General features: G+C 43.1%; 1 protein-coding gene across 5 annotated transcripts; it reads left to right on the top strand.

The window, feature by feature from the left end:
- The first annotated feature begins 170431 nt into the window (after positions 1 to 170431).
- Positions 170432 to 509588, top strand: NRP1 (neuropilin 1). 5 transcript variants are annotated; one of them, XM_033931511.1, is made up of 18 exons: positions 170432 to 170549; positions 171625 to 171969; positions 175381 to 175555; positions 306784 to 306965; positions 323007 to 323234; positions 354404 to 354559; positions 356800 to 356966; positions 411760 to 411915; positions 418155 to 418299; positions 426762 to 427096; positions 438556 to 438700; positions 446479 to 446562; positions 469416 to 469475; positions 479332 to 479460; positions 494802 to 495070; positions 497544 to 497640; positions 504925 to 504987; positions 508778 to 509588. In XM_033931511.1, the coding sequence occupies exons 2-18, from the start codon at positions 171903 to 171905 to the stop codon at positions 509068 to 509070; spliced, it is 2751 nt and encodes a 916-aa protein (XP_033787402.1). In that variant the 5' UTR covers positions 170432 to 170549; positions 171625 to 171902; the 3' UTR covers positions 509071 to 509588. The 5 variants fall into 5 exon arrangements, with proteins under 5 accessions (XP_033787402.1, XP_033787398.1, XP_033787400.1 ...); XM_033931507.1 differs by having other exon boundaries at positions 446479 to 446583; XM_033931509.1 differs by lacking the exon at positions 170432 to 170549 and adding an exon at positions 170657 to 170677 and having other exon boundaries at positions 446479 to 446583.
- The last annotated feature ends 16167 nt before the right edge of the window (positions 509589 to 525755 follow it).

The following is a 525755-nucleotide window of genomic DNA, read 5'->3' as shown; positions in this document are numbered from 1 at the left end:
TACAAGGCTACGCAAATGAGTGCCACATGGCAAATGCTCTGATGCCCATTCAATTCCCATGGGCATCGGTGCATTTACCACGCTGGCTCATGCTGCCAGCTTTTGTAAAAAAGGGGGATAATGTAGTTCCTTTTCTTTTATGGGGTTTTTTTTAGTCTGTAACTGCTTAGTCCTCCTTGCCAGCCAAAGCAGTATGGTAAGTCCTAACAGATAAAATTAAATTAAATTAAATCACAGGCAAGTTTTCCCATTAAATATGTGGGCCAGATGAAATGTGTTTTGAAGCTGTGGAAATCTCAGAGAGAAGTTCAAACTGAAAGCCAGCATGGATTTTCGCTCCCCCACCTCCCTCCACCGTGTAATCGGTCTTCTAAAAGGTATACTCACCTTCAGGACTGATGCTTTGGCCAAAGAATCTTCTCATGCTTTATTGACAAATAGTGCAGCATAGCTACCCCTCCCCCCCCAAAAAAAAAAAAAAATCCAGCAGCTCTGCTATTTAGGGCTCAGATCAGGAATTCTAGGCATGGGCACAGCCATTTGTCTTGCAAGGTGAAATAATATTATAGGAGGAAGATACAAATATCCTCTATAAATTCTCTGTGTAATACCCTGCAAATAGGAACATAAATATTTCTGTTATAGTATTGTCATGGGCTAAATGGAAACCTCTACCTTCTAGGGATGTGCGATCCATTTCATTTGGCTCTTATAAGCGTACATCAATATTATACATGTATATAATAAATGTATATATAAACAACAAATTTATGCACATAACGAAACCAAAGTGACAAAAAGAAATGAAAGATTTGAGGGATGTGAGCCCCTCCCCCAAGCCCTCCAAACACAAACACGTTTACTTACTTGTGAAGTTGGACAGTGTTAACCATTGCCTCTACTAATCAGGCAGATGCTCGGATATAACTGTTTAGTAGTGCTTTTTAAAAGCTGTGCTTTTTCTTCACAGAATTGGTTGATAGGAAGCTGAACACAGTAAGTCAACTTATGGTCAGAAGCAAGAACTCAGGAATTGTACTGGATGTGTGCCGTACCAAGGGTGGGGCGGGGGGGAGGGCGGGCCACCCCAGGTTCACGTCATAGGGGAATACACAGCCAGCTGGGTCCAGAACCTCCTGCCCTACTCTACAATGGGACCTGTACCTCAGCACGGCTGCCGGTCCACCCCCTCTGACGTACTTATTCCGGAGCAGAGTCGGCAGCCGCGCTAAAGTGCACTGAGGAAGGTCCCGCAATGACTGTATCTGCCGGCTTTGCTCCAGAAGAAGTAAGTGACATTGGAGGGGGTGGACTGACAGCTGCAGTCATCCCAGGACCTTGCCACAACTCCTTGCGTCTGCCGGTCCACCTCCTCCGACGTCACTTACTTCTTCCTGAGCAGAGCCAGCAGCTGCAGTCATTGCAGTACATTGCTACACGGCATTGGTTTGTAGGGAGAGAGAAAGGAGCATAGAAGGGTGGTGGAGGGAGAGAAAGGGGGCAGATGCTGATGAAATTGGTGTGCAGAGAAAAGGGAGAGAGACATAAGAATTCGGTTGGATTGACTGTGCAGGACTGATCTGTACTAGTCTGGTTTGTTTAGTTTTACAATGGGTGTATTGATGTTGTACTGATCACTACAGTATGTAAGGTGCTGCCTTTTCCTAAATCCACTCTTTTGTGACGTGTGGATTGTTATTAAAAATCATGTTTTTCACACAGATGGGGTGGGGGATCAAAAAATGATGGGCCCCAGGTGTCACATATACTAGGTATGCCACTGGATGTGTGAAAAGTAAACAGAGGAATACATGGAATTTCAGTTTCTTCTGAACTATATTACTTTCAGCTGTAATCGCTAAGAGACTTTACCGTGTGCACTGCTTACTTGTGAGGCCTGCAAGGAGAGAGGATGTATCTATCCAATGTTTGCTCACTTGCCAATCCTACAAAGCAAAGAGACTTTCTAAAACAAACTTAAGTTTGCTAATCTTGTGAAAGAAAGAGATTTTGGCACTGGGCAATTTACGGTGTGATTTAGCTAGCCAGCCCTGTCAAGGGAGGGACTTTTTTGGAAAGGCTTTTTTAAATAGAAGGGTGAGCTACTGCAGTGCAATGCTGTCTTCCCTTCATTTCACTTTGCTTGGCCTGCAATAAGTGAATATCATTATTGCTATACATATTCAAAAGGGGAAATTAACGAAACTATATTCTGTTATCAACGGTCAGTAATTTCCTCTCTGTAGAGGCTTTGTTCTATCTTGCATAAAAATCAGAGAAAGTATAGATTTCATCTCAGAATATCAGAATAAGCATGTGATATAGCAGAAGGTTTTCATAATTGGTTTAAAAGATAAGTGCAGAACTTAGCCTAATTTAGCTTGATTTAGTATCATCTGGTGTAATTTTCACAGTGTGTTTTCTATTTCCCAAGATGGGGTCATTCTCAAGTCCCTGGCCCTAATCTAATCTGCCATAGTGTAAAGTCATGGAAGAAAGGCCAGCCTACCAGTCATTAATCGGGGGAGAGGGGTCGCCTCCAGTGAATAAAAGGGGTTTCCAGGATCCCGAGATCTTTTTTTCCTTGAAGTTAGTCCAGGAAAGCAGAATAGCCTGTAAGAGCCCAAAGGGGTCTCAGGAACAGCCTGGAAGGCTGCCTCCGTGACTACTGCACTGCTTGTACACTACTTTGATGACTGTTGGGTGGTTAATAAATCAATAAACATACAGAAAGTATCTAACTAAATAAATATAGTGGCAGATTAAGTCACAAGCTAGGAGTGATGCTATCCCGAGATGTTTCACCTAAGATACAAACCAGAAGAGGTAATTGTGGAATCCACCGTTCTAGGATTTAAGGGTAAGTTAGATGTACATCTCCTTATGAGTGGCATGAAGTGACATGGATAAGGGTAAGCTAGATGCACTTCTCTTTACGAGAAGATTAGAGTGATATGGGGACCAAAACTACGCCAGGTACACCTGGCGGGGCCTCTGCATGTGCGGATCGCCGGACTTGATGGACCTAGGGTCTGTTACGGAGATGGTGCTTCTTAAGTTATGTTCTTAATAAGATCCAAAGGGATTGTAACTGGAGGATCAACTTGAAAGATTCAGGAAAAGAGGAGGGCAAGGCTCAGAGGTGGAGTATCCATGATCCAGCTGACTGGAATTACAGTATTGAGTAGCAAGGCCATATCTAGAACTTGATTTCTGGGGTGACCCAAGGGGTCGGGGCAGGCTCAGCCTATGGACCAGGTGAGGAACTGGCTCAGGTGCCAGTGATAAAGAGCACCTAAATCTTAGTTCAACATATCTTCCCCCCTCCCCCTCCCTTCTCTGCCTGAAGTTCCGTATCCTTGGAGGGGGATTGAAGAGAGAGGGAAAGATGCTGGGGAATTTTGGCACCATTTATCACCAGCAGGAGGGAATGAGAGAGAGGGGGGAGTTACCCAATATTGAGTGGGGTGGGGACACTTATGCAAAAGTTGGTGCAGCGTGTCACATTCTCTTGAACCATCCCTGCCAGGGGTGAACTGGGTGGAGGGCAAACATTTCCTTTCAGTTCTCCTCCCTTCCCAGCCCCACCCCACCAAATTGTACCTTTGGTGGCAGGGATACTCAAACCTTGCCAGTAAAGAGACTCTCTGCTGGAGCCCCCACCAATGCTACCTGAGCAGCAGGAAGTTGGCAGGGTGCTCCAGCTTCTGATACCAGGCCATCTGTGCGTACTGAATTCAGTGCATAAACTGAGCATGAGTGATGTGTCAGCATCACCAACCATACTTCTGGTGCTGCAGCTTTGAAGAGGGTCTAAGCCCAAAGTAGTGGAGCCCTTGAGGCCATCGAGGCACCCCGTGGTTTTGCCCCTGTAGGACCATATACCAGGTATATCCCTCTTCATGGCTGACAATGTCCAGTGCTCTTGTGGAAGATACCTTTCTCCCAGTTACCTCCTTCAACTCCCAAACTCACTCCCATCCCCCTCCTTTTATCAAGCCGGGCTGCCAAGCAGCATAAGCTAAATGCTGAACCACCCATAGGAACAGAATGGACAGCTTCGCATTTAGCTCACACAGGGCCGCTGCTATTTAATATATTCATAAATGATCTAGAAAAAGGGACGAAGTGTGAGATAATAAAATTTGCGGACGACACCAAATTATTTAGTGGATCTCGGACTAAAGAGGACTGTGAAGAATTGCAAAGGGACTTGAACAAACTAGGGGAATGGGCGACGAGATGGCAGATGAAGTTGAAGGTTAATAAATGTACAGTATTACATGTGGGAAGCAGAAACCCGAGGTACAACTATACGATGGGAGGGATGTTATTGAATGAGAGTACCCAAGAAAGGGACTTGGGGGTAATGGTGGACATGACAATGAAGCCAACGGCACAGTGCACAGCAGCCGCTAAGAGAGCGAATAGAATGCTAGGCATAATCAAGAAGGGTATTACAACAAGAACGAAAGTTAGCCTGCTGTTGTATCGGGCGATGGTGCATCCACATCTGAAGTACTGCGTCCAATATTGCTCACCGTACCTTAAGAAGGATATGGCGTTACTCAAGAGGGTTCAGAGGAGAGCCACACCTATGATAAAAGGGAAGGAAAACTTTTCATACGCTGAGAGATTGGAGAAAATGGGTCTCTTTTCCCTGGAGAAGAGAGACTTACAAGATCATGAAAGGCATAGAGAGAGTAGAGAGGGACAGATTCTTCAAACTTTCAAAGAATAAAAGAACATGAGGGCATTCAGAAAAGTTGAAAGGGGACAGATTCAAAACGAATGCTAGGAAGTTCTTCTTTACCCAACGTGTGGTGGACACCTGGAATGCACTTCCAGAGGACGTAATAGGGCAGAGTACGATGCTGGGGTTTAAGAAAGGATTGGACAATTTCCTGCTGGAAAAGGGGATAGAGGGGTATAGATAGATGAATTACTGCACAGGTCCTGGACCTGTTGGGCCGCCATGTGAGCGGACTGCTGGGCACGATGGACCTCAGGTCTGACCCAGCAGAGGCATTGCTTATGTTCTTATGCTCGGCAGCGCAACTTGATAAAAAAAGGGATAGGCACATCTTTGTTTGCTGACAGATTTTACTACAGTATTTTCCTTTTTGAGGAAAACAAATATTCTCCAAACTCATACTTTAAGTAGGATTTATATACCCCCTGTTTGAAGGAATTCATTCAAGGTGGTATACAGCAAGAATAAGTCAAACATAAGCAATAGACAATCACAGCATCACAGATTGAATTATTTGTGTATTTAAAGTGCGTTCTGTGTAATGTTTATGTTTAAATTCATTGTATGGCACTGTTAACATTTGAAAATTAATAAAGATTTATAAAAAAAAAAAAAGACAATCACAGCAATAGAAATATTCACATAATACAGAGTGGCACAGCATGCTACATTATTTTTATCGCGTATTGTGTTGACACTGTAATTTAATAGACAGCATAGGGAGTATGCAAAGATGGAACATAGAGATATATAAGATAGAGCAACAGGAGTAAGAAAATAAGGGGACTAATTTAAAGAATCTTGCACATGTTAGAATGATGCCTGAATATTATTGTATCTAGAGTAGGAATAGATAAATATGCCCCACTATATAGTATGTGAATTGTTAGTCTGTCCTTTTATTTACCTTTGTTTGGCATCAGTGAGAGGGGGAGGGTGGGGGGGATGGGTTGGGTTGGGTTGGTAGGGTGGGTTTGAAGGTTTTAATATATAAATTTGAGCTATCTATCTTGTTGTATTTTGTTTGATTCTGATTGTTATGCTCAATAAAATATATTTAACAATAGTATGTGCAGCCAGTGTCACTCCTTGGGTATATGTGTGTGACTAGCAAGCTAGTTACTTGCTTATGATCACTTAGGAGTTATAATGTGTGGTCTTCATCATAAGGCGTATGGGGACAGACTTAAAGATCTTAATCTGTATGCGTACTTTGGAGGAAAGGCTGGAGAGGGGAGATAAAATAGAGACGTTTAAATACCTACGTGATGTAAATTGCATGAGTCAAATCTCTTTCATTTGAAAGAAAGCTCTGGAATGAGAGAGCATAGGATGAAGTTAAGAGGCTCCGGAGTAATCTAAGGAAATACATTTTTACAGAAAGGGTGGTAGATGCGTGGAACAGTCTCACAGAAGAGGTGCTGGAGATAGACTGTCTCACAACCACTTTCTACTTTCTCTTACCCTCCCAATGTACTTCCCTTTTATGTACTTTTCTTGAAAAATTGTATTTCTGCCCTCCATTCCTATTGTTTCTCAAGTTTAATTACCCCTGTTGGTCTAGTTATAAATATTATGTATCAGTGATTTCTTTAAAATCTCATTTTTATTTCTGTAAAACGCTTTGTAATTTGAAAAGCGTTTCATCAAATAATTTGAATAAACTTGAAACTTGAATTCGAGAAAGCCTGGGATAGGCACGTGGGATCTCAGAGAGAGAGGAAGAGATAATGGTTACTGCAGATGGGCAGACTGGATGGACCATTTGACTTTTATCTACCATCATGTTTCTAAGTAATTTTAATGGTGAGAGGAGTTTGGGATTTTTGTATTAATGTCCGGGGTATGAGGCACTGTTTTTGCTTTTTTGAGGTACAAGGGATTTTGAATTTAACTATACAACTACTACTTATCATAAATAGTGCTTAATATCGAGAAGTACATAAAGAGACAGATTTTGGGTTACAGGATCCGAGGCAACATGGCTTTACAAAAGGTAAATCGTGCCAAACGAACCTGATTGAATTTTTTGATTGGGTGACCAGAGAGCTGGATTGAGGACATATGCTAGATGTAATTTACTTGGATTTCAGCAAAGCCTTTGATACAGTTCCTCATAGGAGGCTGTGGAACAAACTTGAAAGACTGAAGTTAGGATCCAAAGTGGTGAACTGGGTCAGAAACTGGCTGTCGGACAGACGCCAGAGGGTGGTGGTTAATGGAAGTCGCTCGAAGGAAGGAAAGGTGAGTAGTGGAGTCCCTCAGGGTTCGGTGCTGGGGCCAATCCTGTTCAATATGTTTGTGAGTGACATTGCTGAAGGGTTAGAAGGAAAAGTGTGCCTTTTTGCAGATGATACCAAGATTTGTAACAGAGTAGACACCGAAGAGGGAGTGGAAAATATGAAAAAGGATCTGCAAAAGTTAGAGGAATGGTCTAATGCCTGGCAACTAAAATTCAATGCAAAGAAATGCAGAGTAATGCATTTGGGGATTAATAATAGGAAGGAACCATATATGCTGAGAGGAGAGAAGCTGATATGCACGGATGGGGAGAGGGACCTTGGGGTTATAGTGTCCGAAGATCTAAAGGTGAAAAAACAGTGTGACAAGGCAGTGGCTGCTGCCAGAAGGATGCTGGGCTGTATAAAGAGAGGCGTAGTCAGTAGAAGGAAGAAGGTATTGATGCCCCTGTACAGGTCATTGGTAAGGCCCCACTTGGAGTATTGTGTTCATTTTTGGAGACCGTATCTGGCGAAGGATGTAAGAAGACTTGAGGCTGTCCAGAGGAGGGTGACGAAAATGATAGGAGGCTTGCGCCAGAAGACGTATGAAAAGAGATGGAAGCCCTGAATATGTATACCCTAGAGGAAAGGAGAGACAGGGGAGATATGATTCAGACGTTCAGATACTTGAACGGTATTAACGTAGAACAAAATCTTTTTCAGAGAAAGGAAAATGGTAAAACCAGAGGATATAATTTGAGGTTGAGGGGTGGTAGATTCAAAGGCAATGTTAGGAAATTCTACTTTACGGAGAGGGTGGTGGATGCCTGGAATGCGCTCCCGAGAGAGGTGGTGGAGAGTAAAACTGTGACTGAGTTCAAAGAAGCGTGGGATGAACACAAAGGATCTAGAATCAGAAAATAAGATTAAATATTGAACTAAGGCCAGTACTGGGCAGACTTGCACGGTCTGTGTCTGTATATGGCCGTTTGGTGGAGGATGGGCTGGGGAGGGCTTCAATGGCTGGGAGGGTGTAGATGGGTTAGGGTAAGTCTTAACAGAGATTTCGGTAGTTGGAACCCAAGCACAGTACAGGGTAAAGCTTTGGATTCTTGCCCAGAAATAGCTAAGAAGAAAAAATTAAAAATTTAAATTGAATCAGGTTGGGCAGACTGGATAGACCATTTGGGTCTTTATCTGCCGTCATCTACTATGTTACTATGTTACTGTAATGCCTTATACAAAGGGATCACACAGAAAGAAATTTGACGATTGCAGATAATTCAAAATACTTCTGATGAAATTATCTTCCAGGCAAGGAAATTCGATCATGTCTCACCTCTATTAATCAAAACACATTGGCTCCCTATCGAACATAGAATCACCTATAAAATCCTTCTAATTACATTCAAAACTAGAACTAGTAATCAACTGGAATTCATCAATAGATTTCTTATACCCTATGCCCCCCTTAGATCACTCTGATCCGCTACACATCTTCTCAATATCCCCTCTTTAAAAATATTAACACCATGCGCTTAAATATATTTTCGGTTACTGCACCTTCCCTCTGAAGCTCTATACCTAATTATATAAGAGAGGAAATAAACTTAAATCAGTTCAAATCTAAATTTAAAACTTTTTTTGTTTAAAGACGCCTTCAAGTAGTAGCTACTCTTTTAAAGATGCTGTTAAATAGCACCTGCCTTCTAAGGGCAATTCCACATCCCTTCTCTTGGACTTTACCCCCACGTTTTGTTCTTTCCCTCAGTGTCTCCTTTCTCTATAATTCTGTAGTTTGACCCCCCTCTTTCCCTTTTGTTCGAGTTTGTCCGTTTGGTTAATTATTCCCCCATTGTGTCTATTTTATTAACTTGATTTATGTACACCACCTAGAAGCCTGATTAGGCGGTATAATAAATTTTTAAATAAACTTGAAAACTACTACATTCTAGTAAAATAAACACTTGATCTTTGATTTCATGGTGCTTCTATTATTATTTGTTATGTTAAAGCTCAATGCCCGTTATTCGTATTCGGTATTCGTATTCAGCCGTATTCAGTTTATTCTCTCCTACAAGTTGTACATAAACTTGTGGTTGACTATTTGTAAAACATATTGATCACTGTTCCCTGTAAGTTGAGCAGGAGACTTCCAACTGCATTTCTACCAGTGGAGGGTGGTGCTTCAATATTGGGTTTTCAATGTTCTCTGGAGTCTTTCAGAATTTCCCTGTCCCTCACTATTGAAAATGTGATAGCGAAACAGTACCCCCCTCCCCTCCCCCCTTACCCCCCGCCAGAACTGTAGATAGAAGACTCCTGCTCAGCAAAGAGGGAACAGTGATCTTGCATTTGGGCTGCAAAACCCCGAGGGAACGGTAGAGTTTAGGGGGCGTGAAGAACTTTTCTGCATGAAAGAGGAGCGGGACTTGGGTGTGATAGTATGTAATGATCTTAAGATGGCAAACAGGTTGAAAAGGCAGTAAACAAAGCTAGAAGGATGTTTGGGTGCATAGGGAGAGAAATGGCCAGTAGGAAAAAGGAGGTACTGATGTCCCTGTATAAGACTCTGGTGAAACCTCATTTTGAATATTGTGCACAATTCTGGAGACTGTACCTTCAAAAAGATATAAAAAGGATGGAGTCGGTCAAGCGGAAGGCTACTAAAATGGTTGGTGATCATCATGAGGCATATGGGGGGGGGGGGCAGACTTATAGATCTCAATATGTATACTTTGGAGAAAAGGCGGGAGAGGGGTGATATGATAGAGATGTTTAAATACCTACATGGCATAAATGAACATGAGGAGAGTCTCTTTCATTTCAAAGGAAGATCTGAAATGAGAGGGCATAGAATAAAGTTAAGAGGTTATAGGCTCTGGAGTAATCTAAGGAAATATGTTTTCACAGAAAGGATGCTAGATGCATGGAATAGTCTCCTGGTGGAAGTGGTGGAGGCAAAGACTGAGGGGATCGCTTAGGAAGAGAAGGAGATAGTGGATGCTGTGGATGGGCAGAGTGGATGGGCCATTGGCCTTTATCTGCCATCATGTTTCTATGATTCTTCATTTTGCAGTTTCTATTTTTCTCCATACCTGAAAATATTGTCTTAAATTTGTCACTCAAATTGTTGTTTCATAATTCACTGTTGTCTTTGTATCATTCAGCTTATAATCTATCTTTTGCCTTTCTGAGTTATCAACTCCTTTGCTTGTTCTACAAGTGCTTAGTTTAATTGACTAACTGTCAAGGCAACAGCGGCAAGATATTCATTAAGCTTCCTTAGAAGCATAAGCTGTAGAATTAATAGTTATTGCACACAGTAGAAATAAGACACACATCTCTAATAATTTAATATGTATTCTCTTTTCACCTTTAGAAAATATAATTGAGACTGTGTTGTGTTATGTAGAAAAGGTACAGAGAAGGGCGATGAAAATGATAAACGGGATAGGATGACTTCCCTATGAGAAGAGGCTAAAGTGGCTAGGGTTCTTCAGCTTGGAGAAGAGATGGCTCAGGTGTGATATGATAGAGGTATATAAAATAATGAGTGGAGTGGAAAGGGTAGATATGAATCACGTGTTCACTCTTTCCAATAATACTAGGCCTAGGGGACATGCAATGAAGCTAATAAGTAGTAGATTTAAAACAAACCAGAGAAAAATATTTCTTCGCACGACATGTAATTAAACTCTGGAATTTAGTGCCGGATAATGTGGTGAAATCAGTTAGAAATCAAGTGGGATTTAGAAAAGGTTTGGGCAATTTCCTAAAAGAGAAGTCCTTAGGCTATTATTGAGATGGCTTGGAGAAATCTACTGCTTAAACCTAGGATAAGCAGCGTAAAATCTGTTTTAGTCCTTGGAATCTTGCCAGGTACCTGTGACTTGGGTTGGCCATTGTTGGAAACTGGATACTGGGTTTGATGAACCTTTGGTCTGTCCCAGTATGGCAATTCTTATGTTCTTATCAGGGGATAGCCATGTGGGTCTGAGCCCACCACCCACCCGGTATCTCTTATCTCTCCCTCCCCTTCCCTGCGAGCATCATGGTGCCAACCCCCCCCCCCCCCCCAAATACTCCCATACTTTTTAAACCTATCAGTTTTTTGTTTGGTTCCCTTAGAAAACCAGGGATGACAATGAAATAGGAAGTCAGAAAAATAGATCAAGTGTCCAAATAAACTGACTCCAATATAGAATTCTGTCTACAGAGAGTGGTCAAATCATATATACTCCGCTCAGAGATATGAAACTCAAAAAAAAAATGAGGGCTAAAAAGCCACCTTTGTGAAAAGAGTTCACCTTCCAGTCATTGCGATATTTATAACAAATCACTCTCTGAGACTAGATGGATACTTTATATCTAACTAGCTGATGACCCGGCGTTGCACGGGTATTTAATTATAGCAATAACACTGTAAATGGATTCAAATAAAGATACTTTATAGTGGTGAATGAAATTATTGTTTTACAGCTTAATAAAAAGTACAATATTCAAATAATAATGTGAAATATTTGACAAAATGAATACAATACAACTAACGCAAAACGTGATTATAAACAACATTTTTAGTTTCACCTCCAGGAGCAAGAACATATAAATTGTTAGGTGAACCCACCCTTGAGCAAGCAACATAGAGTTGTGGGCCGAGAAACCCCCCAGAACATATCACCCCAGGTAGTGAGGGATCTGCATACCAAGTTTCGTTCAAATCGGTCAAGCCGTTTTTGAATTACTGTGAGAATGGCAGCTTTTTACATTTTTTCCATTGACATGAATGGGTGAAATCTGATTTTCTGTTTGTAGCTCCGCCCACGTGTGCAGGTGGGCCACAAGACCCCCAGAACATATCAGCCCAGGTAGTGAGGGACCTGCATACAAAGTTTCGTTCAAATCGGTCAAGCCGTTTTTGAATGACAGTGAGAATGGCAGCTTTTTACATTTTTTCCATTGACATGAATGGGTGAAATCTGATTTTCTGTTTGTAGCTCCGCCCACGTGTGCAGGTGGGCCGCAAGACCCCCAGAACATATCAGCCCAGGTAGTGAGGGACCTGCATACAAAGTTTCGTTCAAATCGGTCAAGCCGTTTTTGAATGACAGTGAGAATGGCAGCTTTTTACATTTTTTCCATTGACATGAATGGGTGATATTTGATTTTCTGTTTGTAGCTCCGCCCACGTGTGCAGGTGGGCCTCGAGACCCCCAGAACATATCATCCCGGATAGTGAGGGATCTGCATACCAAGTTTCGTTCAAATCGGTCAAGCCGTTTTTGCGTGATCGCGGCACATACATACATACATCCGATTTTATATATATAGATAGTCCAATAAATAGTTTCAAAACAAAAATACTAAGTTTCAAAAAGATGACTCAAACTGGCAACTGTTTCAACAGGCTGGCTTGTGAAATTCTTCAATTGATTCAAATATTCATAGTGTGCATGGATACATTGTCATGTTCAAATAAGCCTCGTGATCGCTCAGCATTCCTTTGTCAGTTACAAGCTTTAGAGTCAGCTTAGCAGTGGTATGTATTATCGTGCTTTGAGTTTTTTTCTTTTTTTCTTCTCCCCTTTCCCATGTTTGGCCAAATAAGCTTTGTTACATTGTCTCACAGTGTGGGTATAGAAATTATTCCACACTGTTGTGTTTAAAACATATTTTGTTCTTTTTCTCATTTAGATTGAGACGGCATAGTTAGCACGGACATTTAGCAGTCACACGAAGAATCATCCAATGAAGCACTTTTGAAACACACTGTCGGGTCTCCTGAAGCAGACACCGAAACGGGGCCACGTTGGGACCCCTTGAGTCGGTTTACAAGTTAAGTGCTTTTATTACATTCATCTAGTTTTGACAATGTATCCATGCACACTATGAATATTTGAATTAATTGAAGAATTTCACAAGCAAGCCTGTTGAAACAGTTGCCAGTTTGAGTCATCTTTTTGAAACTTAGTGTTTTTGTTTTTGTTTTGAAACTATTTATTGGACTATTAGATATAAAGTATCCATCTAGTCTCAGAGAGTGATCTATTATAAATATCGCAATGACTGGAAGGTGAACTCTTTTCACAAAGGTGGCTTTTTAGCCTTCCTTTTTTCGAGTTTCATATCTCTGAGCGGAGTATATATGATTTGACCACTCTCTGTAGACAGAATTCTATATTGGAGTCAGTTTATTTGGACACCGGAGTTTTTTGTTTGGGGCAGGTGTGAGCAGCAAATATAAGTGACTGCTGTTGATAAAGAACTGACAGATTAGCACTGGGAACAAGAGGGGATGAAGTTGAGACTTTAGAATGCCTGCAGGGAAAGGAAGGAGCAATGCCAGGACTCTTCAGCTGGCAGAGTTTGGAGAGCCCCTCCGCCCACTTTAGGGATGCTCCATTGCTGGATAGGCCTTTGCCTACCCAGGCCCACCCGTAGCTATGCCATTGTCTTGTATGCACCGGTCAGATTCATGTTGTCTATTCAAGTTACCCCTCAATCCAGACCTGGATTTAAGATTGTGCTTCCCCTAGGCAAGTCCTGACAGGAAGATGGAGGCACAGGGATACCAAAGCACCACAGTGGTGACCCTTGGATGGAGCACTAATACTCAGCCTTAAAGCAAAAAAGAACATGCTCTTCTTCAGCCTGGGTATTTGCACTTTTGAAATTTGTGTACGTTTGCCTATGTTGCGTATAAATACCAGCTCTGAGTGTGCTCAGCACCTGCAATATTGAGGATGCTGCTTCACTGTGTCCAGGGAAAGGTAATTGTGTTGGGTATAGCACCCCTAATAATTTTGAAAACTTGACTCCTATGGTTGCTTATTCCTAACACTTGTGAAAAGTAACCGAGTACTGATTGTAGCAGGTTTCCGGGTCTTGCCGTGACTGTTGGCTGAAACGTCGGTTCTTTCTACACAGACATGGCAAGACCCGGAAACCTGGTACAATCATGACGCCAGCCGCGGAAGCATAAGAGAACATAACCGAGTACTGGTTATTTCTTTCCATTGACCAAGATCCAGGTCAGAATAATTTTTCATAACTTGATAATGCCAACGCAAATGTGGAAAAATATGTTGGCCTGAAGAGAGAAAAAAACACAGCAAAACAATCACCTACACTGCCTGAAGTGACTAAGGACACTGCATGACTAATGTATGCAATGCACTGAAAGAAGTTATCCTAATCATAAAATAACCACAACTGCATTTGAAGCAAATCAACAGTCGTTTGTAGAGTATGAAATTGACCACTCCATCTCCAATCTGCTGACGGCAACGGGAGATCTCAAAACATTTCAAAAAGAAATCAAAACCCTGCTATTCAAAAAATTTATCCGGATACCTTAACCCTCCTCCCTGGTAAATTCCCCCTCCCAAAGCCTCCACTTTGGTAATCTTTTCCTCCTCAAAATATCAACCAAGAATACAGATCCCTAAAATGTAATGTAATCTTATTTGTAACCTATTGGTAATATTACCTAGAAATGTCCAGTCATTTTTACTATCCAATTTGCAAGTTCTCCTGGAAATTATCCAGCTATCTTACCTCTTTTATAACCAAAAAAACAATTGTAACGTTACTGGAAATGTCCAGTTAGCTCTTTTGTAATCCGCCTTGAACTGCAAGGTATAGGCGGAATAGAAGTCACTAATGTAATGTAATCCACAATATAAGCAAGACATTTTGTAGGCACGTGGGTGGGCAGACTGGATGGGCCATTTGGCCTTTATCTGCCATCATGTTTCTAGGTAGTAAATATGAATTAAAAATGAGATTCACAATGTCCTGGAAGAGACCAAGACAACATTTCAGTCATGAGATCAATCGACAAAGGTAAAAGAACACCTCGTTACATATTTAGAGACGAACCTTCTAACACTGAATGAGCTGCTCTGGAGGGTCAAATAAAGCTGACCAGCTGCATTGTCAGAAGTGTTTTGAAGAGCTCCTTAATTGAATAACTTAGCTCACTCTGGTTGAGAAAAGCAAAGGCACTCCAGTTAATTTTAGAATTCAAGAAGTTATAGCTGCTATGGCAACATAGACAACAGTAAATGTTCTGGATATGATGAAATTCATCCTGTAACGTTTTAAGAGTCATGCGTTCACAGATTCAAATGCATTCACATGATTCATCAGACAACAAGATTATCTTGGGGATCACATGGAAGAGCAAAAGCACCATTTCATCATCCTCATTCTGCTCAATAAATAATATCAAAAATTACTATTCTATGTGCTGATACTTCATTTGGAATCACTGAGTGGCGAAGGAAGGATAGTTAGCCCAAAAGTTTGTATTTTTAATATATTCATGACCTTTATGAATTATAAATGCTTTGTTGAATGAGTTTGTAAAGCAGACTTGTAGCAGTAGTTTTGTTCTTACACAAATTTGAATTCTTCCCAGGATATGATACTTATCGGTTCATAGACAAAATCGCGCGAGACAACGGCGCGCCGACAACTGAGCGTAAGGTTGACGGCTCGCCGAAGAAAAGCACTATTTTAAAGGGTTCTGACGGGGGTGTTGGTGGGGAACCCCCCCTATTTTACTTAACAGACATCGCGCTGGCGTGGGGGGCTTGGGGGGTTGTAACCCCCCTCATTATACTTGAAACCAAACTTTTTGCCTGTTTTTTAGGGGAAAAGTTCAGTTTTAAGTATAATGTGGGGGGTTACAACCCCCCCAAACCCCCCACAACGCCAGCGTAATGTCTGTTAAGTAAAGTGGGGGGGTTCCCACCCCACCCACCCCCGTCGGAGCCTTTTAAAATAGTGCTTTTCTTCTGTGCGCCATCAACCTTGCGCTCAGTTGTCTGCGCTCAGTTGTCGGCGCGCCGTTGTCTCGCGCAATTTAGTCCTGTCACCATACTTATCAGTCCAACATAAGAATTAAAGATGCTGAGCTTTTAAATGAGATCTGTATTCAGAAAACTCCGTGAAAATGCAGTAAGCTAGTCCAAGATTTAAAATCACTTGAAAAAAATACATAACTCTACAAAATTCTTACGTAGCAGTTGTAATCAGTGTTCCCTCTAAGCGGGCGGGTGTTGTGAGCAAACTTTTTTCACTGTGAGCTAAAAATATCGGGCGCCAGCAAGTTATGAGCCAAATAAATATGTTGCTTTCTACCACAGAACTTCCTTACGTTTGTATGGAATCTATCCCCTTTCAACTTTAGAGAGTGCCCTCTCGTTCTCCCTGCCTTAGCTACTAAGTCTATTCCCTTCAGTACCTTGAATGTTTCTATCATGTCCCCTCTCAATCTCCTCTGCTCAAGGGAGAAGAGGCCCAGTTTCTCTAATCTTTCGCTGTACGGCAACTCCTCCAGCCCCTTAACCATTTTAGTTGCTCTTCTCTGGATCCTTTCGAGTAGTACCGTGTCCTTCTTAAAGTACCAGTGCTGGACGTAGTACTCCAGGTGAGGGCGTACCATGGCCCGGTACAGCAGCATGATAACCTTCTCTGTCTCTTCAGTCCAGCATCTGCCCCTTCCATTCACTGTCTGTCTTTCCCTGCCATCTCTCCTCCTGCCCCCCCCCCCCCCCCCCCCCAATTTGGTCTAGCATCCATCATCTTCCTTCTGTTCCCCTCATGGTCTGGCATCTCTATCCTTCCCTCCCCCCTGTGGTTTTTAGCATATCTCTCTTCTCATTTCCTCCTCTCAGATCTGATCATTCTCTGCTCTCTCTTCCCTTTTCTTCTCTGGTCTTCCTTCTCTATTTTCTGCCTCCATCTAAATTAAATTCTTTCTTACTATTTAGTCCCGTTTCCCTCTTTTCACTGTGTCTACACACAGCTTGTCACCCCTTTCCCTCACCCCTCCATTATCTTACTATTTTCTTCCCCCTTTATTTATCTCCTCCTTCCATCCAGTATGTGTTCTTTCCCCACTTCCATTCAGCATCTGCTCTCCCTTCTCAACTGACATCCATCTGCCTTCTGCTCTCTCTCCCTTCTTCTCACTTCCATCATCTGTCCCCTTCTCTCTCTCTCTCTCATCTCCTCCATTCCATCATCTGCCCCTTCTCTCTCTCTCTCTCCCCCCCCCAACTTCCATCATCTGCCCCCCTTCCCCTCACCTTTGTGGGTCACTTTCTTTCCCCTGAGGGTGGCTCATGTCACAGGGGAAGCTTTGGCCGAGCAGAACCGCTTGATTGACAGTGGAACTTACTTGATTGATGTCGATGCTGGGGCCCGTTGCCGTTTGAAGGAAAAAAAAAAAGGTGGAAAAAAGGAACCTGTAAAGGCGAGAGGAAGGGAAACCTCCAGGACAGCTGCTTTTTGCCCTCCTTCAGCGGCCCAAGAGTTCAGACCAGCAGCGGCAGCTCTGTATGCTTTTAACTTCGGCACAGAGCTGCCCCTAATCAATAGTTTAGCGCGGTTTCATGAGGCAGCCTCGGGGCCTTTGATAGCCGGCCCGCTTCGATGATGCGATGTGGGCCGGCCTAGCAAAGGCCCCGAGGCTGCCTTATGAAACCGCGCTAAACTATTGATTAGGGGCAGCTCTGTGCCGAAGTTAAAAGCATACACAGCTGCCGCTGCTGGTCTGGAGGTGCGGAGACAAGGCAGGAGGCAAACGCGGTGGAAGGCAGGAGTCCCGGCGAAGGCAGGAGTCCCGGCACAGCGACTGCAACAGGAAGTTGCAAGTCAGCTGACGCCGGCCTTTCGTTGCGGCGGGGACCGAATCCTTCGCGGACCGGCAAGATTTTGTTTGCGGACCGGCGGTTGAAGAACTGTGCTCTACACTGTGTGCGCTGTGACGAGAAACTTGTGCGCTGCGAGGTAATATTTTGTGCGTGAGCGCACCCCAGCGCAGCTTAGCGGGAACGTAAATAAGTGGCATTCATTACAAAAATAATGATATCTTCAATGAGAGGTGCCTCAACGATTGATGCAAAGAACACCTTCAATATTGCTCTATAATTGTATTTTTTTTTTTTTTACCATCAAAACTTAGGGTGATTTAGGCACCTTTTCGGCAGGGCCAACTTAACCGATGGACCAGGTGAGGCTCTGGCCCAGGGCACCAGTGCTAAAGGGTGTTAGATGCCCAGCACCATGACATCACCGGCCCATAAGCTACCCTGACACTGCTTCCTGGTCCCAGCGAGGTGCAGCTTCCTACGGCAGCTGCTGCAAAAGGGAAGGGCATCAGAGGAGGGAAGCGTATGTCCCTCCTCCGTCTTCTCTCGCTACTGCTTGACACTGGTGTTGGCCAGTTGCATTTTGCTGGGACAGCAACAGAGGAGGCCATGGTGGAGCATGAGCCAGGGTAGCATAATCACTTGTGCAGGCCCTGCTTTTTGAGACGGCGGGGACATTTTTCTTTTCAAAAATGGCCAAAAATGTTGGACGTCCTAAGGGCCAAAACGTCTAGAGCAGTGGTTCCCAAACCTGGCCTGAAGGACCCCCCCCCCCCAGGCCAGTCGGGTTTTCAAGATAGCCCTAATGAATATGCATGGAGCAGGATCTGAATTCCTGGCATCTCCATTATATGCAAATCTCTGTCATGCATATTCATTAGGGCTATCTTGAAAACCCGACTGGCTTGGGGGGGTCCTTCAGGCCAGGTTTGGGAACCACTGCTCTAGATGGACGATTAAAAAAAAAAAAAAAAAAAAGAAGATATCTAGCAGTTTTGCAACAGGACATTTTTGCCTCCCGATTTTGGGATGCATTTCTCAAGATATCCAAATTGGACTTAGACGCACTACCAAAAATGGTTCTCCATAGTAGTTAGGCCTTAACTTATAGATTAGCACCTCGTGCACATAGCACCTGTCAATCAACGGCACCTTTGATGTACCTAAGTGGGTCTAACTCAAGGCACCAACATATAGAATTGTCCCCATATCTTCTAAGCTCCTACATTTAGCTGACAATGGGACACAAGCTGCTGCTTGGTTAATCCAAAATTCCCCAAATCAGAGGCTGGACTCAGTAGCAAGTCCCAGAAATCTTTCAGGTGGCTTAAGAGATGGAATTAATTATGAATACTAATAGCATGCATTTCAAAGGACAGCGACACGGGCAGCATGACAGAACATAAGAACATAAGAAGTTGCCCCCGCTGAGTCAGACCAGAGGTCCATCTTGCTCAGCAGTCCGCTCCCGCGGCGGCCCATCAGGCCTAGTGCCTGAACAGTGGTCCCTGATTAATTTTATAACTTACCTCTAATCCCATCCCTATAATCTACTTCTACTCTACTCTTTGAAAGTCACACCTTTTGATTTGAATTGTGACACAATGTTAATCTCAAGCAGATTTTGTGATTTTCTTATATCTCAAACATGAGTCTTCAGTAGAAATAGGCGGCAGTCGTTGTGAGAGTGGTTGCCAATCTAAGATTTCCTGTGTCCCAGCACGACTGGAGATGATACACTTCATTAACCCCCACATCATTTAGATTTCATGTATATTGCATCTTTAAAGAACACAACATACCATCAGCTGCACTTAACTTTTTTTAATTGCAGACTGCTGCCAGCTATGTTAGACCCAGTTATTAAATGCCAGACTCTGTCCTTGTACCGGCATTAAATATCCAGGAATGAGCAGACATGTGCTGGCCACTGGCACATATGCGAATCCCAGCTGGTATTCAGACAAGACCTGCATATAGAGATCTATCTAGTCCCTCAAACCCCATACAGTTCTATCTCCCCAAACCCAAATTCAGTCTGAACCCTCCAACTCAAGCTCTCCTGTTCTGACCATTCTTTCAACTCTGGCGCCCCGTGATCTGATCCCTCAGCTCAGCAACCCTCCCATTCAGATTCCCTCACCTGAATCAAGACCTAATCTGATACACAATTTATTAATCGCACTATACCAAAAAGGTTCAAGGCAATTTACATTCAAAGAGGCTGTAAAATCTATGGGAAAATACAAAAACAATCAATAATTAAAATATCATCATAACATGAATATTACAAGTTATATAAAAAAGTTAAAAAATGTTTACAAAGCCTTAAGTAATTCATATCCATCCTGATGTAAACAGGTAGATTATTCCAAATTGTAATGGCAGCGTAAGCAAAAGAGGAGTTGAGCTGTCGTTTATACCGTACTCCTCTAATCTGTGGAAAATGTAGTAATAAAGTACCCAAGTCAATCCCCCAAATCAGTAACTCCTAATGCTCCTCCCACTCATCCCAATCTAACAAGAATGCTGTTCAAGGACTTCCCCCCATCCCATCTATTGTTCCCTCTAAACCTGAGCTATCAGTGTTAAATTTGCTTATCTCTAACCAGAGCCAATAATGTGAAATCCTCTTGCTATGAGCCGCAATGATTCCCTGTTGAAAATTGTACTTTATTGTATGTATTGTATTGTATTGTAAAATTGTACTTTATTGTATTGTAACCTCCAAGACTTACCCAGGGGTCAGTCATGATGGTCTAGAAGGCGAAGGTAGAAGTGGTCCCTTTTCATTCCTGCCTATTCTGGCACCTGATGACCCCTGGCAGTAGTCTTGTGCCACTGATAAGGGTCAGCTTTTTAAAGAGAAATTCATTATAAGATTGCCTTTATATGGAAGGCTGACCCCTGGTGGTCTAACCATAAGACTGCTACAAGGGTCATCGGGTGCCATATTGCACCTGAAGACAGATGGGGGTAGGAGCAGAAGGGGACTACTTCAGTATCCTCCCGCTAGACTACCAGAATAGCCCCTAGGTAAGGCCAGGGAGTTCTTGAGGTGGGAGGAGCACTGCAAGGATGCTGAGTTGGGGGAGATCACATCAGGGGGCTTGAGCTGAGGAAAAGATTGGATTGGGGGAGGCCGAAGTTGGATATGGATCACAACAGGGGATTGCTGAGTTGAGGGGATCAAATCATGGGGCCTGCATTGAAGGGAGGCTCAGATCAGGGGTGCTGAGTTAGATGGAGGATCAGAATCAGGGGAGGAGTTGGGTCTCAAGGTGGAGAGATCAAGAGGATTAAAGGAGCATATCATATTGCCCACCCAGCAGCTGTGAACCAAAGGTTATGCAGATGCCCGCCGATATTCAATGCCGGCACCCATATAATATGCAAACAAAGACATGATATCCTTTTGTGCAATCCTATCTGGCTCCTTAGCAGTACAGGCACCAAAACCAGCCAATGCCTGCATAAATGTCAGCTCCTCACCAATTTGCTGTCTGATTCTTGAATGGACCCAGTTTTTGAATGTCCAGATAGGAGCCAGTGAATACTGTTCAGTGTAGTTTAATCAAATAGGAGCGTCTCTGGAAGATATGCAGGCACCAGCAATATTCTTTGTGCCATATACTGTACCTAACTGAACAGAGAAGAGTGCACTAATCTTTGCCTGATTAGATACCCGAGCACCATCTTGGAATATTGATGGCACACCCATATTTTCTGGGTTTCATACACATAAGCTGAATATTGTTCTGTAAGATTTCTGTGACTGATGTTATGATTGTTGCAATTGTCCAGATTGTGCCATGTTTGAATAAGTGGAACTGACATGAAATAAGGAGCTTTACTTAGATCAGTCTGAAACAAGGAGCGCAAAATCAGCTTTTAACCCTACATCTCTTGACTTTCTTGTCTTTACTAATGTTATTGTAGTTTACCTTTATCTATATTATTTTTAAATGTAAACCACACAGATGTTCTTCCATTGCGGTATGTCAAGTGTTAAATAAACTTGGAAACGTTTCAGCCATTGTGCAATGAATTTCTTTAGGATATGCTTTGAGGTGAGTAGTTTTTCTTTATAAGAGGTTTCAAGTTTATTGTTAGTTGGCCAGGACGGGAGATAGGAGGCATCCCTCCTGTCCGGACCTACCACTAGACCACCAGAAGGGGTATAGGGTAGGAAGGTGAGGGTGCAATGCCTGGCAATGAGTGAGGGGGCTGGGTACAGAGCCTGGGAGGACAGGGAGGAAAGAGGGCTGGGTGCAGAGCCTGGCAGGGAGTGAGGGGGGCTGGGTACAGAACCTGGCAAGGAGTAAGGGCGTGAGGGAGGGGACACTGGATGCAGATCCTGGCAGGGCATGGCACTTGAATATTAAGCCCCCGTCTTATATTCGAGTCAACCATTTTATTTTATTTTTTTATTTTTCTTCTTTCTTTTCTTCCTTTTAGGGGGAAAAATAGGGGGGGGTCTTGACTTATATTTGGATCGACTTATATTCAAGTATATACGGTTAGTTGATTTCAGCAGGAAATTGAGGTGGGAAAGTCAATTGGTCACAAATTTGACTTAGGACAAAGGTCTTCTTCTCCCCTCCCAAAGTTTTAAAATGTGACCTACAGAAATTCCTCCCCCTCCAGAGTCAATGACTGTCCCAATGAATTTCCAGCCTCATTCCTGCCAAAATTCAAAATTTGTGACCAACACACTTTCCTGCCTTAATTTCCTGCTGAAATCAGCTCAAATAGCAGCCAATCACATTTGAAGACCCTCTGTATATGAAGCATACCCTGAAGAAAACCACAGCACGACAGCTGAAATGTTGGTTCAACTTATTCAGACACACCAAGACCTGGACAACCGCAGCAATCAACCTGGATATTCAATAGCAATGCCAGCATATGCCCTGTTATCAGATTTTCTATTCCACCTTTACCTATTCAGTTCAAGGTTGGATTACATTACAAGAAGGATCAGTTACCCAGGAAGTTGCAGTGGACAAATTAATGCAGACATTCAGTAGAGTTGCTAGTACAGGCAGATCAGTATAACTATTAATTCAGTTAGGTCATAGTTTCAAATACGGTATATAGTTACAAATACAAGTAGATCATCGTTGGTTCTTCATTTTGTCCCAGGAGTTGCATTAGACAGTTTAGAAATGGGCTTTTACAATTACCATTTCAGTTACTTCAGAGTTGGCTCTCCCTGTCTTGATACAGAAATGCTTTTAGAAGTTTCCTGAACCTGAGGTAGTGGTCACAAGATCATAGTAAAAATGGTAGTTGGTTCCAGAATTTTGCTAATTGATATTGGATGGATAAGGTCATTTGCCTGGTAGACTTTATATTGTTGCATACAGGGAATTTTAATTATCTGGGTCTAATTCAGCCCATGGCTGTCAGCAGCTTTGATATCGTTGACTGCTGGATGCTGAATATTGCCCCTTAAATGTAACATAAATTGTGTCGTATTCAAGTAGATGGAACCTAAGCACAGTAGCGGGCAGAGCTTTGGGTTCTGACCCAGAAAGAGCTAAGAAGAAGGAAAATTTAAATTAAATCAGTAATTTAAAGAGAGGGTAAAGTTGGGTAGACTGGATGGACCATTCAGGTCTTTATCTGCCATCATCTACTATGTTACTACCGTATTTTCACATAGATAACGCGCACCCGTGTAAAACGCGCACACGGGTATAGCGCGCAAAAAACACATATTTATGTACATAAATTTTTATATACCGCGCACACCCGTATACCGCGCATGCTGCCCGACTCTCCTTTCGCCCGCCCCGACTCTCCTCTGGAGACCCTGACTCTGTTTTCGCCCACCCCGACACTCCTTTCCTCCTTGAAGTCTTGTCCCTACCCTGAAAGCCTGATGCCCCCCCCCGACGTCCGATTCACCCCCCCACAGGACCGCTCGCACCCCCACCCCGAAGGACCGCTCGCACGCACCCGCACCCCCACCCTGAAGGACCGCTCGCACCCCCACCCCGAAGGAGCGCTCACACTCCCACCCCGAAGGACCACTCGCACTCCCACCCCGAAGGACCGCTCGCACCCCCACAGCCTCACCCCCCTCCCCCATGGAGAAGCTGTCTACCTTGTTTCTGGATGCCAGCGAGCCCAGCTGTTTCCTCTGCCGGCGGTCCCACCCCTTCTCTGAGCCCTGCTGTGTTGCTTTTCCTTCCGGCGGTCCCGCCCTTTCTCTGACATCAGAGAAAGGACGGGACCGCCTGAAGAGGAAGCAGTGCAGCACAGGGCTCTGAGAAGGGGCAGGACCGCCGGCAGAGGAAGCAGCTGGGCTGGCATCCGGAAACAAGGTAGACAGCTTCTCCATGGGGGAGGGGGGGAGGCTGTGGGGGTGCGAGCGGTCCTTCGGGTGGGGGTGCGAGCGGTCCTTCGGGGTGGGAGTGCGAGCGCTCCTTCCAGGTGATGAATCGGGCGTCGGGGGGGGAAACTATGTAAAAAAATTTTTGTACAACGCGCTCACGCGTATAACGCGCAAGGGTATGCGCGGTTTGTAAAAACCACATATAACGCGTGCGTTATATGCGAGAAAATACGGTACTATGTATTGTAGCATGTTACTTGCATTAGGGTAGACCAGTAGAAAACTAAGCAAAATGTCTGTGAAAACCATATGAATTTAGACCACTGATTCTCAACCACCAGTGGCATTTCCAGACAGAGATATTTGGGGTGGCAAAAGTGGAGTAAGTCAAAGAGAAAGTTCCCCACATCATGCTCACTATATCAAACACCCTTCCTCCCAACCACCTTTTTTAAAGTAACAAAATAAGACACCATGACCTTCTATGTATAAAGAAATTATCCCCCTCTAGCTAGTTTCAGCTCCCAGGAAAACTACCTTCATAATTGATAACATCATTCAATAAATTTTTCTGTGCAGTGTAAAAGCTGAATTCTCTACAGGACTGGACGGAATCTCAATATAATTCTTATACCTCCAGTTCTGTATCACAAACTCCATGCTTCCAACAGTGGAGCTATCCCTGTTATAACACGTTTTACAAAAAATATTCAAACTGTGATTATCACCTCAGGAAAAACACACACTGCTTCCACTGTGAAATACTTTGTTTAAATCAGATGGGATTTTGTTCATGTGGTGACCCTACAGGATGTAGAGACCAATCAAACAAAAATCTACAAAGACACATTCAAAACTCAAATGGCAAACTTACTAAACAATAACAGCCCTAACCCACCTATAAAAAGACAGAGTGCTATAAACATCATACTGGACCCTAGAGCACAAATATACCTACTACAGGGAAACTTGAACAAGCTGTACATTTACAGATTCCCACACAGAAACTACATGTTATCAGAATCATTTACCTCAGTTGCAGATGCAGAACATGGCCAGATCTTCACCTGATACACCACAAAGACATGCATATGAAAAATGAAATGGAGACCTCCTTCCCCTCTGCCTAAGAGAGCCAAACCCTATAAACAGGGCAATACTAGTAAAAGAGTAACAAAAATGTTATTTTCTCCTGTAACATTTTCCCAAAGCAGACGCATCTGAATCCTTAAAGAACATTAAAGAATATATTTTTTTTTATTTATTTCTTTGTTGTCTGGGCATTTTTCTGATTAAGCTGGTCCCAGTCTCTTTTCCACTTACCATGTGTCACTTTCCCCAAACTATCTTCCAGATTTGCCTTTCCATTTCTTCTCTCTCTTCTTTTCCATCTCTACAACTGTCTGCCACTGGCCTCTCTTTTTGTGTTTCTTTTCCACTTTTCTTTGCATTTATATCTGCCCAGTTGACTTTACCATAATTCTTCCTTTCTCTCACCCTCTTCTTAGTCTCCTCCATTTCACCTCATCTATCTACTAGCTTTTTCCCATCTCCCTCTCATCATCATTCTTCTATCTCCTACCCTCTACCGGGTACCCCATCTTCTATTGCCTCTCTTTCACCATCATTTTAACCTATGAGTCCCAACTGTCTTCTCCTCTGTTCCCCTATGCCCCCATACCTGAGTCCCATTCATCTTGTGCTCTTTTCTCCTACCCCCGCCACCCCTGAGTCCCATCACTCTTTTGTTCTATTTCCTTTTCCCTTCCTACTCTGAGCCTCATCCATCTTTTTCCCTGTTATGTACACCCCGCTCCCCCCCTCACACACACACATACACCTCTGAATCCCATTCATCTTCTATTCTTTCCAGTGTTTCTGGTCTGTTTGCCATTTTTTCCTCTTTCTATGTCCACCATCATTCCTTCTGTGTCCTTATCCTTATTTTTTCTCATGGTCAACAACTGCATTACCCCATGTGACCCTGTCTCTTCCAGCTTCTCCCCCTCTTATTGTATTCTCCTGCATCCCTCATCACAAGGCCAGGATCTCTCCTTCCTCCTTCCTCCCTGCATTCCAGCAACTCTTTGTTCTTTCTCCATCTTTGGATTCAGCATCTCTTCTACTCTCCCTCGCTCTATCTTTTTTTCCTCACCCCCCTCAAATCCTAACATCTCTCTATACCTTCATTCTTATCTCCCTGGCTCCAGCATTCCAACCCTTTTCCTCCCCCCACCCCCCTCATTTAATTTTTCATTTCTCTCCAAGTCCTCCTTCTATCCAGCATCTCCCTTCTCCCTGTGGTCATATATCTGTTCTATTCCATCCATCCTCCTCCCCTCAACCACAGATGCAGCACCTTTTTTCTTCCCCCTACCCGCCCCCTGAAGCCCAGTAACTTTCTATTCTCTTCATCCTCATCTCCCTCCTCCTCCTCTCACCTGCAGCACCAACCACTGACCCCCTGAGCAGACGGACACTTCCTCTGGCTTCCCCCCCTCCCACACACTTTAACTCAATATTACTTCTTACCTTACCTCATTAGTCCTCCGACCTTTAGCTACATTGTAGACAGCATCAGCCACTGAGGCAGGTCAATTCCAGTGGGTCCAGAAGTGTTCTCTGTGCTGCTTCAGCAGTAACAAGAAGTTGTGTCAGAGAAGGTGGGCACGGTGCAGAGAACACTTCTGGAGCCACTGTCAGTTGCCTGCCTCAGTGACTGATGCTGCCTACAATGTAGCTAAAGGTTGGAGGACCTTTGGAGAAAGGGAAGAAGAAGGGAATATTGAGTTAAAGTGGGGGGAAGTCAGAGGAGATGTCTGTTTGCCCACTTGGAAGGAGAGGCCAGAGGAGGTGTCTGCTCAGGGTGTCAGTGGTTGGCACCACAGGTGAAGGATAACAACATAGCCAAAGGATGGAGGACCAATGAGAGGTTAAGGAGGAGGGTAGGAAAAAAAAGAGGTTTTAGATCACATGGTAGGGAAGTGGCTGAAAAAGAGGAAAATATTCGATTCACTCTCTTCCTGAGATCTGGCATATGCCAAACCATTTAACTTATGAAATTGTGCCACCCCATAGCGACACCTTTGCAACCCACTTCTTGGGATGCCTTTGGCCTGTTATGGGTTTAGGCTATCCACAATGAATATGCATAAGATAGATCTGCATGTCCTGCTTCCATTGTATGCAGATCTATTCCATGCATATAGATTCACTGTAGATATCCTGAAAACTTGGCTGGCTGGAGTTCTGCTGAGAACTGCATTGTAAATCTCTATTTTAGACTAATCTCTAATAAATAGCTCTAATGAATATGCAGAAACTGAAGATTGCAGTTAGCTGAGATATCTACTAATTTTATTTCCATTTAATAATAAATAGAACAATAGGTCTTTATGCCATCTTATAAAAATTAATGGGAATTCAGTAAAACAAGCATGGATCCAGGAAAATAATTAATTCAATTAAGTGTCTATGTTTTGTCTAAACAAATGTGATAATTTCTCCATATTTCTCACTTCTATAGCACTTCATCCTCTCCTTCCAATTTATGGTTTCTAAGTCATCTCCTCTTCCCTGCTGTTCTTTCCACCTTTGACAAAGCTGTTTCTGCCTTTTTCTATTTAAAGATGCAATACATGACTTTTTTCCTTTTCACAATTACTTGATATTGTGTAAAATCATAATTTCTTTTTAGTAATCATAGCAATACTCATAATCATACCAATAATGCAACAAAGGATAACGAAAAACAACAGAGCACCATCTACATCCTTGTCCAAGAAGAAATGGTTATACGACCAATGAAAAACTATGGTATACTCTTCTGAGTTTTAGAAACATTTATTTCAACATGTGCATCAATAGAGGCCTTTATAGGAAATAAATGCTCAGGTAAATGTATTTATTTATTGCAATGTGTACATCACCTTTCCAAAATACGATACCCATAAGATGATTCTCGTAGACCCATAAGATGATTTTCAAATTTCCATATTTAACATAAGATAAGTTTGAGAGGTATATTCATAAAACGAGAGACCAACCTAACACAATCTACACAGTCTGACTGGCATCATCTCTATTATACCAAATAATTACAAGCCAAAGCTATCTGAAGGCACTTGATGTTTGTGGCATTATTGGAATCCGTATTCTGATTTTCATGTTAGGAGAGTCATTATTAAGGTGAACTACAACAATAACACACATTATTTGCCTCATAATGCATGTTAAATGCAAAATAACATAAACTACCTTGGGCTAAATAATGAGATCCACACATGCAAATACATTCAAAACACCTTATTATTAAGTAAATCAAATAACATAGCTGTGAACACCATAAGCTGCATTATTCCTGGACATAATATACTTGGACTTCCAGAAAGCGTTCGACAAAGTCCCACACAAAAGACTTCTCAGGAAACTACAAAGCCATGGCATAGAGGGAGATATACAAAGATGGATAGGCAAATGGCTGGAAAACCGAAAGCAGAGAGTGGGCATAAATGGGAAGTTCTCCGACTGGGAGAAAGTGACTAGTGGTGTACCCCAGGGCTCGGTACTTGGGCCGATCCTTTTTAATATTTATATCAATGACCTGGAGGAAGGAACATCCAGTGAGATCATCAAGTTTGCAGACGATACAAAACTATGCCGGGCAATCAGATCGCAGGAGGATAGAGAGGAACTCCAGAGCGACTTGTGTCGGTTAGAAACATGGGCGGAGAAATGGCAGATGAAGTTCAATGTGGAGAAATGCAAGGTAATGCATTTAGGCAATAAAAATAAGGAATACGAGTATACAATGTCAGGTGCAACTCTGGGGAAGAGTGAACAAGAAAAGGACCTGGGTGTACTGATAGATAGGACCCTGAAGCCGTCGGCACAATGCACGGCAGCGGCAAAGAAGGCAAATAGAATGTTGGGCATGATAAAGAAAGAAATCTCGAGTAGATCGGAGAAAGTTATAATGCCGCTTTATAGGGCAATGGTCAGACCACACTTGGAATACTGCGTCCAACATTGGTCTTCCTACCTAAAGAAGGATATAAAACTGCTGGAGAGGGTGCAGAGACGAGCAACAAAACTGGTAAAGGGTATGGAGAAACTGGAATACGAGGATAGACTTATAACACTAGGATTGTTCTCCCTTGAGAAAAGGAGACTGCGTGGGGATATGATCGAGACCTTCAAAATACTGAAAGGAATCGACAAAATAGAGCAGAGAAGATTATTTACATTGTCCAATTTGACACGGACTAGAGGACATGTAATGAAGCTAAGGGGAGACAGGTTCAGGACTAATGTCAGGAACTTCTGCTTCACTCAGAGAGTGGTTGACACCTGGAATGCCCTCCCAGAGGAGATTATTGCGGAATCGACTGTCCTAGGCTTCAAGAGCAAACTAGATGCATATCTCCTTAAGAGAGGCATATAAAGATATGGTGGACTATAAATTACGCCAGGTGTACACCTGGCAGGGCCTCCGCGTGTGCGGATCACCGGACTTGATGGACCGAAGGTCTGATCCGGAGATGGCAGTTCTTATGTTCTTATGTTCTAAATAACACCAGCTCAAAGCTGTATCTTAAAGGGGCAGGGCATTAAAAAAAAAAAAAAAAAAGTCTTCTCCCCTTCCTCCTGAAGATCCCCAGAACAAAACCATCTTCTAAGTCTCCCAAATACATTCTCCTCCCAAGAACCCCATCCCTGCAAAACTTCCTATTGAAGAGCCCATTTCCCCCCCCAATATATCCTCCACTCTTCTATAGACCCCCTCCCTTGGGACCACCAGTTCGAATCCCTGATTTCCAGGAGTTTGGGGGAAAAAGTGTTACCCAGTCGTTCCTGCCCCTGCTGGTTTCAAAATGGCACCAGCAGCTCCTATTTGTCTCACATTATTACTGGTAGGAAAAAGCTGTTATATTAGGTCCTTAAATGGAAGCTTGACTTTTAGAGGTAGTACTGACATTATCACTAAGGGTTGATGTGCCATTATGATCCCAGCACTAGTAGAAGCAGAAGCAATTAGGGATGATATCTGCCATGGAATTCATAGACACTACGGGGCTCATAATCAAACCTTAAATGTCTAAAAACCTGCCCAAGTCGGCACTTGGATGACTTAAAAGATAGGTCGTCCACTGATCATCAAACCAAATTTCTGGACGTATCGAGGGACTTTTTAGGTCTCTGAATGCCACTGTGAGCCCAGAGCTGAATGGGGCATATCTGGAGGAATGGTTAGGGTGGTATTTGGGCGGGATGTGAGACGACCTATACTTAGTTGTCCTGCAGGGATAATCAAATGTTTTACTAGGCTTACTGGACGAAACTTATATGTTGTGAGTTAGATGATGTGAAAACAGATATAAATGCCGAAGAGGTATCCGACTACAGCAAAGCTTTTGGCTGTGTGGATCACAATAAACTATGAAGAACAGTGGCATAATGAGGGGAAGAGGTGCCTGGGGGGGACGGAGGTGCCCCTCCCCCACCCTCATCTCTGCCACCCCCCTCTTTCCTCGATCCCCCGTTCCACTCGCACACACCCTTCCCTTCCCCCATACTACTACTACTTATCACTTATATAGCGCTGAAAGGCGTATGCAGCGCTGTACATTTTGGCATTTATAGACAGTACCTGCTCAGTAGACCTTACAATCTAACTTGGACAGACAGACAGACATGACATAGAGGGTAGAGTATGCAGAATCCAAGGTGAAAGGCGTTAGGAGTCGAAATTACCCACAAAGAGGTGAGCTTTTAAACTGGCCTTGAACACTGTCAGAGATGGAGCTCGCCGTAGGGATTCGGGCAGCTTGTTCCAAGCATATGGTGCAGTGAGGCAGAAGGGACGGAGTCTGGAGTTGGCAGTTGAAGAGAAGGGCACAGATAGGAGGGACCCCCATACCTCTAGTTGTTCACCGCCATGATTAGAAACTATAATGTGCTCCTCGCAACCCTGATGGCTTTCTTTCTGATGTCACTTCCTAAGTGTGGCACTCGGAAGTGACATCAGCATTTAGAGTTATCGCGGTCATGAAGAAAACGATGAAGTTGTTGTTCGCGGAGGTGAATAACTAGAGGTATGGGGGAAGGGAAGGGGGTGGCATGCATTGCAAGGGGAGAAGTGGGAAGAGGCAGAAGGGACAGAGAGGAGGAAGGAAGCCAGCACCCCTACCAACATGGCACTCATAGCAGACCACAACCCTTGCCTCCCTCCCTTACTATCACATTGATGGAGAACTCTAGGGGCAAATTCTATAAACAGCGTCCCGATTATAGGCAGCCTACTGCTGCCTATTGAGCCAATGGGGATGTGCATATTAAAAAAAAAAAAATCCCAAGGTAGGCCATCTACATTGTAAGCACCTACAGGAACCTAGGAAGGCGCGTAGGCCCACTTAAGCTCACCTAAGGCTAGGCATGGGCATGGCTTTGCCTAGAAGTGGTTTTAGGTGGGCCTAGACAGCCCTACATACCATCTTAGGCTTGGGGCAGGCACCTGAAATGTAGGCCAGCAAAATGTTGGTCTACATTTCAAGAAAATTTGGCTGCTGAGCTTATCGCGGCAAGGGTAGCCTTCGCGGAGAGGGGTACGGGTTGCCGCTATACTTATCGTGACAGGGAGATCCGTTACCGCGATAATCTCAGCGGCAACCCAATTCTCTAATCAGTGCCTGTGACATGAACGCCAGTTAGAGAATTGTGGTGTTAGGTGGACTTAGGCTTCTGTCCATGAGGACAGACGTGATTCTATATAGGACACCTGTGTGCGTTTCTCAAAAGGCGCTTTATACAAAATCCAGCTCCTAGTGCCTAGCAGTATACTCCTTGCCTATTTTGTAAATATCTTCTGCTTATGATTTCTATACAGTATCTGTCCCATGAAAAGCTATAAATTGTATAAACCAGTCTATAAAGAAATACTCATTTGAATGAACCATTAAAAAAAATCTATAAATGTGCCACACTTTTCATGATACTCACCTCTGAGTCCTGGATAAGACATTTCTATGGCCATAGATGTTCAAAAGTAAGTAAAGAGTGCATCAGGGAGTTACAAATCTGTTCTGCAGCTCGAAAACATATGAGCAGCAAATTGTGTGAGATGCTCTGAGACTAGAGGATTCAATGCCAACTTCTGTTGTCTGACTATTTCTAGTTTATTAGATGAGTGAAAGCTGTGTTGATGAGTAATGTATCACATTTGTAAACCACATAGGGATTTATCTGCACTGAATGTTGTTTACAAGAGGCAAGTTATGTAGGCGGCTCAAGTGCAGAGGCAAAACTAAAGAATGATGTAAAATTTCATGAAGAAAAACCAGATAAGCACCATCTTTTTTTTTTTTTTTAAGTTCATACAGTTTTATTAGCATTTTGTCATATAAATACAAACATAGACCTCATATTCATAATAAGTCTTTACAGAGTGTAAGTACATCTTTTATAACTTGTTCTTTGTAGCTCCTCAAGTATGCATGGGTTCTTGATGATCCTTTACAGACATAGAGCGATCCACAGATTCTAGATTAGATAAGATATAACAAAATGGCCCTTGATCGCTAGCTGCCTAGAGCGGTCAAGAGCAGAAAGTTTATGCCCAGGAGCAGGAATGGGGGGCGTAAACCCCCTCATTCTGTAACTTGGCACCAAATGTTAATTAATCCTGCCATGGGGTCGCCATTAAGAAGTGGGAAAAGATGCTCTCTTATTATACTTTGCTGGCTGCCCTTCAACCCCCCATCTCATCACTTTCAGTATTTGGGCGGTTAAACCAATACTACCTCCCCACCCTTGTTATCTGATTACTTCTCTTCAGTTTAGTTATAGCACACCTCAAATACTGTAATTCACTTTGACTTTCCCTCCCTGCTCTAAAACATCTTCAACTGGTACAGTCTACAACTGTCTTATTATTCCACAATGCTCACCCAATTCAACCATTTCACTCCCCTTCTGAACACAGAACACTGGCTACCATATCCTGGCCAGATTAAATTGAAGATTTTAACTTGGTATACAATGGCTGCTTGCCCTCAGCTCCAGATTATCTCACCAATCTCTTAGCTCTTTACACACCAACATGCACACTATGATCATAACGACAAGATCTTCTACTGTACTGTGAACCTTTACCCACCTCACCCCACCCACCCCCATCTTCTATGCCTGGATTTTTCATGTGACACTGTCTTTTGGTACCTCAGCCCCAAGCTCTGGAACTCATTACTCCAGGCCATTAGGCAGGAACCCTCCTGCACAGTGTCAAGGTTCAAAAAGCTACTCTAAACCTGGCCTTTTCATCAAACTTTTCCTCTGGATAGGCAAATCCTCTCTTCTTTTCAGAACCCTTCATTCCTACTAGCTGACATCTGAACCCCCTTCTCTCCTTTCTCCTTCACACCCCTCTAACTCTCCTAGTCTACCATTTTCCTTTTTCTTCAATATCTCTTTGCATTTGATTTGTGAACTGCCTAGAAGAAAAAGTGTATGTAATTGGTGGTATAGATCTCTAAATAAATAAATATAACTGAATTAGAAAAGATACAGAGAAGGGGGACCAAAATGATAAAGGGGATGGGATGACTTCCCTATGAGGAAAGGCTACATAAGCTAGGGCTCTTCAGCTTGGAGAAGAGATGGCTGAGGGGAGATATGATAAGAGCTCTATAAAATGCTGAGTGGAGTGGAATGGTAGCATGTGAAAGATTTGTTTATACTTCAAGTTTCAAGTTTATTAAAAAAAATTTTATACCTCCTAATCAGGCTTCTAGGCAGTGTACAATACTAATAATACAGAGAATAGATACATTAAAAACAAATTATAAAATTAACAAAAATGGACAATACTAGGGAATGTACAAGGACTAGGATGCAAAAAATGATGTTACTAAGTAGACCAGGGGTCCCCAAAGTCCCTCCTTGAGGGCCAAATCCAGTCAGGTTTTCAGGATTTCTCCAATGAATATACATTGAAAGCAGTGCATGCACCTAGATCTCATGCATATTCATTGGGGAAATCCTGAAAACCCGACTGGATTCAGCCCTCAAGGAGGGACTTTGGGGACCCCTGAAGTAGACAATGGGCTCCTTTTACAAAGCAGCGGTACCAAGTCCCACACGGCAAATGCGAAACAGCCCATTCAGTTCCTATGAGCTACATTACATTTGCCATGCTGGTACTCGCTAATGCACCTTTATAAAAGAGGCCCAATATTTCTTCACTCAATATTTAGGCCCTCTTTTGCAAAGCCAATTACAGCAGCAGCCTGCATTAACCATAACAAAGCCCACTGGGAATTAATTGGCTTTGGTGTCTTTGCTGCAAGGCTTTGTAAAAGGGTAGGGGGGAGTTAATTAAGCTATGAAATTTGGTACCAGAGAATGTGGTAAAAGTGGCTAACTTAGCAGGGATTATAAAAGGCTTGGACATGTTCCTAAAATAAAAGTTCATAAACATAGACTGATAAAGTTGCATGAAATCTATTTTCATTTCTGGGATGTTGGCCACCATTCGAAACAGGATACTGAGCTTGACTTCAATCTATCCCAGTATGGTGATGCTTATTTATTTATTTATTTAGTTGTATAGGTGACACTAAACTAAACTAAACCTTGGGTTTATATACCGCACCATCTCCACGAATGCGGAGCTCGGCACGGTTTACAGGAAGAAAGATGAGAGAGGAACTACAGTGGAGAGATTGCGCTCCACCACCTTCATTAAGGCAGGCAAGCTATCAAGCAGTCCTCATACTCACTAACCCTCCAGATATTTACATGCCTCATGACTGAATCATTAACTGAAATGGCTGTCTTAATGCCTCCCTTCTGGGCCCCCCTGGACTCCCTACTGTAGAAAAGTTTATAAAGCAGAAGTCTGACCCTCATGCTTGCAAAAGGTTGGCTAACGTGCGGGATTGAGGCATAAGCAAAGGAGGCACATGAGTAAGGCCCATGTATTTAGTAAAAACCATCTAAGATGTACCAATCCACAGACTCCCAAGGCAGACATTTTGGCCTGTTAAGTCAGCTATTGACAAAAAGTCGAGTTTGGAGGTAGGCACTGGCAGAGTCACCATTGTCTGCTGGAGGGGTTGTAGGCAGAACTTCTTACCTGCACTTCCTCCCCTGATGAATTTCATCTGTAGACAGATTCACATTGGCTCCATTTGTGAAAGTTTTACTTGGAGGGAGGGGGCTGGGTTCCACCAAAGGGTTAATTCTTCCCTGGTTGGCCAAAATTTCATTAGGACCATAAGAAAGTGGTCATGAATATATTGTGTTTATTGTTTTTCTTCCCTTAGATTTAATTGTGTGTGCAACATAGCAATGCAAGCTAAAATCTAGAAAAAAAATATTACATTAGAATTGCCTTCAACACACATTTGCAGGCTAAGTTGGTGGCAGTTCTCTCTTAATGCCTGCCAGCAATGAGTCAACAGACAAACTTCTTTCAGACCATGTGAAAATGCTCAAGTCAAGCAGCAAAGTGTCTTCATACTTCAAAATATAGTTTGAGGGCCTTTCACTAGCTCTTTCCTATCAGCTGCTAGTGAATCAGCAGAGAATCTTTCAAGGTTTCCTTAAGTATAAACTCAACCAGTTGTATGGAGGAATAGAAGCACAGTCTAATGCTAGCACTGTGGCCCATAACCCTATGGAGCTAGGATCAAATCCCTCCCCTCCCCCCCCCCCTCCCCACACACACACACACACTGCAACCCCTGGCAACTCAGCCAACCACTTTGATTGGAAGCACAGGAAGGCAGCATATAAATTTCCAGACTCTTTCCTCTAGTGTGCTGTGATCTATGATATCAAATGCCACAGAGAGATGAAGGGCTCTGTTATATCATGGTTTTCTTTCTATCTTTACTGTTACACCTTTAGTGTAAAATCTGGAGGATCCTCCTCCACTGCCATTCCACTATCAGTCACCGTACCTCAGGGATCTGTCCTGGGATCTCCTCTTTTCTCCATCTACACTTCTTTCGGTGCTCTAATTTCATCCCATAGGTTCCAGTACCACCTCTATGCTGATGACTCACAAATCTACCTCTCTACCCCTGAAATTTCTATGGGAATCCAGGCCTGAGTCTTGGCTTACCTATCTGGCATTACTACCTGGATGTCTGGCTGTATTTACACTCATGCTTTGTATTCTGCTTGAGTCTGGTTGTCACCTTTTTCACTTTCAATAAACATATGTCTTGCCGCCATCTAAAATTAAACATGACCAAGACTGAACTCCTTATTTTTCCTCCTAAACCCATCTCTCTCCTTCCCCCATTCTCTATAGTAGTGGATAACACTCTCATCAGCTCGCAACCTTGGGGTCATATTTGACTCATCATTCTCCTTCGCCTTGCAGATGCAACAGACTGCCAAAACTTGTCAATTCTTTCTCTATAATATTGCTAAAATCTGTCATTTCCTTTCTGAGCATACTCATCCACGCTCTTGTAGCTTCTTGTCTGGATTACTGCAATGTGCTTCTCATGGGTCTTCCATTAAGCCATATTTCTCCCCGTCAATCTGTTCAAAGCACTGCTGCACGCCTCATATTCCATCATGTTTGTTATACCCACATTACTCCTCTCCTCAGGTCGCTTCACTGACTCCCTGTCCATCTCCACATACAATTCAAACTCCTCTTACTGAAGTTCAAGTGTACTTACTCTGCAGCTCCTCAGTATCTGTCCTCTCTTATTAGTCCCTATACTCCTCCCCCCCCACCCGGAAAGGGTTCATCAGACAAGTTTCTCCTATAGGTACCCTTCTCCTCTACTACCAACTTCCTTCTCCGTCCTTTCTACCTTGCTGTGCCGCATGCCTTGAACAACCTGCCTGACTCAATACAATAGGCTCCATCTCTGGGGCACTCAAATCTAGACTGAAAGCCCACTTATTTGAAGCTGCATTTAAATCCTAACCCTACCAAGATATCTGTCTGTCATCCCAATAGTCCCCTACCACCTCTCTAGCCCCCGCTAATTCCCTTCATGAGTACCATGTTCTGACTCCCCTTTTGTCCTGTGTGTCTGTCATAATTAGAATGTAAGCTCTTCTGAGTAGGTACCGTCTCTTGTGTGTATAAAGTGCAGTGCTGCGTGCATCTCATGTCGCTGCTGTAAAATTTAACGGCACTTATCTGAGTGCCTTATCTGAGTACAACACTCAAATAAGTGCCATTAAATGTTACAAAGCGACAAGAATTGCAAGTCAATTCATAAGTCTAAATTGATTTGACCTGATTCATACTATATTGAAGATTATATAAAGTGGATTTACTTTAGTTTCTACAATTAATTTTGCAGTAGTACCATTTTATTGTTCCAGTAATCAGGCTATTGAATCTCATTTAAGTAAGGTAGGATATGCATTATCATTGAAACTTCAAGACAGAATTTGGAAATTTCATCAGCGCATAGTTCGTCGTGGTCTACATGGGAAACAAGTAATCGGCAAATAAAGCTGCTTGCACAGATAGATGGAAGAATGTTGGCAGGCTGCAAGTCTAAAAACATATGGTGTCTGTTCTGCAAAGTTCCAGAGCAGCACACACAGCCAAATGTCTAGTGAGAATTTTCATGAAGCAAAAGAGATCTTCGGCCCAGCTGGGCAGGTGTTCATCTCTTTCCCATGAAGGTTTTTTTTTTTTTTTTCTTCAGCATTGTTTATTTACATCTCTCTTAATTACTCATAATAGAAACTCAAGTGCCTTAGGGACCAATTTACTAAGTTTTGCTAAAAATCAGCTGCTACAAAATATAATTTATACGATTAACACTTATGGAGTATTAGCATTTGATATACCATCTTTAATGTTTTGTTATTAAAGGCTAATTTTAACATGTCTTACATTACAGCAAATGGAGTGTAAGAGTAATCTAGTGGTTACAGCACTGGGCTGACAGTCAAGGAAGCCTTGTTCAAATCCTACAGCTGTTCCTTGTGATCTTGGACAAGTCACTTAAGCCTCAGGTAAAAAGTTAGACTGTGAGCTTTCCAGGAAAATACCTAGGGCTCCTTTTACGAAGGTGTGCTAGCGTTTTTAGCGCATGCACCGGATTAGCGCGCGCAATCTGAAAAACTATCACCTGCTCAAGAGGAGGCGGTAGAGGCTAGCGCACACGGCAATTTAGAGCGCGCTATTCCACGCTTTAAGGCCCTAACGCACCTTCATAAAAGGAGCCCCTAGTGTATCAGAATGCAACTTCCCTTGAGATACTTCTGAATAAGGTGTGAGGGACCATATATACTCGAATATAAACCGATCCAAATATACATGTATTGCCAGATTTTTATGTATGTTTTATGTAAACCGCATAGGTAATACGTGGTATAGAAAATTTTTGAAATACCGTATTTTTTGCTTCATAAAGACGCACTTTTTTTCCACCCAAAATTGGGCGGAAATTTCAGTGTGTCTTATGAAGCGAAGGTAACTTTTTTAAAAAACACCCCCCACCCATCCCAGTGTACCTTTTTAAAATGACTCACTCGTTGGGCGTACGCGGGCTGATTGCTGCCCGCCGTTGCTCCCCGCTGACGCTGCTGCTGCTCACTGCTGCTGCTCCCTGCTGGCCGCCACTGTGCCGCAACTCAAAGAAGGGAAGGGAAGGGCCAGCGTGCAGCGATTGTACGTCGCTGGCCCACAAGCCTGACTGACGTCAGTTCTGATGTCGGGCGAAGGCAAAGGCTCATACTCTTCAAGAACAGACTATTCTCTTCAAGAAATCCCTGAAAAAGTCTTAATACCACGAGTACCTTCCTTTTTCCCATCTTCTCCCTAACCCACAGATACTACCTGACCCACTCTTGGAAATCAAAATGTCACAATAAAAAACTTGTGGAACACACTATTCCCTTCCAAAAAAATGACATGTGATTTTACTTTGTAACCTTCCATCCATAACTCTTTTTGTAATCCGCCTTGAACTGCAATGTAATAAAATGTACTAAAAGATCCCTAAATAGAAAGAGAATAGAATTGAAACAAAACTTGACCGATCAACAGCTATAATTTTGTTTAAATGGCAGCTGTACTTAAATGGCAGGTCCAGCAGTGGGGAAATGAAACCAATGGTAAACAGACTTCTATGGTATGTGTAAATGGCAAGATGGATCAGGAAGGCCTGAAGTTAGCTTGACAATCCAAGCAATGGGGAAGTGAAACTGATGCCGTAAGGCCTTCTGCAGTCTGTCTTCCTTATGTAGCAAGATGGATCAGGATGGACTGGAGTAGGTTTTGATGGCACCACAGTAGCTTGGAAATAGGGCCGATGCAGGGCAGACTTATTTATAGTCTGAACCCTAAAGATGGTAAGGATAGATCAGACTTTAGATTGGAAGGGTATATATATTCTCTTATCCCTTCTAACTCTCTTCACAGTGAATAATACAACATTTATAGATCCTCAGAAGTACCACCTAGCACTCATAAAGTTTCATTGTGTCAGACTTAGCTTAAAAATTGTGGTCATGCTTTCAGGGATTTATACCACCAACATGTTTCATCCAAAGGGGTTTTATCAAGGCATCACATCCCTTTCTAAAGCTTAAAGCAGCTGTAACTGAACACTGAATAGTTAATTCACACTAAGGTGAAAAAAAGTATTATTCACTGTGAAGAGAGTTAGGAGAGATAAGAGAATATATATACCCTTCCAATCTAAAGTTTGTGTTATACTCACACAGAAAATTTAACTTGAGCTATTGTGCTGTTTGGTCAAAGGATAGATCAGAAGCATATTTTATACCACATTCATATTATCTGGGTTCAAGTCTTGCATAGCTCAGGAGGGGGAAGGGAAGACATCTTATAGTGGAACTTTGCAAGTGCAATGTAGTAATGTACTGAATTGTTGGTTCAACATTGCCTCGATAATGAGTGCAACTCTTGGGACGACTGGATGGGCCTTTAACAGTTAAAGGAAAGATTTATAAACTATAAAGAGTTTTACCTCATGCAAAATTGTCATGTCTTTAATAAGACATTAACTATTTTTTTCTGCGGCCCTCCAAGTACCTACAAATCCAAAATGTGGCCCTGCAAAGGGTTTGAGTTTGAGACCACTGCCATAGAGGTACTGTCACAAAATTATCTAAGACTGTCTCAGGGTTGCATTACAACAGGGGTGTCCAATGTCGGTCCTCGAGGGCCGCAGTCCAGTCGGGTTTTCAGGATTTCCCCAATGAATATGCATGAGATCTATGTGCATGCACTGCTTTCAATGCATATTCATTAGGGAAATCCTGAAAACCCGACTGGACTGCGGCCCTCGAGGACCGACATTGGACACCCCTGCATTACAATAAGCCTTAGGAGTCTTACAGAGGGGGGATTGGAATCCTTGGAGGAATAAGGATATTGGTCTGGGTCAAAACAGTGGGGAGGACAGGACCTGGCTGCCAATAGCAATGTCTTCAGGGGCTGGGGGACTGTTCAGGCATCTTTGGAGAATATCTCCACAGAGGAAGGGGGAAGGGGAGGCTCTGCTTAATTTCAGCACCAGCCCCTTTAAGGTGGTGACCAGGATTATCAGATCAGACTACGTATTAACAGCTTTAAGCTGGCATTATTTTTCCAGGAATGATGCAACTTGTAATTTTCACCACAAACTAAACTAAACTAAACTAAACCTTAGGTTTATATACCGCACCATCTCCAAGGTTGTGGAGCTCGGCACGGTTTACAGAAATTGTAATGCGAAAGGAAACTACAAGGAAAGGGCTAGATGAGGATCAGAGGAAAGGAGGAAGTTAGAGGGCTAGGATGTCGAATGAGGAGGGAAGTGTTAGATTTTTGTGAATAACCAGGTTTTCAGATGTTTACGGAAGGGTTGGAGAGCACTCAGGTTCCGAAGGGGGGAGGTAAGGTTGTTCCAGAGCTGTGTTAAGCTGTGTTAAGCAATTTATGTAACAATGAATGTTTTTAAATGAATTTGCATGCTTATCATCTCATTATTAGGTAATTTTGAAGTAATCTAAGCTATGGTGCTTTAGAGTAATGTAAAAAAACATTATTTCCATTTAACAAACATTAAGGGCCAAATAACATGAGTTATTGCCTTATTATACACCTTTGTTAGCACCCCACTAATGTTGCGTTTCTCTCAATCTGAAAAGTGCTATGAAAGTTATGAGTGCAGAAGAGACGCTTTCAAAGTATATTCTTGAAAAGAAAATCAATAAAATTAGAAAAAGTTCAAAAGTTCCTCAATTTGGTTTGAGCCTTTCTTAATAATATTTTTTTTTTTCAAGACTGTTTTGCATTCTTTAAAAATCTGAAGTGGATCTTTTTGTAAAGGCAAATCCACTGAATCTTTCATAATGACTTAAAACCGACCAACATAAAAGTCTATTTACTAGCTTTCATAGTGCTAATGAAGTGAAAAGATGTAAAGTATGTAAATTGCCTCATCATCTATTTTCAACAGAGAAACAGTAACACAAAAGCCTTAAATGTATCTCTGATTGTACACGTGAACGTTTTCTTTATTTATTCGGTTTTGTATCATGTCCTACCAGAAGAGCTCAGAACGGATTACAAGTTTACATACATAATAAAGCATATTTATATGAAGCGATGTCAAACATAGGCCCCCTTTTATCAAGCAGCATTAGGGATTTTTTTTTTTTTAATCATAGGTGCTGCAGTAAAAGCTTTGACATTCATAGAATTCCTGTGAGCGTCAGAGCTTTTCCCACAGTGACCTGTGATTAAAAGCCCTATCATGGCAAAACATACCCCTCATTTTACGAACCCATAAATCAGGGGCGTCCAATGTCGGTCCTCGAGGGCCGCAGTCCAGTCGGATTTTCAGGATTTCCCCAATGAATATACATGAGGTCTATTTGCATGCACTGCTTTCATTGAATGCTAATAGATCTCATGCATATTCATTGGGGAAATCCTGAAAACCCGACTGGATTGCGGCCCTCGAGGACCGACATTGGACACCCCTGCCATAAATGAACGCTGTGGTATGGTTGAGCCCCGGCCACGCTCGCTCGGATCTAGTCCCTACTAAGTGGCCATTGAGGTGTGTAGGTTTCACCAAAATAAACAGTCTTTTCCTCCTTTTGCACTTTTCAAAACCAAAAACTTTTATTTTCTTTGACAATTCTTTAAATCAGGCAACTGGCTGCAAAATCCATTATCCGGGCTTTCAACTCAGTCCATACTTCAAAAATACAGCCCACTTTACAAATCTCCCACAGTTCAGGATTTCTATTACTTTTCAAATCAAAAACAAACAGCCAATTAGTTTCACAGTCTTTGCCCCCGGGCTACTGCCTTATCTCAGTCCAAGCAGCCTGGGCAAATGGACTCATGTTGGCTTCTCTCAGCCCTGCAAGTAACTCCAGGCAGTGCGCCTGCCTGCACTCAATTCACAGACTGCTGCTATGATCCACAGTTTAATTAGAGCACACACTCTTGTGCCTAGCTCCAAAGAGCACTCTCACCTTACTGCCCTGACTCTCTCCAGCTGGGACCAGTAGGTGTGGGAACAAGCTCCACCTGAATACAGATAAATAGACCCTGTACACCTCCTGTGTTCACAAGAATACAATATCTCTTGGACAGGGACAAACTTTGGTACTTGCAACAGCCCTGGTTTTAAACCTAGCTTCAGTTGCAACATTGCTGGGCTTTTCTCCCCCACTACACCAAAGCTCATTTAAACAACACACCTGTCCCCACATTCAAACAATCCATGTCTGCAATCCTTTCTAGTTACATGATCTTTGTTTTACCTCTAACCAGGAAGACTTCTTAACTAAATAAGGTTTATTCTTCCTTGCCTTCCACACATATACTTTCCTCTGGTTCATACTCAAACTCCATAGGATAATCCAATGGCGTACCTAGCATATGTGACACCCGGGGCCCATCATTTTTTTGACACCCCCCCCCCCCATCTGCACGAAAAACATGATTTTTAGTAACAAGCCACATGTCACACATGAGTACCTAGGAAAAGGCAGCATCTTACATACTGCAGTGAGCAATACAACAGCAATACACCCATTGTAAAACTAAACAAGCCAAACTAGTACAGATCAATCCTGCAGTCAATCCTAACAAAAAAAAACATGTTTTTCAAACACACAGAACTCAGAAAACACCCTCGCCTAGTATGGAATATGTAATCACAAACTAACCCCTCCCTCTTTTACAAAACTGTAGTGTGGATTTTAGCCACGGTGGTAACAGCTCTAACACTCATAGAATTCTGAGCATCAGAGCTGCTACCACCACGGCTGGTGATAAAAAACACTCCACAGTTTTGTAAAAGGGGGGATAAAATAGAAATACATAAACAAAGGTTAAATTGAACCATTAAGAAGCTGGACTCTGCATACAGTGCACCACAGAAACAGTGACACATGTCTACTAAAGCAATAAATAAATAGAAATTTTTTTTTCTACCTTTGTCTTCTTTGGTTTCTGCTTTCCTCATCTTCTTGTAACTCTCTTCCTTCCATCCACTGTCTGCCATCTCTCTTCCCCTATATGGCATCTCTCCTTCTATGCCCCTTCCAGAAACTGTATGCCTCCCCCTTCCATCTCTCCTTTCACCCCCATTGGTCTGGCATCTCTCTCCTCTCCTTCCCTCTCCCACACCTTTCCTCTGCAATCCCTTTCCCTTTTTTCCCTCATTTTCCTTTTCTGCATCTGTCTAGATTACGTTCTTACTACCCTCTCGTCAATGTCTTTTTTTACTGTCTACCTAAAGCTTGCCACCTCTTTCCCTCACCCCTCCAGTGTTTTCCTAAGTCAATCCTTTTCTCCCCATCATGTGCCCTCCTTTTATTTATCCCCTCCTTCCATCATGTACCCTCTTTCTCCAACCCTTCCATCTAGTACCTTCTCCTCTCTCTGTCCACTTCCATCCAGCGTCTGCTCCCCTCTTTCTCTCATCCCATTTCCTTCCTGCATTTGCTCCCTTATCTCTCCTATCTGCACTTCCATCCAGCATAGGCTCCCCACTACCATCCAATGTCTGCCCTTTCTCTCTCTCCATCTACCCCTCTTCAATTAGCATCTACCCCTTTCTTTCCCTCCAATATCCTTCCCCCCTTATGTCTCTCCCCTTTCTCTGTACATCAGTTCTATCAGCACCACCCTTCCATACCACCTTGCCCCCTTTCTTTCCCTCCACCACTCTTCCATTCCAGCAATCCTGCTCCTTTCTCTCCCTTCATGCACCAAGGTCCTACGATGACTGTAGCTGCCGGCTGCCAGTCCACCCCACTCCGACGTACTTGCTCTGGAGCGGACTCAGCAGCTGCATGCTGGAAGGTCTCACGATGACTCGTTTGTTGGCTTTGCTCCGGAAGAAGTAAGTTACGTTGGAGGTGGTGGACCCGGCAGACGCAGGGAGTTGTGGCAAAGTCTCGCCAGGTCCACCCCCTCCGATGTAACTTACTTCTTCCGGAACAGAGCTAGCAGACGAGTCATCGTGGGACCTTCCTGCACCTCATTGCGGCTGCTGACTCTGCTGCAGAGAAAGTAAGCCAGAGGTAACGTGACCATTTATTTTTTTCATCAAAAGGGGACATCTCTTAATTGATTGTGTATCCTTTCTTTCATTTCTTTCTTTCTGCACTGAGGCCCAACAATTGTCCCTTTCTATTCCCTCCCTCCCTCCTTCCTTCCCATGTCCTTGGTGCCCCTAGTGCCTCCTTCCCGTGTCCATGGAGCCCCCAATGCCTCCGTCCCGCGTCCATGGTGCCCCTAGTGCCTCCGTCCTGTGTCCATGGTGCCCCCAGTGCCTCCGTCCCGTATCCATGGTGCCCCCAATGCCTCCGTCCTGTGTCCATAGTACCCCCAGTGCCTCCTTCCTGTGTCCATAATGCCCCCAGTGCCCCCTTCCCATGTCCATAGTGCCCCCAGTGCTTCCTTCCTGTGTCCATAATGCCCCCAGTGCCCCCTTCCCGTGTCCTTAGTGCCCCCAGTGCCTCCTTATATCCACCACTTCCTTCCAGATTTTTTCCACCCCCAAAGACAGCCTGCCTGCCTGCCTACCTATCTCCCTCCCTCCCTGCTGCTCTAAAGCCAGCCAGCTTGCATGTCTACATCCTTCCCTCCCTGCCACGGAAAAAAAAAGCGCCTCTCCCCTTCCTTTCCCCCAGCCCGTGCCTGCAATCTTACCTCCCCCCGCTGACAAGAAGTCTTTCCGATGTCAATTCTGACATCATAGAGGACATTCTGGGCCAGCCAATCACTGCCTGGCTGGCCCGGAACGTCCTCTCCGACGTCAGAATTGACGTCGGAAAGACTTCTTGTCGGCGGGGGGGGGGGGGGGGGTAAGATTGTAGCGGCACGGGCCGGGGGAAAGGAAGGGCAGGAGGACCCAGACCTGGCCGGCTGTGCACCCCCCCAAGCCGTGCACCTGGGGCGGACCACCCTCCCCCCCCTTGGTACGCCACTGGGATAATCTACAATATCATTCTCAAACTGGTTCATTTACCTCCGTAGGATTTACTTCTCTGCCATGTGGCTCACTTCCCCCACTCTGCACAAGCTGTTTCTCCCAACCAGCCTGCTTACAGTTCTCCCCAGGAAACTCTCCCTCAAATGCTAACCTGGCTCTGGGAAAATGATTCCTGCTCTGCCTGGGAGTTCCAGACGGCAACTTGGAATGAGGCAAAGGCATTGGAGAGGAAACAGCACTTTTCAACGTACCTGGGAGATCTCTCCGTTCCGCAGCCCTCCTTCTATGTTTCTCAGGCTGTTCTAGCTCTTCCTGTTCCTGCCAGTCCTCCTTCCAGCTCTCAGCTGTGGAAGCTTTATTCTTCGGCTCTAGCCCTGCTTGATACACGTCAGCCTGGCTGACTCCACCCCTTTCCTTATCCCTGTGTATACCAGCTTGTAAAGCTGTAGGTTTAAAAGGAGTTTTTACTGCTATAATTTTGAATAAGGAATAATAGGGTTGAATATAGGAATTCTGAGGTGCTGCTGCACTTTGTCCCATTCTCTGACTCTCTAATGTGTGAGCTACCTGCCTGTCAGACCTTACTCTTTGCTTTCAGGTCTTAGGAATAGGCACTGGTGTGTCAGGAATAGGGTTTTCAGAAGAGTCTCTGAATGAGACAGGGTCCTGCCTGTCACAACGTGTAGGAATTCTATGAGCATTGGAGCAGTTACCACTGCTGCCGGAACTGAAACCCATGCTACGCGTTCCTAAAAGGAGAGGATAGTTAACAAAGCATGGTAAAACATAGTATGGCAAAACATGGCATGGCAAATATAGTATTACAAAGCATGGCTATCCTAGTATGACATGACATGGCAAAAATAGTAAGGCAAGTGTAGCATGACAAAATATAGCATGGTAGACATGGAATGGCACACAGAAGACAGTTGGAACAGACAATGAACACTCCACTGAAGATCACTGATGTAAAAAGATTTGGGGCTCCTTTTACTAAGTTGCGGTAGCGGTTTTATCGCGCACTTAGCGCACACTATAATGCCGTGCACACTAGACACTAACGCCTTCATTGAGCTGATGTTAGTTTTTTTCGCGTAGCGCAGGGATCAGCGTGCGCTAAAAACTCTACCGCAGCTTAGTAAAAGGAGCCCTTTGTTTATTTCAATAAAGGACACATATATAAACTGTGGACCCAACACAGCACTGTGTTTCAGCGACTAAAGATACCTGCATCAGTGGTCACTAGACGTACAAACATAATAAACACATTTAATCATACAATATAAATGTAAATAATAAAAATAAAAATTAATAATTAATAATAACTAATGAATAATAGATACCAAAGAGACAATCAAAATGGATAAATAAAAAGAATAATAATGCAACTATTAAAAATATTAGTAACACACAAAAGATATGAATAAAAGACGACCAAATAAATAAAAACAAACCTGTAGCATTGTGGTTCACAGATAACAGGTCCTTTGTTAAAACAAGGCTATATGATAAAAACATAAAATGGCACATCAAACACTACATTTCATCAAGAAACCACACTCTTCAGCAAAATAGCAGCATAACATGATATTAAACCTAAAAGCACATAAATAGAGCCCAAGTCCTACAGACATGGAATGGCAAACACCTCCATTCAGTTGGCGTTAGTTTTTCTGCGTAGCACGGGAGTTATCACACGCTAATCTGCAGTGCGCGCTAAAACCACTACCGCAGCTTAGTAAAAAGAGCCCATAGTATGGGAGACATAATATAGTAAATACGAAGTATAATATGACAAAAATGGCGACAGTATAACACAGTGTGGCAAAACATTGTGTGAGAAAACATGTCTTTGCTCACATGTCACTGCATGTCACATGGTCACAATGGGACCATGCATAGCAGTGAAGGCTATACATTAAACCACCGGGGGTGGGGTTAATAAAGAAAGAAATTAGAAGCAGGTAATTGCACCTCCACAGGTGGTAACCTATAAAAATGCACGCAGGTGTGTCACAGCTTTAGGCAAAAGCACTTCTTTTGGCCTGTTCTGTGTAATCAACAGCACCCACAAGGTCACAAGAGTGGATAGCATAGCTGGTTTTAAGAAAAGTTTGGACAGTTTCCTGGAGGAAACTGTCCATAGTCTGTTATTGAGAAAGACATGGGGGAAATCTCTGTTTGCCCTGGATCGGTAGCATGGAATATTGCTACTCCTTAGGTTTGGCCAAGTACGAGTGGCCTGGATTGGCCTCCGTGAGAACGGGCTACTGGGCTTGATGGTCCATTGGTCTGACTCAGCAAGGCTATTCTTATATTCTTATGTTCTTCACCCAAACAGCAATGTAAATGCATCTGCTGAGCCTTCCTAAGGTGAAAATGGTGAGTCAACTGGGTCAATTTTAGAATAGGTTTCTATAGGGATACAGGTATTTATTGAAACTCCTTCTTCCTCCCCCCTCACCCCCCCCCCCCCCACACACACACACACACCGTGTGGAGAAAATAACTCACAATTTTCAGAGCACACATTTTAAATATTTGGATTCATTTCACACCTTTTTCCAGTAGTAGCTCAAAGTGAGTTATATTCAGATATACTAAGGCCTAGATGCAGTAAAAATAATTGTTAATACTAACTGGATCACTGTAGGCCGATTCTGAACGAGTGATCAATGCACTTCCAAGTTTGCATGCAAATGAGGTCTACTCCCTCCTGCTGCAACCCCCCCCCTCCCCCCCCGAGACATCCCCAGGCAGGTGGGATGCCCACTCTCTCCTGCCTCTGGCCCCATCATCCCCCAAACCCCCACAAGATCCTCCTGCCAACTTCTTCCCCCCCCCCTCCACACCCTCCGAATGCCCTCCATATCTTTCTTTGATGGCCGGCAAGAGGGATGCCCACTCCCTCCTGCCAACAGACTCCCCTCCACAGAATGGCAGGCCTTCTCCTTTCCGGTGTATCAGGGAATTCACCAGGGTGAGGCCTAAGGCCCTGATTAGTCCAGATACCTAAGGCCCCTCCCATAGGAGGGGTCTTAAATAACCTGGGCGGCAGGAGGAATTGGGTACCCTGCCATGGCACAGGGAGATTCCCTTGCAGCAATCAGCTCAGCAGCAACACGGTTCTCTAACCAGTGCCTGTGACATGGATGCCGGTTAGAGAATTGGGGTGGTTAGGTGGGGTTAGGGTCTGTCTGTCAGGATAGACAGAATTCTATATAGGACACCCATGTGCAATTCTGAAAAGCTGTTTAGGTGGCTGCTGAGATTAGGCATCTTATACAGAATCCAGCCCTAAGTTTATACCTGAGGTAATAGAGAGTTAAATGACTTACCTGATATCACAAGGAGCAACCAACAAGATTTGAAGAGAGATTCCCTGGTTGTCAACTTGATGCTCTAACTACCAGGCTATTCCTTCACCATCCTAAGGAAACATGAAGTAATATCAGGATTAGCGTTAAGGCAGGGTAGAAAAATAGGTAACAAAATGAAAAAAAACCCTTGCAATGAACATAAGAACATAAGCAGTTCCTCCGCCGGGTCAGACCATAGGTCCATCCTGCCCAGCAGTCCGCTCCCGCGGCGGCCCAAACAGGTCACGACCTGTCTAAATCACCAGAAGGGGCCCCCATGCCGCCTTGGTTTCCCTTCCTAGCCCTCCGGTCTTGCACATGCACGACCTGGGTTTCTATACTTATTTTCTGGTTAGCTTTCTCAATATCCCATGATCCCTTTATCCTTCAGGAATCCGTCCAGTCTCTGTTTGAATCCTTGTACCGTACTCTGCCTGATCACTTCCTCCGGTAGCGCATTCCAAGTGTCCACGACCCTTTGGGTGAAGAAAAACTTTCTTGCATTCGTTTTGAACCTATCTCCCTTCAGTTTCTCCGAATGCCCCCTCGTACCTGTTGTCCCCTTCAGCCTGAAGAATCTGTCCCTATCCACCCTCTCTATGCCCCTCATGATTTTGAAGGTCTCTATCATATCACCCCTGAGCCTCCTCTTTTCCAGAGAGAAGAGCCCCAGCCTATCCAACCTCTCGGCGTATGGGCAGTGTTCCAGCCCTTTTACCAGTTTCGTTGCTCTCCTTTGGACTCTCTCAAGTATCGCCATGTCCTTCTTGAGGTGTGGCGACCAATACTGAACGCAGTATTCCAGATGTGGACGCACCATCGCTCGATACAATGGCATGATGACTTCCCGCGTCCTGGTTGTTATGCCCCTCTTTATGATGCCCAGCATCCTGTTGGCTTTTTTCGAGGCTGCTGCGCACTGTGCAGATGGCTTCAGTGATGCATCCACCAGCACACCCAAGTCTCTCTCAAGTCTGCTGTCTCCCAACAATGCCCCCCCCCAATTTGTAGTTGAACAACGGGTTCTTTTTCCCTATATGCATGACCTTGCATTTTTCCACGTTAAAGCGCATTTGCCATTTGTTTGCCCAGTCTTCCAGCTTGTCTAGGTCCCTTTGCAGGTCCTCACACTCCTCCCTGGAGCTAATTCTCCCGCACATTTTGTTATCGTCTGCAAATTTTATAACCTCGCACTTTGCCTCTTTTTCTAGGTCATTGATAAATATGTTGAAGAGTAACGGCCCCAGAACCGATCCCTGTGGCACACCGCTCGTGACTCCCCGCCAGTCAGAATATTGGCCCTTTACTCTGACCCTCTGCAGTCTACCCGACAACCAGTGCTCGATCCATCTGTGCACATCCCCTCCCACCCTGTGGTTCCACAGCTTCCTAAGCAGCCTTTCATGTGGCACCTTGTCGAAAGCCTTTTGAAAATCGAGGTAAATGATGTCGATGGGTTCCCCATTGTCCACCCGACTGCTTATTCCCTCAAAGAAGTATAGAAGGTTCGTTAAGCACGACCTTCCCTTACAGAATCCGTGCTGGCTTGTTCTCAGTAGGCCATTCCTCTCGATGTGCTCGCAAATGCCGTCCTTTATCATAGCTTCCACCATCTTCCCTATAATTGAAGTCAGGCTCACCGGCCTGTAGTTCCCGGGATCACCCCTCGATCCCTTCTTGAAGATAGCTGTGACATTTGCCAATTTCCAGTCCTCTGGTACCTCTCCAGTTTTCAAGGATAGGTTACAAACATGCTGGATTGTGCCCGCTATTTCTTGTCTTAGCTCCTTCAGAACCCTTGGGTGGATCCCGTCCGGACCCGGTGATTTGCCGCATTTTAACCTGTCTATCTGTTTGAGGACATCCTCCTTACTTACCTCTATGTGCTCCAATTTTTTAGCCTGTTCCCCACTCATGAGATCCTCTGAGTCCGGTATATTAGATGTGTCTTCTCTCGTGAAAACCGACGAGAAGAACGTGTTCAGCCTCTCAGCTACCTCTTTATCCTCCTTAATCACTCCCTTCCTATCCCCATCGTCCAACGGCCCCATCTCCTCCCTCGCTGGTCGTTTCCCCTTTACGTAACTGAAGAATGCCTTGAAGTTTTTCGCCTCCCTGGCCAGCCCCTCTTCGTATTTCCCTTTTGCTTTTCTAACCTCTCGGTGGCATTCTTTTTGATATTTCCTGTGCGCCTGGTGATTTTCCTCCGTTGGATCCTTTTTCCATCTCCGGAAGGATACTTTTTTGTCGTTTATTGCCCTCTTTACTTCTGCTGAGATCCAAATCGGGTCCCTTGACCGCTTGTTCTTGCAGCCTTTCCTGAAACTGGACGTTCATTTTTTGTGCTTCCTGCACGGTGTCCCTAAATAGGGTCCAGGCGCTTTCCACAGTCTCCATCCTAAAGATATTTCTGAGCTTCCTCCCCACCATTTCCCTCATAGCAACATAGTTCCCTTTCTTGAAGTTGATGCGGTCCTCCTTACTATGGGTGTCCCCCTTTCTAATGTGAATCTGATCGCATTGTGGTCACTGTTGCCTAGTGGTCCTCCCACTTTCTACCCCTCTTGCAGGCCCTCCTAATCCGTTCAGGATGAGGTCAAGAGTGGCACTCCCCCGCGTCGGTTCCCTGACCAGTTGCTCCATGAAGCAGTCCCTCACAGCTTCTACAAATCCTGTTTCCCTAGTGAAGTTGGAGTGACCCGTACTCCAGTCTATCCCTGGGTAGTTGAAGTCCCCCATCACTGTTACACTTCCAGTCCTGCACTCCTGTCTCAGTTCAGCTTCCAAGTCGTGTCCGACTCCTTCCGGCGTACCAGGTGGGCGATAGTACAGCCCCAGTTTTATGCCTGCACCCCTGTTTCCCGGCAATTTGACCCATAGCGATTCCAGCCCCTCTGCCTTCGTTGCCATATCCATCCCGACCGAGTAGATAGAGTCCTTTATATATAGTGCTATGCCTCCCCCCTTTTTGTGAGTCCTGTCTCTCCTGTAGAGCTTGTACCCCGGCAACGCCACATCCCATTGATTCTCCTCTGTCCACCATGTTTCTGTAATTCCAATTATATCCAGGTCTTCCCCCCCTGGCCACGACCTCTAGTTCACCCATCTTGGCCATGAGGCTTCTTGCATTTGCATATAAGCACCGCAGGTCCCGTTGTTTTTCCTCCACCTCTGCATTCATCTCTGCATTCACCTGGGCCGCCTCTCCTGTTCCCTGTACTTCTGCTTTGCCCTCAGCCTTTTCCCTTGTAGCTTTCATCTTCCCCACATTTCCGCCACCCCACTTCCCCGCTATTCCTCTGGGTTTTCTTGCCCCTTCCTGGGCCCCAGCCTCTGTTCGATACCCCTCGCCTTGTGTAGCCCCTATAATGCCCTCAGCTTTCGCCCTCGCGCCACCCAGTTCCCCTGTGTCTCCATGCCCTTTAGTCTCCTCCCAGCAAGCTCCCTTTACCTGTTGTTTCCCTCGCTGTCTGATCATAAGATCCACTGGTCTCTCTACTTCCTCCGTGCAGTCAGCCCGTTCAGCATCTGTTCTGGATACTGTTGTCCGAAGCGTCAGATCAGCTGTCGGCTTTCCCCCTCTCCTCAGTTTAAAGCCCTCTCGATCTCTTTCCTCACATTGGCAGCCAGTAGTCTAGTTCCCTCCATGCTCAGGTGCAGGCCGTCCCGCCGGTAGAGCTTACTCTTTCCCCAGAAGGACGTCCAGTTCCTCACAAAGTGGAAGCCCTCCTCCTGGCACCATCTCCTCAACCATGCATTCACAGCCTGAAGGTCTGCCTGCCTCTTTGCATCTGCTCTCGGAACAGGCAGGATCTCTGAGAATGCTATCCTCTGGGTACTCCGCTTCAGTTTTCGTCCCAGGACTCTGAACTGGTCAGTCAGCGTGGCCATGCTGAAGTTCCTCCGGCTCACATCATTTGTTCCTACGTGGATTATCACCGCAGTCTCCTCTGTCTCTGCTCCGTCCAGGATCCTCTCGATCCTATCAGTGATGTCTCATGTCTTGGCCCCTGGGAGACAAGTCACTAGCCAGTCCTCCCTTCCTCTAGCTACTTGACTATCTACCTCTCTCAAGATCGAGTCTCCCACCACAATAGCAGACTTCCCTTTCCTCAGCAACCTCCTCTGTCTCAGGTCCGTGTCCTCGGTGTAGTGAGGTGTCTCACCCTCGGGGTCTCGGTGAGTCACGGTCTCCTCCTCTTGTGTGGTTCCTCCGCTAGGTCCTTCCCCGGTGTCGTCTTGTGGATCCTGGGTCTCGTCTGCCGGCATCCGTCTGTGCAGCTGCTGGTCCTGTCCTTCTGCCTTCCTATAGGCCTCCTCGATGAATCTCTCGAGGTCCCTCACCTGGTCCACAATGAGGCCTGCTTCGTCTGTGTCCTTGGTTGACCAGCTCGTCTCCTCTGTGTTGTGCAGTCCCTCCAGTCCCTCCAGTTCCTGGACCTTGACCCTCAATCTGCCGACCTCCATCCTCAGGCTTTCCAGTTCCTGACACCGACCGCATATGTATGCCCGCCTCCCGGAGGGGAGGTAGTCATACATATGACACTCGACGCAGTAAACTGGGTAGCTCTGCTGGGTTCCTGTAGCCTCCATATCTTTCTCCTTGCTCCTGCGGTCCCTCGGTGGTTGAGAGTGGCTTTCGGCGTGCAGCTAGTTGAAAGAGTAGAGAGAGAGAGAAGAATGAGAAGCCGAAAGGGTAGGGAAAGAAGAAAGTGGAGAGAAGAAAATATATATATTTTTTTAAATGTAGGTTAAAGTTAAGTTTGCTGCTGGGCTGCCTGGGCTACTTCTCAAGGCTCCTTCGCAAAGGCGCTCTCGCTAAGGCGAGCGCCTTTACCGCTCGCCTTCGCCGCGCGCCAAACGGCTGGGCGCCGTTGGCTCCCTTCCTCTTAAGGGGAGCCCGGGCCGATGCGACCTGTGACGCGCGGGGGTGGGCGGAGCTAACTCTCGCCGCGACCCTGATCTGCCTGCTTCCTTAGTCCTCCTCCCTTCGGCGTCCCCGGCTCACCTCTCCTCAGTCTCTCTGCCTGGAACTACAAAGCAACAATAAAACAAGCAGCTACAGCTACAAGAATCGCCTCTGAAGTTAACATATAACATAAGAATAGCCATACTGGGTCAAACCAATGGTCCATTTAGCCCAGTATCCTGTTTCCAAAGTGGCTTATCCAGGTCACAAGTATGTGGCAAAAACTCAAACAGCAGCAACATTCTAGGTTGCATATCCCAGCGGCAAACAGTGGCTTCCCCCATGTCTATCTCAATAGCAAACTATGGACTTTTCCTCCAGGAACTTGTCCAAACCTTTTTTAAACCCATTTTTAACTACTGTTATCACATCCTCTGGCAACGCATGTCAGAGCTTAACTATTCTCTGAAATAAAAAATATTTCTATTTATTGGTTTTAAAACTATTATCCTGTAACTTCCTCGAGTTTCCCCTGATGGAGTAAAAAAATCAATTCACTTATACCCATTCTATATCACTCAGGATTTTCTAGATTTCAATCATATCTACCCTCAGTCATCTCTTTTCCAAGAGCCTTAACCTCTTTATTCTTTCCTCATAACAGAGGAGTTCCAACACCTCTTCTTTGAACCTTTTCTAATTGTATTATATGCCTGTAATCCATCTAGAACTATAATTAATGAGGATTTAGCAGGGATATACGATTGCACATAATATAACATCTATCTTAGTCTTGGCTGTACCAGATGAAGGGAATGGACATTCTGCTATGCATATGGTGCAATGGAGGATAATACTTTGTAACCATGCATTTTGGGGATGGTGCCAAACTAGAGGGAGAGTGTGGCACAGTGGTTAATCTACAGCCTCAGTACCCTGAGGTTGTGGGTTTAAATCCCCACTACTACTTGTGACCTTGGGCAAGTCACTTAATCCCCTTGTTGCCACAGGTACATTTGATAGATCATGAGCCCTCCAGGACAGACAAGGAAAAATGCTTCAGTATCTGAATGAATTCATGTAAACCAATCTGAGCTACCCTGGGAGAACAGTATAAATAAATATATCTTTTTTGAGATACAGTGACCAGAACTGAACACAATATTCAAGGTAGTCTTATTTATCATCCATTTTCTAATAATTCCTAGCATCGTTTTCTTTTTTGGTCACTGCAGCACTACCTTCATTGTATGCAAACATATGTCATTCGTGTTCATTGCAGATATCCTGAACACTGAAAGACCAACTTTTTTTTTTTTTTAATTCAAATTTTAAACATTATTACTTGTACATAATAATAAGGAAAGGAAATTACATAAACAAAATAAGAAAAGCAATTGTAAAAACCAAAGGTTATCACAAAATTCCTCAAGTCCACATAACTGAGAGAGAACAAATGAATTATAACATAACAAAAACATTTAAAAATAAACATGATCATAAAGATCAATCATAATAGTGTTCAATATTTCAAAACTCCAAATATTAATTACGTGGTGACAGAGGAACTAGTTTCATGATGTTGCAAAAATTGTTCTAACTGAATAGAGTCCCAATAAACATAATCACTGAAAGACCAACTTAAAAAACACTAATCTAAGAGATTTTGAACATATGTACCAAAATATTCTGAAATGTTAATGAGGTAAATTGAAAGTGCCTAGGTACTAAAATATGCCGAAATGCTGAGATCTGAGAGGGGTGATGCAATCTGAATGCAAAGTTTGTAATGGTTTTTGTATTTATTTGGGTGGATAGTACAGAATCAGTTCAGGAATGTGACAATATTAGAATGCTGTATGTATATATTATATGATAGATAAAATATGTGAATGGAAATAAATGAATGGATGGATGTCTCCATGGAAAGGAAGGAAAAATATAGAAATATGTTTGCAACAAAAGGAGTGTTGTGGCTGCTATTCTATGCACTTAAGCATAGAGTAATGATTAACACTATGCACTTAAGCAAAGAGTAATGGTTAACGGTATTCCCTCAAAAACGTCAAAAGTGACCAGTGGAGTACCACAGGGCTCGGTCATGGGCCCAATGCTATATAATATCTTTGTAAGGGATCTGACTCAGGGACTTCGAGGCAGAATTACATTATTTGTTGATGACGCTAAACTATGTAACATTGTGGGCAGGGCAACAGAACCTGATAGCGCAACCAGGCCCAGCACTATGTAGCAGGACCTGCTTTTATTGGAACAATGGTCAACTAAACTTCAATGCCAAAAAATGTAAAGTAATGCACCTTGGGAGTGGAACTCCATGCAGAACATGCACCTTGAACGGTAAAAACTTAACAAGAACTACTGCAGAAAGGGACTTGGAAGTTCTCATCCGAGAAGACATGAAAGCTGCCAATCAGGTGGAGAAAGCGTCAGCAAAGGCTAGACAAATGCTGGGTTGCATCAGAAAAAGCTTTGTCAGCCGAAAGCCTGAAGTCATACTACCGTTATACAGAGCCATGGTGAGACCTCACCTGGAGTACTGTGTCTAGTTTTGGAGGCCACATTATCAAAAGGATGTGAAGAGAATGGAGTCGATCCAGAGAAAGGCCACTAGGATGGTCTCAGGACTTAAAGACATCCCATATGAAGAACATCTGATCAGACTGCGCTTATATTCTCTCGAGGAGCGCAGAGAAAGAGGGGACATTATAGAAACATTCAAATACATCACGGGTCGCATTGAAGTGGAGGAAGAAATCTTTTTTTCTGAAGGGTCCCAAGATGACAAGGGGGCATCCGCTAAAACTTAAGGGAGGAAGATTTCATGGTGACACCAGGAAATACTTCTTCATCGAACGGGTGATTGATCGATGGAATAGTCTTTCACGTCAGGTGGTCGAGGCCAGTAGAGTGCTCGACTTCGAGAGTCGATGGAACAAACAGGTGGGGGTTCCACAGAGTTAGGCTTAAAAGATGGATACCCCAGGGAGGGAGGGTTCGTCTCGAGTAGGCAGACTTGTGGGAGGGAGAGTTCTTGAGTAGGCAGACTTGTTGGGCGCCGGCCCTTTTCTGCCGTCATACTCTATGTTTTTCTATGTGGAAATAATGGTCAGCAAAAAAGATATAAGTGGTACCTTTTTATTGGACTAAGTGAATGAATCTGTGAATAGCTTTCAATAGCTATTTCAATAGCTTCTTTCTTGAAGTGACTGACCTCATGAAGGAAAGATAGCTCTCAAAAGCTGGTCACAGACATATTGAGTTAGACCAATAAAAGGTACCACCCTTGATTCTAAATTCAATAAATGATATGGCGAGATTGAAAAGTGAATGAGTGAAAGTGAAATGATAGGAGATTTGTTTTTAGGACAGCTTCCATTATGTAGTATTATAAACACTGTTTTAAACATACTGAGAGGACTTAAGATGTTTCATGGGAAATGTAGTGTATTAGAAGGAATGGCTGGATAAAGATTCCTTTGCAGGGCTACAGAATGCAATCATGGGAAGAAAATGTTTACATTCGTAATTTTATATTGTAAGGTTTGTTCCAGGAAATTTCAGCTGCAGAATTCTCAAAAGGATTTGTGAATGTTGATTGTTGAGGCTAAAATAATCTTGCATAGACTTAAGTTTTAACTCATCAGATACAATTAAATTTATATGGGTGCATGGAAATTGAAAAGGATAAGTTAATATGTGAATCATGTCTGTGTCCAGATTAAATGATATTTCTAAATGTGACTTGAATGGATCACCTAATCAAAAAGAGCATGATTTTAAATTATGCTACTAATGAGAACCCAAATATAGCATTATTACAAAAAATTAATCTCTCTGACTACTACTATTTGTCATTTCTATAGCGCTGAACAGTGTATGCAGCACTGTACATTTAACATTCAATAGATAGTCCCTGCTCAGAAGAGCTTAGAAGGAATATATAAAGTTAGAATGGGAGGGTGAATGAAGACATGCCTTTTCATCCTTAGTGAGGAAAAAAACTCAATTGACTCTCTTGGTCCTCAGATTCACTGATGTGGTGCACTGCTATACAAGAATGGTGCACAACTACACAGATCTATTAAAATAAGAAGAGAATCCCCACCTGGTTACAAATAAAAACTTGTGATGAGTTGGGGGATGAACAGACAGGCAGGCAAAATAGTAGGAAAAGACAAATTATAGATGTGGACTTGTAGGGAAAAGGAAAAGAAAGAGAGGTTGGCCTGGATATGGGATAAGAGAAGAGACAGGGAAAGATGCTGGATGGCATGGATACTAACCCTGAAGGGAGGAGGAGGGGAGAGTTGCTGGACCTTCCCGATGTTGAGAGAGGTGCAGGTGTTGCTCTGAGGGACTGGGGTGGGGTGGGGAAGAGACAGGAAAAAATGCAGGATCCTGGAGGTGGAGAAGAATTATAGATGTGGACCAGCTGGGGGAAGGGAGAGAGAGAGAGGCTGGACTTGGGGAGGAGAAGAGTCAGAAAAATATGCTGGATGGAATGGAAGAGAGAGAGTGAGACACTTGACCCTAGGATGGGATGAGATATGGAGAGATACTGGACCCAAAGTAGAGGGGAGGGATAGACAGGAAGAGGTGCTGAACTCAAGAGGAAGAGGGGGGTTATGGTGGACCAGCAGGGGAGGGGAGCAGGGAGGAGAAAGACAGAGAAGAAGGAGAAAAACAATTGGCCTGGGGAAGAAGAAAAGATGCTAGATGGAAAAGCGGGAAGAGATACTGATGCAGGAGGGAGAAATACTAGACTGTGAAGAGGTAGATCAGGTTTTTTCTATCAGGCTTTTTCTATCTATTTTGTAACATTCGGAGGGCCATTGTATTTTGCCATAAGTTTTGTCAAATAGTGACAAAATACAACAGTGTGTTGTCCCCTCCCAGCCTGTCAGTCTCTCTCTCTCTCTCTCTCTCTCTCTCTGTCTCATCTACCGGCAGTCTTCATCCAGTCTACTTGCTCTCTCTTATCTACCCTACCCAGACTTTACCTAGGCCTAGATTCACTAACAATAGTGTCTCAATCGCTGTTGGCCGATTCTCTGGCTGATTTTCCAATAGCGATTGATTCACTATTAAGTTTGCATGCACGGAGGTGCAAATCATTTGAATGCAAACTCCCTAACTCAATCACTCAGTAAACGATTAAGTTGGGGCATAGCCCTAACAGTAGTGACAGGAGAAGCTGTCACTGCTGTCAGTGCTCCCTTCCTCCCCTACCCCCTTAAAAAAATGGCAGGTGAACAAATGATAATTTTCAGACTTTTGGAGGCACAGTTCAAATCTAGCAGTTGATCCCCACAACTGAATGATCCCAAGCATCACTGGGTATGAATGTATTATATTGCTAATTGAGCTGGGTCAGTTTTGAGTAACTGCTCTTTTCTTCCAACCTTGCAGTCACAGGGATAAATAAGGTATTTCATTAGAAGGATAGGGAAAGAGGTTGTGGAAGGATGGGACTCCATGAACTGGAAATCTTCCTATTAAAACTTATTTTCTCTTGCCAACTCTGGTACTGAGAGGGATTGAACTGAAGGAGAGCGGCACTGTTCCAATTCCTCATACAAATTAAAAATATTATTCGAAAAGGGCATTGGACCATGTGAGCCTTAAAATGCAGTATAGCAGCAGTAGGAAGAGGTGACAGGAGATCATTGACAAAGCTGGAGGGACGTCCAGACAGCCCCTGCGGATACTCACGAGCTCCTTTCTGTGGTTTTGTGACCATGTCATGGCTGCACATCGCCAGGGATGCATTTGTGCTGCTCCCCGGTTCAAATCTGGACTTTTTGCTGGGCCCTCAGACCAACTGGGCACTAACAGCCCCCGAGGGACCATAGGAAGTTAAGCCAGAGGCTCCTGCCTCCCCCCCCCTCACATGCCATGTGGCACTTGGAACATGGACGATCCTCCACAAACTTGGCATGAATCCAAGGTATTCTAACTTAAGGAGTCCATCATACCTGTTTATAAACAAAATCGATGTGTTTTGAGGCTTTTATTCTCAAACTGGGAATCCAAAATGGCCACTGTGGTAGTGATTTTAGTGCAAAAAACAGCCTAGGGGATAAAAATTAGTGATTTTAGAATTTTTGAGGTGGGGGAACATAACTGACCCCAGAGCCAAAAAAAAAAAGTTTTTGATTTTAAAGACTCCTTGATTTTGTTTGCCAGGCTGTCAGTCTGTTAGTCACTGTGCCATGCTATGTGCTGGTTGCTGCAAGTGTGGAAGCTGCAAACAGCTTACAGGGAGAGCCTCTGCCAAAACAAACTTGGAATCCAGACTGTTTGTGTCTTCTGACTGTTTCTCAAGCCCATTGAACCAGCCGGAGACCTCAGCCCCCACTGGATCACACGCACGCAAATAGAGAGAGGAATGCAGTCAGATCCAATCCACGAAAAACCGCCATGGAGCTAGTCAGCCTGTGCTCAAGTCCACTGCAGACGAACCTGGGGTGAGCCTTGCTCCCAAGGGAATGGCCCCTAAGCCCCCAAACTGGTTGTGCAGGCTGTTCAAGTGCGTGCACTGCAAAGCAGTCTGCCCCTTGGAAGCAGGCCCTTGACTTCAGAGTCTGCACTTTCCTGCTGTCCCAAGAGTGGGATCCTCTGCAGCACTGAAAAGCCTCATAAACGGTCCCAAAAAAACTGAATATAATTGAAAAATAACACAAACAGAAAAGACCGTATTCTACTACTACTATTAATTATTTCTATAGTGCTACCAGACACACACAGCACTGCACAGAGTTGTAAAGAGTAAGAAAACAGTCCCTACTCGAAAGAGCTTACAATCTAAACAGGATTCTACCATCTTGCTTGCAGAGAGACAGTTGTCTAAGGAATTAGAGGACAGCCCAGAAGGATGAGAGGCGGAGCAAATGAATGCTGATGAAGCTCCTTACAAGAATTCTTATGAGAATAATAATAATAACTTTATTTTTATAAACCGCAATACCATAAACAGTTCAAAGCAGTTTACAGAGAAAGAGACTGTATGCAGAAAACTTTCAAAATTACATTAGCATGTTAAGGTTAGTCAAATTTATCTGGAGGTGTTTTGGAGCTACATCAAGGTTGAAGTGGGGTCAGAGAAGGGATTGACTACCCAAGCATTCAGGAATGGAGTGTCTGTCAAAATAGAAAAGGGTTTTTTTTCACTCGGGAAAGCTTGTTCATATTTATTTTTAGCAGCCTGTACACACCATGCATATTTAGAGAGGTCCAGAAGATATGTGGTGTAAAGTGTGAATTGTCCAGTTTAAGTGATACAAGATGGGCCTGCCGATGGAAAAATGCATCTGCCATGTTAAAAAAAAAAAAATCTCCCTGGGAACACTTCTCAGCATTTTGAGCCTGTTGGAGCCTCTGTACTGTAGATTAATTGAAGCATCAGGTTTGCTGAAAACTGTGTGCAAGTTAGAATTGTGTGTGTGTGCTTGATTGGTTGTTTTTTTTCCCCCCATGTACATAATACAATTCATGTCACACACAAAGCGCTGCAGGCAAAAGATAGGACACTTTCTCAAGCTTCTAGTGTATTGCAGAGAGCCATCCACGTGTTGCAGAATATATGAACAGATGCCAAGTGGACTGATACTTGGGAGGCAATTCAAATGTTCTGTGAGCTGCATGATGTTCCTGTTAATCCTGACACAGATGAAGAGCACACGTACAAACGACAGTCAAGGCCTGTGAAAAGAACAAGCTTTTCTTGAAGGTTCATTTATTACAAGCACACTTAGACAACGAGAATATTTCTCAGAGCCGAGTGCAAAAGCAAAAATTGGGGGACGACAAAACTGTATTTTCCTGTGCTGGATACACTTTAGGAAAATGTAGTCGCAGATCTTCACCTCGGTCAATGGAAATCACAGAAAGTGTAGATGCAATTCTGAAATGTGATTTGAAGAGTAGTAATGAGCTACTCAGTAAATATACAAGTGCTCTTTCAATCAATACAAAATTTGCTCACACAGAGATGGAGTTCATAAAAAATTGACTTACCAAATTATAAAAATTACTCTGGAAACTGTGAAAGTAACTGTGTCAACATCTTTTTGTTCAAATTTTACAATATTGTTCAAATTGACACTTGCCGTACTCTTCCTATTGGCACAGCTATCTGTGAGGATCCTTTTTTAGAAACATGACAGCAGATAAAAGCCAAATGTCCCATTTAAACATAGAAACACAGAAACATAGAAATTGACAGCAGATAAGGGCCACGGCCCATCCAGTCTGCCCACCCTAATGACCCTCCCCTGCCTTTACTTTGCGAATAGATCCCACATGTCGATCCCATTTGGCCTTAAAATCAGGCACGCTGCTGGCCTCAATCACCTGAAGTGGAAGACCATTCCAGCGATCAACCACCCTTTCGGTGAAAAAGAATTTCCTGGTGTCACCAAGCAGTTTCCCGCCTCTGATTTTCCACAGATGTCCTCTTGTTGCCATGGGACCCTTGAAAAAGAAGATATCATCCTCTGCATCGATGCGGCCCGTGAGATACTTGAATGTCTCGATCATGTCTCCCCTCTCTCTGCGCTCCTCGAGCGAGTATAGCTGTAATTTATCTAACCGTTCTTCGTACGGGAGATCCTTCAGTCCCGAGACCATCCGGGTGGCCATTCTCTGGACCGACTCCAGCCTCAGCACATCCTTACGGTAATGCGGCCTCCAGAATTGCACACAGTATTCCAGATGGGGTCTCACCATGGATCTATACAGAGGCATAATGACTTCAGGCTTACGGCTGACGAAACCCCTGCGTATGCAACCTATGATTTGTCTTGCCTTGGAAGAAGCTTGCTCTATTTGATTGGCAGCCTTCATGTCCTCACTGACGATCACACCTAAGTCCCGTTCTGCTACCGTTCTTGTTAGGATCTAGTCTGCCCTTCCACACAGTGGTGTACCTAGGGTATGTGGCACCCGGGGCCCATAATTTTTTGACTCCCCCCCCCCATTGTAAAAAAATATTTTTTGTAATAACCATGAAACTGAATAAATGGTCATAATAGAAACAGGCAGTGAAAATTTTCTTTTATTGAACCTCATATATGTAACCATTATTCCAAACATACCATAACATAATATAAATTATGTCTGAATTGTCATGACATCAGAAGTACATATGGAGTAGTTGCAGGTGATGCTTGGGACAGTTCTGATTGTGTTAGTTCGGTTTTATGTGTTTTTTGAATAGAAGGGTTTTTATTTCTTTTTTGAAGGTTTTGTAGTCTGTGGTCGAGGTCAATAGGTTGTAGAGTTGGGGGTCGAGTATTGCAGCTCGAATGGTTAGGAGGTTGTCGAACTGTTTTTTTCTTTTGACGTTTTTGGTTGGAGGGTGTGTGAATGGTGCGTGAGTTCTCCTATGTCTGATTGAGGTGGATTAAATTATTTAGCTGAAGAAATTAGTTACCCCCCATTCCACACACATTAATTCTCTTCCATTTTTGTTCCCATTATAAAAAACACTGATAAGTTTTCAGAAAAAAATACATTAAAATAAGAAGTGAAAACAAAGGCCCCTACAGATGAGAACATAACATACGAATAGCCTAACTGGGTCAGACCAATGGTCCATCATGCCCAGTAACCCATTCTCATGGAAGCCAATCCAGATCACTAGTACCTGGTCAAAACCCAAAGAGTAGCAACATTCCATGCTACCGATCCAGGGCAAGCAGATGTTCCCCCCATGTCTTAATAACAGAATATGGACTTTTCCTCCAGGAATTTGTCCAAACCTTTCTTAAAACCAGCTACGCTATCTGCTTTTACCATAACTTCTGGCCACTTCATTTTTAAGCTGAGATCTTTCCTTCCAGAGACTTTGCTAGATGTCAAATACAGCACAAAGTAACTTCACACGGACTTAGCTGTGCGAGAAATGTGAATCTCCTCATACACCCACCAAAAATGTGCAAAGGTCTGTTTTTTTTCTTTCGATCACTACATAGACTAATGCCACACAAGCAGCGCTGTTACAAACATATTCTGTAGGTCAGTGCTAAGGTTAATAAAGTTTCCTTCCTTGGACCAGAAGGAGATGCTGACAAACCACTGGAAGAGATCCCAAAACAACTACCCAGGCACAACACCCAAAGACCCACTCAGTGTGTGAACCAGTTGAGTGGAGTGGACTAACTGGGGGGTGGAAATGGGCCCGGAGTTTACTCAGCAGAATTTCTCAGATCATCTCTTCCTCTCAACACATTGACACGCTGCTGCCACCACCACCACTAAGAACACCTCACCAGGTAGGCCAGCAATGCTATAAACTTTATAAAACACATTATTATATTTTCTTATAAACACATATTTTAACTGAACTCTCTGACATTTTCAGCCTTTCCATTCACAAAAATAGAAGGAAGAAAAGTTCCCATTTCCTGCTGTCTCATGTCCCCAGCCTATACAATATTTTTCTTCTGCAGAGTGCAGACCCTTCAAAAATCTGACCAAATCCTCATTTCACTTGCATTATAAAATACTGAGGATGCCATCTCTCCCCAATCCCAGGTCCTAAAGTCTAAGACAGTAGCACAAACTAGGGCTGCTAGATTCAGGAAAAAAAATTTCGATTCGATTCAGCCTATTGAATTGGTTTATCGATTCGATTTTCCTGCCCAATTGGGTGTTTTTTTCAAACATTTTATTTATGGGTTTATTTTATAGCTTTTTCACCCCCCTTTGGCTTCTCCTAACCACACTGGCGCTGTGGTGTAAATAAAATAAAGAAACAAAAAGGACTTTTCCTCTCTCTGTTAAATCTTAGCTCACGTTTGCGGTCTAACACCAGCTCTGGCAGGATACACATTTCAAATCTGACATTGTAATCACAAAACAGAAAATAAAATTAGTTTTTCTACCTTTTTGTTGTCTGGTTATTTTTCAAATCTTGTTGGTCCAAGGCTCTGGTTGTCTTCTGATAACTTGCTTGCCAGGGTCTCCTTCTTTCTTCTTTCTCCGTGCTAACCATCCATCTGCCATCTCTGTCCTCCCCTTCCGTTTCCCTTCTCTCCCCCGGATGTCTGCCATCTTTCCTTTTTGGTCTCCCTCCACAGATCCACCTTTTCTTAACTACCCTTTCATCCAGCAGCTCTCCCTCCTTCCCCACCACCCCAGGGTCCACCATCTCTCCCTTTCTTTTCCCAACTACCCTTCTAACCAGTATCTCTATCCCTCCTCCACACCATCCCTTGTGTCCAATTTCTCTCCCTTTCTATTCCTTCCCTCCCTAAAACCCATGTCCATCATCTCTCTCTCCTCTATTTTCAGACCCATTATTTCTTCCCACCCAAAGTCCGACATATGCACGTCTCTTTGAACCCCTCCCCCTTCCCTCCGTGTACTTCTACACCAGGACCCCCCTCCCCTGAAGGCCAGTCCTCCCCTTAAAGGTCCGCATCCCACCCCTGAAGACCTGCCCCCCTGAAGGCCTGTCCCCCCCTTGAAGGCCTGCACCCCCCCGAAGGCCTGTCCCTCCCCTTGAAGGCCTGCCTGCCTGTTCCCCTTGAATGCCTGCCCCCTCTGAAGGCCTGTCCCCCCCTTGAAGGCCTGCACCCCCCCGAAGGCCTGCACCCCCCGAAGGTCTGCACCCCCCCGAAGGCCCACACCCCCCTCGAAGGCCTGTCTCCCCCTCGAAGGCCTGTCCCCTCTTCGAAGGCCTGTTCCCCCCTCGAAGGCCTGCCTGCCTGTTCCCCTTGAAGGCCTGTCCCCCCCCCTTGAAGGCCTGCACCCCCCCGAAGGCCTACACCCCCCTCGAAGGCCTGTCCCCCCCTCGAAGGCCTGTCCCCCCTCGAAGGCCTGTCCCCCCCTCGAAGGCCTTCCTGTCTGTTCCCCTTGAAGGCCTGCCCCCCCTGAAGGTCTGTCCCCTCCTTGAAGGCCTGCACCCCCCAAAGGCCTACAACCCCCTCGAAGGCCTGCCCCCCTTGAAGGCCTGCACCACCCCCGAAGGCCTGCACCCCCCTGAAGGTCCACACTCCCCTCGAAGGCCTGCCTGCCTGTCCCCCCCTTGAAGGTCTGTGCCCTCCCTTAAAGGCCTGTCCCCCCCCGAAGGCCTGTCCCCCCCCGAAGGCCTGCACCCCCCCGAAGGCCTGCACCTCCCCCGATGGCCTGTCACCCCCCCCCCAAAGGCCTGCCTGTCCCCCTTGAAGGCCTGTCCCCCCCCAAAAGCCTGCACCCCCCTGACGGCCTCTCACCCCCCCCGAAGGCCTGCCTGTCCCCCTTGAAGGCCTGTCTCCCCCCCCTCAACAAGGTCTGCCTGCCCGCCCCACCCTGAAGGCCTGCTGCCCCCCCCACTACCTCGAAGGACCGCTCGGCCCCACCACGAAGCACTGCTCATTTCCCCAGCCTCCACGCTTCATTTCCCTGGGGAAACAGCCTGCAGCAAGATCGCGCGATGCCAGCGATCTTTGCTTGCTTCGGCTGTTTCCTCTGACGTCAGAGGAGGGGCGGGACCGTGGCGGAGGAAACAGCCGAAGCAGGCAAAGATCGCTATCATCGCGATCTTGCTGCAGGCTGTTTCCAAACGCGACACCCGGCGCAGGGGGGGAAGAACCGGACCGGACTGGACCGGGAGCACCCCCTCAGGGCTTGGCACCCGGGTCGGATACCCCCCACGCCCCCCCTTGGTACGCCACTGCTTCCACACCATCCACTATCGCCTCTTTTTCCTAAATGATCCTGCATGTCTGTCTCACACAATCTTGAATTCAGATACAATATTCGTCTCAACCACCTCCAATGGGAGACTATTCCATGCATCTACCACCCTTTTTATAAATAAGTATTTTCGTGCATTACTCCTGAGCCTATAGCCTCTTAACTTCATCCTATGCCCTCTCCTGGAATTTTCCTTAATTTGAAAAAGAATTACCTCCTGTACATTAATACCACAGAGATATTTAAACATTTCTATCATATACCATCTCTCCCATCATTTTATGTTCTCTAAATCTGTCCCCATTTGATTTACGACAAAGGTCACTAACCAATTTTGTAGCAGACCTCTGGACCAACTCCATCCTATTTATATCTTTTTGAAGGTGCAGACTCCAAATTGAACACAGTATTCCAAATGGGGCCTTACCAGATATTTATATAACAGCATTATCACTTCCCTTTTCCTTCTGCCCATTCATCTCCTTATGCACCTAAGCATCTTCCTGGGTTTGATTGTCTTCTCTTCTACCTGTTTTGTCACCCTGAGATCATCAGACACAATCACCTTCCAAGTCCCGTTCTTCCATGCACAGAAATTCTTGGCCTCCTCTACTATGCCGATCTCCTAGATTTTTGTAGTCCAAGTGCATGACCCTGAATTTTTAAGCATTAAATCTTAGTTGCCAATTGCCTGATCATTCTTCAAGCTTCATCAGTTCCCACCTCATGTTATCCATGCCCTCCAGGGTGTCTACCCTATTACATAGCTTGGTATCATCCGCAAAAAAAAGACAAACTTTGCTAGACAGTCCTTCTGCAATATCACTCACAAAGATGTTAAATAGAGTTGGCCCAAGGACAGATCCCTGTGGCACTCCACTAACAACATCCTTTTCCTCTGAGAAATCTCCATTTACCACGACCCATTGTCTCCTTCCACTTAACCAGCTTTTAATCCAGCTTGTCACTTTAGGATCCATACCACATGCATTCAGTTTATTTATCAATCACTTATGTTGCACCGTGTTGAAAGTTTTGCTAAAGTCCAAGTACAATACATCTAGCGCCCCTCCCATATCTAACTGTTTGGTCATCCAGTCAAAAATATCAATCATATTCATCTGACAAGACCTGCCTCTCATAAAACCATGCTGCCTCGGGTCCTGCAGTCCATTCAGTTCTAGGAATTTCACTATCCTCCGCTTAAGAGCGTTTCCATTAGTTTACTCACTACTAAGATCAGACTAACCAGCCTATAATTCCCAACCTCCTCCTTACTTCTGCTCTTGGGAGAAGGGACCACATCCGTTCTTCTCCAGTCCTCTGGGACCACACCAGACTTTTATGGAAGCATTGAAAAGATGAGACAACAGAGCCACCGGATCCTCTTTATCTAATTTTAATTTAGCTAGCTCCTCATAAATGCAATCTTCTGAGAATCTTTCCAGATCTATTACACATCTATAACCATTTGTGTTCATTTACTGTAGTCCTACCTCCAGTCTTTCATCCATGAACATGAACACAAAACAGAAATAATTGTTAAGCGGTTCAACCTTATCATTATCGGTCTCTGCATATTTGTTCCCTTCACCTTTCAGCCTCACTATGCCATGTTGACTCTTATTCCTATCACTTACATATTTAAAAAATGTTTTGGCCCCCAATTTTACCATATTGGCTATCTTTTCTCCCATTGCATCTTTGCTTCTCTGACAGCTTTTCCTGCTTCTTGTAGCTTTCTACATATTTTTGTCTGACCTCCTCTTTCTGCAACATCTTGTAATTTATGAAAGCTAAACCTTTTCCTCTCACCTTTTCAGCTACTACATTTGAGAACAAAGTAGCCTTCTTCTCCTTTACCTTTATGTACTTTCCTAATATAAAGGTTTGCTGCCTTCAGAATAGCTTCTTTCAGTTTCTCCCATTGCTTTTCTACTTCATTCAGCTGTTCCCATCCCATTAACTCCTCCTTGAGGTATTCCCCCATCTTGACAAAGTTAGTTCTTTTGAAGTTTGGAGCCTTCAGATATGACTGAGTCCTCTCATCCCTCATTTTAATATTAAACCTCACCATTCTGTGATCACTAGATGCCAAATGATCACCCACCGTATCGTCAGAAACATTTTCCCCATTTGTAAGCACCAAGTCCAGAACAGTTCTATCTCGCAATGGTTCCATTACTAATTGCCAGAACAATTCTTCCTGTACCGAATCCAAGATCTCTTTGCTTCTAGACCCCACAGCAGAGACAATCCAATCAACCTCAGGCATATTAAAATCATCTATCAGTAGTACTTCCCCTTTCCTAGCTATCTTGTGAACGTCTTTAAATCCTTTTCAATTTCTTCCAACTGTGAAGGATGCCTGTATATCACACCAACGTAAATACATTTTCTATTCCCTCTTTCCAAATTAACCCACAGTGCTTCATCTTTACCCCCTATATCGCAATTCTGTCACTTTAATATTATTCTTAATATATAGCGCCACTCTTCTACCATTTTTACCTACCATAGCCATCCTGAATAGATTATAGCCAGGTATAACTACATCCCAAATATGGTTCTCCGTGAACCATGTCTCTGTGACCACTGCTAAATCCAATTTAGCTTCTACTATTAGAGCTTCCAGATCTGGAATTTTGTTACCCATACTATGGGCATTGGAATACAAAGCTTTCCAGCTAGCACACTTTTGTCTCATTTCAATAACTGCATTTGATGTCTTATATTCCTGAACATTAGTGATTACCTCAGGACACCTCTCATTCTCTTTACCTTGGAGAGGGCAATCAATCTCTCTTTCTCTACTAAGTCAATTCCCTTCAATATCTTGAATGTTTCGATCATGTCCCCTCTCAGTCTTCTCTTTTCAGGGAGAAGAGGCCCAGTTTCTCTAGCCTCTCGTTGTACGGCAACTCCCCCAGTACTTTAACCATTTTTGTCGCTCTTCTCTGGACCCTTTCGAGTAGTACTATGTCCTTTTTCATGTATGGCAACCAATGTTGGACGCAGTATTCCAGGTGGAGGCGTACAAACATGTTTAATAACCCAATAGTAAACAGCAATGATGTTAAACAAATACCTACAAATGACAGATGCAGGTGACATCTCATAGGCCAGTGATCTCCAACTATTGTATTTCCATTTGGTTACTTAGTTCAGTATTCTCCCCTGAGAACCCTTCACTCCTCATCGCAATCTTTGTTGACTGTTCCTTCATTCAGGCCGTTATTTTTGGATGTTCACAGAAACTCTTCTTTTTTATGGCCCCCACTCTTTGGAATTCCCTTCCCTTATACCTTCATACAGAAAGGCCTTTTTCAACATTTAAAGCTCAACTAAGAGCATACTATTTTTCAAAGGCCTTTAATACACAGTAATTTTATTATATTGATTAAGAATATTATTTTGAATGATTATTTTATCCTCATGATTTTGCCTTTCCTTTTTTCCCTCAAATATTGTAATTCTCTCCTTTTGCCCTGTTCCTTATGTTTTTCAGTATTGTTGATGCTATAATATATTTAGTTAGTTTATGTGTTTTTATTTCCCCACCCTAATCTTTATTGTAAACCTTTTAGATTTTAACCTTGGATATATATATTGGTACCAGAACCAGTATGTATCACATAAGGATAACTTGTATCATTGGATCTAACTTTCTGTGTATCAAATTAGGATAAAATTTGCCCTGAAAACCTTGCACCACAAGGATAACTATAGCAAACTATATATTATATAGCAAACTATATATATAAATATTAGATCCTAGCATGTATCAAATTAGGCTAAAATCATGTATTGTAAACTTGTACGGAAATTAAGGATGTTAAATCTGTAACCCATTCTGAGCTCTTTGGGGACAATAGGATAGAAAACGAATTAAAGAAATAAATAAAATAAAATATTGGCGATATATCAAATAAATTGAACTTGAACTTGACATGAAAAAGCTTGGGAGCAGAACAGGAGAGTCACCTCCACGAATCAGACGCAACCAAACAGTGGAGATGGCCAATCAAGACAGGTGAGCTTTGTATATTTCACAACTCTCTTTTATTCACTTCAATAACTCAATGACTCGACATGTACATGTTTCAGCCAACATTTAAGATTCCTGATGCAGGCCAGTGTGGCTGAAACATGTACATGTCGAGTTATTGAGTTATTGAAGTGAATAAAAGAGAGTTATGAAATATACAAAGCTCACCTGTCTTGATGAGAAAGCTTGGGCCATCTTATAGTAATTTTAAATACTGATTTTGATTCTACAAAGATACTGCCATCCATCAGTGTAACATCATGCAAGTAAGTGCAAGTGATGAGAGTGCGTACAACACAGCCACTACATTCCATTGCTGTCTGTCATCTCATCTTGGTGCAAAGAACCACAAACCTTTTCTCTCATTTTCAAGCCTATCAAGCCAATATTACAATGGGAGGTATATGTTCAACAGCAACCAGTTAACCTTAGATGTTCAGGCCTGAGCTGGAGCAGAGGTCCATCATCAGTAGGTTTTGCTGCTGCAACAGGTAGAGAAAAGGCTCCATGAAGCTCCACTGGGTCATGTGCGCCTGTGTGGCCACTTTGATGCATACACACGTGCATGTACAGGAAGAGGTGATCCCACCAGCCTTTGCATGCAAGCGTGCACGCACATACGCGCCAATGAGAACATGCAGGCATTTGTAACCTAGCAGATCTTTATGGGGCCTTTTCTCTACCCACTGCAGCAGTGGGATTTGCTGGATATAAGAACTGTGAGAGAATGGATTGTAGGGGCCATGTGTTGGAGGCATGAGCTTTTGAGGATAAGAGCCCGCTTCATCAGATGCAAATATATATTTTTCAATACTTACTATTGGCATGTATACAAAGTCATACTTTTGAACTGTCATTTCATACAGTATACTATGTAACATTTTAAAAAGAGAGTGGTCAAGCTGACATCAAAAACAGTTCTGATTAAACTGAACTGACACAATACTACTTTCACTATAAGATGGCTAAATTGCAACACCCCACCGCCCCCCCCTTTTACAAAATTGCAGAAGCAGTTTTTAGCGCAGGCCAGCGCACTGAATGCTCTGCGCTGCTCCCAATGTTCATAGGAACGCTGGCCTGTGCTAAAAACCGCTTTCTTGGTTTTGTAAAAGGAGGAAAAAAAAAAATAAGGACTAAATTCACTAGAAATAATGTGTTTCATTTAATTGGTAGGCATGTTATTTCTTCCATAGTTGGAAGTAGACAGGGAAAGTGAGTAGCATCATTGGCTTGCAGCCTTCCAGCCTCTTGCTTTATCGATTAAAAAAAAAAGACTGCTAAGAACTAACTTGTCTTAACAGTAGGACTTTCTAAGTGTTGAATCTTTGAGCTGAATGCTTTCAGAGGGGGAAATGAAAAGTCTTACTTTGAAGCAAAATTTCATTTCAGGACAGAGCATCATTAGGAATGCTGTCACTTTTCAAATGCTTGAAGGCCATTGACCTCTAGGCTCATGACACATAACCAAAACCATTAGTAAATTGCAGAAAATTGTGATAAAAATTGCAGGGATTTCTTGAGACCAATTTCTTGCCCAATTTCTCTGGAATTTCTTTTCTCAGTCTGTCTCCTCACAGCTGGGGGGTCTCAGTCTCCTTAATTGCCTATTCAGCTTCAGAAAGGACAGATGGCTCATTGCCTGATCATATATACCAGGGATAGAGCAGCCATAAAAAAAAAAGAAAATTGTAATTTAAAAAAAAATGTAAACAAAGAAGCACATTGCAGAAAAAGAGGGAGAAGGTTATGAAACTGCAGAGAAGTCCGCAAATTACAAAGTTTGCTACTTTATTGCGTCATCTCTTATCCAGCAGCCCTGTAAATAACCTGCTTGAGACACGGTGATATTTCAAAGGCCCCACTGTCTGTTCTGTTTCCATTATTGTCATGAAAGTGCAAGACAATTGTATGGCTGGCAACACGTGATAAGTGCACCAGAAGTTAATGTTTGTGTAGCAAATTTGGTGAAAAACATTGATCTACAGTATTTGCATCACCTCACACCATAGAAAGAGAAGTATGTAAATAGGTAAGTTAAAAAAAAGGGAAATTTTATAGCAAGGCCCCTACGAAAATGTTTTTTTTAAACCCATGTTATGTCTATTTTATAAGGCTTAAACTAAACTAAGGAAAAGACGTGCTGCTGGGGTCCAACACATACTGCTAAAATCAAGATGCAAGGACTTGTGTCTCAAAGGAAAAGTCATGGCATGGGTATAGTCCTTGCTAACCAAAAGACTAACGAGGGTAGAAAGGCAGGAGGATGCAAGCAACTGGAATGAAACAGACATAGGGGAGTACCACTGGGATTTACTTATAACCAACGCTGTTCAACATCTTCCTCCAACCACTGGAGAAATTCATCAGACAACTAGGATGGGAATAGTGGCACAGTGAGGGTAGGACACACCCGGGGCAATGGCACTCCCCGCACCCTTGTCTCCACTCTCCCCCTGCTCCTTTCGAGCCAACTTGCATCCTCCCTTCCCAACCCCATACCTCTTTAAGACTTCACCAGATAGAGTAGCTTCTCTGGCCTGTTGCTTGCGCTGGCACTTGGCTTTCCCTCTGATGTCACTTCCTAGTCCTGCAATCCAGAAGTGATTTCAGAAGGATCCAAGCTGGAGCAAGCAGCAGGCTAGAGTAGTTGCTCACGCTGGCAAATATTTTTAAAAAGTATGGGGTGGGGAAGGGAGGGAACGAGCATGGCGTGTGGGTGCAGAGAGGTGCTGGTGCCCCACCAAGATGGCACCTGGGTGGTCTGCTTCCCTGCCCCCCCCTTACTATGCCACTGAATGGGAATGCTACATCTATGCAGACTTTAACATTAAAACTACCAGCACTTTAATCAAATAATAATCAATTAAGACCAAACCTAATATCAATTTAGAGTGATAATGAGCCTCAGAGGGTTAAACTACCCCAATGGTTCGTGTGAAACAGATCACAGAACCCGATCTTCATTGGAACAACAGTAGCTTAATTATATTAAACTTTTTTTGAATTTTTTTTAGTTATTTGAATTTTTTCAATATTTTTTCTACTTATTTTCTTTCCTTTATAAATTCATATCTTCATACTCCACTTTATATTCGACTTAATAATACTTAGCTTTAATGTAGTAGCAAGTATTAAGGGAGCGCCTCTACCAACATGTTCATGTTTCAAATAGCTTTCATCGGGGTTGAGGCTCCCAGTGATATCTATGCAGATGACATCCAACTGATCATCCCACTAAAGAAATAGGATGCAAATACTAAACAGAAGAGCAAAACAGACCATTTGTCGGATGGTTCCAACAAACAAATTAGTAGCCAACAAGGAAAAAAACAGAACTACTTCTAATTAACAAATGGGAAGGAAATAGCCCAAGATACCAACTAACTCTGAATGACAATACCATTAAATCATCCACGGAGGAGGTGAGGAACCTAGGAGTATGGCTGAACCCAAACCTACCCATGACAATCAGGTCCACTGCATCGTGAAAAATGCATATGGCAAACTCTACTGGGTTAAGGGACTTAAACCCTACCTCACCCATCAAGCAATGTCCAATGTAATAATATCCCTGGTACTCTCAATTTTTGACTACTGCAATGCAATCCTGCTGGACATCCCAAAGTACATGATCAGGCAGATTCAAACAGTACAAAATGCAGCAGCAAGATTCCTGATGGGACAATCAAGTCAGATGAGTGCCACCCCCACTACTGAAAGAGCTACACTGGCTCCCAATTGAAAACAGGGTGAAATTCAAGATCTTGCTACTAACACACAAAATCATTCATCTCTCAGAGCTACAATATCTAGCAACCAGACTACATAACCGTACACCAGCATGCGCCCTGCACTCGAGCCAATAATATCTACTGGAAATACAGTCCTTCAGAGACATCAGATACAAAAGTGTCAGAACAAGAATGTTCTCAGTGATGGCTCCAACGTGGTGGATCTCTCTACCGAAGGAACTAGAACTAGAAAAGGACACCGGAAAATTCATGAAAGGGATAAAGACCATTCTTTTCACAGACTACTTTAACTAATAATGCAACAGAGAAAGCAACTTCCTACTAGGAAGACAATAGGGTGAACACAAAAGATATACCCCAAATGCTGAGAATAAGATAACTAGAATTATCAGAGGTGTGTAAATCTAGGATGAACATAATACACGATACTTGTATTAAATGCGTAAGTAAGTAGGTTTTAGAATGAATATAGGACACAATACAAGTATTATGTGTGTAAATACATAGGATGAGTGTACTAACCATCACAGGCTGGATGTCCAGATAGACGATTTTCAAAAAATATATATATATTTTAGACATATTTTTCAAGAATGGGCATTTAGCTCTATACATACCAATCGGACTTAGATGTATGTTTTGATTATGTCCCTCCATGTGCTTTTCCTCTTTGGCAAGTTTCTCTTCATATTCTTATTTAGCCTCCTTTATCAATTCTTTGCATCTAACTTTCCAGTGCCTATATTGCTTCTTATTTTCTTCATTCAGATCCTTTTTCCATTCTTTGAAGAATGTTCTTTTGGCTCTAATAGCCTCTTTCACTTCACTTTTTAACCATGTTAAATTTCATTTGCTCTTTTTTAATACACAGAATACATCTGGTCTGGGCTTCCATGATGGTAGTTTTAAATATCGGCAATGCCTGATTTAAAGTCTTGATCTCTGCTGCTAATCCTTTTAGCTTCTTTTTAACCAATTTCCCCATTTTATCATAGTCACCCTTTCAAAATTAAATGCCACTACAGTAAATTTCTTTAGCGACGGCACTCCAGATATCAGTACTTCAAATTTGATCATGTTATGTTTCAAGTTTCAAGTTTATTAAAATTTGATAGACCACTGTATCCCAATGGAACCAACAATGTTACTCCTCATACTATGCCCTGCATTTCACTAAGGACTAAATCTAAAATAGCTCCCCTTCTTAGGGTTACCAGATTTTCCTAAAGGAAAATCCGGACCCATGGCCATGCCCCCAGGCCCACTCAGTTCCGCCCACGTTCCGAACCATGCACTTTTGAGTGACTGTCGGCCCCTTTCCAGATGCATCGCATGGAGGTTGAGGGATGATCCACTGGATGGGGATTGGGGTTGATCCAAAGCCAAGTGATATATGGGGGAAGGGGAGATTAGAGAGTGGACTTCCTTTTTAAGTGCTGTTGAATATCGACAGCCAGCTACTCAGTGTGTTTAACCAGGCAGGAACTTCTCCTGCTCACTTAAACCCTTTTGAATATCAGGCCCAATGAATTTAGAATATAATGGCAGATAATGATCTCAAGGTCAGTTTAGCCTGCGGCAAGGTCAATTATTCCTGAGGCAAATTTTAGTCATTGTTCAGGTTTTTGAATAGTAGTATGTTTTAATGTTATATCTATTCTATATATGTATGTTGTAAACCACTTAGATTTGTAGATTTGTGGTATATAATAAATTTTTAAATAAAATAAATAAATCTCTACCCAATCTAATCCACTTGCATATGCTTTGTTTCTTTCTATGATACATTTGAAAAGTGTGGGATTCATGTTAGCCAAAGCTTCTAAAGATACAATACTCGTCATCATTCTGTGAGATCGCTGATAGAGCATTTCCTTTTTTCAAACCACTGTTTGTTCCTTCATCTCATATTTGTGGTGAGACAATTCAAATTTGCACTCATAAATCTGTCACAATTCATTTATACTAAAGGCTTTTAATTACCAAATGTACATATGCTGGTATTGATTCAATTACAGATTATTTTTACTGACTTAATTTCTGAAACTGACAAGATTAAACAATTAGGATAATACTGTATATCCTCTGTGCATGATCTGATTTCTAAACAAACTGATCTATCACATCTAAGACCCATAACAACACTAAGAACACAAGAAAGGAACTATGGGCTGAATTCTCCAACGGCGCTCAAAAAATGAATGCTGGAAAAGATTGGTGCTAATCATGATTCTATAAAAGGCATACGCTTAGCACTGATTTCCATGACTTCACTTTGAGCATTAACTTATGCCTGCTGAAACCGTTGTATAAATTCTGGTGTCTGACACCCTCTTTTACAAAGGCATAGTGCACCGGCAGTGGTGCCGGCAGTGGGGGTAACTGCTCTGACACTCATAGGAATTCTATGAGCGTCAAAGCAGTTACCGCTGCTGATGGTGCTAAAACCCGCGCTATACCTTCGTGAAAGAGGGGGTAGGTTAGGTATGGAGATCCAGCATTCTGTAACAGCATGCACAGCTTTTTGGAATGCCCCTGACACATCCATGCCTCTCCCCATGGCCACACCCCCTTTTGAGTTGTGCGCAATGGGATTTAAGCGCCATGTGTTACAGAATACCACGCAGCCCTATGCGTATGCAAATCCTAACTGGTGCTAATTAATGTTAAAAATTGGCTGTTAACAGCCAATTTATTGCTTGTTAATAACTCATTCGCTAATTAAGGGCTCCTTTTCAAAGCCGTGGTTGCAATGCTGCCACAGTAAATGCACCAAAGCTCATATGAATTGAATGGGCTTCATCACTACCACAGGGCTGCATGCAAATTTAGGCATCTAAATCTGGGCACATATATAGAACTTGGGATTACGTGTGCAGTATACACATGGGTCTGCTAGCCAGTTTCCAAAAACAAATCTTTCTGCAGTTTTTACCATTGAAAAGCCAGTGACCAGCCAATGCAAGCAGTTGTTCTTTATCCTGCGTACCTTGTGCAATGAGAACAGGATACGCCAATAACCAATGGACTGGTAGAGAGGGGCAGAGGCAGCCAGCTGTAGGGGGTTTACACATAAGCTGCACACAGTTATGCCTGCTTGTGTTTTATACCCCAAGTACGTGCCTGGACTGCTTGCTATTTCAGACTGAGAATCAAGTTGTAATCTGTAAAGTATAAGACTAGGAGATGAAAGAAAGAGAAACAAAAATAAAATAAAGTTAAAAATAAAAACTGCCTTATTTCCTATTTCATCTTGGAATGGGGAAAGAGCAAGGGAAAAGTCAAGATCAGAAATAGGAAGACACAGTAATTTTCATATTAATTAGTAACATCATAACATAGTAGATGATGGCAGATAACGACCTGAATGGTCCATCCAGTCTGCCCAACCTGATTCAATTTAATTTTTTAAATTTTTTCTTCTTAGCTATTTCTGGGCAAGAATCTAACAGCTCTACCCGGTACTTGGGTTCCAACTGCCGAAATCTCCGTCAAAACCTACACCAGCCCATCTACACCCTCCCAGCCATTGAAGCCCTCTCCAGCCCATCCTCCCTCAAATGGCCATATACAGACACAGACAGTGCAAGTCTGTCCAGTACTGGTCTTAGTTCAATATTTAATATTATTTTCAGATTCTAGATCACAGTTCTTCAACCGCCGGTCCGCGGACCGGTAGCGGTCCGCAGGAAATTTTTGCCGGTCCGCGCAGGACCGGCAAGATTGACTCATTTGAACTTCCTGCCGGTCCGCGCAGGACCGGCAAGATCAGCATCGGAAGCGTGCGCTGGGCCGGAGAGATCTTGGGGAGCCTCCGACAGTGGCTTTCTCCCCTCTCTGCAGCTCTCCTTTACTTCCCAGCGCAGCGATTCACGAAGGCAGCCTCGGGGCTTTTGCTGAGTCGCGGCTGCCTCTGATGATGCAACTTCCTCTTTCCTCAGAGGCGGAGCGACCCAACAAAGGACCCGAGGCTGCCTTCGTGAATCGCTGCGCTGGGAAGTAAGAAGAGCTGCTGGGAGGGGAGAAAACCACTATCAGTCTGGGAAGCTGCTGGGCAGGGGAAAAAAAGGGACAGCTGCTACTGGAAAGGGAGAAGAAGGAGAGATGCTTCTGGGAGGGGAGGAGGGAAAGGAATCTGGGAAGCTGCTGGGCAAGGAAAAAAAAGGGACAGCTGCTACTGGATAGGGAGAAGAAGGAGAGATGCTTCTGGGAGGGGAGGAGGGAAAGGAATCTGGGAAGCTGCTGGGCTAGGAAAAAAAAAAGGACAGCTGCTACTGGAGAGGGAGAAGGAGAGATGCTTCTGGGAGGGGAGGAGGGAAAGGAATCTGGGAAGCTGCTGGGCCAGGAAAAAAAAGGACAGCTGCTACTGGAGAGGGAGAAGAAGGAGAGATGCTTCTGGGAGGGGAGGAGGGAAAGGAATCTGGGAAGCTGCTGGGCAAGGAAAAAAAGGTACAGCTGCTACTGGAGAGGGAGAAGGAGAGATGCTTCTGGGAGGGGAGGAGGGAAAGGAATCTGGGAAGCTGCTGGGCCAGGAAAAAAAAGGACAGCTGCTACTGGAGAGGGAGAAGAAGGAGAGATGCTTCTGGGAGGGGAGGAGGGAAAGGAATCTGGGAAGCTGCTGGGCCAGGAAAAAAAAGGACAGCTGCTACTGGAGAGGGAGAAGAAGGAGAGATGCTTCTGGGAGGGGAGGAGGGAAAGGAATCTGGGAAGCTGCTGGGCAAGGAAAAAAAGGGACAGCTGCTACTGGATAGGGAGAAGAAGGAGAGATGCTTCTGGGAGGGGAGGAGGGAAAGGAATCTGGGAAGCTGCTGGGCTAGGAAAAAAAAGGACAGCTGCTACTGGAGAGGGAGAAGGAGAGATGCTTCTGGGAGGGGAGGAGGGAAAGGAATCTGGGAAGCTGCTGGGCCAGGAAAAAAAAGGACAGCTGCTACTGGAGAGGGAGACGGAGAGATGCTGCTGGGAGGGGAGGAAGGGAAGAGAGTTACTGCTGGACAGGAGGAGGAGGGAAGGGAGAATGAAAAAAGGAAGGAAACAGCTGGCAGAGAGATTAGAGGAGGGGAAGGGGAGACACAGGCATGAGAAAGTAGAGAGATTGATGATAGGAAGGGGTCAGCAGAAAAATAAGCAGAGGGACAACGATGATAGATCTGGTGTAGGAGAGATAAAAATGAAGAGAGCAGTGAAGCTGGAATGAATCATGTAAATAGGAGAGAGGGGCACAAGCTGGATGGAAAGGGGAGAGGGACATAGAAAGAAGACAGATACCATATGGAAGGGGGAGAGGACAGATAGTGGATGGAAGGGGCAGATGCTGGATTGAAGAGACAGAGAGGGCAGACGCTGGAAGGAAGAGAGTGAAAAAAAGATTGAAAGCAGAAACCAGAGACGACAAAAGGTAGAAAAAAATAATTTTATTTCTATTTTGTGATTAGAATATATCAGATTTGAAATATATATCCTGCTAGAGCTGGTGTTAGACATAACTGGGGACTGCAAAACCCAGGCAGTGCTTCTTTAGCTTTCAGCTGGCTTAGGGCGCTCTCTGACCAGGGGGCAGTTGCCCTAGTTGCACTCCCCTAAAACTATTCCTGTCATGTGTTACTTCAGTATTCTGTTAGCATGATATTTCTGTGTAGCATTCTGTAATAATTTGGCTTGTTCAGTTTTCTTGATAGTAGAGGGGATATATGTGAAGGGGAGGGGAGACAGGGGTTTTGTTGATCCTTGCTCTGAATTATTTGTATTTATAAAATGACAATTCTACAGAATATTATTTCTTTTTATACTTTAATAAAATACATTCAATATAAAATCATAACTGAGGCTTGTGTGGATGGGATCAGATGATTTGTGGGGACCGAGCTCGCGGAGATGGGGTGGAAACGGGATTTTTAAATTTTAGTCCTAGTAGTTTGCCGGTCCACAAAATAATTATTTTTTTTCTGCCGGTCCACGGGTGTAAAAAGGTTGAAGAACACTGTTCTAGATCCTCTGTGTTCATCCCATGCTTCTTTGAACTCAGTCACCATTTTCCTCTCCACCACCTCTCTCGGGAGCGCATTCCAGGCATCCACCACCCTCTCCATAAAGTAGAATTTCCTAACATTGCTCTTGAATCTACCACCCCTCAACTTTAATACCCTTCAAGTATTTGAACATCTGAATCATATCTCCCCTGTCCCTCCTTTCCTCTAGGGCAGTGTTCCTCAACCACCGGTCCGTGGACCGGTGCCGGTCCACAGAAATTTCTTGCCGGTCCACAGGGCCAGCACATGCATCAGGCCCAAAACAGTGTTCTTCAACCGCCGGTCCACGGTGTGATCGATGCGGAATTATCTTCGAGCCAGCTCCCCTCCTCCTAACTGATTCGGTGCACAAAGCCACGGGCTGTGGCTCCTACAGGCGTCCTGCGCCTGAACCGGAACATCTCTCTGATGTTGAAATGTCAGAGGGAAGGCTTCCAGATGAGGCACGGGACGTGCAAAGTGCAATTAGTACTATTATGGGGACGGGGTCTGGGGTGGAGAGTGGGTAGAGATGGGCGGGGTCTGGGCCACGACTTAGCCCCATGTTCTTCAACTGCCGGTCCATGGACCGATGCCGGTCCACAGAATAATTCTTTTATTTCTGCCGGTCCATAGCTGTAAAAAGGTTGAAAAACACTGCTCTAGGGTATACATATTCAGGGCTTCCAGTCTCTCCTCATACGTCTTCTGGCGCAAGCCTCCTATCACTTCCGTTGCCTTCCTCTGGACTGCTTCAAGTCATCTTACGTCCTTTGCCAGAAACAGTCTCCAAAACTGAACACAATAGGAGATGTCCAAGAGGACCAAATCTGTAGCTCTCTACTAAAGTGTATTTATTTTAAAATTAATGGTTAATTCTAATGAATGAAGGCATTATCTCCCCCTTTTACAAAACCGGAAAAGTGGATTTTAGCACAGGCCAGTGCGCTGAGTGCTCTGCACTGCTCCTGACACTCATAGAGTTCCAATGAGCATCAGAGCATTTAGTGTACTGGCCTACGCTAAAAATCACTTTGCGGTTTTGTAAAAGGTGGGGTATGTGAATCAAATCATTTTCTAAACTTTGGATACTGCCTCTTTGAACATCCTAATCCATTCCTTGTTATTTCATGCCCTCTTTAAAGGAATAACAAAAAAATAACTTAAGCGACTTCAGATTGTGCAGAATACCGCAGTAAAAATCATTTATAACGCAAGGAAATATGATCACGTCTTCCCCCTTCTGAATAAGGCACATTGACTACCCATTGAGCACCGAACTACATAATCCTCCTTTTAACCTTCAAAACCCGATTATATAATCAGCCAGAATTTATCGATAAACTCTTTATTCCATATAGCCCATCTAAGTCTCTCCATTCTGCAGCCCAAAATCTCCTTAACATTCCATCCTTAAATCTAATAATTTTTCAGTGACAGCACCATCCCTTTGGAATTCCATTTCCAATTACATATGGGAAGAAATTTCCGTAGGCCCTTTTAAGATAAAGTTGAAGACTTTCCTATTCTTAGACGCTTTTGATATACAACTGCCCTTGTAAGGGCAATAATCTCACTGTTGTTCTTTAGGTCAACCTTTTCCTTATTGTTCTTTCCTTATTTGTTCTTTTCTTTACTTATTGTAGTTCCTCCCTTTTCCCTCTCGTTTTACTTTTGTTTGTCTGGTGTATGTGTTTTTGTTTTTACTAACCAATCCCCAGTTATGATATGTTTTGTTTTTAAACTTCTGTTTTGTGCCATTGTATGCTGATAATGAATTTTATTGTACACTGCTTTGAATTTTGCATTAAGCGATATAAGAAATTTTTAATAAACCTTGAAACCTTGAAACAAATAATCAAGGACCTGGCATGAGCAAAGTCCTTATTCACAGTATTTGTTTTCAGCAGTATTGCAGTTTATAGCATCAGACACAGAGGATCCACTTTGGGAGATGGAGAACAAGTCACCTTCACCAGTCATGTTCAGATTTTTTGACAAGCAGCCAAGCAAACTCATCAATTAGTTGATGGTGATAGAAGGTAAACAAAAAGCTGAAAACGCTGGACATCCAGTATCTTTTTCTCGTGTGCATTCAGATAACATTTAATGTTTATGTTTATTGGATTTGATTAACTGTCCTTCATCAATAACATCGGGATGGTGTAAAGTAATAAAATAAACAATTGAATCAATTACAGTATTCATCTATACAACAAATAACATTAAAGTAACATCAAATCGGCTAAATAAAACTAAACTTTAAACTAAACCCAACATTAAAATAGCATTGGTAACTGGTCATTGATTCACTCATAGCTTTGGGCCCTTTATACAAAGCCACAGTAGCGTTTCTCCCACAGCAAATGAAGCGAAGCCCGTTCAGTTTCTGTGGACTTCGGTGCATTTGCCACAGAGAAGTGATACTGTGGTTTTTGTAAAAGGGGCCCTTCATGAGGTAAATTCTCATTATTTTGTGGTTTTCTCTGCCTTAATCATTCTAAGCGGTTAAAATTATATATACAAGATTCTAATTCTTGTCAGCTTCTTCCATTTTTGCACGGCACATACACTGGATTTTGGGGGTATGTTTTTTTGAAGTTTCCAAATCATGATCTTGCAAATCACTTGGCAACCAGTAATTTGGTTGGATTATTACTTTCTTGATTTTTACTTAAGACTACCAAGATTATCTAATCAACTGATGAAACTTACTGAAGAATATATGGGTAGAAATAAAAATAAACGCAGACCAGTTCTAGATGGGGATGGAAAAAGTATTAGATCTAATGGTTATAAGTCTTATATTGATGCTTAGCAATTGGAACAAATCAATATCTGCAACATTACATACCATAGCTGATCTATCCATGAAAATGAGTAATGGGGAAAAATTTCTCTCCGTGGTATTCTCAAGACTTATTTACACATAAAAGAGAATGTAGAAAACTGAAAAGAATCTGGAAAAAATATAAAGACTCTCCTTCTCTTCCAAGTTGGAGAAAACAAATTAAGAACATAAGAATAGCCATACTGGGTCAGACCAATGGTCCATCTAGTCCAATATTCTGTTCCCAACAATGGCCAATCCAGGTCATAAGTACTGGCCGAACCCCAAAAAGAAGTACAATCTAGCTGTGAATCAAGGGGAAAAAAATCTTAATTTGATCAAAGGATACATTTTTCTAACGATTCTTTTAAATCTTTTTTAAAGATTTTTACTGCTTTAACTTGTTCAGATAATATTTTTTATTGTATCTGAATCTCTCCAAATTTTAGCATTTCATTGAAGTTACAATCTAGACTGCAATTACTGCAGAATACAGGAGCTAGATTGATTTTTGGACTAGGAAAGTTTGAAAGAGCATCTCTTTTGCTATAAAACTTACATTGGATCCCTATAAAATTATAAATTCTATTAAAGTGGCATGTTAAGTTCATAAATCTTTATATGTTACGAGCTCTTTGACATTTTCCCAGATGTTGCCTTTATCCAGTAATCACTCGTCTGCTCAACAATCATTATCCTACAGTTAAGAAAATTTGACAGAGATCAATATTTATTCTCAAAATTGGTTGAAACCTGATCTAAATTGGTAATTCTATTGTTATTTGACTTCTTGTAGTTTTTTCTCATTGTAATCCGCCTTGAATTCTAATGAAATTGCTGCTCATTGCTGAAACAAGGCTGCCCTGTGAACTTCTAAAAGCTAAGTTACTCACCATTTCATATTCTGCTCTTTTCACTGGTTTTCAGCATTATATCTGCTTAATTTCTCTTCTCCTCCCTGTTTCTTACTAAAAAAAAAATATAAAAAAGCACAAAAAATCCTTCTCTTTCCTCTGTTAAATCTTATTTCTTCTTCCTGCAGTTTTGTTTAAAATACTGTGTTTTAGGTGGTATAGAGCCTATATTTCTGCCTTACTAGTAGTCTTACTTATAGTCCCACCAACCCCAGGGACCACTATTCATATATAGAGACCCATATAATCAGGACTTCACAACCAATCAAGATGACCTTTATTCTATGCAATCACTGTGGTGCTTTAATTCCAAGACATACTATTTGGAGGCTTAAGGCTTGCCCCATCTGTCTTCAACTTGCCAGTATTAAGAAGGAGCTCTGCAAACTTAAACAGGAATTGAATACAATTAAAGCAGCTTCCATCACTCCACAAAATCATACCAACTTACCACCTCTACCTCAAAGAATAAAACAGCCCAGGAATAAATGGGTCACAGTAGGCTCAGGAAGACTGCGACATGTAACACAGAAACATCCACCTTCACTAATATTACCTCTACAGAATTCCTTCGCTCCACTAGTGCACTGCGATACTCAGGAAAACAGAAGGGAGGTGGGACTGGAACCAATGAAGGAAACTCAAGAGAACAAGAGCACCCTAAGTACAAATAAAAAAGCCAAAAACAGAAAACTATTACTGTTGGGGGATTCCATCATCAGAGGCATTAACCTTGGAACACAGGGCGAGGAGTCCAAAATAGTGAAATGTCTTCCAGGATCCTCAGCTACCAGGAGTTCCAGGCAAATACTGACTATAATTAAGGAAGAAACTAAGGATTTTAACACTGATGTTGTTATCCATCTGGGAACAAATGACCTGGCCAACAACTCCACACTTGCAGCACAGAAAGCTTTTCGGGAGCTTGGTGAGGGCGTGAAACCTTTTGTAAAGACTTTAGCTTTTTCTGAAATACTGCCTGCATATGGAAAAGGAGAGCAAAGAATGAAAAACACAGAGGACTTTAATAGATGGCTCAGAGCCTGGTGTCATCAAGAAGGCTTCAGGTACATAGGAGGATGGGGAAATACATGGAAGGACAAGAAGCTATATTGCACTGATGGGCTACATATTACTACAGCAGGAAAAAGAAACCTTGCAGAGAAATTTAGACAATATTTTTCCAGGCATTTAAACTAGAAGGTGGGGGTGGTGTATGTACGAAGGACAATTATAGAGACCACCCCCGGCAAAAGAAAAGATGTGATAGTAGTAAAGGCTGCAACATAAGCAATATCAGCAACTCATTTCTTAGTATTGCAACGGAAAGTGAAACGACACAAAAATCCATACGAAAAAGGAGATTATTGCTGAAAAATGGCTGGAAAGCGATGACCACAAATGCTCGCAGTCTAAGCAACAAAGTTCATGATCTGCAAGCCCTGATATTAGAGGCAGATCTAGATATTGTTGCTATCACAGAGACATGGTTCAGTGAATCACATGGATGGGATGCAAACATACCGGGATATAATCTTTTTAGGAAGGACAGAGATGGTCATAAAGGTGGAGGAGTAGCTCTCTATGTAAAGATCAATATCCAAGCGACCGAAATGCAAGGGACCTGGGGAGAGGAAGAAGCGATATGGATTGCTCTGAAAAGAGAAGATGGAACTTCTATCTACGTGGGTGTAGTCTACAGACCTCCGACTCAATCGCAGCAAATTGATAAGGATCTGATTGTGGATATCCAAAAGTTTGGAAGGAAAGAGGAGGTTCTGCTGTTGGGAGATTTCAACCTGCCGAATGCGGACTGGAATGTTCCGTCTGCGGAATCGGAAAGAAGTAGGGAGATTGTGGATGCCTTTCAAGAGGCTCTGCTCAGACAAATGGTGACGGAACCCACAAGGGAAAAAGCGATATTGGATCTGGTCCTCACAAATGGAGAGAGTATCTCTAATGTTCGAGTGGGTGCTCACCTGGGTAGTAGCGATCATCAAACGGTTTGGTTTGATATAACGGCTAAAGTGGAGAGCGGCCGCACGATACTTAAAGTCCTAGATTTCAAACGTACGGACTTTAATGCAATGGGAAAGTACCTGAAGAAAGAGCTGTTAGGATGGGAGGACATAAGAGAAGTGGAAAGACAGTGGTCTAAGCTGAAAGGAGTGATAAAAATGGCTACGGACCTTTATGTGAAGAAAATCAATAAAAACAAAAGAAAAAGGAAGCCGATATGGTTCTCCAACCTAGTGGCTGAGAAAATAAAGGCGAAAGAGTTGGCGTTCATGAAATATAAAAAAACCCAAGAAGAGGAGAGCAGAAAAGACTACAGGGTGAAACTGAAAGAAGCCAAGAGAGAGATACGCTTGGCGAAGGCACAGGCGGAAGAACAAATGGCTAAAAATGTAAAAAAGGGAGATAAAAATTTTTTCAGATATATTAGTGAAAGGAGGAAGATAAAAAATGGAATTGCTAGGCTAAAAGATGCTGGGAACAAATATGTGGAGAGTGATGAGGAGAAAGCAAATGTGCTAAACAAATACTTCTGTTCTGTGTTCACAGAAGAAAATCCTGGAGAAGGACCGAGATTGTCCGGCAAAGTTACACGAGAAAATGGAGTAGATTCTGCGCTGTTCACGGAGGAGGGTGTTTATGAGCAACTTGAAAAACTGAAGGTGGACAAAGCGATGGGACCAGACGGGATCCATCCCAGGATACTAAGGGAACTCAGAGAGGTTCTGGCGAGTCCTATTAAAGACTTGTTCAACAAATCTCTGGAGACGGGAGTGATTCCTGGGGATTGGAGGAGAGCGGATGTGGTCCCTATTCATAAAAGTGGTCACAGGGATGAAGCAGGAAACTACAGGCCGGTGAGCCTCACTTCAGTTGTTGGAAAAATAATGGAAGTGTTGCTGAAAGAAAGGATAGTGTATTTCCTTGAATCTAATGGGTTACAGGATCCGAGGCAACATGGCTTTACAAAAGGTAAATCGTGCCAAACGAACCTGATTGAATTTTTTGATTGGGTGACCAGAGAGCTGGATCGAGGACATATGCTAGATGTAATTTATTTGGATTTCAGCAAAGCCTTTGATACAGTTCCTCATAGGAGGCTGTTGAACAAACTTGAAGGGCTGAAGTTAGGACCCAAAGTGGTGAACTGGGTCAGAAACTGGCTGTCGGACAGACGCCAGAGGGTGGTGGTTAATGGAAGTCGCTCGAAGGAAGGAAAGGTGACTAGTGGAGTCCCTCAGGGTTCGGTGCTGGGGCCAATCCTGTTCAATATGTATGTAAGTGACATTGCTGAAGGGTTAGAAGGAAAAGTGTGCCTTTTTGCAGATGATACCAAGATTTGTAACAGAGTAGACACCGCAGAGGGAGTGGAAAATATGAAAAAGGATCTGCAAAAGTTAGAGGAATGGTCTAATGCCTGGCAACTAAAATTCAATGCAAAGAAATGCAGAGTAATGCATTTGGGGATTAATAATAGGAAGGAACCGTATATGCTGGGAGGAGAGAAGCTGATATGCACGGACGGGGAGAGGGACCTTGGGGTGATAGTGTCCGAAGATCTAAAGGCGAAAAAACAGTGTGACAAGGCAGTGGCTGCTGCCAGAAGGATTCTGGGCTGTATAAAGAGAGGCGTAGTCAGTAGAAGAAAGAAGGTGTTGATGCCCCTGTACAGGTCATTGGTGAGGCCCCACTTGGAGTATTGTGTTCAGTTTTGGAGACCGTATCTGGCGAAAGACGTAAGAAGACTTGAGGCGGTCCAGAGGAGGGCGACGAAAATGATAGGAGGCTTGCACCAGAAGACGTATGAGGAGAGACTGGAAGCCCTGAATATGTATACCCTAGAGGAAAGGAGAGACAGGGGAGATATGATTCAGACGTTCAAATACTTAAAGGGTATTAACGTAGAACAAAATCTTTTCCAGAGAAAGGAAAATGGTAAAACCAGAGGACATAATTTGAGGTTGAGGGGTGGTAGATTCAGGGGCAATGTTAGGAAATTCTACTTTACGGAGAGGGTGGTGGATGCCTGGAATGCGCTCCCGAGAGAGGTGGTGGAGAGTAAAACTGTGACTGAGTTCAAAGAAGCGTGGGATGAACACAGAAGATTTAGAATCAGAAAATAATATTAAAGATTGAACTAGGCCAGTTACTGGGCAGACTTGTACGGTCTGCGTCTGTGCATGGCCGTTTGGAGGAGGATGGGCAGGGGAGGGCTTCAATGGCTGGGAGGGTGTAGATGGGCTGGAGTAAGTCTTAACAGAGATTTCGGCAGTTGGAACCCAAGCACAGTACCGGGTAAAGCTTTGGATTCTCGCCCAGAAATAGCTAAGAAGAAAAAAAAAAAAAAATTTTAAATTGAATCAGGTTGGGCAGACTGGATGGACCATTCGGGTCTTTATCTGCCGTCATCTACTATGTTACTATGTTACTATGAAATAAGGTGGAATAGAAATTGCAGAATAGAATAGAATTACATCACCAAATTCAAACTAAATGTTATAGCAAAAGATAACAGTCTGTCCGCAATTGTCCCCAGTTCAAACTTCAGCCCCCTCACAAGACCTTATCTAAACCAAAAGCTTGCAAAAAAAAAAAAGTTCAATAAAGCTTTATGCCTTGGCTAGGAGGATACTTCTCTATGATGAACCGATAAGAGAATGCCATAGTGATGGAAACAAATAACTCAAAAGAAGAATATCTCATACACTCTAGATAAATCCTAAAGGGAGATGGGGTGGTCAGTAAACTCTGCTGTGAGGAATAAAGTGAGTGAACTGTTCAATACAGCATTAGAAAGTCTGTAAGATAGTGCAGTAGCATGATTAAACTGCTTGGCATGTGTCAGCAGCTTTAGAGCAGTATTTTGAACCTCCTGCATGCAAAGATTCTTAGCCCATTATATAGAACATTGCAATAATACTGTATAATCTACTAAGAACAAATGAATACCGTACATCAGGCATTGCACTGTTTTCAATGTAAGAACTGTTTCTTGTTTACCACTCATGAAAAACAGCAGACTTTATATTTAATTTTTATACTATCAAGATGTGACTGATTCGCTCAATCTCTAAATTCTTAGAACCAAAATCCATTAACATTCTGGTACATTCATTAATCATTGAGAAATTAGATTACTGTAATAGCTTATTTACAGGAGTACCCCAGAAAGAATTAAAACGTTTACAAATAATTCAAAATGCCACAATAAAATTAATAACAAAATCTAGAAAATATGACCATGTTACCCCCCTACTTCAATCTTTTACCTTCCATCCAATAATATGACGTCTCAAGTTTTAAATCAAATTCACCCTTCCTTTTGTTCTTCCCATCACTGTTTTTCTTCTTCTCTATCACAGAATTGTAACTTTTCCCCCCTTTTCCTCACGACTCATGTAAGTTTTACCCAATAACTTTGAAGTTATTTTATTAGTCAGCACTTCCTGTTTGTCTGTTTTGATTTATTAAATTGTACATCGCTTAGTAAATTAAATAAGTGATCCATTAAATACCAATAAAAACTTGAAACTTGAAACTAAACTTGAAACTACTTCGAAATGCCCATTGGCTGCCAATTAATCAAAGAATTTCTTACAAAATCTCTCTCATAACATTTAAAACAATTCATTCTAAACTGCCCCAATTTATTGATAAATATCCCATATGACCCACCCTGCAGTCTTAGATCATCTAATTGTAAATTGCTGATGGTCACCTCCCTTCATATAATAGGAACCAAAAGGCATGACATTTTCTTAGTCGTAGCCCCTCAACTTTGGAATATCCTACCAGCTCTTGTTAGAGAAGAAGCTAATCTCGAACGTTTCAAAAACCTACTCAAGAGTCATTTATTTAAAGAAGCTTTTAACATTTGATTTAAATTTTACAGTATACTTTTTAACTCCCTTAAGGAATTATGCAGCAACGAGCCCTTTCCTTTTGTTTTTTTTCCTTATTTGTCTTTCGTTCCTATTCAAATTGTATTTCTAGCTCTATTTCCTTTTGTCTCCCGTCTGATTTGTTTATCCCTTTTTAATATGCCAATTATTAGTTGATGCTTCTTTGTAATTGCTTTCTTTTTTGTAAGTATTAATGGTATTGTTAATGGCATTTTTATTATGTTCATGCTCTTTTTATATATATATTGTAAACTCGCTTAGAAATTAGATAAGCGATTAAATCAAATTTTAATCAAACCTTAAAACCTTTTAATAATAAAACCTTATAGATCAAGAGACACTGAAATCTTGTCAATCTTACCTATCCCATGGATCGATCATAATTTAATCTCCGAGAGGTTAGGAAAGCAAAAAGAGAGTTTGAGGAAAGACTGGCAGGGGAAGCAAGAAACTTCAAACCATTCTTCAGGTATGTGAAGGGGAAGCAACCAGCCAGGGAGGAAGTGGGACCATTGGACGACGGAGACAGGAAAGGAGTGGTAACAGAGGAAAAAGAGATAGCTGACAGATTAAACAAGTTCTTCTCGTCAGTCTTCACGAGAGAGGACATATCCAATATCCCAGAACCTGAGGAGATCATAAATGGAGACCACGATGAAAAGCTGGTCCAATTAGAGGCGAGCCGAGAGGATGTCCTCCGACAGATAGACAGACTGAAGAGCGACAAATCACCGGGCCCGGACGGCATCCACCCAAGGGTAATAAAGGAAATGAGAAACGAAATAGCGGAAACACTTTGCCAAATATGTAATCTATCCTTGAAAACTGGGGAGATCCCAGAGGACTGGAAAATAGCAAATGTCACGCCCATCTTTAAGAAGGGATCAAGAGGAGATCCGGGAAACTACAGGCCGGTGAGCTTGACCTCTGTCCCGGGAAAGATAATGGAAGCACTGGTCAAGGACACAATCTGCGAGCACATAGAAAAAAATGGACAACTGAAGGCGAGCCAGCACGGCTTCTGCAAGGGTAGGTCGTGCCTCACGAACTTACTGTACTTCTTTGAGGGAATAAACAGCCAGATGGACAAGGGGGAAGCCATAGACATCATTTACCTTGACTTCCAAAAAGCCTTTGACAAGGTACCTCACGAAAGGCTGCTTAAGAAGCTGTGGAATCACGGGGTGCAAGGGGATGTACACCGATGGATCAGACACTGGCTGGCGGGCAGAAAACAGAGGGTTGGAGTAAAAGGGCATTACTCAGACTGGCAATGGGTCACGAGCGGAGTCCCTCAGGGATCGGTGTTGGGACCACTCCTGTTCAATATATTTATCAACGACCTGGAGACTGGGACGAAATGTGAGGTCATTAAATTTGCTGATGACACCAAACTCTGTAGCAGGGTCAAAACCAAGGAGGATTGTGAAGACCTGCAGAGGGACCTGATGAGACTAGAGGAGTGGGCAAAAAAATGGCAAATGAGTTTCAATGTGGATAAATGCAAGGTCATGCATGTAGGGAAAAAGAACCCGATGTTCAGCTATAAAATGGGGGGAATATTGCTAGGTGTGAGCGACCTTGAAAGAGACCTGGGGGTGATGGTGGACGCAACATTGAAGCCATCGGCGCAGTGTGCGACAGCCTCAAAGAAAGCAAACAGAATGCTGGGCATCATCAAAAAGGGTATCACAACCAGGACGAAAGAAGTCATCATGCCACTGTATCGTGCAATGGTGCGCCCGCACCTGGAATACTATGTCCAGTACTGGTCGCCGTACCTCAAGAAAGACATGGCAGTACTTGAGGGAGTCCAGAGAAGAGCGACAAAACTGATAAGAGGTATGGAAAATTTTTCATACGCTGACAGGTTAAAAATGCTGGGGCTGTTCTCCCTGGAGAAGAGGAGACTTAGAGGGGACATGATAGAAACCTTTAAAATCCTGAAGGGCATAGAGAAAGTGGACAAGGACAGATTCTTCAAACTGTGGGGAACCACAAGCACTAGGGGTCACTCGGAGAAATTGAAAGGGGACAGGTTCAGAACAAATGCTAGGAAGTTCTTTTTTACCCAGAGGGTGGTAGATGCATGGAACGCTCTTCCAGAGGTTGTGATAGGCCAGACCACAGTACAGGGGTTCAAGGAAGGTTTGGATAGGTTCCTAAAGGATAAAGGGATTGAGGAGTACAGATAGAAGCAGAGGTAGGATATAAAAATGGTCAAATCACTTCACAGGTCAAAGGACCTGGTGGGCCACCGCGGGAGAGGACCACTGGGCGGGATGGACCTCTGGTCTGAACCAGTGGAGGCAACTTCTTATGTTCTTACAGTCAGGTGCAGGGATGTGTGGTGACGCTTGCAAATCGTTGACGGGGCTGCATCATTATGGCCAATATGATAAAGATACTTTAGTCAACAGTATTAACAAGTGTTTTAGTTCAGTGACTGATGATAGCCTTGACTCCCTTGATAGGGAGTTGGAATATAGCTACTAAAAAAGTGTTTCTGTGCTGCCGTAGAGCTAAAATCCCTTTTAGGGCACCGTGCTTTAGGTTCCCTTTTGCAAAGCCGCAGTAGCGGTTCCCCCATGGCAAATGCTTTGAAGCCTGTTCAATTCCTATGGGCTTCGGTGCATTTGCCACAGGATAATTCCTATTGCAGCTTTGTAAAAGGAGCCCTGTGGCCCAGATTCTATAAACAGCTGTGGCAGCCACCTTAAAAACAGCTGCTGATCGTAGGTCAATCACACAACGGTGCTATTTATAGAATCGTGGCTTTGGGAAAGGGAGGAGCTGGAAATGTCGGCCTGGGTTTTCAAGGTCTACATGTCCGGTGCCTACCTTTCATGTTAATCGCACCTATGGAGGAGCTTTCTGCATATGGTGGCAGGTGTCATAAAGTGCCTCTTGGCGCCTACCTTTTTTGTTTTAAGTCACTTTTTTTTTTTTAAACAGGGTTTTCAACTTAAATTAGGCAACAGTAAGCCTAGCTTAAGGCACCATTTATAGAATACGCACCTTACCCCCTCTTTTACAAAGGTGCCCTAACTGATTAGCACGTCCTAGCATTTAGTGTCCGCTAAATTGATTAGCGCACCTTAGTAAAAGAGGGGTTAAGGTGCATATTCTACAAATGGTGCCTTAAGCTAGGCACCACTAGGCGCCTTACTGTTGTCTAATTTAAGTTGAAAACCCTGAGATTGGGTCTTTGAAAAAGAACCCTTCCTAGAAAGAAAGTGGAGGCAGATGCTTGTGATATAAAAAAAAATATCACGTGGTGTTAGAAGAAACACTAAGGGCTCCTTTTACTAAGGTGCGCTAGAGTTTTTAGCGTGCGCTAAAGATTAGCGTGTGCTAACCATGCGCTAAAAGGAAAATGCTAACGCTAGCTCCATGGAGGGGTTAGCGTTTAGCGCGTGCGGTATTGTAGCGTGCGTGTTAATTTAGCGTGCGCTAAGTGCACGCTAAAACTGCTAGCGCACCTTAGTAAAAGGAGCCCTAAGGCCCTCTTTTACAAAGGCGCGCTAAGCGTTTTAGCGTGGATTTAGCACACGCTAAATTAACACGTGCACTAACCGCTAATGCATCCATAGGATAACATGCATGCGTTAATGTTTACCGCGTGTTTAGCGTGATCTAGTATTTAGCGTGCGCTAAAAAGCTTAGCGCACTTTTGTAAAAAAAGGGGGGGTAATATCATACAACACAACTTTTTCAATTAGCTTTTATTGCATGAATTAATTTCTATTTGGATATGTTGGACTGCTTTGATCCTGAGGTCCTGTAAGGTAAAACAGGCTTGTGGAATTTATGTGTCTTTCCTTTCTTGCTTAGCAACATTATTTTAATGTACATCGCTTTGATAGCTTTGCTGTAGGCGTTCAGTCAAATAAATCCAACCATGAACCTTGAACCTTGATTAATATTCAGGCAAGGTTTTATAAAATATCAGACTTTGCACCGTTTACAGCCTTTCATTGTCTGAGATTTTCACATTTTGTTTCAAGTTTTTTTATGCATTGACTATTGCAGTGTAATTTTTGCAGGACTGCTTATAGCTGTGCCATATGTATAAAACGCTGTTGCCTGAATCTTGCTAGGTAAATTGAAATTCAATCATATTACCTCTGGTTTAATCAAGCTGCATTGGTTGCCTGTAGAATATCAAATACAATTTAAGGTATTATTACTGGTATGTAAACTTAGCCATAGTTTATCTGCAGTTTATTTGGCTTCATTACTACAGGTCTAAAGGTCAGATTGTCTGACTCAAATGTGTTTACAGAACTCTTATTGTACCATCTATAATGAAAGGGAAAATGGCTCCATTTCTTAGGGCTTTTTGAATATATGCTCCAAGTTTAAGGAATTGTTTACCAGATCACTTATAAGCTTGCAGGGATATAATCAAGTTTCAGAAGAGATTGGAAATCTGTTTCTGTACATATACATTGGTTATTCTATAATTATTTGCATCAATTTATTATTTCTATGATGAAGACTTTATGAAACTGATGAATAATTTTTATCTAGGCTTTGTGTATCAATTGTATATTTGTCTATTTTATTGTTTGTTTTATGTATCTTGACTATAACTATGGGGATTGGGCGGGTTAGAAAATTTTAAAATAAATAACCACAACCCCCTCCCCTTTTATGAAGCCACATTAGGCTTTTTTATCACCAACCATGGTGGTAAAAACTCTGACGCTCATAGACTTCCTATGAGCGTCAGAGCTAATACCACCATGGCTAGTGATTAAAAAAAAGCCCAGTGCAGCTTCATAAAAGGGGGCCTAAATTTTGAAGTATGACATGCTATTCTTCTTCACCCAGAGAGTGGTAGAGAGCTGGAACGCTCTTCCAGAGGCTGTTATAGGGGAAAACACCCTCCAAGGATTCAAGACAAAGTTAGACAAGTTTCTGCTGAACAAGAACGTGCGCTGGTAAGGCTAGTCTCAGTTAGGGTGCTGATCTTAGACCAGAGGGCCGCCCCGTGAGCGGACTGCTGGGCATGATGGACCACTGATCTGACTCAGCAGTGGCAATTCTTATGTTCTTATATCACTTGCAGAAACAATACCCTTTTGGACTAGGTTTAATGGAAGGCACGGATAGGCCAGTAGCAGTGGCACTAAAATTACAGAAAAGAGAACAAGACATAAGAACATAAGAACATAAGAAGTTGCCTCCACTGGGTCAGACCAGAGGTCCATCCCACCCAGCGGTCCGCTCCCGCGGCGGCCCATCAGGTCCGCGACCTGTGAAGTGGTTACTGACCACTTCTATAACCTACCTCAAGTTCTATCTGTACCCCTCTATCCCCTTATCCTCCAGGAACCTATCCAAACCTTCCTTGAACCCCTGTACAGAGTTCTGGCTTATCACCTCCTCCGGAAGCTTGTTCCATGTGTCCACCACCCTCTGGGTAAAAAAGAACTTCCTAGCATTTGTTCTAAACCTGTCCCCTTTCAATTTCTCCGAGTGACCCCTAGTGCTTGTGGCTCCCCACAGTTTGAAGAATCTGTTCTTATTCACTTTCTCTATGCCCTTTAGGATTTTGAAGGTTTCTATCATGTCCCCTCTAAGTCTCCTCTTCTCCAGAGAGAACAGCCCCAGCGTTTTTAACCTGTCAGCGTAAGAGAAATTTCCCATACCTTTTATCAGTTTAGTCGCCCTCCTCTGCACTCCTTCGAGTACCGCCATGTCCTTTCTGAGGTACGGCGACCAGTATTGAACACAGTACTCCAGGTGCGGGCGCACCATTGCGCGATACAGCGGCATGATGACTTCCTTCGTCCTGGTTGTGATACCCTTTTTGATGATGCCCAGCATTCTGTTTGCTTTCTTTGAGGCTGTCGCACATTGCGCCGATGGTTTCAGTGATGTGTCAACCATCACCCCCAGATCCCTTTCAAGGTTACTCACCCCTAGCGGTGTTCCCCCCATTTTGTAGCTGAAGATCGGGTTCTTTTTCCCTACGTGCATGACTTTGCATTTTTCTACGTTAAAACTCATTTGCCACTTATTTGCCCAGTCTTCCAGTCTCGTTAGTTCCCTTTGCAGGTTTTCACAGTCTTCCTTGTTCCTAACCCTGCTGCAGAGTTTGGTGTCATCAGCAAATTTGATAACCTCACATTTTGTCCCCGTCTCCAGATCGTCAATAAATATATTGAACAATAGAGGTCCTAGCACCGACCCCTGTGGAACTCCGCTCGTGACCCATTGCCAGTCTGAGTATTGTCCCTTTACTCCAACCCTCTGTTTCCTGCCTGCCAACCAGTGTTTGATCCATCGGTAGATATCCCCTTGCACCCCGTGGTTCCACAGCTTTTTTAGTAGCCGTTCGTGAGGTACCTTGTCGAAGGCTTTTTGGAAGTCAAGGTAAATGATGTCTATGGATTCCCCCTTATCCATCTGGCTGTTTATTCCCTCGAAGAAGTACAGCAAGTTTGTGAGGCACGACCTTCCCTTGCAGAAGCCATGCTGGCTCGCCTTCAGTTGCCCATTTTTTTCTATGTGTTCGCAGATTGTGTCCTTTACCATTGCTTCCATCATCTTTCCCGGAACCGAGGTCAAGCTCACAGGCCTGTAGTTTCCCGGGTCACCCCTTGATCCCTTCTTAAAGATGGGCGTGACATTTGCCATTTTCCAGTCCTCTGGGATCTCTCCAGTTTTTAGGGAGAGGTTACATATTTGGCGAAGTGTCTCTGCTATTTCGTTTCTCAGTTCTTTTAGTACCCTTGGGTGGATGCCGTCTGGGCCTGGTGATTTGTCGCTCTTCAGTCTATCTATCTGTCTGAGGACATCCTCTTTGCTTACCTCTAGTTGTACCAGCTTTTCGTCGTGTTCCCCGTTTATAATCACCTCAGGTTCTGGGATATTGGATGTGTCCTCTCTGGTGAAGACTGACGAGAAGAATTTGTTTAACCTGTCAGCTATCTCTTTTTCCTCCTTTATCGCTCCTTTCCTGTCTCCGTCGTCCAGTGGTCCCACTTCCTCTCTGGCTGGTTGTTTCCCTTTCACATACCTGAAGAAGGGTTTGAAGTTTCTTGCTTCTCCTGCCAGTCTTTCCTCATATTCTCTCTTTGCTTTCCTGACCTCTCGATGGCACTCTTTCTGGTGCCTTTTGTGCTCTTCCTGGTTCTCCCTTGTTGGTTCCTTTTTCCATTTCTTGAAGGATGATTTCTTGTCTCTTATCGCCTTATTAACTGCAGTTGTTATCCATGCTGGGTTTCTAGTTCGATTTTTTTTTTTTTTTGCACCCTTTCCTGAACCTTGGGACGCACAGGTCTTGTGCCTCGAGCACTGTGCCTTTAAGCAGTGTCCAGGCTTCCTTTACGGTCTTCATCTTCCCTGAGCTGTTGCTGAGCTTTTTTCCTACCATTTTCCTCATGTCTTTGTAGTTTCCTTTTCTGAAGTTGAGTGCTGTCGTTGTGGTTCTTTTCACCTTTGATGTTCCCATGTTTAATTTGTACTGGATCATGTTGTGATCGCTGTTCCCTAACGGTGCTAGTACCACCACTTCCTTTGCGAGTCCTTCTAGCCCGTTGAGGATTAGGTCTAGAGTGGCATCCCCTCGCGTTGGTTCCGTGACCAGCTGCTCCATGAAACAGTCTCTTATCACCTCTATAAATTTAGTTTCTTTTGTGCAATTTGAGTGCCCAATGTCCCAATCTATTCCCGGATAGTTGAAATCCCCCATAACCACCACCCTTCCACTTTTGCACACCTGCCTCAGTTCGGCCTCCAGGTCCAGGTCGTTTGCTTCTGGCTGTCCTGGTGGGCGATAGTAAAGTCCCAATTTGATGTCAGCTCCTTCCCCTCCTGTTAGCTTAACCCATAGTGACTCCAGACTGTCTGCCCTTATTGTTGTTTCTGATCTGGATGAAGGAATGTAGTCCTTTATATACAGTGCTATTCCACCCCCCTTCTTGTGCTCCCTGTCCTTTCTGTAGAGTTTGTACCCTGGCAGGGCCACATCCCATTTGTTGTCCTCTGACCACCATGTCTCTGTGATTCCTATTATGTCTAGGTCCTTATTTCTGGCTATAACTTCTAGCTCCCCCATTTTGGTCCTTAGGCTCCTAGCGTTTGTATATAGGCAATTTAAGTCCTGGTTAGTTACCTTTTCTTTTGGGTCTACTCTTGATTTGATGCTCCTGCTGGTGTCCTCACGGGCTGCCTCCTGTGGTGTGTCTATCCCGTCCTCCTCCCGCTTCTTTGATCTTTGATAGCCCTCTGGTTCCGGCTTTGTCCTCCATGTCTTGCTCTTTAGCTCTACCTGCCTCTCGGGTCCCTGTACTGTATCCTTGGGTTTATGTCCATAAAGTGTCCATTTTGCCTCTAGTCCACTATCTTCCTTTCCTGTTTCAGTATCCTTGCTCGATACTGTGGTCCGATGTGTCGAGGTCAGATCGACTCTCGGCTTTCCCCTTGTTATCAGTTTAAAGTCATGTCTATGCAGGTCTGGATGTTACGTGCCAGCATCCTCGTCCCAGCCGTGCTCAAATGCAGTCCGTCTCTCCTGTAGAGCTTGTTTTTCCCCAGGAAGGTTGACCAGTTTCGTACAAAGAGGAAACCTTCCTCGTCACACCATCGCCTCAGCCATCCATTTGTTGCTTGCAGTTCGTTCTGCCTCCTCGCATCTGCCCTTGGCACTGGCAGGATCTCTGAAAAGGCTATCTTCCCTGTCCTCAGCTTCAGCTTCCTCCCCAGGATCTCACGGTAATTCTACTCTAGATTCTAAAGTGCTGCTAGACGTATGCAGACTCTAAGGCCCTCTTTTACTAAGGTGCGCTAATCGATTTAGCACGCACTAAACGCTAACACATGCACGTTAGTTTATGGACGCGTTAGTGTTTAGCACGCGCTAATTCGATTAGCCTGTTTTACAAAGCCGCGCTAGCGGCTGCTGCGCAGTAACGACCCCGAAGCCCATTGAGATTTAAAGGGCTTCGGGGCTGTTGCCGCGCGGCAGCCACTAGCGCGGCTTTGTAAAACAGGCTGTTAGTAAAAGAAGGGGTAAGCGTTGCTAACGCTTAAGAGCCCTGAAGAAATGATCGGCAGATCATGAAACGTTGGCCATCGTTGGCTTATATATCAATTCAATGAGGAAGCTGAAGCTACCATCATGCTGTGAAGTTTTTTTCCCCACATTAAGGCAAAGATAAGTGGGGTTGTTTCGCCTATGATAGAATACTGGACAGGGAGTTAAAGAGCAATTTAAGCTCTCCTTCAGAGCTCCAGAGCAACGTTTGCCCTGCAGCGTCTGAGGCGTTTTTCCCCTGTTTAGATACATGTTTGGAATTTATGTCCAATGTTGATAAGGGGTTAAGCCACTTTTGCTACCAATGCAAATTTACTACTGGAGGCACAGTAATTGATTGTGTTGTACATTAAACACATAAGAGATGAAAATGGTATAATGCTCTACGGTATGGTCGCAACTTGAACACTGTGTGCAGTTCTGGTGGCCTTATCTCAAAAAAGAGCAGAATTAGAAAAGGTACAGAGAAGGGTGACATAAGAACATAAGAACATAAGCAGTGCCTCCGCCGGGTCAGACCACAGGTCCATCCCGCCCAGCAGTCCGCTCCCGCGGCGGCCCAAAACAGGTCAAGACCTGTCTGAATCATCAGAAGGGGCTCCCTTGCCACCTTGGTTTCCCATTTAAGTCCTGCCTTCCTATCGAAGTCCTAGCCCTCCGGTCTTGCACATGCACGACCAGGTTAGTTTATACTCATTACCTGATTAACTTCCTATACTTGTGTTACATCCCAGCTCCTCCCTCAGTATCCCACGATCCCTTTATCCCTCAGGAATCCATCCAATCCCTGTTTGAATCCTTGTACCGTATACTGCCTGATCACTTCCTCCGGTAGCGCATTCCAAGTGTCCACGACCCTTTGGGTGAAAAAAAACTTCCTTGCATTTGTTTTGAACCTGTCTCCCTTCAGTTTCTCAGAATGCCCCCTCGTATTTGCTGTCCCCTTCAGTCTGAAGAATCTGTCCCTATCCACCTTCTCTATGCCCCTCATGATCTTGAAGGTCTCTATCATATCTCCCCTGAGCCTCCTTTTCTCCAGAGAGAAGAGCCCCAGCCTATCCAGCCTCTCGGCATATGAGCAGTGTTCCAGCCCTCTTACCAATTTCGTTGCTCTCCTTTGGACTCTCTCAAGTACCGCCATGTCCTTCTTGAGGTGCGGCGACCAATACTGAACGCAGTATTCCAGATGTGGACGCACCATCGCTCGATACAATGGCATGATGACTTCCCGTGTTCTGGTTGCTATGCCCTTCTTTATGATGCCCAGCATCCTGTTGGCTTTTTTCGAGGCTGCTGCGCACTGTGCAGATGGCTTCAGTGATGCATCCACCAGCACACCCAAGTCTCTCTCGAGTCTGCTGTCTCCCAACAATACCCCCCCCTAATTTGTAGTTGAACAACGGGTTCTTTTTCCCTATATGCATGACCTTGCATTTGTCCACGTTGAAGCGCATTTGCCATTTGTTTGTCCAGTCTTCCAGCTTGTCCAGGTCCCTTTGTAGGTCTTCACACTCCTCCCTGGTCGTAACTCTGCCGCACAGTTTGGTATCGTCTGCGAATTTTATAACCTCACACTTTGCCTCCTTTTCCAGGTCATTGATGAATATGTTAAAGAGTAAAGGCCCCAGCACCGATCCCTGTGGCACACCGCTCGTGACTCCCCGCCAGTCAGAATATTGACCCTTTACTCCAACCCTCTGCAGTCTTCCCGACAACCAGTGCTTGATCCATCTGTGCACATCCCCTCCCACCCCGTGGTTCCACAGCTTCTTAAGTAGCCTTTCATGTGGCACCTTGTCAAAAGCCTTTTGAAAGTCGAGGTAAATGATGTCTATGGGCTCCCCATTGTCCACCCGACTGCTTATTCCCTCAAAGAAGTACAGAAGGTTCGTTAGGCACGACCTTCCCTTACAGAATCCGTGCTGGCTTGTTCTCAGTAGGCCATTTCTCTCGATGTGCTCGCAAATGCCGTCCTTGATCATAGCTTCCACAATCTTCCCTATAATTGAAGTCAGGCTCTCCGGCCTATAGTTCCCGGGGTCACCCCTCGATCCCTTCTTGAAGATGGGTGTGACATTTGCCAATTTCCAGTCCTCTGGCACCTCACCAGTTTTCAAGGTGACAAAAATGATAAAAGATTTGGGACGAGAGGCTAAAGTGGCTAGGGCTCTTCAGCTTGGAGAAGAGACGGTTCAGGGGTGATATGATAGAGATCTTTAAAATACTGAGTGGAGTGGAAAGGGTAGATGTGAATCGCTTGTTCATTCTTTCCAAAAATACTAGGACTAGGGGGCATATGATTAAGCTACTAAATAGTACTAAGTACAGAACGTGTAATTAAACTCCTAGAGAATGTGGTAAAATTAGGTAGCTTAGCAGGGTTTAAATAAAAAGGCTTGGATAATCTCCTAAAAGGGACATCCGTAAGCCATTATTGAGATGGCTTGGGGAAATCCACTGCTTATTCCTAGGATGAGCAACATAAAATCTCTTTTACTACTTAGGATCTAGTTAGGTATTTGGGACCTGGGTTTGGCCACTGTTGGAAACAGGACACTGGGCTTGATGGACCTGCAGACTGTCCCAGTATGGCGATTCTTATGTTCTTAACCCTGCTCGACAGAGTTTACAATCTAATCAAATCAAACAGGACAAATAGAACTACCTTATAGAATATCAATGTAAGTCTGCAGTGTTGTGCCTATAGAAATAATTAATAGAAGTAGTAGTAGTAGTAACTTTCGGCGTGAGCACTTACAAAGGCTGAAGTAAATGCTCCTGCCTAACTGTTTAGGCGCATAACTCCTAGTATTCTGCAACCTGCACGCTTAACTCCTAGGCATACTGTTGACCCGCCCAAGGATGCACAATTAACACCAATGTAAGCCAATAATTGGCTGTTAAAATGCCAATAAATGGCCAATTATTAAATTAAGTAGTACGCACAACTGACCTTTTTCTATAAATTGCATGCACAAATTTATACACATGGAGGAGAATTTTCAATAGTGCATTTAAGTCCGAGTGGACGTTTCCCTTAAGATGTTCAAATTTGGGGGAAGGACGGAGGGAATATTCATTTTTGAAACCATTAGACGTCCAAATGTTTTTTTTGAGAAAATGACCTATTTGGACATTTTGGTCCTTAGGACATCCAACATTTTGGGCCATTTTCAAATGCAAAAACGTCCATGTTCAAAACAACCAAATCAAACCCATTTGGACATAGGAGGGACCAGCACCTTAATGGACTGGTCACGCAGACATCATTCCCAACAGGGCAGTGAGGCAACTTACAGGGCACTGCTGTGAACTTCACATAAAGGATGCCAGGTACATATTTCACCAGAACTCCCTTTTAGTGGTGAACTCTCCAAAAATCCCCCAAAACCTACAGCTTTCACCTGTCTACCGCCCCAATAGCGCTTATGCCTGTAGGTGTCACCTATATGGCAGTACAGTAGGTTTTGGGTGTGTTTTGGTGGGCTCATACTTTCCACCATAAATGTAGTGGTTAGAGTGGCTTATGGGACTTCCTACCTCTCTCTTTGGTTCAGTAGCCTCCTACCAGGCTATTTAAGACACCTATATATAGTTCCACCAGGCTTTCCTATACCAGGTGCTGCTGCTCTGGAGGCAGGTATGTACTTTTGTATGCTGATCTTTGTGGGATTTGAGGGAGTCAGTGAGCACTGGGGAAGTGTGGGGGGAGGGTCTATACTTTATCTATGCAGTGGTCACTTTGGATACCTTTTTAAGACTTATACCCTTTTAAAACAGGTCTAAATTAAAAGGTATAAGTTCCCTCCTGGATGTCTATTAAAACATTTGATTATCCCTGCAGGCCATCTAAATCTAAGCCTGCCCAGAGCCCACCCAAACACCACTCATAACACTTGTCCCAACACACCCCTTGAGCTCTGGATGCACAGTGGCTTAGAAATCCTACCAGACATCCAAAATGTTGGCTTTGAAAATTGGCACTTGTTCGTCCTGTTGATTAGGAAGTCCAAGTGCCGACTTAGACGGGATTTTGGATGTCTGAATTTTTTGAAAATGAGCCCTTAAGCCTAAATTTGGGAGTACAAGTTTATAGAATTAGGGGGTTTATATGCATAGGAAAATCCCTCAGGCTCCATCAATGGCAATTATCGTGGAGCGTGTGATGACATCACTAGCTGCTAAGTAAGAAGTTATTCTGGTGATTTCATAAATCCTGTCCATCCAAGGGAAGGGAAATGGGAATATCTAATTGGTAAATACCCTAAAGCTAGGAGGAATTAATTTCTAGAGAGAAGATTTGAGAAATATAAAAGGAGAAGCACAGATTTAAAATACGTCCATTGACTCTAGCCTCCCCGGGCTTGACCTCTTTGCAAGGGAGAGCCATGAATTTCTAAAATACAGCATTTGTCTATTGCAATGTTTACTAAACCAGTGAATACATTCAGATATACATTTAAAAGACAGTAAGGCTTCAGCTGTCACATAGACTTCTGACCTGTACCATACAGGTATGTGGAAGTAGGATATCCAGTTTACTGTTTTTCTAAGGACTGAAAGAGAAAGGAAAATTGTGTCTACTCTGTAATTTACCAAAATGGCATCATATGTTAGGATCTAGAGCTTCATGATTTTGTCTTTGCCATTTTTAAGGCTGGGAAAAGAAATAGCTGCATCTCCTAACCTCCAAGACTCAGCTTCTGAACTGTCATCTAGCCTCCCACTTCCTATGGAGTGTTTCAAAGACCAGGCCACTGTCACTGAGATCACCACAACTGTTTGCTACATTACCACTAAGTACAACTGACAGCTTTATTGTATGCTGACTGGAGTGAATTTTGAGAAGCAGTTCTCAGGAAGGATGTGATTAATGCAAATCTGTACATAATTGGAGAAACTCTACATTTATTCTGCCTCTGCCAATACTGCCCTTGAATTTAAGTGGGCATCCCTCCTGCCTTTTTTTTCGGGCAAGGGAGAGTGAGTTCCTTCGTGGCAGGAGGGAGCAGGCATCCCTCCTGCCTTTTTTTTTTGGGGGGGGGAGAGGGAGGGAGTTCCTTCATGGCAGGAGGGAGTGGGCATCCTTCCTGCCATTTTGTTGTGGGTCGGTGGGTCAGAGGGGGGTGGACCGTGGATCAGGGTGCTGGCACAAGATTGGAGGGCATAGCAAGGGGGACTGCTTTTTTTAATGGGATAGGTTGTGTTTAACACACTTACAACATCTGTGCCATTAAAAAAAAAAAACAGAAGCCCTAACAGCTGTGACAGGAGGCTGCTTTCCCTGTCATTGCTGTTAGGTCTTTGCGCATGTGTCAGTCGCTCACTGAGTGATTGAATCGGTCGCGTTTGATTGCAAATGATTTGCACCTCCGTGCAAATCATTTGCATGCAAACTTGTTAGTGCATGGATCGCTGTTGGGGAATCGGCCAGCGAATCGGCCTACAGCGATCCAGTTGGTAATACCGACTGACTTTTGTGCATCTAGGCCTAAATGACTTAATGTAAAAGATCCCTTTTGGTTCAGGATCCCTCCAACTTTGTGATCTGCATTTGAGAGAAAAGTGTGCAGTGAGTAAATGGAATCCATCCTCTTTGGCTTCCAGAAACCTTTTCCAGTCCTGGCTCATATCCCGAGATAAATATGATTATGAATACTAGATTCATAGGCAGCTGCCTAAGCACTATCTGATCGCTCAAACCCCAGCATCCATTACAGTGTGTTAAACCTTTGGAGCTTGTGTACATTTCTCTGCCCTGAGTAGCAATAGCTAATACGTTCATTAACGGAGAATTTAAATGGCTGTGTAGTAACATTCGTATGTACACATTTTTTGTATTAAAAAAAGCCCTTCCTGCTTCAGTCACTAACAGCCTCTTTTACAAAGCCGCGCTAGCGGCTGTGCTGCGCTAATGGCCCCGAAGCCCATAGAGATTTTAAGGGCTTCGGGGCCGTTGCCACACGGCAGCCGCTAGCGCAGCTTTGTAAAAGAGGCAGTAAATTCAAAGCCAACTTAAAGGTCAAGCCAGTGAAACACTGGGTGTCAAAAACCTAACTGAGCTTGCATATTCAGAGAGGCAGTAGCATGTTCCTTAACTTCTGCCGTGCTTTCCTTCTGCTTGGAGAGTTTGAAACACACGAGAATAGATACTTCCTATATTCTCAGAAGAAACAGGAAATGCCTGCTCTTGTCATTTTAAATCCTCTCACAATGATGATAGCAAGAGAAGGGTATGGTGGGAATAAACTCTCTCCCTTCAATGTGTTCAAAACCTGCCTCGTATTCCACCAGTGTCGTAATGCATATGTTACCCCTTTCCTTAAATCGCTTCACTGTCTCCCTGTCCTCTCCACATATAGTTCAAACTCTTTTTCCTGACCTACAAATGTATTCATTCTGCAGCTCCTCAGTATCTCTCCTCCCTTGTCTGCCCCAAAAGTGTCTCTCTTGTCGATGTCCTTCTCCTCTACTGTCAACTCCCGACTCATCCCTTGTGCCTTGCTGTGCCTTATGCATGGAACATCCTGCCTGACTCAGTGTGTTGGGCTCCATCTCTCATGGTGTTCAAATCCAGGCTAAAAATCCACTTTTTTGAAACTGTGTTTATGTCCTACCCTCCCAACTTGTAAATCACCCATATCTGTTGCCATTCTTTCATTACTCTCCTACCTCCAGTCCCTTATATTTCTTCACCTATGTAATATGTATAAGCCTTTTTTCCTATGTCCATCTTAATTAGATTGTAAGCTCTTTCAAGCAGGGACCATCTCTTACGTGTTTGTTATACAGCACTGCATGCGTCTGGTAGCATTTTATGAATAATAAATAGAAGTATTAGTAAAAGAGCAAGTTCCTGCCTCTGTATAGAACCTCCAGATGCCAGAAAGTAGGTAGAAGGAGTCTGGTTCTGATGCTGGGCTGGAACAAGGGAGCTTGATGGTGATGTTGGAGTTGAAAATAAAATACAGCTGGTATTGGGCTAGAATAAGAGGCCTGACACTAGAACAAGTGGGTCTGTACTGGGACTGGGATAATAACTGATGTTGATGGTGGGGCTGGGGTGGGGGCAATGGAGGGGTTGGGATGTTGGTTCTGGGCTGGGGCTGCAAATGCTAGGGAACGAGACTGTAGAGGCAGACAGATATTTGTTGTGGGAGAAGCAAGAACGTATACAGAGAAGGTTGAGAAGAATGGGGGTAAGGAGGAGGAAAGGTGGGGTATATGAATAATAAAGAAGGAAATAGATATATGAATATTGGGAAAGATACAAAGATTATATGGGGCATGGCAGGGGCTGTGAATATTGGGGAAGAGAGACAAAGTTGGAGGGCAGATAATGGAGACATGGAGCATATGGGAGAGCAAAGAGTCGTACTTGGGCAGATACTCTAAAACTGGTTGCGAAAACTAAAGATATCAGCATCTAAGACTGGCTGGGTTCTGAGAGTTTAAGAGTGGACTCGGGAATTGTGTGGGATTGTGTGTGAGAACTCAAGAACTGGATAGACTCTTAGAGTGAGGCCATGGAGATTAGCAGAGCCCAAGAAATAGAAGTTAAAGAGGGCATGTGAGCCTGAATAGGGAGTAAGACATAAGACACATATTTGCTCAGGGCCCCTTAAGTGGTCAATACAGCCCTGTGCACAGCAAGGAAGGGGAACGGCTGATGAGGAGGTGAAGGAGCTGTGTACGTTGCAGCCTGCAGCACCAGCTCCGGCAGCCAGCTGCACACATTGCTGCTCCTGCTCCAACTGCCACTAAACTACCATCAGTACAATGGAGGGAAAGAAAGGAGTGAAACAGAACTACAAGTAAGAAAATCATAAATGAAATTACCCTGCTGGGACAGAATGAGCCAAATACTGACAAGGGGGATGCTATGTTGATGGGAAGCGCTGGGGGGGGAGTGAGTAGGATACTGGTGCTAGCCCTGGAGTTTAGTTTATTCAGTATCCAGTAATACCGCCTTTAATAAGGAATCAAAGCAATGTGCAATAAAATAAAAATGTGGAAAGAGGACAGGAACTACACAAAATCAATTGGAAAAGCAGAGAGCAAAGGAAAGGGGAGAATAAAATAAAATAAATAAATAAAGAGTGTGGCCCCTCCTGAAAAATGCCTCTGCTACAGAGCAGAAGGCACTGGATTTTTCAGGGAGCCAAGAGCAGTGTGCACATGGATAGAATAGGATAGGGGGGAGGAGTAGGAGGTTCTCCTTAGCCTGAGGGGAAGGGGAACAATATAAAAGGGGAATAAGAAGATCCATGGCTTTTGGTCACCCTGATCTCCCACCAGAGCCCTAGGACTGAAGGATACTCCTGGAATATTAACTGCATGTGGAGGTAGACTCTAAAAAGAGTCTGCAAAGGAGCAGGCAACAAGGAGGAGGAAGAGGAGGTTTACCAGAAAGGAAAGAAAAAGTCTCTAATTTCCAGGAAGGACCAGAGACAAAGAGAGTGAGTGGAAAGAGAAGAAAGGGAAATATAAGATAAAATAGTTTTGACTTGAATTGTATTTTCTGGAACCAATTTCATATTCCCACACTTGAACCGACTTGTAAATAGTTTTTGGCATGGATGCTTCAATCAAGTTAAATTAAAAGTTCCTGTTCATTGGGGAGCCTTGCCTTAATTGGAGGATACCACCTGAGGGGTTTGTGAGCCGGTTCCTGGTTTCCTACAGCAGCGGTTCAAAGTTTGTTTCTCTACTTGCTGGCAGGCAACTACTGAGACGGACCCCCTGACGTCATCGGGTCCATCTCCAACGCTTTAAAACTAAGCCGCCGCCGCGGCTGAACCGGGAGCCTTGCCTTAATTGGAGGATACCACCTGAGGGGTTTGTGAGCCGGTTCCTGGTTTCCTGCAGCAGCGGTTCAAAGTTTGTTTCTCTACTTGCTGGCAGGCATCTACTGAGACGGACCCCCTGATGTCATCGGGTCCGTCTCCAACGCTTTAAAACTAAGCCGCCACCGCGGCTGAACCGGGAGCCTTGCCTTAATTGGAGGATACCACCTGAGGGGTTTGTGAGCCGGTTCCTGGTTTCCTGCAGCAGCGGTTCAAAGTTTGTTTCTCTACTTGCTGGCAGGCATCTACTGAGACGGACCCCCTGACGTCATCGGGTCCGTCTCCAACGCTTTAAAACTAAGCCGCCGCCGCGGTTGCGTCCGCAGGGCGTGGCCAAAGGGGCATGCCCTAAGGGGCACGCCAGGCCCCTTGGGAGCCTCTTGGAGCCATGAGGAGTCCGGGAGCTGGAATCGGCTGGTAATATAAAGGTCTTCCTATAATCTTTATATGACTGCTTAGAATATGGGAAAAAGAAAGATTAAACCAAAAAGCTCTACACCAGTGGTATCGGGTCCAATGGATAGACATTTATCATTATTTTCTGATAATCCACCTGTGGTACCACCAAATGTAGATTCCTCCTTGTCAGGAGCCTCAATAAGTCCCCTCAACCGTACTCCTCCCCTGCATCCGGTACCCAGTGATAGTGGGAATATAAACCCCACTATATCCGATGCTCAAGTGGTTTCATCTACCCATTCAAGTAAATTAGTATATGCTGAAATACCTAAACCATTGATATTTTCTGGTGGAGTGGATGAAAACACACGAACAGAGGAAACACAGGATATTACTTTAAAAGACTTATGGTTAGGTATATCCAGAGTTGAAGGGTTTCTCAGGACAACGATGAAACAAATGGGAGACTTTTCTCAGTTAGTTTCTTCTAAATTAGAGAATGTGGATGCTAACCTAGGTTGTTTGGATAAACGATTAAATGTTGTGGAAAATCAATGTAATAATTTACAAGCTGTCTCGGTATCAGCTGTTAAAGATTCTACAGTGATACATTCTAAAATTGAATCTATGGAGAACATGAATAGAGTGAAAAATCTACGCTTGGTCAATTTTCCAGTAACTCATTTATTGTCACCTGAGATTTTACTAAGGAAGTTTTTTATGTACAAACTGTTTATTGAATTTTCAAACATACAGAAGTATCAGAAACATGTACAGATCAAAGAAAGCAGGGAGAGCCGGAGCAAATGTCAAGAAATTGTCCATCATCGCTTAGCCAAAGACAGAAGAAGTACTGGGAATGACCAATGCTGAGAATTTTCCAATAAATAACTATTATTATATTCCTCAAAAAAAACTTGAATCTGACCAGGAGGTGGACCATCTGACCACACCAGAGGTAAATTTGACTGAATTTTTGGAAGATACACAGGATGTGATTCAGAGCCGGTCCACCCTGGTAATAACATGCATGAGCGAGATGGATAAGATGTTGATAATGAGACTTTACTTTAAAAACAGGTTAATGAAATTTTGTGGGGATTTGGTTAGGATTTTTCCGGATGTATCCAGAACCACACAGTTGAGGAGGAAAGAATTTTTGAAATTGAAGGATAGAGTGTTGGCACTGGATGCATCCTTTTACCTGAAATTTCCCTGTAAATGTTTGATTAAGTTACAAGATATTGAATATTTTTGGGGGGATCCTATACAACTACAACAATTTTTAATTGCAAGAGAAAAGAAATAGAAATGAGATTTGTTTCACCTAGCTGAGAATATGAGGAGAATTAATATAAATAGTATCCCAGTTTAAGGAATGATTCAGGGTTCATTAGTATGAACCAAGAATTATTGTCCTTTATATTTCTTGAACTTTATTCTATTAGAAATAGCAAGATAGTAACTATGTATGTATGATTTGATTATGTATTGTTTTTATGTGATTCTCCTTTTTCTTTTGAATTATTGGATATTGTAATGTATTCAAAATTATAAATTAAAAAAAAAAAAAGTTCCTGTTCATCAATTGCACCTGAGTCTGAACTTGATTCGTGAATAAGCAATTAAGGGAAAGACTAAGGCTAACATGCTAGAGCTAGAGAAGAGCGTATTCAACGGACTAACGAATGGCTCCGAGAATGGTGCATAGAAATGAACTTTGGATTCCTAAACCACGGCGAGACACTCCAGGGACTACAAGGACCAGACGGACTCCATCTAACCAGAAGAGGTAGAAACGTATTTGGACATCGATTGGCCCGCCTACTCCATAGGCTTTAAACTAGGTAAGTTGGGGGAGGGTACATACTTATATTCCAGAGCAGTAAGAAACCACTCTGAGGAGGCAAGTCGCACTACCAAGTCTAAGGTAAGTACCAATAATATCCACAATAATTCAGGGAGAAATATCACTGATAATTTAGGAGCCACACTAACTCATAAAGTAAACTCTTCACAGATATGGAGGGCCATGTATGTTAATGCATACAGCTTGGGCAATAAAATTCTAGAATTAGAGACTGAGATAGCAAACGCCGATCTTGACGTGATAGCGATATCCGAAACCTGGTTCACGGAATCGCATGGGTGGGATATGGTTATACCAGGGTACAACCTACTTCGTTGCGACCGAGTGGGTAAATTGGGAGGAGGAGTAGCGCTATACACTAAGGAAAGCATCAAAACCACCAGAATCACAGATGTTAGATACACTGGGGAATCCCTCTGGGTAAACCTGGCCAGAGGGAATGAAAAATGCCTATACCTTGGTGTGATATATAGACCTCCCAGGCAACAGGAGGACAAAGACATGGAATTAATCGAGGACATAGAGAACATCACACTGCGCGGGGACTCAGTAATGCTAGGAGACTTCAACATGCCAGATGCAGATTGGAACACACTCTCCGCGACTACGGGTAGCACCAGAAGAATATTAAACTCCATAAAGGGTGCACGTCTCAAGCAATTGGTATTGGAGCCCACCAGGGACCAGGCGTTACTAGACCTGGTTCTCACCAACGGAGATAGCGTCACGGAAGTCTCAGTAGGTGACACACTGGCCTCCAGCGACCATAATATGGTATGGCTCAACCTCAAGAAAGGTTTCCCAAAAACAAACACAGCAACAAGGGTTCTCAACTTTAGAGGCACAGACTTCAACCGCATGGGAGATTTCGTCCATCAGGAGCTACATAAACAAGCAAAAACTGACAATATAGAGGTTTATGTGGTCGTCTCTGAAGTCCATACTACACGTAGCAACAGACCGATACATAAAGACAGTAAGTAAACGCAGGAGAAACAAAAGACCCCAATGGTTCAGTAAAGAAATTTCAGACCTAGTTAAACAGAAAAAAGACGCTTTTATTGCCTGCAAACATTTAGGCAGAGAGGGGGGCAAAAGAGGACTATCTAGACACATCCAAAGCTGTCAAAACAGCAGTCAGAGAGGCCAAACTCCGAATGGAGGAAGAGCTAGCACGGAAAATTAAGAAAGGGGATAAATCTTTCTTCAGCTATATTAGTAACAGGAAAAGAAACAGAGATGGGATAGTACGCCTGAAGCAATTGGATGGTAAATTTGCAGAATCAGACTCTGAGAAGGCAGAATTACTAAACCAATACTTCTGTTCAGTGTTCACCCGCGAAGCGCCGGGAGCTGGTCCCCAGCTGCAGACGGGAGATAACCGAAGAGACCCATTTCAAGATTTCGAATTTACGCCCAGTAGTGTCTACTGCGAACTTTCAAGTAAACAAAGCCATGGGGCCGGATAACCTGCACCCCAGAGTGCTCAGGGAGTTAAGGGAAGTCCTGGCAGAACCATTATCTGTTCTTTTCAATCTTTCCCTAAGCACAGGAAGGGTCCCCTTAGACTGGAAAACAGCCAACGTAATCCCACTCCACAAGAAGGGCTGCAGGACGGAGACAGCAAACTACAGACCGGTGAGTCTCACGTCTATAGTGTGTAAACTCATGGAAACACTGATCAAACAGAATATTGACACAATCCTAGACGAAGAAAAACTGCGTGATCCACACCAACACGGGTTCACCCAAGGTAGATCCTGCCAATCTAATCTGATTAGCTTTTTTGACTGGGTTACTAGACAACTGGACGCCGGAGAGTCACTGGACGTAGTGTATTTGGACTTTAGTAAAGCATTTGATAGTATCCCTCATCGAAGATTACTGAACAAGCTGAAATCAACGGGATTAGGAGACATTCTAACTACATGGGTTGGGGATTGGCTGAGCGGTAGACTTCAGAAGGTGGTGGTAAATGGTACTCCATCCGAAGCATCGGACGTGATCAGTGGAGTGCCGCAGGGATCGGTCCTGGGCCCGATTCTATTCAACTTATTCATAAGAGATATGACGCAAGGACTTAGAGGAAGGGTATCACTGTTCGCCGACGACGCCAAACTTTGCAACATAGTAGGCAGTGGCTTATCACCTGATAACATGACACACGACCTACTGCTGCTGGAACAATGGTCAAAAACTTGGCAGCTAGGCTTCAATGCTAAAAAATGCAAGATAATGCACTTGGGCAGGAGAAACCCACGTAGAACTTATGTACTAAATGGTGAGACCTTGGTTAGGACCACGGCGGAACGCGATCTAGGAGTGATCATTAGCGAGGACATGAAGGTTGCCAATCAAGTGGAGAAGGCTTCCTCCAGGGCAAGACAAATGATGGGGTGTATCCGTAGAGGTTTCGTCAGCAGGAGACCTGAAGTTATGATGCCGTTGTACAGAGCCATGGTGAGGCCTCACTTAGAGTACTGTGTTCAGTTTTGGAGCCCACACTACCGAAAGGACGTGCTGAGGATCGAGTCGGTTCAGCGAACGGCCACCAGGATGGTCATGGGGCTCAAGGATCTCACGTATGAAGAAAGATTAAAGAAGTTGCGGCTGTACTCACTTGAGGAAAGAAGAGAACGGGGAGATATGATTGAAACGTATAAGTACATCAAGGGATGCATCGAGTCAGAAGATGATATATTCTGGCTCATGGGACCCTCGACCACCAGAGGGCATCCGCTGAAAATCAGGGGAGGGAAGTTTCATGGCGATCCCAGGAAGTACTTCTTCACCGAAAGAGTGGTGGATCATTGGAACAGACTCCCACCCCAGGTGATAAAGGCCAGCAGCGTGACGGATTTAAAAAAAAAATGGGATACTCATGTGGGATCTTTAAGGGAGTAAATTCAGGAGGGGGGGATACTTGGAATGGGCAGACTTGGTGGGCTATAGCCCTTTTCTGCCGCTTTTTTCTATGTTTCTATGTTTTTTCTATGTTTCTATGTTAGCTTTTAGTGCATGTTTAGTGAATGCTAATATTTAGCGTGCGGTATAAAGCTTAGCGCATCTTTGTAAAAGAGGGGGAAAAGATTGTGTGATGAGACCCCGGGATTGTTTATGTTTATTAGTCTTTATAGACTGCTCTTTGGAATATAATGTCATTATTCATAAGGACAGTAAAGGAAAGAGAAAAAAAAGAGTCAAGTCTAGCAACTACTGTAAAATCATTATCCTCCTTCTTCCACGCCCCCCCCCTCTATTGCGCACGCGCCCCCTTCCCTTTCTCCATACCTTTTTAACTTCTCCAGTGTAAGCAGCATGCCCACATCAGTGTTGGCTCACCCTTTGACATCGTTTCCTAGGTGTGGGTCCCGGAAGTGACATCAGAGAGCACCAATACCGATGCGGGCAGCAACCTCTTGCCGGGGAAGTAAAAAAAAGGTGGGGGGAAGGCAAAGGTATGCACGCGTGTGGCAAGGAGAGGAGCAGGGGGCAGAGAGGAGGAGAAGGTGCCACACCCTTAGGAAGACAGTGTCCCTCCCTCCCTTCTACATCACTGGATTAGGATACCTAAGAGAATGCTAAGCCAAATTGGTTTTCAAAAGAGTCCTAAATCTAGGATAAGAGAGTTTACACTGTATTTCACTGGGAAGGGAGCTCCGTAAAGACGGAACGGAAGCAAATAAGGCTGAATTGCAGGTTGATGCTAAATTAACCAGGTGATCCTCCAGCCTACTGGAGTAAGTCCAACCCCGGCCTGCACCCAAGCTCAAGAATGATCAACTGAAAGAATTTCCCTCACTTACAAATTTCTTTTTGTCAGTCCTGGTGGCAGGTGGCCCAACCCGCAGAGCTGGCCGGAGCCCTTGGAGTGAGTGAGCGCAGGCAGGAAGCCAGGGCTACTAAAGTCTGAACCATACACTGGTTGTCCAGGTGCCCTTAAGTGTTAGGAAAAAGCAAGAGCAAACAAATGGGGTTTAAGAGCAGTCTAAAAGTGCAGGTAGAACAGTTCAGTGCAAAGTTTGATTGGAAGAAAATTCCATGGAGAGGGAGCAATGCAGAAGAATGCTGAGTGACGGGTATATTCCAGGTGTGAGGAGACGACAAGCAATAGGTTAAACCTGAAATGGAGTATATGAGGTGATGAGAGAGGGTAAATAGGAAGGGGTACCAATATACAGTAATTTGTATGTTAAGTGAGAATCAAAGTGGATACAACAGTGAATGGGAAGCCAGTGGGGATGTGATAAGAGAGTAGAGATATGGTCAGATGGACCATGATATGGATATGAGTGAGTACAGTAGACAGATTGCATTATTCTGAATCATTTGTAGGCATCTGAGGAGAAATTTTGGGAGACCAGATAAAATAATGTTATAATTATCAAGACAGGTTGAAACGAGTAAGCATGAGTTTGGCACAGGAATTATCATCCAGATAACTGTGTAAAGAATTGATATGATGAAGGGAATAGAGGGGTTGAAGACAGAAGAAAAGAGTTTTGGCCTAGCTGGAGGGATACAGAGAGATGGGTGTGGCTGGGTAGGCAGAGCCAGAGAAGGAGATACTGCACAAGAGGAAATGTTCATGGTGGGCAAGGGAGGGGGCTAGAGAGACTAAAGACAGAAGCTCACTACAATATAAGTATGACATCGATATTGGTATGCAGGACTCCTGATGCAGGCATCACTGCCAAAAACTTGGCCATGTCAAGTCCAATCCTTTGTGTCAAAAACTGAGTCAGGTTCTGTGCTTTGTTGCTTCTTTCTTGGTGACAAACTTGTCAAGTCTATCATCATCTGCTCTTAAAACCTTCCTATTCAACAATGCATAGAAGATAAAACTCTGCTTCCAATTTAGCCATTTTCCTGAACTGCAGAACTGAATGCCTGTGTTAAACCCCGTCATTCCTTCCTTTTGGTTTTCCTCTCCACTCTTTCCTATCAAACACTATAGTCCTGCTCCCCTTCCCTCCTCATCTCTTTACCCATCTACGTCCTTCTCCAATATAATTTCTCTTTTCTTTTCTTTTTTTTTATCTTTATTAATTTTCAGGCCAACAAAAAGTGCAGGACAATATACATAAATTAATCACCAAAGTAAGCACTTATAATCAGTCAATAATCTATATATATAAAATCGGAGGTATGTATGTGTGTATGTATGTGTGTGTGTGTGTATGTGCCGCGATCACGCAAAAACGGCTTGACCGATTTGAACGAAACTTGGTATGCAGATCCCTCACTACCTGGGGTGATATGTTCTGGGGGTCTCGCGGCCCACCTGCACACGTGGGCGGAGCTACAAACAGAAAATCAGATTTCACCCATTCATGTCAATGGAAAAAATGTAAAAAGCTGCCATTCTCACTGTAATTCAAAAACGGCTTGACCGATTTGAACGAAACTTGGTATGCAGATCCCTCACTACCTGGGGTGATATGTTATGGGGGTCTCGCGGCCCACCTGCACATGTGGGCGGAGCTACAAACAGAAAATCAGATTTCACCCATTCATGTCAATGGAAAAAATGTAAAAAGCTGCCATTCTCACAGTAATTCCAACTACCTGGGGTGATATGTTCTGGGTGTCTCACGGCCCGCCAGCACACGTGGGCGGAGCTACAAACAGAACATCAGATTTCACCCATTCATGTCAATGGAAAAAATGTACAAAGCTGCCATTCTCACAGTAATTCAAAAACGGCTTGACCGATTTGAACGAAACTTGGTATGCGGATCCCTCACTACCTGGGGAGATATGTTCTGGGGGTCTCACGGCCCGCCAGCACACGTGGGCGGAGCTACAAACAGAACATCAGATTTCACCCATTCATGTCAATGGAAAAAATGTACAAAGCTGCCATTCTCACAGTAATTCAAAAACGGCTTGACCGATTTGAACGAAACTTGGTATGCGGATCCCTCACTACCTGGGGAGATATGTTCTGGGGGTCTCGCGGCCCACCTGCACACGTGGGCGGCGCTACAAACAGAAAATCAGAATTCACCCATTCATGTCAATGGAAAATATGTAAAAAGCTGCTATTCTCCCAGTATTTCAAATACGGCTTGACCGATTTGAACGAACCTTGGTATGCAGATCCCTCACCACCTGGGGTGATATGTTCTGGGGGTCTCATGGCCCACCTGCACACATGGGCGGAGCTACAAACAGAAAATCAGATTTCACCCATTCATGTCAATGGAAAAAAAATTAAAACGCTGCCATTCTCACAGTAATTCCAACTACCTGGGGTGATATGTTCTGGGGGTCTCTCGGCCCACCTGCACACGTGGGCGGAGCTACAAACAGAGCATCAGATTTCACCCATTCATGTCAATGGAAAAAAAGTAAAAAGCTGCCATTCTCACAGTACTTCAAAAACGGCTTGACCGATTTGAACGAACCTTGGTATGCAGATCCCTCACTACCTGGGGTGATATGTTCTGGGGGTCTCGCGGCCCACCTGCACATGTGGGCGGAGCTACAAACAGAAAATCAGATTTCACCCATTCATGTCAATGGAAAAAATGTAAAAAGCTGCCATTCTCACAGTAATTCCAACTATAAAACACTTTCTATGACACTATAACCACTAGGGACATCGTTTCTATTCTACAACGGACACCATACATATAGAGTTTGTATGTTCTAACTGTGTTTGTAACTGTTTCCTTCATGCACCCCAGTTCATAATGTTATTACATTACATGAGTACTCACATATCCTGAACTAGGAACACAGGTTCCATTCTGAACCGGGAACAAACTGCATGGAGTTTCTTTTCAACCTGAGTTTCCACATATTTAGTTGTTTAAATCAATACTGAAACTTTTGGATGCCACTTATTCCAACAGATCTTCCTTTTCAGTTTAAGAGATTGCAAATTCCAGTGAGACTTGCATTCTCTATCACAATCAACAAATCACAGGGACAGACTATTACATACTGTGGAGTGGATTTAAGATCCCCCTGTTTTTCCCATGGACAACTCTATGTTGCTTGATCAAGGGTGGGTTCACCCAAGAATTTATATGTTCTTGCTTCTGGAGGTGAAACTAAAATTGTTGTTTATAATCAAGTTTTGTGTTAGTTGTATTGTATTCATTTTGTCAAATATTTCACATTATAATTTGATTATTGTACTTTTTATAAAGCTGTAAAAAAATAATTTCATTCACCACTATAAAGTATCTTTATTTCAATCCATTTACTGTGTTATTGCTATAATTAAATACCCGTGCAATGCCGGGGCATCAGCTAGTAATACATAAAGAATAACACCCCCCCTTTCCTTTCCCTTCTATTACATGTAATCAAGAATCATAACAAAGCAAAGAGATGACACCCCCCCTCCACCCTTCCCTGGATGTGTGTAAATCCACAAAAAATAATGATAAAAGACAATTATAATGAAGTAATAAAAGATATCAATGGGCCCCAACCCAATTTAAATAAATTGATATGCCCCAACATATCAGCGTACATCTTTTCATACCTGTAACTTAAGCATAAATTCACCCACCAAAAAGGAAAATTAAGGCGAGCATAATTCTTCCAATTATGAGTAACCAGCTGCATGGCTATCCCGATCATGATAAGGAAAAGTCGACATTTATATCGGTCCAGCAGCGGTTTAATTTGCAATAACGTCCCACAGATGACTACATTGTAGGTTAATTTCTCTTTTCTTATGCCCCCATTACTTCCTGTTTTAAAGGATTTTTTGTAATGGTATACCACTCAGACAGTTTGATGGGTTGTAATAAACGACACATCTTTTATTTGAATCTTAATATTAGTGCTTTTTCTTGCGGTTAAAATGTTAAAACAATAAGTTAGCAAAGAAACCATTATGGATTATTCATAAAGACATTTTGGACATTTGGACTGTTGAGAACTAACATGAATTGCTGATTGGGGCTATAGTGGATTAAATCATAATTGATATTCATTCATTCATTTATTCAGTTTTATATCCCGTCCTCCCAAAAAGCTCAGAACAGATATGCTGAGAATACAATCAGTGTACCTATATTGATAATCCATTAAAAAAAAAAATTGTAAGACATTCATAAGAGATATACAATTAAAACAGGAGACAAACCTCCTTCATTCCCAAGTTTCTTTTCCCTGGATGCTCACTAGAATCTCAATAAGGATACCCTGACAAATACAACTGTGATCACTGCTGGAAGAGAATACCATAGCGAAATCTTTCGGACTATTTCACATAACTATTCACATGGTCTCTGCTGAGAATGCATAAACATAGCACAAAGCCCCTTTACGCTCAGAAAATCATGTTTTGTACAGGATGCTTTAAAAATCGCTAGCCCCTCCCCCCCTCACACACACACACTTCCTTGAACATCTCTTTATCGTATGAAATTCTATGACTTTGAAGCATGAGCAAAAGCAAAACAGCTTACCCTCATGTCCCCTCTCTTTCATTTAACTGGACACAAGAGCACTTCATACAAAAAAAGCTCTCCAGTGCTTAAAATGATGAACATTCTTTCCCTGACTATAAAGTGCTCTTAAAAGTGTTTTGGCAAGACAAAATGGAAATCCTAAGTAAACATTCAATTACAAATTACCTGAAAATGGTTGACACAGGAGAAAGAGTAATTCATTCAAAGAAAGAAGTAAATTCCACCGTAAGGTTTAACCTTGGCTGCATGAATAAAAACAGCCTCATTCCCATACAGTGTAGAAGCTTCTTTGGGAGGGCAAAAGTCATAAGACATGTTAATTACAATGCATGGCCCTTAGGAAGTTTCATTGGGGTAGAAAGTCACAGGAAGTCAAGGATGGAAATGTGTATATTTGGAATGGTCAGCCAATTGTTCACTAGAAGGATAAATTACAGGATCTCTTCCCACCGCACAATTCTGATTCCTAGGTTTTGCTTTAGGGGAATGTAGATTCATCATAAGAACATAAGTGTTATCATATTGAGACAGACCGAAGGTCCATGAAGCCCAGAATCCTGTTTCCAACAGTGGCCAACCCAGGTAACAAGTACCTTGCAAAATACCAAAGAGTAAAACAGATTTATGCTGCTTATCCTAGCCTCCAAGTATACAGTTTTATAGCATCAACTCCAAATTTGTCATCAGTCCACAGTGAGTCCATAAAGTCCCATATCTTGGTGAAATAATGCACTTCAAAAATATATTTCATAACATAACAGTTTTTACAAATACCAGTGCTTTTTTTTTTTAACACACTTTTTTTTAATGCAGTTTTACATAGATATAGGACTTCATGGACTCCGTCTGGACTGATGATGAGTTTGGAGGTGAGGTCATATATTCGTGGCGTACATTTGGAGTCTTTGCCCTTTACTGATGACCCACATTCACTAACAGTTGTAATGTAACAATTTGGGGAAACACATTGAAATACTTGTACATGTGCATATTACTGGTTTTACCAGCAATGATAAATACCCCATTTTTATCTTAGCCCTTTAATTAACAGATGGTGAAATAGCTGTTTTATGTAACTTGATGCTGAACAAGAGCAACAGTGCCACATAACAGGCATTTGGAGATGCAGATCGCCCGTAAGAGCCACAGAAGACACATGTTGCTTCTGAGCAACAATGTCAAATAAAGAGTTAAATGGTTGTATACAGTAGATGAAATTTCTTATATGTCCAAAAATTTTCTAATCATATAGTAGATAATCTCCCAGTGTTCTTTCTGCCATTGGCAGACAGTACTACATCAGACCAAAAATAATGATGTAATATAGTATTTAAGCCCATTACATTAACAGGTGCTAGAATAGATTAGTCTGATCCAGTATGGCTATTCTTCTTATATCTTACCCCCATATTCAGGCTCCCATTTCCCCTTTTACCTTCTCTATTACTACCTTTTTTCACCAACTTAAAAATCTGTCCCCTTTCTCTGTCTTTTACCTCCATAGAACGCCTTCTCCATTCCCCCTTTCCCCATCAACCTTTGAAACATAGAAATAGACGGCAGATAAGGGCCACGGCCCATCTAGTCTGCCCACCCCAATGACCCTCCCCTACCTTTCTCTGTGAATAGATCCCACGTGTCTATCCCATTTGGCCTCAATAACCTGAAGTGGAAGACTATTCCAGCGATCAACCACCCTTTCAGTGAAAAAGAATTTCCTGGTGTCCCCGTGCAGTTTCCCGCCCCTGATTTTCCATGGCTGCCCCCTTGTTGCCGTAGGACCCTTGAAAAAGAAGATATCTTCTTCCACCTCGATGCGGCCCGTGAGATACTTGAATGTCTCGATCATGTCACCCCTCTCTCTGCGTTCCTCGAGTGAGTACAGCTGCAACTTATCTAGCCGTTCCTCGTTCGGGAGATCCTTGAGTCTCGAGACCATCCGGGTGGCCATTCTCTGGACCGACTCCAGTCTCAGCACATCCTTACGGTAATGCGGCCTCCAGAATTGCACACAGTATTCCAGGTGGGGCCTCACCATGGATCTATACAGAGGCATAATGACTTCAGGCTTACGGCTGACGAAACTCCTGCGTATGCAACCTATGATTTGCCTTGCCTTGGATGAAGCTTGCTCCACTTGATTGGCAGTATTCATGTTCTTACTGATCGTCACCCCTAAGTCTCGTTCTGCTTCAGTTCATGTTAGGATCTCGCCATTAAAGGTGTAAGTCTTGCATGGATTTTGGCTGCCAAGGTGCATGACTTTGCATTTTTTGGCATTGAAGCTGAGTTGCCAGGACCTAGACCAGCGCTCCAGTAGGAGTAGGTCGTGCATCATGTTGTCGGACATTGAATTTATGTCTGTTGTGCTTTTGCCTACTACATTGCTTAGTTTGGTGTCATCGGCGAATAATGTTATTTTACCTCGCAGCCCTTCTGCCAAGTCTCTTATAAAGATGTTGAATAGGATCGGGCCCAGGACCGAGCCCTGCGGCACTCCACTGATTACCTCCGTCATTTCGGAGGGGGTGCCGTTCACCACTACCCTCTGAAGCCTACCTCCAAGCCAGTTCCCAACCCATTTCGTCAATGTGTTGCCCAATCCTATAGAACTCATCTTGATCAACAACCTGCGGTATGGTACGCTATGAAATGCTTTACTGAAGTCCAGGTACACGATGTCCAGGGACTCCCCAACATCCAGCTTCCTCGTCACCCAGTCAAAGAAGCTGATCAGGTTGGATTGGCAGGATCTCCCCTTAGTAAATCCATGTTGACGGAGATCCCGTAGATTCTCCTCGTTCAGGATCGTATCCATTTGGCGTTTGATTAGAGTTTCCATTAGTTTGCACACTATTGATGTGAGACTCACCAGTCTGTAGTTTGCTGTCTCCATCTTGGAGCCTTTCTTGTGGAGTGGAATGACGTTAGACGTCTTCCAGTCCAACGGGACGTTACCCGTACTATGGGAGAGATTGAAGAGCGCGGATAGCGGTTCCGCCAAGACATCACACAACTCCCTGAGCACCCTGGGATGTAGGTTGTCAGGCCCCATTGCCTTGTTAACCTTAAGCTTTGACAGCTCGCAGTAGACACTGCTGGGTGTAAACTCGAAATTACTAAACGGGTCATCTGCGTCAACCCTTGTCTGTAGCTGAGGGCCGAGTCCTGGCGCCTCGCGGGTGAAGACTGAGCAGAAGTATTCATTTAAAAGTTGGGCTTTTTCCGAGTCCGCTTCTACATAGTCTCCGTCTGGTTTCCTAAGACATACTATCCCGCCTGAGTTCTTATTTCTGTCACTGATATACCTAAAGAAGGATTTATCTCCTTTCTGGATGTTCTTCGCTAGAGACTCCTCCATGCAGAATTTGGCCTCCCTAACTGCTGTTTTGACGGCTTTTGACTTGGCCAGATAGACTTCCCTAGAGTCCTGTTTCCCTGATTGTTTGTAAGAGATAAATGCTTTTTTCTTCTCCTTGATGAGGTCCGAAATCTCCGCAGAGATTGTTCCTTCGCCGTTTACTTACTGATTTAACATAGCAGTTTGTTGCTTCTTGTATGGTGGCTTTCAAAGTCGACCACATTTCTTCCATGTTATCGGTTTCTGCTTGGCTTTGTAGCACCTGGTGAACGAAGTCTCCCATTTCTTTGAAGTTTGTGTCCTTGAATTTGAGGACCTTGGTCAGTGTGGTAGATTTAGTGAAACCTTTCCTGAGATTGAACCATACCATGTTGTGGTCACTGGAGGCCAATGTGTCGCCCACCGAGACCTCTGTGACACTTTCTCCATTGGTAAGTATCAGGTCCAGTATTGCCTGATCCCTAATTGGTTCCAACACCAGTTGCCTGAGTCTTTCTCCCTTCATAGAGTTTAATAGCCTCCTGCTGCTGCCGGAAGCAGAGAAAAGCGTGTCCCAATCCACATCAGGCATGTTGAAGTCACCTAACAATACTGTGTCCCCACGCAAGGTGATATTCTCTATATCTCAAATTAATTCCATATCTAGGTCATCCTGTTGTCTTGGGGGTCTGTATATTATGCCAAGATACAAGCATTTGTCCTTCCCTCTGGCCAAATTTACCCAAAGGGATTCCCCAGTGTAGTGGACATCTGTGATTCTGGTGACCTTAATGTCATCTTTAGTATATAATGCTACACCTCCTCCCATTTTGCCCTCCCTGTCCCGGCGAAGCAAGTTGTAAGCCGGTATGACCATGTCCCACCCGTGGGAGACCGTGAGCCAGGTCTCAGATATCGCCACCACATCCAGGTAGGCATTCCTCATTTCTGTTTCTAATTCCAGGATCTTGTTTCCCATACTGTGGGCATTTACGTACATAGCCCTCCATGTTGTATGTTTGTTACGTCTCAGTGGGGATGTTCCTGCTTGAGCTACTTGGACACCTTTAGCATTATTTGCATGTTTTGTATTTTCCCTAGACCCAGAGTTACAACGTGCACCTATCCCAGACTCCCCAGACCCAGAACTACAGTGTGTTCCTATCCCAGACTCGGAAATGTGTGTACCCTGTGGGGGTATTCCCGCTTGGGCTACTTGAACTCCTTTAGTACAATTTGCAATGTGTGTTCTCTCGCTGGACAAAGAATTACAATGTGTACTCCCCCTAGACCCAGAATTACAATGTGTACTCCCCTTAGACCCTGAATTACAATGTGTACTCCCCTTAGACCCAGAATTACAATGTGACCCAGAATTATAATGTGAGCCAACCGCAGACTCGAAAGTGTGTATACTCTCCCCTGACTCAGATCGGTGTTTACTTACCTTAGTCTCAAAAAAGTATTGGCAGCTTAGCTCGCCAGGTAGGTTGTTTGTGCCCTACCCTCCCCCAACTTACCTAGTTTAAAGCCCTGTGTAGTAGGCGGGCTTGACAGTGTCCAAGGACGTTCTTCCCTCTTCTGGTCAGGTGTAACCCGTCTAGTCCCTGTAGTCCTTGCAATGCCTCTCCATGGTGCAAGAACCCAAAGTTCATCTCCTTGCACCATCCCTGCAGCCAGTCGTTTGCCCTCTGGATGCGATCCTCCCTGGCACTGCCCTTGCCCCTTACTGGGAGGATCGAGGAGAAGACCACCTGCGCATCCATCCTCCTCAGCTTCTCACCCAGGGTTCTGAAGTCTTCAGGTATGCTCTCCGGGGTGCTCCTGGCGATGTCGTTGGTTCCGAAGTGGATGAGAATCATGGGGAAGTGGTCACGGGGCTTGATGAGTCTGTCAAGGCAAGCGGTTACATCCCGGATTCTGGCCCCTGGCAAACAGCAGACCTCTCTTGATTGCAGGTCTGATCTACAAATTGGACTCTCGGTTCCCCTCAGCAGTGAATCCCCGATGACTACCACTCTGCGCTTCTTAGGGGTGGGCCGATCTGTTGACTCCGGAACTGGAACCGTCTGCTGAACAACTTCCTGTTCCTCGTTGTCAGGACCTTCCTGTAGCAGCTGGTATCGATTCCTCAGGGTGATTTGTGGTGTTGATGTAGAGCCGCCCTGTATGTGAGAGAAAGAGACAGAATAAGGTCTTCTGCGTTTTCCTGTGGAGGAAGTCACCAGCTGCCAGGAATCAGCATCCCCAGCCACTTCCTGTATTCCGACAGTTGGTCTCAAGTTTGCAGGTTTGGATGCTTTGGATGTCTCTAGGATGGTCTTGTCAGGTTCCTGTTCGGCGATCTGAGACAGCTCCTGAATGACTCCGTCGATGAAGGTCTCGTCGTCTCGGATACATCTTAAGCGCTGAACCTCCTCTCTCAGGCTCCTCAGCTCTAGCAAAAGGCTTTCATCTGGCTGATCCATTCCTTCCGTTTGTGTGGAGACTGTAGACATCTTTGAGGGGATGGCCTCGGTCTGTACAGAGACCTCTGCCCTCCGTCCTGGCTTCCCTTCCAACTGTACGAAGACTGTAGCCATCCCCTGGGTACTTTCGGTGACTGAAATCCCTGTCTTGATAGAAGTCTTGCTGCTTCTAGTTCTACCTGCAATTTACAAAAGTTGTTTGTTTGTTTTTTTTAATATTTGTTAGGATGGTGGTTGTTAGCTGTTGTCAGAAAGTGTTGAGGTTGGAGGGATAGAGGTAGCTAGTTAGTTCTTGGTTTGGGAGATAGAGTAGTTAGTTAATTGTCAGTTAAGGTTGCCTGCTTGTTAGTGTGCTAGTGAGGTCAGTCTGATTAAATGTTAGAGGATAGTGTGATCTGCCTGTTAAAATGGTTTGGGGATAGAGTGATTGGTGTGGTCCGCCTGTTAAGTGTGAAAGGTTTAGTTGCTTGTTGGTTAGGTAGAAAGTTGAAAGTTGAAAGACTTGGAAGAAAGTTGAAGAAAGACTGAAGTCAATTGGTTAATTAGCTAGTTGTAGAAGTTAAGAAACCGGCTAAAGTTGATAGCCCTTCCTTGATGCCCTTCTTGAGGCCCTTCGCAAAAGGCGCTCTCGCTAAGGTGAGCGCCTTTGCCGCTCGCCTTGGCCGCGCGCCAAACGGCTGCACGCTGTTGGCTCGCCCCTTTTATGGGGGGAGTTTGGCTGGTGACGTGGGGGGTGGGCGGAGTTAGCTCTCGCCTCTTCCCCTGCTAGCACCGCCTTCTCTGCTCCTCTCTCTGCTTCTTCCTGCTAGCACACTCTCTGCTCCGCTCACTGTTCTGCCATGTGCTCAGGACTGTTCTACCATGTGCTCAGGACTAGGCACAGCTCCTAAAGTCTCTCTTCGGCTGGCCTTGCTTCTGCATCTTCACTTATTCTTCCAGCTCCTATCTTCAGCCCCTTTCTCTCACATGCCCCCTTTTTAGCCCCCAGCTTCATTCCCAGTCCTTTTCTTTCACATGTCCCCTTTTGTAGCCCCCTTCTCCCACCTCCTCCTTTTTTTATCCCCAGCTCCCTTCTCTCACACATTCCCTTTTTATAGCCCCCAACCGTAACCCCTTCTCATACTTGCTCTTCCAGCCCTCAGTTCTAGTCCCAGTCTCCTTATCACACCTGTCTTCCTTTTCAACCCCCAAATCCAGACCCAGATCCCTTCTCTCACAACTTACCTTTTGCAATCCCAAGCCCCAGCCCTCTTCTCCAAACTGTCTTCTTTTAACAGCCTCCTACACCATGTCTCTTTTCCCAAGAGCCCCCCTTTAAAGCCTCCTTCTCTCATATGTCCTCTTTTTTCAGCTCCAGCTCCAAACCCCTTTTTAGCCCCCACAGTCCCCTTCTCCCATCTTTTCTCTTTCAGCTTCCAGCCTCAGCCCCCATTTCTCACATGTCCCTTTTGCAGCCTCCTTCTCACACATATCCCCTTTTCTGCCCCCAGCCCTCTTCTCTTACACATCCCCATTGTCAGCTCCCAGCTCCTTTCTTTAACATGTTCCCTTTTTACAATACGGACCTCAGCTCCAGCCCCCTTCTCCCACCTACCCCTTTTTTTTTCAGCCCCTAGTTCCCTTTTCCTATGTGACTCCTTTTGCCTCTGAAACGAAGACAGGAAACTGACGGGGTTGACAGTCAGTCTAGAAGAGGTATGCAGGCAGATTGATAGGCTTAAAAACTATAAATCCCCAGGACCGGGGAAAGGGGCTATAGCTGAACTGCTTCAACTAATAGACAATCTGTCGATCAAATTGGGAAGGATTCCGGAAGACTGGAAGGTGGCTAATGTCATGCCGATCATCAAGAAAGGTTCAAGGGGAGATCCAGGAAACTACAGACTAGTGAGTCTGACCTCAGTACCAGTAAAGATGGTAGAGGCGCTGATAAAGGACCGCATCATTGATCACCTTGATGGACATGATCTGATGAGGACCAGCCAGCATGACTTCAGCAAACGAAGATCTTGCTTGATGAACTTGCTGCACTTCTTCGAGGGAATAAACAGGCAGATAGACAAGGGTGACCTGGTCGACATTGTATATCTGGATTTTCAGAAGGCTTTCGACAAGGTTCCGCAAGAATGAATACTTAGAAAAATTGTGAGCCATGGAATCGAGGGTGAAATACATGGATTAAAAACTGGCTGGCAGATAGGAAACAGAGAGTGGGAGTAAATGGACAATACTTGGACTGGAAAAGCTTCACGAGTGGAGTGCCGCAGGGTTCAGTGCTCAGACCCGCGCTCTTCAACATATTTATAAACAACCTGGAAATTGGTACAATGAGTGAGGTGATTAAATTTGCAGACGATACATAGTTATTCAAAGTAGTGAAGACGTGAGAGGATTACGAAGACCTCCAACGTGACATAAACACTCTCAAGAAATGGGCCGCGACATGGCAAATGAGGTTTAACATGGATAAGTGTAAGGTGATGCATGTCGGTAACAAAAATCTTGGAGAGACCCCCCAGGAAAGAGACTTGGGAGTACTGGTCAACAAGGCGATGAAGCCGTCCGCACAATGTGCAGCAGCGGCGGCAAAAAAGGCGAACAGAAGGCTAGGAATGATTAAGAAGGGGATCACGAACAGATCAGAGAGGGTTATCATGCCGCTGTACCGGGCAATGGTACACCCCCACCTGGAATACTGCATCCAGCACTGGTCATCGTACATGAAGAGGACATCATGCTACTCGAAAGGGTCCAGAGAAGAGTGACCAAAATGGTTAAGGGGCTAGAGGAGTTGCCGTACAGTGAGAGGTCAGAGAAACTGGGCCTCTTCTCCCTTGAAAAGAGGAGACTGAGAGGGGACATGATTGAAACGTTCAAGATAATGAAGGAAATAGACTTAGTAGATAAAGACAGGTTGTTCACCCTCTCCAAGGTAGGGAGAATGAGAGGGTACTCTCTAAAGTGAAAAGGGATAGATTCCGTACAAACGTAAGGAAGTTCTTCTTCACCCAGAGTGGTGGATCCTCTTCCGGGGGCTGTTATAGGGGAAAACACCCTCCAGGGATTCAAGACAAAGTTAGACAAGTTCATGCTGAACCAGAACGTACACAGGTAAGGCTAGACTTAAGTAGGGCACTGGTCTTTGACCTAAGGGCCACCGCATGAGCGGACTGCTGGGTACGATGGACCACTGGTCTGACCCAGCAGCGGCAATTCTTATGTTCTTATGTAAGTGTAGCTTGGACCCTGGTCCAATGAAATCAGTTCCCATTCGCTGTGGAATACCGACAGCATATCACGCGCTGAGACGCTTCCCTGCTCTGCGGTTCTATTGTACTACGCATGCATTTTAATGTGGCACGGAGGCACAGAGTTTCAATCGTAGTGTGCATGTGCTAACTAAGGTATTATTATTATAGATTAGCCTGCTAAAAACAACTTTCCCTATTCTGCCAAATTTCTGAATCATGTAAATGACTAAATAACTGCCAATAATCAGTCTTTGGTACCTTTCTTCCTGCTGCAACATTCTATTCTGCTTCCTAAAAATGTATTTCTAAAAAGAGAGAGAGAACAAATATTAAGAAAACCATGGATAATATTCTAGAAGTGGCCAAGTGTAATACAGCCGGACTCTCTGCTCTCCTCTGTTAAAAGACAGAATCTCTTTGACCACAGTAATGTGATGTTTGAAATCTCACTGGGCCTGACCTCATATACCCTGAGAATACAAGAGCAAGATTCCTGCCCATTGGACAGACTTATACGAGCATATCCCAGCAATATTTAGCTTTTTGTAAACCCAGGGCAAATGGAAACAAGAAAGCTTATGAATAAAGATGAATTCTGGCTGCCGCATTTTGTTTCCATCACTTTTAATTAACTCTGTTTAATACATTAAAGCTATTACATTTTAGACAATCTATAGCCTAAAGGTTACTAGATCTGTATTTTGCTGAATGGCATTTCTTAAGTTTTGGTCAACCGCTGTAATAAACAAACAAGTCCATCTGCTCGGTGTGCGTCACATCCCACTTTGCTTTTGCAGCTTTGGCCTAATAAATAAATAACCTTAATAATTGTTTAGTTGAAAAGCTATTAAGCATCAGTTGTAATGCTCGGCAATCAAAATTAAGTTTGAGAGCATCACTTGCAGCAAATAGGAAATGACTGCAGTGGAAGGTAGATCTGTCTGAATGTAGAACAAGTGGCCTGTTACAATGATTTGCTGCGCTCAGGCTGAGGGAATGAATGCATGGCAAAGGATGTCGTATCATGACAGTATCCATTTGCTTAATAACATTACATTCCTTCCAGCATTATGCCGTGGAATATATACAAGGTTAAATTAAACTTTCAAATTAGGACAGTTAATTAACCATATAAACCACAGAAAGGCTAATGTATCTAGCGTTGCTTAAGTAAATGCATCACAGTGTCACAATTCTACATTCATTTGGAAGCATATGTTTCTCTCAGGCTAATTGCAGGCGTACAGGCTTTGAAACATTTGAACCAAATTGGCTACAAATAGAGGTTTCCCCACAGCACACCGTGGCAAGGTCGGCACTATGAAATCATTTCGAAGCCAAACATGTTTGTCAGATTTCTTATAGTCGGCTTTCAATGTACGCGTTTTACATTTGAACATGAAGGGAATTCATGTAAATATTATAAATAGAATGAGTAGACCAGGGTGGGCAACCACGGTTCTCACAGGCTACAACCCAGTCGCATTTTCAGGATTTTCACCAGGAATATGCATGCGACTGATTTGCACGTATTGCTTCCATTGTATGCAGATAGATCGCGCGCATTTTCATGGTGGAAATCTTGGAAAGCCGTCTGGGTTGTGGGCCTTGAGGACCACGGTTGCCCACCCCTGAAGTAGACTATAATGTTTGTGAATCTTATACTTTGTGCGGTAATCGGGTGGAGGGAAGCGATACACTAGATGGGGGTTAGGGCTTCCTCTCCTTAGGGATTTTCTTTTACCTCCACTAAAGATAGAGGGGTAGAAGGAAAGGCTGGATTGGGCTTTAGTGGTTGCACAGAGTTTTATCTTTCCTTTTTATGGGATTTAGAATGGGGAGTATCACTTATAAGTTTGTAACTGCTGATTTATACAGAGCTGAGAACAGTAATTCTTGTCTTTACTTCTACCATCACCACTGATATCCAAATTACATTACATTACATTACATTAGTGATTTCTATTCCGCCATTACCTTGCGGTTCAAGGCGGATTACATCCAAACTAAAACAAAATTACATTCAAAATTTGAAGGAATAGAATAAGTGATGACATAGAATTTTTAAGGTAATATATATTGGGTAAAGAGTTACCAAAGGGAAGTGGAGGTCTTAAGAATAGGGTGAAATTATGGGTTTTAGATAACGTTTGGTAGATAAAAGAGTATTAAAGAGATCTAAGGGTAAATAGAGTGTTGGATATTGGGTTGGGATTGATTGTGCTGGATAGGTATTATGTGTTTTTTGAAGAGTGTGGTTTTAATGTCTCTCCTGAAGGCTTTGTAGTCTGTAGTCGAAGATAACAGAGTGGTGATTTGTCTGTTCAGTTTAGCTGCTTTGGAGGCTATTAGGTTATCATAAAGTTTTATTCGTTTGACATCTTTGGATGATGGGTGAGTGAATAGTGAGTGGGATCTTCTGTGTCTGGTTAAGGAGGATTGATTTAGTCGGTTACTCCAGTAGTAAATTGTCACTATAAATATAAATGGGCTAAACTCTCCCAGAAAGTGCAATTTGCTTTGGCAAAATCTAATTCGATTGCAAGCACACATAGCTTTTATACAGGAAACTCACATGTTGAAGAAATAGGAGTATAGAAATTAGAGGCACCTATTGAAAAGGATTTTTTAGACTAAGCTCAAAAAAAGTATATAGCAGGTCACATTATTGCTTATTCACAAGCTCTTTAAAGAAACAGTTTGTTGCATTACAGAGACACTTTGGGCTCCTTTTACAAAGGTGCGCTAGGGCCTTAACGCGCGGAATAGCGCACGCTAAATTGCCGTGTGAGCTAGCCGCTACCGCCTCCTTTTGAGCAGGCACTAGGTTTTCGGCTAGCGCACGCTATAGCGCACGTTAATCCGGTGCGTGCGCTAAAAACGCTAGCGCACCTTCGTAAAAGGAGCCCTTTGTTTCATTTCTAAGGACCATTGGTATTGACACTCTCAATGCAATGTCAGTGGGAGTTAATATTCACTGCATCTCTTCATTAGTCCATATATAATTGGTTCTCAATAGACTCTATAAACTTATGCTCCGATGTTAAATGCTGGGCCATGTCCAGGCGCTGGCACTGAATATCTGGATTTGTGCAGTTGGCTATCCCTTGTCCAGTCAAGTGCGATATTCAGTACTTGACCACCTAAATGAAACTGGATAAAAAATAGGACTGAGCTTTACGCAATCTAATTTGCCCAGTTAGCCTGGCCAGTTAGGTGCTGAATATCGACACTTAACCGCATAAGTGCTGACTCAGCCCACAAAATATCCAGTTAAGGCTTTAGCAGTTAGCGCTGATATTCGGCATCCCCAACCAATTAAAGGCTCCTTTTACTAAGGTGCGCGCGCTAACGCCTCCATAGAGCTTGCGTTAATATTGTTTGTTTAGCATGTGGTTTGCACGCACTAAAAATACTAGTAAAAGGAGCCCTAAGTGCCATTAAATATGAATGGATAGCCCCACACAAGTGATTTAGCAAGTCAAGTCAATTAAATTGTTTTTAACATTGACCCCCCCACCCCCCCCCCCACCCCATACTCCCATTTTTCCATTTTCAATAAATAATCTGGAAACTCTTGCATTCTTATCCTTACCATAAACTCTTTTGTCCAAGTTCTCATCTGCATGCTCTGTTTGCCAAATGCAAGGATCTTGTCTCATTCTTTGAAGACTTAAAGATAAAATCCAAGACCTTTTTGACCTCTCTTGTTCTTCAAACACATCCCTATTTCCTCCTTCCCTTCCACTGACATCTGATCTCCATAAAGAGAAGCATTCCATGGATGGACATCCTTCCATCAACTTCTTTTTCCTCATGTCATTTTATACATTCCTACTGTAGATGTTGCTACACATTCTCTTTCTCCTGGACCTCTTCAAAACTTCTTTTCACTCAGATTTGAACATTCCTTTCCAACCTTTTCTTTCAACATTAAAAAACATGAGAAGAAGTGATATTGCTCACGTATAGGGACAGACTTAAAGATCTCAATGTGTATACTTTAGACGAAAGGCGGGAGAGCGGAGATATGATAGAGATGTTTAAATACTTATGTGGCGTAAATGCGCATGAGTCGAGTCTCTTTCATTTGAAAGGAAGCTCTGGAATGAGAGGGAATAGGATGAAGTTAAGAGGTGATAGGCTCCGGAGTAATCTGAGGAAATACTTTTATACAGAAAGGATGGTAGATGCGTGGGACAGTCTCCCGGAAGAAGTGGTGGAAACAGAGACTGTGTCTGAAGAATTCAGGAAGGTGTGGGACAGGCACATGGGATCTCTTAGAGAGAGGAAGAGAAAATGGTTAATGCCGATGGGCAGACTAGATGGGCCATTTGGCCTTTATCTACAATCATGTTTCTATGTAAATGTTTTCCATAGACAGCAAGATTAGAAAGGCACACAAGTGGGTGGTATCATCTGATGTAATCAGGAATCACTCTCCCAGAGCTTGAGCATTGAAAGCTTTTCTTGCACAATGCAGTCTCTTCAGCTCCTTAATTAGTTCCAAAGCTCAAACTACTGAGACAGCTCTCAAGGAAATGAGAGAGATTGCATGCCTTATCATCCTGCTGACTATAGAAAACATATTTTATAGGTGAACTGCATTGCTTTTTTTTGTTGTTTATAACCAAAGAAAAAGGGAAAGGAATCCATAATATAAAAATTGTAAAAAGAAAAAAAAAACAGTGGACAAAAGATGGGGTACCTGGATTGATACAGTGCAGAGCATTCAATGCGCCGGCCTGCGATATAAACTACTTCTGGGGTTTTGTAAAAGTGGGGAGGTAAGTTCTTTTTTTGAAAGCAATACAAAATCTGTATAATATGGACAAAAGGAACCCAACACAATCTGTTTCAGCACTTGGCATTCCTCAGGAGTCCATGTAACTTTGAATTTGATCGTGAGCGCTACACGTATTTCATACTTTATGCATTCATGGTGTTTGTTGATCTGTTTACTTTATATCCGTCCAGTATCATTTTCAGTATCTCAATTCTATTGCTTTCAATAAATGACTCATTTTTACACTTTTTTTTTTTTTTTCACTTTTCCTATATCAATCCAGGTACCCCATTATTTTTCCGTTTATAAACAGGACTGAGACACACAAGTGGGTGAATTCTGATCAGTAATCTATTGTGAAGCAAAGGAACAACAACTAAGCCATTGGTGCAAAGTTTTGATAATAATAATAATAATAATAATAATAATAATAACTTTATTCTTGTATACCGCATTACCATGGAAGTTCTATGCGGTTAACAGATGAAGAGACTGTACATTTACAGCGAAGTTACAATTTTGTTAATGTTACATTTACATAATAGACTATACATTTTCAGTCATGTTACATTTACATAACAGCGGGACCTGGAGTGACCCGCTTCTATTTAACACTTTACCCCCTTCCCAACATACCTTTCCTATCTCAATGAGACAATACACTTTGTTGGTAGTACCTGGCCGCAGCCCCGTTTATTGAATATTAAACATATTCATATAACATTTTAACATACATAAGTATATATAAATTAACAACCATAAATAACACATTAACCATAACCCATAACAATGGTATCACCATTGTGACCTGGATCCCGAGCTACCATTGGATGTAATTGGCCCCCGACCCCACCATCTAAGCAAGGGTCCGAGGGGTGGCATGTCCCCCACATGCCCCATTATCCAGGGTCATCCGACCCACCAGGCACAGCTCCCAGCCGGCCCACCGCTCATCCCTTGATGAGCCCATTAGCCAGTAGCTCGGGATACCGCCACAGGCCTGTAACGAGTTACAGGCCCCCCCCCCAAACAAAATAAGGAACAGAGCTGCGGCTAGGAAACCAACACTCGCTCACAACAGGAGGCGAAGTCGTCCAACAACAGATCACTGCCTATATCCGACAAATGCACCAGATCTCTGTAGAACAGCCCCGAACAAGACACGTCGACCCAATCGTGTCTTATCTGAATACCGCCCTGAGCCTCCACCCATCGACCCACTTGTCGATTCACTTTAGCTAGCCCTCTGGTCCACCGCCGAGACGCCAGCCGGCTCGGCCGAGGAATGATATCCGACCAAACCAGCCGCGCCTCCGGGAACCAACCCTGAGCTACCCACAAGTCCCCGATAACTGTGTCAATAAGGTGCTTTCCGCTAAGGGCGTCGACATCGTTGCCCCCCAGATGAAGGAGCAGTAGATCCGGACGCCGAGAACGCCGCCGAAGGTCGTTCAACAGATGCATCAACTGGTGCCAGCGCCTGCCCCTCTGTCCCCACCAGGACACGAACACTCCACGATGCCCGAGGCCCAAGTGTTGACCGCCGGGCCGGACTATGGCACGTTCCCCAGCCCAATGGACAAAGGAGTGCCCGATAATCCATACCGACAGGACCCGCTGCACCGCACCTGCAAAGCAAATCCCGCAAATAAGTTACAAAACATCTTGCCTGGGAGTTAGTAAGAAGGGAGCCAGGCAGTGACCCCCCCGCACCATAAACACTCCCCTACGAGACACCCCCATCCCGTCTACCCCCCGGACAGACTCCCATCCCGTAATGTCCCTACTAGATCCACCCTCCAGACTGAGAATCCCCCCGAGCAGCACCCGGCGGTCGGATATACCCGCGATAAGCATCCGACGACCACCTACCCAATCGCCGAATGACCGCCTCGGGCACCCCCGCCGCGAAGGCACTTGTAGCCGCCCCGATACGAAAGGAATGAGTGCCATAACGAGCAGGGTCCTCACCGCAAAGTCCCAAGGCTAGACGCAACACCGCCAGTAATTGATACCGCGTGAGCCGGGTGCCATTCTCGTGCACCATCAACGCTAAGGCGGACTGAGGACGGACCGCCATATAGGCAACCAGAGATTGGACGGGGCAAGACGTACATCCCTCCACTTGATGCAGGATTAACGTGCGCCCCCTACCCAGCTGATCCGTCTTTGAACGCGCAATGAAAACTCGCAACGTGTTCCCGACTATACACACCTGCCTGCCTAGTAGGCCTCGCAGACCCCGCGCGTCCGACGGATGGACGAGCAGCTCGCCCACCCGGAGCGCTCCGAAAAAGGATAACGAGAAAGCTGCCCAAAACAAACACGTCTCATAACCGGAGTTCGTCACCTGTGGTAATACATTCGCAAGAGTGACTAGCAAGGCATGCGTGATCGGCAGCCGGGGGTCGGGCCCTTGCGGGGCTACCCTCCCCCAGGCCGCCAACATTCTACGCGGCAAAAACCCTGACAAAGGACAGGTCCAACCGAGGGCCCTACAAAAGAATGCAAAGCCCGCTAGATGACCCGCTGCCGCGCTCCGGGAACAGCCCCGCAGCTGAGACGAGGCTAGGAAATCCGCTAGCAGGATCTCCGACACAGGACCCGGAGTCCATCCCCGCGACTGAATAAATCTGGACACCAGTGCAAAGCCTCGATTGTTCCGGGCCCACGTAGCCGGGGCTATGGAGTGTTGTAGTAAGCCCCAGATCCGTTCTCCACCAGGCTCCACAAATGCTCCGGCATCTGCGATCCCACCATCTTCGCTGCCGGCGTCAGCTGCCGAAACTGCAAAAAGTGGAAACGAGAATGAGCGTCAGCAAGTCTGTTTTGTACTCCGGGAACGTGACGTGCCCGAATGAAAAGGTTCAGACGCAAGCAGTGCACAACGAGCTCGCGTATCAACGCCGTCACTCATAGACATTTCGCCGCCTGCCGGTTGACCACCTCCACCACACCCATGTTGTCGCACCAAAACACGACTCGCCTATTCCGCAACCTGTCGGGCCACAACTCACAAGCCACCAGCAACGGAAAAAGCTCTAGAAGAGTGATATTACGGGTAAGACCAGCCAGCCGCCAAGCCTCTGGCCAAGCTGCCGCACACCAATTGCCCTGGAAATAGAGCCCGAAACCAACTCCACCCGCCGCGTCCGACTGCAGTTCTAGATCCAAATTAGTCACCTCGGGCTGTTGAATTGGGAGAGACCCGTTGAAGCGTTCAAGAAAAAGGGACCACATCCGTAAATCTGCCCGAATCCCAGCAGAAATCCGCACAAAGTGCCTGCGGTCCCTTACTCCGGCTGTCGCTGCCGCCAAACGACGGGAAAAGGGGCGACCCATGGGTAAAACCCTGCAGGCAAAATTAAGAGACCCTAATAGAGACTGAACCAACCGCAGGGTAGGCTTGCGAGCGCCCCGTACCAGTGATATTAACTCTAACAACTGCAGGACCTTGCCCTGCGGCAGCCGAGTAACCATCGCTACGGTGTCAATCTCAATCCCCAGGAACGTGAGACACGTAGTAGGCCCCTCAGATTTTTCTGCCGACAGCGGAACCCCAAATTCCGCCGCTATGCCCTCAAAAGTGGTCTTCAATAGCCCGCAATCACCCGAATCCTCTCCCCCTACAAAAAGAAAATCATCTAAATAATGAACCACCGAGTTCCTCCCTGCACGCCGAACCGTGACCCAGTGCAAAAAGGAACTGAACAATTCAAAAAAGGCGCAGGAGATAGAACACCCCATAGGCAAACATCGGTCATAATAGAAGGCTCCTTCGAACCTAAAACCCAATAATGGATACGAGGCCGGGAGAACTGGCAATAACCGAAACGCTGATTCGATGTCCACCTTCGCCAGCAAGGCCGCTGGGCCCGCTCGACGAATGAGACAAAGAGCGCTGTCAAAGGACGCATAGCACACCGAGCAGAGGTTGCGCGGAATGCCTTCGTTCACTGAGCGCCCTGCCGGCCTGGATAAGTTGTGTATTAATCGATATTTGCCCGGCTCTTTCTTAGGTATGATCGCTAGGGGAGACACAACCATCACCGGAAACGGTCGATCATGAAAAGGCCCCGCTATCCGCCCCCGTTCAAGTTCCTCAGTCAACTTCCGTCGGACCTCCTCCCGCAAGTGAGAAACGGAGGAAGCGTTGGCAGCCTGCACATTAGCTAATGGCAACGCATATGGAATCCCAAAACCCTCGCTGAACCCCTTCAACAGAACGTCCGCCGCCCGTAAATCACGATACTGATCGAGCCACGGGCGCATGGCACCCACCTCCACCGGGGTGGGCAGGCCGCGGGACCCTCGCTCACTTAGCCGGGGCTGGAGGCAACCCGGCTCCCTTCTTGGGGCACTTGAGCGCTGAGTGACCCTGTCCGCACAGGGAACAAGCGTGTCGGAAGCGGCAATCGGTGAAGGAGCAGACTGATTTATTAAATTGCCAGCAAAGGCCCTGACCGCCCCCGGCACCTGCGCCTCCGGGCGGACGAAAGGAACGCGTCCCCCCTGCTGCCTGCGAGACCGGCTTGCCCAGAGGTCCCGTGCTCGAACCTCCTGGCTTCGCCATATGGGTGAGCCAGAGATAGATGTCCTGCGTGCCCCAGGACATGTGCCGATTCTCCTCCATCTTGTCTCGGAACGCCTCGTCATAATTCAGCCACGCCCAACCTCCGAACCGCTGACAAGAATCGAGAATAGTATCGGCATACGCCAGCAACAGACCGTAATCCTGGGGGCGCTCCTGTCCCCAGACACTGGCAAGCTGTAAGAATGCCCGAGTCCAGTTAAGGACGTTACGAGAAATCGCGCCTACTTTAGGTTTCCCTACCTCTTTCTTGCTCTTCTTTTTATGACCCCGCACCCTGCCCTCTAGTAGTGTAAAAATGTCCACGCACGCACTTCTCCGAATCTTTCGACGCAGTGACCGAGGGACTTTCTCCCACAGCTCTGACAACGCTACGAGCGCGGGGGCACCCCGATCCGCGCCTTCCGGCGCCTGATCCTCCCCATCTACTTGCCGACGTGACCCAGCGGAGGAAGACGAAGAAGAAGAAGAAGAGGTTGAAGAAGAGGAAGAGGAAGAGGACGAAGAAGAATCTCTGCCCCCCCGTCTCTTTTTTCCCTTACCCTTTTTCTTCCCCCGTTTCTCCCGAACACCAACCCCAGCCCTTAGGGCCATGTTACCCGTAATCCGGTCATCTCCGGGTCCCTGTCCGCCTCCAGCCGCTCCCGAAGTGGCGCCTTCCGCAGCAACCACCATAGCTGGACGCTGCTGGTCTCGATCCTGCTCCCTTCCTCCGATCTGTGGAGTTGCAGCCGTTCCTCCGCTAGACAGTCCAGTTGCAGAAGTCCGAGCCATCTCAACAGGTCCCGCAGCGAAGTCCTGTGGGAAGAAATCCAAACAAGGGCCAGCAACCGGCACAGTAGGAGGATAAGTTAGCCCCATAGCACCAGCCCCCACTTGAGGTCTCCTGCTATCCCCGGACCCCCCTACCACACCCGGGCCCCATGGATAAGGAGGGAACGGAGGAGGGACCGACGCCCAGGGATTACCATTCCAGGGAGCGCACCAGGGACCTGTGGACCACGGGGACCACTAGCCCGTTGGGCCCACGGGTGCACTGCAACCCATCCCTGATGCCGAGGGGACAACGGGAGCAGCGGCCGACTCGGGCGCACTACCACCCCTGCCTGATATCATGGGGGGCAAGGGCACTGCAGCAGACTCTCCCCTCGGCGCTCCCCCCCCCCCTTGGGAGTGGGCACCCCAGGATGGGCACGCTCCTGGAGATCCGAAGCCACAGCGCCCGGATCCCCGACGACCGGAACCCTCCCGGCCGGCAAGGAACCCGTACCCTGCGTCTCCCCCATCGCAGCGACACTCCTCCCCCTTCCAGCAGCAGGGTTCCGGCTCCTGCCCCTGCGAGCCGACCCCGTACCGCGACTTGTAACCGGCACCACCCCCACTACCTCCAGCGCTATAGCCGCCCGTGCAGATGCACGGGAGCACCTCGGAGGTAACTGCCTGCCCCCCCTAGCAGCCGCACTCACCGCGAGGTGCTCGTCCTCGTCGAGGGAGTCGCCTGCTAATAATGAAATTTCAGCCGGGTCCGCGGCGGCGGCCTGAGGTTTTGCCATGCTCGAACGCCACGTGGCAGAAAAGGTAGGCCGCGAGCGTGAGCGTGTACCCGCCCGGCAAAGCTGCTTTGGAGGACCGAAACTGTTTGGGTCCTCCGAGAGCCGCCTTTTAATCCCTCCCCCCCACAATCCACCTCGGCTGCGACGCGGACCGCCCCCCCCTCGGGTACGCTACCTCGCCCCCCTCCTCTGACTCAGCTAGTCCCATGGGCGACACCGCGGGCCACCCAGTCCCGCGTTAATGCCGCCCATCGAGACTAGCTCTTGGGCTTTTATTTTAGATGTTAACTTTACGGTGAAGTTATTTTTTGCAGCTTATGTTATATATTCGGAGTAGTTACATTCGCTATAAGTTACATAGAGCGGTGTTACAAATGGCAGTGTTACATATGGAGGTAAAGAGTCTGGGGGTGAGTCGAGGTCAAAGGAGGAGGAAGGAGGAGGGAGGATGATCACTAAGGGCTCCTTTTACAAAGCCATGCTAGGGCCTCAATGCGTGGAATAGCGCGCGCTAGCCGCTACCACCTCCTTTTGAGCAGGCGGGTAGCTTTTCGGCTAGCGCGTGCTAATCCGGTGCCTGCGCTAAAACCGCTAGCGCACCTTCGGAAAAGAAGCCCTAAAAGTAAGGTATGACAATGTTGTAGTTTTTCATCCACTTGCTGTACTTTTACCCTGATGCAGCCTGATTTGGTTAAACATTGCCATGATGAATGTGATTGTTTAGATTCTTCCAAGTGTTGCAGTTATTTAATACACTAAACCTTAATTTCTTCTGGTTTGTTGCTTAGGTTTTCTGCCCCAGTTTGGTTTATTATCCATGCACTGAGCTATTTTCTAATAGAGAAGTCTTGAAGGTTAAGATAGTACAAGTACCTCACCCATCACACAGTCGACACAATTTCTGATATAGCCAAGAATAAATCTCCAGGTCCTGATGGGTTTACTACTGGATTTTATTCTTCTTTTAAACATATACTTGCCCCATATATGCAACAATTTTTTACATATTTGATATCACAAGGAGCTGTTTCAGGTACTTTTACAGAAGCGACCATCATAGTTATCCCCAAACCGGTAAAGCATCCTCAATTTGTCACCAATTATAGACCACTTTCTATGATTAACGTAGATGCTAAGATCTTCGCCAAGATTACAACAAATCATACCACTCTTGATTACCACAAACCAAACTGGATTTATTAATGGTAGACCCTCCTTTAACAACTCTCATATGCTATTGAGTGTTATTGCAGCATCTCAATCTTCTACTCAAAAATTTACACTTATAGGGCTTGATTCTGAAAAGGTGTTTGACATAGTGGAATGGCCTTTTATTTATGCAACATTACGCAAATTTGGTATTCTTGTTCATTTTATTAACATGATAATGGTGTTATACTCAGATCCTAGAACAAGAATTTCCATTAATAGTCATCTCTGATTTCTTCAAACCCTCTAGAGCAGTGGTCTCAAACTCGCGACCCGGGGTCCACATGTGGCCCGCCAGGTACTATTTTGAGGCCCTCAGTATGTTTATCATAATCACAAAAGCAAAATAAAAGTTTCTTGATCCTATATCTCTAGCTATAAATTACAATATTATTATTAGGACTTAGCCAAAAGGAAAGATTTATAAACTATAAACCTTGTAACCCATTCTGAGCTACTGGGAGGATGGGATAGAAATTAAATTAAATTAAATTAAATAAAAGAGTTTTACCTCATGCAAAATTGTCATTTCTTTAATAAGACATTAACTATTTTTTTTCTGAGGCCCTCCAAGTACCTACAAATCCAAAATGTGGCCCTGCAAAGGGTTTGAGTTTGAGACCACTGCTCTAGAGGCGCTCATCAAGAATGCCCGTTATCTCCATTACTCTTTAACTTATCATTAGAACCGTTACTGGTAGCTATAAGAGCAAAATCAGATATTCAATGATTTAAATACTGTGGTTATGAAATCAAACTTGATTATGCTTTGCATAACACCAGACTCTATCCCCCAAGTCATCAAGGTAATTGAGTCCAATGCGCAGGTCTCTGGCTACAAATTAAACACGACTAAATCTAAATTAATGTCTCTAAACTGCAGTGAAGATAAACAAAATATCAATTCCTTTGGTTTTGTTTGGAATGCAAACAAATTGAGGTATTTAGGTTTTTTCATAGGTCCAACTTTGGAGGATACAGTAAAAATAAACAAGGATTACATGCTATCCATAATAAAGGTCTTAATACATAAATGTCACCATTAAAAATTACCTGGTGGAGGCGCTTGGCCACAATTAAAATGATGATCATTTCTTTACTTATAGACGTGATTTATTGTCAATTATTCTAATTAGAACAACAGGAGTACTCTTTATATTTTATTACCTGCAAAGAATCAAGCACTAAGATTATCTAAGAAACAAACACTAAATAAAGTATATAATATAACCCTAAGGGGTCCTTTTATCAAGTCACGCTAGCGGGGTTAGTGCATTGGACATTTCATCACGTGCTAACCCCCACGGCCAGCTAAAGAACTAGCACCTGCTCAATGCAGGCGTTAGCGGCTAGCACGGCAGGCGGTTTAACACACGGTATTATGAGCATTAGACCCCTACCGCAGCTTGATAAAAGGGCCCCTAAGGCTCTCTATACTGGTCTAATATATTCCTGGTAGCTTAATAAGGTTTAATTAATTAATCAGCTCAATAATAAGAAGGAGACAGTAGTTCAGCAGCATGAGGGGTGTTATCCAGTCTTTTCCACTGAGTGTCACATGTATGATATTCTCCCGGTTGGCAAGAAGTTATATGTGTGTGCTCACTGCAAAGAGCTCCTAGCTCTCACAGAATGAGTACGTTCTCTTGAGGCTAGAGTAGCAGACTTGGAAGAGCTGAGGGAGACAGAATAGTACGTAGAGTCCTACAGGGATGTTGTAGAGAAGTTCCACCTCCATTCTGGTAGCCCATATGCTGCCTTGAAGGAGAGAGGTGTCCTAGAAGGAGAGCATCACCCTGGTGAAGTAGGAAATAATCCTGTAGCTAGAACCTGCCCACCAGGGGATGCAATATCCTCTCGCATCAAGGATGTGTCTCAAGGGACTTTTGCCCAGGAGGGAAGAGTTAGGACAGCTGTTGTTGTTGATGATTCGATCATTAGGCATATAGATAGCTGGGTGGCTGGTAGACGTGAGGATCGCCTGGTCACTTGCCTGCCTGGTGTGAAAGTGGCAGACCTCACGCATCACTTACCGTATATACTCGTATATAAACCGGGATTTGTGGGCCAAAAAATTGGCCCAAAAATGGGGGTCCCGGTTTATATTCAGGTCATCCCCCAGTGACCACCCGAAACCCTCCTGGACTTCCTGCAGGCCTGCCTTAGGCCGAGACAGGAGGGATCCCTCCTGTCTCCTGCCCCAGCCAACACTAACAATTACCACCCTCCCTCCTTCCCTCCCTTGCGTACCTGTTTGCTCCCTGGTGGTCCAGCGTGTATCCCGCGCTGAAATCCTCCAGAAGACTGTAAAGGTAATTAGCCAGCGGCGCACCTGGGCCGGCACGCAGAAGTGAGATTTTCATGCTGCAGGCCAGTCCTGCACCGTTCCTTGATAGGCTGTCGCAAGTTCTTGCGGGATTTGCGGTTCTCGCGGCAGCCTATCAAGGAGCGGTGCAGGGCCAGCCGTCAGCACGAAAATCTCACTGCTGCATGCCGGACCGGGTGCGCTACTGGCTACTTACCTTTACAATTTTCTGGAGGATTTCAGCGTGAGATACACGCTGGACCACCATGAAACAAACAGGTACGCGAGGGAGGGAAGAAGGGAGGGTGGTAATTGGTAGTGTCGGCCGGGGCAGGAGACGGGAGGGATCCCTCCTGTCCTGGCCTACCTCTAGGTGGTTTAAGTTAAAGGGAATGGTTACCGGTAATCTGCTGGCTAGATTAGAGGGCAGAGGGGAGTACAGGATAATCAAGCCATTGTGACATCACTGATGAGGTTGGCTCTTTTTAGGGGGAAGAGGGTACAGGGAAGGAAGGTGGGACAGTGTTCAGAGCCTGGCAGGGAAGGGGGCTTGGTTCACAGCCTGGTAGGGAATGGGACAGAGTGCAGGGCAGGGAGGGAAGGGGCCTAGGTGCAGAACCTTGCAGGGGAGGGCGTGACAGAGGGGACACTGGGTGCAGATCCTGGCAGGGCATGGCACTTGAATATTAAGCCCCCGACTTATATTCAAATCAACCATTTTTCCTCCTTTGGGGGGAAATGGGAGTCTCGACTTATATTTGGATCAACTTATATTCAAGTATATAAGATAGATAGGATTTTAGAAAGTGCTAGGGAGAAGCCAGCTGTCTTGGCACACGTAGGTACCAATGATATAGGAAAATGTGGGAGGGAGGTTCTGGAAGCCAAATTTAGGTTCTTAGGTAAAAAGCTGAAATCCAGATCCTCCAGGGTAGCATTGACAGAAATGCTCCCAGTTCCACACACAGAACCCAAGAGGCAGGCAGAGCTCCTGAGTCTCAATGCGTGGCTGAGACGATGGTGCAGGGATAAGGGATTTAGATTTGTTAGGACCTGGTCAACCTTCTAGGAAAGGGGAAGCTTGCTCCAAAAAGATGGACTCCACCTTACCGGGGTGGAACCAGGCTGCTGGCGCTAATGTTTAAAAAAGAGATAGAGCAGCTTTTAACCTGAGATGCGGGGGAAAGCCGACAGTCACCCAGGAGCAGATGGTTCAGTGTGAGGTATCCTTGAAGGATACTATTGAAATAGGATATATAGGAAGTTCCAATAGAGAGGTTTCAATAATGCCGAAAGAAAACCATGAAGGTTTAAGAGAAAGGCAGAGTAAAAGACATATTTTCCCTGTCTTCTCAGCAGCCTGTAGTTACAAGAAAAATTGGAGGGGAGGTTGCGCTATATGTTAAAGAGGGAATTGAATAAAATAAAATAAACATTTGTCATGACATAGATAGTAGTATGGAATCTATATGGATAGAAATTCCATTTGTGAAGGGAAGGAATATACGGGTAGGGTTATACTACCGTTCTCTGGGACAGAATGAGCAAACAGATGAAGAAATGCTTTCAGAGATTAGGAAGCTGGAGAATTGGGCAACAGTATAATAATGCCACTGCCCCGGGCACCTCCTAACCTCGCTATGCCGCTGGGTAGCTGAATGCTGAAAGGATCCAGAAGACCCTCAACATTAGATGTGAGTTTGGAGAGGATGGAAGAAGCGAATGAGCAGGCTCGTGCTCAGAGTCTGAAGAAGACAGTAAGGAGACAATGCGGTATGAATAAGTTGCTTTCTTTGCAGGAATAAGACCAGAAGATGAACATAAGCAATGCCTCTGCTGGGTCAGACCTGAGGTCCATCGTGCCCAGCAGTCCGATCACGCGGCGGCCCAACAGGTCCAGGACGATGGACCTCAGGTCTGACCCAGGCTCTTTAGGTCACAGCAAGGAAAGAAGATCAGACATATTTGTTGAAATATTTCTTCACAATGTCTATAAACATCTTTTAAAAAAAAGAATGAATGTTCAAGAATCAGAAAAAATGTTAAGGAAGAAGACTAATCTGTTACCAAAACCAATACCAGAGTATTAAGTTTAGGCCATTGCACAGAGCATTGCACATTGGTAGGATGGTATGCACTAAACAAGTCTTTTGCAGTGGCTTAAGAGGAACGATACGGTCTCTGTGCTGATATTCCTGCGAGGAAGCAAATCTAAGGGCTTCCTCTTAGTGGTAGGATAATCTGCACTGACCTGCTTGTGCTTCATTAGCATGTTGGCTGGAGTTGATTCAAGCAGCTTCTGTTCATTCATCTATAGCACCTCAAGAAGAGACTACACTGTGAGCCTGGATACCTCTTAGGATCACTGTGCTTAGAACTTGATAACTTTTCCATGGAAGATTCTTGGCTCATCTCCACAAGTGAAGATGGATTCTGACATAGAAGTGCTCTTCTGAGAATTTTCTATGATCAGCTTCTTCTTGGAATCTCAGTGTTTGTTTAGGCAATATAAACGGTCTCTTCATGCTCGGTGACATGTAAGCACAATGCTTAAGAGTCCTTTTCATCATGTTCAAGACCGGGGCAAAATGAAAGCTTAGTATGTGTGTAAAAGTTCTGGATTTGTCTACTACATTTCAGGCATGGATGAAATTCTGATGTGGGTGGCAGTTATTCCTTGAAGGAAGAATGTAGGGCAAACACAACAAAACGCAGGATTAAAAACCAAGCATAGGAGAGCTTTTTTTTGCATCCAGTCAGCTGAGGGTGGAAAACAAAACCAAGGAGCTGAGGAGACTGCCGCATGCAGGAAGAGCTGTGCATGCTCAAAACTTTACACTACAGATCCAAGCTCTTGGAGACAACTTCTGTCTCAGCATCATTGGATGAAGTTATCCATTTGTGTGCCTCAGTATTGCTTGCCAATGGAAAATTATTTTCTCATATCTTTTGAACCATTTTTCCACTAAGAACTTCCTTGCCAACAGAATACCTGGTCTCAGTCATATGCGCAGAACATAGATAGACCATCAGAGAGTCAAAATAAGTGACCACAAATTAAAAGTTAAAATATATATTTTTCTAAACCTCGAGTCTAGTTTGAATGCAAGATACGGCATGGAGACAATTCTTGCATTAGTTCTTAATGACTTCCTCCAGTGTGATGATTTTGATTCTTATTGGCTGTTAGCCTCATATTTCTTCTTGACCTCAATATTACCTTTGACATTGTAGACTAACATTATGCTGTAGCTGTGGACCACTTCCTGCTTGGATGTATGCTTACCTATTAGATCAATCCTTCTTTGTTCTTTGAGTGAGCTTTTTTCCCACCAGTAGATTGCTCTTCTGTATTGTACCCTGAGGCTATTTCCTTGGCCTGTTATAGTTCTCTATCATCCTTTGGACAACTCATTTCATGGTTTAATCTCAGCTACTATTTTTACGCTGATGACACCAAGCTGTATGTCTCTTTTGATTCACTTAATAATCCTGCATTTCATGATCTATTCACTTGCCTCAAGCAATGGAATTCATGGCTTTGTTTCATCTTCCAGTGACCGAATGCCTCTATGACTGAAGTCCTTCTTGTAGGCAAGAGATCTTTCATCAACCATAATACTATAGCCTCTTTCTCCTCTTTTTTTATTCACTGTCCTGACACCTGTCTCATGTTTCCATAACCTTTGTGTTATTGATCCAGAACTAATTTTCAGATCTTTTTTCCTATTAAATCTGGAATTTTATTTCATACTCTGTCTATATACTTGTAACTGTATACGAGAGGGAGCTCAAAAGTTCTCCATCCAACCAGCCAACTTACTAAATTTTGAGCGTTATTTTGCCACTGTAGCTGAAAAGAGTGTTATCTTATTTCATTAAGAGCCAATTTGCAGAAACAAAATTCTATGTTTTGACATTGTTTCAGGTCATTGATTGAACCACATCCATGTCATTCTCTTCTTGGTTGTGTTGAGAACTTTTCAGCACCCCCTCACACACACACACACACACACATTAGGAAGCTGCCAGCTGTCTGTTTCCATTGAATAGTGTACATTAGAGATGTACAGTATATTTTTTTGAAATGACATTATCCATATTGTTTCCAAGCCAAAATGAGAGACAAAGATCCAAAATTATTATTAGTATTTTTTTGGGGGGTGGGAGGGTTCTTTGTCTTCAGTACTGCACATTATTGCTCAAATAGGCCTGCATCATGAAACTTACCTTGCAAATAAAGCAGATGCCTCCTTAACCCAGTGAAAGGGATGCTTGGAAAAATGGTTCAAACCAATCATGATAACCATAGGGATAATACCAACAAACCAAATTCCAGTGCTCATCGTAGACCTGTTCTGAGTTGTTCTAAGACAAGCTTTGGAATCTGGTTTAATGGTGGCAGCCCACCACTCAATGACTTAGGTGGCTGCATTGTCTTATTTTTTTCCCCCACCAAAACATATTTGACATCTGATTCATTTATGGACACTTACTGGTTGTTTTATGATTATGTTGAGGCCATTCTTATTTATTTTTAGTATTTATATACCACTTATTTTTTTTTAATATTCATTTTGAAAACTTACAGCAAGCGTACAGGAATATATCATTAGTAACAACAATAACACTTGTAATTCTCATATAATTGTACAAACATAAAAATTATATCCCGTCCCACCCACCTTCTTTCAAATATTATAATCAATTATATCATAAATATAATATAAACACGTATAATATAGTGAAATTTCCAGAAAAACTCCCTCCCATCCCCCAATGTGTACATATATTCATCCAAGGAAAATATTTTGGTGCATATATACCACTTATAACCTAAGTGGTGTACATTCAGGTACTCAAGCATTTTTCCCTATCTGTCCTGGCAAGCTCATGCTCTATCTAAGGTACCTGGGGCAGGCAGTGGGGGGAGGGAGAATTGGGGACAGGACTGGGGCATAACAGGGCGGGTCTAGGGGATCCGGATTTTACTAACTTTATATTTTGCATAGTACAGGGGGGATCTGAAGCTCCTGTTTCTCTGGTGTTGTACTGCATGTACAGTGTGACTTCTTGGAGGTTCAGTTTCATCTCTGTGTATATTTCTACTTTATATTTGTCACTTATTCTGCACTCTGAAGATCTACGCTCTAAGCAAGTTTCAAGTTTATTATGAATTTGATTGATCACTTATTCAAAATTCTAAGCGATGAACATATCAGTAAAATTACAAAATTATGGGTGCAACAAAACAAACAGAGAACTAAACCTTACAAAACATATTGAAGACTAGCTTTACAAACATAATAAAACACGAGGAAAGGATGGGAAAAGAAATGCAAATTGATTGATAGAAGAGAAGACAATTATGGTAAAAAAAAACAATAGGAATAATAATAATAATAACTTTATTCTTCTATACCGCCACAATCTTGCGACTTCTAGGCGGTTTACAATCAAGAGTGCTGGACATTCAGCGAAATACAATAAGTAGATATTCAGAGGAAATACAGAGATCAGAGACCTCAGGAGACAATAGTATAGAATAGGAAGGGAAAGAACAATGAACCTCAGAGAAGTTATGGGACTGGAATGAATTGGATGGATTGGATTGGGATTGTGACTGAGACCTGGTATTCTGTGTGCATGGAAATTCTATGTAGGGATGTTTAGTAATCTCACTTATATAGTTTTCCCAGTAGGTGTATTGATATTTTAGAGCCTTCTTCATAATGGTGTTTGCTGCTGATCCCTAGCAACAGTCTTACCACAGTGGGAGGGATTCAAGCTGCCATTTAAGGGTTTATTTCTTTTATGTGGCGCCTCGAACCCTTTAGTGGCCCAATTTTGAAGAAGGCAGCCACCGTGGCAATAACGAGTGGGGAGTGATCTTGCCCCTGTCAACCCCTGGGTTGACAGGTGAGTTGACTGGCTAGTACAGAGCTCATATGGAGGAAGCACTGAGGTGGGGGAGGGTACACACTGATATGGAGGAGGAGGGAGCAAAGCATAAGTTGGCTCAGGGCACTACAGTGGCTGGAGCTGGTCCTGTCTCTAATATTTTATTTTAACATTGTCAAACTCAATGTGTGCAGATACCTTGTCTTAATGTAAGTTACATAAGAATAGCCTTACTGGGTCAGACCAATGGTCCATCAGGCCCAGTAGCCTATTCTCACAGTGGCCAATCCAGGTCCCCAGTACCTGGCCAAAACCCAAAGAGTAGCAACATTCCAGAGCTTAGATTGTGATGTCTTAATGCCTCATTCCACAGTGCCTTAGAGCCAATCTCATGTCCTATAGTTGGCATACATAAGAGCATAAGAATAGCCTTACCGGATCACACCAAAGGTCCATCAAGCCCAGTAGACCGTTCTCACGGTGGCCAATCCAGATCCCTAGTACTTGGCCAAAACCCAAGGAGTAGCAACATTCCATGCTATCGATCCAGGGCTAGCAGAGGCTTCCCCTATGTCTTAATAACAGACTATGGACTTTTCCTCCAGGAATTTGTCCAAACCTTTCTTAAAACTAGCTACGCTATCCGCTTTTGCCGCTTTTGGATTTTGGCTGGCTAGCAATTATTCATACAGAGAATCAAATGGCTCAGTACTTCATTTAAATACCACAACACAATGCAGACTTGAAGCACAAAGTATTTCATATTATTGGGAATAGAGGAGCAGCTTCTCAGGAAAGCACTTCCCCCTTGTAAAAAGTGAGCACATCAAGATTTAAATTTTATCTAAAACTGTTTTACCAACAGATTTTGCTTGGCTGGGGTGACATGATTTATACATAACAAAAAGTTGCCAGATGAGTAGGCTGTTGCATAGCTGTGTTTATTAAAAATGAACCCCTAAATGCAGTTACAAAGGAGATTGTTTTACTGGACGGATTTGCTTTGTAAATGGATATAGCTTCCTTGGCTGAAACATAACTTATGGTTCTCTGGGGCACTGAGCTTGTAGGTAGGGGAATGCGAGATGGCCGATGCAAAGCTTGGGGCTCCTTGGGGTACCAAACTCAGACTCAGCCCAGAAATGTTCTCAAATTGAAGGCAGATGGGCAACCAGGTCAGGTTTAAAAAACTCTTTCATAGCCAGACCAAAAAGTAGCTTGCTTAAGAGGAATAAATCTATCGAGGAGTGAAGGAATCCAGCAGTAGAATTCCAGAATCTTTTCATTATAATGCATATTTCCTCTTGCTCTTTACTGGAATGACCACAATAGATGAAATGTGAATAGAGGTGATTCGGATTCAGAAACTTTTATTGGCAGGAAAGTTTGTGCATATGTTGTCAAACGGAAAGGCAGACATTTTGATATTTCTGGAGTAAAATTTGATTGAGGAGGAGAATGCTTGGAGTGGGTATTAAAAACATCCACACCACACTCTTTAGAACTGTGAACAAAGGACATATATCTTTCTTCCTGCTCTGCCTTGGCCCCAGAGCATTCCTAGGGGAGGGTGAAACACTTTTAGAGGCCATGTTTCCATCCTTTTTTTTCTCCCTCCATCTGGCTGAAGAGTAGTCCTTGTTTCCTGCATCTGCTCCCTCAATTGACTTCAGTCTGCAGTCTGAATGCACAGGATGGCTGTAGTCCTGTAGGACCCAACTGAAGCAGGAAGAAGAGGCAGACACTGGTACAGTATGAAGCATTGATCTCTTCCTGACAGCAGGAGGACAAGGGGAGGTTACTGCACCAGGGGAAGGGCTTAGAGGAGGATGTAATGGATAAGAGATGAGTTGGAGAAGATTATACAATGTGAGGGAAAGAGAGGGGGGTCATGCATTCTTCATAGGTTGATTTTAATGTTGAGCCTCCAGAAAAAGAAGGATGGATTGAGACATCCAGGTTTTACTTCCATTGCTTTCAATGGAAGTAAAACCCAGATGTCTCAGTCTGTCTTCCTTACTTCTGTTGAAAGCAATAGAAGTAAAACCTGGATGCCTCACCAATTTCCTTGACTTCTTTGAAGGTGTGAATTAACATGTAGATAAAGGCAAGCTGGTTGATGTAAGAGATCTGGCCAATCGGAGTATTATGCACTCCCAGCACATCCCAGAATGCACTGGGAGAAAGGCCTAAGTTTCCGGTTGGCCCAGGTACCTTAAGGGGCCTTAAGCACCTGGGCCAATCAGGGCCTTAGTCTTCGTGGGGAGGACAAGTTCCCTGCCTCAGCCATTAAATTGATCGTGGCAGGGAGATTCCCTTGCCGTGATCAGTTCAGCGGCAACCCAGTTCTTGAACCGGCGCCTGTGACATGGACGCGGGTTAGAGAATCATGGTGTTAGTTGGGCCTATGTATCTGTCCGTGAGGACAAACATAATTTTATATAAGATGCCCGTGTACGATTCTCAAAAGCCGCTTAGGCAACTTCTGAGACCGGGCGTCCTATACAGAATCCATCCCTAGGTGTCTTCACACATATCAACAAAATATCTAAAATTGTAAAAGGAAAGAATGATTAAGCATCCGTCGCTTTCTCTTCCTGTCATGCTGATACTCTATTGTTTCTCAGTTTATTTCACGCTCTCTTTGGATCACAGTGTGTCATTCTCTCAATTCAATTCAATTCAATGCAAGAAACTTTATTAGCATGACAATTTCTACATGAATTCTCAAAGTAAAGTAATCCATGAAATTGTGCAAGGAGAGAACAGAAAAAATAAAGACAATTACATAATCCTGCAGATGTTCACTGTAGTCTCTGGTCATATTACAGTTTTGACCTGGTAGCAACATACAACGTATTTTACTGAAAAACCTGTGGTACTCACACACTGTAATTTGTGATCAATGTTTTTCAAACTTGGTTTGTTTCTTTTTTCTTTCCTCTGAGTTTCTTCTCTTTGATCCTCCAGATTTGTGGTCTAATGATGCCTTATTGAATGCAAGTAGTTTTTTCTGATATTTTCATTTGTGTATTTTATGGCATATCTTTCCTAAGCAACTGCATTACTTGCTAATTAACTCTTTGCCATGATAAAAATTAAAACAAAAACAAACAAAAAACTATGGGCCTGATATTCAGCTGGTAGCAATCAGCACTTTGCTAACCACTGCTGGCGTTATACCCAGAAATTCAATGCAGGGCCATGTCCTCTGCACGTAATTTCCAGGTATATAGAGCCGGCAAAATCAAAGCCAGTTAAGTATGATATTCTGTACTTAAATGCAGTGGTGTACCTGACGAGGTGGGAACCCGGAGCACCCCCTCCTCCAGAATGTGGCACCAGCCGGAGCAACCCCTCCTCCAGAATGTGGCAAGCTGTGTGGATCAGTCGTGGGGTTGCAAGCTTCCTACTCACAGCCGTAGTTCTGCTGGTCTCCAACCTAGAACAGGAAGTTGATGTCAGAGAGGGCGTGGGCTAGCAGAGCCGACAGTCATGCATGGCAGGACTGCAGACCCATGAGTGCTCCAGCAATCCCAAGCTCCCTGAACTGGGGCGGACCACCCCCCGCCCTGTCCTTGGTATACCACTGCTTAAATGACTATGAAGAACTGTATAAACATAGGAATGAATTTTATGGGGTTATCTTACAGTAGTTGGTTGTGTGCTGAAAAATCAGCACTAAACTGGCTAAGTGCTAACTCCAAACCTAGAATGCCCAAAAAATAGTCATTTTTTGCTCGGGCACTGACCAGACATTTTCAGCAGTGCTATCCAGTTACGAGCCGCAGAAAATGCCCTGTTAGCCCTGAACAGAATATCTAAACAGCCAGGAGACTCTCCTAGCTGTTTAAATGATTTTGAATAACAAGCCCTGTGTTTCTCCTGTTTTCCAACTCATATTTTAATGCAAAGCGTTTTTAGCAGCATTTCATTGGAGAAATAACTCCTGTTAAGGAGGGTTGGCCAGTTTTCTGTCTGTCTGTACATCAGTCTGTAAGAGTAGGTTTATTCATGCATGGATAAATGAGCCTATGTGTAAAAGTGAGCAGCAGATGGCAAAAGGCAAAATGTTGTCAAGAAAGTCAAGCTTCACCAAAGATAAATGAGGTTGCCAGCAGGACACACACACAAAAAAAATTGGTGCTGAGGAGGCTAATCATAGCCAAAACTTAAGCAAAGACTAAAATGGTTAGGGCTCTTCAGCTTGGAAAAGAGAAGGCTGAGGGGAAATATGATTGAAGTCTACCAAATCCTGAGTGGAGTAGAACGGGTACAAGTGGATCGATTTTTCACTCCGTTAAAAATTACAAAGACTAGGGGACACTCGATGAAGTTACAGGAAAATACTGTTAAAACCGATTGGAGGAAAAAAATTTTCACTCAGAGAATAGTTAAGCTCTGGAACGCGTTGCCAGAGGATGTGGTAAGAGCGGATAGCGTAGCTAGTTTTAAGAAAGGTTTAGACAAGTTCCTGGAGGAAAAGTCCATAGTCTGTTATTGAGAAAGACACAGGGGAAGCCACTGCTTGCCCTGTATCGGTAGCATGGAACATTGCTACACCTTGGGTTTTGACCAGGTACTAGTGACCTGGATTGGCCACCGTGAGAATGGGCTACTGGGCATGATGGACCATTGCTCTGACCCAGTAATGCTATTCTTATGTTCTTATGAGAGTCTGAACCTCATGGCATAAGAAGAGGTGACCTGGCACAGCAAAATATAGAGCGGTGTGCTATAGGACCGAGTTCTCATCATCACATTCAAAGTTGTTAGCTGCTGAAGAAAAAAAGTGAAAGGAAGCTTGAGGGAAGGGGGAGGGAAAGGGAGGAAGTACAATAGGAATGGGAAGAAAGGGTAAGGAGCAGTGGCATAGTAAGGGGGAAGCAAGGGGGGGAAGTCCGCCCCAGGTGCCATGTTGGTGGGGGCGCCAGCACCCCTCCTCCTCTCCGCCCCCCCCCACCTCTTCGCATTTCTCCCCTCCACGCGTGCCCACCCCCTTCCCTTTCCCCATACCTCTAACTGAAGTTGTACTCGGCGGTCAACAACGTACCCTTCGCGACCCTTATACATTATCAGTTAGATGATGTAAAAGGAGGTATAAGTGCCAAAAAGGTATCCAAAGTGACTAGATAACCACTGCAGAGACAACGTAAAGACACACACACAACCACTTCCCCAGTGATCACTGACCCCCCTCACACTGCCACAAATATCAGAATAAAAACGTACATAACTGTCTCCGGAACATCAGCATCTGCTATAGGAAAGCCTAGTAGAGCAGCATAAAGGTGTCTTAAACTAAACTAAACTAAACCTTAGGTTTGTATACCGCGCCATCTCCATGAACGTAGAGCTCGGCACGGTTTACAGAGTTAGAATAGAAAGGAACTACAATGAGGGGTTATAGGAAAGGAACTAAGAAGAAAGAGAGGGACAAGGGTACTAGAGAGCAGGAGGTGTTAGGTTTTTGAAAAGAGCCAAGTTTTCAGGTGTTTGCGGAAGGATTGGAGGGAGCTTGAATTTCTGAGCAGGGATGTGGGTTGGTGAACAATAGAGAGAAGGACCCAGGCCCATAAGCCACTCTAACCACTACATTCATGGTGGAAAATGTGAGCCGCCCCCAACACCATGGGTATGGCGTGTTTGGGGGGCTCACCATATCCTATAAAGGAGTTCTGGTGAGATGTTTATGTGGCACACTTTTTGTGAAGTTCACAACAGTGCCCTGTAAAGTGCCCCCACTGCTGGCCCCTCCCACGTCCAGAGGGTCTTGTTCCGGGCGATTGGGACTTAGACAAATTTCTGGTCAAAAATGTAGTATTAAGCTAGACGTCCTGGCGGTGTGGACGACCAATGGCCTGGACGTCCAGATAGACAATTTTTGAAAAAAAAATATTCTAGACATATTTTTAAAGAATGGACATTTTAGCACTGCCGACGTTGGGCTTCTAGCACCATATGTCCGAATCGGACTTAGACGTTTCTTTTAATTATGCCCCTCAGTCTGTGTGTGTGTTGCCTATGCGACTGGGGTGGGATGTTCCGTCAGTCTGCTTTTTCTGCTAGGTCTTTCAGCTGGCTCCAGAATCACCCAGCAGGTTTACCCCATTGCCTGCAGGGATTTGCATCCTTTTCTCTTTGGTTAGTAAATCAGAATTAAAAATCATTGCAGGCAATGGGGAAAACCCAGAACTGGGGATGGAATAACAGCTGCTGCTACTACTGGAGCTGTTTTCCGGTATTTCGTAACTCTGTGTTCACTTTCGTGTTTCCTCTTCCTTTTTTTTCCTCAGCCTTATGACCTGGGACTTTTTCCTTTTTCTTAGGGGAAACGATTTTCTTTATTGGTTCTGGGGTTTCCCCCTTTTTTTCTCCAGATAGAGGAGGCCCATACCAATGCTGCTGCTCAGGGCCGCCATCAGAAATTTCTGGGCCCCTTACTGAGCAATCCTATTGGGCCCCCCCACGCACCCCTTCCCCCCACTTTTGTCCGGGGGGGGGTGCTATCAGGAAATCGGCAGGGGACAAAAAAAAGTATGACAGCAGTGTTTATTGTTGTGCACAGCAGAAGCATAATACAGGAATTTGTGCTATGGTGGCCTAGGACCAATGTTTCCTCTAAGGATTGATGAGGTGTGTGCAAAAAAAAATATGCATGAGCGACAAGTTACATACTCCACAAATTTATGAGCAGGCACGGAGTACGCATTTTTAAACAAATGTAGTTTATCCTTGTACTCCTTATGTATTTTTAATCATCTATGGATATGTTTGTATGTTTATTGTTCAAATGGTTTTATTTATTTCCCCAAATTTATTTTTGTTAACGCATCAAGACAGTTAAAATTTTCAATTGAAAATATTTGATATTGCGTTTAAATCAAAATCTCAATAAACTTGAAACGAGTGCCCGTGAGATTGTGGGAGGGTTAAATACTCAAAACTTAGAAGAATAACAATTTACTTAAAGTTTTTGCTACGCCAGCTTTCTGGTATCTTTACATACAGTGGCGTACCTAGCATATGTAACACCCGGGGCCCATCATTTTTTGGCACCCCCCCCCCCCTTCTGTAAGAAAAACATGATTTTTAGTAACAAACCACACGTCACACATGAGTACCTAGGAAAAGGCAGCATCTTATATATTGCAGTGAGCAGTACATCAATACACCCATTGTAAAACTAAACAAGCCAGAACCATGTCTTTCAAACACACAGAACACCGAAAACACCTTCGCCTAGTATGGAATATGTCATCACAAACGAACCCCTCCCCCTTTTGCAAAACTGTAGTGTGGATTTTAGCCACGGTGGTAACAGCCCTGACGCTCATAGAATTCTGAGCATCAGAGCTGCTAAAAAAAATGCTCCACAGTTTTGTAAAAGGGGGGATAAAATAGAAATACACAGTTTCAACGCTCTAGCTCAGAGATGCCCAAAGTTTTTGGGCTTGCGAGCTTCTTTAAAATGACCAAGTCAAAATGATCTACCAAAAATAAAATTAAAAAACACAAAGCACACTATATGCTGAGAAAATGTTAATTATCATTCCTATTCTGGGTTTTTTTCAAAGAGATCAAGGCAGATGACTCTATGCATTGTCACCTCAGTAACAACCATACAAAAATAGACAAATATACCCCCCATCCTTTTTATTAACCACAATAGCAGTTTTTAGCGCAGGGAACTGCGCTAAATGCCCAGCGCTGCTCTTAACGCTCATAGGCTCCCTGCACTAAAAAACACTATTGCGATTTAGTAAAAGGGGGCCATAGTGCAAAATATAGACAACATATATAAATTCAGACACATTTTGATCACTAAATTGAAAATAAAATCATTTTCCTACCTTTGTTTGGTAATTTCATCAGTCTCTGGTTGCACTTTATTCTTCTGACTGTGCATCCAATACTTCTTCCCTTCTTTCAGCCTCCTGTATGCTTCCTCTCCAACAGACCTCATTCCCTCCCCCAACTTTTTCTTTCTTTCTCTATGTCTGTCTTTCTCTGATTCTGTGCCCCGTTTTTTTGCTTTTTTTTCTGGTTCCCTGTCCCCCCCCCCCTTCTTTCTTTCTTTCTTCCTTCCTGCCTCCCCCATGCCGCCACCACCGCCGCGGAATAGGCTGCTGCTGCTGCCGCTATCGGGAACAAGCTCAAAGAATATGGCTTGCTTTGTTAATTATTTTAGCTTTGGTCAGTCAATGTGTATGAATCAAGGACCTGAGCTATAATATCCACAAGCTGTTTTTTTCAAAAGTAGCCTCAGCCCCACCACTCCACCGCTTTGTTACTTTGCCATTGCGGGAAGAATTACATGAGAACTCATCATTGGCTGCTTATGCTACTATTTTAATACATTTTGTTTTACTTTCAAAAATTTTTTTCCTTTTCAAATAATTATTTAATCCTTTAGTATACTAATGTACTTAGCTTTTTACATTAAAGCTAAGTACATTAGTATACTAAAGGATTAAATAATTATTTGAAAAGGAAAAATTTTTTGAAAGTAAAACAAAATGTATTAAAATAGTAGCATAAGCAGCCAATGATGAGTTCTCATGTAATTCTTCCCGCAATGGCAAAGTAACAAAGCGGTGGAGTGGTGGGGCTGAGGCTACTTTTGAAAAAAACAGCTTGTGGATATTATAGCTATCGGGAACAAGCCATCTCCCTGCTTCTCTTCTGCACGGGGCCGGAAAGGACGTTCCGGGCAGCCAGGCAGCGATTGGCTAGCCAGAACGTCCTCTCAACGTCAGAATTAACGTCCTCTCGACCGCGAGAGTTGGTCGGCCCTGCAGGGAGATCAAAGAACACGGTGCCAGCCTGATCCCCGATGGCAGCAGTGAGAAGGGAAGGGAAGCAGGTTCGGCACCGCTACTCTAGACGAGCCGCACTCTATGGAGAACAGTGGACCGCCCCCCCCCCTTGGTACGCCACTGGAGCAGCAGCGTGTCTGGCCGGCTCGTTCGTTCAAAGCCGCGGGTGGCGGCTCCTTGCAAGATCCGCGCCTGCGTCTGAAGCCTCTCTGATGTTGTGACGTCAGAGAGGCTTCCGATGCAGGAGTGGATAGCGCAAGGAGCCGCCAACCCGCGGCTTTGAACGAACGAGCCGGCTGCTGCTCCAAAAGGAAGAGAATGATGCCTCCAGACCGCGGGCCGCAAATAAAACCTGGAGAGCCACACGCGGGCCGCGTGTTTGAGACCGCTGCCTTAGAGGGAACACTGCCTAGGACCCTGGGGGAGCCCGGGCCCCCTGTCACCTCCGGGCCCCTGAATGCAGGACTGGTAGTACTGCCCTGATGGCGGCCCTGCTGCTGCTGCTGCTGCTGCCCAGTGCCTAGTCCTTCTTCAAACAAGGTAGCCTGTTCTTTATCCATTTGTTGGTTTTTCTATTATCTGTGGCACCTCAGGCTATGGCAACAGCCCGAGTCACCCCCTCCTCTGTGTGGCTGACTATCCTGCTCTCCACGGAGAACCTACATTACAGTACCTACACTTTCTCCACAGGAGCTATAATTTAGTTTTTCGCATGTCAAGTGACACCTTTTTCTACACTGAAGGGCTGATGTTCAAAACTTAACATAAGAACATAAGACTTGCTTCTGTCGGGTCAGACTGGAGGTCCATCGTGCCTGGCAGTCCGCTCACGCGGCGGCCCCTCAGGTCCAGGACCTGATAGTGCTCCTACCCTAAAACTCACATACGCTTTTCGCTTTTGCCCTGTAGAGTAACCTTCTATCTATACCCTGCAATCCCCTTCGCTTCCAGGAAGTCATCCAGTCCCTTTTTGAAACCCAGTATTCTACTCTGTCCTATTACCTCCTTTGGAAGCGTGTTCCAGGTGTCCACCACCCTCTGAGTGAAGAAAAACTTCCTTGCATTCGTTTTGAATCTGTCCCCTCTCAGTTTTTCTGAGTGACCTCTTGTTTTTGTTGTCCCCACTAGACTGAAGAATCTGTCCCTCTCCACCCTCTCTATGCCTTTCATGATTTTATATGTCTGTATCATGTCTCCTCTCAGTCTCCGCTTTTCCAGGGTAAAGAGCCCCAGTTTGTCTAACCTTTCGGCATATGAAAGGTTCTCCATTTCTTTCATCATCCTAGTTGCTCTCCTCTGGACCCTCTCAAGTATCGCCATGTCTTTCTTAAGGTACGGTGACCAGTATTGGACACAGTATTCCAGATGTGGTCGCACCATTGCTCGATACAAGGGCAGGATAACCTCCTTCGTTCTGGTAGTGATACCTTTTTTGATAATGCCCAGCATTCTGTTCGCTTTCTTTGAGGCCGCTGCACTAACACCTGCACTAAGAAACGGTTAGCACCTGATATGCATGCATGTTATTGTGCAGAGAGGCCCAGACTCTATAAATAACACCTAAAGTTAGGAGCCCAGATCGACGCACCTATCTGATCTAGGGCCAGGATTTTCAAAAACCTTTGTTAAAAAGCGACAGTCTGCTACCGCCAGCCGTTTTGATACCGAATCTAAAAACCCGAGACATTCTTTAAAAGATTGTGCATGCAAATAAGAACGGTGGACAGCAGGGAAGATTTCCTACATTTGCATGTGCAGAAAAACACCGTAAAAAAAACCAAAATCACACTCTCCTGCTGCACTATTGGACGAATGGAAGGGAGAGGAGGGGAGAAGCATCGTCCACTTTTTTCAATCGTGCATAAAACATGCCTTTCTCTCCAAATAACTACTATAATTCAGGTAAATCTTTTTAATTTCTTTTTAATGTAAAATTTAATCAAAGCCCACAGCTAGCAACACACATACACGCGCTCAAGAGGAAACATTGGCTTTTAACAAGCATGCATGAAACATGCCTGTCTCTCCCACAAACTCAATAGAAGCGTGATTTTACTACCCTCCACTAAAAATATATAGATACACATTTTTTTTTTTTTTCATTAGCCACAATCAAAACACAAGTGCTGGCACTGTAACGGGCCCCCCCCCCCCCCCCAGACCAGTCACTTCTTTTTCTCGCCAAAAGCCGACGTCGCTCTTCAAAAATGCCTCGGCGATTTTTAAGAATCCACCGGAGGGCTCATTTCAATGTTAAAGAGCACCTTTGCATGCCATTGCCGGAGACTGCTAGAAACCTCGCTGAAGACAGAGATAATCCGTTTTGGTAATCCGCCGCTAAAATGCGTGCAGGCTAAACTGCCGGAAAACAGTTTAGCAATGGCGTTAAAGTTTTGAGGCCTAGCTTATTTAAAAACTTTAATTGGTGCCGATAATTGACACTAATTGCTCTTAATTGGATGGTAGGCACCTAACTTGGTAGACGCCTACTACTTTCAGGTAGGCGCCTAGTCCAAGACGCCTAGCAAAAAGTAGGCGTGGTTAGGGGGCAGATTGTGAGCGTGTTTTACATATAGGAGTCTGTTTTGTACTTAGATAATAATAATAACTTTACTTATATCCCATCATACCTTTTCAGTTCAAGACGGTATACAATAGTGGCAGTGTACATTGTTATTACAGAGGGTACAAATAAATAATAATAATAATTTTATTCTTGTATACCGCCATACCCAGTGAGTTCTAGGTGGTTCACATTAATTAGACATAGTTACATGCAGTTAAGTATTAATTGAACAGATTTACATAGAGTTAAGTGTTAAATTGAACAGGGATGCAGGCAACGAAGTAGATGAAATTGGGGGGCAGGATAGAGTGGATCGGGGGGGCGGGGGTGGGGGCGTGATAAAAAAGGGGGGGAGTACAGGTGTATAGGGAGGTTACAACATTGGTTTGTAAGCAGTTGAGTAGTGCGATGCAAAGGAAGTAGGATGAGGGGGCGTGTTAGAGGTAAGTTAGTCGGGGCTTGGAGGTTTGGAAGATCAAAGAAATTTGTCAAATAAGTGGTTTTCAGTGTTTTTCTGAAAGCTTGATATGACGGAGAATGCAGGAGAAGGTCACTTAGGGTGTTGTTCCAGATACCTGCCTGGAAGGACAGTAATCCTATCAAGGAATCTTTGGAATTGGCATCCCTTGGTTGTCAGGAATGAAAATAGTAATGTCAGTATTTAAGGTTAGGATGCCTATCAATGCCTAAGACCACTTTAGGCACTGCTAGACTTGATTCTAGAAAGTGTGCCTAACTTGTATAGAATTGCGCCTAAGCACTTCACTAATGACCACCTACGTTTTAGGTGCAATTTACAGAATCAGGCCCAGAATGCTCGAAGGGCTGGAGCACAACTGTTAATCTGTGCTCTAAACATTGCCACAAATTGTATCGAAATGCATTTAAATGGATGCAAATAAGGTTGGTTAGTATTCTTTCCGAATGCTCCGATGGCAGCACTGCAATGCCTAGGGATACCAGACGTCCTGATTTGCCCGGGCATGTCCTTTTTTTAGAGGACATGTCCGGGCATCCAGATGGCTTTTCAAAACCCAGCACTTTGTCCGGGTTTTGAAAAGCTTCCAGCTCGGGACCGGGTCAGAACGGCATTTGGGATCAGCCCAACCAAGAAGAGCCATGTGGAGCCATGCAACATACAAGTTATTCCACACTTTTCATTTCAATGATATGATATGATATGAAAAGTGTCAAGAAAAGTATGGAATAACTAGTGTCATGGCTCTACATTATTCATTTCTTGGTTGGGATGAGAACTTTCCAGCGGACCGGGGCGGTACTTGGAGAGACCTCCCAGGAAAGGGACTTGGAAGTTCTGATCGACAAGTCGATGAAGCCGTCTGCACAATGCACGGCGGTGGCAAAAAGGATGAACAGAATGCTAGGAATGATTAAGAAGGGGATCACGAACAGATCAGAGAGGGTCGTCATGCCGCTGTACTGGGCCATGGTACGCCCTCACCTGGAATACTGTGTCCAGCACTGGTCGCCGTACATGAAGAAGGACAAGGTGCTACTCGAAAGGGTCCAGAGAAGAGCGATTAAAATGGTTAAGGGGCTGGAGGAGTTGCCGTACAGTGAAAGATTAGAGAAACTGGGCCTCTTCACCCTTGAAAAGAGGAGACTGAGAGGGGACATGATCGAAACATTCAAGAAAATGAAGGGACTTAGTAGATAAAAACAAGTAGTTCACCCTCTCCAAGGTAGAGAGAACGAGAGGGCACTCTCTAAAGTTGAAAGGGGATAGATTCCGTACAAAAGTAAGGAAATTCTTCTCCACCCAGAGAGTGGTGAAAAACTGGAACGCTCTTCAAGAGTCTGTTATAGGGGAAAACACCCTCCAGGGTTTCAAGACAAAGTTGGACAAGTTCCTGCTACACTGAAATGTAGGCAGGTGAGGCTGGACTCATTTAGAGCACTGGTCTTTGACCTGAGGGCTGCTGCGTGAGCGGACTGCTGGGCAGGATGGACCACTGGTCTGACCCAGCAGCGGCATTTCTTATGTTCTTATTTAGACACAGAAAAACAGGCACCAATATGTGCTTTCACTTTCAGATTTGCTCAGACTCGCACACATTTGTTTCTCTCGTTCAGCACTTAGAAGCTGCATGGGCATCTTTCTGCTTGAAACGAGAACAAAACCCACAGTGTAAAGTGAAAATTTAACAAGAAATCCTCCCCCCAAACCCCTCGGTTGCTTCTGAGCTGCCAGTAAATTTTCAGTTTTAGAACATCATTTGGGCATTGCTAGGGTTACCAGAATTTACTGTTGTAAAATCCGGACCTATGGCCCCGCCCCCCAGGCCCATCCAGTTCTGCCAAGCCCCACCCTATTCTGCTTACGTGACACCCTGTTCCACCCCATCCCCGCCCTCTCAACCTGTTCTTGTGCTCGGAGCCACGTCGAGGGCATCTGCATATTTGCAGGTGTGACATAATGTGGTGTGACTGTCTCAATAGCAGACTGTGGACTTTTCCTCCAGGAACTTGTCCAAAACTTTTTAAAATCCATCTACATTAACCACTGTTACCACATCCTCTGGCAATGAGTTCCGCAGAGCTTAACGATTCTTTGAATGAAAAAATATTTCCTCCTATTAGTTTTAAAAGTATTTCCCTGTAACTTTATTGAGTGTCCCCTAGTCTTTGTAGTTTTTGATGGAGTAAAACATCAATTTACTTGTACCCAATTCTACACCACTGATGTCATCAGTAACGTGACGGAGAGAATTCACCAGCGGACAAGGCTGAAGCAGCCTGTTTAGAGTGCTGCCGTCCCGATGCTGATTTGGAGGGAGGTACCAGTATGTAGGGCTCACTCGCGGTTGGCGGTTTGGATGGAAGGGAAGGATGGCTGTGTGGTGGCGGGGGGTGGGAGAAAGTGCTGCCGGCAAATCCCGACTAGGGCTTATTTTGGGGGTAGAGCTTATATTAAGACCTACCCTGAAAATCATGCTAGGACTTATGTCACCGAGGTTTGTCAGAGCCAGAGACTAAAACCATTCCCCTTAATGAAGTTTTGCAGAAAATCCCTCCTGCAAAAGATACCAGTGGCAGGGACCCAGCCCAACCGTCCGGGCTCTATAAACATTCAATTATTGCCAGCAAAATAGTAGCCACTTTTAGTCTCTGGCTCTGACAGACCTCGGTGACATTTTAGCGCTGACGGATCCTAATACTTTTCCCTCCCTAAGCTGAGACGGATCCGTCAGCACTAAATTGTCACCGAGGTCTGTCAGTGCCAGAAACTAACTACAGGACTTCAGATTTTTAAGGACGTGCGGGTTTAGATCTGCCAATCAAGTGGAGCAGGCTTCGTCCAAGGCAAGACAAATCATGGGCTGCATACGAAGGGGTTTCGTCAGTCGTAAGGTGGAAGTCATTATGCCATTGTATAGATCCATGGTGAGGCCCCACCTGGAATACTGTGTGCAATTCTGGAGGCCGCATTATCGCAAGAATGTGCTGAGACAGGAGTCGGTGCAAAGAATGGCCACCCGGATGGTCTCGGGACTCAAGGATCTTCCATACGAAGAACGGCTTGACAAATTACAGCTATACTCGCTCGAGGAGCGCAGAGAGAGGGGAGACATGATCGAGACGTTCAAGTATCTTACGGGCCGCATCGAGGCGGAGGAAGATATCTTCTTTTTCAAGGGTCACACGACAACAAGATGGCATCCGTTGAAAATCAGGGGCGGGAAACTACGAGGTGACACCAGGAAATTCTTTTTCACTGAAAGAGTGGTTGATCGCTGGAATAGTCTTCCACTACAGGTGATTGAGGCCAGCAGCGTGCCTGATTTTAAGGCCAAATGGGATCGGCACATGGGATCTATTCACAGGGCAAAGGTAGGGGAGGGACATTAGGGTGGGCAGACTAGATGGGCCGTGGGCCCTTATCTGCCATCTATTTCTATGTTTCTATGAGGTCCATCAGGTCCCCGTTTTACCCCTTCCCTATTAATGCCAATAATTGGGTGCTAACAATCACTTATTGGCATTAGTTGGCACCAATTGAAATTTAAGCATGCATCTTTGCAGTTGGCACCTGTAAATTTTACATGTGGAACCAAAAAGGGGGTGAGGCCATGAGAGGAGCACGGGCAGTACAGAGGTGTTCCTAAAATTTGTAGAATAAGGCAGATCCATACCCAATTTAGGTGCAAGAATTTACACCAGGACTGATTTGGTGTAAATCCTAAGATTGGGGGAAGATCCCCGTGCTAAGCACTAGTCTATAAACAGCACCCAACTTGGAGCGCTATTTACAGAATAGCACTTTCTTTCTTTTTTTTGACACCCACATTTATTGAATTTAGTCCTTAGTGTTTAAGACCTGGATTGTAGTGCTCTTAAGGCGCTGCATATTTGCTACAGAGGTGCGGAAGGGTGGGGGTGGGGAGGCAATCCGCCCCAGGTGCAGGGAGCTCAAGGGTGCTGGAGCGCTCACAGGTCTATAGCCCTCCCCTTCCGCCACCCCTGCCCCCTCCCCTGGGGGCTTCATTAGCAGTTCAGAAGGTTCTGGACAGAAGTGGTCACCTCCATTGCCACCAGGGTTGGCTCCATCAAACAAAATAGTGCCAACGACACCTAGTGGAAGTCTCACAGCACTGTCATATTGTATTTATTTTTCTCTGTCTGTCCCGGCGGACTCACAGTCTATCTAATGTACCTGGGGCAATGGGGGGATTAAGTGACTTGCCCAGGGCCACAAGGAGCAGCGTGGGTTTGAACCCACAACCTCAGGGTGCAGAGGCTGTAGTTTGAACCACTGTGCCATAGCTAGAGTACAGTAATATCTATGCACTAGCTATCACAGCTGGCCACTCCCACTCCTGTCATACCCAGGCCCACACCATTCCTGCTTTAGGCAGCTAATTTAGGATCATTCATGCAAATGCCCCTGATTCAGAGTGGGCCTGTGCTACTATTTTCCACACTGATAACCCCCACATTAGTAGCTTAGCAAAATGAGCCTCTTTGTATAGGGTTACCATATAACTCCAGAAAAAGGAGGATGGATTGAGACATCCGGGTTTTATTTCTATTGCTTTTAATGTAAGTAAAACCCGGATGTCTCAATCCATCCTCCTTTCTCCGGAGCCAGATGATAACATGAAGGCAATGTGTGCTGCTCTGACCGGAGCGCTACAGGAATTTGACTCTTTTGTTTTTGTAGGTCACTATGTGGTAAGGGGCAACGTCCTTGTTGTGCTCTGTGTCCACTAGCAGGGGAGTTTCTGTGTACACACAGTGCAGAGTTGGAGATGCAGGATGTCTGGTTTCTCTCTCAGGGGCACCTAGTTTTGGAGCTCAATGCATGGCTCTGATATGCATGTAAAGAAAAACTTTTGCACCTCAAAAAATACAGTAACTGAATAGTATTCAGATAAGCTGTGCACCAACAACTGAACCAGGTGCGCTTGACTCTGTGTGAGCAATATCTATATTTTTCACATCAGCACATATGTGCATGTGCTGGAATTCTATTCTATACCACAAAATATGGGCTTCTACTTATTAGGGGGATTCCTTTAACAAATATCTTCATGCATATAATAGGTTTCCACATCCACAGATAGCTTATCCTTAGTTAGAAAGGGTTTTTTTTTAACTCTCTGGAAGCTTCGGTCCATTAAAGCATATTTCGATGTCTCATCATTTAGAATCCTAGTACACTTCCCCCTCCCCATTCGCAGTTTCCCTACTCGTGATTTCACATAATCGCGATTTTTTTGGGGGGGGAGGAGGGAAAAAATAACCCATATTAGGAGGGAAAAAAACCCCCATATTTTTGTCTTCCCCCCGGCATCCCGGCCTTACCTGGTGGTCTAGCTGGTTTTCGGGGCAGGAGCGATCTTCCTACGCTCCCGATAGCCATTAGGAAATGGCCGTGGGGAGTTCCCATAGCTCCATCCTCCTCATCGGTCGACTTTTTTCTATCTATCTCTTTCAGAAATAACTTTAAGCCCCCCCCCCCCACACTTTTATCAAGCCACGTTAGGGTTTTTAATCGTCGGTCACTGCGGTAAAAGCTCTGACGCTCACAAGAAATCTATATGCGTCAGAGCTTTACAGTGGCTGGAGATAAAAAAAACCCTTGCGCGGCTTAATAAAAGGGGGCCTAAATTATTTTAAAAATCAAATACTCTTCTTAATTAACTCATGTTGGTCAGCTTGGGACCACTTCAAGTTTCAAGTTTTCAAGTTGTATTAAAATTTGATATTCAGCATAGCAGGGCAACTTAGACTAAGATGCACAAACGTACTGGAACAGTGGAGAGGAAAGGGAGGAATTACAATAAATATGAGAAGCCACCAGACTTCATAGTGATGGGAAAAAAACAGGTCATAGCTTTGTTTATTAAAACATCAAATAATTAACAAGTGAAAAGAACTTCCCGAGCTACAAACATAGTACCACAGATTGAAAGTAGACATAATGATAGTCCCTTGACCCTGCCATGTCAGCTAGGGTCTGGAGTAGGCATGGACCTCCATGCCCCCTTTCCGGGTCACCTGACCCAATGTATAAGTGCTCTATTGAAGGAGTCTGGGACTAGTTTTCCAAGTACTGAAGGAGTCTGGGACTGGTTTCTTAAGTGTTGAACTAAGTTTTCTCTTTAATAAAATGCTGAATTATGTTTCGCTGCAGACCTAACTTATCTCATGTTCTAGCCTGCCTGTACTGGGTGTTAGCTTGGACATTCTAGCTTCTTATGGCTATCTCAGCATAAACGACATGCAACACAAAGACTGCAGGGCCTAGATAAGTGACTTGCTAGTGTGAGCTGAGGACCAATGATTGTTAAGAAAAGTAACACGTGAAAAGTTTTTTCTAGAATTCAGTTGTATAGCCAGAAGAATGTATAAATATCTCTGTAACGTCCTGTTTTCGGCACTTCTGAAGCCCAGCTTGGAGCTCGGGAGTCGCATACGTATGCTAAGAAACTATCTGTGCCTTCTTCAAGTCTCTAGGTTTTTTGGCTGCCCAAAGTGACCTTTCACTATGAGCTCACTTCCTCCAGAACCAATACCCTGTAGCTCGGGATTACTGCAGCTGTGACAATCTCAAGCCCACCATCCCACAAAAATAGACTCGTGTCACTAAGGGATGGGCGGGATTGAGCACTGCCTCAGGGAAAGATTCTGTGCCTCAGAGGAAGCAGTCTAAATACCCCTCCCATAACCCACGACTGCATTCCCCTTGACCAATCACATTGCCACTTTGCGTCTGGAAGCTAAATTTCAAACTATGCCTCCTGTCTGCACTACTCACTTCCAGGGCAGAATTAACCAATAGGCCAAGTAGGCACGTGCCTAGGGCCCGAAATGGTCAGAGGGCCCGATGAAGGAAGGCATCAGCATTGTTTTTTCCAAACGGCGACGGACCCCTCCAGCATCGATCGGCAACGCGGGCCCCACCCCGATCGGCAACCCCCTCCATCGACGGAAAGTAAGGCAAGCAAGCAAAGCGGGTACGAAAGGCAACGGGAACTGTAATTGTGCAAGCGGTGCTGCATGCCCAAAGCATCCCTCTGACGCGGCTTCCTTTTTCCGCCTGGGCGCATGGTGGGGTGGGGCGGGGCAGGGGGCCCAGTGTACTTGTGTGCCCAGGGGCCCTCCATGAATTAATCCTGCCCTGCTCACTTCCTCTACCCCTTTTCCATCCATTACCCTCATCTTCTGACCTCTGTACCTCAAACCTCCACCCCTGGAACCTACATAAAAGTGTCTCGGTCGGCAACCAACATTGGCCATCCAGCCCATTGTTAAGGTTGCCCATTCAGACAAGTTCTCGGGTTCTATATTACACAGCATTGCTCCCTTGGCTCCTCATCCCCTGCCAAGGGGATGCATGCAATTTAACTAATTAAGGGGGAAAAAAAACACGTAAATCCTTCTTGTTGTCTAAAGGGAACCAAAAAAAGACTTAGGACTCCTTTTACTAAGGTGCGCTAGCGTTTTTAGTGCATGCATGAAATTATCACGCGCTAAACCGCGCAGTACGCTCCTAGAATAATGCCAGCTCAATGCTGGTGTTAAGGTCTAGCGCGCTCGGCAATTTAGCGTGCGCTATTCCGCGCGTTAAGGCCCTAACGCACCTTTGTAAAAGGAGCCCCTAAATTCCCAATAAGGCCAGCCACGGAACGTAACATAACACAACAGATAACTTCTATACCGCATAACCTTGTACGTTCTATGCGGTGAACAAAGTTAGAAAACCATATAATCATTAAGCATAATCATTGTTTAGGGAACAAATATGTCTTCAGTTGTTTTCAAAAATGGTGGTAGGACTCTGAACTCAGTACTAGAGACTTCAAGTCCTTGTCCCAGAGGGCTGCCTGAAAAGAGAGAAGGCGTTGATAAAATTTTTATAGTGACAACCTTTTCTCGAAGGAAAATTAAAGAGACCATGAGATTTTCGCATACGAGTTGAGTGAGCGACGGCGAATGAGTCCATTAAGTAGCCAGGAGATTTTCCTTTCCATGCACTGCCGATATAAGTGGTGCTAGGTATATAATTTCATGGTTTACTATTACAAATCTGTATTCGAGTATTGATTTGCTTATTTATAATTTGAAAAGTCGAATAGCTAAATAAATAAATAAAAAGTAGCTAGGACAGTGGTTCCCAACCAGTTGGGTTTTTGGGATAACCCTAATGAATATGCATGAGAGAGATTTGCATATAATGGAGGTGAAAGGCATGCAAATCTCCTCCATGCATATTCATTAGGGCAAACCTGAATACCTGACTGGCTGGCGGCCCTCCGGGACAGGGTTGGGACCCACTGAGCTAGGAGCTAAACCAAAGAAGACTTCATAACAAAGGCGGCCAAACTGCTCAGACCTGGTCTTTGAAAGCCTTCAGGTCTTCTGTGCACTTTTCTGTGTTTGGACTCGGCATCCAACATCTTCGTTCCCCTGAAACTTAGATGAGTTGTGTGCTGATGTCAGCTCGAGTGTTTGCACACAGTTTAAAATGATAAAAGGTAGTCTCCTGTATGCAAGTTGTGAATAACTTATGGGAGTTGCCACTTGCATGACAGTTTCCTGGCAGGCTGTTAGTGAGATGGTTTGCCATTGCCTTCCGCAATTATCTGTACACATTCCTCCCCCTCCAAGCCCACCTCAAAGGTCAGGGACTCATTTACTGATTGAAATTGGATGGATGGCTGCAGTGGCCAGAAGAAGGCTAGGACAGAAATGCCAGTGTGAGATTTGAGCACAGGTAGTAGGGTAAAGGGTTTTGATTTTGTGTGTGTGTGTATAATGCTTCAGACTCCTCCTTCCAGTTGCGTCAGAGGAAACATAGTAACATAGTAGATGACGGCAGATAAAGACCCGAATGGTCCATCCAGTCTGCCCAACCTGATTCAATTTAAAATTTTTTTTTTTTTCTTCTTAGCTATTTCTGGGCGAGAATCCAAAGCTTTACCCGGTACTGTGCTTGGGTTCCAACTGCCGAAATCTCTGTTAAGACTTACTCCAGCCCATCTACACCCTCCCAGCCATTGAAGCCCTCCCCTGCCCATCCTCCACCAAACGGCCATACACAGACACAGACCGTGCAAGTCTGCCCAGTAACTGGCCTAGTTCAATATTTAATATTATTTTCTGATTCTAAATCTTCTGTGTTCATCCCATGCTTCTTTGAACTCAGTCACAGTTTTACTCTCCACCACCTCTCTCGGGAGAAAATCTCGTGCCGCCGGGAGAAAAGAAAATTGAAAATCGCCAGGGAGGGGAGGGGAGATGCCCGGACGGCAGTGATCAGAAGGAAGGAGGCAGGGGGGGCCGCTGGACCACACGATTGGTGATCGCGCGCGTTCCCTCACTTCACTGCGGGGGCGCGGTGAATGGCCTTGTCCCTGTACCCGCGGTGACCGCTTTTTTTTCTCTCCCCATTTCGGCGGGTTACCCGCGGCTAACAGCCACCGTGTCACTCTCTACTTCAGAGTATCTGGCAGTGGAGGGATTCTGGGGATGGGATTTGATATGCTGCCTTTGTGTGGTTGCAACCAAAGCGGTTTATAGGTTATGCGCAGGTATTTTGTCTTGTTCCTGAGGCAATAGAGAGTTAAGGGGGAAGGGGTAAAACGTGGACCTCACGGACCTCGCAGATCTAAACCCGCACGTCCTTAAAAATCTGAGGTCCGTGCGGCTTGTAGTTAGTTTCTGGCTCTGACAGACCTCGGAGATAATTTAGCTCTGACGGATCCATCTCAGCATAGGGAGGGAAAAGTATTAGGATCCGTCAGCGCTACCGCTTCGTCGAGATCTATCAGAGCCAGAGACTAGTGCTGGAGCGACTCTAAAACGAATCCTTTAAACCGGTTTCCTGCAGCCCCAGTAAATTAAAAAAATCTGAGCTCCGCGGCTCTGACAGACCTCGACGTACACGGTAGCGCTGACGGATCCTAATACTTTTCCCTCCCTAGGCTGAGACGGATCCGTCAGCGCTAAATTGTCACCGAGGTCCGTCAGAGCCAGAAACTAACTACAAGCCGCACGGACCTCCAATTTTTAAGGACGTGCGAGTTTAGATCCTCCAGGTCCGTCAGGTCCGTGTTTTACCCCTTCCCAGAGTTAAGTGATTTGCCCAGAGTGGCAAGGAGCTGCAGTAGGAATGAAGCCCAGGTCCCCTGGGTGAGTGGGCTGTTTCACTAACCATTAGGCAAGCATCTTACTCATTGCACCATGAGGCCAAATCGTTTAGGCTGGTCAGTCACAGTAGTGCAGAAAATCAGCTCTGGCCAACTGTACTAGGATTTATGGCATCAGCTCCTCGTTCCATATAGTTTGATCTTGGATCACAGCTTTCATCCCCATAGAGATAAATTCGTTGGATGATTCTAGTGAAAATATCTTTTTTTTTAAAATCGTGTGGTGGGGGAGCCAAGCTGGTGAGTGGCTCCCTCCCTCCCTCCCTCTTCTCTCTGCCTCTCGAAGTTTATCTCTTCTCCTCCCACCGGTTGCATAAAACGTGCACTTTATCCACCAACTCCCCCCTCCCCCCCCAATCTGTAGCCTGAGAAACCCTGTGATAAAGTGACTGACTTGCAGAATAGTCATTAAAAAAAAAAGCAGAGATCTGCTGCCCCCTCCCAGCCTGCTGGAGAGCGTGTGCGGCTCAGCCCCTGCTGACGGAGGGAGGGAAGGAGAGGAGAGGAGCTCGGCTTCACAGTCCTCCTCGGGCTGAGTCTGATCGTCCGCAACAGCAGCTCCAGGAAAGAGGCGGCCAGCCAGACTTTGCCTCGCAAAGGTAAAAAGAAGAAATAGAGCAGCGGTTCCCCTCAGCCACTTCCAAACTTCAGTGGCTTAGCTCCAGCCGGCCAGACCGTTTGCCTGCTTACAGGGGGGAAGAGACGGAGGCTGCTCTCGCAAGGAAAGGTGGCTGGTTTGGGGGGGTTTGTCAAGCAGGGCAGGACACTTCATTTTAGGGTCTCCCTCCCCAAGAAAGGGAGCTGTCATTTGTCCGTGGAGGAGCAGCTGCTCTTTCTTCTCCTGCTCGTTCTGTCCTCGCTTCGCCCAGGCTGACGATCTCTTTGCCTTCATCTCCCGGCTCAGTGTCAGATCTCCCGCAGGTCGACCCGTGGCTAGGGTTAGAGAACCCCCGAAAATGTGGCACGACTTCCCCCCCCCCCTCCAAAGAAGCCAGGCAGCCCCGCTCCTCCTCCTGCTCCTCCTAACAGCTGGAATTCCTTCCAGGCAGATGTGGCTCTAGACGAGACAGATGGGCTGAGAAGAGCCGAGGGAGGGGGAGCTCGGGGTCCCGGGCTGCAATCTGCCTGTCTCTCGCTGACCATCGCTCCCTCGGACGGGATTCTCTCAACCTTCCGCCGTTTTGCCTATCTGCATAGCAGGGAAAGAAGGAAGAAGGGTCAGTTCCTTGCCCGGGTGGTCATAGAAGGGTCGGGGTGAACTCTGCCTTGCATTCCGCCGCTGGAGACTGACCGAGGACGGCGTTTGATCAAGGGGTGTTTGGGGCTTCTCCCTTTCCCATCTCTAGGTTCACTCCCTTTCAAAGGACTCACCTCCCCTCTCACTCCCTCCTTCACCTCTCCCTCCCCCCTCCCTATACATACACACTACTGTATATATCTCTCTGTGCCATAACAGTTCCCAAACGGAGTCTACTGGGTTAGTATTAGGAGTTGAAATCCTCCCAGATCTTTACTCATTTGTTAAGCTAACTGCAAAAAAAAAAAAAAAACCAACAACCCCCAAACGTGTCACTCCCCTTCCTTGGTCCATTCAAGGAGAAATTGCTAACGTGTTGGCGGGGAGGGGGGTTCTCTTTCTTCCCTGATGTGATTTTGTTCCCCTTCTTTCTCCAGGAAATCACAAGGATCCTCTCCAGGTTTCCAAGAGGCTGAGGAGGAGCCGGACGGATTTGTCATTGGTCGAAGTCGACTGAGGGGGGAAATGGCACCGCCAGCGCCCGGGAAAGGGCCGAGTGCGGGAACGAGCCGGAGCTGAAGGACGGGATGCGGGCGGCTTGAGACCCCGCGAGAGACTCTTTGCGCTCACGATCGGGCATCGGCCGGAGGATATTTACGACCGGAGAGGAGCGTTAAGTTTCTTTGGGATCTGTGTGCGGTTATCCCGGAGGAGGATGCGGCGTGGACTTGCCTTGTACTGTTTGGTGCCGGTCCTCGCCGTGGTCGGGGCTTTCCGAAGCGGTGAGTAGCCTCCGGGCTTTAGCCCCACATCTAGACGGAACCGACCTGACGCAAAGAAGGCTACACCAGATAAGAAATGCAACTGAAAATTGTAGATAACCCCCCCCCCCCCCAAAAAAAAAAAAAAAATAAAATAAAATAGGGTTGAAGGAAACTTTGAACTCCTTTTATCAAGCCGCGCTAGTTTTTGGCCAGCGCTGGCGGGTTAACGCGTGATGAAAAGTCACCGCGCGTTAACCCCGCCAGCGCGGCTTGATCAAAGGAGCCCATGGTCCCATCATGGTTCATCGCAGACCCGATAAAGATGGGATGTGCAAAATGCACAGAGATTTCATGAACTTGTAATACTTTCATTTACAGCATCTGACCGGCTGGAAATGAGAAGAGTAATTTTTAATGGAGGTTTTAATATGTTCCCTAACGTATTAGCACCTACATGTACGGGGTTAAGCGATGAACTTAGGGCTCCTTTTATGAAAACACGATAACGGTGTAACGCGCGTACTAGCGCGCGCTAAATCGCCGGACGCGCTAGACGCTAACGCCAGCGTTGAGCTGGCGTCAGTTCTAGCCGCATAGCGCGGGTTTAGCATGCGCTAGGAAAGCTTCGTGCGCTAAAACCGCTAACGCGGCTACGTAAAAGGAGCCCTTAAATAGGTCTCATCCTAATTCGGTACCTGAAGTATAGGTAGACATGGCAAATTTCTCAAGTGTCGGAGGACCGAGCAAACCTTGACTAGAAAGGAATACATTTTATTGCCACAAAAGCAAAGGGAGAGCTTTCGGGGGAATGTAGTGGGAATCAATTAGCTCATATTTGCTCAGTGTAAAACAGCAAGGGACTAGAGAGCTGGGCTTAGCTAAGCTGGAGCTGCTCAGTGTTCGAATGTGCAATAGAAGGGCAAATGCAATATCTCCTTTTATTGCGCGTCTCGGGCCATTGTTGTTTCTTTTTCCAGGAACCGACTTTTCCAAAGTTAATTGAAACAAAGATGTAGCGTAAATGCTCCAGTTATACTGTAAGGAATCCCTAATCAGGTGCTTTATACCAAGCAAATTAATTTGTATGCTCGCTGTGAAGTTAATCTTTAATTAAATTATAGTAGGCAGTCTGACTTTATTCCTGTTATGGTTAGCTAGGTTTACCCATTTGATTGAATGCAGGCAAAGGTACTTTGAGAAAAAAAAAATATGTGCAAACCCTGTTTAGTGAATCGTCAAAGCAAAGCACTTCGATTCAATGTGGCCGAGCGGCTCCCTTTGAACTAAATGTCCTGTAAGGACAACGTTTGGACCCTTACAACCTATGATGTCTTTGCATCAGTCAATGTCCGAAATGTACGAGTGAAAAGTGTAGCCAGACACTGGGACTGCATAAAATGCAACATTACGGGATACCTGAGATGTAGAGCTCGGAGCAAATTTTCCTATAAGTGAGTACCAGAGATGGTTGGGGTTGGCCAGCGCTGTTGGCAAAACGATATTATCTCGGTCTGAGTCGTTAGGTGCATCTAAATGACCTGAACGGCGGCACCAAAGCCATTAGCTTTCACTGCAGGCCAACGTCCAGCCCTTTCAGATCCTTGTGCTTGCTAAATTAATTCATTAGCCTTACTTATAGAGCTAATGGTCCCGAGTCATTAGAAGCTGCTCGTCTTAATCAACTGTTGAAGAGATTCCACAGAGCCAGAGAGTCGAACACGGCCCTATCGTATTACGCTGACACTTTCTCAGAAGTCACAGATTAAAGAGCATTGGTAGTACCTATGTCTTGAAGTGACTCTGTCAAAAGACTGGAAACGGCTGTTTTATTTCACGCGTTTAACAGACACCAGATTCTGCCATGTTGTTTGTACAGAGCCAGGAAGGATTTCCTGGGATAGAATTATCTCCACCCCCATCTCCCATCCCCATGCAAAAGTTTCAGGCGAGCCACCGGGGCGAGGGTTAGCTGCAAATTTTCAGCTGTACTTGCAAAACTTTTCGGGCCCCTCTATTGGGACAAAATAAGTCTGCCGGCGATTAACAAGTTTCAAGCATCAATTTCACCGCCTCCTCCCCCCACCCCTCCAAACCAACAAAAAAGACTTGCAAGGATAGAGGGGGGAACCCCTTTCGCACTGAGCAGTTCATTTCATGCATGGCAAATAATTTTGATACCGCGTGTAGCTTTATGCAGGTTAGACGAGTACTTCATCTTTCATTTCCATTTGACCTGTTCTTCCTATAGTAAAATATGGTGCATTTATAAATTCATGCTGAGAGAAAAGGAAGCTGGTTTCATTCCGGAGGGAATCTCCATTAAAGTGCAGAATTTAATCCAGGCACTATTACTGGGGGAAAAAATGGGGGGATATGTAATGCATTGACTTCTAATTTCTGGTTAGTTTCGCTTGCATTTTCTCTTTCTGTCTTTATAGTTCATATGCATATTTGTCTGTGTCAAGCATCCACGAAGATGTATTCCAGTCGGTTGATTTTGTTAACTGGAAACTTTTTAGAAGAATCTCATAGGGGGGCAAAAAGCGATCATGGAACCTCAGATCAATAGATCGGCTTCAGTGGTTGGTTTATCTTTCAACAAGTCATTCCATAGCCAGAGTTTTCTAGTATTTATCTGCAAAGAAGACAAGCACTTAATACATACATATATTACGGTGTAGGTGGCACCTGGTGGACAGGGAGGTACTTCCAACATTACAAGGAATAAGCGAGGGATTTTTTTTAATGCTTCATGTCTTTGATCTTGTCCTCAAGCATGAACACAATTAAACGATTACTGCAGAATCATTTCAACTCCACTAGACTAGCTGCACTTTGTTCTCCCGTCTGGATCTAAAAGGGCTACAGATAACTTCAGTTGCTTATTTAAGGGGGTAGTGGTCTGCAAGATGGTCAGTTATGGCAAATGACCCAGGAACATTCTTATCTCTAATCACTTAGGAGGGGGAGGGGGGAGTCGGTCGGTATCTCTCAGTTTCAGTGCTCTTGAAAACTTGTTACTTTTGATAAGATTTCACGTCTCCAAAATGATGACGTCTGCGCTGAAACGTTCATGGTGCAGATCTATTGTGAAAACGCTAATGTTTTTTAAAAACTGCAAAAATCTTTCACTCAGTTCAGGAATCTTTGTGATCTATAAATCTTGTAAGTGTGGTATTGGAGCATTATTGCTCCAGTATGAAATAACTGTCACATTAAAGACAGCCATTGCATGCATTATTTATTATAAAATTTCATTTTACAAATGGAGCATGGAAGAATTGCATATACCTTGGTACAGAACCAGTCAAATGGAAGTCAGAGAAATCACACTTTAAGATTAAACATATTGAGAAAAGATGGCACAGAAAAGCTATTAGTATTAAGTAGGCAAAGTAAGTGAGAGTGATACATTTCCTTTCATTGCAGATAAATGCGGTGATACCATCAAAATTGCAAGTCCTGGGTACCTCACGTCTCCTGGCTATCCAAAGTCCTATTATGGCAACCACAAATGTGACTGGCTGATCCAGGCTCCTGAGCCCTATCTCAGAATCATGATCAACTTCAATCCCCACTTCGATTTGGAAGATAGAGAATGCAAGTAAGTGAGACATTTTGTAAAGTAATGCGTGATACCACCTAGTGGACAGAATTATCCTGAATGTCACCATGTCTATGGAGATTTGCTAAGGTCCCCCTCCCCCAGTTCTCTTGTCTACGGAGGGAACAGGCTTAGTAAACTAGGTTTTATAGTAAAACAGAGGCAGAGAGATGTGTACAGGACCATATAAGAAAATAATTTTGGCAGATTTTGAAATCCAAACCAGGGGCACAGGACATGTTCTTGCTTTAAATGATAAAACCTTTCTGCTGATTTTCATCTTATTCTGTTGCCTGTTAGCGATCTTTTCCTCCTGAAAACCTTCATGCGTTGTTTAAAATAAGCAGATAGGAAAGGTCAAATTGTTGTTATTGAGACAATTACAGCTCCAAAAACTAGCAGAGAATATCCCTTGAAGCTATTGTATGAAATCATGTGACTTTGAAATCCGTTTTATTTCTCATATAACCTTCTGTTTCTCTTTGGATGAAGTTTCTGTAGACTTATTATGTGAGAACAAAAATGTCCTCTGTCTAGAGCAGGACAGTAAAACTGACTCCGACAAGAAGTCAGAAAACACAACTAAAACACCTCTCCAGCATTTTGATCTTCTTCTCTTTCCATCCTCGGGAAAGATGGCAATTCAATTTAGCTGGAAGCTTCAGTTATTTATATATTGATCTATTCAGGTGTCTGATTGTGCCTGATTTCATTAGGAAGAAGGCAGACCCCAGCTGCAGCTGTGATAAAGCCACTTCTAGGCTGAGGAGACATGGATTGAATTTCTTGTGATAAGATGTTGGCAGCCTACTTCCCCTCCCCCCCCCCCCCCCACTCCCTTTAGTGTTTTGCATAATCCAGTAGGGTGAAGCTGGATTTTCCCCATTAATGTGTGTATGGATCAGGGTTTTTAATCCCTTCTATGTATATGTGGTCCCACTGCCTCCTCCATGCAAACTTCCCCGTGTTCTATGCCTTTCCTTCAGGTGGGATTGTCTCTCTTCTGCCCACATTCTATTTTCCTGTAATTTAGGAACATAGATGTCGCGACAAGGGAGGAGAAAGCGATGTCTCCTCCTTAAAGTGTCACGGGGGTGGCATTTTCCAAGATTTAATGTGAAACGATGTGCAGAACTGTTTATTGTTATGTGGCATTATTTTTGTTAAATTAAGATTCTCAGTAACTTTATAAATATAAAAGATACTTATTAGAATGTCCTTATAACATAAGAAAAACAAATCCCCTAAAATATTTTCAGTTTGGATGCTGAATTTTCCTGTTAGGAAATCCACATTCCTATTAGAAAATGTGTTTGTTTAGGGGTTTTTTTTTCCAAGCTGCTGTAATCTAATATAGTTCTGATATTGTGGCATGCACGGTATTACCCCATTCTGAGATTCCTTTGGGTAGTCGGCTTTTTTCCTAATCCTTTGGTATGTAAGTTCTTAGCAAATGTTTGCCAATATGTACAAACAGAAAAGTCAAAAGTATTCTTTGAGTTCCTGGAAGTTACAGTGGTGGAAACAAGTTTTAGCTTGGCTGGGGTGGGTGGGGGGGGGAAACAGGGATGAGTCTGGGGAACAGAGCTATGAGAAAAAGGAACCTGTGACCCTTTGAAGAGACCCTTGTGCCCCAAAACAGATATATTAGAGCAGAAAAGGATATTAGTGTCAAAAACAAAACTGATGAGTGTCAGGAAAGTTGACTGGAAGCCCAAGGGAGAATGAGCGGGATTTAAGAGCCTCCTCTTATTCCGGGAAGTGTCGGGGATGCTGGCGTTTCAGAAGCATCAGGATCTTTTTATAACCCTCTTCCCCCAGCTGTGAGATCTGGAGCCTGCTGCTGGCGCTCGCTTACCTTGAAGGTTTTGAGTGCTGCGGAAAATATCTCAAATGCAGCAGCTATTTATATTGGCATTATTCATGAGTGTTTCCTAAATTAATTCTAATGACCTTTTGTTTGCAAATAGCATGGAGTGTAATAATTACAGGAAGAAAAAAAAATGTTTTTCATCTCAGTAAGCCTCAGTCTCACATTTCTTCAGAAGCATCCACTAAGACTTAGCACTAAGACTTAGCACTTTCAAACTACACAAAGGTCCAGGTATAGTTATTACACGGCTTGCTCTTACTTCTAATAAAGTGCTGATTTAAAAGACCCTCAAAGACATAAAATACTTGAAAAGATTATGGACAGACACATTGAAACACTGGATACATTATGCATTATGATCCATAAAACTTTACTGCCTGTTGCCTTCTGATCAATCACCCATCAACTTTTCCCCCTCCATCCTCCCTGTAGACTGACACTGGAGGGGAAGGGGTGGGATTAGCTCCCAAAAGCTAATACAGAAATATATTAAGAGTCCAATATTGTACATTTGTTTATGTTTATCTTAATTCCTGTGCCTAAAAATACTTAGTCTCATGGACAATAAAATACAGTAAAATCATATGAGCTTCTTTTTGGCTAAGATCAAGCATAAAGTCCTAGCCCTTCGTGGGCTTTTAGCTGAGATTGAGAACCCCCACCAAAGAGGTCATTAGACCACCAAGGCTTTAAGGATAGGATTAGGGATGGCCTACAGTGAGTGGAAGGTAGAGGTTGTGTGGCTGGTGGGAATGGGTGGCTCAGGGGGACGGACTTTTATTCTGGGGAGATGCTGGCCCAGTGGGATGGGCTATCTGCCGTAGAGTGGGCTGATGGTTTAATTTTGGCTGAAACCAAAAACCCTGGTTTCGGTCGCCCTCTAAAACACAAACTAACTTCAGTCAAACAGGTTCATTTGGATCCCTTGGTTGCCAGCTGGAAACTCACTGCATCAACCTATATCTGAAATATCTAGACCAGGGGTGTCAAAGTCCCTCCTCGAAGGCTGCAATCCAGTCGGGTTTTTAGGATTTCCCCAATGAATATGCATGAGATCTAGTTCATGCACTGCTTTCATTGTATACTAATAGATCTCATGCATATTCATTGGGGAAATCCTGAAAACCCGACTGGATTGCAGCCCTCCAGGAGGGACTTTGACACCCCTGATCTAGACCATAGAAGCTATGCATGCTCTTCTGATTAAAATATATACACATTTTTTGACTATGGCCATTCTGGGAAGTTCAATTCTATGCAAATAAGGAAAAATCATTCTTAGATGTAAGTTAGCATGGCAAAGGGTTGAAAATCTCCCAAGCCAGTCCAAATAAGTTTTTTTTATAAGCAAGAGATAAAAATGCTAAAAGCTGAGTACCACCAGCTACTGGCATGACTGAGAAATTGCCGTATACATTCAAACTTAAGAGTGAACAAGCCAGCTGTAGTTTCTGTTCATTGTGTAGTCAGACACGAAGGCTAAATAAAGGGAAAAAGTTTAATTTCAAGTGGATATGTCCATTAAAGTTTTTTTTCTACCCATATATGGACAATTTTATAGGGCACCACATTTTCCTAAGAACAAAAGAACAGCCCATACTGGGTCAGACAAATGGTCCATCAAGCCCAGTATCCTTTTTCCAACAGTGGCCAATTCAGGTCACAAATACCTGGCATGCTACCGATCCCAGGGCAAGAGTTGCTTCCCCCATGTCTGTCTCAGACTATGGAATTTTCCTCCAGGAAGTTGTCCAAACTTTTTTTTCAACCCAGACATCCTAAGCACCATTACCACGTCCCCTGGCAATGAGTTACACAGCTTAACTATTCTTTGAGTGAAAAAAAATATTTCCTCCTATTTGTTTTAAAGATCTTTCCCTGTAACTTCATCGAGCATCCCCTAATCTTAGTACTTTTTGAGAGAATAAGCAATCAAGCCATCTTTATCCATTCCACACCACATAGGATTTTGTGGATCTCAATCAAAATCCCCTCCCCACCCTCATCTCTTTCCAAAGCTGAAGAGTCCTAACATATGAAAGGAGTTCCATATCCTTAATCATTTTGGTCGCTCTTTGAACCTTTCTAATTCTGTTACAAGTGTACAAAATACTCTAACTTTCATGGATGAGTATACACTTATGTGTGTAAGTGGCAGCATAACATCTCAGTGCTATTCTATAAGAGGGTAAGTGGCATAAGAGGTCATTCTGAAAAGATCGCCAAATCTAGGCGCTGGGATAATCCATGCTAAGCATGATTTCTGTGTTGACAATTTTACATGTAATTGTGTTCTAGAATACTAGTGTAAGTACTAGTGTGTACTGTATATAGGCACCTAATTTACTCATGAGCACTTATGCCAGGTCAATGGCTAGTGTGAATGCTCTTGACTAACTGTTGGTAGGTAGGCACATGATTGATCACATTCTAGAACCCAGTTACAAAGTGTCAGGCACCCTCTTGACCCATCTATGCTCCTCCCAGGTCTACGTCACCCACAATTGCACACTATGGATTTTGCATGAGCAATTTGGAGACTATAAAGTAAGGGCAGGTACATGCATGAATGGAAATTATTGCCAATTAACACCACTTAGCACAGCTGGTGGGAATTCATCAAGGTGCAGTACAAGATCGCCTTTTGCCGCATCTTGATTCCTCACGGGATTCAGCAACTTGTGGGATCCCAGTACTGCAGGTTGCTGAATCCTAGGATAAGAGAATAGTTCAAGTTTAAACAGTGTTATACTATGTTCCCAGAAGCATTGGGCAACAAAGCCACCTTCAGTGCTCACAGGCCAGCACAGAAGGGATACCCCCCTCCCCAACTTCTGGGTCCTGCTTGGCTTAATTCCCTCACTGATTCACCCAGCCCACCCCCCACGCATCATGCTCTCTGCTCCCTCCGCCTTACAGGTAGCCCTTGCCCCCTCAAAATGATACCTTACTCTCATTGGTGGCCCAGGGGGCTCCGCAAGGGGTCTTCGGATGCTTCTTGGGGCTCTCTCAAGGATGTCTTTGGGCAGGAGCAATGCCCAATTGCTCTTGCCCAGTCCAACGCCAGTCCCAAAATGGTGCCTTAGTCATTCTGTTTTGGGACCAGCACCAGACTGGACATTGTTTCTGCCCAAAGATCCTCCCAAGGACCTCTGAGGAGCTCCCTAGACCATAAATGATAGCAAGGAAGCCCTTTCAGGAGGCAAGAGCTACCTGTAAGATGTAGGAAATATAGAGGCATGATGTGGTGGGTGGGGTGATCATGAGGAGCTTTAAGCCCCTGTTATAGGGGAGTCCAGAAGCAGGGGGCCCTCTTATGCTGGCTTGGGAGCATTTTGCCACAGCTCTATGGCCCAATATTCCCAGGAAGTAAAATAACCCCAGGTAGAAGCTGTAGTTATTTTACCATGATTTCTATTCTATAAGGTGGCTTGTCATGTATCACTGCATCACATTATGGTATTTAAATAGTAATGAGATGCCAAATAGGCATTTGTATGTTTTGCATCTCATTACTGTGTAACCCACACCAACTTAAAAATATCCTGTGGCATTTTTAGTCAAGTGGCATTAGGGCCATTTTAGTTAAGTTTAGGGTCAGTTAACATGACTTAAGGTCCTAATACCATTTGATGAATTCCCTCCTAAAAGTCAGTTATTAGTTACTAATGCCAATTAGCCAATCATTAAATTATGTGTATAACCGACCTTATTATATAACAGAGAGAAATGAAGGCAGATAAAGACCATATGGCCTATCTAGTCTGCCTAACCATGCCATCTACTGTCCCCTCCTCTCCTTTAGATTCAACATACTCGTCCCAGGCATTCTTGAATTCAGATATGCTTTTTGTCTCCACCACCTCCACAGGGAGTTTGTTCCAAGCATTCATCACCCTTTCCGTGAAAAAGTACTTTCTGAATCTATTCCCTTTCACCTTCATCTTATGCACCCTCATTCCAGAGTTTCCTTTCATTTGAAAGAGACTCGTTTCGTGCGCATTTATATGCCACGTAGATATTTAAATCCCTCTATCACATCTCCCCTCTCCTAACTTTCCTCCAAGGTTAGAATTTTCAGTGGCAAGATGCAAGCTGCTGTGTGCCCTGGCAGCAGAGTTACATAGGAAAGTACTTACCAATGTTATTCCTATGTGCATGTGACTTTGCAGATTAAGCACAAAACCTTGTGCTCACGTTTATAGAACTAGGGGGGCTGCTGTGTAAATGCAAGGGGATGTTTACATGGTTAGAGCATTCTAGGGGCTGCCAATTATACATGCAACTTCCAGAATACTGTAAGTTTAAGAAACTCCTAAAAACTACATTATTTATAGAAGCATTTCAATAAATATCTATCCTGGGTTATGAATGTTCTTGTATTGCTATGTTGTTGAGTGTTGTAAATAATGGCTGATATGAAGGAATTGCTGTATTTACTGTTTGTACAATATGTGTTGTATGGGGGGTGTTATGACTGTATTTTTTTGTAAAACTGCCTAGTTATAGGCAGTTAAGAAATTTTTTGCATTTGGGCACCCGCAGTTATATCAGGTCTATGGCTGGTGTAACCAAAGGTGCCTAAATGTAAGATACGCTGGCATAGTAAGAGGAGGCAGGAGGGGCATAGTGTCCCAGGTGCCATCTTGGTGGAGGTGCCAGCATCTCTCCTCTCTTCCCCAGCAAGGAGGGGGCATTCCCCCACATCTACTTCTTCAAGTCATGTACTCTTTGCCAACAGTGAGCAAGAACTCCCTGCTGCTCACGCCAACCTAAACCCTCCTTATGATGTCACTTCTGTTCATAGAACCAGGAAATGATGTCAGAGGGAAGGCTCAGTCAGCACATGCAGCGGGTAGGAGACTTGAGGTACTGGGGGAAAGAATAGGGGGGTTAACAATATATCTAAGAGACCCCACTCATTTCTGGGGGGGAGTGCATGGTGCGGAGATGCTGGATGCTTCTGTTCCGGCACAAACTTCCTTCACACCACTGCATGCTGATACTGGGTTATGCTAGATTTTATAATGGAATCTGGATGCCCAGGAGCCATTAGAGAATCAGTTGTTGCTGTGTGGCATTGGGATGCCTATAAGGAGAAATCCACATGGAATTGCCCCTAGACTCTCACTAGGTTTTCTGTTCACTGAAGTACCCATGTTAGATCTAAGTCTTAAGGAAATGGCCAGTGCATCAAGAAACTCTAATTTATAGTACCCTTCCCCCTCCATATTCACTGGGGTTCGGGGCAGAGCCGGCCCGTGAATATTAAAAAACTGTGAATAATATTCGGGCCAGTTCTGCCCCTAACCCCCACTTCCTCCGGCTTTTGTAAGCCCTAAAAGCCCCCCCCCCCTTAAGCCTTACCTGGTGGTCTTCCTACGCTCCTGGCCCATGCAGATCGCTCACAGGAAATGGCTGCCTTGAGCTCCCATAGTCTCTCGAGCCATTTCCTGTGAGTGATCTGCATGGGGCAGGAGCGTAGGAAGATTGCTCCTGCCCCGAAAACCCGCTAGACCACTAGGTAAGGCTTAAGGGGGGGGCTTACAGGGCTTAAAATAGCCTAAAAATGAAATTGTATTTTTTGATCCAAAACCGCGAATAAGCGAATCCGTAGATACGGAATTCGCGAATACGGAGGGGGAAGTGTAGAGCCTTTTGTGGAAAGAGTTCTGTTAAGCTTGCACCTGCAGAAAGGTACAGGGGTTCCGTTTCTTGCTGCCTATAGGAAAGCAAGATGCCTGTTCTAGAAGAGCACCAGGCTTGTGGCCAAAGATTGCTTTGAATATTATCCTGTATTAGCTTTTACATCCTTCGAAGACACATGAGCCAATCAGTGCCTTAGGTCCATCCCCGTGCATCAGATGATGCGCCGGGGCGGGGCCTAAGGCCGCTATTGCGTAGCCCGGAGCAGGAGCAGGAGAACTTTACTCCTGCTCCCAAAGATTGTCGTAGGAACAGGAGGGTCCGGGCACCCCTCCTGCTCCCGAAGATGGGAGAATTGTCGAAGGAGCAGGAGGGACCGGGCACCCCTCCTGCTCCCAACTATTTTCAAGGTACCAGGGTGGGTGGGCCGGGCCCGACCGCCTGGGCTGACCAGGGGTTGGCCGGGGGTGGGAGTCCTAGGATCAGGAGGGACTGAGCACCCCCTCCTGCTCCCAACTTTAACGTGGTCAGGCCATTCCGTGTCGTGGGTGGGCCGGTCCAGGTTGGTGGGGGGGGAGTTAGTTGGTAGCAGGAGGGAGTTGGCATTCCTCCTGCCATATTCATGCGGGCGGGGAGGGCAAAATATCTGCCCAATTTAAAAAAAAACTTAAACCCCCCAACAAGTGCCTCGAACACCCCTCCCTCCCCGAGCCCCACAAAAAAATTTTCCCCGCCACCAACGTCGCTTAAAATTATGGCAGGAGGGTTCCCACTCCCTCCTGCCATCAGTCCCACCCAAAACCTAACAGCAGGAGAAATGCCAATCACGGACTTCCTTAGACTCCTCCCTAAGGAAGTTCCTGATTGGCTGAGGTGCCCCAAGCCCCTTCCAAGGGAGAAGCCCAAGGCACCTCAGCCAATCAGGACCTTAATCCCTGCATAACATGCATAACATGATGCACAACATGATGCACAAGGGTGCATAACATGATGCACAAGGGTGGGGCCTAAGGCCTCAGACTCATCGTGGGAGGCATTGGAGCAGGAGAGATTGAGCACCCCTCCTGCTCCGTGAAGGGTACGGGGAGGGGGACGGGAATGGGAAAGGGGCATCCGGGGGGTGGAAGGAAGTTGGCATTCCTCCTGCCATTAGACTTTGGGTGGGTGGGACTGATGGCAGGAGGGAGTGGGAACCCTCCTGCTATAATTTTAAGCGGGGGTGGGCTAGGCCCAGCCAGCCGGCCGGCCTCGGAGGAGGCCTGGAGCAGGAGGGGCTCAGAACCCCTCCTGCTTCCAACGATTTGGTATGGGGAGGGGTGGGGGTGGGGGTGGGGGTGGCCCACCCACCCCTTCCCTTCCCGTACCAAATCGTTGGCCCAGGCCCGGCCAGCCATTCGGCCTCAGAGGAGACCTGGAGCAAGAGGGGCTGAGCACCCATCCTCCTCCCAACGATTTTACAAGGTACAGAGAGGGAAGTGGGCTGGGCCAGGCCTGGCTCGGTCAGGACGGCTTTCAGATGGCAGGAGAGAGTTGGCATACCTCCTGCCTCTTGTTCTTCGGCACAGGGGGGGTTGCATCGGCACGGGGGGGAGGGGTTAAAACTATGGGCTGGCAATTACAGAATATTCTGCAAAAGCGCATTGCCAGCCCATGGTTTTAAAGGGCAGGAGAGCCGATAAGAAGTGAAGCGACTGGTCCTCAGCAGTCGCTTCACTTTAATAAATCACAACCCTGCCTACTTTGCATGCTGTTCCCCCTAATTTGCATGCACGGATGGCTGGAGAGTTTTGTGAATCGGGCCGGAGGGAAATCTGGTTGCTAAGGGGCCGCATACCGATCGGTACACGATCGGTTTGCTTAGTGAATCTAGCCCTTACTGAAAGTTTTTGTCTTTGCATTTCCATAGTGAAAGGAGCAGGATCCTCTGCATAAAAACTTGCATAGGGGTTTTCTGGCTTCTCGCACTAAACAGTGCTGCAGGGAAGTACCGCCGGGTTGAATCCCATAAAAGTTTATATCTGGATAATAAACATACTTGTCACTGATCTAGTGCTCTAAATTTATGGGGCTTTTCCAGTTTCCCAGCAATGCAAACTATCATCACAATAATTTATAATGGCTTGTGACACATGCTGCTGAGCAAAGAGGTGTGCGGTTACATTCAGATCACATGTCGCTGCCCGGGGAGCAATAAATATTTCTCAGACACCAGGTCAAAAGCATCAAGAAAGTGCACACAAAGCCTCTGAGCGAGGCTTGCAGATGGCAATTGGTGGGGTGGTGCAAGGGAAATGCCCATTTCCTTGATAGCAGATTACAGATTTTACGGCCAGATATTTTGGTATTGCTTTACAGGGCTAGCACAGCTTTGCTGACAGACAGGCTCTCATCTGGATGTATGGAGAGCACGGAGAAATTCACCTATGTTGGACAGATTTAAACTAAAGAATCGCCTCCTTAAGAGACCTTTCTTAGCCAAATTTATGCTAGACCTAGAAAAATTATAATTGCGTTGAAATGGGTATGCAGAATTTCTAGAACCAACCTGTTTGTTTTGCTCCAAAATCATTTTTATATCTTTGATGCAATCCGGTATGTACCAAATTTGTGATATACAAATTATAACTGTGCAAAATTGGCTCATTAAAGCCAAGTAGTTCCATTTCAGGGCTACCAAAATTTGCAGTGCTCCTGAAAGCCTGGGCCTCCTACCTACCTGGTACCACTTCAACTTTCTGGATGTTTGAACCAGAAGATGGTTGGAGGAACACTAGGCACAAGGTGATCACAAACCCTCTGCATGAGTTAATGTGTTGAAAGTTTTGACTTTGACTTTGTCCGCCTTTCTGATACCCCCATCAGAAGACTGCTTCTCCTAATTTCTTTCTCCTGGATCCACCCCATTTGCTCAGGTCTTCAACCCAATCAAGAAACTGCCTTTCTAAGACATATGAACTCTTCTGATCAGGTCGATCCTTTCAGAATCTCAATCACTCAGTCAAACGTCTCTCCAGGATTTCTACCTAGCCACATCCTGGATTCCCCTTTCCCAGGGTTCTCAAACTCAAATCCTTTGCAGGGCCACATTTTGGATCTGTAGGTACTTGGAGGGCCTCAGAAAAAAATAGTTAATGTCTTATTAAAGAAATGGCAATTCTGCATGAGGTAAAACTCTTTATAGTTTATAAATCTTTCCTGTTGGCTAAGTCTTAATAATAATATTGTAATTTATAACTAAAGAGACATATGATCAAGAAACTGTTTTATTTTACTTTTGTGATTATGATAAACATACCGAGGGCCTCAAAATAGTACCTGGATGGCCGCATGTGGCCCCCTGGGCCGCAAGTTTGAGACCACTGCCCTTTCCTGTTTGGCAAGATGAGCAGTACATAATTTATTTCTACCAACTTGCCAGCCTTCTTTGATTGGTGCTTTTTGCTGTTTCCCTGACCCATTCTTTTCTCTCCAAATTCCCCACTGGGAAGAGGCTAATTTACGAGGGTAAATGAAAAAGTAAAGGCAAAAATACATTTTACGGCTTTAATAGAAGTAACTGTGAGCAATTGAACACATCACTTTTTCACATAGTCCCCATACAAGACAACTAGCTTCTTCATTCTCGCAGAGAAGTTTTTCAGCTTCTCTTGAAGCTAACTGAGCACCTCTTCCTATACTTCATCATGCTTTGTCTTTTGCTTTCCGGGTCACAGTGATGCACCCGTATCTCGTTACCAGTGACAATTTTTCCAGAATACTCGGTTCTTCTTCATACCGTCTCAGGAACTGGATTGCACCCTCCTCAAGCTGTTGCTTGTGCAGATCAGTAAGCTGTTTGGGAACCCATTGTGCACAGACTTTCCTGTATCCCAAGTCATCAAGCATTATGGCAAATGCAGATTCCTAGCTGATATCCAAATTTGCAGTCAATTGAGACACTGTTATCCGTCGGTCTTCTCTAATCAAGGCATCTGCCCTGTCAATGTGCTCTTGCGTGTGCGATGTTGATGGGCGACCAGAACGACCTTTGTCGGTTACACCTGTTCTTTCTGCTTTAAAACCTTTTTACCCACTCATAAACCTTTCGTTGATTCATGATGCTACATCCATACTGAGTCAATATCCGAAGGTCAATTTCCACAGGTTTCACTCCCTCTTCCCAAAGAAAGTGCACTACTTCAATGGTGCAATCTTCCAATAAATTGTCCTTGATTCTGACCTCATGGCTGTCACACGACTAAAGGCCAAGCTCTACACTGTGTTTAGGCAAACTATCCAACAGGCAATGTATTTCTCTAGCTCTATTCCGGTTATCACGCAATTAACAATTGCCTTTAATGTTTGATTCGCCCTTGTACAATCCAGCTAGTCAAAGGCAGTATCATGAACTTGCCCTACACTCATCATACTAACAGAGTCTGATTTACTAAGTATGTTATTCCTGCATGCACAACATAGGAGAAAAGTTTATTACATCAAGGCCTGAATTTTGCAAGCTTATTAAATAGAGTAATGTCTAAATACTATATCACACACACACCCATTTAGATTTTATTATTACTCCTGGCTATGCTAAAATTTAATGCTGTCATGATTGTGCAATTATACATATTCTGATTCCTACACTTTCCTCTCATTTTCACTATAGAGTAAAACTAAACACAGACTTTCTGTAGGATGCTCCTTTAAGGCGCTGACCTCATCAGATAACACCTTGCTATTAAGAACATAAGAATTGCCGCTGCTGGGTCAGACCAGTGGTCCATCATGCCCAGAAGTCCGCTCACATGGTGGCCCTTAAGTCAAAAACCAGTGCCCTATTTGAGTCTAGCCTTACCTGCATACGTTCTGGTTCAGCAGGAACTTGTCTAACCTTGTCTTCAAATCCCTGGAGGGTGTTTTCCCCTATAACAGCCTCCAGAAGAGCGTTCCAGATTTCTACCACTCTCTGGGTGAAGAAGAACTGCCTTCCGTTTGTACGGAATCTATCCCCTTTTAACTTTAGAGAGTGCCCTCTCGTTCTCTCTACCTTGGAGAGGGTGAACAATCTCTCTTTCTCTTTCCCCCCCCCCCTTCTTCTGGGGCTTAAAAGTTCATTGCAGTCGCTATTGCCACTGAGTATGCGAGTGTTTGGCAAGTGTTCTACGGCCCTTGGAAAGAGAGAAGAGGAGGTCATGAGTACTGATGGAATCACAATTGAGTATCACTCTTCAAACAGATCTTTAACTCCCACTTAAACACTAGCTTTGATTCCATTTCTGCTATGTTAGATGTCCTGTTTATCAAAACGACTGATTACAATTGCTAATGTCAAGGGAAACATTCATTTGCGTGTCTATAAAAAGTTTAGAGTACGCTAAATCGGTTTAACCCCATTAACCTCTGAATTAACGCGCGTTAAACCCTTTCATAAAAAGAATGGGTGAAATGAGCTGGAAAATAACACACCCCGAAATAGGGGAAAAGGGGAATTGAACCAAAAATAAACGGAAAAGTTTTGCCTGGTGCGCATCCCTGCGCAACTCTGCTGCATAAGTATAACTTTAGCAATCGTACTAATAGTCAGTCATACTACTTATATATTGTAACCAGTGTACCATAGATTTCCACAAGCAAAATTTGTTGTTTAAAAGCTATGACGAGATGCATGTTAAACAATAGCTATCAGATTAATACACCCAGCCATCTGGAAAAAGCAGTCTGGGCTTACAGCGCTGCTGGATTTACATAAAACAAACCCCAGTGCAATACAGACAGGCGGTTTGTAGATAACCTGCTGTAGGTTATTCTGTCTGATCAACAATTTTTTTTTCCCCCAGCAAACAGATTGTTCCAAAGGTTGAAATAAAGCAGCGCTAGATCTTTATTCCTACTGACATTTAAAAAACACGTTTGTTTCGCTTCTTCAGGAGTTTCAAAGGAATATCTGCTAATTAAAACTTAATACCCATCCTAGGGACCATAATTAGATATAAAGGAAAAAACAAGAGAGGGGATTAGCGTTGGAATCATGTTCTTAATTGTTTATAATCAATCCTTACTGCAACTGGCAGGGGTTTGGCAGAGGGCAGCGCGAAAAAGGTTTATCGGCGCCATTTCCGCATTGGTTGGCATGCGTATAGTATTGGGTCACTGTATAATGATAGCCTGTCAAGCATCATGATATCACTCTTTGAAAATAATCTGATAACAGCGTTTTGTGCTGTTTCTAGAAAGCTGGGATTTTTATAGGCTGCTAAATGTCTTACACACACACACCCTTTTTTTATTACAAAACTGCACAAGAGGTTTTTAGCGCCGGCAGGCGTGCTGAATGCTTTGCGCTGCTCCAAAAGTCATAGAGTTCCTAAGAGCATCAGAGCAACACAGAACCTCATAGAAACATAGAAACATAGAAATTGACGGCAGAAAAGGGCCATAGCCCATCGAGTCTGCCCATACCAATGACCCACTCCCTGATTCTTACTCTCCTAGAGATCCCACATGAATATCCCATTTTCTCTTGAAATCTAACACGCTGCTGGCCTCAGTCACCCGCTGAGGCAGCTCGTTCCAATGATCGACCACCCTTTCGGTGAAGAAGTACTTCCTAGCATCACCCCGAAATTTCCCTCCCCTGATTTTCAGCGAGTGTCCTCTGGTTACCGAGGGCCCTGTAAGACTGAAGATATCATCTTTCACCTCTATATGAACCGTGATATACTTAAAGGTCTCAATCATGTCCCCCCTCTCTCTTCGCTCCTCCAGTGAGTACATCCGCAGTTTTTTTAACCTTTCTTCATACGTGAGATCCTTGAGCCCCAAGACCATCTTGGTAGCCATTCGCTGAACCGACTCAATTCTCAACACATCTTTTCGGTAGTGTGGTCTCCAGAATTGAACACAATACTCGAGATGAGGTCTCACCATGGATCTGTACAGCGGCATTATGACTTCAGGTTTTCTGCTGACAAAACCCCTACGGATACAGCCCATCATTTGTCTTGCCTTGGACGATGCCTTCTCTACTTGATTGGCAGCCTTCATATCGTCGCTAATGATCACTCCTAAACCTCTTGTGCGGTTTTGTAAAAAAGGAAGGGGGGGGGGGTTAGTTTAGCACTAAGCCTGCCTACCGTATGTGAAATGGCTAAGTTTCAAGTTTATTAAGTTTTTGTCTATACCGCCTATCAAGTGTATCTAAACGGTTTTACAATCACGTACTCAAGCATTTTCCCTATCTGTCCCGGTGGGCTCACCATCTATCTAGCGTACCTGGGGCTATGGAGGACTGAGTGACTTGCCCAGGGTCACAAGGAGCAGCGCGGGGGGTTTGAACCCAGAACCCCAGGGTGCTGAGGCTAAGCACCATTGAAAACAAATTTGAGTTCAGTATGGCGGAAGCTGTGTTTGTCCTGCCACTGAGTCATGGTGGCTTCATGTTGCGGTCATTTTTCATGCATGGCAACCACTGAATTAAAAAGGAAGGCTGGTTCCCCCCTTCTTTGGGGTACTGAGCATGACAGTTTCTAAGTATGTATATATAGGGGGGGGGGAATTCTATAAATGGCACCCAATGTTAGGCACAGGGAAAATCCACCCTAAACTGGTATTCTGCAAAGAGCATTCTGCGTGGAGCACCCTTTATAGAATTCTGGTTTAGCGCAGAACTTGCTCTTAACCTTGGGGCACCGCAAGTACGTCGGCTGTAAAACCTGGTGAGAGAGTGTGGCGCATTGGTTAAAGCTACACCCTGAGGCTGTGGGTTCAAACCCATCCTGCTCCTTGTGACCCTGGGAAAGTCATTTAACCCCCCCCCCCATTTCCCCAGATATATTAGATATATGTTTTAAATCTTATTTATTTTTAGTATTTATATACCACTTATAATTTAAGTGGTTTACATTCAGGTACTCAAGCATTTTCCCTCTCTGTCCTGGCAGGCTCACAGTCTATCTAGCGTACCTAGGGCAATGGAGGGGATTAAGTGACTTGCCCAGAGCAGCATGGGATTTAAGCCCACAACCTCAGGGTGCTGAGGCTGTAGCTCTAACCACTGTTCCACACACTCCCTGACTGTGAGCCTGCCAGGACAGACGGGGAAAAATGCTTGAGTGCCTGAATAAATTTGTGTGGAACTGTCTGAGCTCCTCTGGGAGAGCAGCATAGAAAAATTGAATAAATAAATAAATGCTGGTGTACAACTACAGTAGTTGTGCACATAAATAACTCTTTTTGTAAAATTATGCCTAATTTCTGGGAATGCCCCTAATCCGCTCATGCCCCTCTCATGACCACACCCCTTTTGAGAATTGTGCACTATTAAATTTAGGCACACATTTTGTAGAACAGAGCACAGGGAAGGCAGATATTCTACTTCTACTACTACTACTACTATTTAACACTTCTAAAGCACTGAAGGGCATACGCAGCGCAATCTAACTTGGACAGCGCAATCTAACTTGGACAGACATGACGCAGAGGGATGGGGATGCAGAACCCAAGGAGGAGAGTTAGAAGTTGAAAGCAGTCTCAAAGAGGTGCATATAAACCCAACTGAATACTAATTAACTCCAATTATTGGCTGTTAACGTCTCATTAACTAATTAGTTTGTGTGAGGATCTGGGATCTGTGCCTAAATGTCGGTGATTTATATAGAATCTGGGGAATAGTTATTGGCCAGCTGTGGCCACCTGCCTTCTGTGTGACAGGACAGGCAGGACATTTGTTGCCACCTATTAGTGTGCAGGGTTAAAGTTCAGTGGTTGCCTTCTGTTCCGGCAAGTAAAAGACCTCAGTTGATTTTCCTGCTCAGGCTTAAACCCTTCAGACTGTGTTTACCATGAAGGTTTTGCTTAAAGATGGTAGAATCAACTATTCCTCTCATGCCAACACTGCCTCCTCACCAAAACTGCAAGTAAATTTATACAAAAATTCTCAGTCGAGTCACATTATTATGACCACTGCCTACCTCTGATGTCAGGGACACACAGCCAATGAACGAATGCATGTATCACGTGCAAAGTTCATGGGTTTATGAGGTGAGATGTCAATAAATTCCCAGTATATCAACCATGGCTATCATGGGGAAAAAGCATGGTTTGTCAGATATTGAAAAGGGCAAGACAGCATTTTGGAAACAGCGGAGATGTGAACTGTTCATGGGCTTCTGTGGTTAACCGTGTACCGTGAGTGGACAAATGGAACCTTTTCATTGACCCAAAGTGGTAACTGTGGGGCAGAACGAGCTATCAATACGAGAGGTAAACGTTGGCTGCGTAGGTTGGTACAGATCAATCGACATACTACTGTGGAGCAACTCACTGTCCAAACAATCTAGGGGGCTTCCAAATGTGTGTCCAAAACAACAGTGCAGCAAACCCTGTTGCAAATGGGGCTCCAGAGCACATAGGTGTCAGAACGGGGGAGGCCACAGGGGCCTTGGCCTCCCCCAAAATTAGCAAGCGAAAGTGTGGCTCTCCTGACTCCCCCACCTACCACCTCCCCTCTGCTGTAATTTAAAATATTTGGGCAACCAACAGAGAAACAAAGCCAGCCTTCCACCATCAGCCTGCCCTGGAACACTCTTCCGGGGCAGGCTGACGGTGGGAGGCTGACTTCATTGCTCTGCCAGTTGCCCAAAGATTTTAAATTACAGTGGAGGGGAGGTGGTAGGTGGGGGAGTTGGGAACTGGAGAGAGGTTATACCACAGGATCCAGCTTGGGGGGGGGGGGGCGGGAGTTGAAAATGAGGGAAGGACAGATGCTGCATGGGCTGCTGGGGGGGCAGGGGGTTGGGAAAGCAAGAAGGACAGATATTGCATGGACTGGGTGGGGCTTGGGAAGGCAGGGAAAGACAGATGCTGCACAGGCTAGGGGGTTGGGAAAGCAGGGAAGGACAGATGCTGCACATGCTGGGAGGGGGTTGAGAAGGAAAGATTCTCCTTGAGCTGGGGATTAGGAAGGGAGGAAAAGAGAGATGCATGAGTGGAGTGGTGAGAAGGGAGATGCTGCCGGTGGGTGAGGGAAGAGAAAAAGAGAATTGTTTGACATAGGTGTGTGGAGTGGGAGGGAAAGAGAGATGGTATACACGGGGAAGGGAGAAAGAGGGAGAATTGTTGGACATGATAGTGGTGGAGAGGATGGATGGAGAAATATTAGAATGGGAGGGAGGAGAGATGACTCAAAGAAGGGAGAGATGTCAGATTCTGGAGAAGGGTGATGGAAGGAGGGGATAGAGATGTGCCAGACTGCAGGAAGGAGAGGAGAGAGATGCCAGACCACAGAAAGGAGAGGAGAGAAGGAGATAGATGTTAGACTTTGGGAACAGTGAGGGAAGGAGAGAAAGATACCAGATTATGGAAGAGGAGAGATTCTAGGCAATGGGAAGGAGAGGAGAAAGATTCCAGACCATAAGAGGGAGGAAGGGGGAAGACAGAGATGTCTGATCATGGGAAAGGGAGAGAGAGGGATGACATGGTGCACAGGGATGGAGGGGAAGGGAGGAGAGAGAGAGGGAGAAGATGGTGCACAGCAATGGGTATGGCAGGGAAGAGATAAGAAGAAAAGTTTCTTATGGATAAATGGGAATAGGGGAGGAGATGGTACACATGGATGGATGAGAAGGGAAGACATGGAAAAGTAGATAGATTTTGAGAAGAAAGCAGAAAAATGGAAGAAAGCTGAATGTTAATACACAGAAAGTGAAGAAGGAGAGAAAAACAGCAAATGGATAAGAAGGCCCTGGATACATAGTTGAGCACAGACAGAAGGAAGTGCTGTCAGAGACTGGGAAAAGATGGTTAAAAAAATAAAATCACCAGACAACAATGGTAGGGGAAATGATTTTATTTTCAATTTAGTCATTGAAAAGTGTCAGTTTTGAGAATTTACATCTGCTGTCTATATTTTGCACTGGTCAGGAAGAAATGCATTTGTTTCTATTTCTCTGCAGAGTCTTGCATCTTAGGATTTTGTTTGTATATATTCGTACTTATAGTTTGTGGTCCTGTATTTGCATAGGGGTTATCTGTGTTCTGCATGTGTGACCAAGGCCAGGTGTTCTGGTAGGAATGAATGTTGAGAAGCATCCAGTGTGCTTTGTGTAGTTTAATTTTGTGGTTAACAATTATGTGTTGTTAATAAAATTATATTGTGTGTGTATAAATGAAAAATGAATGGCAAAAATGGTATTACAATTAATACTATTATGGGGGCGGGGTCTGGGGCAGAGCTTAGGCAAGGTGGAGATTAGGCAGGTTCTGGGACAGAGCTTTCGGGGCACCCCCCCCCCCTCCAAACAAAAAAGTGTTCCGCTGCCTATACCGAAACATAAGGCTAGTGACTGCACCCATGATCACGAGGGTTGATTGCAAAAAATGGCTGCAATTTACACAGGAGTACCGACACTGAACTTGCACTGACTGGCAGAGGGATGCCTTTTCCAATGAGTCCTGTTTTGAGCTCCATCGATTGGATGGGCGTTGGTGTGTCAAGTGTGAATCTACCAAGAACAAACATCCAGCAACCATTGTTGGACATACACAAGCTGGTGGCTGCAGTGTTATGGTGGTCTGGTGAATGTTTCTTGGTATGGTCTGGGTCCCTTGATACCTCTGGAAGGCACTCTAAACCGATATGGGTATCTCTCTATCCTTTCCCAAGCAAATACACCCATACATGTCGATGGTCTTTCCTGTGGCCGATGGTATCTTTCAACAGGACAATGCGACATGTCATATCACAAAATTGTTCGCGAGTGGTTCACAGAACATGACCAAGACTTCCAGCTCCTTCCCTGGCCTCCGAATTCCCCAGACCTTAACCCAATCAAGCACATTTGAGACCACTTTGATCGACATGTTCATTGACTGGATCTACTGTTGGATGCACTGCAGTCAGCATGGCTCCAGATACCCCTAGCAACCATCCAGAATCTTAGTGGGTCACTCCCATAGCGTCTGGCTACTTTCCATGCTGTCAGAGGCAGTAATTCTGGATATTAGCAGATGATCATAATAATGTGACTTGACCGTGTATAATCTGGTCTGTCTGCAATGGATGCCAAGCCAGGGCTTGGTCTTTGTGATGGAGCTTGGGAGAAAAATAACCCCCCCCCAAAAAAAACAAAAGACTTATGCTCCTAACTTTGAGAGTTAGATTTCTAAACTGGCCTCTTTTAAAATTTACTAGGGCTGATTGCACAAGTTTATACTTCAGATTTCACTTCTAAATTTAGGATAAATCAACTCAGGATAGAAGAAACCAATTCATATTATTGTGGGGAGAGGTTGGATCTCTGAAGGCTTTTTATTTGTTGGCCTATCTGTGACGTGTATTTTTTTTTTTCTTACCAGAACAACTAAAATCTTTTGTGGACCTGAAGAAGTTATCGGTTAGGCGAAATGATTGAGATTTATGGTCTTGGGGGGGGGGGGGGGATTTACTTAGGCCAGGCCTTTACTACGTATAATATGGTTTCCATTTTAGAGAACTCTTTATATTTTTGTTCACTCCTCCCCTCAGTTGTAGTCTAAGGAAGGGTTATATTATCTTTGATTTTTACTTTAATCTAAAAATGCCTTTCTTATAACTCTAAGATAACATGAACATAAGAATTGCCGCTGCTGGGTCAGACCAGTGGTCCATCGTGCCCACAGTCCGCTCACGCGGACCTTGAATTAACTGAAACAAGCGCACGTCCTTGTGTATATATATATGTTATAAATGCAAATAAATAAAACAAATTTTTAAAATTAGGATAAGAAGTGAGTGACAACAGGTGTGGATTTAGGGTGGGGAAAAATTAAGAGCTTAGCACTCATGTCCAGCACTAGGCTCATAAATTAGGCTCATAAATCTAGACAAATGAATGGCAAGTCTGAATTTATGAGAATAGGGGCTGTTATTTCAAGAAAGCTGAGCTTCTAAATGTATGCTCATAAATTAAGCTCATAACTATGTGCCTTATTCAGACAAATTTGTGAGCTTAACTGAAAACTAGTGGTGAATGTCTAACTTTTTTCCCTATCCTAAATCTGCTCCTGTTCCTATCCACTTGTTATGCTCCTAAATTGGGGCTAATATTCAGCCTTCAGCTTGTAAACAACTGCTTACAACCACAGGCTGAACTAACTTCAGATATTCAATGCAGGATCATGCACACTTTGCACAGCAGCTGGCACTGAATATCTGGTGCCCAATTTGTAGCTCAGTCCATAAAGTTAGGACAGCCTTTCTGCTATTTTAACTTTATGCACTTATTAGAGAATGACACGGTGACAAAATTCATCACCGTCCCCGCGGATAACCGCGGGAAACCATCTTCATGTCATTCTTTAAGGAGAGAAGGAAGAATCAGGGTGTCAGGTCAAAACCGCAGAAGACAAAGGCGCGCGCCGACAACTGAGCGCAGCGCGGAGGCGCGCGCCAAAGAAAATAACTTTTTAGGGGCTCCGATGGGGGGGCGTGGGGGGAACCTCCCCACTTTACTTTATACAGATCGTGCCGCATTGTGGGGGCATTGTGGGGGGGTTTGGGGGGTTGTAACCCCCCACATTTTACTGAAAACTTCACTTTTTCCCTAAAAACAGGGAAAAAGTTAAGTTTACAGTATAATGAGGGGGGTTACAACCCCCCAAACCACCCACAACGCCGCTGCGATCTGTATTAAGTAAAGTGGGGGGGGTTCCCTAACAAAACCCCCCGTCTGAGCCCCTAAAAACTGTCATTTTCTTCAGCGCATGCCCACGTCTTGTGCTCAGTTGTCGGCGCGCGCCTTTGTCTTCCGCGGTTTTGTCTATGAACCAAGAATCTGAGTTATGAATGGCCACGACCACTGACCCGCAAGCTTTGCTTTGAAGAATGCTGGTTTAGAAGGATTGAGATTAAAACAGACACTACAGAATGACAGTCTCTGGTATCCAAAGCAGATATTGTGATGTCATAATGCCTCATTCCACCAGTGCCTAAGAACCAATCACATCAGTGATGTCACAATGGCTTCATTATCCTTGGCTCACTGACCCGCAAGCTTTGCTTTGAAGAATGCTGGTGTAGAAGGATTGAGATTGAAACAGACACTACAGAATGACAGTCTCTGGTATCCAGAGCAGATATTGTGATGTCATAATGCCTCATTCCACCAGTGCCTAAGAACCAATCACATCAGTGATGTCACAATGGCTTCATTATCCTTGGCTCACTGACCCGCAAGCTTTGCTTTGAAGAATGCTGGTGTAGAAGGATTGAGATTGAAACAGACACTACAGAATGACAGTCTCTGGTATCCAGAGCAGATATTGTGATGTCATAATGCCTCATTCCACCAGTGCCTAAGAACCAATCACATCAGTGATGTCACAATGGCTTCATTATTCTTGGCTCACTGACCCGCAAGCTTTGCTTTGAAGAATGCTGGTGTAGAAGGACTGAGGTTGAAATAACTAGAAAATGACATGGGATTATTTCCCGTGGTTATCCGCGGGGACGGGAACGGTGATGAATTTTGTCACCATGTCATTCTCTAGCATTTATCTAGGGTTGCCAGACGTCTGGATTTCCCCGGACATGTCCTCCTTTTGAGGGGGTCCGGCGGCTTTTCAAAACCCAGCCCTTTGTCCGGGTTTTGAAAAGCCTCCTCAAATCGCATTTGGCAGGAAGGAAGTCCACATGTGCGCGGACGTCTTGTGATGATGTTACGCGCACGCACAATGTCATTGCACGACGTCCACGCATGCGTGGACTTCCTCCCTGCCTGACGCGATTTGCAGACAAGAGCGGGCAGCAGGGAGCGGCAGACACGAGCAGGCAGTGTGGGGTATGGTTAGGGTTAGAGACTGGGGGAAGGACTAAGGCGGGGAAGGGCGGAACTGGGCGGGGATGGGGCGGATCTAGGGGGGGGTCTAGATTTTCCGATTGGAAAATCTGGCAACCCTACGCTTACCTAGCTGGTTAGCAGACCAAGTATTACTACTAATCAGCTAGTTTGTTTCTTCTGATTCCTCCCTCAGACTGCCCCTAATCTAGCTGATTAGAAAATGGCCAGTTAGTGGAAATATTTGGTGGTACTAACCAATTAAGTGCTACTGAATATCATCAGTAAGTCTGCCCAGTAGGGTTCGGCCAGGCAGGAACCTCTCCAGCCCAGTTAAGCCGCTTTAAATACTGGGCCCTATAATCACACCTAACTTTGTGTGTGCATCAGAGATGCATGCGCAAACAAATTGGCCAATGAGCTCGGAAACATCAATACTTGGGTGCCAACAACCAATTATTGATGTCAACTGGCAGTCGTAAAAATTTCTGCCTGCGTCTTGCCATGTGCTGTTCTGTAAAGCATGGTGCCTAATTTCATTCATGCATATCTGAAAAGGGGTCATTCAAAAAAAAATTGTATGTGGATTTATAGAATTCATCCAAAGTCGCCCTACATTGGATGCCAGCATTTACTTCTACTTTTAGCAGTCATAAGTATGGCACCCAAGAGTTAGGCACCAAATCTGCACTGAATGCTATTCTATAAAGCAGGGCTCTCAAAGTCCCTCCTTGAGGGCCGCAATCCAGTTGGGTTTTCAGGATTTCCCCAATGAATAAGCATGAGATCTATGTGCATGCGCTGCTTTCAATGCCTATTCGTTGGGGAAATCCTGAAAACCCGACTGGATTATGGCCCTCAAGGAGGGACTTTGAGATCCCTGCTATAAAGGGTGCACTCCCTTTACAGAATAGTGCTAAGGTAGTTGTCTCAAACTCGCGGCCCACCAGGTACTATTTTGAGGCCCTCAGTATGTTTATCATAATCACAAAAGTAAAATAAAACAGTTTCTTGATCATATGTCTCGTTAGCTACAAATGACAATGTTATTATTAAGACTTAGCCAAAAGAAAAGATTTATAAACTATACAGAGTTTTACCTCATGCAGAATTGTCATTTCTGTAATGACATTAACTTTTTTTTCTGAGGACCTCCAAGTACCTACAAATCCAAAATTACATTACATTACATTAGGGACTTCTATTCCGCCTATACCTTGCAGTTCAAGGCGGATTACAAAAGAGTTAACTGGACATTTCCAGTGAAGTTACAACAGTTTTGGGTTTGTTTGTTTTTTGTTACAAGGGAGGAGAGGTACCTGGATTAATTACGGAAGAACTTGCAAATTGGATATTAAATTGACTGTACGTTACTGTGTGATATAACAAATAGATTACAGTTAGAGTACAAATAAGATTACGTTACATTTCAGGGATCTGAATACTTGGTTGGTGTTTTGGGGAGGAAGAGATTATTTAAGTGGAGTTTTGGGGGGAGAATTTATCTAGGAGGAGGGGGAAGGGTTGGGTTAAGATATCTGGATAAATTTTTTGAAAAGTAGGGTTTTGATTTCTTTTCAAAAAGTTTTGAAGTCGCCCGTTGCCATCAACAGGTTGGAGATGGAGTGGTTAAGTTTTGCTGCTCGCGTCGCCAGAAGGTTATCAAAATGTGGCCCTGGAAAGGTTTGGGGGTAAGACCACTGCGCTAAGGGGAGAATTCATCAAGAAGTGCTTACCAATTTAGCGTGTGCTGTATTAATACGAGTCTTTCACTGCTGGCACAGGCACTGGCACCGCGCCTCCTCTCGTTGACGTCCACGCTTTTCGGGATGCCCTCCAGCCGCAGCCCCAAAATTAGTGTGCCAGTAGCTTAAAAAGTTTGCGTCATACTGAGTTAAGTGCTTCTGTTTGGTTAAATGCTGCTGAATATCAGCAATTAGGCAGGCAAAAGTGATTTATCCGGGAAGAAGGCTCTCCGGCCCAGTTAAATCACTTCAAATATTGACCATTCAGATTTTGGGGGGAATATTTTGCCTGAAAAATTCCAGAGGCATTGAACAGCCATTCTGTTCTATACATCCCTATTTAATGAACTGGGAGTACGCAGCAAAGACCATAAGTGAAGGACTCGATGAAAAAAGGATTAAGGAGAAATGACTGGCATGGCTAGATGAACAGAAAAAAAAAAAAAAAATTACTTTGAGACACTCTATCAAGAAAGGGAAAACAAATTATTTTCTCTGACCTATGTGGTATCCCGTTTCCTTGAAAAGCTCTGAGTTGTTAAGGATGATGTAATGTGTGTTGTGGCCTGATCTTGTTGCATTTCAAAGCAACAACGATTGTTCTTTGTTGACACTGGACTAAAAAAATGTTAAAGTCAGACTGTTGGAAAAATATATAATTGTAAAACCGCAGGATTTAACTGTATTTGTTTCAAGGATGATAGAGAGACTGTTTGAAACAGCTGTTTTAGTGTATTTGGCATACCATCCCCAGTATTTTGATCCTCCAAGTTTGGGGTGTTTTGATCCTCCACATTTATTTATAAATATATGCCACTTTTTTCACAATTTGAATATTTCTGTATTTGTGAAATCTCTGGGAAACTTTGGGCTCCTTTTACAAAGACGTGCTAGCGGTAGTTTCTCGGCCAGCGGGGGGGTTAGCGCGTGATGAAAAGTCGCGTGTGTCAAACCCGCTAGTGCGCCTTTGTCAAAGGAGCCCCTTGTGGATTTGAACTTTGTAGGCAAATAACTTCGAGGCTTTTTCACTAATGCTTCGTGCATGCTAATGATGTTTGTACAATCTATTTGTGGCCATAGCCCCATTTATTCCTATCAGAGTGGCAGCAAATAGTGCATGCTTATGTCTATGAGCATGCACTAGGGAGGGAAGACATCAATGTGGGCTGCATTTAAGTTGGGTTAATTTATCACAAGGCAGGTTATTTGATTAAAGGATCCCATTTTATACAAGGAGACCCAGTGCTAAAATAAGAGATAAAGGACAGGGACTTATATACCACCTTTTTATAAATAACCCAACTTTTGGTAAAATGACTCAACAGTAGTTCACATTGACAACTTCCCCCCTAAGCAAGGCCAGGGTCAGGGGTGGGCAAACAGGGCAATTGTCCTGGCCCCCATCTTACAGGGGTCCCAAACCTACCTGAAGTTGAAAAAGGGACAGCCTGCAAGCAAGCTTTGGGGCCTCTTGCTAGCAATTGTCCAGGACCCCATCATGTCTAGCACCAGCCCCGCCCCTAAATGTTAACAAAATGGGCCCTAAATAAATAGAAACAGCCATGATTTCCCACATTGACTTTACAAGCAAAAATAACAATACAATTTCTATGAAAGACAAAGTATCCGAGGTCTGACAATTAAGTTTGCAAGTTCATCCTAGGAAAACGTGCTACATACCTCATTGCTGAATATCACTACTCTCACCGTCGAAGAACGCCCCTGGGAAAACTATGCACTAATGCCAGCACTTATTCCACCCTTCAAAGCAATTATGCAACTCTTTTTCCGGAATGCCCATCAGAGCTGTCGTCATATTACCCTTGATATCTTGAATGTCATCAAAATGTCTTCCTCTCAATATTTTCTTTATCTTTGGGTAAAGAAAAAAGTCATTGGGGCCAGATCAGCTGAGTAGGGAGGGACAGTGAGGAACTCCAGAGTGACTTGAGCCGATTGGAGAATTGGGCAGATAAATGGCAGATGAAGTTTAATGTGGAAAAATGCAAAGTGATGCACTTAGGCAGAAAAAATAAGGAACACAAGTATAGTATGTCAGGTGCAACTCTGGGAAAAACTGAACAGGAAAAGGACCTGGGAGTATTAATCGATAGGACACTGAAGCCATCGGCGCAATGCGTGGTGGCAGCAAAGAATGCGAATAGAATGCTAGGCATGATAAAGAAGGGAATCACGAGTAGATTGGAGAAAGTTATAATGCCACTTTATAGAGCGATGGTCAGATCGCACTTGTGTCCTAAAGAAGGATATAAAACTGCTAGAGAGGGTGCAGAGACGAGCAGCAAAGCTGGTGAAAGGTATGGAGAACCTGGATTACGAGGAAAGACTTAAGAGACTGGGGTTGTTCTCCCTTGAGAAAAGGAGACTGCGAGGGGATATGATCGAGACTTTCAAAATACTGAAAGGAATCGACAAAACGTTATTTACAATGTCCAATGTGGCACGGACAAGAGGACATGGGCTGAAGCTAAGGAGGACAAGTTCAGGACAAATATCAGGAAGTTCTGCTTCACGCAACGAGTGGTGGACACCTGGAATGCTCTCCCAAAAGAGGTAATTGCGGAATCCAACGTTCTAGGATTTAAGGGTAAGTTAGATGTACATCTCCTTATGAGTGGCATGAAGTGACACGGATAAGGGTAAGCTAGATGCACTTCTCTTTACGAGAAGCTTAGAGCGATATGGGGACTAAAACTATGCCAGGGTACACCTGGTGGGGCCACCGCGTGTGCGGATTGCCGGACTTGATGGACCTAAGATCTGTTCCGTGGATGGCGCTTCTTATGTTCTTATGGTTCAAGTACAGTTATTTGCATTCTGGCTAAAAACTCCCTCACAGACAGTGCCGTGTGAGCAGGTTCATTGTCATGATGCAAGAGCCATGAGCTGGTGAAAAGTTCAGATCGTTTTCATCTAACTTTTTCATGCAGCCTTTTTAGCATTTCCAAATAGTAAACTTGCTTAACTGTCCGGTTGTTACAAATTCATAATGAACAATCCCTCTGATATCAAAAAGAGGTTAACAACATCGTTTTGACTCTTGGCGGAACTTTTTTTGGTCATGGAGAAATAGCCGACTTCCATTATGCACTTTGACGCCTTGTTTCAGGGTCGTATTGGTACACCCATATTTCATCACCAGTGATAACATGTCCCCAAACATCATCTTGCCTCTCCAAAAGGTCTTGGCAAACTTTGACTTTCCTTTGCTTTTGCTCATCAGTGATCTCCTTTGGGACCATTTTTGCACACACCTATCTCATGCCAAGATTGTCCCGTTTCTCTAATGATGTTTACTTGGTCTGCTTTGCTTCTCACAGTCAGCCGATGATTTTGATGTACAATTCGACAAATATTTGCAATGTTTTCATCAGTTCTGCTCGTTACTGCCCGCCCTGACCTTTCTTTATCAGTGACACTTTCTCTCCACTCAGAAAAACATTTAATCCATTTGTACACTGTTTTCCTCGTGGCATTATCACCGTAAACTAACATGTCCCTGATTTCACTTCCACTCTTGACAAGTTTAATAAGAAATTTAATGTTTGTTCATTTCTTTAATTCAAGCTCTGACATTCTCACGATGGCACACAAAAGCCCGCAACCACAATAATGAACATCACTTAGCAAGACACCGCCACACAGTGACACAAACACAGCTGTGAGACACTGACATACTAAGTTACCAACTGATATACCAACAACCTTAGCGAGTTGTTTGTACACTGTTGCTAACGTAAACGCACGGAGTATGAGAGGCGCCCAGGGTGGAGGTGCCCCTCCCCACCCTCATCTCCGCCCCCCACCCCCACTCCTTTCCCGATTCCCCCTGCCGCATGTGTGCCCCCCCTTCCCCCATACCTCTAGTTGTCACTTCCTATGCCCGGTACTTGTGAGGTTGCTGCCCCTGCCGGCATTGGCGTTCTCTCCGATGTCACTTCTGGGACCCATGCCTAGGAATTGATGTCAAAGGCCGAACTGACACCAACGTGGGCCTGCTGCTCACACTGGAGAAGTTAAAAAGGTATGGAGAAAAGGAATGGGGCGCGCGCGTGGAAGGAGGGGCGGGGAAGAGGGACGCCACCACCCCGGACGCCGCTCACCCTTACTATGCCACTGAATAGTGAGTTATGAATCAGTGAAGTGAAAGCTCAAATCTTGCTTCTCCCACTAACATTTTTGTGACCTTGGACAAATCACATCGTCTTCCATTGCCTGAGTTAACAGCTTACCCTCTCTTTTACTAAGGTGCGCTAACCGATTAGCGCGCGTTAAACGTTAATGCGTGCATGTTAGTCTATGGACGCATTAGCGTTTAGTGCGTGCAAATTCGATTAGCGCACGCTAATCGGTTAGTGCACCTTAGTGAAAGAGGGGTTAGTCCTTGAGCCCATTTGAGCAAGGAAATAACTTGAGCGCCTGAAAGTAAATTATCTTGAGCTTGAACTGGAAAAAGTGAGTAATAAATCTAGATTTCAAATCCAAAATCATTAAGGATACAGTAAAAATGTTGAGAAGTAGTGTGACAAAATGGTACGTTTCCCCTTTCCTCCACTCATGCATGTATTTGGGGGAACTGAGTGAGAAGACTCATGGTAAAGAGAGTTTTATTAGAGTAGTAGGGGCTGTGCAGCTCCTTATGAATGGCTTTGTGTGCATATTTGTCTCTATTTTCAGTACTCAGTCTGGGAGAATGCCACTTCCCCTTGCACAGAGCACAGGTGGCATAAATCCAACCTTGACTGCAGGGTTTTTCTAACCTTTATGGCTGCCCTAGTGCCCTCTTACACCCAGTTCAGCCCAGAGCCTCCACCTGCATCCAGCTACCAGCCCACAACTTCTTTTGGAGTCCCATGGGAGGACAGTCCACCTCTCTTCATTCTGGCATTACAGAGTGAGCTGCAGCGTTTGGTTCCAGCCTTTCAGGAGCAGGGAAATTGAAGCGGAAAAGTAGCTTTTATGGAACCAGGCTGACCTGGTTCAATTGGGGACATGGAATTAGAAACTGCCTGAGACTGAGGGTAGTGAGAATGACTGGGGTTTATTTTTATTTTATTTTTAAATTTCTTATTGTTTTACTTTTGTTGGGCTTGTTTAATTTCACTAATTTTTTTTCCTGCTTTTATTTTTAGGATTTTTCTTTGGGGTTCTTTGATATTGAAGTTTTCCCTTCTGTTGTGCCTTTTATGCACCTATAGTATTAAATACATTGTATTATCTTTTCCCTCTTCCTTCTCTTTATATAGGTAAATATAAGCAATTATTTCTTTCATATAGTAGGCACTATAGTTAGATTGTGAGCCCATTAAGACAGAGAGGGAAATTCAAAGTACCTGATTAGATTTTTGGCCATTACTTAAATCAATTTAATTGTTTTATAAACCACTTCAAATCCTTTGGGAGATTTAGTGGTATATGAGACACCACATTAAATTAAATTAAATTAGCCTGTTCTAGGGATCCTGAAGCCAGTCAGGTTTTCAAGGTATCCTCTGTGACTGTGCACACAATACATTTGCATTACAACATATGCAGATTTCTCTCTTGCTTATTCATTGTGCTTATTCATTATGAATATTCTAAAACACACGCAAAATAACTTCTTGATTAAAAAATAAATTAAAAAGCCCCCCCTGAAGTGCTTCCTCCCTCCCCATACCCCCCAAAAATGCCCCCTCAAAACGCGGCCCCGCCAAAGAACAAAAGGCAGGAGGGATGCCAACTCCCTCCTGCCATCTCAAACCCAGCCTGGCTGAGCCTGGCCCAGCCCACCTCCTTCCCTGTACCTATAGCTAGGCTGGCCGGGCCCGGCCCACCCCCTCCCCATACCTTTTAAAATCATTGAGAGCAGGAGGGGTACTCAGTCCCTCCTTCTCCAGGCCTCCTCCGACACGAACTGCGGCCTTAGGCCACACCCCGGTGTATCATGTGATGCACGGGGAGGGGCCTAAGGCCCTGATTGGCTGAAGTGCCTCAGGCTCCTCCCTTGGAAGGGGCCTGTGGCACCTCAGCCAATCAGGGACTTCCTTAGGGAGGAGTCTAAGGAAGTCCCTGATTGGCCATTGTTTTGACCAATCAGGAACTTCTTTAAACTCAGTCCTAAGGAAGCCCCTGATTGGCTCAGGCATGTTAGGCCCCTCCCAAGGGAGGATCCCAAGGCATCTGAGCTAATCAGGGCCTTAGGCCCCTCTCAGTGCATCAGATGATTTACCAGGGCTGGGCCTAAGGCCGTCATTGTCGTGCAGGAGCTGGCGGAGGAGCAGGAGAAGAACCTGCTTCAAACAAAAAGGTACGGGGGTGTTGGCCAGGCCGGGGGGGGGGGCAACAATGATGGGGGTGGGCGTCCGAATGGCAAAAGGGAGTAGGCATCCCTCCAGCCATATGTAAAGGTGGGCTGGGACGAGAAGACGGCAATGGCTAGAGGGGGGTGTTCGGCAGGTGGGCAGGGGTGTTCGGCCGGCTGCAGGCATGCAGAAGAGGAGGAGCCGATGTCAGGAGGCACTGGGCATCCTTCCTGCCATTTGTGGGTCGTGGGGGGGGCGCATTTGTCAGGGGGGTCGGTTTTTATGACAGGTCTCTGCCTGTCTTTTATTAATTTTTGTTTATGGGGCAGATATTCTGCGTGTGTAACACATGTAAAATATCTGTGCCATGGGAAAAAAAAATAAATAAAAAAGACAGGCAGTCCTGTCAAAAAACCGGCAGATCGGATTGGAGGATGATCGGCATAGAGGTTAGTGAATCGGGTCAGAGGAAAATCAGGTCGCAAAATGGTCGGGACACGATCGGTGTCCTTCGTGAATCTAGCCCTAAGTGCCTAACTTTAGGCATCATTTATAGCAGTGTTTTACAAACTTTTTACACCCGTAGACCAGCAGAAATAAAATAATTATTTTGTGGACCGGCAAACTACTAGGACTAAAATTTAAAAACCCCATTTCCACCCCATCTCCGCGAGCTCGGTCACCTCAGTAACTATAGAAAAATATAGTGCAAAATATAGACAGCAGATATAAATTCTCAAAACTGACACGTTTTGATCACTAAATTGAAAATAAAATCATTTTTCCTACCTTTGCTGTCTGGTGATTTCATGAGTCTCTGGTTGCGTTTCCTTCTGTCTGTGTATCCTTTCTTTCATTTCTTTCTTTCCGCACTCAGGCCCAAGAATTGTCCCTTTCTATTCCCTCCCTCTTTCCTTCCTATGTCCTTAGTGCCCCCGGTGCCTCCTTCCCATGTCTTTAGTGCCCCCAGTGCCTCCTTTCCATGTCCTTAGTGCCCCTTTCTGTCTTTAGTGCCCCCAGTGCATCCTTCCCATGTCTTTAGTGCCCCCAGTGCCTCCTTCCTATGTCCCTCTCACTGCCTTCCACACTTTGTCCCACCCCCACCCCCGAAGCCAGCCTGCCTGCCTGTCTACCTCTCTCCCTCCCTCCCTGGCCAAAGCCAGTCTGCTTGCCTGCCTACCTCCTTCTCTCCCTGCCGTGCAAAAAAAGCCTCCCTCCTTCCTTTCCCTGGGTCGGCTGCTATCTTACCGCCCTGCTGCTGCTACTGCTAAAGCCGACAGGAAGTCTTCTTTCCGACATCAATTCTGACGTCGGAGAGGATGTTCTGGGCCAGCCAAGCAGCGATTGACGTCAGAATTGACATCAGAAAGAAGATTTCCTGTCGGCTTTAGCAGCAGCAGAAGGGCGGTAAGATAGCAGCCAACCCGGGGAAAGGAAGTAGGGAGGCTTTTTTTTTTGCTCGACATGTAGGGACAGGAAATAATCGCCTGTCCCGTTGTCCACGAGCACAGCTTTGGTACACTGCCCCGAAGCTGTGTGTGGGGACAACGGGACAGGAGGTCTGAAAACTGGACCTATGGTCACCTTAATCTTGCCGGCCCTGTGCGGACCAGCAGAAATTTCCTGTGGACCGGCGGTTGAAGAACAGTGATTTATAGAATCTGGGCCCAAATGCCTGATTAAGTTAAACCTCAGTGTCAACATTTAACTTAAGCCAGTCAACATGCTTTCTGGAAAACAAGCCAGTCAACATGCTTTCTGGAAAACCACCCCAAAGAAGATACAAATTTATGATAATCAGCAAATTAATACTATGAGGAGCCGCTGAAAAGTTCTCAGCCCATCCAACAAAGTTAGAGTCTGTCGAGGGCTATACACTTAGTCCAGCGATTTTCCACTTTTTTCCTTCCATATTTTTCTGATGGAACAGAAAAAGAAGAAAATCACTGGACCAAGTATATAGACCTCGATGGAGACTGCCCTAACTTTGTTGGTTGGGCTGAGAACTTTTCAGCGGCCCCTCGTAACGCTCAAAAAATATTTGAATGGTACAAATTAAGTAGATATATTCCCTATCAAACTGGTTGGACCACACAGAAAGGAGAATGTTTTAAATAAAGAGCAACTGTGAACACTGAATCACTCCATAAAAAGAACAGACCATATTACCGCAGTGTGATACAGATGCACTGATGTCAAGTTACCCAGTTCCAGGCTAGAGACTTTTTTGATCAGTCTTAATTTTGAACTTACATCCCTCAGCATTTTGTGATTTGTGGTGCCCAGTCCCTCGATATCAATAAGGGGAGGCAGCATGAGGGTCATGCATTTTATATATTGCCTTTCTGTTGTACAACCGAAGCAATTTACATATTTTAAAAAAGAAAAGTTATACTATTACTACTGCTTATCATTTCTATTGTGTTACAATGGAATACACAGCTCTGTACACCTACACATGAAAGACAGTCCCTGCTCAAAAGAGCTTACAATCTGTTACTTTCTCTGTCTCTAGTGGGCTCACATTCTCAGTGCTGCAAGTGCCATAATATACAAGGATGGGTCATGGATTTGGGTAACTTGGTATCTCTGCAGATGGCTTTTTTTATGTGGCACAGGAATCAAGCTGTGAGTGTATTAATTGTTTGCACATGCAAATATCATCTAATAATAATGAACTCTTACTCATCATGACAGGGATTGCCATATAACATATTACGAAAAATTTTGATCGTCTAAATGATACCTTTTGGTGGAATTCTTTCTGTTACATTTACAAAATGGAACATGTTCTGGCCATAGAGCAGGGGCATTTAAAGAAATTTAGGAAGGTTTGGGAACCATTAGAAAAATACTGGAAAGATTGATAATATTTTTTTCCTTTTCCTTTGCTGATTGTACACATCCAGGGAGGGGGGAAGGGGGAGGGTGGGATACTTAGGATCTATTGAGTGGGAAACTGATGGGAGGGGAGGGGGGTATTTGTTTTGAAAGAGTAATGTAAGAGCTCTAAGTGATGTTAAATGTAAATTGATTATATACTGCAGGGGTGTCCAATGTCGGTCCTCGAGGGCCGCAGTCCAGTCGGATTTTCAGGATTTCCCCAATGAATATACATGAGGTCTATTTGCATGCACTGCTTTCATTGTATGCTAATAGATCTCATGCATATTCATTGGGGAAATCCTGAAAACCCGACTGGATTGCGGCCCTCGAGGACCGACATTGGACACCCCTGATATACTGTATCGCACTTATTGAAAGTTTTAAAATGAATAAAGATAAATTTTTTTTTAAAAATGTTTGCACATTTACTCTATGACACTAGTGTGCTGCAGCAAGATTCTGGGTGTGCCGCGAGACGCCAGAGAGGTGCCGGCTGACTGCATACAGAATGCCGTGGCGTAGCGAGGGTGAGAGGCCCCCCCTCCTCCACCCTCATCTCCGCCCCTCCGCTCCTTCCCTGATCCCCTCCTGTCGCATGTGCACTCCCCTTCCCCTTACCTCTAGTAACAATGTCAACACACTCCTCACGACCCCAGCGACTCTCCCTCTGAGCACGTGCGTACGTCGCTAGGTTATCTTATTGCTCTTTTCGGAAATTAATTAAGACCACTTTGTTTGATAAGTTTATTACTTAATGAGAGTTTTACATTGAAACTGTACTTTAACATCTGCATTTTTATTGTATTATTGTATTTCGCTGATTGTCCAGCTCTTTTTACTGTAAACCACCTAGAACTTTTGGTTATGGCGGTATTAAAGAATAAAGTTATTATTATTATTATCACGCATGCGTATGATGTCATCACATCGATGCCCATGCATTTCCGAATGCCCTTGAGCCTCGGCGCCGAGTTTAGTGTGCCATGGCTGCAAAAAGTTTGCACGACACTGCTCTATGAGCTTTGTAGATAATAGCAACTAGTGCTGAGACTAGCTTTACAAATCCTAAGGTCCAGAAGGGCTAGAAGACAGTACAGCCCAAATTCTAGTATACCGTAAGTTAAACAGCGGTAACCGTCCTACCACCACTTAACTTAATTGTCCCATGAACACATTCCACCGTTCTCTCAGATTTAAAGCACCGTAAGTCTGGTTCCTACTTCACTTGTTAAATAGTCCAAACTGAAGAACGTTTAGGAGAAAGAAGCCCCTTTTCTCCAACGCTCTCAGCTTCCTTCAGCTCAGCTGAGATCATCATCGGTGAATCAAGGCAGATCGAGAGGCAGTCATGTTCTGAACAAGGTCTCTGCCTTAAAGCCGGTTCTCATCTTTCTGACCTCATCAAGACTTAGGGCTCCTTTTACAAAGCCGCGCTAGCGGGGTTAACACGCGCGACTTTTCATCACGCACTTAGCCCCGCGCCAGCCAAAAACTACCATCTGCTCAAGAGGAGGCGGTAGCGGCTAGCGTGTCCGGCGGTTAAACCGCTAACATGCCTTTGTAAAAGGAGCCCTTAATTAGCCAGATCATTACAGTTATATCTGAGACATTAGAAGGGGTGCATTACCTCTGAAGTTTAATTCTGGGATAATCTGCATGTGTCCACACAAGTCTGAGCAAATGTGGATTTTACATAAAGAACAACTTAATCCATGTCAAATCCGAAAATCAAAAACTATTAATTCCAATGGTGCAGGGAAATTTTGCAGACAGTAGAGCGATGCTGGTGTTAAAATGTGGAATGATCTGGTGGGCCCTTTGTGACTGTGTGTAAACCGGTTTCAGTTTAAGAAACAGTTAAAAACTCAGCTGCTTGTTACTGCATTTTTGTGATTTATTAGTCGGCATTTGAAAAAGAAACAGTTTGCTTAACCATGTTTGCCACTGATCTTGGAATTTACTACTTGATTTACAAGCTGAAGAGAAGCAATTGTTGAATTATGCAAATTTTATGATATGGTTTGTGTATATTTTAATTAATGTAAACCGTTTAGTCTTTTGTAAACAGTATAAAAAGTTTTAAATAAATCTATATAATGATTTGAAAATTGGGTACGAGAAATTGTCTGATCCAAACTTTGACCAGCTGAATTTCAGTTTGCTTTGTGTTTAAACATTTTGGTGGATTTGTCTAATGTGGAAGAAAAATCAAAGTTTTTATCAAAAATTTCAAGTAGATCACTGGTAGCACAAAAGTTCACCACAGACTTCCTCAGATTAATTGTAGATTTTGCCTAAAGTGGCTACATTTCTTAAAAAAAAAAAAAAAAAGGTTTGTTAATCATTTTGACAACCTACAACGATTCTGTAACTTTTACAAACTAGTTTATGAACCTCATTTAAAGAAGTTTCTCCCTCTCTGAGTATATTTAACCCATTATTAACAGATTAGAGGCTTTCTGTTCCAGTAATAAATAATTGCACACATCAATTTTTTTTTTGCTCTCTTCCAAGTTTTATTAAAAATTTGATTACCGGTAATCACTTAGACAAAGTTTCAAGGTGATGTACATTTAAAAAAAAAACAATAAGTATTATTTGTTGATCTTTTACAAAGACCAACACTGAAAGACTCACAAATTGAGACTAGAGACTTACAGATACAATAGGGTAAAAAGGGAAGAACTACAATGTAAAAAAAATAGGAAAGAATATAAACAGGAAGAACTAAAGGAGGGGGAGGGATTAGTATCCAAAGTTCTCAGCCCAACCAACCAACTTTCCTAAATTCTGAACGTTATTTTGCCACTGTAGCTGAAAAGAGTGTTATCTAATTTTGTTACGTGCCGATTTGTAAAAACCAAACCTTATATTTTTACATTGTTTCAGATCATTGATTGAACCAAATCCACGTCATCCTCTTCTTGGTTGGGCAGAGAACTTTTCAGCACCCCCTTGTAGTGTGAAGAGTTTCAGTCTCTGGCAACCAGAGCTGAACTTGTGACGTCATAATGCCTCATTCCACCAATAAGAGCCACCCTCATCAGTGATGTCACAATGGCTTGATTGCCTTTTATTTTAATTACATATGAGGGGGTGCTGAAAAGTTCTCAGCCCAACCAACCAACTTCCTACATTCTGAGCGTTATTTTGCCACTGTGTCTGAAAAGAGTGTTATCTTATTTCGTTAAGTGCCAATTTGCAGGAACTAAATTCTCTGTTTTGATATTGTTTCAAACCATATCCACGTCATTTTCTTCTTGGTTGGGCTGAGAACTTTTCAGCATCCCTTGTACATTAGCTGAGTACTCAGTGCTGTTCTGTCATTTAAATGTACAAGTTGCTTGGTGCATAAATGCAGACTGGCAGTGATCTGGGACTCCAGGCACTAAGGGTCATGGGGCCGTAACCACCTATCCAAAGTGAATAAACTAGATGGAGGGGGTGTACACATGGGCAGGGTATAGGCAGGGCTCCCATTTATGTAAGTGTCTTAGAGAATGCTGTAAGTTACATGCTAAAGTGCCTCATTTCGATCTATTGACATAGCGTAAATGGGCATGCCTTGTAGGCGCATGGATGCCAATTTATGTTCTTGTTCTATAATAGAATCATGGTGCCCAGATACCGTTATAGAATTCACACTTAGTACACTGCATGTAGGTGTCTAACTCTGACACCCGGTTATAGGACTACCTCCCTAATTTGTGCATGATGGCAAAATGCAGGAAAGCAGTCACGACCATGTACGCAAAACCTGGTTCTGCATTCTAAAGATTGTTAAAACCCCTGAAGCTGTTGAAACTTTTTGAGAAAGCAGAGCAGGTAACAGAATGAAATCTGTCTTGAACTTTCTGCCTCTAAACAGAGAGGGTTCAGATGGGAATACTGCTCTTTGCTGCCTGCTGTTAATAGACAGTCTTACCTTTGGGGTTATGCCATATAGACAACCTCACAAAGGCAGCAATGTTTAAAAAAGAAAGTGGGAGACAGAAAAAGAGAGAGAGAAAGTTGCATTCTGGATGTTGCTCAAGCATCAACGATGATTAGCAATGCTCTGTCTAGAATGCTTCTAAACCGATATTATCAAGAGACTACATTTTGTCCAGCACTGTGGGGGTTTTACCACGTTCCCTCGCTCATTTTTAATGATGTTTATTGTTGGAACAGTTGCACAAGGCAGATACTAGAGAAAGTGACATTTGCTGGCTGAGTCCCCTCTCTGTAGCCCTCTTCCCCTCTCTTCCCCCAACGTACACATACACACAAGCCTGCAGCAGACATCTGGCTTTGTAAATGCATTGCCAAAGTTCGGAGTTCAGCGAGCGATGTTTTCTGCACATGGCTCTGCAAATGTAAACGAAAAGGACGCAGACAGTGTGAACTGCCATTAACATCCCACTGCTACTAAGCAAGACACAACATGGGCTTGGCATGGAAAACAGGCACACTAGGGACGGAAACCTGGCCTACATAGTAATGAGAAATAGCACGTTTGCATGGATCGCTTCGGCACGGTGCTTGGAATTTGCCTGAAAAGCATTTATGGTGACCTGGTTTTTATTAAGGTTGGTAGCATGGGGCTTGTAAGTGTGAATTCTATAATGGTAATTGTATACCTAACTGCCATTATAGAATGCTGGCATAAGTCTGCGTGTAAATGTTAACACGCAAGCACATAAATTAGCTCAGGGGCTGGTATAAATGTTCACAACTAATTGTAAGCACTTCGGACATGCAAGGTTCTATGTTAGGAGTCGCTGCCCAGGGAAAGGATCTAGGTGTTTTTTTGAAGATACGTTGAAACCCTAAGCTCAATGTGCTGCGGCAGCTAAGAAAGCAAATATAAAGTTAGGAATCATCAGGAAAGGAATGGAAATCAAAGATGAAAATGGGATCATGCCCTTGTATCGCTCTATGGTACGGTCGCACCTCAAATATTGTGTGCAATTCTGGTCGCCGTATCTCAAAAAAGATATAGCAGAGTTAGAAAAGGTACAGAGAAGGGTGGCAAAAATGATAAAAGAGATGGGACGACTTCCCTATGAGGAAAGGCTAAAGCAGCTAGGGCTTTACAGCTTGGAGAAGAGACGGCTCAGGGGTGATATGATAGAGGTCTATAAAATACTTGTTTACTCTTTCCAAACATACTAGGACTAAGGGGCATGCGATCAAGCTACTAAGTAGTAGATTTAAAACGAAAAGGAGAAAATATTTCTTCACACAATGTGCATTAAACCTTGGAATTCGTTGCCGGAGAATGTGGTGAAATCAGTTAGCTTAGCAGGGTGTAAAAAAGGTTTGGACAACTTCCTAAAAGAAAAATCCTTAAGCGATTATTAAGATGGACTTGGGGAAATCCACTGCTTATTCCTAGGATAAGCATAAAATCTGTTTTACTCCTTGAAATCTTGCCAGGTACTTGTGACCTGGGTTGGCCACTGTTGGAAACAGGATACTGGACTTGATAGATCTTCAGTCTGTCCCAGTATGGCAATTCTTACGTTCTTATGTTCTGTACAATCGCTCCCATCACAATCTCTCCCCTAAATCTGATCCCGTAAACTGTTAGCCACTAATCTCTAACTGTGTATGTTCCATTCAATTTGTAGCATCTTTCTAATCATTGTAAACCGCATAGAACTTCACAGTCCTGCGGTATATAAACTGTTGTTATTATTATTATGTTAAATGCTAGTATGTAGCTGCCTGACTTGCCCCCAACTAGCCTATGATCCTCCTATGTCCATCCTTCTTTGAAGTTGCACGGTCTGGAATGTGCAACTTATCGAATACCTACCAATTAACACCAATTATAGCTATTAATTAAACATAGAAACCTAGAGTATGACGGCAGAAAAGGGCCGACGGCCCAACAAGTCTGCCCACTTGAATAACCCACCCCCCTAAGCACTTCCTTGAAGTGGACCCACATTTTATCCCATTTATTCTTAAAATCGAGGACTTAAAGATTTCCCATATGAAGAACGTCTGAGCAGACTACGGCTTATGTTCTCTCGAAGAGCGCAGAGAAAGGGGGACATGATAGAAACATTCAAATACATCACGGGCCGCATTGAGGATGAAATCTTTCTTCCTACGGGTCCCATGGCGACAAGAGGGCATCCGCTAAAATTCAGGGGGGGGGGGAGGTTTCATGGGGACACCAGGAAATACTTCTTCACCGAAAGGGTAATTGATCAATGGAATAGTCTTCCACATCAGGTAGTCGAGGCCAGTAACACGCTAGACTTCAAGGGACGATGGGACAGACAGGTGGAGTCGCTCAAGAGGAATGCTTAATAGATGGATTCTCGAGGGAGAGAGGGTTCTTGAGTGGGCAGACTTGTTGGGCCGTCGGCCCTTTTCTGCCTCTACTACCTGAAGTGGAAGATTATTCCAATGATCAACCACCCTTTCATTATTCCAATGATCAACCACCCTTTCATTATTCCAACGACACCCTTACATGGTATTTTTATTCCTCTCCTTCCTCTATCCTGGAATGTTTATAGATTTTCTTTTGCAAGAGGTGATCAACAATTCAAATGATCTCTTCCTTCCAAAAAAGGGATTAAGGGATTTAAGTTTTTCAGTCACTCTTTGATTTTTATAGTTCAATATTTTTATTGATTTTAATGTAACAGAACAGAAACAAAAACATGACATGACATAGGTGACTATTACTATATTTTTCATCTTATCACTCTTTGATTTTTAAGCTATCTCAACTGTGGAATGACCTTCCACTTCTTTTAAGGAGTTCCGGCTCACTTCAACCTTTTCACAAATCCTTAAAAACTACTTTATTTGCTGAACACTTTGAAAATTAACTTTACCAAACTTAGTCTTATTCTTTCCTGGTTTTTTTATTTGATAACTTAACTACTGTAAACTGAGTCGAGCTTTCCTTGAATGATGACTCGGTATATAAAGTCAAGCATTAGATTAGATTAGATTAGATTTAGTCCACAATAGTGGAGACCAAGTGAAGGAAAAAAAACAAAGAAAAGAGAAAATACTTAGATTTCAAAGCTGAGGTCAGTGATAAGAGTACAAAGTCAGCAGCCAGTTCGTTTTAAGCTATAGGAGAAACTATCAACCCTATTATAACTCCTCCCCCTTCTTTTACCACAATAAAGTCTAACAATTGCTTCGGTTCAAAAAATAAGTAACTTTTTTCATTTCAAAACAAAGAATTTTGCAGGAAATTTCAATATGAAGGATGCACCACCTTTTGCCACCCAAAACATTTTCCTCCTCGGGGCAGGATTTTCAACCCTGTGCACCCAGCCTGGTAACATCTTATTATCTTGCTAGATCTTTGTAAGAACTGTCCGCCTTCTCTTTCTGCCTACCTGCCACTCGCCCCCCTCATGCTACACAAATATTTCAATAGGAAGTAACTTTTCGTAACTGAAGCTGAATGTTGCCAATTAGCTCCATTTATTTTTTTCAAAAGATATTGATCCTATCCTGATTGTACCCCATGCAAAGAGTTATATTTTTGATGTTCCTATTGATTTCCTTCTCAAATGCTAGACCACAAGTTCCTGCAGTCACCCGGGGGAAAAAAAACAGAACTGGATCAGCCCGTCCTGAAAATCTGTAGCTAGTTGGTAACCACAGGCAGACATTCTTGCTACTTTTCAAATTAAAGTTAACTGAGCTAGTCCTTAAACAGTACAATTTGGAATCGAGACATCTAGTTTGAGATATCTCAAGTTCCGTACTTTGGCCCTCTCTGTTTTGTTTGCTTCTGGATTTATTGAAAAATGAATTGAGCCTGCCTGCACTAAGCCCCTATTTACTAAACTGTGTTAAGGTTTTGCAGTTAACACATGAACCATCATTACCTACAAAGGAGAGTGTGGTGCAGTGGTTAAAGCTACAGCCTCAGCACCCTGAGGTTGTGGATTCAAACCCGCGAGTTCTTTTCCTGTCCCTGCCCATTCCTGCAAGCTTCATCCTCATCTGCAAAAACCTCAAATACTTTAAAATCATAAGCGTTCAAAGCTTGTGCAGTTAAGGCAGAGATTACAGGAATGGGGCAGAGACAGGGACGGCGACAAAACTCGCGGGGACGGGACAGGGAAATTGAGTTCCTGTAGCGACGGAGAAAAATTATTCCCATGTCATTTTCTAATGCACGCCTAAAACCCAAACAGCACTTCTGAAATAAGTGTCTATATATGTACACCAACTGGTGGGGAAAAAAAACCCTAACTAAAATGAATTATGGCTTCACTACTTGCCTTTAGAATCAGTGACGGGATAAAAGTAAAGATTCTTGTTTCAAAATAGGGCAAGTCATCTGGAAATACAGCATTTTCCTATCCTAGAGTTATTCCATTGGTTGAGTTGTAGACTGTCATGGGACAGTGCTCGTACAACCGATCCACAGTAACAATGTGTGTGGTGTCGCCCTTTTATCCTTTGTAATTTTTTTAACATTTCTCAACTGTCTTTTCTCAGATGACTTCTCAGGGTTATGGCGGTAGAACAAAGATATTGTCTTTTCAACATTGTGGGCATTTTTTTTGGCATTCGTATTGGGAAAGGGAATTCAGCCAGACATTCATGTTATGGCCTAGGATGTCAGTGGGGCATGAATAAAGACCGAATTGTACTGTATCTTCTTCAACTGATACTGAGCAGTCTGAATAAGGGAAGTACTACAAAGGTGAAAGGAATTTGTTTTTGTGTGGAGGAGGGGAGGAGGTATCCGTGTTGCCTACACTCTTTTCTGTCCATGTAGAGCCTACTGCATAGGAGAAAAAGCAGTAAAAATACTTCTTGTTCAATTCTGGTACAGTATTTAAGGTTCAATGTGGTACTAGCTTAAGTTAAAACCAGCAGGTTAATGTGTATTATCTGCTAATGTAGAGGTGTATTAAGCATTAGTCCCTGAAGTACTAAAATAATGATTTGCATAATGTGACAGCATGACCAAGGCCGTGCTAATGAGAGTGGAGTTATGTTAATGCTGACGCCATTGAACAACTGAGTCTTCCTAAAGCACTAATAGGCCCTAGGGATGGTTAGAATGTGAAATATTCCTCTACCCCTCCTCCTCTAAAGTAAAAGGTAGATGTTGTGGTCTCTCCTCCTCTTCCTTCCCCCCTCCCATCCAAATAATACCTGGGACCAAGGCAAGAGAAAAAAAATCCAACAAGTCTGCAGTAAAAATGCAAACCAAAGACAAAGAAAGGTACTGCAGAGAAATGTACAGGATACAGGCAACGTTTATTTTAAACTAACAAACAGATTGTTGTGTAGAAAGGGACCACTTTTTTTTACAGAATCTGGGACCCAACACGGTCCGTGTTTCGATCAACACGTCTTCCTCAGGGGTGGTTACCAAACACACGCAACAAAAAATGCCTGATCTGTATGCTGTGTGCTTTAACGATGAAAGGATGCTGCCTTTTGGTTGCTAGCCTTCTACTGTGTATGTAAACTTGTAACCCATTTTGGGCTCTTTTTTGGGAGGACGGGCTAGAAAATCGACTAAATAAATAAATTAAATAAATATAATTGCAGCCATTCATTGGTTAATGTAGGGTTACCAGACGTCTGGATTTCCCCGGGCATAATTTCCTGGAGTTCTTTGTTTTTTTTTTAAGTGTGGTGCTTATACAAGGGGGAGCAGTGTTCTTTCTAATCTGCACTAAACATCCAGTATCTAAATTTTACTCAAAGTAGCTATACATAAACTACAGGTGAATAAGTAGGGAAAGCATGCAGAGTATGGCTCACAAAATACTTTCCAACTTCCCTGTGAGTGTGTGTGTTGCGAAGTAAGGTGATAGAAAATTTTTGCTCACGTCAACTTGGTCCTGATGTTTGGTTTTCTAGGCACAATGCAGAACCCAGGCCAGCATGCCTCACAAGTTGTACTTTCATTGATGTTCTTTCAATCAAAATAGAAGTTAGCAGCTCCCCACTATAGGCTTAAAATGTTTATTTACAATGCCTTAGGCTTCTAAAATCATCTTTCTGCTTTGAGCCGGGAGATGTGGAGAAGAAAGTTAAAACTGCAGGGCCGTTCAGGGGATGGTGATGAAAAATGCGCTTCACTGCGGGGACAGTGAGGGGACGGGATGAGAATGTGAGGATGGTAAGGGTTTGGGATGAATCTTTGTCCTGCCTCACTCTCTACTTGCAATCTAATTTAGGCAAAGCAGCTTCGTATCTAGTTTTGAGTAGTAGTTATTCCAAAGTGTGTAATAGCTGAAAAGCATGCATTAAAATAGAAACAAAAACAGCATGGAAAATGTTACAAATAGAATAGCGTGTATCATAGGCGTCGGAACCGAGGAGGCCACAGGGGCCATGGTTTCCCCAAAAACTGGTGCCCGCCCACCCTCCCGACTCCCAGGGTTTAACTTAAAATGATAGGCCAGCCACCACACAGCTTCAAGGAGCAGGCCTGCCCCCAGAAGTAGAACAAAGACTTCTGGGGGCAGGCCTTCTTCTTGATGCTGCGCGGCAGCTGCTCGATCATTTAAAATTGAAGCTGCTGCACGATTTCAGCAGGGCTAGGGTGGAGCGCCTTGGCCCCCCCCCCAAACGAAACAGCATTCCGCTGCCCCTGGCGTGTATTATGTCATTTTAGCTTGCATTTGAATGCATTTATGAACTTCTGTGCTGGTTAATACATTGGTCTCTCGGATTCTAAACTCTTTGGAGAAGCATTAGTATGATTCACCCTACACAATAGTGTGTACTGTATACTGTTGGCATACTACATTAAGAATCGCTATTACTGTTTACAGATATCAGATATATGCATTTCCTGTAATTCTGTAAAAAAAGAAATCTGCACAGAACAAGAGAATAATTACTCAGCTGGATCATTTCCTAGCAAATCTGATCATTAGCCGAGCATTCATTTTCAAAACTTTGCATGTGTTGTGGTAATATTCTACTGTTCTGTGGGGAAAAACAAGAGTTCATGCATTTGATGAAAATAAAATTGCTCTAATTTTACGTACAACATGGCTTGTTAACTTCTAAATTTTTTTAAAATCTGTTTATATCATGTTGGTAGAAGTGAATCAACAAACCAAAAGCCTATGGAAATCTCTTGGGTATGGCCAGTCATGATGGAGTTACATTTAAGTTTTGTGGCGGTCCTTTAGTTTACCCTACAGTTTGGCCCATTTAAACTTATTTAATAAACTGATGTTTTTACCCTTGATTGACCCAGCGCCATTTTGCTTCGGAACAGAAGCGAAACTGCTCACCAGACCGTAGACCCCTGAAGAAGCCGTTAACAAGGCTAAACGGGTCCCGTTGGGCCAAAAATAGCGGCACCCGCAACAAAGTTATAACAAAGATAAGTGCCGGTTCCAGTTATTATATTTCCACTAAAGCACCTTATATAAGTTTTTGCATAAAGCATTAGCACTTTACTATAAAAAAAAATATATGCACTTAGCTTGATGAAAGATACTCCATTCCTGCATAAGCTGATTTTTAAAAAATTTTATGATTTATCAGCTCAGGCATCTGAGAGCTTAGTTGCAAAAGAATTTATATATATCGAAGATAATTATTTACATAAGTCCTTTCACTAGGCTAATCTGTTGATAAAGAGGACTTGTTTCTATTGTGGTACTATTTAGTGTTTTCACTACTTGGTACTTTAATACTTACAGTAGTTTGTCAGCCCAGTATCTTCCCGTTGGCCATATAAACAATGATATTCAGCAGCAAGAACAAAAATCCTGAGGTTACTAGCAATCATAAACCTATCAGTGTTTTTGTAGGTTACCAAATGGCTACCAGGCTTCAGCTCTGCTAATCTTTTTAGTAAGAGGTTGAGTTATCAAAGATTAGGTACAGCTAATACAGATATTTTGTGTTATTTGTATTAGCTGAACCTAATAGAGCTGCAGGGAGGTCACTGTTTCTCCTTGAAATCTTGGACAAGTCACTCAACCATCCATTGAATCAGGTACAAAACTTAAATTGAAAGCCCTACTGTACCCAAATGATGAAAATACCTACTGTACCCAAATGAAACTTGCATTAAGTTATTACTGAGAAAGGTAAGATTTAAAACAAAATCCAAAATCCAGTAGTAGGCATACTGTGAAGTAATACAGAATACCAAAAATGTTAGCTAGGACCTGAAGAGCAATTTTACAATATCATAATAGTAGTAACATCTCGGGAGTTAGGTTAGTTAGGGGAAAGACTATGGTGATGTCGTCGGCATAAATGTAGAATTTGATTTTCAAACTTTGTAGTAATGTCCCTAGAGCGGCCAGGTAGATGTTGAACAGCGTGGGGGACAGGGGGGAGCCCTGCGGGACTCCACATGTGTTAACCCAGCTGAAGGAATGAGTATTGTCACTGTAAACTTGGTAAAATCGTTTACTTAGAAACCCTGGAACCATTTTAATATGTTGCCCAAGAGATCGATTGACTCCAAACAGTCCAGAAGAATGGTATGATCAACTAAGTCGAAGGCACTGCTAAGATCAAACTGCAGGACTTGTGCACTTGTGCCCTGACTAAACAGGTTATGAAGGGAGTCTAGCAGAGAAGCGATGACAGTTTCAGTGCTGTGTCCGGAACAAAAACCTGACTAGTTATCATTTAGTATGTTGAATTTGTCAAGATAGGTTATTAAATCTTGGTTGACCAGACCTTCCATCAACTTTGTAAAGAAGGGAATGTTCACAATGGGTCTGTAATTAGATGTCAGGATGATGGATTCTTTGTTGTTTTTTACAATCGGAGTGATAAGTATCTGGCCTAGGTCCTCAGGAAACGTCCTCAGGTGGACGTCTGTTAACCCTGCGTGTACATTCATGTCTGCCCCCTGTCTTCCCCATCCAGCAAGTCTGGCCTTCTCCCCTTCCATCCAGCATGTCTGTCCCCTTCTCCCTCGTCCAGTGTCTGTCCCCTTCCATCTATCGTGTGAGTCCACCTCCCCTTCCATCCAGCGTGTCTGTCCCCCATCCTCCTCATCCAGCATGTCTGCCCCCTCCCTTCCATCCAGTGTGGCTGTCCCCATCTCCTTCATCCAGTGTCTGTCCCCCTCTCCTTCCATTCAGTCTCCCTCTTCCAATGTCTGTCCTCCGCTCCTTCCATCCAGCATGTCTGTCCCTATTTCCCTCATCCAGAGTGTGTCTACCTCCCCTTCCATCCAGCATGTCTGTCCTCCTGTCCCCTCCTGCATCCAGATACCCCCCTCTCAACTGACAATGCAACACCCCCGCCACTGTGCGACCATTGCTACTTCTCTAGACAGCAGCAGTGGCGGAGACCAAAGAAAAGCCATCGCTGGTCCTTTCTCTTCCTTCATAAGGCTGCCAGCTCTGCTCCGGAACCGGAAGTGACATCAAAGGGAGGCAGGTCTGGCAGCTGTGAGGAGGAAGAGAGCTTTGAGGAGGAAGAGAAAAGACTCACATCAACTTTTCTTTGTGTTGTCGCTGCTGCTGCTGTTGGTCTAAAGAAACAGCAGTGGTTGTGGCAGAGATGCCAGATCTCAGCACATGGAAGGGAGGGTTCAGTTGCAGGCAGTATATAAGTCCCAATCCTTTTCCCTTTCACTGGGCACCTTGTCCCCCCCAGGGAACATAGAGTTTTTCCTGCTCATTCTTTTGTGGAAAGTCTTTCATTTTCTCTTTTCATTTTAGGCTATGTATTACCTCTGGCATCTTTGCATTTGACATAGTAAAAGATGAAATACACTTTTACCAGTCTGGGGTGTCCTTGGATTTTCAGTGTTATTCTGTGGGTAATGTCACTGAAAAGTGCTACAACTGTCCTAGTTAATAGAGAATGACACGGGGGGGAAATTTATCACCTTCCTCATGAACTTGTCCCCGTCCTTGCCCCATCCCCGTGAGCTCAGTCCCCGTCCCCACCCTGCAAACTGTCAGATCCCATCCGCACAAGCCTCGAATAGCTATGATTTTATACTGAACTTATTTTATTAAAGTATATAAAAAAGACAATATTCTGTACAATTATCATTTTATAAACACAAATAATACAGAGCAAATAAACCCCTGTCTCCCCTCCCTTTCACAAATATCCCCTCCACTATTGTGAAAACTGAACAAACCAAATTACTACAGAATGCTACATAGAAAAATCAAGCTAAAAGAATATTTTAGTCATACATGGCAAGAATAGTGTTAGGGGAGTGCAACTAGTGCAACTGCCCCCTGGTCAGAGAGAGAGCCCCAAGCCAGCTGGAAGCTAAAGAAGCACATCCTGGGCTTTGTGGTCCCCAGTTATGTCTAATACCAGCTTTAGCAGGATGCATATTTCAAATCAGAAATATTGTAATCACAAAATATAAAATAAATTAATTTTTTTCTACCTTTTATTATCTGGTAATTTTATTCTTTAAATCACATTGGTCTCGAGCTTTGGTTTTGGGTTCCGTCTGTCTTCATCGTGGCTTGGCTGGCTCCAGGCGCAAGAGTAGCTGGGGAGGAGATGCCGAGTCTGACACGAGTGCAATATTTTTTACCACCGGAGCAAGACTTTTCACCGCTCCCACGGGGTGGTAAAAGGTCTTGTCCCTGTTCCCGTGGGGCGATGAAAGGTCTTGTCCCCATTCCTGCATATTTACTGTGGTAACCATGGTTTACCGCGGTAAACGGTCCCTGTGTCATTCTCTACTAGTTAGTACCAGGGAGGTCTAGTGGTTGAGCCAGGATTTATCCAGAAACTGACAATATTCAGTGCCAATATTTGCAGAACTTTTTTGGGGGGGAGGGGGCTAGATTGATTAGATCATGAGCTCATTCGAGCAGGGACTGTCTCCTTCGTGATTCTGTACAGCACTGTGTGCGTCCCATAGCACTCTACAAATAATTACTGTAATAGTAGTAGTAGAAAAAAGCTGTCCTAAGTTATCCAGACCAGACCCTTACCTGGATTTTAGTGTTGAAATACTGCCTCTTCCCAGATATCAGCCAGTACTGAGCATAACTTTAAACATACAGTATCTAATATAATAAATCCCTAAGCGTGCATGCGCACTCCCACCTGCGTGCTCCCGTTTTCCGTGAGCTGTAGGGACCCGCAGGTAGGAGTTTGCATGCGCGTGGCGGCGCAGAGCCTGTCAGACACGGCGGCTCTTACAGTCTGAACTTAAGGATGTGAACTGGCCAGGGCGACGTTAGCGGGGGTTGGAATGGACTTTAATTGCTGCCTCCCAGGCTTCTCCTCCTACTCCGGATGGGCCCGTGTAAAAAAAAAACCAAAAAGTCCAGAGCTCGCTTCGGGTCCTGAAACCTTCCGATTCAAGCAGCGTCTGCTGCACTCTACACTCGCTGCTTCGGGGCCTTCTAGTCCCCGAAGCAGCAGTGTGTAGAGTGCTGCAGATGCTGCTGGAATCGGAAGGTTAGTCAGGACCGCGGGAAGGGAAGGGGGGGCCGTAAGGGAATAAGGGAGCCGGCCAGACCGCGGGAAGGGGGGTAGGGGAAACGCTGCTGCTGCACAGGGAAGTGGTGGTGGTGTGAGGGGAGGGAATCCTGCTGTGGCTGCTACACAGCGAAGTGGTGGGAGAGAAATGCTGCTGCATAGGAGGCAGGGAGAGAGACAGATAGAAAAAAAATAAGAAAGACACAGGGGCAGGGAGAGACACAGAAATAAAGGGGGAGGGGGAGGGGGCAGGGAGAGACAGACATAAAGGGGGCCAGGGAGAGAGACAGACAGCGGGAGGGAGGGAGAGACAGAAATAAAGACACACAGACATATATTCTAGTACCCGTTAATGTAACGGACTAAAATACTAGTTTCCTCATAAGATTTCAGTCTGAGGAACAAAATAAACAGCATGTTTTGGATCCTAGAAGAACCTTTAGGAACAGACTCTTTGCATATTTATCTCTACCATGTTTTTTCACTCTAAATATTACTTAAAGCGATGTTAGACTAGCTTACTAATTTAAAAGGGTTACTTTTAATGATTCTGTCTGATGAATAACTGATTTGCTGTGATTTCTTCTCTATTCAATGTTCCTGTGGCCATTTCTGTACGTGGGAATGTAGCCTAAAAGTGACTCCCAAGCTGCCAAACATTTGAAGACATTAATCAGTGATAAAAAAAAAAATGAACTTAAAACTGTTCATTTATTTTTAAACCTTTCAGTGCCATGGCCTCGGAACCGCAATCACCCCCCAGAACCTTACTGGTTCATCAGACTCTGGCACCCAAGCACTTCTCCAGCATATTGTTACAAACAGCCTGGATGACCTCTTGATCTAGTGCAACACTTTGATGAAGGCGAGACGGTTTTAGCCTTGTGAAAATCTTTCCTCTTCACTGGGCGTCACTGCTTAGAGAAAACATTGGCACACAATGCACAATTAGATTTTTCAAGAGATGAGAAGTGGCAAAACAGGATGAGGCCAGGATGGAAAGTATATATCATAGAAGCCCCTGAGCTCAGGAAGGAACCAAGTACAGTATGTAAGAATTTGCATTGTAAGAACACTTACATTAGGGAACAATGACTTTTCAGTATGCATCCACCAGCCGTCAGCTTTTCTGCTCATCTAAAATGAATTGCTGAACTACATAGATTGTCTTCTATTTTCCTCACTATATATTGAAATAAAATACAGTAAAACCTTGGTTTGCGAACATAATTCGTTCCAGAAACATGCTTTGTAATCCAAGCACTCGTATATTAAAGCGAATTTCCCTAAAAGAAATAAAGGAAATTCAGACGATTCATCCACAACCCAAAATCTTTAATACAAAATACTATACGTACTTGTATTGCAAGACCTCGCTCATGTAGAACAGTCACTACACTCCTGCAGCATCAGAGAGAGAAGAACCATCGGCTCGGTTGTGATGATGTGATGTGTGTGTGCTGTATGTACTTGTATTGAAAGACATTGCTTGTATATCAAGTTCAAATTGAATCAAATGTTTTGCAAAACACTTGCAAACCAAGGTTTTACTGTAGTTAATTATAATCCACTAGAAGCAATGAAGGATTAAGTGACTTGTTTAGAGTCAGAAGAAGCTTAAGCAGGAACTGAACCCAGTTCCACAGATTCTAAGCCCACTGCCCCAGCCTTTTGGCTACTCCTCCAACCCGGCCTGAAATACTCCAACTGTTGCTGCAGTTAAGACGTCAGCTGGCAAAGGCTGGGAAACGTCCACTCAGTCAATATAACATTTTCTTCCTATTTGCTTAGAAATATGAACTTTGTAAATAAAAGCCCTTTGCTGGTCACACGAGTCCTTTGGGTCTCTCTGCTCAACAGAAACGTGCACGTCACACAGTTCCTGGATGAGGCACTGCTGATGAAGTGATATCTGAGTCGCATCTGTTCAAGAAACAATACAAATTCAGTGGAATCTGCCTCTTGGACTCCTTCACTGAGATTGTTGTCGCCATTTATTTATTTAATTTGTTTTCTAGCCTGTTTTCCCCAAAGAGCTCAGAACGAGTTACAGGTTAAACATTCCTAATATACAGTTAACAGGTTACAATTTGTCATAGTTACAGTACAGGTTTTTTTTAATACATTTTATCCTAATTCCACACATACTAGAGAGCTGTGCGGGAACAGAAATCACCACTCATCCCTGCCAGAATCCTGTCCGTCCCCAAACGTCCCTGCCAGAATTCCGCCCATCCCCACTAGAATCTCCTCTATCTCCACATGGCCCCATGAGGAATAAACTAAACTAAACTAAAACTTAGTTTTATAGACCGGGTCATCAACCAAAAGGAGCTCGACTCGGTTGACAGTAATGTAATACATAATACATAAACTTGACAAGGAAAAGTAGACTAGACTAGTTAGTTTCCAAAATGTTTAGCAAACAAAAACGTTTTCAGAGCTTTCCGGAATAAAGCAAAAGAACTTAAAATATTTAATGTAAGCGGTATAGCATTCCAGAATTTGGTTAATTCAGGCCACCCAGTGGTATAAATTAATATCTGAATTTTTGAATAAGAAACCAAAGGCATTTGGAGCATTGAGATAAAGCAGCAGATATCTCTGCGTCTCAATGGCCACAAATTTGGACTTGGAGGATGAGATGTGTACGTCATCTGCGTCTATGAGACAAACATTGTTTTTCTTGTTACATAGATCTTTTTGGATCCCTATTCATTTACAGAAATTGGATAGTTCCAAGTCTAATAGATGCTGGCACTGTCATCTTGAGGTAGGGACTTTGGATCATTTACTGTACTGTTGTCCCTTGATACTTGGGTTTTGGAGATCCATTTGGGGTCAAGTGAATAAAACGTTGGAAAATCCAGTGGCATTGTCATACGATACCGTGCTATTTGGCACGTTAATGAGGGCTAAAAGCCAAATATCTTCCCTGAATAATTAACTTCTCTTTATTATGACAGGGGTTGCCTTACAACTTATTATGAGGAAATGGAAAAATTGGGATCGGTTAAATTATACTTTTTGGTGGGAATCTCTATGCCACACGTTTAAAATGGAACATATGATTGCTATACAGCAGAGACATTATAGGAAGTTTATGAATATTTGGGAGCCATTAACAAAATTCTGTAAGGAGTGACTATTGATTTTGGCCTTTGATCATACACATCCAGGGTGGTAGGTGGGAGGGGGGTGGAAAGATACTTTTAATTTGAGTGCAATTGTTGGATATATATGTATTTGTCATAAAATATAATTTTGATTGAATTTAAGTGCTGTTAAAATGTAAAATGTCTGTATAATATGTTGCACTTATTTTTGGCTTTAAAATGAATAAAGATTAAAAAAATAAAATAAAATGCTATCCCAAAGTAGATTTAAGGTAGAATTTGATGAGCAGAAAGAAGATGCCTGGTGCAGCAATACTCTCCCCCTCCACTCCCTCCCTCTCTTTGTCACCCTCCCCGCCCGACCATCAGTGCAGCGTTCACAACTTGTTGCTCTTGTTTGCTTCGGGCCTTCCTCTCTGCCAGGTCCTGCCTTCGCGGAAATAGAATTTAGATGAGACTCGGCAGAGAGGAAGGCTTGAAGCTGACAAAACCAGAGAAGTGTGAACGCTGCTGCTGCTGACACTGTCCCTCGAGGAGCTGCTGACTGTCCCCGCCCCCCCTCCCCCCTCTTCCCTGTTGGTACGCCACTGGTACTGCAGGACAGAATAAGCAGAATCTTTTTTTTTAAGTTACTTATTGTTGGTAGCTGCTGGGCTGAAGCAGTTTAATGCAGGGTAGTCCGGCTTGCACAGTTATGCTGCCTAGTCTCTTCCATGCTCCTCTGCACAGACGCAGTGAGTGGTGGTAGGCTTGAGTCAACGAGATTCTCGAGGGGAGGTCTCAAGCCAAGACTCACTACTCACATCCACCAATCTAGGAGAAAGCTGGAGCTTGATGGCCAATCAGGAACACTTCTACAAGGAAGCTCCAGCTCTGTCTTCCTGATTGGTGGATGTACAGAGTTCTCCCAAGTGAGTGGCAATTGGCAACTGGTGCGCTGAGGGATCGAAGAAGCTTAGAGGGAACATTGGAACAAAGGTAGGCTGGCATTACTGTGGGAACCCCCAGAGAACCAGCGTCCATCATCATGGGAGTCCATGGACCTGGGAGAGAACCCTGTGGAAGTCCCTTAGATCTGGAGGGGTTCCCCGCAGGACCCGCAGAATTCCTGCAATCCCTGTTCCTGTGCAAACCTCTAATCTAATACCAATATACATAGTATAGAGTTTACAGGTTACAATTTGCCACAGTTATGAAGCAATTGCCCACACAGAAATATCCCAGCCTTGATTGGATGGCTGATGCAGAGGAAAGTGGGTTCAGTTCTCAGGCCTCCTTATTCTGCTGCTCATCAGGGCTGGGGATGCAGCTGAGGTTCAACTAAATGCAATGGTGTTATTGGAAAAATTCAGCTATTTAGGGGAGGGGAGGGTTTGTCCAAACAAGGCAAAAATGTGTGTGACTCATGCAGAGAGACGGCTTTCCACAGCTTCTAATCTAAAAACCAGGGTATTGATTTTTCTAAGAAAACAATTCCCATCTAATTTTGAGAAATACCTTACACAATGTTTTTGTGTAGCAGTCACTGTTGTACAAGAAGATACACAAGTGGCCTGAGTCAAAATTGTGTAGCAAGCTAAAGTAATAGAAAATGATTAATTTGATAGCATGGTGCTTGTGTTCCATCTCCATTCCTTCTCTTTATCTATTTTATTGTCATTTTGTTCATTTTTTCCCCCTTGAAACTCCTGTCTTGGTCACTGTTTTATTCTCTATTATCATTTCTCCCTTCCTTTCTTTTCCTTCATCGGTCTAATCCTCCTCCTTTTTTTTTTCTCTCTCCCTCTTTCCTCTAAAATTCCTAGCTCATAAAAAATGTGGGGGCTGTTGCTTAAATCCTTCTTAATCCAGAATTCTGCAGCTTCAATCATGAGGTGATACTCATGAATTGTTTACAGGTTGTTCACATATGGTATTCTGTGGAGGTTTGTAACTTTTGTTCTGTCATCCAGTTTATTTATTTTATGAAATTCTTTTCTAAAGGTCAACCACATAATGTCTCCGGCAACCTCAGCCATAAGGAAAATATTGACAGTGATTCTATCATGGCTAAACAAATGGAACAGAGTCTCACTACTATTCCTGTCTTTGGCTCAGGAACTACAGTGCATATACTAAAATCCTTAATGAAATGTTATTTGGCCTAGCAATTTTGTGCTTCATAAACAGAGCTGGAAGAACCATGATTTCTAGACTCTGACACCCACTGCAAAGAAAACAAGTTGAAAAATGGGCATACTTATAGTGCAACAATGCTGTGTTTCCTGTTCCTCCATGTGTAGACTGTTTGTGGTATTGGGTGGGAATATGGCTCAGTAGGGTGACAAGGGATGTGTGCTTTGGGGGACTTTGTGTCTGTAGGGGATGCCTTGTGTGAAGAATTCTTTGTTTCTGTGCAGGTGTGCACAAGATATCTGTGTGCAACCACATGAAGACGGGGACTGGGCCTCCTAATTTGGATTTCAGTCTCCCTAAATTGAGGTTTGGCTGGCTGGTCCCCAAACTTCACCATCAGAAACCCTCCTCCTGTAAAGCCAGGCAGTTAGCAGCACTTTTTCTCAATGGAGGAGAGTAAACAGTGGAGTGCCGCATGGGGTCTGTACTGGGACCGGTGCCATTTAACTTATTTATAAATGATCTGGAAATTAGAATGACGAGTGAGGTGATTAAATTTGCAGATGACACTAAATTTTTGTTGGTTTTTTTTTTAATTCTTGATTTTCCAAATATCAACAGTGCAATAAACAAATATATAAACATATAATAAATCAAGAAAAACACATTCATCTTACAGAGATGCATGAGCAACTATTTTATCCCACCCATCCAATGACTAATCAATAAAAATACAAATACATACAAATACATAGATTCTTTCAATAGTAATGTAATCAATCCCACCCTGGATGTATATACTCAAAGGGCTAAAATTAAGATAGGAATCCCTTCCCTGGATGTGTGTGGAAATAAACAACAATTAAAGACAAAAGACAACTATAATGAAGTAATAAAAGACGTCAACGGGCCCCAAACCAGTTTAAATAAATTGTTATGCCCCAACATGTCAGCATTCATTTTCTCATACCTATAGCTTGAGCATAAATTTACCCACCAAAAAGGAAAATTGAGGTGATCATAATTTTTCCAATTACGAGTTACCATCTGCATGGCTATCCCAGTCATAATTAGGAAAAGCCTGCATTTATAGCGGTCTGAGGGGGGTTTAATATGCAATAATGTTCCACATATGACTACCTCATATGTCAATGGAATTGATGATTCCAGTATGATATTAATCTGTCCCCATATTGACTTCCAAAAGTTGAGTATCAAAGGACAATAGAACAGCAGTGTCCCTATATCAAGATGACAGTGTCAGCATCTATTAGATTTGGAACTATCTAATTTTTGTAAATGAACAGGGGTCCAGAAACTTCCATGTTTGTCTCATAGATGTTGATGCTGTACATCTCATCCAAGTCCAAATTTGTGGCCATTGAGACGCAGAAATATACTGCTTTATCTCAATGCTCCAAATGTCTCTAAGATTAGATTTTGTTTTTTTATTCAAGAATTCAGATATTAATTTATACCACCGGGTGGCCTGATGTCCTATGAAATCTGTCTGGAAGCATAGGATCTGCAAGCTATAATGAGTTTTAAATTTCGCCAATCAGGGAACCCTTTCTGAATGGCTTGCTTCAACTGCAACCACATAAATTTGAGACTTTGAAATACCAAAAGATTGTTGCAGTCATGAAAAATCAAGCATTTTTCCATTTGATATACACTTCCCCCTCCCCATTCGCGGTTTCTGCATTCGCGATTTCACATAATCTCGATTTTTTTTTTAGGGGGAGGGGGAAAAAAACAAACCCATATTTTTGCCTTCCCCCCGGCATCCCGGCCTTACCTGGTGGTCTAGCGGGCTTTTGGGGCAGAGCGATCTTCCCACGCTCCTGCCCTATGTCTCGAGAGACTACGGGAACTCACTGCAACCATTTTCTATTGGCGATCTGCACGGGGCAGGAGCATAGGAAGATCGCTCCTGCCCTGAAAGCCAGGTAAGGCCAGGATGCCAGGAGAAGGCAGGAGGGAGGCGGGGGTGGGTCAGAGCCGGATATTCATGGTATTTCCCTATTCGCGGTCCGGCTCTGCCCGTATCCCCCGTGAATAACGAGGGAGATGTATAACCTCATCTAGTGTACGTATCCTGCCTGCATCCAGTGCTTCCAGGCGATCTTAGACTCGCCAATTTGAATCTTGGAGTTTAGCCGTAAGGAGTGACACATGGATTTCTCTACTGGAATTTTTGTCAAATATAATAGTATTGTCCTTAACATAACTAGGTAACTTGATACTCAACACATGAGACAACCGTAATGGGAACATAATTTGCCACTCTAAATGTAGCCAATATATACCCTGACGCAGTATATAGGCCTGATGATACCTATAAAAGTTTGGGAAATTTACCCCACCCCCCGTAATTGTTTTTTGGAAAGATACTAAAGCAATTCTAGCAGTTTTACCTAACCAAATAAATTTGGTAAGAATGCTATTCAACTTCTTGTAAAAGGACCCTTGAAAATAAACTGTCAACATACCATTTGGTAACAAACCACAGGCAAAATCATCATCTTAACCATTTGGACTCTCCCCCACCAAGACAGATGTAGTGGGTTCCATTGCTCACACATTTCTGAGACCTTTAGCAATAATAATTTTTCATTTACTTTCATCGTCTCTTCCAACGTTTTTTGAATTCAAATGCCTAAATATTTTATACCCTCTTCCTTCCAAAGTATAGGGAACGTGTCAAATAATCCTTTTGGACAATGTACGTTTAGCGGAAGAACCTCCGATTTACTCCAATTTATTTTATATCCTGAAAATTTTCCAAATCGGTCAATCAAATCCAGTAAATGCGGAATGGTAGATTCAGGATTCCTCAAATGAAGCAAAATATCATCTGCATAAGCAGAGACCTTATAAGGAATACCCTGTATCTCCTCTGCCTGTTGAATAGCCAGTAGTAAGGGTTCCAGAACAATATCAAATAGTAAAGGAGATAATGGATACCCTTGTCTAACTCCCCTCTCCAGACAAAAACATTCTGAAAAAGTATTATTTATATATAATCTGGCAGAAGGGGAACTATACAAGGTTTGAATCATTTGAATAAATCCCGAACCAATATCAAACCAATCCTTTGCTTGATACATAAAGGTCCATTCCACACGATCAAAGGCCTTCTCTGCATCCAAGGACACAGAGAAGGCCGGATCATCCATGGCTTTGTCAAATTTAACATATGAAAAGCCAGTCTAGTGTTATTTGAAGAATATCTTTGAGCAACGAACCCCGTTTGGTGCATACTGATGATATAAGGGAGAGCGTAAAGCCAATAATTTAGCCAGAAGTTTTTCATCAACATTAATCAAAGAAATGGGCCTGTAATTTGAAACCAACATGGGATCTTTATTTGGCTTTGGTAAAACTATAGTTAAAGATTCTGCCATAGTACCTGTAATACAACCTTTAGTTAGTTGAGCCTGATATAAATTCAATAGATGAGGTAATAGGGGAATGGGGAATGATTTATAGAACTCTAGAAGGAAACCATCACCACCTGGAGCAGATCCAATTCTAAGGGACTTCAGCACTGTTTGAAGTTCTTTCAGTGATATAGGCGCCTCAAGATTTCCTTTTATATGCTCAGGAATTTTTGGTCCCTTAATTAACTAAACTGTTCAAAGTTGTTAAAATGCATGCAGATTGTGAAAAATTGAAGGCAGTCCTTTGGAAATTGGAAGAGTGGGCGTCCAAATGGCAGATGAAATTTAATGTGGACAAATGCAAAGTGATGCACATTGGGAAGAATAACCTGAATCACAGTTACCGGATGCTAGGGTCCACCTTGGGGGTTAGTGCCCAAGAGAAAGATCTGGGTATCATCGTAAATACGATGAAACCTTCCACCCAATGTGCAGTGGCGGCCAAAAAAGCAAACAGGATGCTAGGAATTATTAAAAAAGAGATGGTTAACAAGACTGAGAATGTTATAAGGCCCCTATATCACTCCATGGTGCGACCTCATCTGGAGTATTGCGGAAACTTGTTTGGGTTTTGAAAAGCGTTGAATTTAGTGCTGCATCTGGAGGGCCTTTGCAAATGCGTGGATGCGATGGGATGACATCACAGGTATGCACACTTGCATGTGATGTCATCGTGTCACATCCACGCATGCACAGAGATCTTCCAGATGTGGCCCCGAAGAGATGAGGTTTGTGTGGGGCCAGGGTTGGGGGACGGAATGAGGCAGGGCTGTGGGTGGAACGGAGTGGGGCTTGGGTGGAACATGGAGGAGCTACGCATTCTCTTTTTTTTTTTAAGAACAATCTGGTAACCATAGTCCAGCCCAAAACACACTACAAAACATTCCCTTGCTGTATGGATGTTCAGTAGTGTCAGTTCCTTTACAAAATCGGGATTTGGAAGGTTCAAGCACAGGGATGTCCATTTGGGCATTTTGAGATATCCATATGTTTTGAAAATAAGCGCCATAGTGTGATAAGAATGTGAGATGAATTTCTTTAAGCTTTTTTGACAATGTTTTATTTGTTCAGTCATGTGACATAGTTTTAATATATGAATATATTGTATGCTTTACTTGTGATTGTAGATTGAGCAGAATTATTATTATTTTTTTTTTTTTAATCAAAATAAAGTCCTGAAATGGACAAATAGCCAAGAGATAGGCTGTAAAAGAAAAAAAACAAGAACCCTGAAGGAAGTAAGTGGCTTCTGTTTTCCCTCCCACAGGATGTGAAGAGAGGTAGCCAAGGCATCAGGGTCAAAGGTGATGGTGACAGGAAGTATCATAAAAAGAAAAGAAAGCTCAGTTTAAACCTCAGTTTAACTGGCGGCTTGACAGAGAAGTGATTGGTTATGACCTTATTCGTATTTTCTGATTGCGATACCAGTGTGAGCTCCATTTGATGAATTAAAGAAACCCACTTTCTAAGGCTATCAAAGAATGTGGGTCATTTTCTTACAGTTATCACATGGAAATGCCATTTTTGCAAATTATCTGTCACAGGAACTGTGACATAAAATGAGACACACAGTAAATACGGCCTAATAACTGTTAGTAAATGACCTCAAATGTTGATCCATTGTTGTTGTTTTCATGCTAATGACATGGCAACAATCCTGGCACAGACTGAATTTCAAAACGTCACTGTGGCTTAAATGCTTAATTAAACTGCTCCCTTTCCTGTCTGCTACTTTTGCAAAAGCTCCCTAGTAAACAGAACTCTGACTTGGAAATGATCTCTCAGAGGGCAATTCCGTAGGAAGCCACCGAGATTTAGGTAGCAAGTATGTGCATATATGCCAGTGTTCTAGTCTTTAATGCACACATGAGGACACATATGTAAAAATGAGCTATTTCCAGCTACATGCTATGCTGTAAGTACACGCTGATGTTTGATGGTGTGTACTTTGCAGTTGGGCATTCACATGGGTAGGGTTCAGGCAGAGTGTTAATATGGTGCACATTTACACGCATTGAGAATAAAATGCGATAATTAATTTGACTGCCCACTGCTTGCATTAAACCCGGATTATTTTCACTGTTGCGGACGGCCTGTTAAGTAATAATTCAAGAAAGGGATAAAGACTATCCTTTTCTCAAACTACTTCAACTGAAATTATGAAGTTGACAGAGAAAGGAAACTAGAACTTTCAGGGATGCATGTAAATAGAGGAGTGTGTAGTGCAGTGGTTGAAGCTACAGCCTTAGCACCCTGGAGTTATGGGTTCAAACCCTGTGCTGCTCCTTGTGACCTTGGGCAAGTCACTCAGTCCTTCTTAGCCCCAGGTACATTCGATAGATTGTGAGCCCACTGGGACAGATAGGGAAAAATGCTTGAGTACCTGATTGTAAAACCGCTTAAATAACCTTATTAGGCGGTATATAAAAACCTAATAAACTTGAATTACATTTAGATGAAATGGCCAACCTCCTTAAGAGGAATGTAAAAAAGTTGTGTATTTAGCTGCAATAGTAAACCTAGTATTTACATGTTTATATACATAGGACAAGTTAATTGGTATAAACATGTGCATATTACATTACATTACATTAGTGATTTCTATTCCGCCTGTGCCTTGCGGTTCTAGGCGGATTACAATTAGAAGAGATCTGGACATTACCGAGAGAATTACATAACAACGAAACAAGTAGGTTACATGTTGTGGTAGAGAATTACAACTTAGAGGATATCTGGAATTTTTCCGATAGAATTACTTAGCAAGATTCAGTAAATACTGGATACAGTGGAGAATAACAATATATTCGGGTAACAGAAGAAAGTTACCTTACTTTGAAGGGATAGGATTGTTGGATAGCGATGGGTGATGCTTATTTGGGAATCTAATAGTTTTGGCAGGTGAGGTTCGAGGAGTTGACTGGTGTGTTATTCACGGGGGAGAGAGCATGTGCGATTAGGAAGGAGATTAGTAAGTAAGGACGTGTTTTTTGAATAGAAATGTTTTGATTTCTTTTCGAAACACTTTGATGTCTGTTGTATTGATCATTAGATTGGTGATGGGGTCAATTTTCGCTGCCTGTGTCGCTGGAAGGCTGTCGTAAAGTTTCTTACGTCGGGTATCTTTATGAGGGGGGAAGGTGAATAGGTTCTGAGTTCTCCTTGATCTGGGTGCTCGGTAGCGGTAAAGGCGGTTGTTTAGGTAACTGGGGGCGGTACCGTGGGGTACTATAAATAGTAGGCAATAGAGTTTGAATTGGGTTCTTGCTTTTATCGGGAGCCAGTGAGAGTCTACATAGGCGGGGGTGATGTGGTCAAATTTGCTAAGAGAGTAGATGAGTCTGATGGCTGTGTTCTGAACGGTCTGTAGTTGTTTTATCATGTTGTTTGGGCATGGTAGGTAGAGGCTGTTGCAGTAATCTAAGGAACTAAGTGTGAGGGATTGTACAATGATCTCGTAGTGTTCTTTGGTAAAGAATTTTCTTATTTTTCTTAGGTTTCGCATGGTGAAGAATGCTTTTTGTATGATTTTGTGTATTTGTGTTTGCATATAAGTAGGATGATGGATTATGATATAACCATGCTGGTATTAATAACTGTAACACCACGCATGCGCTAACACATCCACAGGATAACATGCACGTGTTAGCGTTTAGCGTGTGTTTAACGTGCGCTAATATTTACCGTGTGCTAAAAAGCATAGCGCACCTTAGTAAAAGAGGGGGGTAAGTCATATGACATAACCCGTTTAGCATGAGATGCTAGCTGCAAAAATGCTATTTGATTGATTACATATCACTGAATATCAGGGGGGAGGGGGTATTTTCACAATCTAGGTGCAAACATTTAATTCAGCTCGGTGGCCGCTGTAAATGCTCGTGCCTAAAATATAGGTGAGTTTTTGACCTGATGCTAGTATTCTTTATAGAAATGCAGGTACCCACTTTCTTTTATAGCAGGGCTACTCAATTCCGGTCCTTGAGATCCGCCGGCAGGCCAGATTTTCAGAATATCCACAATGAATATGCATGAGGGAGATTTGCATGCATTGCCTCCTCATATATCCTGAAAACGTGGCCTGCCAGTGGACCTCAAGGACCAGAACTGAGTAGCCCTGCTTTATAGAATAAACTCCATTAAATAAGCATGTTCTTGCTGCCTAAAAATAGGCACTCATTTATAGAATTATCCTTTTAGTATCCAGTCCGGAAGGATATCTTATGATGATCAGCTGGAACTTTTCTATAATTTATATTATTTTCTCTTTACCATAATTTTGGTTTTCTACATTACTGAAAAAGAGAGACAATTAAAGCGGTGGATTGCAGTCCTCGACATTTAGAACCCCTAATTTTCAAAAGTATGACTTTCTCCATGTACAGAATCAATACTTTGTTGAAAAGATGATGGGAGCTATCCTGTTGGAAAAGTGCAACTATTAACCATGCATACAAGAGACCAGAGCACACGTGAGGAAAGCAACTGAATAATGCTGTGCAGTAGTGAGACAGCATACGTTGAGCTCGTTTTGGAAACTGGGTTGCGGTGCTCGAGTTCTGGATCCTAATTAGACTCAAATGTCAAACCAGCCTAACAAGATGCAGAAGAATTATGGCCTTGGTAATAGCTGGGAATTTGAACTTGGCAGTTTTATGGATTGCTTTGTGCCCGTAAAGCTGAAGGCTGTTAAATGCTTTGTGTAAAGGTTGCTTTTTGCAGACACCCATGGAGTATCTCTTTATAAAAACACCTAATAATTTTTCTTCCTAAAAGTGGTGGTGGCAGGATAAAACTTGGTATTTAATCCATACACTGCTATGCGTTGCACCCCACGGTGGCAAACAACACAGGGAGCCAGGAGAAAGAGATTTGAAAAGGCATTAAAAATGTCAGGCAGCAGGGTCATGTTTAAATGATTAGGCGAGGAACTGTCTTACGTTTTTACAATAGTGAGGCGTACCTCCTGGCTTGACTTACAATCTGCTTGTGCTGGGTTTTAGGAGGGGTTTTGCCTTTTTTTATTTTTTATTTATTTATAACTTTCAAATACATTTCACAAGAATAATTCTTGCTGAGTGAAACACAGGAAAGAAAAATTATTGAAAGTAAAAATCATATAATAACCATATCTTAATATCCTTTCTTAGACCACAATAATAATTGGGGTAGTCATAGTATATATAAGCAGAAATTAATTACATAGTCAGTTGGGGAAAAGGCTTAACATGAATCAACGACTAAATTAATCTAAACAATCCCCTTTCCAATCATTACTTGACGATTTTCTTGATATCTAGAAACTGCTTCAAGTGTTCTGGAGAATAAAATGTATATTTAACACCCAATAATCTAACCAGGCACTTACAGGGATACGCAAGGAGAAATGTAGCTCCCAACTTAATTGTCTCTTGACGTAATAAGAGAAAATCCTTTCTTCGCTCCTGAGTAGTTTTAGAAACATCAGGACACAACCATATCTTCTGACCTCCAAATAACTTCTGAGAATTCTTGAAATATAATTTCAAGATCATATTTGCGTCCTGTTCAAAAACAAAAGACACCAAAAGAGTAGCTCTCTTCGTGTCAGCTGTTAAAGTTTGTTCAAGAAGTAGAGACACATTTTCAAAATCGATCTGAAGATCTTGACCATTTTTTTTCCCCGATTCCTTTTGTAAAACCTTTCTATTTGGCAAATAATAAATTTTATTAATTGGAGGAATATTATTTTAAGGTATTTTTAAGATGTTTTTTGCCATTTAATTTGAAGTTAAAATTCTATTTGCTACAAGATAAACACACTTCATGTGTAACGGTCCCCTGATCATATCAGAAATTTTCAGTTTAGTTTATACAAATTCAATACCGATCTAGATTCATTATAGACAAATCAAGCCAATTTTTATTTGCTAAAATTATGGGCTCCTTTTACTAAGCTGCGTTAGGGCATTAACGCGTGGAATAGTGCACACTACAATGCCGTGCACGCTAGACACTAACGCCAGCTTTGAGCTAGCGTTAGTTCTAGCCACATAGCGCAGGGTTAGCGCGCGCTAATCTGCTGCACGCGCTAAAAATGCTAGCGTACCTTAGGGCTCCTTTTATCAAGGCGTGCCACGGGGGTTAGCGCGTCGGACATTTCATCACGCGCTAACCCCCGCGGCAGCCTAAAATCTTAACGCCTCGTCAATAGAGGCATTAGGTACTAGCGCGGCAGGCGGTTTAACGCACGTTATTCCGTGTGTTAAACCGCTACCGCGCCTTTGTTAAAGGACCCCTTAGTAAAAGGAGCCCTATGTGATTAGGTGGCACCTTGTATCCCCTTCCTATCCACCTTACCCGTACCATTCTTGACTTTAAAGTGACCCTGTCCAAAGATTCCTCTAAATCTATGTAATATTTAGATAATAATCTATGTCATGTTAGGTTGTAACACTACGAATGTAACTTACAGTGGTGCCTCGCATAACGAACGCCTCGCACAGCGAACACTGCGCACAACGAACTTCATGTCTTGCTTCCCACAACAAACTTCGTTTCACACAACGAAGTCGCCCGAGCTGCATCCTTCCGCGCAGGCACCGCGCTTAACTGCCCTCTCTCCGCCTGGCTCCCTGTGAAACAAGCACTGGCGCTACAGCCGACACCCCGCCGAGAAGAGAAAGTGATGTTGGCAGGGAAAGAAGCACGGTATCAAGCAGCTGTGGGTCCTGCACCGCCGATGCGGCTGCATCCACTGAGAGAGCCAGCGAAACTGAATGCACATCATTCGGGCGGGAAAATGCCAACTCAACCGGCGCCATTACTACATCTTCCCCCGAAGCGTCCACATACCCTGCAGCGCATAACCCCGATGGTGTTTGCCGCTTCCCACACCGGAAACAACTTTTAACCACCTCTGCTGCCATGTTACTGCACCGAAAAAGAGAAAAAACTAACACCACAGAACATGAAAACCACCGGGCCAACCAAAAATAAGCCAAGAAAAAAAAAATGAACAGTTAAGTCCCAGTTTTTGCCGCTGAGACTCTGCCCTCTCTCACTGTAAAATTAGACTCTACTTAGTCTGTCTTTAAATTTAAAAAATGTGTGTTGTTTTAAAAAACAATTATGTTTTTAGATGTATCTAAATAAAAATAATAACCAAAAATTTATCTTTTTTTATGTCATCTTAGCATATTTTATGCTACAGAACGAATTATTTTTTTTAACATGTATTGTTATGGGAAAACGCGTTTCACATAACGAACTTTTCGCATAACAAACTTGCTCCTGGAACCAATTAAGTTCGTTGTGTGAGGCACCACTGTATATTGTAAAACTATGATTGTAAACTATAACCCGTTCTGAGCTCTTTCGGGAGAAATGGATAGAAAACCAACTAAATAAATAAATAAAATAAAATAATAAATATTAGAAAGCATGCTTTTTCAGAAGCTCTGGGGCCTGTTAACTGATGTGCAGTCATTTGTTTTGCACTTACTATCCCCCACTTTTACTAAGCTGTGCTATGCTTTTTAGTGCTCGCTAAATATTAGCGTGAGCTGCACACGCGCTAAATGCTAACGTGGGCATGTTATCCTATGGATGCGTTAGAGGTTAGCGCATGCGTTGATTTAGCACATGCTAAAACGCTGAGCGCACCTTAGTAAAAGAGGGCCCATGTGTTAAATGTGAAAATTAATGTGTAGTAATTGCAAAGGCTATGCACTAGCTGGGGGGGGGATCTCCAGTATGTCCACCCAAAAAGTTAACTGTTAACTCCCAAATTCTATATAAAATGCCTCAAGTTAAGCACAAATTAGGTGCCTTACTTTAGGCCAGTGGTTCCCAACCTTGTCCTGGAGGCCCACCAGGCCAATCCAGTTTTCAGGCTAGCCCTAATGAATATTGTGACAGGGAAGAGCCTGTCAGCAGTTTAAACCCAGCTTTAAACCCTGCCTTGCAAAGGCTGGCCCCTATTCCTAAGCCCAGGAAGCTGCCTAATAATCCTGTACCTATCACCAAGAGCCAACAGGCAGGGCAAGGCAGAGAGAGAAGGGCAGAAACCATAACATCTGGTTTAGGGCACTATAATCCCTTTTATAATACCTTGGGCAAATCTCCAACAAAACCTCTAGTAAAGAAAACCAGCACAGGCATGGTTAATGAGAGGGGTGTGGCTGGCAAGCAGGACGAACCCAGAGGGAGAGTGGGATTAGGCTTACAGCATAAAATGAGCACAGGTGGAAACACTAGGAGGAGATTGGGAAGAAGACTGCAGGGGAGAACACTCGGGAGAAGACTGCAGGGAGGAATGCAGGGGAGAGACATGCCGTGCTAAGCAGGAAAGAGCCTGCTAGGAGGTCTCTGTCCCAGACCCTAGCTAAAGCACAGCTGGTCTTACAACCCTCCCGAGCTAACAGACTTCTGACTCCTAAGCAGAAGTGCAGGGGAGTAGAAAGACTTCCAGGGCAGGGCTGGCCGTTAGCTGTCCCTGAAGGGAGTTCTTACCCTGCCTCAGAAAGCGGAGATTCCCTAATGGAATTAGAGGGAGAGCTATCTGAAAGCAGTGAAATGGAGTGCAGTCTCGCAGTATGGGATCTCCTGGAGAATCACAGTTAACAAGGTATGAATGGGGGAGGGGAATGAAAGTGAATGTATCTTTGTGTAGCGTTCTTTCTCCCGTAGCAGAACTGTGAGCATGTGTGAATGAATCACTTAGAGCCTGAGAAGGAGGCCATGTAGATAAAGGGAAGGAGGTGAGAACCTTTAATTAACTTCCCCGAGAAGTGTAACGGAACTCAGAGACCTGACATTGTGTAACCCTGAAGCAGGGAACTTTCGGGAGGGGACTTACACCAGTCATAAAAGGTTGGGTTATATAAAGTTCCCTAGCCCCTACCCAGGAGCATAGGGTAGTGGGGGGCATTGGACTTCGGGTGGGTTAGGTCACAGAGCTTCCTGAAGTATTTCCAAACAAAAGGAGCAAAATTAAGGAGAAAACGTTTTGGTTTATTTTTTGGCTTTTCTGCCTGGGTAGCAGGCTGGACTGTGTTGTAAGGAAGAAACCATGTGAATATATGATTTGTTTTAAGTCTCCTCAGACCAGAGGGACTACTGGAACCCTAGTGCTGTGAACTAGGGGTAATAAAGATAAAAGCTGAACTTTACCAAGAACGCAGTCTCCACTAATTATTCTACTGCTTATCCAGTGGGAGTCCTCCTGGGAGCGCTCCGTCCTTACGCCTGGGGTAGGAGCCGGGTTGCCAGCACTAAGCTTACCCCCGGCCCCGTCACAATATGCATGAAAGAGATTTGCATATAATGGAAGTGAGAGACATGCAAATCTGCTCCATGCATATTCATTAGGGCTATCCTGAAAACTCAATTGGCCTGGTAGTCCTCCAGGACAGGGTTGGGAACCACTGCTTTAGGCAATTTAAATGGAAGATAGGTGCCCACAAGGGAATGAATGAAAGTTAGATGATTAAGTGCACATAAGCACGATTCTATAAGTGAGTGCTTAAGTGCTTTAGGGCCAGATTCTATAAACGGCACTTAAGTGTGCCTATATTGTAGGCACCGCTCAGCGTGGTTGTCAATCAACCACTAGGAACCGCTTATAAAATCCCACCTAGTGGTGCCTTGGCGTAGGTACTGGTATATTAGGCTAAGTTTTACTTGGCCTAATTTACCGGTGTCTAACTCAGACGCCTAGTGAAGCCTAAGCCAACCATGCCTATTCTCCACCCCCTAACCTTATCTACTTTTCTGGTAAATGTCGTTAGGTGTCAGAGGGTGCCTGCACTTAGGTGTCACTAGGCATCCTAACAGTTCTGCGCCAAACTCATAATTGGTACTTTCTATTTTGGGGAGGATTGGTTAAAAACTAGTGTCAGTTATCATGCCAATTAAGCTAATTTTAAAAGAGTTGCATTTGGATCCCACTGTTAGGTTGTGCTAGATGTCTGCGTTTAGGATGCCTAATGTAGGCATCCTATACAAAATCTGTCCCTTAGTGCCTAACTGCAAAGGGGGTATGAATTGGAGGGTGAGCCTCACATGTATGCGCTAAACTTATGGAATGTTGTATGTTGTGTGCCTAGGTACTAGCGTTTATGCCTGTCTTTTACCTGGTGTACATATTGGCACCCAAATGCCTACTCAAGCTCTATTCCAGGGGTCCTCAAATCCAGTACTCGAGGTCCACAAACCAGTATTGTTTTCAGGATTTCCACAATGAATATGTACGAGCTTTATAGGCATTCACTGCTTCCATTGCTTGCAAATAGATCTTAAACACATTCAGTGTAGAAATCATGAAAACCAGGCTAGGTGGTGGATCCTGAGAACATCTGCTGTATTCTATGAGAATCTGTGCCCAGATGTCATTCTAGAACACTATCTTAGCACACAGACTTTGGGCAACTAGGGATGGAGTCTGTAAAAAAGCCTAAAGTTAGTCACTGTTAAGATCCATTCTAAATGCCAGTTTTAAAAAGGTCACTTAGCACTAAGCAATCTTTATAGAATAGCACTTAGAGTGGATTCCTGTGCCCAGCTCTGGGCACAAGGACTTATACCTGCTAAACCTGGTGCAAATCCTCAAGCCTAACTGATATTAGTTGAGTGCGCCAATGCAAATATTTTGTAAAGTTCTTCCTAATTTCTGGGAATGTCCTTGACCTGCTCATGCCTCTTCCATGGCCATGACCCCTTTTGATTTGTGTGCTATAAAATTTAGGTGCAGATGTTATAGATTAGCACTAAGTCAGATGCCAATTAACTCTAATTATTGATTGTTGGCACTTTGTTAACTCATTAATTTTTGTGCGAATTTGCCCTCAAATTTGCATGCCCAATTTTGGGCAACCTATGTCTTCATAAAGGACAGACTTAAATATCTCAATATATACAGTTTACAGTACTTTAGAGGAAGGTCAAGAGAAGGGAGACATGATAGAGATGTTTAAATACCTACATGGCATAAATGTACATGAGGTGAGTCTCTGTCAAATGAAAGGAAACTCTGGAATGAGGGTGTATAGGATGAAGGTGACTCAGACGAAACCACAGAAAATACTTTTTCATGGAAAGGGTGTTCGAATGTATGGAATGGCTTCTTCGTGGAAGTTGTGGAGATTAAGATTGTATCTGAATCCATGAAAGCTTGAGACAAATACTTTGGATCTCAATGGGAGAGGAAGGGATAGTAGACGGCATGGTTAGGCAAACTAGATAGGCCATGTGGTCTTATCTGCCTTCTTTTTCTCTGTTTCTATATAGGGATTAGAGCCTTTACAGAATTGTCCACAAGTGTACTGGAAATAGTACAGATGCATTTATTTATTTATTCAGTTTTCTGTACCAGGGGTGTCAAATGTCAGTCCTCAAGGGCCGCAATCCAGTTGGGTTGTCAGGATTTCCCCAATGAATATGCATGAGGTCTGTTTGCATGCACTGCTTTCATTCTATGCTAATAGATCTCATGCATATTCATTGGGGAAATCCTGACAACCCGACTGGATTGCGGCCCTTGAGGACTGACATTTGACACCCCTATTCTATACCATTCTCCCAAGCTCAGAATGATTTACATGAATTTATTCAGGTACTCAAGCATTTTTCCCTGTCTGTCTCGGCGGGGTCACAACCTGGGGCAATGGGGGGATTAAGTGACTTGCTCAGGGTCACAATGAGCAGTGTTTACCATCTCCTTGTGTGCTACCTGTACAAGTGATAGTGCTTAGTAAATTGCCCTGCATATTCTCCAACCATAACCTGCCAAGTTCCCACACCCTAACACAACAAGCAGTTAGCATGCATTGGCTCACCAGCATGGTAACAGTTACTGTGGTCATGCATTAACAGCATGGGCTAATTCACAAGCTAACCCCTGAATTCTATAAAAAGCACTAAAAATTTCAAATGTAAATTTGGCCATGCACCCAATTTGTGCACACAGTTTAATTGAATGAGGAGCCAATTTTAATTAAAAGTGGTACGTGTATCTCATGCCTAAATTTTACATGTGAGTCAAAAAAGTAGGTGCAGAAATAAGAGAGCATTCCTTGGATTTATAAGCGTAATTACAGAATAAGGGAGATCCACACCTAATTTAGGTACGAAGATTTGCACCTGGTACCATAGGCAGCAGAACGCTGTTTGGTTTGTGGGGCCAGGAGCTCCGCCTTAGCCCCAGCGGAATCCTGCAGCGCGGCCCATCACCAGCTCCTGACTCCACCCCCTACCTCCTCCTGATGTTATAGTTTAAATCTTCAGGGCAGCCACTGCACAGCATCAATGAGCAGGCCTGACCCCGGAAGTAAAATGAAGGGTTCTGGGGCAGGCCTGCTCGTTAAGGCTGTGTGGCTGCCCTGAAGATTTAAAGCACAACGTCAGGAAACGGGTGGGAGGGTGGGCACTAACCAGTGACCGACAATTTTTGGGGAGGCCATGGCCCCTGTGGCCTCCCCTATTCAGACGCCTATGGCTGGTACAAATGGCCATGCTTAAAGTTAAGCACAGGTCCCGGGTGTAAGCACTTTTCCATAAACTATGCTGAACTTTAAAGTATATATTTTTTGAATTGGAGTAAGGCTCCCCCAATAATGTGGGCTTGAAAGGAAATTTTGAATTGATGAATTTACCTTTACACTATTGCATTAAATTGTCAGAAAACTTATAAATAAATTTTTTTTTTTAAAAAACTATGCTGAATTTTAAGCGCCATTTGTAGAATAGCACTGCGCGATTTTTTTTTTCAGTTTTGTAGATACCAGAAATAGAATTTAGTCCAAACAGCTTAGCATGCTTTAGGCCCTTAAATGTTCTTGTATCAGGAATGCAATAAAGATTCTCTGCTCTGTCTGCAAATCCAGGCCTTTCTTGTTAACTACATTCTTCACTGGTTTGCTGACATTACAAACAAGACTTATTAAAGGTTCAAAATACCAATGCCCTTATTAAGGAAAAGCAAAGTTGTTCACCCGTAATAGATGTTTTCTGCAGACAGTAGGATAATTCAGCCATGCACTAGGTGACATTATCCTGCTTGTCAACAGGGAAAGAACAATTAGAGGAAAGTCTGTTATATCACATCATCCAGAAATGTGTAGTGAATTTTGTTAGTAAACCCTATTTAAAAATATAATGAAGATAATGATTTTTTTTCTCAGCTCTGAGATAAATAACTACTACTACTTATTATTTCTAGACATACGATTGAAGGCCTCTTTTACCATTAAGAATAATGTATTTATGTTGATTATTTTAAAAAGTGAAGAATTAAAAGTTGTCTTTTTTTTTCACACTACAAACGCATTGGAGACAATTCTGCGACAGTGTGTCAAAATTTAGATGCCAAATTTCCACAGGCTGCAAGACTAATATGCTTATTTTTAAAGCATATGGATGTCTCAAAATTCCCAAATGGTCTGTATCTCCATGTGCTTGAAATATCCAAATCCATGTTTTGCAAAGTCAAAAAAGAGGCATCCAACACTGCAGTATGTCCAAATAGCTATGGGTGTATTTAGGGTGGGATTAGGGAGGGCCCAAAATCAGGAGTCCATCAGCAATTACTAAACTTGAAGAAATTTCCTAAATTAGACCTGTTTCAGTCACATCCAGGGTACAAAAAGGAGATCTGATTGACACCTCCTTAATCTCCCTTTGTTTGCCATCCCCTCTCCCTCTCCTCTGAAAGTAAAACTGGAATGAGATGCCAGTCTCTATGAAAGCTTCAAGCATTGTGAGTATTATTAGCAAAACAAAAAGCAAGTCTGAAGAGTTGATTAATAGTTAATGCAGTGGACTGTGAACCAAGAGACCCAGGTTCAAGTCCTATTTCAACTCTGTTTTTTTATTATAAACATTCCGGGAACATAAAAACATAAGAATAGCCTTACTGGGTCAGACCAATGGTCCATTAAGCCCAGTAGCTCGTTCTCACAGTGGCCAATCCAGGTCACTAGTACCTGGCCAAAACCCAAGGAATAGCAACATTCCATGCTACCAATCCATGGCAAGCAGTGGCTTTCCACATGTCTTTCTCAACTATGGACTTTACCTCCTGGAAATTGTCCAAACCTTTCGTAAAACCAGCTAAGCTAACCCCTCTTACCACAACCTCTGGCAATTAGTTCCAGAGCTTAACTATTCTCTAAGTGAAAAAATATTTCCTCCTATTGTTTTTAAAAGTATATCCCTGTAACTTCATCGAGTGTCCCCTAGTAAGACGACCATGTGCTGATTTATGCTGTCTTTTGGATGTCTGTGTTTTTTTTGTAAGTGAGCCCAATAATTTGCAGAATTCTGTAAATAGCCCAAATAAATGTCTGCCTTGCCTATGATGCCCCCATGCCTGTCCCCTGTGAATAGCTTCTTGCATTTATGTCCTAAGTCACTTGAATGTGTAAATACAGAACAGTTTTCAGGTGGGCTACTGACATTTAGGGTCAGGGTCATGGATATGATGTACTGCCTTACTGTGGGTGCAATCAAAGTAGTTACATATTCTATATACAGGTACTTTTTCTTTCCCTAGTGGACTCAGTCTAAATTCTAAATCTGGAACAAGAGAGGGTTAAGTGACTTTTCCAGGAAGCTGCAGTGGGAAACAAACCCAGTTCTCCAGGTTCTCAGCCCACTGTACTAACGATTAGGCCTACTCCTCTACTACTTGGCCAAATGTTCCCCTAGCTGTGGAAGGTTCAATCAACTTAAGCATTAAAGCCTTTATTAAAGTCTAGAGTAAAAGTATAAGAATAATACGAGTGATCTATGACAATGTAGGTATATAAAGCTTGTGGACAGTGAGAGGCTTGAGTCCCGAGTGGTACCGTTGAGGTCCTATAGATAATTTGGATTGAATATTTAAAAATATGAATGGCCATTTACAGAATCATATGATGCTCAGTGTTCTTAGCCATTGTAAGACGTCTATATTTTTGCCTAAAATGTAGGCATTGCAAAACCAGGACTATTTTTGGGTGTGTGTTGGGCGCGAGTTAGGTGTGACGGAGGCATCAACATATAGGTGTATGGGTCTTCTGTTTTTTGGGGTACAGAGTACTCCTCTTTGATAATATGGAAAAAGATAGTTAATAATGTATTACTCAATCAAAGCACATGAAAAAATATATATTGGCTTTCTGCCCTGTGAGTCTCCTAATGCTACATCATCCCAACACCTTCAGGCCATTCCAAACTACAATAGAAAGAACCTTGGTGGTTTCAGATCCACTGCAAACCATCCTGGTACTTTCACACCCTCTTTTTGGTCTCATAATAGAGGACTTTCACTCTGTCATTTCCAAGGCTCAGTAGTTAAAGGCACTTCTTCCATCTTCCTAAGGTGGTAGGTTCAAATCCCTAGGATAGTCAGGTACACCAATGCATATTCCTATTGTTTTTAGTGATAATCTGCCATCTAGATGCATATTGATGATGTCAAGATTGTACATCAAACATGTCCACTTGCTCTGAGCCACAGCCACTGTGAGTAGAGTTTCTCTTCTTATTTTCTTAAACTTTGGGAATGAGGTTTAGTATTTTATATATATATATATAATTTCTTATGCTTTGATTAATGCATTGTTAAACATCTTTTTCCATTATTATCAAAGAGGAGTACTCTTTACCCCCCAAAACAGAAGACCCATAACACCTATAAGTTGATGCCTCCGATATGCCTAACTCACACCCAACACACACCCCAAAATAGACCTGGTTTCACTTGCAATGTGTGAGGGTGATTGAGGAACACAGAGGCCAAAAGGAAAGGAGAGGAGGCATTCGGGTCACAGATTGTGCTGGTGTGAGAGTTGTTTTGGAAAACAGCAGAAGAACCGGATAAGTGTTGAAGGTACATGTTTGATATGTTTCCTAGAGAAATGACTGCTTGTGAATCAAGCGGATATAAGCTTGGCTTTTGAATTGGTATGTGATTTAATGCCTGAGGTGGAAGGGGATGGATGGGTCAGCAGCCCAAGGTTCAGGGAATACTGGCAGCAGAGCACATTTTTTCTTTTTTGTTTGGGATAGTTCATTGTAATATGTCCTCATTACGGACCAATTGTTAAAAGATAACTGGCACCTAGCTCCTTACATATTTATATGGTTTGTCTAGTTTTTCAGGGAGTGAGAGCAAGCAGGTGAGGAATGACTCAGTGTAAGAGCTGGAGGGAAGGAGGCATGCCTGTTGGATCTCCGAGTGAGTCTCTCCCAGGCCCTTCTTCTTTGGTTGGGAGTGTGTAGCACAGTGGTTAGAGCTACAGTCTTAGTACCCTGAAGTTGTGGGTTCAAATCCCTCACTGCTCCTTGTGACCCTGAGCAAGTCACTTAATCCCCTCATTGCCCCAAGTACACTAGATAAGAGTTTGAGCCTTTCAGCACAGATAGGGAAATATGATAAAGTAGTTGAATGTAAAAACCTGGTATATAAATAATTAAAAACCTGGTATATAAATAATTAAAAGATAAATAAAATAGTGGTACTCCTTGGGGAGGAAGAGACTAGCCAGTAGTTCCCCTCTGTAAAATTGGGCTGCCTCCTGCATTCCATTTTACTGAATACAATTTTAATGTAAAAAAACAGCATAAAATAACCATTTTAATGATGTCATAATGCTAAAACCAAATACTGTCATAGATGCCATCAGGACATCTATGTGACACCTAAAAGGCGATTCTACAAAGCACAGACAAAACACCACTTGATTCTATAAAGATCATCTAACAATATAGACACACTTAAATTCACTGAGTGCCACTGAGCGTGATTCTCTATTGTGCGCCCATGCATAATAGAATCGCATTGAGAGTTGTAGTGCTGGACATCTAAATGATGCCTAACTTTTAGGCATCATTTATAGAATTTGCCTCTTCTACTAGACACACTGTGTACGAGGAGCCACTGAAAAGTTCTTAGACCAACCAAGAAGAGAATGATGTGGAGCCATGAAACTTAGAAGCTATTCCACACTTTTCTTGACACTTTTCATTTCATGAGAACATAAGAAATAGCATGCTGGGGCAGACCGAAGGTCATCAAGCCCAGTATCCTGTTTCCATCAGTGACCATGACCAACACAGGTCTCAAGTACCTAGCTAGATATCCTGAGTGTTGTTGTTAGGTGCCATCAAATCGTACTCGAGTCCCAGCAACTTGATGAATTGCGGATCTAAAGAGAAATCGGTTTTGTGCTAGTCCGGAAAGGTCCTCCAGCGTCATCCCCGTGGTTGTTTTCAACGTGTCCAGCCATCTGATTGCAGGTCGTCCTTTTCACCTGGTTCCTTTGATCTTTCCAAACATGATGTCCTTCTCCAGTGATCTCTGTCTTCTGATAGTGTGACCAAAATAAGACAGTCGTAACTTCACCTTGAGTTCTGATCTAATCTCAAAAAAGATATAGCGGCACTAGAATTTTTTTTTTTTTAAGCAACCAAGATGATAAAGGGAATGGACCGCCTCTTATATGAGGAAAAACTAGAGAGGTTAAGGCTCTTCAGTTTGGAAAAGAGACGGCTAAGGGGAGATATGATTGAAGTCTACAAAATCCTGAGTGGTGTAGAACGGGTACAAGTGGATAGATTTTTTACTGTATCAAGATTTACAAAGACGAGGGGACACTCGATGAAGTTACAGAGTGATACTTTTAAAACCAATAGGAGGAAATATTTTTTTACACTCAGAGGATAGTTAAGCTGTAGAATGCGTTGCTAGAGGATGTGGTGAGTGCAGTTAATGTAGCTGGTTTGAAAAAGTTCATAGTCTTCTGTTGAGACAGACATGGGTTGGTAGCAAGGAATGCTGCTACTATTTGGGTTTTTGCCATTTACCGGTACTAGTGACTTGGATTGGCCTCCGTGAAGATGGGATGCTGGGCTAGATGGGCCATTGGTCTGACCCAGTAAGGCTATTCTTATGTAAATCAGTAATTCATGCCCACATTTTACCAAGCCAGAGTATGTTGGATATGGCCTCAGTCTCTGGAATTTACCTTAGTATCTGCATTGTACCAAAGAGAGACATGCCCTGATGTCTGTAAGTTGTAAAATGCATAGGCAGCATGTCAGAATGTGCCTGGAAATTCGTTAATCAGGCAGGTGGCATCCAATACTCAATTGGCACAATTTCTCTGTTTTGCTGCCATATATTCTCGGTCTCTGACTGCATTTGTTGGTATGTGTGGATCTTATTTTTCTCCACAGAGAGTCACTTGGCACTGGCACTCCTGTTTGTCATGCCATCCTTATGTTTTTCTCCTTTCCTGCAGTGTCTGGTTTTCTTGCTTTGTACCAGTGAGAATGGGAATGGCCCAGGTGATCATAAGTTCTTCATTCTCTACAGTTCTGCCATGATTTTTAGTGTTTTTATAGTAAAGCCCTGTTATAATACATGAGCCTTCTGACACATGTCATATACCCAGCAATGTCTGATTTAACAGATTTACTGTTGTTTTATCTCCAGTAGAACATCTAGTTGATGGGACAAAGCTCAACCTCAATATGTCCTGGCACTTTCTATCAGTCCCATATCACATTATCATTCCCAACTCAGCAGTGGTTTTACGAAGCAAGGATGTGGGGCTTTTTTTTTCTTATCAGCCTATTGTGTTTCCTAAAAGAGCATTAGTCTGAGAGGTGCAAAGAAAGCATATAATCCTCTTCAGTCACCAAGACACTGGTTTCAATGAAATCTGAAGCAGCCGTGAAGGGCACTGGAGGACAAGGCACACAACAGAGCTGCTGTATCACTTTCTATCATTAAAGAGAATAAACTGTACTTGTTGGCAGGGAATCTGACTTGCCCAGAGGTTTCTATGACATTGATCTTGATTTTCATATGGCAAGATGAAACTGTGCTTTATTGAGTGCAGATGGTCCATGGAGGTCGTCAGACATCAGAGAAGCTCTGCCATGAATACACAGTTGAAGTACCAGAAGGAAAGAACCGTATCATGCACTCGTATTCCGCACAGAATGTTGTTGTTTTTTTTTTTTAATTCCCTTGCTAGGACCACAATATACAAATCTTATTAAACTTTATTTGTTTGAAGTCTTTCTGGTAAAAAATTAAAGTAACAGTTTAACACAATGCCGGAGGAAATTTATGGTAGTTACAGTAAATATGAGGAATATTAGAGATTGTGCCAGTGATTCTATGAAGAATATGCTATATCAGTTGCCACCACCCCCCTCCCCCTGGCAAAAAATTTGGTTGTGCCTTCTAATCAGCAACCTAACTTATTTGTTATTTTTTGGGATGGGAGAAGTGGATCTATGTTGTTTCTCTGCTATAAGTTAATTATATTAATTTGAACTCACTGAAAAAATATGTTTAACCAATTACTTACAAATTACAAATATGTTTAACCAATTACAAATTCTTAGGCTGCATGGCTACAATTCAATGTTCATTGTCAATACATGTATCTCTATATAGGGAAAGTTCAGACCTTATAAAGTAGCCTTTCCCAGTATCAGTATTTCTGCTGTACAAGAGATTTGCACAAAGAAACAAAGCCTGATACCAAAATGGAATCTCAAGGTGTTTTACTTCTGTGGCGCTTTAGAAACGGTTGCAATCTCCTGGGGCAATGGACTTTTTTTTTCTTTTTCTATTTTTATGCAATATTTTCTTTAAAAATGTTGCTTCCTGGCCTTCAAAACATCACAATTAGTCCTCTTACCCAGAAATGAATAAAATATTAATAGCATCCTGCAGTCTCTTGTCTGTTGGGGCTGTTACCCAAGCAAATGGAGTTCCCATAAGAAAAAAAACCACCCTCCATTGTTATCACACCAATTAGTCTATATGATTTCAAGCAAAAGGCTATATTGGTGGGAAGGAGCAGCTGAGACCATTTGACCTTAAAATTCCCAGACGGTGGAAGCTAATGAAGACTGCATAGATTTCATTAGTTTAAAAGGTTACTCTGCGCTCATGGGGGATGGGAAAGCAAAATGGCTGTCTAGGCATGATAAATATAAGAATGGCTTCAGTTTGTTAACAAAAGATGTTCACACACTAAAGTCTGGAAGTAAATGTTGATAGTATTTTTAATATAGATTTTCTCTGTTTATGTGGAGGTAGTAGAGATGAGAGCTTTACCTGACTTAAAGAAAACATGGGACCAGTGGTGTACCTAGCATATGTGACACCCAGGGCCCATCATTTTTGACACCCCCCCTCCCCCCATCTCTATGAAAAACATGATTTTTAGTAACAATCCACACATCACACAAGAGTGTACCTAGGAAAAGGCAGCATCTTACATACTGTAGTGAGCAGTTCTTCAATAAACCCATTGTAAAACTAAACAAGCCAGATTAGTACAGATCAATCCTACACAGTCAATCCTAACAGAAAACTATGCCTTTTTGAACACACAGAAAACATCTTCTCCTAGTATGTAATCACAAACTAATCCTTCCCCCTTTTACAAAACTGTAGTGTGGTTTTTAGCCATGGTGGTAACAGCTCAGATGCCAACGCTAAAAAACGCTCTACAGTTTTGTAAATGGGGAGATAGAATAAAAATACGTAGACAAAGGTTAAACTGAAGCTGGACTCTGCATACAATGCAACACCACAGAAACAGCAATGCATCTTCCCTAAAGCAAAAAATAAATAAATAAATAAATATAATTTTTTTTTCTACCTTGTCTTCTCTGGTTTCTGCTTTCCTCATCTTCTTGTCACTCTCTTCCTTTCATCCACTGTCTACCCTCTCTCTGCCCCTTCTATATGACATCTTCTTTCCTTCTATTCCCCTTTCAGATCTCTCCCTTCACCCCCATTGGTCTGGAATCCATCTTCTTCCCTTCCTTCCTCTAATGGTCTGGCATCTCTCTCCTCTCCTTCCCTCTCCCACACCCCCATGGTCTGGCATTTCACTCTCTCCTATCCCTTCCTCCCATCAGCATCTGCCCTCTTTCTCTCCCTCCACCATGATCCCATACCACCCTGACACCCCTTTCTCACCCTTCACCATGATTTCATACCACCCTGACCCCCTTTCTCACCCTTCACCATGATTCCATACCACCCTGATCCCATTTCTCATCCTTCACACTTCCATACCACCCTGATCCCCTTTCTCACCCTTCACCATGATTCCATACCACCCTGACCCCCCTTTCTCACCCTCTACACCCTTCCATACCACCCTGACCCCCTTTCTCACCCTCCATACCCTTCCATACCACCCTGATCCCCTTTCTCACCCTCCATACCCTTCCATACAACCATGATCCCCCTTTCACATCCTTCCATACCATCCTGACCCCTTTTCTCACCCTCCACACCCTTCCATACCATCCTGACCCCCTCTCTCACCCTTCCATACCACCCTGACCCCCTTTTTCACTCTCCACACCCTTCCATACCACCCTGACCCCCTTTCTCACACTTTACCATGCTTCCATACCACCCTGACCCCCTTTCTCACCCTTCACCACGCTTCCATACCACCCTGATCCCCTTTCTCACCCTTCACCATTCCTCCATACTACCCTGACCCCCTTTTTCTCCTTCCACCACCCTGCTATGTTCCTTTCTTTCTCTATCCAAATCAGCAAGGTCCCGCGACGACTGCTTCTGCTGAATAAAGATAGGGCATTATTTTTAAAAAGTGGATTAAGCACCAGACTCCCTTCTGCGCTCCACATCCAATGCTTATAGTCCACATGATAACAACAAAAAGTGTTTTCAAAAATTACGTGGCACCGTGCGACTCCTACCTGCCAATCGGCAGAACAAAGCGGCACAGATTCCCGCACTCCTTTCACTGGCAATCCGCGGTGCCGCAATTACGGAAATAACTATTCCGGCCACTTCGATTATTCGGCATAATCGCGTCTTTGTAGAGATCCAGCCAAGAAGCCTGCACTCCTCTGCTCTTAGTCCCGCGATGACTGCGGCTGCCAGTCCACTCCCCGTCACTTACCACTTCCGGAGCAGAGGCAGCAGCGAGGGACCTTCCTGCACTTCAGCGAGGCTTCTCACATAAGTATGATAGCCGTGCTGAGGTGCCATTCAGAGCAGCGCGAGAGGCTCTGGAGTGTGGACCCGGCCAACTGTGCACCCCCTTGGAGCGTGCACCCGGGGCGGACCTCCCCTCCCCCCCTCCCTTGGTACACCACTGTATGGGACAAGCATAGAGGACCTCTGAGGGAGAGGAAGGGATTTTATAGCTTAATAGTTGGTATAAAATGGGCAGACTGGATAGGCCATATGTTCTTTAACAGTTGTCACTTTCTAGCAGATCAACGGAGTTGGACAATAATATATTACTTTTACAAGTATAGGCAGTCCCCAAGTTACAGACACCTGACTTACATACGACTCATACTTAAGAACGTGGTCGTGGATTCATTTGATTTAACTGACCAGTATTTCCAGTGGTATAGACTTTTACACTTCTCCTGTAGCAGATTCTCAAATGATGTATGGCCACTTTAAGAACAGTGTGTGGTTGTGCATGCTGTACCTTAGGGGGAACATTGGTAGGGACAGTTTGTCCTTTTGTCAGCTGGGAGCAGAGGTAAGCAGCAAGAATCTTAAAATCTACAAGTTCTGAGTTCTGTGCAAATCTGACTTAAGGACAGCTTTAAAAACTTAACTCGTTCTTAACCTGAGGACTGCCTGTAATTTTTCACAGCAACCTACCTAGACTAGTAACTAACATATTCCTGTTTCCTAATGAAACTTGTAACTGTTTTATATTACTTTTGGAACATAACTTACACAACAGTGGTTACTCAAACTTTCAAAGTATGAGTAATATATTACTGCTACTATTGCTTTTCTTACCCGTTCCTTCAATTGGTTTCCTTTCCATTGACTACTGGCGTTCTTTCCTTTCAGATTTAAATTTTATTGCCTATTGTTCACAGCTTTGTTATCTCCTCATTACAGACGGTATATTAAATTATAATAAACAATAAACCATAAGATGTAACTCAGTAATATATTACTGGCATATCTCTGCAGATCAACATTCACTGGGGGTGTACAGGTCAAAGGTTTTGCTTTGTATCATTTCCCATGTCATTTCTGGGAACTTTCAGCATTTTTTTTTTATTATTAAATTGTGTCATTATTGGAGCAGGATTGTTGGCAGTGCACCTTCTTTCAGAAACAATGCACATCTTTCAAAAAGGTGCACACTATTTGAAAGGAATATGCCCTCTTTCAGAAGAGAAGGGAAGCTGGCACGTGCAGTGTTAGAGCCTCCCCCCCCCCCCCCCGGCCTGGGTTCAGTTCACTTGTGGGCGGTAGGCAAGAGGGCAGTGAGGGAGCGGAAGGGAGGGAAACTGATGTCACCTCACCTCACCAGGCAGTCGGGAGGGGGGAGAGAAATGCTGCTGTACCCAATTGGGGAGAGAGAGAGAGAAGGAGGGAGAAGGAAGACCAGGGAAGGGAGAGGAGAAGAGAGATGCCAAGACCATGGGAGGGAGGGGAAAGAAAGGAGATATCAGACCATGGAGGGGTAGGGGGAGGGAAGGGAAGGAGACAGATGCAAGACCAGGGGCAAGGAAGGAGGAAGGGAGAGAAAGGAAGGAGAGAAAATGCCAGATAATGGAGGGGAAGGGAGAGATATAAGAGAAGGAGAGCAGAAAGATGCCAGGGCATGGGGGAGGGAAGGGAAACTAAGGAGACAGATACCAGACCATGAGAAAAGGAAGGAGAGGAGGTGCCAGAGCATAAGGTTGAGTGGGAAGGAAGGAAGGAAAGGAGAAGAGAGATATGCCAGGGCATAGGAGAAGGGGTGGAAACAGAAAAATGGAGAGGGGGTGAAGGTGAAATAAATCATGTACAAAGGAGAGAAGGGACACAGGACAGTTTATTGAAGGGACATAGAAAGAGGGAAGATGCCATATTGAAGAGAGGGCGGACACTGGATGGAAAGGGCGAGAGGAAGTGTGGACAGTAGATAGAAGGGGTAGAGAGAGGGGGGACAGACGCTGAATGGAAATGTGAGGGAGAGGAGGACAGATGCTGAATGGAAGTGTGGGGGAGGGGGGACAGACATTGAATTGAAGGGGGTGAGAGAGGGGAGCAGACCCTGGAAGGAAGTGGGGAGGAGAAAGAAAAAAGGACACCTTCTGGATTGGGGGAAGAGGATAGAGTTAGATACTGGAAGGAGTGAGAGAAAGAGGTGGCAAGCTATAGGTAGACACAATGAAAGAGGGAAATTGAGGACTGAATAGTAAGAAAGAATTTAGACAGATGCAGAAAATAAATTGAGAAGGAAGACCAGGGAAGAACAGGAGGAAGGGAGCAGAGAGAGAGTTGCCACAGCAAGGGAAGGGGAGGAGACAGACACCAGACCTGGGAGGAGGAAAGAAGAAAGGAGACAGATACCAGATCTGAGGGGAGGCAAGGAGGAGAGAGAGAGAGAGAGAGAGATGCTAAAATCTGCTGCAAGGGAGGGAGGGAGAGATGGAAGGGAAGAAGACAGATACCACACCATGGGGAGCGGTGAAAAGTAGATGGATACCACACCAATGTGGGGGGGAGGGAGAGATGGATGGGAGAGGCAGACAGTTTCTGGAAGAGGCATAGAAAGAGAGTAGATGTCATATGGAAGAGGCAGGGAGAGAGGGCAGACAGTGGATGGAAGGAAGAGAATGATGAGAAGATGAGAAAAGCAGAAACCAGATAACAAAGATAGAAAAAAAATTATATTTGTTTTATTTATTTATTTTTGCTTTAGAATAAAATATTATTGTAGCTGTGTTGATAATCATTTATTAATAGAAAATAGAAATAAGGTGATATTGTTTATTGGACTAATTTTAATACATTTTTTACTAATTCAGACACCATAACTCAGGTCAGGACAGGGATACTGTAACAGCAGTATAGTTTTCTGACCTAAAGAAAGAGGTTTTAACCTCTGAAAGCTAATTGAGAAATGTATTAGTCCAAAAATTTTCTTCCTGCCATGCCCCATGCCTCCTTCCCAAAAGCAAAATATAAATTGGTGGGCTTCCCAAAGCCCTGCCAGCTGAATATCTCTTTCTCTAGGAAGGAAGGGCGGATTTGTTCAGAGATGTTTGGAGGTTGCATAGAAGAAAAACTGAACACTGGCACTGGTGTAGTAATCTTGTTGATTGTTATGAAGAAAAATAAAAGAAATAGTGGAAATAAAGAAGAAAATGGGTAAATAAATGGGGGCGGGGCAGGGTTGGGGTGGAGCAGGGAGCTCAGTGCACTTGTGTGCCTAGGGGCCCTTGACAAATTAATCCTGCCCTGAATATTAAGTGCTTTGAGCAGGGGTGTCAAACTCAATCACATTAAGGGGCCGAAATCTAAAACACAGACTAAGTCGCAGGCCAGACCCCACCCAATCTCTGCCCCAGACCCCACCCTCATAATAGTACTAATTTTAACACCATTTTTTCCATTCATTTTTCATATATTCACACAATGTAATCTTATTAACAACACATAATGGTTAGCCACAAAATTAAAATACACAAAGCACACTGTATGCTTCTCAACATTCATTCCTACCAGAACACAGATAACCCATATGCAAATACTGGACCAAAAACTAAAAGTACTAATATATACAAACAAAACCCTTACATTCAAGACTCTGCATGCAGTACAACCCCAGAGAAAAAGAAACAAATGTATTTCTTCCTGAACAGTGCAAAATATAGACAGAAGATGTAAATTCTGAAAATTGACACAATGACTGGAAGGTGAACTCTTTTTTAGGGAGGTTTAGTAGCCTTCCCTTCAGAGTTTCATGTCTCTGAGCATTTTATATATTTAATTGATCACACTTTATAGACCTTCTCCTAGTGAAGTCAGTTTTTTGTTGCATACATCCATATTTAGCATTAACTTTTAACATTCAACTTTCTTCCATTTTTCTGCTTTCTTCTTAAAATCTATCTACTTTTCCATGTCTTCCCTTCCCATCTATCCATGTGTACCATATCCTCCTTCTTTTTTCTCCCCTATTCCCATCTATCCATAAGAAGCATTTCTTCTTATCTCTTCCCTGCCGCATCTATTGCTGTGCACCATCTCCTCCCTCTGTCTCCCCGTCTCCTCCATCCCTGTGCACCATCTCATCCCTTTCCCATGGTCAGACAACTCTGTCTTCACCTCATATGGTCTTTCTCCTCTCATTCCCATAGCCTGGAATCTCTCTCCTCTCCCATGGTCTGGCATCTTTCTCTACTTCCCTCCCTCTTCCTGAGGTCTAACATATCTCTCCTCTCCTTTATGCAGTCTGGCATCTCTCCTCCCTACAGTCTGGCATCTCTCTCTCTCTCTCTCTTTCTCCTTCCCATCCTAATGGTCTGACATCTATCTCTTCCACATGCACCTCTCTACCTTACTCCTCTCCCACAACCATGTCCAATAATTCTCTCTCCCTCCCTCCCTCTCTCTGCCCAACAATTCTCCTTTTTCTTCATCTCTTCATGTGCACCATCTCTCTTTCTCTCTCTCTCATACACCTAATTCTCCCTTTCTACTCCCTCACCTCAGCATCTCTTTCCCTCATTCTCTTCCTCCTTCCATTCTGTGGCTCTCTCCTTCCCTTCATTCTATGTCCCAAGTTCATGCCCCCTCCCTCCCTCCCTTCCACCTATCATTTATCCAAAGTTTGTGCTCCCTCTTTCTTGAGTCCCAACATGCCCCTCTCCCTCCCTCCATTCTTTGCCTCAAATAAGTGCCTCCTCTGGCAGGTGTCTTACATTTTCATTGCCGCCCCTGGGTGTTTTATCTTTTGGCCGGCTACCTCCTCCTCACTGCCTCAGTGTACACAAAACCGCTGGCAGCAGCTCCTACGCGCGTCCTGCGCCTGGACTGGAAGCCTTCTTTCTGACGTTGCAACATCAGAGGGACATGATGGTGTGGGACATGGGAGGAACTGCCACCCGCAGCTTTGTGCACACTACGGAAATGAGGAGGAAAGAGCCGGCCAGAAGATAAAACACCGGTGAGCGGCAATGAAAATGCTACACCGCACCATGAGCTGCATAAAATGGCCAGGCAGGCCGGATTCGGCCCGCGGGCCTTGTGTTTGACACCTGTGGCTTAGAGCTTGTAGAAGCTCTATTTGCATTTTGGATGTACAGAAACCAGCTATTAGATGTATATATCGCATACATGCCTAAATCCCAATTTTAGAAAGTTGAGATATAATTGCATATAGAAAGGTGACATAAAAACATAAGAGTTGCCAAACTGGGAGAGACCGAAAGTCCATCAAGCCCAGAATCCTGTTTCCAGCAATGGCCAGTCCAGGTCACAAGTACCTGGCAAGATCCGAAAAGAATGAAACAGATTTTATGCTGCTTATCCTAGGAATAAGCAGTGGATTTTCCCAAGTTCATCTTAATAATGGCTTATGGCCTTTTTTTAAGGAAATTATCCAAACCCTTTTAAACCCTGCTAAGCTAACTTCTTTTACCACATTCTCTAGCAACGAATTCCAGAGTTTAAGTACATGTTAAGTGAAGAAATATTTCTTCTAGTTTGTTTTAAATCTACTACTTAGTAGCTTCATCGCATGGTCTAGATCAGGGCTGCCCAAGTCCGGTCCTCAAGATCTACTGGCAGGCCAGGTTTTTAGGATATCCACAATGAATATGCATGAGAGATATTTGCCTGCACTGCCTTCTTGGTATGCAAATCTCTCTCATGCATGTTCATTGTGGATATCCTGAAAACCTGGCCTGCCAGTAGATCTCGAGGACTGGACTTGGGCAGCCCTGGTCTAGATGCACTTTGAGTGGGACTAGACCAGGTCAAAAAGATATATAATGCAAGCCTGCTGATAGTAATGCTGGGATTTACATCTGTTCCTGGGGATGTTTAAGTTTTAGGAAGTTGCTTGCTTTGTGCAGAGCTCTACTTGAGTGATTATGTTGCCTTATAGATGACATTAATTGTTTAGATATTGATTATTCTAAAATGGATGCTCCTGTAGCAGGTAATCAGTGCATACATAGGTTTCCGAAGATGGTATCAGAATTATTGCTGTCATCCAGGTCTTGCCGCATTTGGGTAGGTAGAACTGACATTCAGCCATCATTCTGAAACTCTGAAGAAAGCCACAGCATGATGGCTGAAACGTCGGTTCTACCTACCCAAACACGGCGAGACCCGGACAACAGCATCAATCAATCAATTTAAGAACAGGCTCTACTTTGGCAGAATCTGTTCTAAAATATTAGCTCAGCTTGATTGTCCCGACCTCGATGTGCAACCTTTATCTGCCTCCCCATGTGGTAATTAGCATTTACTAACAATTAAGGCAGTGCCACTCTATTAACACATGTGAAAACCCTCATTAAACACTCAACACAGCTTAGTAATTAGGCCTCTGTTGGAGACATATTATTAATAAAATTTAAAAACTGTATGTACACAGATTTCATAATTGTCTCAAACATCTCTATGAGTAGCAAAATACAGTACAATAGGATTATTTTTATTTCTTATGTGTTTAAATGCACCTAGCTTGTAAGATCTGCTTTTACAAGTCCAGTACAAGTCCAAAAATCCAAATGCTAAAAATCTGGACCGCCTGAGAATCTGGACCCTTTAAAATCTCTATCTGTACTGCTTACGAATCTGGACTCTTGGGAAAAGAGAGAGAGAGATGGTGTTGCTATAGCTTTTACAGTAAATGTTACAAATAGAAAACATTCAAAAACAAGTTTTACAGTAAGATATCTAAATTTTCTGTGGCTCTCCTAATATGGTCTAATTCAATGAGTCATAATATTTAAGTTTCTTGGTATGTTTTCCTGTGAATATAACAAAACACAAAAACAATAATTCAAAATTCCACTGTCCAAAACAGCGAAATTCAAAACAAAAATGGAATTTAACTCAAATTGACTATAACTTATTTAGAAAAACGTAAATATCTCTCAATCAAAAATCAAATGCACAAGTAGGTCATCTGTAGAAAGGAGGCAGGACCTTAGACCATATTGTTGTATGTCATACCAGCCAATGGCCGTCCGACCAATACAAATTGTGGTTTTTAATCATCGGTCCTCCTCCTTCCCCTCCAATGCTGTGCAACATTCAGCAGTATAATAAATATTGTGCAAAAAACAGCAACTCATCTATAATATAATTGTTTGTTTAAACCTCAAAATTTTTAAATTGTTGGTCAGAATTGTTGGGAAGTTCTGTGACCACTAAAATAAGTGGTATTTTTATATTCATAAATTTATTTTAAAAATTTTGAGTTTAAAACAAACAATTAAATTATAGATGAGTTGCTGTTTTATGGACAATATTTATTATAATTACTCTATTTGCCAAACATTTTGAAAATTAATTCTTCTGAAATTTTGCCATTATCATGTTGATTTAATTGCTGTAAACCGAGTCGAGCCTTCTCAGAATGATGACTCGGTATACAAAGTTAAGCTTTAGTTTAGTTTTAGTTTACACTGCTGAATGTTGCACATGCATTGGAGGGGATGGAGGAGGACCAATGACTAAAAACCACAATTTGTATTGGTCGGACGGCCATTGGCTGGTATGACATACAACAATATGGTCTGAGGTCCTGCCTCCTTTCTACAGATCACCTACTTGTGCATTTGATTTTTCATTGAGAGATATCTACATGTTTTCCTGTGAATATGCCCATTTTCATAAATGAAGCATTCTGGATTTGTTAGTAAATAAATCAACAAAATTGACTTATTCGTCTCTTTTTTTTCCTTAAATTTGAATTTTAAAAGTATTGGCCGAGAATCTGGAAAATATGCAAATCCAAGCTGACCTAATCCCCAAGCAGTCCAGAGTTCAAGATAGGAAATTACTTTTCCTGTTATGTCTGTATGACTCTATGGCAATTGAGTGTTTGAGTGAACTTATGTTTACCTAAGAACATAAAAACATAAGAATTGCTGCTGCTGGGTCAGACCAGTGGACTGCTCACACGGCGGCCGTCTGGTGTACACTGACATTTTATTTTAAAAAACATATATTGCTAAGATCAGCACTATTACAACTATCAACAACAATTAAGACATGATAGTGTATGTAAAAATATACATACACTATCATGTTGTATAATAAGAAAAATGTCTTCCATTGATACTGAATGACAACTGAAAATGCCTCTATTCTCGAGTGAAATGAGTCTGAAGTAGCCATATTTCACTCAAAATCTCATGTTGGAGTCTCCTATCAGTGGAGATGGTGAGGTGTGCACCTACAGAACATTTCATGAGCTGAGGTCTGAGAGGGAGAAGAATTACCGTAGTAACATAGCAAGGATGGTGTCCATTGACTCAAGATTGATGCTGTCTTCATTTTGGCAGTCTGTTTCCTTTCCAGCCATTAAACAGAAAGGGATTTAATACTATCCAATGAAATAAGCAAAACAAGAGAGGCTTTTTAGGTCTGCAAACAGTGTAGATGAAAGAAGAGCAGATCCAATGCGTGGTTCAGAAATCTTTTATTGCTAAGAAAATCCAATCTACTTTCCTTATGCGAAGGGTAAACATTACAATTCTTATAATCTAAACAATCCTTTTTAAATTTCTTACATTTAATTTGTTTCAAATCCTTTCTGAAGGAATCCAACTGTAAATTGTAATCCTTCAGAAGGATATCAGAACATGCATCCTGCTCTTTCAGAAATGTCAGTTCTTTGTCTATCTTTTTTAACAGTTTCTACTTTCTTATTAGATATCTCTATAATCAGAAGCATCAAATCCAATGAATATTTGAGAATTAATTCCCAATTCTTCAAAAAACCTTCATCATAGTGGCATTTAGAAATGTAAATGGCAATCTCAGATTGACCCTATTTGTATATGTAGATGGTCCTAGAGGCCTAGATTCAAAATTGCTGAGTCTGGCGAGTGATTTGGGAAGCCAAAATTTATCAGGGGAATTCTATAAATGGCACCCAACATTAATCTCTAATTCTACGCCCAAATTTCAGTACAGAGATTTTTGTTCCAATGGATTCAAGGCGCTGAAACAGGGCTCACATGTTAGACCGGAACTGAAATATATAGCATACTTGGGGGGGTCTTTTACTAGGGCACGCTAAATGCTAATGCGCCCATTATATTCTATTAGCATGCCCTAAATCGGCTAGCGCACCTTAGTAAAAGACCCCCTTAGAAAACTGTAATCTTATATAAACATAGTATACATATATAATAGTGTAATAACGCAAACATGATACCCTAGCCAAGCAGCTAGGAGGATGACTACAATCACAGTGGAATCCATCTGAATCTGTATTTAAAATCCATTACAGATGTCTTTGAAAAACGCTCTGAATTGACTCCCCTGTCATTAGTAGAGGTATAGAAGCTTCCAATCATAACCTGTAAACTGTATATTATGCATGTTTAACTTGTAACCCATTCCGAGCTCTTTGGGGAAAACGGGATAGAAAATGAATTAGAGAAATAAAGTCAAAGATAAATACTCTTAGCCGCCCAGTTATAATGTAGGTATCCATCACCTTGTTGCATTAACGTTATCATGGAGGAGTAGGCAAGTGGTTAGCACAGCAGAGAGTCCATAGTTCAAATCCCACTGAAGCCCTTATGACAAGGGCAAGCCTTTGTTTTTTAACCATTGCATGGGGTCCCTACTTCGGAGTAAAAGCCATCAGGGGACTGAGAAATTTCCACTGTACTTGAACATAATTTCCCTTGAGCTAGCAACAAAAAAGCATGAGATAAATAAAATAGTGAGAGACAACAGAATTGTCAAATAAAGCTGTTTTCTAGGCCATGTTCTCTCTTCTGCCTCCCAAGCTTGTTTTTACACCTTTTAAATGAAAATGTGTTGGTGTTAATTAGCAAGGTCATTGTATGTAAGGGAGAAACCAGGAGCTCTGAATAGCTCAGAAGCTTCCAGTTTATTTAGAAGAAGCATCTGTACTTTCCTCTAGTAAATTCAATGACTAGATAACAGCCTTAGTTTGCCCAGTGTACTTATGAGTCAAGTCCTTCATTTCAATTTATGATTAATAAACACCATGGGGCTCATAATCAAAACAAAAAAGCCAGATCATCTAAGTACCGATAATCAAAGCTGGTTTTAGGCCTTTTCCCTGCCTCTAAACGCTTAGAGCAGTGGTTCTCAACCCTGTCCTGGGGGACCCCCCCAGCCAGTTGGCTTTTCAAGACATCCCTAATGAATATGCATGACAGAGATTTGCATACCTGTCACTTCCATTATATGCAAATCTCTCTCATGCATATTCATTAGGGATATCTTGAAAACCGACTGGCTGGGGGGACCCCCAGGACAGGGTTGAGAACTACTGGCCTAGAGGGAAAAGATGTGTTTTTAGAGGAGGGGAAAGGGCAGGAGGTGGGTCGAACTAGACTTAGATGTACAGCAGATATAACCAAAAGGTTTAACAGGTTGCCTAGTCGGCACTTATACGTTTTGACTTAGACCAAGTCAAAACAGGTATAAGTGCCGAAAAGGGGCCGCTGAGCTGATCACGGATGCCGCGATCAACTCAGCAGCTCCGGCAACCTGCCAACCCCCCACAGCAACTATTGCAGCAGGAGAGATGGCTCATCTCCCCTGCCGCGATGGCGATCCACCCCCCCAAACCACTGCACTTTGAAGTGAGGATCGTGGCAGGAGAGATGAGGCATCTCCCCTGCCGCGATCCTCCCCCGAAGTGCCACGGTTCGGGGGTGGGAGATTGTCATCGTTGCAAGAGAGATGCCCAGTCTCTCCTGCCGCGATCCACCCCCCACACACTGAATCAATATGGGCAGGAGGGAGCCTAACCCCTCCTGCCCCGACGAACCACCACCCCCACCCCTGATGTGATCTGGGCAGGAGGGAGCTCAACCCATCCTGCCCCGATGAGCTCCTTCCCCCCAATGCGATCCAGGCAGGAAGGAGCTAAACCCCTCCTGCCCCTGCGATCCCCACCCCCCACCAACCGATCCAGGCTGTGTTGGCCCCATGTGCCTAAGGCCCCACGCACAGGAGGGGCCTAAGGCAACTGGGCCAATTCCGGTTGACTCAGGCGCATAAGACCCCTCCTGTGGACAGGGCCTTAGGCGCCTGGCCCAATCAGGCCCAAAGGCCCACCATTCAGTGGATGGCGGGCCTGCCAGGTGGACGGGCTTGGGACCCTAGGGTCCATCCATTGGATTTTAGGTAAGGGGGTGTCAGGGGTGGGGTGTCGGCAGGTCACCAAGTGGAGGGGTGTTGTAGGGTTCGGGGGGGACAGTTCGTGGATTCGGGGCTGCGGTCGTGGGGGGGTTTGTCGTGGGCTGGAGGGGTTGTGTTTCCTCCTGCCTGGATCGGTTGGGGGGTCAACAGGGCAGGAGGGTTTGGGCTCCCTACTGCCCATATCACATTGAGGGGTGGGGGTTTGTCGGGGCAGGAGGGGTTAGACTCCCTATTGCCTGGATTGGTTCGGTGGGGGGGAGGATCGCGGCAGGAGAGATTGGGCATCTCTCCTGCAGTGATGGCGATCCCCACTCCCCCCCGAACCGTGGCACTTTGGGGGGAGGATCGCGGCACTTTGGAGAGAGGATTGCAGCAGGGGAGATGCCTAAAAGGTCTGGTTTTGGGCGTTTGTGACTTAGGCTGTTTTTTGGTTGGTAATGTATTGCAAGTGTAGACGTAGTGGTGGTCTGGGCGTTTAAACAGCTGAACATAGACGTAGGCCATTCTCAAAAAGACCCTCATTTTAGACATTTTTTTTTGAGAATGGACATTTTCCCTGCTTCTACTTTCAGTGTTTAGGGCCTAGGCCAAAAGGGGACTTAGACATTTTTTTTTATTTTTATGCCCCTCTATAGCTCCCATCACAGTTACAAATTAATCCACAGTTAAAACCTCCTAAATGGAAAACCTCAGAACAATAAAATATACCTATCGGTTCATTTAAAGCACTGTTCCATTATCTCTTTCAATTTTTTTTAATAGAAATAAAAAATATTACGAGAATTATGATAGTATTATAGTACAGTATTTATTTATTTATTTCATTTTATATCCCTTCCTCCCCGACGAGCTCAGAATGGGTTACAGGTTAATATACATAAAAATAGTCTAGATGGGTACAGGTTGACATACATATACAGTAAAACCTTGGATTGCAAGTAACTTGGTATGCAAGTATTTTGCAAGACAAGCAAAACATGTGATTAAATTTTAACTTGATAAACAAGCAAGGTCTTGCAACACCAGTACATACAGTATACACACATCACATCATCACAATTGAGCCGATGGTTCTTCTCTCTCTGACGCTGCGGGAGTGTAGTGGCTGTTCTAAACGAGTGAGGTCTTGCGATACGAGTACAAACAGTATTTTTTTAATTAAAGTTTTGGTGTTGTGGAATGAGTCATTTGAGTTTCCATTATTTCTTATGGAGAAATTCGCTTTGATATACGAGTGTTTTGGATTACAAGCATGGTTTCGGAACAAATTATGCTCGCAAACCAAGGTTTTACTGTACTATAACTCATTTATACTAAAATAACATGCATATACTACAGTTACTAGAGCCCATATTCTGTGCCCTGTAGAACTGTAACGATCACGGTGATGGTGTCATAACATACCAATTAAGAGAGGCTTTTTTCTTCATAACTAGATCCAACACAGTATGCTCACAGTGCTAATTCAACTAAAAACCATTCAATCAATCAGTCAGGTAGGTACATCAAAGAAGTCACTTAATGGATACATTTATTTTTTCATATTCATATATAAATTGCTATTAATTTCCCCATCAGCAACTGTGGTGGAAAATGGCTCAGAATTATTGCTTGAATTCAAAGAGAGTTTCCAGATCTTGGTCACAATAGCTGGCAAACAGTCCCAGTACTGACAGCTGCCGCTTGGAAAAATAAAACAAAACCCCAGCAGAACCTGAGTGTTTCAGCACTATTTAAGATGCCACTCGCTGTGAACTCAGACAGAAAGCATTTTGCATAACAGAGCCTGTGATTTTGTAAGAGCCAACCACTTCTCCATCTTTGTCAATCAGTTTTCAGTTTGTTCCTATCCTTATCCCTATCCATCTATATCTCTGGGACTTTTTATCTATGTGGTTATATATGTATTATAATTTGAAGAAATAAAGATCGTGTGTCTCAAGGTTGACGTGTTCTGTCCCACTCCCCACTTGTTTTTGATTTTGCGTGCGGTTTCTGTTCCCTCTTTTTTCTATATTTGCTCTTACCTATGTGGAAACAAGAGGTTGCCTCAGAGGAAAGACTCAGGTCTGGCATGAGCAATGGGTATGAGTTGCCAAAGAAATGAAGGCTTTAAAAGTTAGGGGGGTTGGGGGCTTGGAGTTCATAGTCACAGTAAGGGCTATGGGGGAAAGAGGGGAGGAAAAGAAACCAGGAGTCCTCAGCTAGCAGGGTTTGAAGAGCCCTGCCAGCCACATCAGAGATGGGCCACTGCTGGGCAAAGTGAGTGGGCCTGCAATTAAGGAAGAGATGTACTGGGGATAGAGTCAGCACTTGGCTGGTTAAGTGCATACAGTATTTTCAGCATTTAACCAGCCAGGTTAACCGCAGAAATAGGACTGCAGAAAAGTCAGTCCTATCTTTAAGTGGTAACCTATAGCCAGTTAATTGCCGAATGTCATGCCCAACCAACATGCTAAAACAATTGCAAACAAGTCCAAAATACAGCTCTTAGACTGATTTACTCGCTGAAAAAAATATGACCACATTACCACCACTTTCCGAGATTCACACTGGCTCCTGTACAAGCACGTATACAATACAAATTCTACTGCACCCTATTCAAAGCCCTAAATGGAAACGAGCCAAGCTATCTGAGCAACCGCCTAATCATGAAAAACACATCCAGACCAAGGAGAACTCATGCACACTTTACCCATCCCCCAATCAAAGGTATACAAAGCAAAAAAATATATGACGGACCAGAGCAGCGAAACTAGACCGCCACCTCTCCAATCTGCTGACTATGACGCCAAACTACAAAACATTCAAGAAAGAACTTAAAACTTTTCTATTCAAGAAATTTGTCAATGATCTAACTAAACCTGATTGACCCTCCACAGACCTGGACACATACTACATCTATTAACCATGTATTCTCCCTGGAAATGTCCAGGCCAACTCTTGTTGTAAACCGCCTAGAAATGAAAGGTATTTGCGGGATAGAAGACACCAATGTAATGTAATGTAATATGTTAGCCAATGGAAATTCAATGCCTGTGCCCGGACATGACCCGTCCTCTTCTCCCTGAACACACGACCAAAACCCTTGTCCACACTCTCATCACCTCGCGCTTAGACTACTGCAACGTACTTCCCTCGGGCCTCCCGTGCACCTGTCTCTCACCTCTTCAATCCATTCAAAATGCTGCTGTGCGACTCATATTCCATGAGAGCCACTATTCTCACATTATCTCTCCTCAAGTCGCTTCATTGGCTCCCCATCCATTTCTGAATACAGTTTAAACTCCTCAAGCAGATCTACCAGTGCATTTGCTCTGAACCCCCCCTCTCTCCTCACTCATCTCCCCCTATGCTCCCCCCACCCCCACCCCGTGATCTCCACTCATTGGGCAAGCCCATCTTATCTGTGTCCTTCTCTTCCACTGCCAACTCCAGACTCCATCCCTTCTTTCTTGTGGCGCTAAATGCCTGGAACAGGTTGCCTGAATCAATACGTCGTGCTCCATCCCTGGCAGTGTTCAAATCCAAGCTATAGGCCCACTTTTTTGAAGCTGCTTTCAACTCTTAACTCCCCCTCACTGCTGTCAGATACCTGTACCCACTATAATCTCCCCAACCCTGCTGCTGTCAGATACCTATATCCACTATAACCTTCACAACCCTGAAATATCCTGTCTAAATTAGATTTAAGATCTTCTGAGCAGGGACTGCATACGCCTTTCAGCACTATAGAAATAATAAATAGTAGTAGTAGTAATCTCTGGGATTAACACAGGCAGGAGGCAGCAAAACGTTGATTGCTGCTGGCTGAATATCAGGCCCAAAATTTTATTAAACTCCTACATTTAGGAGATAAAAGTAGGTGGCAACAAGGGTATTTATTTATTTAAAACATTTTTAATCCGCCTTTATGCAAGGCGGTTCACAATAATATTACATACATATTTCAGGATTTGCACAACACAGAGATCCCCTGCATCAGCAAAAATCATAAGATCCTAAGGAGTAGATTTAGTCGGGGGAAAATAGGAGCTTAGCACTCATTTTCAGTTCTGCGCTCATAAATCTAGGCAAATGAATGGCACTTAAGTTTATAAACATAGGCACAAATTCTCAAAAGGGCGACCAAATTTAAGCTCTGGGATGATATGCGCAAAGTGCAAATTCTATACAGCAGATATATATACCACTGCCATTATAAAATACCAGCATAAGTCCGCATTGATGCTAGTTCAATGGCTGATATAAATACTCATGTCTAACTACATAGTTAGCCATGTTATTGCTAGTATTCTATAACCCATACACGTTACTGCCTGGCACACCACCAACCTGCCCATGCCCCTCCCTGGTCAATGCCATTCGTGAAGCTGCGTACTCTGGAATTTGAGTGCACAACTTCTAGAATAGCGACTAAGAGCAATTACATGTGTAACTGCTAATGGATGCCAATCAGCACCAATTATGGCCAATCATAGCCTATCCTTGCTTGTTAAAACCAATTCTCAGCTCGTTATTAAGTTGCACGCAAAATTGACCTTATTCTATAACTTGTGCATGCAAATTTTCATGCTAGTCAAGCAACTTTCTAGAATTAAGGCATTGACTTGTATGCTCCTAAACTAAGATACATTTTCAACTGAAAATGTAAACTCCTTAAGTCTGGCTGAAAATAAAGCACATATCTAGGACCATAAATTTAGGAGCACAGCTTTTTTTTTTAAATATGAGGTTTGTAAATGCAAAAAAACATTCTGTTTGAGGATGGAATACGTACAGGGCACATATCTTTAGTCCTAAGAAGCTAGCTTCTTAAATATTTTACCATTTAAAATACAAGGAAAGTAGACTGGCGTAAGAACATAAGAATTGTCATACTGAGACAGATCGAAAGTCTGTCAAGCCCAGTATCCTGTTCCCAACAATGGCCAACCCAGGTTTTAAGTACCTAGCTATGGACTCTTTTTAATAAGATGCGCTAAATGCTAAGATGCCCATAGGATATAATGGATGCTTTAGCATTTAGCGCGCACTAAATCGGTTAGCTCACCTTAATAAAAGGAACCCTATATCTCAAGTAGTAAATATGCAATGGCCTTCCACAGGAATTATTGAAGAGGGATGGACTTTTCGTTCTTTAGGCAACAAGTGAAGTCTATTTTGTTTCCCTAACAATCAGTCTCTTTAAAGATTGATTTTGATCTCGGGGAGGGGGGGTGGGGTGGTAGGAACAGGGTCTGTCATTGATGCTTGGGGATGGGAGAGGGTTCTTATATATAATTCAGGAAATTGTCCGAAGGGGTGCAAAAAAAAACCGAACAAAAAACCCAGCGTGGATAACAACTGCAGTGAAAAAGGCGATAAGTGACAAGAAAGCATTGTTCAAACAATGGAAAAGGACCAAACAAAGGACAACCAAAAGGAGCACAAAGAACACCAAAGGGAGTGTCACCGTGTGGTTAGGAAAGCTAAAAGAGAATATGAGGAGAGACTGGCGGGGGAAGCAACAAACTTCAAATCATTCTTCAGATATGTGAAGGGGAAGCAACCGGCAAGGGAAGAAGTGGGGCCATTGGATGATGGAGACAAAAAAGGAGTGGTAAAGGAGGAAAAAGAGATAGCTGACAGGTTAAATAAGTTCTTCACATCAGTCTTCATGAGGGAGGACACATCCAATATTCCGGAACCGGAGGGCATCGTAAATGGGGATCGGGATGAAAAGCTGGTCCAACTAGAGGTAAGCCAAGAGGATGTCCTCAGTCAGATAGACAGACTAAAGAGCGACAAATCGCCAGGTCTGGACGGCATTCACCCAAGGGTACTCAAGGAACTAAGGAACGAAATAGCAGAGCCACTTCGCCAAATATGTAACCTATCCTTAAAAACTGGAGAGATCCCGGAGGATTGGAAAATTGCAAATGTCACGCCTATCTTCAAGAAGGGTTCAAGGGGGACCCGGGAAACTACAGGCCGGTGAGCTTGACCTCGGTCCCGGGAAAGATGATGGAAGCACTGATTAAGGACAGTATCTGTGAACACATAGAAAACAATGGACAGCTAAAGTCGAGCTTCTGCAAGGGTAGGTCATGCCTCACAAACTTATTGTACTTCTTTGAGGGGGTAAACAGCCAGGTGGATAAAGGGGAATCCATTGACATCATTTACCTTGACTTTCAAAAAGCCTTTGACAAGGTACCGCACGAAAGACTGCTTAAAAAGCTGTGGAAACACGGGGTGCAAGGGGAGGTCCACCGATGGATCAAAAACTGGCTGGCGGACAGGAAACAGAGGGTTGGAGTAAAGGGCCATTACTCAGACTGGCATTGGGTCACGAGCGGAGTTCCGCAGGGTTCGGTGCTGGGACCGCTCCTGTTCAATATATTTATTAATGACCTGGAGGCGGGAACAAATTGCGAAGTTGTTAAATTTGCGGATGACACCAAACTCTACCGCAGGGTTGAAACCATGGAAGACTGCGAAGATCTGCAAAGGGACCTAACGACGCTAGAAGAATGGGCCAAAAAATGGCAAATGAACTTTAACGTAGGGAAATGCAAGGTCATGCATGTAGGGAAAAAGAACCCGATGTTCAGCTACAAAATGGGGGGATCACGGCTAGGGGTAAGTAACCTTGAAAGAGACCTGGGAGTGATGGTAGACACATCTTTGAAGGCGTCGGCACAGTGCGCCACAGCCTCAAGAAAAGCAAACAGAATGTTGTATCATTAAGAAGGGTATCACGACCAGGACGAAGGAGGTCATCCTGCCACTGTATCGTACAATGGTGCGACCGCATCTGGAGTACTGTATCCAGTACTGGTCGCCGTACCTCAAGAAGGACATGGCGGTACTTGAGGGAGTCCAGAGAAGAGCAACTAAACTGATAAGGGGTATGGAAAACCTCTCATATACTGACAGACTGAAAAAGCTGGGGCTGTTCTCCCTGGAAAAGCGGAGACTTAGAGGAGACATGATAGAAACCTTCAAGATCCTGAAGGGTATAGAAAAGGTAAACAGGGACAGATTTTTTAGATTATGGGGAACCACAAGTACAAGGGGGCACTCAGAGAAATTAAAAGGGGACAGGTTTAGAACAAATGCCAGAAAGTTCTTTTTCACCCAGAGGGTGGTGGATACATGGAACGCGCTTCCGGAGGCTGTGATAGGCCGGAACACGTTACAAGGCTTCAAAGAAGGTTTGGATAGGTTCCTAGAGGATAAAGGAATTGAGGGGTACAGATAGGAGTAGCGGTAGGTTATAGGGATAGTCTGGGACCACTGCTCAGGCAATGGGCCTGATGGGCCGCCACAAGAGCGGACCGCTGGGCGAGATGGACATCTTCTTATGTTCTTATGTTCTTAATAAAACTACAGAGTAATAAAGAACCTTTCATAAAATGCCTTAAATGACTAGATATACAAGAGTTTATTAATAAATAAATGCAATATAAAAGGTTTGCAAGGGTTGCTAGAGGACAAGTCCATAAACCAATATTAAAGTAGACCTAGGGAAAGCCACTGCTTATCCCTGGGAGTAGGTAGCATAGAATCTTGTTACTATCTGCCAGATAATTGTAAACTGGTTTGGCCACTGTCAAAAGCAGGATACTGGGCTAGAGAGACCTTTTCATATTTTTGTCCTAAACGTGTAAGATTTTGCAGTCCTTCCTGAAATCAATTGCTTGTTGGACTTCCAGATCAATCTCCATTTAGAATAATTGATTTTAAGTTAGGATGCTTTTTAACTCATGGAGAACAGCAGAAACCTGGCAAGCAGAAGGATTTGTACTATGAAATAAGGAGGTGAACAAGCTGTAAATGACTTTATAATATCTTCCAGATGGCATATATATTTTTTTTTAACTTGGGAAGTGAAGATAAAGTAATTAGAGACATGCAAATTTCCTATAACTACTGTACTCTGTTAGTGTCTAACACTGAAATTGGAAAACAGTTCTAAACTGCTAAGTGTCTTAGTGAAAGCAGGTCTAGATTTGTGAAATCTTACGTAACTGGGTTAGAATCTTTTTTTATATGTGCAACATTTAAAGCTAGGCATTTATTTCACAGATGAACTATTTGTTCTTAACATACGTTTTCCATATTAAGACTACACTGTTATAGCTCGTGGCTTTTGAGTGGGATTCTACAGGATGGGGCTGTTTGTCTCTACTCTTGAATTTCATTATTTATTGTAGCAGACTGTGGAGGCGTATTATACACATTATTTCACCCCTGCAGTGAGGTAAAGAGATCATGCAGACAGAGTGGAATATTTATCAGATTTCTTTTCCTTATATAACTGTGTCTGATTGAAACACAGACAGTTTGCAGTCCTCACTTTGCAGATGCAGAAGCAGGCACAAATAGAAATCCTCAATGCATAAATCCACTGAAGACATGGAAGGCATTGACAACTGAATCAGACCAAGGCCACACCGATAGCCTGACTCAGCAATGTCACTATCTTTTAATCAGGATCCTGTCCCAGGATGCCCAATGGGAGCAGAACACATATACAATGGCAGAGGACTAAGCTGAGACATGAGGTGATGAATTAATTCTCTCTACCTTTCCTTTAACCACCAGACTGTTATTTGACAATGATGTCTTCAACCTTCACATATAAAATTCACTCAGAAAAGACACCTCCCAAATTTTCAGCATCTCCCCTTCACTTCCCCTCTGTAGTCCAGCATCTCCATTTTCCTACCTCCCCCTAACGTATCCAGTATTTCCCCTTCCCTATCTCCCTAAAAAAAGGGGATATAGCATCTCCCATCTCCCCCCTTAAGGTGTTTAGAATCAGTTGTATAGTAAGGGGGTTGTCCAAAACCCGTTTTTATTATCGGCACTTGGACGTATTTTGACAATGTTCATCCAAGTGCCGACTTAGGCTGGTTTTTGGATGTTTTTCTCTTTCGATTATGAGCCCCATAGTTAATTTTAGAACTGCTTTTTTTGGGCCTAGATTGAATCACTTAACTATATAGATCAGGGGTGTCAAATGTCGGTCCTCGAGGGCCGCAATCCAGTCGGGTTTTCAGGATTTCCTCAATGACTATGCATGAGATCTATTTGCATGCCTTCTTTCATTGTATGCTAATAGTTCTCATGCAGATTCATTGGGGCAATCCTGAAAACCCGACTGGATTGCGGCCCTCGAGGACCGACATTTGACACCCCTGATATAGATAATGGCTGACTATTACTGCTATCTCTATAGTTGGATATTTTGCCCTCAATCTATCTTCATGGGAGAGTGGGAAGTGCAGCTGCCACTAGTGGAAGCCCAACCAGAGCTGATGGAGCTTGGAAGGTGATGTTAGGTAGGAAGATAAGCAGGAATTCAGAGGGTAGAGAAGGATGTGGGCATGAAACTGAACAGAACTGGGAGGAAGAGATTGTTGGGGGCCATAGGGGAACCAAACAAAGTCTCAAAAAGGAAAACCCTCCTAAAAGTAAAGTCCTAAGTCCTTTAACAGCAAAATAAGCTAAGTAGAAACAGAAGAAAAAAAACAAGTATAGAAAAAGAAATAGTAAATAAAAATAAAAGTTTCAAGTTTTTCAAGTTTTATTAAAAATTTGATTAATCTCCTAAACAAAGTTTCAAGGCGATGAACAATAAAATACAACCAATAGGTTTAATTTTTGCTTTTTACAAAGACTAACATTTACAGACTTACAAAACAAGGGCTAGAGACTTACTGTTACAAAAGGGTAATAAGGGGAAGAACTACAATATAAGAATAGGAAAGAACATAAAAGGGAAAAAACAAAAGGAAAGGGAGCAAATAGTTTCTAAAATTCCACTAAAAGAGTGAGTTAAGAGTGAACAGCCATATGTCGTCCTGAAAAGGACGTTCAAGAATTAAATGCGTCTCTAAATAAGAAAGTTTTTAATTTAGATTTGAACCGATCCAATGATGGTTCTTCTCTTAGATCTCATGGAGCAGCATTCCAAATAGAAGGGGCAGTTACTGAGAAGATAGATGTACCTAATGTATATGATTAAGAGAGGGAATGGACAGAAGGTGAGTTGAAGAGGAACATAGGGCTCTTGACAGGGCAGGATTAATTCTTCGAGGGCCCCTAGGCACACAAGTACACTGGGCCCCCTGCCCTGCCCCACCCTACCATGCGCCCAGGTGGAAACAGGAAGCTGCGTCAGAGGGAAGCTTTGGGCAAGCAGCACCGCTTGCACAATTATAGTTCCCGTTGCCTTTCTTACCTACGTTGCTTGCTTGTCTTACTTTCCATCGATGGGAGGGGGCCACGTTGCCGATCGAGGTGGGGCCCGCATTGCCGATTGGGGGGGCCGCGTTGCCGATTGATGCTGGAGGGGTCCATCGCCGTTTGGAAAAAACAATGTTGATGCCCTCCTTCATCGGGCCCCCTGACCATTTCGGGCCCTAGGTACGTGCCTACTTGGCCTATTGGTTAATCTGCCCTGGCTCTTGAGGGATTATAGGGGATCAAAAGTCTGTTTATGAATTCAGGACAGTTAGTAGTACAGGTTTTAAAAGCCAAAAGAAGAATTTTATAAGTTATCCTGTGTCCTATTGGTAACCAGTGTACCCTTTTCAATAATGGGGTAACATGATCATATTTTTTAGAGTTGATGATGATTTTTATAGATTTATTTTGAATAATTTGGAGGCGACGAAGCTCTTTCTGTGTAATGCCCTTATAGCCCTTACAGTAGTCTAGACTAGAGATTACAAGTGAGTGTATTAGTATGTTAATAGCTGTTGATTCTAAAAATTTTTATAATGAACGGATCATTCTTATTCTATAGAAGCATTTCCTAACAAATGCACTAATTTGTTCATGATATGTGAAACTTGTATCAAAAATTACACCCAGTAATTTATTGTTGTAATAGTCTATAATGGTATGGATTTAATTTGGATAGGGCAAGAAAGCTGAAGTCCCTTTTTGTTTGTATAAAGCATAACTTTGGATTTCTAAACATTCAGAGATAACATATTCCCACTCAACCAATTATTAATTAATTCCATTTTTGAATTGATCTCCTGTATCTCCGATGAATTTTCGGGGTCTAATACATTAACCAATTGAATATCATCTGCACAGGCGTAGATAGAGAAACCGATTGATTGTCCTAATGTTAACAGTGGCACACGAAAGATATTAAATAACAGATGAGATAGAATTGACCCTTGAGGAATCCCAAAAGGATTTTTAAACTTCTTAGACTGCTTAGGTTTGTTGAAGGTAACTATTGAGTAACGGTCGGCAAGATAAGAAGTAAACCAATCCAGAATCTGATCTGTTATTGATTGCAGGTGACGCAAAAGCAAGTTGTGATCAATTGTATCAAATGCCGCTGAAAGATCTAACGGGATTAAGATAACCGACTTATGATGGTCCAGGTGATACAGAATAGAAGTTGTCAAACCTATGAGGGCATATTCAGTTGAACGGTGTTGTCTAAACCCGGTTTGGTTGGGGTGTAGTACCTTTGTGTGCTCTACAAAATCTGAAATCTGGTTGAAGACTATTTTTTCTGTGAGTTTGGCCAGAAACGGAATGTTGGAGATTGGACGATAATTAGGTGTATCTGATGAGCTTACTGTGAAATCCTTTACATTTGGATAAACTGTTGCTTCCTTCCAAGCTTTGGGTACTGTGACCGTGGACAAACATGTTTTAACCAAATCGTGAATATAAGTACCAAAAATGGAAAAGAATCTCTTTAAAATTAGAGGGGTATAATTTCGGATGAAGAACTTTTAAGATTCATAGTCGTAGTTATTATTGTGCATTGGGTATCAACAAGTGATGGAATAGAAAAACGCGAACATGTGGAGAAAGGAAGGTTTGCAATAACTTCATTATTAGGGGAGGCTATACTAAGTCCAAGAGAAAAAAAAGCATATTTCCTTTCAGTGTCTAAATATTTTCAATGGCATCTTAATTTTTTTCCTGACAATTTTAGTGCTGGAACAATCCCAATGTGATGATGACTGAATGATCCTAATTTCAAACCTCCAGATACTGGGCTCCAAGCCAACATAGGCCGACTGTGTTGCATTACTGACACATTGGGCCTCATTTAGTAAACACAGCAAAGCATCGCTAAGTGGAACACAGTCTTCGTGCATTGAAAAAATGGTTACAGAACTACACAGTTGACTTAACACTCACCTTTGCACTGTTTTCCCCTTACTTTCAACCACTGATGTGAAGTTTGAACTATGTTCAACCTTTATTATACTGTTGAAACTCATTTCAAATCAATTTAAATTTATTCCTTTGGAATTCTCATAAATCATGCACCAGGACTTAAACAAGAAAAACAGTTTGATTGGAAACTTTACTCCCTTTGAAGAAAATGATAAACTTTTTTTTACCTAACTCTGCTTCTAAGGCCACACAGATACTGATAAGCAAAAATGCTGAAAGACATCAATATAAACCCTAATAAATATTCATTAGGAAATATATTCATCGCTTGCCATTCTTTGAGGAACATAGTGGTGATGGTAGTCACAGCAGCAGTGAAGTTCTAGAGCTTCAAGATTTCTCCTGTCTTATATCTCCTATGAGATATAATTTGAAATTTAGACTTTTCGGCCTGGATTCTATAAACAGTGCCGGTATCAGCAACCACCTAACAGACGGCTACTGATCATGTGTCAATCACGTACCGGTGCCCGTTTGTAGGATTGCGGCTGCTTTTTTTTTTTTAATAATAATAACTTTATTTTTATATACCGCAATACCACAAACAGTTCAGAGCGGTTTACAGAGGAAGAGACTGTATACAGACAGCAATATTACAGAAAACTTTCAAATTACATTAACATGGTAAGATTAATCAAATTTTTCCTGGAAGTGTTTAGAAGTACAAGGCAGAAGTGGAGTCAGAGAAATTTATCAAAGAGATAAGTTTTAACACAGGCACCTTAAATGTAAGCCTGTATATTAAAGGTCTACATTTATGGCACTGGTTTCGTGCCTACGGAGGCACTTAGGGATGACTACAGACACCCAAAGCCACATCCAATGCAAACCACGCCCCTGCTGGCCTTAGGCATCCATAGGTGTCCCTATGTGCCTACGTAGGCATGAGACCTATGGCTTAAGAACATAAGAACATAAGCAGTGCCTCCGCTGGGTCAGACCACAGGTCCATCCTGCCCAGCAGTCCGCTCCCGCGGCGGCCCGAACAGGTCCGCTTCCGCGGCGGCCCGAACAGGTCACGGCCTGTCTGAGTCACCAGAAGGGGCCCCCTTGCCCCTTGGTTTCTCATTGAGTCTTATCTTCCCATCGAAGTCCTAACCCTCCGGTCTTGCACATGCACGACCTGGTTGGATTTCTATACTTATTACTTGGTTTGCTTTCTATACCTGTGTTACATCCCAGCTCCTCTCTCAGTATCCCACGATCCCCTTATCCCTCAGGAATCCGTCCAATCCCTGTTTGAATCCCTGTACCGTACTCTGCCTGATCACTTCCTCCGGTAGCGCATTCCAAGTGTCCACGACCCTTTGGGTGAAGAAAAACTTCCTTGCATTTGTTCTGAACCTATCTCCCTTCAGTTTCTCCGAATGCCCCCTCATGCCTGTTGACCCCTTCAGCCTGAAGAATCTGTCCCTGTCCACCCTCTCCATGCCCCTCATGATCTTGCCTTCAATTTTTTTTTTTTTTTTAGAAACTTACCCCCTGATTGACCAGTTAGGGTGCATACTGCCACCTAACTGCAGCACGTCCTGTACAGAATTTTGGCCTTCATGTATGTTGACACATAGGAGGGACTTCAGTAAATGACACTCAAAATTCCAAACCCAAAAAATTGATGGCCAATTAATTGCAATGGTTGTGGTTCACTTTATTTGATATACCTCCCTTCCTTGGACAATAATAGGGTGGTTCACATAATCAATTTTTAAAAAACATAAAATAGAAAAAGAACGACCAGTAATCTTTGTGTAATATTCATAGGAGACCAGCACCTCTGACAAGGCAGATGGTTGCTTCATTCAGTATTTAATGTGGCATGAATACACTTCAGTTAATGTGTGCACAGCTCTGGTCACGCCACCTCAAAAAGGATAAAGCATAATTGGAAACATTTCAGATAAAGCCAACAAAATCATTAAAAAGGATAAAACACCCCTCTTATAATGAAAGGTTAAACAGGTTAGGGCTTGTCAGCTTGAAAAAAATCTGTTCATGTTTTGTTAATTTTTGCCCTTGGTATTAATAGACTTCATTATTGTAATTTTCTCTACAATAGTTTACCTCTGGTCATTCTTCAGAGCTTGCAAGTGATCCAAAATGCCAGATATTAAATTATAGTTTCATATGCCCGCAAGTTGATCGTGTGACACCCCTGCAACATGGCTGCATTTGGTCATTATTAATAAATCTGGTGACCCCTGATGCGGACACAATTGCTGAAATACGGCCATGTTAAGTCACTGTTAATAAATCTGGTTGTTGTTCTATACTATCTTAACTGTCTATGCTTCTTGTGTTCTTGCTGCCCATCTGTAGAGTCTCATCCTTTCTCCTTTTGTCTTTGGAGGATGGCTGCAACAGAATATGTTTTGTATTTCCTTCTGTATTGTGCTTTAATTATTCGATGTTTAGGTGGTTTTTTATGTAGTTAGTTTTACATAAATGTAAGAGAGGAGTGGTTTATCAAATTTTGAAATAAACATTGATTATAAACAACTGACAAAGGTTTGGACAATTTCCTGGAGGAAAAGTCCATAGTCTGTTATTGAGAGAGACGTGGGGGGAAGCCAATGCTTGCCCTAGATTGGTAGCATGTAAAGTTGCTACTCCTTGGGTTTTGGATAGGTACTAGGGACCTGGATTGGCCACCGTGAGAACAAGCTACTGGGCTTGATGGAACCAGCAAGGCTATTCTTATGTCCTCTTTTTAGAAGGCTCCAGGTGCCTGGATGAATTTCCAAAACCCGGCAGTTTGTTCAGGTTTTGGAAAGCCTGTGCTCAGGGCCGCTTTTGGAGGGGCCCTCCAAGCGTGCGCGTTGCATGCATGCTCATAACATCATCTTCGGGGAGTCCTGCCAGCTCAGCTGATCAAGGATAGCTTCCCATGCCGCGATCAGCCTATGGCTGCTTCGACTTGACTTTAGGATCCTGTGGCAGCATAGATATGGATATGGAGGCCAGGGTATTCTGGGCCTACATTTAAGCCGCCTATCTTGACTGAATTTAGGCGCAATTCTGTAACTGGCGCTGTCGAATGATTGACACATGATCGGCGGCTGTTTTTAAGGTGGTCACTGACATAGGCACTGGTTACAGAATCCGGCCCTGAATGTTTTGCTGACCACTGCTGCTACTATTCCCGGATATTCAATGCCAGACCATGGCTGGGCTTTGGCATTGAATATCTGGATTATGCAGTGATGGTTAAGTATATTCAGAACTTAACCAACCATGGGATGCCATATAAAGATAGGACCTGTGTCTTATGTGGTCTCATTTATATGGTTACCATGGTCGCTAAGTGCTGAATATCGGCATTTAACCATCCAAGTGCTGACTCTGCCCCTTGACTGCCCCAAAATTACCGGCTTTCACTTAAGTGCTAACTGCTAATTTTCAGAAATGATAACTAGTCAAGTGCTGCTGAAAATTAGCAGACAACACCAAACAAGTGATTTAACAGGTCAGCAGCTATTTCTGGCCAGTCTTATCATTTTTTTTTTTTAGTCAAGGTTTGTTTATTGTGATTTTCAATAATGTATAACACGGATACACTCATAAGAATATCATGGAAGGTATAAGATATGCACAACTATGGAACAATTGCAAAAAGCACAAAGCACAACAGATGCATGAAATTACAATACAGAACCTAGGTCAATATCAACATGATGTCTCCCCATGAAGAGAGGGTATCTATCGTGAACAAGCAGGAATCATAGAACAGCAAAGCAAAATGGGAGGAAAGGCAAAGCAATAAATAAAATGACATATAATACAATACAGTGGAGTAAGATATAATATAAAATAAGGATAAGGATGTAGAAGCAAATAGGTTAGGAAGGATTAGGATGTAAGTACAATTTCAGAGAGTTCCATTTCAAACGAAAATGGGTAAATTTATTGGAACATCTGGCTAAATAGGCTTCAGTCCTATAAGTAAGGCAAACTAGATTCCACCAATGGGAATAGGAAGCCTTGGATAAATCTTTCCAGGAGGAAAGTAGAATCTTTAGCGCTAGAGTGAGTAGAATATCCAGCGCTAGAGTGAGTAGAATATCCAGCAGAAAATGATCATAGTCAGAGATTATGTCTGCCAATGCAAAATATTTCAATAGAAGCATCTGGTAGGTTAAGGGAACATTTATGTGAAAGATTGATCAAATCGTGTCCCAGATGGAAGACCAGAAGGGAGTAATTGCAGAACAAGAGTAAAGTAGATGTTTCAAAGTACCAGGTTCTGAGCAGCATGTCCAACAATTTTTAGAAAAAGAAGGATTTATTCGGTGTGATTTCATAGGGGTCCAGGGGGTTCTATGGAGCAGAAAGAACGAATGCTGGAGGATCGAGGCCGAACTAGAGGTGTGAAAAGTAGAGTGATAAATGTGAGACCAAGCCTCCTCTGAGATAACCATTTCCAAATCTGTTTCCCATGAAGATTGCAGAGAGGATAATTGGGGAGGAGAGAGGTATTTAAGGAGTTTCTAGAAGTGGGAAGCCGTGTGACCTTGAGCTAAGTAATGATGGGAGAGAGTGTAGATGGTGGGGGCAGAGGAAAGAATCTATTGCTAGAAGATATGGTCACGGTGACTAACATAATAGGGTTCAAAACAGGTTCCTGGAGGAAAAGTTTGTACTATTAGCTAGGCAGAATTGGCAAAAGCCATTTCTTATTTCTGAAAATGAGCTATGAGAAATTTGATATACTTTTTGGGATCTGCTAGATACATACTCCCAGACTGGCCATTGTCAGAGATAGGATGATGGGCGCAGTGCTGACTCAGCATGACTCAGCATGACTTTTCTTTTGTTCTTATGTTTAACAAAGGCTTTGAGCCTGCAGTCACACAAAAATTGAATAAAGGTTCAGATAGAATTGTTTATCATATTTGTGTGTCACTTCTAGAAACATCTGGTAAGCTTTATTGGACTCTTACATTGGACACTCAGGACACGAGTCAAGTTTATTTAAGTCTTGATATACCGTGCATCAAATATCTAAGTGGTTTATATATAATAAAATAAATAATAAATTTTAAAAAGTCAACTTACAAGGTTCGCTAGACAAACCGTCCAAAAAAACAAACAGTAAGATACATAAAGAACGTGGGGGAGAAATACAGTGTTTTGATAGAAAAGGGAACACAGGTAAATTACAAAAGGAAAATGGGTATAGATTTAAAATAAATGTTTCGGTCACTGTCAAACTGTATAAAGAGCTGCAATTCTAAGAATGTTCATAGGAAAAGTTTCAGTTTGGTTTCAGAAAATTTGGCTCCCCACCCCTCAATTGTTGTTAATTTTTATGGGGGATATTCTCTAAACGGCGCTGGTTTTTTAGGTGCTAGTAGGCACCCAAGCTCACTTAGACACGCCATTTAAACAACATTTTTAAGTGAGTTTCAAGGTGCCTACCAGCGCCTAAAATATTGGCACCAGAATCACGCTTCTGTAGGAGCTTTAGGTCTCCTAATGCCACTATAGGTGTGACTAATATCAAAACTGGTGTTAGGCGACCTGAAGCACCTACGGAGGCATGGTTCACATCATAGGTAGAGACGCCAGAAATAAATGTAGGCCAGGAAAACCCTAGCTTTGTATTTCACTTAGTAAAACAAGATAAGCGATCAAATCAAATTTTAATTAAAGGAGGGGTAGTTTGTGGTCCTGTGTTTGCATAGGGGTTATCTGTGTTCTTCATGTGTGACCAAGACCAGGTGTTCTGGTAGGAATGAATGTTGAGAAGCATACAGTGTAGTTTAATTTTGTGGTTAACCATAATTACGTATTGTTAATAAGATTTTTTAATGTTTATATATAAAAATTGAATGAAAACAATGGCATAACAATTAGTACTATTATTATGGGGGTGGGTTCTGGGGTGAAGCTTGAGCGTGGTCTGGGGAGGAGCTTTTGGGGCCCCCTAAACAAAAAACTGTTCCACTGCCTAAATATATTACATACTAAGTCAAAAAACAATATGCATGGATCATAAGCAATGAATATGCAGGAAATATAAATTTACACATATTAGGGTCTGAGGTCTGGAATCTCCAGGGGTTGTCCTTATTTACAATTCTGTTTAATATCTTGGGAGTGTAACTGGCTAATAAAAACTATATGGTCCAAATTATGCTCATGATATTCAGCTGGTAATTCCTGTGTTGGTTTTTTTTTTTGGGGGGGGAAGATATGGCAACTTCCCTTCAAGTTATGACTTAGAATGGTGAAAGACTATTTGCATTAAATCTGGATAAACGTGATATTCTAGGGCAGGGTTGTCCAACGTGAATCCTTGAGAGCCGCAATCTAGTTGGGTTTTCAGGATTTCCCCAGTGAATTTGCTTGAGATCTATTTGCATGTACTGGTGCTATTGTATACAAATAAATCTCATGCATATTCATTTGAGAAATCCTGGAAACCCGACCTGGCAAGGGCCGATGGCCATGTTCTAGGACACTGTTCTTCAACCACCGGTCCGCGGACCAGTGCCAGTCTGCATAAAATTTCTGCCGGTCCATGCAGGGCCGGCAAGATCGAGTTGGCAGTTCAAGTTCCTGCCGACTGCTGTTCCTCCCAGCCTTGGGCGATCAAGACAGGCTGCTGATGTTGGAGCTATGGTGGGATTGGGGTCGGGACTGACAATTAATAAATGTCCCGTTTTGATGAAAAAAATAAATGGTCAAGTTAGTCATACTATACAGAATCAGGGACTTAGAGGACAATTCAATGAAAGAATGTCTAAACTATTGGAAGCCTGTTCTATAAAGGAAAGTAGGTACCTATTTTCCTATATAGAATACTGGATATTTACAAGTATATATGTGTATAAAAGCATTTATGAAACTGGGCTTGCACCTTGCAGCCAAAGATGTGTCTAACATATAGTATTCTATGAGTTATATGTGCACATCTTACCCAGGCTCCACCCAGACAATGCAAATGTGTTTGCCACCTGTAAAATATGCACTTTGAAAAATATGCATGTATTTATAGAATAGTGCATAGCCAGATTTGTGCCATTTATTCATGTATGTGCACATATACACATGTATACTCTGACATTCAAGTTATTTATGCACATATTTAATGTATAAATGTTGGCATCCTTCTTTATAAGATCACTTCCTCATTGTCAATTTGACTTTGATGAGGTTAGATTGATGTCAACTAGGTCATTTGCCTTTTCTGTATCTGGTCCACTACTTTGGAATTCTTTACCCAGTTCCTTTGTGAAGAGACTGATGTTTTGGCTTTTTATAAACAGGTGAATGCTTTATTGTTTTTGCATAGGGGAGGGGTTAGATGAGTGTACTTTTTATGTTTTATCATTTGTCTACTTTTATTTGGTTTTATCTGATGCTACAAGTGTACTTGTTCTTCGTTAAGGATGAGGATTACATAAGAATAGATTTACTAGATCAGTTCAATGGTCTGTCTAGCCCAGTATCCTGTCTTCACGGAGGCCAATCCAAGTCACAAGTACCTGGCAAAAACCCAAATAGTAGCAGCATTCCATTACACCGATCCAGGGCAAGCAGTGGCTTCTCCCATGTCTGTCTCAACAGCAGTTTATGGGCTTTTCCTCCAGGAACTTGTCCAAACTTTTTTTTAAGCCATCTACATTAACGTCTCCTACCACATCCTCTGGCAATGCATTCCAAAACTTAACTATTCTTTGAGTGAAAAAAGTATTTCCTCCTATTGGTTTTAAAAGTATTTCCCTGTAACTTTATCGAGTGTCCCCTAGTCTTTGTAATTTTTGACGGAGTGAAAAATCCATCCACTTATTCCCATTCTACACCACTTAGGATTTTGTAGACTTCAATCATATCTCCCCTCAGCCTTCTCTTTTCCATGCTGAACAGCCCTAACCTCTTTAGACTTTATTCATACTAGAGGAGTTCCAATAGTTCATCTTAGTCGCTCTTCTTTGAACCTTTTCTAGTGCTGCTATATCTTTTTTGAGATAAAGAGACCAGAACTGAATGCAATACTCAAGGTGAGGTCGCACCATTTAGCGATACAGAGGCATTATTACATTCTTAGTCTTGTTTACCATCCCTTTTCTAATAATTCCTAGCATCATGTTTGCTTTCTTGGCTGCCATCGCACATTGAGTGGAAGGTTTCAGCATATTGTCCACGATGACACCTGGATGTTTTTCTTGAGCGCTGATCCCCTAGGTGGACCCTAGGATCCAGTAACTATGCTTTGGATTATTCTTCCCAATGTGCAACACTTTGCATTTGTCCACATTGAATTTCATCTGCCATTTGGATGCCCAGTCTTCCAATTTCCTAAGATCTTCCTGCAGCTTTTCACAGTTCACTTGTATTTTAACAACTTTGAACAGTTTAGTGTCATCTGAAAATTTAATCACCTCACTCATAGTTCCAATTTCTAGATCATTTATAAATAAGTTAAGTAGTACCGGTCCTAGTACAGATCCTGTGGCACACCACTATTTACCATTTACCCTCCTCCATTAGGAAAAAAGGCCATTTAACCCTACCCTTTGTTTTCTATCCAATAACCAATTCTAAATCCACAATTGAACATAGCTTCCTATTCACTGGTGTAGCGAGGATGAGCGGTGCCTAGGACAGTGGCACGCCTTCCTCCACCCTCTTCTCCTCCCCCCTTGCTCCTTCCTGACCCCCCTGCCCCGCACATGCCCCCCTTCCCTTCCCCGTACCTTTTTAATTTTCCAGGCGTGCACCGTTAACAGTACGAACTTGCCTCCTGCATCGTGTCAGGGCCCAAAAGTGTCATCAGAGAGAGGCAACACCGATGTAGGCAGCAAGTTCGTAATGCTGCTTGCGCAGGAAAATTTAAAGAAGTCGAGGGAAGGGAAGAGTCGCATGCACATAGCGGGGGCAAAGAGGAAGACGGATGCCTGCGCCCATTACAAAGACTGTGCCTGCAGCGGACCACACAAACACACCCCATGCCCCCCTTACTATGCCACTGCTCCTATCCCATGACTCTTTAATTTTCTCAGGAGCCTCTCTTAAGGAACTTTATCAAAAGCTTTCTGAAAATCTAGATACATTACATCAACAGGCTCGTCTTTATCCACATGTTTATTCACACCTTCAAAGAAGTCAAGAAAATTGGTGAGGCAAGACCTCCCTTGTCTGAACCCACTGCTGACTCTGTCTCATTAAATCATGTTTGTCATGTTCCACAATTTTTTTATATAATTGTTTCCACTATTTTGCCCGGCACTGAGGTCAGGCTTACCAGTCTGTAATTCTCCAGATCTCCCCTTGAACCCTTTTTAAAAATCGGCATAACATTGGCTATCCACTTCATAACCCTTAATTTCTTATTATGTCCTTCCCTCATTTATTGAATTACCTGTAAACCGTGCCGAGCTCTATCTTTATGGAGATGATGTGGTATACAAACTTAAAGTTTAGTTTAGTTTACTACAGACAATTTTAGCGACAGGTTGCAGATCACTAGACTGGTAGGCTAGAAAGTTGTGCAAATAAAAGGCGACTGAAGTATGGACAAGCTAATATTTCGTTTGTTGTCTTTAAATGACATATTCTATGCCATCTTCCAACCTATTACAAATGGTGCCATAACGTTATACATCCAAAAATGAATAACGAACCTCATGCATGTCACGATGAAGCCAGTTAAGCAGTGTGTACTGGAGAATGGGGACACACCTAATAATCCACTTATTTGATTGGTTTGTCAAGAAACACAGAACCCTTCTGCAGCTTACATGAATGATGGGAATTTTTTTAAAATTCTTGACTAGATTATGAATGCCTAGCCTCAGAACACTAAAATTTGGCAACTTTGAAAAAAGATGTTATTCTCTATGCAAAGACCTAAGAAAGTTCCACAAAGTGAAGTTTTTCTGTCTTTTGTCATGACTTTGTATTGTACTCAGTGAACTTGGTGAATACGCTGAACATTTGCTAGAAAACCATTGGATGTCGCACAGAAAATGTAGTTAAGATAATATTTCACGTACGTTAATGCTTGCAGCTCTATCAATGTCAAGCTTATTTCCTGCTTGATGTACACCAATGCTGGCATGTGAATTTAACTGCTGAGGTAATCTCATTTTTTAATTTAAAGAGCCATAACCTGTCCACTTTAACTAGTGATATCATCTGTGTAGTTTTCTTATGGTGGTCCATGAACACATAAGTAATATGCCCCGAGAGGTTTGAGACTGGCTTGCTAAGGACGACATTAGTCACCATGAAGACTCCTTTTTTTTTTTTTCCTTAAATCTTATTAAAATGGTCAGGCACAGTTATGCTATTCCCACTTTTAAACATTTCCAAGATAAATATGTCATAGTTATTTTCAACTTGCTAGTGCATAGAAATTGAATAAAGGTCCAAATAAAACTGATTGTTAACATTTCTGCAACAGCTCTATAAAGAGATGGAAAGCTGAATTGTGCTGACCTGGAGTAGACATTCAGATGTAAAGTATACTAGACAGTTGGGATAATAATTTGTCATTTTACACAGACATTTTTATTACAGTAGCTATCAACCATAAATATGTTAGTGGAGAATTCAGTTTTTTAAGTTGGTAATTATATAGAATTTATTTTACCCAGTTTGAGACAGTAAAGAGCTGGTCAGAAGAACAAAGTTTTAAAAAAGCGAGACATTTTACACATACATAAATCTATAAAAAAAAAAAAAAAAAAACCCCACCTTTTAAAGATCTTCTTAGCATCCCTGACACATACTAAAAAATTGTTACATCCAGGACACCACACACATATCCCTTCATTCTACAGCAGATTGCCTAAAGAAAGGTGCCACTTACACACGTTAGTTATAGAATATTAACATGCACATGTATGTTATAGTTATGTGCATAAAGTACTAGCTGTATAATCAGTAGTATTGTATAATATACGAGTAGGCATGTGTTCCTCTGACCACTGGGATTTGGAGATCCCATCGAGAAAGGAGCTAAAATTGCAAACAAGGGTGGGTATGTTCTCCTGCGCTGGTCCAGAGGGGGGTAACAGCAGAATAGCACTTAGGCAGAATGCTGGCACACACACCTAACTACACAAGTATGTGCACATATGCTAGTGTTCTACACATTTATGCGTGAAATGTATGTATCAATGTTAATGCCTAGGTCATAGAATTGCCCACTTTCTCTGTAAAGTTTAAACATAACCCTGAAAATTTTAATGTTGACTGGAGATCCAATCGAAAGTTGTCTGTTTAGCAGACTGGAAAATTTAAAAGCACATATGTATCCAGTCAACACAAGAAGTTAACAAGATAAATGATTTTCAGCAGGTATGTACCCAGGCCTTGAGTTTTGAGGGGGCCTGAACTCAAAGCGGGGGTGGGGGGGGTCTAAATTTTGCCACCCCCATTTCCCACGACTTCACTACCTGAGCTGGTAGGGAGGGCCAAGCCCCACCAATAGAAGCCCTCCTCCAGCTGGTGGCACTTTTTCTGGGCTTTCTTTGTACAAGATCCACCCCCCACTCCTGTGTATGCTTGGTTTTCACAAAACTGGGGCCTGCCCCTCCCTTGCACCTGCTTAATTTCAAAAAAAACCAATGAGGTGGGGAAGGGAGGGTAGCCCAGGGCTTCTGCTTGCAACCTTGAGGGCCCCTGCCAGCCAAAACAGCAGACATCTCAATTTGAGGAGGGCTTGAACACAAATTGTAATTGTAATTTATTTCTTATATACCGCTAAACTCCGTTAGGATTCTAAGCGGTTTACAGAAAAAATAGACAATAGGGTGCATTAAAATTATAAGTAAAATAGGTACTTAGATATTCCCTTACTGTCCCGAAGGCTCACAATCTAACTAAAGTACCTAGAAAAATGACAATTAGTAGAGTAATGAAAAAATAAAATAGAGATGGATGAGAAAAAAAAAAATTGGGGAGCACAGGCCCCCAAGGACCTCTCTTTCCTCCACCCCACTCCCATCCCCCCACCCCCCGTGGCTATGCCACTGATTTTGAATATCAACCCTAAACTAATTAAGGAAGCAGACAAACGCACAGGATCTCATAAGCTGCCTTTTCTCTGGAAGGTAAGTTTAAAAAAATGTTTTTTTAAAGTTTGAGCAAATTAGGTAATAATATGTATAACGTATAATCATCTTCATGCATCAGAATACATTATGAGGTCAATTTCCATCCTTCCATTGTACCCGTGGACCTGCAAGTTCATTTTCAAAAGGAAATATAGGCACAGAGTTAAAAATAAAACTGCCACATATTGTACCTTGCTAAGCAACAGTCCTTTTCCCCTGGTTAGGGACCTATTAATTTCATTACATGATGCATGAACCGTGATAGGGCAATGTAAGGACATGAAGCTAATCAGGCCTACCTGCATTTCAGTCATCATACTCCCTTACTTTCATATTACTCCCTTACTTACAATATTCTCAAAAATATATGTGCACCCTATGTCAGAGTTGAAATACTGTATGTAGGATATTGTTTTGTTGACCATTTGGACTTCTCGACTAATGCTCCATTTGCTTAGCTCACACACGCTAAATATTAGTGCATGCTAAATGTTAGCATGTCCATTATATTCTATGAATACTTTCACCAAAATAGCTAAAAATAATTTCAGCTATTGTAACAACCCTTGTAAGATCCTCGGCGACACAACTCAGGACTCAATAGATCTCATTGTCCCAAGCTTTACGTGTCTAATCCTCATTGGGTCTACTTTTAGTATTCTCTCTTCTAGTCTTATTTAAGAGGTTAGTTTATACTTTTCATTCATTCATATTTTACTTTTCATTAATGATTAAGTAGATACTTAGCTTAAATCGAGTGGTCTCTGGCTAGGGATATCAGTGCCGACATGTTTCGCTTGAGCAGCTTTTTCAAGGCTTGATCCCTAACAGATAAACCGCCAGCAACTGTGACCACATACCATCATCAGAAATGGTGGCGGCGTTTCTTGGGTTTAAATAACGTGGGGAGCCCGATCAGCTGAAAATTGGAAACAATCATCCGGGTTGTGCATTATATTCTATGGACACGTTAGCATTTAGCGTGCCCTAAATCGGCTAGCACGCCTTAGTAAAAGAGAGGGACAGTAAACAGAGCTACAGAATGCAATGGGAATAGAGCAAATATTCTTCCTAGCCAACTCCTCATCTATTATCCTGTTTTCTCAATGTATAGTTTATGGTTTATTAAACTTGATATTCCACCCCTCGGAAGAGAAACACTGGAGCAGTTTACAACATAAAGATTAAAGCAAAAACAGAACGAAAAAGAACTCTTAATTATTGGACAGAAAGCATTATAGAAGACTGGCAAAACAAGGGAGGGAAACACAAAATAAGAGATCAGGGAATGGAAATAGACATCTGCAGTTATTCTGAGGATAACTCGCCAAAAGTTTGTTTAAATATGTTTCCTAATGCCCATTGCCCCTCAATCCTATACCTAATTGGTATAATTTTGGAAGGAACAGAGACACTGGTTTTGGACTTTATTTGGTTAAAAACACTATTAAGCTGCATTTGCAATCTTTTATAGGGAAAAAAAAAAAACCCAAAACAAGGAAAGAGTGGGTGAGCTAACATTGCCAAGGCATGTTTCCAAGATCATCAACTAATACTAGCTAGCTTCATTAGTAGACTAGTCACTGGGGATTTTTTCAGTGTTCCTTAACAGATAGAGTGTAATATAAAACCTATACTATGATTAGAAAATAATAATGTATTGAGAATAGACCAAGAGCTCCTGTTCACATTGAATTCTAGGGATTGATTTAGCTCACACCTTTTTTTCAGTAGTATCTCAAGTTGAGTTACATTCAAGTACACTAGATATTTTCCTGGCCCTGGAGGGCTCATAGTCTAACTTTATACCAGAGATAATGGAGGGTTAAAGTAAAGAGTCATGGATTTGATATACTGCCTTTCTATAGGTAAAAACAAAGGGCTCCTTTTACAAAGGTGCGTTAGGGCCTTAACACGCAGAATTGCGCACGCTAAAATGCCTTGTGCGCTAGCCACTACCGCCTCCTCTTGAGCAGGCGGTAGTTTTTCGGCTAGCGTGCGCTAATCCAGTGTGTGCGCTAAAAATGCTAGCGCACCTTTGTAAAAGGAACCCAAAGTGGTTTACATATATTATCTGCAGGTACTTTTTCTTTCCTTATGGGCTTATAATCTAAGTCTTGTACATGGACAATGGAGGGTTAAGTAACTTGCACAAGGTCACAGTGAACAGCGGTGGAATTTGAACCAACCTTTGCTGGTTATCAGCCCAGTGATCTAGCCGCTAGGCTATACCTCCATGCTGTACAATGACCAGAATGAGGAAATAATAGTTTGAGGCCTTAGCATCTCAGTGAAGGAGACTGGAAAAGGTATTAAATCTTAAGTAGAAGCAAAGTGGAAAGAGGTGGAATAGAAACAGAATTATCCGTTCGTGCATTCGTGCTATAGAAAATTTAGAGCTTGATTTTATAACAAGGTGACTGTGTGGAATATCAAAATAAGCACTCTATTAAGGAGGGGGGTTATAAAGTTATTTTAATGCATATGTGGCCACATTTATATGATATTAGGCTGTTATAAAATTCTGACCAGTATAAAAACACACGCGTTGATGTGATGACGTAGACATGTATGGGACAGAATTTGGAAGGCGTGTGGGCAGAGTTCGCAAGTACACATATAGATTCTAAAATGTGTTAATTTATGCTTGTACGTAAAGAATTGAGACTTGGATATTCACACCTGCTGATATAAGCACAAGTTCTACAGTTTCACTCTTTTCACTCTATGGAAACCGCCCTTGCTAAAGTCTCCAATGACCTGCTCCTGGCCAGATTCAAAGGCCTCTATTCTATCCTCCACCTTCTTCATCTCTCTGCTGCCTTTGACACTATTGATTACCATCTACTCGTCGAAATGGTATCCTTACTTGGGTTTCCGGGCTCCGTTATTTCTTGGTTTTCTTCTTATCTTTCCCATCACACTTTTAGTGTATGCAATCCTCTACCGCTCTTCTGCTATTGGTCAGTGTACCCCAGGGATTTGTTTTGGGACCTCTTCTTTTTTCCATCTACACTTATTCCCTTGGTGCTCTGATCTCATCCCATAGTTTTCAGTATTACCTTTATGCTGATGACTCACAGATTTAATAATAATTTTATTTTTGTATACCGCTATACCAAAAGGTTCGAAGCGGTTCACAACAGAGAAATTAATACATACAGTGTAGACAAAATGACATAAAAATTAAAATAAGCAGTTAAAATTGAAATACATCAATTAGGAAACATAGGTAATTTAAAAACAAAACAGATTAAGATATCAGCTTATTGAACAGGTGTGTCTTTAACAGTTTTCTGAAATCAAAATAAGAAGTAGCCTCTTGCATAGTTTTTCCAAGCCACGTATTCAGTTTGGCGGCCTGGAATGAGAAAGTTCTCTCAAAGAACTTCTTATAATGACAAGATTTTATAGAGGGATAATTAAATAGGTTAATCCTACGTGTACTCTTGTTGGAGTGACTCAAGAGAAAATGAGAAGCAAGATAGTCTGGTAACATCCCGAAGACTGCTTTATAACAGATGCAAGAGAACTTAAACAGGACTCTGGACTCTACCGGCAACCAGAGAAGTTTTAATCCGAAAATGAGGCGAACAGCTGTATTCTGAACCAGTCTCAGTTTTTTGAGTATTTTCTTGTAAGCCCCTAAGTATACAATGTTACAATAATCCAAAATACTCAAAATAGAAGACTGGGATCCAGAACTGAGTCTCAATCTGCCTGTCCAACATTGTTGTCTGGATCTCTCGCCACCATTTAAAATTAAACATGGTCAAGACTGAGCTTCTTATCTTTTCTCCTAAACCTGTCTCTCCTCTTGCTCCATTCTCTATTCCTGTGAATACCACTCTTATCCTCCCCGTCTCATCAGTTCGCAACCTCAGATTCATCATTGATTCATCTCTCTCCTTCTCTGCACAAATTCAACAGACTACTAAAGCCTGTCATTTCCTTCTCTATAATATCACCAAAATTCGACATTTCCTGTTTGATCACACTACCAAAACCTCTGCGCCCAGAGGTTGTGAGATCAAATCCCAGTACTGGTCCTTGTGGCTCTGGGCAAGTCACTTAATCTTCCAGTGCCCACCAGTTTGAAATGCCAACGCCGCAAAAAAGTGATATACAAGTTCCCTTCTCCTCCCCCCGTCTTAATTTTAGAGGAGAGTGTAGCCTAGTGGTTTGAGCGACAGCCTCAGCACCCTGAGGTTATGGGTTCAACCCTGCATTGTTCCTTGTGACCCTGGGCAAATCACTTAATCCTCCACTGCCCCAAGTACATTAGGTTGTGAGCCCACCGAGACAGATACTGCCTTTAATAGTAAAGGAGGTAGGTAGTGTGACAAGCAAAACAACAGTTTTTCCATGCTCCTGACATGAAAAGCTAAACTGCTTTGAATATGGAAGTTCCCCTGATGTGGCTGTCGTGACATGACTGTTTTCTGCAGGAGTCCCTGATGTCCCTAGGGAAAGGGAGGACTCACATAAGGGAGTCTGAACCATGGCTTCATACCTTTGAAGAGTTAATAATGGTGATGAAATACTACTGTAGGAAGAGAAACATAATTCTCCCTCATGATTTAAACTCTGATTCTGTGCCCAGAATAGCACAGGACTGAACTGGAAAGAAATGGACCTGCATCTCGTATACCATATTTCCCCGCATATAGGCTGCCCCTCTGCATAGGCCACAGATATGTTTAAAAACTGGAAGATAAGCTGCCCCATGATATTAGCCATGGCTTATCTTCCGGTACCTCCCCTGCCTTTTTCAATCATATTCCTCCCACCCCCTCCCCCATATATCCTTCATCTCCCCCGGTACCTCCTTCAAAACCCCCTCGCTGGATGGTGCACGGCTCAAATCTCCAGCGGTGCAGGGCATCCACAATCTCTTCGGCATCCAGCCTGCTCTCGCATCGCCCACTGAATGACCAACGTCAACTCTCGCAGGACTCGCGAGAACTGATGTCAGCCACTCAGCAAGCAGTGCGGGGGCAGGCCGGATGCCGAATAGATCACAGCTGCCTTGCACCGCTGAAGATTCGAGCCGTGCGCCATCCAGCGAGGGGGCTCTGAAAAAGGTACCGGGAGTGGGGGGATGATTTTAAATTGATACATAGGCCGCCCCATTTAACTAGGCCGTGCCCCATACACCGGTTTGTAAAACCCATGTGTAGGCCGCAGCCTATATATGGGAAAATACGGTACTAGTGGAAAAATAAAATGTCCCCTCTGATGCAAAGCTTAAGGAATATGGAAGTTAGATACTAACATATTTATGAAGAAACAAATAAGGTGATGTTAAAGGCTAATAATTCTAACCAGTGGCATAGTGAGGGTGAGAGGCGCCAGGACCAGTGACGTCCCTACCCCGCCCTCTTCTCTGCATAATCAAAAAAAACATCTAAGTCCTCCTTTAAAAAAAAATCTTTATTCATTTTTAAAACTTTCAATAAGTGTAACATAATACTTTAACATCACTTAATATACCATCAAAGTATAACTCACATCAAATATCTCCCCTCCCTTATACCCAACAATTGTTTTTAAGCATAAGAAATCATAAAGTATTTCCACCCCCCCTCCCCACCCTTGACGTGTATGAACAAAAGAGAAAAAAAAATAATATTCATTCTGTACAATATTTTGTTAATGGCTCCCAAACATCCCTAAATTTCTTAAGATTTGGCCTAGGCCCTAAACACTGAAAGTAGAAGCAGGGAAAATGTTCATTCTCAAAAAAAACGTTCCAAAAGGAGGTTTTTTTTTTATAATGGCCTGCCTCTACGTTCAGCTGTTTTAACGCCTAGACCACCACTACGTCTAAACTTACAACATATAATAAACCAAGAAAAAGCCTAAGTCCCAAACGCCCAAAACCAGACCTAAAAGCTAGATTCAGCAACCGGTGTCTATCAAAAAGAACAACGGGAACAGAATCCACCCCACACACACACACACCCACCCCCCACCCCTCCAGCAACGATCGCGGCAGAAGAGATGGCTCATCTCCCCTGCCACAATAACAATCCCGAAGTGCGATCAACCGCGGCACTTCGGATTGCTATCACGGCAGGAGAGATAGCCAATCTCTCCTGCCGCGATCCATCACCTCCCCCCCCCCCTTCGACAAGATCGGGCAGGAGGGAGCTCAACCCCTCCTGCCCTGAAGCAGCCCAGCGATTGGTGCGGGCAGGAGGGAGCCCAAGCCCTCCTGCCCTGGCGACACCCCCACCCCCCACCCCCATTAACATACAGGCAGGAGCCCAAGCCCTCCTGCCCCAGAGACCCTTCCCTTCCCCCCTGACTCGATCTGGGCAGGAGGGAGCCCAAGCGCTCTTGCCCCAGCGACCTCCCCGACTTGATCCGGGCAGGAGGGAGCCCAACCCCTCCTGCCCTGGTGAAACCTCCACTCCTCCCCTCCATTAAGATATGAGCAGGAGGGATCCCAGGCACTTCTGTCCATGACACCCCCAACCGCCCCCCAAACCCTCGATCAGCCCCCCACCTGCCGACCCCACGACCCCCCTGCCAACCCGCAACACCACCCCAACCCCTCCCCCGTACCTTAGGCCCGCCATCCGCAGAATGGTGGGCCTTAGGGCCTGATTGGCCCAGGCACCTCAACTCTGCCCATAGGAGGGGCCTTAGGTTCCTGGGCCAACTGGAATTGGCCCAACCCAGCCCATGTGCCTAAGGCCCTGCCCACAGCAGGGGCCTAAGGCAACTGGGCCAATTGCGGTTGGCCCAGGTGCCTAAGGCCCCTCCTGTGTGCGGGGTTTGAGGCGCCTGGGCCAATCAGTCCCTAAAGCCCACCATTCTGCGGATGACGGGCCTGCTGGACGGATGGGCTTGGTACCCGTCCATCCAACTTTTTAAAGTTACGGGTGTGTCAGGGGTGGGGGGTGGTGTCGCGGGGTCAGCAGGGGGGATCACGAGGTCGGTTGGTGGGGGCAGATCAGAGGTTCAGGGGGGCGGTCATAGGGGGGAGTGTCATGGGCAGGAGGACCTGGGATCCCTCCTGCCCATATATTAATGGGGATGGGGGTTTCACCAGGACAGGAGGGGTTGGGCTCCCTCCTGCCCAGATCAAGTTAGGGGGTTGCGGGGCAGGAGGGCTTGGGCTCCCTCCTGCCTGAGCCAATCGTGGGGCTGCGTCGGGGCAGGAAGGGCTGAGCTCCCTCCTGCCCAATCTTGTCAGGGGTGGGGGGGTGATGGATTGTGGCAGGAGAAATTGGTTATCTCTACTGCCGCGATAGCGATCACCCCTCTATCCGAACTGCTACAAACGATGGTTGCGGTGGGGGGTAGGCAGGTTGTCGGGGCCACTGAGCTCATCGCAGCAGCCGCAATCAGCTCAGCAGCCCCTTTTTCAGCACTTATACCTGTTTTGACTTGGTCTAAGTCAAAACGTATAAGTGCCGACTAGGCAACCTGCCTAAACTTTTGGTTATATCTGTTGTACGACTATGTCTAGGTTGGCCCACCTCCTGCCCACCTCCCGCCCTTTACCCTCCTCTAAAAATGCCTCTTTTCGCTCTATGTGTTTAGAGGCAGGGGAAAGGCCTTAGCTGGTTTTAGATACGTCTAAAACCAGCTTTGGTTATGGGTACTTGGATGATCAGTTTTTGATCGTCCAAGTATCCATTTAGGCCACTTTGTAGACTTTTTTTTTATTATTATTATGAGCCCCATAGGATGTTGGAAACATCCTGTTACTACCACAGTAATGTTCTGACATCATTGGAGATGTGATAAACAGACTTCTACTTTGGACATCTTGCGAACTGTATAATTAAAACTTATGGGATGTCTAACTTAGACGTTTTAGGGGTGGTAAAATCAATATTCATAGATGTCCAGGAGAACGTGTTTTATAGGACAATTTTGTAAATGTCTGCTTAGTTCATTTACAAATCATTCTGTCTTCCTGGACATTTTTTTTATTATGGCCCGATACTTTAGACGTCTAACTCTGGACGTCTTGAGTCAGACCCTCCACATCACTCAATAATTGGCAATTTTCAACACTGAGCATCTAAGTTCAGCGGCCAAATCTATGCCTGCTATAAACTGAACTGGCCAGTGCTGTTTATTGACTTAGCTGGTTAACTTTATAACAGCCCCAAAAAATGGATATGCAGTGCCAGTCACTGGAATTGAATATCTGCAGACAGCACCAACCGCTGGAATTAGCCTGCTTGCCTCCTATGGTTTGAATGTTGGCCCCTCATTTTATACCAGCATCTGGGCACCCAAATTCCATTATAAAATACTAGTGTAAATTGGCATTCTCATTAGAGAATGACACGGGGACAAATTTTTCCCCTTTTCTCGCAGGAACTCATTTTCCTGTCCCATCCCAGTGAGTTCTTTTCCTGTCCCTGCCCCATTCTTGCAAGCTCCGTCCTCATCTGCACAAGCCTCAAACACTTTAAGATCATAAGTGTTTGAGGCTTGTGCAGTTAAGGTGGAGCTTGCAGGAATGGGGCAGGGACAGTGACAAAACTCACGGAGACAGGACGGGGAAATTGAGTTCCTGCGGGGACGGGGACAAATATGTCCCCATGTCATTCTCTAATTCTCATGTCTACTTTTAGGTGCGCCTACTTTCGTCATTTCAATAAAAGGCACTAGTGGGCACACTTAAATATGGCACTTTAATGCATAACTTACACTTTCTGGAAACGTCAATCGCTCCTCCTAAACTTACTTACTCCACTTCATCACTGACGCTGAAACCGTGGATTGAAGACAAAGTTTTATTTTATTTTTCTTTCCAGCTTATGATTTATCTTTAATCTTATCTATTGTTTTGCCTTTTGTCTTTGTTTTGTTCTATTTCTATCATTTAAATTTCTCCAGAATTCTACTGTTCAACGGCTCCCCCTTCTGCTTCTATTCCTTTCTCTCCTCTCTTCTACCTTCCAAAGTATTTAGATCAATGCTGTCTTGTTAAAATGTTTATTTTATTTTTATTTTTCCTCTAACTCTACTTTTCACTTCTCTGTTACCCTCCAGGTACTTTAGTTAGATTGTGAGCCTTCGGGACAGTAAGGGAATTTTTCAAGTACCTTTCCTATTTCTAATCTTAATGTATATTTTCTGTAAACCGCTTAGAACCTAACGGATGTAGCGGTATATAAGAAATAAATTACATTACATTATGTGTCTTGTGTGTCATATCTTCTGTGTCTTGTGTGTCATATCATACACAGGTATTTTTGTTAGTAAGCATTTTGAAATTGGTGGTCGTGAACTCAGTAATTTTAATGACCTTATTTTGTTGCAACTATAGCATTACACATTGCTATTTGGAATCGTCTTGATTTGTCTTTGTTAGATGTTTTATAAAGGCAATATATGTTTATGTCCCTTTATAAAACAGGTTCCTGGAATAGTCCCCAATTTCAGATAAATGGTTTCACACCAAATTACACTTACTCTAAGGCGGGTACAACTTTCTGCATGTACTTTGCATGGAGACGTGTGTATTTATAAAGTATTGTTTATCGAATGTTTCTATGTCACTGCTAATGACTGGGGATTCAATTCAGAGTGGTTTACCTGAGCTTCTATAATGGTGTTACAATACTTGAGCTATTGTACAGTATATGAGCTTTAGTAATGGTGTTACTATACAGAATTAGAGTGTTTCTGTGATGGTTATCTACACATGTGCTTCAGCTGGTGTTCATTGGTGGTTTTGGTACAGTGCATTTACATATCCTGAGTACAGTGGCGTAATGAGGGTGAGTGGTGCCCCTCCCCCTCCCTCTTCTCTGCACTCCCCCCGCTCCTTCCCAAACCCCCTGCTATGCGTGCGATCAAATTTCCTTCCCGTGTACCTTTTTCAATTTTCCAGTTGTGAGCAACATCACAAACTTGCATCGTGTGGGCTATCCCTCTGATGTCACTTCCTAAGCGCAGGGCCCGGAAGTGCCATGCACCTGGGGCGAACTGCTCCCCCCTCCCGTCCCCCCTTACTACGCCACTGTCTGAGTATATAGTACATGTGTACCCTGTGACTCTGCCCCCAGCTCAGTCTAAACACCCACACCACCGCATGTGATCCGTGTTTTGTTGTCAGTGCGCATACTTGTCCATGTGCATAGACCAAAGTGGGTAAAGTCATTTCATATATGTAAAGCCTGCTTCAGATGCAGACAATGCTTTGTATGTAAATTTACTTCCAATGAGAGTACCGTATTTTCACGCATATAACGCGGACACGGGTATAGCGCGTGGGAACAAAGCATTTATGTAAAACAATTTTCTATAGCACGCACACGCGTATACCATGCTCCTCTCCCCTGTACCTTATTTTAGTTCCTCCAGCGCAGCTTGACAGGCCTATTCCTCCATGTCCTGCCTGCTGCGGGGGCTAAGGCGAAGGGAGTCAGAGGAGCGGCGAGGTGGCTGAAGCCCAAATGTGCCGCCCAGCGCTGCCATGGGGGAAGGGAGGGAGGAGAGCAGGAGGCTGGAACTAGCCGCTGCTGCCACTGTTGCCTTGCTGTAGCTGCTAACTCTCTTGTCAGGGCCGCCATGCCGGGACTCTCAGCGGCTTCCGGTTCCGAAGGATGCTGCTTGTGTCCGGCCCGCGGGGAAGATGATGTTCGTGTGGGAAGCAGGACTCGCTGTCTCCAGCTGCCTCCGTAGCAGCAGAGCAGCGTGCAAGGCTGCCTGCCTGGTTGGCTGACGTGGCTGCCTCTTCCCTTCTCTAGCGACAGAGTGGCAATGTAAAAAAAAAAAAAAATGTATAACGCGCTCACGGATATAACGCGCATGATTATTCCGTGTTTGTAAAATCTTGCATAGTGCGCGCGTTATATGCGTGAAAATACGGTAATTTCCTGTTTAACATTGCTCATCTTTTCTGCAGATAGAATAGTTGTTGCTAATTCTATGAATTTCTGTGACTACCAGAACTTATTGTTCAGCCTCAACTAGGGTGCATCTTTGCTACCCAACAAAAGCTTGCACCCTATTTGATTGCCTCAGCTGCCCCAGCAACCCTGCTGCTCAAAGGTCATGGGTTACGCTGAATCTGTGGCTGCTGAGCAAGTACAAGAGAAAGCTTTTCAGTGTGGAAAATATTGGACTAGTGTAGTAAGCAGGATCGGTATTCATGAGAGATTCATTTGCAGTTCGTAGGACATATTTTTAAATGGGTAGACTACGGAAATCAAAGGCTGGCTCTTGAAGAATTCCAGCTGAAGAAGTACTTGGAATGCAGGGCGGAATTTTGCAGTATGAAAAGAATGCTATGCATTATTCATTGTTAGCAAAATCATCATAGTCAAAAGCCCACAATCTAGTGTTGCAAAATTATACGCATAAGATTCTTTTTTTTTTTCTCTGAAGTGGTTACTTGAGCCAGCTTTATCTGCAATCATAACGTATGTCATTTCTTCTGATTAATTTCACATTGCCAGATGATGTCTACCATTGCTTCCTAGCCTTTCATTTTGCTAAATATTGGTGTGCTGTCTAGCTTCTGTTCTGTCATTCTATGGACACTGGAATAAGTCAACTACTAGAGACTGTTGCTCTAAGTACAAGCCATAGTTCACAAAATAGATCCTAAGAAATGAAGCAGAAGAGGTTCTGATCCTGTCTTATAAAAGTCAGTATATACAGTATGTATATACCACCTAATACTGTATATGGAACTTGGAATTGCATACACAAATTTAGGCGCATGCCCAATTCCCACATGCAACTTAATTGAATAAAAAGCCAATTAGTCATGAATTGGCTTCTCAACAAGCGATTATTAGGATCTAATTTAAATTAAATGTATGCGTGTAAACAGGACCCACACCTAAAATTTACACATGATATCAAAAAGGGAATGTGGAAACGGGAGAGTCATGGGCTGGTCAGGTCATTTGTCAAATTTACATGTGTAATTAAAGAATACGGGGCATCCACGCATAAGCTGGGTGCACGGATTTGCACCATGTTTCAGCTGGTGCAATTGGAGGTAGCTAAAGTTAGGTGTTGGTCCCAAGCCTAAGCGCTATCCTATAAATTGCACCTAAAGTTTAGGCGTGGTTTATAGAATACCACTCTGCGCTTTTTTTGGCACAGATTTTTTTTAGGCGCCATATAGAATTATAACATGAAGGCAATTCTATAAAGTTGCACCTTAATATAGATGCAACAAAAAAGTGTGCTTAGTGCCAATTCTATAATGGCGCTAGTGTGGGCTCACCCATTATAAAGCAGTATAGTAAAGACCAGGTCAATGGAAGACATAATCTTTCGTGCCTAAGCAGGCCTTGCAATGCATGCATCTGTTACTATTCTGAAAGGTGCACATTTTGCTGGGCAAATATGCTTGACATACCCATACTCTGCCCACTGGTATAGCCCATTTGCTGTTACGTACCATGCAACTAGTGCACCAATTTCATAGAATAGTGCCTAGCACATAGGATCCAATTCTATAAATGGTGCCTATGTAACTACATCAAATTTAACCTGTAAACTGTATATTATGTACATTGGTATTAGATCCCTAGTACAGTATTTATCAAGTTAGGATAAAACTTGTTTTGGAAAGCCTTGCTCTGTAACTGTGAGAAACGGTAACCTGTGAACTCTGTACCATGTATATCGCTATTAGACCCCTAGTATGTGTCGAATTAGGATAAAAACTTGTAAAATAAAAAAAACTAGTACTGTAACAATGGCAAATTGTAAACTGTTAATTGTATATTATGTATAAGAACATAAGAGATGCCGCTGCTGGATCAGCCCAGTGGTCCATCATGCCCAGCAGTCCACTCACGCGGTGGCCCTTTTGGTCAAATACCAGCACCCTAACTGAAACTGGCCCTACCAGCGTACGTCCTTGTTCAGTAGGAACTTGTCTAACTTTGTCTTGAATCCCTGGAGGGTGTTTTCCCCTATGACAGCCTCCAGGAGAGCGTTCCAGTTTTCCACCACTCTCTGGGTAAAGAACTTCCTTACGTTTGTATGGAATCTATCCCCTTTCAACTTTAGAGAGTGCCCTCTCGTTCTCCCTACCTTGGAGAGGGTGAACAACCTGTCCTTATCTACTAAGTCTACTCCCTTCAGTACCTTGACTGTTTCGATCATGTCCCCTCTCAATCTCCTCTACTCAAGGGAGAAGAGGCCCAATTTCTCTAATCTTTCGCTATACGACAACTCCTCCAGCCCCTTAACTATCTTAGTCGCTCTTCTCTGGACCCTTTCGAGTAGTACCGTGTCCTTCTTCATGTACGGCGACCAGTGCTGGACGCAGTACTCCAGGTGAGGGCGCATCATGGCCCGGTATAGCGGCATGATGACCTTCTCCGATCTGTTCGTGATCCCCTTCTTTATCATTCCTAGCATTCTGTTTGCCCTTTTTGCCACCGCCGCACATTGTCTAGACGGCTTCATCGACTTGTCAATCAGAACTCCCAAGTCCTTTTTCTGGGAGGTCTTTCCAAGTACTGCCCCGGACATCCTATACTTGTGCTTGAGATTTGTGATACCCACATGCATCACTTTACACTTATCCACGTTGAACCTCATCTGCCATGTTGATGCCCATTCCTTGAGCTTGATTATGTCACGTTGTAGATCTTTGCAACCTGTTCTGAGCTCTTTTGGGTTAGAAAATAAATTAAATCAATAAATAAAACTTAGGTGCCAAGAAATGTGGTGCTTGGACACGATTCTATAAATGCTAGGTGCACTTTATAGAATTACGCCTAGCAGCACCTAAAGCGGTCTTAGGCATCAATGGGTGTCCTAAACTTAGGCGCACACCAATGCTTAAGTTAAGCGCCTAACAGTGCCTAAGTCCAAAAAAGGCACCTACATGTAAAACACACTCACGATTTGCCCCCTAACCATGCCTACTTTAAGAACATAAGAATTGCCATACTGACAAAAGTCCATCAAGCCCAGTATCCTGTTTCCAATAGTGGCCAACCCAGGTCCAAAGCACCTAGCAGTGGATTTCCCCAAGCCATTTCAATAATGGCATATGGACTTCTTTTTTAGGAAGTTATCCAAACCTTTTTAAAACCCTGCTAAGCTAACTGATTTCACCACATTCTCCTGCAACAAATTCCAGAGTTTAATTACATATTGACTGAAGAAATATTTTCTCCAGTTTGTTTTAAATCTACTACTTAATGGCTTCATCACATGCCCCCTAGTCCAAGTATGTTTGGAAAGAGTGAACAAGTGATTCACACCTACCCTTTCCCCTTCACTCAGTATTTTATAGACCTCTATCATATCACCTCTGAGCCATCTCTTCTCCAAGCTGCAAAGCCCTAACCGTTTAGTCTTTCCTCATAGGGAAATCATCCCTTTTATCATTTTTGTCACTCTTCTCTGTACCTTTTCTAATTCCGCTATATCTTTTTTGAGATATGGCGAGCAGAACTGCACACAATATTCGAGGTGCGGCCGTACCATAGAGCGATACAAGGGCATCATAACATTTTCATCTTTGTTTTTCATTCCTTTCCTAATAATTCCTAACATTCTATTTGCTTTCTTAGCAGCCGACGCACATTGAGCTGAGGGTTTCAACATATCTTCAGCGATGACACCTAGATCCTTTTCCTGGGTAATGACTCCTAATACAGAACCCAGCATCACATAGCTATACCTCAAAGTGGTAGGCGCCTACCGTCCAATTAAGTGCAATTAATGTCAAATACAAGCTCTTAATTGTCAATCATCAGCGCCAATTAAACTTTTTAAATAATTCACCCCCTTTTACAAAGCCATGTTGGCAGATGCCGCTGCGGTAACTGCCCCAAAGCCCATAGGGATTTAAAGGGTTGTGGAGCTTTTGCCTCTTGGCAGCCTCTAGTATGGCTTTGTAAAAGCAGGGGGGGGGGGCGGATTAAGTTAGGTACCTAGATCAGCTAGGTGTGCCTTTCCAAGTGCCTTATTTAGGCATCATTTATAGAATCTGGGCCATAGTGCATAAATGCCAATTTGTGACATCATTCATGCACGTAATGCACCTATCCTCTAAATTAGCACACACAATTGGCACAGAAATGTAGGCACCCTTTATAGCAGTGGATCTCAATCTTTCTTCTGTTGTGACACAAGGGACAGACAATATTCACATAAATGACATGCTAAACACTATTATTTGCAGCTGAACAAAGTGGGGGGAGAAACCTCTATATAATTTAATTGCTGCTTATAATGATGCAAGGGAAATACAGATGCAAAGGTGATGTCTGCCAGAGTGAATGGGACCTCTGGTGTAGGTACTGGTGAATGGTTTATTTAGGATAACTTGGGTAATCAGTGCTTTATTGTGAATATTTCTTCTAAGTTATCTTTTTCTTTAATTTTTCTCCCTTAGATAGTCCTTGGAATCCCTGTCTTGGTGGGTTATAAGAAGCTTTGGGGTTTTATTTCTTTTCAAATGGTTTCTTTATCTTATTTTGGAAGTTTGGCTCTATTCCTGTACAAGTGTTATGCTTGATTTGTTAAATGAATTGTCTGCCAGGGTGGAAGAGAGAGATGGGCTGCAGCATTTTCATTTGGGGCAGGAGACAGAAGTAGTAACCAGTTATGGAGATTTCAAGTACCTAACTTCCTGGTTCTCAACATTGCCCAACCTCCAGTACATATAGGGCTCCTTTTTCAAAGGTGCGCTAATGTTTTTATCGCACGCACCGTATTAGCGCACACTATAGTGCACGCTACCCGAAAAACTACCACCTGCTCAAGAGGAGGCGGTAGCGGCTAGCGTGCGTGGTATTTTAGCGTGCACTAAAACCGCTAGCGCACCTTTGTAAAAGGAGCCCATAGTTGTCCAGAAAAGTACAAGTTTCCATGTGTATTTAACATTTGATATTCTGCACTGGCAAAACATCTATGTGGTTTACACTTGATTATAATAATAATAAAAATAAATTAACTGAAAAAATAGAATAAAAGAAATGGGACTACAAAATTAATAAGCAAAGTATAAGATTAAAAGCTGATTATGTGCCTACAGTCTGTCAAATGTTTGGTGACACAACTCCCAACTGTTGATGACACACTTGTTGAGATCTACTTAAATTGTCCTTTCTGCATGTGTATCTATAGATCTATATATGTTATCAATTTCTCAGGCTTCCTCTGTTCTAGAGGAGAAGTTAGGACTGTGTGTTTTTATCTAGCATTATTCCAGCACTGATTCCATAATCTATTGCTCCAGTGATGTATTTCTTGAACCTCTAGAATGTATTCATTAACAGCGTTAGATATATATATATATTTTATCATCTAGCCCTCTAAAAGGATCTTTATTGTATTTGTGGTCTGCTTTGTCCTAGTGCATGGGAAATGCAGTTTTTAAACCCCGTCATGATAATTTGCTTAAATGGGCTTTACTGCTGCTGGCTTCTGAAATAATCAGATCAGAAGGAGCTTCTTCCCTGAAAGCTAATTCCTGCTTTTCTGTTTATCCACCAGGTACGATTATGTGGAAGTGATCGATGGGAACAGTGCAAATGGGCGACTGGCAGGAAAATTCTGTGGAAAGATTGCTCCTTCTCCCCTGGTGTCCACAGGCTCGTTCTTCTTTATCAGATTTGTGTCTGACTATGAAACTCATGGAGCGGGATTCTCCATTCGCTACGAAGTTTTCAAGACAGGTTAGTAAAGCAGTAAATTGCTAAGCACCAAATGATCTGTAGTAGGGTCGCTTATCACAGAGTAGGCACTCATCAGAAAATTGACTGACAAGGTACAAGAGAACAATGAACATGGCAAACCAGTAGTATATTATTTGATTTGGTTTATTCACTTAGGGCTCCTTTTACAAAGCCACAGTAAAGGATTCATCTGCAGGCCGGTGAGGTAAATGCACTGACGCTTTTAGGAATTCTATGAGCATTGGAGCATTTACCTCGCCAGCTTGCGGTAGAAACCTCTACCACAAAAATTAGTTTATGAAACTTTCTGCAAAGGTTTATTCTTCAGAAAATCCTCTAACTGGGATGGATCTGTGAACACATATTTATCACTTCCATATGATATCAAGCACTTACATGGAAATTTAAGAAAGAAGGTTGCTCCCACTGCCAAAGCCTTAGGCTTAAACTGTAGTTTCCTCTTAAATTGAGTCTGCCTAGAGACATCAGGAAATACAGTCACTCGTTGACCACAAAGCAAAGCCTATTTTTTTTCAGAAAATACAGTTTTAAGATAGTTTGTTTCTCTAGTTCTGATTTAAATACAACCAACAAAGTAGCCCTGTTAGATATTATATCTTTAGATGAAGCCAGAAATTGGGAGATATTTAGACTATCTGGAGAAACCAATCTATCCATTTCTGCTTCATCTCCTATATCCTTAGAAGTCCTGGGGATGTAATAAAGATTATCTGGTGTAAAAATTTCCACCCGACTATATTGTAATATTTCCCACATTTTTGTAGTTGAGGATAATTAGCGATAAGGAAAAAATTGAGGTCAATTGCCTGTCTAAGTGATAAATATTTGTTTTCTTTTAGTTAATTCGTTACCTAAATTAAGGTGCCAAGCGGCCATGATAATGTGGACTAGATTGATAAATGTTTAATTTTCTCCTTATTTTTTGGGTATACAATTTCCTGTGTTATTGTATTTTCTTGTATTTTTGTTACTTATCTACTTATGTAATAATTATTAAATAAAGTAAAAAAAAAAGAAACCTCTACCACAGCTTTGTAAAAGACAGCATTAATATTCATCTATTCAAAACACAGTACATTGTGGTAGACACAGTTTAATGGCACAATAAAGTAAGTCACAGAAGATTAAAAGTCTTCTACTCTTATTTAAAGTGTTCTTCAAACAGTATTGTCTTGGACAATTTCCAAAAGTGCAAATAATTAAGGATTTCTCTCAATGCAAGATTTGGAGGTCATGCCTAGGAAAATACCCTTGCTCAAATGGATGAGAAATGAATCATAGGCAGAGGTGATAATGCAATGTTCTTTTGCTGTGAGGTGCTACGAAGCCAGGTTGCCTTGTACTTCTTTAAACAATCGTTGACTCGTACTTCTTTAAACAATCAGCTAGATATTTTGAGGTTGTTTCATCAATACATCTGTATAGCAAGCAGGCAATTTTAAATAAAACTTCCACAGAGAGCCAATGTAATATGAGGCAACTATAGATAGCATCACAATAATGTAATGTACTTGACGCTAGTGCTGCCATGACCCTAATTAGATTTGCCTTCTCCAAATAACCCCTTAGTTTAAGAATGAATTGTATGCTAAAGAAACATGGATCAACAACCATTCAGATTTGCTTTACTCTTAAAAGATGAGTATCCAGTTGCACCCCAGACTTGTAATGCATTCCATATCCTATAACTGCATTCCCATTCAATTCAACAACGGGCTAACTGAAAGCAATTGCCTAGACCCCATGTCAACCTGGCTTCAGACCTGTGTGTGGAACAGAGACCGTTCTTGTGTCCATTCTTGAAGATCGGCACAAAAAACACAACAGGGGGATCTGCCTCGATACTAATGTCGCTGGATTTCTCAGCAGCCTTCAACACTGTGGACCATGACATGCTTTCAAGACTGGCAGAAAGTCTCCACATTTGTTTAAAAATTTGATAAAATCGCTTTTTCAGTATTTCAAAGCGATGCACAATAAAATAGAGGAGACAAACAATTTATTAGGGAAACACTGACTTACTTCAGACAAGAGGAAAGTAATGGGAGGAGCTACAATCAATATAGGAAAGAGAACGAAGAAGGAATAAAACATAGGGGAAATACATTGCTAGTGCCTTGCCTCTGTTGAGTGTCAAAGTCAAGCTAAACCTGGGAGGCTAATTATTCAAAGGTGACCCTGAATAGGTAACTTTGGGCTCAATTCACTAAGCTCACCGATTGTGTCCCGACCAGTTTGCGACCTCGACCCTATTCACTAACCTTCTGCTCGATCCAATCCACGCATGCATAAGTAGGAAGGCAGCGATTCACTATACAGAACCGATTGTGCTGGCCAATCCAAAAAGAAGCGACTGCTGAGGGCCAGCCGCTCACATCCTTGCCGACTGTTCTTCTCTCTGCCGCCCTGAAATCCCAGCCCTGAAGCCCTGAAACCATCAAAATAAAAAACATCTCCCTTGTGCAAAAAGTGCCCTGCTCTCTGCTTTCTGCCACTCTGCTCTCTGCGCCCTGCCTCTCTGCCAGCCTGTGTTTTTAGCCCGTGAGTTTAACGCAGGGCTGCCCTACAGCATGCTCTGCTTAGCTGTTCTGCATTAGTTGGCTGCAAAGCATGTTCTGTTCCCTTGAAATGATTCTCGTGGGGCCAGCAAGTGCAGCCAATCTCCTCTTCTGTTTTGACCTCAGCGGAGAGCAAGCGCATCCACGGATCGCATCTCCAGGCAGAGAGGATGGCTTGCGCATGCATCTGGATGACTGTAGCGATACGTGGAATCACTTGTGGACGTGTGTCTGATCAGATCATTTGTATGGGGACTCTTTAGTGAATCGGTCGCCTGGCAAGACTCGGACACGGATCGTCCATGGATCGTCCCAAAAAAGAGTTTAGTGAATCTAGCCCTAAGTAATTTCCCTTTGAACTAGAGAGCTGCACGGGAACGGGGATGACGGGAATCCTGCGGGACCCGCGGGGATCCCGCGGGTTCCCCCTTCGGTCACGGGGATCCCGTGGTGACGCCCCCTAGGGTCGCGGAGATCCCATGGGGACGCCCCCTAGGGTCACGGGGATCCCGTGGGGACGCCTCCGAGGGTCGCGGGGTTCCTGCGGGGCTGGATGTATTCAGCCGCAAGGCTCGTCTCCCTACCTGCCCTGCCGCACACAGCCGAACGGAAGTCTTCCTGATGTCAGCGCTGACGTCAGAGGGAGGGCTTAAGCAAAGCCCTCCCTCCCTCTGACGTCAGCGCTGACATTGTGAAGACTTCCATTCGGCTGTGTAATGCGGCAGGGCAGGCAGGGAAAAGGCAGTGGTACAAGGCGGGGGGCGGTCTGCCCCGGGTGCAGCACAGCCAGCCAGGTCCCCCGACCGACCGACAACAGGCCCGGTCCGTCAAAGCTCCCTGCCCTGTAGCCGCGAATTTAAATTACTTTCTTACAGCAGCTTCAATACTCCAGCTGCTGTAAGAAGGTAATTTAGATTTGCTGCTACAGGGCAGGGAGGTTTGTTGGGCCAGACCTGTTCTGTTGTCATTAGGGCGGGTAAGCGCCATAAAGGTAAGGGGCAGGGAGGGAGAAAGGGAGGAAAGGTGGAGTGGAGAGGAAAAGGCGCTTAAGGTAAAACTGAGGGGGGAGAAGGACGCTGAAAGCACTGGGGAAGACAAAGGGGTGGAGAAGAACACTGAAAGGACATGGGGAAGATGGGGGGGATAAGGACGCTGAAAGGACATGGGGAAGACAAAGGCGTGGAGAAGAACGCTGAAAGGATATGGGGAAGATGGGGAGAAGGACGCTGTAAAACACATGGGGAAGACAAAGGGGTGGAGAAAGATGCTGAAAGGACATGGGGAAGACAGGGGGGGGAGAAGGACGCTGAAAGGACATGGGGAAGACAGAGGGGGAGAAGGACACTGAAAGCACATGGGGAAGACAGAGGGGGGAGAAGGACGCTGACAGGATATGGGGAAGATGGGGGGAGAAGGACGCTGAAAGGAAATGGGGAAGAGAGAGTGGGGAGAAGACGCTGGCAGGGAAGAAGACAGAGATGCCAGACTATGGGGGGAGCGAAGGGAAGAAGATGGGTGCCAGACCAATTTGGAAGGGGGGAAAAAGGGAGGCACAGTAACAGAGCAAATGGAAGACGCAGAGAGAAGAATTGAATGAGAACATGAGGAAAGCAGAAACCAGGCAACAAAAGTAGGAAAAAAAATTCTATTCTTTTTTTTTTTTTTGCTTTAGGATAAAGTAGTATATTAGTTGTGTTGATAAAAATTTATAAACATTACAGGCTCTGGTAGAAACCCGTTTACAAAGTATGTATTCTTCCCAATTAATATTTCCAAATTAATAAAGTTTTTTTGCTTATTTGTAAATGGGTTTCTACCAGAGCCTTTAATTCAGTAGCATAATTAAATGAAATAACTATTTCTGTAGTTTATAGGGACGGGTGGGGACGGAGGGGATTCCTCGCGGGGACGGGTGGGGATGGAGGGATTCCTCACGGGGATGGATGGGGACGGGTGGGATTCCTCACGGAGACGGGTGGGGACGGGTGGGACTTTGGCGGGGACGGGTGGAATTTCTGTCCCCGCGCAACTCTCTACTTTGAACTTATCAAGGGTATCTTCCTCCCTTACCTGGGCTGGTAATAAATTTCAAATTTGAGGAGCTATAACTGAGAAAAGGGTGTTACGCCTGGTGTTAATTGTTCTCAAGGATGGAATTGTGAGAAGGATTTTATCCTCCAATTTTAGAGTACGAAACAGATTGTAAGGGGTAATCACTCTATCTAAAAATAGTGGTACTTTCAATAGTTGCACTTTAAATGTGATTAATGCCAGTTTGTATGTGAAATAGGTATCAGTGGCACAGTATTTATATATGGTTCAAATCCTATTTGTCAGATAGACAGTAATCGGTTCTATTCAGCAATAGCACATCATTAGCTTGGGCACTCAACTGTGGGGTGCCACAGGGGTTCATACTGTCTTCCATCTTATTTAATATCTACCTTAAGCCTCTGACTGAGCTGCTTCAGTCAGTGGACATTAAATTCTATATCTATGCCAATGATGTGCAACTGCTCATACCCATTGAACCAGATCAAACCATAGCCTTTCTTAATTATTCTTTTGATTTTTAATATTGTAAACTACTTATATTCCTTTTAAAGTGAGAAAGCAGTAAAGAAAGTTAATAAACCTCTAAACTAGAGAGTTGCGCGGGGACAGAAATCCCACCCGTCCCCACCCGTCCCCGCCAAAATCCCACCCATCCCCACCCGTCCCCGTGAGGAATCCCTCCGTCCCCACCCGTCCCCGTGAGGAATCCCTCCGTCCCCACCCGTCCCCGCGAGGAATCCCCTCCATCCCCACCCGTCCCCGCGAGGAATCCCCTCCGTCCCCACCCGTCCCCGCGAGGAATCCCCTCCGTCACCATCCTTCCCTATAAACTTCAGAAATAGTTATTTTATTTAATTATGCTACTGAATTAAAGGCTCTGGTAGAGACCCATTTACAAATAAGCAAAGAGACTATTAATTTGGAAATATTAATTGGGAAGAATACATACTTTGTAAATGGGTTTCTACCAGAACCTCTAATGTAAATATAAAATATAAATACTCAGCTGATGAGAACCCACAAACTGTCAGCTGAGGACTTCCTTTGCAGTTGGCCTGGGGTCCCTTTTGCCAAGCTTGGCAGGCAGCAGTAGCGTCCCTGAGTCACAGATGCTGGCACCTCAGTGGCTCATGGATGCTGCCAGCGACTGCTGCGCTTGGTGGAGGGGAGTTCTGACCATCTCTAGAGGAGGTCCTCTGCTGGCGGTGCTTGGGGATCCCCACCAGTCACAGCAAGGGCCAACAAGTACTTCAACACTGTAGAAATAAAACCAGAAATGCATTTCCTTTTCTTTTGAACACAAAACAAAGATATCTGCCATATACATTTCCCAAGGCAGATGACTCTATGCAATGTCACCTCGGTAACAAAATACAAAAATAGACAAATACACCCCCTCCCTTTTTACTAAACCACAATAGTAGGTTTTAGCACAGGGAGTTACGCTGAATGCCTCGCGCTGCTCTCAATGCTCATAGGCTCCCTGCGCTAAAAAACAATATTGCGGTTTAGTAAAAGGGAGCCATAGTGCAAAATATAGACAGCAGATATAAATTCTCAAAACAGACACATTTTGATCACTAAATTGAAAATAAAATCATTTTTCCTATCTTTGCTGTTTGGTGATTTCATGAGTCTCTGGTTGCACTTTCTTCTTCTGACTGTGCATCCAATCTTTCTTCTTTTCTTTCAGCCTCCTGTATGTTTCCTCTCCTCCAGACCTCATTCTCTCCCCCAACTTTTTCTTTCTGTCTCCCTGTTCCCCCTTCTTTCTGTCTCTCTGTCTGCCCCCTTTCTTTCTTTCTCCGTGCCCTCCCCCAAGCCACTCGGTTTGCTGCCACCGCCATCGGGGAATAGTCCCCAAGCCACCGCTGTCCCAAGCTTTCCCTGCAGAAGCGTCGCGCTGACCAGCATTCCGCTCCCTGACGTCAATTCTGACGTAGGAGAGGAAGTTCCGGGCCAACAAGGCATTTCTCCTCATTCCATCCAGCCTGAGCCCCATCTCTCCTTGATCCAGCATTTCCCTTCTGTGTCTGTCAGAATTACCATTCCACCTATTTTCCAGCATCACCCTTCTTTGTGTCCATCTCACCTATATCCCTATCTCACCACTTTTTCAGAATCTTCATTTGTCTCTGTCCTTGTCTTTACCCCATATTCACCATTTGCCCTTTCAATGTCTTTATCTCCCCCCCCCACACACACTTTTTCAGCATTACTTCTATGTCTCTATTTCACCTCCTCTTCATGTCCCCTCTGTATCTCTATCCTTATTCAGAAGGTCCTGCTTACCCTTTCTCTTCTTTGTGTCACTATCTCCATTTTCAGCTTTCCCCCCTTTTCCTTTGTTAATGCACCCTGTAGCCAGAATCTTTCCACCCTCTCTCCACTCCGGCCCAGCCCAGTATGAAATATTTCCTTTTGTTTCTCTCCCCTCTCTCTTCTCCTCCCTCACCCACGAGTCGTGCATCTGGCCCTCTCCCTTCTACCTGCACCTGGCAACACCCCCCTGCTCCGCGGCTCTCTTAAGCAACTCGTCAGCAGCGGTGATCAAGACAAGCTGCCGACATCGAGGCCTTCCCTCTACGAGTCCCACCTTTGTGGAAAAAGGAAGTTGAAACAAGCGGGACTCGCAGAGGGTAGGCCCCGACGTCAGAAGCTGCTGCTGAGTTGCCGAAGAGAGCCGCGGAGCAGGGGATGTGGCCGGAAGCAGGTAGAAGGGAGAGGGAGATAGGAAGGCTGTAGAAGCTCCGGAGCATGACACCGAACCCGGCCAGGATGATTTCTTTTTCAGGCTGCTGCTGCCGCTGCCATCCCCCACCCGAAATGACAAAAAACAGCCTAATGCCCGCGTCGGGAAATAGCCATGCTGAGCAGTGAGCTCAGCACGTACACAGATGAAAGCCTTGCTTGCTGATTGGTCCGGCGGCACGGTGGGGCGGGGCCGCCGGACCAATCAGCAAGCAAGGCTTTCATCTGTGTACGTGCTGGGCTCACTGCTCAACATGGCTATTTCCCGACGCGACGCCAGACTTGTATGCTGCATGCTTGCATCGCCAGAATTTAGGTAGGTTGTTTTCATCCCCGTGGGAGTCCCGTGGGCAAGGGGGCGTCCCCGTGGGAGTCCCGTGGGTCAGGGGGGCATCCCCGTGGGAGTCCCGTGGGCCAGGGGGCGTCCCCGTGGGAGTCCCGTGGGCCAGGGGGGGAACCCGCGGGATCCCCGCGGGACCCGCGGGATCCCCGCGATCCCCGTTCCCGTGCAGACCTCTACTCTAAACTGACTGCCTGTCTAACTGCAACTCAGGAATAGGCAAACAACAACAAACTGCCTAAACCTAAGCAAAACAGAGATTCTTTGGGTTCTTAACACAAGTGAGCAAATAACTGACTTCAAAATATCTTTTGGGAAGTATAAACTCCCCCTAAAGTCACAGGTCAGGAATCTTGGAATACTCTGTTCCCGCAAATTCAAACAACCTTTAAAAATTGTCTCTATCATCTTTGGCAGCTACGAGATTTCTCTCCATTTATTGAAAAGACAAATATGACTACAGTGGTCCATCCCATGATAACATCACGACTAGACTACTGCAGTGCCCTGTACACAGATCTAACCAAAAAGAGTTTGCATCAATTGCAACTAAGTCAGAATGCTGCAGCACGACTGGTAGAAGGCTGCAAGAGGCATGACACAAACTACACTGGCTGCCAGTACCTTACAGAGCTAAATTTAAATCTCTGTTTGATTTTCAAGGTCCTCAGACAAAATGGACCAGAATACTTAGAGAACAAACTAGCCCTTTATACATTGTCAAGACCTCTAAGGTCCTTCACCCTCCCCCCCTCCTCCCCACTGAATTAAAAAAAAACAAAAAAAATCTGGAGGAGAGAAGCTCCCTCCCTCAGCCACCAAGACCCCTCCCTCAGACCCCTAAATCCTCAACTTTAAATTGAACATTGGCAGGGGGGATGCCCACTCCCTCCTGCTGCCAGGGACCTCCCACAAACCCACAACCATCCCCATACCTCTAAATTGAAGATTGGCAGGAGGGATGCCCAATTCCTTCTTGCTAGCAGGCCTGCCTCTTCAAAATGCTGGGCGTTTCCCCATACCGATGTATCCTGGGATATACTAGGAGGGGCTTAAGGCCCTGATTGGCCCAGAGGCCTAAGACTTCTCCTATGGGAGAGGCCTTAGGTATCTGAACTCAGGATGCATCAGGAAGGGGCTTAATACTCTGATTGGCCCAGTTTCCTAAGGTCCCTCCCATGAGAGAGGCTTTAGGCACCTGAACTAATCAGAAACTTAGGCCTCTCCCAGTGCATCTCAGGATGCACTGGGAAGAGGAAGGCCCACTATTTTGTTAGTTAGTTAGTTAGTTAGTTAGAAAAGTCTGCCTGTTTGATAGTTACCTCCCTCATGTATCTCTATTTATATGTATCTTTACTTTAATAAAATACATAAATATGGGCCGCACATTAAGGGCCTGATTCTCTAAAAGTGCGTCCCGATTTTAGGCAGCCGTAGGCGTCCTACAGCTGTCTAATCAGCCAATCGGGATGCACGTTTTTTTAAAAAAAATGCTCCCCAGGCAATCCTGAAGGCGCCTCCGGAAGCCTAGGGAGACCCGCAAGATGCCTAAGCTCGTCTAAGGGCCTTAGGCGGGCCTTAGGCTGAACCTAGGCGGCCCTACGCATCTCCCTAGTAGAGGAGAAGCTTAAAATGTAGGCCAGCAAAATGCTGGCCTACATTGTAAGTAGACGCGGCCGCTATACTTATCGCGGCAAGGGATCTCTCTGCCGCTATAAGTATAGCGGGCCGCGGCCCCCTGACCAGGAGGGTGCCCAAACCCTCTGCCCGAAGACGCACACCCCCCGACACTACCGACCGCCCCCCCAACATTACCGATCTCCCCCCCCCCGACAATATCTTTCGCTGGCAGGAGGGTGTCCAATCCCTCCTGCCCGAAGACGCACCCCCCCGGCGCTAACAACCCCAAACCTCCACTCCACCAAACCTGTTCTTAGATGGGTCTTGCACGTCTTGAGCCGGCAGGCACGCCTCGTCGAAATGAAGCGGGCCCGCCCCTTCCCGGCCCATCCCGCCGAAGCCTAAGGCCTGATTGGCCCAGGCTCTAGACTTAGTGGGGATGGGCGGACCCGCTATGCCTAAGGCCTGATTGGTCCAGGCTTCTAGAGCCTGGGCCAATCAGGCCTTAGGCTTCGGCGGGATGGGCCGGGAAGGGGCGGGCCCGCTTCATTTCGACGAGGCGTGCCTGCCGGCTCAAGACGTGCAAGACCCATCTAAGAACAGGTTTGGTGGAGTGGAGGTTTGGGGGTTGTTAGCGCCGGGGGGGGGTGCGTCTTCGGGCAGGAGGGATTGGACACCCTCCTGCCAGCGAAAGATATTGTCGGGGGGGGGATCGGTAATGTCGGGGGGGCGGTCGGTAGTGTCGGGGGGGCGGTCGGTAGTGTGTGGGGGGGTGCGTCTTCGGGCAGAGGGTTTGGGCACCCTCCTGGTCAGGGGGCCGCGGCCCGCTATACTTATAGCGGCAGAGATATCCCTTGCCGCGATAAGTGTAGCGGGTTGTGTCTAATCTAACCCGTTTCTCTAACCCGCGTCTGTAACATGGACGCCGGTTACAGAATCGGGGTTTAGTTTAGGCCGATTCTGAATAGGACGCCTCTCCCAGGCGTCCTATTCAGAATCAGGGCCTAGGTATCTTGCGGGCCTCACCTTCAATATAGGCGGCCTGCCTGGGGAGCATTGTTTTTTAAAAACTTGCATCCTGATTGGCTGATTAGACAGCTGTAGGACGCCTACAGCTGCCTAAAATCGGGACGCACTTTTAGAGAATCAGGCCCTAAATGTGAAAAGTAGCGTCCAGCAGCCTTCCAAAATAAAGCAGGCTTAGTACATAGGCTGTATATGGCATTGGATGTTTGGATGATATAAGAACATAAGAATTTGCTGCTACTGGGTCAGACCAGTGGTTCATCGTGCCCAGCAGTCTGCTCACGTGGCGGCCCTTAGGTCAAAGACCAGTGCCCTAACTGAGTCTAGCCTTACCTGCGTATGTTCTGGTGTAGCAGGAACTTGTCTAACGTCTTGAATCCCTGGAGGGTGTTTTGCCCTATAACAGCCTTCAGAAGAGCGTTCCAGTTTTCTACCACTCTCTGGGTGAAGAAGAACTTCCTTACGTTCGTACGGAATCTATCCCCTTTTAACTTTAGAAAGTGCCCTCTCGTTCCCTCTACCTTGAACAACCTGTCTTTATCTACTAAGTCTATTCCCTTCATTATCTTGAATGTTTTGATTATGTCCCCTCTCAGCCTCCTCTTTTCATTCCAGCGCTATATAGAGGAGTAAAACTGTGATGCCTTATCTGCAGTGTCGGTAGTCAGTTGAACTGTGAGTTGTAGGCCTTCCTCTTTCTTTATATTCAGTGAGCTGATTGCTAGCATTCTGTCTCTGATCCCTAGACTCTGATCCATGACCTGGTTGTATTGGTATCTGTGTCCTGTAAAATGGTAATGTTACCTCCCCCCCACCCCCTATTGTGCCTTAGGTAATAACACCCCACCCCCCTGCACCTTGTAGCTTAGCTTTTATCTTATATCTGGTAGATTTATTATTCTGTCAATTGTAAGCTAGGCCTCCTAATGTGTGTTCCAATTTTATGACTTCCCCTGCTTAATTATTTTTATATTGTACACCACTTAGATGAGCAATTTTATAGGCATTTTATCAAATAAAGATGAATCATAAACTATCCCTAGATGCTTGAGGAATGCACTCTACATGTGTAAGATATCAGAGCCTAAGCTCTTTCATTAATGCTTGGAGACCATGAGTCAATTTAAACAGGCAATGAAAAAAGTGCTGATACTCAGTATCACCAAGCACTCCCTATATAAAAGGATCTTAATTACTCTCCAATGCATGGCAACATTGTTCTCTACTTCCCTCTATATATTTTGGGGCCAATATTCAGACCGTAGGAGGCACCCGGCAGTGAGCCCAGATATTCAATGCTGCAATCGACGTTGCAGTGGCATGCGGTCAGGGCCTTCAGGAGATTCACCCAACCACCTGAAGGACCTGAGGGCACTTCTCTGAAATTGATTGGTTGAGCATGCAGCAGGCAGAAGCTGCTCAACCAATCAAATTCAGATCAGTACTGTCAGGGCCTTGAGAGGGTTGGGTGAATCGCTAGCCTTACAGCCCTGCTTTTTTTTAAAAAACTTTTTGCTTGATGTAGTTTGACCGGTTGAGCAGGCTGCCTGCTCAGCAAATCAAACTGCATCAAGCAAAAAGTAAATAACAACCAAAAAAAAAAAAGCAGGGCTGTAGAGCTGAGCTGAGGATTCACTGAATCCCCTGAAAGCCACTGATAGATATTCAATGCCAGGCTATTTCCGGTGACTGGCATTGAATATCTAGGGTTGGTTTGTTTGGGGGGGGGGTTGGTCTGGCATTAACTTAAACAGCTAAGTCACTATTCAGCACTAGCTGGTTAAGTTACTAGAAGCCAAAGATAGGCTTGCTATTTAAGCGGTGTGATTTGGCCGCTAAACTTAGCCAGTCAGTTCTGAATATTGCCAGTTACTGTGTGATAGTACCGGTTAACCTTTAGCCGCTAACCGTGAATATTCAACAGAGATAACTAATTATCTCCGATAAATATTTGGGATTAGTCAGTTAAGCGCTATTTAACCTGTCAGTGGCAGTTTCTAGTTGGTTAAATACCTTTGAATACCAGGGGGCATTGTCGTGTCCTCATTTCTCTGACATTCCAGCTCCTAAAACTGATATATGATGCCTCACTTTGCTAGTGCTTTATTTTACTGGCTTCTAATGTTGGGAGTGTCCCTGTTGATTTTTATGGCGCCAAAGGGATGTTTCAGAGAATATGCAAATTAAGTAGCATGGGGACTAAAAGTGAATGGATAATTTTGACCTTTTATCCTTAGATCGTGTTGATATCGTGGTCCAAGAATATTGACCGTGGTTTCCTATCTTTCTCTATGATTCAGAGGAGGGGGAAGCCCAAAGGCCCTGATTCTATAAGGCTAAAGTTTGGCGCCTAGTCAACCTAGTGACCTGCCCATCCATCCCCTAGTGACTTGCCCAGGGTCACAAGGAGCAGCGCACAGTTTGAACACACAGCCTCAGGGTGTAGTTCTAACCACAACACCACACTCTCCTCTCCACCTAACTTAATTTTTTTTTTAAATTGGCGCTATAATTGAAAACGCCATTAGAAAACCATTTAAAAATGATTTTAAAAAATGAATATGCCGTTAGGTGCCTAACTTGGTAGGCGCCTATCATTTCGATGTAGGCATCTACACTGAAGCACCTACTGGTAAGTAAGTGTGATTAAGGGTGGATTCAGGGCAGTGTTTGAGTGCGGATCAAGTTAGGCGTACTCATTTAGACCAAGAAAATCCTGATCTAAATGGAATGCACATAAGGATTTCACGCCTACTGGTACCTGAGAATACTTAGGCACTGCAAGGTGTGATTCTATAAACAGTGCCTAGCAGATGATTGACAGCTGTGCCAAACAGTACCCCAGATTTGGACACCATTTATAAAGTCAGACCCAGAGAGCCTGATTCTGTATAGGACACCTAGTCTCAGGAGCCGCCTAAGTAGCTTTGAGAATCGCGCACGGGCATCCTATACAGAATCACGTCTATCCTAACGGACAGGTGCCTTACCCCACCTAACCACCCCGATTCTCTAACCAGCATCCATGTCACAGGCGCCATTTAGAGAATCACATTGCCACTGAGCTGATCGCAGCAAGGGAATCTCCCTGCCATGATCAGCTGAGCAACAGCAGCGGGGAACCCACGAACCTCACTGCAAGTCGACCAGCAGGAGGGATGCCCACCCCCTCCCTCTTGCTGCCACCCTGAACCCCCTTCCTCCTGCTAAACCCCCCCCCCCCATACACACACACACACACACACTGTCCAAGGCAGGAAGGATGCCCACTCACTCCTGCTGGAACTCCTAAAACAACTCCCAGCAGAAGGGATACCCACTCCCTCCTGCTGCAAACCCCAAAACAATCACCAGTGGGAAGGATGCCTACTCCCTTTTGCTGGCACCCCCAACATCCTTGGCAGCAGGAATGCCTACTCCTTCCTGCCGGCACCCCCCCCAACACATGATCCTCCTGAACCCCCACCCCCACCCTGTACCTTTAACAGTAAGGCTGGCTGGAGGAATGCCTAATCCCTCTGGCGAGCAGACCCGTCTCTTCAGAATGGCGGGCCTTCCCCTTCCTGGTGCATCCTGGGATGTACCAGGGAGGGGCCTAAGGCCCTGATTGGCCCAGGCACCTAATGCAACCTCCCATAGTAGGGGCTTTATGCGCCTGGGCCAACCAGAGTATTAGGCCTCCTTCACCGTGCATTCTGGGATGCACTGGGAGTGGCTTAAGACTCCAATTGACCAGATGCCTAAAGCTACGCCCATGGCATTTAGTATTTATACACCGCTTATAGCCTAAGCGGTTTACATTCAGGTGCTCAAGTGTTTCTCCTTATCTCAGTGGCATAGCGAGGATGAGAGGTGCCTGTGTCGGTGGCACCCTCCCCCGCCCTCCACCTTCCCTGCCCCCTCCTGCCGCATGCACTACTTTCCTTCTCTCGTACCTCTGTAACGTTCTTGGCGTGAGCAGCAACACCAACCTCCTGTCTCTGATGTCACTTCCAAGGTCCGGGTCCAGGAAGTGACTTCAGAGGAAGAGCCGATGCAGGCGTAACAGCAAGAACATTACAAAGGTACGTGGGATGGGAAGTGGCACGCACATGTGGTAGTGGGAGGGCAGGGAAGGAGCGGGGGTGAAGAGGTGGATGGGTTCCTGTGCCCCCACCAAGACAGCATCCAGGGTGGACCACCCCTTCGCCCCCTCCCCTCTTACTACGCCACTGCCTTATCTGTCCCAGTGGGCTCACAATGTGACTAACATACCTGGGTAATGGAGTGTTAAGTGATTTGCCCAGGGTCACAAGGAAGAGAGCTGGGCTTGAACCTGCAAGTTCAGGGTGCTGAGGCTGCAGCCCTAACCACTAGGCCACTCCTCCAGTTCCTTTCCTACTGCACTATTCACACACCCACCATCCAAAAATGTCAAACGAAAAAAACTAATATGACAACCTAATAGCCACCAAAGCAGCTAAACTGGACAGACAAATCACCACTCTGCTGTCCTCGACCACAGACTACAAAACCTTCAAGAAAGAAACTAAAACCCTACTGTTCAAAAAATACATAAAACCCATTTAACATGACCAGTTCCTACCCAAACCCCACCAACCCACTCTATACCCTTAACATACTCAAATATGCTTCCAATTACCCATCATTTATCACCTCAAGATCTCGACAACTCTTTGGTAATTCTTAACATCTCTTATGCTATGTCACAATTCTTGTAACCTCTGGAAAACTCTTATGTAATCCGCCTTGAACCGCAAGGTATTGGCGGAATAGAAATCACCAATGTAATGTAATGTCATGAATCGTCCTCCCCCCACCCAGTGCCCTGGTATGCATTACTTCCCTTGTTATAAACAACTGATCTGCAGTCATGCCTGGCTACATTTTCATAAATCCTGAAATAACACAAAAATGTGACATGCATGCACCTATGTGAAGCGCCAGGTCCAATGAGCTGACATTTCTGTGATTAAATAACTCTTTCTTTCAGTCCCAGTTGCTGCAGCCAATGAAAATGTTCAGAGCGCAGAACTGTGCCACAATTGCCACTTTCGGGGAAAGGTTGGTGTGTCAGCATTGATATTAAGTGAGTTCTAGCACCGCTGCCTGTAATAATCTCAAATTTTGCCCTGCCTGCACTAGCAGCAGCTCTTTACTGCTGCACCTGTGTCAACACCACTCAAAGAGTCCCTCACCCCCGGGCACATGTACGAATTGCTTTTCACATTTAGTTTGTCAAAGAGGCATAGGTCACATCTGGCAGAGTTACTGAGTCACTGGCCTAGGAATCTAAAACCACTGCACTCCCCTCCACCGCATTCAAATCACTCCTGCTTCTGCCAATGGTCTATGGTACTTCACCAATAAAAAGGCTGTCAACCTCGAGATGCAAAGATTTAAGCTTGAAGGGGTTATAATTATTTCTCTAGGGATCTGTCAAGATTTCTACAACTTACACTTTTATTATTCCCACATGCCTTCATATTTGTCATATATTTTTACAGTGGACGCACATTTTCCAATTGCTCTGTTGAAATGGAAATAATTCAACAGCTGTGAATTAGATCCTTTATCGGGCTAATAGTAGTTGTATAAAGTGGCTTGAATGAATGGTTTATGCAAAACTGGGGAAAAACTAAAGTGTTTGACTTTGTGTTTGTCTTGCAGGGCCTGAATGTTCCAGGAACTTTACTGCACCCACTGGTGTGATCAAATCTCCGGGTTTCCCTGAGAAATATCCCAATGGCCTAGAATGTACTTATATCATCTTTGCACCAAAGATGCTGGAGATCGTACTGGAATTTGAAAGCTTCGAACTAGAGCCAGACTCCAATGCTCCAGGGGGAGTGTTCTGTCGCTATGACCGACTTGAAATTTGGGATGGATTCCCTGGAGGTAGGAGATGTTTTATCTCATGCAGTATGCTAAAATACCTAGGGCAATGGCAAAATGAATCCTGATGGCGAGATACACAATGCAATTTTTTTCATATTAGTACAAAATATTATGACACAGTGGAAATAAACAAGGTACACTTCTCTAATACCGCATGTGTATTGAACATTTACTATACCAGCTTATCTGAATTGCAAGGTCAAGGTGCTATACAATCTAAAATATTAGTTTGGAGAGGAACACCATTGCTTGATAAAAATGAAACTGCACATTTAATTCTTCTTTATGGAGAGGGCGGTTGATGCGTGGAATGCGCTCCCGAGGGAGGTGGTGGAGAGGAAAACGGTGACAGAGTTCAAACAAACGTGGGATGAACCCAGAGGATCTCTAATCAGAAAATAATGGGTATATATTGAAGGAACAAAGGCCAGTACTGGGCAGACTTGCACAGTCTGTATCCTGTATATGGACATTCAGTTGAGGACGGGCTGAGGAGGGCTTCAATGGCTGGGATGATTAAGATGGGCTGGAGTGAGCTTTGAGGGAGACTCCAGTAGATAGAACCTAAGCACACTACCGGGCAGGGCGCTGGGTTTCTAGCCCAGAAATATCTAAGAAAAAGGACCATTTAAATTAAATGATTAATTTATGGAGCATGTATGATTGGGCAGTCGGGTCTTTATCTACCATCATTTACTATGTTACTATGTAATCAAGAGAAAAAAAACATTATTGGGTGAACAGACCCCATGACAAGGCAACTATGCCCAGAATCTGGCCACTGAAAGCTATATTTAAAAAAAAAATAGGTTTTATTTATTCTATACCATTCTCCCAAAGGAGCTCAGAACGGTTTACATGAATTTATTCAGGTATTTAAGTATTTTTCCCTGTGGGATCACAGTCTATCTAATGTACTGGGGAAATGGTGGGATTAAGTGACTTGCCCAGGGTCACAAGGAGCAGCATGGGTTTGAACCCACAACCCCAGGGTGCTCAGGCTGTAGCTTTAACCACTGCACCACACACTCCCTTATCCTTTTTAAGGATAGTTCACTTTGAAGAGAAGGAGGACCATCATTTCAACATTTCAGGGCTAGAAAAAAGAACACTGCGCGTTGAATAGATTCATAATATTCCTGTTTTGAGTTAGGAAGCATGCAACGATGAGAATCCAGCGATCCGAGGGAACAGAGTTACCATATTTGGGAAGACAAAAAAAGAGGACACATGGCTCTGTTCCCGGCCCCGCCCCTGCCTTCCACCAGTCTCAGCCCTGCCTCTGCCCCACCCCTCCACCTTCCCCCATTTCCTTAGTCCCCTCCCCATCCTCTATACTCTTTTAGCCCTCATCTACCCTCCACTGCATCTCATCACCCTTTCAGTCCCAGCTCTTCTCTATCTCTTCTTCCTTCCCTTGCATCCAAGACCATTCTTCTATCCCTGTCCCCATATTCCACCCCGGTCCACCTTCTCTTCTATTTTTACCCTTTTTCCTGTACCACCACTCCAGGATCAATATTGCTCTCTTTTCGCTACTGTCCCCTCCTCATGGAACTGAATCTCTCTCTCCCTCTCCCTGGATCCACCATCTGCCTCTCTCTCTTTTTTCACCCTCTAGTCATAGAAATATAGAAACATGATGGCAGATAAAGGCCAAATGGCCCATCTAGTCTGCTCATCTGCAGTAACCATTATCTCTTTTTCTCTCCGAGAGATCCCACATGCCTATCCCATGTCTTCTTGAATTCAGACACAGTCTCTGTCTCCACCACTTCCTCCGTGAGACTGTTCCATGCATCTACCATCCTTTCTGTAAAAAAGTATTTCTTATATTACTCCTGAGCCTATCACCTCTTAACTTCATCCTGTGCCCTCTCATTCCAGAACTTCCTTTCAAATGAAATATATTTTTTAGCTCATGCACATTTATGCCATGTGGGTATTTAAATGTCTCTCAAATAATAAATCGTAGTGACAGAAAAACAACCAAATATGAAAATGTCACTCAATTTCAAAAGCCTCAAGAAATACTTTATTCTCCCTCTCTCTACCTCGATGTAATTTCGCTGTTTTTGCTGTTCCATTACCTATTTCTTATGTAACCCTCTCTTCTTACATCCTGTATTTCACTGATTGTCCAGCCTTCTTCGAATGTGAACAGCCTAGAAGTCTGTCGATTATGGCGGTATAGAAGAATAAAGTTATTATTATTATTATTTATAAGCTAGCGTTGTTTTTGTCATTGGCAAAATACTCACACCATAAGGAATGTAAGGATCTAGAGCAGTGGTCTCAAACTCGCGGCCCGGGGGCCACATGCGGTTCGCCAGGTACTATTTTGAGGCCCTCGGTATGTTTATCATAATCACAAAAGTACAATAAAACAGTTTCTTGATCATAAGTCTTTTTAGCTATAAATGACAATATTATTATTAAGACTTAGCCAAAAGGAAAGATTTATCAACTATAAAGAGTTTTACCTCATGTAAAATTATCATTTCTTTAATAAGATATTAACTATTTTTTTCTGAGGCCCTCCAAGGACCTACAAATCCAAAATGTGGCCCTGCAAAGGGTTTGAGTTTGAGACCACTGATCTAGAGAGATACAAAACCCACTACTGTGCACAGTGAAAAGAGTATAATTTTTAATTTTGTAATTTTTCAAAATAGCCCATTGTTCTAAAGGCAATTTTTATTAGTTTTCAAAAAGCCCATAGTATTAAAGGCAAAAATAGATGAAAGATAGAAAAAAAGATAAAACTTAGCTCTGGTGCCAGAACACTTGCTGTTGCTTAAGCAACTCCGCCAATAGCAAACAGACTTTTCATCTTTTCAATGGCGTTCAGGGTTGCAGCTCCATCAATGGCGGCAGGCCACAAACTCCTCTATCATATCTCCCCTCTCCTGCCTTTCCTCTAAAGTATACATATTGAGATCTTTAAGTCTGTCCCTATATGCCTTATGACAAAGATCACGCATCATTTTAGTAGCCTTCCTCTGGACCGACTTCATCCTTTTTATATCTTTTTGAAGGTGTGGTCTCCAGAATTGTACACAATATTATAAATGAGGTCTCACCAGAGTCTTATACAGGGGCATCAATACCTCCCTTTTCCTACTGGCCATACCTCTTCCTATGCACCCTAGCATCCTTCAGACCAGTCTTCAAGATCTTTTTTCATGTTCTTCACATCATCTGGGGTGTCTGCTCTATTGCCGATCTCATTCCTGGCACTTCAGCCATGAACACAGAACAGAAATATTTGTTAAGCAATCAGCCTTTTCTTTATCAGTTTCTACATATTCCTCCCCTTCACTTTTGAGTCTCACAATGCCAGTTTTGCACTTCTTCCTATCACAGATATATCTAAAAAATGTCTTGTCTCCCTGTTTTACCGTGTCTGCTATTTTTTCTTCCATTTGTATATTTGCTTTCCTGACTACTTGGCCAGCCTTTCTAAACTTTTCCAGATAAATTTGCCTGTCTTCCTCTTTCTGCGATCTTTTGTAGGTTATGAAAGCTAACCTATTATTCCTTACCTTCTCAGCTACTACTTTTGAGAACCAAAATGGCCTTCTTTTCCTCTTACTCTTACTTACTTGCCTCACAAAAGGTTTGTCATCCTCACAATAACTCCGTTCAGTTTTGCCCACTACATTTCTACTCCTTCCAGACATTCCCAGCCAGATAACAATTCCTTGATGTAATCCCCAATCTGTTGAAAGTTAGTTTTTTTAAAGTCTAGAACCTTTACTTTTTGAATAAGCCCTCTCTATATCCATCTTAATATTAAACCATACCATGCAATGATCACTGGATGCCACTATAACATCAGAAACACTTTCCCCATTTGTAAGCACTAAGTCCAAATGAGCCCATCCTGTATGAGTTACATTACCAACTGCTAGAATGTTCTCCTTGTAGAGAATCCAGGATCTCCATACTTCTAGAAGACAACACAATAGGGATTCCCCAATCCACATCAGGGCCAGATGGGAGAAAGATGATGTAACAGTGTTTGTGGGCTATGGGGGGGGGGGGTTTTGTGCCTGCACATGCACAGCCAGATATGACCACCAGTAGTGCAGAAAAGCACTTTATTGATTCAAACAAAAACTCCATGAGCCCTGTTACTTCACAAAACTAACAAAAAATCCTGAGATGGACCTGGAGTTGGTAGTGCAACACCCCAAACACTGATTGTCAAGGTCTTCTTAAACCCAGATAGCGAGGTCTGGTCCTAGCCAGACCTCAGAGCAGGGCTCAGATATAATTAGCAGTAGACGTTGGCTTTCTCAGCCAAGCAGAATATCTAAGGATTGTAGTCAAGGAGTATGTTGAGACCACTTCTTTCTCCTTCTCACCTAGGCCTCCTTAACCTAGGCCTCCCTACCTCTTATACTTCCAGGTCCCTGCTCCCTGGCTCCTCCTTCCCATGTCACTGCCCCCTAAGGAGAAGCAACCTATATTAAGGTAGGTCTGACATTGTGAGGGAGTATACAGCACGGGGAATAGTAGCCTTCTGTAGATTCGCTCACCGATAGGTTGGCCAAAGTAATCTGTGGTGCCCAGGTGGACAGGAGCTGCCAGACCGCAGAGGCAGGGGGACTGGTGTGACAAAATGGCTTTCTTGTTGCCAGTTTTAAGAGTCTGTCAGCAGCCAGCCTTTGCAAAACTGGCCAGGCTGGCTGAAAATTGGCTGATTGGCAACCCTAGGTTACATTTGAAATGTAGTAGAAAGGTTTTTTTCTGCTACCCTTTGTCCTTCTGGTCTTCAAACTCAGTTGAAACTCGTTCCATCTCTACAAAAGCTAACATGTTGATGATATGATAGAGTTCAAAGCTGTCTGGATGGGAATGATGATATGATAAAGTTCAAATTCATTCACAATTGTGCAGTCTCGCCTCAAGATCTTCAGCAATACTTTAGCTAGGAGGCTTGAGCAAGGGTTCTTTTCAGATTCTAATGCAAGTATACCGTGACCTAACCAGCAATTATCACCGTTAAACAATGAGCTTTCTGCATCTCCAAGGTTATGAGCGTTCTCTCTAATAATGCTTTCTGGACAAGTGGGATTTGTTTTGTTTTTACAATGGATGTCAGTTTCATGATTAAACTCCAGCGTCAGCTTTATTTTGGCATCGTGCAGTTCTCAATTTTATCTAGCCTCAGTCCCTTGGGATATACAGTTATGGCACAGATTTTCTCTTCAAATAGGAATATCTCATTGTATAAGGATTTGCACCACAGATGGACAGTTTCACTTCAGGTATTACTTCAGCATGTCCAAATACTTCTTTAACAGTACACAGTACTAAAAATACAGTACTGAAGCAGTGTCTCTCAAACTGTGTGCCACAAAGAGATTCTGCGTGTTCCACGAGAGATTCCAGAATTTTACTTTATTTCTTTTTTCAATTCCCTTCATAATTATACTAGAATAGATAACATGTACATCGTGTATGCAAGTGTCTGTCAATATTATGAGCATCTGTGTGTGTAAGGATACAACTGCCCAGACAAGCATCATTCTTTGATGGGATTGGTCCTTGAAAACTAGCGGCAAAGTAATTTTAGTTTATTTTAATTTTTTTATGCAGTAGTTACCCTAATGTGAGCAACAAAGCGATAAGGGCTTTCTTACCGTTTGGGTCTTCTTATCTTTGTGAACTTGGATTTTCAGCTAACAGAAATTAAATTGAAAAAAAAAAAAGAGAAAGACATGTTTGCTTGTTGACTATCCAGCTGTGTTTTGAGTTAATTTGCACTCAAAAACAAGCACATCCATCGCATTCTTTTGCAATTCTATTCTATCTACAATACTTGAGTTTCATCATTGTTACAATTGCTCATATAAAGTATAGGTTAAAGAACTTTAAATAAATAACTCTCAAATTCTTTTCCAGAGAAAAGAAAATGGTAAAACCAGAGGATATGTCTGTATATGACCTTTGGGGGAGGATGGGCTAGGGAGGGCTTCAATGGCTGGGAGGGTGTAGATGGGCTGGAGTGAGTTTTGACAGAGATTTCAGCAGATGGAACCCAAGCACAGTACCGGGTAGAGCTTTGGATTCTTGACCAGAAATAGCTAAGAAGAAAATTTAAAAAAAATTTAAATTGAATCAGGTTGGGCAGACTGGATGGACCATTCAGATCTTTATCTGCCGTCATCTACTATGTTACTATGTTAAATTTACACCTCCCCCCCCCCCCCCTTTTTACAAAATCACGCAAGAGGTTTTTAGCGCTGGTCGGTGCACTGAATGGTCTGCACTGCTCTGATGGTCATAGATAGAGTTCCTATGAGCGTCAGAGCAGCGCAGAGGATTCAGCACACTGGCCAGTGCTAAAAACCTCTTGTGTGTTTTTTTCTAAAAAGGGGGGGGGGGTAATTTTTGGGTGGTTTAGCAATTTTATAATTTCAATTATAATGTGCCATGAAAAACATTGCTCCATTTAGTGCGCCAGAGCTAAAAAAAATGTTTGAGAGATCCTGTACAGAGAGTCACTCTGTCAAAAAGAAAACAACTTTAAGAAGAATCCGTTTGTTCTGAATTGAGGTCCTAGTGTTCTTTCTAATTCAGGAACAATTACATGTACAAGAACTCCCTAAATATATTCCCAATAGAACTTAATCCTTTTCAGAGCCTACTGGATAGCCGATATCTGATAAATTGCATAGGAGTTCGGAGAGTATCTCAGAGTTTGGTGCCTGGATGTGGTTTACAGATTATATAGAACTTAACTGCTAGGTTTTTTTCCTCCCCATATTTTAGCGTTGTGAGAGCATTCTATCATAGCCAAATGATGATGTGCCGCTTTCAACTAGAGATTGAATGAAAGTTCAGTCAACAAATATGTCCAAATCATAAGCCAAGGTTTTCATAAAGAGATGATTTACTGAATAAAGAAAACCCCTGATTCAACACAGAACAATTAACAGTGGGACTTAGAAGCATCACAGTTCCACCCATATCTCAACACTACCGTTGACATGCTTTCTTGGGAAGCAGGACTGTGGCATCTGATAAATCTATTTATACTACAAATTTAGAAGCGTCTGGCTGACCCTGGCTTCCAGACTACAATGAGAAGTCGCCTCAGGACGCCTGCCAAAACTTAAAACACAGAGCCTGCAGGACTGAGATGGGAGATTTTAAATATGGTTTTTAAGGAAACACAAGAAAATGGAAATGGTGAATCTTCACATATATTGAAAAGTCAGTCTGAGTCAATCTGAATACACTGAAGTGCTGCCAAGCTTGTGATTTTAAAATCTCTGTAACAGACAAATGCCAAGCAGAACACAAGCCCATGAATAATAAGGGACAAGAAAGCTGATATTGTACAGAAAATTTCATAAAGCTTTAACAACTACCAAAATGTTTCTGAAAGGAAAATCTGGCAACCCTATCTCAGCAACTATATATGTCAGCTTTACTTTCATCAGACATTAAAACTAGGAGCTGGAGCCAGGAGAGAGAAAATTATGCATGCCAAGTATAGTATTCAGCTTTCCAACTGCTGCTCCTGTGCTATTCAGAGATCACTCCTTACATATTCTAAGGAGGTAAATGCTCCAATTACTCAGCCCAGCCCAGGTAGCCAAGAAAGAGGAATTTGGGGGAATGATTAAACCCTAATGAGGCAATAACATAACATAAAAATGTTTTTATATACCGCAGTACCTTGAAGTTCTATTCAGTTAACAATATAAGAAAAAGCTGGACACACAGCAAAATACAATCATTGAATATCAAAGAATTTTACAAATAAATAGATCTTTAGCAACTTTCAAGAAGGCTGATAAGAGACAGAACTGGCGACCAAATCTTTAAATTCTTTATCCTAGGTTGCTGCCTGGTAAGAGAGAATCCGATGAAAGTATCTTTTATATAAACATTTCTTAACTGATGGGAAAGTAAACATAGAGCAAATACGCTGAGAGTGTCTTAGAGTAGTAAATTCAAAATGATCTACTAAATAATTTGGTGCAAGACCATGCAACACCATATACAGAAACATCCAAATTTAAATATCACTCTTGCCTCGACTGGGAGCCAATGAACTCATGATCCAATCTTCTCAAATTAAAAATCAACCGAACATCAGTTTTTTGAATAGTACGCGATCTAAGAAGATTTTTCTGATAGCCAGCAAAATTTACAATAATACAATAGTCCAGCATACTCAGAACTAAAGATTGTACCAATAATCTGAAAGAGGAAGTATCAAAATATAGTCTAACTTGTTCATAATTTCCATAATGTATAAAACCTTTTCAGAATCAAAGCATCAGTCTGAATATTCATCATCAAATTTTGGTCCCAAACATCCCCTAAAATTCTTTCTGAATTGTTGATTGAATATGAAATTCCACTCAAATTCAGACTTGACTCGGTATTCCCCTTTAATGGGGTGGCATAAAAATATTTTGTTTTGTCTGAGTTAAGTCTCAACTTGAACTCATTCATCCATTGTTCGACAATTAGAATTACACTTAGTTGCGAAGCTTGAGACAATGAAGAAATAATAGGAATCACTGTAGATATGTCATCTGCTACCCAAATTAGAAAACCTTGGTCCTAAGGAAGCCAAATAAATGTTAAAAAGCAAAGGAGAATGTGGAAACCCTTGGGGTACACCGCATGAATTACTCCATTTACTAAAATATACATCACCAAATCAAACCTGATATATAGTCGCAAGTGCAGAAAGTCTTGAAACCATTTGAACACATTTCCAGAAATGCCCATAGCCTGAAATTTACCACAATAATGAAGGCAAAGCTACAAGAGTACTTTCATTTTCATTATTGCCTAATGAAAAGTGACCAAGAGAAATTTACTGTATTTGCACCTGTGCTCTCTGTAGATAACTTCCATCAGAAACAATTAGGGTAATTTAAAACCTGCCTATTTGGAGCTATGAGGGAATCTATAGAACCCTGTTACTTCCCTTTAAGGATACTCCCTCACAGTGTCAGAACCACCTTAAGATCCATAGTCCTAAGAGATTATTACTTCCAGTTTGTAATTAGGTTCTCTGACACACTGAAACTTGACGGCAGATAAAGGCCAAATGGCCCATCCATTCTGTCCATCCACAGCATCCACTATCTCTTCCTTTCCCTAAGGTATCCCATGTACCTACCATATGCTTTCTTAAATTCAGAGTCTTTGTCTCCACCGTCTCTACCAGGAGATTATTTCATACATCTACCTGTTTTCCTTATGTTTATTACTGCATTTCCTTTCAAAGTGATCTCTTCAATGTAGCATACTGTATTTCCCCACATATAGGCCATCCCCCTGTATAGGCTGCAAAAAATGCCTATACAAGTTTAAAAACTGGTAGATAAGTCGCCTCATTTTAGTAGCCACGGCTTATCTACCAGTAACTGGCTTAACCATAGAGGAAGCAGCGCGGGGCCGGCCTGCAGACACAAAGATCGCTCCTGCTTTGCAATGCTTGCAGCGTGATCCGAGGAGGCCACCGCCAGCAAGGAAGGTAGGGCTGGCCTGCAGACAAAAAAATCGCTCCTGCTTTGCAACGCTGGCAATGTGATTTGAGGAGGACGCCACCAGCAAGGGAGATAAGTGAGGGTGGGGGGAAGATTTTAAAATGCTGTATAGGCCGCCCCAGATATGCAAGCCGCATCCACTAGGCTGGCTTGCAAAACCCATATATAGACCACGGCCTAGATATGGGGAAATACGGTAGTAATGCAAAATAAAAATAAAAAAGGTCCTTCCCAAAGAAGAAGTGACATGGGAGGGGTGGAGCCAGGAGAACAGAAACTAGGAAGGATAAAATCTTAGGACACAGTAGGTTAAGGCAACCCACAGGGAAGCAGTGACACCTAACTGCATATGCCTCCACCATCCGTGTATGACCTGCAACCACAATAGTCAGGTAAGGCAAGTTTGACTTGGATCCTTATAACTTAATATCTTTGAATCAGTTAAATGGAGGCTGGTCTAGGTGAACCGCTAACAACTGTACTGATAACTCTGGGTAGGGTTACCAGAGGTCCGGATTTCCCCGGATATGTCCTCCTTTTCGAGGACATGTCCAGGGGTCCAGACGGCTTTTCAAAACCCAGCACTTTGTCCAGGATTTGAAAAGCTTACTCAAAATCCTATTGAGCGTGAGGGCATCCGCGCATGCGTAGATGCCCTCCTGCCCGACGAGAGCATGCAGTGGGGTACGGGGCTGGGGCAGGGCTAGGGTGGGATTGGGAGTGGGAGTGGGAGTGAGGCATAAAGGGGCATGGATGAGTGGAGCTGGGCGGGCCTGGGGCCAAGTCTAGGGGTCCAGATTTTACTAAAGTACTAAAGTAAAATCTGGTAACCCAACTCCGGGGAGCCAGACTAGAGACCAGTATTGTATGCTGCATGCTATGGCCCTGTAGGAGCAGGCCACAGAAGAACATTCTTGTATGAAAGGACTAGCTTGTGGGTTTTCCTCCCCTACCTGTGAATTCCACAGGATCCGTACCTGATTCTTCAAAATAAAAGTTATTTCATTCCCCTTAACCTGCTGTGTGGCTCCATGCCTGTCCATGTTCACATTACCACAGAGGCCTATTCTATAAGATAAAGAAGGTGCCTACTTTTCTTTATAGAATATTAAGGCTCCTTTTACTAAGCTGCGATAGCATTTTTAGCGCGTGCAGAATTATCTCGCACACTAGATGCTAACGCCAGCATCGAGCTGGTGTTAATTCTAGCCGCGTACCGCGGGTTTATCGCAGCTTAATAAAAGGAGCCCATAGTGTACTAGGTTAAAAAAAAACATATTTACATTTTAAACACAATTACTTAAACCAACCATAGTGTTGGTATAAATGCGCATGCCTTGATTGTTAAAGAATACACAAATATTTTGTAATGTACATCCGTACATTAATGTGTGACCTGCCCATGCTCAGTTTCTTTTATTCTGCCAATACCTTGCGATTCTAGATGGATTATAAGAGGATGAGATTCTGGTCATATCCAGAAGATTACAGGGAAGTTATTGGTTGGAGCATTTATAGTTTGGTGATGGAGTAAGGTTATTAGTTGTGTCAGGAGTTTGTCTTGACATATTTCTTGAATAATATTGATGAGTACTTATGGAATACTGCATAGACATAAACTGGTTATTTATGTGCATATATGTCAATGATTCATTATCGAATTACCCCCAAAGCTGTACCTTTTATTTCCCACGCCCCAGAAATGCCCTAAAACAGTGCAGAAAACAGTATATGTGCTTCACCTTTGAGGCTGAGTAATTAATAATCAAAATATCTCCTGACCACTGAAATCCAAGTCAGAAAAGATGGATTATAGTGATCTCGTCATTTTAACAGTTAGCTAAATTATCTAAAGATGTTTTGTGGATACAGCCCCTTTAAAGGTCAGATAGAGAGTTAGGATTTATATCTAAGTGTGGGTGAAATGATTCATCTGAAATAAATCCACTGATCCCAATGGACTTACAAGAAAACTGCTATAGTTCAATAAGACTAATCACTGTTTGACCACAAGAAATGATACATATCTTGAAGGTAGCTTTTCTCTTCACTGAGTATATAGAGTATCTAACAGAGACACTCTAACAGAGTGTTTTAAAGAAGCCTGGGTAAAGGGCTCATCAGTACTGAATTCTTCTCCAGATGATAGAACATTTCTTTGGATGTTAATAGCAGTATACCGCAGATTAATAATGTTGAACCCAATTTATTGCAGGATTCAGTATACTACTGTATCTTAATTTAACCCCCTCCCCCCTTCCTTTTATCAAATCACATTAGGGTTTTTATCGCAGACCATGGTGGTACCTAATGTAGTAAAATAATGGTGGAAAGTGTGAACCGTTCACAACCCATCCAAAATCTACTGTATCCATTGAGCTAAGTGTAATAGAATTTACACTTTGCAGGTAATACCCCTGCGCCTAAATTTTAGCAATCCTTTGGGAATTTATGTCAATTTAAATGTACCTTTATATTTTAACCCTACTATAGATAAATTACTATTTTTTTAAGGGCTCCTTTTATAAAGGTGCATTAGGGCCTTAATGCACAGAATAGTGCATTCTAAAATACCACACGCGCTAGCCGCTGCAGCCTCCTCTTGAGCAGGCGGTAGTTTTTCAAGTAGCGTGCGCTAATCCGGTGTGTGCATTAAAAACGCTAGCGCACCTTTGTAAAAGGAGCCCTAAATCTCCTTTCCCCACTCACATATCCCTCCATCTACACCAAGCAATGGAGAAAATCAGTAATAACAAATGGAAACAAGATAACATGGTAGGTTATAAGTTATTGCTATTGCTATTGCTGACATTGCATACTAGAAGTGTCAACACCAAATTGACTAATTCTTTCTAAAAAGGATATGAATCAAGGGCATCCTTCCAAAAACCATACCCTGAACAAAGAAGCCATCTATTGATATCATGGAAATAAATCGGATACAGTTTTGTGCAGCAAAAATCATTACTGAAAGAGTCCTGCCACCAAAGATACAAGGTCAGATGACAAGGGGAAAGATAACCACTCCTAATACAGAATAAAACATATAAAAAACAAATAATAGCATGCAGGGGCATCACGAATAGAAGAGTGAAGTTTCAAGTTTCAAGTTTATTGTAGTTTTGATTTAAACGCAATATCAAGTATTTTCAATGCGTATAACAATATTAAAAATTTGGGGGAACAAATAAAATCATTTGAGACAATAAAACATGCAAACCTATCCATAGTTAATAAAGATACATAAGGAATATAAGGATAAACTACATTTGTTTTAAAAGAAAAAAAAATGAAAATAAAAAAACATTTGGGAAAGGAGCAACATCAGGAAGGGTATTAAAAAAATTTTAATGAAACTTGGATTGGAAAAAATGTTTAAAAAAAAAAGGCTTAATCTAGAAGTAAATAGGAAAATCAAAGAAGATTATCTGAAAATGCCAAAAATAGAGAAATCCAAAACAGGAAGCTAAATCATACTGCACCGACAGAAGAAAATCTTAAATTCATCCACATCAATAGCAAATTGAAAGGAGCAGCAGAATCACATAAACTGCAGAAAAACAATGAAAACACAAAAGAGAAACATCCACCTCAAAATAGTGCTTCTTGACAGGACTGTTTCCTATCTTACTAAAAAATATACCCATTCCTTTCTGCCTTGGTAAATATTCTTCTTTAAAATGTATATGCCTGCTTCTGGGGACACCATTAGAGATTGATTATACAGCTACACTCTGCACACATCACTTTATATTCCTGCTGACCTCCTTCCAATCTGCCCTTTCACTTGCAAAACAAGACTACTGTGCCCACTTGACTGGTTCTCCTGGATCCAACCTTCACCGTTTCTTTACCATGCTCAACTCCTCCTTAACTTTCTCCCCAGACCATGGTTGAGTACTTCCATGAAAAGGTTCACAAGATTAACCTTGAGTTCTTATCTTGACTGAATCACTTCCGCCTTTCCCTCCTCCCGCCTTTCCCTCCTCCCGCCTTTTCCTTCCTTCTCTGAAATCACAGAGGGGGAAAATGCACATCTTCTCTCCTCCTCCAAACTCACTACCTGTCCCTCTGATCCCGTCCCCACTCATCTACTGATCACCATCTCTCCTACTGTCATCCCCACTATCTGCCATATCCTCAACATACCGCTCTCTACTGCAACTGTACCCAGCACCTTCAACTTGACTGCCAAAACTTGTTGCTTATTTCTAAACAACATTGCTAAAATCCAGACTTTCCTTTCTGAGCACGCTGCCAAGACCCTCATCCATACTCCTGTTACCTCTTGCCTAGATTACTGCAACTTGCTTCTCACAGGTTTTTTGCTGTCATCTCTCTTCCCTTCAATATGTTAAGAATTCTGCTGCACACCTCGTATTCCGCTAGTGTCGTTATGCTCATGTTATCCTTCTCAAGTCACTTCATTGGCTCCCTGTCCACTTCTGCATACAGTTCAAACTCCTCTTACTAACCTACAAGTGTATTCATTCTGCAGCTCCTCTGTATACTCTGTCCCAGGAACTCCGTTCATCCCTTGTCTGTACCCTTCTCCTCTACTGCCAACTCCTGACTCCGGCCCTTCTGCCTTGTTGTGCTGTATGCCTGGAGCAACCTGCCCAACTCAGTACATCGGGCTCCATCTCTGGCGATATTCAAATTCAGGCTGAAAGCCCACTTTTTCGAAGCTGCATTTAAGTCCTAACCCTACCAACTTGTAAAGCACTATATTTGTTTATCGTTCCCTCTGCAGTCCTCTACCTCTTCATCCCTTTGTATTTTCCTACATGAGCAGCATATATTGATTCACCATTTTTGTACAGTGTGTCTGTCATAATTAGACTATAAACTCTTTCAAGCAGGGACCGTCTCTTGCATGTTTAATTTACAGCACTGTGTGTGTCTGTCTGGTAGTGCTATAGAAATAAATAGTAGCAGTAAAAATAAAATATTTAGAGAGAATCCAAAGCAATTCTACAGGGAATTTGGGAAGACATGAGCATAGTTAAAACACCACCACCTGAAACAGAAACAGAAAAGTGATGGATATATTTATACGAGGGCCCCATAATGTACATCAAGAAACAAAATGGCTGGCATGCAAGAGAATATGCAAAAGATAAGCATGCAAAAACGTATTTGTTCAGACAACTAGAACACCATAATGACTATTATAAGGAACTAGCTGATGACCCGGCGTTGCACGGGTATTTAATTATAGCAATAACACTGTAAATGGATTCAAATAAAGATACTTTGTAGTGGTGAATGAAATTATTTTTTTACAGCTTAATAAAAAGTACAATATTCAAATTATAATGTGAAATATTTGACAAAATGAATACAATACAACTAACGCAAAACGTGATTATAAACAACATTTTTAGTTTCACCTCCTGGAGCAAGAACATATAAATTGTTGGGTGAACCCACCCTTGAGCAAGCAACATAGAGTTGTGGGCCTAATGACCCCCAGAACATATCACCCCAGGTAGGAGGGATCTGCATACCAAGTTTCGTTCAAATCGGTCAAGCCGTTTTTGCGTGATCGCGGCACATACATACATCCATCCGATTTTATATATATAGATAAAAGAACCCTAAATAACAACCCCTCCTTCAATAATTTCTCTTTCTACAATCTCCAAAACCATTCATTGCAATAGATGTACTGTATATACTCAAATATAAACCTAGATTTTTGGGCCAAAAATATGACCTGAAAATGGGGTTCTGGTTTATTATTCAAGTCTTACTACTATTACTACTACTATTTATTTTTATAACGCTGCTAGCTATACATAATGCTGTACATTAAACATATAAGAAATGATCACTGCTCAACAGAGTTTAAAATCTAATTAAAACAAACATGATGAATAAGGGATAGGGAATTTCTCAAAGAGGGAATGATAAAACAGACCGCTATGAGTTTGGTTAATATTCGAGTCAACCTTTTATCACCTTTTTTTGGGGAAAAAGGTTACCTCAGTTTATATTCGGATGGGTTTATATTCAAGTATATATGGTAATACAATAAACAATCTGATCACATAGAAGAAAACAATAATATGAGAGTATATGAAACCAAAGACCAGACAGTGTTTAAAATGCTAAGGAAAAATCAAAATCATAGAAGTGTTGATTGTAAGAAAGTTTTCTGATTGCATCCCACACTCTTAGATAATATTGCTCTGAAATATGCAGAATAAATCTTGGATTGAGTGTATTACTTAAGCCCGCCATGAAAATGAAACTATAATCTGTTTTATGAAGATGGACAATAGTCATTGGCAGTATTAAAATCCAGTAAGAATTATTCAAGACAGTAACTAAGGAAAAAGATGGTTTAGCTTCTAAAAGCAAATTAAATGATTATATTGCTAGTCCACAAAAAAAGAGATTAATTTTTATTTTTTGTTGCTGTTGTTTTTATTCATTAAACTTTATTTCTAATATATATTCAAATGGACTAACATGGCTGCCACACTACTTTGTTCTGTATAACTCAAATATTGAAAAGTTTAATCAGGAGACCAAGAAAGCTCTGCAATGAGAGGGCATAGGATGAAGTTAAGAGGTGATAGGCTCCGGAGTAATCTAAGGAAATACTTTTTTACAGAAAGGGTAGTAGATGCATGGAACAGCCTTACAGAAGAAGTGGTGAAGAAAGAGACTGTGTCTGAATTTAAGAGGGCCTGGGATAGGCATGTGGGATCTCTTGGAGAGAGAAAGAGATAATGGTTACTGCGGATGGGCAGACTAGAGGGGCCATTTGGCCTTTATCTGCCATCATGCTTCTACGTTTTTTTAAAGATACTGAAATAGCCCAACTGTGTTAGGCACCACTCGTTTTTTTCAAGTGCTCGGGAGGGGAGAAATGAGTGGATCGTGCCTACCCAGTCCTTCCCCAGGCCCAGGCTACACAACTGGACTGGAGAGACAGAAGAGAAGGGAAATACAACATAGGAGGAGGGATAGAGAGGCAATGCTTTATGGGGGAAGAGAGATAGGTAGGGGGAATGCTGAATGATGCAGTGGGGAGGAGGCAGAGAGATGGGGCAGTGCTGCATGTTGGTGGGGGAAGACAGACAATGCTGGATGATGGGGTCAGAGGAGGAGACAGAGGAGATGACGGATGGGGAGAGAGAGAAGAAATACTAGATGTCAGGGTTAGAGAGACATGCAGAATTGCATAGGGGAAGAGAGCAAGGCAGAGGCAATGCTAGATGTAGTGGGAGAAAAAGAGATGGGGTAATGGTGAGTGGTGAAGGGGGATAGGAGGGAAAGAGAATGAGAGAGACAGGAGTAATGCCGCATGCTATATACAACAACAATACACTCCGAATATGCCGAAAAAATCCTAAAATAGTGAAAACAAAAAGGCAACCGAGTCACATCAAGGTTTGTGTGAGGGACGCTCAGGACGCCAAAATTGGCTCACACCTTACAAACCAAAATGGGGAAATATATATAATGGACGATATATAATTATATATAATACATTATATTATGTTATAGGGTGCTCTCAGTGTGAACCCTCAGTGATAGGAGCGCAGCTCCGACACTTCACCTCTGGGTCAAGGTGGTAAGCCTCCACCCACACACCATCATCGAGCACCCCGGGTGTGCTGAAATCAAACAAATCAATCAATCAAAAGTGAGTAAATCAAACTCAACACAAACAACCTGAACAACCCCCACACAAACCCTGCCAGCCAGACCCCCCAAGAACGCGCAACAAAATCAAAAAACCATACAAAAACTATCGAAAAAGTATCAAAAAAACATAATACTTATCTGAAGCTATCTCACAGACTGAACAATGCAAACAACCGCGCCTTTCCTCTTGGCGCGGTTGTTTGCGTTGTTCAGTCTGTGAGATAGCTTCAGATAAGTATTATGTTTTTTTGATACTTTTTCGATAGTTTTTGTATGGTTTTTTGATTTTGTTGCGCGTTCTTGGGGGGTCTGGCTGGCAGGGTTTGTGTGGGGGTTGTTCAGGTTGTTTGTGTTGAGTTTGATTTACTCACTTTTGATTGATTGATTTGTTTGATTTCAGCACACCCGGAGTGCTCGATGATGGTGTGTGGGTGGAGGCTTACCGCCTTGACCCAGAGGTGAAGTGTCGGAGCTGCGCTCCTATCACTGAGGGTTCACACTGAGAGCACCCTATAACATAATATAATGTATTATATATAATTATATATCGTCCATTATATATATTTCCCCATTTTGGTTTGTAAGGTGTGAGCCAATTTTGGCGTCCTGAGCGTCCCTCACACAAACCTTGATGTGACTCGGTTGCATGCTATATACAGGCAGAGAGAGAGAGGAACAGGCAGACCCAACACAATTTTTAAAAAAAACTAAATGCCAAGATAGCAAAGGTAGAAAAACAAATTTTATTTGATGAAATAATGTTAATCCACTTTAAAAGTTAAAAAATAGAAATAAAATAAAAAAATAGAAAATAGACCCCTTTGTATTGCACTAAATACATTTTTTGACTAGCTTTTGAAGGCCAAAACCTACTCCTTCGGGTCTGGACCATATACAGTAGTGTTATAGTATACTTGTCCAGATTTAAGGAAGGAGATTATGGCATCCAAAAAGTAGTTAAAAATGTAATAAGTTAGTAAAGGTATCACCTTATTTCTGTGTGTTCTCAGAGATTGTGTGAGTGCATGGGTGCACGCATGTTATGACCCTCCAAATGTTACAAAATATAAAATGTGGCCCCCTGATAGAAAAAGGTTGGACAAGCCTCTACTCTAGCCTATCAAACAGAGAAGGAAACTCTCTTTGGCACAAATCAAGTACTAAAACAAATATTAACAGCACATTTGAGAGACTGAGATGATACTCATATCTGACGGTCTCCATCGAGGGCTATACACTTAGGGCTTCTTTTACTAAGGTGCGCTAGCGTTTTTAGCGCATGCAGGATATTGCCATGTGCTACACCATGCGCGATGCGGCTAGAACTAACGCCAGCTCAATGCTGGCATTAAGGTCTAGCGCGCGCAGCAATTCAGCGCACGCTATTCCGTGCATTAATGCCCTAACGCACCTTAGTAAAAGGAGCCCTTAATCCCGTGATTTTCTTTCTTTTTTTATTACGTGTTTTTCCCACGGAATGAAAAAAGTGGAAAATCATTGAGCTCAGTGTACAACCCTCAATGGAGACTGCCTCAACTTTTGTTGGTTGGGCTGAGAACTTTTCAGCGGCCCCTCATATATGATGCATAGAAACTTCTACTTCATCTAATTGCGCTTTACTAAGTAAGGTCTAAGACTAGCATGTCATGGTAGGACATATTGCACTCTTTTTATCATATTAAGCTAGGGCTAGCATATGGCTCCAGAAAAAAGAGTAGGAAAGTAAAAACAAGTGGAATTGTCCAATAAGAAATGGTGCAACAAATAAAGATGTCTTTCAACTCATCTGGACAATCAGGTTATTCTTTATTCTTCCAAAAATACTCGACCCGACATGTACATGTTTCGGCCCTACGGCCTGCGTCAGGAGTCTTGGAGATCTTTGGGTATAAATAACCACGAGTATGGACCACTCTAGAGTGCTGTATATATCAAAACGCCGTCGTGTGAATGCTTGCTGTAAAAAGAGGACAGATAGAGACATCTGGGCTTTACTTCTGTTGAAACAAATGGAAGTAAAACCCGGATATCTCAATCCGTCCTCCTTTTTCTGGAGCCATATGGCAACCCTATGTTAAGCACAAGTTGCTGGCCTCTCAAAATGTGCAATATCACAGGCCTAATGTACTAACAGGTTGTCCACGTTTTTGTCTGTATGAAAAATGCTTACCATGTCAGGCTCCGCTTGCCAAGAGAATAACTTGGTGACGTGCAAGGGCAACAGCCTTAAAAAACTAAACACTGAAATTCGAGCTGTTTCTGAAAATTATGAGACAGTGAGTCAGAGAGATTATTCAAGCGTGATTCTGCTGTGAACAGCAGCTCTTCTGTGTTTGTAGTCAATAGTCAACTTGTTTCATCATTTCCAGTGCCATCTAAGTTCAAATGGTTGAAAAGTACGGTAAGGTTAAGTGTAGATTTAACTCTAGTCTGCTCCAGTGTGAGGCCAATTTTTTTTTTTCTATTCCATGAGCACTTCTTCCCTGCCAACATTTCCCAGCCATTTCCAATAGATCTGAGCTCCTTATTAGAGAATGACACAGGAACTCAATTTCCCCATCCCATGCCCATGAGTTTTGTCGCTGTCCCTGTCCCATTCCTGTAAGCTCTGCCTAAACCACACAAGTCTCGAACACTTATGATTTTAAAGTGTTTGATGCTTGTGCAGATGAGGACGGTTCTAGCAGGAATGAGAAAGGGGCAGGAAAAGAACTCACGGGGACGGGATGGAAAAATGAGTTCCCGTTGGAACAGGAGAAAATGTGTCCCTGTGTCATTCTCTATTCCTTATCCAGACTCCAAACTGAAAGTGATTGCACACAGTAGTTACCTTTATTCCTATAAAAACATTTTTGGGGGCCAATATTCATGCCACTGTTATCCCTTCCCATATGAAAGGGGAGCAGAACTTCAGTATGATCATAAGTGATGATCTTAAGGTGGCCAAAAAAGTAGAAAAGACGACAGCGAAAACAATAGCTAGAAGGATATTTCATGCTGGGGTGTATAGGGAGAGGACTAGGAGGAAAAAGGAGGTGGTGATGCCCCTGTATTAGACTCTAGTGAGGCCTCATTTAGAATATTGTGTACAATTCTGGAGACTACACTTTCAAAAAAGTAATCAAAATGGAATCAGTCCAGAGGAAGGCTACTAAAATGGTCAGTGGTCGTCACCATAAAGCATACATAAAGAGTACCATAAAGCGGGAACAGACAAAGATCACAATATGTACAGTATACTTTGGAAGAAAGATGTGAAAGGGGAAATATGATAAATACGTTTAAATACCCACTTGGCATAAATATATGAGGCAACTCTCTTTCAATTGAAAAGACGCTCCGGAATGAGAGGGCATAGGATGAAAGTAAAAGGGGTAAATTCAGAAGTAACCTGAGGAAATACTTCTTGGAAAGAGCAGGTGAATTTGTGGAACATCTTCACGGTGGAAGTGATGGAGATGAAAACTATAACTGAACAAGAAAGCTTGGGAGATTTACTTAGGATCTCTAAGGGAGTGAAAGAGAGAGTAGATTGCATGGATGGGCAGACTGGATAGGCCTTATGGTCTTTATCTGCCTTCATTTTTATATGTTCCAATTTTGGAAGCACAGACCATGCGGCATGTTTACAAGCTAATGTTACACTCCTCAGCATGGAACATGGGCCCCAGCTCTGCCCAATGGTAAGCCCCTCTGATCTGACCCAACCCCCAAACATTCTCTCATAATCCAATCCCCCCTCCCCCAAATCCTGGCCAGCAACTGTACCCAATGTCAAGTGAAGTTACCCTCAGATCACCCTCTACAAATGTCTCCCTAAGATTAGCCTGCCAGCAGAACCCCCAAGCTGAAACCCCTACCACCACTATACCCAGATCCTCCCTTCATCCACCAATGTCCCTCTTCCTAGTGGTTTAATGGCTGGGGACTTCCAACATTCCAGCCCTAGAACCTCTAGGGCTCAAAATGGTACCTATGAAACACTGGTAAAATGCCATTTTAAAACATTTTAGATGCTTCTCCATGTATTCAGTCGTTCCCAAACTCTATATTTTACCTGGTTGCAATTACAACATGCCATTAAGCAGGTGCAAGATTTAAGTGAAATCTCAGATGAATAGCTCTTAGAAGATGCTACTCTAAGGATAATTTATCTTCCCACATTGTTTCAAGTTTTATAAAACATTTAGGTCTGGAGTTCAAAAAAGCCCCAAGGGTGCAGAAAAAAATCTGAGAAAAAAGCTGGAGACTCTGTTTCCAGTAAATCATGGAAATCAAGAAAGCATGGGACTGACACATGGGATCTCTTAGGGAGAGGAGGAGATAGTGGATGCTGTGAATGGACACATTGGATTGGCCATTTGGCCTTTATCTGCCGTCATGTTTTTATGGCATATTTCTGGACTCAAGAATTTCTCTTTCATGTTCCAATAACACATTCATGATTTTTTTTCTATATTATTGGATTCCATAGACCCCTGGAAATAAGAAATAGGCACCATATCCCATAAGATGTAATATTGTCCACATGTACAGATATTATGGTCTGAAATTTGGAGAAGAATTATTTCAATTTTACTTTTTGATCTGGTTATATTTCTAAAGCAAGGCTTCTCAAACTATGGATCAAAATGGGGTCACAAAAGTCACATATGGGTTGCAACCTGGGCTGACCTTCTATAGATACATTATTGATCTGTGCCTCTGGGGGGTTACCGGTATGTACTTTCTGTGGTCATGTGAATGGGGTTGTAGCCACAGGAAGCACTACTCTTAAGATAGTAATTTGGAAATCTCTTGTGATAAAAGCTGATATCCTAATAGACAATTCATTTCTATTTGATTTTTTAATGTTAAGTAATACTGAAATTGATAATAATTGGAAAGACATTCAAATCTTTAATTCAATATAAGGAGGAATAGGGTATGTTTAATTTGAAAATATGAAAACATGGAGCTAAAATATAATAATAGGGGAAAGTCCTTGAAAAAGTGGTAAAAGCTAGATCAATATATCAAGGTTAATGACAATGTGTCATTAAGCCTTCTTTATGATATTCTTATTAGCTGTTGTACTATTTGAACACAAAATGGCCTCTAACGGTAATCCCATGGTACTACTGTTAGCGTGATAAACTCTAGTAGTAGTACCGCAAGAATATCGCTAGGGGTCTTTAGTACCATTTGAATCCCAGTAGCTGTGGATAGACAATGTCTGGCTCCGTATAACTACCAGGGTGGGTAAGTCGTGGAGGATCCAGAGATGATGCTGGGAGCATGTTGGCTGAGGGGAGTTTCTTGGGGGCTGATCTTGGGTGGTCCTGTTGAAGGAAGGTAATACGGAAGAGCTTATTGAGAGGGGGGGAGTATTGATTGGGGGGGGGGCAATAGAGAGGTCTGGAATAGGGAAGGAGAGATCAGAGAGGTTTTCCTCCAGAGTGGTGGCTATGCTACAGGCCTGCTGCAAATACAGCAGCACTATTGTCAGTCATAGCTGCTAGAATGTAGTAACATCCAATTTGCTAGCTGTCAGTGATGTCCAACTCAATCACATAAGGGGCCGAAATCTAAAACACAGCTTAAGTCACGGACCAAATTTTTTATTATGATACTTAGTTTTAGTAGAAGTATAGATTCTTCCTCGCCCTGAGACACCATTCCAGCGATTCGACTGGTTATTTTCACCCCATAGATGTTACCATATTTAATCCCAACTTTATTCAAATAGTCATTGTAGGCAAAGGCAGCGGAACACTTTTTTGTTGGGGGGGGGACTGCAGCACTTCCTCTTCCTGTGTAGGCAAGATGCTGCAGAAAGAGCACTTCCAGGGCAGGCCGAAGACAGAAGGTTGGCTTTGTGTCGGCTTCCTGAAGATTTTAAATTTCAATGGTGGTGGGTGGTGGGTGGGGGAGGCGGGACTCTAGGAAGTTCCTGGAGAGTGTAGTGTCAGGTGCACAGTTACTGCAGGCCGCATAAAAAGGCCAGGTGGGCCGGTTTCAGCCTGCGGGCCTAGTGTTTGACACATGTGTCCTCACTCCATCTCTATCAGTGAACCATACAGATCTCATCCCAACTGCACTGAACTGCTAGCAAGCGATTTGTTCAATACTTGTTGGTTTTGGCATGCAGTGGCTATTAGCGCAGGTCCATGCTAACAACTATCACATGCTAATCCCAGCGCATATGCTAATCCCAGCGCGAGCAGCGTTGTGAACTTGCTGCCCGTATCATGTCGGCTAGCCCTCTGACATCACTTCATAGGCGCGGGACCCGGAAGTGACATCAGAGAGAGCAGGCACCGACGCAGTCAGCAAGTTTGTGATACTGCTCGCACCGAGAAAATTAAAAGATGTACGAGGGAAGGAAAGGGGCACACATGTACGGCAGAGGGGGTCGGGAAAGAGAAGTGGTGGAGAGGAGGATGGGTGCTGGTGCTACCACCACCCGTGGCAGACCCCCCCACCACACACACACACACACACACACACACACATACACATACACACACCTTACTTCACCATTGCAGTCTATTAAAATAGTGATGTCAATGATTTCATAGATGTGATTTTTCTCACTGTAGTAAATAGCAATGAATCATGACAGCTATACATAGCTCCCCCCCCCCCCCCCAATATTCAAAGCAATTTAAGCAGGCAAGAAAGGCTTCTACCTGCTCAATTCCCTGGAGTCATCTAATTCCCAATAGTCAGTGGCACTAAAGTGGGCAGTACCACTGAATATCGCCTCTGAGGGGTGGTTCAAGGGGCAACATGAGGGAAGAGCCCAGGGCTCTGCTGGTGTTGGCAATATTCAGTGCCGGCATCACCATAGCTAAGTGGTCTACATTAGGACTGCTCAGAAGGGAGAGGTCATGGCAGCCTTTCCCTGTCCCTGGGTCTATCTCTATCCACCGGACCACCAGGGATAGAGATAGACCCAGGGGTGCTTATCTGGACAGCTGGGGGGTGGAATTCCAGGGGGAAGGTAGACTGCTTTCTGGCCACAGACTTGGGGAGGAGAAGGGAAGGAGGGGGCATTGTCATGGGGGAGTGGGATGGGACTTGGGGGCTCAAATCTGTTTAAAAAAGGTAGGCGGGTCCCAGCCCGATATTCAGCCAGGGCCCTCATAACTGTCTTATTCAGGCCCTGACTGAATATCATCTGGGCCCTCATATGTTCCAGCAGCCTACCCACCCACATTTAGCCCCCAATATTCAGTGCTGGTGCCTAAGTATGGCCTGGCACTGAATATTGAGACCTAATTCAGTTGGTGATAGCATTTAAAAAAAATGCTGACTGCTGCCGGCTGAATTTCAGTCAGACTGTGACTTGCTAATAAATATACTTAAGTCGGTCCCTGACATTTCTCGTGTTATTTCAAACAAGCACATCCCTACTAAAACTAAGGGAAAGACCATATTTCTAAAACTAATTAGAGGAAGTATTTTTTTCACCCAATGCACAATTAAGCTGTGGATTTGGCTGGTGGAAGATGTGGTGAAAGCAATTAACATAGCTGGATGTTTAAAGAGCTTAGACAAGTCCCTAGAGAAAAGATCAATAAATCGTTATTATTGAGGTAAACTTGAGATAGCCACTGCTTATTGCTTTCCCCAGGAAGACAAAACAAGGAAAACATTGATTGGGATCCAAAAGGTTTGTTTGACCGAGACTGACCACTGATGGCAAAATGACTCTGGTCTTGATGGATCTTTGTCCTGATCCAGTATGGAAATTTGTACGTTCTTATGTGCTATATTCAAATTTCATATGTATCAGTAGGTTATCTGTTTGGAATTCTGAGGAAAGTCATCAAAGTATACATCCAGAATAAAAAATAATGGAGTCCTTTTACTAAGGTGCGCTAACCGATTTAGCGCTAATTGGTTAGCACGCCTTAGTAAAAGGACCCCAATGATAGGAACAGCTTGGTAGGAAGACTTTCAAAATTGCTAAACAAAAATGTGTTTTTTGTTTGTTTGGTTGGTTTGAGAAGCTAGTCTGCAGTGTAAGACAGCGAGAGAGAAGTCAAAAACAAAAACGGAGGGAAAAATATGCGCAATCCTTCTAATAAGGCAACATGAAAGGAATCAAAAATGAAAAATAGTAAACAGTACGCTTACACAAAAACTTGAAATATAATTGTGACTTTATATAATACATTTTATATAGGAAGAAGTTTGTTCACTGCAGATTTTTTCTACAGAATATCCCGTTTAGCTCTTGAGAGACTGACACCCTTTATATAAGACTTTTTGTCTTATAAGCCTTATCTTTTTGGCTTCCTGAAGGAGAAACGAAATGTGGCATGTCGAGGCCAATGAACTTTTACCATCAACATAAGTTGTTTGTTACTTCTTAGTGGGTTTGAAAGTATTATACATTGTTGTATTGGAAGAAATGCAATGATTGGGTGGTGAGGTTTTTTGGGGCACTTGTTCCCCTTTTTCCTCCATGTCTCTGAGCACAAACTTCTTCCTATATAAAATTTATTATATAAAGTCACAATTATATTTCAAGTTTTTGTGTAAGCATGTTGTTCATTATTTTTCAGTGAGAGAGAAGTGACAGGAAATTACTCTACTGAAGATGGGTCTGTCGGAATGATAATATGTGATAAAAAGGAAGACTTAACCCAGGAATTCTCCGTTCCAGTCCTCCAGGATTTCAAACTGTCCTGTTTCAGGGTATCAGCAATGGATGTTCATCAGCTACAGTCGTGTACTCTTGGTCTTAGAACAGGGGTTAATTTGCAAATACGGATTTCTTTGCGAAAAATTAAAGATCTGTCTATGGCCCTTCAGCACTAAAGCTGAGAACTCCTGAACTAGCTTAATGTAATCAGATTTTGGGATTCTAGTGCCATACAAGCCACTCAAGCGTCCCCTTATGGTTCGTGATTACAACAAATCATGCAGTGAAGTTTATAGCCGTTTTATGGGCACATAGGCTCATTTGGATGTGCATAAATGAGCTGTTAAGAAAGCTTCATTGAGATTAGTTGACAATGCTTAGTAACTACTGTAGTTCATATTGATAGAAGTGAGAAAGGGCAAAAAAAAGTGTGGGCAAACTTTAAAGCAATATATAAATGAGAATATTGAAAAGTTTGCTTTTCCGTCTTAATATGTGACTTTCGCTTCTTTTATGGAATCTTCATTATTTGCCAAATACAGCAGGTTTGATGATTACAGGGGCAATATTAAAAAAATTTCTTTATGATATGCTACTGTATGTAATAATTGATTTTTTTTTTTTTTCTCTCCACATCTTGTAATGTAAATGGCATGACTCTCAAACCTGAAATCTACATTTTTTTGTGTGGGTATGAAACAAACCATTACAACCACTGCTTTGGCACAGTTTCATATCTTCAGGGAGTTATTGCAGTTTCCTGTCAGGGCTGCAAAACTCAAGTGATGCTGGAAAAGCCTGCCATTGACGGGCCACTGAAGCTTTTAAAAAGAGGACAAATATCCTGCGTAGCTGCAAAAGAAGACCTATGCGCCCTAGTATTCAGTCTTAGCAGGCCATGCCTAAGTCTGGTTTGGCTGGTTATCCAATTATATACTGTACAGTGTGAGACAGCTAGCTGGCCTGGTCACTGGCTATCTTGTGTGACATAGGGGATAAAGGGGATGGGGACTTGATATACTGCTTTCTCTGTGTGGTTACAATCAAAGAAGTTTACATATTTCTCCAAGCTGCTGACCAAAACAACTGACTTTAAAGCGTTCCGAAAAGAAATCAAAACACTACTATTCAAAAAACACATCCCATCAACTTAATCTCCCCCTTTCCCATCCCAACTGCATATTCCTCGCGAATATACCACCCCTCTGGCAACTTCTAATCAAGTCTCCAAACTAAATCCTCAATATATAACTGGATTCCAGCTTTCTTTCAAAGTATTGTAACCTGCTTGATAGGTCTCCTCAATGTCTCAAAACGTCCGAAACCTCAATATGTAACCTGAAATCTGCTTTCTTCTATGTTATGTAATGCTCCTGGAAATGTCCAGCTTTCTTCTAATGTAATCCGCTTAGAACCGCAAGGTACAGGCAGAATAGAAATCACTAATGTAATGTAATGTAATGTAACATATTTTAGAGCGGTACTTATTTTTGTACTCAGGGCAATGAAGTATTAAGTGACTTGCCCAGAGCTACAAGGAGCTGCAGTGGGCATTGAACCCAAAACTTCAGGGTGCTGAGCAGCTGCTCTAACCACTAGGATGGCCGGCGACCGCCATGTTGGACCTTCCCAAGTTTAATCCAATATTATTTAACACTCAGGTGACGGCGAAAGCTAGAAGGATGCTAGGTTTTATAGGAAGAGGTATGGCCAGTAGGAAAAAGGAGGTATTGATGCCTCTGTGTAAAACTCTGGTGAGACCTCATTTAGAATATTGTGTACAATTCTGGAGGCCGCATCTTCAAAAAGATATAAAAAGGATGGAGTCGGTCCAGAGGAAGGCTACTAAAATGGTGCGTGGTTTTTTTCATAAGGTGTGGGGACAGACTTAAAGATCTCAATCTGTAGACTTTGGTAGAAAGGCGGGAGAGGGGTGATATGATAGAGATGTTTAAATACCTAGGTAATGTAAATGCTCGTGAGTTGAGTCTCTTTCATTTGAAAGGAAGCTCTGGAATGAGGGGACATAGGATGAAGTTAAGAGGTGATAGGCTCCAGAGTAATCTAAGGAAATACTTTTATACAGAAAAGGTGGTAGATGAGTGGAGACAGAGACTGTGTCTGAATTCAAGAAAATGTGGGATAGGCACATGGGATCTCTCGGAGAGAGAAAGAGATAATGGTTACTGCGGATGGGCAGACTAGATGGGCCATTTGGCCTTTATCTACCATCATGTTTCTATGTTGAGTGAAGGAGTAGCCTACAGTTTGGAGCAGCAGCTTAGGAATCAGGGAAGCCCAGTAACAATCCCTCTTGACATGTCTCGTAATCTTGGACAAGTCACTCTCTTTCATTTGAAAGGAAGCTCTAGAATGAGAGGGCATAGGATTAAGTTAAGAGGTGATAGGCTCAAGAGTAATCTAAGGAAATACTTTTTTAAGAAAGGGTGGTAGATGCGTGGAACATTCTCCCTGAGGAAGTAGTGGAGACAAAGACTGTGTCTGAATTCAAGAAGGACTGGGATAGGCACGTGGGATCTCTCGGAGAGAAAAAGAGATAATGGTTACATCAGATGGGCAGACTAGACGGGCCATTTGGCCTTTATCTGCCATCATGTTTCTATGTACCTAAATTTAAATAGTTCAGGGATTGTATTGGCATTAATTTAAATTTTAATGAACAAATTAATTCAGTTGTGAAAACAGGGTTTTCCATCCTTCAACAGTTGGATGAATAAGAGCATATTTTGGTCAAACAGCATTTCAAATGTTGCTGTATACATTATTTACGTCAAAATTATGGTAATGTGGTATATGCAGGTCTGCCAGTAAAGACAACAAAAAAGACTACAAACATTGCGGCATGTGGCTATAAAAATGTTAGGTTTTGTTAGATTGTATGACTATGTTACCTCTCCCCCCCTACCCCCCCCATTATATATGAACGTCATCTAGCTGGTAATTTATTTGACTTCTTTATACATTACAGGGGCACCTACAAAATGTGTTTAGTTCAGTGCAACTTTTTGGGGTTCACGCTTTTAAGTTCACACAGAAGTTCTCTTTAAAATACGTGCTTCACTTTCACTTGGCGTCTTTCTCTGGTGGTGCTTTTAATGCTCCGCTTTGCTATGTGATCACAGCATGAGAAAGCGTAAATGACGTGGCCTTTCCAGTTCCATCGTTCCCTGCCATTTTGCAGCCTCGGAGTGTCTTTGTTTTTATTTATGTTCCTTTTTAGCCTTATATCTACGCACTACTTTTGCACCTACGCTTGTTTTATTACAATGCTTGCTTGCCAGTGTTCTATTTGCATACATCTGCTTTCTTCATTAGCCTAATTATGTTATTGTATGTCTAATTTTGATATTGTTCTCAGAATGTATGTATTTTATAGTGTGCCTTTTTACATGCAACTATCAGGTATGTTTTAGTCCTGTTCCTTTGGACTTTTATTTTGTTTTATTCAAATAATGCCTCATATGTTTTAAAATTATTTATGTAGGGCATTTTTTAATCTTATTTTATTATTGGTTTATATTTTTATTTTTTATAATTATTCTGTCCCCTGAAGAAAGCAGTCTATACTGCCGAAACTTGGATCCTTGTTGGGATTATCACACTGGAATCATGGGATTGTCATATTTAGATAAATAAAGGCCTCCTTTTACGAAACTGTGATAGCAGTTTCTAGCACGGGGAGCCGCGCTGAATGGCCCGTGCTGCTCCCGACGCTCATTGAGTTCCTATGAACGTCGGGAGCAGCGCGGGCCATTCAGCGTGGCTCCCTGCGCTAGAAACTGCTATTGCAGTTTCGTAAAAGAGGGGGAAAGTTTGGGTTTTGTTTGAACATCAGTCTTGCCTTTTCTTAGTTTTGGTTACCCTCCCTATTAAGGCAATTCCATTGGTTACCAATTAAATATCGACCACTATTTAAGATCTTATGCCTAACTCATAAAGCTTTATGGGAGCCTTCCTATCTAGATGGACTATTCTTTCTACCCTTACGAGATGCTTCAGATCAAGATTATAGGTTGTCTACGGCATGTCTATCAATAGCTCAATGGGGTACATCTAAGTAGAGAGCATATTTTTGGTTAGCACAGGCCCTGTGAAATAAATTGCCTTGAGAAATTTGCAGTGAACTGAATTATAAGTCATGTTCCAGTTACAAGTATGAAAGAATGAACGCGGAATGTTGGGATATAGTAATGCATTTAAAATGGTGTGGAACCCATTGACTGCATTTATTGAGTCATAATAACTGTCATGTACCTTTCTTTTTATCTGACTTCCTTACTCATCCAGGGTGGGTGGGAGGGGGCTGGGAATGTGTTATTATTTTAAATAAGAGTGGGTTATTGGAAGAATAATTGAATTTATATTATTGATTAAGTGAAGGGGTGAGGGGAAAGATTATTTTCATATATTTGTAAGTTCAAAGTGCTTTTCTTGATTTATTTGTTCAGATTCATATGTATTGCACTGTTACTACTTGAAAATTAATAAAGATTTAAAAAAAAAAAAAAAAGAAATTTAAATCAATGCTGAAATGCCTTTTCTTTAAGCAAGCCTTCGAAGTTTAGACAGTTATGAAAGTCAGTGTGCCTTTTGAACTTCTACAGCAGTGTCCCGCAAACCTTTTTTTTGCTCCAGCACACTAACGGAGCAAATGATTTTCTGTGGCACACCCACAACCCATATTTTAAGCGACATTGGAAGGCGATTCTTTATTGCACCTGGGATTTTAATATTAATAAAGACTGTCTTTTGAAGCCTATACACCAGGGCTGCCCAAGTCCGGTCCATGACTTGCATACCAAGAAGGCAGTGCAGGCAAATACCAAGAGATTTGCATACCAAGAGATTTGCATACCAAGAAGGCAGTGCAGGCAAATCTCTCTCATGCATATTCATTGCGGATATCCAGAAAACCTGGCCTGCAAGTAGATCTCGAGGACCGGATTTGGGCAGCCCTGCTATATATCTTCTGCTTTATATTTTTGGCTATTTTGCTCTGCAGTTTGTTTGCCTCTATTTGTCTTGTGACCTAGCTTTGGACACCATTTCCTGAATCCAGCCTGTAACGACTAAAAACTGCTATTTAAATACTTTCTTGCCATCTACAACTAGACAGTTCCTGAAAGAATTACCCCAGTGATGCTGTTACCCAGGAAACTGCTGGGATTTTAAAAAAACACAACAAATAAGTACATCGTAAGAGAAATCAATAAATATCAGAGCTGAGATTTGTTACTTATTTACTGCCGGAGCGCATGCACTTGTATCTTGGTAAGATTTATTATTTTTGACATTATAATAGTGCTGTTGTTTGTTTCTAGTTGGGCCTCACATCGGACGCTATTGTGGACAGAACACGCCAGGACGCATTCACTCCTCCACCGGCATCCTTTCGATGGTTTTTTACACAGACAGTGCGATTGCAAAAGAGGGATTTTCTGCTAACTACAGTGTCGTACAGAACAGTGCTTCTGAAGGTCAGTGCTCAGCATTCCTGCAGCACCCCACGGAGAAATTCTCTCTCATGTACCTCAGCACACCAGGAGCTATATGAAAAATGAAAAAGAGCCTTAAATAAATAAGCCTGTTTTCTAAAATAAAAGTCAGCTTCCTGTTGAAATGGACACATTCCCTTGCACAATTTCTGCTTCACGTTGAAGAAACTTTTTAAGGCTATTATTTCACCCCGCCCTAGGTACTACACAGTAAAAAAAGAACAATGGCAAAAAAATTTTTAGAAAAGGTTTCTAACTTCTGTAATTTTTTTAAAATTAAATGTACTTTTCTGTTCACCAGTAAAAAAAAAAAAAAGTACCCAGTATTGGGCAGCTGATAGCATTCAACCAGATAGCTACAATGGATGTCACTGATCTACAACTGGGGATGCAAAGGAAGTTGTAAATTAATGAAATCATTGCTATGCTTACACAACGCATTTATACACACAGACCCCCTTTTATAAAACCATAGAGCAGTTTTTAGTGCCAGCCATGGAGGTAACAGCTCTGGCACTCATAGAATTTCTATGAGCGTCGGAGCTGTTACCATCATGGCCAACGCTAAAAATCGCGTTACGGTTTTGTGAAAGGGGGGGGTTAATTTTTCTTTTTACTGTATAAACACACATCTACACACACTCACAGGCATCAAACCACAGCGAAGCTGATGAGAGAAAAAACCTTGACAAATCAAGAATGGCCTCTTGTTCTGGATTCATAAAGCTTTATTGAAATGTAAGACACACATACACACGTATTTCTGTAGGCTTGCAACATACCCAGGTTGGAGCGCTGACCCTCTTGTTGAATTAAGAGTAGAAAAGAATAAGATGGATGAAATACATATCAAAAGCTACTCATAAATTGGAAGTGTTTCAACATATCTTCAAGAAAAAAGACTGAATATTTCATGTGTGCCTATGTAGAGACAAAAAGAAAACAATTTTATGGAACAATATATAATAATTAGTCATTAGAAAAAAGGATCCGCATACTAATTTTGAAAGAGAAGAAAATTCTCTTTGGCAGAAAGTTAACCCCTTCCTTTACAAAGCCGCGCTAGTGTTTTTAGGGCCGGCCGCCACGGTAACAGCTCCCATTCTCATAGAATTCCTATGAGCGTCCGAGCTGTTACTGCTGTGGCCAGCACTAAAAACGCTAGCGTTGCTTGGTAAAGGAGGCAGGTAAATGAACTTCTGATTTATTTCTCCAAACTCTTTTGCATCAGCTGTAACTGCTGGTAAAAGCAGCTGTTAAAAATACATTGTCCTACACGACTTGTCAGTATTTGACTGTCAGAACTGATCAGTCAGAAGAGCTGTCTTATCACTGTTTTCCGCTCTTAAGCAATCTTGAAAGCAGTAGTGTTGTCTTCCGTTCATGACAGCATGCGATTTTGCCTTGGCTAAGGAGATGTGGCTTTGATTCCTGAAGAAGGGTTGTTGGGGTCTGTTGTCCTACACTATGGCTTCTTTAGATAAAGGCCTGCTTTTACTAAGCCACGGTAGAGGTTGACGGACCTTTGGCCTGACCCAGTAAGGCTATAAGAAAATTTTTCTTCCACTCATGGCAATATTTTTACCTCACCGTGAGTAGGAGGCGCAGTTGCTTTAAAAGGGCAGGGAAAGAACTTTACATAGCACTTCCAAAATGTTTAATTTAAGTGCTGCTATGAACTTTTCCTGTGGTAGCTGGGGAGAGCAAAACATAAGCAGCAGGGATGAGATTTCATTTCCAATGATAGGGAAAATGTCAGCCATACATCCTATGTCACTGGATATTGCTACAATAGAAAAAAAAAAAATCAGAAAAACACATGACATTTCAAGTTTTGTTATTCGCTGATACTCGTGTTCACTACTCTTTGGAAAGCTGGTGCTTTATTTCAGATAGGGTATGTGCGCTCTTTCCTGATGCTGGAACAATGATGCATACACAATCAGGAAAAGAGCATTCCTTCTTTATGAAATACTGATCACTAGTTCAGAAAACTGACAAAATGGCCAGAAAACTCAAATAAAATGAAAATTTCCAATAAATGACACAGGAGACAACATAAAATTAAAATTTGGGGGCTGTCCAACTCTAATAAGATATGTTGAGTTTGGGGTTGTATATTTGTAAGTGGACAGGCTCAGATTTTTACTCTAAAGTCTATGGGCTTCACATATTATAGCAAATATAATCAGCTAGATAAGAATCATATGTTTCTTTTACAGATTTCCAGTGTATGGAGCCATTAGGTATGGAATCTGGAGAAATTCGTTCTGACCAGATCATCGTCTCCTCCCAGTATAACACCAACTGGTCTTCAGAAAGGTCACGTTTGAACTATCCAGAAAATGGGTGGACTCCAGGGGAAGATTCCAACAAAGAATGGATACAGGTAACGACATCAGCCCTTAAGGAGCAGCATAAAATATGTATGACACATACAATCTACACGGGAAAGTTTTGGGGAACTCCAGCTGCCACCTGCTGTCTGGGCTTCCTTTGCAATAAACACAAATCTTATAACAGGCCAGTTTTCAAAGCTATGTACATGGGTAGATAGTAATGTATCTTAATAAATTGGCCATATTGTTTATTGTTTACTGAAAGCTTCTATACCACTACTAATGACTGTGTAGTCAATTCAGAGCGGTTGCCCTCCCTTAATGTAGCTAAAGTATGTGCATTTGGAATATCAGAAATAATTTCTTCTCATTCAAAGGATGTGTAGGCTGAGGCGGGAAAATAACACATGGAGGACTAGATTCAGTAAATGGCGCCAAAAAAAACAGTGCTGAAAACGCCACGCAGAGCCAGTGCAGCCATATATGTTTATTGAGTGCTTCGATACCGCGACTAATGACTGGGGAGTCAATTCAGAGCAGTCTACATGAGCTTCTCATACATGAGCTTACCATACAGAGTTACAAAGAGCTTCTGTGAGGTGTTACAATACAGTTATTAATAGCGGTATGATTATACCATAATCATCCTACTTATGTTACTGCCACATTGATCATCCCACTTATATGCACACGTTTACCAAATCAATCCTATGTATATATATATATATACATATATATATATGTATATATATACTAGTGTTTAAGCCCGTTACAATAACGGGTGCTAGAGTAGATGTCTGTATGTCTGTTTTTTGTTTTTTATTTGTCTCTCTCTCTCTCCCTGGACGCTGTCTGTCTGTCATTCTTTGTGTCTGTGTCTCTCCCTGGTCCCCTGTCTGTGCGTCTTTCTTTCTGTCTGTCTCCCTGGCCCCCCTGCTTGCCAAAGCAGCCTCCTTTCCCTCTCCCCCTGTTGTGCTATGCCTGCCTGCTTTTTGGCCCCCTTCTGTTCCCCCCCCCATGATTGCTGTCTGCCCCCAGAACAACCATCCCCCCAAAGCAGCCCCCTTTCCCTCCCCCCTGGCCCCCAGTTGTGCCATGCCATGCCCGCCTGCTCTGTGGCCCCCTTATTCCCCCCCCCCCATGATTGCTTTCTGCCCCCAGAACAACCATCCCCTCAAATCAGCCCCCTTTGCCTCTCTCCCTGTTGTGCAATGCCTGTCTGCTTCGTGGCCCCCCTTCTGTTCCTCCCCCCTCCCTGATTGCTGTCTGCCCCCAGCACACCCCTCCCCCCAAAGCAGCCCCCTTTCGCTCTCCCTCTGGCCCCCTGTTATGCCATGCCTGCCTGCTCCGTGGCCCTTTTCTGTTCCCCCCATGATTGCTGTCGGCCCCCAGCACAACCATCCCCCCAAAGCAGCCCCCTTTGCCTCTCCCCCTGTTGTGCAATGCCAGGGGTCTAGGGTTTCTGGATTTTATAATCATAAAATCTGGCAACCCTATGTATATATCCTATGTATATATATATATATATATAGGGTTGCCAGATTTTATGATTATAAAATCCAGAAACCCTAGACCCCCCCATCCCGCCCATCTCTACCCCAGTCCCGCCCTAGCTCTGCCCCCCGCTGCATCCACAGGTGTCACGCGGTGATGGCACATGTATGTGATGTTATTGTGTGACACCCGCACATGCGCAGATTGACTCCTGCCTGACGCAATTGAGAGGAAATAAAGATGTGGCAAAACTGACAAAATTTCCATGGAGTTTTTTCTGACCCATGAAGCATAACTGAAGTCTTTTCTCTACAATTTTTTTGTTTTGTGTGGTTTGTGATTTTTGTTTTGTTTTGTGTTTAGGCAGCTGGCTGGGGCTCCTGCTATCACATATTTAATAGGGTATTTAATAGGGTAAATTGTGTTTTGTATTGGCACACTTTCGTCCTAAGATTAGTAGTAATTGAAATCACCCATTATTATTATGCTATTCTCTTTGTTAACCTCCCTAATTTCTGATAACATTTTAGCATCTTTCTGTTCATCGTAGTCAAGCAAGCAGTAGTACACTCCTAACACTATCCTATGTATTCTCCTTTAAACATGGAATTTCTACCCATAGGGATTCCAGTATGTGTTTTGGTTCCTGTAGAATTTTTAGCCTATTTGATTCAAGGCTCTCCTTAACATATAACACCATGCCTCCACCAATCTGATCCACTCTGTCACTGTAATATAATTTGTACCCTGGTATGACAGTGGCCCATTGGTTTATCTTCCTTCCACCAGATCTCAGAGATGCCTATTATATCTATCTTTTCATTTAATGTTATATATTCTAACTCTCCCATCTTGTTTCTTAGGCTTCTGGCATTAGCATACAGACATTTCAAACAATGTTTGTCATTTCTATTTACAACTCGCTTAGCAGTTGATGTGGATAATTTGTAATCTTTAAGATCAGTCTGCTCATCCCCAGCCACTGCATCTTAGAGGGAAGATAATAACATTGGGAAATATTAACATCATCTATTATAGATAACACTTCCTTAATATAGTAAAACTTCAGCAGATGCCTGCATGCTATTCTACCACCCAGCATGTCTAAATTTTCTCAAACACAACCCAAAAAGGGGTATGGCCTAGGAAGACATAGCCAGGTTCTATAGCCAAAATGCTGTAGAATACTAGAGTTATTTGCACAAAATTTGTGCCAAGATTTACACCAGGTTTCAGCAGGCATAAGTTCTCTCATCCAAAGTTGAGCATGGGAATCCATTCTAAGCATTGTTCTATAAAGGGCACTGAAGTGGCTTATACGTAGAACAATGCTGAGTTCTGCCCCACTTTATATTGGCATTTGCTCAGTTTCTTATATAAGGAGAGGAATGAGAAGGGAAAGGGAAGAGGGTCTTGTATACTATCTTGTTGTCGCTTTGGCATTTCAAAGCTGACATTCAAAGCAGTGGGCACTGGAAGATTAAGTGAATTTCCCAGGGTTACAAGGAGCAGCACTGGGATTTGATCTTACAACCTCTGGGTGCAGAGGTAGCAGCTCAACCAGTGATGTACAAGTAAGGTGTGCTCTTTGCACTTAAATCCCCAGAGGGCTTTGCTTCTCCCAGAGAGCTAGGCTTCATCCACAGAGCCTAAGCCTGCCTTTCTTCTTCAGTCTGGGAGAGAACAGTTCCCATGTTTGTGGACCGCATGGCTGACTTGAGACTAGCATTGTTTTCCTACCAGGTTTTCATCTTTATTTCTAACAATCTAACACAGCTTAGTTTTATATCTAAGTCTGGAGAATAGTGTTATTTCCACAAGGTGTGGACACACTCCCAGCTCCCTTTTTGAAAAGGAGCAGCTGGTAGAGTAAGAAGATTCTGTGACAAAGATGAACTGCCTTGAAGTAATCAAATGTAAGTGTTCATTCTTTTCTTCATGTATTAAAGAAAGCTGTTCAAGAAATACAGTCTGGCTGGTAACGTTAACTGAATAGGAGCTTCATACAATTGTCAATATAACTCAGAGTGAGTTCAACAGTGTTTGGCCATTCAGAGGAGTCCTGTTTTTCAGTACAAAACCTGTTCAGAAAGCATACTTAGCACAGATTTTTCCCAGTACCTATATTTGAGCGCTATTTACTGAATCTGGCCCTATCTGTGTAAATATTTAGAATAATGACCTCTAAATGTACATTAAGGGCTCCTTTTACAAAGGCGCGCTAGGGCCTTAACGCATGGAATAGTGTGCACTAAAATGCCGCATGCGCTAGCCGCTACTGCCTCCTTTTGAGCAGGTGGTAGATTTTTGGCTAGCACACGCTAATCTGGTGTGTGCGGTAAAACCCATAACGCACCTTCATAAAAGGAGCCCTAAATATACCCTTTAATTAGCTTTTTAAAAATTTTACTTTGGTAGTAAGATGACCTTCTAAAGCAGGGGTAGGGAACTCCGGTCCTCGAGAGCCGTATTCCAGTCGGGTTTTCAGGATTTCCCCAATGAATATGCATTGAAAGCAGTGCATGCAAATAGATCTCATGCATATTCATTGGGGAAATCCTGAAAACCCAACTGGAATACGGCTCTTGAGGACCGGAGTTCCCTACCCCTGATCTAAAGCATAGTCATTGAGAAATTGTAGCTTGATACCTACCTCTCAAAGAATTTCTCTTAATTCTTCATTAAGTCCACAGGCGATAACAAAAGCTAGAAAGATGCTAGGGTGCATAGGGAGAGGTACTGTATGGCCAGTAGGTAAAAGGAAGAATTGATGCTGCTGTATAAGACTCTGGTGAGGCCTTATTTAGAATATTGTGTTCAATTCTGGACACTGCACCTTCAAAAATATATAAACAGGATGGAGTCAGTTCAGAAGAAGGCTACTAAAATGGTTGGTGGTCTTCATCATAAAGCATATGGGCACAGACTTAGAGATCTCAATATGTATATTTTGGAGGATAGGCAAAACATGAAGCCTTTTGTAAAATACAGTTAAGGCTATAGTTAAAATTATTCAGCATATACAACAGGAACAGCCATTTTACTAAAATAAAAATTAAAAAAAGAGCAGCATCTCTCTGTGGTTTATGAGAATCATTCTACAAATGAGTCACCTGGTTTAAGAGGACAAGTTGGTTCCTACTTAGGTACTCTTTTATAAATAGACAGAGTTGTATATTTAACTATGTCTTTAATGATTGATCTGGGTCCAATTTAGGAGTGGTTCAGTCTGTGAACTTGACAGAATTTTTGGAAAGCTCTTTACAACCATTTATTGAAAGATCAACCCTTCATGTGACTTTCAGTATTTGGAATTTGATTGTCAGTTAACTGAGGTATTTCCATACAGTATTGTTTCACCAGATTTCTCTGGAGCCATGGCAACATTCTAACTTGCAGCTGCCATATTGGATCTTCTACTTTTAAGTCTATTTACATGTTATTTACACAAGTAGGTAGATGTTTCACCACCCACTTCTAATCAGAAACATTCATGGCAGAATAAAAATCACTAATGTAATGTAATATGCATAACTTCATCCAAAGTGTCATTCTAAATAAGCAATCAAGTTACAACCCAGTCTCAGATGATTTGACCTACCATGGCCTATTGGCTTCAATATGTTAACTTCCCCTGTCATCATTTCTATTGCTGATATAGCATAGCACAGACCTTAGCCTCTCAACATTAATCTACAGGAGGATATTTTGGTCAGAAACTTCACAATCACCAAACAACCTTCTAGTACCATATTAATTCAGGGTGCATTTATAATAGCAATGAGATTACCTCTTCCAGCTTGTCTATCTTTTCCTCATCACAAACTTCCTGACCAGGTATTTAATCTACTAGGTTTGGCCAGATTGCAGATCCCTATGATTTCTAATAAAGATATTTCACTGCCCTCCTGTCAGCTTCCTGAACCTATCTCTCTGTGTGTTCCTCTAATCTTACTTCTCCAGTCTGGCTTTTTTTGTTTCATTCATCAGCTTTCTGCCAGTCAGTTCCAGGCACACTATTTATCATTTATTTCATTGACATACCCTGCAAATCAAGGACATTTACAATTCTATTAAAACATAAATAAAAATAGAAAAGGAATGCCATTTTGAAAACAGTAAAGTACAAAATAATCATCCTAAGGACCAAATCCATTCATCTCCAAACAGACTCTAGCTCTCGAATATATACTCACTTCCTCTGTGAAAGCTACCAAATTTTGTAGTCGGTAAAAGCCTGGTTAAATAGATGAGTTTTTAACATTGTTCAAATCCGGCCTAGTAGAAAACGATTGCTCCAGGTGTAAATCTCGTGGAAGATAATTCCATAATGCAGGTGCAACCACAAAGAATGTAGAATTTCTTGTTGATTCCCATTTTGACTTTGATGGGTGGGGAATTTACTAGTCTGTTGTCAGTTAGAGAGCAGAGGGTACATGTAAGTGAGTAAGGAATGATCAATGTAGTAAGGTCAGAAAGAATTCCTGAATATAATACTTTATGTGTTAGAGTTAGAATCTTGAACTCTTCTCTATATTGTGTTTGCAATGGGGATAATTCCAGAGTAATAGGTGAAGTATAGTAGACTAATAAAATATAATCTGCATATGAAAAGGAGCTTATACCATGTGATTGAATTAAAAGAGACAGTGGAGTAAGAAAGAGATTGAAAAGCAAGGACGTTAACACTGATTTTTTGGGAACTCCACAGGGAAGTGATTGGGTTGTAGAGCTATCCTGAGATTGTTCTGCTTAAAAAGTACAATTAGATAAGAAGGACTCAAACCAATTCAGAACTGTTCCTGAGATTCCTAATGAGGCCAATGTTTGTAATAATAGTGAATGATGCACAAGGTCGAACTCAGCTGATAAATCAAGTGATACTATTAGAGCTATCTTACCTGAGTCTAATTGACTGTGTAGTTTACTAAGCAATGCTGGAATTATTGTCTCCGTGCTATGACCTATTGTGAAACTAGACCGTCTGGTGTAATGCATTAGTTGCTTCTGTTTGAGTTTGTAGTTGTTCAAAAACAATGTGTTCAATTAATTTGAACCTAAAAGATAGACTGGATACAGGGTGATAGTTACTAGGAAGAGTGAAATCAGCAGTAGCTTTTTTCAAACAAACTATTGCTTTCTTTACCAATGAAAGGACAGATCTAGGGGATCAGGGGTGGTGGGACAGGTCTCAGGGAATTTTCTCCCTAGGTTGTGTTGGGCATTAGATTTGGTGAACATCTGGAGATTCTGCTACCCCATAGATAGAAAATATACACATCTATCTAGGGCCCATTCCACTCTATCCAGGATTGATTATCTGTTGATTTCTACCTCTTGGGTATCTCAAATGGGGAAGACAGAGATAGGCCCTAGTGAGATTTCAGACCACGCCCCAGTATGAGTGGATTGGGAGGGCCTTGGAGGGGAATCAGGTGGATACACTTGGAAAATTCCAGTGGACTTTTATGCAGATCAGACTTTTCGGGAATTTATCCTGAATAGGTGGAGGGAATACAAGGCGGATAATTCCACTTAGTGTGAGGACTCAGTCCTTTTCTTGGGAAGCGGCCAAGGCTGTTCTGAGAGGCCATATTATTAGCTATGCCAGCCATAAAAAGAGGGCCCGAGACTGAGCTATTCTTCGATTTGAACATCAGCTCCAATGTAAGCGGAGGCTCTTTGGGATAAAGAAAAACTGCTGGTGACTCAGGTGGAAGTGGAACTCAATATTCTACTTCATCAAAGAGCAAAAAAATCCCTGACATATTTTTAATACCAGCTTTATCGTTTTAGGAACTTAGGAGACAAGCTGTTGGCCAGGTTAGTGAGAGCAGCAGAGGATGTTCCCCTGTTTAACGTTTGAGGAAGGAGACCGGACAGGATGCCACTGATGATCAACAGATCTGTTATATTTTTCATTAATACTATTCCAAACTTTATGGGTCACCCCCGGACTTGGGTTTGGAGAGCTCCAGATACTTCATCACTACATTTCCCAAACTGCTCTTCTCCAATACGAGTTCACTTCCGTCCAGTGTCTCCCAGAATCAGCATGAGCTCTCTTGCGTTCAGAGCTTTTTCATCTATCTGAACCTTTTTACTATAACAGCAAATGCCTCTGAGTGCAGTTCTTGATGTTCCACTACACTAAACGTGCAATTGGGACTACCATCATAGTCAGCCTGAGGCCAAAGGGACCAATCAGAATAAGGAGCAGTCTCCTTCTGAAGGCAAGAGAATGCAGGGAAGAAATAGAAGGACTAGAAACAGCATGGAAGCAGAGCTCTTTACATGGGAGTTAAATACGTTTAGCTTCAAGATTTAGGGTTTGACTCATTCCTTCAGTGATACTGTACATTCCTAGATTGCCAATCACACGTGTGTCTCAAAATAGAGCAATTCCAAGCATAGAACAACAATAAATAATGGTAAAGGGGTTGATATTCAAAGTGATTTAATGAGCCAGGAATGGCCCATGGTTGGTTGAATCGCTTGTGTGGGAATGGCTGGTAGCCCTGCTAGCTAAAGAGGTCCCCTACATGAGTAGGAGCAGCACTTAAGTTGTCCTGTGTGCATTAACTGCTGATGCTGGCACTCTCGCACCTCTTCAGTTTAGTGGCTAACACTGAACTGAGCAGAAAGGCTGGTGTCAGTGACTTGTAGAACACTGCTGATGTAAGCACTGTTCTGGCTGCATGTGCAGATCTGTTCAGCTGGTGGGGTTTGGGCATCCCCAACAGCAAAGATACGGTTTAATGTGGGAGGAGGGGTGGTGGGGGGGGAGAACACAGGCTCGCTCATGCCGTCTCTGGGTCCCCCTAAAATGGACTTCTGCCTACACCACTGAGTGGGACTATCCACTGATATTCAGGGCTAAACTGAGAGCAGGCTATTTTTGTGAGTGGTCTGGGGGCAGAGTCAGCACTTACATGGTTAAGTCAGCTACATAAAAGTCAGTCCTAGGTTTATGTGTTAGGGCTTTAATGTGCATTATTTGGCCCTTAATGTGACTTAAAGGGTCCTAATGCCACTTGACTAAAAATACTGTGGTAATATTTAAGTCACCGCAGGTTAATAATAATAATAAATTTTAATTTTTATACCACAATACCTCTCAGTTCTATGCGGTTTACAATAATGAAAAGCTTGACAAAACAGCGATAGTACAGCAATAGCATTAAAATTTGTGATAACATCAGACGAATTAATCAAAAAGATAAGTTTTAACATTTTTCCTAAAAGTTTGGTAGGAATTAGAAGCCACAATCAAACCATTTAATGTTTTACTCCATTTGCCAGCTTGGAAGGATAGAGGAACGTAGGGAGAGGGAAGAGGGGAGAGGGGAGACATGATCGAAACATTTAAGTACCTCACGGGATGTATCGAAGTGGAAGATGATATTTTCTTTCTCAAGGGACCCTCGGCCACAAGAGGGCACCCGCTCAAACTCAGAGGCGGAAAATTTCATGGCGACACCAGAAAGTATTTCTTCACAGAGAGAGTGGTTGATCATTGGAACAAGCTTCCAGTGCAGGTGATCGAGGCAGACAGCGTGCCAGACTTTAAGAATAAATGGGATACCCATGTGGGATCCCTAAGAGGGTCAAGATAAGGAAATTGGGTCATTAGGGCATAGACAGGGGGTGGGTAAGCAGAGTGGGCAGACTTGATGGGCTGTAGCCCTTTTCTGCCGTCATCTTCTATGTTTCGATGTTTCAAGCAATCTTGTATATATCCATCCTTTTATGGATGGAAAAGAGAAAAAGGAACAACCACGTGTACGACGTTCATTACCTGAAAGTCTGAAATGTTTCAACATGTAACATGGTGCATTTCCAAATAGAGTCTTATAACTGATAACAAGCGAATTTGAAAAGTATTCTCGCTTCAACAGGAAGCCAATGCAATTTCCTAAGTTAAGGTATTATATGTTCAGATTTCTTCAAATTATAGATCAAGCGAACTGCTGTATTCTGGACAACTCTCATCTTCCTAACAGTTTTCTTGTAGGAGTGCAAGTAGACAATACTACAATATTCTAGTAGGCCCAAAACCAGAGACTGCACCAAGAGTCTGAAAGAGATGAAATCAAAATACGATTTAATAGTACGGAGTTTGCAGAGAACAAGAAAGCTTTTTTTAAACAAGGCATGTACTTGAGATGAAAAATATGCAAATGCATGTCACTTCCTCCCTCCCTCCCAGAACACTAAATGCTTTGATGGTCATAGAAGTCCTATGAGCGTCGGAGCAGCATCCCGATAGAAACCTCTACCACAGCTTAGTAAAAAGGGGGCCTTAATCACATAAGAGATAGTTGGCCACATAAATCTGGATATTCAGTGTCAGTACTCAGACATGTACTGGCACTGAAAATCAGAAAATAATGCCAACGGCACCTAAAATACATTCACCAGCTGAATATATCTACCCCACTAATAATAGTATGTGCAAGAAGAGGAATGCCTTCACACACCCTCGTTGTAAACAAGGCGTTCCATGCTTTTCTTTTGGGCCTGAGCTGACAAAAATTCATTTTGTTTGACCTTTTCCTTCACATGTTTTCCCTCTTTTATATATGGTCTCACCATCCAAGTGGAAACTTCCCCATATCAACTGGGTATGCATGAACCTAGAGAACCACGTAATAAAATGAAAACATGCCACAAAAGCAAAGGTGTTTGTGTTACAGCTGCTGGAAGCATATTTAAATCCACTCGTGGTTTAATCCTTGAAAAGAATCCCACATGTATAGGCAATCGTGTGTGTGCGTGAGACGCAGCGGGTGGATCCGCAAAAGCGTCATTTAAAGATAAGTACTGTTTACTTTGAATGCATGACGTTTCATAGCGTATGTAGGTTTGGATTATGTTGCCCAGTGCTTTCGTGACTAACTGTTTGGATTTCAAGAACCTCACTACTGGAACGTTAAGTGACTAACTATTATCCTGGAGAAGTGGGTTTCATATTTTGACTTTTTGATTTTCCTTGCTATTTGTACACATGCAAGATTTTGCCGAATGTTTAGTTATTTGCCAGAAAGTCAGTTGGTAAGTGAATTTTTTTTTTCTGCCCTTGACTGAAAGTGAGCCACCCTGTTTTATGTACTCCTTGTGGGGTTCAACAGGGTTCAGCTCCGTGAACCTGAGGCTTTTTCTCCATTTTTAATGAATGTGTTTTGCAGTGAATGGTTCTGAAATGATTGGATGATTTTTGTTACACTGTGATTGTACATCCAATCTCTTCTAGGTGTGAGTATGCTAAGGCATCCCATGGTAATTTTGACATGTGCACACGCTACCGACATGCTAAAAAATAGCATTTTTTTTTTGGTGCATGGTGTATGTCTGGGGGCAGGGAGTGGGCATGTTTTGCACTAATCAGTTGGCTGCATTGCCGCACACTGACCAATTAACGTGTGCTTGGTGTGTGAGCCCTTGCTGCCTGCATAATGCGTGGCGAATAGGGCTCAGGATCTAATCTGTTTTAATTGGCCACATGCTAAAATGGCCTTAGCGTGCGGAAATGATCCATGTAGGGATTTGCAAAGACCACTTTTTACCACTGTTTGGTAAAAGGGCCCCTCAGTTAAACGACCTATTATGCTTTTATTTTTTACCGTAAATATCTATGTATAAGCAAGTTATGTTTTTCCCATCTCTATATGGGCTTTTGTAAATCGCCTTGAACCTGTACTAGATAAGAGCGATACAGAAATCCTAATTAGAATAGATTAGATTCGCCAACTGGCAGTGAACACTTGACTTACTTTGAATATCAGAATGGTAATATACATATATATTTAGCAGTGGAATATTGGTAGTTACACATACAGATTGTACATGTAACAGACCAGAGGTGGGCTGACCTATCAAGGGATTGGGTGTGACCCACTGGGCTGCTATTTTAAACAAACTGCAGCAGTGTATTCCTTCCAACTCTGTCCTCATAGGTACAGGGGTTTGCAGTCCAGCAGTATAGGGATAGAAACATACCTATACCTTTTAAAGGGCAGACACAGAGGGGATATAATAGTGCTGCAATTTGTATACATCAGGGGTAGGCCAATCCGGTCCTCGGGAGCCACAGGCAGGTCAGGTTTTCAGGATATCCACAATAAATATGCATGAGATAGATCTGCATCTCAAGGAGGCAGTGCATGCAAATCCATCTCATACATATTCATTGTAGATATCCTGAAAACCTGACCTGCCTGTGGCTCTCGAGGACCAGAATTGCCTACTCCTGGTATACATCATGGGTTGTACGGTGATGAGGGTGGGATATGGAGTAAAAGCAGCTAGATTAGGGGAAGAGGAGGAAGAGAGAGTCTGCGAGAAAGAAGGGGCTGGGGACAAGATTCTCGTACCCTGACACATTTTTGGCCACAATCTGACCCTATTGGTGGAATTTCCCCAAAGCTGCCCTGAACCTTACCCCCTTTTCATCCATATAATTCTAGAAGTATAACAATGAGCTAAATTCACTAAAACCTTCCGATCCTGCACCGACGATCGCATAACCAGTTTTACTGGTTATGCAATCGTTTCCCAATCCCGACCCGATTCACTAAACTGCTGCACGATCAATCTCCTCTCCGATCCCATCCACCTATGCAAATTAGTAAAACCCCATGCAAAATAGCCAAGCGATTGATTCACTAACAATTGCTTGGCTATTTTGAATCGGGTTTTACTATCCTAAAGCCCGACTGCTGCAGACCTGTCGCCAAACAAAATTAGTGAAGATCACCCACTGCAGCAGTCCTGGGATTTCTAGCCCCAAATGCTAGCTTTAGTTGGGCTGCGACACCCCAAACAGTGAGTGTAACAGACTTTTAAAATTTGTCAAAATGGTGCCAGACACACTTCAGCACAGGCTTCCATTACAGTATAACAGGCAAGTAGCTCCTTTGGAGCTGTTTGGTATTGCAGTTACCTTAGAAAAGCCCATGTATAATCTGTTCCACAAAGATCTCAAGACTTTTGTATTTCAGAAATGTTGTGACATCTGAAATTCAGTTTGTTTAAGGATGAACTGTAATTTGTTTATTTGTTAACCATTTAAAGCTCTGTTTTATAGGGAAGATGTGGCATACAAGAACAATGCTTAGATTAGATCTAACACAACACAATGAAATTGCTTTCAGGGTACTGATGCATGGGGTGGGGGAGAGAAGGATAGAAAGATGCTGCACAAGGGGATGGGTAAGAGATGATCATTGTACACAAAAAAAAAAATAAGACATCCCCCGAAAATAAGCCCTAGTGTGTTTTTGTGACCCAAAATTAATATATGACAGTGTCTTATTTTCGGAGAAACACGGTAGATGTCTGGTTTCCCCAGACAAAAGATAAAATTCAAAAGTCGCCCAGACTCCCACCACAATTCTCAAAAAGAGGACATGTTCGGAAAAACCTGGACAGCTGGTAACCTTAATTATGTTCAACACTAGTGTTTTAGCCCGTTACATTAACGGGTGCTAGAGTAGATGTCTGTCTGTTTTGTTTTTTTAATTTGTCTCTCTCTCCTTGGACGCTGTCATTCTTTCTGTCTGTGTCTTTCCCTGGCCCCCTGTCTGTCTATCTTTATTTCTAACTCTATCCTCTTTCCTCAATCCTGCATGTGGCCTTTTTTCTTTCTCCTCCCCACTTCCTTCCAACGTCTGCTCCCCCTGTCCTCCATACTTCCATTCGGTGTGTCTCCCTCTCTCTACCCCTTCCATCTACTGTTCACCCTGTCTTGCCCATCTCTTCTCTTTCCATCCAGTGTCCGCCCTCTCTCTCTCTGTTCCATATGGCCTCTCTCCATCTCCTCCTTCCTTTTCCCTTGGTCTGGCATACCTTCCTCCTTCCCTCCAAGCCATTCTCTCCCCCTCTGCTCCCTTTCCTCATTTAACTACTTCATTGGTCAGCAGCAGCATTCACAATTCATTGCTGTTGCTGGCTTCAAGTCTTTCTCTCTGACCGGTCCTGTCTTCATGAAAACAGGAAGTAGGCAGGACCGGCCAGAGAGGAAGGCCTGAAGCCAGCAACAGCAGCGAATTGTAAATGCTGCTGTTGCCTGAAGCACCCGAGGCAGACGCTTCTCTCCCAGCGAGATGACTTTAATATCAAATCTCCCTCCAGCGTTGGCAGCCGCAGCACGCTAAACAGGCTTTCTTCTGCCGTTGAGTCCCTCTGTCGCGTCATTGATGATGTCATCAGTGACGCGGCAGTGGGACTCAACTGCAGGAGAAAGCCCGAAGCAGCCTGTTTAGCGTGCTGCGGCTGCCAACGCTGGAGGGAGGTTTGTGCCAGTATGTGCAGAACCGGTATGTCCCTCCCCCTCCAGTAGTGTGCAGCACTTTGCGCGGCGCATCCTCTCACGATCCTGGGTCAGCCACACGCTTGTGCTGGGGACTCGTACACTCCAGTCCTTCCGGCGAGTGTAGGGAAGTGCTGGGGATTCGCGCATGCGCATGCCACGGAACTACTGATCATGGAAGCACACAAATAGGAGTGTGCATGCGCGAGTTAGCCTTTTATTATATAGGATAGCTGCACCTTGAGTATTGTGTGCCATTCTGGTCCCCCCTACATGCCAAAATTAGGATATAGCAGAATTTGAAAAGGTATAGAGCAAGGTGACCAAAAATGACAAATGGGATGGACATAAGAAGAGGCTAAAGAGACTAGGACTCTTCAGCTTGGACAAGAGACAACAGAGAGGAGATACGGGAGAGGGCTAACAGTCATAAGTGGAATAGATGGGAAAACTTGAATCAGTCCTTTACCCTCTCAAAAAGCACAAAGACTAGGGATCACACCAAGAGGTGCAAAAAAATATTTTTGTTTTTCAGTTAGAGCCGGATTCTGTAAATGGCGCCTAAATTGTCTGGCGCTTAGAAAAATGGCACCGGCCGTGTGCCATGCAATAGGCGCCTACCCTTTTTAGAATCAGGCAGATGCCTATCAGCCAATTAAATTTTTTTTTTTCAATTATGAGCTTGTTATAGCTCATAATTGAAGCTATTAAGGTCATATTGGCAAGTAAGTTAGATGCCTAAATTAGCGATTTAGGCAATTAACTTTAGGCACCTCTTATAGAATCTGGCCCTAAATGCAAAATTGAGCTCTTGAATTAATTGCCAGAGAATGTGGTAATAGCAGTTAGCTTAACTGGGTTTAGAAAAGGTTCCCCAAGTGCCTAGAGGGAAAGTCCAAGTCCATTAACACTTATTAAAGTAGGCCTGAAGAAAGCCACTGCTTGTCCCTGGAATAAGCACCATAGGATCTATCTATTCTTGGGATCACGCCAGGTACTTGTGATCTGAAATGGCCACTGTGGGGAACAGGATATTGGGCTTGATGGACCTTTGGTCTGACTCAGTAGGGCAGCTCTCACGTTACGCCAGAGAAGCAATAAAAAATACTTTAAAAAGGTAAAAAGAAATACAAATGTTTCCTAAGCTATAAATGTTCATACCTGCCGACCTTGATTTGTTTTGTCAAGTGCTTTTAATCCTGCTCTCTGTATTGAAGCAGGAAAAACCACAATAGAGAAACCCACTGTGAACCACGGAAGTTCTGCCTAGTACATTAGAATTGAGGGAAGTGTATAAAGCACTCCTACATACCACAGCTCCAGGCCCAATTACAGAACAGAGAAAATTGAATTAGTCAGTGCAAGACTGAATCATGTACAATGAAATTAAAACTCTGGAACAATATTTGTGAGCCTGTCAAACATTTGTTGTTCATATATGCTGAAACCAATACGAGCAAGATGTTGAGGAAAGAGAGTATCAACTGCACATTACCAAACCGACAAAAGTGTGCCAAAATAAGGCATTTAACGAGCTGAAGGGATATTGCTGATTCCCCAAGCCTGAGCCTTTCTTGGTGATTTCACATGCTCGGATTCCTTTCACTGATGAAACAGCATTTAAAAATGTCTAATTCAATTAAGGGTAAGGGGCTGGTGTTGAAACCTAGCTAGTATTCATTTAACTTATCTTTGCATGAGAATAACATTCTAGGATTTCAGTTTCCGCAATCTAAACAACAAGCATTGTAATGGACGTCAGTTTACCAGAATAGTTCCAGTCCTTCCAGCCAATGGGAAATCAGAGCTGAGGGCCCCACATCTGGTTTTCATGAAAAATGAGCCCAGCTCTGTGGTATTTAAATGTTAAGGAACTTCTGGTATTGCACAACTGGGAATCCCAGGGGAGCGCAATAGTAATGAAATCCATAGCGATCTCAGATCTTGCGATTGCATTTTCAAGACATCACTGCAAAATCTAAGTGTTGTTCCCTAATTAAATGTTTTACAGAATGCATTCAAGTTCCCATTCAGGACCGGTAGTAACATGATGTAGGGTAACACATGAAACCATTAACTAACTTTCATATCTTGTTTTTAAAGCCAGCGGGAAAAGCTTAAGTGCTTATGCAAGATCTGGCAAACTCTATCAGCTCTTACAGCTTCTATATTAGATGGCAGCCAACCCCCCTCCCTGTCCCCATCACCACCACCAAAAGAGAAGCGTTATAGAAATATACTTATACCCAGGTAGTGGACGCAATGGAACTAACTGTAGGGAAACTTGGGGCGAACCACTAAAGGAACAAACTTTCCTGGTACTGTGGTCTCGGGTTCTCATTTCCCTATGGAAGAGCAAGTACTTAGATTTAGAAAAATGATGTGGCTTCAAGTGGGAGGCTAAGTGGATGCTGAGTGCTGTTTTCAGCTGAATACTTAATGTGCAATCTATTATTTGGCATTTATTGTAAGAGTATTTTATGCTTAGTAGGTGATTTACTGGTCAGAAATCTAACCCAGCCAGAAGCCTCTTACAGTACAGTGGAATATTATTTATGTGACCCATGAAATAATATTCTTCTCATTTCATTCCTGGGCTAAATAAAATTATACTCTTTTCTTTCTGTGGTAACTTCTTTTTTTATGTATTTTCAGTGTTTCAGACTTTAGCTCTTGGAATAGGTAAAATTGCACAGAAAGCTGATTTTTCATATTAACAAAACGTCATGAATGTACAGTAATTGTTGTGCCATTAATTCTACTATTCTTTCATTGTATCTTGTTTACTTTATTATGGGGATTTAGCTTTACTTTAAATCACTACATAAAATTTGCATACTTGGCAAAATCAGAAAGACCCTACCGCCACCTACCTTAGGCCCCCTTTTATCAAGCCGCGCTAGGCTTTTTTAACACCAGTCGCTGCAGTAAAAGCTCCGACGCTCCTAGGAATTCTATGAGCAAAGGCGCTTTTACCGCAGCGGCTGGCAATAAAAAACCCTAACGCGGCTTAATAAAATGGGGCCTCAATTGTTTTGATTGGTTTTAATCATCACAGTAATTGACCATCTCATTAAAAACTGATTAAAAGCTCATTTTTAAAACAAAAGTAGCCCTGCGGGGTGTCCTGTTTGGTAAAGTGGCCTCCTGGGGGGGGGGTTTGGGAGGGGGCGTCGTCTGCTGTTCCAGAAGGCATGTGTGATGGGTCATAAATGCATCATGCAGTCTTAGGTACATGAAACTCCTCCAAATTGTTGGCTTTGGAGGAATCGACTCCATCGCCTGCTGCTTCTTTTTTTTTTTTTTTTTTAGTTCAATCGTCTTTATTGACATTTTAAAATATACAACAATCTGGCATTGGGACGGCCGTAAATCTTCTAAGTGCCCACATCTTTTTATGCAGACTTGGAAGCTTTATCTAAACTCCCTGCCACATAGAGTGAGGAGTTTGAGTCTGAATGATCTGTCTTAGGGTACTGCTTTCTCCTTTCGTCTTCAGGTCGTCTTCCACCGGCGGGGGGAGGAGTTGGGGGGTTGCTTTGGCTCTGGAAAGGGGAGGGGGTACAAGAGGGGGGGAGTACGTTTATTATGGGTATCTGTGGGTTCTTCCTTTTACTAATATTTGATGGTGTTCTGCTGTGCCGCCTGTCCTGCTCTGGGAGTTGAGTCACAAAAGTCAGGACTGTACCTGTTGTGTTTGGATCCTTTGTTTGTACATTGGCACTGTATTTCTTTTGTTATATCTGTTTTTGAACCATCAATAAATCGATTTGAACATAAAAAATAGTAGGTGCCAGGAGGTAGGCATTGGAATCGCATCTAAGCACGGCACCTACGGTCAAAGTAGGCGTGGTTAGGGGCAGAGATGACCTTAGGCACCTTCAGCTGCAATTCTCCATCAGACTTAGACACCGATAATGTAGGCCTTTAAAACCCACTGGCGCCTAAGTTTTTCTGCAACTGTAATTCTGTCGTTATAAGAAGTTTCTTGAGAGAACTCTCTGGTTTCAGGCTGCTAAACTGAATGTATGGTTCGGTAAAATTATGTTAGAGGCTCTTTCTTATTTTGTTTTTAGAAAATTGTTAAAGACACAATTATTTGATAGGTTTGTATCATAATACTTCATGTTTAATTTTCTACTGAGTTCTTGATATTCATAATTTAATGTACCTTTATCTGCTTTGTACCTGTTTCATTTATTGTGGACCGCCTAGAACCATTTCGGTCTGGTGGTATATAAGAATAAAATTATTATTATTAGCGGTGCCTATGCGTGATTTATGTGGATGGTGCCATTTTTGTAGCTGCCGTCTGATGTAGGCACCATTTACAAAATGTAGCCCAAAATGTCCATTTTTCCCCCTGTGGTATTTTATGATATTTATGATGATTCGCATGTTCCAGTACAGCAGATTCCCTCTGATTGTTTGACTGAGTTTGTGAACAGGAGACTTTGGAACGAACCTTTAAGGTTCTCTTTAATAAAAAAAAATGTTCAGGGCTATGAGAATAACACGGAGACTCTCCGTAGGTTAATCCTAAAGAACCCAAGAAAGGCTGAGGATGCATTTGTTTAACTTGTAGGACAGAGACACCCAAAATGTAGAATTCCACACCACTGGCATGTCCTTAAAGGCCCTGACCTACTATTGCAATTGTGTGGTTGAGACTGAATATAGCATCCAATGTAGAAATTAAAAATTAAGGGAATCTACTTCTTTCATATTTAATTTTCATATTCCTGCTCTTTGTTATTCTTTTCAACCCAATAAGTTGGAAAGAGTTATAGAAAAGGGATTGAGAATAGTGCCGTCTCTGATTCATGATTCAAATCGATTCACTGATTCAGTTTCTCTGAATCAATTTGATTTAACAAAAAATCAGACTTACTGATTCAGTCACCGCAGGCGGTGCGAGTCCCGCAATCAGCATCAGCATCCAAACTTCCCCTTCTGACGGCAGCAGCCTTCACCCAGCATGAGGCTAGTTCTTGCCTTCACAGAAACAGGAAATAGGCGGGACCAGGAGAGATGAACTAGAGAGCTACACAGGAATGGGGCAAAGGGAATCTCACAGAGTCAGAGGGAAGGCTTCCAGGTTAGCCACTGGCCGCGTGAAGGAAGGAACGCGGCCAGCAGCCTAAAAAGAACGAGTGTGGCTAGACCCAAAGGAAGGTAGTACACCCGTAGAAGCTATGTGGGAAGGGAGGGAAAAATATGTTGCATGAGCTAAGGGGGGGTAGGAAGCATAGGCATCACAGTGGTTGGGGGCACAAGGGCCATGGCCCCCCCAAAAAAATATATTGTTGGTCAGAGGTCAGAAGAGTCAGTTATGGTGGCTCTCCCAATTCTCCCACCTACTTCTTGCTCGGCCTCTGTAATTTTAAATCTTTGGGCAGCCGGCAGTGGCAACAAGGTGAGCCTGCTGCCGTTGGCCTGCACCAGAGCCCTTCATTCTGCAGTGTCCCACCTATGCAAGAACAGAAAATCACTGCAGAATGAAAACTTCTGGTGCAGGCCAGCAGCAGCAAACTCTGCCCAAAGATTTAAAATTACAGCAGCCGGAGAGGAGTTAGGTGGGGGAGTCATCAGCTGGAGAAAGAGGTTGTGCCACAGGATCCCAATTGGGAGGGTGGGAGAATATATGCTGCATGGGCCAGGGGTAGGGGGTGGGAAGGCAGGGAAGGACAGATGCTGCACGGGCTGAGAAGGGGTTTGGAAGAAGAGGTGTTGCACGAGTAGGGAGAGGGAAGGGTAAGGAAGAAAGCTGTCCAGTTGGAGGGGAGGGAAAAGGAAAAGAAGGGAGAGGAGAAAGTGATTTCAGACCATGAGAAAGGGAGGGAGGGAAAGGAAGGAGTGGAGATGTCAGAGCATGGAGGGAAAGAAAAAGGAATAGATAGAAGTGAAGGAGAGGATAATGATGCCTCAGCATGGGGGGAGGGAAGGAAAGAGGACAAATGCCAGACCAATGGGTGGGAGTAGGAAGAGAGAGAGGGCATTGGCCACATGGGCTGGGAGTGAGCTAGAGAGTGCTGACCACATGGGGTGGAGGGGAGGGAGACACTGGACTGGGGGCTGGAAGGGGAGGGGAGAGAGGGTGCTGGACCCTTGGAGGGAACTGAACCTACAGGGAGGAGGAAAGAGAAGGGAAGGGAAGGTACAGAGATGGAAAATGGATGGTGAGCATAGAGAAAACAGAAGACAAACAGAAATCAGAGCCTGGGACCAACATGATTTGAATAATAAAATGACCAGACAACAAAAGATAGGAAAAAATATCAGATTTGAAATGTGTATCTTGCCAGAGCCAGTGTTAGACAGTGAGTATGAGCTAGGACCTAACAGTGTTTTGTTTTGTTTACACGTGATGGCGCCAGAGTGAGGTGGGTGAAGAGGCTGCAAAATAAACCCGGCTAGCTAATTTTAAAGCTATGTATCATAGAAAAGTGATTTGAATTGTACTGAATTGAGAAATTGATTCAATTGGCAAAATCGAATCAAAACGTTTTTTTTTCCTTAGCTCTAGTCAGGAATGCCTCTGTCTGGGTGCAAAATAACTCAATGAAAATTTAAAGGAATGGGGTGAAGCTTAGCATGGGGGGAGGAACATTAAAAATTGACCACATCAGACTAGGATGTTCCAGAAAAATAAGCTCCCCCCTCCCATGCATTTTTATGGTGTAAGGTATTCCAGTTTCTGTAGCATACAAACTTATAGTAAGTTTGTATGCTACATAAGGAAGTCACTCCTTTCAAAATGCTTTTCCTTGTTCTTTATTCTGCCAGCCCTTTTAACTAGACCCACTCCAAAAATCTACCCATTCTCCACACAAACTGCCCCAACCTACAACAATAATATCCTACAACTGCTACACTACACTGTAAACTGTCCCCTCAAAACTATCTCGGCAACTGCACTACCATCTTGAAAACTGCTCCCACTCAAAAACTATCACTATAAATGCCCCATCTCCGAGCAGTTTTTGTGAAAGTGTGTTTTTGTGATTGGCTATTTTTCATCATGTGCGACCTCAATGAGAAACTTATGAAATGTTGAAAGTGGCTTATGAGGAACATGTCATGAGTCATGGAAGGTGTTTTGAATGCGTCAAAATTTGCGAATTTTGTGCAAGAACGCAATGACAGTTTTCCCCCAACCACCTTACCCTCCAGGCTTGGCCCCCTGCTCACTTCTTCTTGTTTCTTAAACTTAAATCCACACTGAAAGGAAAGTGATTCGACACCATTGAAGACGTAAAGCGAAATTTGACACAGCAACTTTTGGTGATTCCTGACGATGCATTTAAGGACTGTTTCCAGAAGTGGAAATGACGTTGGGAAAAGTGTATGGAAGGGGAGTACTAGTTTGAAGGGGACCCAATGGAATAAGTTGTAAGATTGTTTAATAAATTTTTATAAAATCAGTCTTGGAACTTTTTGAACAGACCTCGTACACAGATATATACATGCTCATTCATGCACACATGTACTTGCAAGCATGCACAGACATGCAAAGAAATATACATACACTGGCACAGATAGATAGATAGATATACAGTGTGAGTCTGATTTTGGAAACAGCGCCTGCAAACAGTAAGCACCTGCAAAACAGGGGCCAACCATGGGTCAATCACCAGTAGGCGCCATATCCAGAATCGCTTATATTTTTCAGACAAATGACTTAAATGTAGGCCAGCATTTTACAAGACTACATTTAAGGTGCCTGAATCACACCTACAGAAGTGCCTAAACATGACTACGGATGCCTAAGGCCACTTCCAGCATAAACCACACCTACGCCGGCCTTAGGCTTCTATAGGCATGCCTAGACGCCTTTGTACGCGTAAGTCAGAAACCTACATTGTAGATATCCTTCGCCGCACCGATTTTTTTTTTTTAATGTGCATCTCAGTTGGTCCATTAGATGGCGATAGGACACCTACCACCACCTATAAGCGGGTCGCCGTTTCCAGGATCAGGACTTATATGTGCAAGCATGTAGAAATATAGACTACAAGCACACATATGTACCAAACACACACAGACGAAGCAGATACACATATGCATTCAAATTAAATAGAAATAATACATTCGTACAAAAACAGTTAACATAGAAAACATACACACACACACACACACATATATATATATATATATATATATGGTTGTCAGATTTTACATTCATAAAATCTGGGCCTCTAAACCCTCCCCCCCATGCCCACCTATCCCCATCCTGTTACGCCCTAGTCCTGCCCCTAATCCTGCCCTAGCCACGCCCCTGCTGCTTGTTCTGTTCGGGCTGGAGGACATCCGTGCATGTGCAGATGCCCGCTTGCTCGACACAATTTTGGGGGAAGCTTTTCAAAACCCAGACAAAATGCCGGGTTTTGAAAAGCTGTCCAGACCTCTGGACATGTCTAGGGAAATCCGGACATCTGGTAACCCTATATATATCCGTTTAGATGTAGCTACTGGGCCCAAATATCTTTTATTTGAAATGAAAGCTTCTAAGCCAGATATAAGAAGGAACTTGAAAGGGCTGAGTTTCTGTATTTGTTGGCAGCAAAAATTGTATTCCTTTCATTGTAATGAAACAGGCTGTTAGCAGAGGAGGAAAAAGGGTTGAAAACAAGGCTCATGGAATTCTTTAAACCCCTCTGTGTGTGTGTATGTATATATATATATATTAGAGAATGACATGGTGACAAAATTCATCACCGTTCCCGTCCCCGCGGATAACCGCGGAAAATAATCCCATGTCATTTTCTAGTGTCCATTTCAACCTCGGTACTTCTACACCAGCATTCTTCAAAGCAAAGCTTGCGGGTCAGTGAGCCAAGGATAATGAAGCCATTGTGACATCACTGATGTGATTGGTTCTTAGGCACTGGTGGAATGAGGCATTATGACATCACAATATCTGCTCTGGATACCAGAGACTGTCATTCTGTAGTGTCTGTTTCAATCTCAATTCTTCTACACCAGCATTCTTCAAAGCAAAGCTTGTGGGTCAGTGGTTGTGGCCATTCATACTCTGATTCTTCCCTCTCTCCTTAAAGAATGACATGAAGATGGTTTCCCGCAGTTATCCGCGGGGACGGGAACGGTGATGAATTTTGTCACCGTGTCATCCTCTAATATATATATATATATATATATTTACACACACACGGAGGGGTTTAAAGAATTCCATGAGCCTTGTTTTCAACCCTTTTTCCTCCTCTGCTAACAGCTTGTTTCATTACAATGAAAGGAATACAATTTTTGCTGCCAACAAATACAGAAACTCAGCCCTTTCAAGTTCCTTCTTATATCTGGCTTAGAAGGTTTCATTTCAAATAAAAGATATTTGGGCCCAGTAGCTACATCTAAACAGAAGGCGGGTGGACATAGAGCAGAGCTCATTCTGTTTAGTGCCCTGGTTAATCCTCAGGTCCCATCCCTGCCATCTACCAGGAAAAGCAGAGCCTCAGTAAACAAACTTTTTTGCCTCTCAAACTGTAAACTACTTTAAGATCATAAAGTATACAATGGACTTAAAAGAGAATCAAGAATGAGAGTAGCAGAGGGCAAAGTTAGTGGATAAGACACATTTCAATGGATATTCTGAGGCAACAGGGCAGCGGTGCAGCGCTGAAAGGGTTTCACCTCACATGTAGTGTTTGTATAGACTGAGGAACAGCCCTGTCATTTTTAGCAGGTTTATTTGTTCTTTCATGGAGCCATTGTTTAAATTGGCTACAGTGTGCAGGCTTATCTGGATTTTTCACCTAGGAGCCTTTGGAAACTTATACTAATCTAAATTATTTGGCTTCTTTTGGCTTTGCTGTGCACTTTGGGGCTGATTCTATAAACAGCGCCTAAATCCGCTGGTGCCTTAAAAAAAAGAGGCACCGGGTGCCGTGTACACAATCGTGGCTAGCGGTGCCTAAAAAGGCTCGTGAAATGAAGGCAAGGGTATTAAAGGCCTGCATTTCAGGCATCTACGTTTTTGGAGAATCGCGCTTGGCAGTGCCTAACTCGCGCTCCGCCCATAGAAACGCCCACTTAGGCATTAGGCGCCATGCGATGGGCGCCTGTCTTTTTTAGAATCAGATAGGCGCCTATCGCTGAATTATTATTATTATTTTTTTTTTTTAATTACTGAGCCTATTAAGGGTATTTTGCCAATTAAGTTAGGCACCCTTTATAGAATCAGCTCCTTTGTGTACTCAGGATATGCTACATGTAATGAACATACTATATACATTTTATTTCTGTTTCCACTTCACATGGCATTGCAGCATTTTATGACTAGATTCCGTGTTGCTCTTCCTTGTGAGAAAAAGCTTTTGTGTTCTCTTTTAATCCTCAAGATACACTCGCTTGGTTACAAAAATAATACAAGCATTTTCCCTTCTGGAGAGTCATGACAATTTATAAAAGCTGACACAGTTCAGATTCTGGGTTAATCAGCCAGGAGGAGCTACCTCTGTCTTAATTCACTGTGACATGAGAATAAATGATAAGTTGAGCTGAAAAGAAGGACTGCAAACCACAAAGTGTTTCACATTTTCCAAAACTAAGTTTATCCTTGGGGCTTTTATTGTAGGTTTTAAGAAACTGTAGACAGAGGTGGTTAGGAAGAGAGTGTGGCGTAGTGGTTAGAGCTACAGCCTCAGCACCTGTGCTGCTCCCTGTGACCTTGGGCAACTCAATCCTCCACTACCCCAGGTACATTAGATAGACTATGAGCCCACCGGGACAGGTAGGGAAAATGCTTGAGAACCAAGTTTCCAAGTTGATTCGATACTTGATATACCGTCTATCATCTAGTACCTAGACGGTTTACAATGCTAAAAGATATTAAAATTAAAACAAGATAAATATATACAGTCAAACCTCGGTTTGCGAGTAACCCGGTTTGCGAGTGTTTTGCAAGACGAGCAAAATAGTCAGCAAACTTTTGACTCGCAAACCGAGTGTTGACTCGATTTACGAGCACCTCTCTCCCCCCCTCTCCCCCCCCGGATAACCGGCATCGCTCTCCCCTGCTCGCAAAGGCCCCCTCGCTCCAACCGGCACCTCCCCCCCCCCCCTGCGAACCGGCACCCCCGCCCGAATAACTTTAACTTACCCCCCTTACCCCGTCTGGCACCGGCACAGATGTGGGGGGGGGGGTTAACACTGGGAATGTTTTATCAGTGTGTATTGGTTAAAACCCCCAGATCAGATCAGATCATTTTCCTGGCCAGCATACAAAAACTACTGGAAAAGTCGTTTCACAGCGCCACTCAGGTTCTATTCAATTAAGGGCTCCTTTTTAAGGAGCTAGCAGTTTTAGCGCACGCACAAGATTAGCACATGCTAGACAAAAAATTACCGCCTGCTCAAAAGGAGGCGGTAACAGATAGCGTGCGCGGCATTTTAGCACGCCCTCTTCCATGCGTTAAGGCCCTAACGCGCCTTTGTAAAAGAAGCCCTAAGTAAAAGGCTTCCCTGTCCATCGTCTTCTGTCGGGAACTTCAGCTAAAGTACAACAAAAGATTTATCTTCCCATTTCTTCAAACAATTTCAGTTTTCACTAATTTTGCAACCAGAGTCACGTGAGACATTCATCTGTCAAATGTTTAAATTACCCTTTGGTTATTTTCCCTCGTGTAAAAAAAAAATATATATATATATATATATATATACAGTATAGGTAAAATTCAGTGTCCGGAGGAAGAGCTTCTGTTGAATAGGATCAGCTGGGCAATGGTTCTAACTACAAGCCTTTTAATGTCCTGGAGGCCAGAAGGGATGCTAATGTGCAGTGAGAAAATACATTAAAATTCTGAAAATCTCAAAATGAAACAATAGAAAAAAGGATTAGACTCTCAAATCCTGATGATTTTGCTAATCTGAGAGGAAGGCATAAAGCAGAGAGAACAGGTGGTTAGGCTTAAAGCCAGAAATGTATCTTTCCTTCAGTACAATGTAAGGTAAAGTTTCAGGGGATTGTGGGGGGGGGGTTGGAGGGGAGGCGGATGGGGGAGGTGTTACTTAGAGAGTATTGAAATTCTTCTCTGAAAAACAAACTGAAAGATAGGGTGTAATGGATCTACTAGGAGAATTGTTATCACGCCAATAATTAGCTACATGTCTGTGGTCTGAGGTAATTTGGCGATGAGAAGGAAATTTAAACATTTCAAAAGGGAAAAATAATTCCAATTGGTGCATTAAGAATGGTAGTCAGAACACTGCTTTTGTAGCTATTGTCTTCCGAGGTGAGCCAGTATAAACACTGCGATATCACAATAAACAAGAGCTCTGAAGAACAAAAACATTAGCTGGCCAAACTAAGCCTCCTCACACAGGTTCTCAGAGGCCATTGGCATCCCTTCAGAGACTGACTTCATCCCCGGGCTTGGCTGAGTCAACTGTCCTTTCCTTGTGGGCACTGCACCTCCTTGTCCTCCCTTCCCTCTCTTGGCAAGCAAAGGGTGTCCTGGATTAATTAGCCAATCTCTGCCGGTGCTGTCTGCTGTTCCATGACTATGTGTGACTGGCAACCCTTACTTGGCATTACTGTGGAGTCTGCAAAATGAATGTCTTACAGAGTCAACAAGAAACATAATAGCAAGATGCACTAAGTGGAAAGAAAAAATATATGCATATACAGTACATATATGTTTATGTTCATCGACATGTTTACTATAATTGCTCTTGAGGGAAAATCATAGCAGTTCATAATGGTACAAGTAAACTATTTTTTTGTAAAAAAAAGATTACAATATAATCTAAAGATAAAGGAAAAAGACAGTGTTGTCATTAAAACATGTCCGCAGCACCGTCTTTCACCATCCACCAGTTTACTTCAGCTGAGAACATATATATAAATCAAGCTCAAACTATTATTATGTAGGGATGCTAAGTAATTCTGTTTCTATAGGAACAACCAGGAATGCAGACTAGAGTAGAGACATCCTTTCTTTACTAGATACTTGTCTCAGAAAGATATATATATATAAATGGAGTTATTCTTTGTCAAGATACAGGTTTGCTTGTTTCTTACAGGCCACTTTTGTCAAAACACTAGAATCTGGTGAACTGAAAAGGGGTTTTGTTATTAAGTCATTTTTGGGCACCTGGCCACATATGTGAGTACCGTATATACTCGAATATAAACTGAGATTTTTGGGCAAAAAAAAATGCTCAAAAATTGGGGTCTCAGTTTATATTCAGGTCAGCGCTGACCCCTCCCCCTCCCCCACCCCACCCCCACGAACATGTTGCAGGCCTCTGTCAGGCCTGTGGTAAGACCTGGGACAAAGGGCTGGGACAGGAGTGATCCCTAATGTCGCCTGCCCCAGCCAAATGTAACTATTTTTATCTCCCTCCTGCCACCTCCCCCCCCTCCCCACTTCCCCCCACATCTTTTAAATCCCTGATGGTCAAGCGGTGGGCCAAAAAAGGAGGGATTCCATCCATCTCCTTCACCGGCTGACTTTAAACAACTTTTATCTCCCTCCCGTCCCCTCCACATACCATGCATTCGCAGCAGCCAATCAGCTAGCGGCTCTACACGAGCAAGAACAACCTTCCTTCACTCCTGCCTGTGCAGAGCCATTAGCTAATTGGCTGCTGGGAGTTCTTGCAGTCCCATGAGAACTCATAGCAGCCAATTAGCTAGTGGCTCTGCATGGGCAGGAGCAAAGGAAGGTTGCTTCTGCCGCGGTTCACCGCCAGACCACCAGGGACTTAATAAGTACGAGTTGGGGGCAGGAGGGACATAAAAGTTGTTTAAAGTCAGCTGGAGCAGGAGACGAAAGGAATCCCTCCTTTCCCGGCCCATCCCTGGACACTAGAGATTTAAAAGGTATGCAGGGAGGGGTAGGGGGTGGTGAGGGAAATAAAAATTGTTAAAGTTGGCTAGGGCAGGAGACAGGAGAGATCCCTCCTGTCCTGGCCCAATCGGGAGGGAAGGGTGACAGAGTACAGATACAGAACATGGCAGCCCTTGAAGGAGAGGAGCTGGGTACAGAGACTGGCAGGGGAGGGAGGGAGGGGGGTGCAAAGCCTGGCAGGGCAGGGAGGGGGACTGGGTGCAGAGCCTGGAAGAGCATGGAGGAAGGGCAAACAGGGTGCAGAGCCTAGCATGGAGGGAGGGGGGCTAGGTGCAGAGCCTGGCAGGGCAAGGGAGGGATAGGGGGTTGGAAGCAGAGCCTAAAATCCTGACCTGACCCCCTCCCCTTGCAGTTGGAGAGATGTCCACACTCTCCTGCTGCCCTAAAATTCCCGCCGTGATGTGACCCGACCCCCTCCAGCAGGAGAGATGCTCATTCTCTCTCACTGGCAAATGGTCACCCTACCCCATTTCTGCCATCCCCCTCCCCCTTACCTCAAACAGATGACTGTCTGCGTCATCTAAAATGGGCCTTCTCCTGCTCACAATCTCAGGATCATCTTTCGCTCTCTCCTTCTCTGCCCAAATACAACATATCACTAAAACGTGCCACTTCTTCTTCTATAATATTACCAAAATCCAACACTTCTTTCCAAGCACACTACCAAAACCCATATGCACAGCATCATCACCTCATGCTTAGATTACTACAATTAGCTACTTTCAGGTCTTCCACTCAGCCATCTTTCTCCCCTTCAATCCGTCCAGAATTTGGCTGCAGAACTCATATTCTGTGAGAGCCACTACGGTCACGTTACCTCTCTCCTAAAGTCATTTCATTGGCTTCCCATCCATTTCCGAATACAATTCAAACTCCTCTTACTGACCTACAAATGCATTCACTTGGCTGCCCATCGCTATCTCTCTTCACTTATCTCCCCCTATGTTCCCCTCCACGAGCTCCGCACAGCTAGTAAATCCCTCTTATCTGTGCCCTTCTCTTCCTCTGCCAAATCCAGACTCTGTCCCTTCTATCTTGCTGTACCGTACGCCTGGAAGTAACTGCCCGAATCCCTATGGCGGGCTTCATCTCTGGCAGTGTTCAAGTCCAAGTTAAATGTCTATTAAATGTCAAAATATACATCACTATGTATGCCTTTCAGTACTATAGAAGTGATAAATAGTGGTAGCTGTAGTATTCTGTGCACTTACGTACACAAGGTGCATATAGCTGCACGCATCGTTACAGAAATGGCCTTTAAATATTGAGAACCTCCTCATTAGAACACAGTGGTTCAGGTGGCATTCTGAGGGCTCCTTTTACGAAGCCGCGGTAGCAGTTTAACGCGTGTAATAGCGTGCGCTAAACCGCCTGCCACGCTAGCCGCTACCGCCTCCTCTTGAGCAGGCGGTAGTTTTTTGCTAGCGCGGGGGTTAGCGTGTGATAAAAAGTCGCGCACACTGAAGCTGCTACCGCGGCTTTGTAAAAGGAGCCCCGAGTGTTTCTTACCGCATAAGTCACAAGGAAAGAATACTAGAATGTTAAGTCAAACTGTGAATTTTAAGGACTTTGTTTTAATCAATAGTTATCCCCCTCAGGCATATAAATCAATAAAGCCTGTTTGAAAATAGGGGCTAAAGAATACAATGCACTTCTTGAAGATGTTAAAAAACCATCTTTTCAAACGCCCCAGTGAGCTGGTTTCTCTGTGGAATATTAACCAGTGATTTCACATCACATAGGGCAGGGGTGTCCAATGTCGGTCCTCGAGGGCCGCAATCCAGTCGGGTTTTCAGGATTTCCCCGATGAATATGCATTGAAAGCAGTGCATGCACAGAGATCTCATGCATATTCATTGGGGAAATCCTGAAAACCCGACTGGATTGCGGCCCTCGAGGACCGACATTGGACACCCCTGACATAGGGTGATTACTTCAGCTCAGCAGACCACAGGAAGTCCAAAACCTATTTCCCATTTACATCCTTTGCAGTTAGAGAACCCTTCAGGTTTTATTACAGTATACTGATTTCAAAGGATTCTCTCTTCAGCAATAATTTAAATTTTAAAAAAAACTAGATATCTTAGCCGTGTCTGATGTACGCCATTTTAATTTTCTTTTGGAGAAAGAACACTCACAGAAGAATCCTTGAACTGTCTCCCTGAGGTTCGCCTTTGAATGCCTGATGCAATACATTTAGCTTTCCTTTTTGTTATAGCTCAGACCCCATCCTTTCAACACGTTCCACTATAGATACTATCCCCAGTTAATATGCACCAATAGTGCAAAGCCAAAACCAGGGAAAGAATTTCTGTAGGGCTTGCACGCTGAAGTGATTTTGGTCTGCAGGGTTCTGGAATGCTCTCAGCCTCTGAGGTTCTGAAATACAAGTGTCTCAACCTGCTGCACCGAGAAGCTTTTGTTTCCTTTGTAACAAGGGTATGTTTTGCCAAGGTTTCTATTTTTCTTTTTTTTTATAACACCAGCAGATTTTACTGTTCAAACAGAACCAGAAGGGACTCCAGTTCAAAGAGTATATCAGAATTAAATATTTCTTCTTTAATTAGTTGCTTTTGATTTATGCATGAGGTATCACAAAAGAGAGGGAGAAGGTGCCACGGTTCCAGATGCGGTGCGTTGACTTTTATCTGGCACAAGGCTTGGGGAAGAAGAGTATTTTCTAGGGCACAGAGGGAGGACACTTCATTTGCATTTGTATTTCCTATAGTTTGGAGGAAGGGTTACTTGTCGCAACGAGCGCCATGGTCACACTTGAATGTGTAGCGGTGGACTTTAACCTGATTTTTCTGCCTGTTAGCAGAGCTTCCCCGGCTGAGCCAGCTTTCTGTGCTCTTTCTCCGCAGAAATGTGTGTATTCATGCAGTGCCTGGGCTGCCGTGGGCGATGTCGGAATGGGATAAGCTCTTTTAAATGAAAGTCTCAGTACCGTGCAAGTAGCATCTGGTTCGACAGCAGAGAGTTTAACCTTAGGTTTTGTTGCTGCAGAAGGGATTTATTCAGGAGGTTTTTAGTTTGTTTTTTTTCAGGTGGTATGTGCTGATACTAAGCACCAGCATTTTTTTTCTGCCACCTGGTCGAAATGCCCTGCTGAGCCCTAATAGAAACAGTGTGGTCTGGCCTGGAGAAATGATGTCAATGGGCAAGGTTACCTGGCAGCACAGAGCCAGACCAGTTGTCCTTTTTGGTAACCCTTTTCCAAAGGCCAAGGACAGACCAGCTTGCCTGTTGGTGGTGTTTCAAACAGAGTTGCCATGGGGTTTCTGAGCATGTTAGGCACTGCGGCCTATATGGCACCCTACTGGCACCTAACTTAAGTGGAAAATGCCGTTTAAAAATGAGTAATGGCATTTATTTTTTTTTTAATGTAGGCACCTTCTGGCACCTAAAAAAAAAAGGCACCCGCATAGTGGCTATGGCGGCGCTTTATGATGCCTAACACCATTGTAGGCATAGCTAATACCGGAATTGGCATTAGGCTTTGTAAAGCGCCCCCATAGCTGCGATTCACATGAAAGATAGGCACCGGAAATATCAACCTTGAAAAGCCTGGCCTATATTTCTGTGATTCTATAGTAACATAGTAACATAGTAGATGACGGCAGATAAAGACCCGAATGGTCCATCCAGTCTGCCCAACCTGATTCAATTTAAATTATTATTTTTTTTTTTTCTTCTTAGCTATTTCTGGGCGAGAATCCAAAGCTTTACCCGGTACTGTGCTTGGGTTCCAACTGCCGAAATCTCTGTTAAGACTTACTCCAGCCCATCTATACCCTCCCAGCCATTGAAGCCCTCCCCTGCCCATCCTCCACCAAACGGCCATACACAGACACAGACCGTGCAAGTCTGCCCAGTAACTGGCCTTAGTTCAATATTTAATATTATTTTCTGATTCTAAATCTTCTGTGTTCATCCCACGCTTCTTTGAACTCAGTCACAGTTTTATAAATGGCACCGTTGCATGATTGGCACATTTTGTAAGCAGCCGACGATGACGGCGGTGTCTATAGAATCCAGACTTGCCTGTCTCCGTGGCCAACATCCTCCACTGATCCACATGTTTCTTGTTAAGGAGGAAGGCTTTGAGAGCGGAAAACGTTGCATATGATCACGTTGCATATGACCTGTACTGCTCTTGCTGTTCAGAAAACCTTGTGAAGGACATTGGGGTGGAAGAGAAAGGGATGAGGAGGAAAGAAATAGATAAAAGTTTTGAGTAAACCGACTGCCTGTCTAACCACTACTCAGGGCAAACAACAAAAACTCTGCCTGAACTCAAGCAAAACATAGATTATTTGAGTATCTAACATAAATGGACAAATGCCCGACTTCAAAATACCTTTTGGAATGTGTGAACTCCCCCTAAAATCACAGGTCAGGAATCTTGGGCTACTGCTAGAGACTCATCACTCACTCTGATCCTGTAAATTCAAACAACCTTTAAAAAATTTTCTCCATCAACTGTGGCAGCTGCAAAATCTCTCTCCATATATTGAAAAAAAATGAGCCTGACCACAGTGGTTCATACCTTGATAATATCATGACTAGACTACTGTAATGCCCTGTACACTGGCAAAAAGAGATTTCATCAGCTTCAACTAATTCAGAATGCTTTGGCACAATTAATAGAAGGCCGCAAGTGGTATGGCCACATCACACCCTTCCTGCAAAAACTACACTGGCTACCAGTACTTTAGAAGGCTAAATTTAAAACTATGTTTGATTTTCAAGGTCTTCAGACAAAATGGGCCAGAGTACTTAAAGGTTAAGTAAGCCCTTTACACACCTTTGAGACCTCTAAGGTTCTCCCAAGAAGCATCATTATATGTACTCTCATCAAAAGAAATTGTATGATGTGATAGCCTTCTCAGGAGTAGCATCCATGCTCTGGAATTTACTCCTAGAGAGGCTACGTCTAACTCGAGACTACCTCTACTTTAGAAAGCAGGTGAAAGACTAGCTCTTCTCCCAAGCCTTTAATATATGAGGTGACTGACTATATCTAATTCTGTACCTGGACTAGCTAGCCCCACACACTGCAATTTAGACCAATTCCTTATCCCAATTGACTGTATCACCCATCTTCACCAACTAGGATCCATCTTATCCTTTCATTCTCATATCTCAAAGATAGTCTCTTCTTTCTTATTCTTCATCAAATTCACTCAGTTCATTTATCTCTTCAGCCGGTCCTCTTCGTATTCTCTAGTTCTGTCAAAACTTAACTACTGTAATCCTATTCTTATCAGTCTTCCAAATTATCAGTTACCTCGATTACAATTAACACAAAATACTGCAGTTAGATTACTCTATTGTCACTTCAAATCTGACCTAGTTACACGCCTTTTAAAAGCAGAACATATTCTCCCTTTCTCTTATCGAATCCTATTTAAATAAAATATTCTTTCTTTTCAGATTCTATCCAGTGGTCTTCTTTCTTTCTTATTCAGCTTCTTGGGCCTAGATTCACTAAACTCACCTAACCAATCTGTGGGCAATCCATGGCCGAGTCTTCCCAGGCGACCGATTCACTACGCCTCCTCATACATATTAATGTGATTGGAGGCACGCCCCACAACGACCCCAGAGCGATCCTGCAGAGCGGTCCTGACGCATGCGTAGACCATCTTCTTTGCCTGTAGATGATCTGCGCATGCACTTGCTCTCCGCACAAGTGAGGTCAAAACAAGGAAGGGAAGGGGGGCTTTAATGGAACAGAATACGCTTCTGCCTGTCTGTCTTATCCCCAGTGCTGGAAAGCATACGTAAAAGGCAGTGAAAGAGGATGGAGAAACTGAATTTTAAGGCGCTGATGGAAAAGTTCAGAGCCACCAGTCTCCAGCTCAAGCACCTTTTTCAAAACGTACCAGCCTTATGGCTCCAAGTCCTAATTCAATTCAGGAGCTGCACAGACACTGGAGGGGTGATGGGGGAGGGAGAGAGCATTAGTCCCTGGCTTTAGGAAAAGAGGTCACCCCATATGGAACAGAACACGCTGCAGCCAGAAACAGAACATGCTTTTAACCTTCGGGTTAAAACCACGGATTCGCACTGCAGGGAATGGCAGCATAGAGCAGGAGAGTCAGCAGAGAGCAGGAGATGTGTTTAAAATGTTTATTTTGTTGGTTTATAGTTTTGATACTGAGATTTCAGGGCGGCAGAGAGCAGGACAGTCGGCAAGGATGTAAGCGACTGGTCCTCAGCAGTCATTTCTTTTTCGATTGGCCAGCTCAATCGCTGTCCCTTCTTCAGTTTAGTGAATCACTGCCTTCCTATTTTGCATGCCATTTCCCCTCATTTGCATGTACAGATCGCATCAGGTGCAGATCGGATCAACCAGAAGGTTAGTGAATTGGGTCGGGGTCGGAGAAGGCTCGCAAACTGGTCAGGACACGATCGGTGAGCTTAGTGAATCTGGGCCTTAGTTCAATACTCCCCACAGAGAACCTTTTATTCATATACAGTATAATCTCATTATAACGGACTTCAAGGGACCTGCAAAAACGGTCCATTATATCCAGAGTCCGTTATATCCAGAGTTGCATTTTTTTTTTAACTTTATTTAGGTCAGCTTGAAACAACGTTCAATCAATGAACAACAGTCACTGCACAACCATATCAGCAACATCAAGAATAAAACTCAGCAAACCATTGGTATGGCACGAAATGATTGCTAAACCAGAACACTAAAAGATGTTCTAAAGCATTATGTCATACTGTACTGGAAAGAAAAATACTCTGTTATTTTCTTCTGGGCTGCATTTTGATACTATATCACCGGCATACCACGCGCCTTGTAGGCAGAGCCTGCATGTTCGTTATAGCTGAAGAAAATTACAGCTAAAAGTGGCTCTCAGGACCAAAATAGTTGTCCGCTATATCCGAAAATCCCTTATATGCGAATCCACTATAGCCGATGATTTTTTGTATGTTTATAATGGTGCTCGGCTGGAACCAGTGGACCTCGTCCCCTATAGGCGAGGTTCATAAGAACATTCAGTTATAAGCGAGTCCATTATAATGAGATTATACTGTACCAACATTTTCTGGCCATCCTCTCTTTCAAATAGAAACACAAAAAGTAGACTCCCAGGAGTATTCCAAGCATGGAAGTCAATCGTATTAAAAGTCTATGAAAGAAGAGTCTCTATTTCTGAATCTTTGTTCTTTTAGTCAAAATTTTAAGATTACCTTTTATTAGTATGACCCAACATAGGCCGTGTTTCAGCTACGCAGAGCCTTCTTCAAGGGCCGTATGGTCAACAAACTACAATTAAAACATAAAAATATGTATGAACTTAAAACATGCTATAAAAATTTAAAACATAAGGTTAAAAATAAAAGGTTAAAAGTCAAAAAGAAAAAAGAACATATGATAAAGCTAGAGCAAAGGTGAAGGAACTGAGTATAAGACCATATGAAGAAATGTGGAAACGTGATGAAAAATGTGTACAAATCCAATAATAATGATCTTCTGAAATTCCTCTTTGTCAGTCATGGCCCCTACTCTTTGGAACTCTTTCATTTTACCTCTGCACAGAAAGTTCATTTCTACCATTCAAAGCTCAAGTAAAGGTTTATTATTTTTCACAGGCCTTTTGTTCATGGCCTTATTCTTTCTCTTTATTTATAAAGAATGAGCTTATCGCTGAACAAGAGCATTTTATCCTAATATTCCTCATGTTTTTTTTCTCTCCCCTTTTTTTTCCTTTCCCTTGTTTTTATTGTAACCTTTCTGTACTGTTCCTCATGTTTTAATGACGTCTATTGTATCATTGTTGATCCATTAGGGGGAAATTCTATAGCCAGCGCCCTGCTGATGTGTAAGTAATTGAAAAATGCAGTCAGAAATGGCAGTGTTGAAGTGCTTACTGATGCCTAAATTAAAGGTGGCTGAAATGGCCGCTGGAATCGTGGCTAGATAGCCACTTTAGGCTGTGGAACACCAAAGTAGGCATGGCCAATGCCGGACGTGGCGTTAGGCAGGCTTAAGCGGCAACCCAGCTACAATTCACCTGATGCTCGGCTGATAGGGGGGGAGGGGAATTCCCATGCCATGATTGGCTGCTGCAGTCTAGTGGCAAAGATGTGGGCCAGGGTTTTCTGGGCCTACATTTCAGCTGCCTATCTTGACTGAATAGGCACGATTCTGTAACTGGCACCCTTGAATGATTGAAAGGCAATTGGCATCTAACATCCATTATAACAGTAATTTTATAATAGGGTGCTTAGTTAGGTTGAGCAGGAGACACCTTCATGCTAGATTGAAGGTGTTATGTCTCCCTCATCACATGTATTTAAAAAAAATATGCATAAATCGCAACTCTGCCCTTAAGCAAACCTACTTTTAGGCATAACCAAATTTTATAAGACCACATTTATGCATGTGTTTTATGTGCAAAAATGTGCACTTACACAAGGTAGGTGTGTTGTAGAGATGGCAGGATATTCAGGGGGTGGATTGTATAAAAAATCAGAGCATGATGACTTAAGACGCATGCTAGGTGAAGCAGTGATAAATTCCTTGTCTGTGACAGATAAGATTCCATTGGCTGGTGCCTCTAACCCAGTGGTCTTAAACTCGCAGCCCGGGGGCCACATGCGGCCCGCCAGGTACTATTATGAGGCCCTCAGTATGTTTATTATAATTACAAAAGTAAGTTCCTTCCTATTTCTCCTACTGTAAACCGCGTCGAGCTCTACGAACGTGGAGATGATGCGGTATACAAACTTAAGGATTAGATTAGATTAGATTAGATTAAAATAAAACAGCTTCTTGATCATATGTCTCTTTAGCTATAAATTACAATATTATTATTAAGACTTAGCCAAAAGGAAAGATTTATACACTATAAAAAGTTTTACCTCATGCAAAATTGTCATTTCTTTAATAAGACATTAACTATTTTTTTCTGAGGCCCTCCAAGTACCTACAAATCCAAAATGTGGCCCTGCAAAGGGTTTGCGTTTGAGACCACTGCTCTAACCTCAGTGGCCTGTGTGCAAGGGGGCCACAAGATTGTCAGGCCATGACAACAATTTAAAGGTTGAGAACTGCATGACATGAGTGTAGAGGAAAGGCCTGTAGCTGGTGCTCTCTGTATGCTGTCCATTCACAGAGAGAGAGCAGCTGTGAGGGAAGGATGCAGAAGAAAGATCGTTTAGCTGGGAAAAGAACGTTGGGTGGGGGAGGGATTCAACGTGTCAACAGTTTCTTTTGTCCTACAGCTTGTTAAGGCACCCCTGGATTGCTTTCTGACTGTAATAAGGGGGTTTGGGATTTTTTATTTTTGGGGGGGAGGGGAATGTGTGAGTGTTGAGGATTTTCTTGTTGATTCTTTGGGGCCCATGGTAAATAAATCTCTCAGAGAATATGCAAATGGAGCGGTGTTGGAATTGAAAACTGGCCAGGCTTTTCTGGCGCCGTGCCCTTAAATCATGCTGCTGTCATAGTGTTCGTTTCTCAACCTTTTTCTGTAGGGCAGTGCTTCCCAATCTCTTTTGTGTCTGTGACCCCTTGATTGTGGCTAAATAAAATTGTGTGACCCCCCCTGGAGATGCAGAATAATGATGTACCTATCATGAGGATCACACATAGGGACATGAAGGAATTAATGCAATCTGTGGTTTAGAACAGAGTAGGCCCAAAATGCATTCCCTTAGAAAGAGAGTAGGCGAAAACCTTTATTATATAGGCCCATATGTAAGTAATTTTATGCATTTTTCCATGTGTAAAACATGTTTTCCGTTAGGAAAATGGCTTGTAAAGTTGTGCAGGCCTTTGCATGAATACCTTTGTACAATTCACATTTTAATATCCAAGTATATAACTAATTCTCCCCAAAAATATTTATAATACAGCTTCCATTGCAGTTTCATGGACAGAGTTTTGGATTCACACTCACCAGAAGTGATTTCAAAAGTTTCATTGAAAATAGAAGAAAAAAAAAAATGCTATCTGATATTTCCCTGAATCAGTTTAAGCTAGATCTTTCAAAAACAGAAGTTATTCTATTCACTTGGGGTAATACATCACTACCAACCCTTATGTCATCCACTGGTGAGGTTCACATTCAACTAAAGAATGCAATAAAAGTTCTGGGAATCATACTGGATAAAATCCTAACTTTTCACTTGTGTGTTTCCAATACCATAAAAAGGCCCTTCGTTGTTTTAAAACTGATACATCTGGTGCATTCTTTAGTAGATAGGAGGGCTTTACGCATTCTTATTCATGCTCTTAATCATTTACATTGCTGTGATTCTGTATTCCAGAGCACATACCAAATAAGACGATTGTAAGTTATCTAGAACAGTGGTTCCCAACCCTGTCCTGGAGGACCACCAGGCCAATCGGGTTTTCAGGCTAGCCCTAATGAATATGCATGAGAGAGATTTGCATATAATGGAAGTGACAGGCATGCAAATCTCCTCCATGTATATTCATTAGGGCTAGCCTGAAAACTCGATTGGCCTGGTGGTCCTCCAGGACAGGGTTGGGAACCACTGATCTAGAATACTTCAATTTTGAGCTATTTCTGGGATGACAAGAAAGGTCAAATCAATTGTTATAATGCTGAATAAAACACATCCACACAATATTATTTATTTATTTTGTTCTATGAAAAATTATACTCTGCCTAAAAAAAAAAAACCTGCACGGCTTATAATTGAGACATACACAATTTAAAACAATAACACCTAACAACGAAGTCCTCTTAGGTTGCATGAAAAAAATACCTGCAAAAGAAATGTTTTCAACACTTTTTGAATTGAGAAAAAGATTTGCAAAAACAAACACGCCCCAAAAGCTAAAAACCTATTTGGAAAATACCTTACTCTCCTTCATGCCCCCCCCCCTCAAACAACAGACTATGACTACCAGAAACCAAATAATCTATCTTGGGCTTGGTTATCTATCCACAAACCAATAAAAAGTGACAGCCATACCAGAACCTGTAATATCAAGACTACAACTTTTGTGGAAGGAGACACAATCCTTGTGTTCCGTTTTGATAGCTCAAAATCGGAGGTTACACCCTGAGGCAGCATTATGTGAAACGCTGGCCATCGTTGGTGTTCCGACCGAGCTAATGACAAAAGATAAGTTTTTTGAGTCAGTTTACATATATAGTTATGACCATCTGGTGACATATTTATTGATTTATTTGCTACATTTGCACAACATAGAGCCATACTTGGCCCTCTGTGAGGTTTTTATGCCGATGAGGTTCTTCTCCTGAACACCTTAGCCACAGCTGTGGCAGTGGAAGGACTTTGTCTGAGGCTTTTCCTCCCAGTAGAGCCCCTTCTGACTCAGGTTTTAGTTTTTCATACCTTCTACACGACCTTTGTGAATGTGTTTATTGTAAATTATTAATGGGAAGTTCACTATTTCTGAGTTATTGATATCAAGACTACAACACCACATATAGCCAATCTTCTATCCAAACCATATGCCATAATCATACGCCTACATGAACACCAACCAAGTTATCTGTGTCATGAACCCTAATGAAATAATGTAATCCCTGGATATGGCCATTTTCTTCTAAACTGTGAACTCCTTCTGGGGCATATTAGCAATCCATAAATGCTAATGTAAAGTAAGTGCATTATAAAGAGGTTTCATATGCATGATGAAGCTTATAACCATTCAACCATCAAATATAACCATGTATGTGAGTAATGAAATATAGAAACATAGAAACATAGAAATAGACGGCAGATAAGGGCCCACGGCCCATCTAGTCTGCCCACCTTAATGTCCCTCCCCTACCTTTGCCCTGTGAAGAGATCCCATGTGCCGATCCCATTTGGCCTTAAAATCAGGCACGCTGCTGGCCTCAATCACCTGTAGTGGAAGACTATTCCAGCGATCAACCACTCTTTATTTATATAAATAAATTGAAAAACATATGGGCATATAGGGGACAATTTTACAACTAAGCACCTCTGTTTAAGTACCCTGAGGACATGTGAGAACCTATTCTACATTGGCATCTAGGCACCCAGGTTCATTATAGAATACTAGCATAACCCAGTTTCATCGTGCTTTATAGTACATTTATGCCCCTGCAGTTAGCAGGCATGTAAATGTTGTAGGGATTAGTGCTGCTGATTTGAATGAATTCACTGGTTCACTTCAGTGAATCGATTTGAATTGATTCATTTTCCCAAAAAAATTCAGACTCTTCAATTCAATGAGCAATACCACCACCCCCCTTCCCGGTAAGACCTGACATACGTACGGGCCTCCTAAAGCAATGGCAGTGGTGGCCAGCCGGCAGAGTCAGCACTCTAAACAGGCTGCTTGTGGCACTGATGACGAGCAGAGGGAAGCCCTGGCAGAGAAGGCCTTTAGCAGCCTGTTCACAGCACTGCCTCTGCCATCCATCCACCACCGCTGGCAGTGCTCTGAACAGGCTGCTTCATGGCCTTCCCCGCCGGGTCCTTCCTTCTGCCACGTCACTGTTTTGAGGCTTTGGAAGTATGTAAGGCAGTCAGTGGTGTTCCAGTGCACAAAGGAATGGGAGGGAGGGATAGGTCTAACATAGCAAGTATCAAGGATAGATACCTTGTTTCCCTGATAATAAGACATTCCCCGAAAATAAGCCCTAGTGCATTTTTTTTAAACACAAATTAATATAAGACCCTGTCTTATTTTCAGGGAAACAAAGTAATAAGCCATTAACAATTAATTATTGATGTTAATTGGCTTTAATTTGGATATATGCACAAATCTCCTTACTTGCTATTTACCCAGAGTGTCTTGTGCACTACTCAAAAGGGGACATGTCACTGAAAGGAGCAAAGGCATTCCAAAAAAATTTGATGCAGTGTTATAGAATGCCAGTGTTTTGCACCCAAGTTGCACTCCAGGATTTATATGTTTCAACACGCATAAGTTCTTGCAACCAAATAGAATAGCATTTAGCAATGATTTTTTTCCTGGTGCCTAACTTTGAGTACCATTTGCTGAATTTGGCCCTCTGTGTATTCTTATTATTTTTTTGATTATTCAAACTTTATTGAAAATTCTGGCATTTCAAATGACAAACCTCAAAACAGTATACTGGCGAAACATTCTTTTCTAGAACAGTTTTCAATAAATGTCTAGGTAGGCAGAAAACCTTTGTAAGGAGCCTGTCGTAATCCTGTCACACGCACTGCTCCATTTCCTTGTAGAGGAAAGTACACATATAGTGGACAGCACACATTCTTTTATTGATATATGGAGGGCGGGGCAATTTTCAAAGCAATGAACACTCATTTACCCATAGAAATCCCTTGGAAATTTGCTTTTACGAAGCGACCCCATCCCTGATGTTATATCCTCCCCCCTCCTCCCTTTTCTGTTAAATTTTGTTTTAATAATGTATTTATTGACCCTCCCTTTCCCTTATTACCCTCAAATTCATGTAAGTTCTTGTTTATTGTCTTTTTAATGTTCACTCCTCCCCCATATATATACAATTACTATTTTACCTTTTATTTTATTTTTTAAAGCATTCTAAACCAGCCAGATACACGTTGATGGTCGGTATATTAAAAACAATAAAACTTGAAACTTGAACTTGAAACTCCCAAAGTTAGGATTTAGGGATACGCATTTGCTAGTCACCTCTTTTATAGATCCTTAGACTCATCTACCTCTATGTATTATAGTTTATAATTCTAAGATCTAAATCCAATTGTCCTAAAAAATTTGAATGCAAATTAATAAACAATTGAGTGCATATTAATAAACAAATTAACACCTATACCAGTGGTTCCCAAACCTGTCCTGGGGGACCCCCAGCCAGTCAGGTTTTCAAGATATCCCTAATGAATATGCATGAGAGATATTTGCATACCTGTCACTTCCATTATATGCAAATCTCTCTCATGCATATTCATTAGGGATATCTTGAAAACCATGACTGGCTGGGGGTCCCCCAGGACAGGTTTGGGAACCACTGACCTATACCAACAATTTCAGTACATTGAAAAGTTCTAACAAGCTTTTAAATATTTTCGTTGGGTTTTACTAAACTGCAGAAGAGCTTTTTACTGCGGGTCAGTGAGGGTAACTGCTTCAACGCTCATAGGAATTGAATGAACGTCGGAGTATTTACCTTGCTGGCCCGCGGTAGGAAGCTCTTCTGCGGTTTAGTAAAAGGAGCCCTTTATTAACAAAAATGTGTGAAATGAACTGAAACAAAATCAAGATGAAACCCTCACATGAACGTATTAGGATTATTTTCCCCACAAGCATCACTTTGTACTTGTTCACAGTAAATTTCATCTGTTTATAGATGCCCTGTTCCCTCAGTCTCACAAAGATCAATTGCAATTCTTCTCTGTGTACTCGTGTTTCAACTACTTTGAGCAATTTTGCATCATCTGCAAATATAATCTGGCTCATTGCTCCCTTTTCTAAGGTAAGGATCCCTGAGGTGCTGTACGTTTCACCTCTTTCCGTTGGGAAAATTCAGCTACTCTTTGCTTCCTATGCTGTAACTAGCCTCTGGATATTTGGCTGCTGGATGCAGACCAGCTGAAGCTAAGTTAACTTCTTAGGTTGCATGGCACCAGTAAAACTTTACTAAGGAAGCCCTTGCTGTGTAGCCTAGAGATTTACTTTTCCTGAGTAAGTTTTGATTTTTCCAAACTCTTGATGGCATCCCATCTCCATTTCTTTTCTCAGAAACTCTTTCTTAATAGAATATGACAAAGTTACAGCATCAGCTTTTAAATAAAAAAATATTTTATTCCATGCTGTCAGCAATAAATAGTTCTCGTAACTTTAGATGGGAAGTTTCAAAAGGTCCAGGAACATCAAAAATAAGATATTATAGTTCACATTTAACAGCCACACTTAGCTAATGTACAGAAGCCTTTTGAAAGATGATATTTTACAAGGGGCCACTGAAAAGTTCTCAGCTCAAGCAAGACGGGAATGACGTGGAGCCATGAAATTTACAAGTTATTCCACACTTTTTGTTTCATGTCAAGAAAAGTGTGGGATAACTTGTAAGTTTCATGGTTCCACATCATTCAGCAGCCCCTCGTACCACTGTCTCTGCTGTTAGTCCCTATAACTTAGGCTCAAAACTCAAGAGTCCAGAGAGGGAGCCCAGTCATAGATAAGTTGGTACTGAATTATTCAGTTTTCTAAAGAATCTAATTAGCAAAGTAAAACTTTGCCAGGTAGATCAAAGCTTTTGAACATTTTGGAGGGGGAATAAACCATTAAAATGCATCCTTCTGGTTAAAAATGTGGCTAAATTTAGTTGTTCACATTCTGGATGGCTCTGGGGCCAGATTACGTCTTAGTAAGAAAGTTAACCAACTAGCACTAGTTTTCAGTTTTTAAAACTCTTAGTTTGCTAGCAGGAAGAAAGATTAGCAAATTGCAGCATTCTTCAACCCAGCTTCAGTCTGTGCAGCTGGGAATGATTCAGGATATAGCTGGAGAACTCCTTATAGGTTCTTAACCAGATGGGTTTAGATTTTCCCAAACCAGTTCTCACAACTTTTTGGGACCTCTTTCAGAATGAGAGAAATACTAGAGATGACGAGTCTTCCCTCTATTGACAGAATTTTCTTCCTTCCATTGGCTCAAAGTTAGCGGTATGAGGCATGAAAGGGCCCATGGAGGCTGCTGGAAAACTTTCCATGGACGACTTGGTTGTTTCAGGTCTCGAAGTATCATCTGATAGAGAAGAAATGGAAAGGGCTACTCTTTTGGTCTTCTTTGTAATCTCACAAGTCAGGGATTCCATTGTGAAACTATATTTTAGAAACTGAAAATCTCTGCTTATGAGGCCATACATTGATCTATATCGTGAGACTTAGATCAGAAGAAAATATTTGGTACAGATCTACTCAGGAGCATTGGCACTGGGCCTACCTTTGGCAGATATATTAGTAACTGCTTCATAGCATGTGTACTCTGACTGGGAACCCTTTTCCCCTTGGTTGGCATGTTTTCCCCAGAAACCAATAAGTTTTACCTAAAGAGGCAAATATAATCCTCTTAAAATATTTGCTTTGTTAAGTTGAGCTACTCTGCAAAAGAAAACTTCCGTGCCAAAATACTTCCTGTTTTATCAGACCTCTGGCATTTTTATTCTTTTATTTTCTCAGACTTGAGCATAGACCTGAGAGAATTAGATTCTTCAGCTGGTGCACCCTTTGTAGGCAGTAATGTATTGAAAAAAAGTAGAACTCCATTTCAAAAGCAGAGTTTCTGTCACATCTGGCCTGGTCAATAGCTGCCTCTCTTGTAAAATTTGGCTGTCACTTGTTGGCTCTTAAAGTGATTTACAGCCCATGTGATAGAAACGGCGGTTAGGGGTCAGGTGAGAGTCTGACAGACTGGTGAATTTGCTTAAATTTCCAGGTCTGCCTCTGACCCAGAGCTCCTGTTTCCAAAGACCAATATTTCTATCATAAATTTTCCCAGCAAAGTCATTATTATTTTTAACTTCAAGTTTCTTGAAAATATGCAAATCACAATATACTTGAATCCATGGAAGAAAGAATAGATACATTGCAAATCTCTTTCAATTGTCTTGCATATTATTTCAATTTAAACATCTGTTGCTTTTAGTGGACTATGTAGCATGTGTTCTGTTTACATTGCTATGGAATAATGTCAATGGAACAACCAAATGAATATTCTGCAAATACTGAAAAGGGCTGGTACAAAGCTCTGTTGCTCATTTTCTTTGAATTCATAGAGAGGTTATATGTGCTACATAATATGAAGCTTGATCTATGTTAAAAGCGTAAAATATGTTACTGGGTCAAAAAAGGTAGTAGGACTATTTCATTTTCTGGGGAAATAAAGGACTGATATGGCTAGTTTTTTGTGAAAGGTTTTCAACAAAATTGCTAGTTTTTCATGACATATACAGTACATTATTTAAATTTCATTAATATGCTTTATGGCAAACATTTCAAACTGTTCATGGAGGGCCAGGGAGTTTCTCAAATGATTAATTAAAAGTAGCATGTAAAGTACTCTCATGAACTTCTATGCCAGCAAAAAAGGACTGTCATACAATAGCAGAAAGATGGGAGGCAAGTTCACATTTATACAATGGCAGGGGGCAGGAGAGGTGGATGCCCCAGACGCATCTTCACAGGGGTATCGGTGCCTCTCCTCCTCTCGACCGCCCCTCCCCCCCGTGTACCTCTTGAAATGTTTGCTGTCACAAGCAGTATCTTCCATTTGCTGCTCGTGTCAGTCTTGGCTCCCTTCTGATGTCACTTCCTGGTTGTGACATCAGAAGGTTGCTGAGGTTGGTGTCAGCAGAAGATTCTGCTTGCGTCAATGAACATTTCAAGAGGTACATGGGGCGGGGGCGCTCAAGCAGTAGGGAAGGGGGGGTGCTCCAGTGACAGGGAAAAGTTGGGAGGGGAGCACGGCGCATTGATGCCAGGCGCCAAACTCCCTTTCTATGCCACTGCACATATAGGTTCTTTTCCCCTTCCTTTTACTGAGGTTGTGAATTCTGTGATGGCATCTAACCAAAGGGGCTCAAGCAGGAAGTGTCTAGCAACTTTTAGTATATATATACTAGTTCATAATAGACAATCATAACCTGAGAAAAATTGATGGTGAAGCACTTATAGGAGGCACTAAGACCCAGATTCTCTAAACGGTACCAGTTTTTTAAGAGCAAGTAGGCGCCCAAGCTCAGTGAAAAACATCATTTCAGGGCACCTACCGGCATCTAACAATTTGGCACTGGAATCACATCTCTGTAGGTGCTTTCTGGCGCCTAATGACACTGTAGGTGTGACTAATGCTGGAAGTGGCGTTAGGCACCGGAAAGAGCCTAAGGAGGCACGACTCTCATTAAAGGTAGGCACTGGAAATATAGGCCTGGAAAACATGGCCTACATATCCGGTGTGTACCTTTGCCTGAGGCGCGATTCTGTAACCAGCGTCATCGTGTGATTGACACACAATCGGCGGCCGCAGATTTAAAATTACATTGACTGGGAGGAGGTGGGTGGGGGAGTAGAGCCATAACTGACTCTTCTGATCACCAATTTTTGAGGACGCTATGGCCCCTGTTGCTTTCTCCGTTCTAACACCTATGGAATAGGCATTGGGGCACCTAAAAAAAAAAAAAGGGGCCCCTTACAGAATTACCTCCATAACCCCTGTCTGAGGAAAGGGAAAAAATTAAGGCATTTTTTTTTTCTGCGGTTGGCATTAGTGAAGGTTTTGTTCCAGTTGCTGGGCTTCTGCCAGCATGAACCTTTTTTCAGTATTACTTGTGACCTGGATTTCAATGTACTGGGTTCTTTTTTGTTATTTTGACATGTGCTTTTTCCCAGACACTATAATAAAGTGATTTTTTTTCACATAGTAGCCCGGTATCTTCATAGACTGGAAAATATATTTGACATTCCTGATATACCCACAATCTTAAGACATGTACGGTAACCTGATATTTTTACACATTCTGATTTATTCGCAACAGCACTCCTTTAGGTCCTGGTACAATCTCTGTGCAAAATATCACTTTTCCAACATCTAAAGCCCAATGCAATAAACTGCACACATGTATCCATGACAACTGGTGAACTCTCTCATGTTTTGCACTTTTTTGTGTGTTCATACTTTATATACAATTTGTTTACTGCATTGAGCGTAAACGTATCTTTAACACCTGTATTAGGAAACTGTGAATCTGAGTGTTGTCTTATTTTGGGAGTATGTGAAAGTGCTGGGGTTAAGTGTCATCGTGTGTGGCACCTCTCAGTCTTTGACCCTCGCTAAAATACTTCCACGGCTGCTTGATGTAGTAAAAGATGCGGCTGATTCTGTGCATGGAAAGGCTTTTTTTCTTTTGGGTTCCTTTTAGGATCAAGATTTACATTTTTCGGTTTATTGTTTTACCTCTGTTTCATTTTCACGTCTCAGGTTCTGCCATACAGCTGAAAGAAGCAATGTTATGTGCACAGATAAGCATCGTCATGAGCACAGTCGGGCTATAATTTAGAAGGGATGTATAGATACAGGAGCTGCCCTACATTTATTTCTTTTTTTAAAATAAATCTTTATTGATTTTTAAACTTTGACAGTGCAATACATTTACTTGAATATAAATATTTCATAAAACGCACTGTTAAATACACAATTTATACATAAAACAATCATTTTCTCCCCCTCCTCCCAATTATTAATACAAGAAGACAATTATGTGCTTACAAAATTATAATTAAGTAATTTTAATAATCAAAATACATTTCCCTCCCCCCACCCTCCCCTGAATGTGTAAGGAAAACCAACAATAGCAAAAAAATAAATAAATACATACATGACAATTATTATGATTATTACATTTACTTCTAAAAAAATTTTTGCAAATCTTTGGGGACACTGCTCTTCTGTTTTCAGTTATTTAGCATATCAGTTCTAAGTGTGAAAGCAAACATCTATGTTTATTTCACAGGGTATGAGCTATTTTGTAAAAGATTAGCACATATTTTTTCTGGCTGCCTTCTAGCAGTCTAATTTGGCTTGTCTGATCATCCCAAAGCTGTCATAAGATACTGTACTTGTCTTGCTTTGTAACCAGATCTTTCATAGTTCTGTCTAAGTCATCCTTTCCAATTAAGTCTCTGTGCTTCCCTTTCCGACAAGTTACTTTCGATGGAATGAATTCCAGAGTGTACCCTGTCCTAACTGTAATTGGTGACCATCTAAAAATGAAACCACTGCTTCCTGCTTAGGGAAGCAGACTACTGACAGCAAGCTCCATTAAATCATTTCATCAGAAAATGCTTGCAAGTGTTATCCATTGTTCTTCAGCTTTTCTTGTGTAAACATCACAAAAGTGATTAAAAATAGACAAGGGCTGACCTGGTGGCCTATGGCAGTGCAAGGCCATGAAGAGGAACCCATATTCATTTCCCAATTTAGATCTTCCACGTCATGAATTGGTTGGCTCTGGGGATGCTGCTGCAGATGTAGAGTTCAACCCTGCTCCATCCTACCCCCACCCCCGAGATGGAGGAGGGTAGGAAATCATAGTCATTGTGTGATGGTGACACCTAGTGGCTTGATTTGGGACCCATGCTTACAGAGTTCTAGGAAGAGCTGTGGTGGATAGTTCCCCGCCTAGCATTGTCACTGCAATGTCTAGTCTAAAGCGGGGGTTCTCAACCCAGTCCTCAGAATACCACAATGAATATAGTTGAGATAGATTTGCATTCGGTAGAGGCAGTCCCAAAAACCAAAGAGACAACCCAATCTGCAAATTGACTTGACTGCTTGTTAATGCCAGATTAGTGAGATCTTGGATTAGCATTTTCCAGTGTGATCCAGTCCCTAATGCAGCCCCAAGGGGGCGAAACAAGGCCACTTCAGGCTAATAGGAGTGTTTTAATAAATATTGTTTATATTTTCATTACTATGATCTGCTGTGTTTTTATTCAGTAGAGCCAGTGCATGCAATTTATCTCTTGCATATTCATTGTTGATATCATGACAACCAGACTTGTGCGTTATGAGCACTAAGTTGAGAACCCCTGATCTAAAGTAAATTGGGATGGCAGAGAAAATAAGAGAAAAATTCCTAAGTAAGTTGTGAGGTTCATGATGCGAGATCCCATTTCTGGGTGTGATTGTGCTGGAAGCTCAGAGGAGTAGAAGAAAGCTTTTAGGGCTTCCCCCCCCCCTCAAAAAAAAGTACCCAATATATTCTTCCAGCGTTAGTACAAGTCATATGTGCAAAAAATACTAGTACTGTTCAAAGCAGTCCGTGCACACATGCAGTGGCGTATTGAGGGAGGTTGACGCTCAGAGCGGTGGCACCTGGCATCACTGAGCCATGCACCACCCTTTTTCCCCACTCCCACTTTTCCCTGCTGCTTGGGCTCCCCTCCAATTCTTCCTCACCGCTTGAACGTCCCAACCATGTACCTCTTGAAATGTTCACTAACGCAAGCAGTATCTTTCAACCACTGCGTGCGCCAGCATTGGCTCCCTTCTGACATCATGTCCTGGTCCCGTGACCAGGAAATGACATCAGAAGGGAGCCAACGCCGATGCAAGCAGCAAGTAGAAGGTGGAGAGGAGGAGAGGCTCTGACAATACCGGTTGAAAATGGCGCCTGGGGTGGTGTGGTTATGGGATCCAGAAAACCTGACTGGCTGGCTGGAAGAAAGAAAGGAGCCTGAGGACCAGACTAGGAAACAGAATGATAGATGGAGTTCAGGTCTGAAGATCAGGGCTCAAATCTCAGCCTTAGGTGTCCCAAGTGAAAAATGGTTTCATAGTAGTCATTTTCTAGCAAATAAGTTTTTCATCATAATACACAAAGGCGGGCTTTTGGAATGGGTGGCTCAGCATTTAGCATGTACAGCATGGCAGCACACCTTCATAAAAGGACCCAAAAAAGAAGTAGTTACTGTTGTGTGTTAAGGGATCAACACATGTTTTGGCCAAATAACACTCATTAAAAGACAAAATCATGGAAAATAATAATGAGATACAAAGTATGAAATTGCATGCAGATTAGCTCATTATTATGCAAAATGAATAATATAGCTTACATTTAACCTTGCAAGATGCATTGTTCTTTGAAAGATAATAATACCTTTGAAGCAACATTATCTTCCCTCCCTAGAGACGGGCTTGATGCTTCTATGGAATATTGTCAAGAGGCTGGTTCCAGAAAAGCATACCCTTCACCCTGATTCCCTCTTCTCCACAGAGGCATAGCTAGGAGGGCTAGCAGTCACGCCCCCAAACAGGTTTCCAATGAAAATGGCACTTATATAGTTTCATAAACCTACTTGCGTTGGCACTTATATTTTACACTGTCTACTCCCTTGACACCAAATCTTGGCTATATTTCTTCCTCTCCATCAAGTACACCCCCTACCTCTGATTCCCCAGCATCATTTATTACCCCACTCCCACAATCATTCCTCCAGCACCTACTGCTTTTGCCCCAGTGGTACCTGAATTTAAAATGGTACTTCTCAGCCCCCTAGTGGAGGTCTCGAAGTAATACTATTAGGGATCAGACTGCAAATAAGAGCAGGAATATACCAAGCCAGAATCATGCCATGTGACATGCCCCCTAGTACCCCACTACACTGCAGCCACCACAAGGGGACACAATGCATAGAAAGCAATGTTTGTGCCCACATCTCCCTTGTGCCCTGTGCAACTGCAATACTTGCATAGTCCTTGGGACCACTCTGAATAAGAGTACCATTTTGAATTCATACACCATCATAGCAATAGTACCCAGAGATCACTCCCCCGGTGCATCTGGGGAAGGGCTAAAGCTCTGATTGGCCCAGATGCCTACGACCTCTCTCATAGGAGGGGCCTTAAACAACCTGGACCAATCAGAGCCTTTAGCCCCTCCCCGGTACATCCCAGGATGCACCAGGGAGGGGAAGGGCCGTGATTTTGAAGAGGCAGGCCTGCTGGCCAGAGAGAGTAGGCATCCCTCTGGCCAACCATCATAAACCAAGTAAGGGGGAGGGGCATGGGGTCATCAGAAGCATGGGAGGGTGTCGGGGAGGAATGGGGGGGGTTGCTTAGTGGTGGGAAGCAGTGGGCATCTCTCCCGCTCCCGGGGAGGGTGCCGGGGGGAGGTGGGAGGGAAGGAGCATCTCTTCCGCTGCCGGGTGAGATCTTGGGGGGTTGCTTGATGGTGGCAAAATTTTCTGACAGGTCTGAGATGTCAAGCCTTACTTTCCTGACAGTGCCTGAGGCTGAGCCAACCAGCGCTCAGGCACTGATCAGAAAGTAAGGCTTCGACAGCTCAGACCTGTTGGCAAATTTTGGCTGCATCTGTGTCACAACGAGGTTAGGGAATCACTCAGCGATTATAGAGAATCGCTCAGAATGCTCATTTTAATATTAATAACCTTGTTGTACTACATTTGCATGGCAATATCAGAGACTGCTAGAAAACTTGGAAAAGACCATGGTAAGCCGTTTCAATAATCTGCCGCTAAAATACATGCAAACTAATCCGACTGGAACCAATTTAGCAAGCACGTTAAAGGCACATTTTAGTTTTGAGAATCTATCCCTCAGAAGGGAGCCGTGGTAGATCAGGAGTGAGGAGGGGGGAGAAGTTGTACTTGATATCAGAATAATCAATGGTGAGGGAAGATGATGAGAATTTTTAAGCACCAGCCCCTTAAAAGGTGGCAGCCCAGCTACTATCTGTGCATTTTTACAGTCAGGAGTTGTTCTCAGCTGGAACAACGCAAATTGTAATTTACTTCATATGTTGCTAACCTGCAGTACTCCGGTACCGCAAGTTTGAGGTTCACATGGTAAATTTCAGTGTGATAAAATATATTTTACTGCAGCTTAGTAACTGCTCCCCATACTTAGTAATCCTTGCTCTGTAGAGCCTCAGGACAAAAAAAAATTAGAGATGTTGTAATCAGGGCATGAGTTACAAGCATTACAAGTTTTTATCTAACTTTGGCTAAAGCTTGAAGGCCTTGATACACCGAGGAACACATTAAAAAGTCTTAAAAAAAAAAAAAACATTTTCCATCTCCTTTCATATTCTTATCATCTAAGAGATATCCAATGGCGTACTAAGGGCAGGGCGGGGGACCGATAGAACCGACAGCTGCATGCATGCAGACTGTAGCCCCATGACTGCTCTTTGCACACACACACACACACGGGGATGATGTGCCTGAGTTGTGCTCTGCCCCTGGTGACAACCAAGCCAGGTACGTCACTGTGGATATCAGTAAGTGTCTTTGTCCAGTAGCTGTTCATGGTTTCAGTGTCCAGCGGCTAGTACTTTTCACTCCTTGGTTTGAGTTGGATGAATACTGGATGCTTTACGGTTAAACTGATCATACAATCAATACACACGGCTATGAAGATATTCAGTTGCTTTACTTATACTTAAAATTCAGCACTCATGCTTTATGAAAGTGCTCAGATAATTTAAATCAGCCTGTGCATACCTAGGACTCTAATCACTTCTAAACTGAAGAGCTGTTTAAAATTTGAAGAGAAGCGGTTAGTCTGAAGAATGTGACGCTCTGCTTGCTCACAACTGCTCTCCCCTGCCCAAGTGGTGAGCTGTAGGTTTTCAAGAGCTCTTCAGTAGGAGAAGGAATGAGGCACTGGGCGTGAGTCCTGTGGCACACTTTACAATCATACAAATGCTTATGATCGAGAGAATAGTTTGCATAATTTTGCTCAGAATCTCTTGTTCCTGCCCATGCCTGAAACATTCTGGCAATTTTAAACTACTCAGGGTTATCTATACCAACAGCCATTCATTTGGGGCTTTTTCTTACAGAATGTTCAGTGACCGTTAATTTCATCTCGGCCCTGACACGTTGTGAAATTTCATCCTTTGAACCTCTAAGGTAGAAGTTTAACACTCCCTGTGGAAAATAATTTTGAAGGCAATGTGCTGGACCTAATCCATCTGTTTAGGGCCCCCAGGAAAAAAAAAAAAAAAGCAACTTGAGCTTAATCTGTGAAAATTGAACAGTTCTTGTACTGGGTTCATGGTCTCAAATCTAAAACAAAGAAGAGAAAGAATCTTGCGCACTGCTTACTGTGCACAGAATGTTGTCTTTCGGATCCTCTGTGATTTAAGATATTTAAAATGGGCTGAAAATCAAAGCAAGGTCTCCGTCTGCCCATTCTGTTCATTTTTTGGCCTCAGTTCTGCAAAACTACAAGGAGTGCAACATTTGTTTTACGAAAGTTCAGGCAAAAAACAGACAAGCTAACATACACATAACTTTGTAAAGGTAATTTCATAATGTTATAATTGGTAATAAAAGGAAGGGGGGAGAAAGGAAGGGGGGAAGGGAACAGGGGGGGTGTAGAGAGGAATAAAATAGGTCTTATGGAAATATATATATATATATTTAAAAAAAAAAATAATAATAAAGTAGATAAATTAAATATTTATTAGACCGATGACGAATCTGAGTGCCATTATTCTGTATGAATAAAAAGTTTATGGCATACAGAAGGTACCACCGAGGTCTACTGAAATCTCTAAGAATATAAAGTTCTATCCATAGAACCCATATATGTGAAGTTGTCCTCTAGTTCTAGCACATCTTACCTCTGGAAAAGGTTTGTTTGTATATTAATTCCTTTCAGACATATCACCTCTGACTGTCCTTTCTGCTGAGTTATATTAGGTCATCAAATCTCCATTCATACGTCTTGTGGCACAAACGCCATACAATGTTTGTTCTGAATGGGTTAGGTGACTTGTCTAGGGTCTAGTAGGAATCAAATCCAGTTTGCTGAGTGCATTAACTATTAGGCTACTCCTTCATGTTTCTCTGAACTCAGATCTGGAACTGAAGTAACTGTGGGCACCTGGATGGCACCTCCAGTAATTAGGAGCATAACCAGTGCCAAGCAGACATCTATAGCCTGTGTCCTGATCATGGCTAGACAGATTAGGATGGGCTGGAGTGGGGCCTGGATGACAACTTCAGTAGTTGGAGGCCAGTGCTGAGCAGACGTTTACAGTTTGTGCCCTGAAAATCAAGGTCAAGATCTTAGCTAACTACACTGACCATTAAGCCAGTGGTTCTTATTCCTGTCCTGGGGGACCCCCAGCCAGTCGGGTTTTCAAGATATCCCTAATGAATATGTGTGAGGCAAAAGTGGCAGGCATGCAAATCTGCCTCATGCATATTCATGAGGGCTATCTTGAAAACCCGACTTGCCAGGGGGTCCCCCAGGACAGGTTTAAGAACCACTACATTAGGCTTTTCCTCTACTTTTCTCTGAACTCATATCTGGAGTTGGAGTACAGTATCTGCACCTAGATTTCAGGTGTCCTGATCCTGAGTTGCATTAGTATTCTATAATAGAATCCAAGCATCTAGATCAGGGGTGGGCAATGAGGGCCGGAATCCAGTCGGGTTTTTAGGATTTCCCCAATGAATATGCATGAGATCCGTTTGATTACAATGGGAGGCAGTGCATGCAAATAGATCTCATGCATATTCATTGGGGAAATCTGGATTCCGGCCCTCATTGCCCACCCCTGATCTAGATATTGTTATAGAACAGGATCACCAAGATGCCTAAAATGAAGTGCAAACTCATAAAATTGCTCTCTTATTAATTATGCCAACTAGTAGGGAGATATACAATGTAATTCTGTGATGATTATTAAATCTCTATTTATTATTATCACAGCTCTATAAATAGTTATTAATTTTAATTATATTTTGTGAAGTGTTCAGACCAATACCCGTGCATTCTGTGATCTCACTGAACTGGGGTACATTTGGGACCATCATCACACTTCTAATGTCCCATTGCCAGCCTCCTTATTCTATATGATAGGTTAGATTTTCTGATACTCATTATATATGTTTGTAGATAGTTTTAAAAAAACTTATCTTGATAGCTGTTCCAATCGGCTTGGCGTTATTCTCTTTAACTTCCAGCTGCAGCGAGGTAAAGTGCTTAAATCATAAAGTGCTTATGCATATAGTGTTAACTTATAACTTCCGTGTTCGCTAAAATTTATTAAGTCCGGGGGGGCCGGGCTTAATAAATTTTAGCGAACACGGAAGTTATAAGTTAACACTATATGCATAAGCACTTTATGATTTAAGCACTTTACCTCGCTGCAGCTGAAAGTTAAAGAGAATAACGCCAAGCCGATTGGAACAGCTATCAAGATAAGTTTTTTTAAAACTATCTACAAACATATATAATGAGTATCAGAAAATCTAACCTATCATATAGAATAAGGAGGCTGGCAATGGGACATTAGAAGTGTGATGATGGTCCCAAATGTACCCCAGTTCAGTGAGATCACAGAATGCACGGGTATTGGTCTGAACACTTCACAAAATATAATTAAAATTAATAACTATTTATAGAGCTGTGATAATAATAAATAGAGTCTCTTATTAATTAAACATGCTACATTTAGATGTATCCATTTTTGGAGTTCCTAACATAGAAGTAACTGATTTGTCTATCTGTTGACTTCAAGGGGATGTGCATGCTCCTTTCCCCTTAGTCGGCGTTGAAATAGGATATTTACTGTCAGGATTCTCCTTGATATGCTATAAAAATAGGGAAACGTGTTAGGGTTTCCAAAGGTTAACATGCCTTTTTCTCATTGATTGGTACAGGTGGATTTAGGCCTTATCCGCTTTGTCACTGGCATTGGAACCCAGGGTGCCACTTCAAAAGAAACCCAAAGAGAATATTATGTGAAGTCCTACAAGGTCGATATCAGCTCCAACGGCGATGAATGGATAACATTAAAAGATGGAAGCAAACTCATAGTAAGTTTTTGCAAGATTAATAATGTAACAGATGCAAGTGTGTTGAACTGCAATCTGATTCCTTTTGAGCCACATGACATGCAGCTCAAACATGACTATTTGCTGCAGAGTAAGAGGGTGCAGTCTCTTTTTTTTTTTTCTTCATATGCAATAGGACTTGACATGCAATCATTGTACAAAAGTAATATAGTAAATGGCAGCAGATAAGGACCTGAACGGTCCATCCAGTCAGCCCATTAGTTATACCTATTACAAATACATGATTAAATTAACGTGTCTCTTCTTTGATATTTCAGGGTCATGGACTGCAAAGTCCACCTGGTGTTGTCTTAGGTTCCAAATGCTGAAGTTGCCATCCAAGCTCACTCCAGCCTATCCAACCATCCTGCATGCAGGAAATCTACCATAAAGTCTGGCCAGTAACATCCTCATGTTCCAAGTTACTGGAGTTCCCATTGATGCCCTCCCCAGCCCATCCTACACCAAATCATCCCATATTGGACACAGACCAGGCAAGATTGTCCAGTACCGGCCTTAGCTCTTTCATTTACATTCTTTGTTTTCTAATTAGAGATCCTCTTTGTTTATCCCACGCTTTTTTGAATTCCATCACCGTTTTCCTCTCCACCACATCAAGGCATCTAACACCCTCTCTGTGAAAAAGAATTTCCCAACATTGCTCCTGAGTCTTCCTCCCCACAAACTCAAAATATGCCCTCTAGTTTTACCTTTCAAGTATTTAAATGTCTGTATCATATCTCCCCTGACTCTCCTCTTCTCCAGAGTATATATATTTAGGTCTTCCGGTCTCTTCTCATACTTCTTTTGGTTCAAACCCCTTACTATTTTCATCACCTTCCTTTGGACCGCTTCAATAAAAGCTTGTAAATACATTGCATTTTTTATATGAATACATCTGCAAGGCAATTTGAGCACACAGGGTCCTGATATTCAGCCTGCGGGAAGAAGCCCATTTTACCTCCCATTGGCCACGGTAATCCCAGACATTCAATGCCAGGGCAGAATCTGACCCTGTCATTGAATATCCTGGATAAAGTTCGGCGACTCACACCTAGCCAGTCAAGCCAATTTTGATCAGCTGGCTGGCTAGGGCAAAATGGCCAAAGTTAGACCTGACCTTTAGACAAGTCTATCTGCCGCATGCCTTAGCCGGCCAGCTGATCAAAATCGGCAGTGACTTCCTATGTCACGCAATATAGCCATATAGCTAGCTGGCCAAACAGGACTTAGCCGGCCGGGAGCCATTCCCAGCCAACTAAGTCCCACTGAATATCGGGGGAAGGGAGTCAATATTTAAAGCGATTTAACAAGCCAGAAATGTCTCCTGGTCAGTTAAATTGCCAATTTGGGGCTAACCGCTAAGTTTCTGGTTAGTACTGAAATTAACAAGTTAGCACCAAACTGAAAATCAGTTATTTGGGTGGTATTCCGGGGGCAGAGTCATTACTTGGCTGGTTAAATACCAATATTCATCACTTAACCAGTCAGATTAACCACACAAATAGGACCGCATAAAAGTCAGTCCTATCTTTATGCGGTAACCCAAGCTTTGGAAACCCAGAAATTCAATGCCAGTGCCCAGATATGGCCTAGCATTGAGTTTCCAGATCTAACATCGGCAGTAGTTGGCAAAATGCAGATTGCCGCTGGCTGAATAAAGGGCCTGTAATTTTTTTTCCTGTGTAAATAGGTCATGAGCTGTTTTGCATAATCCTGCATCTCATAATCTATTGCAAGTGAATTTGTGCACAATAATGTCCATAAAGTACCTGTTGTGTATGCATTAACCATTTAAAATGACAAAATTGATGCAACCTTTGCAAACATTGCGCACAGTAACTATTCACAACTATTTTCAACTATTCTCAACGTTTTCAACAAGTTTTACAATAAATCAAGTCAAAAATAATACGATTTTAAAATGTTACAAAAAAATGTAATACAAAGAAATTTTCCATAATTCCATTGGAAGATCATTCCATAGCTTAATACCTATATATTCAAAAGATTTGCTCACTAGACTTCAAACAGATATGTTTAATTGATAAATATCTAAGCTTCAAAGACTGTTGGAAATGAGAAGCAACCCAATTTACTGGAAAGGAGAAATACCTAACAACTACTTTACAAGAAGAAGAAAAGCAATGCATTGTTCATTTAAACTGTTTCTCATACTTTTTTTCCTAGTGCTTTAATACTGTTTTATTTCTACCAGCTATACAGTATATTCAGCCTCTGATTGTATTTCATTGCTAAGTAAACAAAACAGTGAGGTATACAATGAACTTTAATATGCAAACCAGTTTGCAGGATATTCTTGAAAAGCAATCAGTTAATGAATGGACCGGGTTCAAGCAAGTGAAATGTTACTCATTAAGCAGATGGAGTGGAGCTCTAGAAAATGATTTAGCTATTACAAAGGTGGCCATTTTTCAATCCGAGGTCAAATGTCAAATTTCATGACCTACTGAGCCCAGGGAAAGAATATAGATGTGGTGGGCTTATAAATGATAATCCATTTAAGAAAATCAGTGCAGTGTTCACAGAGAAGGAGCCTAGAAACAGTTAAAGCTTAGCTTGTTATGAATATAAGTTAGTATTGACAAGGTTTCACTGTTAGATTATGCATCTGTGGCATATGGGAATTCAATATGAAAGCAAGAAACATTTCTCAAAAGCAGATCCAGTGCATACATCCAGGTGAAGTTATGTCTTTAGAGAAAAAAAAACTTGGTACTTTCATTGTCTGTTTTTGTAATTTCTAATCTTTTGATGTTAAATACTAAATCATCTAAAAAGAACAGTAACATTTTTACAACACTTTTTTTATTATTATTATTTATCAATTTTACATAATGTTAACAAGCATATAGGTCTTGTACAGAAAGATTGATTAAATAAAGAAAATAATTTTATACAATTAAACAAATTAAACAAAAGGAAAAGAACAGGGAAATATATAATATATTCCCCATGTCAGATTTAAGCCATCACTAGTCCATAGCATCCATATCTATGATCCAAGACTTTCAAAGAGTGATATTTAACAATTACAGGAAATCATGTTAAAAAGAAGAAAAAAAAAAGTGACTGAAAACTATGCCTGGGAGTAATATCTTATTACTCATTAGCTCTCAGTTGTTCCATCTTTCTCAAGACATTTCAAAGCTATGAAATTAGTTAGGTGGGTAGGATCAAAGAAACCATAATGTACAATACACTTACAAGGAAACCTAAGAAAAAGCATATCCCCCTACTGAAATTACACCAGATTTTAATAATAAGAACTGTCGTCTTCGCTCTTGGGTCTCTTTGGTAGCATCTGGAAAAATCTGTACCTTCTGACCCAGAACAGCTTCATTATCCAATTTTTATCTGATGCCAATGCAACAGTTACCAACATAGTTGCTGGTTTTACCAGATCTTTTATTGAAGTTTCCAATAAAGTGGTAACATCTAATTGAGGTTCCTGTTGCACTCGATCCACCAATCATTGCTCCGAAATTCTAGCAGGCAGATAACATACTTGAGTAAATGGTGGAATTAACTCCTCGGAAACTGCCAAGATTTCTAAGAAATTTGCAACACCTTTCTCCCCATCTTCCTTCCGAGGGTCATTTACTAATGGTTAAAGTGTGCTGTCTGCTGCAGGGTCTATTTTAATCTGTTGCGCCCTGCCCTAGAAAAAAAATGTGTGAATGCTACTAGTGTGCTCTGCTGCCTCTCAGGGTGTTTTAGCAAAGACAGACCAGCCATTTAAGCGGCCTATTCTGCTGCTAAACATAGCCGGCTGGAGCTTTAAATTTTGCAGATAGCTGACTAAGTCACGTGACATAACTGGCTCTCCGGTAGCCCAAAGGACCAGATTCTGTAAACAACGCTGATAGTTAGATGCTGGTAGGTTTTACTCTTGGTTGTCCTCTTTATTGGTTGTACAGTCATTGTTGCAATTTTCAATAAAAATTATATTAAAAAAAAAATAAAATAAAACCGATTAAAAATGCATTTTTTTAGAAAAAACATAGGTGCTGCGCCTAGGTTCTGGGCAGAGATGACTTTAGGCGTCACTAAGCGCCGCTTTGCACAATTCTCCCCAAAAACTTTAGGCACCAGAAATGTAGGCCTTTAAAACGCTGGCCTACATTACCGGTGCCTAGTATATTTTTTGCGGAATTTTACAATTTAGTTCAAATTTTTAGAATGATGCATTTTATTCACTGATTGTATAATTTTAGTACTGTATGTGAACCGCCTAGAACTATGTGGTAGGGCGGTATATAAAAAATAAAATTATTATTATTTATTTATTATTATTTTTTCTTAGGCACCAGTAGCCGTGATTCTGTTAACGGCATCTAGGTGTGATTGACATGCATCTGGCACTGTTTTTCTAGGCGCCAGCCAATTTAGGCATCATTTCTAGAATCCAGGCCTAGGTGCTAATATTCAGCAGTCATCTCATGCTGGATATTAGTGCTTAACCAGCCAAGTGCTATTTAACCGGGCAGGAGACATTCCTGGCTAGTTAGTGCTGAATACACTGCAACAGAGGTTTGGGGGCATGAATTGTAGTGGGTGTTCTATAGTGATTTGGGTACCGTAACTAAAGCACACAGAACAATCTCGCAGACAATCATGCGCCAACAATCACGCACAGGACTTATGCGCGCGGCCTTAAAACAGTTCCTGTTCTGAGGGGGTGTGGGGTGGGAACTTCCCCCCCAGTAAACTTTCAAGTATTTGCGCTTCCATTGGGGGGTGTAGGGGAGGACCCCTCCTCTATTACAGGGGAGAAAACCCATTACAGTGGAAACTACCGTTTTCCTTAATTTTTTGGGTATTCAGCAGTTTTTCAGTGTAGTGGGGGGGGGGGGTTCCTCACACACACAACCCAATGGGAGCATGAACATTTAATTCCCCCCCCCCACACACACACACACCCTCAGAGCACTAACAGGAAGTGTTTTAAGGCGGAACTTATAAGTCCTGCGCGGGATTGTCGGCACACGATTGCCGGCGCATTTTTGTCCCATGCGGTTTTGACATGTCACTGTGATTTGGGGTCGCTTAATTCAAAACTGACCTTAATTGTTTGGTATAACCCTCTGATTTTTGGCAAAAGAGCATTAAAATGCAAAAATTAACATTTTCGCTATATTTTATAATGCTTGGAGTAAATGTTATAACAATCTCTGAAATATTAAAACAGTTTGCCTCAAATTAGATTTTTAAGCTAAAGTATTAATTTTAATGATGTAGTGTTAGTAATGAGCACGGGGAAAGGTTTCACCAGGACATTGCTACAATGGAGAAACGATATCAGGACAAATGGAATTAATCAATGCTGGCTGACTATTGTGGGACATTAATTAGAGATGCTCCTAATCTCGTTTATAAACGCAGTTCAACAGCAAAACAATTCTAGAAAATAATATTTATAGGAACTCTTAAATTGGCGCAATGCGTTACATTATGACTTCTCATGCGATAAATATTTGCGATTTGCTCAAAAACTATACGTGATAGGAGAAAACTGAGGCTATTTTCATACACAGAAGGTCAAATTCTATAAAGTAAACCTCATTTTCTTCTTGCCCCAGAAAAAAAAGTTAAAATTTGGGCTGATTATTTCATATCAGAACCTAACTATTTTTTGTATACCATCACACCCAAGAGCTCAGGATGGTTCACATTCAAAAGAATAATATATTAGCTTTACAAGTTACAAGGTCATGTGCTCAATTAGCTTTACAAAACAAGAGGATTACCTATTGGCAGAGAAGAATTAGTAGAAACCTGACAAATACTTATTGAATTTGAGTTTGATGTCTGTTTTCTCCTTGTATGAAGATTGATTTGGTTAGCGTGGCTAGCAGATTAGAACGGTGGAATCAAAGAGCAAATGAACGGTAAATGATGAGGATTGTAATAAAATACTATCAAGTGATGTGAGTTTATGGCACATGGGTTGCTGCAAACAATACTGACAATTGATTCAAATTGTAGGGGGCTTAACTATAGTATCAAAGAACTGACGAGGATCCAGCTTTTTTCCTTTTATGCTCTCTCTCTTATGTACTCTAGTCTTAAGTACATATGAATCGAGTCGAGTCGAGTTGGGAGATGACCTGGAATATAAATTGAAGACTAGATTAGATTAGATTAAATTAGTTTCTTGCCGGTGAACTAAATAGTTTTTTCTACTTTCTTTTCTATAGGTCTTTCAAGGAAACAGCAATCCTACTGATGTGGTTTTTCGAAAATTTCCCAAGCCTGTTCTAACCCGCTTTGTTAAAATAAGACCCTTGAAATGGGAGTCTGGCATATCAATGAGATTTGAGGTGTATGGCTGTAAAATAACAGGTCAGTACCGAAGAAATTTGTGAAAGCAGTGGTATAGTAAGTAGGGGGCAGTCCTCCCTGGGCGCCGTCTTGGTGGGATTGCCAGCACCCGTCCTCCTCTCTGCCCCCCCACTCCTTCCCTGCCCCCAATACCATGCACGCACACCCCTTCCCTTCCCCTGTACCTCTTTAACGTTCACAGTGCGAGCAACAACTCCAACCTGCTGCTCGCACCAGCATCAGCTCTTCCTCTGATGTCACTTCCTGGACCTACGCTTACGCCCCCTTTTATTAAACTGCGCTAGCGGTTTTTAGCACCGGGAGCCACGCTGAATGCTGTGCACGGCTCCCAACGCTCATAGGAACTCTTTGAGCATCGGGAGCAGCGCCGGGCATTCAACGCGGCTCCCGGCGCTTAAATACACTAGCGCAGTTTAATAAAAGGGGGCCTTAATGCAACTTTATTTGTATAATGCAAATTGCATGTAGAGGTCTGCATTTGTCTGGAAATATCTCCCCCCCCAAAAAAAAAAAAAAGTCCTGTAACCTTTTCCATGAAGTAACTGATTTCTGATGCCCTGTGTTCTATATATTTGATGATTTTAATAATACTGTAGCTGTTGCTATACAAATTTCACTACATAATATGTAATACAAGATAGGTTAGAAGTTTAACAAACATATATTACAGGAATGCTCATGCTAAAGCCTCTTTACCTTGCCATTATTTGTGAAACTTTGCTGTCTCTTGTAACACTCTCAGTTCGAGAATGTAGTAGATTTCACAGCAATGGCCCCCAACAGGAAAAGGCTTGTTGACTAATAGAAACTATGCTAATTCCGTCTGGGAAGATCACAAAAGCTATCCTGGATCAAAGGATCAAATGCAAGCATCTAGGTAGTCCGGAGATAACAGACTGATGAATTTAATTTATGAATCAGCAGAACTGATTTAAAATCAAATGGCTGAGAAAAGGTAACCAGTGAAGTGTGTTGTTGGTTTGTTTGTTTTTTTGTTATAAGGTTCTTTATGGTACAGCCCCCCTTTATTTGGTTAACAGATTTTCCTTGGCTTCTTACAGACACAGGGCTCCTTTTACTAAGGTGCGCTAGCGTTTTTAGCGCACGCACAAAATTACCACGCACTAAACCGCGCGGTACGCTTCTGGAATAACGCCAGCTCAGTGCTTTGTAAATGGAGCCCATAGTAGAAGAACCCATCCGTTGTTTAATTTTCCTTCAGTCCAGGGTTGCAAAAGTAAAAAATTTCTTAACCACACTTTGGCATCTCGAGCTGCTTTCATGACAAAGAATTTCGAATTGTACTGCTCGCAGCTCATTCTTATAAAGATTTTAGAATACAATTGAAAACCTATCTATTCTTTAAGCATCTGACTAACTAAATCACTTTATTCTATGTACTATGACTATTATTAGTAATCTTTTGTAAACCGCGTTGAACTAATGGTTACACGGTTAACAAGCACAATGTTATGTTATGTTTGAGCACTGTTGTTCTGTAGTCTATTGGTTTCGCACAAGTAAGGAGACATGCATTTTCTGCTAACTGAATTTGTTTTTTGCCAATTCTGTATAAAACAAATTACAATAATGTAGTCAATTTGTAATTAGAGCATGAGTTATTGACTAAAACTCTTCATCTCCTAAGGAAGGTCAAAGATAATGGATATTCCATAATTCATTACAAACAACCCTTCATTTTTGCTGCTATTTAAAATCTGCCAATGGTTAGTATATAAAATTTGGTTAGATAAGTTGATGACAGGCCAAACTATATCTAGATAAACAGTGGCCATAGTTTCAAATCAGCTGGATAGTAGTGATCAATGTTCCCTCCAAGGACTGAGTTTTCGTGAGCACAAATATGTCTTTGCGAGCAAAGGACTTAATTGACTTGAGTAACAAATTTCTGTTACATTAATGTGATAATCACACATATGATTATTTACCATATTGCATATTTAATAAGTATTGGAACTGATATAACAAAAAAAAATTTATCAAAACTTTATTTCTGCTCATAATTTCACTGGATATTCACTTTCTCTGTCTTCACTGACTTTATGAACAATAGTTATCAAACAAGCTGAAGCGAACAACCATGGAAAATCTTTTTCAGATCGGAATCACGTTGAGTTGCGGTTTTTTGATTACATATTGAAAGCATTCCTTTTTTGATATTTTAACAAGTATTTTGATGCCTCATCCAAACCACCTCAACCAGACATAGGAAAACTCGCATCCCATTCACATACCCGCCAATCAAAGAAGTTAAACGGAAAAAAATATATGATGGCCTCCTAGCCACTCAAGCAGCAAAAATAGACAACCAAATCACCAACCTTCTGATAACGTGCCCAGATTACAAAACTTTCAGAAAAGAAATAAAGACTATACTTTTCAAAAAATCCCTGAAAAAGTCCTAACCACTCAAGCTTCCTTCTTTCATCCCTCTAACCCCCCGAACCCCCAAATCAACCTGCTCTACTCTTTTTTTTCCCAAAAAAGGACCAGAAATCTTTTTGTAAAACACCCTCTTTAACTCTTTTGTTATCCGCCTTGAACCGCAAGGTAATGGCGGAATAGAAATCCCTAATGTAATGTAATCTACTGGACTACTTCTTTTATACACCCCTGAAGAAGGCTTTCTTAGTCAAAACACAAACCATGTTGGGGTCCAATATTAAGAGGATTGAAAGACTCTCTATAATGATTATATTATCTTTTGCATATGTTTTAGCTATATTAATAAATGGATTGTCCTTCAAGTTGGGCGACTGTGTCCCTTTCCCACTCCTTTTTTGTCTTGCATTATTATACGTGGGGTTGTGTTTTTCCTTTTTTCTGTGGAATAGCTAAAATGTAAGAGCAATCACTTAATCACTCAGCTTAGAGGAAACAGTGATCGTTCGGCCACTATCTGGCCAATTTTATCTTACAGTTACGAGGAGTCACTGAAAAGTTCTCAGCCCAACCAACAAAGTTGGGGCAGTCTCCATCAAGGGCCATACACTTAGGCCTGGATTTTCTAAACAGTGCAGTTTTTATAGGCACCGGTAGGGCCCAAACTCAGTAAAATAAAAATGCTGTCGAGACATTTTTGTTTTGTTTTGTTTTTATTTATAAATGCATAACAAAACAGAGTACAAGATATAAAGAGACCACCAACCTATTACACAGATGGGAGGGGCCAAAGCTAGTCAAAGCTATATCTTGGAATAGTTGCAGAAAGTGATCCAGATACCTTATCTGGATATGTTTATGGGGATTAACTACACTGGTATATTAACCTCCCCCCCCAAAAAAAAAAAAAAATAAATCATAACAGAAATATAAGCACACATTTAGCTGGGTCTGCCTGCAGGTTACCTAGAAGGCCACAATTCAGATAGCAGCTGTACTAATGTTGCAGTGTAGCACATTGTGGGGCCTCATGTTTAGACATCGATGATGTGGGCACTGGAGGAAAATAAGTGGGGATTTCATATGCTCTACTGCCTAAGATGATAGAGTATAAGGGAGAAAAAACCAGAAGCAATATTGCTCTGGATAGGGAGAAACCTTGCAGGTGGTCATACTCTGTGGCTGACATCTGGAATGTGTCCTTAGCAGTGTGGGTAGAAAGAAAAAACTGGCAAATTTGATGGGCCAAAGAGCTTTTTATCTACCATCATTTACTATGCTATTAAGTCAAAATATCTGACTACTAATTTAGGTAGAATTTCTTTTTATAGGCAATAAATGTGTCTGATTCATACAGTGCAGATGAGGTTACAATGCTAGTGAATAAGGAGAAGGCTTGTATTTTAATGCCAAATTAAAAAGACCACATTTAAAGTGTACACTATAAACACTTTCTAGTATGTTGTGTTTCATTAGAGAGGAATGACAACATCACGGATGCCAAACCAGGTGCTGATTTGGTATGTTCTCACCAAAATACTGCGGTGTATAAATATTGCCTCTTAGCAGAATCTCACCTAGCTGAAGAGAGGGGGAGGGGAGGAGGGGAAGGGAGGACAGGTAGGACTGGGCCTTGTGGGTTACTTTTTTATGAATAACATTAGCACTTCAACACTAAGAAGAAGTTACACTGTGTGTTATTGTTTTGGTTCAAAAACTACAATTTAGCACCTTGTTAGGCACCTTTCAGAAATATTCCAAAGCCCAGGGGTTTGCAATTAACACTCTTCACACCTGACTCCCAATGTCTTGAGCCTCTTCCCTCATCCCTTGAGGTAAACAATTAACACAATATCACACCTGATGCTTGTCAATTTAAACTGCCTGTATGCTTGCCTGCTCTTTCATAGAGCCTCACCAATATGTCTCATAGGTGCTCCTGTTCAGTGCACATATCATGTATATGGTACTACTGGGAATTATTTTGGGCAACTTCTAGGAACAGAAATAAATGTGTTTATCCAAGAACATACAGTATAGTGAACCGTGGATCAATTGGTATATAAAACCTTGACAAAAATGAGAGGAAATGCACCAATCCTGTCTTAATAATGGGAATTCAACTGGCATTTGTCTGTTCTTTTAAAGAAAAGTTAACCATTTTTCTAACTGCTAGCACACAAGAAGCTGTGATTCTCACTGACAATTTATAGCTCTATGTGTGGTTTTAGAAGGATTATTGGTAGACTAAAAAATATACCTAAAAAAATATTAACAAAGTCCAGCCATTCAAAGTGCTTCTGCAGAAATATCCCCCCTTTCCTGCCTTTCCTCCAGAGTATAGATATTGAGATCTTTAAGTCTGTCACCGTATGCCTTATAACATAGATCATCAACCATTTTAGCTGCCTTCCTCTGGACCAACTCCATGCTGGTTTTTTTTTTTTTGGTTGTTTTTTTTTGAAAGTACGGTTTCCAGAATTGTACACAGTATTCTAAATGAGGTCTCACCAGAGTCTTATACAGGGACATCAGTACCTCCTTTTTCCTACTAGCCATCCTTCTCCCTATGCTCCTAAGCATCTTCTAGCTTTCGCCATCACCTTTTCAACCTGTTTGGCCTCCTTAAGATCATCACATACTATCACACCCAAGTCATGAGAATATAAGAATTGCCATACTGGGACAGACTGAAGGTGCATCAAACCCAGTATCCTGTTCCCAACAATGGCCAACCCAGGTCCCAAATCCCTGCTAGATCCCAAGTAATAAAACAGATTTTATGCTGCTTATTCCTAGGAATAAGCAGTGAATTTCCCCAAGCTATCTCAATAATAGACTATGGACTTCTCTTTTAAACCCCGCTAAGCTAACTGATTTCACTATATTCTCTGGCAACGAATTCCAGAGATTAATTACACATTGTGTGAAGAAATATTTTCTCTGGTTTGTTTTAAATCTACTATGTAGTTGCTTCATCGTATGCTCCCCAGTCCTAGTATTTTTGGAAAGAGTGAACAAGTGATTCACATCTACCCTTTCCACTCTACTCATTATTTTATAAACCTCTATCATATCACCCCTGAGCCATCTCTTATCCAAGCTGAAGAGCCCTAGATGCTTTAACCTTTTCTCATAGGGAAGTTGTCCCATTTCTTTTTTCGCCCTTCTCTATAACTTTTCTAATGTTGCTATATTTTTTCTGAGATATGGTGACCAGAATCACACACAGTATTCGAGCAATACAAGGACATTATAACATTTTTATCATTGTTTTCCATTCCTTTCCTGATGATTCCTAACATTCTATTCATTTTTTGTGCACAAAAATTCTTCATTCTCTAAACTGTACTTTCTCTCAGGTTTCTGCAGTCCAAATGTTTAATCTTGCATTTCTTAGCATTAAATCTTAGCTTCCAAATTTCAGACTATTCCTCAAGCTTTGCTAGGTCCTTTCTCATGTTTCTCATGTTTTCCACACCATCAGAGGTATCTGCTCTATTGCAGATTTTGGTATCATCCTGAAAGAGGCAACTATCACTTACAAAAATGTTTTAAAAAACATGCCCAGAAACTGAATCTTGAGGCACACCACTGGTAACATCCCTTTCCTCACAGTGATCTCCGTTGACCATTACCTCTGTCACTTTCCACTCAACTAGTTCTTGACCCAGTCCATCAATTCTCTGGTCACCCAGTCAAATAAATTGATCAGATTTGTTTGACAAGACCGGCCTCTAGTGAATCTATGTCGCCTTTGGTCCTGTAATCCACTAGTTTCCAGAAACTGCACTATTCTCTGTTTAAAAAGTGTTTCCATTAATTTTCTTACCACTTTTGTGGAGAAGGCCCACATCCATCCTGTTACGATCCTCCGGTACTACTCCCAACTCTAGAGAAGCATTGAAAAAGTCAACCAGTGGAGCCACTAGAACTTCCCTAAGTTCCCTCAGTACTCTCAGGTGTATACCATCTAGCCTCATCTCTTTATCCACCTTTAGTTTAGTGAGCTCTTATGAACACAATTCTCTGAAAATCGATCAGGGTGTACCTCACCTCCAGCTCTATTTGCTTTTGATTTCTTTGGTCTCGCTTCCGGTGCTTCACCTATGAACACATTCCTTTACATTCCTCCCCTTCACCTTTGAGTCTCACAATGCCACTTTTGCAGTTCCTCCTATCACCAATATATCTTTAAAAATGATTTGTTTCCCCATTTTATCATGTCGGCTATCTTTGCTTTCCTGACTACTTGATCAGCCTTTCTTAACTTTTCCAGATATTTTTTCCTGTCTTCTTCTTTTACGATCTTTTGTAGCTTGTGAAAATTAACCTCTTTTCTTTGATGCCTTTACAATAGCTCCTTTCAGTTTTGCCCATTGTTTTCCTGCTTCTTCCAGATGTTCCCATCCAGACAACAATTCCTTGACATAATCCTCCATCTGAACAAAGTTAGTTTTTTTTTTAAGTCTAGAGCCTTTACTTTTAAATAAGCCCTCTCTACATCTCTTAATATTAAACCAGACCATGCAGTGATCACTGGATGCCAAATGATCACCCACTGAAACATCAAAAACACTTTCTCTGTTTGTAAGCACTAAGTCCAGTATGACCCCATCCCACATGGGTTCCATTACCAACTGCTGGTAGAGAATCCAGGATCTCTCTACTTCTAAGAGATCCCAAACAGGGATACCCCAATCAATATCTAGCATATTAAAATCTCCTATTAGAAATACTTTACCTTTTACAGCTATATTTTGAATGTCTTCTATTAAATCTCTGTCCATTTCTTCCATCTGTGAATGAGACCTGAATATATATTTTCCATTCTCTCTTTTTAGTCTAACCCACAGTGCCTCTTCCTTACCCTTCAGATCCTGCAATTGTGTGGCTTTAATATGATCTTTAACATATAGTGCCACTCCCCCCTCCTTTCCTTCCTACTCTGTCTTTCCTAAACAGATTATAGCCCAGTATAACTATATCCCTGTTATAGCTCTCCATGAACCATACCTCTGTGATCACTACTAAATCCAACTCAGCCTTTTCCATATTTCGAGCAATAGTATATACTGCTATCTAGATATTGCCCCCGTTTCCCATTTGTGTAAAGGTATTTAGTAATTCACTTACCTGAAGGCTTATACTTACCTGAGGAGGGGGGTTTGATCACCCTGCCCCAATGACTCTAGTTTAAACCCTCTTCAGTAGGTTAGCCAGTCTCCTGCTTAAGATTTTTATGGGAGAAGGGTTGATATGATGGGGTTTTAAAAAATCTCTTTTTATCACTGTGCGAGCTAGCCATCTTTCTCTTACTTACAGGAAGGGGAATATTTGAGCAGTGAGCTACAAATTATTGCTGTGGTGTACACAGGTATTTTGGTTTTCAGGTTTTTTCCCCCAGACAGCATACACTTTTTAACACAGCAGGAATTTGCCTGCTCATTGATTACTGCATTTTGGTGGTAAGTTTTTGCAGAAAGCTCATTTTAGAAGCAGTTCATTCAATGTCTCTAATGCACACCTTTCTGCATCAACCCCAGTGATAGGTGGTACCTTATGGACTAGCCAGTTTATTGAGGCGTGAGATTTTGAGGATGACATTCCATCTGGTTTGATCTGTACTCTGGTCCACAAAAGCTCAGGTCTTCATACATTAATTAGTCCATAAAGCGCCACCTGCCTCTGTCAACTAATACAACTACCCTTTTTAAGGTTTCTAGAATGGTTCATTCGGATGGTTTTCATCTTGTAATTCATTTGTCTTAAAAGTTCACCTGAGACATTAGGTACTACACAATTTATGTCTATCCCTCAAGGACCCCTGAGGAAGGCTGAGTATTCGCCGAAACACCGTGTAGGGTCTAAGTCTCACTTTTTGTGAGCATGTACCATTAGTGACACAATTTGTACCTAAATAACTTTTGAGGTCGCTTTTAATTGGTTTTTAATTTGACTATTTGAATAAATAATTTTTCCTGGACATCCAGAGACTTGTGTTCTACTGTGTGCTTTCAGTGCTCCAAAAAATTAAACATTGCATATCTGTTTTGTAGATTACCCTTGCTCTGGAATGCTGGGAATGGTATCAGGCCTCATTTTGGATTCCCAAATTACAGCTTCAAGTCAGGTTGATCGACACTGGGTTCCAGAAAATGCCCGACTTATAACGAGTCGCTCAGGCTGGGCACTGCCACCATCTAATAACCATTTGTATACTAATGAGTGGCTTCAAGTAGACCTCGGGGAGGAGAAAATAGTACGGGGCATTATTGTCCAAGGTGGCAAACAGAACGACAATAAAGTGTTCATGAAAAAATTCAAGATTGGCTATAGCAATAATGGATCTAATTGGAGAATGATTATGGATGTCAACAAAAATAAGACAAAGGTGAGAAAGAGATACACATCATATTCCATTGAATCTTATGCAAAAATTGGTCTTTACTATAAGGGCCTGTTTTACGAGGCTGCTCTAGCGGCTGCGCTGTGGTAACGGCCCCGAAGCCCATAGAGATTTAAAGGGCTTCAGGGCCGTTGCTGCACAGCTTTGTAAAACAGGAGGTAAGTCTTTTCAAAGAATCTTTAAATTATTCATATTATTTCTGATTTTTAAGGTCAAAAAACCAAGGTGCTTCATTTGTATTGTGCTGATTTTGTGAAGATCATATCTGTGTTATATGAATATTTTTCTGTGCTGCCTATTTTATTTGTATTCTGTCAACTTTTATCATATTTCTATATATAAATATTCTACTATGCTGATTTACTGTGTATATTTCTGATACTGTATATGATTGCTATTACTCGGATTTAATTTGCATGCCTCTAAGTTTACCTCATTGATTATATGTTATGCTTATATTTGTTCATGTACTATTTATTTAATGAATTTTTATTAATGTAAATAATAATACAAGAAAATACCATTAGCAAATTACCTCCGAAAACATATAAATAGACACCAAAGGAAAACAGGTATGAAGTCCACATCATAAGGTAACAAATGGCAGCACCCAGAGGCAGGAGCAAGTGGGCATCACTCCTGACTTGTGCGAGGTATGAGGTAGGAGGCTAGGATTAGGATCATGGAGTAGATTCCACTAGACTTCCAGGGAATTTGTGCTTGGGAGATTGGAGAGCGCTGGGGAGGCCACTGGGCATTTTTTTTTTTTTTAATATTATGAGAAAGTAAGGATTTCACATTGGAGGAAGAGGGAGGGGGTGCCAGGACAGAAAGCAATCAAAGAGTAGAGGCCAATAGACTACCATGGAAAAATTTTTAAATGGGGATAAGGGGGGGGACAGTGTTTGGATTTTGTTGGGTTGGGGAAAGGGAGGCAGGCCTGGGTTTTCTGGGCCTACATTTCAGCTGCCTATCTGCTGAATCATGAGCAATACTGTAATTGCGCCCTCAAGTGATTGACACACGATCAGTGGCCACTTTTAAGGCAGCCACCAACTTGGATGCAGGTTACAGAATTCAGGTGTTAATGACCACATTAACATGCATTAAAATGTATTTAATACCATGCTGGAAACCATCTGAGCATTATTGTTACAGTTATCTGGGTCTTGCTGTGGGTTTGAGCTGATTTCAGCAGGAAATTGAAGCAACGTCTGTTGGTCACAAATTTGAATTTTGGCAGGAAAAGTTCATTGATCAAATTTGAAATTCGTGACCAATTAACTTTTCCCGCTAAAATTCAAATTTGTGATCAGCAGGGTTTCCCATCTCAATTTCTTGCTGAAATCAGCTCAAACTCCAGTCAATCAAGTATGAGGCCCTAATATATATAGAGACAGTGGCCCAGATTCTGTTAAGCGTGCCTACATCGGCCGGCACCTCCAGAAACCGTGCTGGCCATATGTCAATCATGCGTAGGTGCCATTAATAGACTTATATAAGCTAATAAAAATAATATAGCTATTTAGTGGTGTATGAGCCTATGAGGAAGCACTAGCGGCTAAAAGCCCCATAAATTGATATCTTGTATATCTGGGGTGCTGCTTCTGCTTGGAAGTCAGTGAAAGTATTCAACTGCAAAGCTTGTGAAGAATATTTTCAGCATACAAATGAAATGATTTCAATAATTTTGTGAAGGTTTACATTTTTTAAATGACATTTTAATTAGTTTAAACGGCGCAGTCGATTACCACACCAATTAATACCAATTAAAACAATTGTTAGACGACAGTAGGGTACCTACCGTCACCTATCATACAGCACCATTTAGAGAATTTGGGCCAAAATGCAGACCTCACAGCATACTCTGAAGAATGCGACAGCATGATGGCTGACACGTCGGTTCTACTTATTTAGATGCAATAAGACCCAGACAACTGTAATAATCATGATGCCAGTCACGAAACCTAAGAGAACATTTGAGTACTGCTGAGCCACTGTTTCTTTTATACCACAAATTTCAACTGGGATTCAATGCAGTTTACAATAAGAATGAAGAGATTTACAATAAGATTGGTACAGTTTACAGTAAGATGGATGAGATTCACAATAGGATGTGGTGGATTCCTGATAAGTCTTGCTGAGGGCGTGAACACCAGTCAAGGTAATTTAGGCAGGTTAGGACTGTAGTTATGTGTTTGGGGAGAAAAGGCAAGTCTGTAGCCTCTTCCTGAAGATATAGTAACATAACATAGTAAATGACAGCAGATAAAGGCCTGAATGGTCCATCCAGTCTCCCCAAACATGCATGTTCCATAAATGAATCATTTAATTTAAATGGTCCTTTTTCTTAGATATTTCTGGGCCAGAAATCCAGAGCCCTGCCCATCAGTGTGCTTTGGTTCTATCTACTGAGTCTCCCTCAAAGCTTACTCCAGCCCATCTTAACCATCCCAGCCATCAAAGCCATTTGTTGTAGATGAAGCGGGAGATTGTTCCAAGTCTTGGGTCCTTGTTACTTGAATGTGGATTCATGTTTCTTACAAATGACCTGCGCAGGATGGGGGATGTTAGTTTGAAACATTGCTGTGGTCTGGCAGTGAGAAAAAAGCATGCAGTTGTGATTTCTGAGCTCAGTCCTGTGGAGTTGTCGACATAAATGGCCTTGTGGACCATGCAAGCTATCTGTCGTTTTGGGTGCCAGTATAGATTTTTCAGGAGAGGGGAGACACTGTTGAATTTGCTCCATCTGAAAATTAGTCTGGCTGCTATGTTTTGAAGGAGTTGCAAATTTTTGTAGTCTTTTTCTGCAATACCACTGTTTAAGGAGTTGCAGTAGTCCAGGTAGGGAAGGAGGACTGCTTGTGCAATTGTTCTGAAGTTTGGTTGGCTTAGTGATGATCTGATTGCTCGTAGTTGTCAGAGACAGAAAAAGAAATTTTGAGAGTTTCTCCAGTTGTCAGTACCATGTCAGTGTGAGGTAGTATGTTGAAGTTTCTGAACCATCAAATTTTGGTTTTCAGTTTGTTGAGTTTGAGAAAGTTCAATGTGGCCCATGTACTGAGATTGTTGATTAGTTTCTCTTTGTGTGTTGTGGTGTCAGTGAAGGTGTCTTTAGCTGGGCACTGTAGGAAGATGTCATCCATGTATGAGTACAAGTGGACTGAAGGTTTTGAGAGATTCTTGCCTATGGTGCTGAGGTATATGTTGAATAAAGCAGGTGACAGGGGAGAGCCTTGTGGAACTCCGCAGGAGGCCTTCCATGTTGGAAATATGTAATTATCTTTTCTCACGTCATAGATTCTGGTAGAGAGGAAGCCTGCAAACCACTTCATAACAGTGCCTAGCTCGCTGAGCCTGAACATTAGAAGTGAATGATCTATTGCATCGAACGCTGCAGAGATGCCGAATTGTATGAGGACTGTTTGTGTGCCCCAGCTGAGGTATTATTTGGCCTTTGACGTTAGTTCCAATAGCAGGGACTCAGTTCTATGTATGGATCTAAATCCATGTTGTGTATCATGTAGCACATCTACATTATGTAGGTGATTTGTAAGTTGGGAGTTGATGCAGAATTTGATTAATTTTGCTAGCCATGGGATTCCCGCCACTGGTCTAAAGTGTTCAGGTTTTGATGTATCTTTTCCTGCTGCTTTGGGAATAGGGGTTAGGGCAATAGAGGATAGGGATTTTGGATATTGACCTTGCTCTAGGCTTAGGTTGACAAGATTGGTTAGCCATTGCCTGAAGGTACCGGATGCATTTGCTAGCAGGTGGGATTGGCAGACATCTAGGCACCATCATTTTGTTAGTCACACTAATGATTTGTGCCTCATTCCCAGAGCTGGCTAAAAAGCAGACAGAATAGTGGGAGTACAGGACAAACTTCTAATAATCCAACTGCTAAAAATTTGAATGAGCTAGGGCCCCTGAATGAAGAACTGCTCTGCTTTACAATTCAAGCCATCCCATCCTGTCATTTCCTGAGAGCTAATGTACAGAAAAATAGAGAGGTAGAAGAATAAAAATAGCCCTGATAGTGTTTCCAATTCTTTTTAAGATATCTTTTGAGTTCATAGCCACTGGCTCCTCACTATTAGGTAGATAGATAGATAGATAAAAGACACTGTAAAATTGTACAAAAATCCATTTGTGAAACCAATGGTTTCAATCTCTTCAACAGGTATAATTTTAAAAATGATGACTATACCACTTGTACTGTTTGTGTACTCATAGTCAATTTGGAGTCTAATATAACTTCTAACACATCTCTCTTGTTATAGCTACCACAAAATCTCCTATTTTCACCTCCACAGGCTAAACCTGTTCTTCTTTTTCCCTACAAATATGACTTGCATTTTGGCCAACATTCAAGCATTCATTTATTCTTCTTACAAATTCCTTCCCTATACATATACAAGAAAGAACTGTACGTCATCAGCCTAAAGCCGATATTCTACATTCAATCTCTTAACAATTTTACCCATAGATGCCGTGCAGACATTAAAAAGAAGAGCAGATAAGGCAGACCCTTGAGGAACACCTTGTCCTACTTTCACCACTTCAGAAATATCACCTGTACTCAGAACTTCCCTTGTACGATCCATTAAATAAGATGAAAACCACTCAAGGACTCTCCCTTTCACACCCAGTCTCTTTGTCTTTAATAGCAATACATTCAAATGAATAGAATCAAAAGCCCCTGAAACATCTATAGACGCTAATCAAAAAGTCAACATCTTTGTAGCATTTTCATTGCACTGAAACAAATTCAGCACATGCTTTTGAAAAGAGCCAACATTGCTACTGTCTTAAGTTATCTAACCTAGTCAGATGCCCTTGTGTCAAAAGCGAACAAGCTTGACAAAAAAAAAAAATTAATGCTAGATAAAACAAGAGGTCCGCCCTGTAGCTTTAATCCATCCAAGAATTCCCTGCAGAGATTAGGGCTTTGTAAATCTCTCATTGTATAACACTATAATCCTCCTTAAATATTTAAAATATTTCATACATCAGGAGAAAAAATTTTAATCAAAGGGAATTAATAAATCCATGGCATTGAAAGTTTGACAGATTTGAAATTTTAATGAAACAATGTAATATTTTTATATGCAAATTGACAAGAATTGCACAGCATACTAATAACATTTCCTCACTGAGTGAAAATGAGGTATAATTGCTTAGCTTGATGAGAAAAAATGAATCTTTTTAGTCTTTTTTCTTTTTACATAACTTTACATACTTTTTGGTCTAGTTAAAAAAAAAAAAAGGCCTTTCTCAAATATTACACATTGATCTGACCTCATAAAAACTAGGATTCTGTTCCACATCTGAATGTTGTAAACAGCCCTAAATTTTAAAAGCTGCGAGCTTAACTTTTTTACAGATTCCAATCTTTATACCTGAGTTTAAGGGGCCCCTTTACTAAGCCATTATAACATTTGCAGTTCCCACAGCTTAACATGAACTATACCATATGGTGGCTGCAAATTTAGCACAGCAGTCACTGGGGACTTTGCCAGCATTTGTCTTTATAGGTGCCACGTTAAACCCTCCCCCCTCTTTTACAAAAGTGTAATGTGATTTTTAGTGCCATCCGCAGCGGTAACAGCTCCTACGCTCATAGGAATTCTATGAACACCGGAGTTGTTACTATCACGGCGCACACTAAAAACCGCCCTACGCTTTTGTAAAAGGGGGGGGATAAACTGGCAGAGAGGCCCAGATGTGCTAAACTCACCGTTGAAGTAATTTACTGACTGATGCACGCAATGGCTTACCACGGGCTTTTCTGTGCGTTCGTTGCAGCTTACGACTCTGCTATGCAAACAAGCGCATTAGTATTAAAACGAGGTCATTAATATAAAAACAAGCACTCTGACTGATGCCTTAAAATTGCTTATGCATGCACAAAATCTAGTGCCAACTTCTAATGACCCAAAATTACTGACAGGTCTAGTGCCTGGGAGGGGCCTTAAGCGTTTCAGTCAATCAGGGCCTTAGGCTCCTCCTATTGTATCTCAAGATGCACCGGGCAGGTGCCTATGGTCCCTCCCATGGGAGGAGCCTTATATGTTTGAGCCATTCAGAGCCTTAGGCCCCTACCAGTTCATCCTAGGATGCACCAGAAAGGGGAAGGTCCATCATTTTGAAGAGGCGGTCCTGCCAGGAAGAGGGACTGGGCATCCAATCTGCTGCCTTCATCTGTATAAGGTACAGGGGTGGGTCAGGGAGGCATGGGGAGGCTGGGGGCCCGAGGCAGGAGTGGGCATCCCTCCTCCCTCTCTTTTTTTTTTTCTTCAGGATGTTGTTGAGAGGGGCGGCACAACCTTTTTGTAAATGGGTAAGATATTGTGTATGCGTAACTTGCACATCTGTGCCCATTAAAAAAAAAGGAAAAAAATATCTTCATGCCCCAAACAGCTGAGTGGCAGGAGGCTGCTCCGGGGCTTCCCCTGCCAACTCTACGCAAGCGTCAAAGTTGTTTTTCCAATGACTAATCAGAAGGGATTATAACAGACTTCCGCTAAACTCATTTGCATGCGAAGTCATTTGAACTTTGATCACCAATTTTAAATCGGACAATTTGTCGGCCCCTCAGCAACCCACAAGTTTTTAACAACTATTTTAGTGCATCCGGGCACTAGTGTGTGGTACTGTACTAGAAGTTAGTACAGAAGCACTTACCACCTATTTGGGAGGTAGTAAGTGGTTCCACATTATCTGCAAAAGTGACAGTTAACAGATGTTATTTGCAGCGCATTAAGAGTTAGATTCACTAACCTGCCCGATTGTGTCCAATCCGTGTGCACTCCGTTGCAGGCCAATGAATTCTCAACACGTCCTCATCCAAATAGGAGCACTCGGAGGCACGCCCTTCACCGACCACACGGATTGCTGGAGAGCGATCCTTGAGCATTCGCAGACCATCTTCTTTGCCTGTAGATGGTGTGCGCATGCTCACTGCAAATGAAGAGCTGGAAACTTTTTTTTAGAGCTGGAAACTTTTGCGAGCCCATGGTTTTAACCTGCGGGTTGAAAGCAGGGCTGCACTCTGGGTTAAAACCACGGAGTCGGGGCAGAGAGCAGGGCAGCAAGAGCAGGTGAATCGGGGCAGAGAGCAGGAGAAGCAGAATCGGGGCAGAGAGCAGGAGAAGCACAATCGGGGCAGAAGCAGAATTAGGGCAGAGAGCAGGGTTTTTGCACAAGCAACTGGTCCTCAGTCGCTTGTTTTTTGATTGGGCAGCCCAGTCGGTGTTCCTGAAATTGTTTTGTGAATCGCATCCTTCCTACTTTGCATGCCGTTCCCCCTCATTTGCATGCGCGGATCGGATCGGAGGATGATCGGCACAGAGTTTAGTGAATTGGGTCGGAGGAAAATCGGGTCGGTACATGATCACAAACACAATCATGGTTTTAGTGAATCTAGCCCTAAGTGCAAAATACCTTCACACTCATTCCCTGCCTATGACCCCCTGTAAAACAAATCACAAACAATGAGGATCAAATGCAGTCCAAATATAGGCCAAACACAGAGCAGCAATATAAAGCTAGCAGGTGTTTATTAAAAGTTCATAAAAATACCAAAACAACCCTAGAATCAGTGGAAATAATTAGCCCAAAGCACATAAAATATTAGTCAGTCAGCCCAACATATTTTGGCACATAATGCCTGTTTCAGTGCTGATTAGACAAATGATCCACCTAAGTGGTCACCTCTAATACTTATAAGGTTGCATTTGCAGGGTCTCCAGCCCCTATTGCAAACTGCAACAGGTCCTCAGAGGGTAAGAAAGTTGCATTCTTGAATTCAAATACAGTTTTCATCTTGTCCACCTCCACCTCGCCCACAATGCCTATTTTGGAGGCACTAAGGGCCGGATTCTGTAAACGGCGCCAGTCAGCTGGCTGGGGGGTGACTGCTTTTGATAATCTACTTAAATAGTGCTGCCAGTTTAGTTTTTTGTTTTTTTTAGAGCACTCCGTTTTTTTCCCTACAAGAAAGTGTGTTTTTAGTTGTGCTCTTTTTTTTCTGGCAAAACACCAGCCAGTGATAGTTTTCTGTGCTCCAGAAAACCATAGTTCATTTGGGAAGTTGTCTTGCTGTCTATGCTTATTGAGTCTTTGAGGCTGTTTTTCTGTATTGTTATAAATATGTGTCACATCCTCAGTAGGAAAGGAAAAAAAAAAAAAATACACACTACCGTAGTTGATTTATATAAGCACGCTTAGGTGCCATTTACAGAATCACGACTAACGGCACCTATCAAAAACATAGGCTCTGGTAATGTAGGCCAGGATTTATATCTCTCTTCACCCCAAACACGCCCATTTAAGTAATAGGTGCCTACCTTTCATAGAATTGGGTAGATGCCTATCGGCCAATTAACTTTTCTTTCAATTATGATCTTGTTAAAGCTCATAATTAAATCTATTAAGGTGGTTTGAATAATTAAGGTAGGTGCCTAAATCAGCACATCTTATAAAATCTGTCCCTAAGTGTTCCCATGTTAACTCTGCGATAGCCAGTAAGCACACACTAAGTATAACGCGTTAGCTGGTTAACACTACTTCCACTCTCCACCCATGTCACACCCCCTCAGAGAAAAATTCTGAAAAATGCAGTAATGAGCAGTTTAAAGATCAATAAGAGGCAAACTATTGCATAACCCCTTAACATGTTTGTTCAGTAGCCTGTTACCATGCATTAATTGCATGTTATGTGTATAGTGCCTTTAATAAAAGGATCCTTGACTTGCTGTGTGCTGCATATACAGCAGGTGTACCTGAAGGCAGAATTGGGGTGGAGATGTGTTGTATGAATAGCCCGAATCACAGTTACCAGATGCTAAGGTCCACCTTGTGGGTTAGCACCCAAGAAAAGGATCTGGGTGTCATCTTAGACAATACAACGAAACCTTCTGCCCAATGTGCGGCGGTGGTCAAAAAAGCAAACAGGATGCTAGGAATTATGAAAAAAAGAGTTGGTTAATAAGACTAAAAATGTTATAATGCTCTGTATCACCCCATGGTGCGACCTCACCTGGAGTATTGTGTTCAATTCTGGTCTCCTTATATCAGGAAAGATATAGTGGCACTAGAAAAGGTTCAGAGAAGAGCGGCCAAGATGATAAAGGGGATGGAACTCCTCTCGTATGAGGAAAGAGTAAAAAGGTTAGGGGTTGGCAACATTTTAAAGCAAAGAGCCAATTTATCCTAAAAATTTGACCCAAGATTTACAAAGAGCCACAATGGGTAGAGAAGGGAGTTTGAGATATTCCAGGTCTCTCACTCTCTTCTTCCCTCCCCAAGGTCTAGCTTCTTACCTCTCTTTCTTCCCTCCAACCCTTCGCAGGTCTCTGCACCTCTCTTCCCTCCCTCCCTCCCCTGCCCCTGCCTGTCCACCTCTCCCCATCCCACGACCAAGGTTCTCTCCCCTCTCCAGGCCCTGACCCTTTAATCTCCCTCCCAATCCCACAATCCCTACCCTGGGCCTATCGAAGTACCTGGTGGCCCAGCGGGGTCTTCGAGGCAGGAGCACGACCCCCTCGCTCCTGTCTCCATGCAGCTGCTTTCTAAAATGGCTGCTGTGACCTTTCGCAGCTGCTTGCGGCATTTCGTGTAGTATCGCAAGCTGCTGCAAGAGGTCATGGCAGCCATTTTAGAAGGCAGCTGTGAGGAGGCTGGAGTGAGAGGGCAGCATACCTGCCACGAAGACTTCCTTCTGGACCACTTGGTACCTCAATAGGCCCAGGGTGGGAGGAAATTGTGGGGTTGGGAGGGAGAGTAAAGAGATGGGGGCCTGGAGAACCGCAGTCACATGGCAGAAAAACTGCATATGGCTCCCCCTGGTTTAGGCCAAGAAAACCCTGGCATAAATAGGGTGTGTCTAAATGTTAGAATGCTTAGCACCACCTAACTTCAAGTCAACAAAATCCTTGTATAAGGAAAACTAACATACTGTACATAGCCAGATCCTTGCAGTGGCAGGTGTTAATCACCTTCTAATTGTTCTTCATTCAGAATGTAATCTTTTAAGGTGAAAACTTATGATCTTTTTATTTGGTTTGGCTTCTCCCATTGTTGAAGCTAAATAAACCGTTTCATTTAACACTGTTTTATGTATTAATGTATTTTACTGTCTTCATTTGTGTTGCTAGTATATTATCAATGTTTTCTGTTAAATGTTGAAGAAATACAGTGGTTAGTGGAATATAAATGATTAGATCTTAGTTCTGTTTATTTAACACTATGGGCCAAATTCATTAAGCTCACTGATCATGTTTGCGATTTTTCCCCGACCTGATTCACTAACCTCGTGGCTGATCCGATCCGCCCATGCAAAGTAGGAAGGCAGCGATTCACTAAACTGAAGAAGGAACACCGATCCAAAAACAAGCGACTGCTGAGGACCCGTCGCTCACGGCCCTGCCGACTCTCCAGCTTTCTGCCGCCCCGACTCTCCCGTCTTGCACTGAAGGGAAGGACTCTCCTGTTCTCTGCCGCCCTTCCCTGCAGCGCCCTCCCCCTCCAGGCCCAGATCCATCCTCTGTACCTCGGAACGACCTGCTGTAAAACTTTACTATTAGATGGGACAGCCCGGGAGTACCACAACATTACATTTTAGTCCCCCCCCCCAACCCTTTACCCACAACAGCACCGTCAGCACACCGCCACAATAATACTCACAACATCACTGCCCGCAGTGTCCTTAACTGTGAAGGGAAGGACTCTCTTGCTCTCTGCCACCCTTCCCCGCATTGCAAGCCCATGGTTTTAACTCACGGGTTTAAAGCGGGGCTGCACTAAAGCATGTTCTATTCTGTTCCAGAACACGCCGCAGTGCAGCCCTGCTTTAAACCCGCAGGTTAAAAAACCACGGGCTGTGCTCGTCCCCCTGCCTTTTTATGCCAGCAAAGTGGCTGTCAGATGGTTGGCGGCTTTGATAAACAGTAAGCGATACAGCTCCAGCACTAACCTCCCCTCCCCAGCATTGCCAGCCATGATGTCTGACAGCCAGAGGAATGAACACTTTCGGAGCTTGTTAGGGCCTGAACTAGACCTGCAGGGCAGAAAGTCAGCTGTTCCTGTTTCTTTGGTACCATCTACGCATGCACAGATCATCTAAAGGCAAAAAAGATGGTCTGCGCATGCGTCGGGATCGCTATCCAGGATCGTCCTGGGGTCGGCGTGGGGCGTGCATCTGATTGCATCCATTTGCATGCAGACTCATTGAGAATCTGTCGCCCGGCCACAGATTGGATCGGATCACCCACGGATAGGTAAGGTTAGTGAATCTAGCCCTAAGGCCCAAATTCCATAAATGGTGTCTTTATCTTCTCTCATTTTCTATGTTACTAAAATGTAAAAAGAAAAAGAAAGCATAAAAAAAAGAGTAAGGGAAATGAACACGGCTGTAAACACTGTGTTTTCATATTTTGTAGATATTTGACGGTAACACTAACTATGACACCCCAGATTTACGGACTTTTGCACCTTTAACAACCCGCTTCATCCGTGTAATCCCAGAAAGAGCAACACCTACAGGACTGGGACTGAGAATGGAGCTACTAGGCTGTGAAATTGAAGGTAATTGAGCATTCCAAGTCTGTTCTATTTTCACGTGGACGATGAAGGTATTTTTAAAACTGGCCACATAAGTGGACGGGGCTAGTAAAAGTACAAAAAGCAAATTCTAGAAAAGGAAAGCACATTTCTACTGTATTTTCCCTTCCCTGCTATTTACAACAAGTGGCAGCAGGTACAGATATATATATATCTGCTCTGAAGATTGTATGTTCTTGTGATTTGATCACTGCTTTTTTTTTCCTGTCGGTTCGATGGAATTCCGTTCTGTCACCGATTTTAGCCTATAAACTGCTCAGTTCTGCAAGTCAGTTGTAGTGATATAGTAAATTGTGAATAAATAAATGTGTTTACTGCATTATGCACAACTACTTTATAAAGATACGTAATCCTTTTCCCTGGGTACCAAGGATTTACCCATTGAAAAGTTTCTAAAATTCCTCTCATACTTTGCATTTTCCAAAGTATGGATGCAAACCCTACACTCTAGCTGTGCCCTGGAAATGGCTGCTTTGCATATGTATAAAAATATACATAGGATCCGACCCCACCTACACATTTCTACATGCAGAAAGCCTTTTTAACATTACCTTCCATGTATATCATTTTATGAAATCTATTGGAGGGAAGTTATCAATGGGGCCGGTGTTAGGGAGGGCAAACAGGCCCACAGCTCCAGAGGGCCCCACAGTCAGGCCAAGTGATGAAGAACCTTCCTCCTTCTGCCACTGTCCCACTGCCTGCCTCGGAGTCTGGAGTCCATACGAGGCCTGGCACCAGCTCTAACTTAAATGATGAAGAGCCTTTGAGACTATCTGCTCATGATGAGGCCCTGTTGGTACCACTCCTCTAACGCATACGTGTCAAATGGGGTGAAACTGACAGGGCCTATCTGAGCGTATGGCCTCGAAAGCTTTTCATCATTAAAGTTAGCGCTGGTGCTGAGCCTTGTAGATTCTGAACTCTGAGGCAGGCAGTGGGAGGGCAGCAGAAGGAGGAAAGTTAGAAGAGGATAAAAGCTGGACTTGTCTGGGTGGGAGGGAGAGAAGGGGTGATGTTGGACTGAGGGAGGTAGAGAAATGGAGAGAGCTGGTAAGGCTGGATGGGTGGGTGGAAGGGGAGAGCATAGGGCACAATTGAGAGAAAAAATGCTGGATATGGATAGGGGAGAATGGGAGAGAGGATATGCTGCTTATGGGTTGGAGAGGAAGGGAAGAAAAGACCTGCATCTAGGAAATGACAGCAGAGGAAGAGCCGATGCTTGCGCCACAGCAGCTTGGGTGTTGCTGCTCATGCCAGGAACATTACAGAAGTATGGGGAAAAGGAAACGGCACACACGTGGCATGAGGGGGTGGGGAAAGAGTATGTGGAGGTAGGGGATGAAGAAGAGGGCTGGGGAGGGGTGCCACCGCCTCTGGCACCTCTCACCCTCGCTAGGCCACTGCATCTACTCAGGAGTCCATATGTATGGCGATCAATCTGTTCTCACAAACTGGACTTGCAGAAGTGAGATCACTTACAGTTTTGAGCACCTCACACATAGAGGCGGAGCACAGTGCCCCTTCCAGATTTTTTTCTGCAAGCGAACTGTGCAGAGGTGTTTCTGATCTGATCTGCTTACTGTGGCATAGTAAGGGGGGGTGTGGACCATCCCGGGCGCCAAGTCGATGGGGACGCTAGCACCTCTCTGCTGAGCCGCTTGCTGAATGACTGCCCCAAGTTCTCGCAAGATTCGTGACCCTAACATCAAATGTTGAAAAACAAATATATTGAACAACAATATATTTTTTATGGTATAGATATCACTATGTTTGTCCTTTAAATGCCAATTGTGACACCTGAGGCAGGCTGTATGAAACCAAAACACCGACCATGTCGAGTCTGGTATACAGATTGGGGGTCTACTATATAGATTGTACTTAATCTTATAATCCACCTGCTTTTCTTCCTTGGATATTTCTAGATTCCAAGCCTAGAGTTCAGATGTCTGAGTGTGGAGAAATCCTGTATACAGTCAACTCCGCTTAAGTGTACACCCTTCAGACTGGGTCGCCACGTGTGCTTAAACGGAGTCTGCGCTTAATAGGAGTGGGGGGGAGAGTAGGGGGAGGCTGTAGTTAAACTGGCTCCATTTAAATATGGCACATGGGCTGCTGGAACCTAAAGTACAGGAAAGCTATGCCCTATAGCTTGAGTGGAAGCGGAGCATTCACTTTCCTAACTGTCCCAGTGCTTAAGCTGTTTTGTGAAGCCTAGCCATTCCCAGTCAGAACATGACTGCATCTAACCGGAGTGAATGTAATGTGAAAGAATAGAGGTTGGACCTATGACATCAGTGCGCATAAGTGGATTGTGTGCTTATCCGAATTGTAAATTTCCGGAGTTTATGTCCATTGACTTTAATATAAAGAAATGGGACCGTGGTGGTAGGATGCGGATAACTGAAGCTTGCAATTAACCAACGTGCACTTAGGTGGAATCAAATGTATGTAAGTGTATTCCTCAGCCTCTGGCTCCCATATTATTAGTGCCACTTGCACACAGCAGGTTGGTTTTCTAGGGTTGTTGTTTTGTTTAACTTCCTGTTCATTGTTCTAATTATTGTTTCTAAGTTACAGAGCAGAACAGAATTGTGTTATGAATGTAGGGGAATTACTCATTCCCCTCCTTCTTTGTATTCTGTTCCAGTGGAGCTCGATTGCTTTGGTACATAACTGGAGGAGGCCCTGTGCTCCGCCTCTACATGGGAGGTACTCATACTGTAAGTATTCACACTTCTGCAAGTCCAGTTCACAGGAACGGATTGATTACCATATGTACAGACTCCTCAGACGATTAACAGAAAGAAGCTTATCTAGGTAAGAACCTATTCCTTCATTCATGTTACTGTTTGGAATATATCCAATTTCAGAATTTACATCTGTTGTCTTTATTTTGCACAGTATGGGAGGAAACATGTTTCTTTCTGTTTTCCTGGTATGGCTTCTTTGGATTTCAGATTAATTTTTGCCTGTATTTGAAAAGAGGCTATCTCTGTTCTGCTTGTGTGACTGCAAACCCTTTTATATTCTCTGGAGCTGGTAACAGGAGGTACATGGCTATTATGGGTGGAGCTATGGCTAGTCATTCTGCTACCTAAAGGATGACCTCAGCAAGGGAGGTGGCTAATTCTGGGGGGACTTGGGTCTGAGATCCCTTTGTGTTCAGTATAAAAAGAAGTGCATATCTGTTTTTATTTCTCCAGTGTTATCATGCTTGCTGAATTTAAGTTGCTGAGTTTAAGTTGTTGGAGTTCCCAGTTCAGTTTATGATCCCAGTTTGCCTGGGTTTTGTGTATAGAGAAGTCATTAAAAGTTGTTTTATGTGTGGTAGTAATGGCATTGGGAGATCGGGGGAAGGGCAGAAAGAAGAGAGGATCAGGAGCCCCCTCCTTAATTTTTGCCATGGATCCCACCATGTCTAAAACCAGCCCTGATTATCTACTTTTAACCCCAGTTATGTATAAAATGGGACCTGTTCTAAAATAACACAAGTTAGTAATACAATAACAAATCTTTGTAGTAGCCCACACTGAGAACTACACCGCTATTATTAGTACAGTTTGTTAGACTACTGCCCAAGTGACCTTCACCAAGGTCATTTCTGATAATTGTATAGGGCACATCTAATTTGCTTGCTAGAAAAAAAAATCCTCTGTTCTATACTGCACAATATTTATTTCATTTTTCCTGTCAAGTCTTTTTTAAAAGATTTTTCTAAGTGGTTTCCTCTTGCAATTCACATCATTTTGTCTTTCCTGTACTGTAGGCCAGTGTATCTTAAATAACTGTATTTCAGCTGCTGTTATCTAGTAATAACACTGAACCATAATATATGGTTTCACATTTTTCATATTTTGCACATCCATCTAATTTATGTAAACTGGCTTGACATACCATTTTTATGTCAGTGGTTTCAACTCGATATACCTAGAACAGAAAGTATTTTCTTACAGTTACAGATTTAGCAGAGTAAAAGAGCAGATTTTTTTTTTCTTCTAAAGACACCGTTAGTATCTGTTCTTCAGTCAGCAGTCTTAGGAATATATTATATCTGAGTTTCTTTTCATATCCAGAGCTGGAGGGTAACTTCCTTCCTTATCACTACAAAGGGAGAGATGAAGTCTCACGCTGCACAACGCTAAGAGCTGGGAGTTCAAGGCAGCCTTGTTATAACCCAAAGGGGAATCCACAGTGTCAAAGAAAAATTTTGATCAGTGAAATAACTGGTCAAATTCCAAGAAAGTGAAACATAAGGAAAAAATCTCTCCTCCAAAGCCTACACTAGATTCACAAACAGTGAATAGAAGCTAGAAGCAGTCAGAACCAAGTCAAATTCAGTACAATCCTCAAATAATATTTTCCACAAACATCTGAAACTATTTTTGGACCAATCTGAAATTCATTATTTTTAAACTATTTTCAGATAAGCTACAAATTTACTTAGGGTGTTTTTCACTTATGGACAAATAGATACATTCATGATCTCTGTGTCCACACCTCTCTATGGTTTAGGGCCTAGATATATTTTATGTGGATTATCCAGTTGTACATTTTTGAATAAAGCCTGCATCTTGAACATCACCATCTCCACAGATCTTTTTGTTTTCGCTGTTATTTGCATTGCCTGTGGGACTAAAGGGTCAATTTTTGGTTTGTTCCTATGTGTCTTCAAGAACCCACATATACCCCTTTGTTTGGGATTTCAGGACAACTGTCTCTGCCTATCATTGTTTTGATGAACTCCATTATGTTATGCACAAATCGCATTCAGTGTTAGCCATGCAAAGGTGCTCACCAGGGATCTGTGAGAACTAAAATCGGACAGAGCATGTTTCAGGAATAAGATAAAGACATCGGCACGCCCAACAGCAGTTATCAAAAAAGAAGAAATGTTCATGTCTAAAAAGAAGGATGTTTCAGGAATGTCCAAATTACAAAAAGGTGCTCCAATTGAGCACGACACCTTAATCCCTCAGTGATTGCTGTCCCCCCTCTCTCTCCCCCGAATGTGAAATTGGAAGGGGTAGCGTCGTAGTAAGGGGGCCAGGGGGTGGTCCGCCCCGGGTGCTATGTTGGTGGGGGCGCCGGCACCCCTCCTCCTCTCCGCCGCCCCCTCCTGCCTCTTCCCACTCTTCCCCTCGCAACACACATGCCCCCCCTTCCCTTCCCCCTACCTCTAGTTGTTCACCGCCATGAGCAACAACTTCAGTGTGCTCCTCGCGACCGTATTGTGTCTCCTGCTGACTTCATTTCCGGTGCTGTGCACAGGAAGTGATGTCAGAGAGAGAGCTGACGGAGTCGCGAGGAGCACGTTGAAGTTGTTGTTGCTCGCAGCGGTCAGCCACTAGAGGTGCGGGGAAAGGGAAGGGGCATGCGTGCAACAAGGTGGGTCAGGGAAGGAGTGGGGGAGGTGGAGACAAGGGTAAGGGAAAGGCACCACCACCCCGGGCGCCTCTCACCCTCGTTACTGGGAAGGGGATACTAGGCTCTAAGGCAACTTCAGGTATTATGAGCATTCTAAATAGAGTAGGAAGAAGGTCTGTTGAGTGGCCTAGTGGTTAGTGCAATAGATTGTAAATCGAGAGACCCGGCTTAAAATTCCACTTCAACTTTTGATTTGTTAATTGTGAGCCCTCGAGGACAGAATCTAAATATATAAGACACCTTCAAGCCTGAGGAAAAGGATGTTACCAGTGGTGTGCCTCAAGGTTCTGTTCTTGGGCCTCTTCTTGTTAACATTTTTAGAAGCGATATTGCTGAAGGGCTATCAGGTAAGATTTGCCTCTTTGCAATAGAGTAGATACCCCGGATGGTGTGATTAACATGAAGAAAGACCTAGTGAAGCTTGAAGAATGGTCTGAAATTTGGCAGCTAAAATTTAATGCTAAGAAATGCAAGGGCATGCATTTGGGCTGCAAAAACCCGAAGAACAGTATAGTTTAGGTGGGTGAAGATTTTGTGTGCACGACAGAAGAGCAGGACTTGTGTGTGATTGTATGTGATGATCTTAAGGTAGCAAAACAGGTTGAAAAGGTGAAGGCGAAAGGTAGAAGGATGCTAGGGTGCATAGGAAGAGGTATGGCCAGTAGGAAAAAGGAGGTATTGATGCTTCTGTATAAGACTTTGGTGAGACCTCATTTAGAATATTGTGTACAATTCTGAAGACACACCTTCAAAAGATATAAAAATGATGGAGTCGGTCCAGAAGAAGGCTACTAAAATGGTGTGTGGTCTTCATCATACATAAGATGTATGGGGACAGACTTAAAGATCTCAATATGTATACTTTAGAAGAAAGGCGGGAGAGGGGAGATATAATAGAGACGTTTAAATTCCTACATGGCGTAAATGCGCATGAGTCGAGTCTCTTTCAATTGAAAGGAAGCTCTGGAGTGAGAGGGCATAGGATGAAGTTAAGAGGTGATAGGCTCCAGAGTAATATGAGAAATATTTTTTTTACAGAAAGGGTGAATGATGCGTGACAGGTGACAGTCTCCCAGAAGAAATTGTGAAAACAGAGACTGTATCTGAATTCAAGAAAGCATGGGATAGGCATGTGGGATCTCTTAGAGAGAGAAAGAGATAATGGTTACTTCAGATGGGCAGACTAGATGGGCCATTTGGCCTTTACCTGCCATCATGTTTCTATGTTTCTATGTAAGTGAGGTAAATTCAGGTACAGTAGGTATTCTTCTGTTCCTGGAGACTTCAAAATTACCCCCAAAAAGAGAGAGACAAATGGCTTCTTTTACTAAGCTGTGCTAGCGGTTTTAGCACGCGTGCTAAATGCTAACGCCTCCATAGAGCTGGCATTAGTATTTTTGTGTAACGCGGGGTTAGCGTGGGCTAAAAACGCTAGCGCAGCTTAGTAAAAGGAGCCCAAAGTGTGATTTGAATCTAGGTCCCTTGGTTTACACGTAAAGCTGTACCAAATGGCATGTTTTACTATTCAGCCAAATACAAATAATGAAAAATATTATTTGGACAAATACAAATAATGGGCATTGATCTTTAACATAACAAATAATAAAAGAAGCAGCATGAAATTATTGATCAAGTGCCCCTTTTACAAAGCCATGGCAACAATTCTTCTGTGATAAATGCACTGAAGCCCATAGGAATTGGTTCCTGGCCAGCCAAATATCACTTAGCCGACTATCTGCCGATATTCAGTGGGAGATAGCTAGCTCCTCATACTTCCCATTGAACATCTGGCTTAGTGGATCGGCCAGTAACTGTAACCCTAAAAGACAGGTCTATCTTTGGCTGCTAAGACTTAGCTGGCCAGCTGCAGAATATTGGCATAGCCCACTATGTCTCATCTGGCCAAACATAGACCGGAAATTCAATGCAGGTTGCCAGTTACGGCACCAGCATTGAATTTCCAGATGGGTCGCAGACCACAGGAAATAGCTGGCTGACTCCCACGGTCTGAATATTGGGCTCACTGTGTACAGCAGGACTGCCCAAGTCCAGTCCTCGAGATCTACTGGCAGGCCAGGTTTTCAGGATATCCACATTGAACATGCATGAGAGAGATTTGCATACCAAGAAGGCAGTGCAGGCAAATCTCTCTCATGCCTATTCATTGCGGATATCCAGAAAACCTGGCCTGCCAGTAGATCTCAAGGACCGGACTTGGGCAGCCCTGGTGTAGAGTGACCCGGCAATGTTTTTGTGTTAAAATGTAACCTTACCAAATATTCTTTGATGACAATAGCTTGTTTCTGTCATTCCAGCTCCTACTTCCATTCCCACTACATCAGATGGCAGTCCAGTGGATGAGTGCGATGAAGAGCAGGCCAATTGTCACAGTGGAACAGGTGATGACTACCAAGTGAAAGGTGCAGAAATCATCCTCATTCCATTGCAGCTTCATTGTAGCTCATGAATATGCTCATTACTAACAGCCTGTCTAAGCTCACTCATTGGAAATGCCATTATTATAATTATTTAGTAGGTAGTGGAGAAAATGGGTTCCTTGATGGTCTGTATTTCACTTAAAATTTTAATCATGATTAATTGTGCAATTAAAGATGTGTTATTGTTTTTTTCCCCCCACTGCAGCTCCTTGTGACTCTGGACTCTATTGCCCAGAGTCAGAAAGAGCTGCAGCTGGGAAAATAACATTCCTGTAATCATACAATTAATCGCAATTACAAATTTTAATCAAAATGCAGCCCTAAAAAAAAATTTAAAGAATACAAACGTAATAAAAAGATTATAAAAATACAAAATAGAAAGAATCTAAAACAGCATGCAGAAGAACTATAAACAGCCTTACAATTTCAATTGGCCTGATATAATAAATAATTAAAAGATATTTTAGCCCAAGATTACACAAGTTCTTGAGGTGTGGCTCAAAGGCTGAAGAAAGGAAACTGTTACATCTGTAGATTTTCCTGAGTTAAGATTGCCCGTCATAGCGAACTGAAGACTGGCTGTTGACGTAAGGAAGTTCTTCTTCAGCCGGAGAGTGGTAGAAAGCTGGAACGCTCTTCCGGAGGGTGTTATAGGGGAAAACACCCTCCAGGGATTCAAGCAAAGTTAGACAAGTTCCTGCTGAACAAGAGCGTGCGCTGGTAGAGCTAGTCTCGGTTAGGGTACTGGTCTTTGACCAGAAGGCCGCCACATGAGCGGACTGCTGGGCATAATGGACCACTGGACTGACCCAGCAGCGGCAATTCTTATATTCTTATGTTCTAAGGGCTCCTTTTATAAAGGTGCGCTAGCGCTTTTAGCGCATGCACTGGATTAGCGCGCTACCTAAAAAACTACCGCTTGCTCAAGAGGAGGCGGTAGCAGCTAGCACGCATGGTATTTTACCGCGTGCTAAGCATGCACTAAAACCGCTAGCGTGCCTTTGTAAAAGGAGCCCTAAGTGTATGACTTTTTTTATGCTCATCTAACTATTAGAGAACTGATAAGGAATACATCAAAAATTGACATGGATATGGAGCATATCCTACAAGCTATCAAGTTTCTGCAGTAAGCTAGTGTGAGAGCAATTGAACTTTTATATCTGGGCAGACTGGAGGATCAGCCAGTTGGTCTTTATCTGCTGTCATATGTTATGCTGCTATATCTTCAGGGGTATCAAATTGAAATTTGATTAGCATCAATTAGTATTAATTACCAGAAAGGAACATAATGCTAAGGTAACACCTCATCAAGACTGAGAGCAGATGGTGTTAACAGCTTCCTTAATGAGTCATGAATTCATGGTAATATCGGTCCATTTTTTCAATGTAGTAAATTCATATATTTCAGTCTCTATGGGCTAGTTTCACTAAGCTCACCGATCGTGTCCCGACCAGTTTGTGAGCCTTCTCCGACCCGATTCACTAACCTTCTGCCCGATCCGATCCGCACATGCAAATGAGGGAAAATGGAATGCATAAGTAGGAAGGCAGCGATTCACTAAACAGAAGATGGAACAACGATTAGGCTTGCCGATCCAAAAAGAAGCAATTGCTGAGGACCAGTCGCTCACATCCTTGCCAACTGTCTTGCTCTTTGCCTCCATGAAATCCCAGCCCTGCAGCCCTGAAATCCCAGTATCAAAAATAAAACCATCAAAATAAAACATCTCCCTTGTGAAAAAAAGCACCCTGCTCTCTGCTGCCCTGCTTCTCTGCGAGGCCTTGGTTTTAACCCGCGGTTTTAACTCGTGTTCTGTTCTGTAGTATGGCTGCAAAACATGTTCTGTTCCATTCTGCCTGTACAATTTCCTTTCGGGATCTGTCTGTACCTATGCCACCCCTCCCCCTTTGTTTTGACCTCGCTTGTGCGGAGAGCAAACACATGTGCGGATCACAGCTACAGGCAAAGTGGATGGACTGTGCATACGTATGGATCGCTTTGCAGTGATCCGTGGGGTTCAGTGTGTGGCGTACGTCCGATCAAATAATTTGCATGAGGATTGTTTAGTGAATCGGTCACCCGGCAAGACTCAGCTATGGATCACCCAACAACGGTGAGCTTAGTGAATTTAGGCCTATGTCCTTCTTTTCTGTATATCTTTAGGTTTCTGTTACATGCTAATATATAACAGAGTCTTACTCTCTTAGTTACCAGGAGGGTTGATACACAGTTGTGTTGTTATTTAGGCTAAATATTGATATAGATCATTCTGGTTTGAAGAGTCTCATTAGTTTTTCCCACATTCCCCACTTGTTGGGGCATTTCTTACCCTTGATGAGGTAGACTGTTGGACCTGCTCTGGATTTCCTGGGTTTATGGCATGATGTGAGGATTATGTTTTGCGTGGTTAATTTTCATGGTTCTGTTTCTGGATAACATGTTCCTCATGAGCAGATTGGAGAGGTAGGAAGGCTGTTTATACACCATGATAGATGGTTCTGTGACTATAATTCTCAGTATTTTGTCTGCAGCAAACATACTTTGTAGGGATTACACTTATCTGAAAAGAATCCGACTCTGATTACAACATAGTTGACTTTTACTACCCAGTCTGCAGTCTCTTCTTTCTAGCCAGACTAGTGAAGTATGTTATCTACTTTCAGTTTTTAAATTTTCGTGGAGGAGGCTCATACTCTCTAGCCATGCCAAAAGTCCATCCTACTAGCTTTGGTTAACAATGTAGATCTGCATGCAGATGAAGATGATGAATTCCTTCTTGTCCTGTTAGATCTCTGATGCTGTTGACCACCTGGTCCGAGTACCATGCTTAGAAAAAAAAAAAACTACAAACAAACATACGAGTAGAAGAGGTGGCTCTCACGTGGATTCCTATATTTTAATTTTCAGATTTCAGTACATGCCTTTGCCAAAAAGCATTTTTCACTGAGGAAAGTTATTTGTAGTTGTGCCCCAAGGTGTGATGCTTTCACATAGGGCTAGATTCACTATGCCCACCGATCGTGTCCCGACCACTTTGTGACCCCCCAACCCGATTCACAAACCTACCTCCCAAGCGTATCTGCGCCGGATCCAATTTCGTGCATGCAAATGAGGGGAAATGGCATGCAAAGTAGGAAGGGGGCCTTGATTCACTAAACAAATTCGGGCACACCGACTGGGCTGGCCGATCCTAAACCAAGCGACTGCTGAGGACCAGTCGCTCACGTCCTTTCTTGCTCTCTGCCACCCTGCCTCTCTGTAGCCCTTCCCCATAGAGTTTGCTTTCATAGAGCAGCTGCGGGTGCCTGGTCTTCTGCGACTCCAGCTTCACCGCCATCTCCTTTCTGTTGGTTATGTTATGTCCCCAAAAGAACCTGAGCCCATTTTCCTGACTTGTACTTCCCCCTGATGACAGCTTTGGAGCCGCTGCCACTTGCCATGGTCTCCGGGGTTTGATGGCAAGAGCCCCAACTCTCCTGCTCTCTGCCGCCTTTCCCTGCAGTGCAAGCCCATGGTTTTAACCTGCGGGTTTAAAGTGGGGCTGCACTATGGCGTGGCTTCCTATTAAGAGCGGGGGGGGGGAGGGAATTAAAATTCTTGTCCATTGTCTGCAAATGACTGAATCAAATCGAGCTAACTTATCCTAGCTGCAGCTCACTCTGCTCGTCCACTTCCCCAATAAACTCAGCAAGGTTTATCTGCACAAGGCTCCATGCGTTCATTCAGCTGCTTTGCACCCAAACTATGGGTGGGAGGGAGGGAGGAAACTTCCATAGATCCATGCATGAAAACCTGTAATATTTTTTTTTCACATTAACTCTATTCAGCACATCTACTCTTTAAGCTTGGTTTATTTAATAAATCTAAAAATTAACAAAGAATAGGGAAATAAGCTTACACAGCAAACAAAGGATCCTTTTACAAGCAGTACTCAACATCAAGCTGCCCATTCTGTTCCTATGGGCAGCTTGGCATTTAGCATATGCTGCTTGACTGTGCACCTTTGTAAAAGCCCACTAAAGAGAAGCAAAAGCACTGAATCTAATCCATAAGCAATAAGACTGGCGGAACCCACTCACCACCATGCTGCAGTCTAATCATTAATAGGCTGCCATATTTTCATTTCAGCAGTCTATTATATTTTTCCCCCATGTCCATCTCATTCTTATGTATTAGGCAGACATTATTATACCAAAAAAAAAGGAAAATTAACATATTAGCATCTTTCCAATTAGAGAAAATCATTTGCATGGCCAATAATTTACAATTGTCATAAAGCTTCAGTTGAGAGCTAGAGAGCTTCCCTGCTAATAACTGAAACTTAAAAATGTCCATACAATAGAATAATATTTCATGGAGGTGTCCATGTGTATTACCACATTCTTAGACCATGTGTGAAAGTTGGCCTGATCACCCAGGATCTTAACCCCTGCTCTCCATAACTTTCATGGACTCCAGTGGGCGAGAAAATACACAGATTGCTTAAGGCTGTGGAGGAGATTAGCCAGTTAACTTTGGTCCCAAATTCACTCCATTTCAATTACCATTTATACCGATGTCCCTTTCCCATACATCTACTAGTCAACGGTTAGAAGATAAATAATGTTACTTTATTTTTCTATAAAAGGCCAAAGTCAAGCGCCCTTCCTGAAGAATGCTTCTACAAAATTGTACAATTTCTGGGAGCTCATCTGGATTAGACCAGTTCACTGCAACTTAGGAGGTGGAGTGATTTAATTGAAGACACTTAAATTGCAGTGTGGATGGGAAGTCATATTAGCTCCAGGCCTTGTGAAATAAAAGAAATGTCCTGTCCACAGTCAGCTGCCCTATGGTCCTTAGACCTTTAGTCAGTCATCCAGTCCATGCTATACATTTATTTTTTATTTTATAAATCTTTATTAGTTTCAAAAACAAACATAAAGTTCAATAGAACATATGAACAAATGATACAATAATCAGCACTTATATCTATCAAGTAATATTATAATTACATATCACACACACACCCTTCCCCCCTCCCACCCACCCTAGATGTGTATACAATTCATTCAGAAATCAGAGGCTCATATTAGAGATCAATTCTTTACAAACTTTGCTAATGGACCCCAAATCTCTTTAATTTTGTTATAGTGGCCCAATTGTTCCGAGTGCATTCGCTCATATTTATAAACTTGGCATAGGGTTTCCCACCAAAAGATATAATTTAGTCTATCCCAATTTTTCCAGTTTTTTGTAATTAGCTGCATAGCCACTCCTGTCATTTCTTTTTAATGCTTAGTTAAGGATTATATCAAGGGGGAACCATGTCACTGGGTTTTGGCCAGGTACTAGTGACCTGAATTGGCCACCGTGAGAACGGGCTACTGGGTTTGATGGACCATTGGTCTGAACCAGTAAGGCTATTCTTATGTTCTTATCCCTTATTGCACATCAGTGGTATAGTAACTTGGGGGGGGGGGAGGGAACCATCCCATGCACTGTCTTCACAGGAGTGCTGGTGCCTCACCTCCTCTCAACCCTCTCCCGTGTACCTCTTGAAATGTTTGCCAGCACGAACAGCAACTTCCACCTGCTGCTCACGCCGGCCTCAGCTTCTTTCTGATGTCATTTCCTGGTTGCGGGACCCAGACGTGACATCAAAAGGGGAGACGGTGCTGGTACAAGCAGCAGATGGGAAATGCTATCGCCCTGGTGAACGTTTCAAGAGGTGCACGGGGGGGAGGCGCTTGAGCAGGCAGAGCACAGCGCGGCGGGGAAGAGAAGGGGGGGTGCACGGTAAAGCAATGCCTGGCACCACTGCCCTGGGCGCCAACTACCACTACTATTTATCATTTCTAAAGTGCTGAAAGGCGTACGCAGCACTGTGCATTTAAAATACAACATCCCTAGCTGCGCCCCTGTTGTGCATCCAACTATTTGTCAAACAAGGCCATAACGGCATGGGTGGATTGATTTGAAAGAAGAGGCTGAAGCACCTTAGAAAGTACCAGGTCCGTCTATAGATGCTTTTAAAGCATTATGGGAGCAATATAATGTAGCACCTCAAGTTGGGCACCTTGATACCGCATACTGAGCGCCAATTCCATAAAAGCATCTTGGTGCCAAGATTGTGTTATTGTATATCTGAATAAATTGGCATTGGCGTGCCTACATTTTAGGCACACTCACTTTTGCCAAGTCTAAGACTATCATAAAGTGTGCCAAACAGTGTTCCTATTAACATAAAGTAGTCTATAAAGTATATGTGTAAATGGGAGACATGTCCGTGTGCCCACCCTCTACCCTCGTGTGCGCCCTTTGTAGTGTTCTCTTATAAAATAGTGCTTAGCGCACTTATGCACATAAGTGTCAATTAGGGTGCCTCTTACATGCCCAACACACATGTAACTGCATGCACCCGATATAGAACTGCCCTTCAACATGTTGTCCTTGCTCCATGACTTTTCCACAAATACCTGATCAAAGCCTCTCAACCTTTAGTCCAGGACTGCCCAAGTCCGGTCCTCGAGATCTACTGGCAGGCCAGGTTTTCAGGATATCCAGAATGAATATGCATGAGAGAGATATTCCTGCACTGCCTTTTTGGTTTGCAAATCTCTCTCATGCATGTTCATTGTGGATATCCTGAAAACCTGGCCTGCCAGTAGATCTTGAGGACTGAACTTGGGCAGCCCTCCTTTAGTCAGACTGCTAAGGTTGTTTCATGACTCGGTTCTAATTTGTCATGTTGTATCCAGTGGGATTGTAAGGGGGGGAGGCAGACCACCCTGGGTGCCGGGACCTCTCCACCCCACCCCGCCACCCTCATGCCCTCCCTTCCCTGCCCCTGTAGTATCTCTTTAAAATCTTTGCCAACGCCAAACAACTACTCTGGCCTGCTGCTCACGGCGGCCTGGCTCCCTCTGAAACTACTTCCGGGTCAAGGGGCCAGGAAGTGACATCAGAAGGAAAGCCAGTGCAAGCAGCAGGCTGGAGAAGCTGCTCACGTTGGCGAAGATTTTAAGAGGTACGGGGGTGGGAAGGGAGGACGCGAGTGTGGTGCAGAATGAGCGAGAGGTGGATAGGAGGGTTTGGGGGGGGGAGCACCACTGCCCTGGGTGCCTCCTACTCTCATTGCGCCACTGGTGGTGTCATTTGTATACCTCTTCTGTTCCCATTGCTTGCAAGAAATGTTCATTGAATGAAAAAATACTTGCAAGAATAAATGCAATCTGTTTGGTGGCAATTCTTTCAAAGAGAAATTTAAGGCAGGCTGTGATTTTAGGTTTAAATGGCACTGGTATCTTGGATTGAGCTGGAGGGTAGTTTACCTATTCTGGTGAGTTTTTTGAAATTAATTTCATACTACTCTGGTCCTCAAATAAATCAGGTCTTCAAGATATATTTCCGTGCACTACCTCTCTTCTGTGCAAATACACCTTATGGAATCCCTATACCTAAATGGTCTCTAGATATGTTTTCTGCCTAAAGTAATATCTAGTATCCCTGGAAAAGCGGAGACTTAGAGGAGACATGATAGAAACCTTCAAGATCCTGAAGGGTATAGAAAAAGTAGATAGGGACAGATTTTTCAGATTATGGGGAACCACAAGTACAAGGGGGCACTCGGAGAAATTAAAAGGGGACAGGTTTAAAATAAATGCCAGAAAGTTCTTTTTCACCCAGAGGGTGGTGGACACATGGAACGCGCTTCCGGAGGCTGTGATAGGCCGGAGCACGTTGCAAGGCTTCAAAGAAGGTTTGGATAGGTTCCTAGAGGATAAAGGAATTGAGGGATACAGATAAGAGTAGTGGTAGGTTATAGGGATAGTCTGGGACCATTGCTCAGGCAATGGGCCTGATGGGCCGCCGCGGGAGCGGACCGCTGGGCGAGATGGACCTCTGGTCTGCCTCAGCGGAGGCAACTTCTTATGTTCTTATACATACATACTGTATACAGGTATGTTTTTGTACCTCAGGTAACGGAAGGTTAAGTGACTTACCAGAGTCAAAAGTAGCTACCTTGGGAATCAAACACAGGCCGCTGCACTACATACAAACATAAGAACATAATAGCCATACTGGGTCAGACCAATGGTTCATCTAGCCCAGTATCCTGTTTCCACAGTGGACAATCCAGGTCACAAGTACCTGGCAGAAACCCAAAAAGTAGTAGCGTTCCATGCTACTGATCCCAGGACAAGCCGTGGCTTCCCCATGTCTGTCTCAATAGACTTTTCCTCCAGGAAGTTGTCCAAATCTTTGTTAAACCCAGCTACACTAACCACTGTTACCACATCCTCTAGCAACGAGTTCCAGAGCGTAACTATTCTATGAGTGAAAAAGTAGTTCCTCCTATTTGTTTTAAAAGTATTTCCATATAATTTCATTGAGTGTCCCCTAGTCTTTGTTATTTTAGGAGGAGTAAAAAAAAAATCGATCCACTTTTACTCAGGATTTTGTAGACCTTAATCATATCCCCCCCACTAACCATTAGGCTACTCCTCCACTCTTACGGAAAAAGGGGCATGTATTGTCTGAAAAATTTGTGTACTATAACATCTTGATTTTTTTTTTTTAAAAAAAAAAAAAAAAAAAGAAAAGAGTCGCAACCTTCAAGGAATCCATTTGATAAACTTCATCATTCATTTGCATTGTGCATTACCACATTCATTTGCAGACCATCTTTTCATTTTCCTTCAAGAAATGAAGTTGATTGCTTTTATTCATAATTATAAGCAGATAATCACTAGAAAATACCATAAAACAAGAAATGGCCATTATGTTATGTTATTATGAATGATATCATTAGTAGTCTTGCTAACAGAAAACATCCCCATGCCTCTGATAAACCACATGCCATTACTGCTTAGGGTCACAGTTCCAGCTTAGAAATGAACATGAGATCCAGATCCAGACCCAAACACTTTTGGAATGTTACACAGAGAGGGGAGGATGTTGCAGCAATAAGGAAAGCATCCTATTGAGGGTATTTTTTGGCCCTGAAAGGGGGATGGGACATGTATACTGCTTTTTTTGTGTGGTTTACATGTTTAGACAGGTACTTATTTTGTACCTAGGGCAATGAAGTGTTAAGTGACTTGCCCAGGGTCACAAGGAACTGCAGTGGTAATTCAACTCACAGCATCAAGGTTTTTGACAAATCCCGGGCACCAGCTAACCATGGCACCTAGAAATTGTACTCTGGCGCCCAGAATTTCACAAGGAAAATTTCTCTCCTTTTGCGGAGCCACCTTAAACTGCTCTCGGCCTGGCAGAGCAATCAGGCTCTCCATAGGCTTGAGCCCTGCAGTACAGGACGTTTGGGAAGTCTCACGGTTTCAAGTCTCATGAGACTTGAAACTAGAGAATGACACGGTGGCGGTTTACCCGCGGCCACCGCATTTTAGCCGTGGGTCACCCGCCGAAAACGGGGAAGAAAACTAGCAGTCGCTGCGGCGACGGGGACAAGGCCATTCACTGCCCGCGGGGCGGTGAATGGGTCTTGTCCCCGCAGTGAGGCATGAAGGATCGCGCGGTCCCCGCAGCTCACACCCACCTGCCCAATCGATTCTAGTGTTAAGCCAGCTCTCTCCCTTCTCCTCACCTTAGTTTGTAGATTTTCTTTTTCGGCGACCCGCACGCTATCAGAGAGCCACGCACCCGCCGCTGCTCAGTTTCGATCTTCTGCTCTGACGCAACCGGAAACAGGAAGTTGCAGCAGAGCAGAAGATTGAACACTGAGCAGCTGCGAGTGCGCGGCTCTCTGATAGCGTGCGGGTCGCCGAAAAAGAAAATCTACAAACTAAGGTGAGGAGAAGGGAGAGTGCTGGCTAATCACTACGATCGATTGGGCAGGCGGGTGGGGGCTGCGAGGACCGTGCGATCACCCGTGTTCCCGGCTCAAACTGTAAGGAGGGAGTGAAAGAGAAAAGGATTCTGGGCCAAGGGATGAAAACGGAAAATGGATGCAGCGGGGACGGTGACGGGGCGGTGAATGGGATGGCAGTGGCGGTGACGGGGCGGTGAAAGGGGTGACGGTGACGGGGCGGTGAAGGAAACGGCGGTGACGGGGCGGTGCAGAGGATGGTGGGCCGGTGATGGGGCGGTGACGGGGACAGATTTTTTCCCCGTGTCATTCTCTACTTGAAACCACAAAACTTCCCAAACCTCCTGCTCTGCAGGGCTCAAGCTTATGGAGAACCTGCTCGTAGTACTGAGAAAGAGAAAAGCTGTTTCTGAGGCACGAGCTAGTGGCTGCTGTAAGAGAGAACAGGCAAAAGTTAGAGGAGGGATTATGAGAGAGAGACAGAAAGAACAGGCAAAAGTTAGAGGAGGGATTATGAGAGAGAGACAGAAAGAACAGGCAACAGTTAGAGGAAGGATTATGAGAGAAAGAAAGAGAGAGAGAGAGAGATTAGCTAAAGGCAGGGGAAGGGGCATGAGAAAGACTGGGGAGGGGGTAAGAGCGACTAGGTGAATCTGGAGAAGGGAGCATGAGAGAGGCTGGGTGAAGGCTATGAAAGGTTTATGAGAGAAAGACAGATGACAGACAGACTGGGTGAAGGCTGGGAGAGGTGGTATGAGAGAGAAGCTGATAGGGACCCAGCCTATGATGATAGGTAAAGCAAAGAGGAATTGCATTTTTGCGTCACCTGTTTATTACTACTACTACTAATCATTTCTATAGCGCTCCTAGACATACGCAGCACTATGCATCAGAACATAGAAGAGACAGCCCCTGTTTAAAAGAGCTTATCTAGATGGTGCTGTCACATAGTTGACAACATGCTTTGGGAAGGGAGACTATTGACTTTTGCAATAGTTGCAGAGGCACCTTAAGGAACTGATTTACTAATGTTTCGTTGCCTTTACACACAAAATAGGGGGGGGGAGGGGGTGATCAAACCTTAGTAAGTCAGTTTCTAAAACAGCTATTGCTAATCTAAAAGGGAATACCAACCTCTCCCCACTCCCAACTTTACTGGAGACCATGTTGGAAGATTGGGGAAGGAGAAGCAGCAAAGGTCTTAGACGCTGGCTTTTAAGTTTTTGGGCTGGCTACTAGATTTAATGAAAATTTGTTGAAGTCTGCTCCAGGCACTCCTTTATAGACTTCCGCTTCACAGGCAGAGCTGCAGAAAACCAATACCCAGCAACTCCTGCAAAGATTTAATTATTCTAAACCCTGGCAATTAAGCCAAAATGTACCTTCATGCCCCCTCTCCCCTCTGATTCTCTCCCCTCCCACCCTCTCCGTGAATGCTGTTACAAAATGCATGTACAGGAAAATCAAGGGAAAGTTTAGGGTAGACGCCAAGTAAAATGAGAGAAAATGATCCAGTCCTTTTAACACGACTATGTACTGTAATTCCACTGCCCTTTAACGCTGACTTCAATTGGTTTTGAAGACAATGAAAATCATTTTCACTGCTCTTCTTGGAAGAAAATTAGACATAATACAGATCACTTCCAAGGTGATGCTGGACATTTCTTTGATCATAGCTATTTGCATTCTCTCTCATCTGGGTAAACATCATTACATACAGCATGAGCTTAATACAGAACTGTAATTTTCACATACTCAGACTATACTAAATCTCTTCCTGTTTCATCAAAACATAAAAAGGAAGGTTGCAGCACTATGACAGGTACGAGTAATATAATTAGGTTTGTTCTGTGCTTTCTGTATAGTTTGCTTCAGCACTTGGCAAATAGTTTACCGCAGAGGCCCTAAATTCTGTGATTAGCATTCTTCCTGAAAAATACTAAGTTCTCCTTATTTACTTGTTTATTTATTTGTTCATTCATTGTCTACATTGTGCCCTATTTTCAACCAGACTTAGGAGCTTACATTTTTAGCAGAAAATCAATTTATGAGCTAAAGTTTGCCAAGGTTTATGAGCCTAATTTTAGGTGCCTAGACCTGAAAATCAGTACTAAGGGCAGAATTATCAAAATTTCACATTAAAAAAAATGACAGGCCGCAGTCGCAGCTGTTATTGTAGCGATTTCAAAAAACGAGTCATTCTCCCAAAAATGTTCGTAAATTTGCATGTGCCCATTGCTGGTGATAGCGATGGCATATGTGCAGAATAAACGCCCCCAGAAAAAGAAAACCCAAATCAAAGCTGGGGTGGAGGGATGCCCACTCCCTCCCACCACCGAAGTCAAGCAACCCCCACCCAATAGCCCCCCCCCCACCCAGCAACGGGAGATATTCCCTCTCGCCACCAAGCAATTCTCCCCGACACCCCCTGGCAGTGGGAGAGATGCCCACTCCCCCTTACCTTGTTTAGGATGGCTGGCTATAGGGATGCCTACTCCCTCTAGCCAGCAGGCCCGCCTCTTCAAAATGGCGGGCCTTCCCCTCCCCGGTGCATCCGGGGATGCGCCAGGGAGGGGCCTAAGGCTCTGATTGACCCAGTTTGTTTAAAACCCCCTCCTATGGGAGGGGCCTTAGTTGTCTGGGTTAATGTATACTCTGAAAGAAAGACAGGAGAGAGGAGGTGTCCAGGAGTGGTTTGACGGCGGAAAAATGTTCTGATAAGTCTGAGCTGTCAAGCTTTACTTTCCTATCAGTGCCTGAGCCATTCAGTGCTCAGGCACTGATCAGAAAGCTCAGACCTGTTAGTAGCAATTATAGAGAATTGCTTGGAGTTACCATTTTAACATTAATGACCTCGTTGTACTACATTTGCATAGCAGTATCAGAGACTGCTAGAAAACTCAGAAAAGACTGCCAGTTTGACCGCTGACTACTTAGTCATATATTTTATTTTAGCCTCTTTACCCTTCGTGCATTTGTAGTGAATGAATGCTCGTTTCTTGTCTTTAACGAGGTCAGATATCTCTGAGGTGAACCATTGAGATCTGTTTTTTCTTCGCCGTTTACTCACGGATTTTATGCAATGGTCTGTTGCTGCGTGTAGGGTTGATTTCAAGGTTGACCACATAGCCTCCACATCGTTGGTCACTGCTTTGTGACGCAGTGCTTGATGGACAAAATCTCCCATGCCTTTAAAGTCAGTACCTCGAAAGCTGAGAACTTTTGTTGTCGTGTTAGATCTAGTGAACCCTTTCTTGAGGTCGAACCATATCATGTTGTGGTCGCTGGAGGCTAGCTTGTCGCCCACTGATACCTCCGAGACACTTCCTCCGTTGGTGAGTACCAGATCTAGTATCGCCTGGGCCCTGGTAGGCTCCAACACCAATTGTTTGAGTTGTGCTCCCCTTAAGGAGGACAATAGCCTTTTACTTCCGCTGGTAGATGCTGAAAGTGTGTTCCAGTCTGCATCGGGCATATTGAAGTCCCCTAGTAGTACCGTATCCCCCCGTAAAGTGATATTCTCAATGTCCTTGATTAGTTCTGTGTCTTTGTCTTCCAGCTGTCTTGGAGGTCTGTATATTACACCAAGGTATAGGGATTTTTCGTTGCCTCTGGCTAGGTTAACCCAGAGGGATTCCCCGGTGTACTTGACATCTGTGATTCTCATAAGTTTGATGCCTTCTCTGGTGTATAGTGCTACCCCTCCCCCTACCTTTCCCTCTCTGTCTTGACGAAGCAAGTTGTAACCCGGTATAGCCATATCCCACCCATGAGAGTCCGTGAACCAAGTCTCAGAAATTGCTACCACATCCAGGTCAGCAGACATTATTTCAGTCTCTAATTCCAGAATTTTGTTGCCTAGACTGTGTGCATTAACATACATAGTAGAGAATGACACGGTGGCGGTTTACCCGCGGCTACCGCCTTTAGCCGCGGGTAACCCGCCAGAACGGTGAAAGAAAAGAAGCAGTCGCTGCGGGGACGGGGACAAGGCCATTCACCGCCCCGTGGAGCGGTGAATGGTCTTGTCTCCGCAGTGAGGTATCAAGGATCGCGCGGTCCCCGCAGCCACCGCCCGCCCGTATCATTTAGCCAGCTCCCTCCCTCCACCTCACCTTAAATTTCAAGTTTTCCGGCTTCCTTTTTTCCGAGCCACACGCGTTCAAAAATCCGTGCACGCGCGGCTGCGCGAGTCAATCAATCTTCTCCTCTGACGCAACCGGAAACAGGAAGTTGCAGGAGAGGAGAAGTTTGATTGACTCGCGCAGCCGCGCGTGCACGGATTTTTGAACACGTGCGGCTCAGAAAAAAGGAAGCCGGAAAACTTGAAATTTAAGGTGAGGTGGAGGGAGGGAGCTGGCTAAATGCATGGCTTTTTGAACGCGTGCGGCTAGGGAAAAAGGAAGCCAGCAAACTCGGAACAAATATAAGGTGAGGTAGAGGGAGGGTGGGGGCTGCTGGACCATTCTTCATTACTTTGCCATACTAATTCTATTCTATGTTAGGTGCCACGGACTCAGATTCGAGTCCTAGCGATGATGAGTTAAAGATCCCAAAAGAAGCCAACTTCTAAATCCAGTGGTTAGAGCTACACTACACTCCTTGTGACCTTGGGCAAGTCACTTAATCCCTATTGCTTCTGACACAATGGGCAGTTCCAAAGACCAAGACTGGCCAGTGTCAAAGACAGGATGCTGAGCTTGATAGACCCTGAGTCTCCACTGTTTTTAGTGATCAACAAAGTTCTATGTTTCTATAATCACCCTAATTCTGTTATCATTGGACTAGATATTCAAAATGATTTAAATGGCCAGGACAGGCTCCTGGCTGTTCAAATCATCTGTCCAGGGCTAACCAGGCATTTTCAATCTTCATGTTCAGCCCAAATGGTGTCACACAATTCAGCAAAAATACCCAATGTTGTTCCTCATAATTTAAATATTGCTCATAGAAGGAACAACATTGGGTATTTTTGCAAATGGAAGTTGGAGGGTTAATTCCCTTGAAACAGCCAATTGAGTGAAACATGAATTCATGCTGGGACACAAGATAGGTTGAATTTGTTTTGAATTTAAAAAGAAAAATGATCAATGAAGAATACTATAATGGCAAGAAAATATAATGATAAAACAGCAACTAATTTTGCCTATTTTTATATATTAAAAAAGTACTACATAAGGTGAATGTCCATATTGCTGTCTGTTGTTCTGCTGAGCACTGGCATTGAAACAGCAAAATGCATTTATTGCATACTTGTCCTCTGTCGGAAACATTATGGTGGTATATTAGTTGTGTTAATAAAAATTTATAAACAAAGCCCTGCCAGCTGAACATCTCTTTCTCTAGTTCAGCAGCAGGAACTTTGATTTATAAGAATGGAATAAGCTAAATATTAGAGTACTAAGGCTTATATGGATGCTGCGGGGACGGGGACGGGGCGGTGAATGGGATGGCAGTGGCGGTGACGGGGCGGTGAAAGGGATGGCGGTGATGGTGACGGGGCGGTGAATGGAATGGCGGTGACGGGGCAGTGCAGAGGATGGTGGGCCGGGGACGGGGCGTGACGGGGACAGATTTTTTCCCCATGTCATTCTCTAATACATAGCCTTCCATACCCTGTGTTTGCTAGGCTCCCGAGGGGAGTTTCCCAACTGAACTAATGTGGTACCTAAAGAATTGTTTGCAAGGTGACTACATACCTTGGGTGTGGAATTGGAGTAGTGTCTCCCCTCCTCTGGATAGTTACTTACTATACTGGTACCCTCCCCCAACTTACCTAGTTTAAAGCCCTGCTTAGCAGTCGAGCCAATCGGTGTCCGAAGACGTTCTTACCTCTGCTGGTTAGATGGAGTCCGTCTGATCCCTGAAGTCCCTGAAGTGACTCTCCGTGGTTTAGGAATCCGAAGTTCATCTCCCTGCACCAGCTGCGTAGCCACTCGTTGGTCCTCTGGATACGCTCATCCCTGGCTCTTCCCTTGCCTCTGACTGGGAGGATCGAGGAGAAGACCACCTGAGCTCCGGCACGCTTCAGCTTCTCACCCAGGGCTCCAAAGTCCCTAGGTATGTTCTCCGAGGTGTTCTTGGCAGTGTCATTTGTTCCGATGTGTCATCTCCCTTTCCCTACCGTCCATTCCTCTTCTTATGCATCTAAGCATCTTCTTGGTTTTGACCATCGCTTTTGCCACCCTTGGATCATCAGACACAATCACCTCCAAGTCCCGCTCTTCTTCCACTCAAAGAAGATCTTCGCCTCCTATACTATACTGTTCTCCTGGATTTTTGCAGCCCAAGTGCATGACCTGCATTTTTTAGCATTAAATCTTAGTTGCCAAATACCAGACCATTCTTCAAGCTTTGCCAGATCCCACCTCATGTTATCCACACCCTCCGGGGTGGCTACCCTATTACAGAGCTTGCTATCATCTGCAAAAAGGCAAACTTTGCCAGACAGTCCTGCAATATCACTCACAAATGTTAAATAGAGCCTGCACAAGGACAGATCCCTGTGGCACTCCACTATCAACATCCTTTTCCTCCGAGCAAACTCTATTTACCAGTACCCTTTGTCTCCTTCCACTTAACCAACTTTGAATCCAGTTTGTCACTTTAGGGTCTATACCGTGTACATTCAGTTTATTTATCAATCTCCTGTGTAGCACCATGTTGAAAGCTTTGCTAAATTCCAAGTACATTACATCTAGCACCCTTCCCATATCCAACTGTTTGCTCACCCAGTCAAAGAAATCAATCAGATTTGTCTGACAAGACCTGCCTCTCGTAAAACCATGCTTCCTCAGGTCCTGCAGTCCATTGGATTCTAGAAATCTCACTATCCTCCACTTAAGAAGCATTTCCATTAGTTTACTCACTACCAAGGTCAGACTAACTGGCCTGTAATTCCCAACCTCCTCCTTCCACTCTTTTACAGAGGGACCACATCCAATCCTCCGAGGCCACAACAGACTCTAAGGAAGCATTGAAAAGATGAGACAATGGAGTCACCAGGCCTTAGGCATCTGAGCCAATCAAGGCCTCAGGCTCCTTCCTGGTGTATCCCACCATTTTCCAGTGGTGGGCCTGCCGGCCAGAGGGTGTATGCCTCCCTCCAACCGGACCTTCTGTTTACAAGGGGGAGTTGGGGGTCCCCTTTAGGGGGATTGCCGGGTGGGTGGGGGGTCAGCGGGTGGAGGAGTGGTCGCCGGGTGTTTCACAGTTGGGTGGGGGGGGTGTTCTGGCAGGAGGGAGTGGGCATCCCTCCTGCCTATCGGGGGGTTCCGGCAGGAGGAATTGGGCATTCCTCTTGCTGGTGGATATTTCGGGGGGGTGCTTTGGGTCAGGGGTGGCGGAAGGAGTGGGCATCCCTTCTGCCCCCCCGATTTCATGAGGGGATGTTCGGGAATTCCCTGCCGCTGCAGTTGCCGCTGAGCTAATCGAGACAGGGAGATTCCCTTGCCGTGATCAGCTCAGATTCAACATGAATCTCTAACTGGTGCCTGTGAAATAGACGTCAGTTAGAGAATTAGGGTGGTTAGGTGGGATTAGGTGTGATTGGGGTTGCGATTCTATAATGAACAGATGCGATTCTGTATAGGACGCCTGTGTGCGATTCTCAGAAGTTGCTGAGACCGGGCGTCCTATACAGAATCAGGCCCTTACTGTATCGCCTTTTGCATGACATAAAAATCAAAACCCCAAAGGGCTGGCAATATTTCTAAGTGCTGTTTGGTTTCTTGAAATCAGTTTTGGCTGTAGGCCTGCTCTGAAAGGATTAAACTGAAAAGATGCTCACTTTAAAATCTGAACAGAGCCAGAACCATCCCAGTGCAGATTGTTACCCCTTACAAATCATAATTTGACTTGGCTAAAGGGCACATTAACACTCTCTTCTCATGCTGCATCCTTACTCTTTGCAGGAGTGCTTTGTATTTTTTTTTTTCCAAAATACCTCGTATGTGCTTCAAAAACATTATTCCCTCTTGTTCCTTTGTAAAGCTTCTTTGTCTTTCCTTCCACTTGAAGCTGACATCCCACTGGACTGAGCTCTGCATGGTAGGGCCGTTCAGCTGGGTATTGCAGACGGAGCAGGGTATGCGTGTAAGGTACCTACCTAATACTGCTGATTTCTACGCCACGCTGACTCGCCAACTGTGTTTTTTAAGCCTACACATACTGTGTCCTACCAAATTTGGGGCTGGTACTGCATGCCACATTCTTTAAACATCTGCTTATTCTGTGTCATTTCTTGCAGTGTCATAAACATGACAATCTTGTTCATAGTTGTATTGTACTTTTCTACGGGACCACCAGTAGTATACAGCAATAGTTTAATATGGAAGTAATTATTGTACTTCCAAAAGGTTTCTGGTATCACAGCATGCAAACGTTTGTGCAGACGGATAACAAGCAAGATTTTATTAAATATTTAAATTCATCAAGCTGAGATAAATGCAAGGACACTGTTTAATAGGATTCTTTCCAAACTGGTAACCCAGTAACATTTACACCTCTAGACTTATAGGTGCACCTCCCTGGGTGAATTTCTTCATAAAGGCTTTTCATAAATAAGTGCATTTTTATCCTTGATTTGATTTATTATATTTGATATACCGCTAGCACATAAGTATTAAGCAGTTTACAATAGTAATACAACAGAAATGAGAGATTATCCCTCGCTGTGCCAGTGGGCTCACAGTCTAATTATAATAGTTATGGAACAAGTATTTAATTGCATGATAGAGAAATATGAAAAGGTCTAGAAAAAAGCTGGACAAAGGAAAACTACAAAATATAGTATCAATGCATAAATAAAAGAAAGAGAATAGCATAAATTAACCAAACCCAGAAAAAGTAACCCTAGTGAGCACTGCAGCTCAGGAACAAAGCATCTAGCAAGCCGGGCCAGCAGCAGCAGGAAACCCACGGTCCAACCTTCCCCCACCCCCAGAAGTGTTCTTTAACTACAGCGCCTGGGGGCAAAGCCCCGTTTTTCACATCCTCCGTCCAGCCTTGACTGCAGCTGCCAGACTCTGTAATCCCACAGACTGGGCAGAAGCACACTGGCTGTCGTGAACTGGCCAAGTGTAAACTTTGCAGTGAAGTTTGATTCCGTTGGCAGCCGTCTAGCGGCGGCCCCCAGCACAACTGTCAGAAGAACATCAAGAAGGCCTGAGCTGATTAAATGAATCCCTGCTCCCCTGCTGGCGCTGAAACCTGCAGGGAGCTGCACGAATCTAACTTAAAGCCGGATTAACTATTGCAGCGTGAGGTTTCAGCAGCCAAATCTGCCACCTGCTCAGCTGTTTGCACTGTTCCTTTTTATAGCTTTTAACTTATGCCTATTACAAGAATTTTCAGCAGGCATTCAACAACATCATTTGAAAAATCAAGAGGGATTTATTGTGAGGATTTGCCCACTCTGTGCACCTGAAAAGCCTCACATTGGTCATGGTCCTTCCAGTTGCCTTTACTAGATTGTAAACTTTATTTGTAGCAGTACAGCTGGCAATATTTTACAAGAGGACTTCATTAAGTGGACTGAGGCCCCCACAGCCAGTCAGGTTTTCAAGACAGTCACAGTGAAGATCCACGAGATTTGTGAGCAGACACTGCAGATTCGGTGGTCCCGAGTTTCGTTATTACTAACATAGCAAAGCGCTGATGGCAGTGCTTTATTTTAGGAGTACATTCGCTGGCACCACATGTGTAAGTAGCACTGCAGAATATAAATTTTCACCATATATCCATTTGAATGAGGCCTGCACTTATGTTGACCTAACTTAGGGTAGATGCACTAAAGTCAGCAATCTTCGCTAAACCTGTTTTCACAGCTTTAGCAACGATCGCTTTTACCGACCCGATCCATAAAACAGCTCATCACATGTTTTTCCCCTCGATCGCCCATTTTCCAAGCCGGCCATGTAAATTAGCTAAAACCCCATGCAAAGTAGCCAGTGATTGAAGCATTAACATTGCTTGGCTATGCAATAAATAAATAAACAGAGGTTTTAGCTATTGGGGAAAAAAACAACAGGTACCTGTTGGTAACTGTGCTACCAAGAGGTCTGCTTGTTTTTTCAATAGCACAGATATTTTGCGTGTGTTAAACATGCAAAATATCTGTCCCATTTTTTTTTAAAGTCCCCACCGTCCCCTCCCCAATGACCCCCTACCAGCACCGCAAACCCCCCATGGCAGCGAAAATGGCAGGAGGGGTGTCTACTCCCTCCTGCCTAGACAAATATTACCTGATTTGCTCAGATGTCAGACCTTAGGCAACTCCCTGTGCATCACTTGGGATACAAAGGGAGGAGCCTAAGGCTCTGATTGGATCAGACGCCCAAGGCTCTTCCCCTTGGGAAGGGTCTTGGGAATCTGAATCAGCGCCTTGAGCTACTCCCTGTGCATCACATGGTGCACCAGGAAGGGGAAGGCCCGTCATTTACCACATGTGGGTCTCGAAGCTGGAGGCACCATTCTTCCCTCCAGCTCCCAATGTCTACCAAAGGTACAGGGGGGTTCGGGGGAGCATCTGGTGGCAGGAAGGAGTGAGCATCCCTCCTGCCCTTTTATGGGGGGGGTAAGAATGGAGGAGGGTAGGGGATGGTTGGGAGGGGAATCGATGTTGCGGAGGTCCAGCTGGAGGCATGTTATTTGGCCAGGCAGGAGGGAGTAGGCATCCCTCTTGCCATTTTTGCTGCCGTGGGGGGGTTGCAGTGCTGGTTCATGGTGGGGGCTGGGGAGGGCCATCAGCAGGGGGCTGTATTCTTTTTTTTTTTTAATGGGGCAGATTGTGCGTGTATAACACACACACAACATCTGTGCCATTAAAAAAATAAAAAGACCTAAGAGCAGTGACAGGAGGCTACTTCCCCTGTCATTGCTGTTTGGGCTCTGTGCATGTGCCAATTGCTCACTAAGCAACTGATCTGTTGGATTTGCATGCAAATGATTTGCACTTCCATGCAAATCATTTGCATCCAAACTTGGTAGTGCAACGATCACTCAGCCAGAATCGGTCAGAGAATCGGCCAACAGTGATCCAGTTAGTATTACCGACTGACTTTAGTGCATCTAGCCTTTAAACCAATAAGTTATTCAGAGAGTACCTGCATGTCACCTCTTTTCAAATGGATTTCGGTCAGCAACCAGCCCACCCCAAACATGCCATAGCACAGTGAATGGATGTGGAAGAAATTTAAAAAAAAAAAAAAATTTATGCAGTTCTTGTCACCAATGACATATCAGGCCCAGGATATGCAATTTCAGTGTGGATATCCCAAAAACCCAGCTGACTGTGAGATCTCCAGGACATGTCTGGGATCTCTTCACTAGTAACAGTAACATGAAAATTCCTTTCATAAATATTGCCCCAAGCCTCTTCATGTCACAGTTTTATCACACTTTTCCCATTATGGAGCCTATTTACTGTTTAATGTGCAAATTACCTCCCACTGACAGCATGGACTCATTCCAACAGTGAATGCAACACCTTGACAGGTGTTTTTTTTTAATGCAGGAATTACCATACCTTAACCTGGAAGAGGGAATGGAAGGGTGGGGGCTGCTTCCAGTTAACATATGGTAATATACCTCTATATTAACTGTTAACCCAACAGATAATGTGGGGCAGTTAATACCACCTCAAATGCTCTGCAATTGCCACACAATTTAAAAAAAAAAAAATCTTTTAGAAAATAGGCCCCCTATCCATCTGATTGGATTCTTCAATGTAAGACCCATAAGGGAGAAAGGAAAGTGCAAGGAATAAAGAAAAATAGTTCATACATCATCATTAAAAGCTAATTTCTTAGGTTCTCATGTGAACAGAAGACAACTCTGCATTCATGCATGACAATGCAATAACTCACATGCATACACCTCCTGGGGAAATAAGTTAGGAGCTTATTATTGGACTAGCTGGGAGGATAAGAGCCGCAAAATGAACTTTTTATCTCTGTAGGAGGACTCAGATAAAACATGTCTGGGATTTGGCTGGTTATCCCAGACTCCAGGGTTGAAACATGATGAGTTAGAATGAGGTAGTGCTGATACGCTCTGCTGCATGAAAAAATAAATTACTTAAGAAGATTAGCAGAAGGGTATCTGTGTAAGGAAAGGGAAGAACTTAAAACCTTACTGTGAAGAAAACTGAGACTATTTATCAAAGCAACTATTAGATTTTACAATGCACATTACTTTTCTGAGACTAGATCAAGCGATTTCATAGACGTTTCAGCGAGCGTACAACACTAAATATTGTCAAATCAGAGCTTCATGTTGCATATGGTGGTAAAGGCTTCAGGGGAGTTTAGTTTTGTAGTCCAATTGTAGAGGTTTTCCAGGCCATCAGTGGATTCTGAAACAGTTAAACAGACGATATTTCACTCTGACTGAGTTTATGTATTTACAGACCACTCTATCATTTCTCTGTATAATGAAAACTATCTCCCCCCCCAAAAAAAAAAAAAAATTATTAATTGGGATTTATTAACTGCCCTTAGGAAGAGATTCATCCAAGGTGGTGATTTAAGGACCTTAGTTGATTAGGCCAAGTCCTTTATGCCAAGGGTTCCAAATTAGCGCTGATTTTTACTAAACCGCGGTAGAGCTTCTTACCACAGGCTGGTGAGGTAAATGCTCCAACAATCATAGGAACTGAATGAGTGTTGGAAGATTTACCTCACCAACCCGTGGTAAAAAGCTGAGCTCTACCTCGGTTTAGTAAAAGAAGCATGTGGCCAATGGGGTTCATTTTCTTCTGTCAACAGCTGAATATGACGTTCAGAGGAAAGGGTTTTTGTTTTGTTTTTTCATATGTAGTAATGGTGAAGGCAGCCAAGAGTGTCAGGGTTCCCAGGCTCCACCAACTGAAGAAGATAATGCTGGTGCAAACTCAGAAAACTTAAGTGCAACCCGCTTCCAGGGTTTTCAAGAGAACCTCATGTTGTTTTGATTTTTTTACAGCCCTGTGTATGACATCCTTATCATTACCTTCTGTTTTAGGTGGAACTACTGTTCTGAGTACAGAAAGAATACCAGTGATGGAAAGCACAGTGCAACCAGGTACGAGCGAGTCTCATGTCCTTTTTTGAAAAACTGTGAAAAGATCCATGTCAGATTGGTAAAGCTACATAATCAAATGCAGAGCGCCCTGGCTTCCTTTCATCATACTGAGTCACTTTTGCTAAAGAAGCATCTGTTCTTTTTGCTCTAAAGGGGGGGGGGGAAAAGCCCAGTGTGTTCTACTTTTTATCCCTTGAACAATAAATGAATTAATTTCTGTATGAGTAAATGCTAAGCAGTGCTGTAACATTGCAGCACGGCAACGGGCATACATTAAACTGTGTTTACAAATCGCCACGCAGCACGGTCACAATCTGATTCATTGTCTCTTTCACAGCTCCTCCAAACTAGGGCCTCCTCTGGGTGTCTGGTTTCTTCACTACACTGCTGGCATTTTTTACAATAAAGTTGTCCGTAAGCATTTCCCAAAACCGAGCTGCAGGCGGCCGTCGTAATTGTGAGGGAAGAAGCAATGGGAAAGCATGGTGGTGTCGCAGGCGACCCATTCCCCGCTTCTTAATCCATAAAGCTGTCTCAAGAGCTTCTGAAGTTTCTGGGTTTCTATAGTGCCGTGGCTATGTCAAACTGTCAGTGATGTGATTAGAAAAGAATGAAAAGCAACATGGAGGGATGGCAATCAATCTGCAGTGCCAGTGCAGATGACTTGAAGCCTAATAAAATGCTAGGCTTGCTAACTGGGTTGGTGGAGAGAAATCAGATTTTTGAGCAGTACCCATTCCTGTATTTGGCACAGGCACGTTTTGATGTGGTAGATTACAACAGAGATGTAGGGAAGAGTAGTCTAGTGATCAGTGAAGAGGGCTTTGGTCCTGGTGAACAGGGTTCAATTCCTACTACAGCTCCTTGTGACCTTGGGCAAGTCACTTAAGTCTCCATTGCCAGGGACAGAGAAAGTGCCAGAATATGCCTTAGAAATGAGGAGGAGGAGGAGGAGTAGCAGTACGACTTCTGTTGTACAGCAGAACTTCTTAAAGTGGTCTGGGGCTCCCACGTAGGGTTACCAGACGTCCGGGAAAACCCAGACATATCCCCTTTTTAGAGGACTGTCCGGGGTCCTGGACGGACTTTCCAAAACCCAGCAGTACGTCCGGGTTTTTGGAAAGCCCCGATGAGCTCCGGCCGCATCTGGAGGGCATCTGAGCATGCGGGGATGACATCACACACCTCCGCGCATGCTCCAGGCCCTCCAGACACGGCCAGAGCTTGGGGAAGAAGAGAGGAGGTTTGGGGGGGGGGGGCTGGAGGCTGAATTGGGAGGGGCTGAGGTGGAACGAGGCAGAGCTGAAGGCGGAATTGGGTGCGGCAGGATTGGAAGCAGAATAGGGTGGGGGCCATGTGTCCAAATTTTTTGCGGCCCAAAAAATGGTAACCATACTCCCACTCCCAGTCGGGTTTCAAGATATTTGCACAGTGAACTTCCAGGAGATAAATTTGCTTGCTTTGGCGACTCAGGCCTAGATTTTCAAAAAACTGCATCAAAAAGCGACGGACTGCTATAGCAGCCGTTCTGATAGCGAATTTTTTAAAAAGTGAGTCATTCTTCAAAAAACACTCACATAAATGAGGTTGGCGGAGAGTAGCGAAGACTTGCTAAATTTACATGTGCCCATCTCTGGTGATAGCGATGGGCACATGCGCAGAAATAAACACAGCCCCCCCCCCCAAAAAAAAAAAAACAACAACCACATCAGGAGAGATGTTCAATCTCTCCCGCTGCCACACAATGCCTCCCCCTGCAGCAGGAGAGATGCCCACTCTCTCATGCCGCAAATGAGTCCCCCCCAGCAGTGGGAGAAATGCCCACTCTCTCATGCTGCAAATAAGCCCCCCCAGCAGTGGGAGAGATGTCCACTCTCTTCCACTGCCATGCGACCCCCCCACCCCCTTTCAGCAACAGGAGAGATGCCTATTCTCTCCCGTTGCGTCACAAACCCCCTCCCCCCCCCTCCCCGCCTCTAACCTCTCTTTCCCTGTACCTTTAGATGGCTGACCAGAGGGATGCCTACCCCCTCCAGTCAGCTGCGGGACACCAGCGCACTTCCTGCAGTACACCTTTTTAATGTGCGGTAAGCACGTTAGCGCTTTCCACAATTTAGTAGAAGGACCCCCAAAATACCGTGAACTAGCAGCATTTTACATGGAAGCCAGAATGTACAGTAAAGCATTGCTGTTCCAGGGGGCTTATACTGAAATAATGAAACATGCTATAGAGCTGCATTTGTAAAAATGGCTGCTGAGCTCTTGTGGATTAATCTACGTAATTAGGTTACAAGCAGGCAGTGGCATAATAAGCAGAGACGGTCCACCCCAGCTGCAGTCTTCTTAAGGGCACAGCACCCCTCCTCCTCTCTGCCCCCGCCCCCACTCCTCTCCTTGCCACATGCCCCTTGCGTTCCCCGTCCCTTTTTTAATTCCCTGGCACGAGGTTGCTTCCTGCGTCGGCATTGGCGCTCTCTCTGATGTCACTTCTGGGACCCGTGACTAGGACATGACGTCACAAGTGAGCCGACACCGATGTGGGCATGTTGCTCACACCAGAGAAGTTAAAAAGGCATGGGGAAAGGGAAAGGGTCGTGCACGGCGGGGGAGGGAGGGGGGGCAGGGGAAAGGTGCCACTGTCCCAGGCACTACTTCTATTTATTATTTTTATAGTGCTGAAAGGCATACGCTGTGCTGTACATTTTAACATACAATACACAGTCCCTGCTCAGAATAATAATAATCATCTTATTTTTATATACCGCCTAACCAAAAATGGTTCTAGGAGATTTACAACAAATAAGCACAAGTGGAGAGTACAATTTAAAAGGAAAAAACCAATTCAAAACAAAATACGAAAAATAAGAATTGGTCCTACAGTAGAAAATATGATTTAAAAGAAAAATGCAATTTAAAAGAATGGTTCTAAGCGGATTACAACAAATAACTGAGCATAATGTAAAAATACAATTTAAAAGAAGGTACAATGCATGATGGGAGCATGGAATTATTAAACGAAACAACCAGTTAGGATACAAATTTTTCATACAGTTGAGTCTTCAATAGTTTTTTAAAATCAAGATAAGAAGAGGATCCTAGCATAATTTTACCAAACCAATCTAATTTAGACAAGACATTTCAGGGTTGGGGAGAATATAGCGGGGTATAAATATCTGACAGCCCTATTATTATGCCCTTATTATGCCACTGCAAGCAAGGTCTCAGAATCAATGGCTGGTGGATCCGGTTATATGCCAAAGCTAAGTGACATTTTATAATTATAGAATATCCACAAGAAGAATAAAGGATATTGGGGTGCTTATTATTCACTTTTGAGCCTGTGAGCTTGGAGCACGATTTTATGTCGTTTTGAGCGCGTCGGTTCTGCGTAGAGACTTTTGTTTTAATCCACAAGTTCATTTTTAGGACCAGTAGGGACCCCTGAAGAAGACAATTGTGTCAAAGCACGGACCGTGTAGGATCCAAATGTTTCTAGAGGTTCTGGCCCTAGATGTATTAATGTGGATGATTTATTTGTTTTAATAAAGCCATCAACTTGGACATCAGTTCTCCACAAGTTCTTTGTTTTTCTGTGTGTGGCTTTTTTGTGGAGCGAATAGGGTCAATTCCTTTTGCTGTTTTGAGAGGCTTATTATTCAAATACACTTTTAAGACTGATGATGATGAGAGAGTCATGTGGCGACAGTCTTCATGTGAGATGAGTCACTGCCGAGGTCTTCTGCTTATATATATATATAAGTAAGAGGGCTTATAATACGAGGGGCCACTGAAAAGTTCTCTACCCAACCAAGAAGAGAATGATGTTATTCCACACTTTTCTTGACACTTTTTGTTTCATTCATATTATTGAAACGAAAAGTGTAGAATAAACTTGTCATTTTCATGGCTCCACATCATTCTCTTCATGGTTGGGCTGAGAATTTTTCAGTGGCCCCTAGTAGTGTTCAGGTTTTTGGTAGTTTGATTTTGAGGCCTTGTGGATTGGTATTGGTTTCTTTCCATTAGCTGGGAGAAAACATGCTATTTTCCTTCAGTGTGCTTTCAGTAAAACTGAGACTTCATCTTTACTTAACTGAAACAGCACAGCAGACGTAAATAGAATGATAGCTATATTGCATATTAAAGTTTAGGTGAGATCTTGAAAATGTAAATGATTTGAGACTTAATTTGATTGCATAGTTATGTGGTTATCGCTTTCCATACGCCACATGATTACAGACTTTTTTCTCTCTCGTTTAGACATGCAAGGGGAGAAATGTCTTTTGGATCTGCAGGATTATAAATAAATAGAAGTGGGCAAGTTTTAGATTCTAAGCTGACAGATGCCAGCATTTGTTCAAAATTTGGATATTGTGGGGGTAATTCTATAACAGTGCACCTATATTTAGGTGCCTGATGGTGTCTATGTGGCACCTTTTCTTCAGATGGAAATATGGTCAACTAGCGAAACTGGGTATATATTCTCATATGTATGTGGTTAGGGGTGAGCACGTCAACCATAGAACTAGTATAAAGGCCAGAGATTTGCATATAACTTATAGTATTCTATAAGATACACACATGAGTCCTGTCCAAACTCTGTGTTTATGGATATTCATATGTCAAATATGTACTAAGGAAGATACGCACATATATAGAATAATGCTTAGTTGGAATTTTGCCTTTTAAGCATGTATATGTACACATATGTGCATGTATGCCTTTATTCAAATTATTTACTGCTATTTGGCACCCCGAGTTGTGCACCACTTATAGATTAGCATTTAGGGTGAAATTCTATCAGTGCCTAAGTTGAGAAACGTCATTTAAAATGGCAAAAAATTGGTCAAAATAAAGCGCCTACTGTCGCCTAAATAAAAGGTGCCGGAATCATGCTTATGTAGGCATTCTAGGCCACCGAACACCAAAGTAGATGTGGCCAGTACCAGGAGTGGCATTAGGTGGCCTAAAGCATCTTCATAGGCGCAATTCACACAAAGATAGGCACCGGAAATGTAGGCCTGGAAAAACCAGGCCTACATTTCCAATGCCTATCTTTGCTGGGGATCCTGAAAATAGTGCACAGCTTGCCATCAGTTAATTGCAGCAGGGGAATCCCCAATCTGCTGAGTCAGCAGGATGCCCCAAAACTGCGGCTTTGGGGAGTCCTGCCAGATCAGTTGATCGAGGTTTCCCCTGCCACAATCAGCTGACGGTAAGCTGTGCACTATTTTCAGGATCCCCGGCAAAGATAGGTGCCAGAAATTTAGGTCCGGAATACCTAACAATGCATTGCAAAGATCTAATTTCGAAATTAGTGTCCGAAATTAATTTTGAAATTACTGTCCGAAAATCAGATACCAACAAAATTGGTTTTACTCTAGAAAGAGTCTGCAATTGAAAGAAAGCTCCCTTGATGACCTGTAGTATATGTTCCTACAAAGGAATCATGCAAAAAATAATTAAGACGACTCCAAATAATTCAGAATATGGCAATAAAAATGATTACAAAATCTAGGAAATTCGACCATGTTACTCCCTTCCTGAAGAATGCACACTGGCTTCCAATTTCACATAGGATTACGTACAAGATAGCTTTACTAACACAATTCTTCAAAGCACCTATATTTTTAGATAGACTTTTCATATCCCATGCCCCTTCATGAACGCTTAGATCAAATGAGCAACACCTTTTGTCCGACCCTTCGTTGAGAGTTATTAACACGCTGCACTCTAATATCTTCTCCGTCACAGCCCCACAACTTTGGAACTCCCTTCCAGCTTAGCTGAGAGAGGAAACATCCCTATATAGATTTAAAAGAAACCTAAAAAGTTTATTTAAAGACGCTTTCGAAGCCTAAGGCCCTTTTAAAGGATTTCTTTGCACTTTTATCCTTTCCTAATCTCTAGATCGTCCAAATTGATATTCCCTTTTGCCCCTATATGAATATCCCCCCAGTGTTTTCAACTTCCATGTTCTTCTGTCCTGAAACTACTGTAGTTCTTTCGCCTTTTTACCTTGATCTGTATGTTTGTCCATGTCGTGTTTTTGTTGTGTTTAATTATGCTGCATGTATTAGCCCCAATTTTAAGTGATTGTACATCGCTTAGAAATCTTATAAGCGATCAAATCAAATTTTTAATAAACTTGAACCCCCAGCAGTCCCATATTGAAATTTTCACATCTCTTCAACTGCACCTCTTGTATTTGCAACAACAGTTGATCCTTTCCAAAGAACATAACTTCTATTTCTTGCAGATTTAAGACCAATTTATTCTCATATATCCAATTTTCAATCTTTACCCTGCACTCAGTCAGTTTTTCAACCAAATACTCAATTCCTGTCTGCACCAGGAAAAATAATTGTATATCATCCTCATAAATGTGATAATATACATCTAAGTCCTCTAATACCTGCCCTAGTGATGCTGTGTAAAGGTTAAATAGTAGGGCCAATAAAGCAGACCCCTGTGGCACTCCTTTCTCACTGACGTCACTGAAGATAGCCTACTTCCACTCTTTACCACAAATTTATGATCACTCAGTAATGAATGAAACCATCTCAGCAGTGCACGCACCTCCCACTCCTCCCGTCCACAGCTTATGTAACAAAATTTTCACTTCCACTGTATTGAAGGCTGCTGTCACATTCAATGACACCATACAGAATTTTTTCTCATATCTACTCCCTGCCAAAATATATCTAAAGTGGAATTCTTCCTTTCTACAAACTCTTGAGAGCCTCTCCTTGCTCTAGATTGGTAACCTAGAATGTTGCTACTCCTTGGGTTTTGGCCAGGTACTAGGGACCTGGATTGGCCACCGTGAGAGCGGGCTACTGGGCTTGATGGACTATTGGCCTGACCCAGTAAGGCTATTCTTAAGTTCTTGTGTAAGTTGTTTAGGTGCAGAAAGACACTTAAGTGTATTTATTTAAAAGTTAATACTACAATGATCGCTGAGCCTTGTATAAAATACGTAGAGATCCACTCAAGAAATACATCGTTTTATAAAAGAAGGCATTCAAAAAAGGAGTGGCCATGACCTGTAAGAAGCTATTTTGTAACGGCACTACTTGCACGTGTGTAGGGAGGAAGAGATAGCGGATGCTGTCAGTGGCGTAGCGAGGGTGGCAGCTGCCCGGGGCGATGGAACCCCCCTGCCCTCTTCTTCCCCCTCCCACTCCTCTGCCCCCTCCTGCCATGCGCGCTCCCCTTCCCCCGTACCTGTTTAGCTTCCCCGTCATGAACAGCATCTCTAACTTGTTGCCCGTGCCAGCGTCGGCTCTCCCTCAGACGTCACATCCTAGTCACGGGACCCAGAAGTAACATCAGAGGGGAGCGCCGAGGCTGGTGTGAGCACCAGATTGGAGCTACTGCTTATGCCAGCAGGAGCTAGAAGGCATGCGTGTGGTGGCGGGGGAGGATTGGGAAGGAGGAGAATAGGTGCCAACGCCCCCGTCAATACGGTACTCAGGGCAGTCCGCCCCCCCCCCCCCCTTATACGCCACTGGATGCTGTGGAGGGGCAGACTGGATGGGCCATTCAGCCTTTATCTGCCGCCATGTTTCTATGTTTCTATAAAAGTGCTAAACCAAAAAAATTGACCAAAAATGATACAGTGCTTTTTGATCAGGTTACTGAAGCGCGTTTCACACGGAGCTTCTACATAATAGTACTTTTGGATTGTTTAACCTTTCCATGTATCTTTCACCCTAGGACTAGCAGGTACCCCTGAGGAACACTTGTTTGCAGAAACATAGACCGTGTTGGGTCCAGTGTTCCCAGCAGACTAGGTCCTTAAGGTGTTTATGTGGATTGCTACATATTTATGCATTTTTAATAAAGTCCATTTCAGGATCATCGTCTCTCCACAATGTTTCTTTGGTTTCTCTGTAAAAGTCCCAGCAGAGCACCTACGCTCTGTTCTGTAAGGGCTTGTGTAAGTCGCATAGGACCAGGTTCAGCAAATGGCGCTCCAAAAAATGGCTTTCAAAATATCAACATGGAGCACTATTCTAGAAATGGCATTCCGAGTTGCACACCATTTATAGACATCCGGATTTCCCCAGACATGCTCCCTTTTAGAGGACATGTCCGGGCATCCGGACGGCTTTTCAAAACCCAGCAAATGCACTCAAGCCCCAGCGGAGCATCGCAGACCCAGGTAACCCTATTTATAGAACAGCACTTAGAACCGATTTCTGTGCCCAACTTTGAATGCAAGGATCTACACCAACTGAAATCTGGGCAGGGCTGGGAAGGGGTAGGGGGTGGGGCCATGTGTTCAGATTTTACTGTTGTAAAATCTGGTAACCCTATGCACATGCAAATCCAAATTGTTGCCAATTAATTCCAATAATTGATTGCTAACACCCAATTATTGGCACTAATTGGCTTTTAGCTACACATTTCAGGATAACGCAGTTTTGTGTGTGCAAATTTGCACAGGTTTTTATAGGATCCAGCCAATAATGTGCAAATGCAAGGGAGCAGAATATGGGCAGGACAGATATGTCTCCCACTTACTGTATATGAATAACTTGCCGAACTAAGGCAATTACAAGTAACCCTGACACATTTACAAACTGCTGGTCTAGGAATGGTGTTACTGCAAATGCATTTATGTAGGTTGCCCCAATGCCAGAATCCATTAGTATTCTAGTTTAGCTTTTTGTGGCACCAGATCAACCATTAGAGTAGACTGAGTGCATTTCTTTTCCACCCGTTTGGGCAAAGATTTTTCATTGTGACTTCAGTATTTTGATCTTTTATACTGAACTACAAGACTTTCTGACCCCAGACATAGGCAGAGATGCCAAAACACGGCCCGAATCGAGTCTATCATTAAAGTAGGCATACTCAAAACTGGAAGGTCCTTTGTAATCCGCTCTGAATCTGTATTTTGCACGGTAGAGGAGTACATTTCTGTTTCTACTTCTCCAGTTTTGCACTATATAAAGCCTCTGGTTTCTTGTGGTAGATTGTTGAGTTTTGTCTGCTTGCTTTTACTCCTTGTGATAATCAAATGTCTAACTTTCAATAAATTAGTTTGTGTAAAAGATTGGGGCAGAGTTGAAGAATAACTGAAAACAAGTGTGATCTCATCCTGACCATAATAAACCACATAATACCAGGCTTCCTTTTTTTTTTTTTTTTTTTAACATGAAACTAGTTTTGAAAACTGGGCTGAGTGGAATTGGCAAGGTGCCTTAATTTTTAGCGTTTTCCTTTTCAACGCTGCCATCTTGTGGCCCAACTGAAGAGTGGCAAAGACCTTTAACATAGTCTGGAGCTGAGGAAATGTAATGCCTTCCACTTGCTTGACTTTAATCTTAACCTGCAGGTCAGGTGCTCACATGATGCAGTATGAGGGTTTATTAAACTGACTTTAAATTTCTCACCTATGGAGCTCATTAAATATTTTACAAGACTTATCACTTCTGCTGCTGCTTGCAACGTAGCCAGTACTGAGATGCTCCTGATTTTTACAGTCAGAACATGTGGTTATGAATATTAGCCAAGTTTCCTTCTGACTGTCAGATGAGTTGAGAACAGTGAATGTACAGAGGGAATGGTGGAACACACACATAGCAGAGCGATATATTAGGATGTGATAGCTGTTTTGTGAAAAATGAAATTGCCATGTGTCAACTATATTTTCTGTCTGAGAAGTAATTATCATTTTTAACAAATATTTGATAGCCTAGCTGTTCCTTAAAGCAAAGTTAGCTCATTTTGCAAGATTAATTTAGGAAAATTAGAAAACTCATTAGAATTTTAAACAGACATGTTTAATATGACCCCTCTCTCTCTCTCTCTCTCTTCCCTCTTACATTCTCTCCTGATCTGCCAGAAGTTAACTTCAACTGTGACTTTGGCTGGGGATCTCACAAGACAATCTGCCATTGGGTACATGACACCAGTGCGGATTTGAAGTGGGCTGTGCTGACCAGTAAACCAGGACCTGTTCAGGATCATACAGGTGAACATGAGTGCATGCTACTTCTTCATTGGAGACATTTTCAACCCAGTAGTCCAAGACTGTTAAATGTATAAACCCCCACTCATTAATTTTCAGTAGCACTACACAGACAGGGCTCAGTTCTAAAAACAGCGCCCTAAGTTAGGTGGTGGTAGGCACCCTCCCACCGCCTAATTTAATTGGTTTTAATTGGTTCACTAATTGGCTGTGCTGATTAAAAACCAATTAAAATGGAACTGCCTTCAAAAAGAGCACCGTTATCACACTTACAGAAGCGCCTTACAACGCCTAACACCCACTGCAGGTGTGGTTAACGCCGGAAATGGCGTTAGACATCGTAAGGCACCTCTGCGGATGTGATTCTTGTGAAAGATAGGCACCAGAAATGTAGGTCTTGAAAACCCCTTTCCTGTAGCCGCAGTTCTGTAAACGGCACCGTTACGTGTTTTTAAGGCACCGTTTACAGAATCCGGGCCACAGAATAGTCTCACAGACTGCCCCACCAGTATGGGGGTGGAGTGTAGGATAACCTGGGGGTGGAGTGTGGAGAACCTGGGATCTTCTCCACTATCTATGCACTTTATATGTGACTGCCCGCAGTTTCACCAGACAAAGATCTGGCAGGGACACTGCATCTCCTCCAACATAATAATAATAATAACAGTTTATATACCGCAATACCGTTAAGTTCTATGCGGTTTACAATAGATTAAGCGAGGTACAAATTGATTGAATTTAAGAGGGGGGAAGAGGAGAGTTAATAGGACCCGAAATGCGTTGTTGAGGAGAAAGAGATTAATAGGACAGAGGAATCACTATGGAGGAGAAAGAAGATGAGTGGGTCAGTTGTCTACTCTAGATACTTTAGGAACAGTTGAGTTTTCAGACATTTTCTGAATTCCTCATAAGTAGTGGGCGAAAGCAGTTGATCTAGGTCTTTACCCCACAATGCTGCTTGATGTGAAAGAAGGTGTTCATGTACACCCTTCTTGCATTTACACGCTATGGGGGCTCATTTCCAAAGAAGACTTCCAAAATTCCATAGGATACTATGGAATCTTGTAAATCTAAGTGCTTTGAAAATACGCATCTTGGTCACTTACTTGCACCTTTGCAAAACAGTGCGTAGGCACACTGCAAGCACTTATGCACATAAGTGAACACTAATGGGATTGAGGGGTACAGATAAGAGCAGTGGAAGGTTTAGAGATAAATGAAGAGGTAGGTATAAAATTAGTCAGGGACTGCTGCTCAGGCAATATGCCTGATGGGCCGCCGCGTGAGCGGACCGCTGGGCGGGATGGACCTCTGGTCTGCCCTGGCGGAGGCGACTACTTATGTTCTTATGTACTTATGTTCTTATGTTCTAAGGTTACCTTATGGCTCCAGAAAAAGGAGGACGGATTGAGACATCCGGGTTTTACTTCCATTGTGGAAGTAAAACACGGATGTCTCAATCCGTCCTCCTTTTTCTGGAGCCATATGGTAATCTCAGTGAACCCTTACCTACAAAAGTGCTAGACTTCTGTAAATTTATAAGAATAGCCTTGCTGGGTCAGACCAATGGTCCATCAAGCCCAGTAGTCCATTCTCACGGTGGCCAATCCAGGTCACTAGTACATGGCCAAAACCCAAGGAGTAGCAATATTCCATGCTACCGATCCAGGGCAAGCAGTGGTTTCCCACATGTCTTTCTCAATAACAGACTATGGACTTTTCCTCCAGAAACTTGTCCAAACTTTTCTTAAAACCAGCTACGCTATCCGCTCTTACCACAACCTCTAGCAATGCGTTCCAGAGCTTAACTATTCGCTGAGTGAAAAAAAATGTTCTCCTATTGGTTTTAAAAGTATTTCCCTATAGCAACCAGTTATAGAGTTGTCTTTTTAGTGGCAATCAGCGGTATGTATGTACCGGTCAGCACCAATGACTATATATACATATAGTAGCACTGAATATACATTCAGGGGCTGCACATACTCAGGGTCTCCCCCTAATCTTAACACTTGGGGGCTGCACATACTCCTGGCCTCCCCCTAACCCTAACATTTGGTGGCTGCACATACTCAGGGTCTCCCCCTAACACTCAGGGGCTGCACATACTCCGGGTCTCCTCCTAACCCTAACATTCGACGGCTACACATACTCAGGGTCTCCCCCTAACCCAAACACTCGGGGCTGCACATACTCTGGGTCTCCCCCTAACCCTAACATTTGGCGGCTGCAAATACTCAAGGTTTCCCCTACCCCTAATACTCAGAGGCTGCACATATTCAGGGTCTCCCCCTAACACTCAGGGGGTGCACATACTCAGGGTCTCCCTCTAACCCTAACACTTGGGGGCTGCACATATTCGGGGTCTCCCCCTAACACTTGGGAGATGCTCATACTCTCTAATCTAATCAATAGTCTTATTTTCTATTAATTTTCAATTCAGATTCAGAGCGGATTACAACAAGTGCCCTACATTAAGGGGAGCACATATACTTAACATTATTGTACTAAGAAATAAAATATCAAGAATAACATTTATCAAAACAGTAGGTCTTTAAAACTTTATGAAAAATAATATACAAATTCAGCCTTCTTATTTCCACGTTTGAGCTGCTGATAAGAAAACATCATACCAGTTGACTCTTCCTAATTATTCTAAAAACAGTTGGAAACTGAAGTTTAAAGCTACAGTTACTCCATGTAGTAATAAAATTAGCTAGAATATATAAAAGAGATGTTAATTTTTTTTATTTTTTTTTTACCATATAAAGCCTTATGTACTACACACATCACCTTAGGGCTCCTTTTACTAAGGTGCGCTAGCGTTTTTAGCGAATGCAGGAAATTACCGTGTGCTATGGAGCTCATAATCAAAAGAGAAAACGTCCAAAAACCGGCCTAAGTCGAACATTTCTCAAAAACGTCCAAGCGCCGAAAATAAAAACGGGTTTTGGACGTATTTCTAAACGACCTAGTCATTCATAGTGCCGCTCAACGTTCAAAGCTAAATGGAGCATTTCGGGAGGCGTGTCGAGGGCGGGAGTTGGGCGGGACGTGGGCTGGCTTAGACTTAGTCGTACAGTATGTATAACTGAAAGTTATACAGCCCAGGATCAACGGAACTTGGACGTTGTGACTTAGACCATGTAAAACATGGTCTAAGTCACAAAAACCCACTTAAACTCACCAGATAAGCACTGCAAACACATAATATAGACCCCTACACACTACCCCAGTGATCATCAAACCCCCCCCACCCCCATAAAAATTTTATTCACAACTTTAAATTTCAGCCTCCAGACCATCAGCACCTGGCCGCCTGGCATAGGAAAGCCTAGTCGTCCAGCCCAGAGGCAGCTTAAGTCGTCTTGGGGTTGGGTTAGGGACTCATAGAGAGGAGGACCCATACCAATAAGCCCCAGTAATCACTGCATTGATGCTTAAACATATGCACTCCCCTAAACACCCCCAAAACCCTTTTTTACTGGCATATAAGTGGCTCCTGCAGCCATAAGGGCTATTGGGGTGGTAGATAAGTGGGTCTAGGGGATTCTGAAGGTGGTTTGGAGGGCTCACCATCACCTATAAGGGAGCTGTAGTGAGGAGAAGCCATGGCACCCTTTTTGTGAAGTTCACAGCAGTGCCCTGTAAGGTACCCAACTATTTAGGTGGCATGTCTGGGTATGCAGTCCATCACTTTGCAGACCCCTCCCACATCCAACAGGGCTTGTTCTAGGCGTTTTGGACTTGGATGGAAAGTTGGATGGAACTGTGGTATAAAGATGGATGATTTAGTGGCTTGGACGATCAGATCGCCAGGATGTATAATTAGACGATTTTCGAAAGTAAAAAAAAGTTGGACGTATCTTTCGAAAATGTGTCTTAGGCTCTTTTTAACTTTGAACGACTTGCGAGATGGACGTAAACGGACTTAGAAATCCCTTTCGATTATGCCCTTCCACGCTTCTAGAACTAACGCCAGCTGGCATTAAGGTCTAGCTCAATGCTGGCATTAAGGTCTAGCGCACGCGGCAATGTAACACGCACTAGTGCTGCCCGATTCGGGAAAAAAAATTTGATTTGATTCAGCCTATTGAATCGATTTTTCGATTCGATTCGATTTTCCTGCCCAATTGGGGTTTTTTTCCAAACATCCTATCCTGGTGGTTTTATTTTATAGCCTCTTCACTCCCTTTGCCCTCTACCCACACTGGACCTGTGGTGTAAACAAAATAAACAAACAAAAAATACTTTTCCTCTCTCTGATAAATCCTAGCTCACGTTTGCGGTCAAACACCAGCTCTAGAAGGATACACATTTCAAATCTGACATATTGTAATCACAAAACAGAAAATAAAATTATTTTTCCTACCTTTTGTTCTCTGGTCATTTTTCAAATCATGTTGGTCCCATGTTGGTCTGGTTGTCTTCTGACCAGGTGCTCCTTCTTTCTTCTCTCTCTGTACTAGCCATTCATCTTCCATCTCTGTCCTCCCCTTCTGTTTCCCTCTCCTCCCCCGGAGGTCTGCCATCTTTCCTTTTGTTCTTCTCCATCCCCCTGCAGCTGCAGCAATAGACCCCACCATCCACAGATCCACCATCTCTCCTTTTCTCAACTACCCTTTCATCCAGCATCTCTCTTCTGTGTCCCTGTCCCTATTCTCCTCTCCAGTACTGTCCCCCTTATCTCCAGTACTGTTCCTATGCTCCCTCCATGCCCAGCATCTTATCTCTCCCCTTATCCAGCTTCTTCTTTCTCTCTTCCTTACCTCCTGTATCCCCTTCGCCAGGTACAGGCTTTCTCCTACTATCTCTCCTGCCATCCTGCACCCTGCCTACCTACTTAGGAGCAGTATCTGTCTCTCTTGTAGCCTTCCCCTTGTGGTTTTGCATTTCTCTCTCCCTCTCCCTCTCCATTAGTCCAGCACCTCTCCTCTGTTTTCCTCCCCCTCTTTGTGGTTTGGTCTCTCTCTTCCATTCACTTCACCCCAGGTCTGGCATCTCCTCTCCCGTCTCTTACTCCTTCCTCTTCCTCCCTCTGCACAGGCCTGCCTCCCTGCCGTGAAGGCCTTCTCCCTGCCGTGAAGACCTGCTCCCCCCGCAAAGGCCTGCCACCCGTGAAGGCACTCTTCCTCTTCCTCCCCACTGCAAAGGCCTGCTCACACCCCCCCCCCCCCCACATGCCTGCATCTTCCCCCAGATTCCCCACTCTTACCTTAAGGCTAATACAGCAGCCTGTAGGATCGCAGATGCTATAGCGATCCCTGCAGCTGCCTGTCATCCTCAGCGGCACGTTCTCTCTGCCGCGATCCTACCCCTGATGTCAGAACAGGAGCAGGACCATAGCAGAGAGAATGTGCCGCTGAGGACGACGGGCAACTGCAGGGATCGCTATAGCATCTGCGATCCTGCAGGCTGTTGTATTAGCCACTCTCGCAAGACTCGTCAGGAACAGCCCTCACTATCACAGCAGAGGCACTGACAAACAATCTCCACGGCAGAACAGGATCAGCAAGAAAGCTCCCGCCACTCCACGGGGCTCCCACTGGCTCCCACCGCAGTCTATCAACTCCTAAGAGGCACACCCGCTCTCAAAGGTCTGCCACCTCCAAAAGTAGGCTCCCAAAGCTCAGTGCACACCGCTCCCCCCACAATCGCCGAGGAAGGAGTCTCCAGCACAGGCAACACTCTCGTCTGCTGTCCGTGCACTCACAGCGGGCGCCACCCCCAACACTCCAACCAGCTCTCTGCCTCTGCTCTCCTCTCGGCGTGTCAGAACATGTGGGCTCGCAACAGAAACGCTACAAGGAGAAGCCAGCCAGCCGTGGTGAGTTTAGAGTCAATAATTAATGAGGCAGCGCTAAATTTCTCTGTGCTAGGGTAGAGGCCCGGTTAATTCTCACACTAGTCAGCCATTGAATCGGGAGGCTGGTAAAAAAAAAAAAAAAAAGAATCGATTTGAATCGATTCACCTGATTCGAATCGGTGAATCGATTCGAATCGTGAATCGGGCAGCACTAGCACACGCTATTCCTCGCATTAAAGCCCTAACACGGCATAGTAAAAGGAGCCCTTAATCCTGTATCTAATCGGAAACCAGTTCAATTTGCACAAAAGAGGTAAAGCCCTTCCAATTTTGTAACTAAAAAGATTAGTCTTTAGCTATATTTTGAACAACTGTAACCTAGTAAGAAACTGTTCAAATACTCCACAGTAAATACTATAGTTTTGCAGTAACCCAAATATGGCAATAATTTCAATTGACAAAGTACTCAAAAACTGGATTGTGACAAAATAGACCTTATAACTCTCAGTTGTCGAAGACAGAAAAAGATTTATTTTTTAAACTTTGTTTATTAAGGAAAGAGACATGACTTTGATAAATATCAACAATATAATATTCTGTCAGGTAGTCACATGGCTGCAGCCAGGAAATTATTAAGCAAAACAGGACTGAATCGTTTGGGTTACTTGAAACTGCATGTTAAGGTTCGAATCAAGCCTCATACCTAACAAGTTCATCTTTTTCATAACCTGCACACAAACATCCCCCTCATATACACTCTGCGGCCAAGATGCACCTCAGTGTCTCCCAACCCACATCCCATCTTGTTTACATTCAGGGCTCTTTTAACAAAGGCGCGCTAGCGGGGTTAACGCATGCGACTTTTCATCACGCGCTAACCCCTGCGCTGGCCAAAAACTACCGCCTGCTCAAGAGGAGGCGGTATCAGCTAGCGTGTCTGACGGTTTAGCGTGCGCTATTACGCGCGTTAAACCACTAGCGCGCCTTTGTAAAAGGAGCCCTCAGTTTCTTTTTTTTTTCTTTCTTTCTTTATTTATCATTTTCAAATTACAAATCAAGTATCACTTAGGAGCCCTCAGTCTCAACCACATTCAGTTGACTTATCCATCTTTGATTCTGAACGTCTGCTGAATAAAAGAAAAGAATATTATCAGCATATATCCAGTAAGAAACACCTAAGATCTCAAATACTCTGGAGGCCACATTACAGTAAAGATGTGCGCAGAATTGAATCGGTTCAGTGGACGGCCACCAGGATGATCTCGGGGCTCAAGGGTCTCTCGTACGAAGAGAGACTGAACAAATTGCAGCTCTACACTCTCGAGGAACGTAGGGAGAGGGGAGACATGATCGAAACATTTAAGTACCTCACAGGACGTGTCGAAGTGGAAGATGATATTTTCTTTCTCAAGGGACCCTCGGCCACAAGAGGGCACCCGCTCAAACTCAGGGGCGGAAAATTTCATGGCGACACCAGAAAGTATTTCTTCACAGAGAGAGTGGTTGATCATTGGAACAAGCTTCCAGTGCAGGTGATCGAGGCAGACAGCGTGCCAGACTTTAAGAATAAATGGGATACCCATGTGGGATCCCTACGAGGGTCAAGATAAGGAAATTGGGTCATTAGGGCATAGACAGGGGGTGGGTAAGCAGAGTGGGCAGACTTGATGGGCTGTAGCCCTTTTCTGCCATCATGTTTCTATAATCAGAAAGTTCTAAGACATCACAATGCAGGGGTAAAGAGCCTTAGCCTATAGGAAGAGGAGATGCAAATGTTAAGAGCCTTAGCCAATAGGGAGAGGAGGAGAGAGTGGCTGCTGCAGACACCAGAAAGTATTTCTTCACAGAGAGAGTGGTTGATCATTGGAACAAGCTTCCAGTGCAGGTGATCGAGGCAGACAGCGTGCCAGACTTTAAGAATAAATGAGATACCCATGTGGGATCCCTACGAGGGTCAAGATAAGGAAATTGGGTCATTAGGGCATAGACAGGGGGTGGGTAAGCAGAGTGGGCAGACTTGATGGGCTGTAGCCCTTTTCTGCCGTCATCTTCTATGTTTCTATGATAACAATTGATGCCATGTAGATATTATCAACGCTGATAGGGCAGAGCCCTGAGAAACACCTTTCCCTATATCAGCCAACTTTGAAACAGTAAGAATCTTTGTCCTGAAACTGGACTGAAATTTGGGGGTTTGTAATTAACTTCAGATTTATATATGTACAGTTTCTGGGATCTGGTGTTTGTATTTTTTCCTGTAAGGACTTTTTGGCGGGATTCTGCCCAAGGATCTCGATGATGGGGCCATCTTACTTGTTAAAATTTCCTGTTATATGTCATGTAAAATTTAATAGTGATGATTTGTTATTTCTTGAACCCCAGCAATTATTAAAATTTTTTGTGCCTTGGGAGGGAGGTCTGACTGTGATTGTAGTTACCCTTTGATTAGCACGTAATCTGGCTGTCACTGTATATTTGGCTTGTTCTGATTTCTTGTACATGCTTAAATATTATGTTGGATTCTAAAAGAAAAGAAAAGAAAGAAAAAAAGGACGGCTGGCATGGCTATGGTGCTACATCCTTCACTGGATCCATGCACAGTGGCTTCCTTAATGCTGTGAACAGCCCAGTGCTCAAAGGGAATGACAAGAAAATTAGATGAAATTGGACTCTAGCAACCGGGAGGCATTTAAAACTGTATCTTCCAAGGCCCAAAGTTTTAGAAAAGTTTAAATGGTTTGACTTTCAAATCTACTCAAAAAAATGTAAATGACATCAAAATAACTAAACGTAATTAAGTAGAGTGAAAGCCATGACAGTGGAACAAATGAGGCAAGGAAAAGTGGAATGCCTCAGTGTGATCTGACAGTTAAAAGAGGTTAAGAGCTCATGTAAGCCGAAGACTGACATCAAGCGAAAAGACATGTTGAAGTGAAGCACCAATTAAGCCAGTGATGACCGAGCGCTTGACCTCCAGTCATAATGATAATCACGAGAGGAGAAAAGATCCGCGCTTTGCTGCCAGGAATGGCAGAGGGGGGGGGGGGAAAAATATGTCTCAGATTAAGAGCTGAATGCAAAGCCATTTCCTAAAATGAGATTTCTGCTCTAATAGCTAGCTGCGGATAATCCAAACCTTCAAGTTGAGTTTGTCCGCTTCTGTAGCACAGAACAAGCATCCATACTTCAAGAAAAATCACCTGAAGGGACACAACCTGACCGAGACATAACTAACACTTTTGTCTGTATCGCAAACCTGGAAAATTCCTACCGTGTTTCCCCGATGATAAGGCAGGGCCATCAAATAAGACAGCCCCCTCTTTTTAGAAAAAAATGTAAAATAAGGCAACCCCCCGCAAATAAGCCACCCACCGATACCTGCGCTTACCCGAATCGGGTGGTACGGTGGGTGACTCCGTGTGGTCCCTGGCACCCCCGACACGATCGGGGCAAGAGGGAGCTCAAGCCCTCTTGCCCCCCCGACTCCCCGACACGATCGGGGCAAAAAGGAGCCCAAGCCCTCTTGCCCCGCCGATTCCCCAACTCCCCGACAATATCGGGCCAGGAGGGAGCCCAAGTCCTCCTGGCCCTGGTGACCCCCCCCCCCCCCCCCCCCCCGCTAGTTGTTCGGGCCAGGAGGGAGCCCAAACCCTCCTGGCCACGGCGACCCCCTAACCCCACCCTGCACTACATTACGGGCAGGAGGGATCCCAGGCCCTCCTGCCCTCGACGCAAACCCCCCTCCCCCCAACGACCGCCCCCCCCAAGACCCTCCGACCCGCCCCCCCAGCCGACCCACGACCCCCCTGGCCGACCCCCCCGACAGTGTCTTACCATCGGGGAAACACGGTATGAGTGATTTTAGACAATCAAAGGTAAAATATTCACTTACCTCCTCTTTTACTAAGGCGCGCTAATCGAATTAGTACACGCTAAACGCTAACGCGTCCATAGACTAACATGCACACGTTAGCGTTTAGCGTGCGCTAAATCGATTAACGCATGCTAATCGGTTAGTGCACCTTAGTAAAAGAGGGCCTTAGTCACAAGCATCAAAGTATACAAGTACTTGTACACACCTACCCTTAATTGATTTTCAAGCCTACCCAGATGTTTCGCCCCTGCTGCTTCTGTGGATGGAGTTAGGTACAGGTGCAAATAATGCGAATCTATTGTAGCACATACGAGCCTTCTCCCTACCTATATTTAACGCAGTTCAGTCTACCCACCTAGTAAAACTGGATTTTGCCTCTCTGTGCAGGGAAATCTTCATAAACAGGATCCAGATGCCTAACTCTATTTATTAACACATACAAAAGGTGCCTTAAGGTAACTAAAACTCTGCTCGGTTGCAATCTCAAATTGGAAGTTAGACCATAAATGGAATATGAGCAAGAATGAGTCTGAAGCAGTGGCCTAGTGAGGGTAGAGGGTACCCGGGGTGGGGACGCCCCCACCGCACCCTCCTCTCCCTCTCCCTGCTCCTTCCACACACCCCTTCCTTCCCTGCCCCTGATGCCATACTCATGCCCTCCTTTCCCTCTGGTACCTCTTTAAATCTTTGCCAGTGCAAGCAGCGTTGACTATCCTTCTAACGTCACTTCCTGGCCCCGTGATGGTGCCTGGGACGTTCCAGCACCCCTCCCCCCCTCACACACACACACACACACACACACACACACACATACACACACTATGCCACTGGTATGAAGGACTCAAGATTAGTTGTTTATTTGTATCAGACTGAGTGGGAAGTTTTTATCTTAATAAATGGTATTCCTTGCGCTCTAAAATTTGAATTTTGGAGTGTCATTAGATTCAGCATTCAACAAGGAGGTCAATGTCTTCTAGAGACGGTCAAACAAACATTCTGCCATCTATGGCTGGTGTACCAGTTTGGCCCATTTTTGTATTCATGCAACCTTAGAAACATTAACAGAAGACACGGCGCATACCAGTTTTACAAGGAATACTGTCATTTATTGAACACATAAAACCCGATGTGGACACATTTCTCCCTCAGGTTGTGTCAAGGATAAAATGCTAAATGGGGATAAGAAAACTCCCCCTTCAAAGCAAAATGTCTCACATACACAAAATCAAACAGCATTCAAGTCTCTATACACTTCTACCTTAGAAACATTATACAGGCATTGGTAATAATTATTTAAGATTGTAGCAATCTTTTGTTTGTGGGTCTCCCAAAGAAAGCTTTTTAGAAACTACATTTGGTGGAAATCAGTCAAGATTATTTTGGAGAAGACTATCAAGAAGAAGACCTCAACCCTTTAAAACAAATCTGTCCTGGCTGCCTGTGTGAGCAGGAGTAGATTTAAGCTTCCATTGCTGAAGTTAAAAGCTTTGAAAAGGAATAACCTCACCAAACTGTCTGGTTTTGTATTTCCCTAAAAAAGAGCTACAAGGTTATTCTTTGTTCCAAGAGATATGGTCAATTAAACAAGAGAGAGCATTTTCTTCAGCAGCATCCTATCGCTGAATATCCTTCCCAGACAGATTAGGTTAGAGCAGTGTTCTTCAACCAGTGCCGGTCCACAGAAATTTCCTGCCGTCCCACAGGGCCAGCACGTGCATCAGGCCCAAAACAGTGTTCTTCAACCGCCAGTCCACGGTGCGATCGATGCGGCGTTATCTTCGAGCCAGCTCCCTCTTCCTAACTGATTCAGTGCACAAAGCCATGGGCAGTGATTCTACGCGTGTCCTGCGCCTGAACTGGAAGCCTTCTCTCTGTCGTTGCAACATCAGAGGGAAGGCTTCCAGATGAGGCAGGGGACGTGCAAGGTGCAATTAGTACTATTATGGGGGCGGGGTCTGGGGTGGAGATTGGGTAGAGATGGGCAGGGTCTGGCCCACGACTTAGCCCTGTGTTCTTCAACCGCCGGTCCACGGACTGATGCCAGTCCACAGAATAATTTTTTTTATTTCTGCCGGTCCATAGGTGCAAAAAGGTTGAAAAACACTAGATTAGAGGACAAGTATATGTCCCTCCGAGGAGTTATTACAACACAATTGTTATCACAATTGCTGTATATTGAGTAATGTTTTTAGACTGTGGGCCTCTTCTATCAAACTGCGGTAGCAGGTTTTAACGCAGAGAGCCACGCTGAATGGCCCGCGCTGCTCCCGACGCTCATAGGAACTCTATGAGCTTCGGGAGCAGCGCAGGACATTCAGCGCGGTTCACGCTAGCGCAGTTTGATAGAAGAGGCCCTTTGTATTGTGTTGGTACCTGTCATTGATGCTATATTTAGGCTACAAGAGCTATCTTTAGGTTTTATTATTTTTCGAGGGTTGGCTGATCTTTGGTTTGATTTTTGCTTTAAACTTTGTCATTCCATTCAGTGGGGTGCTTTGGACTTATTTATTTTTATTGATAATGCCATGTCTGAGGGTTTTTTTTTTGTTTTTTTTAAATAATGCTTGTTTATATATCTAACTAGCTGATGCCCCGGCGTTGCACGGGTATTTAATTATAGCAATAACACAGTAAATGGATTGAAATAAAGATACTTTATAGTGGTGAATGAAATTATTTTTTTACAGCTTTATAAAAAGTACAATAATCAAATTATAATGTGAAATATTTGACAAAATGAATACAATACAACTAACACAAAACTTGATTATAAACAACAATTTTAGTTTCACCTCCAGGAGCAAGAACATATAAATTCTTGGTGAACCCAACCTTGATCAAGCAACATAGAGTTGTCCATGGGAAAAACAGGGGGATCTTAAATCCACTCCACAGTATGTAATAGTCTGTCCCTGTGATTTGTTGATTGTGATAGAGAATGCAAGTCTCACTGGAATTTGCAATCTCTTAAACTGAAAAGGAAGATCTGTTGGAATAAGTGGCATCCAAAAGTTTCAGTATTGATTTAAACAACTCAATATGTGGAAACTCAGGTTGAAAAGAAACTCCATGCAGTTTGTTCCCGGTTCAGAATGGAACCTGTGTTCCTAGTTCAGGATATGTGAGTACTCATGTAATGTAATAACATTATGAACTGGGGTGCATGAAGGAAACAGTTACAAACACAGTTAGAACATACAAACTCTATATGTATGGTGTCTGTGGTAGAATAGAAACGATGTCCCTAGTGGTTATAGTGTCATAGAAAGTGTTTTATAGTTGGAATTACTGTGAGAATGGCAGCTGTTTACATTTTTTCCATTGACATGAATGGGTGAAATCTGATTTTCTGTTTGTAGCTCCGCCCACGTGTGCAGGTGGGCCGTGAGACCCCCAGAACATATCACCCCAGGTAGTAAGGGATCTGCATACCAAGTTTCGTTCAAATCGGTCAAGCCGTTTTTGAATTACAGTGAGAATGGCAGCTTTTTACATTTTTTCCATTGACATGAATGGGTGAAATCTGATTTTCTGTTTGTAGCTCCGCCCACGTGTGCAGGTGGGCCGCGAGACCCCCAGAACATATCACCCCAGGTAGTGAGGGATCTGCATACCAAGTTTCGTTCAAATCGGTCAAGCCTTTTTTGAATTACTGTGAGAATGGCAGCTTTTTACATTTTTTCCATTGACATGAATGGGTGAAATCTGATTTTCTGTTTGTAGCTCCGCCCATGTGTGCAAGTGGGCCGCGAGACCCCCAGAACATATCACCCCAGGTAGTGAGGGATCTGCATACCAAGTTTCGTTCAAATCGGTAAAGCCGTTTTTGCGTGATCGCGGCACATACACACACACATACATACATACACACATACACACATACATACCTCCGATTTTATATATATAGATTGATTTTTTAATACTGAAAATTATATGTTTTACCCTATATTGATTGATTTTAGGATTATGCATTGTTTATTTATTTCTTTGGATTTTGCTCACACCTTTTCAGGTGTAATTCAAGGTGAATTACATTCCGGTACAGTAGGCATTGCGTCAGGCTGTGGCTAATATTCCCTCTAAGATGCGTGGGAATCCTCTGCCCATATTCCTGCTAATGGAGAATGGTGCTTCAATGTCTTGTTTTCAGTCATACAAAGCAGGCAGGTTCTTCAGGCCTCCCAGGGCACCTGTCTGTCCTCATGATTGAAAATGAGATATTGATGCACCCTCTCACTGGCAGAAACACAGACTGAGGACTTCCATACAGCTTAGATGGAACATTGAGTGACACTAGAAATGAAATACATATAAAAATTTCTTATTGTTATAATTCACAAGCCTACTCGAAGATGGAATCCACAAGCTAAAATGCATCAAGAAAATAGTAACATAGTAAGCAAACTGCCTAGGCCCCAAATGTTTTGGAGGTGCCCTCTCACAGAGATGCCAAGGATGAACCATCCCAAAGAGTGAGACTGAAGACTAAAGAGTGAGATTTTTCAGACTAGGGTTACCATATTTTGTAAGTCAAAAAATAGGACACATGGCCTCGTCCCCAGCCACACCCCATCCTGCTCTAGCTCCACCTCCACACAAACCTCATCTCCTTTCCTTCCCTCTCTCCCCTCATCCCTGCGGGATGATCCTTTTCTGGTGGCAATGGGGGACTCACCCGCAGGTGGAATCCTTGTAAATCACTGTCCCGCCATAGGTACCAGTGGTTCAGGGATAGGAGTTCCTGTTGCAAGCAGCTATAGGCTCATTTGCTGCTGGTTGGAGATGGCAGGAAAGTCCCCCAGCTCTGCCTGAGCTCGGGCCGCATCTGCAAGGCCTCTGAGCATGTACAGATGTGATGATGTCACATAACCAAGGAATGTGGCACATAGCACATGTCAATCTTAAGTTAGGCACCATTTATAGAATCAGGTCTAGCAGCACTTAAAGTGGACTTAGGCACCGGTAGGCATCTGAACCTTAGGCTCACCCTATTTATGCCAAAACAGGTACCTACATGAATAACATACCCACAATCCATCCCTAACCACACCTACTTTCTGGTAGGCACCTTGGACTAAGCACTTACCTGAAAGTGGTAGGCTCCTCCCATCCAATTAATTTTAATTTAAGCTAATTATGAAATACAAATTGCTTGTTATTGCTATAGATTAAGCTTTTTAAATAATCAAGTTAGGCACCTAGATGGCTAGGCACACCTAAGCTTAGGCATCTTTTATAGAAACTGGGCCCAAATATTACAGCAAAATACTGTAAATTCTTCCATATTTCGATGCAAATAATAATAATAACAACAGTTTATATACTGCAGGACCGTGAAGTTCTATGCGGTTTACAATGATTAGAAATGTTACAGATTGAGTGAATAAACAAAGTACAGATGTAGCGACAGGTGGTTCTTGCACTTGGTTGTTAAGGACTAAGATTGAATAGGTTGGTTTCCTAAATATTTCAGGAATAGTTGTGTTGAGGTAAAAATCCTTCACAGCAGATAATTTAAGTTGCGTTTCATAATTTACTACATGTGCATCAATGGGGCTTTCTGTTGATGAATCTAGGCCACAGTTATTCCAAGTATGTTGCACTTAAAAGTCCTTTTTAGATGTGAAAGGCGGTCACTGTTCTCAAGCTGTGTTATTGTCGCGACAGGTGACGGCAATTTCATTTATTCTGAAGCCGATGAAAGGCAAAGAGGAAAAGCTGCAAGGCTGCTAAGCCCCGTGGTTTCATCTCAGAATTCTGCACACTGCATGACTTTCTGGTACCACATGTCTGGTCCTCACGTTGGCACACTGAGGGTGAAACTTCGCTATCAGAAACCAGAGGAATATGATCAGGTTTTGTGGGCAAGTGGACATCAGGAGAACCGCTGGAAAGAAGGTCGTGTTCTCCTTCACAAGTCTCTGAAACATTACCAGGTGAGAGGGTTTGCATTGTTTTTGCAACCAGGGTCCAGCTCAACCACTGGAGCAGGTGAGCCATAGGGTACCAAAGAAATCAAAACATTTCTTTTCCAAAAACACGTCCTTACTTAATATTCCCCTCCCCAATCGCACATGCACTCTCCCCAGCAAATAACACACTAGTCATCCCCTTGAACCTCATTTACCAAAAATATCCAAACTCCTAAATAAGCATCTCCCTTAGGTATCCATTTAACCTTCTCCTAAATAAGCATCTCCCTTAGGTATCCACTTAACTGATTCCTTCAAAGTTAGGTATCTTTCTTCAGTTGCCTATATTGTTTTCCCCACTGAACCTTGTAACTACTTGAACCCTGTCAAGTTATTCTATCGATAAATCCAGATATCTTATACTTGTATTTCTATACCACAACATGTAATTTACTTAAATCGTTGTTATGTAATTCTCTCGGTAATGTCCTGTTCTCTCTTAACTGTAATCCGCTTAGAACCGCAAGGCATAGGCGGAATAGAAATCACAAATGTAATGTAATGTAATGTAATGTACCAAAATCCCCAGCCTCTGAGCTTACCATCGGTGCTTCATCTAGTCCACAGGTGTCGAAGTCGGTCCTCGAGGGCCGCAATCCAGTCGGGTTTTCAGAATTTCCCCAATGAATATGCATTGAAAGCACTGCATGCACATAGATCTCATGCATATTCATTGGGGAAATCTTGAAAACCCGACTGGATTGCGGCCCTCGAGGATCGACTTTGACACCCCTGATCTAGTCTAAAACTTTCTCCTCCTCTCTCCAGCAATATGGCATTGCTCCTTCCTCCTTCCCCCGTTGCCCTCTTGCCAGTAGCAATAGCAGGCACAGCAGGCTGCTTTCGGCCAGCCCTGGGTCTTCCCTCTGCCAAGTCAAATGCAGGGGGGATGGAGAAAGCTTGATCTTTGGAGGTGGGGCACTGACAGGGGAGTTGGCTCAGGGTGCCATAACCCTTTCGGCCGGCCCTGTTGGCAACCATTAACTTCTAAGTTGTGAGGCTTTGTTACAAAACCACTGTTTCATTAGAAACAAGTTAAAACACTGGCGTGGCTATGTTGTCCTGCCATGGGTTTATTAGTGGTCCTTCAATGCTGTAACAAAAAATATTAATTTTGTTGTGTATAAAATACAAGGTAAAATTTCAAAATTGGTGATACATTTTTATTGGGCTAGTACAATGCAAGAGTGACAACGTTTTGGGAGTTATGCTTCCTTCAACAGGTCAGTGAGGAAAAGCACTTGCAATTTACTTACTTGCTTTAATGTCTTAATATGGCTTAATGCACATTCAGCAATGTTGTTTCTGATGACCCCAAATCTCTAGATCAGGGTTGTCCAACTTCGGTCCTCAAGGGCAGTAATTCAGTCAGGTTTTCAAGACTTCCCCAGTGAATTTGCATGAGATCTATTTGCATGCATTGCTTCTATTTATGCAAATATATCTGATGCATATTCATTGGGGAAATCTTGAAAACGCGACCTGGCGAGTGCCAAGGTTGGACCCTCCTGCTCTAGATCAGTGGCTCCTAAACCTGTCCCGAGTTAAACCCAGCCAGTGGGGTTTTCAAAATATCCCTCACGAATATGCATGAGGCAGATTTGCATATAGCAGGTGGCATTCAAATCTGCCTCATGCATATTCATGAGGGATATTTTGAAAACCTGACTGGCTGGGGGTCTCCCAGGACAGGTTTAAGAACCATTGCTCTAGATTAGTGGTCTCAAACTCGCGGCCCGGGGACCACATGCTGCCCACTAGGTTCTATTTTGAGTCCTTCGGTATGTTTATCATAATCACAAAAGTAAAATAAAACAGTTTCTTGATCAGATGTCTCTTTAGCTATAAATTACAATATTATTATTAAGACTTAGCCAAATGGAAAGATTTATAAACTATAAAGTGTTCATGCAAAATTGTAATTTCTTTAAATAACATATTATTTTTTCTGAGGCCCTCCAAGTACCTACAGATCCAAAATGTAGCCCTGCAAAGGGTTTGAGTTTGAGACCACTGCTCTAGATGGTTGATAGAAATGTAATTTAGTAACCATAACAACTGAAGTTAAACTAGTCAGTACTCTGATGTTCATCAGTTCTGTTTACATCACAGTTGTTGACTAGTCCCTTTAATCCGTGCCTTGAATTTCAAAGCATTTGGGGACCAAGGCAACTATGCACGCATCAGCATTTTCATTCTGATTCTCTTGTGTTAATAAGCAAAGCTATTTGAAAGTGTATGGAAATATACCGTGACATCTTACAAAGGGTAAAAACTGGCAAATAAACAATTCAAATCTACAAACAATCGTATCCTGTCAATGCAGCAACTTTATGTGGTGGAGCTCAGTATTAATGAGCAGATTTTAATACTTGAACAAGGATTGCTATATGCTAAAGGCTGTTTTTGCTAACTGAAACTAATTTGGTTTTCCTAGGTGATCGTGGAAGGAGAGATCGGGAAAGGAAGTGAAGGGGGAATTGCAGTTGATGACATTAGTATCGGCAGTCATATAGCAGCTGATGACTGTAGAGGTATGTAGCCTAGAGAAAACAGGCAACCACGCTCTACTCTTAGGCCCTCTTTCACTAAGGTGCACTAACCAATTAAGAGCATGCATGTTAGTCTATGGACACGTTAGCATTTGACGCATGCTAATTCGTTTAGCGCGTGCTAATTTGATTAGCGCGCAGTAATTCGATTAGTGCACCTTACTAAAAGAGGGGGTTAGGTGGGGGTTTTTTTATATTTATTAAGTTTCCATTATTTATATCAAGCAATACACTTATATAGAAAAGCATCAATGCTCTCCATTGCTGGGATGAAGCTCTGAAATGCCCTCCCTGGAATCCTGAGGATTTGTACTGATCGTCTGCAATTCAAAAAGATGTTGAAAACGCAATTATTTGTTGATGCTTTTTTTGTGAATTTGCACTGAAGAATGATTTGGCCTCAGTATAGATTGAAGAAATTTTTAAGGGTTTTGAATCCTTATACCTACAGAGCTATGTTTAACTGTTGAGTATGTAGACATTTGTAGTGATAATTTTAAGTGGAATATGGCTTCAGGAAAGAGAAATCATGTTTGACGAATTTACTTCAATTTTTTGAGACCGTGAACAAACAAATTGATAGTGGAGAACCAGTGGACATAATATACTTGGACTTCCAGAAAGCGTTCGACAAGGTTCCACATGAAAGACTTCTCAGGAAACTACAAAGCCATGGAATAGAGCGAGATATACTAAGATGGATAGGCAAATGGCTGGAGGACAGAAAGCAGAGAGTGGGCATAAATGGGAAGTTCTCAGACTGGGAGAAAGTGACTAGTGGTGTGCCCCAGGGCTTGGTACTTGGGCCCATCTTATTTAATATTTTCATCAATGACCTAGAAGAAGGAACATCCAGTGAGATCATCAAGTTTGCAGACGACACAAAGCTATGCCGGGCAATCAGATCGCATTAGGATAGCGAGGAACTCCAGAGTAGAGAATGACACGGTGAAAAAATTGGTCCCCGTCACCGCCCCGTCCCCGTCTCACCATCCCCGTCACCGCCCCGTCCCCATCTCACCATCCCCGTCACCGCCCCGTCCCCGTCTCACCATCCTCTTCACCGCCCCGTCACCGCCACTGCCACCCCATTCACCGCCCCGTCACCGCCACTGCAATCCCATTCACTTTTCTTTATTTACGTATAAAGGAAACATTCTTTAAAACTTTAAAACTTAGTTAAATATTAGTTAATAACTATACAAAAACAAAACACGCAGAGAAAAAATTAATTAATATAAATTCCCTGACTTCCCTGCACTGTCCCCCCCTTGAAGGTCTGTCCCCATCCTGAAAGCCTGATGCCCCCCCCCCCGATGTCCGATACATCCCTCCCCCCGAAGGACCGCCGACTCCCCAACAATATCGGGCCAGGAGGGAGCCCAAATCCTCCTGGCCACGGCGACCCCCTAACCCCACCCCGCACTACATTACGGGCAGGAGGGATCCCAGGCCCTCCTGCCCTCGACGCAAACCCGCCTCCCCCCAACGACCGCCCCCCCCAAGAACCTCCGACCGCCCCCCCAGCCGACCCGCGATCCCCCTAGTGACCCCCACGACCCCCCCACCCCCCTTCCCCGTACCTTTGGTAGTTGGCCGGACAGACGGGAGCCAAACCCGCCTGTCCGGCAGGCAGCCAACAAAGGAATGAGGCCGGATTGGCCCATCCATCCTAAAGCTCCGCCTACTGGTGGGGCCTAAGGCGCGTGGGCCAATCAGAATAGGCCCTGGAGCCTTAGGTCCCACCTGGGGGCGCGGCCTGAGGCACATGGTCGGGTTGGGCCCATGTGCCTCAGGCCGCGCCCCCAGGTGGGACCTAAGGCTCCAGGGCCTATTCTGATTGGCCCACGCGCCTTAGGCCCCACCAGTAGGCGGAGCTTTAGGATGGATGGGCCAATCCGGCCTCATTCCTTCGTTGGCTGCCTGCCGGACAGGCGGGTTTGGCTCCCGTCTGTCCGGCCAACTACCAAAGGTACGGGGAAGGGGGGTGGGGGGGTCGTGGGGGTCGCCAGGGGGATCGCGGGTCGGCTGGGGGGGCGGTCGGAGGTTCTTGGGGGGGGCGGTCGTTGGGGGGAGGAGGGGGGTTTGCGTCGAGGGCAGGAGGGCCTGGGATCCCTCCTGCCCGTAATGTAGTGCGGGGTGGGGTTAGGGGGTCGCCGTGGCCAGGAGGGTTTGGGCTCCCTTCTGGCCCGATATTGTCGGGAAGTCGGCGGTCCTTCGGGGTGGGGGTGCGAGTGGTCCTGCCGGGGGGGGGGATGTATCGGACGTCGGGGAGTCGGCCGGGCAAGAGGGCTTGGGCTCCCTCTTGCTCCGATCGCGGGTGCGGGTGGGAGCGCGTGCGAGCGGTCGTTCGGGGTGGGGGTGCGAGCGGTCCTGCTGGGGGGGTGAATCGGGCGTCGGGCGGGGTGGGAACTATGTTTTAAAACTTTTGTATACCATGCGTGAAAATACGGTAAATAGCGGTTCCTAGAAGGGGGTACATTGGCCCGCGGGGACAAACCTGTTCACCGTTTCCGCGGTCGGTGAATGGCCTTTTCCCCGTCACCGCAGCGACTGCTAGTTTTCTTCCCCGTTTTCGGCGGTGACCCGCGGCTTAAATGCGGTGGCCGCGGGTAAACCGTCACCGTGTCATTCTCTACTCCAGAGTGACTTGTGTCAGTTAGAGAAATGGGCGGAGAAATGGCAGATGAAGTTTAATGTGGAAAAGTGAAAAGTAATGCATTTAGGCAGAAAGAACAAGGAACACGAGTATAGAATGTCTGGTGCAACTCTGGGTAAGAGCGAACAAGAAAAGGACCTGGGTGTACTGATAAATAGGACCCTGAAACCGTCAGCACAATGCGCGGCAGCGGCAAAGAAAGCAAATAAAACGTTAGGCATGATAAAGAAAGGAATCACAAGTACCGGTAGATTGTAGAAAGTTATAATGCCGCTTTATAGGGCAATGGTCAGATCATACTTGGAATGCTGTGTCCAACATTGGTCTCCCAAACTAAAAAAGGATATAAAACTGCTGGAGAGGGAGCAGAGAAGCTAATAAAAGGTATGGAGAACTTGGAATACGAGGAACAACTTAAGAGACTGGGATTGTTCTCCCTTGAGAAAAGGAAACTGCGAGGGGAGACTTTCAAAATACTGAAAGGAATCGACAAAATAGAGCAGGAAAAAAAAAATTATTTACAATGTGCAATGTGACACGTACAAGAGGACATGGACTGAAACTGAGGGGGGACAAGTCCAGGAGAAATATCAGGAAGTTCTGCTTCACGCAACGAGTGGTGGACACCTGGAATGCTCTCCCAGAGGAGGTTATTGCGGAATCCACCTTTCTAGGATTTAAAAGCAAACTAGATGCACATCTCCTTACGAGAGGCATAGAGGGATATGGGTGACTAAAATTACGCCAGGTGTATACCTGGCTGAGCCTCCGCATGTGCGGAACACCGGACTTGACCATTTTTATAACATGTGCCATGTAGTGTCTGATGAAATATTATGAATGTTTTATATGGAAACTGCTTTGGTTTAAGCGGTTTAGAAATTTTAGACATAAATAGACAAATACAAATCAAGGAAGAAAACCCCCCAGAAAGAAGAAAAAAAAAGACTAATTACTCTTAAGTCCTCAAATGCTCTACTCTTAGGGGTTCTTTTATCAAGCTGTGGTAGGGGTTTAATGCGTGTAATACAACGTGTTAAACCGCCTGCCGCGCTAGCCGCTAACGCCTGCATTGAGCAGGCGTTAGTTTTGTAGCCGGACGCGGAGGTTAGCGCGTGATGAAATGTACGACGCACTAACCCCGCTAGCATGGCTTGATAAAAGGACCCCTTAGTTTAATTAAGATGGGTACTGCTTGTATTATGTTTCCTTTTTGGAATAATTTTATGTTTAGCACCACCCCCGTTAAACCCAGATTACAGGACATTTAATCCAAAACAGAGACAAACAAAATGAATCCCTTTGAAAGAGGCTGGCCTTCTTGCATGTTTGTATGAGGAAGTGAGTGGTATAGCGACAGGTGTCCCTAAGAACACTCCCTCACTGAGGTTGCAGTTTAACCATCTTACAGCAGGTAGCGCTAACCTGCCATATCAGAGACTGAGTCAGACGGGTGAGGCTCAGGCTGAAAGGTGGTTAAATGTCCTAGAGCAGGGGTAGGCAATTCCGGTTCTCGAGAGCCGGAGCCAGGTCAGGTTTTCAGGATAGCCACAATGAATATGTATGAGATGGACTTGCATGTACTTCCTCCTTGAGATGCAAATCTATCTCATGCATATTTATTGTGGATATCCTGAAAACCTGACCTGGCTCCGGCTCTTGCGGACTGGAATTGCCTACCAGTGTCCTAGAGTAGAGTGGATCAGAGAGGCCCCGAGGCAAGGGGACTCCAGGAGAGAGATTCCAGTTGCAGAGACCTCCTGGAGAGGGCTCCAAGTGAAGGAACCCTTCCATAATATTGGCTGGTGCTACAGTACTTGTGTGAGTGTTCCAGGGAAATTAGGAGTAGCCCTAGATCAGGGATCTCAAAGTCCCTCCTTGAGGGCCGCAATCCAGTCGGGTTTTCAGGATTTCCCCAATGAATATGCATTGAAAGCAGTGCATGCACATAGATCTCATGCATATTCATTGGGGAAATCCTGAAACCCCGACTGGATTGCGGCCCTCAAGGAGGGACTTTGAGATCCCTGACTTAGATCAAAGGTTTGCACCCTGTGTTAAGAAGAAACAGAAGGCTGCAAATGTTTAAAAAAATACCTTTATTTGTTGGTGAAGACCCAGGTCATGAGTGTCCTAGGCAGAACCAGGCCTGGATTTACTATATATATATGAGTAATTGGAACTGTGCTGAAGAAGCTTAACAAGGTAGAACTGTTAAGAGAAGGGAGTAAGTGTTAATGTTGTTACTGCCCCGATTAGAGTTACCATATTTTTCTCCTGGAAACCCCAGACACATGATCCCAGCCCTACCCATTCCACCTCCAGCAGCCCCACCTTGTTCTGCCCCACAAAACCTACTCTCTTCTTCCAGATGAGCTCCAGCCACATCTGGAGGGTCTGGAGCATGCGCGGATGTGTGTGATGTCATTCGCGTATGCTCAGAGGCCCTCCAGATGTGGCCTGAGCTCATCGGGGCTTTCCAAAACCTGGAAAAATGCCGGGTTTTGGAAAGTCCACCCAAGAGTCTGGACAATCCTCTAAAGCAGGGGTGTCCAACCTGCAGCCCGAGGGCCACATGCAGCCTCGTCAAGTATTTTGTGCGGCCCCGGTCGAGGGCGATACAGTGTTTTCCTCTGCTGCCCCCGGGTGTTTACCGTCTTCCTCCTCTGTCTTGCTGCAGCTTTTGTGCGTCCCCAGAAACATTTTTTTTGGCCAATGCGGCGCAGGGAAGCCAAAAGGTTGGACACCCCTGCTCTAAAGAGAGGACATATCTGGGTTCTCCTGGACATCTAGTAACCCTAGCCCAGTCTGGAGCTGAGTATGTAACAGGAACAGACTGATTACTTGTGCACCAATAAAACTTTTCCTTTGAGTTTATACTGTATTCTATCTGTGTTTATGAGGGCTCCCAGCCTGTTTGCTAGCCACGCTATTCCATTTTCAACTCTGTCACTAGGAGGATGACTCTTATGTATTTAACTAATATGGGGTCCTTTTACTAAAGTTCATTAGGCTGTTAATGTACAGTTTGGCACACATTAACAGCTAACACATAAACATATTAACAGCTTATGCAGTATATTTACAGTTAGCGCATGATTAGAAGCATGTTAAGACCATTTTTTGGAAAGGGGCAGAATCAGGAAGGGTATGTATGGAGAATAGATACGGAGAGTGTTTGGCACTGATAATGCTGCATTTACTGCATGCTAAATGTGCAGTTAGCGCAGGACTACTTACCACCTCTTAAATAGGAGACGCTAACAGGGAAATTCTATAAACCAGCATCTAAACTTAGCCATCAGTAGGTGCCCTGCCAAAGCCTAATTTAATTGAAAAACACCGTCAGAAACGGCCAAAAATGACAGTGTTGAAGCATCTACTGATGCCTAAATAAAAGGCAGCTGGCTTTGCGGCTAGGTAGCCGCTTTAGGCCATGGAATGCCAAAGTAGGCCTGGCCAATGCTGGAAGTGGCGATAGGTGGCTGAAATGTAGGCACGGAAAACTCTGGCCTATATTTCAGCTGCTTATCTATGCCACTGCGGGATCCTAAACCGCAGCAGCCATAAGCTGATTGCGGCAGAAGTTATCCTCAATCAATTTTGGAGGCCACATTACCGTAAAGATGTGCTCAGAATTGAGTCGGTTCAGCAGATGGCCACCAGGATGGTCTCGGGGCTAAAGGGTCTCTCGTACGAAGAGAGACTGAACAAATTGTAGCTCTATACTCTCGAGGAGCGTAGGGAGAGGGGAGACATGATTGAGACATTTAAGTACATCACGGAACGGGTCGAGGTGGAAGATGATATCTTTCTTCTCAAAGGACCCTCGAACACAAGAGGACATCTGCTCAAACTGAGGGGAGGGAAGTTTCGTGGAGACGTCAGGAAGTACTTCTTCACGGAACGAGTGATAGAGCATTGGAACAAGCTTCCAGTACAGGTGATCGAGGCCCGCAGTATCCCAGACTTCAAGAATAAATGGGATACCTATGTGGGATCACTGCGGGAGTCATACCAATAAATAGGGTCGCTAGGATATAGACTTAATAGAGCAGGTCAGTAGAGTTAAGGGAGCCAGTAGACTTAATAGGGGGTCAATGGTATGGGCAGACTTGATGGGCTGTAGCCCTTATCTGCCGTCATCTTTCTATGTTTCTATGTTTCTATTTTAGTCAGCAGTGCTCCTTCCAACTGTACCATGACTGGAGTCCTTTATGTTATATATGTAATTATAGAATAAGGGCATCTGTGCCTAAATTTATGGGCAGGTCTTGGGTTTGGGAGGAGGCCTGTAGGTAGGAAGTGGGCAGGAGGAACCCTGGCCTGATATACTGGGGCCTAATTTGTAGATGCCTACTGACGTCTAACTCAAGTTAGGCACCGCTAGGTGTAATTCTATAAAATGTACCTAACTTTGAATGACATGCGGTAGGTGCCATTTCCCTAGACACTCACCGATTTAGGCGCCATTTATTGAAATAGGCTCCGAGTCCCCTTTTACCTCCTGGAAGCTTGATGAATCAGCTGGGTAGTTTGAAGCACAGAGCACTGGCTCAGAGGTTCCTGTTACTTTACTAATACTATATCTCTGTTTGAATCATTAGATCCAGAGACAACGGACATGAACAATGAAATCAATGAAGACAATCCGGAAATCAACAAAACAGGTACCAAACCCTTTTTTTTGCTTTAGTGTTGCCAGATGATGCTTTGCTTCAAGTACTGAACAGAACAACATCTTTTGAAACTGCTATGCAGTGTATTGAAGCATCATTTCTAGTATATTTTCAGGGGTATTTAATGTTTTATTTTTCTTATCCGAGGTTAATTCTAACAAATTAATTTACTTTGATATTATCCACATTGTTTTGGGGAGATTTTCTTTACGGAATTTCCACAAGTTCACCTGAAAAACTTTCAGAAAATTGACCCCATCCCCCACATGCTGGGAAAAGCACGCAAAACAACAATAATCTTAAAAACAATCTACAAAGTTACAAGTGATCCACAGGATAGAAACCAAATAACGTATACAATAAAAACGACCCAACACGGGCCGTGTTTTGGCAAAATAAAAATGTCTTCCTCAGGGGTCTTAAAGGGCCCTTGGCTGTATTAAATATAAAAATATAAAAGTCACAAAAAAAAAATCAAAGTAGTTTAGAGGCTACAAACAAGCAGCACAGCTCACAAGACTACAATGTAGGCTGGTGTCACACGGTCCCCCTCAAAGGCAATGGGCGGCTGCAAAATAACTCTGTGAAGTTTCAAAAATTCCCTCGATACAAAGAGCATATCTGTGTTATAAAGCATATTTGTAGGAATAAAAACTATTGCTATTCTCCATCCAAGGTTTTGTGTTACCTATCCTTCTCTAGGAGGTGGGAACAGTGAGACAAAGACACTTGATTATTCCAGGCTCAGGTAGCAGAAATTATATTCAGGAGTTTCTCACTGGAAACACAACAGCTTATCCTCAGCAAAACAAAGAAGCTTCTAGTCAGCAGGTAAACAACCCAGTGGTAGCAGAAAGGGATAGGGAAGGGATTTGGGATTTAGCTCATGCCTTTTCCAGCAAAAGCTCAGGTGGAGTTATATTCAGGTACTATACTTATTTTTCTGGCATTACTGCTACTATTAATTATTTCTATAGCGCTACCAGATGTACGCAGCACTGTACAGAGTCACAAAGAGGACAGTCCCTGCTCAAAGGAGCTTACAATCTGAACAGACAAGACAGACAAACAGGATGTCATGGATACAGTTAAGGCGAACGGTTAATCTGCTGGCTGGGTTGGTGGGCAGTAGGGTTATGACTTGAAGGCTATATAAAAAAAGGTGGGTTTTCAGTCTGCTTTTAAACAAGGGAAAGGAAGGGGCTTGGCAGACAAACTCAGGTAATTTATTCCAAGCATAGGGGGCAGCTAAATGAAAGGAACGAAGTCTGGAATTGGCAGTGGAGGAGAAAGGTAAAGCTAAGAGCAGCTTATCTGGGCATATACTTTAGAAGACGAAAGGAATTAGTGCTACCAGCTACATCCAAATGAAAGGGGTAGTTGTTAACGATATAGGTTTTGAATGTTATTAGCAGTGATTTACACATAGCGCTGAGTTACTTAAGGTTAGTGTGTGCTAATATCATGATCGCACATTCAGATGCATTCCCTTTGCATGCATATGGCATTAGGGCATGCTGGCCTTTAATGAATGACGCCCACAGTGATTTTTGAGCTTTTAAAATAACTTGAGGCACATGAACTTTGGCTGCATATTTTCTCAGTATGAAACAAATTTGGCACTGATGTTTATAGACAGTATTAGGGGGTATTGCAATTAACATATAGTTACCTATGAGGAATATAAGTGCCCCTGTCAGGCTGTACTACAGTTGTTTTAGTAATTTCTAGAGACTCTTTAGACCTCTGTCTTTATTAATAGTTTCTTCCTGCCATAGAAAAAAGCATAGTCAGTCAAGTTTAGGCCAACAAGGACAGTTTTAGGCCTCTGTTACTTCTGACATTTTGAGATGTGGAAATGAAACAAAGGTCAAGGAATTCTACCCCAATGGAAAGCTACCATAAGAGCTCATTTTTTAATTCATGCAATGTTATTCTAATAAAGAAAAATGTCTACCAGTCTTTCTGATTTATTGTGCTGTTTTCTAGAAAGTTGTACATTATCTACTATCTACTATACTATAATAAAACGCTAAGCGCACATGCGCACTCTTACCTGCGTGATCTGTGATCAGTAGGTCCGTGGCCAGCAAGAGTGCGCATGCACGCATAGAACGATCCTTGCGGTCTTGCCAGCTCCCTTACAGTTCACGCCCGGCGCGGCTCCCCCCTCACTCACTGTAAGGAAGTTCTTTGTTGACGCACCCCTCCCACCCCTCCTCGGCGCACCCGAACCCCCGTTGACCCTCCCATCCGACCCTCCCACTGCGAGACGACCAACAACCTCCTGACTCCAGCAGCATCTGCAGCACTCTAAACAGGCTGCTTCGTGGCCTTCTACTGCCCTGATTTCCTCAGCTGCGTCCCTAAGACGCGACAGAGGAAATCACGGGCAGTAGAAGGCCGCGAAACAGCATGTTTAGAGGGCTGCAGACGCTGCTGGAGTCGGGAGGTTTATATGTCGTCTCACGGTGGGAGGGCCAGTGGGGTCGGCTGCACGATGGCGGGGGGAAACAACGGTTCTAGTGCACAGGGGGATGGGAGGGAAGGAGGGATAGAAAAATGCCAGGTTCTACTGTATGGGGGATGGGGGGGTAGAAATGGAAAGATGCTGATCAAGGGTTCTACTGCACAGGGGGATGGGAGAGAGGGAGGTAAACAGGCTGGCTTCGGGGGTGGGACAAATTCTGGAAGGTAGTGAGGGGGATATAGGAAGGAGGCACTGGGGGCACTAAGGACATAGGAAGGGGAACTGAGGGTACTAAGGACATAGGAGGCACTGAGGGCACTAAGGACACGGGAAGAAGGCACCGGGGGCACTAAGTACACAGGACCAAGGCAATAGGGGCACTAAGGAAATAGGAGGGGGCACTAAGGACATAGGAAAGGGCACCTAGCACCCGTTAATGTAACAGGCTAAAACACTAGTATAAAGTTAAATTATTAATTTGTTTGTGAATATTCTTTTTAAAAGTTTCCTTTCAAGGGTGTCTCAATATTTTATGCACTCGATGCATATGAATTATACAGTGGGTGGCTTTGTTTTGATTTTGGTGCTCAAAATTGTGCTGTGCAACTCCCAGTCCCTCCTTCCTCAAAAGAAGGAGCGCCTTCTCTCCCACCCACTGAATAGAAGGAGCGCCCCCCCTCCCCTAGGCTTACGATCAAGCTGGCTCCAAGCTCAAAATGGCTGCCAGGACCTCCAGCTACAGTCTCACAAGACTGACATTGGAAGTCCTGGTAGTCATTTTGACCAGGGACCCAGAAGTGAGTGGAGACTGCTGTTGCTCCAGTTTGCCACTACACTACCAAAAACATGGGGAGAGGGTAGACTCTTGGGGTGGATCAGTTAGGAGGGTGCCTTCTCTTCAGGAGGATAGGTCTCTGGATAGGTCCAAGAGAGGAACTTCCTTTACGGAAGGAGAGGAGGGAGTGAATTCTGTACAAGGTGGGGAGGGGGGCTGTACAGGTAGGTCCAGGACAGTTTATCTTCTATTCGAGGGGAAGGGAGTCAGCTGTTCCCATTCAGGGCCAAGGTTCAGTGGGTGGGGCCAGGCCAATTTCAGTTTCAGCTTCAGTTTAGGTCTAAACTGAGTAGTGAATTTCATCCGCAGATTCAGTGTTGGCCAAACCAAAAAACCTGTTTTCAGTCAGCCTCTAGTATGAATTGTTCAGAAAATGCTTTGGTTTTTAGATAAGTATATTTTCCAATTGATTTTAGCCTCACAATCATAGGGTTTCATGAAGGGCATTCACTTTATTCTCCTTTGTCTATTGTCAGGATTCACACCAACCTATGCTGACAATGATGCTGCATTTAACAAGAACATATCTAAGAAGCCAGGCAATGTGCTGAAGACTCTAGACCCCATCCTGATTACTATTATAGCCATGAGTACATTGGGAGTCCTTGTGGGGGCCATTTCTGGAGTAGTCCTGTACTGTGCTTATTGGAACAGTGGCATGTCAGAAAGAAACTTGTCTGCTCTGGAGAGCTATAATTTTGAGCTTGTGGATGGCGTAAAGTTGAAAAAAGATAAACTAAACACACAAAATAGTTACTCCGAGGCATGAAGGTCTAAAGAAGCGAGAAGTTTCCGAGAATTGGAGCAGAAGGACATATGCTGATTACGGGGCAAACTGTCGATCTCTTACTGTACAGGCTAACAGAGGCGTTGGATTACGCTGAGCCAAGCTTTTCTCAGGAGCTTCAATGAATATAATCGAAAGTGTGGACGTGTAACAATCAAAATCATGTACAGTTGGCTTTTTAAGTTGATTTTGTTTTGAATAATCCAATGCTGGTATTGAGACCAATTATGATCGACGTATAGTTTGTATTCTTTTCTCTTTGTTACAATTTGTTTTTCTTGTGGGGATATTTTTTAGGGTTTTTCTTTTTTTACTGTGCAAAATCCAAGATGCTGTTGTTGCAAAATGTGTTCAGTGAGGTCCTTTGGTGATGGGACAAAAGTGTGCGAGACTTCAGTGCGCCGACATTTCAGCGCAGACAAATCAGCGCAAGACTCCAGCGCGCCACCTATAAAGTTACTTTTAAAGAACTCCGACGGGGGTGTGAGTAGCAACCCCCCCCAGTTTACTTCATACTGTTCGCGCTGCCGTTGGGGGGGTGGGGGGTGCAACCCTCCACATTATAGAGAAAACTTAACTTTTTCCTAAAAAATCAGGAAAAAGTTAAGTTTCCTCTATAATGGAGGGTTCCAACCCCCCCAACCCTCCCCCCAACAGCAGCGTGAATTGGGGGGTTCCCCCCTCACACCTCCCGTCGGAGCTCTTTAAAAGTAACTTTTTTGGCAGCGCGCTAGAGTCTTGCACCGATTTGTCTGTGCTGAAATGTCAGCGCACTGAAGTTCCGCACGCAAATGACTATGAACCGGTCCTTTTGATGGACATGCTGCCCATAGGTCAGTGCCCAGATTCTACCAGAGGTAGCAGCAGAGCAGGCACTTGTAGCTATGTCTGTCATAGGCAATGAAAGTTCAGGGCATTCATGAAGTACTGCAGCATCAGTACCAATATAACATGTCAACTCTGTGAACAAAGCTATATTGTCAGACGTTTGATGTTTCTCTCAGTGTTGGTCTAACATTATCACGCTTGTGAATTCTGTACGGAATGTGTGCTGAACCATCATCAGACTCATATGGCAACGGAGTTCACTGCCTGCCCGTAAGGAAATGTTCTCGGCACTGGCTAACGTATGTCCTCTCAAGTGCCTTTTTGTGTTTCAACTGATCCTCTTTTTTGTTAACGTGGATTACTGCCCCTTTTCCACCACTGAAAGCCATGCCTTCATTTGTACTGCGGCGGCTAAGTGGAAGGTATTCTTTGGTTGGAAATGGCCTCAAGAAGGCGTAGCCTAATTGGAATTGGCAACATTGCACGAGTTTTGCTCTCTGTATTGTGGTGTCATTTCTTGACTGTTTTTGTATAACGCTGCAATATTCCCTTTTTATTGTTCCTTCTATAGAATGTATTTTCACACGTACACTCACTTTGAGCAACTCACGTAAAGTATTTGCCACGGTTGTGAAATGAAAGTGCAGCTTTAAATTGCTGACAATGGCAAAACATTGCTATTAGATTTTTGTGTTCAAGAGACAGTAAGGCAAAATTCCTAACTTGGCCCTCCAAAGTTCAACGTTGGATTTCTTGTTAGCAGCTTAAAGTGACAGTATCATTTTTCCTGAAGCTGAAAACAAGGTCTCTTTCACCCAAAACAAGACTATTTGTACGATAGACCTTAGGGCAGGGGTGTCAAAGTCCCTCCTTGAGGGCCGCAATCCAGTCGGATTTTCAGAATTTCCCCAATGAATATGCATGAGATCTGTTTGCATGTACTGCTTTTGTGGTATGCTAATAGATCTCATGCATATTCATTGGGGAAATCCTGAAAACCTGACTGGATTGCGGCCCTCGAGGCGGGACTTTGACACCCCTGCCTTAGGGGTAGTTATCAATGTGGGCTACTGTTAAGACAACATTTTACTGCTAACCCCAGTTATTGATAACTAGGGGGTCCTTTTATTAAGGTACGCTGGCCGTTTTAGCGCGCGTTAAATGCTAACGCGTCCTTTATAGTTTATGGGGTCTAAAACGGCTAGCACACCTTAGTAAAACGACCCCTAGGTCTCATTGCATAAAATAGGATTTGTGCTAAAATAGCACAAGGTGGCAGTAAAACAATCCATCTTAACGGTAGCCCATGTTGGTAACTACACCTCTTGCACGATAATCTGCACATGTCACAAGGATATGATTAACATAAGAATCAATATTCGGCCTCTATGGGCAACATTTCTCTTTTAAATTAAACTCTTGGCTGTGGCAGTCAAAAATTATCCAGAGCCAGGACTTAATATCTGAAAAAAAAAAAAAAAACTGGCCAGTGCAGGAACTTACCTAGTTATTGGAAACGTTCAGCCTGCTATGTGGATTACTTACCCTGATTTTTAGGATAAAGTTTCCTGATAACAGGCTGAGATTGTTACTGTATGAATAAGAGGCAGTCTGGAAGGATATTCAGAGGCGCTATCCAGATATTGTGTTTTAATCTAGCAGGTGTTTTCATCCAGAGAACTGCTTTTGAATATTGACTCTTTTTTTTAATTATTATTTACTTTTCTGTCTTGATTTTTAATTTACATGTAAGATATCAGGTGAGCCCGACTGCTCAACATAGCACTGTGCACTGCCATTTGGAGAACCTGGTTTTGATTCACAGGCTGAGCCTCGGTTCCCTATGATTGAGGTAACATTCACAGGCTGTGAGAGGAGGAAATGAAACCCCCAGTTCTTACACAACAGCAACACTTAGGGCTCCTTTTACTAAGCTACGGTAGCATTTTTTTAGCACACGCTGCAAATTAGCGCGTGCTAACCCCCTCGCTACGCATAAAAACTAACGCCAGCTCAATGGACGCGTTAGCCTTTTGCATGCGCATGCTAAAACGGCTAGCGCGCCTTAGTAAAAGGACCTCTAAGGGCTCCTTATACTAAGCTGCGGGAGCTACATTGCCGCGCACGCTAAAACCGCTAGCGCAGCTTAGTAAAAGAAGCCCTTAGAGGTCCCAGCATTGTATGTTCTGAGGACAGTATAGCAGCGACAACACAGCTCACCAGATTGCTTGATTGAGAGCCAAAATCTCAATTTCCAAAAAATTCTTAGGGAGAAACAAAAAAAAAAAAATAAAAAAGACCACAGCGGCCAAAATTAAATGCTAAGCAGTCTTTCTCAAACATGGCTTCTTTTTCATTTACTGATGAATAAAAAAAGGAACCGTGTTTCAGAAAGACTGTTTGGTCTTCCAGTTTGGTGGAATGAGATGGGGTGGGGAGGAGGGATCTTCTCCCTAAGATTTTTGGGAAGTTGAGATTAAGGCTGTCATTCCAGCAATCTGGTGCAGTGTGTTGTTGTGCATCACATTTTTTAACAGCACCATTTGCCCCCCCCCTGTTTTACTAAGGTGTGCTAAGCGTTTTAGCGCCATAGACTAACATGCGCACATTAGTGGTTAGTGCGCACTAATATTTGGTGCGCTCTAAAAAGCGTAGCACACCTTAGTAAAAGGAGCCCTTAGTTTTCCCAGATGCAGGACAGAAAGGAATACCACAGGTCTTGCACATTTATGAAGAGGATGAAATTTGTGCCCTAAAGTTTAATACAGAATAACAGCCTGCATTTAGAAAACAACGCTTTAAGAGCAAGGTTGAGGGCAATTGAAAAACACTTGTGCTTAAGTCATCATTCTAAGCAGAGAGTCATGAAACATACATATTTTGCAAAGTTCTCAAAGGACAACTAATTTTGACTCCAACCCAGTATCCCCGTAATGTGAATAGGCTTACAACATGACGGCAAAGTCAGCCCTCTCTTTGTTCTGAACATTGTCTCTTCATATTCTACGGCACTTTTATTCCGTGTATTATTCTGTATATAATCGGTTTGTTTGAATCTAATCCACATAGGCAGCTCTTCATTCTTTAATTTATAGAAGACCATTAAGACACAACAAATGCTAGGGGGCAATTCTATAGCAAGACAACCCATTGTAGGCCCCTCCCAATGCAACGTGGGGTTCCTCCTATTCTATAACATTATCTGGGTGTGCTGATTTCCGTACAGAATACTGTGTAAACCTGAATCGGCATATGCCTAAATTTAAATACAACCACTTACGCCAGGTCATTGGGTGTGGCTAAATGCAACGTGCATAACTTATAGCATTCTGCAAGTTACACCTATAAGTTAGGGACATGCCCATGTCCCTCTCATGCTCCACTCATATACACGCCCCTCCCCCTTGTAGCTACATGCTATAGAACTTACACAATCCTTTATAGCAAAAGGGCTTTCAGAGGATTCATTGAATCCCCAGCTCTACAGCCCTGCGTTTTTATTTTTTGTTTACATTTTGCTTGATGCAGTTTGATTTGTTGAGTAGGCAGGCAGCCTGCTCAACCAATCAAACTGCATCAAACAAAAAGTAAACCCAAAAAATAAAGCAGAGCTCTGGGCTGAGGATTCTTCAAATCCCCCTGAAGGCCCTGATAGTACTGATCTGAATTTAATTGGCTGAGCAGCATCTGCCTGTTGTCTGCTTAACCAATAAAATTCAGACCAGTGCCCTCAGAGGCTTTAGGGGTGGAGCGAATCCCCTGAAAGCCCTGACCTCATGCCACTGCTTTGTAGAAAAATGCATAGTGTGTATACATGTGAAAGTGCCAATCATCATGGCACTTACACATACACAGTGGGCCAGAACTTCAGTAAATGGTGCCCGAAGTTAGGCAGTATTGTGATCCACACTAAGATAATACTCTGTAAAGGGCACTCTGCACAGAGCACATATTATAGAATACTAGCTTGGCGCACTTCCTAGGCCTAACTTTGGGCATGACCACATATGCTTGCCAATAGCTAGTGTAAATGCTGGCACCCAACTGATGGTAGTTAGGTGTGCAAATCCAGGTATTCTATAACATCACGCCTAATTTCTGGACATGCCCCTAACCTGCCCAAGCTCCTCCTACAGCCACACCCTCTTATAGTTGCTCACCATGAATTTTAGGCGCACATGTTACAGAATAGGGCATAGGGCAGATCCGTGCATAACTGCTAATTAAGTGCTTGCTAACTCCAATAATTGATTGTTAGCTCCTAATTGACTAGTTTATCTGGGATCTACACCCAAATTTGAATGACCTATACGGGGGGAGGGGGTGCTTAATTGCACATACTCTGTTATAGAATTGCCCTTTTTTGTTTTTTGTGGCATTCACCACATCTTTCAGCCGCATCACATCACATTGGTAAAGAAGGAAGTGGTCTGAAGGTCACCACCATTCAATAATGGAAAAGTGATACTGCTACTTTAGATAGTGAAAATAAAATCTTGCACTGATGAATATATTTAAAAAAAAATTATATGTTTATAAAATTATTAATTTGTAAAGGCAGTGTTACAAATGTTTCCGTTTATATTTGTTTTAGATTGTTTCATATTTTTTAAAATGTAAAATAGCATATTTTTTTCCTTTATTGAAAAAAAAAAAATAGGAAAACTTTTTTTGGTAGTAAAATGAGTTTAATTTTACTGGTATATTATTGCTTCATGTTTTGTATCATCCTAAAATTTTGTGCAAATTTTTTTACAGAAATTTTTATTTTCTATGACAGTATGACACTTGTAAATTGTTGTTTCAGAAATGAACAGCGAAGCCTTAACTTTAAAATGACATTTGTATTCTCTGACGTTGAGTAGCATAAAGATCATTTAGAACCGAACTGTAACTTAAATTCCAAATGATGACTACTACATTCCAAAGATACAGTTGAATTAAACATTTTCATAAAATATATCAAACTTGGTGCCTTTTAACTATCTTCAGGATCTGAATGGGCTTTGGTGCATTTTCCACAGCAGCATCGTAAAAGGGGCAATGTAGCACCCGCAGCTTAGTATAAGGAGCCCTTAGAGGTCCTTTTACTAAGGTGCGCTAGCGGTTTTAGCGTTTTAGTGTTAATTCAAATGTCATTCTAAATATTTCTCAAGTTAAAAAAAAATGCAATTGAAGCTGAGTTTCATTTGTCACAAATAGCATCTTGTGTCTATGTATTCAAGCCTGAAAAGCGCAGTTACTTACCTATAACAGGTGTTATCTGAGGACAGCAGGCAGATATTCTCACATGTGGGTGATATCATTTGAATATAATGATTTGGACAGTTTGGTGGGAAAAACAGCCATCTGGCACTTTATGCCACTTTTTGGACATTTTTCTCTTTTGAAAAAGAGCCCATTCACATGTGCTAAATTGATTTACAGCTCCTTTTACTAAGCCACGTTAGGGCTTTAACACGCGGAATAGCGCACGCTACATTGCCCCGCAGCTAGACCTTAACGTCAGCATTGAGCTGGCATTAGTTATAGCCGCGTAGCACGCAGTGTGGCGTGCGGTAATTTCCTGCGTGCGCTAAAAACGTTAGCGCACCTTAGTAAAAGGAGCCCTTAATGTATGTTAAGTTACAGATTAACATTATTAAGTTGACTAGCAAATGTTAAAAAGGCACCAGTGTCCATGAATTTTACTACAATGAATATGTGAAATGAACAAAAAATACATCTAAAAATTCAAGAAAAGGAAGGCAAAAGTACAGACAGTACAAAAGTGTAGTCACTTTAAAAGACTGAAAAGTCTTGAGACCGCATGCACTGGTGCCTTCCCGTCTGATGCCGGTTCCCGGAACCATTAGTTCGGTAGAAAAGCTAAGCCAGCTGGGGAAGGTGAAAGGGTTGTAAGAATATTTGCCTGCTGTCCTCGGATAATACCTGTTACAGGTAAGTAACTATGCTTTATCCTAGGAGAAGCAGGTAGCATATTCTCACATGTGGGACTACCTAGCTGCTAGAACATGTTAGTTTTACAATGAGCCTGGCAAAACCAAACAGGTTGGTAGGGAAGTTGGAGTTTAAATAGAGAATAAAATTTGAAGAATTGCTTGGCCAAACCGACTATCCCTTCTGGAACTATTTTATAAGCAATAGTGGGATGTGAAAGTATGAATTGAGGACCAGGTGGCTGCCTTATAGATGTCTTAAATGAGAGTGGAGAGTATTTCAAAAGAAGATACAATCCGCCAGCCATGTGTAGATGGTTCTCTTAGTGACCGGAGCTCCAAGTCTGTTTGGATCGAATAACAGGAACACTTGAATAGAAGTTCTGTGAGGTTTGATGTGATCCGGGTAATAAGCAAGAGCACGTTTACAGTCCAATGTGTGGCATGCAGCTTCACCAGGGTGAGAATGTGGTCTTGAAAAGAAAATAGGAACAACTGTAGACTGATTGAGATGAAATTCGGAGATGACTTTCAAAAGGAATTTGGGATGAATGCGAACATAAGAATAGCCATACTGGGTCAGACCAATGGTCCATCAAGCCCAGTAGCCCGTTCTCAATCCAGGTCCCTAGTACCTGGCCAAACCCCAAGGAGTAGCAACATTCCATGCAAGCAGTAACATCCCCCATGTCTTTCTCAGTAACAGATTATGGACTTTTCCTCCAGGAAATTGTTCAAACCTTTCTTAAAACCAGTTACGCTATCTACTCTTACCATAACCTCTGGCAATGCATTCCAGAACTTAATTATTCTCTGAGTGAAAAAAATGTCCTCTGTTGTGGTAAAATATTGTATACGATAGATCTGAGACACGTTCTTGAGGTTAACTGATTCTGTGTGCAGAAGTGATGGAGATGAGAAATACTGCTTCCAAGTGAGATGTTTGAGAGATGCAGACACAAGTGATTCAAAAGGAGGCATTGAGCTGGAGGAGGGCTGAGAGCTCTTAGTGAAGGAGGGTGGTCTGATGGGACTTGAAAGAGGACTCTCTCAGAGGAAGGTTTGGAGTTTTGTTTTGACTATTAAAAAAAAGGGGGGCATAGCCCTATCTCACCACTTGAAGTACCAGTGATTGGTTGTTATGCAGAAACAGTGATGGAAAAAATGAGTGAAATGACCTCCTTTAGGGAGAGTCTGGGGAGTACGATGTGGAACGTTGGCTAGGCTTTCCACAATGGAGTTTAAAAGACTGCTGAGATTTAGTCTGATTCTGAGATTGAGGTTTCTGAGCTCTTTGTTGTCTTGGATATCTTTGAGCCAGAGGCCAAGAGGATAGGGAAAGCAGATTACATTTGGTTGGAAATTTTTGATGTAAAAATAATTGATTGGTCCAACTTTTAAAACATTTCTTCTTTTGAATTTGTTCCATTATATGGAGAGTGAGTTACACTTCAAGAATATCAGCAGTATCCATAGCCATGGATAACATGCATAGCTAAGAGTATCTGACCTTGAGGTCAATGTATAGGAGTGCTTGGTCAATATCCTATGTGTAGAGGACAACTTGTTTGGGGATAAAACAGAGAAGGCAATTCAGAAAATCAAGAGGCATGAGGACTCTATGACAACATTATTATTCTCAAAAACAGCTAGGCCATAACCGCCTAAGCATTCATATACCTATAAGCATTGAAGTAGGAGGAGTGCTTATAGGTATATGAATGCTTAGGCGGTTATGGCCTAGCTGTTTTTGAGAATAATAATGTTGTCATAGAGTCCTCATGCCTCTTGATTTTCTGAATTGCCTTCTCTGTTTTATCCCCAAACAAGTTGTCCTCTACACATAGGATATTGACCAAGCACTCCTATACATTGACCTCAAGGTCAGATACTCTTAGCTATGCATGTTATCCATGGCTATGGATACTGCTGATATTCTTGAAGTGTAACTCACTCTCCATATAATGGAACAAATTCAAAAGAAGAAATGTTTTAAAAGTTGGACCAATCAATTATTTTTACATCAAAAATTTCCAACCAAATGTAAATTTTCAAACAAAGACCGCAGCAGTGATACCCAGGACTGCCAGCATTACGCATACCCTTGGGATTTATATTCCCCACTCTTCAGTCGTTATAGTTTTTCAACAACAGAACAATATTTATTATCTCCTTGTTCTGACACCCAGTTCAGTTTCTGACACCTTGTTCAGTTTCTTATATAAGAACAAGTAAGTTTTTATGTTAAGATGTATAATGTGTGCTCTGTGGACTTAATCCCCAGCGGGCTTTGCTTCTCACAGAGAGCTAGGCTGCAAATACAGAGCTTAAGAACGCCCTTCTTCTTCAGTCTGAGAGAGAACAGTTGCCATGTTTGTGGACCGGCTGTATGAGAACCTGAGACTAGCATTGTTCTCCTACCAGGTTTTCATCTTTATTTCTAACATTCTAACACAGCTTAGTTTTATATCTAAGACTGAAGAACAGTGCTATTTCCACAATAGGAAGGGCTGGTAGAGTAAGAAGATTCTGTGACAAAGTTGAACTGCCTTGAAGTCATCAATTGTAAGTGTTTTTTCATTACATCATGTTATTAAAGAAAGCTGTTCAAGAAATACAGAATCTGGCTGGTAACACTAAGATTACAGAAGTAAGAGTTAACTGAAAAGGAGCTTCATACGACTGCCAGCTTACCTTCTGGTTTTTACTTCATAACACAGCATGCTTTGGTGCACAGTAGACTTTTGGGGTAAGCATCACGGTAAGACCCTCTTCAGTGGCTCCTACACAGATTACTTATTATTATTTTTTTTTTCAAGCACAAACATGACTTTTGTATGCACACTCACTCTTTGCGATTTGCACTCTGCAGCTAGTGAATTTTTAACAAATGAATTTTTGTGTATGAGTAAACCAGTCACTCATTTTTTGTAACATGTAAAAGCCAAAGTAGATTTTTTTTTTCCTTTTGGTTAACGGTTTTGTCTTTTGTATTATAGTTTTTGCTTTATGGTTTTTATCACATACTTCATTTATGGTCAATCTACTCCCGTTAAATATAAGATATATGAGGGACATTCAATAATTTATCTACCTGAGTATGAAAGAAAGTGGCAAGTGTGTTGAAACAAGTTTGTGCATGTTGTGACATTCCTCAAGGTTACTCATTCACAGTTGCAACTCACTGAGAGTCTAACATTGCAAAAGACAGGATGTTAGGAGAGTCCTGCTAGATTTGGAGCACCATTCAATAATAAAATTTCTCACAAAAGAAGGGAAAAAGCCAGAGGAGAACCATGAACACATGCTGCAGTTTATGGTGATTCTGCCCCATCATCAAGCAGGTTAGTCTAAAATGACTACAGTTAATACAAAACACGGCAGCTAAACTTATTTTCTGGAAAAGAAAGTACAATCATGTTTCTCCTCTGTTGAGAAAGCTTCACTGGCTCTCAGTTTGTTTTAGGATACAGTTTAAATGTGCATGTGTTATCTTTAAGCTTCTCTATGGAATATTTGATCTTTTAGTCCCTTTATATTGGAATACTTGCCACTCGAGGATTACACAGAAATATAAACTATCATTCCCCTCTTTTAGGGGAATCAAATCTGTCGGGAAGCTTAGCCAATCCTTTGCTTTCAAACTGGTAGAAACTTGAAACAGACTCCCTGACTCTGTTAGACTGATAGGCCAGCTTCAACAATTTTACAAAGTCCTAAAAACTGCTGTTTACACAATATCTAAATGGCTTACCTATTAAAACTAATGAATTGATAGCATTTAACACTCTTTTTTTATGTTTCTCATTTTTATGTTTTCTGGTCTTTAATTATTTATGAACCGAGTCGAGCTCTGTTAGGAGATGATCCAGTAGACTAGACTAGATCATCCTACAAAGTAAAATTTTGGAGCCAGCAGTTTAAGTAGGGTAGAAAGTCCATTGAAGATGACCCTCACACTGGATGGCCTGTGGAAGCAACTTGCACAGAAATGTACAAGAAAGTCAAGGATTTAATAGCTGAAGAAATGAGCATCTTAGCAGGTACAGTTCTGAAAATAATTAATGAAAAGTTGGGTATGTCCACGGTTAGTGCAAGATGGGTTCCAAGAATGCTGACGCCATGTCAGAAGGCCACGAGGCTCCAGTGCTATCAGGAGAACTTGGAGATGCACCATGAAGACCAAGTTAATTTTTTTCATTGTTTGGTGACTGGAGATGAGACTTGAGTCTATCACAGAGATCCCGAGTCCAAAATGGAGTCAATGCAGTAGAAGCACAAGTCATCTCCCACTCAAAAAAAGTTAAAGACAGAAAAAACTGCAGGCAAAGTCATGTCAACTGTCTACTGGGATGATGGACTTTTGCTTTTGCAGTTCATGTCATACAAGATAACCATAATTGGGGAGAGTTACGCCAACACAATGCTCGCTTTGCGGGAGTCAATCATGATTAGGAAAACTCACAGCAGGTGTGCTGCTTCTTCGTGACAATACGCTAGTGCACATGTCATGGCAATCACAGGCTGCCATCCAAGAATGTGGATTTCAGCAGCTGAACCATCCACCCTACAGTCCTGACCTGGTTCCCTCAGATTATTTTCTGTTCTGAGTTTTGAAATTTCTCCATGAACAGCATTTTTCAAGTGATGAAGACGTCAAGGAACTTGTGATGTCCTAGTTTCAGAAGAATTCTTTTCAAAGGGGTTAAAGTCATTGCAGGAAAAGTGGATGAAGTGTATGGAGCTATCAGGGGACTATACTGAAAAATAAAACAAAAGTTTTTTGAAAACTTTGCTTTCCTACTGAGGTAGATAAATTGTTAAATTATCGGTTTCTACTAACCTTTCAGATTTGCTTCAGTAGCTGGTTAAGCAATTGTAGAGGAGGCACAATTTATAGTAATGCCTCAGAATCAAATTGCTATGTAAGGAATAGATGAATCTGTAGATTGTGTCAAACTTGCACTTGCCCCAGCCACAAATCTGAATGAGTGTATTTGTAGAATTGGTTGGAACCAGGTATTGTGGAAAAAAACAGGGTATTCCAAAATCTGATGAACAGAATATTTTTATTTAAGTTTATCTTTCTCCTTTTAGCATTTAATGAACTTCATCAAAATATCCTACCATAGCAAAAAGAAAACATAGAATCTTCTCTCCCACAAGTATTTTAAAGCCAGTTAGCCCTAATAAAGTTCAAAGACTTTCAACTCAGTCTGACTTCAAAACAGCACACAAAAAAGAGAAAAAAAATATTATTTTCTATTCAAATTACATTCCTGCAGGCTTGAGGCCTGGTCTATACCAGCTGCTTCATCCATACCATTACTTAATATCACCACTAGAATGGAGGGGCTCTGATTTACTACTAAGGTTAACTGCATTATCTTTGAGACAGTGCTGTGAACAAGTCTGCCCTGTGAACTTCTAAAAGCTAAGTTACTCAGAATTTCATATTCTGCTCTTTTCACTGTTTTTCAGCATTATATCTGCTTAATTTTTCTTCTCCTCCTCCCTGTTTCTTACTTTAAAAAAAACAAAAATAAACCAGAAAAATAAAACCCTCTCTGTCCTCTGTTAAATCTTATTTCCTCTTCATAGGAATAAGGGTAAGACTTATAGTCCCACCCACCCCAGGGACCACTGTTCATATATAGAGACCCAAATAATCAGGACTACTCAAATCAAGTCACTTCACAACCAATCAAGATGACCTTTATTCTATGCAATCACTGTGATGCTTTAATTCCAAGACACACTATTTGGAGAGCTAAGGCTTGCCCCATCTGTCTTCAACTTGCTAGTATTAAGAAGGAGCTCTGCAAACTTAAATAGGAATTGAATACAATTAAAGCAGCTTCCATCACTCCATAAAATCAAACATTACATTACATTATATTACATTAGTGACTTCTATTCTGCCTTTACCTTGCAGTTCAAGGCGGATTACATAAGAATTGTTATGATCTTAATACATAAGATTATAAAAGAACATTTTCTAATTAGCTAAGAAGAGGATTGGTAAAGCTGGTGGAGATTGGGACTTTATTGGTAAAGTTATATTGGTTTTATGTGTTTTTTGAAGAGTAAAGTTTTTGTTTCTTTTTTGAAAGTTTTGTAGTCTGTGGTTGAAGTCAGCAGATTGGTGAGTTGGTCCAGTTTTGCTGCTCTGGTGGCCAGAAGGTTGTCATATATTTTTTTTCATTTGACATTTTTGGTTGGCAGGTGTGTGAATATTGTGTGGGTTCTCCTGTGTCTGATTGAGGTGGAGTGAGTTAGTCGATTGTTCCAGTAGGAAGGGCTGTTTCCGTTTATAGCTTTGAATAGTAGGCAAAGGAATTTGAAATGTATTCTGGCTTGTATTGGGAGCCAGTGTGAGTCGTGGTAGGCCTCCGTGATGTGGATTTTGTGGAATCTTGACTACTTTTTCTCCATTTTCTTTCTAGTTGTCTGTATTTTCTTTTGAGTTGGAGTAGTTCATTGTCGAACCATTTGTTGGATTTTCTATGCATTCTTGTTTTGGATTGTTCTGGGGCTATTTCATCTAGGGTTGCTGTACTTAGGATGTTGCATTGTGGGATGAAGTCTTTGGGGTTGTAGTCTTGGATTATTGCGTGTCTTTGTCCAGAATTTGGTTGGGGTCGACGTGTGGGCGTGAATTGTAAGTTATTTTTTGGGTAATTGGTTTGCTTTTGTTTTTGGTCCAGTTGATTTTGAAGGAGTACGTATAATGGTCTGACCATATGGATCAGTACCAGTATCTGTTTGATGTGTATATTTCTGGCTGAGTGGGCTGTTGGGACATGTATGCTGCAATGTCGAGTTGGTGTCCTTTTTCATGAGTGGTTTGCGGGTCTAGTATCTTGTATGTTAGGGCCTCGAGGTATGCTAGTAAGTTTTCAACTTGTTGTGGGATTGGTTATTGAGGTGTAGGTTAAGGTCTCCTAGTATTAAGTTGTATATTATTGTTAGTTAGTTTTGGTAAATGAAATCTTCGAACATTGGTTTTGCTGTGTTCCAGTTTCCTGGAGTTATATAGCAGAGCATGCATGTTAGTGTTCCTTTAAGTGATGTGCTTGAGAGTTGACAGGCTAGTAGATCCATGTATGGGGTAGATGATTTGTCTTGTATTTTTAGGTCTAAAGTTGTTTTAGCTATTATGGCGATACCTCCTCCTCTTTTGTTTTCTCTGCAGACCACTATTATTTTGTATCCCTTTGGGCATACTTCCGTTATTCTGGGATCTGAATCTGAGGTAAGCCAGGTTTCTGTGAGGAAAAGGCAATCTATGTTTTCTTCTTCTATCCAGGTCTTTATGAATTCTGTCTTGGGGCCTATGGATCTGATATTCACATATGCACAAGTGAGAGTGGTATAGGCTGTTTGTGTGATCCGAGTTATTTTGGGATAAATGAGTGATCTTAGGCGTGGTTGCGTTTTGGTCTTGCAAGGGTTGGCCGGTCTTCTTGTAGTATGTGTGGTGGATTAGTAGGTGTAGGTCTGATAGTTTGTGATATTATCTGTTGAGAGTCGTCTGGTAGGTTGGGTGGTTCCCTTGGAGTAAGATACCAACTTACCATCTCTACCTCAAAGAATAAAACAGCCCAGGAATAAATGGGTCACAGTAGGCTCAGGAAGACTACGACATGTAACACAGAAACATCCACCTTCACAAATATTAGCTCTGCAGAATTCCTTCGCTCCACTAGTGTACTGCAATACTCAAGAAAACAAAAGGGAGGTGGGACTGGAACCAATGAAGGTAACTCAAGAGAACAAGCACACCCTAAGCACAAATAAAAAAGTCAAAAACAGAAAACTATTATTGTTGGGGGATTCCATCATCAGAGGCATTAACCTTGAAACACAAGGTGAGGAGACCAAAATAGTGAAATGTCTTCCAGGATCCTTAGCTACCAGGAGTTCCAGGCAAATCCTGACTATAATTAAGGAAGAAACTAAGGATTTTAACACTGATGTTGTTATCCATCTGGGAACAAATGACCTGGCCAACAACTCCACACATGCAGCACAGAAAGCTTTTCGGGAGCTTGGTGAGGGCTTGAAACCTTTTGTAAAGACTTTAGCTTTTTCTGAAATATTGCCTGCATATGGAAAGGGAGAGCAAAGAGTAAAAAAACATAGAGGACTTTAATAGATGGCTTAAAGCCTGGTGTCATCAAGAAGGCTTTAGATACATAGGAGGATGGGGAAATACATGGAAGGACAAGAAGCTATATTGCACTGATGGGCTACATATTACTACAGCAGGAAAAAGAAACCTTGCAGAGAAATTTAGACAATATGGGGCTCATAATCAAAAGAGAAAAACGTCCAAAAACCGGTCTAAATTAGCACTTGGACTAACATTTCTCTAAAACGTCCAAGTGCCGATAATCAAACCGGGTTTTGGATGTATTTCTAAACGACTTAGGCCTTCATAGAACCGCTCAACGTCCAAAGCTAAACAGGGCATTTCGGGAGCCATGTCGAGGGTGGGAGTTGGGCGGGAAGTGGGCCGGCTTAGACTTAGTCGTACAGCATGTATAACCGAATGTTAAACAACAGAGCCTAGAGGAAAGTTGGACGTTTTGACTTAGACCATCTAAAACATGGTCTAAGTCACTAAAACCCACCTAAACTCATCAGATAATCACTGAAAACACATAACACAGACCCCCACACACTACCCCACATAACACCCCCCCACCCCAATAAAAATTTTAATCATAACTTGAGATTTCAGCCTCCAGACCATCATCACCTGGCTGCCTAGCATAGGAAAGCCTAGTCATCCAGCCCATAGGCAGCTTAAAAATTAGAGATGGACACACACCATATATTGACCCGATGAGGATCAGGTGCGTAAAGCCAGAGGATATGATAATGTGATCTTCTGGTGGCGTCTCTGAGGGTCTAAAAACAAACGTTACACTTTCTTTTGGATACAAGGTAGAAAGGGTGAACTAACAGTGTCACCTTAGATCAGGGGTGTCAAAGTCCCTCCTCGAGGGCCGGAATCCAGTCGGGTTTTCAGGATTTCCCCAATGAATATGCCTGAGATCTATTTGCATGCACTGCTTTCAATACATATTCATTGGGGAAATCCTGAAAACCCGACTGGATTGTGGCCCTTGAGGACCGACTTTGACACCTGTGCCTTAGATGATTCAAATTTACTGGATGTCATTAAAAAAATTAATTTGGCTGCCAGAGAGCTAGAAAGTATCACGCCTTTAGAAAGCAACAATGTTGATATGTTTAATTGTTTGCTTGTTTTTAAATTATGGATTATGGACCACTCTGATATTCTTGTATTAAACTAAAATTAAACTATTGTAACAATGTCTACTATTCCAACTTGAAGCAGCTACGACTTGAAATCCTTGACTCTCAGGACTCCTCCTGTGCTCTCTTTTTTAAAACGGTTCTACTTTGCCTCTGCCCCACTTAGTTCTTTACAATAACCCCTCATTTCATATTGTTACCACCGCTATCTACTGCTCATATTCCGTGCTGAATATAGCATCACCACATTCATTTAGTGATGACTTTTTTTTCCCCTCCGTGCACTAATTAGTATTTAACTTTTATTTCTTTTTTGCTTTCCCTGCATGCAGTCTCAATTCCTCATTATGTATCTCCCCAGCCACTCACACTAGCATGGTCAAAAATGCCTTCTCCTTGGGAAGCCTATATGCTGTCTTCTTCATTTCTGTTCTCTCCAATTTTAGTAATGATTTTCAGAATGCTACTTCTTGATTGGCTGACAGCATGTGAAAATGGTGCTGACAGCTGGAAATCTGTTAATTGGAAGCCAATATCTAATTTCAACAGCTGCAAAATTGTTTTCCAAAAGACAGGGTCTGATTTGAAAATGAATGTTAGATGAAATATCTC

The sequence above is a fragment of the Geotrypetes seraphini genome, chromosome 2 (assembly GCF_902459505.1).
Source record: "Geotrypetes seraphini chromosome 2, aGeoSer1.1, whole genome shotgun sequence".
Classification (NCBI taxonomy): domain Eukaryota; kingdom Metazoa; phylum Chordata; class Amphibia; order Gymnophiona; family Dermophiidae; genus Geotrypetes; species Geotrypetes seraphini.
The sequence above is the reverse complement of the archived record's forward strand: the minus strand, read 5'-3'. Positions and strand labels throughout refer to the sequence as shown.

Bases quoted from the DNA above. Each gene is read 5' to 3' on its own strand.
- NRP1 (XM_033931507.1), top strand. From the start codon at position 171,903: ATGCGGCGTGGACTTGCCTTGTACTGTTTGGTGCCGGTCCTCGCCGTG. The intron at 418,300-426,761 runs GTCAGTACCGAA...TCTGTTTTGTAG, and splicing joins GTATGGCTGTAAAATAACAG to ATTACCCTTGCTCTGGAATG. The intron at 438,701-446,478 runs GTAATTGAGCAT...CTGTCATTCCAG, and splicing joins ACTAGGCTGTGAAATTGAAG to CTCCTACTTCCATTCCCACT.